The 576716-nt window shown below is 41.9% G+C and overlaps 2 protein-coding genes across 9 annotated transcripts; one reads left to right on the forward strand and one right to left on the reverse strand.

The window, feature by feature from the left end:
• Positions 1 to 9918: 9918 nt before the first annotated feature.
• Positions 9919 to 479376, forward strand: PHACTR1 (phosphatase and actin regulator 1). 7 transcript variants are annotated; one of them, XM_077492207.1, is made up of 15 exons: positions 9927 to 10012; positions 15373 to 15472; positions 67007 to 67153; positions 317544 to 317708; positions 389219 to 389299; positions 423213 to 423374; positions 432437 to 432634; positions 436572 to 436887; positions 457602 to 457825; positions 461760 to 461916; positions 463499 to 463554; positions 466400 to 466461; positions 469859 to 469999; positions 476482 to 476558; positions 478200 to 479376. In XM_077492207.1, the coding sequence occupies exons 2-15, from the start codon at positions 15412 to 15414 to the stop codon at positions 478213 to 478215; spliced, it is 1863 nt and encodes a 620-aa protein (XP_077348333.1). In that variant the 5' UTR covers positions 9927 to 10012; positions 15373 to 15411; the 3' UTR covers positions 478216 to 479376. The 7 variants fall into 7 exon arrangements, with proteins under 7 accessions (XP_077348336.1, XP_077348333.1, XP_077348334.1 ...); XM_077492210.1 differs by lacking the exon at positions 432437 to 432634 and having other exon boundaries at positions 9919 to 10012; XM_077492208.1 differs by lacking the exons at positions 9927 to 10012; positions 15373 to 15472 and having other exon boundaries at positions 66959 to 67153.
• A 39308-nt stretch (positions 479377 to 518684) lies between these two features.
• On the reverse strand, positions 518685 to 553807 carry TBC1D7 (TBC1 domain family member 7). 2 transcript variants are annotated; one of them, XM_077492213.1, is made up of 8 exons: positions 553671 to 553807; positions 548507 to 548633; positions 547778 to 547858; positions 543699 to 543886; positions 540825 to 540962; positions 529397 to 529542; positions 520669 to 520798; positions 518685 to 518882 (listed from the first exon to the last, which is right to left on the reverse strand). In XM_077492213.1, exons 2-8 carry the CDS (start codon positions 548616 to 548618, stop codon positions 518796 to 518798), a joined length of 882 nt encoding a protein of 293 aa, XP_077348339.1. In that variant the 5' UTR covers positions 548619 to 548633; positions 553671 to 553807; the 3' UTR covers positions 518685 to 518795. The 2 variants fall into 2 exon arrangements, with proteins under 2 accessions (XP_077348339.1, XP_077348340.1); XM_077492214.1 differs by having other exon boundaries at positions 548507 to 548647; positions 553671 to 553805.
• Positions 553808 to 576716: the final 22909 nt, after the last annotated feature.

Raw genomic sequence — 576716 nt, forward strand, 5'->3', positions numbered from 1 at the left:
TGTGCTCATCAAATGCAGTCTCACTGTGCCCATGAATGCGGCATCACTGTGCCCATGAATGCGGCCTCACTGTGCCCATCAAATGCAGCCTCACTGTGCCCATCAAATTCAGCCTCACTGTGCCCAAATGCAGCCTCACTGTGCCCACCATTGCAGCCTCACTGTGCCCATAATTTGCATCCTCACTGTGCCCATCATTGCAGCCTCACTGTGCCCATCATTGAAGCCTCACTGTGACCATCATTGCATCCTCTCCTGTGCCACATGTCCCAGTCTGCAGTCCCTGTCTGTGGGAAGGTGTGCTGTTGATGCTCGGTACAGTACCTTGCATGTCAGCAGGATATCCATGACGGCCAGCAGCAGCCAGAGCCTGTTATCATTTTGGATGGGGACGGTGCTCCTTCCAGAGGATCTGTTTGCTGTGAGATGGAGTGGTCCTTGGCCACCTGCACCTTCAGCCGTCCTTTTTTTTCGGCCCCAGTCAGCCTGTCCCCTGGTCTTGGGGAAGTGGAGAGCACTGGGTGGGAGCTGGAGAGAAGGGGGAGCAGAGAGTACTGGTGGGGTTGGAGAGCACATGGGTGGGGGCAAAGAGCAGGGGTGAGTGGAGATCACAGGGGTGGGGAGTACTGGGGGGGACTTGAGAGCAATGGTGGGGGCCAAAAAGAACAGGGGTGGAGAGCACGGAAGGCTGAGAGTACTGGGGGGGCTAAGAGTGTGGGGTAGCGAAGAGCACTGGGGGGAGCTTGAGAGTACTGGGAGGCCAAAAAACAGGGCTGGAGAGCACTGGGGGGTACAAAGAGCAGGGTGGAGTGGAGAGCAATTGGGGAAGCTTGAGAGCACTGTGGGGGGTGGACAACACTGTGGGGGGTGGACAGCACTGTGGGGGGGGGGGTGGAGAGCACTGTGGGGGCGGGCTGGAGAGCACTGTGGGGGCGGCTGGAGAGCACTGTGGGGGCGGGCTGGAGAGCACTGTGGGGGCTGGAGAGCACTGTGGGGGGGTGGACAGCACTGTGGGGGCTGGAGAGCACTGTGGGGGGCTGGACAGCACTGTGGGGGGCTGGACAGCACTGTGGGGGGGCTGGAGAGCACTGTGGGGGGGGGGTGGCTGGAGAGCACTGTGGGGGGTGGACAGCACTGTGGGGGGTGGGCTGGAGAGCACTGTGGGGGGGCTAGAGAGCACTGTGGGGGCTGGAGAGCACTGTGGGGGCGGGCTGGAGAGCACTGTGGGGGGTTGACAGCACTGGGGGGGTGGACAGCACTGTGGGGGCTGGAGAGCACTGTGGGGGGTGGACAGCACTGTGGGGGGCTGGAGAGTACTGTGGGTGGCTGGAGAGTACTGTGGGGGGTAGGCTGGAGAGCACTCTGGGGGGGCTTGACAGCACTGTGGGGGGGCTGGACAGCACTGTGGGGGGCTGGAGAGCACTGTGGGCGTGGGATGGAGAGCACTGTGGGGGGGGGGGGCTGGACAGCACTGTGGGGGGTGGAGAGCACTGTGGGGGGTGGACAGCACTGTGGGGGGTGGAGAGCACTGTGGGGGGTGGAGAGCACTGTGGGGGGCTGGAGAGTACTGTGGAGGGCTGGAGAGTACTGTGGGGGGTGGGCTGGAGAGCACTGTGGGGGGGCTGAAGAGCACTGTGGGGGGGTGGAGAGCACTGTGGGGGTGGAGAGTACTGTGGGGGGCTGGAGAGGGCTGTGGGGGGTGGACAGCACTGTGGGGGGGGGTGGACAGCACTGTGGGGGGTGGAAAGCACTGTGGGGGGGGCTGGAAAGCACTGTGGGGGGGCTGGAGAGCACTGTGGGGGGGTGGACAGCACTGTAGGGGGGGGGCTAGAGAGCACTGTGGGGGGGGGTGGCTGGAGAGTGTGGTGAGGGAGGAGAGCAGGAGGGGGGGGGGGGCAGGGAGCACAAGGATAACTGGAGGGGGCAATAAAAGAAGTTGGATTGGATAGGAGGAGAAGCAGTGGCTGCATGGAGGAATATAGAGAGCTGATCTCCTCTATATGTCCTGCTTCTCCTCCTATCCAGGCACACAGGGCGGCATCTCTTACTGTGTATCACAGAGCTGGCTGGCTGTGTTCGGCCCCCCTAGACCTGCTTGTGTGATAGTAGATAGAATCAATACTCCACCTATCACACAAGCAGGTCTAGGGGGGCGGGACCGTGTTATAGCATGGCCGCCGAACACAGCCAGCCAGCTCTGTGATACACAGAAGGAGAGAGGAGCAGTGCAGCCGAAAACGGCCCCAAGGCAGGCGGCCTACCGGGAAATCTCCCGGTATCCCGGTAGGCCAGTCCAGCCCTGATGGGCAAGGCTGCAGATGGACACTGATAAGGCTGCATTGATGGGCATTTAAATGTACGTTTTTCCTTAAACTTCCCTCCTAAACTTGGGGTTCGTGTTATACGCCAGCACATGTTATACACCGATAAATAGGGTATATATATATATATATATATATATATATATATATATATATATATATATAGTATATGTAAGTCTGTGTGTATATATACACATGACCCATGTTTGGATCGTTTGTCAGTGGCAATTTGTCGCCCCTCCTCACCACCTGTTTTAAGCCCCTAAATGCAACATCACCATGTCACAGTCACATGCAATGTCTGCAGTTGCAGGACAGTTACAGTGCGGGCCCATTCACCTGGGAATATAATTCCTGCCACAGCCACAGCATGTGTAAAACCCTGGCTGCTGCCTCTGCAACAATGAGGAAGCAGCTGGGGGTTGTAAAAACATGGCTCAACCATGTGGTTTTACTGTCCCCCAACCTATTGTGTGAAAGAGTTCTTGGGTCACATCTGTGGGGGTGCATGCTGTGTGTAGGGCAGCCCATCCATTTCATTCTTAGGAAGTCTATGATGAAACACATAGAGCGGAATTGATGTCATACACACTTAGAAGTTCTGGCTTTTATGTTCTTAAAGATTTTGCACATATTTTATGATTTTATGTAACTACATCTAATAAAAAAGCGCTTTATATTTTAAATTATTTTACGCTATGGAGATGCCTTTATTTTATGTTCACTGTGAGTGGTGGAGGAATTTAAAAGGGGCAGAAGCTGTTTTACATTGGTACTGGTCTGGGATTGCACCTGTAGAGGAGTTGAGGGTTTCATGGTTCCTTCTACACTGAGTCCTTGTTTATTTTGATACCAGGCTCAATCAGATAATGAGTGGAAGTCTATAACGCTGGGTGAAAGAGGAATGTGTTAAGGAAGAGAGCTATAAATCCTTGCAGATTTTATGGGGACTGCATTATTTTGACTTGCTAATAAGCAGGTCATAAATCTCTGGTGAGCTTTCTACCTTTGTTTAATACTAAAGTTTGTTCTGTGATTATTGAGGCATACTACACTATGGAGTTGTTTATATTTTAATACTGGTATCACATTGAGGGGAAGTGGATAAAAGAAACAGGATTACGTTCTGAGGGTGAGTCCTTATCAGGTGGAAGAAAGGAGAGACACCTTAAAAACCCTGGCATTAATTCTGTGAAAAGCGCTGTATGACTCACTGAAAAAAGGGATCGTAATTATTCGGTAAGCCTTTCATCTACTCAAGGGGGATTTGTGAGCATGAAGAGGACACATATTGTTTTTTTCTAGTGAAGATATAGATTTTAACACATAGATATTTTATTATTCTCACATTTTTTTAGATATATTTCACTGGATATATATATATATCGGTTACTACTGGTTTGGAAGTATTCGTTGTTTCACATAACTTGGTGATGAATGAATGAATGAATGAAATACTTGTATAGCGCACAATGCGAACTGAATCGCCTCTATGCTCTGATTCATTTATTGTTTTCATAGCACTGGTTACCAGCTGCCGGGTGTCTAACTTAACTTGTGCCATAGCGTAGGGAATTTGTTTTAAACATTTATTTTAGTGGGCTGCCCTAGCCTCGCAAACGCAGAGGAAAAAATCCCATACCCTTTTTTAAATCACACTACACCCAAAATGCACTGAGTTTGCCAATGTGTGGGGGTGCTATTAATAATGAATGACACCCTTGTGCATCTGCTAAAAAGCAGTGCTTTTTCCTGCATGTTGGGCATGTACTTGATTTTGTGCACATTCCTGATGTGCAGTCATGTGATCCAAGCTTTAAACGGGAGTATCTCAATACTGAAAATACTTTCCAAGAGTACCCTGACTGAAAAAAGTTGAGAACACTGTGCTAGAGCCAGGTTATGTATCCGATGGCTACTTCTGGTTGTTAGACATCGAGTTGCATGTCAGATTTGATTACTAGGAACTAAAGCACAGAGCTGACTCTACAATGCCACACCACAGCTAGTGAGAAGCTCTGTTCCAGGCTGGTTGGACAACAGTTAGATGATCCCCCCTGATCACTAAACTTGTCTTAAGGTCTCCAACACAAAGACAAATGCTGCATCATCCTCTGGGCCCCTGCAACTGGACTTTGCTGCAACATTCATCTGATGGTATCTCTATAAATACCTACAGCATATATACTCAGGAATATGTGCACAATTTAAACAGGACTCCTATCGGGCCCCTTGCTGATAATACCTTTCCTATGTAATGCTTGGATTATTCCTATACTACTGTGCATCTCTATAGTTATGGTCAATGTTATGTGTGGGTTGCAGTAGTTCTGCTTCCAATTACTTTGATTAGACTATTGATTAAAGAGAAAGAATCCTCTCTGCTCACAGAGGCCCTGTCATGGATGAAGGCACTGCCAACTTTATTATCAAACCCACTCTCTGACCCCAATGTTGTGGGTTATTATTGCGTCAACTAAGCCCAATGCTGGGGGTTTACTATTACACTCACTGACACCAATACTTTGGTTTATTGCACTCCAACTTCAGAGTAAATTTTGATACACTTCAAAATATGCAGCAGCAAAGTTGTGGGTGCTGAAGTAGGAAAATACACTGCTATTTTGTGTCCCTGTGGAGGTGTCGGGAGCTGCACTTGAGGACCTTGAGCATTTTATGGTTGACAATCACTGCTCTAATGTCCTGGAGTATAGATGAATCACTCTTGCTCTAGGGAACCCACTACTATATTTTCTAAGTTCTGGGATTTGTTTAATTCTAATGATATAATCTGGATGTTTTCTGTACACTGTTATGCCGCGTACACATGATCGGAATTCCGGGCAGAAAAAGACCGATGAGAGCTTTTCATTGGAAAATGCGACCGCGTGTATGCTCCATCAGAATTTAGCTGTCCGAATTTCCGCCAGCCAAAAATTGATAGCAATTTCTAAATTTTCCAGACAGAAAAACTTTCTATCGGTAATTCCGATTATATGTATGCAATTCCGACACGCCAAAAATCACGCATGCTCAGATTCAACTACAAGACAGAAGCTATTGGCTACTGGCTATTGAACTTCCTTTTTCTAGTCACGTCGTACGCGTTGTACGTCACTGCGTTATAAACAATGGGAATTTGATGTGACCGTGTGTAGGCTAGACAGCTTGAGCCGAATTCCTTCGGAATTCCGTCGGGAAAACCATCAGAGCTTTTTCCGATGAGAATTCTGATCGTGTGTACGCGGCATTAGTGTGCAGAACTACTCCAAAATGCAATTTCCTGCTTGTGTGATTTTCACAAAAGTCTTCACTAAGATATGTCATATTTTAGGCATCTGTAGATAAAAATTTCACTTTTTGGTGAGATACTCCTCCTAAAATACTATTCCTGCCTCCCCACTGCCAAACAGACCTGCTTTATCACACTCACTAAAACCTTCTCATCCAGTCCACATCAACTCGTCTCTACCTTCAACACTCTACTCTCTGCTCCACTGCCTCCACCCTCTAATTCACTCACTGCCAAGGAGATCGCTAATCACTACAAAAATAAGAATAATACAGTTCATGATGATGTCTACATATACATATATTACTTCCCTCATTCAAACCTGCTAGTATTAATGAGGTTGCTAAACTTTTATCTAACACTCATCTAACCACCTGCTCCCTCGTAAATGCTATGTTCACCCTCTGACTCAATTCTACACTCACTAACTCACATTTTCAACCTCTCCCTCTCTTGTGGCATCTTTCCAAACTCTCTAAAACATGAGCTAGTCACCCCCAAACTTAAAAAGCCCTCACTGGTCCCCGCCAATCTTAACAACCTACAGCCCATTTCCTTACTCGCTTTCTCCTCCAAACTTCTTGAAAGACTGGTCTACAACCGACTGAGCGACCAGCTGACCATGAACAAACTTCTTGATCCCCTTCAGTCCGGATTTCGCCCTCAACACTCCATGGAAACTGCTCTTCTTTAATTCTCAAATTACCTACTAACGGCCAAAACCAAATGAAACTATTCTCTACTACTTCTCCTGGATCTCTGTGCTGTCTTTGACACAGTGGACCACCCCCTCCTCCTCAATAAACTCCACTCCTTTTGTCTCCGTGACTGTACTCTTTACTGGTTCTCATCCTACCTATCCCACTGCTCCTTCAGTGTCACCTCCAACTCTACTTCCTCCTCTTCCTTTGTTCATTGGTGTCCCCCAAGGTTCTGTTCTTCTCCTTTTCTCAATCTACACCACATCCCTGGGTCAGTTGATTGCCTCCCATGGCTTTCAATATCATCTCTACACTGATGACACCCAAATCTATCTCTCCACCCCCAGCTCTCTCCATCTGTCTCCTCACGTATCACCAACTTACTAGCAGACATATCAGCCTGGATGTCACATCACTTCCTCAAACTCAACCTATTCAAAACCAAGCTCATGACATTTATTCCCCCAGATGCCACTTTCCCTGATTTCTCTGTCAATATCAACAGGTCAACTATCAACTTGTTGCCCCACGCCAAGGTCCCAGGTGTAATCCTGGACTCTGAGCTAACCTTTCAGCTCCACATCCTATCGCTATTCAAAATTTGCCGCCTCAATCTCCGCAACATCGCCAAGATACTCCCCTTCCTAACCAATGTCACCACAAAGCTTTTAATCCACTCTCTGGTCATCTCCCGCCTTGACTACTGCAACTCCCTCCTCATTGGCTTACCTGTAAACAGGCTATCCCCACTTCAGTCTATCATGAACGCTGCTGCCAGGCTCATCCACCTCACAAACCGCTCAGCGTCTGCTATACCCCTCTGCCAGTCCCTCCATTGGCTGCCAATGAATTAAATTAAAGATACTAACTATAACTTGCACAGCCATCTACAACCTGGCCCCCAGCTACATCACTAACTTAGTCTCAAAATACCAACAAAATCGTTCTCTTTGCTCCTCCCAAGACCTCCTACACTCAAACTCCCTTGTCACCTCATCCCATGCTCACTTTCCGTACTTCTCCCATCCTCTAGAATGCTCTACCCCAATTTGTCTGTCTTTCTCCTAGTTTGTCCACTTTCAGATGATCCCTGAAAACTCATCTCTTTAGAGAAGCCTATCTGGCCCCCACCTAACAACTGTTCATTTATTTTCTCCATCAGCACATCCCCCACAATTATTACCTCTTGTATCTCTTGAACTTCCCTCTTAGATTCTAAGCTCTAAGGAGCAGGGCCCTCTGATTCCTACTGTATTAAAGTGTATTGTATTTGTACTGTCTACCCTCAAGCGCTGAGTAAATTGTTGGCGCTATATAAATCATGTATAATAATACTAATAAGTGTTAATTACTTCTAAAGGGATGTAGACACTGCAACTTTCTCATCAGAACACCAAGTGTGCACCAGCTGATTATAATGAACACATGCCCTTCCATTCAGAATCACAAAGTACAGTATATGTTCAAACAAACATCTGCAACAAAGTATATTAACCTTTTTGCAATGCACATTGACCACCCAAAGGAGATTTTTTTTTCTCAAAAAAATATGGTGTTACTTTTTAATAATAAAGCAACTGTCTGTGAGCAAGGAAGTAGAGATGTAGGAGGCCCCTAATATTTTTGTTGTGGGAGCTTGTCATAAATTGATTTGCCCCTGCTCTGGGGTGACTGTAATTTATATCCTGCACTGTGCTCACCATGGTCCACCATTGCCCTTGAAATCGTTTCAGAAAAATTATTAATGCTATTATCAAATCATCTGTAAACACTGTGTATATTGCCTAAAATAACCAGCAGTTTAATTTCTGTGCAGGTATAAATTAGTTTAGATAATGTGGGGTAACACTGACTTTTAGCAGATTTGCTTTAGGTAATTAGCCCAGTTTTCTTTAGTTTTTCTGCAGAAAGCAGTAGCATGTCCTACAGATAGTAAATGACAAGATATCATGTTTAACCTCTATATGAGCCATGACCACCGCATGAAAAATAAAATGCAGTTTTATTATGAACATCCTTTCCAGCCCCTTGTGTATTCTATCTCTCTAATTTGAAACTGTAGCCCCACGTATGTGTACCACCTCTTTGCTGTTCTTTATTCTCATTGATTTCTCTAATGTCTGAGTCATCAGCAGTGTTGGGGTTTGAGTAAAACCCCATAGCAGCCATACGTAACCTGCGGGCAATCAATTAGATAGTCGTTCCTAAGAAACACAGACAGATGTAATAATTATACTCCCAGTACTGTCTGATCCAATAACAGCACAGTAGGCTTTTGGAAAGAGAAAACTGTACAAAAGGTGGATTGGCTGTGTTCTGCTGCTTACCTTCACAGAATATGTTCCATGCTAATGAAATCTGAGGGGGCAGATAAAGAATGCGCAAACCACTCAATGATGAAAAAAAAAAAAAAAACCCTTTCAGCTCTCTTAAATTAGCAGGTAACGCAAGTTAATAACAAACAGTTATCACTCAGAATTCAGAGGGGAAGGCTTAACATCGTCATAGAATGAAAAGACAGCATAGCTGACAGGATTTTCGTTCATAATCTCTATCTGTGCTTGAAGTGCTGTGAGTTCTTTCTGCCTGGCTGCTGTTTTGTGGTATTCATTTTTAAGGAGAGATTTGGGAAAAGGTTGAAACATTGGTAAGTTCTATACATATATATTGTTACTGTATATATAGCATACATATAGCTTGAAAAATGACAGTTGACTTAATTTATTCAAGCAAGGAGCAACATACAGTACAAGGAGTGAAAATCAAAAGCAACCTTTCGGAATTAATATTTCACAGATCAGACCAGAGTGAGATGAACTCTTGTTGGTTACAAATTGCCTTTGCCCTATAAATAAGCAAGGTGCAGTACCATATATCCCAGAATCAGGTCAAATCTTTCACTGATATGCCTGCAGTGGAATGATATCTGCAGATCTGGTTGCTGTAGGTTACTGTTCTTTGTACAATAATATTGCTATTGCCACTGTCTTGTTAAATATGTGATCTTGCTATTTTCTTTTTTTTTTTTTTTGCAGGAATTTTGCAATGAATGTGGAAGGTAAGGAAAATATAGTCCTTTATTTAAGCTTTTTGTGCATTGCAAAAATACTGTAATTGTACTGCACTCTTATTTAATTTCACGAGGTATTGAATTGCTAGTTACTAACAGTACATCTGTATGTACAACTGTACATCTTTGCTGTAAAACATTCTGATGAAAAGATACAGTGAATAATTTGGCTAAAAGAAGAATTAATTATTAACCAAATTATATAATTTACCAAAAGATGCTAAAAGCCATAATCTTTATTAAAAATTTAATTTTTTTTTCAGAGTATGCAGTACATTCCATATGATAATGACATTCCTTTGCATAGTGACAGAAAAAAAAAAAAGCTTTCTTTGAAAAGGAATATATACGTTGCCTCTTTCCAAAAACCTAAGTAAGTTGTAAGGGAGGGCCAGTGATTTCCTTCACGGTAAGGGAAGGATATTAAAATGATGATGCTAAAGCAATCTGTTGCCCTGGTTACAGCTACTAGCCATTTTTATCAGTTGATCACAGGAAGTCCGCCTTATGCTATGCATTATTCATCTAGGTTCTAGTCGAAGAATCAGATTTGATCCTTGTGCCGAGCAGTTTTAAGGAAACTTGGCGTGGGCGCTGATTTGGAGTCATCATATCAGGACATAAGGCAGTAAGTACTTATTGTTGTGGAGATGTGCTTTGATATATATCATAAAATGTTAAGAGATAAAAGTTAGCACTCATCTGCTTTTTGCTATCCACTAGAATACCTACTGCATGCTTTGAGTATTCACTTCTTATTTTTGCTCGTGTTTTTTTTATACAGATACCTGTTCTATACATTTGTGAATGGCACTCATGGTTTAAGTGGCACTCATACTATAACAGAGAGCACCAGTTGTTATAGAACTACAAGGGCTTAGCATGTCTTGCTCTGTGTAAGCTAGGAGGACACGTTGGGTTCTGCAGTCCCACATCAGATCAACAATCATAAGCCTGGTCTAAATCATAAGTGTGCAAGAAATGTGAAAGGTGAATGACAAATACAGATATACTGTATCTGCAATAGATGAAGACCCTGCACGATAGAAGCAGTTACAACAGCCTTCAATAGTACACTTGTGTTAATAGGTTAATGCACAGGGTATAATGCCCCCTGGGGAGATCAATATAGCTCCTAGCAGTGCGTTTGATTGTACTGACATCGTTTTAGACCATGCTCCAGCATAGTGACTGCTGTGAGTCACTCACTGAGGCATTAATCCTCTTACATTGCATCCAAAATAGAAGACAATTATAAACTATTCATTAGCTTTATGTTTAATTACTTTACAACAATATGGATGCTGGTGTAAAACATAGTTCATCATTAAAAATGCTGAAAGCACAAGAGTAACTGTTGATAGTTAAGGGAACCAATGTAATATAATTATATTTATAAGATATAGCAACTTGATATGTTCCATGTTTTTTTCACTTGTTTACTCCAGGTTATGAAACATGAATATCTGTATGATCTTTATTACCCTGTGAGGATGGAAATAAATATGCATTATGAATTAATGGAAACTGATGCTGAATTAAAAAGGCTGGCATTCCTGACCTCTTCTGAAAATGTTTGTTGCCTTCCTGTTTTCAGCATCAGTACTTGCTGAGTTGCTGACCTAAGAATAAGTATGCAGATTAGAAGTGTCAGAGTGAAGTCAGAACTCCTGATGTGCACTCTTGTTCCAGGTCAGTGACTACACAAGTTCTGAAGCCATTGATTCTGCATTATGGGCAGGCCACCATTTTTTTCAACAGGAGAGGTCAGCAATGGCAATCTTCATACTTTAGTAAATGTTTCGTTTAAAAGTGATTTGAATCTTCTTTAATTCTAAGAAAGCTAAAATTGTTTTTATGGTATAACTAAAGGCACACTTTTTTTGGTTTTAGCTAAAAAGGTTAGGCGTTAGAAAATTTGTTTTTATTGCAGTATGTGTCTCCATTAGGTCCGAAAAGGGGGTGGGGGGTGGGGGAATCTTCCCCAGGGGGGCACTGCAGCTGGTAATGATCACCCTGCAGCAGCTAAAAGGCTGCTTCTCCTCCTCTACCTCCTGCTAGCATTCAGATGCTGCAGGAGGAAAATAAAGGGATCAGTACGTACTTGTAACGCTGACCCAGCTGCCACTCCTGTTCCTCCCCCTTCTTTTGCCCTCTCCGCTCCTCTGCCCCCCTTCTATGGAGCCCCCTCTGCTCCCCCCCCCCCCTCACGGCCTTCCTGCAGCACTTATCTCCTCTCCTTTGCTAGTTGTGCAGTGCATGCTGAATAATGACAATATCCTTGACACGGAGAAGCTCGTTGTATGATCCGGAAGACAGATGTTATAGCTTCCGCTGCACTTGTTCTTCCTTCCCCCACTCTCCATCCTGTCTGCAGCCGCAAGGAATATAGATGGAGAGCGGGAAAAGGAAACACCAGGACAACAAGTGCCACGGAAACTTCTGTTATAATATTGTGTGGCTGCCTGTCTTCCGAATCATAAGATGAGCTTACGAGGATATTGTCATTATACAGCCCGCACTGCACAACTAGCAAGGAAGAGGAGGTGATCGCGGAGGGGAGACCAGAGAAGGGGGGTCAGAGGAGTGGAGGGGGGACCAGAGACATTTGAGGGGGACCAGAGGAACACAGGGAGAACCAGAGGAGCAGGGGGGTCAGAGGAATTTGGATGGACCAGAGGAACATAAGAATTAATTAGGCTCATGTAGACTGGCATGTAATTGCCATCATCCCTTGGTATACAAATCAATTGAGACCTCAAATATTAAGATTTTAAAGGCAATATCAAGAAAGAAACTGATTTCTGAAAATACATTTTTATAAAAAAAAATATATATATATATATATATATATATATATATATATATATATATATTTATTTTTATTTTTTTCAAAAATTCATTTTTTTCTTGATATTGCCTTTAAAATCCCAATATTTGAGGACCAGGGGAACATAGGGGGGCCAGAGGAGCAGGGGGGTCAGAAGGAGTTTGGGGTTGACCAGAGGAACACATGGGGGCCAGGGAGCATAGGGGTGGAAGAGGAGCACAGGGGGCAGGGTAACGCAGGGGGACCAGAGAAGTTTGGGGGGAACCAGAGGAGCATGGGGGACCAGAGGAAAACTGGGGGGCAGAAGAGCACAGGGGGAGGCCAGATGAGCACAGGGGGGCCCAGAGGAACACAGGGGGACCAGAGGAGCAGAGGGGTCAGAGAAGTTTGGGGGGACCAGAGGAGCAAGGGGGACCAGGGGAGCACAAGGGGAACAGAGGAGCAAAGGGGGAACCTTAGGAGCAAGGGGGAACTTGAAGAACCCAAAGAATAAGGGGGGACCAGAGGAGTACAGGAGGGCCAGTGGAGCACAGAGGGGTCAGTGGAGCACAGGGGGGACCAGAGGAGCATGGGATACCAGAGGAACACAGGGGGACCAGAGGAACATGGGGGGGCCAGAGGAGCAAGGGGGACCAGAGGAGCAGGGAGGGACCAGAGGAGCATGGGGGGGACCAGACAAACACAGGGGGGACCAGAGGGGCAAGGAGGTAACCAGAGGAGAAGGGGATGACGGACTCAACAGCTATGGCCTGGGATTTTCCCAGTTTTCTGCCTAATCCCCCAGTCTATTGTATCAGCTGCTTGCATTATCTCTTTCACACAGGCAGGTGGACTTCGCCAGCAGATCCGCCTGCTCAGCATGGGATCTCTCCACTGATCCTGGCTCAGCAGGTGGATGACAGGTCTTTGTCCACTCAACCTATGCAGAGCAGACAGAGACACAGCCCACTTTCCTCTATGAGCAATCGGATGTAAACAGACTGCCTGTCCATTTACAGACAACAGTCATCCAATCCACCAGACAGATGGGGAACAGATCCCCTATCTGTCTATTTTTAGCTGATAGGATCGGTTTGGATGTTTGCGGGTATCAACAAACACTTGTCCATTTACATGCGCCACTCCATAGAGGGCAGTGGTGGATTCCGCCTAAAAAAAAACAAAAAAATGACAGGTGGACCCGATCAGTCCACCCGTGTGAAAGGGGCCTAACACTGCCAAATTGCTGAATGCTGGAAAAGCTACTATCCATGGGTTTAGCATCAGGGGTCACAATAGCAACTCCACTTATGCCTCTGTGGTACCTCCCTGCAACACTGGACAGGAGGGGTGGCATTTACTAGAATCTTTTACCTATATTTCCCCCCTGCAGCAGCTGCCTGTTTAGGCATTTTAGGCAGTTTGGCATCTTCATCCAGGGCACTGACTGACATTGTCCTGGTAAGGAGGGGGACACCAAACTGCTTCGCCACTGGTCCCCATTATAGGGATTCACCAGTATCACAGGGAATGAAAGTAAGGGTAAATCCAAAATTTGAGTGGCCACCAGAACAAGAATAGAGGATAAATCTTACAATGGGGCACTTGTTCCTGTGTCAGCTGTCCAAAAGGTGATTTCCCTCAGTTCCTGTTAATTCCACAGGGTAGGAAGTGAGGTAAACTAAAACAATGACGGTGGATTTAACCTTGCCCTACTCTTTCTAAAATACATACTGTATATAAGTACATAAAAAGCCGCTAAATATACTTTATATTTGGCCATACTATTATAGTGAAATTTTACCCATAACAACTTGATAAAAAATAATGTTCTTTACCAAGAAGTGTGTGTTGTAAATTGCTTCCAGCGTTGTTCATGTTTTTGTTGCTGAAGGCTGCCATTTTTCTGAAGCCCAGAACATCTGAGCATCAGTAAATCTTTAAGCTGTCAGTAGATCGACCTTTAAATAGTCGTCAGTGCCTAAAAACAGAGAGCAACTGAACATGCACAAAGCAGGATGAGACAGTATATCACTGGATGTTAAACAGTATGGGCACTTATTTTTAATGCTTTACATTACTATACCTGCAAATTGGGCCAATCGGATGTGATCTAGCAGGACTTAATTTTTCTGACTAAAGTTCCACTTTAAGTGGTATAGCCAGTTTGGACACATAAGCAAATAGGCAACACTATTATAAAAGAGGGGATACCATTGTTTCTTGAGTTTTATTATCCATCTTGTTTTATATTTTGACCTTAAAGGCAATAAAGGTAATCTCTCTGGAAGGGATCAAGCCTGTGTTATGGGCAGTGCATATTGTCCTCCTAGGTTGTTAACATTTTAAATGGTGAGGTTCCTGAGTATAAGTGGCCATTTGAAAATTAACAAATCAAATATCCGCTTGGGGCTTGAAAAAAAAATTAATAAACGAGACATAATGAAAAAAAAAATTTGATTAGAAGTGATGAGTGAATCTTAATTAAACTTGTCTTTAATTTGGGAGCTATGGAATCAGTACCCTTCTGGATGCATGCAACTTTGTTCTGGTATGGCCCAGATCTGAACACATTTAAAGAGGTTGTAAACCTCCAGAAAAAAACCCAAAAAACATAGAAAACCTGCAAGACAACGGCATAATGATCTAGTATGCATTACATACTAGCTCATTATGAAATACTTACCTTAGAATGATGTCCTGCAGTGCTGCCCGCACTCCGCTCCCTCTGTCGACATTTATCACTGAAGTTACTTATAGGTTTGTAGGCTTCCAGTGCTGTGATTGGCTGGAGCTGTGATGACATCACTCCCACGCATGCATGTGGGAGCTGCCAGTCATGACATGGCCCAGAAAAAAAACAGCACCAGCAGGCAGTTTCTTCAGTGCGGAAGCATATACAGTATAGTGAATATCTCCTAAACTGTGCAAGTTTAGGAGATATTTACATTACCTACAGGTAAGTCTTATTATAGACTGAGTTTACAACCACTTTAAAGACAGGAAAGGGGTAACAAGTGCTTTAAATGTTTTGGAATCCTTGTCACATTCTGCATACCAACCTAATACATATATGTATTAAAGCTCAAAGTTTTAGCTTTGGATAGAGTGTAGATGGTTCTTATATACAGTATATGTATGTATTTTATTATTAATCTATGTATTATTTTATGCTGCAGGTTTTTATTGGTGACTTAACTTTCCATAGATATTTGAAAATGACAAACTTTTTGGATGTGGATTATATACCAAGACTGTTATTCAGTCAAGGAGCACAAGGTAACATTTCCTTTATATACAATTTACATATTGTTTAATTTTTAAATCATTTCAACTTTTTGCCTTTAGGTATTGGTGAGTTTAGCACCACTTTGACACCGACTCAACAACACCAGTAACCCTTAGCAACTAGTCACAAACCACTGTTCTCTGAGCAGCCCCAGGAATAAAAGAACATTAGTAAACTACTCTAGCTATTAAGGAAATATTACAATTAATGTCAGAGAGGCCACTTAATTCACCTTTATTCTGAGGTTTATATTAGCAATTGTAGTCAGCTTCAATAAATCTTCCTTTGTATTTAAAGGTCAATCTGAAGGCTCTGGTTACATGATTCTGTGCTGTGCAGCCTCCATCTGCAGGGAAAATACTAGCTTCTATTTCTCTAAGGTTCAGATAATGGGCAGTAGCCATTTAGAAAATAAAAATGCCAAAACTTCTATTTCTCTAAGGTTCAGATAATGGACCATTTAGAAAATAAAAATGCCAAAACCACAGGGATTTAGTAGAGCAATCAAGGTCAGCTGTGCCCCTATTTTTGTCTCCCTGAAATCTACTTTTAATTTGGTCACAAAAAGTTGCTGAAAATGATCATCAATTTGGTTACTACAGATTTTTCTACATCCATACTGTTAATACCATAAATAAGGCTGCTTATATTATTTGTCTGTGGCTTAAAATAGACAGCTGCATGCACAGTTTACTTATTGGGAAATATGTATATTCATTGCACATTATAGCAGTGTTGCATTCTTCAGAGTCATTTGGTGTAATTATCTGATTGTCCAAGAAAGTAATTATACCAACAGACTCCGAACCTTTGCCAGGAAATGCAATGCTGTTTTTCTTCACTGTGAAAACTGTGGGTGTAAGAGAAGTATTGAAATAATATCATCCCTATTCAGGCACAGTATGTGTCACCCAGATGATGAGAGCATCAGAGAAAAAGCAACTAAGCTGCCATATGTAGTAAAAAATAAACTGCAGAATGTCTTTATAGAAACTCTGCCAGCAATGAAACACTACTCCTTCATTCATTATTTCCAGAAATTCAAGGCAAAAAACTAATCAGGATGCTTATTTAAAGCACGGATTGCAAAAAAGTGACTTGAATACAGTGTATATTATTTTTCAGTATAGTTATTGAAAGACTGAGAATTTTCAGATGAAGTATATATGAATGGAAATTATGTTAAATTTAAGATGACCATAGATGGTTCAGATCCCAGCTGGTTAAGCAGGGACCAGCTGAGACACGAACCATGTAAGAGAAGTCTAACTGTACCCAAACTGATTGATCAAATAGATGTAGTAGTTGACAAATGCTGGCTGTCTTTTGAACATTAATAGCACTGTTACAACTATCATCTGATACAGACAACAGGTTAAAGGTACGAAAGTCCAACCCCAAAGAAAAAGTTAAACAAAAACCCCAAAAACAATATTTATCCTCACCATGCTCCAGTGCTAATTTCTCATCTTCCATTAGTCCTACTTGCTGCTCCTTTTCTAGGGTGAATGATGCCCAGTGACAGTCAACCTACTGCCTGTGAGTCCTAAGTGTCCAGAACACACTCCCTAGGGAGTGTTCTGGTCTCACAAATAAATGAAGCAGAGCAAAGTGCCCACATCATTGCATGGGCTTCTTTCTCTGCATCATTGAGGACTGCCCACTGCCACAGCAAAAAGACAAGGAAGAGGACAAGGTGATGTTTTGTGACCAATCCAAAGACAGCGCCTAAAATGTACATATGCTAAAAACTAAAAAAAAAAAAAAATTGCACATAAGTGGAGGGAAAAAATGACTAGGTGTCACAAATGTTTGGGAAACAAAGTAAAGATAGTTTTCCACAGAGTTGAAGACGGAAGAAAAAAACCTCCCCACCCCACTGTACACTAAGTGTTTTTATTGATGCCTGTGTTGATATTAAACCACTTCTTTCCCAAATAACAACAATCACCAGAGAAGGAAGTGATGGCACGATCCTATAAAGCACCAGTTCTAACCCTTCTGTATATTATTTGAAGCCGAACAACAAATAATTCTACATTACCTATCACTCACGTCAGCTCCACTATTTTAAGGAGCACAGTTTCTAGGGTTCAGTCTGAGCTATCTGCTGGGGGAACCACTGGATTGTTTGGGTCATCCTACCCTGCACCAGTGGGAATCCGCTGGTTTGTTTTTGTCCTCCTGCCCTGCCCTACCCTGCACCTGGAGTGACACCACAGTTTAAATGGGCTTTATTAACAAGAAAAGCCATGCAATGAAAGATTGGGTTTAATATAACATCACAAATACAGTTCACCATGTGGCACAGACCACTGTGAAAACACATAATCATTCCCCACTTCCTCCTATGAAAACAACCTTACCAGAAACACTAGGCCAGCCTGAGGGAACAAAACTGACCCACACGTAGAGGTTAAGAAGTTACTCCTTGTCATCACTGTAGAAAAATACACGTGCCTACAGCATTAACAGTTCTTACTTAAACCTGTAAGACCCTACTTAGTCACTGTCCAGTAAACCTGAACTCGGTACTGCTGGAGTTGGAGCCCTCAGTCTTTTATGGAGCATTCACCTTCAACTTCTGAGGGTATTTGTATATAGAGCAAGCAGAAATAAATTCCAGAGGCCTCTCGTCACTCTTGCAGAGATAAACAATGACTGTAGCCTCCTCCCAGTAGCTCTGGAGTCTTGATGCAGCAGCCTCCTGGAATCACACGGTAGGTACACATTGGAACAGCTGGAGCTCTAGAATACTCTGGAACAGCACTTGGAGACAACTGGCACTGGAACAGAAGGAAAACTGGATTGACTGCTCTCTGAAACAGTAGGACTACTCACAGCAGCATGTGCGTCTCTTCCCTCTGGTCCTTGCAGACAGTAGCTCTCAACACAGCATCATATGGTCCAATTCTCTGCAGCAGGTAGTCTCAGAACATAGCAGCCATGTGTCTCTCAGCAGAGAAGATCCCTCTTAGCAGTGTAGAACAGCCACGTGGTCTGCTTAAATCAGCACTGTACTCACTTTGCTGTTTCTCTGCATGGCTCACACTTTATCCACTCCAGCTCTGTGCCACAGCAGCTCTGAGCCCTGTACTTCCCTGCAAATCCTAAACCCTCTCTAAACTCTGTCCCTAAGGCTCACTTTCACTCTCCCTTCTGAGTTTGCACCCCACTGAGCTTCCTGAACTGTCTGTGTAGGTTAAGGTGGGTAGGCTACCTGGGCCTTGCCCTGTTGCTAGTGGCAGGCTTGTCCAGGCTGTGGCAGCAGCCAATCAGGATCCTCTGTATAGCTTTCTCTCCTTGAATTTTCCATCACTGCAGAGAAGGGGGTCAATGAGTTGCAACAGAAAACAGCTAATTTCCTCTAGTTCCTCAAGCACTTTTCCCCTGAAACAATATTCTGCACCACTGAAGTTTTCACAATAAATATACTTTAATGATACCAAAAAATACATCACAAGAAGCATAAGGCACATGCACAATTAAAAACATTTACAACCAAATCCCATTTAGAAATAAAATACAGCCAGCAAAAAGCCATATTATCAGGAAAACCTCAAAATGTCTCCCAGGCTGAGCTGACCCACATCACATTATAGGGGATTTAACATAAACCTCAGCCATAGGGTCATATAAATAAAAACAGAGCATAACAGTAATCACAATTGTAAGGTAATAAAGTGTATGAATTGAATACACTATATGATTTCCCTAAAGCCCCATGCACACTATCAGTTTTTCTGCAGATGTTTTCCTTCAGATTTACCAAAACCATATAATATGAGGTCAAACCTTAGGAGTTTTAATCTTTATGCAATCAGGCAGGCCCTTGCACCACATGGTTTTGGTAAATCTGAAGGAAAAAAATCAGCAGAAAAACTGCTAAAATGTATAGGGCTTAAGAAGTCCTGAGTCTAATAACCTGTGCATGAAATGAGAGGGTTCTGCCCCAGGTAGCTGTAAATGAATCAGTATAGCAGTGTAGCTGGAGAGCATCTCAAGAGCTACCCTGAACTTCACTGTGAGCCTGATAAGGATAGACGCAAATAGCTGTGTCCTGGAATTTTTTCTCAAGTAATGATTGTCATTTGTTATAGAGTCATATGAAGTCTTCAAAAGATTATGCTAGGCAGCCACTTACCCCAATTGAGTCACAGAGACATTGCCATGAAAAGTCCATATCTGTGCAGTATTTATATATTTGTGCAGCTTTCATTATTCTGCAGGGTATACATTTTATTTTTATTTTTTTTGACAAAATGAGCATGTTATGCATTATTGACATGGACCTATTCTGCTAAAACACTATTGGCCTGTTAATGGACAGACCATTCTCCCCTAATTCAACATTTATTGCTCTCTGATAAGTATGATTCACCCTTGTATTGGCAAATATGTATAGTGTATGACTATATAGATCACCCATCCTCAGACATGTTTCTGTGGCAGCGTAGGGTTCCTCCTGAGGTTGCTAGGATTTCTGTAAGCAGTAAACAATGATCAGTAGATCTCCCAAGTACTCTGACCACCCAAGCAAGGGGCAATTTTCCACTATACATGAATGTAAGTGGTTACTTGGACACTGACCACTAGAGTTAAGAGACAACCACATTTTTTACTGTCTATATGTCTTTTGTGTTAAAGAAATATGATCTGCCTTGGATGTCAAATAATCTAGGTATGCCACATTTATTTTTTAATTTAAAGCTAAAGTTTAGTTAAAATATCTTTTTTTTGCTACATCTGCAGTCATATAACACACCTGTAATGAAGTCAGTCCCATGTCCTATGTGCTAATAGTTTCTGTAAAAATCTTCTCTCTGGTGCTGCCCAGTCCTCTTCACAGTTTCTGATTCTGTACGGTTTATTAAGTTTAAGTCTAACACTGAAGTACATTGAAGCGGATCCCGACAGGTGCCTGTCCCTTTCTGTTCTCTCCACCATTGACAAAAGTCCTTGCATAGTTTTAAACAGAATGCAACACATTCTGTGAATGGGAAGAGGTGGATATATAACTTCTGTTTCTCCATGAGTCTAGAGCAGGTTTCTTTCAAGATTTTGAAGATATATGTTGGCTGCCTTTGTTGACCTCCCATTTTGAAAATATTAGTTACCTGACTCTCCTGACTCTCTTCCTTTTGGCACTCCCTTACCCATGGCCAGATAAGTAGGACCCCCAGGTGGCTTGGTGCCTTAGTGTTTCAAATCTCAAGGTAAAATCCTTGACACTTTCTGAAGTGAAAAGAAATTGGGTGAAGGTCACTTTAGAGCATTTAAAGCCCTAGTAAACCACCACTGAAATGAAAATGCCCCCCCAACTTACTTATTTGTAAAGTGGATCCCTCCTGCACAGCGATGTCATGGATGCCTGGTGCTGCCATGTTCACCTGGTCTTCCTTCCTGGTTCGTGGGCTCTGGCTGTATGATTAGCCTGAGCCACGATGACATCACTCCCAGGCATGTACACGGGAGCCCTCAGCTCTGTAACGGAGCTCTGAAGATGTGGCACAGGTATGCCGTCCCTTCAGCGTGCATGCGCCGATGACATCACCGACCACAATGCTAGTGAATATCTCCAAAACAGTGTAAGTTTAGGAGATATGCACTGTACCTACAGGTAAGCCTTATTATAGGCTTGCTTGTAGGTACAAGTTTAAAAGTGAAGTTTACCTCCACTTTAAGAGAGTTTATTAAGGCATAATATAATCAAGAAGAGAGGGTTAGGGTACAGAATACGCGAAAGGTGACAACAATTCAACTCCAGACTTCTAATGACAGTCAATATAGAGATAAGGGCCTTTAAGTTAAAACTGGGAATCCAAACCTCAGTCTATAGAATACCACCAAGATGCACAGTTTACTATATCTGCTCAATAAGTGCAAAAAATACCTGATCCTGCCAAGACATTTTGTGAGCAATTACTTTCCTATACTCTCTGATTCCGCTGACTCTTATCAGTTACACTGTTCCCAGTTTTCTTTGTGGAATACAGAACACCTACCCTTTATGTTGAGTTAAGGAGAGGGGGGATTTAAGTAGTCTTAACCAACTCCCCTTCCAATGCTGCTTCTTTATAGCCACAGTATAGTGAGTGTGTGTTAAGGAAAAAAATAATGAAAAAACTAATGCAGTCACCTTACAGTATCTATGGACTGTAATATATTATATTTGTGTCCTTAGGTTAAGATATGATTTGACAAGTCCAACTTTTAATTAAATCATCACTTTACATAGTAGAATGCTATTCATTCATTCAAGTGTAAGTGTAGATAAGAATAAAATACCTTCATGTAATCCATTTAAGTATTTTTAAATAGAACCTAGGCTGGCTTTGTACTAGCCTCCTGTAATCCCCTGTACATCGGTATTCAGATTGGAGGAAATAGAGACAATTAGGCACTGCACACTGCTGTGAATCTTAAAAAAAGGAGCTGGCTGATTGAAGGATATTATACCTTTACCCTCCAATCACAGCCCTGATCAAGTTTTATTGGTGTAATGACAATGACGAAAAGCAAATAGTTTGAACTTGACTAATTATTTTTTAGCATGTTAGACAGTTTACACATTGTTTACATGTGTATTCCATCTGTGTATTCATCTCTTTGCCTACACTTACACTTTCATTTATCATAAGTCATGTCTTTACTTTATCATTTACATACCTGTAATGCAGTTAATAATTTCAAGCTATTAAACAATGCACCATTACTATATATATGATTGGCAGAGAGGTTTATAAGTTGCAGAGTGTAGTCTTTTTTTATCTATCTAAACTGTGTACACTATGAAATGCTTTTTGTATGATGTTCTATCACTTGTGGATGATGTATATTCACTACTAGTGTCATTTATTTTTCATATATACAGTAAGGTGTTTGAGACAGCCTACATCACAGCATTCTTCACTTCATTCCTCTATTCATGAAGGGTACAAGTTGAGAAAATAGGATTTTTTTTGTCATACGTACCTGTAAAATCCTTTTCTTTGAGTACATCTTGGGATACAGAGTAAGGCTATTATTGCTTAATCCTCAAAAAGAGAGGAGGGACCTCTGTGTCCTGTGATGTACTCAAAGAAAATGATTTTACAGGTAAGGTAAGGATGATGAAAAAAATCCTATTTTCTTTATCATACATCACGGGACACAGAGTGGGGTTATTATTTCTTACTTACTGGGACATCCCAGAGCAATAACCTTGAAGGGAGGGAGACACCCTACCAAAACAATAGCCATCAGACCTATATGGCAGCCCGCAGTACACTGCGGCCGAAAGCAGAATCCTTGGCTGCTCGAACATCTGCTTGATAACATTTTGTGAATGTATGCACTGAAGACCAGGTAGCAGCCTTACAAATCTGAGCCACAGATACCTGATGGCAAAAAACCTAAGAGGTTCTACCCCTGGTAGAATGAGTTCTCACCCTTAAGGGAGGAGCTTTATGTTTCAGACCATAGGCCTGAATGGCCACCTGGCTGACCCAATTGGCAATGGAAGCTTTGGAAGCTGCCTGCCCCTTCTGGGGTCCTTCTGGTTAAAAGAGTCTGGTCTCCGCAGATCTAGATAGATTAACCCTGACTGCTCGCATTACATCCAAGGAGTGCAGTCCTTTCTCTTCCACCGAACGAGGCTGAGAGAAAAAAGAAGGCAAAACAATGTCCTGATTCAAATGAAAGGCCAATGCCACCTAAGGCAAGAAGGATAGAACAGGTCGTAACATGACCCTGTCATGGTGAAAGATCAAGTATGGTTCCCTGCATGAAAGGACTGCCAACTCCAACACCCTTCTAGCCGAGGTGATGGTCATCAGGAAGGCTAGCTTGCGTAACAGCAAGACTAATAGAAATAATAGGATAGGCTCAAACGGCTGTTTCTGTAACACAGTACAGGACAGTACTAGATTTAAGTCCCAAGGACACATAGGTGACCTAATGGGGGGAAGCAAACAAGTTATCCCCTGCATAAAGGTTGGATCAGTGAATGGGAGGCTAAGGGTCTTTGGAAGAATACTGACAAGGCTGAAATCTGAACCCTGATTGTACTCGAAGCCCAAATCAGATTTCTACAGCCAACTGTAGAAAAGAGAGAATTCTCCCAATCACATATTTCCAAGGATGCCATTTTCTAGCTTCTCACCAAGCAATATATATCTTCCAGACCTTATAATCTTCCTAGTGACCATTTTTCTGGCATTCACTAGGGTAGATACCACCGGTCCCGAGATGCCACTATCCTTTAACACCCTGGCTTCAATAGCCAAATTTAGAGACTGTAAATTGGGGTGGAACATAGGACCTTGAGACAGTAGAGGGGGGTGGCACTGAAATGCCCATGGCCATCTATTGCATGATCTCTGGGAACCAGGCCCTTCTGGGCCAGGCTGGTGCCACCAGGATAACTGGTATCCCCTCTCTTTGAATGATGCGCAACTAATGTCAAAGGAGAGAGATCTGGCTGAAAAGCATAAACCAGGGAGAACTGGTTCCATGGAACTACTAGAGCATATGTTCTGATTGCCAGGGGATCCCTTGTTCAGGACACAAATTGCTGTAGCTTGTTGTTGAACCTGGAAGCCAATAGATCGACCAACACACGTTCGGGTGTAGGGACCATTCCCCAAGGCAGATCTGCTGGTGGCTGAGATAATCTGCCTTCCAGTTCTCTACTCCCGGGATATGGACCACCGATAGAACCGGCACATGTCCCTCTGCCCAGGTTAAGATATGGTTCACCTCCTCCTGAGTTGAACGGCTCCTGGTACTACCCTGGTGGTTGATATAGGCCACTGCAGTGGCATTGTTGGACTGAACCCTGATGGGGCAGTCCTGACGCTCCACCGTCCAGGACTGTAGGGCCAAACATACTGCTCATAACTCCAGGATGTTGATGGGCAGGCTCTGCTCGGCCCTTGACCATCTTCCCTGAGCTGGGAGCCCCTCTATGGTGACTCCCCAGCCCGAAAAACTGACATCTGGGGTCAATACTCTCCAAGACACCGGGAGAAAGGATCTTCCCTTTTGCAGGTTCCGATTCTGCAACCGCCAGCTTAGGCTTAAGCGTGCTCGGAGAGATAAGGTCATTGGGTAATCCAGGGCTCTTCTGTTCCAAGCCGACAAGATGTCTTCTTGTATAGGCCTGGAATGGAGTTGAGCATAGGGAAGTGCCTCAAAGGAGGACACCATCCTTCCCAGAAGATGCATACAGAGCCAAATGGAGGATTCCCTGGTGCCCCTTACCTGACGAACCTGAACCTTCCAGGCACAAATCTTTATGTGTGGCATAAATACCTTTGCCTGGACTTTATCCAGGATCAGACCTAGATACTTGATATTCTGAGCTGCTCTCAAGGCTGATTTTTCAGTATTTATGACCCAGGTTTTCTAAATACAGCACTGTGCAGGCTACACTGTTGTCACGTACCAGATAAGACCAGAACTGTGTGGACTGCAACAGAGGAAACCCAAACGTGTATAAGTGAAATATGATTTATTAAAGAAAGTGAATAATATGAATACAACCACACAGTGCAATAAACCAACCAACAAAGACCCCCAAACAACAACAGACAGATATGTACAATAAATGGGAAATGCAAGTACCGTAAACGATAGGCAGGCCAGGGTCATACACAGAGGATCAGCAAATAACAAGGGCAGTCCAGAATCAGAGTCACAAGCCAGGCCAAGGTCATACACGGGGAGATCAGCAAATGGGGTAAGGAACACAGGACAGGGAGAGGATGGATGGATCAGACTTCAGGACAGGAATAATGGTAACAGGTGGGACAGGGTTGGGACCAGGACAGGGAAACAGGATCAGAGCCACGGGTCACAGGTTCAGGGTACAGGAACAGGTTCAGGATCGCAAGCAGCAGGTCAGGGCACAAGGAACAATACCGAGGCAAACATATGACTGCTTGCCAGCTATTTATAGGCCTGTGATTGGCCTCAAGTGACACCTGATTGCAGGAGGTGCTGCCTGCTCCATACTGCCAGGATCCATCCGCTGGTGGACGCCAGTACTGCGGCCCAAAGATGATATAGCATCAGCAGGGAAAAGCTCTCCTGACAGCTCAAAACTGACAGGAGACACCTGCTGGTGGACCTCAGTACTGCACGCCAAGAGACAGATATTATCAGCGGATGGAACATTTCCTGACAACTGTGTTGCAGGGCCTGCAGTGAATGATCTCTGAGCAGGAGATCACAGGAAATCACAGGAACCTCTGATGAGGCTGAAAGATAAGTATGTGTAAATATGTGTCCTTGATATCAATGGAGGCGAAGAAGTCTCCCATCTGGAGCGAGGCTACTACCGAGCAGACTGACTCCATCCTGAAGGATTGGATTAACAGATGTTGGTTCAGGAATCTTAGAGGGGTCCAATATTAGCCTTGTGTCCCCATGTGGAGCAGCCTTCCCCCCACCCGATAGAGTGGGGGCATCCCCTCAAAAGGAGGACTTGGTGCCGGGTTTAGAAGAGTTCTGGACCCAGGGTGTTTCTGGCCCTGGCCCTGCAACTTGCCCATGACTCTATCTCTCTGTTTGGAGGCGGAATTGCCTTGTTGCTGAAATACCTGAGGAAGTCCCCAAGATTTTAAATGAGGGACGCCTTGTCCTTCTCTTTTACAGGAAGTAAATAACTATTTCCTCTGGAAATCTTTTGGATGTACTTGTCCAGATCATCACCAAACTTTCCTTATGAAAGAGGAACCCGGCCAATAACTTCTTACAGGGAAGCTCGGCTGACCAGTTCTTAAGTCACACAAGTCTGTGCATGTGTACAGACAGCTAAACTAGATGAGAGACTTGATGTATAGAATCGTTAAGGCATTTACAGCAAAACACAGCGCTCAAGGAATATTTGCCCTTTTTTTCAGCAAGATCATCCTCCGGGTTAGGCCTATCAGGCTGTCTGACCTGATCCTTTAAGGACAGGCAGACTTCAATTGCTGCAACAGCTGGTTGAATAGCTGAACTCGCCAAAGAAAAGGAAGCCTTTAATAAGGACTCCAGTTTCTTGTCAACAGTGTCTTTCAAGCCCTGTGTGTTATCCACTGGACAAGTTAAGTTCTTCTTTAAGAAAGAGACTGCCGCATGTACGGCTGGCATGCTCCATTTCTTAACAAACTTTTCCTCCATCGGATATAAAAGGGAAAACCTCTTAGGAGGAACAAAACTCCTTTCAGGATGTTCCCAATAAGCATACACCACCTGTTCCAACAGTGGTTGCAAGGGGAAAGGCTCAGAAACCTCTGCAGGAGGTAACTTAATGGCAGAGCAAACCATCTCGGTAAGAGTCTGGATCAAAAGCCTCTGCAACTGAGAGGCTGATACTAACTGGACATCTTCTGGCACAGATTCCTAAGAAGCAGACTCATCTGCCAGGCACTCCACAGAATCCTTGGCATTTAGCTCTTCCGCATCTTCAAACTATTCCTGCTCCAAATTAGGAGGCTCAGGAAAGGGGGATCTGTCACGCTTCTTGAAACCCCATGGGATGGAGGCAATCATGCCAGCAATCCTGTGCTCTAACCCAGCTAGGGCTGAGGACAGTTCATCCCTGGTGATAAAGGCTGAAGCAGTAGCATTGACTGTGGGTAAAATACCAGACAGGTGCATTGGCTCAGATTGCCTGGAAGCCTCTGGTCTCTCAGGGGATACAACACTAGGGTTTTCAACTAGGCTCCTCAGGAGCTACTAACGACATAGGTGTGCTCTTTTCTGTAGTGTTAGCTTGAATTTTTTTAAGACATTGCAAGCCACAAAAGGGGAGTACCTGGGTTTAGTCTTTTACCCCAGAAGGGAGACCCTTTAATAGGGCTAACCAAGCCCCTATTCAACAATAGGCTCTTTAGCTTGCCAACCAGCAACTGGTGACTCATGTGAGCCTGGCAAGGAGGAATGAACTGCTGAAAGCGAAAGGTTTTATTAGCCCGCTCTGTGTCCCACAGCTGTCCCCAGAAAGTATGCGCAGGGACGCTCTGCACCTGCCCGCAAGTGCGCAGTTATGGTCCCGTGTGCACAAAGTGCGCGGTCATGGTCCTGTGTGTGCGAACGCAACAAATTTTCGAGTGACAACAAATTTTCGTGCACGGACCATCCACAAAACACAACAAGGCAGCAAAGGACAACAAGAAAGATTACTCTTTCCAAAGATCAGCCCAAAACTCCCCCCGGGGAGGTGTCCAGCCATAGCTAGTTTGACAGATTGTTACACACATGGGGCACCCCACAATAAGTAAATAAGGGGGGATTTAATTTACCCATCCAGGCGCAGGGCAACCTTAGAAAGAAAGAGCCCAATCTTCACGCATCACAACGTGTTCCTGTCACTTGAGGACCTTCAAGGACTGGGTACCCTTTTCATGGTTTAGGGTCCACTCCCTTGGACCTGTACAGCACCCAGCAGGAATGCCTTAGCTCTGTGGTGTCCAGGATTCCACTACGCAGGGTCTAGCACCCGGAGGTCGCATTACAAGCAAAACCTCGCAGGATCCTTACGTCTTCTTTCCGAGGCTTGTGTACCATCTATCTTGGCATATAAACTTGTTTCAAATGGATCTGATCGGTCAATCTCTCAATTCATTTTGGAACCATGCAGGGACTTCAAGACCTGGAGCTCGAGAGAGCTCAAACAAACATGCCCATCCACCTTGCAGACACTGGTAAAAAACTGAAGTACTTCCTGTATGGGAGGGGGTTATATAGGGGATCACTTCCTGTCTAAAGACCTTTGGTCTATCAGTGTCCATTCACCTGGAGATGAAGTATGACCCAGTAAGTAAGGAATAATAGCCTCACTCTGTGTCCCGTGATGTATAATATAAAAATGGTACATATCTGCGTCAACAGCTAGGCATTACTGGAATGAATCATGAAAGAAAGGGTTGTCATGACAACTATAACTTTTGCAAAGGTCAGTTCTAGATGTAAGAATTAAATAGCTCAGTAAGACTGACAGAGTAAATTAATATAATAACATTTATTCTTTTTAGCTATCTTTTTTTAAATGTATATGTGTGTGTATTTAAATGGATTCTCCACTTTGCTTTCAGATTTATCTGGGTGCCCCCTTAAGCTTTTGCTAGTTAAAAGATAATGGTGCAATCAACATTCATGTTTTCATACCATAAGTATATCTTTTTCTGGCCTGTTTTTCATGATTAGGAGCATTGTTAGGATTGTAAAAAGAGAGGTGGCACCCTTGGTACATTGAAATGGCTAAAGTTCAGAAGGGTGGGCATAGTTAGATTTCATTGGCATTGTTTAAAAGGTTGTTGTTGCATGGAACCTGTGCCCATTGTATACACTGCACACATACTACAATGCCCTCATGCTCACTAAATATGCTTTAAAGTGGTTCTAAGTCCTAAGGTTTTTTTCACCTTAAACCTATGTTCCCACTTGTACATTGCAGGACATCGCGTGTGATACACACAGGAATTGCACCACATTCCTGTGCACATCAAATGCGATGTCTGTGCGGTGCAATTTGAACCATACATTTTGTATGGCTCAAATCGCATCCACACCAAAAAATTTTCAGCACCTGAATTGCATCGCATGGGTCTTCATACCCATGCAATCCAATTCTGCCAATCGCACTGCATTTTGCGATCTATTTTGGGGTGTCATTAATCTAACATTGACACCCACAGCAGATCTGCATGGACGCCATGCAATTGCAATGCAGTGTTTGACTGCACAGGATTTTGCTGCATTTTCTGCATCACATCAGTGTGAACTAGGGCTAAAAGAGAAGTATGGCTTCTAAAATAAACAATCAAACTCACCTAGATAGATGCAGCACCAATCCCAGCTGTAGCTGTCCCCCGCTGCCTCTAAGACCAAGAAATTAGTGATCAAACACCACTGATCGCTAAGTTCTCGGTCTTTAGCCTACAGAGAGCTGTTGACTGTCTGTCATTGGCTCTCTGCTTTGTCCCCTCAGCACTCAATGGAACACTGGGCTATGGAGAGGGCAGGAGCAGCTGACTCAGTCTCCCAGCAACTTGCTGAAAGCAGGGCTGGTGCTACCACTAGGCAAACTAGGCAGCCGCCTAGGGCGCCCTGCTACCCAGGGCACCCGGCCACTGGTTTTCCTACCCTCTTCTCTCTGCAGAAAGCAACTAAGTCTCAGCATCAGCAGGCAGAGGACTGTGTCTGTGTCCCGCCTCCCAAATGAATAGAAGCAAGCAAACATTCATTGATGGGCGCTGGTGAGGCTGCAATTGATGGGCGCTGGTGAGGCTGCATTTGATGGGTGCTGGTGAGGCTGCATTTGATGGGCGCTGGTGAGACTGCCTTGATGGGCTCTGTGAGGCTGCATTTAAAGGGACGCTGGTGAGGCTGCATTGATAGCGCTGGTGAGGCTGCATTTCATGTGTGCTAGTGAGGCTGCATTTCATGGGCGCTAGTGAAGCTGCATTTCATGGGCACTGGTGAAGCTGCATTTGATGGGCACTGGTGAGGCTGCATTTGATGAGTGCTGGTGAGGCTGCATTGATGGGCACTGGTGAGGCTGCATTTTATGGGCGCTGGTGAGGCTGCATTGATGGATGCTGGTGAAGCTGCATTTGATGGGTGCTGGTGAGGCTGCATTTGGTGGGTGCTACATTAAAAAGGTGGGGTTTACATGGGCAGGGAAAAAGAGCTGGGGGGGGTGGCAAAATGAGGTTTTGCCTAGGGTGTCAAAAATCCTTGGACCAACCCTGGCTGAAAGGCTGAGCTAGCTGTCGGTCCAGGTATCTGGGTGGATTCTAAGTGTAAAGTCAGATTATTTCCAGAGCCTGAACCCGACTGAATAACTTCTGCCGTCGGCTAAAACAGTCACAAGAGTGTAGAACAAACTGAATTCCTTTCATCCATAGGAAAAGCATAGCCAAAATAGCTTTGGCTATACTTCTCCTATAATGTACTCTCTGCATTATGGTAAAAAAAAACTTCTGTGTCCAGGTCTCCCCCTAATCCCACCACCCCCTTATACTTACCTGAGCCTGATCTCAATCCAGCGGTGTGCACAAGTGCAGTATCTCTCTCCACTCTCTTCCTTCTCACAGGGCAGACTGATAGCAGTGGGAGCCATCGGCTCCTGCTGCAGTCAATCAAATCCTATGACAAGGGAGTGGGGGCGGGTTACTCGACCTAGAAAGCAACTTACTATGGGGGTTACTCGGAACACAGGGGGAGCAAGGAGGGCCAGCAAGGAACCCTTGAAGAGGAGAATCAGGGTTGCTGTGTGTAAAACCATTACACAGATCAGATAAGCATTACATATTTTTTTTATTTTTTTTTATTTAAAGTTAAAATTTCTGTTTGCAGAATACATAAATAGTGTTAAAGGGGTTATAAAGTCAGAAGTTTTTTTTATCTTAATGCATTCTATGCATTAAGATTAAAAGCCTTCTGTGTGCAGCAGCCCCCCTCAGCTCCCCTAACACTTACCTGAAGTCCCTCTCCAGGTATGTCCACAATTATCTCAGCCATTCAGATTCTCCTTCCTGATTGGTTGAGACACAGCAGTGGTGCCATTGGCTCCTGCTGCTGTCAATTAAAGTCAGATAGCCAATCAGGGGAGAGAGGGAGCAGGGCCGGGTCGGGCTCTGTGTCTGAATGGACACAGGGAGCAGTGACTCAGCTTGGGTGCCCCCATAGCAAGCTGCTTGCTGTGGGGGCACTGAACAGGAGGGAGGGCCCAGGATCACAGAAGAGGGACCCGAGAAGATGAGGATCGGAGCTGCTCTGTGCAAATCCACTGCACAGAGCAGGTAAGTATAACATGTTTGTTATTTTTATAGGAAAAAAAAACAAGCCTTTACAATAAATTTAATCTACCTGAACCTACCTCAAAAAACTCAAATAGTTGTAGAGTACTTAGCAACCATCATCTGCTGAGATCATAAACACTAGAGATGGCCTTGCGGTTCGCCCGGCGGTCGGTTCGCGGCGAACTTTGCTAGTTCGTGATTCGCCAAATCGGCGGACTTCTGCCGCTGTTCGCGCAGCGGACATATGCGTTTACATTGTGAAGAACTTTGACCCATGACACATCCATCATGGGGTACAGGACAGCCAATTGAGACATTTCAGCACATGGACAATTGGACATACCCCCTACCTTATAAATAGACCTGATCTGGCGGCCATTTTACATTCTGTCTTTTGTCAGTGTAGGGAAAGGACGCTGTGTGGAGCAGGGACAGTCCATTTAATCACAAGCTATTACTATTAGGTCCACAAAAGTCCTTTTAAGGACTGATATATGTGTGCAGTATATAGGGTTGTAATACACTTATAATATTTCTTTCAAATATGGAAAGTATACTATGGTGCACTGCTGACTGCTGTGCTGCTGAGTGCTGACCGATTCTGCAGCTGTCTTTTATCAGTGTAGGGACTGAGGGACAGTTTGGTGTTTGGAGCAGGGACAGTCTGCAAATCACTAGCTACTAGGTCCACAAAGGTCCTTTTAAGGACTGGTATAGGTGTACAGTATATAGGGTTGTACACGTATAATATATTTTCTTTCAAATATACAAAGTATATTATGGTGCACTGCTGACTGCTGTGCTACTGAGTGCTGACCGATTCTGCAGCTGTCTTTTATCAGTGTCGGGACTGAGGGACAGTTTGGTGTTTGGAGCAGGGACAGTCTGCAAATCACTAGCTACTAGGTCCAGAAAGGTCCTTTTAAGCACTGGTATAGGTGTACAGTATATAGGGCTGTAATACACATATAATATACTTTCTTTCAAATATAGAAAGCATATTATAGTGCACTGCATGCAGTGCTCCTGACCGATACTGCAGCTGTCATTTCTCAGTGTAGGGAGGGACATTTTGGTGTTTGGAGCAGGGACAGTCTGCAATTCACTAGCTACTAGCTAGCTACTACTAGGTCCACAAAGGTCCTTTTAAGGACTGGTATAGATGTACAGTATATAGGGTTGTAATACATGTATAATATACTTTCTTTCAAATATAGAAAGCATATTATAGTGCACTGCACTGCTGTGCTGCTGACCGATTCTGCAGCTGTCGTTTCTCAGTGTAGGGAGGGACAGTTTGGTGTTTGGGGCAGAGACAGTCTGCAATATACTAGCTACTAGATAGCTACTATTAGGTCCACAAAGGTCCTTTTAAGGACTGGTATAGGTGTACTATTTGGTGTGCAGTATATAGGGGTGTAATAAACGTATAAAATACTTGCAAATATAGAAAGCATAATATAGTGCATTTCCACTGTGCAGCATTATGACTGCTGAGCAGTTCTGCAGCGATACTACAAAGAGTGACAAACGCAATTAGAAAAACGTATTATAACTGGTGTGATAGACCAGTGGCCCCCCAAAACGAATAGATTGAAGCAGGGTGTTATATACCTTCGTCCACATACATCTCTAGAGACTTTTGTCACAGGGTCATTTAAAAAATGACAGGCAGAGGAATAGGAAGAGGCAGGCCCTTCCGCAGGGGTGGCAGGGGTAGGGCAGGAGAAATAGACTTGAGCCAAAGTGGCAAATTGCAGAAGGTGCGTGCGCTTACGTCAAAGAATGCACCAGACTTGGTTGAGTGGCTCACTCAGCCTTACTCTTCTGCACCCTCCTCATCCTCTCGATCTGCACCCTCTTCTTCACTCTCTGCTGTGTGCACCCCCAAAGACACTACCACTAACACCACCACCACCATATACCCTCTGCTTGAGTCACAGGAATTATTTTTCGATCCATCATAAGACATTGCCAATGCGCAGCCACTCTTGGCATTGGATCAGGAAGAGGAGGTAGCAACAACCGCCACTCAGCAGTCTGACGACAGTACCCAGATCAGCCCAAGGAGGAGGTTGGCCCCCGGTGTTGCTGCCTACTCCGAGATCTCCAATTATAGCGGTGCGGAAGGTGACATCGATGATGACGTGTCTAGTGATGTCACGTGGGTGAGGAAGAGAGGAAGAGGAGGGGAGTTCAGAGGGAGATATGGACCAGCAGATAGGGAGGAGAAGCAGGCGAAACTTACATTGCACAGGAGGGACAAAGCAGACTGCTAATGTATCAGGAGCGAGGCATTAACCATGTACGGTCACATCTGGCACTCCCAGGATTCCGGCACATGGCTCCGCAGTGTGGGCTTTTTTAATGTGTCCGCTGCTGACAATAGTGTTGCCATCTGCAGCCTTTGCAGTCAACGCCTAAGTCGCGGTAAGCCCAACACTCACCTAGGGACGACCGCCTTAAGAAGGCACATGAGCTGCCATACCGAGCCCAGTGGGAGAAACGGAACCCACAAAGCCACACTCCAGGCTCTCACCATCCAGCCTCGTATTCTACTTCTCCTTCTCCTCTCTCCTCACAATTGTCCTCCACTCCACCTTCCATCATGCCGTCCTCACGTTTTTCTGGAAAAAGGCAGGCTTCCGTGGGCCAAATGTCCGAGCGTAAAAAAAATGATGACGCCGAATAACCCTCTTGCCCAACGGTTGATGGCTGGCTTGTCAGAACTGATAGCCCGCCAACTACTGCCATATAAACTGGTGGACTCGGAGGCCTTTCGAAAATTTGTGGCCATTGGAACACCACAATGGAAGGTCCCAGGAAGGAAGTATTTCTCACAGAAGGGCATCCCAGAGCTATATGGCCATGTTCAGCGGCAAGTGAATGTATCTCTGCTACACAGTGTCTGTGCCAAGATACATCTGACCACAGACACATGGTCTAGCAAACACAGGCAGGGAAGGTATATAACTTTTACTGCCCACTGGGTGAACCTTCTGACGGCCATCAAGCATGTAACCCGTGGCACCCGTGTAGATTTGGTTTTACCGCTATGGATTGCATGCAGTCCTGGCTCTTCTTCTCCTCCTACTCCATCCTCCTCCCTCTCCTCCTCGGCTAACTCCTCCTTTTCCACTGCTAGTGTCTCTTCCGCTACACCGCCCAAGATCCCCAGAACCTATTCGACATGCCAGGTGAGAAGTTGCCATGCTGTGCTGCGTCTGTTGTGCCTGGAAGCCAAGAGCCACACTGGCCCTGCACTCCTTTCAGCTTTACGTTCACAGGCAGATCAGTGGCTAACACCGCTCAATTTGACAGATGGTAAAGTGGTGTGTGACAACGGTGCCAATCTGCTTAGCTCATTGAAACAGGGCAAAATTACACATGTGCCATGCATGGCACACGTCTTAAACTTGGTTGTGCAGCGATTCGTTGTCAAATACCCTGGGGTCCAGGACATCTTGTGGCCGGGAAGGAAAATCTCGGCCCATTTCAGAATATCTTACACGCCCATGGCTCGCCTTGCTGACATTCAGCGGCAACACAATCTGCCGGTCAGATGTCTTATTTGCGATTGCCCGACGCAATGGAACTCAATCTTTTATATGCTTGATAGGCTGCTCCAGCAGAAACGTGCAGTTAACGACTACCTGTACGAACTCTGCGGCAGAACAGGTTCTGGGGAGATTGTTTTTTTTCACCGTGTCAGTGGCTGCTCATGCGCAATGCATGCAGACTTCTGCAGCCATTTGATGAGATCACCAAACTGGTCAGTCGCAGCCATGGCGCCATCAGTGATATCGTACCTCTTGCCTTCTTTATGGAGCGTGCATTGCGTCATGTCATTGATCAAGCAGTGGAGGAGCAGGAGCAGGAAGATGAGGAAGTTGCAATGATGGATGAATTCCCAGGGGGGCTACTCTATCTGAGACAAGTCAACAACAGGAGTCTGAAGAGGAGGATGGTGCTGGGGCGGATGAGGAGGAGCGAGAAGAGCATGCTTTAAACCTTTCTGGGATCCCTGTTGTTGTCCGTGGATGGGGAGAGGAGAACGAGGAGGATGAAATTATCCTGGATGATGAGCAGGAGCCAGGCCACCACACCACTTCCAGTTTAGTGCAAATGGGGGCCTTCATGGTCCAGAGTTTTAACAGGGACCCCGTATAAAAAGCATAAAGGTCAAGGACCAGTACTGGGTGGCAACGTACTTAGACCCCCGGTACAAACACAAAATGGCAGAAATGTTACCACCATCACAGAGGGCTGTCAGAATGGAGCACTTACAGGCCTTGCTTCAAGAAATGCTGCATTCTGCTTTTGCGTGCGCTGGCAGAGGAGGAATTCCCACTCCCAGAGAAAGAGTTGCAGGTACCAATCCAACAGCGCCTGCAAGAAGAGGCCGGTTTGAAGATGTGTTGGTGACTTTGGATATGAGGTCATTCTTTCAGCCGACCCATCGACAGGTCTCATCCGGATACAGCATCAGGGAACGCCTAGACCGACATGTGTCCGACTTCATCGGGTTAACGGCCGATGTGGACGCTCTGAGAAGTGATGAACCCTTGGACTACTGGGTGGGCAGGCTTGACCTCTGGCCAGAGCTTGCCCAACTTGCAATGGAACTGTTGGCTTGCCCCTCGTCCAGTGTCCTATCCGAAAGGATGTTCAGCGCAGCAGAGAGGATCGTGACCGATAAGCGCACCCGCCTAGCTCACGACAGTGTTGACTACCTCACATTTATAAAAAATGAATGAGGCATGGATCTCGGAGGAATTCAACACATGTGACCAGTAGACCATGTATATGCATACTCTATAAACGATTTATTTAATTGAGCACACAGACCTTTTTTCTACCTTTGGCTCACTTCCTTGTACAAAAAAACACACCGTACTACATGCCCGTACCCTCTTGTTTGAAGAGGTTGAGCGGTGTCATATTTTTGGGTCCCGCAGCGAGTTGCTGGTATCAGTGCTGGTGTCAGTGCTCTCTATCTTGGTTCTGGTGTGGTGTCAGTGCTCTCTATCATGGTGCTGGTGTGGTGTCAGTGCTCTCTATCACGGTGCTGGTGTCAGTGCTCTCTCTCTATCTCGGTGCTGGTGTGGTGTCAGTGCTCTCTATCTCGGTGCTGGTGTCAGTGCTCTCTATCACGGTGCTGGTGTCAGTGCTCTCTTTCACGGTGCTGGTGTCAGTGCTTTCTATCGTGGTGCTGGTGTGGTGTCAGTGATCTCTATCTTGGTGCTGGTGTGGTGTCAGTGCTCCATATCACGGTGCTGATGTCATTGCTCTCTATCACGGTGCTGATAGTGTAAGTGCTCTCTATCACGGTGCTGGTGTCAGTGCTCTCTATCACGGTGCTGGTGTCAGTGCTCTCTATCTCGGTGCTGGTGTCAGTGCTCTCTATCTCGGTGCTGGTGTCAATGCTCTCTATCTCGGTGCTGGTGTCGGTGCTCTCTATAACAGTGCTGGTGTCAGTGCTCTCTATCTCGGTGCTGGTGTCAGTGCTCTCTATCACTGTGCTGGTGTGGTGTCAGTGCTCTCTATCACAGTGCTGGTGTCAGTGCTGTCTCTCTATCTCGGTGCTGGTGTCAGAGCTCTCTATCATGGTACTGGTGTCAGTGCTCTCTATCACGGTGCTGGTGTCAGTGATCGCTATCACGGTGCTAGTGTCAGTGCTCTCTATCTCGGTGCTGGTGTCAGTGCTCAGTCTCTATCGCGGTGCTGGTTTCAGACAGTGAGGGAGATAGCAGCAGAGAAGCCAATCATCAGGCAGCGCCAGCACCATGGCTGAGGATCAGCACTGGACTGGCACCTCCAGACCACCGCAGTGGAGCCCTGCAAAGGTGGGGGTAAGGGTCGGGCAGAGAGAGGGGCTCAAGCACAGGTTGGCACACTGGGACACTGGCACAGGACTGCACTGCCCTGACTGTGGCACTGATCATTTCCTGCACCCCCTTCATAGCGTGGCCTGTCCTTGCCTCTCCTCCATGGCCTTCATGCAGTCCTGAATTGTCAAAATTTCACAGATAAAAAAGAATGCTTGTCGTTGTTGATCCCAGATTCACTTAATACTTTTGTTATGTCAGTGTCCATGTTGTGGGACTATGTGTGCACAGCTAGTAAGTATTTTGTGGCTGAAAATATGACCTGGAGGTTTTTAAGGTTCGCCTGCCATTAAAGTCAATGGGGTCCGCCGCAAACCTTGCGGTTCGCGAACTTTTGGTCACGTTCACATTCACGAAATGTCCCCTCGGAAGTTCGTCCATCACTAATAAACACTTTGATCAGGAGTATACCATTTACCACACAGCTTAAGTGCAGCAGTCAGGACCATGTAAAGTGCAAAATTGCATTGAGGGCACTGAGGCCAGGAGCATGTAATGTACAATATACACATTGAGTGCAGAGGTCAGGAGTATGTAACATACAGCACAGTGTACAGAGTGGAGCAGCCAAGAATATGTGACATACAATACAACTTAGAGTATAGCAACCTAACGTGTGTAATGTGCAGTACGCATTTTAAAGTGCAGTAGTTCAGAGTATGTAATGTACAATATAGCTAATACAGTCAGGTGTATGTAATGTACAGCAAAGTTTACATAACACAGATGTCAGGATTATGTAATGCACTACCCATATACTAATAATCAGTGGCAGGACAATGCTTCCTTTATTTGGTGATAAAAAAAAAAACGTTATATTATTGGTCATTTAGAGACGAGAACTTCCCCAGCATTGATGTTGAAGAATACCCAAGCACTGGTATCAGTGGGAGGAACAATGCCTCAGTGTTGGTGTAAATTTGATGAAAATGGTCAGTGGGTGTAATACTGCCCCATATTTGTTGTTTAGAGTTAGAAAACTACCCAACACTGGTGGTCCTGGGGAGGAAGAATGCCCCAGGATTTGAGTCAAAGGCAGGAAGAAAATCCCAGCATCAGTGTTGGCAGGAGGAATAATGTCCTAACATTGGTGCTCATGAAAGGAAGACTGCCCCAACATTAGGAGGAAAACTGACCAAGTATTGATGTCAGTAGGAGAAACTATGGTGTCAGTAAGATTGCTCCAGTTTTTTTGTTAGTGGAAGCAAAAATGCCCAAGCACTGGTGTAAGTGTTTTCTTGGTAAAATAATTGCTTTAAGTCCTCTGCTGGTGGCCCTGGGTCTATGCAGGCACCCTCAGGCAGGAGAACAGTCTGCAAAAGACTAGCCTGCACTCCAGTGGGTGTCACTGACCTGGGCACCTTACTGGAGATCTGGATAGCCAGTGCAAGCTGCAAAACGCAGACATACATACTTTAGTCATGCAAAACACATGCTGCTTTAAAATACAAGATTACAATTTCAAATGATCTTTAAAAAGGGTAACACAGATTTGTTATTCCATACTCCTCAGCCTCAGGCTTTGACATAGGGAAATTAATCTGCAATTAGTGGACCTCCAGCTGTTGCAAAACTACAAGTCCCATCATGCCTCTGCATCTGGATGCCATGCTTGTGGCTGTCAGAATCTTGCTATGCCTCATGGGACTTGTAGTTCTGCAACAGCTGGAGGTCCGCTAGTTGCATAACCCTGAGCTTGTTTTAGGGACATCAGAGATTACTCTTTGGCACTACTCTACTGGCTGTAACACTTTATTGGGTATTTGACCTAATACTGCAAATGATATAACTGTGGGTGCAGTTGATAACATGAAACTAAACTGAATTGAATTTCTGACTTTGAAGTTTTCAACAATCAGAATTTGGCAAAAAAAATTGGCAAAAAAATTACATATATGATTCAGTCTGCCATTAGCATTAACACAGCAGGTCCAGTAGATTGGGTTTAATGCTTTTTTTAAGCTATTCATGCTAGTAGATCTGTAATTTTTCCACTTTCTTTAAAGTGGACATTCCCCCTGAACAGTCCAAATCAGTGGCGCATGCAGATGTGCATGCTGATTTCAAAGTATCCTGCTGTGCTGCATTAAAAAAATAAAAAATAGCATTTACTTACATTTCATTAGATGATACTTTCTGGTCACTACAGGCACTAGTAACATAGCTAGGACCTCACAGCTGCCCCCGGGATGGGGGAAAATTAAATATCCACTCTGTTCATTTCCACTACTCTCTTCCTCCAGGTTCACATCAAGTAAGCATGAGTTTACAAATGTCTAATAGAAATCCCCTGCACACACACACACACACACAAATGGGGAGGATGATAGGACAGTCCCCATAACCTTACAGCTGAGGATCATGGTGTGAGTGTATATCTATATAAGGTACACTTTTCCAAGTTGTACCAAGTTGTACCCTTCACCACTACTTAGGAAAGTAGTAGAGAGGCCACCTGGAATTCAGGTTTGTGTGTTTGGCTCAAAGCTCATCCTATTTATGGCACCAACGCAATGTATTTAATTAGCTTTGGAAAAAAGTTACTATATAAAGAAATGCTATGGGTTTGGGAGAACAATTATTTTTATGTCTATTCTGTAGTTGTTCCTGTTCTAAACAGATGGTATAAATCATGTTTCTCCTTTATAGTTACTAAACATCTAGACAGTTGCTATGAGAACCGTTGTTCTGGTGCTAGACAGACAGTAATCTATTTTCAAGCAAAGTGAAAATGAATGCTTTCAGCTAAACAATGATGAAAAGTAGTATGAATGCACATATAGAATATTGTAACTGGCAGGTGAATATATTCTTTACATTACAATCCCTATAGCTAATAAAAATATTCACCCTACTTACTGTAAGTGTAGGGTTCTAATAGACATATCCCTTTAGCTAGACATCCCATTGAAAAGAGTATATTGGAATGTAAAGAGTGAGTTTGAGACACCTAATGGACATTGTAACAACTGCACACTTTTTATATTTTTTATCAACGGTTACACATTAGGGTGCTGGTTCACACTGGTGCAATTTCTGATGCGACATACAAAATCGCATGACCAGAGAAATGGTACCCAATAGTACCCATTCATATCAATGGTACCCGTTCATATCAGTGTGACTCTGTGCATTGCAATGTCCGGAAAGGTTCCTGTGCTACGTTGGAGAGCGATTTCAGAGCGATTTAGCTCCATAAAATATGCTGGCCACATCCAAAGTTGCATCAAAGTCACACTACATAATTGCACTATAATTGCATCAAAAGCACATTGCAGCAATATGAACCAAGCCTAACTCTTGTATCACTTATCCCTGATAGAGCTGTTGGATGTTTTTGAGTGTATATGCCCTACACCAATGATGACCCACCCTAACCTGGATCTGAATGACACCAAAACACACATGGTATGATTTAAATGGGATTTATTAAATGCAAAGGCCCTGCAGAAGGAAGGGTTGGGTTTCTATGGGACCCTGCGCACTCTTGGTCACCCCACTCTCCCTGCAGATGTAAATGCATTTTTTTCTTACTATATCCCCTACAACTGTGTTTTCCAATAAATCAAACCATATTCTAATTCCTTATAATGTGAAAAACAGCTGTGATTAGATAAATATTATATTATATTCAGATATACAACTAGCACTAGAGTCCAAGTATGTGCTACAAGCTATAAATACAATGTTGCAAAGCTTTTTTCTGAAATTATGTTTCATTCACCACACAAAGAAAGTTGGTGGAAATGGATCAGCTACCTATAACCAAGTAAATTACCAACAGCACCGCAAGTGTTCTGAACTCTGCATCAAATGTGCTCCAAATGTGAAATCCACCATCACTTTCAGAAAGACTCACTCCCCAGATAGGATGATTGAATTTGTACTATTATCTCCAAATGTTTCATAGGTAAAAAAAATAAAAAATAAAACATTTGGATAGGATTTCCCAATTATGTTATAAAGATTCTATTTTCCATATTTCCAACTCCATTTCCATAAATTATCTCAATGTGGGAATGATATATTCATAAAAGACTATATGATAGTTAAATAATGCTTTATTTAAAATGTAAATTAATAAAAAAACACATATTTGTGCGTACATTAGATATGTCAACCAAGCACTATGGTAAACACCATGCAAATATGGAAAGACTGTCATCCGAATAGGGTCTCACCACAACACAGAGGTGCAAATTGTGCATATTTCTGAATGACTACCTTGTTAGTGAGAAAAAGCTCACCATTTTGGCCACAGAGAATAATAAAACTAACAGGGGTTCTAATGCTTTACTATTCAATGCAAAATTAGAAGAAAAAAAAAACAGTTGAAATTCAAGGTTAAAAATGTGCACTGCACAATTTTTTGCCATGACAAATACTTTAATAAATTATACATGCTTAAATTATACATGCTTAAATACATGCTTAAAGTGAGACTGGAGCCTCTGTATTTTTTTTAGAAGAGGAGGTCCATACATACCCACAAAGTTTAGTCCTCTTCTTCTGAAATATAACTTTCTTCCTTTAAAGCTTTCCATTTGCATATGTCTCCTTAGCTAGCTTTTTGGCCAATGCTTGCCCCATCCCTGAGCTAGGCTTTGTGCATACATAGACACACACAGTGCCATCAAGCCATGCCCCTGCACCCTCCTCTCAGCCGTTTGACTCATGTCAGCATGAGCCATAGCTGTATTACAACTGAACAGTTGAGCATTGTCTAGGATACTTTTTTTTGCAATAACAGTTACATTTTCTGGAGGAAGTTTTGGGGCCTATCCAAGTATTACTATTTGGATAGAGCAGGCCTGAAAAGCTTGTGCAAATAAAAAAAAATATCACGATCGAAGCATCCAGAAAACGCATTGTCCCAAGTATACTCCTTTCTCTGGGTATCTGTAAGGCCGCGTACACACGGGCGGATTGTCTGCCCAACTAAGTTCGTCAGACAATCCGACAGACAGTCCGTTCAACTTTTGAATGAACGGACTTGACCACACACGATGAACAGACAGTCCGCTGAAAACTTGCGCGATGACGTGTACAGCACGTACGACGGGACTAGAAAAACGACGTCCAATACACTGCAATGCAACCTTCGGCCGTGTAAATCCTTTCTGAGCATGCGCCATACTTAGTCCGTCCAACTTGCCTACACACGAGCGGACTGTCCGCTGAAACCAAGTTTGGACGGACAAAACCAAGTTTGGACGGACAAAATTACGGAAATTCCGAAAGACTAAGTCCGTCAGACTGTCCGCTGAAAAAGTCCGCTGAAGCCCACACACGAGTGGATTGTCCGCTGAAACACGGTTCAGCGGACTAAGTTGGGCAGACAATCCGCCCGTGTGTACGCGGCCTAAGGCTTTTGATTCTCTCTCTTGTCGCACCTTTTCTTTATCCTGGACAGATAGGGCTTTAACCCAAAATTCTGCACATGGATAAGGAAACTCTATGACGTTCTACATGCGTTTGTTAAGAACTCAGAGTTTCCATCATCTACATTTACTACATTTTGGGCCACCAGACAAGGATGTCCATTATTGCTCTTCTATTCGCATTAGCGATCAAACCTTTACCACAACTCATTAGGACTATCAGACATCCCAGGTTTGTCAATCATACATCGTCACTTAAAGCTGAGTCTCATTTCTGATTATGTTATTGTGGCAATAAGTAACGCTTTTGTTTCATTAACAAATCTTCAAAAACGTAAGGAGCACAGTTTGGCTCCTTATCTGACTTATTGGACCCTAGTAATTCTTAGGACATTAATACCTTCTGGCTTCCTTATACAACTCTCTCCAGCAATTATTTTCATACCATTGGGAAGATGCTATGCTCCTTTATTTTTTATAAATTTAACAAACTCCTACTCGACCTTGTAGGAAGTGAACTACCCCCCCCCCCCCCACCCCTTATTTTCAAACTTCAGCAGTATTTGCATACCTGGGCTGATCACACCCATTTCTGGCTATACCATATTGTGGTAATCAAAATTACCTACCTGAGGGGCGTGGCCTGAAGGGGCGTGACCTGAAGCTGCATGGCATAGGACACACAGGGAGAGAGCTCCAACTGCACATAATCCTGTTACCGATCCTTAGGGACTAAAATCGCCTCCTTTCTCAGTACGAGGTATCAGCCCCTCCGGGTGAATACTCTGTGCCCATGTCGCTGCCAAAAAGACTCCAAAAAGCAATCACAAAGCTCAGTAAATACCGAGCTGATGACCCGGACCCCGTGGAGGAAGATGGTGCTGCAACCAGCTCGGGCGAGGAGGTTCCGCCCTCCAGAGACACAGCTCATATCCTGAATGCTGTCTCCCTATGCCAAACCACCCTTACCTCCAGAATTGAAGAGGTCAAGGTTGACATTTCTCTCATCTGCCAAGACCTCCATAAGCTGCAGGAGAGGGTCGGCAAAACGGAGCGCAGGATCGGGCAAGTGGAGGACAACATCCCCCCTTTGCAAATCACTACTGAACGGTTACAGCATCAACTGAGCATCATCCTGAGCAAAAAGGACAACATGGAAAACAGACTCAGTCACTGAAACCTCAGATTTGTGGGGCTGCCGGAGAAGTCGGAGGGATTCGACCCCCCCGCATTCCTCGAGCGCCTGCTCATCACCAACTTTGGCAGGGAGGCCTTCTCCTCCACGTTTGTGCTGGAACACGCACACCATCTTGCCTTAAGGCCTCCACCTCCTTTCATTTCATTGCAAAGCTACTGAATTACCGGGATCGTGATGTGATACTACATCTCACCCGCAAGAAGGGCAACATACCATTCGGTGACAAGCACATTGCAGTGTTCCTGGACTTCCCCGCCGAGGTCCAGAATAAAAGGGCACAGTTTACTGAAGCCAAGCGCCAACTCCGCAGCCAACATCTTGCCTATGCAATGTTGTTCCCAGCATGACTCCGGATCATCCGCGATGGCAAAGCCCATTTTTTGAGGACCCCTCCGCAGGTATTTCATGGCTGGAGCAACAAGGATGCCCACGCACCGTCATAAATACCCGCGCCTCACTACAGATGCCTGCTGAGTCGAGGCCTGCTACCCCGTACCAAGGATATCAGTACCAAAAACCGTGAGTAGGCCCCGGCCGGTACTTTTATTCCTCCCTCTTCTGGCCCCTGTGACCAACTTTATTGAAGCCTTGCAGAGTGACTACCCAAGGGTCCACATGCCCCCCCTCACCCGCAAGCCACTGGAACAGAACTGCCAAGCTGTTCAACTAGCCATACTTTGTCCCCTTTTTTAACAGAGGAACTTTGCAGCTACACTCTCAGACTAACTTTGCTCCCTGCTGCCCCCCGCAGATGCTAGATCCACTAGCTCTGCCGTGCACCACAGTTAACTTTTGTCCGCCCCCGTTGCCAGCAGAGAATGCACTTGGATCTCTACCGTGACCACAGCCACATGGCTCCAATGTTTTTATACGTGGACGAATGTGCTTCTCATTGTTTCTACAAGATTTGTTTCCCTGGCCAACTCCAGCTCCCACAGCTGTGAAGGGCTGCCTCAAGTTCGCTGTGCCACGCTGGTCCAGAGTAGGCAATGTTCTTACAGTTTTTATATTTACCTGTTTTTTTTTTTCTTCTTTATTTTTGTACTGTCTGACAGGCGCTAGAACACAATACTTTTTTTTTTTTTTATTATTTCTTTATTTTTGAAATTTTCATAAGGTTACAAACAGCTATAATTCCTATGTAGACCATTTCACATGATCCTTCATACAACATCATTTCTTATAAAAATTATCTCCCTTGAGCCACCCTCCCCCCCCCCCCCCACCCACCCCTCTCTCACTCGCTCCTCCTCCGTGGGGATCCTTTCAACTAGCACTCCACCATCTTCAAATAATTTTCAGTTTTAACAAATAACACCCAGAGACGCCATTTATTCTGATACCTTTCTTCCATATTATCCAGTTTATACATTGACTCTTCAATAATTCGGATCCTTTCAAGTCTTTCTGCCCATTCCCTCATCGAGGGAGGGTCAGATCTTTTCCATCTTAGCGGTATCAATGATTTGGCAGCATTCAATAAACAGGGAATCAAGGAATACCCGTACTCTCTCTCTCCTTTATCTATATCATGAAATAAGCAAGCCCACGGATCCCTTCTAATCCTTTCCCCTGTTATTTCAAAAATAAATTCAATTACTTTATCCCAAAATGTCTGTATCTTAGGACACAACCACCATATATGAGCAAATGACCCCACCCCCAAGCAACCTCTCCAGCATGACCGAGGGGTCGCGCTGCATATTTTATTTCCTTGTTGTGAGGTTATGTACCACCTTGTTAAAAGTTTATATGACATCTCTCGAGTCTGTGTATCTACGGCCACTGAATAGGTTCGTCTTATTATCCTATTTCTATGATAGTCATCCCTTAAAGACCCGATTTCACTTTCCCATTTTTCTAGATAGGGGGGATAGTTTTGCTCTACTCTTTCTATGAGGATTTTATAAAGTTTTGAGATCCTTTTTTCTAGGCAGTGACGGTTCACTAGTAGCTTCTCCAATGGTCTGAGTTGTTCCTTACCCCGTAATGGCTGTGATAAAGAGTGAATAAAATAATATAATTGGTAATATCTCCATTTATCTAATGGTTTGTGACCCCATTTCCCTATAATTTCCTCATATGTGCACATCCTATTACCTTCCATCACCTCCTGTAGTTTAATATTGTCTTTCTTACCCCACCTACTATAATATAAATATTCATCTTGACCTGGGATAAAAAATTTCGTGTCTAATAGTGGCATTAATGGTGAGTTGTGATCCCAGTTATGTCGCTTATTTATTATGTCCCATATCTGAAATAAATTTTTTGTGAGTGTGTTTGTGCTAAGACCTAACTCTCTGTGCTTTGCAGGGATCCATACTATTTCCCCTAATTCCCTGCTACTTAACTTAATTTCTAATTCAACCCAATCCTTTCCCTTTTTATTATGTATCCAATCTGGTATTCGTGAAATTGCTATAGCCTCATAATATTTTTGGAGATCCGGCATTGCCAGGCCACCCCTCTCTTTACTTCTTATCAGGGAATTCCGTGCCACCCTCGCCGTTTTTTTTTTCCATATAAATCTATTAATCAAGATTTTTAATTTATTTAGATAAACCTGTGGTAAAACTATTGGGATCATTTGGCATGTATAGGTGAAAATTGGCAAAATAAACATTTTGACTACGTTTATTCTCCCTGTCCATGATAGGGCTTTATGTTGACACCTTTCCAGATGTTGTTTAATTTTATTTAGTATGGGAATATAGTTGGCCTCAAAGAGATTACTCATCTCCGAAGTCAATCTTATTCCCAAATATGCCAATTCCCTCCCGCACCATCTAAAGGGGAGTTTGGATTGAAGGATACTCTGCTCAGTTATGGGCAAATTTAAATTCAAGATTTCAGATTTAGATATGTTAACCTTAAAATTAGAGACCTTCCCATAATTTGATAATTCTTCCATTATTGCTGGTATGGAAGACCCGGGGTTGGTGATATAAAGCAAGAGGTCGTCCGCAAATGCTGCCACCTTGAACTCCCTCTCAGCAGCCCATATCCCTTGAATGTTACGGTTCAACCTAATGTTCAACAGTAGGGGTTCAAGCGATAATATAAATAATAATGGGGACAACGGGCAACCCTGTCTTGTCCCGTTGAACAACTCAAGGGGACAGGACAGGGTCCCATTTACTCTTATTTTAGCTCTGGGGTGGGTATATAGGGCTTCTATCCAGCCTCTCATCCGCTCCTTCAGTCCATACCTTTCTAGGACTTCAAACAGGAACCCCCACCCCACCCTGTCAAATGCCTTTTCAGCATCAATTGACATGAGTACCGTGGGGGTCCCCCTTCTAACAGCTTCTTGGGATAGCATAATGGTCTTTAGTGTGTTATCCCGACCTTCTCTCCCTTCAATAAACCCAACCTGATCCTGCCGTATCCACTCTGGCACATGCGGTCTTAATCTTTCAGCGATGATTTTTGCAAACAATTTAATATCTGAATTTAGTAAGGAGATTGGCCTATAGCTTTCTACTGCCGTTGGGTCCTTTCCCTCTTTCAAGATCAGGACCACATGTGTCAAGAGTGTTTCTTCGCGAAATTTTTCGCCCCTCCCTACTGCATTAAAATAGTCGCATAATTTTGGGACTAGCTGTTTTTGGAATTGCTTATAGTAGGAGATCGGGAAACCATCGGGCCCCGGGCAGCCTCCCTTAGCTGTATTTTTAATCGCCCACTCAACCTCCGCCCTTGTTATTGGGGCTTCTAGTGCTTCCATTTCTAACTGCTTGGCTCTGGGGATATTTATCTGATTTAAATAATCCTCTATCTCCACCCTAGCTCGATCCTTTGCCTTATCCTGTTGCTCGATATTGTACAGACCCCGATAATATGTAAAAAATGTATTCACAATATCATCTGGCATATTTTGTAGGTCCCCCTCGGCATTCCTTACTTTTGGAATGAAAGTTCTATTTTTCTTTTCCTTCACCCTCCTAGCCAACCATTTACCTGATTTATTCCCCCATTGGTACCTTTCTCTTCCCAAAGTATGGTAGGCCATTCTCCTATCCTGCTCCAAGCAATCATCTAACTCTCGTCTTTTTGTTATTAAATCTTGGGAATCCCGAATCCCCCCTGGTCGCCCCATCTGTTCCAATCTCTGAATTTCTTCGTACAGTAGGGTTTTCTTCCTCTCCCTCTCTCTCTTTTTCCCTGCGCCAATCCCTATTAATGCCCCTCTAACAACTGCCTTATGCGCTTCCCATAATACAGGGCTAGAGGTTCCCGGGGTATCATTCAAACTAAAAAATTGTACAATCTCATACTCAATCCTTTCAACTGTCTCTTTATCCTGTATTAGAGATTCATTCAGTCTCCAATTCCCCATCGGTCCACGGTCCCCCCCGATGTCAAGCTGGATCAGCACAGGTGCATGATCTGACACTGTTCTTAACTTTATTTCCGCCTTCCTGAGCGCCCTTAGAAATGAGTGTTCCAAAAAAATATAGTCTATTCGGGAAAAGGAACCGTGGACCGAGGAGAAGTATGTGTAATCCCTGTCCCTTGAATGCAGTGTTCTCCAGGTATCATATAACTGATATGCAGTCAGCGCCCTTAAAAGCGTTCTCTGTTTATGTTCAGAAATCCTGGGGCCCACCCCTGTAGTGTCCATTTTAGGGTTCATACTCCAATTGAAATCCCCTGCCAGGATTAGTTTCCCTTCTTTAAAATCTTCTATTTTATTCAGTACTTTCTTCAGAAATCTTCCCGTATTCTTATTTGGGGCATAGATACAAGCAAATGTACATTTAAGATTAAACAGTGTGCCCTTTAAACACAGGTATCGACCCTCCGGATCCACTAGACGCTCATCTAGAACAAATTTCATCGTTCTACTAAAGCCTATCGCAACCCCTCTCGAAAAGGGGGATGGGGAATCCCCATAAAACCACAACGGAAAACTAATCGAATTCAATCTAACCCCAGAAGTACATGTTATATGCGTCTCTTGCAGGCATACTACATTTGCATCCATATATTGCAGTTCATCATTTATCCTATATCTTTTCCTTTTGGAATTTAACCCCCTAACATTATAGGTGATGACATTAAGAGCTACCATACCTCTCTACCCCGGGGTAGTTCCCCCTCTCTTTTTTTTTTTTTTTCTTTTTTTTTCCCTTCCTTTCCCCCACGTTTACCTTTCCTTTTTGAGCGTCCAGTGGATCCAGTGGTGCCCATCCCCGCTAACCCCTTGGGGGGACCGAGTGAGAGGCCCAAAAAACAACCAAAAACCCTTCCCCGCCCTCTCCCTCCCTCCCTCCCCCTCCCCCCCTGTCCTATAACGGAACGTCTCGTAAGACTGGGTAGGACATCCCCCTTCCCGTTAAGCCTATGGCAATGGTGGGCCGATCTTTGTGTTCGCCTCACCCCCATAGTATCCCTGGGGCTCAGACCCTTATCCGCCCGAAGCCCCCACACACCTTCCCTCCTCCCCTCCCCCCATCTCCCCTCCCCCACACTCCCCCGCTCTCCGCATGGCCGATTAATTCACCTTAAATCCCATAGTCTATTTTCGGCTCCGTCTATTTGGTTGACTCTGCCATTTCCTCCCCTGGGTACTATTCCCCTCGCTCCCCAATACATCCTCAACTCCCCATTCTATCTTCGGGACGGGGTGTATATTTAGCTGCTCGCAGAATTCTGGGAGGTCTTCAGGGAAGCGTAGAACCGCAGATCGTCCCTCTTTTTTCCCTATGAGGCATGCAGGAAATCCCCATTGATATGGGATGTCCGCCGCTCGCAATAATTCAGTGAGTGGTTTTAGGCATCTCCTTCTACCCAGTGTCTCACCCGCTAAATCAGGGTAAATCTGCAGTTCCGTCCCCTCATAGACCACCCCAGACTGTGTTCTCCCTCTATTCATGACTTGCATTTTATCTGCAAAATTATGAAATCTCACTATGACGTCTCGAGGTGCTTCTGTTCTAATCCCCTGGGGTCGGGTTATTCTATGTATTCTATCAATTTTCAATGGGGCTGAGTTTTCTTTATCTAGTAGAGGATTAAAAATCTGTTGGGCTATCTCCTCAAGGGCGGACCCACTATGTGTCTCAGGGAGACCTTTTATCCGTATATTCTTCCTTCTACTTCTATTTTCTAGGTCCTCCAACTTATATCTAATTATTCTGTTTGACCTCCGGAGGGTTGTTATCTGCTCTAATATTCCTTCCATCTTACACTCTTGAGTTTCCACTCTATTTTCTATCTCCTCCACTCTTCCCAAGACCAAACCTATATCACTTCTTATTGTTGCTATATCCGCCCTTAGGGAGATCTCCATTCTTGAGAACATCTCAGAAAGCATCTCCCCGATTTGTGGGGACTGGGGGGTCTCTTTATGGCTGTCTAAAACCACTTCTTCTGCCTCTCTATTACCCATCTCTACCTCCCCCCGAGGATTATTCTGAGCTACCCCTTCTTTCTGCGGGCTTACTACGCTTTTTTTTTTAGGCTCACTTGACTTTGTGGCGGGATTTTTTACCCCCCTACCTTCTTCCCCCTTCTGCCTACTAGGGCCCACACGAGTTAGTTTTTCTGTTCTGGGGCTACCCGACCCTTCATCCTCTCTAATACTGGAATTTGCAGCCAGATATTTTTGGATTCCAACCGGACTTGTAGCCGGGGTAATCGTCTTATTTACTTTACCTGCCTTACCCCTCATTTTGGTGAAACCAAAACCCCCCTCTCCTTATCTATCAATCACTAGGGGTTTCTCTTTGCTCCTTCCCCCCCAATCTAATATACCTCCCACCCGAACCCTTAGAGATCTCAAGAGGTCTAAAACCACTCACAGTAAGGCCCAGTTAGGAAAAAAAAAAAAAAAAAAAAAAGCAGAGTGGGGCCCAATTCAGCTGCTCTCCGCACCACAGGTAAATCAACTAACCAAACAGTAACGTATATCACCAACAGTTCACCTATGGTGCAAAAGCATAAACAGCGCAGGACTATTAATTATTGATATTATTACAGCTATGACACTGAGTTCATTTTATATTGAAGATGAATTACCCCACTCCGACACCAAAAAAAAAGAGGCACCAAAAAAAAAAAAAAAAAATGTTTTTAAATCAGGTATGTCCAGTCCTTTAACTATTAAATGGTAGCATACGAAAACATTCAAGCAACCAGGGAGAAGTTTTTTTTTTTTTAGAAGGTTTTTCCTGCCAAGGTTTCGCTTGCATCAGAAATCCAAAAATCAAGGAGCTTCCGATACCTATTGTTCACAGCCGCAAAACCTTCCTCCTTTGACCATACAAATACACTGTCCACTTGGATTTTCTATTTGAAAACCACAGGAAAGAAAAAAAAAAGAAGCTGGGAGGGATTAGCAGATAGGACAGGTTCCAGCAGCAGACAAATTGTTACTTTTCCTCTTCTTATCTCTTTCCCTTCTCCTCTCTGCTTCCACCTATAGCCTGGCTACAGCCGGGTTGGGGTATACGGGAGAGATACTGTCCTTCAGGGTGCAATTTCAGGCACATCCAAAACTATCCAGGAACCACCTTCTTATTCCCAATGGGGGGGGGGGGTAGACACAGGTAAGCCCAAACTATGACCGAGAGATATGCACCTTCTTATCTGGTATACAGTCCTGTATACTATCCTTAGCCACTTCCAGCTTTGGGTTGCCCCTACCCCCGTCTGAGCGCTTGTCTTACCGCAATTCCACCATCATAGATCAGCCGCGGAACGCCACCAGGCACATACGTAGCACCACGGATCCACAGCACCTTTTCTAGCACCAGGTTCCAGACTCCTCTGTCTTCTGATTAGGGGGTCTCCCTCGCTGCAGGATAGGCATCTGTCAGACCTTCCACCGATTCACTGCCCCAAACAACCGGCTAGCTATCAGCGTTCGTCCCAGCGTTCGTCTCAACTGCGCCTGCAAGCTGACTAGGGAGGATCTCGGAGGCCGCCGGAGCCTAGTTTAAAACAGCGCGGCACTGCTGGAGCTCTCCATGGGCCAATGGCGCTGAACGCAGCCCAGCATCGAGAGCACGAGGAGAGGGAGACGGAGCGAGGCTCTCAGGAGATCCGGCGTGCGGCCGCTCCTACGTCATGGCGCTCCGCCAAAACTAGAACACAATACTTAACCTGTTGTATGTTAACCTTGCTACCCATGCACCCACCTCCTGGTGTAGATCGCTGCGGATTGCCTGTGTGCGATTGAGATGGGAGTCGGGGCTCATGCTTTGCTGTATGCTTGCATACTTGTATATTATACTACCTATGCAGGCGAGATTGGGTTGCCCCCTATTGGTCTGTGTAAATTATACACTATTGCGACTGCCAAAATGGCGACTCTTAAGTTAGTCACTTGGAATGTGAGAGGAGTGAGGGCCAGGCCCAAACGTCTGGCTGTACTCTCCCACCTCAAACAACTGCATGCAGACATATCTGTGCTAGTGAATAGGGATGAGCTTCGTGTTCGAGTCGAATGTACGTTCGACTCGAACATTGGCTGTTCGTCCGTTCGGCGAAATCCGAACATTTTGGTCCGTTCGCATCAAATTCGCGTGCGATGGCGCAGTGCATTGCTGGCTCATGATTGGCCAAGCATGCACTGTGACCCCGCATGCTTGGCCAATCGCAGCGCCAGCAGCGAGAAGAGCCATGATTGGCCACAGGCAGGATGCCTGTGGCCAATCATAGCTCAGGCTGTGTAGTGCACGCCCCACACTATATAAGGCCGCCATCGCGGCGGTCTCGTGTAGTGTGTTGGTGTCTGAAGCAGTGGGTGTTCTGTGTACCTTCAACACAGTACACACCGATCGTTTTCGGCCGATTTTCTATCTTGCTGTTGTTTAGTGGTTATTGTCTGTGTGCCCTGACCGCAGTATACACCGCTATATTCACCTCACCTATATAGCTAGTGATCTATCTTTTATAATAGAGCTTGCAGTCAGTAGTGTTAGGAGATAGTGCGTGCTGAGTTAGAGTAGGATTTTGCAATATCAATCAATTGGATCGCTCTGCAAATGCTGTCTCATGTACCCCTTAAATGGACAAAGCCTACTTGATCTTTCTGCGCAGCCACTGCGCCCATCAAGCGCAGCCACTGTGCCTATCAAGCGCAGCCACTGTGCCCATCAAACGCAAGTACTGTGCTCATTAAACGCAGCTACTGGTGCCACTAGCGGCTGGTGCTCAAAATTTTTGGGGAGGCGCAAACAAACTGAAAAAAGAAAATCAATTGCGGCCATTGTGCCATCAAACTAAGCCACTGTGCCCATCAAGCCCAACCACTGTGTCTATCAAACGCAGCCACTGTGCTCATCAAGCGTAGCCCCTGTGCCCAGCAAGTTCAGCCACTGTGCCCATCAAATGCAACCACTGTGCCCATCAACCACAGCCACTGTGCCCATCAATTGCCACCACCGTGCCCATCAAATGCAACCACTGTGTCTATCAAACGCAGCCACTGTGCTCATCAAGCGCAGCCACTGTGCCCATCAAATGCAATCACTGTGCCCATCAAACGCCGCCACTGTGCCCATCAAATGCAGCCACTGTGCCATCAAACGCAAGCCACTGTGCCCATCAAATGCTGCCATTATGCCCATGAAACGCAGCCACTGTGCCCATCAAAGGCAGCTACTGTGCCCATCAAGAGCAGCCATTGTGCCAACTACCATACCTATCAATTGCTGCCAGTATGCCCATCAATTTCTGCCAGTGTACCCATCAATTGCCGCTCCTGTGCCCCATCAAATGCTGCCAGTGTGCCCATCATTTGCCGCTGCAACTGTGCCCCATCAAATGCTGGCAGTGTGTATCACCCCGGCACTTGCCTGTCTCGCAGGGGATCAGTGGCGGTGTCCTGCGTGCTCCTTGATGTCTTCTTCCGTCCTCTCTATCAGGCGTCCAATCACAGCGTCTGATGTTTCAGCCAATCAGGTGACAGATAACAGACCCGAGCACCTGATTGGCTGAGAGGTGGCTCAGTGTTAGCAAAGTGAATTCCTTCGCTTTGCTAACAAACAATTGAGTGAGCAGCAAACGCACAGCATTGCACCCGCTGTTCACCTTTTTGGGTGCCTATTAGAGTCTACGGCTCTAATCAGGTGCTTCCAAAAAAAAAAACATCACTATAATTCAGGTGCCCAGCGCCAGAAAAGGGGCCAGACACCTGAATAGGGGGTGTCAGCGGGGACTATAAATAGATTCATGCAAGGCATGAATCTATCTATGGTGATAGAGCGGTGACAGAAGAGAGGGGGCAGCGCTCCTGCGCCCTTTACGGACGCACTGCCACTGTATGTTATACTTTTCATTTAAAGCCCCTCTCAGAGATAAAATCCACACCCCTGCCTGTTGTAGCCACTTCCTATTGGATGGGCTATGGTAAAAAAAAAGGTGGACGTCAGCAGAGAGGATTGGAGGAGACTGGTGGTCCCCTGGGTCCGTGGTACTCCTAACAGTGGGGATGTGGGATCTAGTTTGGGGATTTACGTGGGTATATCTGGCTTCACACAGTAAGGGGGAAAAGGCCTAATAGAAAAAGATAGTGGGTATTTAAGTCAAATAATGAAGAGGTAGAGAAAACATTTTGGGAGCCCAATGGATCCAGCAAATTATGCATTCTAATTATTTTCCTATTGCATTCTTCTTTCTTTTCTCCAGTACCACTACATTAAACTCCCACTTAAATTAATATTTTATTGCTTCATAGGCAGAACAAATGTAATTTGTAATTATATGGCAGAGGTTGCAGTGTGGTGGCACCAGCACCAGTGCCTAAGGCCCAATTTTTCTGCCCCTGTTTAACAGGGGCGTTTAAGTACAATTTTTGATGCAATGCTTTGCAGCAGGGCTAATTCCTGCAATAAAACTAGAGTATATGGAAGAGGTTGCAGTGTGGTGGCACCAGCAGCAGTGCCTAAGGCCAAATTTTTCTGCCCCTGTTTAACAGGGACATGTAATTACAATTCTTGATATAATATTTCACAGGAGGGCCCCCTTCCTGTGCCCTCCCAGAGTAACGGTGAGGACCACAACCACCAAAGGTCAATTTTTCTACCACTGTTCAACAATGGCATGTAATTACAATTCTTGATATAATCGTTCACAGCAGGGCGCTCCAGCGCCCACCAAGAGTCACTTTGAGGGCTTACAATGTTGTGGCAAAACCAACACCTTGTTCCGCCATTTCTGCAGAGCATATAGGGCAGGCCCCTACTTTCAAACATCCAACTTACAAACATCTCCTACTTGCAAACGGAAGGAGACAACAGCAAGTGAGATGAAAAAAGATGGACGACAAAACAAATTATACAGGGGTGATAACCCTTCCCTATGTTTTCCAAAAAGCTTAAAAATAGTTTTTTTTGACTGGAGCTACACTTTAAAAATGTACCAGTTGAAAATTACAAACAGATTCAACTTAACACAACAAACCTACACAGTCCCTGTCTTGTTTGCACCGCCTGTATACTGCTGTTCTGAGTATATAGGGCCTGGGGGCCACACGCATTTCCTTTTTTTAATATGGGTACAGGGTTCCCCTTAATATGCGTACAAGACCCAAATAGGCTGGTAATGGGCAGGGAGGGCTACCCATGCCATTTTTCTCAATGATTTTCAACCATATTGCAGGAACCAGATATAACATTAAAACCGCAAGCAGTTTTAAATGGTGTTATTTCCGTTTAATGTCATTTTGGGCAGGGACTGTTCTAAACACGGGAAAGACGTGGCACTTCACAGGCGTACTACAGACACCCCCCAGGCACGATATTTAAAGGAATATTTCACTTTTTTTTTTTCACTTTAATCGTCATTAAAATCAGTGCTCCCGCCAAAACGGCCGTTTTTAAAACTTTTTTTTGCATTGACCCATGTCCCCTGGGGCAGGAGTCAGGTCCCCAAACCCTTTTTAGGACAGTATCTTGCATATTAGCCGTTAAAATTAGCACTTTTCATTTCGAACGTTCGAGTCCCATAGACTTCAATGGGGTTCTAACGTTCGTTCGAATTTGGGGTCCGTTCGAAAGTTCTGGTGCGAACCGAACCGGGGGGTGTTCGGCTCATCCCTACTAGTGAAGACCCACATAACAGGTCTGCTGCAGATGTTCCTCAAAAAAACGTGGGTGGGCTGTTTGTACCAAGCCCCCTACACAAACAACTCTAGGAGAATTGCCATCCTTATTGCCAAGTTTCTTCTAGAATTTGCCATGACTGACATATGGAGACTTAAACACCCCAACACAAAAGTATATTCCTGTTTTACCTCATCCCAGACCGCCATGTCACGTATAGACATGATTATGCTATCTCCCACGCTGACCCCACACCTACAGGAAGTCGGGTTCAGTACCAGGATCCTATCGGATCACTCACCATATTGGGCTAAGCTCCGCTTGCCCTCTACCCCAACGTTTCGTATATGGAGACTGAACCCATTCTGGTTTACGGTCCTCACTGATTTGGAGGCCGTCCAACGAGAGTGTGCTCACTATTTACAGTCCAATGCGGGTTTGACCTCGACTGGTATGGTTTGGGAGGCCTTCAAATTACATGCTCGCATGATACTGACAACTCACATGAATAGGCATAAAGCCTCCTCAAAGCCTGCCCTACAACAAGCTGAGGAGGCGCTGGACTCTCTAGAGCAGGGGTTCCTTGTGCATCCCAAAGCCTTGAACTCAGCCAAACTACGCCTGCAATCCAGGCTCACAGATCACTTACATTTTGAAAAGGCCAAGAAGAGAATCTTTTTTAGCAAACAAAAAACATATGAGCATGGTGAGAGGGCAGGGAATCTCCTGGAATACATGGCCCATCTAGATCATAGCCCCCCAGTAGTGGTCCAGCTTATATCAGATGCTGGGACCACTCTGACGGACCCGGTGGAAGTGGCCCATGAATTTAGACGTTTCTATGCTGGTTTGTACACTTCAAGAGCCAATCGCCCACCGTGTGAATTGCATGCCCCACCCTCACGGACCCTCAGGTAGAGCTCCTTGAAGTCCCCATAATGGAGGAATGTATTGCGGAAGCCATAGCATGCCTGCCACCATCTAAAGCCCCTGGCCTCCCCCTAGAATTCTACTCCAAATTCCAAGAAATCCTTCTCCCCAAACTCCATGCATTGTACTCCCACATATTTGAAACCGCAGACTCCCACCCATGAGCGAGGCCCTGATGGTCCTTATGCTGAAGCCAGGCAAAGATCCCCTATGCCCCAAATCGTACCACCCTATCTCCCTACTGCAACTGGATGTTAAAATATTGGCCAAAATTCTTGCCCTCAGACTCAACAAAGTAATACTCAACCTCATCCATGCAGACCAAACTGTCTTCATGCCCAATAAGAACACAGCATTCAACCTCAGAAGGTTATTCTTGAACCTCCAGGCCCCCCATGATAACACCGGCACAAGGGTAGTGGTCAGTTTAGACGCCACCAAGGCGTTTGATTCGGTGCAGTGGGGCTACCTATGGGAGTGCCTATGTAGATTTGGCTTTGGCCCCAGGTTTGTTAGCTGGCTCCAGCTCCTCTATCAAGCCCCCACTGCCAGCATTCCAAGTAAATGGTCAGATATCTAACCCCTTGCCTCTGTCCCGTGGTACCCGCCAGGGCTGCCCCATCTTGCCCATCCTAAATGCACTGGCCATGGAACCCCTGGCCATTGCCATCACCGAAATTCTCCGTATGGGTCAAGTGACTGAGGTGATCAGCCTCTATGTGGACGACATGCTGCTCTACCTGGAGGATGCAGGCCCTTCCTTGACAGCAGCTCTACACCTAATTCAAAGCTTTGGAACCTTCTCGGGACACCAGATAAATTGGTCCAAATTCCAAATTCTTCCCATAGACATTACCGTTCCCACGAAAACGCAGGCAGCCCTACCCCTAGTGCGCACCGACCAAATTAAATACTTGGGTGTACAATGCTCCCGTGCCCTCACAGAGTACATTCACTTAAACCTGGAACCACTTATTGAACTTCTGAAATGCAAAACTCAGGTCTGGTCCAGACTCCCTCCTGGGGTCATGGGCCGGCTCAACCTAGTAAAAATGATTCTCCTTCCCAAACTACTCTACCTCTTCTGACATGCCCCACTCTATGTCCCGGCCCATATGTTTAGGAACATGGAATCTATCCTAAACACATTTGTATGGGGCTCTTCCAGGCACAAATTAGCGTGGCAGACCCTTAAATGCCCTACCCACCTAGGCAGCACTGCTCTTCCTGACCTGGCACTATACTACCTCGCTTCCCAACTGTCCCACTTTTACTACCTTAACAAGCACAATAAACTGAGATATTCCTCTCTAGTGTGCATGGTGGCCACGGATGTTGTGGTCCACCCTTTTCAGATTATCTTCTGCAAGCACCAGGGTCTCTTGCACTTAGGTGACAAGCAGCACATGCTAACCCACCTGCATGCCCATACACCTCTATGGGAGAGCCCTCATCTCCCGGAGTTACTGAGCATCCCGGATCACAAAATATGGATAGCTCGGAGGATCATATAACTATCTCAACTCTTTACCAACTACACCATCAAGATGTTCCAGAACCTCAAGGAGGAATTTGACCTCCCTAACCACACATTTTTTCGCTACTTGCAGATCCATCATGCCGTCCAGACTCAGTTCAGGAGCTCTACCCCGGTATTAGAATCAGTGACCCTAGCGGACTTGGTACTTGGTGATGACCCCAAGAAACTAATTTCCCTTCTATACACGCACCTCCTCACCCCCAGAGCTACAGCCCATGCATATCAATTGAAGACAAAGTGGGAGGCGGACCTCGGGGAAATTGAGGATGAACAGTGGGGGGAAATATTAGAAACACCTAAAAAAGTATCACCCAAACTCTCCGACAGACTTACCCACCTTAATATTCTCCACAGATCATACATACTCGCTCGACAGTCTAAATATAAACCGAATACTGATCCTACATGTCCCACATGCGGTGACACCAACAGCACCTTCTACCGCCTCATCTGGTCTTGCCCACCTATCCATCAATACTGGGCACAGATCATCAAATTCCTGCATGATCAAATTGAATCCCCCTTAACACTGTGCCCACGTCAATGCATTCTCGGTCTTCTTCCCATACCCAAAGAAGAGAAATACCTTACAGTATTCTTGCAGAAAACTCTCTTTACTGCCAGGATGCAGATAGCCAAACTATGGCTTAGACCCATGTCTCCTATGGCTCAGCAGTAGAAAAGGGCTGTGAATCTCACACTACCGTATAAGAAAGTCCTATACTCTCACCGCAGATGCCCAGACAAATTCCAAAAGATATGGGACATGTGGATAGAAAACCGCTACACTTGTACAACTTAGGGCCGCTGCTGCATCATAATAGAGCCACAGGGTTAACCTTCTATCATCCCTATTACTTACATCAGAGGAATCTTGGGCGTACTTATACTTTTGTACAAAAGACTTAAAATATAAAGATGTATACTTAGATATGTATGTCAGATAAACCATGTATGTCTTCCCAACAATGGTTGGTGCCAGTTGCACCAGATGTTTAATGTGTAATATTCTGTATTGACTTTTATGCTCAATAAACTTTATTTTGATTTAAAAAAAATTACCTACCTGCCTAGATTACTCCACCTTGAACAATATGCAAAAGCAAGAGATTCACTTTATGTAATGACAAAACTTCAATCATGAGCCAGATTTTATTTCAGACCCAACCTTGCTTAGGCTTGGGGATCCCAGGCAGCACACATTTCTAAGCTATCATGCTAGTTCCATAACATCCTTGTGGATGTACCTGGAAGCAGAAATTTGCACACCATTACTTGTTGTTGTTACACCCATGAGATAGAGCCTTAATTTCCAATCCTATTTCTCACCATTCTCTGCAGGACAATCTCTAATATTCTAGAGAATTACCTTCTCCACATTTACTATTACTGTCTTCTCTACATAATACAGCCTTTTCACCAGGCTTTGAATCCCTGCAGGCTTTCAAGCATTGGACCACCCTGAAACTGATGCATTTTCATAACTTGGTGACTGCCAATGGTATAAAATCCTTTGCAGACCTGAAAGATTTCCACCATTTTTAGTGGACACAATTGGTTTGATACCTACAAGTTAAACATTATATCTCCTCCACAATAAAGCTATGGGGAGACAGACTAGGCCTTATCCCTTTTGAATCCAAATGTACCCAGACCTAATCTCACTTTTGTACACTATTTTAATTTCTAGATTTTCACCTGAACCACCCCCTTACATGAACACCTGGGAGGGGAACCTAGTAATGCAATTAGATCCACAAGACTTGACTCAAATATGTTGTACCACCAAGTCTAGTTCCAGGTGTGCTGCGGCAGTTGAGACCAACTACAATGTCTTTTATCACTGGCACATGGTGCCAACCAGGTTGACCACCTTACCCAAACAATACTCAACCTGCTTTTTTTCATCTGTCCAGACCCTGGGTCATACTTTCATATCTGGTGGTCCTGACAATGGCACAACTTCGGACAAAGGATGGAAGAACATGATACTTTTTTAGCAATGCAGCACACCACAATGCAGGTTAAGTATGTTGTGTTGTGTTGTGATGCATTGTGCATTGATGTCTAGTTTACAGTACATTGGGATGCTGTGCACAATGAATGGCACCACAACACACCACACACAGAGCAGGTGCATTGCTGTGTGTTGCCACAATGCCCAGGTGTGAATAGGCCCTAATGCATACTTCTCTCAGATATTAGCCACAATACCAACCATTGATGCATAAACATAGGCCTTCCCTGATGACATCATGCGCTCATTCACATGGGCGCAGAACTTCATACAGTGTAAAGAGCTTGTTATGTATATTTTTGTACTAGTGTGTAGCTGAATGGAGACAGCCTATAAAAGTGAATGGACATTCATCGGCTATACTTGACTCGGCTCACCGACAGAGCAAAGTTTGACAGGTGTGCAAGGACAGGAGCATGACCCCCAACACAGAGAATGTATGTCTAGGGCTGTGCACTGTCCCTGCAAACCCGTGAAACTTGGTTGTGTGTGAGTTTGTACAACTGATGCATACCCATTTGCTTAGGATGCCTGAATGCAACTACATGCTAGTACAAAAAAAGTGGACAAATGATTCTTCATGCTGTATGGGGATGTGCTATAAATGTAATAATTTCATTTAGATTTGAAAAATAAATAAAGTATCTTTAGTTTTTGGTCTTAAATACAGTGAAAATGTGAACCCCTCTTATATTTTGATTGTTGTCTTTGCATGGTGTCACTGGTAATGCCACCCCATTCCTAGCTCAGCAGTGTCCCAACAACTGGCACTGCCCCCCCCCCCCAAATAATCAGCACAATCACCCTGGTAATGCCTTTGTGTGATGCTTCTATTACTGGCTCGGAATCATCTTGCACCTGGTAATATTATTTTCTCCACTCCCAATGCAGCCGAGTAGTGTCCCTGAAAATAACTCTCCCTCTATCTCCAATTCAGCATATTCTCTGTGCACACAGTTGCCCTCCATAAACTCAGTTCAGTAACACATGGTGGGATATCAACTAAAACTGGTGCACATGGAATCTGGTGCAGCTGTGTATAGTAACCAATCAGCTTTCATGTTTTATTGTCAGTGTAAGTGTAATTAAACAAAGCTGAAGTTAGAAGATGACTGGTTACTATGCACAGCTACACCAGGTTCTGTGCACACCTATTTTAGTAAATCCCCCAAAGTTTCCCTGTAATTGTAATGTCCTTGTGAACCCACCACTGGCATAGCAGCAGACTTCACCTCACAGCTCCCCTCTGGAAACCTTGGAAAAATCACCCAATTATCCTCCTCTGCACACACTCAGTGATATAATCCTCCCTGAATGACCAGCTCCCCTACCAACAGGGAGCTTTTTCAGCAAAGAGCCCATATTGCGCAAGGAGCCCATAGCAACCAGAATTTTCTTTTTACCCTAGTGGCAATACACTGAAATCTAACTAGTTTCTTTGAATCGTCATTAATTGCACACATGTATTCTTCTTTAGGTTGTTTTAATATTGAATAATCCAGGAAATATCTACATGTAACGTTCAAAATATACTATACTATATACTAAATATACTATATTTTCCTAACGGCAAATCCACTTTGCACTGCAAGTGCACTTGGAAGTACAGTCTCTCTAAATCTAAGGGGTAGATCTGAAATGAGTGGAAACTCTGCTGATTTTATCATCCAATCATGTGCAAGCTAAAATGCTGTTTTTTATTTTCCTTGCATGTCCTCCTCGGATCTACAGTGACTTTACTTCCAAGTATATTTGCAGTGCAAAGTGGATTTGCCTTTAGTAAATAACCCCGAATACTTCTATGCCTTAACATTACCATGTGCAATATCTAAAAGGTTTGGACATCAAATATGGCAGGAATTGGTCACACAAAGCACGGTTATGGTTGGTCTTCACTCTCACTCCCTTCTCATTCTGTTGACTATGGTGATGGGTTGTCAGACACAGTGGCAAGAAAAGGTATGTGAATCCTTTGGAATGAACTAGTTTTCTGCAGTAATTTGCCATAAAATTTGATCTGATCCTCACCTAAGTCACAACAATAGACACAAACAATGGGGTTTATTTACTAAAGGCAACTATAATTTGCACTACAAGTGCACTACAAGTGCACTTGAAAGTCCACTTGGAAGTGCAGTCACTGTAGATCGCTTCAGATCTGAGGGGAAGCTCTGAAATGAGGGGAATCTCTGCTGATTTTATTATCCAATCATGTGCAAGCTAAAATGCTGTTTATTATTTTCCTTGCATGTCCCACTCGGATCTACAGTGACTGCACCAAGTCCAAGTGCACTTTTAGTGCAAAGTGGATTTGCCTTTCATAAATAACCCCAATGGTGTCTTTATTGAGCACACCCATTAAACATTCACAATGCTGGGGGAAAAGGAAAGTGAACCCTTGGAGTTAATAGCTGGTTTAACCTTCTTTGGCAGCAATGACTTCAAGCAAGCACTTTGGGTAGCTCTGGATCATACCTGCACAATGTTCGGGGGGGATTTTTTGACCATTCCTCTACAAAACTGCTTCAGCTTAGACACATTTGTAGGATGTCTGGTGTGAATGGCTCTCTTAAGGTCATTCCACAATTCTCTATGGGGTTAAGGTCTGGACTCTTACTGGGCAGCTCCAAAAGGTGCATTTTCTTTTTTTTCTGAAGCCAGTCTTTGGTTGATTTGCTTTGATGGTTACGCTCATTGTTCTGCTGCATCACCCAACTTCTACTAAGCTTCAGCTGGCAGACAGCCACCCTGACATTATTCTTTAGGATATTTTGTTTGTGAAGGTATGATCAAGAGCTACCGAAAGTGCTTGCTGCCAAAGGAGGTTCGACCAGTTATTAACTCCAAGGTTTCAGTTACATTTTCCTGCAGTACTTGGAATGATTAATGGGTGAGCTCAATAAAGACACAAAAAATTAGAAGTGTTTGTGTGTTTTCATCTTAAGCACATTATGTTTGTCAATTGTAGTGACTTAAATGAGGATCACATTTTATGGCAAATTAATGCAGAAAAGCAGTTAATTTCCATGGGTTTGTCTTACCACTACTATATATATATATATATATATATATATATATATATATATATATATATATATATATATATATATATATATATATATATATATATATATATCAGTCCTTAGATGGTGCAGGCTGCAGTTGCCTTAGTTTTCTTTCTGCAGGCTTTATTGTTACCTGGTGATTATGTCAGTAACACTCTTCGTGTCCTAGGGTGACAACGCCTGTATGGGGAGGTCAACAGTGTCACCCTAAAACAGGAAGTGTGCTAGGATGACAGAACTCATATTCTTCCCCTCAAGTCCATGCCATATATCAGAGATGGTGTGTTGTCCACAGAGAGAACTGGGAACAATTTTGATTTATAACAGTGCAGCACAGGATTTACAGGTATTTTTTGGCACTTATTGAACATGCCTCCTGCGGTATATTTAACAGACCAAAAAAGGCAAATTAGAGAACATTTTGTTGTTTTAAACCAGCCTTGTCTGCAGTGTTGTGATAGCGGAGATATTTAGCTGTGTTTACCTAATTATACCTTTTTAGACTGATTTAGCTATTGTCTTGTCAATTAAGTCTTTGTACTGTTAGGAGAGCTGCTGGTGTGTGTGGTATGACTGGGTAGTGTTTCAGATACTAAATACTTTTCAAGAGTCTTAGATGTATTTACATTTATTTCTGCTTTCAACTCTTTATAAGTAAATAATATGTTTATGGTAATTTTATTATTTAATTTGTCTGTCATTTTTGTAACATTGTACAAAACAGTAAATATGCACTCATGCACATGTATTTCTGTGCCTGGTTTTTCAGACAAAGGTGCCTCTCTCAGTTTTTGTTCTTCTATTGCCACAGCAGCCAGCCTCCCAGGAGCTCATTACTACTTATAAGTTTATCTTTGTGGCTACTGCAATACACAATTGAGTAAAGCAGGCAGAGGTTTTGTAACTTATATCAAAATAGTATTAAAGAAACCTGTAATGGAGCAAATATGTAGGCTGAAAATGATATTTGCCTGGCTGACTCTGGCTTCAATAATTTATAACCTAATGTCACAACATTGTCACTGGTCAGTAACAAGCATGCAGCTGGTAAAATTGGAGTGAATTTAGCAGTCAGCTCATAAAAGTTCTAGGTTAGAGACCAAACATGTGGTGGCTGCATTAGTTTTCAGTTTTAAGCTTTTATTTCCTCTATCTACACTTGGTTATTTAGCCAGTAAGTCTTTTGGTTTTGAACTTCCCTTAAAGCGACAGTAAAGTTCCTATTTTTTCATTTGTACCTACAGGTAAGCCCATAAAAAGCTTACCAGCAGCTACTGTGAATATCTCCTAAACATGCACCGTTTAGGAGATATGTATATTTATAGTGGCCTGTGATGTCACCAGTGCATGTGCACTGTGCTCTGAATGGATGGCACACCCATGCATGCAGTCCATTCAGAGCATTGTGCTGCAATTAGAACTCCCATGCACACCACATATTATGACATTAATCTGCAGGGGTTAAAGAGATAGTTTACTACCACTTTAACAGACCAAGCTGTTAAGAAAAAATGGCAGTTAGAGGGGTAAGACAAACCATTTACCAATGGCACAGGGGTGCTTACAATGGCCATTATATATCTATATCTATCTATCTATCTATCTATCTATCTATCTATATATATATATATATATATATATATATATATATATATATATATATATATATATATATATATATATATATATATATATATATATATATATATATATATATATATATATATAGATATATACATAGATAGATAGATACACTCCAGCTAACAGTTTTTAAGCAGTAACATTACACACACACATATATATATATATATATATATATATATATATATATATATATATATATATAGATAGATAGATAGATAGATAGATAGATAGATAGATAGATAGAAATATATATATATATATAGATGGATAGATAGATAGATAGATAGATAGATAGATAGATAGATAGATAGATAGATAGATAGATAGATAGATAGATAGATACACTCCAGCTAACAGTTTTTAAGCAGTTACAGATATATATATATATATATATATATATATATATATATATATATATATATAGATATAAATATAGATATATATATATCTATATATATATAGAGAGAGAGAGAGAGAGAGAGAGAGAGAGAGAGAGAGATAGATAAATAGATAGATAGATAGATAGATAGATAGATAGATAGATAGATAGATAGATAGATAGATAGATAGATAGATATCCTTTATCACAATTTTTGTAAAACTGTAACTTTTAGCTGGAGTGTGGCTTTAATTTGCTAGTTAAGTCCAAAGGTGTCTCTGTTGCTCCTCCATCCAGAGTGGAGCCTCCCTAAGACAGGAAATGTGTTACTGGCTGGATCACCAGGTAAAATTAAGGGTGGAAAGCCTAAAAAAAGAGTACAATCACCACATTTTGGGGTTGGTAAGCTGCAATAAAATTCATTTTTGTTTTTGGGTTTAGATACACTTTAAGGAAACAGTATGACCACCAGGCAAGTAACATTTTCAAGGGGAGGTCAGCAAGTGCAGGCTACAAATTTATTTTAGTTAAAGTATTCTTTAGAAGTATTAATGTTGAAATACTACTACATAATATTATTATTAGTAGTATTATTATTACTACTACTACTAATAATAATATGAATACTACTACTTCTACTCATAATAATAATAATAATACTATGTATATAAATAATAGCAGTATTATAAATATTATGTTATTGTTATTAGTATATGTTTTTTCAATTTAAGTTTTGGATCATAGTCATGCAAAACTAATACCAGCACAATGCTTAATACGTATTATTTCGATTTTTGATCTATATGGAATACAGCTTATCCAGTAAGGCAATTTGCAAAACAGTGAACCATTACAGCCATTGTTAAATAGCTCTGGATTTGTACATTACAGAATATCAGCTTTTATAAAACGTATGACAATGATGGTAACATTTAACCACAAATATTACAGCTATTTCTGCCTATGACTAAATTGTGAAGTCATTATTATTATGCAACTGAACAGTTCCTGAGGATCTTCATAGATTAATCTACATATCATCTTTTATGTCAGAGTGTGTCCACAGCAGCCTGTGATTTTGCTGTTTGCTGGAGACTGGAGAGGCATGCCTCTTGCTTGCTGGTGTGTCTGTAATGTGTCCAGCAGCATCCCCTGCTGTCAGAGTGTGTCCATTCATGCAATGTATCTGTGTGCCTTACTACCCGGCTCACACGATCAGCTTTGTCATGGAAGGTTCAGCATTAACCCTCTGCTGCCATGCAGCTCCAGTGTTCAGACATTAACCCTTGCACGGCCAGCAGAGGCATAAGGGTGCAATGGTAAGCTGTGACAAGTAGGTCTGTTGTTGCAGCTGAGCTGGGGGAGGGATTTCCTCACCTCCTGCTCACTGCTGCTCTCTCCTCCTGTTCCCATCTACATTCAAATCCTTAACGTATTTTCTCTTTTTCCCTCCTCCCCTTCTGCTGTCTCTTTCTGCCTTTTTTTTTTTCCTCTCCCCTCCCCCCACTATTCTCTCTTTCTCTTCCTATGTATGTGTCTTTTCTTCTCTCTCTCCCCTCTCTCTCCCCCTCCTCCTTGGCACCTTCTTCTCTTCCTTGCCCCCCCCTCTCTTTTTTTTTTTTTTTGGTTTTGATTGACCCACTGTATTAGCTCGCCGGGCGACCCTGTACACCGTGCACCCCTTAATGGCGGCATCTTCAGAGGAGGAGACTGATCGGCGACCCATCAGAAGAGTCCGGTCAAAAAGTGACACCCCTTATCTGGCTGAGGCTAGGATCTCTCTGAACCTGCAGACAGGTAAGACGATCCCCCCCCCCCCCCCCCCAGGAGCTGTCCATCCTGCCGGTGTTGATCTGCTCCGCCGGGGCTCCTCTGGAGCTGTCCACGCTGGCGGTGCTGATCCACTCAACTGGGCTCCTCTGGAGCTGTCCACATTGATGGTGCTGATCCGCTCCTCTGGAGCTGTCCACACTGATGGTGCTGATCCGCTCCGCTAGGGCTCATCTGGAGCTGTCCACAGTGATGGTGCTGATCAACTAACTCCGACCGGGCACCTCTAGAGCTGTCCACCCTGATGGTGCTGATCAACCCGGCCGGGCACCTCTGGAGCTGTCCACCCTGCTGGTGCTGATCTACTCCTTAGCTCCTGCAGCGCTCCTTTGTGTCAGTGACCATTGACAGCTGACAGTCTCTGGACCAACATGTCAAAAGTCCCAGGGCTGACTTACAAAGGTGGCAGCGCTGCAGCTATATGGATCTGCTCTCGTGTTTCCGATGAGAACATTCATTAAAACGTTAAAATTAATTCAAACTTGTCCTGTTGTGTGTTTCACATAGGTGTGTGTTAAATGTCACCTACCGACAATGACACAGAGGAAGGAATCATGATTGTAGAAAGGGCAAAGCAGGGGGACTGTCACTGATAATGTGTTCTAAGTCATGAAAGGACACTGCTGTGATTTCAACAGGAGAATGGATAGCAAGTGTTAAAATGCCTCATCATGGTACTAGAAAAAAGATCAGCTGCTAGTGCTGAACGTGGGCACATATTAGTATTGCTGGCAGCAAAATCCCTGAGTTTTATGGATTTATTTAGAAATCCGAATTAGCTCATATTAGTGTTCTATCTGATTTAACTAGGGCAGATAAGGTCAAGATACTTAATACTGCTTTGCTGATCACTTTGTGGTCTAATGTTTCCTCCTTATAATGCATCAACAAATGACTTACTAAATGTCATAGGAACAGATCAGCTGCTAGTGATGAATGTGAAAACACACATTAATATTGCTGACAGCAAAATCCCTGAGTTTTTATCAATGCAGAAATCTGAATTAGCGTATATTAGTGTTCCATCTGATTTAACCAGAGCAGATAAGGTCAAGAAGACACTTTTTTTAAAATACTGCTTGCTGATCACTTTGTGGTCCAATGTTCCCTCCTTATAATTCATCAACACATTACAGCACTTACTATATGTCATAGGAACAGATCAGCTGCTGAATGTGTACACACATAAATATTGCTGACAGCAAAATCCTTGAGTTTTAGCATTGAGATTCTGAATTAGCTTGTATTAGTGTTACATTTGAGAGTAGATAAGAATAAAATGATTGTTAATTTAAATATTGCCTGCAGAACACTTTATAATCCAATATTTCCTCCTTATAATGCTTCAACACATTACTTGCTATATGTCATGGTCATAAGAACAGATCAGCTGCCATTGCTGAATGGGAACACACATTATTATTGCTTACAGCAAAAATCCATGTGTTTTATAGATTCATCTAGAAATCTAAATTAGCTTATGTTAATGTTTCATCTAACTTAACTAGAGCAGATAAAGTAAAGGAAATGTTTTCTATTTAAATATTTGTTCAAGAAGAGGCCTTCACAATAATATATATATATATATATATATATATATATATATATACAGTATTGATATATTTATTTATTTGTTTGTTTATTTATTATTTATTTATTTATTTATTTTTTACAATGAGTAGAAAATACCACAGAGATCTTAAAGCTAAAGGAAATAATCATGAATCATAAATACCTAAAAGGTACAAATAAGCTTATACAGTATATTGTTGTGGTTTAGAGTGTTTTCTATCATTTTGATACTGTATATTAAGGCTGTATAGGTTCCATTTTTTATTTTTTCAAGCAGAGTGCCATGTAGAAGGTTAATTGTATTGTGAAATATTTTGAAATCTGCTTGACTGAATGAAGGATGTGTTGCCATGGTGATTGGAGTACTGTGGCTAGGAGACAAATGCTACACGAAGAGTCAATCAAACCTGGAGTTTCACAAGTATTGTATTTTGGTCGTGCTCATGCTGTTTTGCAAGAAGCAATCACAATGGTTTTAATTAGTTAAGAGGAAAAATAATATATTACTACTACAAATGTTCTGTTCTGTTCTGTTCCAAGATCTGTGTTAGAAAATGCAGTTAGGGATCAGCTGACTTTATGTTGAAATGAACAGAGAAGTGTTTTTACTACTAATAAAATGAATAAGCTGTATATGTCCAACTATACCTGTATATATTATGTCATGTAGAGTGTGGTTGTTTGGATCTAGGCCACCCAGTTGAGCCTAGATAGCAGCAGTCCTAAAATTGTATCTTAACTTACTGGCATTAAAAGAAAAGAAGAAATACATATATTGCTTTGAAGAGACCCTGTCACCTTAAGAATACTGAAAGGTGTTGACTGCTATGAACTGCAGGCATCCAGAGGTACTGTATGTACCTGCAGCAACTTTCATTGTCGCCAAATCCCAGCTGTTCTACTTGGGCAAAGGTTCAGCATTTACTCATAGGGCTTAAGCCTGCCCACGTTTCTTTACTTCCTCCCACACATTCCCAATGGCTAGCAAGGTGGCCTGTCATAGTGATGGGCCAATAGGAATGTGTGGGTGGAGTTTAGGTGCATGCTTCAACACTACCAGAAAGCATTGCCAGAATGCAGGCAAAGCAGAACATAGCAAAAGCTCTAAGCCCTTGTACACACAGTCGGACATTCCGACAACAAAATCCATCGGATTTTGTCCGAAACTGGTGTTGCATACACACAGTCGGACAAAGCTGTCGGAATATCCGATCGTTCGTAACGTGATGATGTTATTTCGTTACGACGGGACTACCTTCATGCTAGTAGCCAATAGCTTTTGTCTCGTAATTTGATCTGAGCATGCGTGGCAATTTGTCCAATTGGAATTCTCTACAAATCATCAGATCATGTTGTTGGAAAAATTTATAACCCAGTTCTAAAACGTTGTCGGTCGGATATTCCGACGGAAACAGTCTGATGGAGCCCACACATGGTCGGATTATCCGACAACACTGTCCGATTAGACATTTTCCGTTGGAATGGCCAACCGTGTGTACAAGGGCTTACAGGTATGTGCCTGTACTTTTACATGTCTTCGGCTTTTAGTGCAGCTATTAAAGTGGCAGAGTCTATTTAGAAAAATGAATATTTGATTCAGCAAGTTGAGCCTCAATTCTCACATGTACATTTGTATGGTAAGTGATTTATTTCCATGAATATATCATGTAGACTGTGGTTGTTTGGATCTAGGCCACTAAATGGAGCCTAGACAGCAGTGGTCCTAAAACTGTATCTTAGCTCACTAGGTTTACAGGAAAATAAGACACATATTGTTTTTTATAAGACCCTAAATACTGAAAGGGGTTGACTGATATAAACTGCAGGCATACAGAGGTATGTACGATTATCCCCCAATTTACCAAATTCCAGATTTTCTACTTGAGCAAAGCTTCAGCTCTTCCTCATAGTGCTGAAGCTTGCACCCACTTTTCTTACACACATTCCTATTGTTCTGCAAGATTAATAATAAGTTATTATAGTGATGGACCAATAGTAATATGTGGGTGGAGTTTAGCAGCATGCTCCAACGTTACCAGAAAGCATCACCTGGCATTCAGGCAAAGCAGAAAATATTGTCAGTTGCTATAGGTATGTGTCTGCACTTATGTCTGCAACTTTCAGTATTTTTAAAGTGGTTCCAAAGTCTAATAGTGAAAAGTAACCAGGTGTCCTGGGAGCCGCACGTCAAAACAAGACCCACTGTGTAATGGTAAATATCAGTCTCAGCCTGGACCCCCACCAGGCCATGCCCCCAACGTTACTCTGGGGGGAGTGAGACACATTGGGGGTATGGCCTGGCAGGGGTCCAGGCTTAGATGGCCATTTACCACCAGACAGCAGGTCTTGTTTTGATATGCAGCTACCGGAACTATTGCTTGGAGCATAGACTAGGTCTCTCCCCAGACAGAACTCACAGCAGTGGGCACAGGATTACATTACTACACAATCTGAGTGGCTTACACACATATCTTTGGTTTTAAAGTCTAATTGTCCCACTTCTTGTTGTGCCCCTGACTTACCTGACTCCTTCACCAATCCAGCACCATCACTGTCTTGTTTGCAGCAGCGCTGCACCCTTTTCCTAGTTTCATAGGAGACATTGAGAGGAACGGGAGCCATAGGCTTCTGCTTCTGTCAGTCAAATTTTGTGAGGCGGGAGTGAAGGGGGTGGCTGAACCACACAGTGTGTTTTTATGGACGCACAGAGTCCAGCAAGGAAGTGCGCCCGCACAGGTGCACCCTCAGCACACAGCTTGTTGAGGAGTAACTTGTAGGAAGAAGGAGCAGAGAGCGCCTTTGGGGGACACCAGAATAGGATGTAAGAGACTGCTCTATGCAACATTGCATAGAGCAGCTATTACCAAAATGAGTCTCAGTTCTCACGTTTACATTGTAAGTGATTCACTTTGCATGAACGCGTCAGCAAAAAAATTTCTTTGTTTACAAACTATTTTTATTTGGTACAAAAAGCTAAATTTTTTCAAGGCCCCATTCCCACTTGACCTGAACTGTGTCTTTGGATTTGTATTTTTTTTTTTAGCACTTGAGCAGAGCATTTTTGCACTTTTCATGCTTAAATGTTTTTTTAATATTATTTTAGCCAATGGAAAGCTAAATACTAGGCAAGAAGATGCACAAAAAAACATGTTTTTTTAGACAATCCCATTAAAGTTTACTGGGGCTACAACCTGTACCACAAAAAGCTCAGATGACACTACTCTCAGGTGTGAACTGGCACCATTGAATATAATGGAAATCCCAGTGTTGAGCATTAAAGCGCTTCTCATGAAGTTTTAAATTGCTTAGGTGGCCCAGTGCCTTACAAGGGTCTTGCTCTAGACAAAATAGTGTAGTAAAATTGAAGTGTAGAAAGCTTGGTTAATCCACAGAGCCTTAACACAATCACTCATCTGCTCTCAACCTTTTTCAAGTAATGCCCCTTGCACTTAAGTTCATCCAGCAGCTGTGCAGCAGTGCATCCTTCCTGGTGTTTTAGTGCACATGAGAGGGTCAGGTGCAGCATTCAGCTCAACTACAGGCAGTCTCACAAAGTCTATGGCAGCCTGAGGCTGGATAGGGCTAAAAATGTACCAAGTGGTATTGGTGTTTAGGGCCCTGTGCGTTCGAGGAGGATAACAGTCAATCACTGCATGTATAATAATTAGAAACTAGAAACAACACACGCATGTTAGATTATTTATATCAAGCTGATCATTTTTATGAGTACGTCTAAAAACTAGATTATGCATTTTTCTTTAATATCTGACACAGACTTATTACTGTGCCAGTTATGTGGTACCCCAATGAAGTGGTTACCTGGGGATGAAATAATATTTATAAAAAGTCCAAATTTTTGGGGCATTTGGGTTTCATCTTCTATATGTTATTTATTATTTTTATGTATGTTTACGCTAGACACTCCTATATAGATACGTTTTAAAGAGTTTCTCCACACTCAGCAAATTATTATTATTTTGTACTTGTATTCAAGTGTATACTATATTATTTTTATTGCCTTCCTGCTTCAAAAAGAACTCCCTTCTTACCTCTTGTACTGAATCTCTGTGAATTTTTTCTTTGAGGCTCGGTTCACACCTAAACTGTCCGCGGATCGCAAAGCAACACTGTCCATTCCTGTTCTCCATTTCAGGAACAAATCAGGGCAAAATCATTGCCTGAATTCAGCCCTGAAACGGATGCATAGAGAGCCAGTCATATTCTCCTGCTATGCGAATTGGATGCGGGAAAACCTGCATCCAATTTGCATAGGTGTGAACCCAGCCTAAGGGCTATCTTATTCATCTTCTACACTACAATTCCCTGTATGCTATTCTCCAGCTACATCACAATGTTTCATTATATGCTTATGGTATAATAACACGAGGGCACATTTATATTCTGGGTTTAGAAGAAAAGATTTGACTGTAGTTTCATATTAGCTTAAAAGCTGAGCATCCATCTTTAAAACCACATTTAAACATTTTCTAATGCCTTATTCCTAAAACAGAAATAAAAAGTGAGTAATGACATATTTTAAACAAGCATTGCTGAAGGTAAAATGGTACTTACAGTAAATGCATGGTTCTATTGTGGTGTGTTAGAAAATAGTAGAATTGATGTTGAGTCCACATCTGTTCACACATGCTTAGTTGAACTGAGTGGTGGTGCTCAGTTACTATTGCAGAAATAATTGGAAACACATGAACACTATTCAAGGAGGCACATAATTAATTTTTGGGAAGCTTTATGGACTCTGGTTACCACCCACACTCCAAATACATGCTGCTAGGTTAATTGGCTTCTGTCTAAATTGGCCTTAATATATGTGTTCGGGTCTAAAAATCCAACTGCAGCCTCTTAAACAGATCCTAGTAACAGTGACTAATGCAGCTCTGGTACTAATTTCAAACATGGAGCCACCAAGTTTGAAGTGCTCCGTAGAGCACAATGCAGTCATAGTAATGAATGGGAAGCACTGCCTCCTATGACCTCCTTGCGATGATGGCTTTGTTTAGAAAGTCAATTTATTGTTCATACAGTAGGCGGGAGCGCTGCTGAGCTTGAATGTCTAAGATTACTGCTCCAGTTTCTTTACCCTTAAGATGGCCTTGAGTTGTCAGTACTATAGGATGTGAAACAGTAAACTGTAAGAAGATTGAGCAAAATGATGGACTTGTTTCTCAAAATAACTTATTCATTAAAATATGCTTTTTTCTGTTCTTAGCATTGAAAGAGAACCATGGGAATCAAAAAACAAACAAACACACATACTCACCTAGATGGGTGCAGCATCCATCTGAGCTGCAGCTGTCCCTTGTCCGCTATACACCAAGAACTGAGAAATCAAAGACCTCTCTGATTGCTCAGTTCTTAGGTCCACTCTTCTCTGCCTGCCCAGCACTCACTGGAGTGCCAGACTATGGGAGGTGAGCAACTAGCTCAGGCACCCGAGAGGCTAAGCCAGCTGCCGGTCAGGTACCTGGGCAGATCTCGACATTATTGTTGGGATCCCTGCAGAGCCTGGACTGGTTCTGTGACATCAGCCAACAGAGTGACGCCAGCTTAATCTGGGTCACAGGGGTTTTTGTATTCAAAATTGATCAGAGCTAGAGATGTGCTACAAACAAACAATTAATTCTATACCACTGTGTGTTGTACATTATTTTGGGAGTAAGTGCCGGTTCACACTTGTGCGATGCCAGACATCACATGTAATTCGCAGCGCACTGCTGTTCACATTACATGCGATGTCTGTGCGGGTGCGATGTCAGCCATACAGATAGTATGGCTGATATCGCACCGCATTCGGTCCAAACACGCACAGGACCCTTTTTTCTGTTCGGACCAGAATCGGATCGCATGTGTGTTCACACATATGCGATCCGATTCATGTCCGAACTGTCAGTTCGCAGTGCGATATGCAAGCTGAAATGGGGGTGTCGTTAACATATAATGACACTCCCTATCAGATCGCATATGGCAGTGTGAACTGCCGTGCGTGTCAAGTGCGATGCGGGAACCTGCAGTTGATTCGCAGGGTTCTCGCATCGCACTAGTGTGAACCGGCACTTATAGTCATACAACAAACATATATTTGGTCCAAATACATTAAACAAAGAAAGTATGGTGAACTCTTCACTGTGCACATACATGCTTGCTTGATCAAACAAAAGTTTTCCACACATGTGATGTGTCTGACTCCCCCCCTGAAAGGTAAAGACTCCCCAAACATATCGTGACCCACTATCTAATTCAGGTCAAATTGCACTCAGTTACATGGACCATAGGCTTTCTGTTATATTCCACCATTCTACCAGCCCCGTACTCCACTGCAGGTGCCTCCCCAGTCCTCACAACAGCTGTGTACATCACATAGGGAAGGCACAAACAAAAGATCATTGCACAACACTCTTTATTAATAGTAAAAAGATTTTCGAATAGGTGAAATTCATTGAATTGGGACTGGATGCTGACATCACATCCTGTGACATAATTTCCTGTGTTTGGAGTCCATGCTGGACCCAGAAGTGGAGCAGCGAACAGCCATTACTGTCTGTTAGTTGCTGGAAACACTAGTGTCGGTTTTAGGCACTATTTCAATCTGAAAGAGAGTACAGTTTACTGTTGTTCCAGGTTGTGCGAGTCCTGCTATGGAATGTCATGAGTGTGGCTTACGCGTTTCACGGGAACGCCACTTCATCAAGGCCTTTTAGAACAGCACAGACACCATGTAAATGCTAGTAATATCCTAAAGATACAAAATTGCAAAATTAGCCATATCATATGATAACATCAGATAAAATATTGATAGTACATATGTAAAATATAGAAGCTATTGTAGGGCATTTATAATTACCCTTTGGTAAAAGTGCAAGTATAACAGCATAAACATTTTTTGACAAAAATGCAGTTACATGTCATACTTATTTATGTTCAGCGGTGTCCTACAAACACAAAAGTATTCCAAAGAAGGAGAGGGGGAGAAAGATGGATACTCCAGTTATGCGCACAAAGGTTGAATTTGTTAATACTAAATGTATTTATTTATAGCTTACCTTCAGGTTATGTGTACAGTGTGTTGGTCCAGGAGGAACAGTGAGCCTGGGCAGCCCGTGGGAATACCCTGCCAAGCCCCACCAGAGGAAACTCAGGGCAGACCCCTCTGTATAAAGAGTAATACTGTGAGCGTTTGTTGAAATAAGTGCCAATGAAAAGTGTAAATAAAAATATTGGCATAGTGTAACAATATTGTGGAGGAAAAGAGAAATGTGGGGGGGAAGCAGAGAGGAGTGGGGGGGGAGAAAGGGGGAAAAGAGCAAGAAGGGGAAAGGAAGGGGTATGGAAGGAAAAGAGGATATGAAAAGGGCAGAGGGGAGGGGGAAAGGAGAGGAAGGATAGAAAGGGAGGGAAGGGAGTAAGGGGAGGGGAGGGGGAAGGAAAAAGGAGAAGGAGAGGGGAAAGGGGTGAGATAAAAAGAGAAAGCAGGAAGAGTTAACAGAAGGGGATGAGGGGAGAGGAGGCAGAAAAAACACGTAGGCCACACTCCTGACATTCCATGCCAGGACTCACACAACGTGGACCAGCTAAACAGTTTAAAAATTGTGTCATAATTCATTATCTACACTCCACTGAGGCACATGTAAAGTCCCACTCCACGTCTTTTCAAATTTTGTTTCTACTAGGGACGGTGCCTCCTTGTGAGTTATAATTACTCCACATTTACCCCCACCCTAATTCATCTCTAATTTACACTGTTACTGATTCATTACACTCTGAATGAAGGGCACCTTTGGAGAGCCGAATTGTTAATCTGGGAGGAGGAAGGTAGCTAACACTTTTTAAGCAGTTACCACACAGTTTTGTTCCTTTTAGGATAAAGGTTTTATATAAATGAATAAAAGCTGATTATTGTAAGCACCCCTGACAATTTTAAATGGTTTGTCTCAACCCCTCTAACTGCAAAATCTACAGGACTTGTTTTGTTGAAAAACAACAAACTTACCGGCTAGATCATCAGGTGAAAATAAAGGAAAGAAAACCTAAACAAAAACAAATGCAGCCATCATATTTGAGGCATGGTAATGTAAGAAAATTTTCTTTTGGGTTTAATGCCACTTTAAGTATATGTTTAGATTCACAACCAGTGTTAGGCTGGGAGCGCATGAGGAATTTTTGGTAGTATCACGTTATTAAAATCATTAGTCATTAATCTCTAGTAGTAGCACTCAGTTTCTACATACTTAGAACAAATGGCTCCCTATAGAATGAGGTACACAAGTTTAACATTCCAATTGCAGTACTAAAAATGTGCCCCCCCAGCCTGGGGTCATGCATCAACTGAATTGTGAAGTAATACAGACAATCATTTTAATACCAAAGTTGCAATGATGGTAGCAGTCTCTGAGCCTGTAATTTGTACAGGGTAGCAGCCCCCTGATATCCCTGTACAGTGCTGCTTGTCTCTGAACATTGATCTTGTGTATGGGAATGTCCTCAATGACTGTACACAGGAATATTTAACAATGGCCTACTTTGCCAATAAGTAAAGTCACAAAAAGTATTGTTATCTGTGCTTTAATTTCCACCTTCTGGACCTGAGAAGCAATGTGGTCTCTATAAAAAGCAGTTTGATAAATGATCACGTGTCAGTGGATGGATTTTTTAAAGATTTTGTCATCCTTTCTTGTTCCTTTAATTCTTTCCACAGGTTCAGTGGTTATGATTTTTCCACGTTTCATAAAATACTGTATATTTAGATATTAAAGGGCAGTTTCCAGGATTGAAATATGGAAACTTGCCTCTTTTGATGTTTTAGGATAAATGGTTAGAGACAGACATCCTTAACCCTCATACACACTATCAGATTGTCTGCTGATTTTTTTCCTTCAGATTTACCAAAACCATGTAGTAGAAGGGCCTGCCTGATTGGATACACATTGAAACCCCTAAGGTTTGACCTTATATTATACGGTTTTGGTAAATCTGATGGAAAAAATCAGCAGACAATCTGATACTGTGTATGGGGCTTTATTATACTTCACTATTTAATGAGTCAGTGACCTGCAAGTAAGGTATCCTGATTCTTCTCTGGCACATGCTGGCTCCAGGTCAGTTACTCACTAAGTAGTGATGCAAGGATATGGAGACAGCCCCAAAGGTTGATTCTTCCAAAAGTAAGTCAGCAACGACAGCTGATACATTTCTACTGCTCCCAACTGTCCCTAATTTGGAGGGACTGTCCTTTTTGAACCAAATCCCTGCATCTCTCTTTCCTCCTTGTGAGTACCTCTTTTTGATTTGATGTATAGACCTGTACTACTATTATAATTATACAAGATTTTTTATAGCGTCAACAGTTTGCGCAGCGCTTTACAACATGATGACAGACAGTACAGTTACAATACAATTCAATACAGGAGGAATCAGAGGGCCCTGCTCATTTCAATCTAACATTACATTACTCACAGTGTTATACTGCAGCAAACTGTGCATCCAATCACTAAATAATTGAGATTGTTAATTTGAAAAGTATAAGGAAAAAGTAGTGGTGAAAAAGAAACACTTGTGGGTTTAGCCAATCATGTTTTTGCATAGCATTTCCTCATGGTCCACTGGTGCATCACAGCAATGTGTCTTTTGCCTACATATTTTATTCTAAAACATGTTCCTCTTTCTCATCTCAGAAAGTTTGGAGGTAGGCATTACTACCTTATCTTACCTTTCTTGTAAGGTGGGCCTATCCATACTACATTGCAAATGGTCGCAATGTGAAAAAACAAATTGTAAATATGTAAATTAAGCTACAACCGGCCCTAACACCAAAAGAAGATCATAGTGCTGGGACCCTTCCTTTACAGTTATCACACTCATTCTACTGCAGTGTAGTTTTATTCATTTATTATAGGTACTTTCATAGCTCTGTCAGTTTATGTAGTGTTTAACATATACACTATATTACCAAACGTATTAGGATGCCTGACTTTACTCGCACATGAAATTTAATGGCAATGCAGTCTTAGTCTGTAGGATTCAATATTGAGTTGGTCCACCCTCTGCAGCTATAACAGCTTCAACTCTTCTGGAAAAGGCTGTCCACAAGGTTTAGGAGTGTTCATATGGGAATGTTTGACCATTCTTCCAGAAGCGCATTTGTGAGATCAGGCACTGATGTGGATGAGAAGACCTTGCTCGCAGTTTCCACTCTAATTCATCCCAAATGTGTTCTATTGGGTTAAGGTTAGGAATCTGTGCAGGCCAGTCAAGTTCCTCCACCCCAGACTTGCTCATCCATGTCTTCATGAACCTTTTTTGTTCACTGGTGCGCTGTCGTGTTGGAAGAGGCCATTCCCAAACAGCTCCCACAAAGTTGAAAGCATGTAATTGTCCAAAATGTCTTGGTATGCTGATGTCTTAAGAGTTTCCATCACTGGAATTAAGGAGCCATGCCCAACCCGTGAAAAGACAACCCCACACCATAATCCCCCCTCCACCAAATGATTTGGACCAGTGCACAAAACAAGGTCCAACATCAGAGCCTGACCTCACAAATGCGCTTCTGGAAGAATGGCCAAACATTCCCATAGACACACTCCTAAACCTTGTGGACAGCCTTCCCAAAGGAGTTGAAGCTGTTATAGCTGCAAAGGGTGAGCCAACTCAATATTGAACCCTACGGACTAAGACTGGGATACCATTAAAGTTCAAGGCTTCACGTACACGAGATGTTGTTTAACCTCTCCTGAATGATTTAACTTGACAGCTAGAATCCGATGTTTAAAAACATCCATTCAGCCACGTTTACATGCTGCGTATAGTGGCGTTTTGCCGTGTTTAGGAGCTGTTTTTCTTGTTAAAATTAAAAATGTCTGTAAACGTTTGAAACGCTGCTAAATGCAAGTTACTGTGTTTAGGAGTGTTTACAAGCTGTTACAGGCATTTGACATTTCAAATGCTTCTGAACATTGGTCCTGAACGCATTTTTTTGCGTTCCAAAAAATACTTCTAAACTCAACTGCCTAGAAACGACTATAAACAACCCAGTGTACATGTACTGATAAGAAGAGAGATCAGGGGCGGCTGAAAAAAATGCCCAACTGCTCCTTAATGTTCGTTTACCAGTAGCAGTGTATTTGAGGCCTAACTTTGGTAATATAGTGTATATTGTACATTCACATTGGTCCCTGCCCACAAGGAGCTTTCATTCTAAGGTCCCTAGCTCACATTTTTTACACATACTAGGGTCAATTTAGACAGGAGTCAATTAGCCTACCAGCATGTCTTTGGAGTGTGGGAGGAAACCCATGCAATTACACAGGGAGAACATGCAAACTCTAGGCAGGTATTGCTGTGAGTGGCATTCAAACTGACAACTCTAGTGCTGCTAGGCAGAAGCACTAACTACTTAGCCACCGTAGCTTTAAATTTTACTATGAGAATTCTTGCAGTCATAGGTATGTCTGGCTATAGACCCCCTAGATCTTCATAGTTCATTCAATTATATTGAAGCACAGACTCAAAATGTTCTATAAACTTTATGCTGCATAAGCTAAATACAGCTAAAGACAGTTTTGTAATTATATTTAAGTAAAATATCAGCCTAATGCAATATCCTAATGTCAGCATGAAGCATATTTAATTATGACTGTGGACTGTGCAGTGATGCTGTCATCAAATTAGCCAGCAGAATTCCTTCCAGCCAGCTCAAATACATTAAAAGTCTCAGTGAATCACTATCATTAGAGATTAATAATTAATTTGCTTAGGCACACGTTGCATTGCTTTACCTTTTGGTTCTGTGTGATATATTTTTCTTTGGATTACTAGAAGCATACTTCTTGTGATTTGCTGTTAAATATAAATGCTGACATTTTAATGCAACACAGTTATTTCAATTGTACTTCATCATAGTTCTACTGGAAATATGCATCCTGAAAAGCTACACTATTGTCAGGCAGAAGTGAAGTGTCAGCTTTTTCAGTGGAAAATGTTCAGATTACAGTGTCAAGTCTTTCTACAGGCTCTGACAACATAGGAGAACAGGGCAAGAAATATTAACTATTTCATTGTAGTCTTTGTGTGGCTTTGAAGGCACTATTTTAATTAGCTTGTTTTTTGGTATGATTTTATGCTATTGACTGGCATGTGCTACCATAATGAAGGCACACTTTCTTTGGATAATGCTATATAACACACACACACACACACACACACACACACACACACACACATATATATATATATATATATATATATATATATATATATATCATTTTATATACAGTATCTCACAAAAGTGAGTACACCCCTCACATTTTTGTACATATTTTATTATATCTTTTCATGTGACAGCACTAGACAACACTAGAGAAATTACGCTTTTCTACAATGTAAAGTAGTGAGTGTACAGCTTATATAACAGTGCAAATTTGCTGTCCCCTCAAAATAACTCAACACAGTCATTAGTGTCTAAACTGCTTGCAGCAAAAGCGAGTACACCCCTAAATTAAAATTTCCAAATTAGCCATTTTCCCTTCCCAGTGTCATGTGACTCGTTAGTGTTACAAGGTCTTAGGTGTGAATGGGGAGCAGGTGTGTTAAATTTGGTGTTATCATTATCACTCTCTCATACTGGTCACTGGAAGTTCAACGTGCCACCTCATGGCAGAGAACTCTCTGAGGCTCTGAAAAAAAAGAATTGTTGCTCTACATAAAGATGGCCTAGGCTATAAGAAGATTGCCAAGACCCTGACACTGAGCTGCAGCACAGTGGCCAAGACCATAGAGCGGTTTACCAGGACAGGTTCTACTTAAAGCAGCCCTCACCATGGTCAACCAAAGAAGTTGAGTGCACATGCTCAGCGTCATATCTAGAGGTTGTCTTTGGGAAATAGACATATGAGTGCTGCCAGCATTGCTGTAGAGGTTAAAGGGGTGGGGGGTCAGCCTGTGAGTGCACGGACCCTCCACCGCACACTGCTTTAAATTTGTCTGCATGGCTGTAGTCCCAGAAGGAAGCCTCTTCTAAAGATGATGCACAAGAAAGCCTGCAAACAGTTTGCTTAAGACAAGCAGACTAAGGACGTGGATTATTTGAACCATGTCCTGTGGTCTGATGAGACCAAGATAAACTTATTTGGTTCAGATTTTGTCAAACATGTGTGGCAGCAACCAGGTGAGGAGTACAAAGACAAGTGTGTCTTGCCTACAGTCAAGCATGGTGGTGGAAGTGTCATGGTCTGGGGCTGCATGAGTGCTGCCGCCACTGGGGAGCTACCATTCATTGAGGGAACCATGAATGGCAACATGTACTGTGACATACTGAAGAAGAGCATGGTCCCTTCCCTTCGGAGACTGGACAGTGTTCCAACATGACAACAACCCCCAATCACACCTCTAAGATGACCACTGCCTTGCTAAAGAAGCTGAGGGTAAAGGTGATAGACTGGCCAAGCATGTCTCCAGACCTAAACCCCATTGAGCATCTGTGGGACATCTTCAAACAGAAGGTGGGGGAGCACAAGGTCTCTAACATCCACCAGCTCCATGATGTCATCATGGATACGTGGAAAAGCAATCCAGTGGCAACCTGTGAAGCTCTGGTGAACTCTATAGCCAAAAGGGTTAGGCAGTGCTGGAAATAATGGTGGTCACACAAAATATTGATACTATGGGCCCAATTTGGACATTTTCACTTAGGGGTGTACTCACCTTTGTTGCCAGCAATTTAGACATTAATGGCTGTTTGTTGAATTATTTTGAGGGGACAGCAAATGTACACTGTTATACAGTGTACTCCCACTGCTTTATATTGTAGCAAAGTGTCATTTCTTCAGCATTGTCACATGAAAAGATATAACAAAATATTTTAAAAAATGTGAGGTGTGTAGTCACTTGCATGTGTGTGTGTATATATATATATATATATATATATATATATATATATATATAATGCAGTAACCCTTTAACCAAGGGTGTAACTGCAAATCACAGGGTCTCATAGCAACATTTTTAAACGATTCCCCAACATTATGCATACATCCCCAACATTATGCAACATTATGTATACATCCATGAGACCCAAAAGAAAAATGGCCGGGTCAGCCGCCAACACTGTGCCCACAAGTAAACCCATGGCAGTAATAACTTGTTGCCAGTAGTCACTTTTCTTGGGGCAAATCCACATCGTTATGCAGGAATGACTCAGGTCCTGCCAAGCATTTAGCGAACAGGCAATCAGCAGTGTGATAAACTGTGGATAGCTTTAGCAGGGTATAGTATACCATGTGCAACATTTTCAGTTGGATAAAGCAACTTTGAGATCATCTGGGATACATGGGTAGTTAGCACATCATTCCAGGCCTCACTCGCCAACATGGGTATATCTTCCCTCAATTTCTGGAAAATATAATGAAGTCTGAGTGTATATATGAATTGGATTGTAAGGTATTAACTTGATAAGGTTTTATCCAACCTGCCCTGGGTCAAAGTGACCTCTGGAAGAAGGGTCTGGTTTGTCATAATGTGCTGTAGAGTTTTTATGTTACATAGTTTATATTCTTAAACCAGGATGTAAGGCAAAATGGTAATGGTCAGTGGGTGAGAAAAATGTTCCAGTTTCAGTGGTCAGTAGAGAAGAAAATGTCTTGGCGTCAGTAGTAGGTAAAAAATGCCCTGATGTTACCTGTCAGGAGAAAAACACTCCTCAGAGCTCAGAAGGAAGAAAAATTGCCATGACATTAGTGGTCAATTGGAGGGAAAAAAATGCAAAAAGGAGTTAAAAATGCACCAACATTTAGTGGTCAAAAGAAAGAAGAAATACCCTTACATTGGTGTCAGTGGAAGGAAAAATATCAGGGACTCTATTAGGGTCTGAGAGCACTGTGGAGGACTCGTGGGATTGGAGATTCTGTGGGTAGCTAGGGGGAGGTAGTGTGTGGGGGAATGGGGACTGCAGGGGGTTTGAGCTCTGCAGCAGGCTAAGGGGCTTTGGGAAGGGGTGTGGGGCTTTGTGGATGAAGGAGAGCTCTGGAGAAGACTTGAGGGCACCAGGGGGGAGGAGGACAGAAGGCTACAAGGGTTGCTGTGAAGGACAAAGGTGCTCTGTGGGGAGGTACAGTGGGCGGATGGGGCTTTTGTGGCTGGAAGAGGACATTGGGAGGAGAAAGGGGGTTTGAAGAGGGGACTAAGAACATGTGACAGATTCAGTGACTAGGAGAGGAAGAACTGGACTTCACTACCCAGTTGCTCAACATCAGGGGAGGCATTGATCTACAATGTTCCCCTCATGATACCTGATGGCAGTGCTTGGTGCTGGATCCTAGGACACACTAAGAATAAGGGGGATATCCTTAAGTCCACCAATCCCATCTCAGTCTCTCTTCACTGCCCACTCCCCACAGTGGGAGGCTGACCATTCGTTTTTACAATTCCTTTAATGAAAATCTGTTAGGGCAGAAAAACATATCTGCAGCACCCTTCAAATTTCCGCAGTTATGTCTGATTTCTGTGCAGTTTTAACAGGCAAAGGTTCCGCTTCCCGAAACTGCTGAAGCTTGCCTGCCTAATTTGCATTCCTTTCAGCCAGTTTGGCAGCTTATCATAGTGATAGGCCAAAACATAGTGTGGGGGTGGGAGGTAGCAAGCTTAAACATTACACTCTTTAATTTTTTAAAACTGTATCTGAAGATGAAGTTAGGACATCTTGAAACAATTTTTTTGAGAAATAGTTTGGTTTAAGGTTTTGTAGAAAAAGTGTTTTGTAACTAGGCCTACAATGTTATGCTTATCTTCACTGTCATAAGTCTGAATATTTTACCCCCTATAATAGTCTGTCCAAGTTACCTACTTACTAGAATATGTCTTAAGGCAGTGGAACAGTCACTGTGCAATGTGCAACTGCTAACAATGAATAGTTGACTGTTGTGGCTACTGCACTACACACCCTATTAAATAATCCCCTTTGTGTGATTATAGGAGATCTTCTAGTACATGGGGTTGGCAGAGGTAGCACAAAAAGCACCAACAAAAGATACCATAAGAGAAATCTCTAAGCAGTTGAACCATACAGTTCCCATATGTATGGTTGAAGGTGTGCTCTCTTTTTCCACACTCCATCTGTGGCTAAGTTATCATGTTGGGTGGCGTTCTTTTACTGAATATGAAACCTTCTCTGTAACATGTGCACAATTTATTGGTAACTCTTTTGTGTGTTGATGATTCATCTATCAATCATGTAAAATTCCAAAAGATCGAGATATAACTATTTTCGTAAGTGTTTTCTCTTTATACATTCACTCATATGAATTTTTCAGGTCCCCTGACTGGTATGAAGTAATGACATTACAATTATACTTTACGTATACTGTAATTACGAACATGGGTCAAATAATAGCTACTACAACTCATGCCAGCAAGGTAATAGACTATATAAACTAAGTAAGTTTTATTAGGTCTGATAATTGGATTTGGAAAAGCTAACTGGCTTTCACAGCTAAGTTTTATAAAGACTACATATATAAATGAATTGTCCATCTGTTCAAAGTGTCTATGTAAGGCCATAGAATTACACCAGTCAACACGCTGACTTCTACAGATCTCTTAACAATACTTTTCAGTATGAAACAGTTAGACAGCCAACTGATCCTTTGTATCTCCTTCACATAATTTACAGCATATTGAAAAGTAAGGGCTATAATCACTAATAAAAAAACACTGGATTAGCACCATTTAGACTCTCTGTTTGTCCTGGTGACTTCTGTCAATTAGTATGTGAAAATCAGGAGAAACCCAAAATCTTTAGTTATCAGAACAAGAATTGAGGGGAAACCTTCCAATGGGCACATGGAAGGGGGGAATTGATTGGGCTTTATATATACTTAAAATAACCATAGAAAATGCCTTCCTTGTTGAATATGACAGTAGGTCAGATAAAACTACAAACAGTATGGGCCTGTTTGACTTCTAACACGAGTACGCTCTTTTGTTGTCTGTCTATCATTTCAGCTCAAATATATGTTGTTCAACTTCTGTTATGAAGATAAACAGTGTAATTTGCAGAACTGAAATCAAACTTCTCAAACCCTGTAATCAGACACCAGGGACAGGATGAGCAATTCCACAGCCATTCTCAATCTATAAATGTAACTTTAATCAAAAAATATAAAATTGATGATTTCTTTGTTCTTTGATGAATATATTGTCCCTAAGTGAGGCATAGAATTTAAAATGGTAAGATCAGACAACCAAAAACGAATATATCTGTTTTTGTCAGATGTCAAAATACTTGATAATTATATAGATTGTGATATTTGGTAAACTTACACCATGGTAGTAGTACTTTCCAGTGAGTTCACACCATTCAGGAACTATGTTTCTGGGCTTGATGGAACACTGATTTAAAATGAAAGTGAAAGTTCCTCAAAAACAAATGTTTTTTTCTTTGCGGCTTCCACTTTTACTTCATGTGCAAATGAAAATCTCATTAACCTTCTGGCTCGCTCTTGCAGCACCACTGCTTAGACCTCAAATTCAAACCTTTTGGCTGGTCCCTCAAACCAGTTCACAATACCACTGTGTTCATATACACCTCTGTACTTATTGCAACTGCTTGCTGCACTTACTGGACTCACTCTGCACTCTTGCCTTTGCCTGGGCGAGGTATCTCCTGACTCCCAATTGGAGGCCTGAATTATGGCCAGGCTCTAGATTCTGAAGGCTGTGCATACTTGCACACACAGTTTGAGGGTTCTCAGTGAAACCTAGACAGTGGCTTAGAGGCCTAAGCCACTGCTCCTCAAAGCCTCTGGACTTCAGACTCCTGATCCGGGAGTTACAAAAACCCAAAAGAAAAAAAAAGACCAGTTTTCTCCGATCTGCACAGATCTTCTGGAGCTCTGTGTCATTTTTCCTATTTCAGCCCAATGGCAAGGCACAACACTGTCCCGATATATAGTATACAAGTGCCACATCACTTTAAAGCTAAACTGCAACCTTACATAAAATCTTGCACAGTTGTACCAACTCCTCTCCTGTACTGAAATAGTTTACTCTGATTTCATTACACACTGTGAGCTTCTCTTTTTACTCCCCGGTCTTAAAGTTCCTGGCTCACCCCTTCCATTCATTGAATTCAGTCCTTTCCATCAGTGGGGCAGAGCACCATATGTGGCCATTAGCCATTCAAATGCAGGCTGCCTATGAACACAATCTACTTCAAATTAACATTCAGTTATCAAGGGATTTTGATATTTACGTAACTTTTCCCAAGTGCCATGCCACTGCAAAAGGGCTGAGTGCTCATTAACCTCCCTGGCGATATTCCCGAGTGTGGCTCAGGGTTGAATTTCACTACCAAAAGCGCTAACCCTGAGCCACACTTAGGATTGCATTGCAGGATCCAGAAAAAGTTACTTACCTTGTCCCCAGGATCCTGCGATGTCTCCACGTTGTGTGAGCGAGCCGTGTCCTCCGTTCAATTCATCACAGTGCCGAGCTCCGCTCCCTGTGAGCGCCCGGTGCATGGTGGCGGAGCCTGGTGCCAAATTCAAAAAGTGAAAAACACATAACACTTAAAGTACACTGTAATCTTACAGATTACATTACTGTATCAAATAATTTCATATCCCGTTTGTCCCTAGTGCTTTGACCAGTGCCCTGCATGAAGTTCTATATTATAAATACTGTTTCTGCCTGGAAACTTGAGAATGTCCATAGCAACCAAAAAGCGTCCCTTTACATCAAAAGTGGTTTTAGACCAACTATAAAACAGCGATAATAAATTAGAATCACTTGCAGAATTGAGCGATAGTAATTTGTGGGGATATTAGTCATCAAACACCGAAAGTAAAGACAAGACAATTCTGCAACTGAACAAATTTTAGTGTTTTTGATTTGATTACATTATTGAATACATTTTATTATTATTATATTATTATTTGTATTAATTATTTATAGTTATTTATTATATTATAATTTATGATTTAGTGTTTCAAACTTTATCATACCCGGGATGTCTACTAGACTCTTGTTTGGACAGATTTAAGTGTCTTATTACTAAGAATTACAGGCCTACAATATAAAATGCCAAATTTCTATACAAAACAATGTACCGCTTTCAGCATCAAAAATCTGACATAATCATACTTCCAGGGAGGTTAAAGAAGTAATGAGGATGCTGTAATATTTGCAGAGAGCTATTTACAACACCCTACTGGCCCTTTCCACCAGTTATGATTTGCCTGTATTAAATAGAGAAACGTAGAGATGCAGTGGTGGCATCACTGAGTCTAAAATAAGTTATGTAATAAAACAAAAATTATTATGTATTTATTTTATTTTGTTATCACAATGCTAAGGAAGGAAAGAGTGAATTGGAAAGGATATAAGCATAATAACTCAAGCTTTAAGACCTGAAGTAGGGGAGAATCTTTAGGACCCTGGGGTCTGCCTTAAAAGTCAACTCCACCTTCTTGGGAAGCAAATAATTTTCTGTAAATTCAATGCAATATGGCAACATGGATGTCTTTTTCCACATAAATGTAATTTCCTGCTTGTGCGATTGGCTCGCTCATTTTCCCAGAAGTGTGTACTAAGCTGCAATTCAGATTTTAGGCAACCTCTGCAACAAAAATTAATTTTTTGGCAAAATACCTTCAAAGGGTTAATCACTTTTAAAGGGATGCTGGCCCTGCAACTTTCCTCATTAGAAGTGCATCAGCTGATTAATAATGAGAAAATCGCTACTATTCAGATTCAATCTGCACAGTGAATCAAAAATACAGAAAGCAGAACTAGATAGAATTCTGTAACAAAGTTTGTTAAAATCTGTGCAATGTACACCCAGAGGGGGGTGTTTTTTTTCTCAACAAAAGTGGAGTTACTCTCTAGGGCTCATGCACACAGGATGTTTTCTCAGCTGCTGTTAGGGGCATTTGACTTTTTTTAACTGCCTCTAAAAGCCCCTCCATGTTATCCTATGTGTCCATGCACACATAAACTGTCAGAGGCATTTGGAGGTATAAGCGTTTAGGGGCAGTAGAAAAAAACAGCCTGTGCTTTCAGGAGCAGTAAAAACGAGCTGTAAAAACTAAAAACACCAAAAAAACACAGCTAAACGCGCATAACAAGTCAAGCTGCGTTTGGCATTTTTACGTTATAGGGATTTTAATGAAAAAACACCCAAAAATGTCAACAGCAAAAAACATGGGAAAACCGTGCAATAGTGCTAATGTCAAAACGCGGCTTAACGCAAAAACCGTGCATTTTTAGCGTAGCTGAAGTGGTGGCGTTTTTAAAATGTCCTGTGTGCATGAGGCCTTAAATTCTGCATATAATGGATGCTGCCCGTGTTTGATCACAGGACTTTTCAAGTCTATATATCTACTTTAATCACTGGATAACTTTAGTTTTTTTATATATCCATGGTTGGCCTGTCTGCCCAAGCATTGTCCACCTGTGTCTGATCTCCCAGCAGCCCCTGTTATCTGAAACGTTGCACTTCCCATTGAAGGCTGCTGGAGCATATTGTCTAATCTGTCTATGTGGGCTGGCTTTGCCTAGCCTGCACTCCAACTTATTATTTAATTTACCAGTTTGCAGTTTTCCGGCTTGGCTCACTGTACTCGCCCTTCCTTCAATTTAGCACTGTATTTCAAAGTCTGTCCTAATTTTCTGTAAACTTCTGCTATTTGCATACTACTTACTTGTATTTCTATCTACTGCAAATCACTTACTGTATAACCTTTATGTTATTTTTATCTCTCTGTTGTAAATTGTGTATTAAGCCAGCCATGTGGTTTGCAGGAAAGATAATTGGTTGATTCCCCTATCAATACAGTCAGTGTTTAAGTGGAAACCTCTCCCATGGAGCTGTTCTCCTGGCAGGGCAGCGTAGGGAGCCATTCCGGGCCGGGAGAATACACAGCCATAATTGCTAGCGGCTATAGCTGCTGACAATAATTGCATGAAAAATCCAAGATGCTGGTTGTACTCAAGTCGATTGATGGACAGTCAGCCTGCCTATGCATAGTTAGAATCTCAGTCAGTCCCTGCTGCACCAGCCAAGATTAGAATTCTCTATTTCCGCGTACACACAATCAGAATTTCCGACAACAACTGTTCGATGTGAGCCTGTTGTCAGAAATTCCAACCATGTGTAGACTCCATCAGACATTTTCTGTCGGAATTTCCGACAACAAAAATTTGAGAGCTGGATCTCAAATTTTCCGACAACAAAATCCGTTGTCGGATGTACACAATTCCGATGCACAAAATTCCACGCATGCTTGGAATCAAGCAGAAGAGCCGCAGTGGCTATTGAACTTCCTTTTTCTAGTCCCGTTGTATGTGTTGTACTTCAGCGCGTTCTTGCCGATCGGAATTTCCAAAAATATTTGTGCGAACGTGTGTATGCAAGACAAGTTTTAGCCAACATCTGTCGGAAATAAATCCACAGTTTGGTTGTCGGAAATTCCGATCGTCTGTACACGGCATATGACTAGCTTTATTCTTGTCTCCTTTTTACAATATGGTTTGAACGTAAAGTGGTTGTAAACCCTTATGTATACCTAGTGAAGTGACTAGGTGGTGTACAGATATAAAGCAAATCTTCCTATATAAGTTGTATATGTTTATCTGCAGTCTTCTCTTCTCTACAGCCATTCAAAGTGCAGAATTTATACAGGTTGCCTGAGCTTTCAGATAGCAGGGGTGGAGGTCTGAATTTACACTCTGCTGATCTCTGTGAGAACTGAGAACTGATTGGAGGGAAGGAATACATCCCCCTTCACACACAGGAACAGAGATGAGGCTGTCAATCACAGGTTGTTTGCTGGAGCTCCCTATCACCTTGTTATCTCTTGGTGTCAGGAAAATTGTTGTAAGTGACTCATGCTGATAGCAGAGGAATGAGGCGGCAGAGAGAAATGACACTTAGTGCTCTAGATTAAGACACATACACACTATAGAGGCATATTTTATGGCAGAGGTTTACAACCACTTTACAACCACCATTGTTTATAACTTATGTGTCTAGTGTCTATTTTTGTCTGTACTGCTGTTGTTTTCATGGGCAACCTCACCTTTTTCCTGCACTCCCGTATTCTTTCACTTATTTTCTGTATACACCTTTTAATGTACATCCTTTGGATTGTCCTTTATTTCCTGTGTTATCACTGTCATTGAAAACTGTCCCTAGTTTTGTTTCCTTTTCCTCCATTGCTACTCAGGAACTGCTGTGATGTTGTTAAATATTTCACATACTGAATCAGGCAAGAGCAGACTCTGCAACCACATCTAACGTGATGCTCAGATCATGTACATCAAAGCAATCAATTATATCAGTAACAGAAATACCACACACCAAGATGCAAAATAATCTTCCTTTATTAAAAGAGCCAGCAAGAACAAATTCTATTCTGCCATGTTTTGCACTAAACACATTGGGGTTGATTTACTAAACCTGAAAGTGCAAAATCTGGTGCAGCTGTGCATCGTAGCCAAACAGCTTCTAACTTCAGCTTGTTCTATTAAGATTTTAACAAAATATCCTGGAAGCTGATTGGTTTCTATTCAGAGCTGTGCCAGATTTTGCACACTCCAGTTTTAGTAAATCAATTTCAGTGCTTTCTCAAAGAAATGTGAAGTTGTTCCTCCACGAGGAGAGTTCAATAATGTTGCTAATATAGATCTGTGACGTCACTGTTTTATCCTGTGCTCAGGCCTAATGAATGGAGCGGTGTTGCCCCCACAATATGTTGGCTGTTTTTGTATAACTTTTTTTGTCAACAATTAAAATGATCCTGGACTTTTATCTGATTTTAGTCTGGCGCTCCTTCATGTATTTCTATGGTTTGACCTAGTCTTGTTTTCACCATGTTACACTCCTGCCCCCTGATTCTCTGTGGTCTCCATCTTCCATGCACCTTAGTTCCAGTCGTTTTTTCTTCCTGTTAGATGCAAAAGCAAGCTAATATTGTGGACCCTTTTTGGGACCTTTGGTCAGGGGTTTGGTCTCTCCTTTCATTGTTATTTGTGGGTCTTGTGGTTTGTCTGTCATTTTAGGTCATCTCTTGGATCTAACCCTTTGCTCAGCAGACCTGTCCTTTAAAAGTAAAAATGTGCATACAATTTTAACCTAGTGTATCTTCTTAATGTTTTAAGTGCAGTGTTTCAAAAGAATTTGACCTCTGGTAATATACTTTTTTATCATATTTTCACTTTTAATTGCTGCAGTTTACGATCAGTTTACTCTAAGTGAATGCAGTCATGCTATGATAAATAGGAGGAAAATCTAATATATTATCATTTTGTTACCCACCGTATCCTATTAGGGCTTAGATTTTCAATTCATTCTGGATTAGAGTTACAGCAGTACATTTATGCTTGTTAATTTACTTTTGTTATTTTTACTGAAATTTCATTTTAGAACGTCTTTAAAAAAGGGGTGTCTTGGCTTCCTTGACCAATAAAGATATGGTCTCTAGCCCAAACCTTTCTATCCCGGTTTTGTTATTCATCTGAGTTTTAGCTGTGATTTTTGAACGTGTATTGTGCTTCTAACCCAATAATCCAGTTTACCAGGAAAGACTATCCTCCAGTGACCAATCAACAGGCTCCACAAGCCAGCATAATAGGTTAGGATGAAGATTTAGGATGAATGCAATCATAGCTATGAAAAGGCCCCCTGAGGGCTGAAACATGTAAGCTGCTTGTTTTCTAGATTGTTTACCTCTGCCTACGTGAAATAAATAGATGTTATGCTGTGAAGGATTGAATTCACCGACTGCATTCATCCTAAGTGTTTTGGTGTACCTCCTGTCCAAATAGGTCTAGGTAAATACATTGTGAGAAATTGAAAGCAAAAGGGTGGGACTTTGCATGAATGTACCTCCTCAGCTCCTGACCCTGGTGCTTTTTTGGGTGCCCCCGGTGATCTCTGACATCATTTCTACAACTGCATACCCACTTGTAAGTGATTTATAGGTGGGTTTCCCTAATCTCCCACCCCCCCCCCCCCCCCATTGATGCAAGTTATTTAATTTGATATTATTCCCTACTTTCAGGTAAATCACATGCTTTCTCCTGATGAGCGGCACCAAGCTGTGAAATGCGTAGCGATACCAGATGCCGTGTATCCCAGCCTTTTCGGTCTTAATACTATATGCCATTCACCTACACCACTATACCTTGTAAAAGGATCAGGAAGGTCATAGGCCATGCAGTCATTATCTTTTATTATATGTGTACCCCATTATGACCATTGGTGGACACTTTTAATATCCACCATTGTATTCTATTCAACCCCGTGCTTCACTCAAATTCCCACCCTTTTGCTCTCAATTTCTCATATTGACAGGGATGGAGGCTAATGACCTTACCAGGTCATGGCCTCATTTAAAGTCCCAACATTTCCCATTCCCCTTTCCTCAATTGTTTACTTAGGGAAATACATTATTGCCCTTCTATTACAAAATTGAAAGTGGTTATAATGTGTCATTTTTGTTAATAAATATAACAAACATGCCTATACTTACCTGTTCTGCACAATGGTTTTGCACAGAGCAGCCCTGATCCTCTACTTCTGGGGTCCCCAGCTGGCACTCCTGGCTCCTCCTCTTCATCGGGTGCCCCCACAGAAATCAGCTTTCCCTGGGGGCACCTGTGCGTGCTTGCTCCGAGTCCGGCTGTTGTGTCCATTGATACAGACAGCAGGACTTGGCCTCGCCCCACACACTGGATTTGACAACAGTGGGAGCCAATTGCTTCCACTGCTATCAATCTGTCAAATGGGGAGAGATACAGAGGCATGCACATCGCTGGATCAAATGAGCTCAGGGAAGGAAAAGGGGGGGTCAGGGGGAGCTGCATCACAGAAGGGTTTTCACCTTAATGCATATGCATTAAGGAGAAAAACCTTAAGGCTTTACACCCACTTTAACTTTAAAAACACAAAGCTGTCTTAAATTAACATACAGAAAACAACTACCCTCATTAGAGCAGAAAACAGATCAGTATCTTAAAATTACAGCAATTATCAAAATCAATTCATAAAGCTAAATTCCTGGCTTAAAGCTACAAAACACATTTTAAATACATATATAGGACATATATAGGACATGCTTTACTTTGTAGAATATAAGTCTGTTCGCCATTTACATGGTTTGAGGTTAGAAATCTCACTTCTCCCTAGTAGAGTTAAAGTGGTTGTAAACCTCAGATATGAAATATGAAATTTCACATTCAAATTCCCCTTCTATCAGCATGAGTCACTTCTGACAAGTTTTCCTGACACCAAGAGAAAAAAGGGGATAGGGGATGGACCTCCAGCTGACTGACAGCCTAAGCTCTGTCCCTGTGTGCTGTGAGGTTGCGATCCCTTCCTTCCAATCAGCTCTCTTCATCGTAACTTCAGCTCTCTGCCCCTTTTTTTCTCTCAGCTCATACAAGCTTTATAAATTAGGGACTTTGAACAGACGTAGAGAAGAGAATACTGTTCATAAACAGGTACAACTTATTTAGGAGGGTTTGTTTCATCTCTGTGTATCACCTGAGGACAGTCAATTCACTGGGCATAGGTAGGGATTTACAACCATTGTTAGGGGTCACTAGAATGCTGATTGGAAAATGAAGAGCAGCAGCACACTAATGTGGTCATCCCTCTGTTCTCCTCTGTTCAGGAAGGGAAACTTTTCAACGCAGTAAAGCCTAATTGGTTTAGAGTGCTGCCACTCACTATCCTTCTGTAAAAGATAATGAAACACGTTAGGAAAAAAAGTTTGCGCTACTAACATAGAAAAAAACAATAATGGTTTTAGGCATAAATCAAATGGTCTAAATTTATATATTGTAATAAAGCCAAGATGGCAGAGGAAGTACTACAGTATATATAGTATAATGGTAAATCCAATTATACTAAACTACAGGGGAATGATAATGCTGCTTACTCTGGATGGAAGAGAAGTCAGAGATCTAATAACATCTATTCAGCAAAACATAAAATAATAGCATGAAACACTTCCATAGTTTAGTAAGTTTTGAGTCATTCATAATAGAACAGCCTCAAAGAGGAAACAGACAAATGGCAAGCAGACTCTGTCCCTTCTGGAAGCATGTAACAGTGTATGGGATTGGGAAGGTGTTTCAGGGATGGCACTTTGGTTTCATCAGCCTGCCCTAGTGGACTGTCTACTCTCTCTGCAGCTCTTATGTAGCTGAGAACACAGGGGAAAGAGGTAACGTAATCAATTATAAAAAAAGGGAAAAGGTATTTATAATTTTTTTTATATCTATACACAAATATTTTGCCTTTTATTTCAATTTTAAACTGATTGGATTGTTTTACAAGATGATCATTTACAATCACTTTAATGCTCTGTGTGAGCCACTACTGGCAAGCGGGCGGGAAGAGGTTAAAAAATAGAAGTGTATTTTTGGTTCCTGGACTCCTTTGTCTTAAATATCTGCTGCAAATCTGCATTCTGAAATGCATATACATTATCTCACAAATGTGAGTACACCCCTCACATTTTTGTAAATATTTTATTATATCTTTTAATGTGACAACACTGAAGAAATTACACTTTGCTACAATGTGAAGTAGTAAGTGTACAGCTTATAGAGCAGTGTAAATTTGCTGTCACCTCAAAATAACTCAACACGCAGCCATTAATGTCTAAACCGCTGGCAACATAGGTGTCAATATTTTGGGGTTTATTTACTAAAGCTAGAAAGTGCAAAATCAGGCTCACTGCTGCATAGAAACCAATGAGCTTCCAGGTTGTATTAACAAAGCTTAAAGTGGTTGTAAACCCTTACAACACACTTTGACCTACAGGTAAGCCTAGATTAAGGCTTACCTGTAGGTCCAAGAAATATCTCCTAAACCTACACGGTTTAGGAGATATTTGCCGAAACACAGGCACCGCTGTCAACGGCGCATGCGCCGTAGACAGCGGCGCGCAGGCGCACTGAGCGCGCCACCCGTCACCAGCGATATGCCGCGTGTGGCGGCTTACGTGCGCATGCGCGGGAGTGACGTCATGCGGCTTTGCTGAATGACAGCGGCGGAGCGGCGAGACCCACCGAGAAGATGGATGAGCCAGACTGCAGGGGACAGTGGTGACTTCGCTGGCTCCTGTGTCAGGTAAGTGACACACAATGGGCTACTATGCGATGCATGCTTTACCTTTGCAGGGAATGAAAGAGGAAGTAAACCCATCAGGGTTTACTTCCTCTTTAATTGAAAAAGCTGAGGTTAGAAGCTCATTGGTTTCTATGCAGCAGTGAACCTGATTTTGCACTATCCAGGTTTAATAAATAAACCCCATTGTGTACATAAAAGTGGGGTATGCCTGTACTGATGACTTCTGCTTGACTTTTTGGGAACAGTTTCCTTTAAATTCAAATATGAAATATACTACCTGGCAAACATAAGGCCTTGCTTTGTGAATTTAAAGCTGAACTTCAGGATACATAAAAAATAATCTTTAGGGGCCATGAGATATGAACATTAGCAGGATCAGTTTTAGTAAAACTGCCACTTTAGTATAAATGTACCTTGGTAAAATTTGTGACATCATCGTTTTCTTTGAAAAATGCATCTCTGGTAAGGAACCCCTTGGAGGTATCTAGGTGGCAAATGCATCACATTCGCTTTTCATGCAGTGCCAATATTTGAAACTACAAATGCTGTCATGCAATGGAAATTATGTGGTGAATGTGCAGAATTGAGGGGCCAGGTATGTTTCCATATAAACATTTTTAATAAGTTACTTGGTTATACGCTCACATTCTTCCAGGGCTGTCAATCAAACAACACCGTAACAGTGGACGGTTCAGACCAGGAGTCTGAGACTCCCAGGTCTGCCCACTAAAGTGAACAGGGAACTAAGTACATCCCTATTCACCGACCAAAGAAATACCTCAGTGAAGCTACAAAATTGGTAGCGAGAGTATATCGGGCCACCAGTCTTATGAAGTGGAAGTTAAAGGAACTAGACACCTTTCAGGAGAAAACTAAGTAGAATTTTGCATTGGCTGCATCATTATGCTTTTAACCTCCCTGGCGGTACGATTATTTCGGATTTTAGGTGCTAAAAGCGGTACCATTATTTTGCATGAAAATTTGGCGTTTTATATTGTAGTCCTGTAATTCTTAGGAATAACTCTCTTAAATCTGTCCAAACCAGAGTCTAGCAGACATCCCGGGTATGATAAAGTTTGAAAAATGAAATCATAAATTATAATATAAGAAATAATTATAAATAATTGTACCAAATAATAATATAACAATAATAAAAATTATTCAATAATGTAATCACATCAAAAACACAGAAATTTGCTCAGTTGCAGAATTGTCACTGTCATTACTTTTCAGTATTTGATGACGAATCTCCCCACAAATCGCTATCGCTCAATTCTGCGAGTGATTCTAATTTATTATCGCTGTTTTCTAGCTGCTCTAAAATCATTTTTGATGTAAAGTGACAGTTTTGGTTGCTATGGGCAATCTCCAGTTTCCAGGCATAAAGAACAGTTTTTATTATATAAAACTGCATGCAGGACACTGGGCAGACCACTAGGGACAACGGGGATGTGAAATGTTTACATACAGCAATGTAATCTGTAAGATTACATTATACTGTATGTTTACTGTTTATTTCACTTTTTGAATTTGGCGCCGATCTCCGTGCCCGTGCGTCGCAACGCTCGCAGGGCACGGAGATCGACGATGTGATAGATCGAGCGAGACACGGCTCGCTCGTACAGCGGGGAGACGACGCTGGATCCGAGGGAGAAGGTGAGTATTCCTCCTCCTGGATCCAGCGATGCAGTCCCGAGTCTGACTCGGGGATACCGCTCTTGGTATAAAAAATCCACCCCGAGTCAGACTCGGGAATACCGTCAGGGGGGTTAATGAAGAATGCATTTGTTTAAAACAGTATTAAACCCCAATATGAACGTTTTCAACATATAATTCATTTGTTTAAAGCAGTATTAAACCCCAAAACAAACATTTATTGTATTGCAATTTACTAATTGTTAAATGTGATGGCTACATTAGTTTGCTTTCTTAGGCTTTCTTTACTTTATTTTTCACTGTTGATCTAGCTCAGTGGTCTCCAAGCTGCCAAATGTGGCCCTTTGCTTGCTTCTATCCAGCTCCTGGGGCACTATTCCATCCACAACTGATACTAACGATGGGGTACCATTCCATCAGCTGACACCAGTGATGGAGAACTATTCCTTCCACAGACACAAATGATGGGGTGGTATTCTTTACACTGATATCAAAAATGGTGCACTTTTATGGCCAGCGATAGCAACAATGGGGCACAATTCCATCCACTGATACCAACAATGGGCACTATTACTCCCACTAAAACCAATGATGGGGCATTGTTTACGTCCACTGACTCTAGGCCATTTTCTACAGCTGTGGCCAAAAGCTTTGAGAATGATACAAATATGAATTTTCACAAAGTCTGCTGCTTCAGTGTTTTTAGATTGTTTTGTCAGAAGTTACTATGTATAATGAAGTATGATTACAAGCATTTCTTAAGTGTCAAGGGCTTTTATGGACAATTAAATGCAAAGTCAATATTTGCAGTGTTGAACCTTCTTTTTCAAAACCTCTACAATTCACCCTGACATGCTGTCAATCAACTTCGGGGCCACATGCTGACTGATGGCAGCCCATTCTTACATAATCAGTGCTTGGAGTTTGTCAGAATTTGTGTGGGGGGGGGGGGGGTTGTTCACCCTCCTCTTGAGGATTGACCACATGTTCTCAATTGGAAAAGGGATTCATCAGAGGAAATGACTTTACCACAGTCCTCAGCAGTCCAATTCCTGTACCTTTTGCAGAATATCCTTCTATCCCTGACATTGTTTTCTTTGCTGCCCTTCTTGACACCAGGCCATCCTTCAAAAGTCTTCTCCTCACTGTGCATGCTGATGCACTCACACCTACCTGCTGCCATTCCTGAGCAAGCTCTGCACTGGTGGTGCCCTGGTCCCACAGCTGAATCAACTGTAGGAGATGGTCCTAGCGCTTGCTGGATTTTCTTGGGCACCCTGAATCCTTCTTCACAAAGGCAGTGGAAATGTTTTTTTTATTGGATTAACTTCATTTTCATGGCAAAGAGGCACTTTGTAATTAATTGCAATTCATGTGATTACTCTTCATAACATTCTGAGGTATATTCAAATAGCCATCATAAAAATTGAGGCAGCCGACTTTGTGAAAATGTATATTTGTGTCATTCTCAAAACTTTTGGCCATGACTTTACTTTCACAGGTCACAATCTGCCCCCTCTAAACTTTGAAGGACAGTAACCTGGCCCTTTGTTTAGAATGTTTGGAGACTCCAGATCAAGCCAACAAATCTTGCAGATGTAGCAGTTTGCTAGTACGTTTAACACTACTCTTCCCCCAGACTGACAATGCTCATATCCAAAGGTGTCTCTGTTAGCTAACTCATCCAGAGTCTAGGCACCCTAATACAGGAAGTGTGTTACTGGCCAGATCACCATGTGAAAACCTAGAAAAAACGTTAAAAAAATCAAACTAATACATCTAATGATTGGTAAGCTACATTTTTAGTTTGGGGTATTCTGCTGCATATTTACATATCTCCCTTAGTGCTGGGAGCGTGCTGAACGGTGTGCTCCCAGCACAGAGACCTGCCCCAGTTCTAATGATTGGGACCCAGAACGGCCAATTTCAGGGCACCTGATCGCTGTTATAGCCTTTGATTGGAAATATACAGTTAAATTTTTTTTTAAAAGTTACTATTTTGGGCCAGTTTTCCTTTGATAATTAAAAAAAAATCAGGAGACATTCATTACGATTTACCACCAAATAAAAGCCAAATGTATCCTGAAAAAACAAGGTATAATCTACCTGGATGCACAAAGTAGTGATGATATTTACGGTTTTACTAAGACACGTCAAAAATGCAAAATTGTACTTAGGCGTTTCAATTTGTTTTACCCTTGGGAGCAAAGGGGTTAAGGTAATAAAGACACTTTATTCAGATGTAAAAAAAAATGTCTGGAGTTCAGCTTTAAGAGTATGGATATACAATGGTTGTTAATAAGATGCAATCTCCTGTATTTCAGAAATACTTTGTATGTGTAAGTTTTCATTACCCTATTTCACAAAATGTGCCTAACTTCAAGCATTATAGAAATATTCAGCATTTTTTGTTTTCCGTACAGTAAGTATAAACAACATACAGTATGCATAAATATATATATATACCTCTATATCACACTAAAAATACTTTCTTAGCTAATACTACTTGCAAATGGACAATGGAGATTTTAACAATGGGTTTTTCACAAGGAGAGTCCACATCAATATTGTATCACAGTGTGTGCTCATTTGCATATCATTAGCTGGAATGCTGGCTGTGAGCAGATAGATCAATTTATTACATGTGGCAGTACACTAATATAAACTATCCTACCTGGTTACATGAGTAAATGTGTTTAAGCATTTTTCATGTAGCTAGAAATAAGGAAGATATGAGAAGTAGTTGTGAAGTAGTTCCTTTATGGTCATTCAAACAGTGGAATTATAAATTATATTTTACCATATTAAAAAGTAAATTATAAAAAAACAATGATAGTGCAATGGTTACTACCACATGCCAAGAATAGCTAAAGGCTAATTGAACAGAGAAACACCATTTAAAACTGAACTCCAGACAAATGGCTAGATACATATGAGATAGCTGTTTTGCCTGCCAAAGGATTCTTATACCTGTTAATTCTGTCCTGAGGTTTATACAGCTCTGCCACACAGCCTTTTCTCGCAGGCCAAGAGACCTCTTTTTTTTTTTTTCTTCTTGCAGTTAAAGCGACACTGTCAGAAGGCTAACATAATTACAATGTGTAACCTGTGAAGAAAGCAGCATTATACTTATCTGTCCAGTGACTGGTTTGTGGAACCTTCATTTTGTATCAGAGCTTCTAGTACAGATCCTATTAAACTCATGTGGCTAAACGAATAGCATGTCCCCTAGCTGGCTTCTCTGGTTCCTGCTGCTGACACTGAGTTACTGCAGGACACGGTAATGATAAAGGGGTCGATGGGATTACCCACAGTGGCCAATGGGATTGGGTACTGCTCTTGTAATAGGATCTGGTACTGCCATTGTTATTTATTTTAAACCCCTGACAGAGTCACTTTAAAGTGTTTGTAACCTGAAAAATTTAAATGTTATAATCTGTTGAATCTTTAAACTTGTTTTCCATACAAGTATGTTAATTTGTCCTAAAACAATTATATAATTCCTGCCAGTTGTCATCTTCCTGGTTGTAAACTCATCCCACTAAGTATGAAAGCTGAGCCATGTTGGCGTGGTCAGTTTGCGTGTCTTTTGCTCCTGTTCAGAGCTCCAGGCACAATGCGCAAACAGGGGTTGATTTACTTAAGTCAAATAGACTGTGCACTTTGCAAAGTGCAGTTGCCTTGTGCAAGTTCAGTTGCTCAGAGCTTAGTAAATGACGTTTCGCTTCACTTTGCAAAGAATACCCAATCACGTGCAAGTAAAATAAATTAAAAAAACTTTTCTTGCTTGCACATGATTGGATGAGGGAAGTCAGCAGAGCTTTCCCTCATTTTTTAATCTCTGGAGCATTTGCACTTGGAGACAGCAACTGCAAATGTGCAAAGTGCATAGTTTATTTACCTTTAGTAAATCAACCCCACAGCGCACCTGTATCTTCTGTGGTGAGCTTGAAGCCCCACCCTGCCCATCTGTCCTCTCTTGATTGACAGCAGCTTCAATCTACCTCGCTGTCAAACATGCCCACAGGCACTCTATGAGGTCCTGAGGAAGGACAAGTGATCACGTGTTCTGTACTGAAGGAATTACAAAATGGTATTTATGCATTTTTTTTTTATTTTATAACTAAGTATTATTGGGGTATATATTATGACAGATAAGAATGTATATTTTGTAAAATAAATAAGATGTGCTGTTTTTGACTGGGGTATTATCCTAAAAATAATTAGGTGACAGATGCAACAAACAATGTGCAAAAAAGCAAAATTAAACAATAGTGAATGTTCAAATGGCAAAGTGTCACCGGATAAGTGAAACTCTTGTTGCCTAGAATGGTGTATCAAGTGAATTACATCAAAAATAATTATTTAGGTAAATAGCCACGATCTGTTCACAAAAAATGACAAATAATAAATTGTGCAGAAATTTTATAAATAGTCCAGTGCTCCACAATTCAATGTGTTTAGTTAAAAAGATGATACTCCAACTTTTTCCACATGCAAATACAACAAACTGTTTGTGGTGCAGCTGAAATAATCCACAATGGAAAGTTTGTCACCAGTGTGCTCTATATGTAAAAATTGGACGCTTACCGAATCAAATGATCCCACCAAGAGATCATATGCGTGTGAATGGAAGCTTCTCTGAAGACAAGTGGTCAGCTAGCTCCAAGGAATGTATCCAGGCTTATGATGCTCCTTAATCTCGTTAGTCACAGCATGTGAGCGATATGGGATAAAATCTTGCACAGCCGGCGCTAGTTGAAGTCCCTTTGCTAGCTGCGATCCAATAGGTTTCTTCTCAGAAGGCAACAACTGGGATGAAGGCCTTCATCCCAGTCAATGCCTTCTGAGAGGAAATGTGTTGAATTGGAGCTAGCAAAGTGGCGCCAATTACCGCAGCCATGTAAGATTATATCCCGTATCACTCAAATTAATTGTCCTTAATGTAAGTTCAATTTTTATTTAATAAATCTGCTTTATATGCATTAATGCACTATGAGCACTTTCCATTATCTTTTATAACAACATGATGTGATTAACGTGATTAAGGAGCACCATAAGCCTGGACTCCCCTAGAGTCCCTTATAAGCTTTGAACTCCCCTTGAAAAGTCAACAGCCTATGTATGTTTCACAAATCAGCCCCTGGTCTTTGGTATAGTTTCTCACTGAGGGGATGTTGTATTGATGTACAGGTTGATTTACATTTAATTTTACTCTATCATGTGGCCTCTTCCTGCATTCTGTGGGATAGAGATTTACACTTTCTGTTACCATGTGGCCTGCAGATCCCAGTCTGATGCCCATCCTATTACAGTACATATCCTAGGAAACTGTGCCAACTTGCCTTTGACTATTTTACTTTAATAAATCAACCCCTATAAGTGAACCGATTTATCCTCTAGTTGGTGGTCTGCACACTGTTAAAAAGCTTTAAATGTTTGTTATTTTTTTAATATGCACTCAATACACTGTCTGGCCCTTTAACAAAGGAGAAGCTAGAATATATTAGTAGCCTGAAGAGTGTTTTAAAGAGGTACTCTGTGGTAAGAATAGGGGTAGCAGAGGTTGAAGGTGCAACACAACCCCTAGTCTTGGCTAAGGCTTACATAACCAGAGCCATTCTTTTTATGTCTGTGTTAGCTGAGTGAAGCTGGCAATGCAATAAAAAACCCTCACCCTTAAACAGTTTAATAAATGTTAAAGCCAGTGATGGATTTGATAAACTGCTATCAATCCAAAATGTAATTATTTGTTCTGGGTGGGCTTATCTTTTGAAAATGGCATGCAGGAAAATCAAAGAGATATTTTTAAATCCAAGTTTACTGAGCGAGACATTTAGCTCTCTATTAAAATGGATGGGCTTACATTTAGGACCTGGAATATCTAGTTATATATTCTTATTACCACATTAGTAAAAGTGCCAATGTCAATCTATGACAGCGTGTTCTCTCTTACCACCACATTTAATTACATTTAACAAAGGGGCTTACCCATGAGAGTCTTTTTTATAGAACAGTTTGACCTTCACTGTATTCATTTTACTGGTGTCACTCTGATTTCTTTCTGAAATACTAATGCATAGGAAAATAGTAGGAACCTTTTCAGTGGGTAATAACAATAATCTGTAGCTTGCTGCTTTGGGAGTTCTATTGATCAGTGGTTTTAAAGCAAACCTACTGATGAAGGGGAGATATTAAACTGCCTGTAGGACCAGATAGCATAGTCTGTCAGCAAATATCACAATCCTTTGCCCTCCAGTGCCACTTACAGCACTTGTCTCCTGCTCCATTCCACATTGCAATGCCCAAAGCCTGAGCAAATTATCTGCATGTTGCACTAATACCTTAGTGATCTTCACATCCAAATAAAGTATCTTTGTTGGGTTCCGAATTTAATACCCAAGCATGGTAACATCATGTATGTATTTGTCTTAAAGTCCAAATCCAGGCAGAAAAAAAAATTCACCCACAGAGGGGCTGTGCCCACAATGCAAGGCTTAATGGTTTGTTTTGTCCAGGGAACAGGAGAAACAGTTTTACCTTATCCTCTGCACCTCCAGCAAACGGTGCTCCCCATATTCTGGTGGTGGACTGTCCTTTGGTTTCCACATGTCCAGAGCAGGGCTATAGACCCTGCTCTGGTCTTGATGACATTAGAACTCTAGGCCGCTTTGTTCTCCTAGATCAAAATTAACAATTAATCCTTGTAGTTTGTCCAGAGATGGGCTTTCAAAAATAATAAATGTTTATTTTTTATTGAGAATTAATTACATGGTTAAAACAGTCTCCAATTAGATAGTAAGAGGACAACTCATATATAGCACACTATTCACCAAGCACAAAAGGGTTTGTTAAAAAAATCTAGTTGTTTAAGAAGTAAATTGTTGATCTATAAGAAAATAGTATTATGTGTCCTATTTTATGTTCATACATTCCCACTATATTTTTAAATCTCAACTGTTATTGGTCCAATGGACTTGGCAAGGAACTCCATAACCAGTGCAAAGATAACATGCAATAAAGGGCATCCCTGATGAGTTCTATTATGCAATACATCAAATTTGGAATAATATCAGAGACAGTAACAAAAGATTGATTTAACAATATTTACCTATCATTTTTTTAAATAATCTTCCAGTATTAGATTCACACATAATATCAAATATCCCAATCCTAGTGCACTGAGCCACCAGTATTTTTTTTTATTTTGCCTTCAATTTAAAAAGACATATGGTGCTCCCATTAAGGTTAAAAGCCCTGCACACCAGGCATGCAAGCTTCGATTTAAAAGGAGGTGCTTCAAGAGTGGAGCATCCCTCTAATAAAAACTGGATGCCTATACTGACCAGCACCTCTAATGTAGAAGAAGGGGCGACAGTATATGGGGGATTTTGGAAAATGTACCTGCCCTCTCTTCATGTAGTTGACAAGTTTTTTTCACCTGTCACATACCAGTTTAAAACATATACGCTTGAAAACAAAATAAAACTAAATAGTGAAAACTATTATAATTTCCCTTTAAATGTAGTTAATGTTAACAAGCAATAATAACCAGTTGAAGCTATTTACACCAAAAATATTACACAGAACTGGGTCTCAAAGGTAGTGTCTGCTGGATGTTTAGTCCACTGACCCACATTTTATCATTCAGTTGAATTCTTTTGGGATCTTTTCAGTGCAATTGACATGGATTTAAAAACACAATGACAGTACAGATATGTTATAACATATTAAATCCCCAAGGCTGTAGTGAGCCTTGGCAAATTTGCATTTAAGTATTGATAAAATCAGCAATATCTGCTGTATTCGACTCTTGCTTTTGTGGTATGCACATCAGATATGTCATCAGGCCAATTTAATATACTGTAGCTAATGGAACTTGGCAGGGAAGCCCTTTGTTGCATGTTGTATTTGCACGGGATATGAAGTTCCTTGCCAAGTCCATTGGACAAAAACAGTTGATATTTAATTTACTCTGAGAATGTATAAACATAAAGAAGGACTTTATACATGATACCATCATTTCACTTGCGTACTCCATAGCATCCCCATTGGAAATAATCCTATTACAAAGCAAATTAAGTCAATTTGAAGATTCTGGATATATGTAATGGCCATCTAACACATTTTAATATGCTTGGAATGAGACTACAATAAGTTAATATAACAACAAGCCCTAGTGGTATACTATTCCATCTTAAAATTCTCTTATCACTTGTTAAGGAATATAGTTAAAAAAAGTTGAACATCCCATGGGCTGAAATAAATCCTTCAGACAGGGCATTAATTCTTCAAACTATATTGTGCTTATTTTTTAATGTATGGTAATCTTACCTTAAAGCTAAATACCTGTTAAAAAATAATAACAAAATTTGACAGCTCAGACTGTAGCAGCAGAATACATGCAGTGATCATTTAATCCATTTCCTTTTAACCCAGGTGGTCAAGGGCCCACCCCTTGGTATAGCATCATAAATTCTAGGTGCCTGCACATTATACCTGCAGCAACTAATGTATTTTTGTTCTTAAAAAGAAAGTATAGTGTATAGTGTTTCATATTTTGGGTCATTATTTCAATGGTTACATCAATGTAATCTACAAGCGTGTCCTTTTTTATCGCACTAAAAATTATTAATTTATAAGTTAGCCATCAGAGGATACTCTCAGAGGCTCAGTGCAGTTATTGTGACACTCTCAAAAACTGTAGAGATAAGATATCAGCCACATATGGAGTGTATGATATCAATAAAATCTTCAAAATGGTTTTAAGTATTTTCTGCTGCCTCATAGACTTGCTTTTGGGTTTTTTGACAGCCAATATCATTACTAGCCAAAGTGCAACTAAATCAATCAAAAGAGAAATTGGCACAAGGGATATAACTTAGTAAGTAAGTAGCATATGTCCCTTGTGCTGATTTTTCTTCTATTAGTTAAAATCTTCTTCTGTCCTGCCCCGACGCCTAACTGCTGTAATCATTGAGTGGGGTGGAAGTTATTACAGCTAATAGGCTGTCACAGGCTCTTATTAAGTGAACCTGATTATGCTCACCCTTTCCACCCAGATTCACCATTCATAGAAGCCTTACTTCCGCTTATATGATGATATCAATCATCCAACCATCCTCCATTCATAGGTCCCGTTTCATTCATAAAAGCTATAGTATGGAGCAGGTTGGCAGAAAGGACAGATATATTTAGTCTCTCTTGATGACAGCCGGTGACAGCCGTTAGTTGCAATAAATCCCACTGCACAGAAAGATTGCACAATTGGAGGGAGGAGGGTGAAGAAGATTGTCAACCAACTGAAGAGACATTATCCCAATGGACATGCCCTACTGAAGTTATGACCCCTGTGCTGATTTTTTTGTTTTGGATTTTGGCTGCACTTAGGCTTTAACCTACTTTTTCTGAGCTAAAGCTATCAAAGACATGCCCCCTGGTGTGGTGTCATCACCTCTAGGTGTCTACACTACATATCAGTAGCTGTTTATGTGGTTTTGTTTTGGAGTCTTCTTAAAAGGAAAGTAGGGTGCAATTTTTCAGAGCACGTATGTGATTGTTTTAATGTTTACCCTAATGCAACAATGATGTAAAGTTCTTGTTTCTGAAAGCGTGCCCTTGTTTCTTTTATTATACATTAAATATAGAAATGTATCTCCAATTTCTCTGTGGCTGTCTAAAGTTAACAAGATTGAATATATGGAGCACCTTACAGCTTCTTTGTACCATAGGGTGGAGAAGGTTTGTGATACATGGTACCCGTGGTCGATCTTTTTCTATTCTACCGCTTACCAGGAGCTGATTGACCAACGGGGCTCCACTTAGAGTGCTATGGCATGGGCCATAACTATTAATCCAATTATTCCATGCTCGTCTGCGTTCCATCCCTCCCTAGCACACCTCCCCTCTTCCTTCCCTCCTCCCATCCCCCTTTTATTTCTTTTCTTCTTTTTTTTAACCTTTTTGTTTAGCTTCTCATGTTAATTATATAAAATCCTTATCAAAAGGCATGAGGGTCAGGCACCTAATATGGAAATCTTACCTATTTGCTGCAGAGGTTACCTCTGCATTATTCAGGAAGTTTTTACAGACCTCTGAGATGTTGCTATTACCAAATGTTCTTGGCCTATAGACCTTCCCTGAGTTTCTGTCATTTTGAAATGTTGTGACTCCTCAGCTGTGTCTGCGCTGCCTTATTACTGTGACTATGACTATGTACACGGTTTGTAAACCCTTGTCTTTAATTAAAAAATAATAAAAAAACACATTTGTAAATTAGCTATCAGAGGGAGCTCTTTTTTTCCTGAATTGGTGTTTAAAATTATTCCAAATCATATACATGTTCTACTATATCAAATTTTATTTTAGCTACAGTGCCAAGAGCATTACTGAGGGAGAGAAACTCTCTCCATACAACATAAAGCTACCGTTAAATACATATAGTTAAAAATATATTCCCATTGGAGATTTTACCTTTCTTCCTGTTTTATCAAGCCTCTTGTATAACAGAGCTCATACATCAATAAAATATTGAAAGTGGTTTTAAGCTTTTAGTTCAAAACATTGAATTAGACAGTTTATAGTGTATTGTGTACTTATAATAAGTATTATTAAAATATTTGACAAACATTGGTTTGGCCCCAACCATGCTACATAATAAAAGTATTAACAAATAGTATGATGTGTTATAAGCTCATTTCATTCACATTCTAACAATATAAGTGAGGCTTTTCAAATTGCTTAGAATGATTATAAAAGAGTTTACAATACTCTGCAAAAATGTTTAACTTCATGTAAATGGTTTTCTTTATGAAAACAGCTGAGTCTAACATTATATTAAATTGCCATTTAATTAATATTAGTAGATTTGATTTTCAAAGGCGAAAATTGTAAATGCAAACATGCTTTACTTTGCTCAGAAAACAGCTGTGTGGAGTAAATGCAAAGCAGACAACCAAGCTTTTTAATACACCTGATGTAAATGAGATACAAAACTATTGTTGTTTTACTTACTATTATGTTAATTTTAGAAACAGGAAATAGAGATTGCATTAATTACAATGTTGAATAAACAAGCTAGTTAGTTATAGCCTTTCTGGTACCTAAATAGACTTTTTGATCAAAGCTTTCAGATTATGTCTATCCAACATAGGCTCTTGCTGGTTTGTGTGTGGCCAACTTATGGTCATTTTTGTCACAATTGAACACTATTTTCTGAGGGTCTCATGTATGGGATCTTTTCCAATTTACCTGTACATCCTGAAAGCAACAGTAACTTTGAAAACCTCATTCCTGCATTTACATTAAAGGCTAAGTTCTCCTTTGTTTACCTTTTTTTTTCAAAATTCCAGCTCCCCTATTTACTAATATAGCATTAATGTACTTCTTTTGCAAAAATAAAACTGCTTGCCATTTATTCTGCACAGGCTTACCTCACTGTCTTCATGGCTGTTTCAAAACACTGCTCCATTGCTTCTGCCTAACTTCCCGGACAGACTATAGGTCATGACACAGAAGGGAGTTGACCAGCTGATCTCATTAGCATACACCCTGCATCATCTACCCTCAGCTGGTCAACTCCTTCCTGTGTCATGACCTAAAGTCTGTCCAGGAAGTAAGGCAAAAGCAATGGAGCAGTGTGTTTAACCTCCCTGGCAGTAATCCCGAGTGTGGTTTGGGGTTAAATTTCAGTACCATTAGTGGTAACCCAGAGCCACACATGGGATTGCATTGCAGAATCCTGGTCCAGTGTAGTTACCTTGACACCAGGATCTTGCGATGTCCCCCCAGTTTGTCCACGGGCTGTGTACTCTGCCGAATGCTCTGTATGTCGGGCTCCATTCCCTGCGATCGTTGCAATGCATGGGGGCGGAAGCCAGTGGCAAATTCAAAAACTACACAAAACATTGTTACACCATTAAAGTCTATGGGACTCGAACGTGAAAAATCTAAAGTGCTTATTTTAAAGGCTTATATGCAAGTTATTTCCATAAAAAGTGTTTGGGTACCTGGTTCCTGCCCCAGGGGACGTGTAGCAATGCAAAAAAAGTTTTAAAAACTGAAGTTTTTTTTGGGAGCAGTGATTTTAATAATGCTTAAAGTGACACAATAAAAATGAAATATTCCTTTAAATATTGTGCCTGGGGGCTGTATGCCTGTAAATTAGCGCATCTTTCCCATGTTTGTAACAGTGCCACAGCAAAATGACATTTCTCAAGTAAAAATTTAATTTAAAACTGCTTGCGGCTGTAATGTATTGTTGGATCACAGCAATATAGATAAAAATATCAAAAATAGCAAAAAATATTGGCATGGATGTCACCCCAAATTCCATACCAGGCCCAGTTCTGGTATGGATATTAAGGGGAGCCCTGTGCCAAATTTTTTCTTTTAATGGCTTGAAGGTCCCCCAGGCCCCCAGGCACTATATACTCTGAACAGCAGTATATATACTATATGGCATGCCCTATATACTCTGCAGAAAATTAGGTATTAGTGGTTTCAGAACACTGTAAGTCCTTACAGTTACACTTGATGGGTGCAGAAATGGGCCCTGCTGTGAAATATTATATCAAGAATTGTAATTACATGCCCATGCCTGCTGGACCATGAGTGAGCGGTAATAGGAACCGTACTGCTGACCTCCCTGTCCAATGAGGCCAAAACATTGCCTTCCACATGCTGGTAGAGAGCTGGAAAAGAAATGGTGTTTTGAAACCTGCCAGGTACAGCATATTCCACAAATTAATGAAAGGGGGCAGAGTCTACCAGCTGAAAAGCAGCAGTTGCAGTGCTAGCAATTTGGCCAAGCTAGCATTTAGACACTGAGCATGTGGATGGCTGGGAACAAATTTCTTTTTACGGTTCATAAACTGGGGTAGGGATATTTGCCTGCTAAAATCAGATGGTGCTGTACTGCTAGAAGATTGGCTGCAAGTACTTGGGGTCACCTATTGCTAAACCTCCATTCCTCTCAGTGTAGGTTTTTAAGAGGACTGGAGGTATAGTAGGGTTGGAGATCCCAGATGAGGAGCAAGGAGAAGTCTTCCTTTTTCTTTGATGTGGGTCTTTCAAGTACTGTTGCCAACAGACTGCATGGCAGGTGGTAATATGTCCGGTCAAGCATGTGGTGCCCAAGCGGCTGCTGTTCTAGCTATGCTTGATCTGGTTCTGCTGCACATGTGTTGAAAAAGGCCCACCACACCAAGAAACATTTAAAAGTCAGTGAGGAGTCAGCAGCGCCCTGCACCTGCTGAGTGATGCAATAGGGTGGCTGCCCTTAAGCTGCCCCCTAGAGGACATCCTGCCTCATTGGAGTTGTGCCTCTTCCTCCTCCTCCACCTCTCTTCTCTCAGTCACCCAAGTACAGTCAGTGACCTCATCATCCCCTCCCTTCTCATCACTGGAGCAAACTTGGCAGTATGCTGCAGCTGGGGAAACATGACTGCCAGTTTCTTGTCCTTCTTGGGCACCCCCTCTCTCTAGGCTCATGTTACTCCCTATTTTAAACTGGGAACCAACATGGGAGCCTCCAAATCGCTGTGCATCCTCCAGCAGCATGTACCTGACACTGTGGTTGAATAAATCTGGGGACCCCTCCTTGCATGATAGTGGGGCTGCAGGAGTTTGAAGGCAAACTACTCTGAGCCTCAGTGACAGAGGATGAGGAAGGCTTTGTTATTCACTCCACTAACTCTTCTGCATGTTCTGGCTCAAACTGTTGACTGTAGACACAGAGACTTCTTGCCCTCTTTTAGTGGTCTGTGACTGTCTGCCTCTGCTTGGTGGCCTTCCAAACATGATGTATTTTGATACCACACTACACTGTATTAGATACTGTGTACACCGCCTGAAGTTTATTAGAAACTGTACACACTGTATTAGATACTGTGTACACTGCTTGCACTGAATTAGCAACTGTACAATGGCTGCACTGTGTTGTATACTGTGTGCACCACCAGAAGTGTAGTAGAAACTGTACACACTGTATTAAATACTGTGCACACCACCTGCACTGTATTAGAAACTGTACTAAGGCTGCACTGTATTGTGTACTGTGTACACCACCAGAAGTGTAGTAGAAACTGTACACACTGTATTAGATACTGTGTACACTGCCTGCACTGTATTAGAAACCGTACTACGGCTGCACTGTATTGTGTACTGTGTACACCACCAGGAGTGCAGTAGAAACCATACACACTGTATTAGATACTGTGTACACCACCTGGACTGTATTAGAAACTGTACTACAGCTGCACTGTATTGTGTTCTGTGTACACCACCAAAAGTGTAGTAGAAATGGTACACACTGTATTAGATACTGTGCACACCAGCAGAAAAGTAGTAGAAACTGTACACACTATATAAGATAATGTGTACACTGCCTGCACTGTATTAGAAACTGTAGAATGGCTGCACTTTATTTTATACTGTGTACCCCACCAGAAGTATAGTAGAAACTGTACACACTGTATTAGATACTGTGTACACGGCCTGAAGTGTATTAGAAACAGTATGCACTGTAGATATAGGCTACACTGGATGTAGAGTACATATATATATATATATATATATATATATATATATATATATATATATATATATATATACACACATCAAATACACTGCCACTAACTGAATAACCTGCATGCTTAATCTAAATTTAGCTATCTCTCTGTCCACGCCAACAACACTACACGCGGCAACACGTGGGGCATGGACTTAGTCCATCTGAGTCATGAAGTCCCCCTTGGCCAAAGGCACCCTGTCTTTGGCCAATTATTGCTCTCCTAGCAGAGTGCTCTGTGATTGGCTGAAGCATGCAGGTCAGGTGCATGCTTTGGCCAATCATCATACAGCAATGCACTGCGATCTCGCAGTGCATTATGGGGCATTCCTCGGTGCTTGAATTTTCTGCGAACGGCCCATAATGTTCACTGTTCGGCAAACAGCGAACTTACGTTCGACCTGAACATCAAGCTCATCCTTACAAAGCATTACAGGCCTACAATATAAAATACATAATTTCTATGCAAAACAATGTACCGCTTTGAGATGCAAAAATCTCACATAATTATACACAGCTGTGACTGTGAGGTAAACCTGTGTAAAATAAATAGAAAGCTGTTTTATTTTTTGCAAAAGAAGTACAATAATGCTATATTGGTACATAGGGAAGATGGACTTTAGAAAAAAAAGAAAGGTGAACTTAGCCTTTAAGGCAAAGGATAGTGACTAATGACAACCAATTTCAATTCATCCTTTTTCATCCAACCCCATGTTGCTGTGGATTATTCGTTTTGTCATTGAGTACTATTGAATAATCCTAACAGAAGCCCAGTCTTGGCTTACAAAGAACTGGATAAGGAACAAGCTATCAGTCTCAAGCAAACATTAAGGACACATGATTTCTGAACATGTTATTGTCTGGCCAATTCCAAGTCACACAAAGCAAAGAAAGCAACAATAAATGAATACTTGAAATTGCTTAGTAACTATATCAAAGGAAGAAGCGATCAAGAAGAATAAAACTTTAACATCAAAGTATACAAAAATACCAATTATAGTCCACTGGCTATTTACTAAACAGAAACAATTAAATGCCCTTTGATTTATTTTAATATGTTTTGGTTTGTGCAGTTATGAATTATGCATTTATATTTTTCATGATTAATTAAACAAAGGTCTTTTAAATGTTCTGTTAAATACAGTCAAAGCACAACAAACTTACTTTGCACAGTTGATTGCTTGTACAATTAATTTTCTTGCCGATAAAGAATAGCTTGCGTTCTCATATCTGATGATTTAATTTACAGCAAAAGCATCAGGTTGTAATCAGATTTCTTAAAAGGCAGTTGGTACTAAGTGGCTGATCACTGGCACGGGCACTGGCTATTTTTACAATAAGCATGTTTGCTATAAGTTTTAATTGATTTATTTTCATATTCTGCTTTTGAGACAAAAATTGCATTTTGATAGTTTGAAAGCAAGAAAAAAACACTTGGCATACACTACTTCTTTCTTAGGAGTTTATGCTTACCAAGATGGGGTTTGCTGCAGACTCCTACATTTTGTTATTTTTACCCCTGGTTATTGTTTGATAAAACAACCAACAGCCTGTAGCAACCTAAAAAAAAAAGAAAAGTGTTTTAAATAGGGTTAATTAAAGAATATATATGTGCAGCGCTAATAGAATGGACTGGGATATATGGGGACCCTATCTAAACTGGCACCTCTATAAATCGTATTGTGAATATCACAAGTAAACAAAATAGCCTATTTTAAACACACAGTGCAAATACAGTGCAGAATTGTGTCATATAAACCTTTTACACTTTGTACATGTCAAAAATATATGGAGATAATTGGTGGGTACTCGTGACACTCATTTATGAATGTCTGGAATGGGCACTCAAAACATTCATAGACATACATATAAAAGTAAACAAAGTGACACTGTGATGTGATTAAACAATAATATCTTTGCATTAAATGCCCTAAGCACACATAGAAAATGTCCCATATCAACAATAAAGAAAACATGCTTAAATGTGCAATATATAAAGAAAAATTTGAAAAAGTCCAAGATGGTGTGATAAGACAAATCACTGGGTTAATGATCTGAAAAGAAATGTTTAGTGTTCCAAAAATAACAAACAGGGGTCACCACTGTGAGAGGTATCACCACCAAAAAGAATTGAAGAAGCTTTCTGGAGCATGTGGACCCAATCGGAAAGGATCTAAATAGGCAAGGGTGAATAATTATCTAGTAAGAGGATGTTTTCATAACCGATCTCCACAGGACTCTCCATATATCGACTCAAGAGAACACTCGACTTCCACCATCAGCTCAAATGCCTGTTGAAGCCTGCGCTAAGTAGACCTACCTAATGTTGTAGCTTTTCCATTAAAGAGATCCTGTCGCCTAACCAAAATATTCCTATAGGATTATGTGTGCATTTAGAATACTGTATTATTTGCATGTAATTTACCTTTGTATAGACATCCAAAAAGCCCTGAGACTGCAAATGAGTACCACCATCTTGGATGTGATGTCAGCAGCCCCAGCAGGCTCAGACCCTGGAATTTATAAAGAGTGTCATAGACACTGATTACAAATCTGTCTCCATGCAACAAAGTGCAGATTCAAGTAAATGTCAGTAAGGTATACATGAATTTGCAACACGATACTTACATGATACTTACAAGTTCCTGTCATTGTGCAACTGCCTGCCTGTATCAGAGGTATGGGTAGACTGCTACACAGACATTCTGCAGGACAGTGGCATTACATCTGCTGATCGTGGGTGAATGCTTTACAGGCTCCTAACAAAAAATAAATAAATGCATATTTTTTTTACCTGCAAAATAATGTGCATTTATTATTTTTTTGTAAAGGTGAACTTATCCTTTAATTAACTAATGGAAAACATGATTATCATGAAGATGCGAAGTCTGTGCTGATACTGACAATGCATTAATCTATATTTAACTGCATAAAAAATAAATCAAGCTATTTTAGATATTATGACAAACATGCTCCTTCTAAAGCCAGCACAATGTTTGCTTTCCACTTGTGTTTAATAGAACATGGCATGATTGACCACTTAATAAGGTAGCATAAAGAAGGGAGATTAACACAGAATAATTTGGATTATTAAAGAGGTTGTAAAAGTTCATGTTTTTTCACCTTAAAGCACCTTATGCATTAAGGTGAAAAAACACCTGTCAGTGACCGGCCCCCAGCCCCCTTTTGCCTTACCTGAACCCTCAAACTTGTCCCACGGGGACGTGCCATCTCTCTGCTAGGGGGGTTCTCGGCTGTTGATTGGATAGATTGATAGCAGCAAAGCCATTGGCTCCTGTCAATCAAATCCAATGAAGCGGCCACCGGGAGTGGGGCCGAGTCCTGCATTCGAAGTTTTTATGTTTGCACTGCTTTATGTCCTTTCCCTGTTGGTTTTCTGTGAATTTACAGTTTGCGATTTTGTCATATGTGTCTGTAAACACCAATAAACAGATGTAACAAAAAAAAATAAAGTGCACATTGTATCAAAATGCAAGGTATCACTTGTTACTGCAGCAGAGTCCCCACTCCCATGTAGAAAATCAAGGAAATAATGTTTAAAATGTTTTAAAAACAAAACAGTTGCTCACCTTGCACCCCTGCTTCTGGTGTCCTTGCTTAGGTGCTGGTGATATCAATCAGTTTTCTTGGGGATCCTGGAAGGGGTAAAGACCTTAAATCTTACAAGAATTCCCTCTAGCACTGTGTAGAAACACATTCTTATAAGATTTGGGATTCTCAGCTTTTAAAGGATCTTGCAAAAAGGCTGAGTAACATCACCATGCCTAGGCAAGGATGCCAAAAGCACACAAATAAGGTAAGAAACGTTTTATTTTTTCTAATAATGTATTTTTTCCTAACATTTTATGTGGGGTGGGGCTTTGCTATCTTGCATTTTTTTTTTTTGCAAAGTCCAATTTAAGAACATATCAGAAAATCTCAGTAAGCAGTAACTTACATTTTGTCTGATCTAGTTAAGGAGATTTCAAACTGTATTTAACAGATTGCACCTGAGGTTGTCTAATGCCCTGTACACACGACAGGACTTTCCAGCAGATTCTGGCGGAGTTCTGATGGACTTTCTGAATGAACGGACTTGCCCACACATGGACTTTCTGGCAGACTAGGTCCGCCGGTCTTCCTGATGGAGTTCCAGTAGACTTCCAAATGAACGGACTTGCCCACACATGGACTAAAGTCTGTTAATTTTGAACGTGATGAGTTACAACGGGACTTGAAAAGGAAGTCAATCTCGCTGCTTTTATAAGCGAGATTGACACCTTGTGAGCGCCGTTGCCTGGTATGGATTTTATGGGGAACCCCCTACGCTGAAAAAATGTCATGGGTGGGGATGAGCGATCACCCCCCTTCTGAGCCGTACCAGGCTGCATGCCCTCAACATGGGGGTGGGTGCTTTGGGGAAGGGGGGTGCCCTGTGGGCCCCCCACCCCAAAGCACCTTGTCCCCATGTTGATGAGGACAAGGGCCTCTATCCGATAACCCTGGCCATTGGTTGTCGGGGTCTGCAGGTGGGGGGCTTATCGGAATCCAGGAGCCCCCTTTAATAAGAAAGGATTCCCGGCCCCCCACCTTATGTGAATAAGTATGGGGTACATCGTACCCCTACCCATTCACCTGGGGGAAAAAGTGTCAATAAAAAAAAACACTACACGGGTCTTTAAAGTAGTTTATTAGGCAGCTCCAGGGGTCTTCTTCCGACCTCGGGGGTCTCTTCCAACTTCTCTGCGCTTTCCGGTTCTTCTCCCACTCTCCACCTCTTCTCCCACTCTCCGGTTCTTCTGCCGGGCTCCTCCGCTATCTTCTGCTCTTTGACGCTCTTTTGCTAGCGCTGGCCCGGCTTTCTTTTTTCGTCGTTGTCATCTTTGTCTTCTTCTGTTCTTTTGATGTTGACACAATGCTCTCTCCCACTGTAATGCTGTGGACACGGTGCGCAACGACTTATATAGGCATAAAGGGCACCCCTTATGATGTCACATTCCTGGGGCATTTATTCTGTGTTATTTAAAACACATAAAACAGGAAAAGTCACCTTCAGTGAATATATGGTGAACGTCACATTTGCTGCTTTATAATAATAATCCTAATTATTTTCTCTATTTGGACCAATTTGGCGAACACTCTATAGATATATGTTTTACATATGATTAACATGCTTGTAGTATATTAAATATATTATTGTTATTTGTAGACTCTGAACAACCATAAAGAAGCAAGCATTATATGTATGACTAGTTTAATTTACTTTAGAGTTATGGCTTTGCCTATTTGTGTGATTGCTCCTTGTAACTGGCAAATGTTAATTTACATCTTAATAAGGATGCTGGTTGTGCTAATAGAATATGAAGACATATTATGTAGTTATGCTGTATGTATAGTCATCTGGGAACCTTCAGAATGTATCATTATATGGGGATTATACTTCTAGTGTCAAGCAAACAGCACAAACAGCATATAATTTTAGCTTTACTGTCTTATCATGACATGATTGAAGCATTGGCCTCAAAATCAGTGGTAAATGTATTTCTAAGCCATGGAAATTTACCATGAAATTACGGTGTAAACTGCTTTTATTGTATAGGACTGTCATAAACTCAACACTGCTAAAATTCAGGTGTCAGATTTATTACTTTAGAGTGCCTGCTTGCTTCTGATCTGGCCATAACTGACAGGATATGAACTTTAACTCTTGCTATGGTTCAGGCGCTGCTGCATATGATTTAACTGGCTCAGCACATTACAGTGTTAGAAACACATAGAATAATATTTTATACATGTAGTCTGCTGAAACTGAAATGTTTTTTTACAGATGAGTTCTTTTCGGCAGCATCGTTATTCCATGTCTCTGATAGAGGACTGTTCTATGTGTTCCTTTTAAAGGCTATTGATTGCGTGAATTGATCTTTATAAATCTAAACACTAGTTAGGCTCCCAGTCTACATAAGTGATCAAAACATGGTTGAGGTGCACACACAATTACAATGACAAATAGTTATACCTGGTGTATTGGACACATGGTGGGTCATTTTTTAGCCCCACTTCATCTGTAAAGCAAAATGATTTTAGTAATATAATAATAACAAATACATGTATTGTATTGTATATGTAAGTGCATCCCCTGTTTCCAGAGGGGAAACCATTACTACAGTCCATTTGCAGTAAAATATCAGTCAGTAACAACAGTTATAACTTCAGTGTATGTTTCCAATGGGTTAAAGCTTTACTCTGGTCAGCGAAAGGAAGAATGACTCTCTTTCTAGTGGTCAATGAGAAGGAAATGGGATATTTCCCACTAACCACCAAGGAAAGGAACAGAGGAGTAAAAATAAAGAGTGCAAAATCTAGTGCAGCTGTGCATGGTAGCCAATCAGCTTCTTACTTCAGCTTGTTCAGTTAACCCCCCTAGCGGTAATCCCGAGTCTGGCTCGGGTTAGGAATTTACTGATAGAAGCGGTAACCCCCGAGCCAGACTCGGGATCGCTTCGCTGGATGCAGGGGAGGACACAGGGAGACTTACTTACCTTGTCCCCTGGATCCAGTGATATCCGCCGCGCTGTGTGATCAAGCTGTCCTCAGCTCGATTCACAGTGCCGAATGCCGCCGAGTTCCGTTTCCTGCGGCGTTACGGCGCACGGGAGCGGAGAACGGCAGCAAATTCAAAAAAGTAAAAAGGCACAAAACACACACAGTACTGTAATCTTACAGATTACAGTGCTGTATTAAAAAATACACACCCCCTTTGTCCCTAGTGGTCTGTGCAGTGCCCTGCATGCACTTTTATATTATAAATACTGTTTTTTCTGCCTGGAATTTGGAGATTGTTCATAGCAACCAAAACGTGTCCCTTTTTCAGTGTTTTAGGATTTGATTACATTATTGAATAATTTTTTTTATTATTTATTATATTATAAACTTTATCATACCTGGGATGTCTGCTAGACTCTGGTTTGAAGAGATTTAAGAGCGTTATTCCTAAGAATTACAGAACTACCAAATAAAATGCCAGATTTCCATGCAAAATAATTGTACCTCTTTCAGCACCTAATTCCAGACTGAATCATACCGCCAGGGAGGTTAAAGTGATTGTAAGGGTTCGTTTTTTTTTTTTTAAATAACAAACATATCATACTTACCTCCACTGTGCAGCTCGTTTTGCACAGAGTGGCCCTGAACCTGCTCTTCTGGGGTCCTCTGGTGACTCTCACGGCTCCTCCCCACATCAGATAACCCCCTAGGAGAAGCCCTCTCCCATGTAAGTGCATCCCCTGTTTCCAGAGGGGAAACCATTACTACAGTCCATTTGCAGTAAAATATCAGTCAGTAACAACAGTTATAACTTCAGTGTATGTTTCCAATGGGTTAAAGCTTTACTCTGGTCAGCAAAAGGAAGAATGCCTCTCTTTCTAGTGGTCAATGAGAAGGAAATGGGATATTTCCCACTAACCACCAAGGAAAGGAACAGAGGAGTAAAAATAAAGAGTGCAAAATCTAGTGCAGCTGTGCATGGTAGCCAATCAGCTTCTTACTTCAGCTTGTTCAGTTAACCCCCCTAGCGGTAATCCCGAGTCTGGCTCGGGTTAGGAATTTACTGATAGAAGCGGTAACCCCCGAGCCAGACTCGGGATCGCTTCGCTGGATGCAGGGGAGGACACAGGGAGACTTACTTACCTTGTCCCCTGGATCCAGTGATGTCCGCCGCTCTGTGTGATCAAGCTGTCCTCAGCTCGATTCACAGTGCCGAATGCCGCCGAGTTCCGTTTCCTGTGGCGTTACAGCGCACGGGAGCGGAGAACGGCAGCAAATTCAAAAAAGTAAAAAGGCACAAAACACACACAGTACTGTAATCTTACAGATTACAGTGCTGTATTAAAAAATACACACCCCCTTTGTCCCTAGTGGTCTGTGCAGTGCCCTGCATGCACTTTTATATTATAAATACTGTTTTTTCTGCCTGGAATTTGGAGATTGTTCATAGCAACCAAAACGTGTCCCTTTTTCAGTGTTTTAGGATTTGATTACATTATTGAATAATTTTTATTATTATTTATTATATTATAAACTTTATCATACCTGGGATGTCTGCTAGACTCTGGTTTGAAGAGATTTAAGAGCGTTATTCCTAAGAATTACAGAACTACAAAATAAAATGCCAGATTTCCATGCAAAATAATTGTACCTCTTTCAGCACCTAATTCCAGACTGAATCATACCGCCAGGGAGGTTAAAGTGATTGTAAGGGTTCGTTTTTTTTTTTTTTTTTAAATAACAAACATATCATACTTACCTCCACTGTGCAGCTCGTTTTGCACAGAGTGGCCCTGAACCTGCTCTTCTGGGGTCCTCTGGTGACTCTCACGGCTCCTCCCCACATCAGATAACCCCCTAGGAGAAGCCCTCTCCCAGGGGAACTACCTTGTGGGTGCACTCCCTTGTCCAGCATTCGGTATCCATAGAGGCCGAATGCAGGACTCGGCCCCACCCCCGACACTCGCATCATTGGATTTGATTGACAGCAGTGGGAGCCAATGGCTGCACTGCTATCAATCTATCCAATCAAAAGCCGAGAACCCCAGGCAGAGAGAGAGCACGTCCCCGTGGATCAAGTTCCAGGGATCAGGTAAGGGCAGGGGGCCGATCACTGGTGTTTTTTTTCCTTAATGCATAGGATGCATTAAGGAGAAAAAACAAGTAGGTTTACAACCCCTTTAAGCTTTGACAATAAAATCTGCAAGTTGATTGGTTACTATGCAGAGCTGCACCAGATTTTGCACTCTCCAGTTTTAGTAAATCAACCCCATTGTGTCCCTTACATTGGTGGTTAGTGGGCACGATGTTGGACTTTTCCTCCTTCCACCGATTACCAATAAAAGGGGCCTTTCTAACATTGGTAGCCATTTAGTGGAAGAGCTGATACTTATCTGGGAAAACAGCAGCCATCTCCTGTCCAGTATAATGTTGATGAGGGCTCCCGAATTGACATCACCCCCAGAACCATGCAGGTAGTGTCAGGTAGAATGAAGATCCAGCTGATGGTGTCTGCACACACCCTGTTCCTGGCTGCACTAGTGACAGAGCACAACCACCAGCCTGCTGTTATTTGTTCCTAAAAGTGTAGGGGAAGTAGCAGAATTGGATAGGATAGGAGTTAAAGGTACATTCCTTGCTGAAAACTTGAATGTTTAAAAAGGTGACTACCTTTCTGACAGAGAAGGATCACTGTTGCTCTAAGATAAGGAGGTAATGGTGTTTTTAAAACAAAAATAGAGTATTGCCATGGAATGTAATTTTAAGGAAGGGGAAGCTCCACTAGTTTGCCTCCTCCCTGCCTCCGCTGCCACGTTTGGCACCTTTTGAGGCAAGAGGGACCCTTGTTTTGACAGGTAAACTCACACAGAAGTTTGTCCCCCTCCCCCTTCCCCCGCAGCCAGCCCATTCACAAAATGCAACGCACATGTGCAGAAGGAGCCCGGCTGTTAAACCACAAGGCTTCACAAGATCGTTGCACCGATAAACGGTTTAAAAATTGTCTCGGGTGGGGATACCAATGGATTTCTGGACAGGTAAGTGCCCTAATTTCAAAATTCATCAGCTACAGTATTTGTTTTTGTTTTTTTCTGAAGGAGCCTGGAGCTCCTCTTTAAGTAATGCTTTTTTATATTACACCTTTGTTTTTCCTTATACTTGCTACTGTCAAAAATCTAAAGAGTTGTACATTAGCTACTAGAGGATGGGTAGATTAGCCACTACAGTGACTATTTTAACTGCCGTTGAGATAAGATATCAGCTACATAGGAAATAAATTGTTTTCGAAGATTCAGACGACTTACAGCCTTCAATTGCCAAAAGAGCAGTAAATCAAAACCATTCTGTAGCATTGAAAATCAAAAATCAGGGGAGTAAACCCTAGATAGGTATTAGTATACAGTATGTGGTTGATGCACATATATCATTATAGATTATTATATTATTATAGGTTTTTAAAACATTAATACACATTAACACACTTAATAACAATTAATAAACGTTATGTAAATCAAGCTGATTTATTTTTCACATTTATATAAAAAAGTTTTTTGACCCTTTAAAAAAAGAAAATCCTCCAGATGTAAATCCCCAATACAATATTTCTATCCATATAGACTAACAGCCCACAAGGCTTCTTCCTAATTAATATTTTCCTTTGTGTAACTTGACAAGATAGCAAATATCAGCATGTTGCATTTGAGTTATTTTGTGTTTAGTGAATCATAGTAAGTGCAGCGGAGACTGCCTGTTTAGCATAGATTTTCCATTTGCAAATAAATGGGTGTAGTAGTAGTGCAGTGGAAATGTTGTGTGGTTACATTATCAGCATCCTCAGTGCTGCTTTATTAAAATGTTTGTCTAGATGATTAAGTGAAGTCCTCTTCTAAGATAAGTAGATCTTAATTTTTCTTACACTAGGGTCTTCTTACATTAACTAAAGACGTGAGTCAGCACTTATGGTGCCAACTTCCTGATGAGTTTTTTTAAGGAATACCAATAAATCATTTTTTTTTATACCCCCTTCCCCTCGCTTTTCTTCTTCAACAATAATGTGCAGTAATAATATACTGTTATAATGTTTTAGTGATTTGTTGCATCAGAGTGCATTAGAGTAAAAAAAACCTTCTCAGTGCAGCTCTCTCGCCAACTCCCCTTATACTTACATGACCATGATCTCAATCCAGCAATGTGCACGAGAGCTCTTTTTGCTTTCTCCATCCTCATAGGCTCAGAAACATCCAGTGAGGAGGGAACGGGGCAGAGACATGGCACCTGATGTGTGTCTATGGGCACACAGACCCGGCTTGGATGCACCCCCAATACAGGCGGCTTGCTATGGTGGACACTCGGGGGGGAAACAGGAGCCAGGAGGACCAGTGGGGGACCCGAAAAGAGGAGGATTGGTGCTGCTCTGTGCAAAACCATTACACAGAACTGGTAAGCATAACATGTTTTTTTTTTTTTTAAACGAAAGGTTTTCAATCACTTTAGTATAGTCCTTCTTGCGTCTGTCCACACCTTCCCCTAATTAGCAAAATATTGTTTGAACACATTAAATATGATATTTAAGACATAATTTAAAGCTTTTACCTAGGCAATTGAAACTAAACATATATAGTAGATATTCACACTAATGTCAAAACAATCAGTATATCCAATATTATAGACATTTATTTGAAAATACTGATTTTTCTTTTAAAAGTGAGATTTGTTCATGTCCCTTCCTACCTATCAATTCTCCATATTAACCATTGAGACCACCCAGTACATTGGTGGGCTTGAGACTTTGTAGAAGATAGACATGAGTTTAAAAAATAATTAGATAAGGTTGAAGATTATATATAATTTAAGGTGTCTGTATTTCTGAATCTACTGATTGTTTTTACATTCAGTTCTCAATCATTGTATTGTGTTTTTTTCTTTTCTTTTGTTCTTAGTTTTAATTACGAGATTTGGGTCAAGTGTTCTTTAAGAAACAATTTTCTTTCATTTTAGGAAACAATTTTTATTTATTTTACATGACCCAATCAGGATCCCTTTCCATAGACCTAATGTGAATGCTTTGTCAGCTACAACACACATTGTATTTTTTTTTGTTGCCAATGGATTTAAATCAAGTGTGCTTTATTGTGCCTTTACAGAACGTTTTGTTACTTCGAGGTTTCAAAACTGGATATCTTTAAAATGTAGCAGCTTAAAATATATAGAAAAAAAGATAAATCTTGCTAGTACTGTAATCTACAACAGTTGTTTCAGCTTTTAAGAGTGGCATTATGGAGTCACACAAATCCTAAATGGAATACTCAGATCACTTTCTTGACTCCCAACTGCTCCCAGAGTTTGTTTTGAAACTGCATTATGCCCTGTACACATGGTCGGATATTCCAACCACAAAATCCGTCTGATTTTTTCCGACGGATTTTGACCGAAACTTGTGTTGCATACATATGGCCACACAAAGTTGTCGGAAAATCCGATCGTTCTGAACGAGGTGATGTCAAACACGTACATTGGGAGTATAAACGGGCCAGTAGCCAATAGCTTTCATCTCTTAGTTTATTCTGAGCATGCATGGCACTTTGTCTACACACGATCAGAATTTATGCGATCGGATTTTGTTGTCGGAAAATTTTAGATCCTGCTCTCAAGCTTTGTGCATCGGAAAATCCGACTGAAAAAGTCAGATGGAGCCCACACACAATCGGATTTTCCGACAACATGATCCGATCACACATTTTTCATCGGAAAATCCGACCGTGTGCACAGGGCATAAAAGTATGCTAGTAGTAAGGGAGTCATAGCCACTATTAACCAGTTTTTCAGGTCCAAGTATGTGAAGATCCCAAACAATGTTTATTAGGTATTCTATGTGATCTATTTGCTGAGGTTATACCTAAACAAGCCATAGCTAGGGCCCTTTTCAGGCCCATAAGTTAATTGTAACGCACTGGAAATTGACTGATCGCCCCACACTAAAAGAATGGATATCCCAAGTGGCAGATACCCTAGGACTTGAAAAATGTATCTATCAGCACAGAGGGTGTGTCGGTAAATTTGATAAGCTCTAGGCACCATGGTTAGATACTCTGGGTTTGGCCCCAGTTGATCTTATTATGGATCCACTGCAACAGTGTTGAGGGGTAATTTAGTGTTATAAATTATTAAAGATACACACACACCGAACCCTTTACCTAGTGTATCACCACAGCGCTTAAATGACACAAATTCTACACCTTAGCTGCCACTTGTTACAAACTGTCAAAATATATAAAGGTGCATACAAACTAGTGCTACAGATACAATTACCTAATTGGTTGCACGTGGCGCTGTTACCTGTGTGCCTTTCAGTCAACACTCCCTAATCTTCTAAAAAATCCTATCCCACATCATACAAAATGTGATAATTAGTAAACACTTCAGTAAATACCCAAATTTACAATTAGATTAAGTGTACAGTGACATAAATGAGCAAACGTGAGTATAGTCCATCCACCGAATACAAAAAAAAATTTAGATATATAAAAAAATTATATATAAAGATAAAGCAAAAAAATATATATAATATCCAAATGATAAAGAGTCTTTTTATAGAGGCGTGAACAAATCTCCAGTGTTTAAATCTCCTTATACACGTGACTCCTTCACCACACCATCCGTGCTTAATGGCCCCCCTTCGTGAAAAAACTCACCAAATGCTAAGCCTTACACTCTCGTGTGAGGCAAAAGGGCTTGCAACAGATCTCTCAAGATGTAATTCAGATATCAGCACATCCGATTTTATCTTCTCCAATTGCGTACTTCAATGTGTATATATAAATACCCTGGCTTTCATATAGCTGCTGCTTAGACACTGCACAGAGACGGGAGCCGTCTCTGTGCAGTGTCTAAGCAGCAGCTATATGAAAGCCAGGGTATTTATATATACACATTGAAGTACGCAATTGGAGAAGATAAAATCGGATGTGCTGATATCTGAATTACATCTTGAGAGATCTGTTGCAAGCCCTTTTGCCTCACACGAGAGTGTAAGGCTTAGCATTTGGTGAGTTTTTTCAGGAAGGGGGGCCATTAAGCACGGATGGTGTGGTGAAGGAGTCACGTGTATAAGGAGATTTAAACACTGGAGATTTGTTCACGCCTCTATAAAAAGACTCTTTATCATTTGGATATTATATATTTTTTTTGCTTTATCTTTATATATAATTTTTTTATATATCTAAATTTTTTTTGTATTCGGTGGATGGACTATACTCACGTTTGCTCATTTATGTCACTGTACACTTAATCTAATTGTAAATTTGGGTATTTACTGAAGTGTTTACTAATTATCACATTTTGTATGATGTGGGATAGGATTTTTAAAAAGATTAGGGAGTGTTGACTGAAAGGCACACAGGTAACAGCGCCACGTGCAACCAATTAGGTAATTGTATCTGTAGCACTAGTTTGTATGCACCTTTATAAATTTAGTGTTATACCATGACACTCTTCCTGAAGGGTGTAACATATGCCTATATGCTGGTTTATACATTTTGGTGGCTAAACTTTTTCATTTCTTGGTATTACTATACTCTGTGTAAGATGCAAATCTATGATGTTTCTATGAGATGTATATGCTCTGGACTTTGTACCGTTTATCTTACTTGCTCAATAAAGATCTTTGTGATTAAAAAAAGAAAAGTATGCTAGTATTATTGTCTTCCTAACCCCCCCCCCCCAAAGACTTTGAATCCTTGTCCATGCTGATCTGCAAATATTAATACTTTCTAGCAGAGATGACATTTGGCCTGCTCTCTGTTCTATTGACACACCATTATGTTGTGAGGCCATACTGACCAGTAGAAAGGTACCAGTAAAGGCAAGCATTTTCAGTACTGTGAATAAGTGTGGATATGGCATATTGGAGAGGCCTGAGATTCAGGGTCCCCAGACACTTGGTATGTGTAGGCAATCCTAGGTGCCTTCATTTCAGTCCTGGGATCAGTTTAGGAAGATGATGACACATATGATAGTCAGGTACTAAAGTTGCCACCTTTTCTGCAAATAAATATTTTATCCTTTTAACATTTGCAACATAAGTAGTCCATAGTAGTCCAGTGAACTTGGTGTTGCGTTATTCACTATAAGGTCATCACAGAGGACAAGGGGGCACTCTTTACACCTGGAGGAAAATAAATGTAATCTTCAAATATGGAAAGGCTTCTTCACAGTAAGAGTTGTGAAAATTGTGAATAGACTGCCTCAAGAGCTGGTTCTGGCTAGCTCAGTAGCTTGCTTTAAAAAAGGCCTAAATCTTTCCTTAATGTACATAATTGAACCGGATACTAACATATATAGGTAAAGATTTTTCAGGGAAAATCTGATTGCCTCTCGGGCAGATCAGGAAGGAATTTTTCCCCTACTGGAGCAAATTGGATCATGCTTTGCTGGGGTTTTTTGCCTTCTCTGGATCAACTGTGGGTATTTGATCGTGTATATGGGATTGTATGTTGTTTTTTTCCCCTTGATTGAACTAGATGAACTTGTGTCCTTTTTCAACCCGACTAACTATGTAACTATATAAGTCTCACGTTTTCCTGCCATGCCAATAAAATACTGACTGGGTGGCATTCCTATTAGACATTGTCAAAATAAATGTGCTCCATACAGTGTTTTTTGGGTTTAATATCTGCACTTCTATTCATTTGAATGGTGCTTTCATGTAGCATTACTTTATTCCCTGACAGCAAGTAAAAAAAAAGTAAGAGCTGATTTGTCGTCAGCATTCATATAGCCTTAGAAAACTGTCACAGACACTACTGTATGCTTGTGATTAGGTAGAAATTTGTAAGCATTTTCTATTAGGGTCAGCTGCTTGAGTTCTTTGGATTCTGCCAAGGCAACTGGTTAATTGCACTTCAAGATGCACCGCCTTGCTGCCATAAAATGATTGCAGTTTGCTCTAGTAGTTGATATTCTAATGACGTTCTCTCCTTTTCTCTTGGCACATCATGTAATGTGAACAATACTGAATGTTAAATACCCGGTATATTGCAATTAGCATAATGTTCCTAACTTATGGTTTTGTGAGGGCTCAGCAGTATCTTAGCTGGTGTAAAGCGACTTGCCTGTATACAGCCTGAATACAGACAGTGACAGTGAGCCAGTAGTGCACTGCAGCTCTGCAGGGATTGCAGAGAGATCAGAGCATTGATCAGGCTAGGCTCATCACATTTCTCTGCTCTTCTGCTTCATCCTGATTTAGGTTGACTGTGCACCAGGTATGACTAGAATTTTGTTGGGAGATCACCTCAGGTAATTACCTCTTTTCATCTATCTCTCAAATTAGCAGCTATGCTGTGCTTTGAAAAAGATACTTGTTATTCATTGACATATAGATGCATACATTTCCTTTTACTGTGTTATATATTTTAGCAAAAAAACAACATTTAAGCTTCTGTATCATTATAGGAGGGGAAATTGGTCTTTGCAGTATTTGGATAAAAACTATACAATAGCAACATGTGCTCTAGTTGGAACTAATCACCTTTATGATTAATCTGTGACAGTCAGGCTGACTTTCTTTTCATACAGTTATGGTTAAAAATAACTAATGGCTCAGTGGTGTGCGTCATACCTCTGCGAGGATGAATGCCTACCTTTACACGTTAACAGGGAGCTGCCAATCAGCGTTGCACATTCCAAGGCTATACTTGAGCTATTGTACCCAAAATACACTTGATAGGGCTTAAGCATCATGGTGGATTACCTTTCAGCATTGCTTGTACATGATGTGAAAATGAATACAGGATGCATGAAAAAGCTTTTTTTTTTTATTTCTTATTTACGCAAATCTGACTTTTGCAGCTATATACTGTACCATAAACTGTGCACTTACTCTCACCCTGAGTGTTTGGCTTCTACAATAGTAAAACTCCTAGCACAAGGCAGGGATGTATTATTAAATCATGACTCACTAGGTCAGCACTGCAAGCACTGACAAACGCTTACATGAGTACAGAGATTTGATTGTTTAATCACAATCAGGAACAGCTGCCTGTTAGCATCTGAATACAGGTCTGCTTTGACATGACCAAAACATTGTCAAGTAATCAATAGCCATTCTAAAACTTTGGGGTTGATTTACTAAGACTGGAGAGTGCAAAATTTGGTGCAGCTCTGCATGGTAACCAATTAGCTTTCAATTTTTTTTGTCAAGGCTTATCTGAACAAGCTGAAGTTAGAAGCTGATTGGCTACCATGCACAGATTTTGCACCAGTTTTAGTAATTCTAGCCTGATGTGTCTACTGTAAATATCTGCTATGGACAACACTGAAAAGTGTTGTGATTTACCTTTGTGACAATGCCAAAATCAGACCATGCTGGGTGTCTTATACTAATTAAAAAGTGAAATGTGCAGTCATAAATATATACATTGCTGTTGTAATCGTGTTCAAAAGCTACCGAATCAAATTATTTTTATGCTGTATTGCAGACAGTGAAGTCATCAAGAAGGGACTTTGTAATGCCCATATGAGATTTATATATGTATATTTTAATGCAATAGGTAGCTGAGTGTCTGCATTGCAGTAGGCAGTCCAGTCCTGCATATAGTTGAAGCCACAAAGATTCTGGAAAGGAGCTTTAGATTTGTTTTGGCCAGCGCATCATTTATGTGTATGTATGAATTTTGAATCAGCCTGGTTGTTTTGTCTTTCATTAATTATGTATCTCGTATACTTTTACAAAGTTAAGTACATCTTTGTGGGATGTAATTAATCATATAATCTGGAATTTGCGAAAAGGGGACTATGGAAGCTACTCTTTAAGGGTGAAATCAGATAGGTGCTGTTTACTTAGTACTTATTGTAAAGGTGTACACATATGCTATCCCTAGAAAGATTTGGAGAAGGTCACCAAACTAACATCCTTATAACTGTGTAAAATGTTGTGATGCTGAAGCAGTTGAAGGTGTCTATATTCCTGTCACATGGAGCCAGGGCCAGGGGGTAGGAATACTTTGCGTCCAACCTGTGGTGTGGAGTCCTCACAGTGCAACTCTTCACCGGTTCTTCCAAATAATACACCACTATGTTACTCCACACTTAGTACCCTGTGACAAAGTCCTCAGGACATAACACATAAGACTGAGTTGTGGGCTGTGACATCGCGCTAGGTTGGAATGTCCTGCTGGAGGGAAATACAAACTTTGAATGTCACTGCATGTCTTTTTGAGATACTGTCATTTACAATCATTGGATTTACTGGATGCAGTAGTTTACAGGGTATTGATGTTTATCGTTTTGAGCAACCTAAAGCCTTTTTACATGTTTAAGGTGTCCAAGTGGATTAACACCTTGAGGGGAGCATGCCTGGTATGAACTCCTATAACCTAAGAGGTCCAACATTCTGGGGGAGCACACATGAGTGGTGGACGAGACACACTTCAAATAGTGAAATACCACAGCAGGGACAATGCAGCATTATGGTCACTAGATGCTGACTATTATAGAAAATACACATATTAGATACATTATGGAGATTACTCGTGACAGCTATGTGAATGCTGAGCCATTCGCAGAGCAAATATTTTATAAATAGACTTCCAAGGGAGGCAGTAGGTTAAATTAAGTGTGTATTTGTATGCTTACATACACATGTTGAAGCATTAACTAAACAAAGGATATTTGTAAATTATTTGTTCTCTTATATTAAGTACAAGAAGCCACAATGGTTGTTAAAGAGTGAAGCAATGTTACAATAGACTGTAAATGGATGTCATATGTTTAATTGGAAGTTGGCTGCACCCAAGACATATTGTATAGGTTATTAAGACAGATTGCAGTTTGCAACTTCCTGCTTCCTCTATGTGAACTATCCCATAGGTTTAGCAAAGACTACTGAATTACAATCTGTGCATAGCCATTCTTATTTCTGTTCAACAGAAGCCGACTGGGAATGGTGGAAAGCTTTTATTGATCAACAGCTGCAGGTGCTGATTACTGTATTCTGGTAGTGTGGAGTCCCACTGTCAGACTACAGTGCCCCATTGGAGGGATTCCACTATCCACCTCGATTATGTGAATAGAGGGACCTCTCGTTTTGTTTTGTTTTTTGTTCGTTTTTTTCTGGTTGAATGGGAAAAAATGAATCATCTATGGCCAACTTTAATGTCAGTGATCAGACTTGACTGACTGTTCATTTCACAGTTTAGTCTGAGCTAGTCATCTCAGTCCTTCCTGTTAGAGCTCAGCATTGACCAGCTGCTTACAGCAGTGGTTCTCAACTTCAATCCTCAAGTACCCTCAATGGGCCATGTTTTTAGGTTTTCCTTTACTTTGCACAACTTCTTTAAATCAATATCAATGACATGGTATTGATAAGAGCTCTTTTATCTAAGGGGAGTTCCCAAAACATGGCCCATTGGGGGTACTTGAGGACTGAGGTTGAGAACCACTGGCTTACAGCACATGAGTCTCAATCCTTTATTCTACATGAGGATTGCAACTTATTTTTTGTCAAGTAGACTTTAGCTTTAATCCCCTCTAAAGTGCATCTCTAGGCAAAAATAAAAGTCAACCTATTCATACCATTCATTTGCCATATTTATTTTAGGAAAAAAAGCCCTTCTAAGCCCCTTTTTCACCTACCTAAATCCACCATCATGTGACCTTCCACATGACTTCTTCCGCTAGTGGGAAATAGAGAGTCAACGTTGCAGTCTGGGTCTGTTAACCATGATTTGTGTTGCTGCTTCCCCCTTTATTTGAGATCATAACATCATCAATTTAGTTTTCAGGATACTGTGAGGGCCCTGATGCTGGACCGTCTATGGGAAATGTTAATGTCACCATGCAGCATTGTGAGTACCTGAAGAAAGGCCCTCCCACTCTAGTAAGGAAGAGAGGAAACATGGAACCTGCCACATGATCTGACCCCAGTTTCAGATACATATTTATAGCACTTCGCTTTCTTTTTTTTTATATATACTATTGAATGATTAGTTATTGGGGAATAGGGGTAATGTTTAGTGGGAGAAGGGTTCCTGGCTGGAGAAGAGTTTTAACCTAGCCCTTAACACTTGAGAGTGGATATCAATGGCAGCTCTTAAAAGTGCGGCCCATAAATAACCCTTCTTGTGTACACTCATCTCATTATATACCGGGGAGCCTGTGATCAAAATGCTCGCACCTCTCACACTGAAATCGTACACTACCAATCCCTTTGTGCTGATAGGTACATATTCACAGATCTTGCAATAATTGACCTGTTAAATAATCATAATAGTTGACTTTCTCAAAACTTAATACACAACATTTATGGTATTATTTCATATTTCAACATCTTGCAAACGTAATGAAATATAGTCGGATTTCTGGTGCTCTGCAGTAATATTTTAATAGACTATATTGGGTTGAAAGCTAAAAGAAATAGAATAAATGTACTGAGATCCTTATCCTATGGCTAGCAGGAACATGTGAGAATTAGTATTCAGCATTAATACAGTATAAATATATGCAGACTATTGTGGAAATTCATTCATTAATCATCTGTAATTGACACAAATGCAAATGTATCATGAATAGGTAACCATTAAAATGTATTGCTGAAATCAAGAAGATAAAGGCCCTTCTCTCTAAATCTCTAAACAAAGGGATTACTAATCAGAAGCAGTAATATAACAAAGAACTAATATGCTTAGAGTTTGTTAATCCATATGTTGCAGAGATACCTGACTGAAACAGTATTTCTGGCTTTTCCTCTTTAAAAAGCCAGAGATAAAGGGGTAATGTCAGGACTTCCTCTTTTTCATGCTTGTAAACCCCTGCGCTGCGGTAGCAGTTTGTAAAATATGGAAATACATTTGTGACTGCCAAGGTTCTACAAAACTGACATATCTACTGGAATTCGGGCAAGCCCCTCTTGGGACCATTGAACTGTTGAAGTGTATAATGAAGAAGTAGATTTGAAAAGGGACGTATTCTCATGTGGGCTTAACTCGGGTTTAGCCAGTGGATAGTGCACTTTGGGAATAGTGTTGGCTCTCTCTTGGATAATTTGGAAGCTATGGCTGCTCTTACCTTTCAGAACATAGAGTGGAACAGTTAAAACCATGACAACAGCACAGACCATGAGTTCTGTTGCTGTCAAATGTTTGGCATTTGAGATAAATAAAATAAGGACCTTACAAAGGTTAAAAATGGAATAGCTCAAAATACTCTGCTACACCAAAAGGTCTATAGTAATTTCGCACATAAAGGGGAAGATTCATGTATGGGCTATTTTGTGGAGATCGTGTTAATGGTGAATTTTTAATATGTATTGCTAAAATGGCATTTTGATGTTTTTTCTGAGAACTTAGCTGGTTGTAATACATGTCGTCAAATATAAGTTGATACAACATATGTTATGCAGGGCTGCTATAAGCACCACATCCGATTAACATAACTCATGCAAAAAGGAAAGATGTATGTTTAAGGAACCAGAACATAGAACCAACAATTTAAAAATATACAATTTTAAATCCAAAAGGTTAAGAACATGATAAAAGCTGTACACAAACATAGTGTTTCACATCCCTCCCTGTGCAACACCAAGTGTTAGAATTATCAACAGAGATTAAATCAGATGACTTCAACTTGGGGTGTTTTCAACATGGGCCAGATGCCTCAATGCATTTAGTGGGAACCCCACTTTTTCAGGAGGTATGGGGGAGTTTAACAACAAACTGAAATTCACAAAACATCCAAATTAAAGCAGAACTTCACCCTTATTGTGAAGTTCCCTCCTCTCCACTCCCCACTACTCCTCACCTCTTCCTCACATAAAGCATACTTTTCTTTTCCTTTTTGTTTGATCACTTATTTTTCTTAAAAAAAGTTAATTAGGCAAATTATGGACAGTATGCCTGCTATGGCTTCTAGGAAATGCACGTCATATATCCCAGGAAGCATAGTGCTTCACAAAGAAAGGAGGAGGGGCAGGCTTAGTGGCGCATCATCCCGAGGCCCACCGGCTAAACCCAGAAGTGCCAGGATAATGTCGCACTGCAAGATGGCGGCATGGGACACAGGCACGGCAGGGGCAGAATACTGACAGGTTTCTGCTAGACACTGCTGGATCGCTGGCCAGGTGTGTGTCTGGAACATTCAGTACTTACAACAAGGTATGCAGGGGTTTTAAAAAAAAAGGGGAGGGGGGAGCCTGGACCACTTTAAGCATTTTAAACCACATTAAACATTTAATTAACATTAACATTAAACCACAATCAGAAAACAAATATAACAATTACCAAAGCTTATGTTACAGCCCAGCCATGCAGTGTCTCCCCTTGGAGCAGGTGTGGGAGCAAGTTAAATGGTGCCTATGTGGCTACAATTAGAATAATAGTAATTAGATGAGTATATTACAATAACCAAAATCAAGGGCCAACTCAAATATCAAATTCATACATTCACTTACAACCTGTGCTCACCTTTGTTGAATGGGTTGTAAGTGAATTTAAAAGGATAGGCTGTGGATGTTTTTAGTATTTGGAGTCAAGAGGGAGGCAAAATTTTGAACATAATGTTATATCTTGGTAATATTTTTCCTGACTATCATTCTCCTAAATATGCAGTTATAGTGACTGTTTCTCTCAGATGAGTAAGGACGCATGCACACAAGGCTTAAACAAGGCCTATTTTACAGGTCTTTGACTTTTTTTCAGCCTGTAAAAGCACCTCCATGTTAGCCTGTGAGGAGGATTTACTAAAACTGTAGCACAAAAAATCTGGTGCAGCTGTACTTAGTAACCAATCAGCTTCTAGGTCTCAGTCCACGTTCACATGATTTGGCATGCAATTTGATATTGCCAGCAAATCGCCGACTTTGCGGCGCCACACTGATTCTTAAAAATAATTCCTGCACTACTTTTGGCGACCTCGGGGGCGATTTGAATAGACATCTGTGTAGGAACCTGCACAGATGTCTGTCATATTGTCCCCAAAGTCTCACTGAAATGCCTGTTTAAAATTGTGCAAGTTCAAATCGGCCCTCAGTGTGAACGAGGGCTTATTGTCAAAGCTAAATTGAACAAGCTTATGTTAGAAGCATATTGATTACTATGCACAGCTGCACCAGTGTGTGCTCCAGGCATGGGCGTAGCATAAGGGGTTGCAGGGGTCACAATTGCAACCCCACCCCTATCTCCAGGGGAGCCCTGCAGCCTCCATATCCTATTATCATATCCTTCACAAAATCCAGCTTCGATCTGCCATAGGGACCCACAGCCACGCTCCAGTACTGGGCTTCTAATTTGCCTTACACAGTCCACACCCCTCTGTTCCCATTGGCTTGGGAGAAGCTGTGAGCCATTTCCTGAATGAAGAGGAGAACAGCCCAGGATGGGGAAGTGTCTGTGCTGTGTGCTGGCAACATGGAATGGTAACCAAGCTCAGCGAGGCAAGAGGAGGAGGGTGCCTTCCTGTAGCCATGATGGGACTGATGTCACTGGTGAGGTCTAACACTGCTCAGTGTCTCCTGGTCACCAGCTGAGATTCTCAGTACCCCCCCCCCCACCCGGGGACATCTACTTACCCCACTTCCCTGACAAGTGGGTAAAAGACACACACCTCCAGGAGGTGACCTCCCCCCAACACCTGCCAACACTGACAGAGACCCCTTCAGAAATTGCTAAAACAAATCCCTTAACACCTCCTCAAGGGGGCCCTGAAGGGCTGCAGGCTCCAGATTTTGTGTCACGTGCCTTTGTCCTCCCAGATCAAAGTTGCCCCCCAAAGCCCCCTGACCACGCCCTCCACCCTGCATGCTATGCCCGGATGCTGAGCTCCTTTCCCATTACAGCACTCTATATTGTTCCTCCTCCACAGGGAAATGTGATTTCAGCCCTGTGTAGTGTGGGGGGGAGCCATATACAGTGCTGGGATGGGAAAGCAGCTCTGCCAAGTGACCTGCCAGGAATCCCTGTCCTCTGATTCTCCATTGGTGTCCTCTGATGTGAAGAGGAACTCTGAGAGCTCAAGACTCTTAAGCCACTTTGAGTATCTTGGCGTGCGGTGGATGTATCCATTGGCTCCAGGTTTAATAAATCTCCTCCTATGCCTTTATGTCCATGCAGCATAGGCATTTACAGGCATATTAGAAGAGGAGCATTTACAGAACAAAGAAAACCCCATCACCAGTGTGTTCAAGAGAGGAACTTTTGGGCAGATACATTTAGCCATTGAGCATTCATTTATTTCAAAGGCCAGAATAAATTAATATTCTGACCAATGGCTTACATGAGCATGCAATACGCTGCTATACGCTCCTTTTTTTTATGAATGAGGTATGTTTTATTCAAGGAGTTGACCTTACATAAAGGAAGCATATATTTTTTAAACCGCTTTTAACATAACATTTTGTGTAATAACTCTCTGTAAACATTAAATGTGTATATATGCAAAACTACATGAATAAAAAAATACATGCAGACCTAAGCCCAAGGCAGAACAATCACTTCTATTACACCCCAAATTTAAATGGTATAATGCCTCTTGTGGTATTCTGTAACCCAAAGAGGCAAACTGAAAATCAGCTTACAAAAGTACTTAATACTTTTATAAAGAAGCTTTGCAACCTATAACTACCTATGCAAAGCCCACAATGTCCAGTTTAGGTTATATTCATTTAAATTTTGAGTGTATTTTCCCTGATTACACCCTTAGCCTGAGAGTGATGACCCCTCCTTTTTGTTATTTTTTGTATATTCTCATTTTAGTGTTATAATTTTTTTTTTTTTTAATCGGTTACACACGTTTAATCAACCACTTTACATGGTATTTCACATATAAGCTCGTAAGAGCCCTCTCCCTCCCTCTCCAAAAAACAACCCCGATTTCATCACATTCTGTAACTGTATCGACTTTTTTTTTGCCCATCAAACAAAATATAATTGATCCTCTTTCCCTGGTTAAAAGTAATTTGTGTCTATTAGTGAAATGAAAAGTGCATTATATTCCCAGTAGTATAGCCTACAAAGGCCATGCCTTATCCTAAAAGTGTTTCTAATCAGTGGATTTGTGCTACTAGCTAATTCTCGATACCATTGTGGGATCCATACCATCTTACATAAATCCACCTTACTTTGTGTCAGTTCTATCTCCACCCAATTTTTACCATTCGTGAGATAATAATTTCCTGGTAATACTTTTTAAAATCGGGTGCTGCTAGTCCCCCTGCCTTCTTCTCATTTGTCAACAAAGCATAACAAATCCTAGGTCATTTATGTACCCATATGTATTTTAATGCAATATATCTTAGTTTCCTGAAGTATTCCTGAGGTAAAGTAAATGGAATCATTTGAAATATATATATTAGTTTAGACAGAATATTCATTTTTAACACGTTTATTCTGCCTAGCCAAGAAAGGGGTCTATGTCTCAGGAGGTTCAATTGCTCCTTAATCTTATTGAGCATTGGGATATAGTTGGCCTTATACAGGGTTGTTAAAGATGTGGTTAGCTTGACTCCAAGGTTTTACCTTATTCAACTCCCGGAGGATGGAGATGCGCTTTTCAGGTGTATTCAAGCATTGTGTGATATCAAAGTCGGGCAGGGGCCCAGCATCGAGTATGTCATGGTCGAGAAATCAAAACCCTCCGAGGGCGGCTCACTCTGCGGAGATAAATAAGAATAAGAAGAAGCAGTGAAAGGGAGATGACAGTAGAGAGAGAGGAGAAGGAAAGGTGGGGAGAAATCAGGAGAAGAGAGAGGTACAAGGACAAAAGTGAGGGTAGGATAAGGTGGGAGAACGTCCTGTACTCAGGGCGTATCAATTGGGGTGAGTTCTTGCCTGCAGATCTCTGAGCTGCAAGCCAAGAGAAGAGCAGGGAGCGGTATACACAACAAACTCCTAGCTATACCGCTATGCCCTGTTTGTGGGGTACGTGGGAGGAACACCACAGAAGGGATAAGTGTTCACATTAATACCATGAAAATGGCCACAAATGTAACAATAAACATTAAAAAAAAAGGAAAAAAGAAATCACCATAAGGGAGACTCACAGACCCTAATTTAAAGCATAACAAGGCAAGAAAATATTTCCTGGCCGGAAAATAGCAGCCACTAAGTGGCGGGACATACAACCTAGAACTGTTGACGCAGAACAAAAAAAAAGGAAAGAAAACACATCATGTTCCTGAAAAACCTCCGGGCAATAACCCGCCAAAACAATCAAAAAATTGGGCAAAATGAATGGCGGCCCACCAGCCCCTCAAGCAAGTTCCCGGCTCCTGGACTGCCGCGCAGGAAACTGAAGGCGGCCCCCCGTTCCAGCGCCCATCCTGCCGCCTCTGCTCTTCTTCGTGGGGGGTTTGGCAGGGGAAGAGTGGGGAGAGCTGTCCGGGCTAGCGTCTTGTGGGGGGTTCCGGAACTCCGCATACCAGTCGGGGAGATGAACGCAGGGGATGTTCAGTGCTGCGCAGAAATCCGGAAGCTCCTCCGGGAGCCTGAGTAAGAGTTGTCTCCCATTAAAAGTAACCTGTAGGGCAAACGGAAAGCGCCATTTGTAAACAATTCCTCTCTCTCGTAGCACTTCCAAAAGAGGACGTAGAGCCCTCCTGTTTTGCAGGGTGATGGGTGACAAATCCTGAAAAAGTGCCAGATCACTATCATTGAACTGGATACGGTCATTTTTCCATGCTTGGCTGAGAATCTCCTCCTTCAGAGGAAAGTTCTGGAGGCAGCATATAATGTCTCTCGGTGGGGCTGTGTCTGATGGTCTCGCTCGGAGGGCCCTGTGCACTCGTACAAATTCAATAGGGGTATCGGCCGGGTTCTCCAGCAGGTTGTTGAATATGGAGCGTAGGGCAGAGGGTATCTGGTCGGGGGCCACCGCCTCTGGAACCCCCCTCACTCGAATGTTACACCGCCGACCCCTATTATCGAGGTCTTCTAGGTGCCTGTTAATGGAGATTAAATGCGCAGTATGTGAGGCTGTTGTCGCTTCCAGTCTATGTACCGCCTTATCTCTCCTATCCTCAGCCCTCTTCATGGTGGCCATTTTTTCGTTCAGTGAGAGGAGGTCAGCTTTAAGGTCGGTAATGGCAGAGAATAGGGTATTCTTGATGTCTGAGGCTATGGCGGTCATATCGCCCAGCGTTAGAGAGTGGTCAGGGTTGCCGTTCCCGCTTACCAGGTCGTCCGCGGTACCTTGGGATCCGTCGCTCATCTCCTCCTCGTCGCCTCGTGGCTGCGCCATCTTGCGCGGAGTGGAACGGTCAGAGCGGGCCTGCATAAGGAACAAGTCCTGTATATTGCGGGTCTGGGACGAAGCGGATTGTCGCCGCGATCTGGTCCCCGGGTTGTGCCGAGCTTGCTTGCTCATTGTCAGCTTCTGATTCGGCCAGGAAAGACGCTAACGGGCTGTGAGTCTCCGGGAGCTCCTCTCTAAGCAGCCATTCCTTCCGCGCGCCAAGCCACGCCCTGAGCTTGACTCCAAGGTATCCCAATTCCTCTCTACACCATACAAAGTGGAATTTAGGTTGCATTGCCTGCTGTTCTCTCTTTGGGGTTATTATATTCAAAATCTCAGATTTAGCTATATTGATTTTAAAGACATCTTCCCATATTGGCCCAATTCATCCAGCACAATTGGCAATATTAACCTAGGGTTGGAGATGTAGAATAGCACATGGTCTGCATACGCAGCTACTTTGTACTTCTTGTTCCCTATTCTCTGATGTCTGCGTTTTTATGAATCTTAGCCAGCAAAAGTTCCAAGGCTATTAAAAACAGCATTAGGGAGAGGGGGCATCCTTTCCTAGGGCCATTAAATAATTCAAAGGGGGGGGGGGGGTAAATTTGTGTTTACTCTAATCTTTACCATTGGATGATAATAGAATGCAGAGTTCCAACGCATCATCCTATTGCTTATGCCTAGATGTCTCAGGGTTTCTAACATGAAACCCCTGTTTACCCTGTTGAAGGCCTTCTCTGCATCTATCGATTGGAGTATGACTGGGTCCTCTATCTTTTTCACGTCATGTATCAGAAATAATGACTTAAGGCAGTTGTCCCTCCTCTCCTGTCTTGTTACAATTTCTACCTGGTCATTATAAATCCATCTTGGCAATAATGGTTTTAGTCTTTCTGCTATTATTTTGGCAAAGATCTTTATAGCTGTGTAACAATGATATTGATCTATAACTCGTAGGGGCCGCAGGGTCCTTTCCCTCCTTCAAAATTAGAGTTATATAGGCCAACAGTGACTCCTCCCACATGTTCACCCCTTGTCAGAGGGGTTACCTAGCTGGATGGATGGTCGGCCGCCCTGGCTCTCGCCAGTGTGCGTTCCTGTGCGCTCGGCTGTGTGCGCTCCTGTGGGCACTCGCACGCGTGTGGCGGCTGACCCCGATGCACATGTTAGTGTGCGGACGCTTCTGTGGGCACCGTTGCTCGTGCGCGTTGGCGCACACACGTGCACGCAGTTTGGCGCCGACTGGTCTATTTAGTTTGACTCAACCCATTGACCAATGCTACCTGATTAACAGCACCCCATGACCTTGCTCCCTGAACCTGAATTCCGGCTTGACTACCTATTGACTCGGCTTGCCCTTTGGACCTCCCTGGATTTCTGCCCGCATCTGACCTCTGGCTCGTTTTTGATCTTGCTTCTGCCTGCTCCCTTGTACTTCGCTGCCCGGACGTTGCTGAACCCGGCCTGTACCTGGACATACCTACCTGCTTCTGCTCAGTATCCGCTGCCTGCATTCCTGCTCACCATCTTACTGTCCAAAGACCCTTCACTTCCAGCATCAGGACTTACTCTACCAGGCTCTTTTACTCCTCCGCACTCCTGAGACTCCTATCTTCTCTACCAGGGGCCGCGAGTCGGATACATAAGGGAGACCACCCTCTGCCCAAGTGGACTCACGGGTCAGGTACGTAGGGCTCTGATACCCCTTCTCCAAGCACATTAAGATATTCACATTAATTGGGAGTCAAATGTTTTATAAACCTTTTATAACGCAGGATCAAGTACCCATCAGGTCCTGGGCTCTTCCCTAAAACCATGTTCTTTATTGCCCTTATCAACTCCTCCTGTGTGATCAGGCCCTCTAGGTATTCTAACTCATCTTTGGTCACTGTTGGAAGGTCTAGTCCCTGAAGGTACTACAGTATTACAAGGCTCACCTTCCTTCCCCCCACCTTCCTTTTTCTGTCTAACATTATAAAGCTGACTATAATATAAGTGGAATACCCTAGCGATTTCTGGGGATGAATGTACTATTTCCCCTTTGTCATTTAAAATTTTTGGGATAAAAGATGCATTTTTTTTCCCTCACTGCTCTTGTCAACCATTTCCTGGGTTTGTTCCCCAATTGATACCTCTCCTTCGTGACTATATGGAATGCACGCTTTGTCTCTTGTTCCAAAAGTGCTGCTAACTCCCCTTTTTTCTGAATTAACTCCCGCTTCTCTGGGATACCTTTGGGCCTAGTCTGTTGTTCCAACGCCTGAACCTCTCTAAAAAGGGAATTCATCTTCTCATTTTTTTCTCTATGCCTATTCGTTTCCCTCTTACATAAGCTGCTTTTTTTCTGGTAGTGGTAAAAAGTGTTCAGAGGTGAAATTCAAATTGCATGCGGCCTAAAAAATGAAAATTTACTGTTTGTTAAATAATTACTTTTAGTTTGCAACGGACAAATGTCTCAATTTTTAATAAGATCATGTTTCTTTTGTACCAATACAGTATATGTTATAGACTTTGTAGCTATTGAAGAATACATTAAGCTAAAACCTGAGACACAAAGATTCCACTGTGAAAGGTTTAGTGAAATAGGATAAAGATATCCATGTAAGATAACAAAGAGATACATTGATTTGTACTTTAAAGTGGTTTAAATAAGGATGCCAAATAGTGCAAACTGTACATAAAATAGGAGAGCCTTTGTTAGATGTACTACAGGCACTACATAATACAATAGAAATTTCACATTTTCTTTTTGTTTTGGGCTCAACTGATGTGTTTTGATAGATAAAGAATATTTTGCAGTTTGATGTTACATTGCTAGTAACAGAAAATCCATGGTTATGCTTGAAATATCCCTAAATCCATAGCAGAGTTTCATTATTTTCAAATGGCATGGAGCCTTAGGCAACATACATAGTGGAGTTTTCCATGGCCTGGAGGCCATACTGTCAGGCCCAGTTTGTGTTTGATTTACATGTTATTGGAATTTCTACTTAATCTTAATCTTTCTACTTAATCTTAATCTAATAATACATTATAAACATAATTATTATGACGATATGCAGAGCTGAAGAACCAGCTGTGAAAATACAATAGCCAGAGAGAGAGATTTCTCCATCTTTGCTGTGTAGCATGGATGGAGGAATCTGTTAGATTTTTTTCTGTCTAGCTTGCAAGCTGAACAGAAAAAAAATCCATACATGTATGGTCAGCATAAGGTTCCATAAATAGCCATAATTTAATACCTGCAATGACTGGCACCTCAAACAACTAATTCAGGCAAGACTGCTATCCATTCTACTTGGGCACTGACCTTTAAGGCCTGTACACACAATCAGAAAATCAGACACAAAATACGATAATCTGATGGTTAGTACAAAGCTTTTGAGAGCTGATCACAACAGTTTATCCAATATTATGTGAAGGGACAAACATGAAAATTTTTCTCATAGGATACCAGATTGTACGATTTTAGTTTAATTAGTACAGTCTTCGTCCAAAAATACAGTACAAATACAATACAATACAATACACCATTTCTGAATTTTTATTCTGTCGTAAGAGAATTTTCATAACTTTAGTAACCTCTTCATTTTCGATATGGAGACTGGCATGCAAAAAAAATAAATAAAAAATGGGCCATCATTCGTCCGATAATCTCATTGTGTGTGCAAGGCATAAGCCATTTGTTACATGGCTGGACATACTGAAAGTAACGATGTCCATCTTCACAGGATATTAATCTGAACTGAGTCCAGAGATTTGTGTGGTCTATGTCAAAGGATGATTCAACTAAAATGTCATTAACCTAACAAGGATAGTATATGAACATGAGAGAACCAAGGAAGTAGTCTATTCTGTCTTTCTTTCTGTTTTATTTAACAGCTATGTTTGTTATATAAATTAGTTATAAACTATTTACTGCATTGCCTGTGCAGTTCAAATACGGGTTTTTACCTATTTCCACAACAACTTACAGGTCACCAATGGGAACGCTAATAGATGAGAAAATTATAAAAAGTAAATGCTTACCAAGTATTTCCCTGGTTTTGCAAGTTTATGTTGTGCAGTGTATGTGTTGATTTCCACATGTTAGTAGTCAAGATAATGCTGTTAATAACTTCCTAAAAATGAATCCACCAATGAATAGAGCACCAGAATCAGGAGCAACACGGGACTCAGAAACAGAGCAGACTTGCCAACAACATAAAGAATGATGACAGGGTGCTGCTGTCTGGATGCCACCCTACCATAGCCCATGGTCTGGATGGCATATGAAGAACATCAGCAAAACCTTTAAAAAAGTATAGCCAGAACTTGATTCAGGATGATTACAACACTAAATAAAGAGGGGGTAGGGGACTATAAAATATAGTACCACGTAATGAGACATTTGGCTTACCTTATCCACTAATGTAAATTGCTTCTTTCCTAAGTGATAAGTAAATATTGGGGAAGATTTATTAAAATTGGTGCACACAGAATCTAGAGAAGCTGTTCATAGTAACCAACTTTTAGGTTTTATTGTCAAAGCTTGATTGAACAAGTGCACCAGTTTTAGTAAATCCCCCCATTGTTTCTGAAATGGAAAACAAAATTCTGATTTCAAAGGGCAACTCTTTTCTAATCTAACTAGCAATAAAACAATGTGCTACTTAAAGTAGTACTTCAATAAAAAATAAAAAATAAATGAATAGTTCATTAAAAGATAAAATAGCAGCTTTTGATTCAATACTAGTTTGGGTGCAGAGCTGTCCCCCACAGTACAGGGGCCACAAGTGGTTAAAGTGGCAGTAAACCTCTAAAATTAAAAATCAACTATACATGTGCAGAACGAAAAAAATGTTTAATTTCGTTATTTACATAAATTTGTTTTGTTGAATTTGTTTAATCCGTTGAATTCGTTTTTGGAATTTGTTTCATTTATTTGTATTTTATTCGATTTCTACTTCAAATTCAGATCGATTTGAAACGTGTTAAAATAAATTTCGTATATTTTTTGAATTTGAAAAGTTTTCAAATTCAAATTGTTTTCCAATTTCCAAAGAGAACAAAATAGAATATAAAATAAAGGAATAGAATATAAAAAAATATAATAGAATAGAAAAGAATATAACATAACATAAAAGAATAGAATATGATAGAGTAAAACAGAACAAAATAGGATATAAAATAAAAGCACAGAATAGAATAGAAAAGAATAGAAAGGAAAAGAATAGAATAAAAAAAATGAATAAAATAGAAACATTATAACCATCTTCTGAAATTCGAATAGAGTTAAAGGCTTTAATGTTAAAAAGAATTGCAAATTAGCCACTCACAAAATTCAAATAGAAAAAACATGTACTTAACCACTTAAGGACCGAGCCCCTTTCTGAGATTTGTTGTTTACAAGTTAAAAACAGGATTTTTTGCTAGAAAATTACTTAGAACCCCAAACATTATACATTTTTTTCTAACACCATAGAGAATAAAATGGCAGTCATTTCAATAATTTCTGTCACACCGTATTTGCGCAGCGCTCTTACAAGCGCACTTTTTTTGGAAAAAATACACTTTTTTGAATTAAAAAATAAGACAACAGTAAAGTTAGGCCAATTTTTTTATATTGTGAAAGATAATGTTATGCCGAGTACATTGATACTCAACATATCATGCTTCAAAATTGCGCCCACTCATGGAATGGCGACAAACTTTTACCCTTAAAAATCTCCATAGGCAACGTTTAAAAAATTGTACAGGTTGCATGTTTTGAGTTGCTAGAATTATTGCTCTTGCTCTAGCAATTGTGGCGATACCTCACATGTGTGGTTTAAAGACTGCTTTCATATGCGGGTGCTACTCATGTATGTGTTCACTGCTGCATGTAAGCTCGTTGGGACGTGGTGCGTTTAAAAAATATTGTTTTTTTTATTATTTATTTTATCATTTATTTTTTATTTTTACACTGTTTTAAAAAAAAAATTGTTACTTTTATTCCTATTACAAAGAATGTAAACATCCCTTGTAATCGACAAAAAGCATGACAGGACCTCTTAAATATGAGATCTGGGGTCAAAAAGACTTCAGATCTCATATTTACACTAAAATGCAATAAAAAAATAAATCATTTGTAATTTAAAAAAATTATTAAAAAATACCTAAATACCATACCACAGCAGATAGGGCCAAGTCCTCCACTACTGCCGATGGCTCCGGTAAGCGGCCGAGGGCACCAGAGCACGGTGCGAGGGGTGCCCCTCTCCCACCGCTGATTAAACTGATCTTGCAGTGAATCTGCTGCAGAGACCACTTTTATCTTTTAGCGGACCGCCCACTGAAGAAGAGGATACCGGGTTATGGCAGCTAGCTGCTGCCTTAACAATGATATCCTCCTTCAAACAGCCAACGTAAAACTGCAGCAGGCAGTCAATAAGTGGCTAACACACCCAGCATGAGTGCCTTTCTGTATGCACACTGGTAGCCCTGGATAGCAGTGCTGTCAGAAGGAGGAATAGTTGCATCTGGAGGACAGATCAGAGATCTATACACAGGCACAGTGTGTTGCAGGGGATCTTCTGGGTGACATCACATGGGCGGGAAATGTAGCAGCAACTGGTAAATTACACAGGCACACACATGTACACAGACACACACACATGTACACAGGCACACACATGTACACATCACATACATGTACACAGACACACACTCACACACATGTACACAGACACACACATGTAAACAAACACTCGCACACACACACATGTACACAGACATATGTATACAGACACACACACAACCCCCCCTTTTAACCACTTAAGCCCCGGACCATTTGGCTGGCCAAAGACCAGAGCACTTTTTTGCGATTCGGCACTGCGTCGCTTTAACTGACAATTGCATGGTGGTGAGACATGGCTCCCAAACAAAATTAACATCCTTTTTTCCCCACAAATAGAGCTTTATTTTGGTGGTATTTGATCACCTCTGCAGTTTTTATTTTTTGCACTATAAACAAAAAAATTGCGTAAATTTTGAAAAAAAAACATTCTTTTTTACTTTTTGTTATAATAAATATCCCCAAAAAATATATAAAAAATATATGTTTTCCTCAGTTTAGGCCGATACGTATTCTTTTACATATTTTTGGTAAAAAAAATCTCAGTAAGCGTATTGATTGGTTTGCGCAAAAGTTATAGCGTCTACAATATAGGGTATAGTTTTATGGCATTTTTATTAATAATTGTTTTTACTAATAATGCTGGCGATCAGTGATTTTTATTGGGACTGCGACATTATGTTGGGCACATCGGACACTTTTTGCACGATTTTGGGACCATTCACATTTATACAGCGATCAATGCAATTAAAAATTACTGTGTAAATGTGACTGACAGTGAAGGGGTTAACCACTAGTTGGCGCTGTAGGGGTTAAGTTAGGGAGTGGTTCTAACTGTGGGTGGGGGGCTGTGTTTGACACGACAATGATCACCGCTCCCGGTTACAGGGAGCTGTGATCAGTGACAGTGTCATTAGGCCGAACGGGAAATGCTTGTTTACATTTACCCGCTCTTCCTCTACGTGAGGCGATTGCGGGTGTACCCATGGACATAGTGTCCATGGGACCCATGATCCCACTCACGGAGCTCCTGGCATGTGCGTGTCCACAAGCAGCCTCTTAAAGGGCAACATAAAGCTACATGATTCTGCCTGTACATGCCCTTCTGCCGCAGTGTATCTGTATGAGGCGGTTGGGAAGCGGCCCTTACAGCCCTTACTTGTTAGGTGATGTTCCTCGTCCAACTCCCAGCTCTTTGTACAGGACACAAGAGTGGTGCACATGCAGAAATGCACCAGAGGGGGCAGTAATGAGACCGATGTCAGCTCTATAAAAACACCCATTCCAAAAGCCAACGCAGCCACGGAGCTATCCTGCACCCACCCCTGCTTTCTCCCACCCCCGGCCAGACAGCTGGGCTCTTCTGTCTCACTCGAGTATAAGCCGAGGGGGGCTTTTTCAGCATAAAAAATGTGCTGAAAAACTCAGCTTATACACGAGTATATACGGTACTCTACCTCCTTGCTGTAGAGGTGTATAACAGCCCCATAGAGGTTTTCAGGAGAACTCTGTGGTGCCTTCTTGCCTTGGTGCCCTAAGCAAGTGTTTATTTTTGTGCAAAATAAATAAAGCTAGCCTTACAAATACACAAATGTTTCAAAGAAAAAACAAAACTTCAAATCAAATAGTTGCATTACATCCATAAATTATACTTCATATAATCACAGAAGTAATAAAGTCCAAAATATGTGTATATATTTCCAATCACTGTGTCTGTGAAAAATATAATTGGGTGACAATATCTTCTTATACACAATGGGGGTTATTTACGAAAGGCAAATTCACTTTGCACTACAAATGCACTTGGAAGTGCAGTCGCTGTAGATCCGAGGGGGACATGCAAGGAAAATAAAAAACAGCATTTTAGCTTGCACATGATTGGATGATAAAATCAGCAGAGCTTCCCCTAATTTCAGATCTACCCCTCTGATTTACAGCGACTGCACTTCCAAGTGCACTTGCAGTGCACTTGTAGTGCAAAGTGGATTTGCCTTTCGTAAATAACCTCCAATGTGTTTCACCACATGTAAATAAATTCCACACTCACCCGACCTATGCGACCAACAAAGTAGCCTGCAAGCACTAGGCATTACATCCAGGATGAGGAGGAAATGGAACTAGTCTGCTTATGAAGTCCACTGTTAACTCTCATTCACTAGAAACAATCAAAAGGTGCAGAGAGAATATATATAGGGTAGTATGTTTTTATTAAGCTCATAAGTTTTAAAATTATAAAATGTGCACTCCCATTAAATAGTGCCAGGAAAGGCACCAACACAAACAGTTCACTTGCCAAGGACTTCGCTTGTAACAACCGGAACTGGAAGTGACGTTGGAGATGGATCCAGAAGTTATGTCATCGGCTTTCACGTTCCGTGCATCTTCAGGAAGCGTCCTGTAGAATTAATCTACATGTGGTGTTTTTAAGAAGATATTGTCACCCAGTTATATGTTTCATGCCCATGGTGTTAATATGATTATACGCGCACGTGAAGTATAATTTATGAATGTAATGCAATTATTTGATTTGAAGTTTTATTTTTTTATTTTAAGCATTTGTATATTTGTAAGGCTTGCGCCTATCTTTATTGATGTTGGCTTTTATAAAGTGTTATTTACACACTTAAAGTGGCAGCTGCCTTGATATTGTTCATCTAATTTTTTGGGGTTAGTGCTCTCCTATTTTTTAGAAGTGCTCATTTTTGCTTAACATTTAATTTAGCTCTGTTTTAAAGTCTCATTCAGAGCAGGTTCTGGGAATTTAAATCTTTGTAACTGTCAAACACTCCTCCATACACTTGTATTGGTCTGACAATTTGTAAAGACAGAGAGTGATAAGTAGGCTATAAATCTCAGAAGCCTCTCAAACTGGGATGTTCAATTGCTGGATTGCAGGGGGCATGGAGGCATATGAAACTCACATTTTTCACAGAACTCTTTTTGAGATAGTAATTCCCATTTGCTAGATTGACATAGAGTTGCTAGAGTTGCAGCAACCTTAACAGTTTAATGTTATGCACACAGGCAGTTCTGGTACAAGTTCATCCAGTGCCCAGGGCAAAGAAGCCAAACTGCGCCCTCCCCCCCTTCATTATGTGCAACCTTATGGGATGTTACCCCCAGCAGTCATCTGCTTGTCAAAATGCCATGTATCAAAATGAGCTCACTGAAGCCACCATCCATACAGTAAACTACTGTGCCCAGGGCAGTCGCTTCTCTTGCCCACCCCTTGCACACAGGACATAAAAAATGGCACTTATAAAAGCATTTCATATTTTTTTAGCCTGTAAATGCACCTCTATATTAGCCTATGTGGCCATGCACACATAGGCGTTTACATGCATATAAGAAGAGCCTGAAAAAAGGCCCCATCAGCGCATTCAGAAGAGGAGCTTTGGGCCAGAAAAAATTCTGAATGCGTGTAAATGCACCTAAAGATGCCTAAATGCTAAGCATGTTTAGTGCTTGAGCGTTCATTCATTACACTGGCTACAATAAATACATTTTCTGGGCAATGAAATCAATTAACGCCCAAACACTTGATGCCCCTAAATAAATGCATATGCAAAACATTAGGCACATTTTTTTTAAGCTGCTTTTTTTTCTGCCAGGAGCAAAAGCATCCAGGGCAGTAAAAAAAAAAAAAAAAAGGCCTATGTTCACAAGGCCTAAAACCCTTGGGAAATGTTCGATGACAGGCTGTTGGCAGTAAATCCGACCGTGTGTACACTCCATACGACAATTATTGTCAGATTTTCCACAAACAAATGTTGGCTAACAGGCTTTAAAATTTTCCGCTAACAAATGTCTGATGTCGGATTTTCCGAGCGTGTGTACACAAGTCCATCGGACAAAAGTCCAAAGTACAAACAGGCATGCTCGGAAGCAAGGACGAGCTAGAAGCGAACAGTCTTGTAAACTAGGATTCGTAATGGAGAATTAACATTCATGACATGGCAAATTATGAAATCTCGAAATGCAGTGCACATTCTCTTCTTCTTTAATGGGATAATAATGAGGCTGCTTTGCTGGTGATACTGATGGAGTTATTGCAAACAAATTTTCAAAGGCTTTTTTTTTTCTAGTGATATCAAGAATAATATTATTATGCTTTTTTTTTTTCTTCTTTTTTTTGGGCAAGTTAACGCAACACCATTATCCCATAGTTTTTAAGATCAAAGATACAACTATGTTGGTGTCCCTTGGTCATTTTACATTGTATTTTTTTAAATGTAACTGCCTACTCCCAAGCTGTCATTTGAAGTAAAACACATAGCAAAGTATTATTCTACAATTTTTTTTTTATTGTGTATTAAAAAAAGAAAACAAATGGAATTAGACATGCTATCTGCCAATAGAACTTAACCAAAAAGTGCATTGTATGCATCCAAAAATATAGAAAATATACCAAATCAAATCATTATTCAAACAAAAAAATAATGTCAAAGCAATAACTCCAAGGCCAATGATAAATAACATGTTATCTCCTCCGATTCTACAACATGTCTATTTGACGAATGGCCATTCAGAAACAAACTGAAAAGTGTGAAATAAAAAGTGCGAAATGAAAAGCGCGAAATGAAAAGTGCGAATCAACACGAACTTTTACTAACACGAAATTAGCAAAAGGAGCCCAAAGGGTGGCGCTAAAGAGCTGAAAAACAACGTAGTACGTCCCGTCGTTCTTGATTGTTGGCCAACAATTGTGTGGCCGTGTGTATGCAAGACAAGTTTGGGCCAACACCCTTCAGGACAAAATTCCATGGTTTTGTTGGCGAACAATCCGATCGCATGTGTGAGGCTTAACACTAGAACTAAATTGCTTACAAAAATTCTGGCTTCTTATAGCTTTCTATGATGCCAGCTGCTAACCTTCCCAAATTACACAAAAGAAGTTACATTATTTTGTAGTTTCTCTTTATTCTGTGCTATTGTGTAATACCAGTGTTGATAATCAGTAGTCCCTGTGATGCTGAATGAAGGAACCTGAAAATGTAGAGGCATCTTTTAGCTGCTGTGTGTAGAAAATTAACCTTTTTTTTTTCATGTGCCGACTAATCAATTCTCAGCATCTGCCATAACATGTGTCTTCTCATTTATAATTGATTAATGACTGGGTAGCTACATACAGGACAGATTGTGTACAATCATTTACTAATTTTCCATATCATCTATACATCTTGCTAGATGTACAACAATAGTCAAAATGGTAATAGATAAGACAATTTTCCATTTAGCACTAATTAATAAAATATTTTGTCTGCATGCATTCTGGAATACTACTATTGACATATTTAGCAGAGTGAAGTCGTTGGAAAGATCTGGTGCTGAATCTCATCTGCTCTGTACAGCCATTTCTCGTCTCATATATTTTCATAAATGATAATAGTCTTTATAAGTCATGTTCATTACAAAGAAATTGGCAAGACAAACATGCAGAGAAAATTAGTCTCTTTCACCTGGAAAAAAAAAAAAAAAAGATGTATTTTATTTGAAACAGCAGCCAGCAATGAATAATCAGCCATTAAATGGGCTCTCATCAAATTGACATAATATATTTTTGTAGCACAGTGTACAAATGCATTTGCCCATGTTTTAAAATCATTTGATGGGACCCCTTGCAGCTGAGTTGCATCCTATCTTGATATCCAAAATGTCGTTTTGAAGGACCATGACCCACTATTAGCAAACTATTGTATGATGTGCCTCAATACATTTTAAAGAAAACCAGTCACCATTAGGCTTCTGTCATTTTTTTAAATCTCCTCTCTGGAATTGGGTGGCTATAGTTCAGCCTTGCCTCTCCTTTACTTTATACTTTAAGTATGTGTATTCATCCCCTTTTAGAGACAGTTCACATTACATACAGTTCAGTTAATCTATTCTCTGTATCAATAACACATGGAAAGTAGGTTATATGGTTTCCAATGGCATAGTTCATACCAGTGTGGTCAGTAGCAGGGCGTTTCAATTCTAGAAAAAAAAAGTAGATTATGCTGCATTTTTCCCGCACTGGACTGTACTGGAACATGGTATAACGCATCAAAACACATGGAAAAGCACTGGAACATATCAAAAATTGATGGGACCCCAGTACAGTGAAATAAAAAAACAGGAAAAAAAAGAAGAAAAAAAGCATAAAAAAACTCCTCAAAAATGCACCGGAAGGCATCAATAATGCATTAAAAGCGAGCATGCATAAAACGCATCTGGAATGGATCTGGAATGTGTTTTTGTGGTGTGAACCACCTTAAATGAGTAGTTTACAGCTAGCCATACATAGCTTGAATTTTGGCTGATTCATGCTAAATTGGATGAAATTTAAACCATGGATGGTCCTGCAAGCACCGCCCAGCCGACACATGTGGATTAGAAAAATTATGTCAGGTGGAAAATTTATTGGACGAACAGTTGCTGCATCCTGTCATATGCAACAGCCCATTTGGTTATACATGCAACCAGGAGTGCAGCTGTCTGAATATAAAAGCCAGCATGGGAGATTCCTCCATCCATGCTACTCAGTGTGAATGAAGAAATCAATTGATTTCTCCAGTTCATCCCTGAGATAGAAAGTCTAAAGCTTGCTGTACACCTGCAGAATTTTGTTAGAAAATCAAACATCCTGAAAACAAAAGTTTTTTTTTTTAAATAGTTAAGGGTAATAGTTAATTGGCAATGGTTTGGGTTGCAATGATGAAAAAAACACACATGTAGGAGCATAAACGTGCATCCTAGTATATACGCTTAAAAAATCTTCTTTATCCTCTTCTAGCTGCCAGTATTTCAGCTTACATTTATACGCTTATATGTACTTGTAATGTACTTGCGTATATGCTATACTTAATAAACATTGCACATACACGCATAAACTGCTGCACTCAAGCAATTGCTGCATTAAGGATCTTTATACAGCTGTGTGCATTGTCTGATAGACAACGGGGCACCTGTGTTCAAAGCCATAAAAACTGCTGAGTTTTTTTGCAAGTGGTCTAATTTTCACCTAGTGACGCTGTTACTTATACACTTTCTGTCATAGGGGGACAACATTCACTCACTGTACTGAATCTATTGAACAGCAGCAAATCAGTTAGCCAATTATCCAATTCTCAGTATTTACAAGCATTGATGTACCTGTCAAATGAAAAGAAACAGAAAACTTCAGTGACTACATGGTTATAAGTGACCTCATGTTAGGTTGCCAGGATAACCCAAGGTCAATATAAATGTTCATACTTACATATTTACATCATAAATTAAAGCTTTGTTATTTCTCTTACTGTTTTCACACCACATGTTTCATTGGACTCATTGAACTTCATTGGATTGGTTATTGAAACAAAGGTTTTATAATGAATGCACCCTCCTTTTACCAATAAACCTGCACCTGCTCCAATTTACATAAACCTATTAGTGCGCTGCAGTGACTTTAAAACATGGGAACTTCATTGAGTCTATGCACAAAGGAAAGATGGAACTATAGTTACAAAATATACCATATTGCCAAGAGTTCCATTATTTACAGTCAACCATCGTTTGGCTCTTGTGGAGGATCTCTGTTTCCTCTAGTTATTGTGTTAAGTCTTTATATTGTTAGTAGGGCACTGAAAGGAACTGCTCGATTTTTTTCAGGCTCTCCTGCATTTCCCAAAACTTAACTTGCCTTGTAGCTGCACTCAACAACATACTGACCCACCACTGATGACAATCTGGCATCACCCTCTAACATTTTAAAGGTTTATTTGCTCAATAGATTGTGGATTTGCTTATTCTGTCTTTGCACAAAAGAAAGCTATGGTTAGAAAATACACCATATTACCTAGAGAGCCAGTACTTACAGACAACCAGCTTTTGGCTCTTGTGAAGGATCTGTGTTTTCTCTAGTTAGCACATCCAGTCTTTATGGTGTTAATGTAGCACTTGAAGGTGCTGCTGGAATCTTTTCAGGCTTTACCTGATTTTCCCGAAATTAGCTTGCCTTGTAATTGCATCCAACAACACACAGACCCACCATTACAACAATCTGGTTTCAGTCTCTTATTTTTTAAAGTTTATTTGCTCAATAGATTGTTGAGAGAATATTAGGGGTAGAGCAGGGATATGCAATTAGCGGACCTCCAGCTGTTGCAGAACTACAAGTACCATGAGGCATAGCAAGGCTCTGACAGCCACAAGCATGTCACCCAGAGCCAGAGGCATGATGGGACTTGTGGTTTTGCAACAGTTGGAGGTTCACTAATTGCATATCCCTGGGGTAGAGGATAGCCCAAAAAATTCAAAACTTACTCAGGCCTTCTAGCAGCAAAATAAAAGAATGGTGACTCCAATATAACAGCCACCAAATAATTAAATGTCCCTTGATAAGCCACAAGCAGCCAATTACGTTACAGTGACCCTAACATATCATTAGCAGTCATTATAAGCAGTGTTCTCTTTTAAAGAGATCCCTGACCTTTGACACTATATAACACTACATAACTTTGAATGTTTGAGCAGCATAAATGCTTATGAATTGTTCTTTAGACTCAGCTTCTCCCAAGCTATATGGCACTGCAGAATCCTCAGAAGATACTTCCACTTGTTTCTTAGGCTTCTACTACAGTGCTACTGTCTTAGATGCATTAGGCCTCTGCCACACGCCAGCTTTATTAAGCTCTTTAAACCTCTGCTACAGGCCAGCATTAGATTACTTAGACCCAGGTTCAGGTCCCCAAGAAGAAAAACACCTTTCTTCAATCTGACCTCACACTAGCAAATTTTTTATTTTATTTTTTATTTTTTTATTTAAGACAGAAAGACCAGTTCACAAGGACCTCATTAACAGAAATAATGCTTTAATAATGTTACATTCAAAGATACTTCTATACAGGTGATATGCCCGTCCATTCGGAATGTTAAAAAGGTTGCGGTGTGTGGGATACTACGCGGGTGTATATTTTTTTTTTTATAAACAATTTTTTATTGTGAAGAAGGCACACAAAAAAAAACAGAAGAACAGGCATTTCCAACAGCAGGTTAAAGATGAAACCAGTAAAATTACAGAGTAAACAGAGTGCACATTGCAGATAAACATTCTCGGTATCACATATTCGAATAGGTTTGTGCCATGTTCCAGTAAAGTGCTTGTCAACTCAGTAATCAGAGAGTAAAAGGGATAGGGGGGTCGTAAAAAGGGAGCGGTCTGGTATGGTTTGCAGCGGAGCACTCCGGAGGGCAATGCCCCTGGGCCTAAAAAGAGGTCGGTTCGTGGGAGGGTATATGAACAAAAAATATGGAATGTGGAGTCATCCCTCATGTAGTCATGGAGCGGGCGGAGAGACCTGCTTAGTTTCTAACTGAGCGGATCACAATAGGGGATTCCCAGGTGGAATTCCACCTGAGATGAGGAAAGATAGGGGTTGTTGGACGCCTGTGATGATAAGGTAAAATGGTGTGTGCGTGGATGTAATCTAGGGAGTTATGTTATAAGGATAAGTCTGAGGAATAGGACCAGGGGGGAAAGAGAGAGAGAAAGAGAGGAAATAAAAAAAAAGGGGAGGGGGAAGGGGTGACATGGAGGGACCATATCACGGGGACAAGGGGGTCCCCTTACCTGTGACCCCCCTCAGAGCAGATTGGCTGGCATACCGCTTGAGTTTCAATTCGACTCCCGGTTTCTATAGGCGCAGGGTCAGTACCCTATGCGTATGTTAGATCTTATAAATCAAGAGGTCTGAGATCTATGGGTCTGGGGTCTTCACTGATACGCATCTGTGTAGTCCGTGGTGGTCTGAAAGTGTTTCCAACAGGCCCATTTCATACTAAATTTCGAGGGGGTATCCCTAGAGTAGGGTGCAGGAGAGGGTGTAGATTGGCGGAGGCGGGGATGTGGGCAGGACATATCCAGGGTAAAGAGGCGAGGGGTAAGGATGAGAAGGACGCTTCTAAAGGAACCCACTCTTTACAGGGGTCACGGACGTTCCAGTCCACTATCCTAGTAAGGTGAACTGCTCTATAGTAGTTGAGTATGTCTGGGAAGCCCAGGCCTCCCAGGTGCTTTGGGCGAGAAAGAGTTTTAAGGGAAATTCTAGGTTTCCGATTCCCCCAGAGGAACCTGGAGCAGATGCCGTTATACGTTTTAAAGAAAGACTGGGGGACTTGTATGGGTACTGTTTGGAGAATATAAAGCAAACGGGGCAAGACATTCATCTTGAGAACAACGATTCTGCCGAACCAGGAGAGTGTTTGTTTGTTCCATCTCTCGAGGTCAGCCATTAAGTTGTGTAGGATAGGGAGATGGTTTTTGGCATTTAAGTCGGTTATTTTCTGTGTGATCTGGGTACCTAGGTAAGTGATAGAGTCGTTCTTCCAGCGGAATGGGAAATTTGTTTCACATTGTGTTTGGAGCGTCTCTGGGAGGGAGATGTTAAGAGCATAAGATTTAGAAAAGTTTATTTTGAGGTTAGATATGTCCTGAAACTTTTGGAACTCCGAGAGGACGATTGGGATGGTGGTGATGGGTTCAGTAAGGAACATTAGTATGTCATCGGCGAATGCCGCGTATTTGAACTCTTTGAGCGGTGTTTGGACAGTATATTCTATTTAGAACCTTAGCGGGTCCGTCTGGTAGATGTGATTTGATGTTTCCTGGAAATGGAAGTGTTGCGTTCCATTAGTCCAGTGGACTCAGTCTCCCTTCTAGGATTTCCCTAAAAAATGTTATGTATAGTAAGAAAACAGATAGAGGAAAGGCCCCATAGGTGTTGAAAAGACAGGGCAAAGCCCCTAAGAGCAGAAAGGTAAGAAAAGAGTGTGGGGAGGGGATGTAGGAGGTAATGGGGGGTGGGATTGGTAGGTGATGTGTATTCGAGCCTATAATCGTGTGTTCATCCCCTCTAGGCAGTGTCGCCCCTCTCGGGCGCATTCGAAGTCAGCATCCAAGGTAGGAGCGGGGTCTGATGAGTCAATTGAACAAGCTGTTAGTCAGTCCCTCTGAGGCTCCATCCCTCATCAGAGTATCTAAATGTATTCCATAGCTGCCATTTCTGGGAATATATTTCCTGTCTGTGTTAATTAGTGAGGATCAAGTCCTCTATCTGGCTGATCTCATCCACTTTTTGCAGCCATTGGGCAACCGTCGGTGGGTGTGGGGACTTCCAGTTTAGTGGGATGCAGGCCTTGGCCGCGTCCAAGAGGTGTCGGATCACAGATTTTTTGTAGACTCGTGATGGTATTTCTGTCGCGTGTAGAAGAAAGTAAGCCTGTTCGACACTAGCAAAGCTTGGGAGGAAAGGCCAATGACCTCACACTAGCACCCTCTCCAGACAAAGGCCTGGGAGAGAAGGACCATTCTGGAAGGTTGTTCCAAATATATACAGTATCCTGTTCCTTTAGTTCACATCACTGAAATAAAACCTTTAGTAATTGACCAGATCAGATAAATATTCATAACTCAATAATCAAAACATACTCACAAACTAAATGATGAACAGGTATCAGCTTGGGTGTCCTCCCCTGACTTGGAGTACGTTGGGCTGATGCTTAGTTTTATATGCTATGGTTTGTGAGTATGTTTTACTTGAATTAGTAATAACAGGTAAGTGGGATAATGCACTAGGCTGGTGTGCCCTCTCTTTATCTGATTTTTTTGTAGAAATATATAATGCCCTTAACACAGAATACAGCCTAGCTATGGCCTAGCTGCAAAAGCACTAAATTGGTTAGGGACACTTAAAGCAAGATCCCTGCATTAGCCATTTGGAATTCTATAGTGCATGGTGAGAACATCAAGTTGAATTCTGCTAGAAATAGGTACCCACCCCCCCCCCCCCCAACAAAAAAGCCCAAAATGTGTTAGAGGAGGTGGGGAGGAGGACAATCAGTGGAACTTCTTTTTTAGGGTGAAGTTCCATTTTAGGTTTACTTATAATGTATAGAGAACAAATTCAGATGTTAGTTGTCAATAAAGACAGTTTTTTCCTTACTATTTTTATAAATATGAATATTATATAGTGTCATGTGCATGTAGCAGACCAGCACAGGCAATAACCCAGGACTGCAATGAGCAGTCTTCAGAAGTGAGTGTGCACCTGTAATTTTGGCAAATGTGCTGTAAAAGAGGAGTGTAGAAAAGGTAAACATTTCCCTTGTTTGCTTTTCAGTTTTATGGTATTGTGGAAGGGTAAAGTTTAAAAAAGCGTAAAGAAGTGTCACCAAATATTTCAAATCTTCATTAAATTCCCCAGGCGGCAAGTGTGGTTGCAGAGCAGCATGGTCAGAAAGTTTGTCCTTATCTCATTGTTTTCCATCCACACTGTTAGCGAGGATACAAACATACGTATAATTGGAAGTGATAGCACTGGTCTCTGGCATCAGGGGCACTCTAGGGACCAGTGCTGTCATTCACCACCTGTGGGGTCAGCTCCATTCATTACACAAGTCACATTAATAAAAAAACAGTCACTGGGCTCAGGACACACACACACACACACATACACACAGGGAGGCCCCTTGGCGAGCTTTGCTGCAGGGAAGGGAGAGGGACTTGAAACAACTCTTGGTCATGTCAGACTTAAGCCTAGCCTGGGAGGCCTTGCAGTTGGCAGCTCTATCTCTCAGCTCCATAGTGCTGAATAATCTTTTAGAATTATGAATGAACAATCAGCACTGCAGGGTCTTGTGATAGAGCTACTGGCTGATAGTAAACATACACTGCATTGGCAGATAGCTCACATAGCCCTGCAGCCTTGAGGCCTGGTTCACATTGATGCTACTTTGAAATCGTGCCCATTTCCCTTGAAGTAGCATGATTTCAAAGTAGCAGGGTCAGCACGATGTTAGGTGCTACTTTATAGACATCTGTGTGGCTTAATGCACAGATGTCTATTGAAGTCCCAACTGAAATCAGCAAAAGTAGTGCAGGAACTACTTTTTCAAATCCATTGGTGAAGCCCGGGAGCGATCCAATGCTGGTGGTAGCTGTGAATAGAGGAGAGGGAGGCCAAGATGGCTGCCACTCATCTCTATGCCTTTGAAGGACCAGAACAATGCCTGACCTCACTTCTGGTTCCCAGGCCATAGTAAATATATTATTAAAGCTAAAGTAAAAAAAAAAACTGTTGTTTTGATATTTTGCTTTTAAAGGTAACAGAGATTTGGGGACTTTTTGACCCCAGATCTCTCAATAATGAAGACCTGTCATCCTTATTTCTATTACAAGGTATGTTTACAGTAAAAGTGATCAAAAAAAAAGAGACAGTGTAAACATTTAAAATAAAAAGTAAAATAAATAAGAAAAAAAAATGTAAAACATCCCATTCCTCCATGTTCGTGTGCAGCAGTGAATGCATATGTAAGTCATGCAAGCATATATAAACTGTGTTCAAACTGTATATGTAAGGCATCGCCACAAACGTTAGAGGGAGAGCAATAATTCTGGCACAAGACCCCCTCTGTAATTCTAAACAGATCATCTGTGAGCGAATGGATTCAAGTTATTAGTGAATTAGTATGGAAGGAGAAGACAGTATATGTAAAAAGGGGGAACCTTAGAGAATTTGAGAAAATATGGAGGCCATGGGTGAATGAAATGGGGTACCCTATCTGACTAGGAAGGAGTAGGAGAGAGACAGGATTAAACGTAAAGAAGGTTAGGTAGATCTCAAACTATGCCATGAATAAACTATCTAGAACTATATTGGAAAAATAGGTAATTAAATCTGCAGTAGAATTATAAGTTAATAAGGAAGGAGGGCTTTAGGGCAGGGAGGGGGAGGAGGGAGGGCAAAGGGTTAAAAGTGGTTGATATGTAAGGAAACACGGAAAAAAGAAGATAAGAAATGTTGTAAGATAATATGTTTGTAATATTGACATATTCTTCTCTTTTACTTTTATTTATGTTACTGATGTGTATTATGAAGATTTGTATGTATGAATTAAAATGGAATAAAGAATAGAAAAAAAAAATAAAAAATTATCAGGTCAGCATTTTTAAAGTGTAGCCTATGGAGTTTTCTTTAAGTACCATAGTTTGTCACAATTTTAAAGCATGACACGTTAGATATCTATTTACTTGGCGTAACATCATCTTTTACATTATGCAAAACAATTGTCTGTTTTTTATTTTTTAATTCATTAAAGTGTATTTTTCTCAAACGATTGGGTTTGATATACTGCTGCGCAATTACTGTGTGACAAAAAAAAATTTCAGTGATCGCCATTTTATTCTTTAGGGTAACTGCTAAAAACATATATAGAATGTTTGGAGGTTCTACATCATTTTCTAGCAAAAAATATTTTTTTTAAACAAAAAGTTCTAGAAAAGACCTGGTCAGCAAGTGGTTAAACTAAAATGAAAGCCCACTCTTTTTTTTTTCATTTTCAATTTTAAGTTAGTCAGAATTATAAGCCCTGTCGGTTTTTATGCAATCTTTGACCTATTGGGCAAATTTCCCTTTATTTCCTGTCCCATAGCCATAACATGAAGTTAATAGAGATTCATCCAATGTGAAGGAAATCCTGGTTGTCACCAGGGTCACTAGATCTATTGTCCCCATTGAAATATTTCCCTTCTATTCCTTGTCTGGTGACAATTCAAAAATTGGGGTTTCCTTTCACCGTTATACAGTATGTGTTTTATCACCAGGTCAAATAGAGACAGGTGTTCCACTGCCTCTCCACTCTATCTAAAAAATTTTCATTGTTTTGGCCGTAGTTGCACTTTATGCAAGAAAACATATCTCTCAAAGGTAGCCTGCACAATTTTATTAATTTTACATTGAGTTTAAAGTTGAATATTGCGTGTTATTTAAGTATATGTTTACACGGAAGAAGGTACTGTAATTATTTTGTTACATGGTTACATCCATGCTCTTCTGAATGTCTGTATGTGAAAAAAAGAGAAGGAAAGAAACAAGAAAGGGAACAAAGCGGCATAGTATCTTTTTGCTGTATTGTGCATCACGTATTGTGTGTCAGGTGAATAAAGACAAAGGTTAAGAGGCCATGTGATTAACGAGGTGGGTAGAAGATCTGTATAAACAATGAACTTTAGCTTGCTGTCTTTTCACAGTATGCAGAGTATTAAGAACCTTTCCCATTAAGTTGGTGGCACTGAATTTATCTCAGTGGTTTGTCTTACAAACTCAATGATGCCACCAGCAAGATACTTAATTACTCAAAACCCCAAAAAAACAAAAACAAAGTACAAGTTATACAATTTAATTTAAAAATTGCACAGCTGGGGATGAATTATAATCACTTCAATTTGACTGATGCTCACTTGCTGAAAAGGGACATCTAGACACAAGGGTGCAGAAGCTACATGCACTATTTTAATCTCCTGCTACTGAGAGATATGCAGGCAATCACCTCATTAGGTTACTTAGGAGCTTTTTAGTAGCTCAGTCATGTCATAGTGATCAGAAGGTATGGTTTGGTCCATTGGTGAGCGCAGCCTATTGCATTAGGGTGTGCACCCCAGAGAGTGTATATCAGCAGAGCTGTGGACTGTGTCAGTAGGGCATTAGATGGTATAAACAGTAATTTATTTATTTTTACAATTTTCTTTTTTTTACAATTTTTTTAGGAGCCCGGATATAGGGCTTTGGTGAAATTTCAAGGGTCTAAACAGACCCTTGATGTCTCACTTTTGAGATAGAAAAAGAAACTGAGAACAGACATTCCTCAGTCCCTTTCTCTGTAGCCTGCAGTAAACATAGTTTACTATGCTCCAGTTAAGAATGAAGACAGCAGTGATCGGTACAGTTCACTCAATGGGGGTTATTTACGAAAGGCAAATCCACTTTGCACTACAAGTGCACTACAAGTGCACTTGGAAGTGCAGTTGCTTTAAATCTGAGGGGTAGATCTGAAATGAGGGGAAGCTCTGCTGATTTTATCATCCAATCATGTGCAAGCTAAAATGCTATTTTTTATTTTCCTTGCATGACCCTTTCGGCTCTACAGCGACTGCACTTCCAAGTGCACTTGTAGTGCAAAGTGGATTTGCCTTTAGTAAATACCCTCCACTGTGTTCATTCAGAAAAGGAAGGGGGCGGTTAATTAAATATTTAGTAGCCCATTCCCTGCTCCTGAGAGCAGAGGAGGGAAGCTGGTATCACTGCAGAGGGGGAGACAGGGGGAGACAGGAAGTGATCAATGGCCAAGGCCCACCCAGCACACCCTGCGCGCATTCCTATGGTTCGGTCCAAAAACAAGTTCCGCTCAAACATTTACCTAGTTGGCAAGAGCCAGTTAGTTACAAAGACACAAAAAGTAAACTTGACTTATAAATCCCTTTGTAAGTGAATATGATTTTTTTTCAAATGAAAATGAAATAATGTTTAGTATTTGAATTACTTAGGAAACTTTCACACTGGTTTGCTTCAAAACTGCCAGTAAAATGCCTATGCATAAATGGAGCATTTTGGCTGCGCTTTTGCAGCATTTGCGGCGCCGTTTGTAAAGGACATTTGACTCAAAAACTGCACCAAAAATGCTTAGTGTGGGCATTTTTGAGGCATTTTGAGGCATTTCTAGGTGTTTTGGGGGCATTTTTGATGCAGTTCCCATTCATTTCAATTGGGAGGAGCGTTTTTAGGGCAGTTTGTTTTTAACTCAGGCGCATATTTTAATGCAAAAAGCTATTTAAAAACTTCTCAGTGTGAAAGCAGCCTTAAAGGAGCTGTAAAGTCAGAAGGTTTTTTTATCTTAATGCATTCTTTGCATTAAGATAAAAAAAAAACATTTGTGTGTAGCAGCCCCCCTAATTTCTTAACTGAGCCCCATCTCTCTCCAGCGATGTCCATAAATGTTGGAGCTGTCCATGACACTCCTCCTGACTGGCTGAGACACAGAAGCAGTGCCATTGGCTTCTGCGGCTGTCAAAATCAAAATCAGTTAGAAAATCAGGGAGTGAGGGGGCGGGCCCGGGTCGGGGCTCTGTATCTGAATGGCCACACAGAGATTTGGCTCGGCTCCAGTGCCTCTATAGGTAGCTGCTGACTGTGGGGGCACACAATAGGAGGGAGGGGCCACGAGCACCAAAGAGGGACCCAGGAAAAGGAGGATCCGGGCTGCTCTGTGCAAAACCAACTGTACAGAGAAGGTAAGTATAACATGTTTTTTTTTTTTTTTTTTTTTTAAAGGAGCATTTACAATCACTTTAAAGCTGGAATAAACTACAAAAAAAGATTTGGCCCCTGCCAATAACCGCTGACAGGGCTCCCATCTCCACCCCATCTTCCTTCTGGGTTTGCCTCATTGACGTCACGCACAGGAGTCACGGCCCATGGCACAGAGCTCTGAATGGGTAGCACTGTCCATTCAGAGCTCAGTACGCATGAGCCGATGAGATCACGGCTGCTAATGTAAAAATCTCCTAAACGCTGCATGTTTAGGAGATATTTACTGTACCTACAGCTGCTTCTTATTATAGGCTTACATGTAGGTAAAAAACACACAGGTAGCTTTAATATATAACTGTATAATGATTTATAGCTACCGGTAAGTTGCCTAAGTAAAAAAAAAACTAGGATGAGCTAGTTAGTTACAGATAAAAGCTCCAACATCATTCATTAATTATTTTATGGTGCTTTTACTTTCAGTATCTGCCAATCTTCAGTCTTCAAGTGGAGTAAGCTTTGGGATAGGTAGATAGGCATCTAGTCCGAATTTAGGAAGTTCACATGGCTGGTTTTAAGGTTTGGCCTACAGATAGATAGTTTGGTGTAGAGCCATCAGCACTTGGTTTAATTAGTGAGAATATTAGAGAAATTATTTTACTTGTCATTGTACCTGCTATTTTTTCATCCATAATTGCAAAAAGAAACAAAATGATCTAATAATACACTGTACACAAGGAAGACTGCACCAAAAAAATAAAAATAACATAGAGAGAGAAAAGTTTTATTTTTTTATGAAGGATCCTAGCACATTTGAAAATACTCAATATTGAAATGTATTTCTTAAATAAGCTACGTAAAGCAGCTAAATGGAAAAAAAATAATACAATGAAGCCACCCAGTAAAAGTCCCACAGCCAGTGAGTCAGAAGTTGCTTGTACTGCTGCTTATTTCTTCCCACCATCATTCCCTGCTCACTGTTCTCTGAGGAAGATGATCCTTATTTGCAAATTAAAATAATTTTTAATTTATTTTTACATGGGGTGGTGTTTGTGTGGGTCATGTGTATATGAATGATTTGGCCTCAAACCACACACCTACGTCCTGTGTACAGATTCACTTCCGGGCCCATGTATATTGCTTCCTGCTTCAGTGTGTGTGTGTATCTACCTCTCTCTCTCTCTCTCTCTATATATATATATATATATATATATAATGTAGGTTCTTGTAGTATATATATGTAGGTTCTTGTGTCCACCAGCAGAAAGAAGTTGGGTAGATGCCACCATCCCAATTCTGGAGGCATAATAATGGTCTAGCACAGGGATCTTCAAACTACGGCCCTCCAGTTGTTCAGGAACTACAATTCCCATCATGCCTATTCATGTCTGTGAATGTCAGAGTTTTACAATGCCTCGTGGGATGTGTAGTTCCGCAAAAGCTGGAGAGCCGTAGTTTGAAGATTCCTGATCACTCTAGCATGTCTTGAAAAAAGGTAGTTTTTCATGTGCCTTGTATAATGCCCAAGAAATATCATTAGAAAAATACAAGTGGGTCATGGCACATTTACATTCCAAATTTGGCACTTAAGATGGTCATGCATAATGCAATCTGATTGCCAATCTGTGTACAACTCGATATTTAAGCAAAATAGGTAATAAGAATATAGGAAATCAAACAAGCTCTTGCACTAAATCTCATTTATTTAAGATCTAACTGATTGCAGTGTCACCTTTAAAGATCTGAAAATATTAATTTATTGGGTTTAGAAACACTTCTGTTCTTTGTAATGTATTGAAAGATTTGGGTAAAAAAAAGAAAAAAAAACGCATTTCAAAGATATATTAGAAGTGATAGGAATGAGATTAGCATCAAAAGGGTTAATTAACTGACTACACCTACTAATTGCCTATCAAGACACATCCAATAGGAGGAAATGACCCAATAGTATTGGGCGTGTGCTATTATCAATAAGAAAACCGCAGTTACCCTAGCGCCAGTTGCAGTTTACATATGTGGGTATTTATTATCGTTATTTGTGATTCAATGTGCGCTGGTTTGCACGTTCAATTAATGACTTTTCCAGCTCACCAATTAATGTATGAGCTGGTGCAATGCCTTCTTCTTAGTAAATCGCCCCCAATAGCTAATCTTTATCTTCTATATACTTTAGCTCTATGGTACACAAGCAGGGGTTACGATAAGCAAAACGCAGCTGCTTGGATGTGCCCTCTGTGGATTTTGTTCCGTATGACCACAGTATGCATTGGATGACATCAGTTTTTAAATCAGGTCTGCAACCATGTTGATAAAACATATGCAGGCCAAAACTTGGACAGCATAGTAAATAATTAAAACCACCAGATGTTATAAGGTCCTATTTCTGTCAAGCTAGCCAATTATGGAACAATGTTAACATAGTGTAGGTGATTTATTGGTCCCTAGGGGGTTCTCCATGCTTTAAATCAGGTAGCGCCTCTGTTTTTCCATTATGCATTTATATGGAAAAAATACTACACATTTTAGATGTAAAGTATGTTTTAGTTGATATATTGTGTTATATATATATTTATTATATACTATTATCAATTTTCCAAGCTTTGCAAAATGTCCAACGTATGTTTAAAGTGTATTTTATAATACAGTGATAGCAAGAAAGAGAAAAGCAACACAAAAAAACAGAAGACTACACAAATTGTAGAAAATATAAACGTTAACTCAACACTGAAGTAAGAAACAAAATACAAAAAAAAGAGGAAAGCCAACTTTTTATTTTCATTTTAACAGTGCTGGAAATATCAGTTGGCATTCACAATTAGAGTGTGAGTATAATTTTACCTATGTGTACAATTTTTGTGCTCCTGAACCCCGTAATAATTTGTATTGAGGAGGATTATGGTATTGTTGCATTGTTTCTTTTGTCTTTCAGTCTGGTTCTCTGAAACCATTCCATTTACTGTAAATGATTTACTAGTAATCAGCTAGATTTTATTTTTTCAAACTATCTCATCGGTCACTTGAGGTTACTTGATGTACATCCTTTCATTATTTGTAATGTTTGCAAGTAAATGCCAAATGCTAGCAATGAATTAAACAATGTATAACAACCCGGTACTGCCCTGAGGTCACAGTCTGGCAGGGAGCTTAGCTGGTGCTGCAGCTGCTAATAAAGCACAATGTTACTGAATGGTCTGTGTCACCTCTGCTGATCTCATTCTCTATTTCTGGTTTATGTTATTGAGAAAACAGTTGAAATAACAGTGAAATAAAAAGGGCACTGTGAAGGATGAGTATTGATATTTCAATATTTTTTTCACTTTGATAATGCACTGATATCTAAAATGACTCTGCAAGATTCAAGGTTTTGGGCTATTTAGCTCTTAAAGTGTACTAAACCCAAAAACAAAAATGTAAAATATTGCCGTTTACCAATACTTAAATGTGGTGGTTGCATTTATTTTATTTTTTTAATGTTTTTTTCCTGTATTTTCACATGTGGATCTGCCTAGTAAGTCTGTTATTTTTCAACTTTCTTTAACAGACAAAGCTGTCCAGCAAAAGTGTCAGTAAGGCCTTGGTTCAGCCAGGGCATACATAAGAATTCACCAATATAGGGCCATGCTTACCCACATGGGGATACAGAGATGTTCCGTGCAGGCAGTCTAGTTGCTGTCAATTGAGACACAGCTGCTGCTCCCAATCAGTGTTGCCAACCGTCAGTATTTTTACTGGAAGCCAATAAGAAACGGGTACTCTTTTCTCCTGCCTGTAAATGTCGGTGACAGGAAAAGGTTGCCAATAAAATATATGGCTGTGATGGTTGGCTGAGACCATCCGAGTGCCTGCTACAGTGAGTTTGGGAACACATCTGACGGAGACTGGTGCGCAGGCATGTTGGAACAGAAAGGGGCCATCCCCAAACTGTTCCCACAAAGTTGGGAGCATGAAATTGTTCAACATGTCTTGTTAAGGTGACGCCTTAAGAGTTCCCTTCACTGGAACTAAGGGGCCAAGCCCAACCCCTACAAACAACCCTACAACCCCTCCACCAAATGATTTGGACCAGTACACAAAACAAGGTCCATAAAGACATGGATGAGCAAGTTTGTGGTAGAGGAACTTGACTGGCCTGCACAGAGTCCTAATCTCAACCTGATAGAACACCTTTGAATTAGAGAGGAGACTGCGAGCCAGGCTTTTTTCATCCAACATCAGTGCCTGACCTCACAAATGCGCTTCTGGCAGAATGGTTAAACATTCCCGTAGACAAACTCCTAAACCTTGTGGACAGCCTTCCCAGAAGAGTTGAAGCTGTTATAGCTGCAAAGGGTGGGCCAACTCAATATTGAATCCTACCGACTAAGACTGGGATGCCATTAAAGTTCATGTGTGTGCAAAAGCAGGCGTCCCACTACTTTTGGCAATATAGTGTATGTTTTTTGCCTTAATATCTAAAGTTAATTGCATCGCAAATTGTATAGTGTACTTGTTTGTAGCCTAAATACTGAAATTTGCTCTTAAAACTGAAACGTTTTATTTTTTGGAAATGCCAGTAAAAACTTGGCGGTGCCAGTAAATTTTGGGTGTTGTGTCAGTAAATTTCAATCTGGTAGGTTGGCAACACTGCTCCCAATGTGACATCTATGAGGGAGCGGTTGCATGGCCCTGAATGCATCCAGGATGTGTTGGAGGCCATGCACCCATCTACATGGATGTCACATAGGGAGCAGTGGCTGTGTGCGTGCACCACTGCTTCCCAGTTGACAGCAATGGGATTTTCTGCACGGGGATGCACAGAACAAGTGACGGCTGGTGCTTAACCACTTCCGTACTGTGTCATAGTACAATTACGCCAGCAGTAACATCTCCTCCCTCATATGACGTTCGCCCATTCTTGCCACTCTTGCGCACCCCGGGTGGGCAAGCAGCACGGCGCTGGGGGATGAGGTGTGTCCCTCGGGACAAAGCCCATCCCCAATCAGTGTAAGGAGCCAATAAAAATTTCTCTTTACCACGTGACCGGCTGTGTCTAATCACAGTCAGTCAAAAGCACTCTCCTCCTGCACGACGCTCCTGTGGGCCCCCAAGGGAGCACAGAGCGGCAATCAGGGACAAGGCGTGTCACTCTGACACAGCCTATCTCCAATTGGGGTAAAGAGCTAATGACATTCTGAGGATGAGTCATGTTCAGGTCGGCCGTCGACATATGTGACACGAGTGTGACCTATGCTGGCACAAGATCGGTGACTGACTCTACAATTGATAGCAGAGGAATTGGGCATCAGCAAGGACACAGTGTGCACCATCGTCCACAAACATTTGGGTAAGTGCTAGATCTGCTCCAGCTTTGTGCGGCACAAGCTGACAAGTGACCAGAAAGCAAAACCTCTGGAGATTTCATTACCATGTGCGAACACGCTCCATCCTTTCTGTGAGCCATCATCACAAGGGATGAGACCTGGTGCTAACAGTTCGATCCGGTATCCAAGTGACAATTGATGTTCACCGTCTTCCCCGTGACCCAAAAACCGTGAACACTGAATTCTATGAGGAATTTTTTAAATGGTTGCTAGAATGCATCCGCCGTGTTCAGCCAGAGTTGCACAGGACTGGACAGTGGATGTATCTGCACGATAACACTGTGCAATCCATGTGCGCCAATGCTCAGCACGACGTACTTGTTCTTGATCATCCACTGTCCCCTGTGGACTTCTTTCTGTTTCCCTACCTAAAAAGTGTCATTAAAGGCACCCATTTTTTGGACGTGGCAGCAATCAAAGAATGTGTGACAGCGACTCTGCAATCGATTCCTAAAGAGGCCTTTGCTTACAGTTTCCAGAAGCCTTTTTTTTTAAATTTAACATAAAGTTTATTTATTTTTAACAACCAAACAGAATATAGGTCAAATTATAATACATTTATATAGATGTTGTACATTAATAGGGTACACAGTATCTAGTCAAGTGAGTATAGTAATAGTGAAATACATTGAGGTTATGTCCATTGCATGCATTAAATGTTGAATGAAGCATATATAAATCAAGGGGGAAACCATGGGGGGTTGGCCCAGGCCTACTTCACCCTCCTTAACATGTCTTCTTAGTGATCATACCTGGTGTAGGTGAGGGATCAGAGGTTGTAGAAGAGGTAAGCACTCAGGATTGAAGGGGCAGATACATAGGGGGGTCTTATTATTTCTACTCAAGGGTCAGGTGTCTAGCTTCTACCCAGTCCGCCCATATTCTATCAAATTTCTTCAGGCAATTTCTCCCTAAAAATGTTAGTTTGTAGAGAGGTAATTCTGCATTAATAAGAGAAAGCCAAAGTTGTTTAGTGGGGGGGGGGGGGGGGGGGGTTGAGCCTGGTTCCAGTGGAGGAGGATCGCCTTCCTAGCATATAGCGTAGTGTAGAAGACAAACAGTTTTTCCTCTGGGGGGCTTCAAGAAAGTCACATATGCCCAAGAGAAAGCGAATAGGACTGTTCAGGACATTCAGCTTTCTTATGGAATTAATATCATCCAGGACCACCTTCCAGAAACTCCTTATCGTCGGACAGGCCCACACTATATGGAAGAAATCTGCACCGTCCGAGCCGCACCTGGGACACCCAGTTGATCTGTCGGGATATACTTTTGCTAAAATGTTTGTAATTGTGTAAAAATTTCAGTTGGGTAAATCTATCTCTGGACGAAATGGTTAAAGTCAGGTACTGTTGTATCCCCTCCTCCCAGTCATCATCAGCCAATTCAGGAATGTCTCTCTGCCAGCACGTAAACAATTGAGAAACCTTAGATGTATCCATCAAAGCAAGCATGTTATAGACAGTTGAGAGCGTTTTGCTACATTAAGAGGATCGGAGCTCCCTTTCCAAGTTTGACACCTGTAGGGTAACCGAGTTGGGGAATTGGGAGCGGAAAGCATGCCATATTTGGAGATATCTAAAGAACATTCGGTTTGGGAGACCTCTGAGACTCTTCAGAGTGTCAACTGATGTCAATTGTCCCTGGGACACTATGTCTCCTAAGGTTATAATCCCATATCTAGCCCACACAATCGGATCTGGAATAGAGTGGAAATGAGGGATTTTCGGGTTGCCCCATAGTGGTGTTTCAGGAGACCAGGTATTCGGTTTCCCAAATTTCAGACTAACGGTGTCCTAAACTCTAAGGGTCGTCTTCATAGGAGGAATCACCTTTGGATTAGATCTAGGGCCTCTGTGTATGAGGTTTCTCAATTCGGAATAGGAACCAAACCTAACAATGCAGCCTCCACAGTGGATGCTGGGTTAGCAGGCTCCTCTGCCGGCCACCCCTTAAGTGTCACTAAGATCACAGCCCAGTAGTATTTTAACAAACATGGAAGTGCCAAACCTCCTCGTGTTATCGGGAGTTGTAAAGTAGTTTTCACTATCCTAGGGACCTTCAATTTCCATATAAAAGAGATGATGATACTGTCCAGCTTATTAAAAAAGGAAATAGGTATGGGGACAGTAGTCTGTCTAAAGAGATAATTGAATCTAAGGAGGACCGACAATTAAATTCACTCGTCCTACTGGAGAGAGGGGGAGAGTGTCTGTTGTAGGGAAATTCCGTCATCTCTAAGGTACAGTAGGGTGTCATCTGTGTACAGTGACACTTTCTCTTGAAGGGGACCTATTTCTATGCCTTGTATTCGGGGGGGAGGGGTTTGATAAGGATAGCCATGGGTTCTCTCACCAGCGCAAAAAGCCCCGGCAACAGGGCAGCCCTGTGTCGTTCCCCTTCTAAGGGGGAAAGGAAAGGAGAAAACAGTTCCTGTACGCACCCTGGCTGTCGGAGATCTGCACAAAGCCTCAACCCAGGAGATGAAGATGGAGCCAAAGCCAAATCTGCGGAGGACCTTCCATAGATATTTCCACTCCACTGAATCGAAAGCTTTTTCTGCATCCAGGGAGGCCACTACCGCATTATCAATGTCTCCGGCCCCCCAAGGACAAGACCGCATACAGTCTCCGCAGATTAATATCTGTTCCCTTGCCTGGCATGAAGCCTGATTGATCTTCATGGATTAAAGTGAGTATTACTTCATTAAGGCGTCTAGCAAGAATTTTTGTCAATATTTTGGCATCCGAATTGAGAAGGGAGATGGGTTTGTAAGACGAGCATAATTGGGGGTCCTTTCCAGGCTTAGGTACCACCACAATTATGGCTTGTGCCATGGATGGGGGAAGAGCACCCTCCTTTAGTGTCTTTGTGAACATGGTATGTAATCTAGGTGCTACATCTTCCATGCACTGCTTGTAAAACTCAGGAGGAAACCCATCCGTACCCGGAGTCTTACCAGGTTGAAGGGAGCCTAATGCTACTTGTACCTCCTCTAGCGTGATTGGGCTATCCAGGGCTTCTCTTGCAACTGGGGCAAGAGTCGGGAATATCACCTCATCAAGGAACCTAGACAACTCGTCACTAGAGTATCCTATTTTGGAGGAGTATAATCTGGAATAGAAATCCACAAAGCATTTATTGATGTCTATAGGGGCCGTTACTATTGTTCCATATTCTGCCTGAATTCTAGCTATGGCAGAGGTCGGGGACTGTTTTTTAGCTATCAAGACTATTAGCCTGCCTGTTTTTTCCCCCTGCTCAAATATCCGTTGTGTTTGGATTAGTTGTCTTTTATGTACCTTAGCTACTCTCAGGAGAATCACTTCTCTATAGGCCACTTTCATGTCCTGACCCATGATAGGGTTGGCCGTGAGGGCATAGCGAGATTCAAGGGATTGGGCCTTGGCTTCGGCTTCCTCCGGTGTGATCTGATCATTTCTATTTTCCCTAGCTATAGAGGAGAGATAGCATCCTCTAATAAAGGCCTTCAAAGCATCCCAATAATTTCCCAGAGAGGTGGTTCCAGCATTTATCACCCAGTATTGTCTAATCATTGTGTATAGTAGGGTTAGATATCCAAAATCCGGAGAGGCACCAGATTCTGTCAGTTGGGACCATCTTCATCTGTTTACTACAGATAGGCGGTGAGTGGTTGGATATACCCCTGGGAAGGGCTCTAATTTCCCCAATCTTGGGCAGCATGGTGATACTAGCATAGATGAGGTCAATGCGAGACAGTGTGTTCTGTGAGTGGGAGAAGCAGGTATAGGAGCGTTCTGTGGGGTATTTCCATCTCCATACATCTTCCAAGCCAAACAGTCTTGCCCATTTAGAGAGGGTAGAGTCCGTAGTAGGTCTGGAGTGAGTCTGTCCAAGGGTTCGGAGCAATATTAAAGTCCCCCGCAAGAAGGACATTATCCGTAGGGTATTGGGCCAGTAGGAGGGTGAAACCATGGAGGAGGGAGAGGTCAGCCGGAGAGGGCAGGTACACGCTCACCACTATCATTTCAATCGTTTTTTTTTTAAATGGCTACCTTCCCCCAGGGTCCAGCCTAACATCCAGTAGCTCAAAATTAAGGGCCTTGTGTATCAAGATACTAACTCCACGGGAGTATCCCGAGTGGGTAGCATGGAAATGCCGCCCCACACAGGGACATCTAAGGCTTTGGATTTTACTTCCCACTAGGTGCATCTATGTAGGATACATATGTAAGGGTTATATTTTTTAAGGTATTCAAATACCAGGGACCGTTTAATTTCATTATTAAGGCCCCAGACATTCCAGGAAAGGACCTTTAGTGGGGCCATGGTTTGGAGGGACAGGAATAGCTAATAGATAAGTCAGAATAAGATAGACCCTGAGAGGACCCTGAGAGAGCAGTGCAGCCACTGGTGTACTGTCAATACAGGCCCACCACCCACAAGAACTATGTAGCAGCAGGGCTTCAAGCAACCACATTTGCAGTGTACATTCACTGTCACATATCTGTCTGATATAAAAGAGATTAACAGAAAAAAAAATATGAACACCCATCTCATCCCTCCCCACACCCTGCTAAACATAGTACTGGGTGTCTAAGTACCCAAACCAAACTGAACAATTCACCTAGATAGGACAGTCTCCTATGGGGGCAGTGCGTTACAGATATCACTCCAGGGATACACTTCCTACCAAGGGGGGGAGCAGGAAGCTCCACATTGTGCTTTTTCTGGAGGTATCACAATAGTAAGGGATCATAACTTGAGCAAACTAACACCACATATCATGCAGTAATTTTCTCTTAGTGTTCACTAAGGGCTCCATCTTGGTTGCATTGTCTTTTAAGGCATCCAATGTGAATGTCAAGGGTTCCTTTGCATTAACAACAGAACATGGAGAGGAAAAACCATTAGCCTCCAACATAACTAGGAATATTCATACCTACGGCAATCTCCTTCCCTCCATTCCCTCCCAACAGGCATCCACCGGGTGAGCAGTCCAGCCGGGTCCAGGAGCAGACCAGGGGGCTGGGGGGTGAGCCACCAAAATAAAATGTTCTCGCTATCGCCCCCAGGCTCTCCACCCAGGCAGTTAATAATGTCCACCATACCAGCCATAGATTAGTAGTAAGGGCTATCCAATCATCCCATGCACGGTAGGCCAGGGTAACCCCGTGGATGTCATCTGGCAGGCACACAGTTTCCATCACGAATCAAAAGGCAGCTCCAGCTGGCAGCGTGCACAGCTCATTAAGCCAGGCGGGCGCGGCGAGGTGATAACCATCCCACTGCTCTCATCAGGTGCCTGTGGAAGTGCCAGATTTGCCAAAGTGGGGGTAAACTAAGGGGAGAACGGTGTCACCATAGGGAAAAGCATGGGGGGGGTATCAGATCCCAAAATCAGGGTACATTGGTTGGAAGTGGAAGAGAAGCAGTACTGACCTCAGGCAGCCATGTTAGCAGTCCCGGGGAAGGGATTCAATCCAGCAGAATGCCTCCTCCGGGATGTAAAGAACTTAGTAGTCTCACCATCCACTACCTGCAGACGAGCTAGAAACATCATATTATATTTCAGACCTTTGGTGCGGAGCTGGGCCTTAACCTGGTCCAAAGTGCGCCGGAGTCTCTGTGTTTCCACTGAGTAATCCGGGAACAGCATTATTTTAGCGTTCTCATAGCGTGGCTCTCTCGTCTTCCTCGCCTCCCATAGGACAAGATCTCGATCACGTAACTTTAGCAATCGGAAAATGAAGGTTTTTGGCAGTGCTCCTGGGGGACCCCTGACCGATGGCATCCTGTGCGCTTGTTTGATTGCAAAGTAGGGGGAGAAGGCAGCTTGCAGCAGGAGTGTGCGCAGCAGATGTTCGGTATAGGTCACGGGAGACCTACCAGGCAAAGGTTGTTTGTCTGATTCCTGTTTTCCTGGTCCTCCACACGGTATTCCATTGCTTTCATTTTTACTTGTAGGGTGCGGAGGGAATCGCCATGTGCCCAGATCGTATCTTCCATGTCCCCTACCCTTCTCCCCACCTCAGAGAGTGTGTCAAGGTATTTATCCATGTCACGCCTAATTAGACCCATCTCCATCTGCATTTGTTCTATCTTTGTCGTTAGTGCGGTCTGGCAGCCTGTGATAGCCTGCATGAGGGCAGTAAACTGGTCATTCCCCATAGGAGATGGCTCTGGCTGTTCCGTTTGGGATGCCATATTGGAGAGGTATGACCCACGTGGATCCCGGGGACATCAGGGTTTTCTGAGCCGATAGCCGATTGCCGCTTGTGTTGCGAACCAGAGTTCCCTCTTTTCATGCCCAGAGGTAAACAGCTTCACTGCAGAAGGTTAACAGAATTATATATCCTTGTCAGCCGGATAATTAGGCAATCCAAGTGCGGAGCTCCCGCCACACACGTCCGCCTAGGTCGCTATCTTGACCACCCCCCCGGGTTCCAGAAGCGGTATGAATGTTGCCAAAAGTTTTCTGTGAAGGATGGCGATTATTTTAAAGGCCAATAAAGGTAATTTGTATTTTATGTTTTGCTTGTTTTCTGATACCATTCACCACACTTTTTAGACACACTTCATATATGCACTTGCCCCTCTACAGTTCTCTATAATAAGCCTGATAGTAAAGGACTTCTAGTCTCTTCCAAGGACTTTACCTTCTTTGAGTTTTAAAAAAAACTCTCCCTCCACTCCTACTCAGTTAGAGACAACAGACTTCTAGTGCTCTCTGTTTAAATCAAATATTAAAATAAACACACAATCAGAACAGTCACATAAATGAACATAATAAAGGGCTTTAAAGAAATGCTCTGAACAGAGGCCAGTTAAAATGCATCCTCAGCCTCCATCCCACAGACATACAGTGGTAATACTGGTCTATATCTTCATTGTGTGATGACGTCATACACGGTAAGAAGGAGTTACACCATATAATATCATTGCATAATGCAAAATTAATGTATGCATTACAGCATTACATCCACTACGGTGTCATAAAGCTCAACTGAGAGCATCATCATCATTTTATCACCTTTAGAGTGTTTAGTAGGTGTTTATATAATAAGCCATGTAGGAATTTATTTGTTTAAACAGCTTTTGTGTTACTTTAAAAGGCTGTTAGCAGAAATTTCTCCAGTAAAGACACAGACAGCAATACGAATGTGTTAGAGGTATTAACCTTCCCGGCTCTATCTAAGACTTTAAAAATTGTCTACAGTTGGGATTTAATCAGTGCTGACAGCCAGGAACAAATATATTATTATTATTATACAGGATTTATATAGCACCAAACAGATTGCGCAGCGCTTTATCCAAACATAAATCTATAAATCTAAAACTAACTTTAGAAATCAAGGACAGTTGTTTGCTATGATGCTTAGAGCAATGTCATATTTTTGTTTGTATTATCATGTAAACAACTGCTCAAACAATTCTGAACAATATACTTAGGTTGATATTGTATAGAGTGCCCTGCACAATTCTGCTGCACAACAACTTTAACCAACCATGCCATCTAGTGGCCACAATACATATTGCAATCAATTTTATCCCTTTACCCTACTTAGCGTTTGCTTTTTACTGTTGATACTTCAAAGAGAAGCTGCCACCTTCAAAAGAATTCTTGGACATGTTGCAAAGCATTGATTTGACAAAATAACATGAGTTGTTTAATGTTTGGATTAAAGTTACTGTGTAATACTCTGGGTGCTGTTATTGAATTATTGCTGTCATCAGGGAAAGCGGCGAAGATTTAAATGAAAGGCCCCATAAAACTGCTGATTTAATAATGCGGACAATTTGAGAGTGGCTGCAAAAATTTTAACAAGTAAACAGATTTCAGCATTGGCTTAAAAATGTTACAACAGGACTGTACAACCTGCCTGATGGGATGCACATTGAATGGATAATTTAGGTATGTCCTCATATGTATTTATTTATTAAAGGTATTACACAGTTTACAGGCAGGTGAAGCATGTAGAGTGATCTTTGAGGTGGCCATACATGTTGCTGTCTGTGTCTTCATAGGTGATACTTCACTTTATGTTCCTGTGATATGACTGGTATTGACACTATAAGCAATAAAAATCTGACAGAGTTTTTAACTCTTCCATATTCTAAAAAAAAGAAAAATTATTTCGGCCTTCATTTTAAGGCAGGAGTAGGCAAAGTAAGAGAGATGGAGATCTACTTAAATAACACAATTTTTTTTTACTCAGAACAAAAAAAAGTATTACAAAAGAGTGCAGGGTTTAGGAGTGCATTGTGCAGAGAATGCAGGGTCCCCCAGTGTGTTACGCTCTGAATACAGAGATGAGAAGTGCGTTACGCTCAGAATTTAGGGTTCAGGAGTACGTTGCGGTCAGGATGCAGGGATCAGAAGTGCGCTGTGGTCAGAATGCAGGGATCAGGAGTGCGTTGCAGTCAGAATGCAGGGATCAGGAGTGCGTTGCAGTCAGAATGCAGGCATCGGGAGTGCGTTGCTGTCAGAATGCAGGGATCAGGAGTGTGTTATGCTCAGAATGCAGGGATCAGGTGTGCATTGAGGTCAGAATGCATGGATCAGGAGTGTGTCGCAGTCAGAATGCAGGGATCAGGAGTGCGTTGTGGTCATAATGCAGGGATCAGGAGTGTGTTGTGGTCAGAATGCAGGGATCAGGAGTGCATCATGGTCAGAATGCAGGGATCAGGAGTGCGTCGTGGTCAGAATGCAGGGATCAGGAGTGCGTCGCGGTCAGAATGCAGGGATCAGACGTGTGTTGTCAGAATGCAGGGATCAGGAGTGTGTTACACTCAGAATGCAGAGATCAGGAGTGCATTGTGGTCAGAATGCAGGGATGGTAGGGGTGATGTAAAGGGTGGTAGAGGACACTGCTATGGGGGGTGACCCTGCCCATAACCGTGTCCTCTGCCCCCTTCACATCACCTCCCCACACACATACACGCACACAGTGGTGTCTTCTGCCCCCCCCCCCCCCACCAGCCCCTTCATTATAGCAGTAACCCCCCTTCCCCCCTCTCCGAGGGGCGGGAGCTGGCAGAGTGACATTTTTTGTATTAGCAAGCTGATGATTGGTTGCTTAGGATCACTCTGTGTGCTAGCAACCAATTTCCAGTGATTTGACATAAAAAAAGTTTGTTTGGCCAGCTCCTCCTCCCACCCCCGTGCTGAGCTGTGCTTCCTCCTAGTCCTCACTGTTCACTGATCACAGCAGCACAGAAGGATGGAGGTGGGAGGGGGAGAGAGACACCAAGACATAGATGGTGCAGTGGAGCCAGATGGAGCAGTGATGACTGCGGCTGGGTGCATATGAAGGCTATTTTACCATCTGGTAAGCGGCTTTTCTAACGGTGATGGGATTCACTATTAGTGTGGTGCACAGCGGTGGCCCAATAAGGATATTGGCAAATTAATAGTTTGTTCATTCAAGTTCATCATCACCTTTTTTTTTCTACACTTATGAACTAAGAACTTTATAGTGTAATTATTGTTTATTTTAGCACTATCGAACTACTGAGACTTTCACTGGTTTGCATAGTATTTGTGCTCCAAAAAACTTTTTGGGGGTTTCCAATATTGTCATTATTGATTTTGAATTTTAGTTGTGTGGTGCAGTTATATTTGTTACTATTTGCACTGTGTTTATCTCACATTTCCGCTGCCTATATTTTTATTTCTTATTTTAAATTTTTTCATTATTTTCATTATTTTTATGAGTATTCTTTTTGGTCAGCGCGGTTTTATCTATACCAGGCTCTCTGGGGACCCTGATTTTAAGGGGGAGGCTCTCTGGGGACCCTGATTTAAGGGGAAGGCTCTCTGGGGACCCTAGTGTAAGGCGGGCTCTCTGGAAACCCTGATGCAAGTGGGGGGCTCTCTGTGGACCCTGATGCAAGGGGGAGGCTCTCTGGGGACACTGATGTAAGGAGAAGGCTCTCTGGGGACCCTGACGTAAGGGAGGGCTCTCTGGGGACCCTGACGTAAGGGAGGGCTCTCTGGGGACCCTGAAGTAAGGGGGAACTCTTTGGGGACCCTGATGTAAGTGGAGGGTTCTCTCGGGATATACACACACACACACATATATATATTACTGTATATACATGTGTATGTGAAACAATATGTGTAGTGCTCAAACATATAACCTCATAAGTAGGAACATAATAATAGAAGTGAAAAATGTGTGAATGTGAAAATTTATAAACAATGAAATGTACAATAAAATCCACACAATGTGTAAAGACACCCAAGAGAAGGCACCATGGGTGCTAATGAACTAAACCAAGTGAAAACAGTTCAAAAATATAAATGTGAAAAAGTTCTTTAGGGCCTCCCTTCCAGGAAAAGTTGACACAGATATAAATATGTCAATCAAATCCTGACAGCGGTGTATACACGATAGGGTATTCTGTGTCACCTAGGATGCATTGATAGGCAGCTCACAATCGCAGAACCGTAAAAGTCCACAGAGGACCGTTGAAACGGCAGCCAAAGATGTCCCAGAAGGATCCACATAGGAATAGGCAGACCAGGATCAAAAATGGCAAGATGAAATATAAAAGGGAATAAGAAGAAAAAGCTCCATGTGGTGCAGGTCAACAATATCGTTTATTGGGCTAAAAATTCTCACAGCAACTTGTAAGGTAAAAATGAATTTAAAACAATCCAAAACCCAATGAATGAAATGGAAAGGATAAAAAAGCAATGTGGGAGTCTTAAATGAGCAAGTCCGACGCATTTCGACACAAGGGGTCTTCAACTGGGGCATCGATTGGTGTTTTGTTAAAGGCCTACATAGTTATATTCTTAACCTCAATAATTTAAAACAAGCACAGTCACTTTAAATTATGAAGCCACGCACTATCAGTCAGCCCACGTGTGCAGATTCATCCTTTATTGAGCGTTAGCGATAATGGGCTGGATGGGCCCCCCTAGATGCCTGCACCTTAAAGTGGTTGTAAACCATCACCTTGTAAAACAACAAATTCAGTTTAACCACTATCCCACCCAAGGTAAGTCATATGACGTCTTTGACTATGTACGAGTATATCTGAATGATGGCTGCAGCTACAGGCATCATTCAGATATCCTCTTTTCCCTACACCAAAAGAATGATCATAGTGGCTGTTCTGCTGCTTGATCGTTCTTACGGGTGGTGAGAAGGGACATCCCCCCCTCTCGTAGCCCTCCAGTGCTTCTACCGACTCACTGCTGTGATCAGTAAGTCAGAGAACAGAACCGCCGGCCCCGGATGTTTTTAAAAAGTGTCAAACTAAAAAAGACTAGTAAAATTAACAATTAAAAAAAAAAAGTTAACCGCCCCTGTCCCCGTGTGCTCGCAAGCAGAATCAAACGCATACATAAGTCCCGCCCACATATGAAAATGGTGTTCAAACCACACATGTGAAGTATCGCCGCAAATATTTTAGCAAGAGCAATAATTCTAGCCCACACCTCCTCTGTAACTCAAAACATGTAACCAGTAAAACATTTTAAAGCGTCAAAGTTTGGCGCCATTCCACAAGTGTGTGCAATTTTGAAGCGTGATATGTTAAGTATCTATTTACTCGGCATAACTTCATCTTTCACATTATGCAAAAAAATTGGGCTAACTTTAATTTTTTTTTTTAAAGCATGCAAAAAAAAAACATGTCGGAAAATTGGGAGAGAAAAAGTTGCAACGACCGTCATTGTATTCTCTTTGCTATATAATGTTTGGGGTTCTATGTAATTTTCTAGCAAAAAAATATGAATTTTACATGTAGTAGAGAAATGTCAGAATTGGCCTGGATGGGAAGTGGTTAAATTAGAAATGAAAATAAAAACATTTGTATATAGATCACATTTTTTTTACACATACCCTCTGTTTTCAGCTGCATATAAGGGAGCATTCTGATGTGAACATGGCACTCATCCTGACTGCTGCACTCCATATGTTGTTTTCATTGTTACTTACTACTGACCCCTGCACTCTACATTGTACATAGACTTCACCAAGGTGTTCATTGTCCCAACAGGTTTTAATAAAGTTTTTCTTAGGCTATTAGGCTCAGTAAGAGAAACATATCCTTTTTGTGAACATAATGTAATGTATGGAGACTTTTTCCAATAAAAGTTTTTATTTTGCATCAATACAACGTAACAAAGTATATCATTCAAGATAACAATCGAGTCCTATTAGAAACAAATTTGTATAGCCAGCACCGCTACCTAAAAAAATATTGTGTGCCACATCCAATATTGAAAGAACCAAAGATAGAGAATTCCCTATATGGCGGACTTTAAGGCACAGGATATTTATTATCCAAAATAAATTCAATAATAGATTTCAAATAGTTTATTACAAAAATTGCATAAGAAAAACATGTATATATATTAAAAACATGAAATGTTTGAACATTTCTCAGAAAGTGGATATACCATGTAAATACAAAAAGATTGGTTACTCACACCCGACACGTTTTGGAGATTTTACGTTCCTCCTTCCTCAGGGGTGAGAGTGTAAGAGTAAAAAAGTACATCAAAATAGACTGTATATATATATATATATATATATATATATATATATATATATATATATACAAAAAATATAACACAAAAAAAAATAAACTTACGGATGTTCAAACAGTATATTCGATCACAGCTTATTTGGTTTAAAAACACATGTTGGGACAAGGACACTCAAAGATTTTAACTCTAGGGATCTCCAGGGAGCGTACATGTATGGAGAAGTCAGTGCCCCTCAGCCAGTGAAGGAATTGTAGGATGTTTAAATAGTAAATTCTCTTCCTCCACCAAAGGAGGATAAGAAGATATAAAGCGTAACCATAAAGGTGGGGGAGAGAACCCAAAAAAAGGCTCACTGGGGTCGGAAAAAAATAGGAGAACCCTAAAAAGAAATAGGAAAATATGAATATATACTTATTAGTGCTTATGAAATACAAAAAGTTTTAAAAAAATATATATTTTATATTATTGTTGAAAAAAAATAATTGTCTACCTGTAAAGGGTTAATTGATTGCTTACGCAGAGGCCCCTTAATATTAGAGGATCGTGGCTATATAAAAATATATTAAAGATCCAATTAATACATTTACTAATATATGAGTGAAAAAACATGTGTTTTTAAACCAACTAAACTATGATCGAATATACTGTTTGAACATCCGTAAGTTTATTTTTTTTGTGTTATATTTTTTTGTATATATACACAGTCTATTTTGATGTACTTTTTGATATATTGTTCTGTTATATCTCTTCATAATAGGGTTTCTCTTACACTCTCGCCCCTGAGGGAGGAACTTAAAATCTCCAAAACGCGTCGCGTGTGAGAAACCAATCTTTTTGTATTTACATGGTATATCCACTTTCTGAGAGATGTTCAAACATTTCATGTTTTTAATATATATACATGTTTTTCTTATGCAATTTTTGTAATAAACTATTTGAAATCTATTATTGAATTTATTTTGGATAATAAATATCCTGTGCCTTAAAATTCCACCATATAGGGGATTCTCTGTCTTTGGTTCAATCGAGTCCTATTATGGAACTTATAAATGTTGGATTGGAAAGAAAAAAAACAAAAAAGAACAAGACACATGACTTAGAGTATTAGGATATCAAAGCCAATATATATCCTTTGTCCTGAGGTTTATTTGTGTCTTTGAGATTGTCAGTTTTTACATAGTATTTCATATTTTGCAGGTACAAGGACTGTGGTATATGTGTGCGGTATATACAGCAGGCACAGATTCTATTCAATCCCCCTGCTGCTGTCACATTTAAAATGTATATATATAAATTTATAAAATTAAAATAAAATAAATTATATTAATACTTTTATACTTCTCTCCACACTTACCTACAGACAAAGACAACCAGCAAAGTGACAGTTGCAAGTGTTGGAACTTCCAGAACTGCTTTTAACAGTCATTCTTTACTTACTTGGTTTAAATCTTAAAACCTCTTTTAAAACGTCTCCAGCAATTTTAGGTCTGTGACATACTACTGATTCTGTTGCTGGTGGCATATTGGTATTGACAGGATTGCTATAGTGTGCCAAGAAAACACCTTTTTCTATGGCATCACTGCCTTGTTAGCTGGACTAGAAAATTGTCAATACCTTTTTAGCCAAAACTCTGCAGAATCAATGCCTCGCTGGTCTGGCCAGAAAACGAGTGACATTGTAGAAGCAGGTTATGGTTATCTTTGCCCTTATTAGGAAGGAAATAGGGTTTGGGTAAGTTTTACTTGATCACTTTAGTTACCGTATAAAAGTACCGTTATTGCTGTCTGTATGCTTTTCGGAAAGATTGTCCCTAATTCTGAGCCAATAACAGGACACAAAAAGAAAACACAGGCAGCAAAAAAAAAAATTCTGATTGAGGGTTTAACCTCTACATATCCTATACAAATCAAATTTAAAAAAATAAACATTTTTCATGTGATATTTTCTATCTACCTATCCCTATCTCTACTACCATGATTGTGTAGTGATGTTTGCTGCACTTTCTAACCCTCAGACCTTATTTTTCTGTGGCTCCATGCCTGAAATGCATAGCACAGCTGCATTACCCACTCAACAGAGTGTTACCAAGCTTGGCTGTAGTTAGAATATTTAGAACCGCACACAAATACCAGGGCCAATTTAGACAATAGCCAATTAACCTACATGGTGGGAGTGAGAGGAAACCCACACAATATGCTTATACCTATATACTGTACAGCAGGGGTGCCCAACCTTTTGAAGGGCGATGGCCACCTCAGTGGCTTGGTAACTGGTCGCGGGCCACAATGAGCAGAGTGGGTATATGGCAGCCCACTCTACTTTTTTTTTCTTTTTGCGGATCGGATTGGAGGTAGGCGTTTGTAAACGGACACAAATCCATTTACATCTTCTACTCCTTAGAGGTGAAGGGAGGGTCCAATTGGGTCAAACTGACCGTGGGGGGCCTATGGCTCAGTGCAGGTAACCCCCAGGTGCACTGCTCTGCACCTGTGGATCAGTTTGAAAGCAGCCCAGTAACCACTGTAGAACAGATATGCCCATATATACACTGTGATGTTAGTAATAAACTTACTATTAATAACAGTATTCTATTCCATCACAGAGCAGGAGGTCGCGGGCCACATCAGAGGGCTCCGCGGGCCACTGGTTGGGCACCCCTGCTGTACAGTATATGTAAATCTAAAACTGGTATAGAGGAACTCATATGTCTTACAGAGGAGATAGATCAAAACAGCAGTGTTTTTATTCTCAACAATATTTGTGGCAGGCAAATATTAAAATGTGTAAGGTGTCCAATACTTCGTTTTTTTATAAGGCATTTTAAATGTAAAAATATTCCTGCCTAGAAATTAGTAAGGATAAATGTGAATTCTAATGCATAGGGAATTGGGCCTGTTCAACTCAATGCAGAGTTCACTGGAAGGCAGTGATTTTTTTTATTTTTTTATTAAAGTGGTTGTAAAGTCAGAGAAGGATTAGCACCAGCCCCTCTGTTATACCAAGGTATACTACACAGTGTAAATGTTTGTTTAACCATTTGCCGACTGTATACCGTATACAGTAAATACGGCTGCAAGGCAGTTCTGCGCTGGATCACGTGCCTAGTATGTGATCCAGCACTTCTGGGTCTGGGGCGCGCACTCACACCGTCGGCAACCCACTCCCGCTGTGATTGGACACTGCTGATCGCTAAGGAAACAAGCAGAACAGCGGTCTGCATATGTAAACAAGATCTCCGTTTTGTCAGTAGGGAAGGAAGTGATCCCCCCCCCCACAGTAACCAAGCACATTCTAGGCACACAGTTAACCCTTTGATCGCTCCCTTCCCAGCCAGTGTCATTAGTACAGTGACAGTGTATATTTGTTAGCACTGATCACTGTAATAATGTCACTGCGTCCCAAATTTGTCACTTAGTGTCTGATTTGTCCGCCGCAATGTCGCAGTCCTGCTATAAGTCGCTTATCACCGCCATTACTAGTAAACAAGGTAAATAAATAAAAATTCCATAAATATATCCCATAGTTTGTAGACACTATAAATACGCTTATTGGGATTTTTTTTACCAAAAATATGCAGCAGAATACATATTGGCCTATACTGATGAAGAAATCTGATTTTTTTGATTTTCTTATTGAATATGTTTTATAGCAGAAAGTAAAAATGTTTTTTTTTTTCAAAATTGACAGTCTTTTTTTGTTTATAACGCAAAAAAAAGGCAGAGGTGATCAAATACCACCAAAAGAAAGCTCTATTTGTGGGAAAAAAAGGACATACATTTTATTTGGGTACAGCATTGCACAACCGTGCAATTGTCATTTAAATTAACGCAGTGACACATCGCAAAAAATGGTCTGGTTATGAAAGGGGAGCTGAAATGGTTAAAATTATGCCGATAAATACCTTTTTTCAGATCGCCTCTGTGCGGTAACGTGACCTCCTGCCGCTCTCCTCCCCAGATCTAAGGGCTACAGTGGAAGGGGCTGAGAACCCCCTCAGACTTCAGCTGGGAGGTCATGTGACCCTTCCTGCTGTAGCCCTTAGATCGGGGGAAGAGAATGGTAGGGGGTCACATGACTACATATAGGCAATCTGAAAGAAGGCATTTAACGGCATCATTTTAAACAAACATTTACATTGTGTAGTATGCCTTGGTATAACAGAGGGGCTGGCAGTAATCCTACTCTGATTTTACTGCAAGCTATTAATAGAGGCAGGAAGGGAGAGGCGGGGAAGAGATCGCTCACACACAGGAGCTGACAGGCAGGGAAGGAGGGAGGGGGAGAGGGGGAGAGGAGAGCAGCAGGATGATGGAGGCACGTAAACTGACCACAGCATCATGGATCAGCAGCCATGATTATCGTGATGAGTTTACATAGGGGGACACAGTTACAGGCAGGATCAACCAGGTTTTTACAGCAAACAAAGGGACAGATTAGACAGCACAGCCACGATGCTGTTTAACCCGCATTAGAGGAACAGAATTTTTTTTATGGTTACAACTAGGGATGCGTTCAGTGTTCGATTTGAACGCATGTTCGACTCGAATATTGGCTGTTCGTCTGTTCGGCGAATTCAGAACTTTGTGAACCGTTCGCACCAAATTCGTGTGGCACGAACGGCCCACAATGCACTACGCCATCGCAGTGCATTGCTGGCTCATGATTGGCCAAGCATGCACTGTGACCCCGCATGCTTGGCCAATCACAGCGCCAGCAGCGAGGAGAGACATAATTGGCCACAGGCAGGATGCCTGTGGCCAATTATAGCTCAGGGGGTTTAGTACACGCCCCACACTATATAAGGCCGCCAGCATGGTGGCCTTGTGTAGTGTGTTGGCGTGCAGGGAAAGAGCTAGATAGGCAGGGACAGTGTGTTCTTTTCTCAGCCATCTGCAGGAGTTAGTGGGTGTTGTGTGCCTCCAGCGCAGTATACACCTGTATCTACCCTTTACTGCTGTTGCTCTCTAATACAGCCATCTGCAGGAGTTAGTGGGTGTTGTGTGCCTCCAGTGCAGTATACACCTGTATCTACCCTTTATTGCTGTTGCTCTCTAATACAGCGTCTGCAGGAGTTAGTGGGTGTTGTGTGCCTCCAGCGCAGTATACACCTGTATCTACCCTTTATTTCTGGTGTTCTCTAATACAGGCATCTGCAGGAGTTAAAGTGGGTGTTGTGTGCCTCCAGCACAGTATACACCTGAAGATACCCCTTATTGCTGGTGTTGTCTATTGCATAGCTTACATATTACCCTTTAAAATTAGCACTTTTAATTTTGAACGTTCGAGTCCCATAGACTTTAACCACTTACAGACCGGACCATTTTGCTGGTCAAAGACCAGACCACTTTTTGCGATTCGACACTGCGTCGCTTTAACTGACAATTGCGCGGTCGTGCGACGTGGCTCCCAAACAAACTTGACGTCCTTTTTTTCCCACAAATAGAGCTTTCTTTTGGTGGTATTTGATCACCCCTGCGGTTTTTATTTTTTGCTCTATAAACAAAAATAGAGCGACAATTTTGAAAAAAACGCATTATTTTTTACTTTTTGTTATAATAAATATCCCCCAAAAATATATAAAAAAACATTTTTTTCCCTCAGTTTAGGCCGATACGTATTCTTCTACATATTTTTGGTAAAAAAAATCGCAATAAGCGATTATTGATTGGTTTGCGCAAAAGTTATAGCGTTTACAAAATAGGGATAGTTTTATAGCATTTTTATTAATAATTTTTTATTATTTTTTTTTTTTACTAGGAATGGCGGCGATCAGCGATTTTTATTGTGACTGCGACATTGTGGGGGACCCATCGGCCATTTTTGACACATTTTTGGGACCATTGTCATTTATACAATAATCACTGCTATATAAATGCAGTGATTCCTGTGTAAATGACACTGGCAGTGAAGGGGTTAACCAGTGGGTGGCAGTGTAAGGGGTTAAGTGTTCCTAGGGGTGTGTTGCTAACTGTGGGGGGGTAGGACTTTCATTTAGTGAACACTGATCTCTGCTCCAATCACATGGAGCAGAGATCAGCGTCACTAGTTGCTAGGCAGAATGGAGAAATGCTGTTTACACGGCATTTCTTCCATTCAGCCGTCCCGTGAGACGATCGCGGGGATGTCCCGCGACCGGACTCACGGGGGTCCCGACCAGCGCGGCATTGAATATTGGACGTACCTGTACGCCAATATGCCTACCCGTGCCATTCTGTCGACGTACATCGTCGTGCGCTGGTCGGGAACCGGTTAATAGGGTTATAAAGTTTGTATGAATTTTCAGTCCGTTCGAATGTTCTGGTGCGAACCGAACCGGGGGTGTTCGGCTCATCCCTAGTTATAACCTCAACAACCTAATGCACTCTGTAAAGAAGTAAGAACCACTAACCAATTCACTTTTTAGCTCCTGAAGCAGAGACTCCACTCTTGTCCATTAACCTGGTGGGATTCAATAAACTTTCTACCCCATGTGCCTGTAATGTAATTGGCCAAGGGAAGTAGTATATCTTCTTAAAGGGTGCTTTCCTAGTATAGTACATCCTTGTTAGGACAGTAGTATCACAGAAGATACCTGCTTTAGAAGGGCTCCAGCTGCTGCTCTGCTGAAAGAAAGTGAACTAGCAAGCAGTCCTTTGGACAATGTTTTAGCAGTGCACTTGCCCACTGCCCAGTGATGGAGCTCATTAGAAACATATTTTATATTATAATAAGTTTTTTTATATCCCTACATTCTGACCCTCCTTCCTTAAACTATAAAAAAAAAAAAAAAAACCAAGATGTCTTTCACTGTTTTACTGTCATGAGTTTTTTCTGCTTAAAGAAATCCTATCAAGGGCTAAAAGTGGATTTGGCAGCAATCTCCTGTTTTTTCACTTTGGCATTGAAAACAATTTATCTTAAAAGGTTCTTGTTGAATGAATTACATTTTTAAAGCAAAAGTTTAGTGGGAAAAAAAAACAGCACACGGGAAGGTATTTACTCTGAATGAACTGTGTCCTGTGTGCAGGACGTTGCTGTGTTTGATTCAAATTTGAAGTCCTCTGCCCCCAGATCCCCCACAGAATTGATCTTCTGATGGTAATGTAAGTAGCCGAACCTGTCACAAGCACTGTGGACTCCGTGCTTCATTCTTACAAGCTGTACTATTTGTTCCCACAAAGAAAAGCACTCTATGAATGGAGGACAGGTGGATAAATTAAAGCTCTACCTCCCCCATTCATAAACTGCTTTTTCAGTGGAATATCACCACTGTAGGGTATCCAGGGGCTAGTAGAATTATACGCAAACGTTTTTTGTTTTTTTTGGGATAGAGCAAGGGAGGGTTTTAACCATCAGATTTTTTTTTACCATCTGTGTCCCATTGTGGAGATTTTCCTTTACTTCCTGTCCCATAGCCAAAACAGGAAGTGAGAGGAAATCCCTGAAAATTAAGGGAATATCACCCGAACTAGTGTCCCCATTGGAAGATTTCCCCTCTATTAATTTTCTGGGGACAACCCAAAACTTGTAATTTTCTTTTACTTTCACTTTCAATGTTAGTAGTTAACAGGACAATTAGAGAGGGAGAATCTCTTTAACGGGGACACAGACAGCAATACAAACTGACAGAGGTCCTCTCCACTCTATCCAAAACAAAAAAACCAAAGTTTTGCTTTTAGTTATACTTTAAATTTTTAATCCATCAGAGTAGCCACCAGTGCACAGGGCAATCTTCATGTATGGTAAGTAACGTCCCTGGTGCTGTTTTAAAAAAAAAAATCACTAAGCTTCAGTTTTAACTGATTGCCCACTTATTTCTAAACTCTTTATAACTCAGCTAGCAGTAGACATAGAAATTGAGCTGCGTCATATACCTGTCATGTGGTATGTATAATTGCAGTCATTGTAGCTAACAGCAGTTGTTATGTCTCTGATGATTTCAGTGACAGTTATAATGAAATGGCTAAGAGAAAGGTAGCTAACCTTGATTTTTATACAGTATATTTGAAAAACTTTTTTAAATGTTGTCAGGCGTCAGCTATGTAGATGTGGCTGATTTTAATTGATTTAATTTTGAGTATAATCTTCCCTAAAATACAGTGTTGCAAATCGTCAGCATTTTTACTGGCAGCCAGTAAAAAATTGTCACTTTTCTCCTGCCAGTAAATGCCAGTGACAGGAAAAGGTTGCCAGTTAACCACTTAAGCCCCGTACCATTTTTCTGGCCAAAGATCAGACAACTTTTTGTGATTCGGCACTGCGTCGCTTTAACTGACAATTGTGCAGTCATGCGACGTGGCTCCCAAACAAAATTGACTTTCTTTTTTCCCACAAAGCTTTCTTTTGGTGGTATTTAATCACCCCATGCGGTTTTTATTTTTTGCACTATAAACAAAAAAAGAGGGACAATTTTGAAAAAAACACATTATTTTTTACATTTTGCTATAATAAATATCCCCCAAAAAGGCTGATACGTATTCTTCTACATATTTTTGGTAAAAAAAAATCGCAATAAGCGTTTATTGATTGGTTTGCACAAAAGTTATAGCGTTTACTAGTAATGGCAGCGATCAGCAATTTTTATCATGACTGCGACATTATGGTGGACACATCGGACATTTCTGACACATTTTTGGGACCATTGTCATTTATACAGCAATCAGTGCTATACAAATGCACTGATTCCTGCGTAAATTACACTGGCAGTGGAGGGGTTAACCACTAGGGGGCAGTGTAAAGGTTAAGTATGTCCTGGAGAGTGATTCTAACTTTGAGAAGGCGTGGCTATGTGTGACATGTCACTGATCTCTGCTCCCGATCACAGGGAGCAGAGATCAGTGACACTGTCACTAGGCAGAACGGGGAGATGCTTGTTTACATTAGCATCTCCCCATTCTTCCTCTCTGTGAGGAGATCGTGGGTATGGTGCGGTGGCAAATTTAGACGGACGTACAGGTACACCCATTTGCCCAGCCGTGCCATTCTGCCGACGTACATCGGCGTGCACTAGTTGGTGAACCGGTTAAAAATATGGCTGTGACACTCGACTTGGAGCTGCAGCCAAGGCCATCTGAGTGCCTGCTATAGTGCCAGTGGGGGGTTGGTTTGGCAGAGGCAGTGCCTTAGTGTGACGTGTGATGTCATGGCGCAAGGGAGCCAAGCAGAGCAGCCCGAGCCTCCAGGGGCTGCAAGGGTCTGCTGTATGGTAGCAAGGCAAGCTGGGAGCGGGACTGTCAGTGCTGTTTGGACTAGAGTAGACTGAAGGTACCACCTGGCGTGGAGAGAGGCTGTCACTGTGACTCATGGGGGACATGTCTTGTCTTTGTCATCTGTGTTGCTGCACACTGCTGTCAGTGTCACTATGAGAGTCAATTTCTTGTATGTGTGCCTGAGCTACTTACTTACTATACCAAAAATAAAACAAGAAATATGTTTATTTGCCTTAATATCTACCTTAAATCACATCGCTAATTATATATGGTACTTGTTTCATGCCTAAATACTGAAATTTGCACTTAAAGCTGTAATGTTGTAACGTTTAGAAATGTCAGTAAAAACTTGGCTGTGCCAGCAAATTTTGGGTGTCATGTCAGTAAATTTCAATCTGGTAGGTTGGCAACACTGCTATAATGAAATTTCTGCATATAAAAGCTTAAAACAAAGGCAAAACAGATATGGGGGATTTATTGGTGATTTTCTGCTATTTTCAATCTTTTAAATCTGATTAGTATCACTGGACTATTTTAGTAACTGAATACAAGGAAGGCATGCTGTTCTTTATAAGTATGTGCTTAGTTAGAAACATCCGCATTCTATATAAACATAGGCATGGCCATTGATTTATACAGTACTATTACCCACTGTCACCACTTGGTGTCAGAAATGTAATATCTCATCCTTCTTCAATAAAACATTCCTTGGAAGGAAATATTTTTGGATTGTTCATCAGAGCAGACGTCTCTGAAAAACTGTTTTGAACATTTGGAGGAAAAAAAAATATGGAACATATTATTTGGATTGCAAAACTTGTACAGTAAAATTGTTAACATGTTCAGTCAACTGATCAAAAATTTCTAGCAATGCGATACTCCCTAGGGTCTCCTGACATAGCAGCCTGGAAAAAATGGAATACATAATGTTCCAAATATAAACCCGATTCATATGACTTAAATTATACATTGCTTTAGTGAAGAACAAAACGGAGACTGTCTGCTGCCAGGACCGGTACAGTTAATGTTGTGATACGCTGTGCCGCTGTTTGGTATTCTGGGCTGTTTGCTTACAGATGGAGCAGAATGTAAAGCTCATACCAACAGATGTGTTGAAGATTCAAAACGGATACACCAGGTATACTTAGGGACTGATGTATAAGGAATTATTATACTCAGTAGTACATATTAATGTTTAATCATATTCAACAAAATAAAATAAAAATCCTAATAGTTAACTCTACTTTCTTAAAAAAAAAATGTAGCACATGAAAAAAAAATTAGTATGGCATGTACAATTGCTAAACAAGCCCCGTTGCAGTGGAACATTATTCAAATGACCTTTTCTTTTCAGTCTGCAGCCACTGTAATTTTCTGTAAAACTGAATGCAATACAGCATCCTAGAGGCATTCTGTAAAAATTTCAAATTTTAGGCATCCCCTGCAATAGGAATTTCCAGTTCGATAAGATAATCCTGATGGGTTAAAGTGGAGTTCCACCCAAAAAAAGATAAAAAAACAAACATTTGGAGAATTTTTTTTTTTTTACTCACCTCTAAATGCCTGTTGCTAGGGGGTCCCTCGTAGTCTGCCTCCTTCAGCGCCTGGGCTCCTTACATCACTTCCCTCAATGCAGGAAGGGAGATCGCCTCTCCCCCCTCACTCTAGGAGATTATCTGGGACATGTGACAGGTCCCAGATCATTGCGCGGCCAGTCACTGCGCTCGGTGCAGCTTGCCACAGCCGGGTGCCCACAGTTAAAATGCTGGCGCCGTCGAGCGGAGGGGGAGACGAGCGGAGCTTGGATCCCCTGCATCGCTGGACCCTGGCACAGGTAAGTGTCCGATTATTAAAAGTCAGCAGCTGCAGTATTTGTAGCTGCTGACTTTTAATTTTTTTTTTAAGCGCAACACCGCTTTAAATGCCTTCAAAGGGATGCAGACACTGCAGCTTTTCTTATTAGAACACTGAGAGGGCACCAAGTGTTTATAATGAACCATATCCTGCCATTCAGAATCAGTCTACAAGGGACATGAAACAGTTTTTGTTTTTTTTCAAAACAACACAAGGTAGGAATCTGCTACAAAGTGTGTTCAAATATCTTGCAATGTACATTGTTCACCCAGAGGGGATTGTTTTCTTTCTCAACAAAATTGGAGTTTCTCTTTAAATCGAATTGGCTATTTGCAATAAATAGAGAAATTCAGACTATAGCAGGTTTTATAGATTACTGTATTGATAAATACTGTATAAGTGTCACTTAAAAATTAAGGCCCAAATTAGGTTTCATACATCTTTTTTTCTTAATATAGTCTGGTACCACCATATCTTATTTTGTTTTACCTGGCAAAGGCTTTAAAGGCCTAGGAAATAAGTGGAAATGAGCTTCCTGTGCTTACACTGTGGTGCTTAATGCATAAATGAATAACAGGCACTCCCCTGTGTACGAGTATCCTAGTAAAATCCTGTTATTAATCCATCCACAAGAATAAAAGCTCACAGGCAAGTTGACACATTTGTGCCCAAAAGGACCTTAATTTTAAATGGTTATGGGCAGAAACGTGTCAACTTGTCCCTGAGCTTTTATTCCTGTGGCTGGATTAATTTAAAATAAGATTTTACTGCAGCTCTTTGGTGTACCGATCGATTTGCATGGATTCAAGCTTCATCAGTTGTGTGGCTAAGGATCTAGCACCTGTTTGTCTGCTTCCATCTGATAATGGCTGTCAGGTTGTAGCTCCACCCATCGCTTCTTTGTCTTAAGGATTCTCTATAGATTTATAATGCAAAGGGAGAAAGAGGGAGTCTGACTAGGCCTTTTAAATTACTGGACAGTGTGGTCAAGCTCTGCTGCCTGTTAAGACTGTGCAGCCATATTTAGACACCACACAACAGCTCTAAAATGGAGATGAGACTGTGCAAATTCAGATTAGTACATTGCCCATCTACTTCTGTGACTTCAGTTGGGTTTTTACCAGCTGAGTACCAGTCTGTATATACTTCTCTATACTAGGGCTATTTTTTAGTTTGCAGTGTTCACTGACAATTCATCCGACATGCAATGGAGTGCCAAAGTTAATTTTTTCATCATTTTCGAGACAGGTCAAGCTTTATTTTTGTGGTATTTATAAAAACATGTGACTTAATCGTCCAGCAACCAGCTTGGGTGCTTCTGTCAAGATATAGCTTCCTCCAATCTGAAACCAGGAACCAGGTATTATAGCTGAATATTGCACTCAAGATACTAGACACCACTAGATTAAGTGCATATCGAATATGGTACACTTTATTTTAAATTCAAACAGAATACAGTATATGTCACGCAAGATCAGATGAGTTTGATCATACTATCCCAATACAAACTGTTAACAGGGGGCTACCCTCAAGGGTCTCTAACAGCCTCCTCTGCACTCAATGTCCAGCTTCCACCTGAACTACATTTCCCCTGCTGGTCTGACTCAGAGTGTTTAAGAGGTCCCTCCTCCTGCCAGCCCATTTGGCTGGGGATTGGTTGGGTGCTCTTTAATATGCCAGGCAGCTCCTCCTAACCTTCCTCACATTCTTCTCGAAGTCGCTCGAAGTTCCAGCAAGTAGGTGGAGGTAACAGAGATGCTTCCTTCTTGCCTTCCAGCCTTTCTGAGTTGCTAAAACCCTGACTCAGTATAAAACCAGGCTTGGCTGCCAGCCATGCCAAATTTAACTACACTAACAAACTATGTACATTCCCAATCTAGCACACTAGAGGGTGCTACAAGGGTGTAACATGTTCTAGCTCATGCCCGCTTTACTCCCTCTCATCCCTTTCCCGTTGACAGCGGGTAGGGGGTTAAAATATCAATCTGTAAATTATTAAACTACAAGTTCCATCTGCCACCATGACAGATGACTTGTAGTTCTCAATGGACTACAAGGGCTCCAATGAATGCTCTCATAGTTCATTGAGACTTCCTTCAGCTTTCTAACAGAAATCCTGTACAGAGGTATAGGTAAGAAAGCTGGAGGACGTGTCTGCAGAACATTGCTATTGCACCTGCGATCCACTGATCACGACTCCAGTGCTTTGCAGGCTCCTGTAGTAAAAATAATAAATGCATATTTTAACTGCAAAAATGTGTGCATTTACTATTTTTTCCTAAAAGGTAAACTTAGCCTTTAAGAATTTGGACGGAGGAGAATGGAAACATTTTCTCAAACAAATTTCTAAAAGTGTATGTGATTTTCATTGAGGAGATGATAATTATTCCAAAATCAAATGTTAAAAGCATTTATTTTTTCTATTTTTTTTAACAACATGCATCCAGCCATCAAATGTACCACTAAATATCATTATACGGGAATCTACTAACATATGGCTAGCTTAAATTTGTCCTTGTGACCATTACAGTTGTCAAGAGGTGATATTAAATCTTTCAATGGCGACACTTGTTCGGTAACAGCTGTCAAAAGAGGGGATAGATACAGTTTATGTTATTTATGTACAGTACGTATTTCAGTATATTGAGTAAATGTTTTCCAGGTAAAAGAACATTTCTAGGATAAATAATGCAAAAGAAACAAACAAAACCGCATACCATAATGAAGCGAATTCATAATGGAGCTAAAACCTACCTTTTTCCCAAAATAAAGTTAAAGATAGCAAAGTTCAGTAGCCCACAGGACACCACTGATGTAGTGCAAGAGCCTGCTTGATTAGATACAGAGGGATTGGACAAATGGTGTGTCCTCCTATTATATATCTCTAAAGGAGATTGTACAGATTGTATAGTGTATTGACACATTTATACACCTAAATTACCTAGTTGCGCTTTCAGTGTCATATGGTTGTAAAAGCAGAAGGTTTTTTTTATCTTACGGCATTCTATGCATTAAGAAAAAAAAGCATTCTGTGTGCAGCAGCCCCCCAATACTTACCTGAGCCCCATCTCTATCCAGCGATGTTCACAATTGTCTAAGCCATCTGGGACTCTTCCTTCTGATTGGCTGGGAGACACAAGAATGCCGCCATTGGCTCCCACTGCTTTCAATCAAAATCAGAGAGCCAATCAGGAGAGAGAGGGGTGGGGCTGAACCACGGCTCTGTGTCTGAATGGATACACAGAGCTGCAGCTTGGCTCGAGTGACCCCATAGAAAGCTGCTTGCTGTTTGGGCACTCAACAGGAGGGAGAGGCCAGGAGCTCCAGCCAGGTACCTGAGAAGAGGAGGATCTGGGCTGCCCTGTGCAAAACCATTGTACAGAGGAGGTAAGTGTAACATGTTTGTTTTTTTAATAGAAAAAAAAAATAGACTTTCCAATCACTTTAATTGTTAATGGCACACCAAACATAGAGGCAAATACACATGAAAAAATGTCTCATGAGCTACTTTGCCATGTGTAGCGCAGCCTATTGACATCAGCGGGCTGCCCTATTACACCCTCCTCTGCGATATAACAAGGGAGTGAAGGCTTCTGGGAGATGGCCTTACAGGAAATGAATGCTGAAAGACGATCTACAGGAAGTGATGGAATCTGAAAATCATTTTAAAAATTCAAATAAACTTACAAGATTTTAACCCCTTTTCGCCGAGCGTACGCAGATGTGTGTATTCAGCTTTTGGGGGTTATATGGGGGGGGGGGGTATTCCCACAGCTGCAGGCATCATCCCGGTACTGTTTTTTAGAGCCAGCGATTGGCTTTCCAGCAATAACAACTGATGCGACTAAAAGCCGCTCGGCCACAATACCGGAGGAGCGGGAGGGAACACCGCCTCCCGCCGCCTCCCACCGCTTTTACAGGGCCTCACGCTCCACTGGGAGGCCCGATCAACAATCCGATGCCTCCGGCAGCTAGGGACAGACTGGAATGAAACCGTAAGTGGCTTCATTCCAGTCTCCTGATTGTAAACACGGAAGCGACGCCATGACGTCACTTTCCGTTTACTCGGCTGCCAATGGCACCGGTTTAAAAAATATATACAGTATTCAGAATCACCAAAAACGGCGATCTGAATACTTTGAAGTGCAAAGGAGGGATTGGAGGTCTTTTAGACCCCCGATCCCTCCATAAAGAGTACCTGCCACCACCTATTACTGTCACAAGGGATGTTTACATTCCTTGTCATCTATTCTTGTCAGTTCTATTTGTGGGGAAAAAAAGGACCTTAATTTTGTTTGGTTACAATGTCGCAACGCTGCGCAGTTGTAATTTAAAGCGACACAGTGCCGAATCGCAAAAAATGGCCTGTCATTAAGGGGTTAAATTCTTCCAGGGCTGAAGTGGTTAAATGGTTTCTTGTTCAGGCAGATAGCAAAACAAATCTGAACATATGGTATAGATTGTTGTTAGGGATGAGCCTATACTAGGCTTTTCAGGGTTATTTAAAGTGAACTTTTCTTTTCCCCAGGCATGTAAACATAGTGGTACATTTAAAATCTTTTCCATCAGCTGTTTCAAATGCTCTCATTTTTTCCCCAAAATAATCAGCATAAGTAGACTAAACACTACTGTAACGGGATGCAAATTTTGGCTTGTTGTCAAATGTCTTGAGCTAAACCCTTATCTTCAGCTATAACCTCTACCTCTGACTGCTAAAATGTGCAGATAATAGTGGCACATTACTATCACAGAATGGACAGAAGTGTCTGACATCTGTGATTGACAGCCTAGCTTCACCTTCTCTTTGATGTATGAGAGGCAAGATGGAATTTCCCAAATGGAATATAGGTAGGTTTTAGGGTAACACCTGAATATGTACCAAGGAGTTTTGTTTGAACTGAATAGTTGCAGTGGTTTCTCTAAGTATTTACAACATAAAGGCAGGGCTTGAGTCCTGCGGGAACGCGTGGGAACGTCGTCCCTGCACTTTTTTCACAGCAGGAACGCCGTCCCCTTTGCAGGACTAGAGCCGCCCGAGCCGAATGAGATGCATGCAGAGTAGCGCAGGAAGCGCCTGTCTGTAATAAGTTCTCCCTCATATCACTCAGCACTGTTCGCTCCCCGGCGGCCCCTCCTCTCTTCTCGTCTATCCCCATTGGCTTGTAAGATCATCTGGGATAGACGAGAAGAGAGGAGGGGCCGCCGGAGAGCGAACAGTGCTGAGTGACATGAGAGAGAACTTATTACAGACAGACGCTTCCTGCGCTACTCTGCATGCTGGCTAGTAAGATCCCCAGATGTGCCCTGTAATGTGCCCCCTGATGTTCCCCGTGCCCTGATGTGCTATGTGCCCCATGCCCTGTGCCCTAATGTGCCCCATGCCCTGATGTGCTATGTCCCCCGTGCCCTGATGTGCTATGTGCCCCATAATGTGCCCTGATGTGCTATGTGTCCCAATGTGCCCCATAATGTGCCCCGATGTGCCCTGATGTGCCCCATGCCCTGATGTGCTATGTGCCCCGTGCCCTGATGTGCCCCATGCCCTGATGTGCTATGTGCCCCATGCCCTGATGTGCCATGTGGCCTGATGTGCTATGTGCCCTTATGTGCTATGTGCCCTGATGTGCTATGTGCCCCATAACGTGCCCTGATATGCCCCATAATGTGCCCTGATGTGCCATAATGTGCCTTAATGTGCCATGTGCCCCGTGCCCTGATGTGCCATGTGTCCCATGCCCTGATGTGCTATGTGCCCCGTGCCCTGATGTGCTATGTGCCCCAATGTGCCCCATAATGTGCTCTGATGTGCTATGTGCCCCATAATGTACCCTTATGTGCCCTATAAAGTGCCCCGATGGGCCCCGAGCCCTGATGTGCAGAAAGAAAGCACTCACTGACTGTGGAGAGAAATTTATCTGAGTGATTCTTTTCTATACCCCACTGTGGCTGCTTGAGCATGTGTATATTTTATCATCCAACTGTCAGCTTTTTGTGAAAGTGATTCGAGCAGCTGTAAAGCTACACGATCACTTCCATGGGTGTGGTAACATATTGTCTCCCGCAACTTGAGTTTCCCACAATGTATTCTGGGCTCTGCTGCCTCTCCTGGGCGCTCAGGACTTTTATGCCGAGCATCAACAAGAAGAGTGGATGTTTGCTAACCGTCCCTGTAGTGAATGAAGCTGGAAGTGATGAGCATTTTGACACTTGCAATTTATGGGCTGACATTCCATGCCGATATAGTCACTGTGCTTGATTAGCTTCTGTAGAGTGCATGGGATACATCGGGAATCTAATAGACCCAGATATCTCATTAAAGTTTAAAGTTAAAAAAATTAAAGCTAAATAAAACAATAAAAAAAAGGGTTGAGTGACTCAGGGAGGCTGAATGACTCATCTGACAGCTCTTCTGGTGCCTCCCCCTGTTTCCTGGAATTTGGAGAAGCTTCCAGATGTAGTGGGTGAAATCTTGGGGGGGCTAGCATGCATATTTATGAGGACCTTGGCCAGTCCCCAGCAAATGGGTTGGCAGGGGGTAGACTCACCTCATAAATAGACATGGGCCATGCCAGCAGGATCAGTTGGGTGAAGGATGGAGATGAAGTGCTGAGGAGGCTGTCAGAGGCCCTCGCAGGGGGAGGTGACCTCAGATCTGGGGCTTGCGTGCTGGAAGGGTCCCCCGCAACACACAGAGTAAACCCTTCCTGTTCAGTCTGAGAGGACTGTGGAGAGAGTGTCAGTCTGGGAGGAAGTTAGCCAGAAGGGCTAGTGAAAGGGGCAGCTGCAGCCAGGTGGGTTGACAGTGACTGAAGAGTTGGTGCTGGGATCAGTGACCACAGAAAAGAAGTGCTGGCAAAGTGTGAGCTGTGTCACTCTATCTTCAAGTATAGGGGCTTCAACTAATGGGCCCTTCCTACCAAATTGCAACAAGGTGACGCAGCTGGAGTTCTGCAAAAAGTGTTTGAGGAAGCAGAGGAGTGTATATAGATTGTATATAGGAAGAGTTGTCCCTGAAGTTGTACTGAAGTCAAGTGGGCATCCCATAATTTTCCAATCCCGCATGCATGTACTTGGCAATTTTGGACAGGTGACAATTAACCTTCTAGCATGTCTTTGCAGTGTGGGAGGAAACCCACGTGAGCATAGGGAGAACATGTAAACTCAATGCAGATAGTGTCCCAATTTTGATTTGATCCAAGGACCCTAATGCTGCAAGGCAGACGTGCCAAACACTAAGCCACTGTGTTGCTATATACTGCAAATTTAGCCCAGTCATATGAATTTAGCAAGTCAATATATCGATTGACTTCTGTACAACCAGCCTGATCAAAAAAAAATTCTCTAAATCAACACTGCCAGCTGCCTTCTGACAGTGGGGAAGTCTCCTGCTGTCAGAACACAACAGCACAGTGGAAGGGATTTCCACATCGAGTGTGTGGATGGTGAATCAAGTAATTTTCTATCGTTCAACCCTCTGGTTGAATAAATATAAAAAAATACTCATGTATGGCCAGCCTTAGCAGACACATCCCTGCTTTATCACTCCAGTGCTAGCTTTGACTGCAGACACATGTGTGGTGTTTGTACCATACTGATTTTATCAGATTTAAATTAGAACCTTTGGTTTTATCAAAATAAATGTGATTAACTTACCTGTAATAAGTATGTCGGGCAAATAAAGATTGAAATATAATTATCATGAACCAGTTTCCCCTGACTCATCGTGATGACATCTTGTTTTGTGTCATTCTGTCCTCAGACAAAATTAGTGTCAAGTTGGTGTTTTCAACAATTGGGAAGAAGTGTCTCAAGAGGTATTTAAAAAGCAAAAAACTGCTTACAGTAAACCATAGGGAATGAGCAAAAATCTGGAGCAAGAAAGGTTTATAGAAAAGAAGTCTGTTTGAGAGCTTGTAGGTAGCTTGAGGATATGTACTTATAAATGCATGATTACATTACAATATAAATGCTGAAGAAATTTGCAGTCTTGTCTACATTATGTGGCCAGAGATATGTTGCCATCCTTCCAAATGAATGAATTCAGGTGTTTTTCGGTGAAGGATCCATACCAAAGCTGAGATTTTATTTATAGTGACTTCCATCATCCACTTATGTTGAAACATTTTTTTCCTTGCATTATGATTATGTATATGTTGCAGAATGAACCTCCACCACATTCACTAAGCTCTGGAGAAAATTCCCTTGCAAAGTGCAACTTGACTTGCAAGGTGAACAGCCTAGTTGTCTTTAATAAATCAACCCCATGGTGTTTGACTAACAAAAGGTTCAAGATGGACTGGACAAGTTAAATAGATAACCCTTTAAAAGGAAAACGGTACCGTTGGTACAAAATGTCCCTTAATGCATGCTCCATCCACTCATTGCAGCCCATCTGGAGAAATACTTCTGCCCCATTTCCAGAAATCTATACTGTGCAGCCCAATCTGGAGCTGCACAGCCTTTCCTCCAACAATATCCCCACCAGGTCCTTTTCATTTTTACACTTGCACACTGTGACCACAATAATTGTTATGATGAGTTGTACTTTCGCTGACCACCAGTGGCCCTGCAGAGTATGACTCTCTGAACCACACAGTGAAGATTGGTGAAACAGGGACAGAGGTAAGTATTGGACCAGTTGGGGTGCACCCAAAGATGAGAGTATGCCTCAAAGAAAAATTTGTATCAAAGCTACAGTTGTCTTTTAAGGTGATTAAAAGTGTAACTATTACATTTGAAATACAATTTATTGTTGGAAGGTCATGATTGGTTTATTACTAGGTGAATGGAAATAATTGTACCAATATTAAGCAATTTTAGTAAAGATTGGTATGATTTTTGTAAGCAGCTGCTACATTTTAAAATATGTACAAATATGCATATGAAGAGCCACCTTTACATCTCAGCTACTGTAGTTATACTGTCCAGTTTTATATGTTTGAATAGGTGTAATTCACTTGAGTGTGGGGGGGGGGGGGGGGTTCGATGCTTGTATTTTGCATGTATATGTTACTAGTAAAAGTAAGGAAATGTGGATCATATACTGTATATTACTAGAGGGTAACAAGCTGGAAGTTGAGTATATTATATTATTATTATTATTATTATTATAAAGGATTTATATAGCGCTAACAGTTTGCGCAGCGCTTTACAACATGAGGGCAGACAGTACACTTACAATACAAATCAATACAGGAGCAGAGGGCCATGCTCATTAGAATCTAGAAGGGAGGGTCAATTGGAACAAAAGATAACTGTGGGGGGTGAGCTGATGGAGAAAGGGACAATACAGTTGTTAGGTGTGGGTAAGGTAGGCTTCTCTGAAGATAAGGGTCTTCAGGGATCATCTAAAAGCTAATAGAGTAGGATATCAGCGGACAGATTGGGGTAAGGCATTGCATTGCATTGGAGAGGCTTTGGAAAAGTCCTGGAGGCAAGCATGGGAGGAGGTGATGAGGGTGCTAGAGAGCAGAAGGTCTTGAGAGAAACGAAGAGAACGAGTAGGTTGGTATTTAGAGACTAGGCTAGTGATGTAGCTCGGGGCTAAATTGTGGATGGCTTTGTAAGTAGTTGTTACTTGTTAGTATTTTGAATTTCATTTGTTGGGTGAGCAGAAGCCAGTGGAGGGAGAGGGGTAGCAGACACAGAGCGATTGGTAAGGTGGATGAGTCTACATTCATTCATGAGTCAGCATTCATGATGGATTGAAGAGGCAATAGACTATGTAGAGGTAAGTCAATGAGAAGGGAGTTGCAGTAGTTGAGGTGAGAGATGACCAGGGAGTGAATTAAGAGCTTTGTTGTGTTATTGGTTAGAAAGGGGCATATTTTGGAGATGTTGTGGAGGTTGAGGCAGCAAGATTTGGACAGTGATTGGACCTGGTTCTTAAAGGAGAGTTAAGAGTCCAGGACTACACCTAGAACCTTGGCATGCGGGAATGGGTTTATAGTTGTGCCATCGATTTTGACAGAGAGATCAGGGGAAGGGAAAAGAGCATATGCGGGAGGAAAAATTATAAGTTCAGCTTTGGATAGATTGAGTTTGAAGAAGTGGTGTGACATCCAGACTGATATATCTCATAGTAAATTAGTGATACATGAGGAGACAGAGGGGGTGAGCTGAGGGGTAGAGAAATAGATTTGGGTGTCGTCAGCATAGAGGTGGTATTGGAAGCCATGGGAGGCTGACCCAGGGAGGAGGTGTAGATTGAAAATAGGAGAGGTCCAAGAACAGAACCTTGGGGGACCCCAACAGAGAAAGGAAGAAGAGTGGAGGAAATAGAGTTTTAAGAAATGCTAAAGGTGCGGTTTGATAATTAGGAAGAAAACCAGCGAAGAGTACAGTCACAGAGACCAAAGGCGTAGAGTTTTTTGAGGAGTAAGGGGGTGGTCATCCGTATCAAAGGCAGCAGAGGGGTCCAGGAGTAGGAGTACAGAATAGTGTCGATAAGTTTTGGCCATTAGTAGATCATTTGTTAGTTTTAGGAGAGCAATTTCTGTGGAGTGTTGAGGACGAAATCCAGACTGAAGGGGATCAAGAAGGCTATTATCAGCAAGGTGGACACTCAGTTAGTTGTAGACCAGGCGTTCAAGGAGTTTGGATAAGAAGGTGAGCAAGGAGATAGGGCATAGGTTGTTAAGATTGGATGGGTCCAGTGAGGGCTTTTTAAGTATGGGTCTGACAAGTACATGTTTTAGAGAGTTGGGGAAGATGCCAGCAGAAAGGGAGAGATTGAAGATGTGGGTTAGCGAGTGTAGCATAGAGCCAGAGGGTGAACGTAGCATTTGCGAGGGAACAGGATCCAGAGGGCAGGTGGTAAGGTGGGTGTTAGCAAGTTGTTTAGCAATCTCGTCTATAGTGGTGGGGTTGAAAGAGGGAAGCCATTATTGTACCTGTGGGCATGAAGTTTAAAGCGTGCAGGGTATCTGAACAGTAGAGATCTCCTCATAAATTTTATCAATCTTCTGTTTGAAGTGATTAGCGATCTCCTGGGCAGTGAGCGAGTTGGTGGGTGGAGGCAGTGGAGGACAAAGAAGAGAGTTGAAGGTAGAGAAGAGTTGACGGACACAATGATAAGTTGCTAATGAGAGAATTATATCAGAATGGATATAATTGGCCTTTGTGTTATGGTATTGTATTGCTAGGAAACCAGGCAGCAGGACAGGGAAGTTGGCAATATGTCTCTTACAGGAGAACAAGGATTTAGATATTGTCTATAAATCACTGAACTGAACACTGTATACATTAATGGATTTTTTTTTGGGGGGGGGGGGGGCATTGTAAATATCAGCAGATAGCAGATCTGGGCATTGTTTCTAAAAGTTAAAACAAGGGAATTGACTAGCTTTTACATTTTCAGCAGCTTACATGTAATTGACAATTGTGTATCTCGTTAAATAATAAAGAAATGGGTATCAGAAAGGAACTACGAAATGCCACAGTGAACGTATTGCTAGGTAAAAAGTGTCTGGCAAGATGTATATTAATAGATTTGGTTATGGTGTATGCCAGTAGAAAAGAGAGCAGTAAACATTGTATATATTACTTATATAGGGCTAATAGCCATTGGGGTTGATTTACTGAAACCAGAACATGCTAAATCTGGTGCAGCTGTGTAGTATAGCCAATCAGCTTCAACTTTCAGCTTGTTCAATTGAGCCTTGACAAAAATCCTGGAAGCTCATTGGTTTCAATGCAGAGCTGCACAGCTTTAGTAAATCAATACCATTGGATCTACCACTACATACTAGAAAACTAGGCATTGCATACTATATACCAACCTTTTTCAACTAGGGTGCCCAGGCACCCTGGGGTGCCCTCAGTTTCTTCAGGGGTGCTTTGGCAAAATGCCAACAAATGTATACAAGCCAGTGGGTGGATCAAGCCTTTTAGTTACACAAAGCCACGGGTTTTCATTGTGCACCATTAAAACCTTCTAGCCACCGGCGTCCTAATAACTAATGAAGACATTAGTTAATTAGGAGGGTGTCAGGTGCCTGTACAGCATCCTTGTTTGCCTCTCCCCTGCCTCTTTCAGTCAGCTCTGGGATCACATTGGCTGAGTAAGGTGGAGAAACTGAAGCAGAAGAGAAACATTGGAATACTAATCAGTATAAGTGAGAAAATACTGTATATATTTGCTTTGTAAGAATAAATCACCTCTAATGCTGGGTGTCCTATGTGTGCCGATGTTGCTGTAAAACTATTAGTTTCCTTTTTAACATTTTAGAATTGGGTGCCTTGAGATTGCACATAATTTTAAAGGGTGCAAAAAAGGTTGAGGAACACTGTTGTATACTACTGAACATCAGGACATCACTATAATGCAAGCAGATGGGCATGGTATGTTGTACAAAATAACTAAAACTTGACTGAGGTAAGTGCTACCAAATTGTATAAAACGTGTTTTCCCTTGTGATATAATAACATTTTTGTTGGGGCTCGGCAGGAATCTCAGGATGGCTCCAATACCACAATAGCCCAGGTGGTGAATAACATCTTTAGTTCCATATTGAGAGATTCTCATGTCTATTATGTATTACTGGAAACCACAATTCAGTAGATGTCAGGCACAAGGCAATTGTAACTGTAAATTATGATGTAAACACTGGGAAATAGGTATTGTGAAGATTGGTACATTCATAGGGAAAGATTGTTAGGTATTGTAAAGATTGGTATATAACTGGAAAATGGGCATTGAATGTGCTACTAGAGACCCTTGAGAAATTGCATGTCTCTTCTGCAATAGAGAGCCTGCCTCTTCTCAAATTTTTATTTTTTGCATTTAGTTTGCACTTTAATTATAGAAACTCTATGACTGAGCTCCTAGTGGAGGAAAATGCATTAGGGGAACGTGTATATTAGCCTTGTAATGCACTATAATTAATAACGTTCATGCTTGGCTTTAAGAAAGAGGGTTTTCTTTTTCACATACCTCCTGGAGCCAGCACACTTTGGTCAGTGGAGCAAGGCATAGAGAGAGCCTGCAGCGGAGTGATTGGAGTTGTATTCAGTTAGTAAAACTTGTTTTGTCTTTCAGATGTTCCTATAAAAAACATTAAGTTACTGTATATCAAAAAAAATAATAATTTTGTATGGAGTAGTAAATGTTTAAACCACTGTGTCCCATTTAAAAAGATTCCTTCACTTCCTGCCCTGTAGACACAACAGAAAGTAAGAGACATAGACTGAGTATAGCCTCGAATACAAAATATACGTAATACATATAACAGTACCATCATCCCAATTAATAATTGTCAAGAATTGGGAATTCTAAGGATATTGGGGCAGTTGCTGAGGCTGCTCCCTTGATATCCACACCCAAAAATGTTTGTTGAGGGGACTATTGCGGTACTAAATAAATCATAAAAGACTTTGTTATAAAAAAATTACAAGTAATTTAATAAGGACAAAAAAATGAAATCCATCAAAACTTTCATATTGCTAAAATCATATACACCACAATTTAATAAACTACCGACGGGTAAGCCCGTAAGGTTTCTATTGAAGAGGGGTACAGAAACGTTTCCTCTACCGGTTTCGCGGCGAACCGCTTCTTCAGGAGGATAGTCTACAGAGTAAATAAAAATATTTGCAAATAATCAAATAGCAGCGAATCATATAATAACATAACAGAAGAGTTACAGTAATTTAAATAGCGAGGGGATCAGCTCACCCACAAAGGAGGAAGCAGTAGATCACAGGACCCATCGGTTTCCTCCCACGGCAGATGCGGGGGGTTGTAAAGGACTCTTCAAATTTAAACAGATATATATGATATGAGAGTTAAAGTGAGATGAGACATTAACCTATACACACCTAAAGAGCGATATATAGGTGAAAAGGGATGGAAAATAGACTGTGTATGGGGGCTGTAAAAAGAGCCTATAAAAAGGAAGTGCTTAATTGTGCATCCTAAGGTGTCCTACACAAGCAAAAAATTACCAAAGAAATGTGACCAAATTGGGAAGAAAATGAAAAAGAAATGTGGAAAAGGGCAAACCCCCACAAAAAATAGGGTAAAAAGGATATGAGTGAAGCAAGTGTGAAAGTAAAAGCCAAACATACCATTTGTGCTATATTATCCAGTGCACACCACCCATGTTCATAGAGGGAGATCGAACAGGGCAACACCATAGTAGCCAAGGAATACAAATGTATAGTGTGCAGGGCAGGTATCACCTACTATATATATAATACACTCCCCAAAGGGAGGAACTGGTAAGCATGTATGCACAGGTTGCTGTTGTAGATGGACACCACAGGTGTATTGCAGGTTAGCACACCAGGTAATCATGATAATTAATATGGTAATTCATTAGCCAGGAAACAAACATGAACCTGGGTATTGATCGCCATCTGTGGGGGTACACACAGAGCAATCACTTTAAGCACATATGAAAAAAGGCATAAAGTAAGATAAGACCAGGAGACCTAGGGTACTAGAGGTCCTAGTCATCGGGTACAAAAACAGCAATACTCTAACCTGTATAGACATGTCCAACAGCGCAACCCGGCATGTGGAGTCCTGAAAACTGCTCAACAGTGGTCTAACACAGACCACTATTTAAGCCCCCAACCCTTCCGGCATCAGCGTACGCCGCTAAACGGCGGCGTCTGATGTCACGGGGGTCCGCCCACCCACACCGCGCACTCGCACGGCCATGCAACCATCGCGCACGCTGATGCGGACGCACAGTGCGTCCGCATCAGCGTGCGCGATGGTTGCATGGCCGTGCGAGTGCGCGGTGTGGGTGGGCGGACCCCCGTGACATCAGACGCCGCCGTTTAGCGGCTTACGCTGATGCCGGAAGGGTTGGGGGCTTAAATAGTGGTCTGTGTTAGACCACTGTTGAGCAGTTTTCAGGACTCCACATGCCGGGTTGCGCTGTTGGACATGTCTATACAGGTTAGAGTATTGCTGTTTTTGTACCCGATGACTAGGACCTCTAGTACCCTAGGTCTCCTGGTCTTATCTTACTTTATGCCTTTTTTCATATGTGCTTAAAGTGATTGCTCTGTGTGTACCCCCACAGATGGCGATCAATACCCAGGTTCATGTTTGTTTCCTGGCTAATGAATTACCATATTAATTATCATGATTACCTGGTGTGCTAACCTGCAATACACCTGTGGTGTCCATCTACAACAGCAACCTGTGCATACATGCTTACCAGTTCCTCCCTTTCGGGAGTGTATTATATATATAGTAGGTGATACCTGCCCTGCACACTATACATTTGTATTCCTTGGCTACTATGGTGTTGCCCTGTTCGATCTCCCTCTATGAACATGGGTGGTGTGCACTGGATAATATAGCACAAACGGTATGTTTGGCTTTTACTTTCACACTTGCTTCACTCATATCCTTTTTACCCTATTTTTTGTGGTGGTTTGCCCTTTTCCACATTTCTTTTTCCTTTTCTTCCCAATTTGGTCACATTTCTTTGGTAATTTTTTGCTTGCGTAGGACACCTTAGGATGCACAATTAAGCACTTCCTTTTTATAGGCTCTTTTTACAGCCCCCATACACAGTCTATTTTCCATCCCTTTTCACCTATATATCGCTCTTTAGGTGTGTATAGCTTAATGTCTCATCTCACTTTAACTCTCATATCATATATATCTGTTTAAATTTGAAGAGTCCTTTACAACCCCCCGCATCTGCTGTGGGAGGAAACCGATGGGTCCTGTGATCTACTGCTTCCTCCTTTGTGGGTGAGCTGATCCCCTCGCTATTTAAATTACTGTAACTCTTCTGTTATGTTATTATATGATTCGCTGCTATTTGATTATTTGCAAATATTTTTATTTACTCTGTAGACTATCCTCCTGAAGAAGCGGTTCGCCGCGAAACCGGTAGAGGAAACGTTTCTGTACCCCTCTTCAATAGAAACCTTACGGGCTTACCCGTCGGTAGTTCATTAAATTGTGGTGTATATGATTTTAGCAATATGAAAGTTTTGATGGATTTCATTTTTTTGTCCTTATTAAATTACTTGAAATTTTTTTATAACAAAGTCTTTTATGACTTATTTAGTACCGCAATAGTCCCCTCAACAAACATTTTTGGGTGTGGATATCAAGGGAGCAGCCTCAGCAACTGCCCCAATATCCTTAGAATTCCCAATTCTTGACAAGAAAGTAAGAGACAATCTATCCAAATGGAGGTAAATTTCCTTTTAGACAGTTATTACCAGTATATGTGTGCCCGTTGAAATATTTGTACCCATTCCGTGATGTGAGGACAAATCAGAGATTTAGATTTTTCCTCACTTTCAGTCTCAAGCCGCGTACACACGGGCGGACTGTATGGCCTACTTAGTCCGTCATACAATCCGACGGACAGTCCGTCCTACTTTCGAATGAACGTACTTGACCACACACGGATGCACAAACAGTCCGTCGAAAGCTTGCGCGATGACGTGTACAGCACGTACGACGGGACTAGAAATAGGAAGTCCAATGCACAGCAATGCAACCTTTCGCTGTGTAAATCCTTTCTGAGCATGCGCCATTCTTAGTCCGTCGAACTAGCCTACTGACGAGCGGATTGTCCGCTGAAACCAAAGTATGACGGACAATATTTAGAAAAATCCGAAATACTTAGTACGCCAGACTGCACGCTGAAAAAGTCCGCTGAAGCCCACACACGAGCGGACTGTCTGCTGAAATGTGTTTCGACGGACTAAGTAGGCCATACAGTTCGCCCGTGTGTACGCGGCTTCAGTGATAGTGGTCACCAAAACATCTAGAGGAGTGAATCTCTTCGGTGGAGACAAAGGCAGTCATAAAAAACAGGGATCTATTCTATTCCAACCAAACCTAAAAGCCGTTTGATATACTTTAAAGAACAATGCAGTTATGGCATTTTTTACATGGCTACATCAGTCCAACTTGGACCAATGTAACTATGCATATACCATACCTGTGGGAACCATACCTGTAGAACCCATAAATCACTCTAGTAGGCGTCACTATGCCAGGGATCTCCACTAGCTTCCAAGTTACAAGCCAAGCAGCTGCCTTGCTGCATTGTCAACACAAGAGGTTGGCCACATAGCATGGCTGCCATTCAGAGATCACTTTGCATTTTCTTTTTGAATGCAAAACATCACATTCTCTACCTTGTCCAATCAGTGAATGCTTCAGGGCTATGATGTCACACTCTTTACCTCGTCAAATTAGAGATTGATTTGCATCTTCAGCGCTAACTCCCAGAAAGGCCAATGGAAATACACAGGTTCTCCTAAAATAGTACAGAGGGCTACCAGTGACAGAAGCACAGTCTCATGAACATCGTCAATTCAGGCTCAGTCTAGGAGTTGTCTTTATAGTATTTATTGCTGAAGAACTTTAACAAGAGTGAGCTTTATGGCCGAAGGACATTCAAAAATGATTCAGTTACAATGATAGGGGGACAAATTTCTCTTCAAATCTTTCAACAGCAGCTTTCTGAAGGTAGCAGGGAATGGCCAGTATATCTTGGACCCTACAGTAGCAGTTAATTTAACCACTTCTGGCATTTAGTTCCTTTCTGGCACTTGCACAACACTTAGTCCCCAGTAAGGTCTTTACTCACAGTGTCCTAGAACTGTTTGCCACCCAGCACCCGCAGGTAAATACTCAGTAAAGGAGATAATGTACTTTGCCAGATCAGGACTTCAGTGCAGTGGCCTCCATCAAATATAATCATTGAGCAATCTTACCTAGGCTCTCAGCTCAACAGCTGCTGAGGCCCAGACCTGTGCATTTATCACCTCGCCAGCCACCTTCTGGACACATCCTTACAGGAATTGGCTGATAAATATTTAACTGATCATCTGTCCTATGCTCTGGAAACTTATTTTCAGCGGCAGGTGGGAATAATCAATCTCTCAGCTCAGGAAACCCTGAACAGACTAATAAAATCAATCACTGCTCCACTCGCTAGAATGAAGCCAAAAACTAAATTTACCCTTTAACTTACTAGAGAAGGGTGCTACGCATTCAGTTATAAAATGCAGAGCATTCTCTTAAAAGGTAAGTTCACTTTTACAGAAAAATCTGTAAGGTGAACTTCCACATGACCCCCTCCTCACCCCCCTCCCCTAGCCTCGGTGACCTGGATTGTGGTGATCTCCCGCCCTGAGCCCTGGTATAGCCACCGCAGGGGTCTGAGGCTTAGAAATCCCCACAGCTGAATCTCAAAAATGTACCCAGTGAGGAGGGATGTTTCGGAGCACTTTAATTGGTCAGCACCGTCACATGGGTGGCGCCAACCAATCAGAACCCACGTAGCCAGTCCTGTCAGTGCGGAAAGAAGATGCGTGAATGCTGAGGAGATTTCTAAGCCCTGAGGCGGCTATAACAGGGCTCAGAACTGGAGATCGCTGCGCAACAGGTCAGTGTGACTGGCGAGGCGGGGGTGAAGAGGGGGTCTGTGTAAGTTCACCTTACAGATTTTTCTGTAAAGGTGAACTTACACTTTAATAGTACTTGTGGAAAACAACCGACCTCCTGTGTTCAGATCACTGGAGTAGTAGTGCCCACTACAGTGATTTCTAGCTTCTAGAACATGGGTGCTCAACCTGTGGCCCTCCAGCTATTGCAGAACTACAAGCCCCATGAGGCATTGCAAGCCACTGACAGTAACAAGCATGACTCCCAATGGAAAAGGCATGATGGGAATTGTAGTTCTGCAACAGTTGGAGGGCCACAGGTTGAGCACCCATGTTATAGAAGGATCCCACAGTTATAGTATACACATTATTACATTGTAATTCATCTTTAATCAAGTCAAAAAAAGTTATATTCATTTGAGTAGAATCCAAACTTTCTTCCTTATGTTAATATAAATATATTTTGACAGTTTATTAATTTACACAGATATTCTTTTTATAAATGCTAATTAAAAGCTTCAATCAAATGGGTCATACTTTATAGCACAAGTGCTGTTAGCTAGTATGACACATTGTCGGTATTACAAGGATGCCTGGTGTCAAACAAGTGAATGTAAAGCTGTGCCTGCTCACATCAGACTGTCACTCAGGGAGGTAATTTTAGATAACACATGTCTGGCTTCTGCTCTTGTGTCATTTGGATCTGTTACAGAGAACACAGTTAAGCTTGTGTCCTGCTGCATCTTTTTCTTCTGAAAATACACCAGGAGAACACAGGCACATCTTTCCATATTGTGCCAGTGCTGAGCAGGAAAACCAGGGGTGACAAGGTAAAGTTCCAAGAATAAGGCTATACAATTCAGAAGAACAGCGACTTTAACACGGGTCTCAGAAAAAGCTCTGTAATTCCAAGATAATTAAGAGTTAGGAAATGGCACTTTTTTTTTTAAAGCTCAGCATCCATTATTTCTCGTTCTGCCAAATGTGCCCTGTGTGAAACAAATGGGCCAGTGTTTGACACTCGAATGTGATTTTCAGTTTTGATAACAATACAAGTTTAAATATAAAGCAAGATACTTTTTTTGAATGAAAAAATAAGAACACATTAAAGCCAAATTTTTTCAGTCAGGTGGGGGGGCATCATTCCCTCACTTGACTTAGTGCCAAGCAGGATTGGATCAGATTGTGCTTCCGCCGCTACCGATGGCTCCGGTTATGTGGTGGAGACGACCTAAACGTGGCAGGAGGGGGGGCCTTTCCTGCCCCCGATAAAAATTATCTTGCGGCGAATCCGCTGTGGAGACCACTTTTATCTTAAAAGTGGTCTTCATTGAAGAAAATTCCAGGGCTATCTGCTCCCATAACAATGGTATTTAATGTCAAGAGACCGACGTATTGGTCGGGGGCGTGTCCGGATGTGATACAGGGAGGACATGCTGTGTTGGAGCTTCCGGGATCCTGAAACTAATCCTACGCCATCCACTCTGCTACAAGACCCAGCGAGCCTGCAAAGTTTTCCCACCCGCCCCAGGACATCCTAGGCATCGGATGAGAACAGTATTGAGGCACTCGGGGGAGAATGGTGGCCCCGCTCGGCTGCGGCCTAGTCAGCCTGTTGCGGCCTGCCTCCATCTTTGAGGCCTGTGGAACCTCCGGGCCGGCTGCGCTTGAGTGCTGCGATCGCGGAGAGAGTGATCGATCGGGCCAGCAACGTGGACAACTGTGGAGGAGGCTGCTGGGGGCTGTCGGCGGGAGCACCCGGATTGCACCATCTATGGCCGGCCGCGCAACAATGGGAACCGCCGCCATTTTGGAGTCCGAGCGGCCTACAGTAACCATCATCCCTGCAGGGAGGGGAGGTGAGTCCTGAACTCTGAGGGCAGATCGGCCGCCCCATAGTGCGGTGGCTGGGGGGAGTGAGGGGGTGGCCAGCTAAGGACTCTGTCATGCCTGCCTGCTCATGTGTCTCCCTGTGGCTGTGGACTTTCAAAGGGGAATACCCCACTGCTTGAATACTACCTTGCACACTGTCAGTATAACTCTTCATCCCCTCATGCCCTCCTAAAGCAAGTCTGCAGCTAAGAAGGCACCACCACAGCATGAGCAGTGCCCCAATGGCATTTTGAATCAATTTAAAGCACTGCTGGCGGACATGAAGCAGGCGGCGCCACAGGCGGCTGCTCCACCCTTGCTGGCAACCCCGCAAGCAAATGATACTACTGTTATCCTTGCGGCAATTGAGCAAAGCAGAACCTCATTGCTGGTCCGCATAGACCACCTAGCAGAGGAATGCAATCTCATTAGAGCGGACTTAGACAAATTTTGGGGCAGACTCTCTGAAACCAAATCGTGAATCTCTGCCATGGAGGACGTTAATACCCGCCATGATGACGCCATTCATACTCTACAGCGTACTGTTCAAACTCTGGTGGCTAAATCTGATGACGCAGAAAATCGCCTTCGGAGGAATAATGTAAGAGTCCTAGGCCTCCCAGAGGGGGCGGAGGGAGATCACCTGAATTTGCGGAGGACTTCTTTAAGACACTTCTTAATCTCACTGAAGTTCCTCCAACATACGTCGTTAAAAGGGCACACAGGGTTCCAACTGGCCGGGGTACCCCTGGGGCCCCACCTAGGCCCTTCCTTGTATGATTCCTCAACTATAGGGATCGGGACCGTAACCTCTGTGAGGCTCGTAAACATCTGACCCTGCCCTTTGAGAACACGGTGGTGCATCTTTACCCTGACTTCTCGGCGGACCTACAGAGACGACGCAAGACCTTCACAGACATCAGAAGACGGCTCCAAGAAAGGGATATGAAATATTCCATGCTCTACCCTAGTCGCCTGCGGGTTCAGCACGGGGATTCAATAAAGTTTTTTGAATCTCCTGCAGAGGCAGACGCCTGACTACAGTCCCTGTGATAAGCTGGGCCTACTTACCTGGTTTCAACTCTGGCGGTTATGTTTTTTTCTTCTGGCCTCATTCCAAGAGTTCGGCAGTTCTAGTTCCTGACGGTTGAATGCCCCGATATGCCGCTTATGCATCAAATGGTTGACAAAGTTTGGCCTCTCTAGTGCAGGGTGGGGGGAGGAATTGGGAGCTTGCTGTACTCATCCTCGTACCTATGTTTAGTCCTGGGGACTAAGGAGGGGTACACACGGTCCGGTTATCCAAGTCAGTGACCGGCGGGTCGCAAAAGCGGAGTCGGGAGCTCCAGGGACACAGACACCAGGTCTATAACAGATAGACTTTTTTTGCAGTTTTTTTTTTTTTTTTTTTATGGGTCCATTTTGACCTCACCAATGGTCATGCCCTTCAGGACTTTTTTTTGGACAAGGTTTGGGAAAAGGCTGTGTATGCCAGTTGTTTTGGTTTGCTACACAGCAGCAGGGTATTTATGGGGTTCAGGGGTTAGTATACTTAGTAAGTGCAGCCTTCCGAGTCAGCCTTATTGCTTTTCACATGATTTGTTACATGCAGGACTCGCATAATCAACTGTATTTCCCTCTTTTGATGCAAGTATATTGTTTAATATTTGACAGGTTAATGGGTGACAATGGTGGGATCAATGTTTAATGTGGTATCTTGGAATGTCCAAGGCCTAAATGACAAGTTCCGTAGAGCTTTAATGTTTCAATTTCTAAAAACGATTAGCCCACATGTGGTGTTCCTGCAGGAGACGCATCTGGATGGGAGCAGGGTGCTGGCCTTACGTAGAGCCTGGATACAGAGGGTGATACATGCAACATACTCCACCTATACCAGGGGAGTCTCAATCCTAATTAGTAAGGCGGTACCCTGCACCATACATCATGTCATCTCAGACCCAGGAGGCAGGTTTCTGATTCTTGTTGCTGATATATGTACTTGCAAGATGGTTTTAGTCAACGTCTATATACCTCCTCCTTTCCAGATTCAGATCCTATACGATCTCCTAGGTAAACTGGTGCCTTACATGCATCTTCCTCTTCTAATAGCAGGGGACTTCAATGCCATACTTTTCACTGCTTTAGATTCCTCAAATGTATCTAGAGTGGCTTTGACTGACCTTTCTGCCTGGGCGGCTGTGGCCTCCCTGACAGAACTGTGGCGATGGAAAAATCCCACCACTAGAAGTTACTCTCACTTGTCATAAACGCATAGATCATCCTTGTGAATTCTGCCAATGTGGCAATGTTGCAGTTAGGGGGTGAAGCCAAATACCTGGCAGGTGGCATCTCAGATCATACTCCCCTATTGGTATACATTGGTCCCCCCTCGGCTTCTGGGGGGGAGGGAGCGGGAGGGAGTGGGGGGGGGGAGCGGGAGGGAGCGGGAGGGAGTGGGGGGGGAGGGGGCTTTGGTACATGTGTTTTGTATTGTATGTGTTGAAAAACTGTTAATGAACAAAAATTTACAAAAAAAAGAGACCGACGTATAACGACAGCGGGTGGCCTGAAAGTGATTATAATTATGCACGCTCATGGAATGGTGACTGTAACGAAATTCCCCACACTCCACTTGAGTGATTTCGTTATATACCTATATAAATTAATAAGAATGCGGCGCTACCTAAAAGTACTAAAACTTATAAATGAATAATAATCCCAAAATCAATATAAATCAAATAATATCGACTAAATGAAACATGGATATAATAAGAAATGAATCCATATAGATAATCCAAATAAAGATACGTGTGCACGCAATAAATGTGCAACAATTAGTGAATAAAAGTCTGTGAAAAATTATCAATCCAGTGATTAAATAGAAATAATTTGCATAAGTAATCCAAATATAAACAAGCGTATAAAAAATATATATATATATATATAAAAATGTATAAAAATATATAAAGTGAAAAATCCGTGAAAAAACAAATGTAGTGACTATTTAGATAATCAATATACACACGTGATTGTCCATAAATAAAGTGCACTGATGACTGATGAATTGCAAAAAATATACAAATAAAGTTCATGCAAAAAAGTGTGAAGAATCAATTCCCAAGAGTGGCAAATCACTGCAAACTTCAGTGCTTAATGGGTGCACCAACTATTTTCCCCAGCCTCTCACCTCCAATAGCTGGTAAACAGGCACTGTGTAAAAGGATAACTGCTGGCTTCTTAATCTTTCAGTCACACTGCTCCACCGCTGTTTGTATTTCACTGTAAGGTTATATATTATATGCCCTCCTAATAGCTCCAGGAAATCCAAGCCATATAAAGTGGAAAAACACAGAGGGCTTTCATGTGTAGTATCTTCGCTTTTTTATTGAAATAAACAGGTAAAATCCACACTTACATTCACAAATACAGCAGAGTGTGCAGCAATCGCGGACTTCCGGTTTCGGCCGTAAACCGGAAGTGATAGGTCCGACACCAAATTCCTTCCCTGACGCGTTGCGTTACAGAACGTAACTTTTTCAAAGGGTGATAGGAAGTAGGTGTCACAGGTATTTATATGCAACGAGCGCCGTCGCCATATTAACTCAGGGCGGCAGTGCTATTGCAGGTTCAGAGTACAGTGGCTATAGTATCAATATTATATATATTCCAAGGATATTTATAGTGCAATTACTAAAACTTAAATCATATAAGTAGATCACTATTTGGGAGGAATATATAATTTAAAATAAATTAAGTTTAAAAAATAAACCGTAATATATATGGACTTATAGAAAGAGCGACATCTTGTGGTTGAATATAAAATTGCTCTTTTAAATTATTTAACCTGAATCCAAAATTTAGAAGGCACTAAGGGGAGAAAGACATTTTCTATGAACAGAGGAAAAGATCCTGCTGATCATATCATTGAGCATGATAAATAATCATCTCTAATAAAACAAACTATGTGAGAGGGAATATCTCAATGACATGTCTTTATCTCCAATCAAAGATAATCATAAATTAACATAAAAATTGATAAATCACCATAATTATCAGAAAATACAATAGCATAAAATCAATACAGTACCAGTGGATATAGGCGCTAATATATATCATATAAAAAAAAAATCCTAAAATCAATAAAGTATAATTTTTTCTGAAATATATATATAAAAAAATCCTAAAATCAATAAAATGTAATTTTTTCTGAAATATATATAAAATTCTCTATAAATATTACTGGATAAAAATAGATTAAAAATTAGAAATAAAACAATTGAGATCAAATTCAACATTGTGTCCTAGTGGTGTAAGGGTACGGAGTTCATGTATCCATCTCGACTCAGCTTGGCTGATTTTAATCACCTTATTATCACCTCTCCAATGGGGTACAAATTTTTGAATACCGCAAATTTTTAGTGATAAGGGATCTTTGTTATGGAACTTAGTATAATGTTTAGAGAGGCTATGTTTATCAAAACCTTTCTTTATGTTTTGAATATGTTCCCTCAATCTTTTCCATAATTTTCTTTTTGTTCTTCCTACATATTGGATCTTGCAAGGACATTCTAATAAATAAACAACCCCTTCCGTATAGCAGGTAATACAATCTTCAATTAAATATTCTTTTTCTGTTATCGTAGACCTAAATGACTTCTTTTTAGTTTTTTCACTAATATGTCTACAAGCATAACATCTCTTGCAAGGATAAAAACCTTTTCCCTCAAAAAAAGAAAAAGGTTTCTTCGGAGGGTCAGGAACATTTTTTGCCAAACTATCTCTCAAGGTTGGTGACTTTCTGTAAACAAATTTAGGAACTTCAGGTAAGATATTGACAAGGTGGCGATCAGTTCTAATAATCCCCCAGTGTTTCTTTATTATTTTTTCTATTTGTTTATGTTGGATATTGAAATTCATAATGATGGGCACCATGTCTTGTTTCACAGAATTCTTTGTACTATCCTGTATGAGTATCTCTCTATCTAGTGATGCTACGCTTTCTATTTGATCCCTAATAAAATCTCTATGGTAACCCTTTTGTATGAACCTATCACCGATTAGATTAGCTTGTTCAAGAAATATTGATTTATTAGAACAATTACGTTTCAATCTGATCAGCTGTCCCCTGGGAATATTGTCCAGCCATCTTCGGTGATGACAGCTATCTATAGGAAGATAGCTATTTCTATCCACTGTTTTAAAATGGGTGCGGGTACTCAGTGAATTTCCATTTTTTTCAATCACTAGATCAAGAAAGGTTGCTTTTTCCTCATTAATACTCCATACCAATTTAATATTTTTTTGATTCATATTAAGATTAGAGCAAAAATCATTTAGACTCTCTCTATCCCCTGACCAGATTAGTATGAGGTCATCTATAAATCTTTTGTATAGTTTTACCTGTTTTGGTAAATCATTATAGACACTTTCTTCCTCCCACTGGGCCATATACAAATTGGCTACGCTCGGTGCATATTTTGCTCCCATTGCGATTCCGCAGATTTGTTTAAAATAATTGTTTGCGAACCAAAAGTAATTTGACTCCAAGCAAAACCTTAAACATTCAGCGATGAATTTTCTCTGTTTGCATTTTAGAGCACTAAAATTTCTCAGGCCCCATTTGGTAGCATGTATTGCCTCTTCGTGATTAATTATAGTGTATAAGGAAGTTACGTCGGCTGTAACTAAATAAATGGGTCCGTCCTCTAATTTGATAGTGTTTAATAATTGGATCAAATGTTTAGTGTCCCTTAGAAAGGATTTGGTTTCTCTTACTGTGGGTTGCAGGAAAAAGTCGATATATTCCCCAAGTCTTGCACAAACAGAATTAATTCCGTTGACAATGGGTCTACCCGGAGGGTTGGTCTCACTTTTATGTATCTTGGGGACCGTGTATATAATAGGTACCTTGCAAGTATTGGGCACCAAGTATTTGGCTTCTTTTTTGTTTATCAATCCTTTTTCAAATCCTTTCTGTATAATTTTCGTTAAACCTTTCTTATATTGTGAGGTAGGGTTATTATATAATTTCAGATAGGTGGCTTCATCTCCTAATTGTTTGTTTAGTTCTTCGTTATAATCTTTTTTTGACTGTATAACGATAGCTCCACCTTTATCAGCTTGTCTTATGACAATATCTTTTCTAGCTTCAAGTTGCCGAATGCCTTTTTTAATATCAATAGGGTCATAGATCTTCTTCGTCTTCAATTCATGTAAATCTTTTAAAACCATTTTTTTTAAAAACTTCGATGTGAGCATCATTCGTCCCTGGTGGATTGAAGAGGGATTTGTTCCTCAGGCTTGTGTATAATATACCGTTTTGATCAGGGAGTTTAACTCCTCTACCTATTCCAGGGTCACTTAGCATGTATTTTTTTATATTCATGCTTCTTATAAACTTGTTGATGTCTACATATGTACTAAATTTATTCAAATTTCTTTTTGGAGCAAATTTCAACCCTTTATCTAGTACTTTTAATTCTTCTTTTGTCAATGTAGCTTCACTTAAATTAATTATACCTTCACCTATCTTTCTCTTTTTCTTTTGTTCTTTGACTCCTGCTCGGCAACCTCGTCTCGTTTTTCGTTTCTTCCATTTCGTCTCTCTACTTTTTCTGGTGATCTTCTGGGCGTTTTGCTTCTTTGTGGGGGGGGGGAGCGGGAGGGAGCGGGAGGGAGTGGGGGGGGAGGGGGCTTTGGTACATGTGTTTTGTATTGTATGTGTTGAAAAACTGTTAATGAACAAAAATTTACAAAAAAAAGAGACCGACGTATAACGACAGCGGGTGGCCTGAAAGTGATTATAATTATGCACGCTCATGGAATGGTGACTGTAACGAAATTCCCCACACTCCACTTGAGTGATTTCGTTATATACCGCTTTCTCCAGTCTGAATATAGATATTAGATATTAGCTGCATATTACAACCAGGTACAAGGCAGGACTCTTTTGGCTGCAAGCTAGAACATGAACTGTTTATTGAAACACATACAGAGAGGTAACACTCAGGGACAACCCCTCCCTTTGCATTCAGAGTGGGGTAAACTGTCCAATAACAATAGACACACATGTCAGGTGTATTCAAACTTCTCACCAGTAAACAGTCTTATCAGCAGGGAGGGGCTGCTGGAGGAATACCCCCCCCACTCCAAATAGATATACATCCCATAATATACTTTTCTCCCAAGGCAGACAGACACAATAGATCCCCAAACCCCAAACGATCCCAGCAAAGAGTCCAACAGCATGAGACAACACACAATATATACATATATACAACATTCCAGTGTGGATGTACAGCTAGCTGCTGCAATAACCCTGGTATTTAAAACAGAGTTTCAAGCAAAATGAGAACTCGGTCTCAAACAATTGACCGCCCCCCCCCCGTTGCCTTATGGGACCTGTGTGTGTCCCAGAAGACGATGGGACCATTCAGAAAGCACTGCGTGACTTGCAGTAGGAAACTGTCCATTGCGGGCTCACTGGACAGGTAAGTGCCCTTATATTAAAAGTCAGTAGCTACAGTATTTGCAGCAGTTTCAGGGATTTTTTTTTTACTGATCTTTTATAGGTAAATAACATACCTAAAAAAAGTATATTAAATGCACATACTGTATAATCTTATAGGAAGTTTTTTGTTGAAATTAATGGCCCAATAACAGGGTCTCTTTAATCACTTAAGAACCAGCCATCGCAGTTATACTGCAGCAATGTAGCTCGATCGCGCAAATCGCCGTAGTTGTACGTCAGCTCCTACACGACGATTTGTGGGCGTGCACACTCCTATTGGCTAGCAGAGGAGCCAATCAGTGGGTGCAGCAGGCTCGATGTCCGCCGGCAACCCGCGAACATTCCCAGCAGCGACAGAACGGGGATCTGCCTGTGTAAACAAGGCAGATTTCCATTCTGATAGGGAAGATCACACAGATCCTGTCTTTCTGCTATGCAGGAAGACAGATCTGTGTGTTTCACCAGTCACACAATCCCCCATACAGTTAGAAAACACAAACAGGGAACACATTTAACCCCTTGATCGTCCCTGATGTTAACCCCTTCCCTGCCAGTGTCATTAGTACAATAACAGTGCATATTTTTAGCACTGATTACTGTAATAATGTCACTGGTTCCCAAAAAAGTGTAAAAAATGTCATTTAGGTGTCCGATCTGTCTGCCGCAATCCCGCTAAAAATCACTGATCACCGCCATTACTAGTAAAAAATAATAATAATAATAAAAATGCCATAAATCTATTCCCTATTTTGTAGATGCTTTAACTTTTGCGTAAACCAATCAATATATACTTATGCGATTGTTTTTTACCAAAAATATGTAGTAGATTATATATTGGCCTAAACTGATATTGTTTTTTATAATAATATTTTTTTCTTTTTTTTTTTTATGTGGAAAGGTTTTATAGCAGAAAGTAAAAAAAAATGATAATTTTTTTTCAAAATTGTCGTGTTTTTTTGTTTATAGCGCAAAAAATAAAAACTGCAGAGGTGACCAAATACCACAAAAAAAAGCTCTATTTGTGGGGAAAAAATGACATAAATGTTGTTTGGGTACAGTGTCGCACGACCGTGCAATTGTCAGTTAAAGCAACGCAGCGCTGTATTGCAAAAAATGACCTGGACAGGAAGTGAGTAAATCCTTCCAGGGCTGAAGTGGTTAATTAATAAGCCTGACATTCTTCCAGCATTCATTCAAAACATTGCAGTTGGGCATTCAGCTTCATACTGAATTTATAGCTGGCATTTTACTCCACACAAAGTCTTGTGGCACAGACAGGCAGCACTACTGCTGATAAAAAACAGATCCCCACCAATTTCTGATTGATGTCATCACTCAGGATCCCAGCCTGTTTGTTTATGAACAAAATTCAGTTGAGAATCTGTTATTTTTGTGGCGGTAATGCTACCACCACAAAATGACAGATGCCCAGTGAGCTGCTGCTTGTAAACAAAACAGCCAGGGATCTGTTATTTAGTGGTAGAAGCACTTCCACCACATAACACAAGCACGCTATTTTTAATTTGCTCCGGTCTGGTTTAGCGTTCTCATGACTGGACCTCAGAGAAAAAAGCAGAAAGTAAAGGAAAATCTCTACAATAGGGACACATAACACAATACTATTAAACCAATGCTTTAACTCTGGTCCACTCATAGTTTCATAGTTAGTAAGGTTGAATAAAGACACCAGTCCATCCAGTTCAACCTCAGTGAGTGTCTACAATTGTCCCTATCCCTGTACATTACACACTCACATTGGTCCCTACCCTCACGGAGCCCACAGCCAAAACAAAATGTTTTTCCTGATGTTAGGCTTTAATATAATAAAATAGCTACAACAATAAGGAAGGATTGTGAAACCATGACCACCTGCAGGAAAAAACAGACATCGCTGTCCCTATCGGCAGTATAGGGTTTGAGTTATAGAAGGAGTCAAAATTGTATTTCTAAACAGATCTACTCATAGATAATAAAAAATAGAATATAAATGGAAACTTCTTTAATTTATATTATTACAGTCATTAGTGCAACTGCTTATATTAATCAGTCTTTATGAAACTCAGACCAGATCCGCAGAAAGCGAGTGAACTCAATTTGAACTGAAACATTTATAAGGTTAGTCTTGTGAAATTATATCAGGGACATTTTGTCAGACTGAAGAAAATGGGATCAGATGTCAACCACTAAATGAGCAAAAAGCCATAGCTTAATAGATCTGTCAGATTGCACTAACAGTATGTATTATGTGTACCTAGCAGGCCTCATTTGTCTCCATCTCCACTGGAGTATATAGATTGCATTGTCTTCAGTACATCCCGTACTACATATAAAAAAGTCTGTACAAAAACTGGCCTCAATGTTAAAAATGAAGTCATTTGTTTTAGATTAACACTAGCGATTTTTATCTTTTCTTCATTTACACAGAACCCAGAAAACAGAGACCACACTGAGTTCTATTTCAAGAAAATAATTTCCCTTACCAAACGTACATTAACCCTATCCTGCTTACTTTGTCGCCTAGAGTGGTAGGGTTTCTACAAACAGCTGTTAATGTAGCTAACAATTTAGTAGGATTTTTTTTTTTACTTTCATGAAACAAGAATGATTATTTGCATCTACAGCCATAATATAGGTCATTTTCTGCAGTGTAGAAATTGCAATTGCAGACAATAATTTACTGTCCAAGTGTATTCTATTGATGCCAGATCAAAATGTTTTTCAGAAAATAAAATGCAAAGATCAAAAATTCTTTGTACAGTTGGGCAAGTTATTATGGGCCTGAAGGAGGGAAAGGCTGTCAAAATTTAGACAATGGAGAATTGAATTGCTTGTTATGGACAATATGGACAGTTATCATGTTAGAAAAGAAGTCTATAAATGCATCAAATGCGAAAACAATGGCAGTAACCCACAGTGACCACTGAGAATTTTTTTGGGGATGTACAGACTCATACCAATAAAATACTCAAAAGATTTTAGAAACTGTCAGGTATTTTTGTTAGCATCAATCAAACTTAACTCACAATTCGGCTTAATCTCGGCTCACTAATTTAATAGTTTTCAGGCCTTACATTTATACTAAAACATGACTTACAGATATGTTACATAGTTCTTAATGTAGTGGCCACAACCTTTGCTGTGCGGCCTTGACTTGATGGGCTTACCAGTTACCTTCTCTTGGCCTGCTCTTCCACGTCTAGGGGTTCCCAGGGTTGATACCCAACGACTTGAACACTGACACAGATGAAGTCCTCTTTAAAGGGTTTTATTTTGCGATAATAAATTCCAAACAACACAGTTTCTTAGGGAACAGAGGGCACAGGTGAAGAACTCCGGCACCTTGAACTGCAGGTCTAGCAAAGTCTCTAATTCCACCCAGAGAGTAGCCACTCGCAGCTGTGTACTTTAAGGCTGAACAGATCTCTAGCCAGAGATCATGGCAGTCAGCACGTTAACTAAAAACTTGAAACAGTCCCGAGAATGTGGACAAGTTGTAACTAAAGGTGAACAGGAACCTTTTCCTCAGTACCTGGAACGTTTCCCGTCTCCTCAATGGTACTAGAAAAGTGTGAATTTGTCAATGTCCTTCCCAACTCAGTAACCAGGCACTTCTCAGGATGCCACTTGCCGGCCCTCCTCCGAAGAGTCCTCCCCTGGTCACTTCCACGAGCTGTGGTGCCTCTCCAAGCTGAGAGCACACCCGGACACCTTGAATGCTCCCTCAGTTACAGTGCCTCGGACCAGCAGGGTCCGAGACTCGGGAACAGATGGATCCCTACCCCAGACCCAACGGGTCTATCAGGGGCCTTCCACAGGAACATGTTGCAGGGTATTGAACACCCCGTGACCGGGACCCCTCACGGGGCTACCCCGGTCCTGGAACCAGAACAGACCCCACGGGTCTCACAAACTCCTCCCCCAAAACACGTGACCCACACCCCTTAAGTACCCCTTCCCAGACTCCTCAGCGGGCCCCGACACTCCCACTGATTGGTTCCGAGAAGGCTGATACTTAAACATCCAACCAGACCTGGTTCTGGCCTGTCATGTGCACCTCACCGTTCACATGACCAGGCAGAACTTCCAAACACAGCCTGGCCAGACTGGTGTTAAGGCCTAACCTACACAATCAGCCCTCAGAACCCCTACTGTTCTGAGGCAAAAACTAAATTTACATGCGTATGACATTTTGTCCAAAATGTCATCCGCTACATTAATATGGTAAACAACCAATGAACTAAATTGCCTATCTCTATATGGTATAAACAGAACCACTTTTCCCATCAGCTGATCTGAGAACTTCTTTTCCACTGACCATATAGTGCATGGTACATTGGTGTCATGTTCAGTAGAAAGGACGCTCCTTAAATTTGTAATCGGTAGAAAGAATCGCCCTCTTACAGATAGTTAAAAAGAACACTGAGCTTACTTATCTCAGGGGCAGAAATTGCTTATTGCTTAAAAAACCTCTAGCAGCCTCTGGAGGAACCCTATGGTTCCACTGAAGCATGGTCATGAATGGCTGGTCTAAACTCAAAATAGGAAAACAGAAAATATAGAACATATTATCTACCATTATGCTGCACAACAGATGGAAGCATTGGACCTAGATATCATTTTGTGAAGGTCTTGTCATTTTTGAGACCACTACAAAAAATCCCTTTAATACTTTATTTTAGCATATATGTTATATCAGTATTATATACTGTATATTATTATGTATTAAGATTATATTATTATCAATGTGTGTACGAACCAAATAGTACAGCCAGTAGTGCAGCTACTACTATTCAGGGACAGGAATGACTGTGCACATATATTTTTTATGACAAGTTACATTTTATAAATTAAATTAAAAAAAATTAAATTAAATTAAAATGCTAGATTGGAGGCAGTAATATTATGTATGCAATAAATGGAACCTAATGCAGTGTTTCCTAAGGGGCTCCATCTCATGCAGTAGTGTTACAGAGGACAGGTCAAATTAAAATGTGAGAACTTTAGTTACTTTTTATAGTTCCCCCTTTTTTGCCAACCAGTGGATATACAATATATTGTATTAATCATTAAAGAAAAACTGTAGGAAGAGGGGTGTGGAGTTTGTAAGTTTATGGTACATTTATACCCTGTAGTTTGAGCAACATGAAGTCATCAATCATCACTTTTCTTGGATTGTACTGTTAAAAAATTACTATAGCTTTGGCTATAAATTAGCATGCTGCCTCTAATTGTAATTTTTTTAGTTTTCAGTAATGGAGTTACAAAAAAGGCAAAAGCATTCATATTTTCCTAGGGCAGACCCTTCTTACATACTGGGTGCTTGATCTGGCAAGTTTGCTATCCCTGCTGATGCAAAAGGACAGAACAGACAAGAGACAAACCAGCACTGATACCAGAGGACTAATTTAAAACAACTGGAGAAAAGAAAATAAGAACAAACGTGACATTTATTGCCAATAAAAAGATAGTTTTGCGACTTATTAATGAAAAGGAATTGGTGATGTGTATGGAAATACCTGGCCTGTCTGATCCAATAGAAATGACAGAAAAAGAGACCTGGTGCTCAAGGCACGGTACAATCCCTCCAGATTTTATAGGCAGACTGGGTAATATAGTGAAAAATATGAACTTTATTAGTATACATACAGTAAAATTGCATAGGCAATAAATCAAAAATCACATAACAATGTATGAAGTTACAATGTAGCCAAATTATACATATGGAAACTAGGCTAGAATATGCACATACTGACAATGACGCCTGACATGTTTCGGACCCTGTAATCCTTCTTCAGAGGTGTATGTCATATTGGGTCATGAATATTCTATAAATATATATTCTGTAAATATATAGTATATTAGTAATATAGTAGAATATAACAATGTATCAAAAAAAGGTAGCATATGTCTTATCACATAAAACAGAAAAACAGCAATAGAAGTTATACTTACAAAAATGATGAGCAAATCTTAGTGATGCCATGGTGGCTGTGTGGCAGATGTGTTATATAGCTAATGGAAACACAAGTGTAGGTATGTTGAAAAGTTAGGACTCTTTACCCAAAATTACCCTTTTTTCTCTGCTGTATGCCTCTTATTCATTCCCTGTGTGCCTTAGGTGCAAAACACTGGGGATACTTGAATACATACCTATGCATTTACCACTCTGAAAGTCTGTTTTATTCAGCATTAGACTTAGTAAATGCAGTTTTTCAAAGGAATTCTAACTGACTTCCTCTTCCCATGTTTTTTTTCTCTTTTTACATATAGAAAGGCCAGTATGCTGGCCTGAAATTATGGGAGGAGCCCGGTGGAATAAATAACCAGCCCATTCGCCTGTCCTCCTCGTCGGTTCCGGTGCGCGATACCCGATACGTCAGGTATCAAGCGCCGGCTATTCAGACCACACGCAGTGAGCCCGTTCGTCAGTTCCCGCATTTTTCGTCCCCGTCTTGACAGCTCGTCTTCTCGTTCAGCAGCGTCCGTCGGTTTCGCCGTCGGAGTGTCGCCGTACCCATCGAATTTGTCGTTGCACGTCGGGCTGGCTGTCGCAGGTAGGGCTTCGGCACCCCCTTTTTCAATTCATGTATTCGATGTACCGTCAACATTCCCTGTACTCACGAGCCGCTCGCTGCTTTCAAATCGAATGTTTTTCTGTGGCCCTCGTACGCATGTCGCTGTTTTCTACTTTCGATGCAGTCGTTATCACTTTTCGACACGTTCGATTACGCCTCGTCAGGCGATTCATTCGCAGGTACGGCATTCGAAACCGTTCGACTGCCCGAGCATTTCTATTAGTATCGGTCGAATCGTTCGACTCACAGCCGACTGCTTGTTACGACAAGGCAAGCAGTCCGCACGTTTCGCTTGCCCTGCTTCAATTCGAATATCCCTTCATTCATGCAGTTATGTTATGTATTTCATTCTATCTCATTCCAATTTATTTCAGTCCCAGTCATTTCTTCCATTTCGAATCATTTCTGTCACTAGTCGCGCTCCGGCGCGAATCCTGTTGCACCTCTGGTGCACCGATTCGCTTTGAAGTGCCCCCAGGGTTTGGCCTCATTTCTGTACATGCTCCAGAGACTGAATCACTTGCAGGTTCACGCGCGATCCCTGATTCTTGTCTTTGTCATGGCATATCATTTCTGTCACTTATTACGCTCCAATTCGAATCCTGTCGCATTCTTTTATGCACCGATTCGTCTTGGTGTGCCCAGCTGCTACGCCTCATTTCGGTACATGCTCCAGAGACGGATTCTTTGTAACCTACAGTCCAGTCGTTGAATCCTGTCTCTGTCATGGGATATCATTTCTGTCACTTATTACACTCCAATTCGAATCCTGTCGCATTCTTTTATGCACCGATTCGTTCTGGTGTGCCCAGCTGCTACGCCTCATTTCAGTACATGCTCCAGAGACGGATTCTTTATTGTTACCATCAGTCCAGTCGTTGAATCTTGTCTCTGTCATGGGATATCATTTCTGTCACTTATTACACTCCAATTCGAATCCTGTCGCATTCTTTTATGCACCGATTTGTTCTGGTGTGCCCAGCTGCTACGCCTCATTTCAGTACATGCTCCAGAGTCGGATTCTTTGTTGTAACCATCAGTCCAGTCGTTGAATCTTATCTCTGTCATGGCATATCATTTCGGTCACTTATTACGCTCCGATTCGAATCCTGTCGCATTTATTTATGCACCGATTCGTTCCGGTGCGCCCAGCTGTTACGCCTCATTTCAGTACATGCTCCAAAGACAGGATTCATCTGTTTGGTTCAAGGGCTCGTCCTCTGATTCTTGTCTTTGTCATGGGTTTCATTTCATTTCACCTATCACGTTCCGGTACGAATAGTCACATCTGTGTACCAAATTCATCCCGGCGTGCCCCAGGAATGGCCTCATTTCAGTACATGCTCCAAGGACAGGATTCATCCGTTTGGTTCAAGGGCCTCGTCCTCTGATTCTTGTCTTTGTCATGGGTTTTCATTTCATTTCACCTATCACGTTCCGGTACGAATAGTCACATCGGTGTACCAAATTCGTCTCGGCGTGCCCCAGGAACGGCCTCATTTCAGTACATGCTCCAGAATCCGTTTCGTGCTCAGTCGCAACTTGTGGCATGGCGATCCGGATCTCTGTCATGGCAGCTTCTCTCATCTCACTGTCACATGCCGCTCCCCGGTTTGGGTCCAGTTAATTTTCAAGGTTTGGATGCCTACCAGGGGGGCCTTGCTCCTCGGCCTCATTTCATTATAAAGTTGCCTCAAAAGGGAAAAACACAGCTTTGTTTAGGCGTGTTTCGTTGTTTTTCTCCACATTCAAACGTAGACTTCGTGCAATCGTCGTAAATACACATCCAAGCGTAGACTTCTTGCAATCATTGCAAGCACGCATCCAGAGATAGACTAATCGCATTCATGGTAGACCTCTCGCACTCAGTGCAAGCACGCATACGAGCGGAGACCTCTTGCAGTCGTTGCAAGCACGCATTCGAGCCTAGACCTCTTGCACTCGTTACAAGCACGCATTCGAGCATAGACCTCTGGCACTCATTACAAACACGCGTTCGTGCATAGACCTCTTGCAGTCGTTGCAAGCACGCATTCGAGCATAAACCTCTTGCAATCGTTGCAAGCACGCATTCGAGCATAGACCTCTTTTAATCATTGCAAGCACGCATTCGAGCATACACCTCTGGCGATCAGTGCAAGCACGCATTCGAGCGTAGACCTTTTGCAATCATGGCAAGCACGCATTCAAGCATAGGCCTCTTGCAATCATTGCAGGCTGATGTCCGGGCACAACTTATGGCAATCATTGCTGGCAGGCACTTCTGCCTGCTCAATAGGTTGCTTTGGGGAAAGCCTGGATACCTTCCTAAATGTTCGTTGTATTACAGGGTACTTATACTTATAGGCATAGTTGATCCAGGGAAAATCCGATTGCCTCTCGAGGGGTCAGGAAGGAATTTTTTCCCCTACTGTAGCAAAATTGGCCATGCTCTGTTGGGGTTTTTTGCCTTCCTCTGGATCAGCTGCGGGCGTAGAATTGGGGTGTCGGGTGGTGTGATACCTTATTATTTCGATTTGTGGTTGGACCGGATGGACTTCTGTCTTTCCCGGCCTGGCTACCCACGTAGCCTACTGTAAATCCTTGCAATCGCTGCAGGCACGCGTCCTAGCATAACATCTTGCAATCATGGCAAGCACGCATACTGAGTAACATCTTGCTACCGTCGCAAGCACGCGTCCTAACATACATGCAAGCACAACTCCCGCAGTCTTCGCAGTGCACATGCGGTAACACGAATTGCTCACAGTCACCACGTACACATCTCCTCCGACTAACTCTCGGGCAATTGTCGCAAGCACACATGCAAACACAACCTTTAGTCATGCCAAGGCTCGCGACTTAGCATAACTTCTTGCAATCATTTGTTGCAAGCACGTTCTCAGTGGTACGCTAACTGGAGCACTTAATTGGCCACTCGTCTCCTGTGGCCTTTCTTACAAGCCACTCACTGTTGCCTGTCTGTCAGTCTCTTCCTCGGGACAGTTGAGTTCAACCTCCGTCCGCACCAGGGTCATGTTGACATACGCGACTGGCTTCTTCCTGTAGCACGCCCAGGCTATTTCTAGCCAGCGTTCAACATTTCTTATCCTTACAATGCTCGGAGAGCCATCTGTTGTTACAGCCCATACAGCAAGATCCCCACTGCAATGCGTCCGGAGGCATCGGCCCATGGTCGTCGGCCGGTGCTCGCCCATTGCGGCTGCCATCTTTACGGACATATAATACCCTCGCATATTCCCCAGTTTAGTCATCCGGAGGACACCTACAGTCCCTTCACGGCATGTCGAGCGTCCCTATGCACATCATCCCTCAGGGGTCGCGCCTTTGTGTCACGCCGATCGGTCTTGCCGTCTCTCTCACAGGATCCAGAGCAAGTCCTCAGCCGGGTCCCCGCGGCAATAGCAGTCCTGGCTATGAGGGAGGAATTCCTATCGTCTGGGAATGACGTCTCTCTGTTCATTCCCTTCGCGTCTTCCCTTTCTCCCCAGGTGATGACCGACGCAGCGGCCTCCACGGGCTTGCGGTTGGTTTTTGGCCACCTCTGGCTCGCAGCTCCCTGGCCTCCCCAGTTACTGGCAATTCCTCGCTGCGCCAAGGCACCCTCTCCGTTGGTTATGTACTTCCTACGTCGACTGGTCCAGCTCTTGTTGTTGTTTCAGTTCAACATCCATTCTTCCTTTATCCCCAGTAAATTCAATCAGGCAGCGGACGCCCTCTCCCGCTTTTAACCTTGTCGCGTTTTCGTTCAGGTACCCGGAGCCGGACCAACATCAGCAGCTATCCCGGACTGGTCTCAACTGACCCTGGATTAGCCCCTCACCTCCTAGCGGCTACCCAACTCATTTGATCACTCCCTTTCCCGCAATACCCTCAAGGCCTATCAATCAGCCTGGAGGGCCTTTAACCAACTTCGTCACGTATCACAGTACAGAGACGTCCCGTGTCAAGCAGGTCACAGCCTTCATTTCCTACTGCCACTCGCAGTTGGCGTTATCCTTTAATACGATCCGGCTATACCTGACCGGTGTACAACATTTTACGTCCCTCCAGGACCCTACCGTACCCTTCCTATTTTACCACGCCGTTCGGGCTGTTATGCGCGGTATCCAGGAAGCGCCAGCCGATGACCGGCACCAAAACGACTGCCTATCACAGGAGACGTTTAGGAATATGTCAGATTTCCTGGCTACTTCACCTTTTCGGTCTCCACATTGGTGTCATTTACAAGCAGCCATACACCTGGCCTTCTACGGCTTCTTACGGCCAAGCGAGTTTACTTGTTGTAGCCTCACAGCACGCATGCTGTACGAGCACCACCTGGTCCGATACGAAGACCATTTCGTCTTACACTTAGCAGTCTCCAAGACGCAGCAGCTTGGCTCGGGTTCGGACATACACCGCTATAAGTCCAACTACCGCTGGTACCCGGTCGCCATTCTCGCGTGCCTGTCGGCCCCTTTTTGGCTGATCAACCAGGAGTTAGTCCTCTTCTGCTATTTCTCGCTAAACCTCTGAACGCTGCCCGGTGGAACGTGTCAGGATACTCCCGGGTATCCTCTACCTCTGTCCTACTCACATTATCAAGAAGTTGGGCAGATGGAGGTCCACCTGTTTCGCTCGCTACATACCCAATCCGTAAGCGGAGATGACCCAGGCCTTCGTCGAGCTCACCCAGTAACAAACTTGGATCAATAAAATGCAACCCCTACCTGAATGATTTTGCCCCCTTATTTTGGTATACCGTACGTCAGACCAGGGCACACTTTCAGGTCCATTTCAAGTAAGCGAGTTTATGTTAACCTTGTTTGTCATCCTTAACCGTATCGGTCAGAGGGCTCCATACCATAAATAGAAAGGCCAGTATGCTGGCCTGAAATTATGGGAGGAGCCCGGTGGAATATATAACCAGCCCATTCGCCTGTCCTCCTCGTCGGTTCCGGTGCGCGATACCCACCCACCCATCCCCCTTTTCAGGGCATTTCTCAAGCATCATACTCCTCATGAGAGTACTCTTTTCTCCCCATTCATATTCATTTCATTTATCACCCACTTTTATCTAAGGTATGCCCCCTTATTTTGGTATACCGTACGTCAGACCAGGGCACACTTTCAGGTCCATTTCAAGTAAGCGAGTTTATGTTAACCTTGTTTGTCATCCTTAACCGTATCGGTCAGAGGGCTCCATACCATAAATACAGATTAATAGACACTATCCTACTGCTTCACCCATTCAGATCTAGTTGATTGCTGGCCACAATTTGCAGAAGCTACGCTCCTATGCCTAGGGTCCTTGTAGCTCAGACAGTGGCCATCTCTCTGTTTCTTCTCCTCCATGCCTTCCCACCCTGCATCACCATTTGGGTCCACCACAGCCACATCTTTGATCTGTGGGAGTATTTCTGTATTCTCGTGATTCTGTACTTTGCCAATTTAGACCAATGCTATGTTCACTTTAATGCAGATCTCCCACCCAAACATACTTAAAAAACAAAACAAAACACAAGGTGTAGCAATTTATTAAAAAGAATATGACAACAAAATGCACTCACTAGTTAAAAATAGATCGAGGCTTGTCATAAACCCATATAGACCTCCATAAAATCACATTGAGGCTGCAGAGCTCACAGGCAAGCGGCTGGCTGAAGCAGAGTTCTTAGTAGAATTGTAGCTGTCAGGCTTCAGGCTGGAATCTCAGCAGCAGTGGCTTCCCGGAGTATCAAGAAGGCTACAACACCAATCAGCACTTCTCTTGGCTAGGTGATGGTGAGAGGAAGTGAAGGGGGCATGGCTTCATGTTTCAAGGCAACAGGGCGGCTCCTTTATCAAACCAAGAGCATACCTCCTTTCGCTCCTCTACAGTTCTGTGTTACCCCTATAAGTGAAATGAAAACCCTAAAACAGTTATGGAACACATAGAGCTACTGACCCCTACCCATGACTGATCTAATCTGCCACTTAGAGTCACATGCTCCCCTGTACCTGGAAGTACCATGAATTTCCTTTGGCTCCCTGCATGGAACAGCAGGGAAGAAAAGAAAAGGGAAATATATACTGCTAAAGACGAGGAAACTAAAGCAAATGTGTTTTGTTTGCCCTTAACAGAAAGAGTTCATTTTCATTACGACCTCAGAAATGTTCCTTTTTGTTTGTAAGTTCCCAGCGCCCATTTCATTTTAGTACAATTGCAAGTAATCATTTTTTCTTTTCTATAAACACATGTAGTTTAAAACATGGCTTTTCTCTTGGCCAGCTCAGATGCATACAGTACACAATTATCTCTAATGACAATACACTTTCAGGAAAATCCAGCTGTCTAGATCTTTCAGAACCAACCAGAGTTGCTTATTGCCTTTGTACCCCTGGCACATTAGTTCCACATTTGTTTTACAGCAATAATTAACAATTTATCGCACATCTATTATCCTAAAGTAGTTCTGTTCAATGCAGCTGCCATATAAAAGACAGTTTATTTATTTAAAGTGTATGTAAATCCCAACATTGAACTTATCTTATTTGCTCCCCTTTTTGTATATTCCATTAAAAGCATTTTGTTGTTTGTTGATCGGTAGGTGTAAAAAAAAAAATAGCTGTTGATCCTGCCAGCCATCTTCTGAGCGGATATCCTCCCATTTCTGCCTGTGTTTCAGGCAGCTTTGTTACCTTAGAACAGAAAGTGATTTCTCGCGGTCTCTTGTAACATGTCCCTGAAAATTGGGGCACACAGAATCTGGTGCAATCAGCTTCCAACCCCTCAGTTTGTTCATTTATGCTTTGACAATAAATCCTGGAAACTGACTAATTATGATGCACAGCTGGACCAGATTCATCAGTTTCAGTAAACCTCCCCTTTCTGTTCTAAGGAAACAATGCTGCACCTCCATGAATACAGTACATTGAGGAAGTATTGTCACCTAGGACAGAAAATGTTACTGGCAGGGTCAACAGGTGTTATATAGGGAAAAAAAGTAATGAGGCTAAAATATGCATGTAGATTAGAAAATCAGAATGAAATCAAAGGTTCTGATTTCCATACTTGTTTAAGGTTATTGAAAGTATTAAAGCCATAGGATCAGCATGACAGACAAGCAACAAGCATTTTGAGAAGGATCAATCATAAACAATAATCTCAATATTCAACACAAATTTCCTTTAAGCAACCCTATAGCTTATTTATAAATAATACTGATTAACAAATACATTTTTTTTTTACAAATTACAACACATGAAAGCTGTAACCTTGCAGACATTTGATGAAAAGTCATAGGGGAGGTATGAAGGGTCTTTGGAAAGCATAGTAACATTATCTCGCATTTATTAGCTTTTAGCAACTCAAAGTGAAATAGGTAGCAAGCTCCATTTGCTGCAGTAACTCTCACTCTCATCAGGGATCCAAGAAATATACTGTAACACAAAGAGACAATCCTTACCAGCTCTATAAAGTATAACAACTATACCAAGCTTTTACAAGCTCCTAGTAAGGCACAGTGGATATTAAAGGTGTCAGTTTTCGAGATTGGGCGGCTGGACGGGCTGGCATGCTGTTCAGCAATTTGCCATCTTTTAATGGACTCTTATCTTATTTGTTTACTAACACATTCTGTTTTTTTATTTTATTGGCCTGGCTGGTGAGAGGTCAGCTGTATGGAAACCCTAGATGAGACTCGGGGGAATTTGAATGAGCTGAACTTCTTATTTCTCTTCTCTGGAGTGTGGTGCCCTCCAATGTTTATGGCACCCTGTCAGGTCACCTGAGTCCAAGTGACAGATGCACACCGTTGGATTCAGGAGTGCACCACTAAGGTAGTGGACTCTATGGCTGACTGCTGCAGATGGAACTCTGAGTGGTTCAGGAAGGCAGGTCCACTGGTGTACTAACACAGATCCCACTGGGAACTAGAGCATAAGATTGCCCAGGGAACAGGATCTAAGAGCCAGTGGGTGTTCACCAGAGCCTCTAGTGAGGATGGACTGGCTGCAACTGGCTCCAGGTCACGGCCCCAGGATCTCCCAGCCCAAGCTCACGGTAGGCTACAGGAGGATAGAGAGGAAGCAGAAGCCCAGGACAACAAGGGATAGTGAGGAGTTAAGCCAAAGGTCTGGGTGAGTCACAGACAAGGATAGACAGAGGACATGCCAAAAGGTCGGGGTCACAAGCAGGCAGGGGTAGTCAAGAACAAGCCAAGATCGGTAACAGAGACAGACGTAGAGCACATGGCAAGCAGGAAGCTGGAAACCAAGCACACAATATTGCTCGGCAAGGCAGGCTTGGAGAACACGGTGTTAAATAGTGGTTCCTGTTGAGGCTAGGGTGGAGCCACACTGAGGGAAGATTACTTAACCATGCAGGTGTGAGAGTGCAAGCCCTAAGGCTGATACGCAGACCAGGTAAGAGACAGACAGGGCATTGAAGTATTACTGCAGAGTTATGACACACCCAATGGTAGCAAGATCAGTGGAACTTTTAAAGGGGGTGTAAAGGTTACATTTATTTTTTCAAAAATAACACAAATGTTATACTTGCCTGCTCTGTGCAATGGAGTGGACCCAAACCTCCTATTCTAGGGTCAACCACCATGATCTTGGCTCCTTCTCTTCTCGCTCAATTTGCCAGTATAGGAAGCCGTTCCTGTAGGGGGCGCTCATGCTGGATCATTCCTGAGGCAGGCCGTGTGCGTCCATATACACACACATAGCGTGCCTCAGCCTTGCCCCCGCTCCTTCCTCACAGGATTTGATTGACCACTTTCTGTGAAAAGAAAGAGAGAGGAGACTAGCTGCTGCAGACAGGCACAGTGCTGGATTGAGATAGGACTAGGTATAAAGTGGTTTGAGGGGGGCCATACATCCTCTTGGACATTTTTGCCTTAATGCAGAAATTACATTAATGCAAAAAATATTCAGGCTTTAGAACCACAATAATGTAAATAAGCAATATGCTTATTGCATATTTAAGACAGTCTTTCAGACAATCGTGACTGTGTTATTTAGTCCAGTGAAGTAAATATATTTTTGTATATATATATATATATATATATATATATATATATATTTTTTTTTTCATATTTATTATCTGTGTTATTCCCTTACACATTTAATATTATCTTATGTAAATGTAGGTACATATATCTAACCTTTGGAAAGCTTATAGTTGTGCATATGTAATACACTGATTAGCTCTGCTCAGTTCTAGGGCAGGTGAAATATGGGAGGCATTCTTCATAATATCCAAACCACTCCTCTGGTACATAAAATCCAGGTGATATTATGCAGCAAGTACCTCCTTGGCTTCCTGTCTGACTGGCACTGAGATGTGGTATACACTTCATCCTATTTCCCCATATTGCCATTTGGGTAGGCAGTGAATGGAGTGATGTAGATATATAGATATATAGATATATAGATATATCTGTGATGAAGAATTGGTGGAAACTTGATGAAGGGGGTGGGGGCATTGAAAGTTGTTTTTGCACAGGGGTTCTTTGTTGACTATTTGCACCATGATAAGCACATGGATACTACAATGCTATTGGGAGCACAAATATAAATATCCTGCACACAACTATGATTTAGTATGAAAAGCAAACACCAGACTGATAATTGGTAGTGGAAACCAATATATTGTCATGGATTAGAGTAAATTACAGCATATAGATAAATGATCAAGTAGAGAATTAGGTCAATTACAGTTCACTAGACAATAAAGTCACTATAATATAGCAGCTTAGAATGGAATTGTATATGGCTAAATTAAAGAGGAAGTAAACCCTGATGGGTTTACTTCCTCTTTCATTCCCTGCAAAAGTAAAGCATAATGGAATACTATGCATCGCATTGTAGTCCATTATGTGTCACTTACCTGACACAGGAGCCAGCGAAGTCACCGCTGTCCCCTGTAGTCCGGCGCATCCATCTTCTCGGTGCATGCGCACGGGAGCCGCCACTTGCGGCATATCGCTGTTGACCGCGGCATGCTCAGTGCACCTGCGCGCCGCTGTCTACAGCGCATGCGCCGTAGACAGCGGTGCGTTTCTTTCTGCAAATATCTCCTAAACCGTGTAGGTTTAGGAGATATTTCTTGGACCTACAGGTAAGCCTTAATCTAGGCTTACCTGTAGGTCAAAGTTGGTTGTGAGGGTTTACAACCACTTTAAAGTAGACCTGGTAATCCACAAGATCAGATTAATCAATGGCATTAGAAAACAGTAAAAGCAACGGTGATCAATATTGTAATAACTTTTCTGCAGCCAGTAGGCTACAAACCATTTACAGTGCACTTCATTTAAATGGCAGCAATGAAATTTAAAACTCCCTAAAGAGTTACCTCTTAGTATGGACAAAAGGGAACGTTTTTGTGAAGCAGCTAAGTGAGCAGTCCTTAGCCCTAATTTTTCAGCCAGCTAGTGTTGGGGCCCAGTTTTTACGATGGTGCACATAAGTACAGTCCCGGGAATATCTGCATACAGTTGTTAAGGCTACCATATAGTAGGCAAGTTCCCAAGTGCTCAGTCTTTGTTAGCAGCGATAGATTAATTGCAGCAGTACCCTCTCACCAGTCCCAGCAACAGTGGTCCCACTGTTCAGATATCAGCTCACTCTGGATCTGCCTGAAGCGACTCCAGTCCTTAGCATGCATAACAGTGCTATTATTTCTGTTTCGTCTGCAGGCTTGTAGCAAGTTGATGTGCACATAGGAGTTGTGATGTTCACACCTCATGCTTCTCACAGCAAAGATGAAGTCACCCAGTATCCAGCCTGGGAATATACAAAGTTCTCTTTTCCTTATACCTGGCTACCCATTGGAATTTTAGTTTGAAAATCCATTAATTGGAATAACAGAGTTTCTTTCCCGATCTACATCAATCATGGTTTATTGCTACCAACCTTCTGCTTGTCAGCACTCCCGGATGGACGGATGTGAGGTAGTGTTAAACCATTCAGCCTGAAGTCGGTTGGGAGCACAGAGAGCACTGCAGCACAGTGTCCATCTCTATCTCTAGCCAAGCACCTGGCTACATGTGTATGGACTGTCCCTACATTTTAATGTTAGGTGAGATGGCTGAGGTGGTAGAATCAGTCAGGTGGGGGTTTTATCAGGGCGCATCTGCTTTTATGCACTGTATATCCTTGTTGTTTGGTTTCAGAGCCAAATGGCCACATAGGCCTGATCTGACCATCACTGTTGATAGTCAACTCTACTACATATTGACTTCCCATACCAGTGTTCACCTACCCTGACTCAAAGCTCTACTTAACCACATTTTCAAACATTTTTTTTACTAAAGATACTAAAGGAACTCTGCAAATACCCAGACAGTGCATTACTTTGCATTATCAAGCAAGATTAAAAAGTTATCTATTGACACACCAAGATAATATAGGCTGTTACTACTGCGGTTTATTTTTAAATGTCTCCAAATACCTTAGTGATGGTACATTACTGTGCCCTATGTCTCAAATGATTTCGGATTTCCACAGTCCTTGGTACTTAAAGCAATTAAGATGACATACATCTAGCCCAAGGGCAATGACAACCCAGGGAAAGCTGTTAAATGCAATTATGACACTTCTCTGTAACTTAGCATATTGTTTCAAACTGAAGGAAATGACAAAGCTGTCCCACACTGAGAAAACAATCATACAGCCTGATTATTAACAGACAAGTAACATGGATTTAGTTTTTGTACTAATGTAAACTGCAGCAGACTGGTCTTGGCACTGGGACATTCACATGGGGATTAAACAAAGAAGAAAACAGAAGAGAACGAGCATGAAGTACTGTAAGGCCAGCCAGATATCTTTAAGCAGATTGAAGGTACACTTAGCACGCATGGGCACATGAAACGAGATCAATAAATAGCTAGAAGAAAAGACAGCTCAGCAGATCCTGAGGTCAATCTATTCCCGCAGCTGGCTGTAAGGGATATGCAGTTCAACATTTTTAAGTGATGACTTTGTAAGGAATGAAATTATGTTTCCAGTTAGAAATAAAAACCTGTTGTATATATACTTCTTTTAAACAATGGAAAAACCAAATCAAACACTGAAAAAGCATGAGCAGTGATGAAATCTATTGTCTTTTTGTTGTTTTTAGATTCTGTGTGACTGAACTCAGCTTAACAGATGTAATCTTATCAGTATGCGTTAACTTTTCTAAACCTTGATACCTATATAACTTTCTAAAGCGGTAGTAAAGTCAGCATAAAAAAGTCTCCCTGCAAGTTAAAGTGGTTTGGTACCTAAAATGAAAGTACATGTTATTAAAATCAACAGATAGCATACTTACCTAAACGAACCCTGAAAAAAAAAATATTATTTACTTACCTTTTTATTTCTGATGTTTCAGCTGACTTCCGGGTTGTCCTCCCGTGGGAGTAGGCGTGGCTATCGTCCTCGCAATGGTCCCTGGGAAATTTGTAAGCTATTTCCCAAGAATCCATGGGGGACAATGAAATTGCGAAATCTCGCGAGATTTCGTTAGGACGCCGGTCACGTGACGAGGACGTGTACGAATTTGCCATTTTTAAAGTGGGCAGGCAGCTGTATCTGCCATTACACTGCTCTCACTGAGCATGTGCAAGATGGAGCGGAGCATGCTGGGAGCCAGACGTCATCATATACCAGGAAGTAAATGCCTGTGGGCTTCAGACGCCCACAGTTAAAATGGAAAATGCCAGAGTAGGTTTTTATAAGTCATCCTGAGGAAAAGATTTGTCGCGCCGGGGGTCAAATAAACGCCGGACGTGGATGCCAATCGAAGGTAGCACTCGCCCACCTGTGAGACAGGTAAGAAAAAAAAAAAAAAAGAGCGGAATCCCACTTTAAGAGCATAATGTGCTAGTATGATCACATACCAGCACACTATGAAAGACTTACCTTAAAACAAAGCCCTCCAGCGATGCACTATTACCGCTGACAGGGCTTCCAACTTCACCCATTCTTACTTCCATTTTTGTGGGCTCCGGCCATTTGGATGGGCAGGGTGCGATGATGTCACTCCTACGCATGCATAGAGGAGTCACAGCTGTGGCACAGAACTCTGAAGGGACAGCATGAGTATGCTGTCCCTTCAAAGCACATGCAGTGGTGAAGTCACCGGCTGCATTAACAGTGAATATCTTCTAAATGGTGCACATTTATAAGATATTCCTTGTACCTACAGGTAAGATTTATTTTAAGCTTACCTATAGGTACAAGTGTCCAAGTGGTTTTTTACTATATTTGTATATGTACAGCACATTTAGCAGCAATAGCCATATTTCCCAACTGTCCCTGATTTCGAGGGACTGTCCCTGATTTGGAACAATGTCCCTCTGTCTCTCATTCATCCTCATTTGTCCCTCATTTTGGTCTGATCTATATAGATGTATATAAAAATGCACTTTTTATCTATTAAAACCTTTCCTTGTCAAAAAGATTTTATTGAAGATACAATAGAGTATTTGACAATAGGTTAAGTACATAATATACAACAGAAGTAATGAAGCGTTATATACCCATTCAGAGTTATGTATTCAATACAATGCAAATGATATATTCGATTATAATTCCAGTGCTAAACCTTTCATCTGATTTCTAAATTGCTGCATTTGTAAATTCCAAAAGCCAACATAAAGGAATAGTAGTAGTAAAAGAAGCACTTGTGAGTTTAACCAATCTTGTCTTTTTGTACAATTCTCCTTCAAGGGGGCGTGGCAAGGGGTGTGTCCTATGCCTGCCTACTTTTGCTGATAGGTGTCCCTCAATCCCATCTAAAAAAGTTGGGAGGTATGGCAATAGCTCTTTATAAAATAATATTTTCGACTCAAGCTGCACAGACATGCACACACAAATACAGTATGATCAATGGTTTTTCTTGTACATTTCCTCATAGCCATTGTTGAGCACAGATGCTGATTGTATACGCTGAAACACAGCCACTAGCAGGAAAATAAATCTAGGTATCTGTATATTAAATGCAAAAGTGAATTGTCAATCACAGGAAACACATGCAAATATGAAATCTGGTTTAAAATGACTATAAACAATCTCAAAATTACAATACTATAGGTAAAACAACATTTCCCCTTTAGATCACTAGTGCTTTTACTGATGTCTTCACATAATCTGTTCTTCCTTTCCATTTCACATTAAGCTCAAACAACTTCATTCCATAAAAAAAATCTTTAAGGATTTATAAAGCAGAAAATATGACATTCACCAAACATTCACAAGTGGTTCATCAGTCCCTGTATAATAAAACATGTGCACCAGGAAGATTCACCAGCAGTGCATATTTGGGGGATGTCACATTCATTGCTTCATAAATATACCATTAGTCTTTATTTCATTCTTGAAAGTGTTTTAGTGATTAATGACAAGTGCTAAACAAATGCTAATTCTTATTTTTTCAACTGACATACTCTTGTGACAACTGTCATTTTTATGTCACAACTTTTTTAGGTGTTAGCACCATTTAGAATTCAGTAAAGCAGTGCTAAAAGTAGTAACTAATCTGAAAATGTATTATTGTCTGATATGTTAGGTGTTACTGCCTATTTAAAATGGCATCATCATCATCCAAAAACACCCCTTCATTAGGACATCGGGTGATTGATAACAATATGAATGGACTAGAAATGAACTGGACCTTTAATTGGTTTTTCTTACAGTGTGATTACAAGCTCAGGTCTTGTCAGCAGCTGGTTTGGCAGCCCAATAAAAACAGGCTTTAGGCTTTAATTCACTTTAATTTAATTAACCTACCACATTCACATTCCAAATGATATATTTAGACAGTATATAGTACGGGTAAGTAGTAAGGGCCTATCTGTAAATGTAATTTTAACATATTGTTTATGTAGGCCTTTACACCAGATATTGTGGAATCTAAATAAAATTGCACGGGTGGATTTTAATGTGGGAGGCCAGCTTTAAGCTGGAATGCTAGGGGTGGTAGAAGGTCCTGCTATGCACCACAGGCAGCAGCAGTTTAGGGCCCCAGAAATTAATATCCTGATAATCTTTTCAGAGCTTAAATCTCCAATCTACACTTTAATTTGGCTACCAAAACATGTCCAAAAAATAGAAATAGGGTTGCTAGGTAACAGTACAGGAATAACATGAAAAGTAACTATACAGTAAGAATAACATTTTAGTCCTTATAACTTAAAGTGTACATATATGCTATATTTTATTCAATAAAACTTCTGCTTACCATGATATCCTATAGTTGCACTTCCGCAAACTGTCAGTGGAATTTTCATATGCAATTCTACCTATTCTTACTGCCTTATGCAGACCTATCTCCCCTCTTCCTGTCTCTGGATTAACAGGACCAGCGGCACATCTGGATGGGGATGGGCTTGTTCACACAGAGTACTACAATAATTTGATTTACTAATGACAACTAGACTGTTCACTTTTGCAAGTGCAGTTGCGCTGAGTAATGGTAATGGAGGTAAATATGAACCATAGGGTAACAACAAAGAGCCTAAAATCTCTCAATCTCAATTGCCACTTGTGATAGAACTGTCCAGTACCCAGCTTGAGTGCTTCCATCAGTATACAGCTTCCTCCAGTCTGCACCCAGGAACCAGTTATTATAGCTGAGTACCCAAGAATCTAACCAACACTAGCTTAGATGCATTGGAACTAACTTTTTTTGTACAATCACACAGTTATATATATATATATATATATATATATATATATATATATATATATATATATATATATATATATATATATATATATGTGTAGCGACGCCCCCCCCCCCCCCCGGTAGGGGCTGCTGGTAGTTGTGGTGTGTCTGTCACCCTGCCCAGCCAGGCACACAATCTTCAATCACTCCCAGACAGAAAACAGTCCATGCACTTTGTTTTTTGTATGTTTATTGAGGGGATTAAACTTGGATGGGGTTAAGGTAAATATGAGATGCCCAATTGATTGCAGAAAATGTAGGGCCTGAACTATATACATGCCCAGTATATACAGCTTCCTCTAGCACAGACTCGACTCTTGATCTCTCTCTCTCCCGCATTTTACTTGGCTCTTGATCTCACTCTCCAGGACCAGCTAGCACTGATATGCAGGCCTGACACTGGCTCAGCTAGGCCCAAAGCAAAAGCCTTTTGCAGGCAGGGACCTCTGGTCCCTATGGTGTAGCAAAAAATATAGGTAGTCCCAATGCTAACACCACTTCTTCAGGCCCTGCCAGCCCTCCTGGCTGCAACTGCCTCTCTCCACTGCCCGTGCCACCACAGTCCACTCCACTGGCTCTGCACCCATCCCAGACTTCAATCTCCCAGTCCTCTCAGGCATGCCTCCTGAATCCTTCCTGACTGTCAATCCCCAGCCCTCCTGGCTGCAACTTGTTGTTCCTCCCGCAGATGTGCCTGGCAGTTCTCTGCTGCTGTCCTCTCCTTGCTCCCATGCAGCCTGTCCAGGACACCTCCATGTGTCATGAGAGGATCCTGTCCTCACCCGAGCCCAGGCCCAAGGCCACCCCCCCATACTGGGGAGCTCCCTCAAAGGTCACGACAGCCACACCCGATGTCACACCATCTCCAGCTTCCACCCGAATTACTCCTCCCCAGCTGGGCTGACTCTGAGTATTTAAGGAGGCCTACCCCCTGCCAATCCAGATTAGGGATTGGTTGAGGCTTCTCAGAATACTCCAGGCAGCTCCACCTCTCCTCCTTCCATTCCAGAAGATTTCAGAATGTTCTGGAAAGAAGTGGGAGGTCTCGGTGATGCTGCCTGTGAGTCACCCAGTTCTGCCTGAGCCACTCCCAACCCACACCAAACAAACAGACAGGCTTGGCTGCCAGCCAAGCCTGAAATTTGCCAATACTAACAAAAACTTAACCACTACCACTTCTAGCACACTAGAGGGTGCTACATATACATAGTACACCAGATCAGGTGGGCCTAATCACATTATTGTATGCAAAGGAAATGTTCCTTGGTCCTCTACTTCCCAGAGTCTGTGTGTTTTGGGGAGACATAGACTTGAATCCGAAGCAAGACCACTCCAAGGGTCACCCAGGCACACACCTCCAAAAGAGTAGTGTTCCCTCAAACGTCAGGGCCCATAGCCAGTAGCAAGATGCCACCCTTGCAGTCCCCTCCAAAAGCCCCTGTCCTAGCTGGGTCTTTCCCACCACTATTCTTGTGTTCGCTATAACAAATATTAAAAAGAATGGTGTTCATAATACAGAAGTGAAAATCCCAGCAAAATTGTGCCACTAACATAAAATCTGTCCATCTAAGATAGTCACAAGTTTATAAATAACAATAAAGTTTATTAATAACAAGCCATGCCACTGTCGATATACCCAAACCAATCCTTAAACTGACCATAGCACCTAACACTTATCACAGTCCATTTTTTTTTAACATTCATTGTTACATATCGCAGGTTTGCACTTCTGAGACAATTTTTAGACAAAACAAAATTTACTTTTGTTTTGCAGAAATGGTAAGTCATGTTTCATGGAAAAAAAATGCTCATTGAAACCAAAATCTTATTATAACTCTGTTGCATGGTAAGAAATATCACAGTTTGCAACAACTTTACTGCCCCTAAGCCTAGTCCGTTTTTTATAATAAAGGAGCCAAGTAATTAAAAACACATAAAGAAATTTTACAGGAGAATGTAAAGTTTTATTTTCTGAAGTTTAATAAAAGTTTGGAGTGGCAACAAGACAATAACCAAAATGAAGCAGTAAATCAACAAATGAATGGCCTAAAGGAATATATTCTGGAACAGCCAAGTCAGACAGTTCTGACCTTGATCCAACTGCGATGCTGCAGCATGACCTTTGGAGAGCTGCTCATTCATGGAATCTCTGAAACATCAAACACTTGAAACAGTTTTATAAGAAGAAATAGTCTAAAGTGTCTCCTAATCATTGTGCATGTCAGATAAGCAACTAGAGGAAACGTTTGGTGCAAATTATTACTGCTAAGGCTCCTAAATTGCTGGCAATTCAGTCTGAACTATGAATGTTTAAATCATGTGTTCAATAAAGACATAAAGATGTTTGTCTTTTATTGTGATGAATTTGCAGATAAGACCACATCTGAGCAATTATTGATGCAAAAAGTCATGACGTTCGAAAATGCGCACAAACTTTTTCCTACAGTAATATCTGGAGATTGCACACTCAGTAAAAAGAGGAAATTAGGCTGCCTGGTTTTCATGATAATAAGTAATTTACCTGCCAGTATAGGACATCTTGTCTGCACTAGACAATACCACATTTACAACGCTAGTTTTCTAAAACCTCATTGAGACTGTAGGTCCATGCCTATGAGTGGCATTCCCCAACTGGCTCAGCTAGTAGAAAGTCCTCTCTTGCAGCATGGTCCATTTCCACTTTTGTCAAATCCCTTGGTTTGTAGTTGATATGTCTCAGCGAGCAGGAAGTCATGTTACATATTTTCTGATAACCCCCCGAAATAGTTTTACAAATAGTTTATAGTTTATAAATGTTAAAGTTTAACCTTACCATTTTTTTAAATAGCATTAGGAAGGATTAGAAGAGATGCAGCAAATATCTCCAACAGGGTCATAAAAAAATTATAAATGTAATTGGGAGGGGGTCTTTCCTTGGATAAGTAACCACAAACACCAGTGATTTTATTAGCTAAGCTCCCACTGACCACAAAGTAAGTGGGTACTTCACTTAACTGCCAAAGTTTAGGAGACATGTCACAATTGATTACCCATGCAAGGGGGCACTTCACTACTTATCACCAACATGAGGCTGCACTTTTCCACTGACCACCAATCTAAGAAGGCGCTACACTAAACACCAAAGTAATGAAGCACAAAACTGATTTGAAAGGGAAGTTTTCCAGTAACCACCAATGGAATGAAGTATATTTCTACTGACCACCAATGTAAACAAGCACTTCACTGTTAACCATCAGAATATGAGAGCATTTCTCAATTGACCACTAATATGCATTGACCATTAAAATAATCTGTCACTACACTGACCACAAATATACGAAATACTATCTCCACTGATAAAAAGTAAAGGGGCACTTTACTGATTACCATTACAAGTGTTCCTTTTTTCACTGACCTTCAATGCAAGATCACTACACTAACCACCAATAGAAGAGGACACTTCTCCACTGACCACAACTTACGGGGCAGTACACTAACCACTCTGCAAATTGAATATCACAGACATAGTCCTGACTGCTGCACTCGGTTTGTTGTGCTGTACAATACATATTCCTGAAAGCTACACTGTGTGCATTTTCTTTCCTGCCTCTATTACTGCATCGTTGCTCCTGCTTCCTTGCATACTGTTTTATCACTTTACGCACTGTAGCAAAACTGTGAAAAATAAGTACTTTTTAAATATAAACATTGCTTCCACTGCTGTCAATCGAATCCAATGGCGCAGGAGCTGGGGGGCAGGGCCGGGTCCTGCTGTCTGTGTCAAAGGACGCAGCAGCAGGAGACCAGAGCGTGTCTGCATGAGTGCCCCCAGGGAAAGCGCTTGAGAAGAGGAGGAGCCAGGAGTGCCACGGAGGGACCCCAGAAGAGGAAGATCGGACTACTCTGTGCAAAACCCTTGCACAGAGGAGGTAAGTGTGACATGTTTGTTATTAAAAAAAAAAAAATCAAGACTTTACAACCCCTTTTAAGGTAAAAAATGTTTAGGCTTTAGAAAAACCTTTTTAAGTATTAGATAATTATATTGTATTGGTCATGTATTTTTATGGTTTGTGCAATCAGTCCTCTGAGAGCCTTCAGACAAATCATTTATAAAAGGCTTCTAAAATGTACATGGGAATATGTTTTATTGAATATTAAATATTTAGTTAGTATACAGCCTAGAGCAACTAGCCTAGGTTCACCATGCAGTGTTTTTAAAAAAGGGTTGTAGACTTCTTTTCTTGTGTTCCTAGCAGGCACAGCAGTCTATTCAAATTAATGAATTAAGATGGTAATGTGATGATCAAAGTTATTGTCCATTTTCCATCATGCTGTGATGTTCGTTATTTAAATAAGTACTTATATGGCATTAAAAAAAAAAAAAATGAAATGTATTGCTTTTTTATTTTACTACAAGAATGAATGCAATAAATACCACTGGCAATATGAAGGATGAAAGAGTACTTACTCTTACGGTGATGGCAATTCTTGGCACCATTTCTAAAACATTCAGAATAAATTGGAGCATTTGCAGGACTTCACTTTCATTCGGACGTAACAGCGCAGTTTAACAAAGCTTAGAGTCAAAACAAATTACCAGTAGGCAAGCCAAGGACATTCTAGGATCGTGAAAGGGTCAAATAGGCAGTCAATCTGGACAGTTAAATATTCAGAGCAGGTAGAATAGAAAAGCAGTCAATAACTTTGATCAGGAAAAAGTAGGGAATAATCTGTGTATATAAGAAGTCATAGTAACCCCGGCTCAGGCAGAATATATTTAAAAACAACATTTAATTAGGCTTTGTGAAAGTCTCAGCAGGATTGCACAAGAGACTGCAGGACGTTGATGAAGTTACTGCCAAAAGATCATGAAATAAGTCCTGAAATGTTGCTGAGAGATCATATGATTAAGGAGCAGAAATGTAGATAAACTGAAAAAAAAATACTGTATTTATTGGTGTATAACACGTGGCGGCGTATACACGCACCCCAAGTTTAGGAGGGAATTTTAAGGAAAAAAACTTTTAGAAGGGAAGTTTAAGGAAAACAACTTACATTTAAATGCCCATCAATGCAGCCTTATCAGTGTCCATCTACAGCCTTGCCCATCATTGCAGAATGATCAGTGTCCATCTGCAGCCTTGTCCAGTGTCATTGCAGCCTTGCCCAATGCCCTGTGTCTTTGCAGCCTTGCCCAGTGTCTTTGCAGCCTTGCCAGGCTTGCCAGCCGGGTCAGGGATGTGCAGTTAGGGGTGGCAGGTGAGGCGGTGGTGGAGGCACGCCTCTCACTGCATTGTCATAGAAGGGACATGTGTCTAAAAGACAAATGCTCCCTTCCAACCCAGCCCTCTTAACTACAAGTAAAAACATGTGTTTATATGTATAAGATTTATCCACAATCCCATGTTTTTCTTACACAGTTAAGAGGGAGAATGAAATCTGCTGCCTGCTGAAAATGTACTGTTATATTCAAGCTAATCATATATTTATATGCTATATGTTATAACGTAATAATTTATTATGTATCTATTTACTGTGAAATTACTGGTTAGAAGTCAAACTTCAGTAATTTGTCTATTTAGCCATCTGCCTGAGTACAGATTTTGAAAATATAGTAAATCACCTTAAAAAATAATATAATAATTATTTGTATATTACTTATGGTAATTGCCACCCAGGCCAATTCTGATACTTCTCTCCTACATGTAAAAATCATAATTTTTCTGCTAGAAAATTACTCAGAACCCCCAAACATTATATATAGAACACCCTATGGAATAAAATCATGGTCGTTGCAACTTTTTATGGCACATGGTATAAGTACAGCAATTTTTTTAAACACTTTTTTTTGGGGAAAAAAACTTTCATGAATAAAAAAGAAAAAAACAACACTAACGTTAGCCCAATTTTCTTGTCTAATGTGAAAGATGATGTTATGCTGAGTAAATAGATACCTAGCATGTCACACTTTAACCACTTACAGACTGCACGCCATTATTATACAGCGACTCTTTGAAGTGGAATATCGTTGTTATGCAAGCAGCTAGCTGCAATAACCCCAGTATCCACTTCTTCAGAGGGCGGTCCGCTTTCAGATTAAAGAAGGGGGAGAGACACAAGAAGTGCCAACCTGTGTAGTATATTAAATGCAATTTATTAGAAAAGTAAGTAATGCACTTGCAAGAAATAACATAAAAACAAGCTCATCTGTAAGTAGTGGTGTCTGCAGGTGTACATCAGCATCCAAAACGAGCATCCATGGACCTGGCAGATGACTGGGGGAACCTCAATCCATCCTGTGGCCACCAGGAAGTCGGTCCGGGCCACCATGGAGTGCAGGGAGATGATGTCACCAGCAAGCAGAGAGATAACAGGGGAGGAATAACTGGAAAAAAGAGGCTCTTCTTTCAGATAAAAGTGGTCTCAGCGGCGAATTTGTCGCAAGATCACTTTTATCGGTGGGTGGAGAGGGCCCTCCTCCCGCCGTGCTTCGGTGCCCTCCGACGCTTACTGGAGCCGCCGGCAACAGCGGAGGCGATCACGTCTTTTCCCTTGCTTGGTATGGAGCTGAGTGAGGAGAAGACAGCCCCCACCTGGCTCCATACCATCGCAGGGTGGAAGTGACATCAAAGCGTCACTTCCACCCATAGCTCTTAAAGGGACTTTTTTATTTTTTTAGAAAACGACATTTATTTTTTTATTTATTTTTTATTGCGTTTTAGGGCTCTTTCACGTGACCGATCCGTTCAAGTCCACCTGTCAGTTTTTTAGGCGGACTTGAACGGATGCTCCATAGACCTCTATGGAGCGTCTGGTGTCAGCGGTGACATGTCCGCTGACATCCGACCCGCTCTGATCCGAAAAAGTGTGACAGAGGAAAAACCTACTTTTCCATCGATCTGTGGATCGGGTGACGACGGACTCTGCGGTCCGTCGTAATCTGATCTCCCATAGGGGAGAGCGGCGCTCTGACATGTCCATCCCTGCACAGTGTGCAGAGATGTAACTGTCATCTTCCTGCAAGCAGAAGTCCACAGGGCGGATCATCACGGATCCGTCCCGTGTGAAAGAGCAATTAGTGTAAATATGAGATCTGGGGTCTTTTTGACCCTAGATCTCATATTTAAGAGGTCCTGTCATAATTTTTTCTATTACAAGGGATGTTTACATTCCTTGTAATAGGAATAAAAGTGACTTTAAAAAAAAAAAAAAAAAGAACAGTGTAAAAAGAATTTGAAAAAAAAATGTCTGGACTACAGTGTTTATACCATGGTCTAATTTTTTGTATCTGTAGCTCTAGGTTACAGTGACCAAACTAGCAGAGTCAGTTGGCATATAGATTATTTATGGCTCCCCCTTTTTTTCATTCATGTTTTTAGTACCAATCTCCTACCTCCCCCCAACTGCTCTATCATATCAAACCCTTTGCATTCTCACCCCTGCAGCTGTCTCAAATTGTCCTATCCCCACCCTATACCTACACAACAATCCCCACTCAGACCACTGTAGCTGACCCCCATCCTAGCCTTCTCTGCTTTCACTACCTCTCTCACAAGCCCCCACTTTATCCTCTGTTGCAACAGTGCCTGCCCCTTCTGCACTCACAGTCACCAAACTGACTCATGCCTCACTGCTTCTCACCATATTACCAGTGCACATGTTGTACTCTCCGTCACTGTAGTGAGGCAACCTTCTGTATTTAGCCTGTTAAACAGGCACACTTTTTCTAGTACATTTGCAATCAGAAAGTATTGGGCCTGTTTGATACTGGGTCCTATAGTCCCAGTCCCATTTCTGAGAGCCTCTGTAGCATTCATTAGTGTTGACTGGTAGTTTATCTGGGCAGTATGGCAACTGTAGTAGCTGCAAAAACAATGTGCTGAACAAGCACAACTGCCATTGCTTCCTTCATACTGCATTAGAATGAATTCATTTAAAGCTAGACTTAATGATTTTGCCCTTAATAACCTGAAGCCATCTGGTATCGGACCTTCCAGCAATTAGAAGCTGTGACAATAATGCACATATGTTTAGCAATTCTAGAGCTTGTCTTTGGAGCCAGATTCCCACAGAGTGCTATCAGTGATGACCTTACATCATTTTAATAACCTATACCAATAAATCTAATTTTCTCCAGTCCACTGTAGGCTCTCAGTATTGCACAGCTGTAAAACTGTAGCACAATATACCAGTTATGGTGTTTATCAGATTTTTTTTATTTTTTATTAACATGTTATTTTTGTCTGCATGCAGAACAGCAAATGCTAAGGAAATACGCAGTTATATAGATTTGCTATGTAACTTAGAGCTCTAATTATACTTGTAACCAGAGACGAGCAATGATTTAAATATTCTACAGATGATTATCTTTCACCTAAATTATTTTAAATTGTTGGAGGGGATGATAAGGGACTATATCCATACGTTTACTGAGAAAAAAAACTATCATTAGTAGTAATTAAAAAAGGGTTTACGAAAGGTCGCTCCTGTCATACCAATCTGCTAACATTCTACGAGGAAGTGAGCTGCCATCCAGACAGGGGAAGGCCTGTAGATTTAATGTATCTGGATTTTGCAAAGGCATTTAATACAGTCCCCCATAAACACCTAATCTACAAGCATCTTGGGACCAACTCTATTCAATTTATTCATAAATGACATAGAGGATGGTATAAATAGCATAATCTCAACCTTTTTGTGGATGACACAAAAATAAGCAGGGCAATGACATCGCACCAGGACAGCGGCACGCAGGCACACTATATGCCATTAGTGGCGGCTCCCGTGCGCATGTGCGAGAGTGACATCATCGCTGCTCCGGCGCTGTGATTGGCCGGAGCAGCGATACCCAGAAGAAGATGGACGCTCCGGACTACAGGGGACAGCGGTGACATAGCTGGCTTCTGTGTCAGGTAAGTGATACATAATGGGCTATTATGCGATGCATAGTAGCCCATATGCTTTACCTTTGCAGGGAGACAAAGAGGAAGTAAACTCATCAGGGTTTACTTCCTCTATAAAGCCAGCAAAATTAGCATGCATAAAAAAAGGATATACTCCAGGGATGAAACTCTAATCCTATCACTTTATAAAACTCTGGTTAGGCCACATCTGAAGTACTCTGCCCAGTTCTGGTCACCAGTCCTCAGGAAGTATGTGCTGGTGCTGTAGAGAGTCCAAAGAAGGGCAATGAAACTAATAAAGGAACTGGACGGCCTCAATCACGAGGAACAACTACAAGCACTAAATTTACTCTCGGTGGAGAAGCGACGCTTGAGAGGGGACGTAATAGCGATCTACAAATACCACAATGAGGATCTCAGCATAGGAAAAAAATGATTCAGTCTCAGGGAGTGTACAAGGATATGAGGCCACACAATGAGAGCAGTTTAAACTTAAACTGCACAGGGGGTTTTTCACTGTTAGGGCAATAAGGATGTGGAACGCTCTTCCACAATCGGTGGTGGGAGCGGGGAGTATGGATATTTTCAAGAGACGCTTGGATGTGCATCTTAAAGAGCACAACGGACAGGCATATTGGGAAATAATTATACACACTGACACACATGCACCTACACAGGTTGAACTGGATGGACTATTGTCTTTTTTCAACCTTACTATGTAACTATGTTTTTTAATAACTAAACAACATGTGTTTGCCCAAAGGATATCAGGCCAGCACACTGGGTATGTGGGCTGACACTTTTATGGAAGGCAGCAAATGCCAACCTATATGACCTTCATCAGAAAACAGCACTCCAATTACCACTGTTTTGTTGCTGAACTGCAGGGAGGTAAAAAAGTGCTGATTAATAAAATTATGTCTTCATTAAAATATCATTAAATGTATTTAAGTGCAGCTAATACAACTGATTTTGACTTAGTATAGGCCTCCTATAATTAAAACAGTTCTCAAACTGGAAGAGAGAGAAGCAACACTACAAGCCAATCAGATATGCTGCAGTGCATGTTGGAAAGCAACATGAGGAGACACTTGGGTGAACAGTGGGAGGGGGATGGTTCTTTACTGTGCTTCAACTGCTCCTTAAGGACCCTTTCACACTGGGGCGGTTTTCACACTGGGCCTGTGTAGCGCCTGAAAAAAATGGCCCCTTTTATTCCAGTGTGAAAGCCCGAGGGGCTTTCCCACTGGAGCGGTGCGCTAGCAAGACGGTGAAAAAAGTCCTGCTAGCCGCATCTTTGGAGCGGTGAAGGAGCGGTGTATTCACCGCTCCTAAACCGCTCCTACCCATTGAAATCAATTGGACAACGCGGCTATACCGCCCGCAAATTGTCACTGCAGCGGGGCTTTGCGGGCGGTTTTAACCCTTTTTCGGCCACAAGCGGGGGATAAAACCAACCCACTAGTGGCAGCAGACCACCGCTAAAACAACGGTAAAGCAGCGCTTTACCGCCGACGACACTCCCGCCCCAGTGTGAAAGGTGCCTTGCTGTCCACTCACAGGCTGGAGCAGAGAGTGCATAGCTAATTTTCTTGGTAGACTTGGTCACTATGGTAGAGAAACATAAGTTCGACAACGTGATTCTGCTACCTGTTAGACCCATGTATATCTATGGACTAGCAGAAATACAAGTCCTTTTGCAAGTCCTTTTGCAGTTAAAAATGCTCCCATGCATATTTCAGTGGTATAGAATCGAATTCTTTAGAGTTACGCTTTAATGCAAGGCTGTTAACTAATAAAGTAACTTACTAATCACAACAAGGAGATTTTGGCATTTACATTTTCCAGAATCCCACTTTCAGTGTCACTATAGTAAATCTCTATGCGATTTCATAATTCTGAGGCTGAATGTTACACATTCTCTAGGCTATTATCCTAAATATTTAACCTAATAAAAGGGAAGACCTAGTAACCACTGCAATAATAAATTGCAACGTATAGGAAAAGCTAATCTTTTTTTCTTTCTTTTTTAGCCAATGTGCAGTTTTCATGTTTAGTTTTGCTTTGGGAGCCCTTATGGCTTGTTGAAGTTTTAGATTTTGCTTTATAATTGCAACAATCTCAGCAGTGGAGAACTTAAGAACAAAGGATCATTTTACTGTTCACTGTGGCAGGCATCACAACCTACAAGCCCCCTCACCAGGGGAGCTCATTTGTACAAAATTTCAAATCCACCTATTTTGAGCACCAGTGTTCTAATAAAACCTAAAAACCATCAGCTGGTGTTTTTTTTTTTTTGTTTGTTTCATTCTTTTTTATTATAAGAACAAACAGTTCAACAAGTAGTGTGTGCTTCAATGAGGATTACACATACAGAGTAGCAATGAGCCCAAACATGGCTCCAATAATATTGAGTATAAATAGTAGCTTTTACAAATATAATGTGTATACCGTGGATACAGTACATGGTGTGTATATACGTAGTAGTAGGAAATAGTAAAATAATTTTGAGGGAATATAAATAATAAGAACAGAATACAATGTCGGTGTTAGAGTGTGGTCTAACCTAGTATTTTCATGAAGAAAGCAAAAGAAGCTTGAATAAGGACTGTGACATTGTTAATTAGCTTATCAGTATATATTGCATAATATGCAGTCAGTCAGTGGTCCTTCGTTCAGGAATTCCATAAGCCCCAGTGATGATCAAAAAGTTGTCTGTTGCTATATTTGTATGGTAGTAGTCTTTCATAAGTGTAATTTTGCTTCACCATATCTATTACTTCTGATACATTAGGTGATAAGTTGGATTTCCATCTCCTAGTTATAAGTGATCTGGCAGCCAGTAAGATGTGATTAATGATTTTTCGGGAAAATGTTCGATGCCTAGGTTGAGGATCGCCAGAGGGTGGGGTGAGTATTTCAGTTATTTCAGATATTGTTCGAAAAAATTTATTACAAAAACTGGATAGGTGTTTGCAGGACCAAAAAATATGCATGAGGTGACCCACCTCTCCTCATCCTCTCCAGCATAGTGGGGACTGGGGAGCAAGAAACCTAGAAATCCTATTAGGAGCAAAATACCACCTAAGGACGAGCTTTTGGGATATTTCCCAGTGGTTGGCACATTTGCAGGCCTGAAATATGGACTTGAAGGCAAATTGCTATTGGTTAGTGGTAAAGACTTTCCCTATGTCCCTTTCCCATTTTGAGTAAGGGGTGGATTTATGAAATGTGTGTTTGTTTTGCAATAGGTTGTAGAATAGAGAGGTGCCCTTAACTGAGGGCGTTGGATGAAGGAAAAAATGCAAGCCTTGTTTGTGAACAAATATTTCAGGGGAGGAAAGGGATTTTAAGAAGTGGGATACTTGGAAATACAGAAATTGGTCTATGGGTGGGATTTGAAATTCTTTTTGGACATGTGCAAATGTTTTGAGGGTTTGGTTGTCAAGTAAGTTTCTGAGATATGATATTCCCTTGCCTACCCATTTATGTACAGAAATGTGGGGAATGAGTGATTCTAAGACCTGAAGTGGAATGGGCATTAGTGCTCTCTGTTTAGTTGAGGGGGTTAGCGCATAGAAGGTCCTCCATGCTATCAATGATGCTTTAGTTGGAAGGATCTCCAGACATCAGCTAGTAGTAGGTTGTGGAGTGAGGCCGTGGGGCAAGTGGACAATTCAATATCAATCCACATTTTATCAGTCGAAGTAGGGAACCAATGTTGGAGTTGGCAGAGCTGGGTCGCCATAAGGTAATCGTGAAGGTCAACCATCCCCATCCCTCCAGCGTGTTTATGTTTAATTAGCTGGGTGTGGATGTCATTAGATGTCCTTTCCTGACAGTGATGGGAAGGGTTCTGAAAAGGTAGAATATTTGGGGTAACAACATCATTTTAAAAGTGAGATGGCCTGACCATAAAAGTTCACATTTAGACATACGCTGGGCCTCTTTGGTCAGTTTGTCAATGAAAGGTATGTAGTTAACATACGCTGGTTTTGAAATATCAGATACAAGATGTATACCTACATATTGGCTGTCATCCTCGCTCCAAGTATATGGGTATGTCATTTGAAGTTTGTTTTTTAAAATATGGTCAATACCAAGATCCAAATACAAAGATTTGATAAAGTTAATTTTATAGTAAGATATTTTACTAAATGCTGTGAGAATTTTTTGGATCTTGTCTAGGGAAGTTTCTAGGTTGGTTAGAAAAATGATTATATCATCTGCAAACAAGTTTATGGTATGAGTCTGCTGTCGGAATTTTAATCCAGTCCTTTTTGAGGATGATCTTATAGCTTCTGCTAGGGGTTCGATTAGTAGATTAAAAATAGATGGGGAGAGGGGGCAGCCCTGTCTGTTGCCGTTAGATATTGAGAAAGGATGGGAAAGCATATTAGAGGTATATAATCTGGCGGAGGGTGATGAATACAGTGCTAATATGGCAAATAATATAGGTCTGGAGAAGCCAAACTTCAACAACGTTCTATGCGTATATTGCCAATGGATATGGTCAAATGCCTTGTCCAGGGACAGCAGCAGAGAAGGCACCCAACTGGCCCCAGCATGCTGGATTACCCCTATGACTCTTCTTGTGGCATCCGATGTCTGCCTACCAGATATAAAACCAGTTTGGTCTGGTTTGATCAGAGTTGGTAAAATAGGGGTTAGTCTGTGGGCTAAAATTTTCATATATAATTTGACATCAGTGTTTAATAGCAATATTGGCCTGAAATTGGCTGGGGAAGTAGGTTCTTTTCTGAATTTTGGTAATGTTACGATATGTGCTGGAAGCATTTCAGGTGGGAAGGAGGCAGAGGACATTGCAGCTGTGAACACCGAGGAGAGATTTGGACATAGGGTGGAGTGGAATTGTTTGTAGTAATCATTTGATAGGCCATCAGGCCCTGGTGATTTCCCCAGTGGGAGAAATCTGATAGCCTTGTACACCTCTTGAGGAGTAATAGACACGTTAAGAGCTTGTGATTGGGTGACCGTGAGAGTGGGTAGGTGGAGAGGTGCAAGGAAAGATTCAATGTGTGTATCTCGAGGTTGGGGATCTTTTTTAAAATTATAAAGGGAGTCTTAGTATGAGGCAAATGCATCAGCAATTTCCTTAGGGTTGATAAACTTGCGTTTGGATTGTGGGTCTAGTAAAAATGCCATTTTTATTTTGGGTCTTCATTGCTTTGAAGCGATTTGCAAGGAATGTGCCCGCCTTGTTGCCAGATGAGTAGTGCGATAGTTTGAGATGTTTGTTTTTATTGTTCCATCAGTAACAATCAAAGTTCAGTGCATAGCTCAGAAAGACCCTGGGATGAGGTTTGAGTAGGGTTGGATTTGTTACTGGACTCTATGGTAGGAATATCTCCCAGTAGGCTATCAAGCCCCAATGCCCTCTGCCTCTTAATATGAGAGCACAATTGAATAAAAATGCCCCTTATGAAAGCCTTGTGAGCACACCAAAAGGGTTAGACATGGATTTTGCGTTTAATTGGAAATATTCCTTAAGGTGTTTGTTGATAACATTCACATTCTGAGAGGGATTGAACACCTGGGAATTAACCCTCCAAAGATAAGTGGGGTTAGGTGGATGTTCCTCCTCTATGGAAATGGAGGTAGGAGCGTGGTCTGACCATGAAATATCGTGTATGGTGGAGGAAGATATGGATTGTAGCAAAATCTTATCAGCCAATATCATATCAATTCTAGTGTAGGAAATGTGGTGGAACGAGTGGAAGTTGTAATCACGTTCTTCGGCATGTTGACATCTCCACGTGTTAAAAATATCTTCCTTATGAAATAGTGGTTGGTGTGCTGGAGGTAACCGTTTATGTTTGGAGGACATGTCCAAAGAGGGATCTGGCATGTGATTGAAGTCCCCGCATACCACAAGTGATCCCTTTCTAAGCCTAGAGATTTTTCTAAAGAGTTTCAGGAAGAAGCGAATTTGACGTGAGTTAGGCACATAAGCGTTTACTATGGTAAACAGTTTATTGTTTATTTCACAGGTAAGAATCAGATATCTTCCATCTGGGTCCTGGATAGGCTCATGCAGCGTGAAAGCTATTGAGTTTTTGACCGCAATGAGAACTCCTTTACGTTTATGCTGTGCAGATGCGGTAAATATATGTGGAAAGTTTTTATGATATAGGGTAGGAGTGGCTGATATTTGAAAGTGCATTTCTTGGACGCAGATTACATCAGATCCCAAATTTAGGGATTCGTTCCACAGGGATGCCCTTTTAGCGGGGTGGTTTAGCCCCCGGACATTAAAGGGGGTAATTTGGAGTACCATATTTCATAGAGCTATATTAAAGCTTTTGTTACCTTAGGGTTGTCAGGTAAGAGGTGAGAAGTCCAGTGCGAACCAGATCCGCATGCACATATTGATAGTGATCACACATCTCCGTTCCAAAGTATGAGCAGTCACAGCATGTGATAATCATCAGACCTATAATCGACATTAAGCAAGGAAAGGCAAAACAGGAACTAAAAAACATAAAGAGAGAATGAGAAACAGTTATTAAAAATGAGGACGGTTCCAACTGGAGCATGATTGCAGGAAAAATTGCACATTATTTGTGGGGGGAAGTTCTGTGAACAATGCGCTCCAGCTGTCCGGGGAGGTTAAGTGCTGTAAATGTAGTTAAGTTGGGGACTTGAGGCTATTTAAGTGGTGCAATTTTTTTTTTTACTCCGTTTGTATGAAATGGTCTGACAGTTCTCCTGGGTGTTTATTTAGGCAGGGGATGACCGAGATGCAGGCTCTTGTTCCGGGAGGATATCCCATGACCATAAAAGGGTGAGGCCTTCATTAAGTGTAGTTATCACGGAAGATGTATTATTGTGGGTGATAATGAGTTTCAATGGGTAGCCCCATAGATAGACGTTATGATTGCATAATGCCTTGGTTATCGGCAAAAGCAATTTTCTTTGCTGCAATGTATATTGGGATAGATCTGCATACAGTTGAAGGCGGGTAATTGGGATGCCCTGCGGAAGTTAGACATGAGCTGGTCTTTGACGCAGAAAAAATGAACAACCCTTGGGATGTCGTCAGGGAGGTAGGAGGGTTTAGTTAGAAGATGTATGTGGTCAATCACAATTTCAGAGTTTGGTATAGATGGTAGAATCAAGTCACAGGCATACTGGTTTAGCTGTGTGTTGTGTACAGACTCAGGGACACCTCTAAGCTTCACGTTATTCCCGCCGTGCCTGTTCTTCCAGGCTTGCGACTTTGGCTTTAAGTTTACTTAATTCATCATCTTGATCATTATGTGCATCAATGAGGGTATTGTGTGATGATGCAAATTCATCCATTTTCTTTTCAGTGTGATATACTCTTCCTCCCAGATCATGGACTTCATCTCTGAAATTTTTCACACATTCCATCATGTCAGCATGTAATGAGGCACACAGGGATACCAACATGTCCTTTAGTGTAGTGTCAGAGACAGGCTGGAGTGGGGAAGGTATTGATGGTATCAGCCAGATCCCAAGTGTCATTCAGAGAGTTACTGCCATTGCTTACCTTGAGGAGGGATGATGAATCTGGAGACCACCGAGGCTTGCTTTTGGCAGGGCTCTGTGACTGTGGGGTTGAAGCCGCAGGGGATCTGGGATGAGGCACTTTAGGAGCTCTATTCTGTGCAGGGCTTTGTGGCTGTGAGGTTGGAGCCGCAGGTGAGCCGAGTTGTGAGGTTTTAGGAGACAGCATGGAATGCTGTGAGTTATGAGAAGAGCCGCTGGAGGAGGACAGCGAGCTGGTGCCAGTGCCATCTTGGATATAAGGCCGTTCCATAGGGAGGAAAAAGTACTGTAACTTCTTGCTCTTTGATGCTGTTTTTTTCTTGTGGGTCATCTCCGAGTGTGTGGCAATGCTGTAGCAGGAGGCTGGAGGTGTTTCAGCTCAATGAGTCACCTCAAATCCTTGTAATCCCAGGTAATCTGGAGGAACTGTGTAGCTAACCTTCCATCCAGCTGAGCGGTAGCCACGTCCCCTCAGCTGGTGTTTTTGACAGGATGCTCCATTGTTTGGTCCTTCCTTCTTAAAAGACCCATAATGGTAAAAAAGTCATATGTTCTGATGTTAATATAACAGCAAAGTAGATGCTTGGTTCTGTCACACCCAATTTGAGATTGATCTTGAAACAATGTACGAGTAACAAGTACTGTAATGCTGATCGGACTTTCCAGCAGACTAGGTCCGGCGGACTGGAATCCGTCGGACAATTCGATCATGTGTGGGCTCCAGCAGACTTTTTTTTTCCCAAATTCAGACGGACTTAGAAATAAAACATGTTTCAAATCTTTCTGACAGACTCGAGTCCGGTCGAAAAATCAGTTCGTCTGTATGCTAGTCTAACGGATGAAAACCGACGCTAGGGCAACTATTGGCTGTAAACGGATTCGTACGTCATCATGTTCGAATCCTTCGGACTTTGGTGTGCTTGTGTGTGGCCAAGTCCGTTCATTTGGAAAGTCAGTTGGGAAGACCGTCGAGAAGACCGTCGGACCTCGTCCATTGAAAAGTCCGGTCGCGTGTACGCGGCATTAGAGTGGCAATATTATTACCGATGCTGGTGAATACCCTTAGCTGACCTCAATGGTTGCTATCCAGCCTTGGCTTTCGGCGAGTCCTTCCTAAATATGGCAAAATGTTTTGTTTCCCAGCTATATTCAATCACTAACCATTAATGTTGATAAAAATGAAAACATAGTAATACATAAACTTTAATTTGATAGTTTTGTGGACAGGGCACTATTTATAAAAGTGAATTTTTTATAGAGTTTGTGGATATATGGAGATGTATAGCTTGCAAAGGTCACCAGCTCTCAATCCTGTAATAGTAATTCTGACAACATTTTTTCTTTTTATTAACGCGGTTGTCACTGTTTTATCAACAGCAATTAAGACAATTTTGGCTGTCAATTTTCTTGTACAGGTAGAAAATGATAGTCAGAATCTAATTAATTGTTATATGAATAATACACTTTTTCATTATTCTTTTTTAAAAATATATTCAATTATCCTATAACAGTGTCAAAATCATTACAACACATGGAAAGTATCTATTGTCTGCATGTACCTAGTTTTGAACTGGTGAGAATAGAATATTTATTTTATAAAACATTTTACGAGTAGTACTTTTCCACAATTAACAGGACTGCTATCCCTCATCAAACTAAAAGAACATCTAACATTATTCCTTAGAAACAATGTTATAGTCATAAAGCAATCACAGATCATTGTAGACGCTTTAGTTTGCTCACTGTAATTGCTAATTATGTTACAGTTTCGTTAATAGAGTTCTTTATGCGAGCCTGGATACCTCATTGGGAATGAAAATCCCAATCATGTGTCTCTGCTGGACAAAGCCAAAAAGACTGTAAGTTATTACAAATATCGTCCCAGATGTTCATATATCAAATGATGGAGTCTGGATGTAATGCTTTAAACAGATATGTCCGTGACTTCAGGCCTCTATGATTCTTTTTTTTTATACCCCAAAGTGCTTTCTGCTTCAAACATATATTACTAAATGATAAACACTTGCTAATCAGTTTACTTCTGGCTATATATGTAGAATTACCTTGTGTTGCTGATTCCCCCTGAAGGTTCTTGCTTGTGACTGGAAATCAGTAATTTGTGTTTTTGTGTTCTAATGGAGACAAGATTGGGGTTCCCACAGGTTTTTTTCTTTTTAACCACTTGCTTACTGGGTATCTAAATCCCCCTCCTGCCCAGACCAATTTTGAGATTTTAGCACTGTCACTCTTTGAATGACAATTGCGTGGGCATATAACACTGTACCCAAATTCAATTTTTATAATTTTTTCCCCACAAAAATAGCTTTCTTTTGGTGGTATTTGATTACCACTGCGGTTTTAAATTTTTTGACTGAATTTTTTAAAAAAATTACAAAACCGTTTTATATTTTGTTAATAAATTTTGCAAACGGGTAAATTTTCTCCTTCATTGATGTATGCTCATGGGGCTACACTGATAGGCTGCATTGATGGGCACTGATAAGGTGACACTGATGGGCACTGATAAGGTGGCACTGGTGGGCACTGATAAGGTGGCACTGGTGGGCACTGATGAGGTGGCACTGGTGGGCACTGATAGGCACTGATAGGTGGCATTGGTAGGCACTAAGAGGTGGCACTGAAGGGCATTGATAGGTGGCATTGAAGGGCACTAATAGGTGGCACTGATAAAAACTGGCTGACAGCTGATCACGTGGTAAGGTGTCGGGATCGAGCGCCTTTCAGGGGGACGTGGCAAGCATGCAAAGGGGAGGACGTCTATTGACCTCAAAGGTTGGACCGAGAGCAGTCTTAACTACTTACCGGCGGCCGCGCGACGATTTACGTCCATTTTTTGAAGAGGGATATCTCGGTAACGGCAGTAGCTGCTGCCACAACCAAGGTATCCATCTCTTCAGGCAGCGGTTCAGTAAACAATAATGGTGGTCTCTGTGGCGGATTCACTGCGAGATCACCTTTATCGGTGATGGGAAAGTTGCCACCCCCACTCCAGCCGCTCTCCCATGCCCTCCGCCGCTTACCAGAGCCGTCGGTAGCGGCGGAGGCGATCGGGTCCTTTCAGTGCCTGGGTATGGAGATGAGTGAGGCTAAGATGGCCCCCACCCATCTCCATACCATAGCAGGGCGGAAGCGATGTCAAAACGTCACTTCCCCCCATACCTCTTAAAGGCACATTTTTTTCAATGTAATTTTTTCAAATGACTATTTTTTTATTTTATTGTATTTATGTCCAAATATGAGATCTGAGGTCTTTTTGACCCCAGATCTCATATTTAAGAGGACCTGTCATGCTTTTTTCTATTACAAGTGATGTTTACATTCCTTGTAATAGGAATAAAAGTGACCCATTTTTATTTTTTTTTTAAAGACAGTGTAAAAGTAAATAAAATAAAATAAATACGATTTTTTTTTTTTAAAACGCCCCGTCCCAACGAGCTCAGGCACAGAACCGAACGCATATGTGAGTAGTGCCCGCATATGAAAACGGTGGTCAAACCACACGTCAGGTATCACCGCGATCGTTAGACCTCCTCTGTAACTCAAAACACGCAACCTGTAGAATTTTTTAAACATCGCCTATGGAGATTTTTAAGGGTAAAAGTTTGACGCCATTTCACAAGTGGCCACAATTTTGAAGCGTGACATGTTGGGTATCAATTTAGTTGGCGTAACATTATCTTTCACAATACAAAAAAAATTGGGCTAACTTTACTGTTGTCTTATTTTTTTTATTCAAAAAAGTGAATTATTCAAAAAAGTGAATTTTTTCCAAAAAGCCCACTGCCCAAATACGGTGTGACAAAAAGTATTGCAATGACCGCAATTTTATTCCCTAGGGTGTTAGGGGAAAAAAAGTATAAGGTTTGGGGGTTCTAAGTAATTTTCTAGCAAAAAAACATGTTTTTAACTTGTAAACACAGAGTCTGAAAAAGAGACCCGGTCCTTAAGTGGTTAAGGAAATATAGTAATATTGTGGCTAATTTACACACCTCTACATTCAACACAATAACAAAAATATAGAGGAACAAGCATGTAGGGCCCAGTGACGATGGGTTTTTGTTCACATCAGAACTCTATTCTCCCCCTATACAACCCTACTGGAATGCAAAAGTAGCTTGAAGCAGGTTACCTGCACCTGTCAATGAATTCTCTAGAACTAGACGAGGGTGCGGTTCTCTACACACCAAAAGGCTACCTAACTAAAACTTAACCTTTATTGTAGATCATAAAAAGTATGTACATGACCACATCAGGTATACCTATAGGATGAAGTCAATGCCATTATATATAAAAAAAGTTTTTTTTATATATAATGGCATTGACCTCATCCTATAGGTTACTAATGGCGAACCTTGGCACTCCAGATGTTTTGAAACTACATTTCGCAACTACACTGCAGAGTGCATGAACATCATAGGAAACGTAGTTCCAAAACATCTGCAGTGACAAGGTTTGCCATCACTGCTATAGGTATACCTGACTGATATGGTCATTTAAATACTTTTAAGTAAGTTACGTTAAAGTGGTTGTAAACCCTTACAAACCACTTTGACCTACAGGTAAGCCTAGATTAAGGCTTACCTGTAGGTCCAAGCAATATCTCCTAAACCTATATGGTTTAGGAGATATTTGCCCGAAAACGTGCACTGAGCGCGGCATTTCCAAGAATGGAGCTGCCGCGCGTGTCGACTCCCGTGAGCATGCGCGGGAGTGACGTCATCGCGGCTTCGCCGAATGACAGCGGCGGAGCTGCGAGACGCCACCAGCAAGATGGATGCGGTGGACTACAGGGGACAGCGGCGACTTCGCTGGCTCCTGTGTCAGGTAAGTGACACATAATGGGCTACTATGCGATGCATAGTAGTCCATTATGCTTTGCCTTTGCAGGGAATGAAAGAGGAAGTAAACCCATCAGGGTTTACTTCCTCTTTAACTTAGGTTAAGTTGAGGTTAAGGTTAGGTTAAGTTAGGTTAAGTTTTAGTTAAGTAACCTTATGGTGCATAGGGAAGCGCACCCCTGTCTAGTTGTAGTCACAGTTAAGTGTTATCAATATCACAGGCTTTTGTATCTATGTCAATGAATTCTCACCAATCTCAGAAGTGTATTAAGCTCATTGCAAAAGCAAACTTTGCTAACCCATCAACACAAGCCAGCAGCCATTCTGCTAAAAAAGTTGCATCAAAAATAACCTTAACGTAAAGTGAAATATGCTGAAAATTTACAATACTTTACTTTCACGAAGCATTTATCTAGATTCCATTACTACTATAAACAGTATTAGCAGTTTTTTAATCAAACATGAACAATCTTTAAAAACAAGTTTGATCTTAATCGTTTAAGATCTCACATCTCAAAAGTATGTATTTAGGAATGGTACAAATACATAGCAAATCAGCGCAACATACTCATCAGTTCCGCTATTGTCCTGAGCAGTCTCATAAATGCTCTATTGTTTACCTTTCCAGTGACAGGTAAACAGTCCAATAATGTGGTGCCGCTTTGTTTCACAACCAGTAACAACCAAAGTAAGAATTTTTTTTTTTTTTTATGAGTGTAGAAATAGTTCATTTTAAAACATAATGGTGTTTTGTTTCGTTTGTCAGGCTCTTTAAATGAACAGATGGAAGCAAATAATTAAGGTTTGTGTAATCCCACTTCTGTTCTTAATACTCTAAAGAAGAAATCTGTCCAAGATTGCTGTGCTAGAAATGTAGCTTGGGTGATAGACCTTAAAATCTCACCCTGTGAACTCATCTCTAAATGGATTCAAAATACGTAGAGAAAGCATTCTTGTTTTTAAGGCAGAGACAATTCTAAATGTATCTGAGTTCCAAAGTCTACTCTAGACAAAATAAAGGATACAGTAGTAAATAGGTTATGTGAACGGTTAACATTTACAACTCCCAATGTTATTTTTGTAGCACAGTACATGGAAGACTTATAAGTTCATTGTTTTTCCATTCTTAACCTATAATAGCAGTGGCGGCTGGTGAAGTTTTTGGATGGGGGGGCGCAAGACCCCGCCCATCATGACCCCGCCCATCATTTTGGCCCCTCCCACTTCTCACAAACCACGCCCCTTATGTAATCCACCTAATCCGTCCCCTGTATTCCACTTCCTTCCACCCATAGTGTCACGAGTATACAGCTCAGATCACAGGACAGAGTATACAGCCCCAGAATCACAGGACAGATTATATATCTGGATAAAATATTGAAAATGTCAATGTTTAAACCAACTGTTAAAGAATGCAATAAAAGTACCACAAATCAGTGATTTTTTTTTTACAACAGAAAAGTAAACTCATCAGGGTTTACTTCCTCTTTAACTGACAATTGCGCAGTCGTGCGACGCTGCACCCAAACAAAATTGAGGTCCTTTTTTCCCCCCCACAAATAGAACTCTCTTTTGGTGGTATTTGAGCGTCTCTGTGGTTTTTATTTTTGTGTGCTATAAACAAAAAAATTGTGCCAATTTTGAAAAAAACACATTATTTTGTACTTTTTGCTATAATAAATATCCCAATTTTTTTTTTAAAAAAAGCTATTTTTTTTTTTCAATTTAGGCCGATATTTATTCTTCTACATATTTTTGATAAAAAAAAAAAATCACAATAAGCTTATATTGATTGGTTTGCACAAAAGTTACAGCGTCTACAAAATAGGGGATAGATATATAGCATTTTTATTATTATTACTTCTTTACTAGTAATGATGGCGATCTGCGATTTTTATCAGGACTTTGATATTATGGCGGACACATCGGACACTCTTGACATATTTTTGGGACTATTGGCATTTATACGGCAATCAGTGCTATAAAAATGCACTGTTTACTGTAAAAATGTCATTGGCAGGGAAGGGGTTAACACTAGGGGAATGAAAGAGGAAGTAAACTCATCAGGGTTTACTTCCTCTTTAGGCTGGGTTCACACTGCTGCGGGGGGAGATCCGGATGTGATTCGCACAGCAAATCACATCCGATCTCCGTAGCACTGCGAGTTCAGCCATACAGATAGTATGGCTGAACTCGCAGCTGTCCCGCAGCAAACTCGCACAGGACCCTTTTTTGGGTCCGCAACGGAATCGGATCGCATGGGGGTTCACACCATGCGATCCGATTCCTGTGCGAGTCGGCAGATCGCACTGCGATATGCCGACGGATCTGGGGGTGTCATTAACATAACATTGACACCCCCAGCCGTCCGCATAGGGCAGTGTGAACTGCCGGCGGGAGGTATGCGATGCGGGAAAACGCCGCGGATTCGCGGCGTTCCCGCATCGCAGCAATGTGAACCTAGCCTTAAGGGGATGTGGCAGGGGGTGTGTCCTATGCCTACATGCGTTGCTTAGTAGGTGTCCCTCTTTCTTATCTCAAAATGTTGGGTGGTATGGCTGTGTGGCATCAGCCGACAGCGAGCTGCAGCCCGCTATCTGCTGAAAACGGGTCACAGGAGTGCAGAACAAACTGCACCCCTTTGATCCGCAGGACTCCAGGAGAAGTACAGCCAAACAAGCTTTGCCTGTGCTTCTCCTTTCATTTAACAACACATTATAGGCTGGAATTCCCCTTTAAGCTTTTAACAGCAGCACACATTTCCTCTGTAGATACTCTTTTCTGCAGACGGATCAATAATTATTTACTTTGCTTCATTAATGTGTATTTGTCTAAGCACGATTGTTTGCGTGTCATGTTAAACTTCATGGATTTTTCAATAAACATAAATTTTCTTCATTCCAGGGTCATACTAAAATAGGTTGCCAAATTAGATAGGAGCAACACTAAGAGCAGTAAAATACGTGAATGATTTGTCTTTTGCTGGTAGAGCGGGAAGGGTTAAGGTGGCTGATGAACGGATCGCTGCAGTTGAACTCTTGAATTGAGCGATTGTGGAAATGTGATACAATCTTGTGATGTGATGAGAGGAGATGTTCACAGTACCTTGTTTTTTCACAGTGCAGCAGGCCAGCAGCAGTTCACATTCCTCTCCTCCTCCGCTCGGCGCGCTGATCCGTCGGGGAAGACCGGAAGTGACGGCTAACTAGTCTGTCACTCAAACCCATAGCATTGTAAACCTATGGGCGCCGGGCGGATGCAGATCGGCATTTGTACTAGCGCCACAAGGCGGGTTAAAACCCCGCAAATGAAGCGCCGCGTCTGCAATCTTGTGATTGCGTTGACGTGGCGTCTTCACATAGTGCACTGTGTCCAGCGCTGCACTGTATCCGGCGCTCGTACACAGTGCACTTAAGGACTTTTTTTCATTTTTTTTTTTTAAAGGGCCATTTCCAAAAAAAAAAAATATATTTTTTTTTTCATTTTTTTTTTTTTTTTTTTGTGACTGCCTGGAGGGGGGGCGGCGCCCGGGCGCCCCCTATGGACGGGCCGCCACTGTATAATAGTAATGAAAGTTTCTCTGCGACATCCACTTGATTGTGTTTGTTGGGGTCACAACTATTTTCTTTAACGCCCGTCAACATTTCTATAAATTGCTTACTGAAAAAAACCTTGTCATATGCTGCTTATTGTATTGTATTTTTAACTTTCAGAAAAGGCAAGGGTTATATCTATACCTATAAACTCTATATCTATGTTATACCTGGCTATACCCTGATCACCAGATCTACGATAATCTAATTTATAACAATTAAAAAGTCTTTCTAAAGTAAAACCTTTCTACAAGCTTGCAAGTTCACATCAGAAAGGAGTATTTGCATATTTGTGCCTTTGGAGAAGCACGCTGGAAAAAAAGAAAAAAGAGATCATGAGTAAAAAGATTTTCAGTAGTTAAAAAAAAAAAATACAGATTTTCCCCTAGCAGGCTTGGCAAGCACTGGCTAGGGTCATAAACAAGCCTATATGTAAACTTGCAATCATTCTCTATTCTCCGTAGGCATCTTTGTTAAAGTAAATCGGTGTACACGTTAAGCACACATTCATGAGGAATTCAATATAATCAAAATAGGAACTTTCCCTAAACATGTTTGGATATTTGAAGCAAACATTGGGGTTGATTTACTAACGGCAAATAGACTGCACACTTTGCAGGTGCAGTTGCCCACAATTTAGTAAATGAAGCAAAGCTCCACTTTGCAAAGAACACCCAATCCCAAGCAAGGAAAAAAAAGCAATTTTGCGTGCACATGATTGTATAATAGATTGGATAAGTCAGCAGAGGTTCCCCTCATTTACTAAGCTCTGGAGCAACTGCACTTGCAGTGTGCCCAGTCTATTTGCCTTTAGTAAACCAACCACACAGCCTGCTTTAACCACTTCAGATCCGCGCTATTGCCAAATGACGGCATTAGCGCGGACCTACATTTTCAGGACTACGTCTATTGACGTCGTCCTGGTTACGAGCGGCCTGCGCGCCCCCTGAGGGGCGCGCGCGGCGCGCTCTGTGATCGGCGAGTCCGTGAGACTCGCCTGATCACCGATCCGTGTAAGGGGTCGATCCCGACCCCTTATCACGTGATCAGCTGTCAGCCAATGACAGCTGATCATGTGATAGAACGGAGCCGGTAATCGGCTATTATTCCTCCTCGCGCTGACAGCGCGAGGAGAGAAAAAAAAAGCCGATCACCGGCGGCCGTGATCGGGACATCAGTCCCGATCACGGCCATCAATACATGTGCCCACCTGCCACCTGCCTGTGCCCACCTGCCTCCCGCAGTGCCATCCTGAAGTAAAATAAAAGAAAAAGTAAGTGCCCCCCGTCAGTGCCCCCTGTCAGTGCCCATAGTGCCCACAGTGCCACCCACAGTGCCACCCACAGTGCCACCCACAGTGCCACCCCACAGTGCCACCCACAGTGCCACCCAATCTGCCTCAAAGGTGCTGCACCCCAGTGCCGCCCATCAGTGCCCAGCAGTGCCGCCCATCAGTGCCCAGCAGTGCCGCCCATCAGTGCCCAGCAGTGCCACCTATCAGAGCCACCTATCAGTGCCACCTATCAGTGCCCATCAGTCCCATCTATCTGTGGTACCTATCAGTGCCCATCCGTGCCACCCATCCGTGCCACTTATCCGTGCCACCCATCCGTGCCATCTTATCTGTGCCCATCTTTGCCCATCAGTGCCGCCTTATCTGTGCCCATCGGTGCCGCCTTATCTGTGCCTATTAGTGCCGCCTTAACTATGCCTATCAGTGCCCACCAGTGCAGCCCATCAGTGCCCACCAATGCAGCCCATCAGTGCCCACCAATGCAGCCCATCAGTGCCCACCAATGCAGCCTAATCAGCGCACTTCAATGAAGGAGAAAAATGACCCGTTTGCAAAATTTTATAACAAACTATTAAAACATGATTTTTTTTTTTTTTTTTTTTGCATCTTTTTTTGTTTGTTTAGCAAAAAATAAAACTCCGAGCTGTAACTAAATACCACCAAAAGAAAGCTCTATTTGTGGGAAAAAAATGATAAAAATTTCATTTGGGTACAGTGTTGTATGCCCGCGCAATTGTCACTCAAAGTGCATCAGCGCTGAAAGCTGAAAATTGGTCTGGGACTGAGGGGGGTTTAAGTGCCCAGTAAGCAAGTGGTTAATCAGAACTGGAAATTTGTCCTTTACCTGATAGATACTTTTCTAAACTGAGGAAGTTAACGTGGATTGGCTAACAAAAGGCACCAGGATGGCATCAGCACATGACGCCTCCCAGGATCGCAGCCCACGGGTAGTGGCAATGAATGGGAAGCGAGTTGGAGTCAACCCAAACCTAAACAGATGCCTGACACATGGAGAGGGACAGATGAGCCTGGGAACCCTGGCTGAATATGCTAAATTGCACAATTGAGTGCAAAGTGGCGCTACAGCGGAGGTGGTGAGACTACACCTTGTATTCTGCACTGTTTCACTTTTGCACCAGCCTCCCCAGTGCCTGAGAAGCAGCCTCTATATACGACTCATGAGCACAGGTGTTCAGTTACCGGCCACAATCTCATTTAACATAAAAGTACATTAATGCCTTACTTGACAGAGACTGTGTCAGTTTCTAACTATTTTAATTTCAGCAATCAAGTGGCTATTAGGCCTTCTTGACTATCTCCATTATCATAGCCTGCCCTACATGACACGTTTCAGACTGACTCCTAGTGGGTCTGAGGGATATAGATAGCATGAATGGAACTATAATGGCTTGCTAGCTGCAATTCTGAGTACACTATACAGTTTGGTGAACTTGCTGCTACCTATGTCCATGGACCTTGATTACTAGATATAGGAGTAAATGATGGTATGTATGGGTGTGTGTGCAGCTGAGGGAATCTGGGGTAGACAGCATTATCCCTTTTAATAGTTTTTATGGTTGGTGGAGGCTATATATAAAGAAAGGGCCAAGGGGGTACCACATCCATAGAAATTTGCTAGAAAAAGGGAACGTTGGAGCAAACACTATAGGTACCAGAAAAGGAATACAACATAATATTAGAAAAATAATTTATTGAACACAGATATAAAAAACTGACAATATAACATTAAAGACCACTGGTATTGGCTTCCAGTAGAATATGCCACACATAGTAGGTGTATTGGTCCCTATTACTGCTTGAATATGGCAGGTCGATGTTTTGCTTTCGCTTCCTCAGGATCTAATGCCTGACAACAAGCAAAGGGATTCTGCATAAGAAAAGAAAAATAATCATATTTCAAATATGGACAGTGGGCACAAATACACATATCAAAGGTGAAACGTCTGCTAACAGACATGAATAGGTGATGCATGGAGGTAATCACTCACATAGCATGAATAGGTGATGCATGGAGGTAATCACTCAACAAAGCTCTCATATGTATGACATGCCACACGCCATCCCAGGGTGCCCGGATCACATAAATACCCAAAGGGATCAGTCAAAAATCCACATAATATAGTATATATACTATATAAAAAACAAATACCTTTGGATAAAAGTTGAATAAACAAAAAAAAAAAAATATATATATATATATAGTAATCCTAAATTCAGCATATACTCGGCTACTTGGCTATGGAGATGTAAAGTTTCAAGGTCAAGCCTAACGGGTATCAGTATAGAAGACTGGTGGACTACAGTGATTGTGAGCTAAAATGAAGCAAGAAAGACCATACATCATTGTGGATAACTAGAAAACCACTATGGAGTATATCATTAGATAAAGAATAGAGGTTTCCTCGAAAAAGAAATGATAAGGCCTCAGGACATATACTGGAAAAATATCTCACTGAGCCCTGGTACACACGGTCGGACATTCTGACAACCAAATCCGTTGGATTTTGTCTGACAGATTTTGTCCGAAACTGTTGCATACACACGGTCGGACAAAGTTGTCGCAAAATCCAATTGTACATAACATGATGACGTTATTTCATTACGACGGGACTACATTCAGGCTAGTAGCCAATAGCTTTGGTCTAGGAATTTGATCTGAGCATGCGTGGCACTTTGTCCGTCGGAGTAGGCTACACATGATCGGAGTATATCCGATCGGAGCATTTTGTCGGAAAATTTTACGGACAAGTTGGAAAACTTGGTCCGTCGGAGTATCCGACGGACCAAGTTTTCCAACTTGTCCGTAAAATCCGATGGAGACCACACACAGTCGGATTATCCGACAAAACGGTCCGATAGGACACATTCCGTCGGAATCTCAGACCGTGTGTACAAGGGCTAAGATATAATGGGTGACCATCTAAGGAACAATACGGCATAATTTAAGGTATCCATAGGGAAAACCAAATATATTAATAAATAATAAATAAACGTGTGCCTAAATACAGACTCACCCAAGGTCTACTGGTCAAAATATTCCAGGGCCCTGTGCTGATAAGGCAAAACACTCCTTTAAGAAAATAGCCTATTGCTCCACATAAAGAGTCTGAAAAAACAGATATCTAAAGTCAATTCCATAGCGACGACAAATCATTAAAACATCAGTGAAGGACAATCAAGTGTCCTAAACAGCAATATAGAATTATTATCACAGACCTGTCACCAGAAGTCCAGCAGAGTACCTTCGCTATAGTAGGCAACAATAGCAGTGAGCTATTTATAGTGTGTACCTTCATTTCAGGTCAGATAGCTCATCAGAAATCATTGCTGACAGCTGAGTGAGCAATACCAAAATGAACACCAGCAAGGGGAGAACGGAAAAACAAATTACTTAGAAAGACAAGCATCAGATAACCTAGAGGACCAGATATTAGGCTGCTCCAATGGTTATCTCAAACTTGCTGCAGGTCCGCACTAGTGCCGAAAAAGACAGCAAAGCAGGGAGGGGATTAGAAACATAAACTCCCCCCAGATAAATGGCCTGAGACAGATGGATCGTTCCGTTGCTCGTGTGCATGCGCACTATGGCACTCGCACATGCTCAGTATTTTCTCAGTCTCCGGGCTGGATTGTGGAAGTGGGCACCTATGCACTAGCATTTATTAGATACTTAGAAGAATAATACATAGTTACATTCAAGAGTGATAGTGAGTAGATCAGAAAAGAAGTGTGTGAGAGCTTTGTTGTTGTATGTGAGTGATTACCTCCAAGCATCACCTATTCATGTCTTTTAGCAGACATTTCACCTTTGATATGTATATTTGTGCCCCCTTGTCCATATTTGAATTACGATTATTTCTCCTTTCTTATGCAGAATCCCTTTGCTTGTTGTCAGGCATTAGGTCCTGAGGAAGCGAAAGCTAAACATCGACCTGCCATATTCAAGCAGTAATAGGGACCAATACACCTACTATGTGTGGCTTATTCTACTGCAAGCCAATACCAGCGTTTTTTAATGTTATATTGTAAATTTTTTATATCTATGTTCAATAAGTGAATTTTCTAATATTATGTTGTATTCCTTTTCTGGTACCTATAGAGTCTTCTCCAATGTTCCCTTTTTCTAGCATGGTTGGTGGAGGCTCAACTTTTTGCCTAGATTTTTGTATAATGTGTTTTTTTTCTAATAAAGATGATTTAATTGACCGCAGTGTACCTTCACGTAACTTGCTTGGGATAATCTTTTTTTTTTATAGCCTGCGTATAAACCCCTATGAGCAATGTAACCAATAAAACATCATTCTATTAATCTAATAATATTATTTCTTTGAGTTTAAGAGACAATCCAACTTTATTTAGTTCATCTTTCTCTAAAATCTGAAATTCAGCAATATATGCAATATGCAAATTGTCCTAAAAGAACATTTATGGTTATTCTATAGCAGCTGTACTGGTGAACTGTTGCTTAATAAGCTGTGAAAAAGATGTGAGAATTTTTTACAGCATGATAAAAATTCTTTACAACTGCTTCCTATTGTCAATCATCATCACTTGTCTGCAAACCAAAAGGGTTTATTCAATGGCGTCAATGGTTTGCACTTTAAACATGCTATTTGATATGTGGATATTGCAGCCCATATCTTTGTAACTGAATGTAAGATTTATTTAGGATACATACAATAAAACAAAACAAAAAAAGATTTCAGATTAAGCCATCTAAAATGATCATGAATCATGCTTCATACAAACATACAACTTAAAAATGCCAAAGAAACATACTGTACTTAAATTGCTTAATTATAATTGTTGGATAGAGATTGCAGTTTTAAGAAGGAAACCATTGCTTGTCCCTAGGGAAACATCAGCTATATTTATGCATTAAAAAATCCTAGTAGGTAGCGCATCTCATTTGCTGAAAATGGCTGCTGGCAAAATCATCCCTCACTGCCTGAATATTTAACTCTTTTAAGTACGGCTGAGATCCTTCACAGCGATCTTAGACTGATCTTTACAAAAACGTGTTTATGAAACATCATTCCAAAGCCTCGTACACAAAATTGGATTTTCCAATGGGAATTGTGTGATGACTGGCTGTTGGCGGAAGATATCATCGTTTGTACGCTCCATCGGACAATAGTTTTCGGATTTTCCGTGGACAAATGTTGGATGGCAGGCTTTAAAATTTTCCGTGGACAAATGTCTGTTATCTGAATTTTCAAAGGCTTTTTTTTGTAGTGATATCAAGAATAATATTATTATGCTTGTTATTTTATTTTTTTGGTGCAAGTTACCACAACACCATAATCCCATAGTTTTTAATATAAAAGAGATTAAAGACACAACTATGTTGGTGTCCCTTGTCAATTTTACATATTTTTTGTATTTTTTTAAATATAACTGACTACGCCCAAACTGTCATTTGAAGTAAAACACAAGTATTATTCTACACATTTTTTTTATTGAGCATTAAAAAAGAAAACAAATAAAATTAGACATGCTATGTGCCAATAGAACTTAACCAAAAAGTGCATCCTATGCATCCAAAAATATAGAAAATATGCCAAATCAAATCATTATTCAACCAAAAAATAAAATAAAAGCCTCATGCATGTGTCCTGCTTCTTAATATAGGGGATCAACAATGCCAAGAGTTCGTGAAAGCAGGGGTCCGTCATCCAGAGATAATTTCCAAAAATCACCTGGATTATTCTCCTGGAACTCCCGCAGCAAAGGCATATGACATAATTGGTCATGATTAATAAATCAACCAATTTTTGGTACAAGAAATCCTCCTCCTCCTGTTCCTGGACTGGACTTGAGTCAAAGCAATAACTCCAAGGCCAATAATAAATAACACATTATCTCCTCTGATTCCACAACATGCCTGGGTGACAAACGGCCATTCAGAAACTAACTGAAAAGCGGAAAATGAAAATGTGCGAAATGAAAAGCGCAAAATGAAAAGCATGAATCAACACTCGCAAAACTTCTACTAACACGAAATTAGCAGACGGAGCCCAAAGGGTAGTGCTAAAGCTCTGAAAACCCATGTAGTATGTCACTATGTTCGTGTTTGTTGGCTGATAATTCCTTGCCGTTTGTGTGCAAAACACGTTCCTGGCTAACGCCCTTTGGACAAACGTTTGAGATTTTGTCTGTGGAAATTCCGATCGTGTGTATGAGGCTTTAGACTAGGATGGCTTGCAACTACTACAGTTTTGTTCAATTACAAAGCAGCTCACAGGCCTGGCAGCAGAAATGGGCTTATACTGGCCACAAATAGATCGAATCTTGGCTGGTTCAGCAGGGACTGTCTGAGATTCGATCCATCTATGGGCAGGCTGATTGTTCAACCAGCATGTCTTATTTTTAGCATGCAATATTGCCAGGGGCTATAGCCACTAGTAGTAATGACTTTATTCTCTCGGCAGAGATGGGTCCCCATGCCCCCGCCAGGATAACATAATAGCTCCATGGGGAGGTTTCCCCCATCAACACAGTGTTGATGTGGGAATCAAGCTTTTTCTCTCTTGCAACCTGTGATTGCAGGAAAGAAATTCACATAATCTATAGTCTACCTTAGGCATCCCCCAGACACATTCCAATCCAAACTATGCACTTTTAAAAATGTATCAGGCGCGGTATGGGTCATTCCCCACGCTGCAACACATGTAAATAACAGGGTGGGATACTGATGACATCAGTGCCCTTAAGGACACATGCCCATATTTAGGCTGGGTTCACACTGCAGACACTCCAGCTCACAGCAGGAGTCCGGTGCATCTCCATTCACAGTTTCAGGTCCAAATTCAGCCCAAATTTTTGGCTGAATTCAGACCTGAAACGGGACAAAAGACGCACAGGGTTTCCGTTACAATATCGCTCTGGAGCCGCTGCAGAGATATGTGAACCGGCTCCATAGAGAGACGGTCACAATCAACTGCTATGCGAATTGGATGCATGGAAACCTGCATCCAATACGCATAGGTGTGAACCCAGCCTTAGCCTATGATATTGATTAAATAATAGAAGGTGTCCATATAGGGGCACTGATGCCATGCTGATTTGTTTACAAGTCATTCCTGCAGCTGACTGGATTAAATAAGAAAAGCACAATTTGATAGTTCAGATGAGACTCGGCCGATCACAGATCGGAGTAATGGGATAATCCTGGCCCCTTACACTGTTAGCGTGAGGGGGAAAAAAAGCTGTTCACCGGCTTCTGTCAGAGGGACATCGGTACCTCACAGCTGCAGCTGACTCATCTGTGCCTACCAGTGCCACCTGCCAGTGCCACGTATCAGTACCCACCAGTGCCCATAGTGCAACCTACCAGTGCCCACAGTGCCACCTATCAATGCCCACCAGTGCTGCCAAGAAATGCCAATCAGTGCCTCATCATCAGTGCCACCTATCAGTGCTTCCTATTAGTGCCACCTATCAGTGCCCTACAGTGGAAAACATCCAACCTCAGCCAGCAAATACATAAAGAGGATGTCTGCACCAACATACCGCAACCGCCAAAATTTTCACTATCCCCAATTACCGTAGACACCGCAAAAAACATCATTAATAAACTGCGTGACAGTACCTCACCTATTGACATCATCCCCACAAAACTACTGAAAGAATGCTCCGACATCGTGGCTCCAACCATAACCCACCTCATAAACCGATCATTCCACTAAGGGATTGTTCCCAGCATCCTCAAACAAGGCATCGTCAAACCTCTACTCAAGAAACCAAACCTGGACCCTCAGGATCCAAACAACCGTAGGCCAATTACAAGCCTCAACACCATTTCTAAGATCATGGAGAAAGCTGTAGTACATCAGCTACAACTTCACCTGGATACTCACAAACTCTTGGACCCGCTGCAATCAGGCTTCCGCCCGGGTCATGGAACAGAAACAGCTCTCCTCAAGATTTGGGATGACGCCCTCGAAGCAGCAGATGACGGAGAGCTGTGTCTCCTCGTACTGCTAGACCTAAGTGCAGCGTTTGATTTACAGTAGATCACAATACTCTACTCTTCCGCCTCACAGAAGTAGCCGGAGTCCAAGACATAGATCTCCAATGGTTCGCGTCCTTCCTAGGAAATCGGTCACAGACAGTGAAACTAGGAAAATTCCTCTCTGAACTCGGGCAGTCACCTGCGGAGTCCCTCAAGGCTCTCCGTTGTCACCCGTTCTCTTCAACATTTACATTCGCCCACTCCTTCAAATCATCAGATGCTCAGATCTCTGCTTCCACTCTTACGCTGACGACGCGCAACTTTATTTCCAGATCAATGGAAAAAAAGATCACCAACAACAACTTGAAAACTGCCTCAAATCAATAGAGGACTGGATGACCACCAACTCCCTCCAGCTGAACGAATCAAAGACAGAGCTTCTTATCTTACACCCAAATCATAAGCCCGCAACCAAAACCTCCTGGTCTCCACCAACCGTCTTTGGGCAGACTATCTCCCCAAAGACCAAAGCGAAGAGTCTCGGGGTTATTTTAGATAATGTCAATGGATTCGCAAATAGGATCTGTAGTCAGTCGATCTCACCATCTGCTGTGCATGCTTCGCAGACTCATCCCTTTTATCCCAAAGAATGACAAAGCAGTGGTAGTTGGAACAATCATTAATTCACGACTGGACTACGCAAACTCGCTTTACATAGGATTACCACAATATCAACTTGCGCGATTACAACTGATCCAAAACACGGCGGCAAGGCTGATAACAGGAAAAAAACCTTGGGAATCCATCTCTCCTTCACTGAGGAGCTTACATTGGCTAACCGTAAAAAATCGGATCACGTTCAAGACCCTGTGCCTCACCCACAAATGCGTGCATAGAGAAGCTCCGCAATACCTAATGGAGAAAAGAAATCATTACACACCAAACCGCAGTCTTCGATCAGCCAACAAAAACCTCCTCCTCGTGCCCAAAGCCCCCTCCTGGTCTCCACCAACCGTCTTTGGGCAGACTATCTCCCCAAAGACCAAAGCGAAGAGTCTCGGGGTTATTTTAGATAATGTCAATGGATTCGCAAATAGGATCTGTAGTCAGTCGATCTCACCATCTGCTGTGCATGCTTCGCAGACTCATCCCTTTTATCCCAAAGAATGACAAAGCAGTGGTAGTTGGAACAATCATTAATTCACGACTGGACTACGCAAACTCGCTTTACATAGGATTACCACAATATCAACTTGCGCGATTACAACTGATCCAAAACACGGCGGCAAGGCTGATAACAGGAAAAAAACCTTGGGAATCCATCTCTCCTTCACTGAGGAGCTTACATTGGCTAACCGTAAAAAATCGGATCACGTTCAAGACCCTGTGCCTCACCCACAAATGCGTGCATAGAGAAGCTCCGCAATACCTAATGGAGAAAAGAAATCATTACACACCAAACCGCAGTCTTCGATCAGCCAACAAAAACCTCCTCCTCGTGCCCAAAGCCCGGTATAAATCCAAGGGTGATCGGAGATTCGCTGTCCAAGGGCCTCGGCTATGGAATGCTCTACCAATCAACATCCGCCTGGAAGAAAATCACCTGGCTTTTAGGAAAAAACTTAAGACCTTCCTCTTTTAGCAGATGATCAAAGCTCGCCACAGCGCCTAGAGGCGTTTCAGTTCGCATTGTGCGCTATACAAGTATTTCATTCATTCATTCATTCAGTGCTGCCTATCAGTGCCAACCATCAGTGCCCATCAGTGCTACCTTATCAGTGCCGCCTTATCAGTGCCCATCAATGCAGCCTATCAGTGCCCATCAGTGCAGCCTAATCAACACACATCAATGAAGGAGAAAAATTACCCGATTTAAAAAATTTCTAACAAGCTATGAAACAGGTTTTTTTTTTTCAAAATGTTTGGTCTTTTTTTGTTTTTTTTAGCAAAAAATAAAAAACCCAGCACTGATTGAACACTACCAAAAGAAAGCTATTTCTGTGAAAAAAATGATAAAAAATGTAATTTGGGTACAGTGTTGCATGACTGCTCACCTGTCATTCAAAGTGTGAGAGCTCTGAAAGCTGACATAAAAACATGCCAGTAGCCTAAAGAGACCTTATCGCTAGACCATTAATTTCAACAATGGTCTTTCCATTATATTGCATGTACATTAAGAGAAAAATTGAATCGAGCTAAACCTATAAATCATAAATGATGATTAATCAACATGTAGTCCACCAGTGCTCAAAAAATATATATATAAATCATAATAATTGATTATATGAATTCTAAATGAATTGAAGTCCACCAGTGTTCAAAAAATTAATTAAACCAAGTCCTTCAATGTACATCAATATAAAACCCACAGTGCTCAAAACATAATCGATGAAGTCCATCCGTACAGAATGTGTGACAGCGGCTCCAAACGCTATTAGAAAAACTGTGCTGAATCCACCACCAAAATTAGAAGAAATTACTTCTTACCAGATGACCGCAATCCCCCATTACAGAGGATCAAGGAAAGCATGTAGTATAAAGCACAGCTTGATTCCAACACGCAGCGAGCACACTCAAAGCTCTTTGGGCCGCCTCATTAACCATTCAGACCGATAAGTGGATACACGTAGTACATATAAAATATAAATGCTCCAAATAGTGTAAAACATTTTTAAATTTATTAAAAGAAGCAAAGGCAGTTAGGTTGCACCTGGTAGGAGGATCTGGCCTAGTTCCATCACAGGATGAGTTTATTATGGAACTGTTAGAATACGCTGCAACCCATAACTATTTTTGGTTTGACCATCAATTTTATCGCCAAGATAGGGGTGTGGCGATTGGGGCGAAATACGCCCCAAGTTCAGCCAAATTATTTATGGCTAAATGGGAGGAGGACGTCATCGATGCCCACAATAGACCAGAGTTGGTCTTGTGGTCAAGATATATTGATAATGTCCTACTCCTGTGGGATGGCAGTGAGTCTGATCTTCATAGTTTCATGGCACTTCTCAGTGAGAACAATAGGGGCATTAAACTCAACTTTGAGGCTAGTTTGGAAGAGATTAACTTCTTTTTTCTCAAAATTACAGTAAATGAAGAGAGGTTTGTCACGCCCACTTTCTTCAAGCCGACTGACAGAAACTCTTATATCCTTTTAGAAGGTTGTCATTTTGAACCCTGGTTAAGAGCTGTCCCTCAGGGTCAATTTATTCGCCTTAGGCACAACTGCACCAGAGCAGAGGTTTTTGACAACCAGGCAGCTGTTTTTTTTCTAATAGATTTGTAGAAAAAGGATATGATCCAGGACTATTAGCCCAGGCTGTCAAAAACGACAAGTGAGGTGGATAGAATGTCACTCTTAGCAGAAAAACAACATCATGTATTAGATATTAAAATATCTCTACCGTTTATTACAATGTTTTCTGTGCAACATCAAAGCATTAAAAAACGGATCCAAAAACACTGGCACCTATTGGGTAGTATTGTTTACAGAATCTCACAGGTTACTATCGCTGTAAACAATGCCAGGTTTGCTCTCTTAACAAATGTAAAGACAAAAAAAGGGGTCATTTTGTATCTACTAGTACCTCTCGGGCTTTTGAGACATTTACCACTTGCTCATCCGAGGGTGTGGTCGGCCTCATACAGTGCCACTGCGGGCTACAGTACGTAGGGAGGACCAAAAGGGCTCTTCAAATCAGATTGAATGAGCACATCAACAATATTAGAAAGGCTTTTAACCATTCAGTGTCCAGACATTATGATCAGGTACACAATAGAGACCCCTCTAATACACTTTATATTGGCATTGATAAATATAGGCCACATTTGAGGGGTAGTTCATTGGTTAGAGAAATCTCTAAACAAGAAATGGCCTGGATATACAGATTCAAGACGTATGTTCCTTTTGGCTTAAATGTAGACACTGATGTGAATGCATTTATTAATAATTCTTAACTTGCACCATATAGTGCTTTTAAAATGTGGCTTATTGAACTACTTGTGATACCCATGCCACTATGATCAATGCAGTTGAAGATAACATCATGGTTATTTTATTTTAGTGTATTATTTTTTTTTTGTTATTTTATTATAGTATAATGTGGGGTGGACCACATATATGAATAGATTTGCATTGGTTATGAGCATGTTATTATTAGCCTTGTTTTCTGAGCCTCTGTTTGCTAGGGACTAACAATCTGTAGCAATTCATTTTAGGAATTTTTTATCAGTACCTGATGGTAGTGCAGGGAATTTATGATTATTCCCTTTTGCTCCTGGGGTTTTTTATTTATATGTTATATTTTTAATCCTTTTTTAATAAGCATTTTTTTGTTAAATATGTGGTATTTTACATGCTGTCCACTAGGTGTCACTTCGCTGTAATGCTGAGTATGGCACCAGTATAAACATTAGATCCAATTCTGCTTTATGTGTGCGGGAAGGAGGACCATCCCAAGTATCTTTATCTCCTTTTTGTTTCTTAGCCATTGTGGTTTGGTCAAATATTTGATATTTGGGAACTCAAGATGATTAGTGGTATATTATTGTATTTTAGATGAAGATTGTTTAAATACAGAGTTTTTTCTAAGGCTCGTTAACGTGATTGAGTTTTCTTGAGAGATTCAGTCCACATTACTGCGCATGTCCGTTTAGCGAGCTGCAGCTCAGAACGTGGCTTGGTTAGCTAATTCCTGTATAAAGGGAGGTGCCGCCCGTGCCCCTGGATGGCGTAATCACTTATGAAACGTGTAGGGTGGAGCGACGCATTGACGTCACCTTGTGTGCTACTGTTTGTTTCCCAGAAGGACGGGTCTGTCTGATTGTGTGCCAGCCGGCACATCAGACTTCAGGCTTTTATTGACGCTACCATTTGTAAGTGTAATACTTTGCTTCTTTTAATAAATTTTAAAAGGTTTTACACTATTTGGAGCATTTATATTTTATATGTACTACGTGTATCCACTCATCAGTCTGAATGGTTAATGAGGCGGCCCGAAGAGCTTTGAGTGTGCTCGGTGCATATTGGAATCAAGCTGTGCTTTATACTACATGCTTTCCTTATCCTCTCTAAAGGGGGATCATGGTCATCTGGTAAGAAGTGATTTCTTCTAACTTTGGTGGTGGATTAAGCATATTTATCAAATAGCGTTTGGAGCCGCCATCGCACATACTATACGAATGGACTTCATCGATTAAGTTTTGAGCACTGGTGGGTTTTATATTGATGTACATTGATGGACTTTATTGGTTTGATACATTTTTTGAACACTGGTGGACTTTATATTCATTTATAATTCATATAATCAATTATTATGGTTTATTTATATATATTTTTTAGGCCTGGCGGACTACATATTGATTAATCATCATCATCATTAAAGGTTTAGCGCGATTCTATTTTTCTCTTAATATACTTTACTTCATTTACTGTGTTGGTGTTATACAGGAGAATTGCAGCTTCCAACAAAGTTTTGGGAATCTTGTTTTTTCATTTTAATTTATTTTTCTTAGCGCAGTTTTTCTACTTACTAGGTTGCATGTGTACAGTCAAACAAATTTTAGGCATGTTGTTTACCGTTAAAGGCCTCCCTTTTATAGAAGTTCTAATTTTCTCAGAAAGCTTCTAAGAGCTGCCATCTTAGGTTGGCCATACATGAATCAGTTTCTTTTTTTTTTCTTAACCAGCGAGTAGGTTGATCAAAAAAACGGAACAGGTTCCTCCATCCACACAAGGGAGGTGGATGGAGGAATCTTCCCTGCTGTGTTATTGTATTCTGACTTCTCACAAATGGGGACACCCATTAGATGGTTTAAAATTTGGCCAGGCCCTACAGAACTAGCTGAATTTCGATACATCTATAAATCCAGCTAAATTTCTTATACATCTATGGCCAGCTTTAGATGTCAGAAGCCCAAGCAGATTTAGAGCAGCCCTCTTTAGGGTTTTAGGGTTTTCCCCTAAACCCTTTCCCTCCCTGCCCCTCATCCTGGCTGATACATGTTTATGCAGGGAGGTGAAGGGAGAGGTGAGCATGCGGGGCCAGCACAAAGAGCAGTTACACACCCTGAAGAGAGAAGGCTGTGCTAGAGAATAGACTCTCCTGGAGTACTCAAATGTTCTAGGGCAATCAAAGGCACTTTGCAATTTAATAAAAATTCATTTTTGGAAAGAAAAGCACTTAAGGTAAATATATATGATGCAATTTTTTAACAGGATCCCTTTAAAGCTAAACTTTTGTTTTTTATGCAAAAACACTGAAATTGCAAGTTGAAAATAGTGCATGTGGAGGCACGCCTCTTTCTGCAGTGTCATAGAAGGGGCATGTGTCTAAAGGACACATGATCCCTTCCAGCCCAGCCCTCTTAACTACAAGGAAAAAGCATGGGTTTATGGATATAAGATTTACCCCCAATCCCATGTATTTCTCACACAGTTATAATGGAGAATGAGAATCTGCTGCGGTTGAAAAGGTACTGTTATAATCAAGCTAAATTATATATTAATATATTATATGCTATAAGATAATATTTTATTATTTACCATATCTATTTACATATAACTTCAAACTTTAGTATTTTGTCTGTTAAGCCACCTGCTTGAGTACAGTTTTTGAAAAATATAGTAAATTACCTTAAAAACAATCTATACTAATTATTTGTATATTACTTATGGTAATTAACCTCTTGGCACCCAGGCCAATTCTGACACTTCTCTCCTACATGTAATAATTATAATTTTTTTTTTGCTAGAAAATTACTCAGAACCCCCAAACATTATATATATATTGTATTAGCAAGACACCCTAGGAAATAAAATGATAGTTGTTGCAATGTTTTATGTTACACAGTATTTGCGCAGAAACTTTTTATGAATGTAAAAAAATGAATAAAACCACTAAAGATAACCTGATTTTTTTATATAATGTGAAAGTGGATGTTACACCAAGTAAATAGATACCTAACATGTCATGCTTTAAAATCGTGCACACTCGTGGAATGGCACCAAACTTCAATACAGCACTTTACATTTTTTTTACAGATTACATTTTTTTTAACAGAAAAGTTTTTATTAGACAAACAAGACAGTACATACACAACAGGTATCGTACAGAGGATCTAACATTAAACAAGTGTTTACATAAGAGCATCATTGCATGTGCAAAGAATATTTAACTCCATCAACATCATATTAAGCATGTACCAAGTACACACTATGGGATTGTGATATTATTTTGAGAGTATTGTATTGAGGGATGGTTGTATTATTGTGCCTAAACTACAAAAAGGTATGCGGTATCCTCATCCTTATATATTGATTACAGAAAAAGGGAATTGTGGGAGAAAAAGGGTCCATACATGGAACACCATAACCATGAATTACCCTAATATCGCCCAGTAAAGTGACGGAATGTCTTGATACCAAGTTATATAAAAAAATATAAATTTTATTATTAAATATAAGTATAAAAAGTTTTTTTAGAGAAAAAGAAAAACATATAAATATAAAGTTTCAATAGATACATAGTATGGTTGTAACATAAATAAATGTGTTACGACGATATTGTGTGTCCAATTCGGTCTTTATTTTCTACTAGTTTCGCGACTTTTCTGTCGCTTCTTCAGGAGACCTTGTTTGTCTGAAATTGAACATACCATGTCAAAAAATTATCATAACCAAATTAACAAAGTTAACAAAATTAACATAGTTCAAGATATTTGGTGTATTATTTTACAGAAAGAGTTAGAGAGTAGGCAGCTCACCACCATGGAAACATCGAATCGCAGAAAACACTTGGAGTTAGGGCAGTCCCCGCCAACCAGGCTTAGACCACCCTTTGGGGCGGACACGGGAGGTTGTAAGAGTCAGCTACAAAACAGTAATCAGAAATGGAAAATATTTTACCAGAAAATTATTAGAAAAATAAAACGTTAAATGATTATGTGAATAAACTCTTTTTGTTACTGGGAAGATGTCCAATATATGTGTACAGAACATAACATTTGTGTCCCAGTATCCAAACACAGAGTCCACATACCAATACATCCGAAAGTTTTCAGACAATGCAACATGGATAAAAGTGCATCGGATTGGCAGAGATGGGAACGGGATATAGATAGTCAAATGCAGAGGAGGATCTTGTCCTTCATCTAGTTCACAATAGGTGCTATGCTGGTATCAAATACGGAGGGGGATCCTGTCCTTCATCTAGTTCACCATAGATACTATGTTGGTATCAGTGAAATTAATCCTGATAAAGATATATATAAAAAAAATTGTGTTACATATAGCCAAGTAAAGATAGTTTAAATCTGGCTCTGTATGGGTGACCAAAAAGAAGGGGTAGATGAGATAAAGAAAATTACCGGTGAACGAGGGATGGTCATAGAAAGAATATAAGTAGGTGGAAGCAGGTAGTCTACTCTGGTCTAGTGGGAGCCAGTGTCGCCCCCCCCCCAGGGCCAGGAGGGCAGAGGGGAGAGGCACAACCCCACCCGGGCTGATAATAAGCAGGATGCGACCCTGAGGCCTAGAAGAAGCTGCCCCAAGAGGGAGGGAAGGCCAGGATGAACAGATTACATATTTAGAGTTACAGAGGAGGTCTAGTGCTAAAATTATTGCTCTCGCTCTCCCCTGCGCGGCGTATGTAACCTGTGTGTATCACCGCACGTCCCTGCTGTACAGCAGCATGACACGCTGCTGTACAATGACATGCAATTCTTTACAGTTTGCTGTAATATAATGCTGCATGTCTGCACTTTATTGCAGCTCACTGCTTCCCAGCTCTGGGCTGTGTCATAGTGTGAATGGGACACACAGAAAAGAATTGTATTTTTGTGTGTCCTAGCAGTGATCGTTGTTTTATAGTGCAGCACACTTGAGTCAGAAGAACAGTCCAGTGCTTTGTTTTTATGTTTTATGTTTTTATGTTTTATCGAGGGGAATACAATTGGATAGGGACAGGGTTATTACAGGATACCCACTTGACTTTCAGCAAAAGGACTCTTCAGGGTCACAACTATATCCAGCTGGCACAAGTGAATGATGTGACAAAAAGGCTCAGTCAGATAGGTAGCAAAAGCCCAATACAAACAGGGACCCTGAGTGCCCAGCTGTCCTCCTGTTGCTACTGATCCCAGCACTACCTCTTCAGGCACTGCCAGCCCACCTGGCTGCAGCTGCCCCTTTCATTAGCCCTCCTGACTACTCTTCCACAGTCCTCCCAGACCGACTCTGCATCCATCTCAGACTGCTCCCCTTGGTCCTCTCAGGCATGCCTCTCAGTCCTCTGACTGTAACACTCACCATCCCACCTGGCTGTCTTCCTCCCTGGAGATTTTGCCTCTGGTCAGGCCACCTCTGTGTGTCGTGAAGATGGTCCCTTCTGCACTTGAACCCAGGCCCGAGGTCACCCCCCCCCCAGACTATGGGGCACCGGCACTGACAGCCTAACATTCCATCTCTAGCTATCTGGCCTGCCCCTTGCCAACCCATCTGGTAAGGATTGGTTAGTGCCCTCAGAATACTCCAGACAGCTCCTCCTCACCTCTACTCCCATTCTTCTGGAAGTTTCCAGCAAGCTCATCCAGCTTGAGTCATCCAGCCTTCCCTTAGTCACTCATATGACTGCCAGCCAAGCCTGAACAATTTTCCTACACTAAAGAAAAATCCTATTCTAACACACTAGAGGGTGCTACAAGAACATAGCTCTGCACCCAGGAGAGACCTTCAGTAGGGCCACCTGTACAATTTACACTGGTAACCACACATTAGAGCGTTTACTGCTCACAGTGATGTATGTGTACCCCTGAAGGCAGGCAGTTTGTATCCAGGGCTGCTCATCCATTCCTGTAAACTAGTAAATGCTTGGATGTGTGGCTACCAGTGTACAACCGAAGCCTGTCATTAAATTGTACAAGCAAAGTGTAGAGTGCAGATATGCTATTTTTTTTTGCAATGTCTCTGTGCCTGTATAAAAAGCCCTAACAAAGGATTTCCCTCACATTGAAAAGATATCCTCTCACTATCAAGTCTTCAGGACAAGAATGAGGAAAAGTCTCCATAATGAGACACAGATGATAAAAAATAAAAGAAAAACAGCTGTTTTAAACCTCTTCTACTTTGTCCAAAGTTTTGGCTTTAGGTATACTGTTCATACCTACAGAACTTAATTTACCTTTGTATATTCCTCTGAATAGGTCATTTAATATTTCATTTTCCTTTTAATTGAGAATGCGTACGTTTTGTGCTGCCATGTTCCAAGTAGTTGCTTGCTGCAGTCATACATTGTTTACTTTTAACATTCCTGTAACTAATCTGCACATTGTTGAAATGCCATAGCTGGACTTCCTCTGCCCAATACTCCTGGTGACAGCTTTTCAGTTGTTCATAGTGGCTGTTAGACAGGGGCGAGATGAGCTGCACATGTCATCTGTACGTCGTTTTCCACGTGGAGAAAATTGCACTGACCTGGAACATTAAAATGTGTCATGTAGGCACAACGGAATTTAGATTACAAGCATGCTGATGCTTATTTTAGGAAAGTCTGGAGAATATCAATTAAAAGAGAATGGTTGCTCATATTTAATACATATATTTTGATTCCCTATCGACTATAATAACATAATGCCCTATGATAGCAAACAGGAGGAGTTCACCTAGTTCTTCCTTGCCACTGTATTTGTTAAAGGATGCATGGGCAGCCATGATGGCATAGTTTGCCTTTTTCAATGGTGGCTCAAAGCCGTCTCTGGATTAGGGTTGCCACCTCATCCCTTTAAACCCAAACACAGATGAATTACACAGGTTCTGAGGCCAATTTAATTCAGATAAGGCACCAAGTGAGTTTCATTACCTTAATCAGCCCCAGAACCCATGTAAGTAATACGTGTTCGGTTTTAAAGGTATGAGGTGGCAACCCTACTCTGGATGCAGCTGTACTCCTATGATCACATACAAACTGGCCAATTAGCTGCGGTCAGTTTGTGTGTGGCCAGAAATTCTACAGGCATGACAAAAAGGGGGCATTAACAAAGAAAAAAATACCAGCTTTGTGGTATAAATAGTGACACATTTTCAGTGCTCTGAATTAACAATGTTAAAAGACGAGCACCAAAACAATAAAGCTCTTGCGCCAAAGTTCTAATTTAAAAACAGTTTTTAAAATATACAGCATTACCAGAGTGATGTGAATACTGTAATGAGATAGGATGGATAGCGATGATTAGCACTGCAGCGAGGAGAAGGGTATGTGTATGGATGGCCAGAGAGGTGCAGCAATGCAAGAACAAGAGAAGGATAAAATTTAGAATGATCCCGGTGGAAGATTGACATTTTGGAGCATGCCAGAGCAAGTGCGCTTGAATCTGGTGCACCACTATCACCATTTGACAAATTAACAAACTGGCATTTTATTATTTAGGTGAAAAAAAAAATAATAGGTCAAAAGGAGTGTGTATAGAAGCAGCTATTAAGATCCAATACCATGTGGAGGTGTCATAGCTTGGCTCTTTCAGAACAGCCAGGCAGTTTGGCTTTGCAGGGGCAATAAAGCTGATCCAAGGACAAATCCAGTAAAGTAGTGTTTTCACAAGACTTTCTTAGTCTTTTACTTCTGAGGAACCCCCTAAAATAATTTTATGCTTGTAAGGAACCCTACTCAACCCAAACCATCTGGGGTCAATGGGAAAAAAAATTCTTACATTGGTGGTCAGTATAAAGAGTGAAACCCACAGGTGGTCAGAATGGCACCCTTAGAGACAGCTAAAAAATGTAATTGGTGTCATGCTGCTGGAACTAAAGTGGCCTTGGCAGACACCCTCAAATGGAAAGCCAATTACCCGCAGCTCAAGGAGCCCTTAGCAACCTCTAGAAGAACCCTAGGGTTCCACAGAACCCTGGTTGAGAATGGCTTGCTTAGGCAATAAAAGTGACGCAAACAAAGAGAAGGTTTAAAAACAACCCAAGCAGCCCTAGTCTTATAGCAGCGGGATGTTCAGCTCAGATATTTATGTAGCGCGAGCTCCTGAAGAGCACACGCTATGTGTTTTTGCCATTTAATCTTCCTGGAACTGCAGTTTGGTTTCGGGTTTAATTACTCTAAATTTTGGGCTCAGTACCAGTCTGGCTGGATTGCACTGTGTTTTGCTTGACCATAGGTGGCGCTGCCATCCTTGGCAGGTGCTAGAACGCAGTCCAGTTGGGTGCATTAAGTGTCAGTTCTCTCTCTGAACCAGCCCAGTGGGAGTGTCACTCTTGCTGTACATTCTGGGAGAGGGTACTTAAGGTGCTGACGTCACGTGCTTCGGGGTTCCGGTCCAGAAGTGCTTTCTGGCTGTTTGGTCCTGGTCCTCCTGACCAGCCCCCAGGGCTCTCATGGCCTGGGGTGTGGCTCCACCCATCTCCAAGTCTCGAGGGCTGGCTGGCCCGATGCAAAGTAACTTAAAGAAGGATTCAAAGGTTGTCCGGTGCCATCTCAGTTTGTGGAGAGGCCCAGCAACTGTAGAAGCATCCAGGGGAGGACTCTCCCTATCTCACTCGGCTGTGTGCAATGTGAACAAGGAAAAAATCAAAGACATATATCATAACTGAACAGATGACAATTAGGCATATAACATTAATATTCATATTCACATTCACAGGGCCGTCTTTAAGGCAGGGCAAAAGGGGCAGCTGACTTGGGCACTGTCATTGTTTTGGGGCCTAAAGCAGCTACCTCATACCTGCCAACTATCCTGGTTTAAATTCCCTTGTTCCTTAAAGTTTTAGTCCTGTGCTGTGTCCCGATATCTCCGTGTGAAGTGCAGCTACTAATGCTGCCCTGCTCTGCCCTATTGTTGTGTGCAAATGACTTACCTACAGACCCTGTGTTTACATGTAAATACCGGCATTGATATGTAAATTGTGACCGGCGGCATTGATATGTAAATAGGGGCGGCATTCATATGTATATGATGCCCCCCCTGAGGTCATATCCACCATCGCCTATACTGAATGCTGCCCACAGTGGAGAAAAAAGGGGCATGTTTGAAAGTCCTGCCTACAACTGTGGTCATTAAGCCTACCATCAGCCTGTTCTGCAAAGTTAAGCAAATTGGTGGGGGGAGGGTAGTGTGGGGTGTGCAGAGGTAGGCAGAGAAGGAATTACAGGTTGGAGTGCACAGGTGAGCAAGGAGGGGATGCATAGAGATAAGAAAGGTGGATGCAAAGGTGGGCAGAGGAGGCAGGTAGAGTTAAGGGGGGGTGGAGTGGAGAGGATGGGGGAGGTTTGGGGTGCAGAGGTTTTAGGAGGCAAAGGTGTACTGACAGGGTGGATAAAGATGTAGATCGAGTGTAAGGCAGTCCATTCATTTCAATGGGCTGCTCTATGTGCTAGAAATGCGGAAGAAAGACCCAAACCCTTTTCTTAAATCACATGGTGCCAAAGCATACATCAGCAGATGCGCGAGGGTGTCATTAACAATACATGGCACTGCTGTGTATCTGCTAAAGGGCAGGATGTTTCTGCAACATCAGGAACAATTTTGTATGTGTTCACACACAAATGTGAACACAGGCTAAATGTCTCAGTTACATTGGTGATCAGTGTAAATCTTCTCATTACATTGGTGCTTGGTGTAGAATCCTTTCCTTCACACTGGTGGCCAGTGTGAAGGCCCCCCTTACATTGGTGGTCAGTGTAAATCCTTCCTTACATTGGTGGTTACAGTGAATGCTCATATTACATTAGTGGTCAGTATAAATCACTATTACAGTGGTGGTCAGTGTAAATCCCTCCTTACATTGGGGGTCAGTATAAATGCTTCTATTAAATTAGTCGCCAGTGTAAATCACCATTACATTGGTGGTCAGTGTAAATTCCTCCTCACATTGATGGTCAGTGTAAATCCCTCCCTACATTAGTGGTCAGTGTAAATCCCCCCCTACATTAGTGGTCAGTATAAATCCCTCCTTACATTGGTGGTTACTGTAAATGCTTCTATTACATTAGTAGTCAGTGTAAGTCCCTATTTTATTGGTGGCCAGTGTTGAAACTCCTCTTTATATTGGTAGTCGGTAAAAAAAAATATTCATGGGTCATTCTGACCTCCCATTACTTTTGAGGATAAGCAGTTTAATTCCCCACCTTAATGATACATTTTGTTTTTCCCAATGGGAGGGTCGGGCACAGCCATGTCTGAGTCCCACCCATAACCTAAAGAGATGGTCAGGAAAAGATCACCTACATGCATCTCCCAGCTTGGTGATCATGTAGGCAAATGCAGACCTCCAAGGGAAACGATGGGCACGATAAGGGAAATGTTACAGGTAGGCCCCCTCCCAAATGCCTGCTATCTCTCTGGGGAGAGATATGATGGTGTCAACAGAGGTAGAGTAAAATAGGGGATCTATTCAAAAGGAGTGGCAGTGTCTCCATGAGAGCCATGTGGAGCCCCACGAGAGGAATACAGAAAGGTATCCCCGTGCGGTGATCCCTTTAACTCAACAAACAGATATGGGGTAGAAGGGAGTCCCCAACCACCAGAGGATGCTCCGGTACCCCAACACCCATCCAACCTCTCAATATCCCATTCCTCAACTATATTTGAGTACCCTGTGCTTAGCACATGGTTTAACCTATAGAACAAATAACATGCATGTACATTTTCCGGGAACATATATGCTGCAAAAAAGACATGAATACCAGGGCAAATACTTAGCATAGGTAGGTCATGTTAAACATTAAGGCACAAAATCCTTTAAAAACAAAAATTAAAAAGAACAAATAGAGAGGAACTGTAGGTGGCCTTGAAGCCTTCTGGAACATCAGCAGTGATTAAGCAGAAAGTGTATCGAGAAAAATATTAGGGAACACGGTCCTTCAGTAAGCAATAATGAAATCTGTGCAGCTTAGGAGAGCAAGGGCAGTCTGTGCGGTTCAGGAGAGCCAGGGAAATCTGTGCGGCTTAGGAGAGCCAGGGCAGTCTCCCAATGGCGGAACTGGAACTGGAACTGGAACTGGCCTCTGGAATTTTGAAATGTTAGCTGAACCAATATGTCAGTAAACCTGAAAGTGAACCGAAAAGAAACATCCAAACAACATGCCACGGAGAATTGTAATGACACATGATGCAGTAGGAAAAGGGGGGTTAGAAATGAATCCCCTCATCAAGACTCACATGATTCCTCCATAGACAGGGCTCCTCTCCTGGTTCTCTGCGGGCGTGCTTGGTAGGTCCCCCAATTAGGGAACATGCCCGAATGGCCTTGAAGGCATAGGAAAATCAAGAGCCAGTTGGGGACTTGTATGGGACTTCCAGAACAAGGCGGGCAGATCTGCTGGTGTGCGCAGGGTGAACAATGTTGTAGCCTTCCTGAACCTGACCGCTATTGGGTAACCCCTAGTAGCTTGCGAGATCTAGAATCGGGCACAGTATGGCTCATTGCTGTAGGGTTGCCCTGGACAAGTCCAGGAGAATCCGAATAGTGGCACCATTGAAATCCACATCGACATGCTAACATGCTTTGCAGATGATGGCCTCCTTCTGCATGTATCAGAGGATACAGCATACAAAATCTCATGGCCTGGTAGGATCAGATGGTTTGGGACCCAAGACCCTATGGACCCTGTCCAGTTCCAGAGATGGCTGGGGGGGGGGGGGTCCAGTAGTTTATGGTAGATAGCAGTGATTGTGCCTGCGCCTGTGGCCACTGGAAGACCCCGGAGCCGCAGGTTGTGATGCCTGCTACAGTCTTCTAGGTCCTAAAGGTATAATTGTAGAGCTACAGCCATGTCCATCTGTATGTCCTGGGAGCTTCCCAGAGCCCCCACTCTATGTTCAAGCGCAGAGTGTGAGGTCTCTCCCTTATTCACCCTGTCGGAGAGGGCCTGTACATCCATCCTGACCACCTGACTGTCTTTGCGGTGTGCATCCTGTATCTGGAGAATGAGGGCCTTGATCTCCATTTTGGTAGGGAGGGCTTGAAGAAGCGCTTGGATGTCAGTGTCCAGGCGTTGCACACCCGATGAGCATGTTCGGTCAGGGATGTCCATAAAAGAGTCTGCTAACATCTCTCGAAATGCCATCGGAGGCTATGGATGAGTTTGGAGAAGCAGACTGTGCCTGTGAGCCCAGGACCCTTCGAGACGTGCCATTTGTAGCTGCCATCTTTCCGCCCAAGGATTTCCTCAGTGAAGGTGAGAAAAACTTGTGGATTTCCCAAGTAGAGTTTTTGGAATGAGTCACCCATGAAGTGGAGTGTATCTTGTTCCTTTCAGCTGGGAGTATGCCTATGAAAACAAGCTTTTTAGCCGGGCTAGGCAGGGGGAGATCAGGGGCTCATGCAATGCACATCTTCACACTGACCATGCCCCTCGTAGAATGTATATTGGCTGCAGACAGTGTATATGCCTTAGAGTTCCAATGCAATTGTTTTATCACTGGGCTTGGCTTTTAATTCTTTATTTATCAGTTTTTACATCATACAGGGATAATCAGGGCCTGTAGGCTCCCACACACAACAAGAAACATGAGCAAGGAGCATGGTACACATACAAAAATAAAGTCAACTTTAAAAGCACTGCAGAGAGACCAGCATACTGAGTAAAGTGTAATACGAGAAAAAATAAATATATAAAGTCTATCAAAACACTAGACATGCAATTCTCCTCGCCCAGGGACCACTGAGGAACTTATATCCCGAATATAGCTAGAGAATAGAAAGGGGGGGAAAAGGGGAAGGAGGGGGTTAGGGGAAAAAAGTGGGTGCACTGCTTAAGTAGAGCTGGTTCAAGAAAGTCTGTGGGGGTCAAAAGCATCACCACAAAAGTAACGGTCAAGGGTGTCACGGTTGAGGGTCTAGAATATGTTATTCGGATGAGAAAATAAATCTGTCTGGTAAAACCACCTTTTTTTACAAATCTGTATCTCTCTATGGTGTGCCGCAGCAATGCGATCTTCCATTAGTTGAACTTCACTGATCTTGGCAAACCAAGTCTTAATGGAAGGGGGTGTGGTTTGTTTCCAGAAGAGTAGGATACATGCCTTTGCAGCGTTTAGCAAATTAAGTAATATGGAGTGTTTGTACATTTCAAGGACATGGAGGTCAAATGCAATAGAAAAACGGCTGCATCCTCCTGCATCTGGACATCAGTAAACCTCTGAATCTAGTGTTTGATTTGTGACCAGAAATCTTTATCACCCATACAGAACCAGAAAGCATAGAGTATGGAGCCCACCTTCCTTTGACATCTCCATCATAACGAGGTACTCTGGGTAAACAATTGACGTAAGTTTTTGGGGACTCAGCTCTGAGCACTAACATGTGCAAAGATGTCAAGCTCAGCTGTTCTGACCAGGAAAGAAGCTGATCGAGCAGAGTGCAGAAGTGGCAGGTCTAACAGAATCCTGATATCTCCTTAATGCCTTCAGCCCTGGAGGATTTGGCTCCTCAATGACCAGGCCATTTTTTGCGATTCGGCACTGCGTCGATTTAACAGACAATTGCGTGGTCATGCGACATTGTACCCAAACAAAATTGACATCCTTTTTTTTTCACAAATAGAGCTTTCTTTTGGGAGTATTTGATCATCTCTGCGATTAAATTTTTTGCGCTATAAGCAAAAAAGAGCGTACATTTTGAAAAAAAGCAATATTGTTTACTTTTTCCTGTAATAAATATCCTCCAAAAATATATTAAAAGACAAATATTTCCCTCAGTTTAGGCCAATATCTATTCTTCTACTTCTTCTTCTGTTTACAAAAGAATCTACCAGTTCTACCTCTCCGTGACACGATCGGCGGGAGGCCAGCGGACATCGAGTCCACAGGGCCCGCGGGCACGATTACGGTGCATGTTACGCGGGCGCGCGTGCCGGCGTGGAGGTGAATTCAAAGGCACTTACAGGTATGCCCATTTGCCCAGCCATGCCATTCTGCCAATGTAAATGTGCATGTGGCGGTCGGCAAGCGGTTAAAGAGAACCTGTCACCAGAAGGATGCTTTCACATAGTAGGCTTATCGGCTCCCTTGTGATAGCAAAGAAGTTAAAAAAGCCCCCACACCCACATACAAACGAATGAATGCGAAAACTAGATTAGATATAGTTGAGAACGCCAGACCCATGATTCATAGTTCCTTCAACTAACTATCAACTAATTGATGAGCTGTAAAGGATCTTAAAGTTATCACCTACTGACAATTTTGCATAGTTTTTAGATTTTTATGAAAATATAGATTTGATTAAAAATAGTACTAATATTCCATGGCATAAAACATTTCAACTACCAGAATTTTATTTTACAGGGTCCTTGCTTATAGAAAACATATGTATTGGGGCTTAAAGTGCATTTTCATGTACAAAATTCAGTTAAATTACGTTTTCTATTCATTTCTAGCTCTAGACTCCACTGTTGCTTCCCGTCATTACCAGCCACTCTGTAATGATTGCAGAAAGAGGTAGTGTGTCACACATATTCCCAGCACTCAGCATGGTTACTGATAGGGTGAAAGATCAGTCACAGTGCTACAGTAAGCATCTAGTGACTGGCATTCTGTTGGTTTTGGCAGCAAGTCACTCACTGTGGAAGAACAAGATAGAATTCCTGTTTAAACCCATCTCCTAGAAGTGAACCATCAAATGTACCTTTCTGGAGCCAGTTATAGGTTACACAATACTATTTTTCTAAACTGTCAGATCTCAACAACATGAATGTCTGCTTTAAAGGAATTCGATTTTCAGATTAAAGTGAATATTCAAACAATTTATTGAATGAAGATTCTCAACTCTTTAAGTATATCTGCCTTGTTAAGTCAACAAAAAGTGGTTGATGCTTGGAACAGACTTCTAGTAGAGGCAATGAGTCAGGTAATGAGTCAGTCAACAGTGAATTTAAACATGTATGGGACAGACATAGATCGATACTTAGACAAAACAGATAAAAAAAATTAAAATAAAAAGACCACTTGGTCTTATACTGCCATCGCCTTTCTATGTGTCAATGTTTCTTAGTAAAGACTGATAAAAAGGGCTGCGCCTTAGCTTAGCGTTTATTAAGTTAAACAAAAGACAAATGCACACTTACATTAAGATGAATGGACTACATAAAAAATCGAGCCGTCCAGCCTCAAAAAAACCCGGTACTTCCGGGACTACAACGTATAGCGGTGACGTCAGTACGTCGCTCCTCCTCCCTATGCGTTTCATCACAAGCAGGATGTCGTCTTTTGTTTAACTTAATAAACGCTAAGGTTTTTTACACTATTGCGAGCCTTTATCATTTTATGGTGATGCCGCTGCTGCACTCGGTTTGATCTGCGAGGGGACCATCACCATGGAGTTTTGAAGAGTCCTGTGCACTCCAGTGCATCTCTTAAAGATCCCGGGCTGGGGTGATAGCCACCTGCATACTGTGGTCCCCTGTAATAAGGGACCACTACCATCTGGTAAGCGGCAGTGTTTGCTGCGGTGGAGATGCTTTCACTTTTGACACATCTTTGTGGGATATTTCCATTTTTCAGCACTCTGGAAAAAATCACTTTTTTGGACTTTTCTGTCTTAATTAAATTGGTTTAATTCAATTACTTGTTTATGAACCCTGTTTCGGGTTATCATCTTTCTATTGGACTTAAGTCACTTAATTTTTTGTATGTTTATATTTGTAGTTTGATTATACATATATTAGTGCATGTGTGAATTTTTTAACCATCATTAATTTTATCCCTGAGTACTTTTCAGTGTTTCACAGGCACATATATTCTGTTTGCGCGTTTAGTATTGAGTGCACCCATATTGAGTGAGTCGTGATTTTCTTTTTTGATTTGACGGTCTCACTTGTTCTGATACACTGTTGTTTTTAGTAGTGATTATTCTGATTATCACTTACTAGTCAATCATGTAGCGCAGACTTTTTTTTATTTTTTGTTTAATGTTGTATTTGGGAGTTGCAGCTTGGTTATTTGTTACAGAATAGCGCCGTTTTTTTTCCTTTTTTAACCTATGTTTCTTAGTAGCAGGAAAAACATAATAGCCGTTTGTACACCTGTTCACCTGTTTGTATATTCAAAAAGTAACAACAAAACTGGCCGTCATATATATATATATATATATATATATATATATATATATATATATATATATATATATATATATTAGATGGCAATGTTTTCCCAGTGCAATATAGGTCAGCTTGGAAGTCAGGACAGCTAGCCACTTGCCTTGAGGCTAGATTTGTTCTGACTAAACCTTCAGGATGTGCTGTCTACGAGGCTGATTTACTAAAGAAGTAAAAAATATTCACAGAAAAAAAAAGGATGCATATACAGATGAAATAAATTGCCACAGTTATCTAAATGTAGTTGGAAAGGGCACTGCTAAACCTTGGCATTTGCCCCAAGTTTTCTACATAGCGCTTTTTGCTGTCATTCCAGGTTTGATCTAGACAAACATATTTCTTTGATTAAATTTGATTTAGAATTTTGAAAAAAAAAAAATATTGTACCTCTGCATAGCTGAAACTGCTACTTCCGCACACAAGTAAATGAGACAATGAGGAGTGATTTCTAAAGGAGTTGAGAATTTTCACAAAAAAAACTGAGGATTCTCTTTAATTATCCAATTATGTACAGATGAATTAAACAAGAATTAGCTTTTCACATGATTGGACAATTAAAGAGTATCATAATTTTTTGTGAATATTCTCATCTCCTTTAGTAAATAAGCCTCACCGTCTCAGTTACTTGTATATGAATAGCAGTTTCAGCTATGCATATGTACAAAAAAATGTATTAAATTAATTCAAAATCAAATTTATTCATAGAAATATGTTTGTCTACAAGATTATACCTGGAATGACAGCAAAAATTGTTTAAAATTGTCGAAGACTAGGGGAACATGCTAAGGTTTAGCAATGCCCTTTCCGACTACATTTAGATATCTGTGACAATTATTATTACGGGCATACCCCACTTTTAAGTACACAAGAGGGTTTATTTGCTAAAGCTGGAAAGTGCAAAATAAGACTCACTTCCGCATAGAAACCAATGAGCTTCTAACCTCAGCTTGTTTAATTAAGCTTTGGTAATAAAACCTGGAAGCTCATTGGTTTCTATGCAGAAGCGACCCTGATTTTGCACTTTCCAGCTTTAGTAAATAAACCCCATTGCGTACTTAAAAGTGGGGTATGCTTGTATTACTATTATTATTATAATACAAGATTTATATAGCGCCGACAGTTTACGCAGCGCTTTACAACATAAGGGCAGACAACATTACAATTACAATACAATTTACTACAGTAGGAATCAGTGAGCCCTGCTCGTTAGAGCTTACAATCTACGAGGCACGCTATTCTATTTATTTTTCATACAATGCTTGAGGTGATTGCTTGCACCTTGAAGAAGGGGACATACCTCGAAAGCTTGTCCTGAAAAATTTGTATGTTAGTGCAAATTAAAAAAAGTATCACAGACAGTACTCAAATGCTTCTTTTCATACAAAAAATAGTGGGTTATGATGATAATCATCATTCACAGCTAAATCTGGTGGACAAATGTATTTTTGTTTCATCTGCATTCTTAGAATGAACACTTCACAAAAAAAGAGGGGTGTGAGAGCCCCCCCGAAGAAAGCCAACCAGCTTCCAATTGTGTGGTGTAAAGCTGTACAGTTGTGCAGAATGTGAAGAGAAGTAAGGTCAGCTGGTGAATGGTGGGGGGAGACAGGACAAGATGATAGTGGGAGGGGGGTTGGGTGGCTATGATTTATGTGAGAATGAGATGCTGGTATGACAGGTACAGTCAGAGGAATGTTATTCTAGAAGAGCTTCATCCACCCTGGATGTGCCTGGATTGGTGCAAGCACTTTCCAGAGGTCATGCAAGTCTTGGGGCTGCTCTCCTCCCCCTCTAGTCCTGCTTGAGAATGTGTGTGTGTGTGTGTGTGTGAGATGACTGCTAAGAGCAGAGGGACGGATGGCGGATCTCACACACTACAACTACAACAGCAGGCAGCCTGGGATGTTCTCTTTGCCTTCCTTTGGCTGCAGGGAGAGCTCTGTACTGCCTGGCACTGGAAGAGGCGACAAACAGAAGAAGAAATCCTTCTATTTAGTCAGGATGAAGCCTCTGAAAGAGCCCACCAACAACAACGTGTCCTTTGTCATCCACTGTCACATAGGGAAGGAGATCAAGCACATTTGCAGCAACTGCAGTCGCGGAGAAGAAGCTCGAGAGGGTGAGTAAAAAGGATGTGAGTTGGCTGTGTGTGTGCAGTTTGTCTGCATTGTCTTCCTTATGACGGTCTTCTTCTCCGGATCCTTAGGGCAGCCTGATAGACGTAGCATCAGGGCGGACGCCACCGATGCTCCCTTTGCAGTAGAGCAGGAGTAGGCAACCTTTGGCACTCCAGCTGTTGTGGAACTACAAGTCCCATGAAGCATTGCAAGACTCTGATGGCCACAGGCATGACTCCCAGAGGCAGAGGCATGATGGGATTTCTAGTTTCACCACCGTAGACCAAAGCTGTCTACGTGTATGTAACATAATAAGGTACATTGTGTGCAGGTGGGTCACACATGCCCTCAACTCTTTATATATGATTCCAAGAGGGCAACTGGGTTAGCCAGTGCCTACATAAAGGGCCTCATGCCATATGATGGACTAGCTGTCACCTGAAGACCCTGTGTCAAAGCTGGTGCTCACCCTGGTGGCCAAACAGAGTACATCAGATAAAGCCTTCACTTCCATAACATGGCACAATGGAGTTTGTAGCTGCTCCGTGTGCCGCGCTGCCACCCACAATCATGGTAGTTGTCATTTGTGTGGAGGGCTAATGGATTGCCATTGTTATTGCTAGCGTGGAGGGAGGGAAATGCCCTGGGGATGTGAGTTTTGAAGGTCAGAGGGAGGAGTGGTGTCTCTGGGGTACACCTCTCTATAGTGCGTGAGTTCATGTCATCACCTGCCTCCCACTGAATCAAGTGGATGATGGATACCATTCTGAATTGCCACAATGAGAAGTGAAAGCTACAAAATAACCATTGATTTTTGACAACATCCCGAAGGCTTCAGGTCCTCCGCAGTCAATGAGTTGTGCAGCATCTGCAGTGTAGTCTGGTTTGGTCCAGCAGGTATTCCCATGTGGTGGATCCCCTCGTTAGAAAGGCAAGAAGGCACAGAGGAGGATGGCAATCATACACAAGCCACTGGCTAATCAGTTGCGCAGTATGCTGATCATTACTGAAGTGTGAGGATTCAACTGCCTATGACAGCCAGCTCTCAGGAAACCAAGTAGAGACTTACAGAGCTACAGCCAGTAAGTGTGTGTAGTCTTTAAAAAAAAAAAAATCCTCTAAACCCTGGAAGGCATGCAAATAATATACTAGAAGGTATGTTTGCTAGGTTAATTGATAACAAAAAAAAGGAACTGAGTAAATACTAGCATATAGCATATGCACTTTGCTTTGGGCTGCATATTTGCCATTGTTACGTGCAGCCTTTACCTGGTGAAACTGCAGGAGAGATCTTGAAAAATATTTAAGGTAGTAATATTTTTTTATATTTATTACATTGTTTTGAAATATTAGTCATACGAAAGATTTGTACTGTTTGCAAACAGAATTCGAACCCTATCTTCATATAAACAGAAAATGAAAATATTTAAATCATTTAAATAATTGAATAATATAATTTTAGCCATTGTAATGCCTTCTATGCTGCTCACTAGAATCAATTTACAGAACATTCAGGGGTGTTATTTGTTCTCCAATCAAACGTATTAAAAAGAGGGGATTATATCGGGGGGCATACTGACAGACAGAACATTAAAAATACTTGTGTTGAAAACATTATATATATATATATATATATATATATATATATATATATATATATATATATATACACATATACATACACACACAGTATCTCACAAAAGTGAGTATATCCCTCACATTTTTGTAAATATTCTATCTTTTCATGTGACAACACTGAAGAAATGACACTTTGCTACAATGTAAAGTAGTGATTGTACAGCTTGTATAACAGTGTCAATTTGCAGCCCCCTCAAAATAACTCAACACACGGCCATTAATGTCTAAACCATTGGCAACAAAAGTGAAAATGTCCAAATTACATAGTTGCATAGTCAGGTTGAAAAAAGCCCATTTAGTTCAACCAAAAAAAAAAATAAAATACAATCCCATATATACAATCCTTCAACCACAGTTGATCCAGAGGAAGGAGAAAAACCCCCAGCAAAGCATGCTCCTATTTGATACAGCAGGGAAAAAAATTCCTCCCTGATCCCCGAGAGGCAATCAGATTTTCCCTGGAGCAACTTTCCCTATAAATGTTAGTACCCAATTATATTATGTACAGTTAGGAAATGAATCCAGGCCTTTTTTAAAGCAAGACCCTTTTTTTTTTAAGTGCAAATCCCTGAATTGATTGGTAGCAGCCTCTTCCAATCCCCTGTACATCAGAGCTCAGACTGGGGGAGGGAGAGCCTGGATGGGGAACCAATCTTTTGTGCTGAAGTGCCTATGTGCCAGCAAGGAACATGTTAATAGGAGGAGAAAGTGGAGTGACAGGTCCATGAGCTCATGAGTCTGCTGCTTCGCTTTTAAGACCTCATGCACACTGGACATTTTGCCATCTTTCCTGGATGTCTTTTCTCATGGCAGCAAAGTTTTGCCAGAAAAAACACCATTGAATGGTTGTTAACTTTGTTTAGGGGTGTCAAGTGCTTTGGATGTTAATTTATTTCATTGGCCAGAATAACAATTTGCTCTGGTCATTAAAATGCATTAATGTTCAAGCTATAAACGCGCATTTAGACACGTTTATATGTGTCAAGCAATTTTTCATGCCAAAATAGCCACCACTCCTAGATGCATTGGCTGTGGGTTTTTTTTCTGCCTCTAAACTCCTCTAAACGCTGATGCGTGCATGGATACATAGGCTAACATGCAGGGGCATTTAGAAACAGAAGAAAAAAATGCCAGAGACCCCTAGCAGCCCTGTTAAAAATGTCCAGTGTGCATGAGGGCTTGCTGTCTAGTCACAGCTTGAGAAGGTGGGGGCAAGAACTGTAGGAATTACATAAAGTGTCAATAAACCCAAAAAGTGAAGATTTGCTATGTTACATTAAAATTGTTAATTGTGCCTAAGCAATACTTTGAAATGTCTGGCATCATTGTGCAGTTGTTGAAGTGTACTCATTATTTTTGGGTGTTGATAGAGGTTGGAGGGCAGTTTTTAGGTTACCATAGCCTAAGACACCATAAGCAAGTGGATCCTGAGGAAGCAACCCGAAACATGTTGATCCACTTAGTTTCTGCAGCATTACTTGGACATTATCTATGCATCTGTTGTGTAGGATATGGTTTTTTAATCCGTGTTGATTTTAATGCCAAAATAAACTTTGTATTTTATTCTATGTATGTGTTTGTCATAAAAAAATCAAATTTTCCTGTCTCTCTTATTGATTGACTGGAAACTACCAGGTCCTGGTTCCCCTACATACTATAGCTCTCTTGTTAGACCTTGTTTAGAATACCGATGAGTAACAGAAATGGTGAAAGGTCTGGGGGGGGGGGGGGGGGGACATATCAGGAGAGACTCCAGGAACTTAAGACGTACAGTCTGGAGGAATGAAGGCAAAGGGAAGGCATGACTGAAACATTTAAATATTTTAACCTCTTTGCACCTAAGGGTAAAACACATCTTAATGCCTAAGCCCAATTTTGCAACTTTGACATGTGTTAGTAAATCCCTACATGTCATCACAACTATTTTGTACATCCAGGTGGATTACACCTTGTTTTTTTTTTTTTCTGGGTAAATTAGGCTTTCATTTGGTGGTAAATCGTCATGGATATCTCCTGATTTTTTTTTTTGTTATTATTATCTAAGGAAAACTGGGCCAAAATGGTTAAAAAAAAAACAAAAAAATAAATAAAATGTGTATGTCTTGCTACTAACGTAACCTACCACAAAAGAACAACCCCTTAAAATAAATTCTCCTGCTCCTGACAATCGCAGTGATACCACATATGTCTATGTGCGTGTACGTAGTTGTTGTTTGTACCCGTAGTACAGCCCAGAAACAATAGTGCGCATTTTGCTTTTTTTTTATCCTACCTACATAAAATACACTGACACTGACATTAACTGACACTGATAATAATTTAAAAAAAACCTTGCCAAAAAAATACTGACCCTGATCTTGACCTTTGAACCAAACACTAACTCTGGGGCTGACCTAGATCAAACCTTGATCTAGAGCAGTGATGGCGAACCTTGGCACCCCAGATGTTTTGGAACTACATTTCCCATGATGCTCATGCACACTGCAGTGTAGTGGAGCATCATGGAAAATGTAGTTCCAAAGCATCTGGAGTGCCAAGGTTCGCCATCACTGATCTAGGTTTTTCTTTTTTTCTTTTTTATTACATTTTTATTATTATTTTTTCTACATACACTTGTTTTCTATCTCTGCAAGGACAGAGAATGGTACAATGTATCTGTCTCGTCCATTCACAGAGACGGAAAAGTCAGTGACTGATCACTGTAATAGTCAATCAGAGGCTATCACAGAGATCAGGTGACCCGGAATGGGACGTTCTGGGTCCCAATCGTTAGAACAGGGCCTGGGGCTCTGGGTGAGAACCCGATCTCTGTGCTGGGAGTGCAACTTGTGGCTTGCTACCAACACAAAGGTAGATACCCAAATATACGGCGCCATGGAAAAAAAGCCCAGTCCAGTATGGTTGCATATTTCCATACAGTCACGTGAAGGGGTTAAGGGTATGAAGAAGGTCCATGAGGGCAGTATTTTTAATATAAAGCAAAGATCTAGAGCAGTGATGGTGAACCTTGGCACCCCTGATGTTTTGGAACTACATTTCCCATGATGCTCATGCACTCTGCAGTGTAGTTGAGCATCATGGGAAATGTAGTTCTAAAACATCTGGAGTGCCAAGGTTCACCATCACTGATCTAGAGCACAGGGACATGACATCAAACTAGCAAGAAGAAAGTTCAAAATTAATTTCATCTTAGAAAGTATTATTTTACCGAAAGGATAGTTGATGTTTGGAATAGGCTTCCAGTGGAAATGGTAAGTCAGTCAACAGTAAGTGGCTTCAAACATGTTTAGGATAAACATAGATCTATACTCAGACAAAAAAAGTTAGAAATAAAAAATAGAAAATGGGACAGACTCAATGGACCACTTGGTCTTTTATAAGCCATCTGTCTTCTGGTTTTCTCCTTTGGAAAATGCTTTAATTTTGGATAATGTAGGGAAGGTTTGAAACAACCATAAGCCCTTGTACACACGGTCGGACATTCCGACAACCAAATTCGTCGTATTTTGTCCGACGGATTTTGTCCGACAGATTTTGTCCGAAACTGTTGCATATACACAGTCGGACAAAGTTGTCAGAAAATCCGATCGTACTTAATGTGATGACATTATTTCGTTAGGACGGGACTACGTTCAGGCTAGTAGCCAATAGCTTTGGTCTAGGAATTTGATCTCAGCATGCGTGGCACTTTGTCCGATCGGAATTCTCTACACATGATCGGACAAAGTCCGATCGGATCATGTTGTTGGAAAATGTTATAGCCCAGCTGGAAAACTTGGTCCGTCGGATACTCCGGCGGAAACAGTCTGATGGAGCCCACACACTGTCGGATTATCCGACAACACGGTCCTATCGGACATTGTCCATGGGAATGTCCGACCGTGTGTACAAGGGCTAAGATTTTCATTGCCACTTGTGACTCCACTGGGGATTTATAACTTCTCTGTTGGTCCTAAGGACTGCTTGTACGTGGACTGAATGTAAGGATGAATCAAAAATTTTGAGATAGCACCAGGAAAGAATTAGATTGAAAGTCTTCCAGTGGAGACCCTTGTTGTAAGGACTGTCCAAGAGACGATTTTCCTTGCTTTGGTGAAATCTCCTCTCATTTCTTATTGTGTTTCCAGCAGGTAATGAAAATATGCCCACTATGACAACGAAAAATAAAACTGCCCAGGGGGGTTACCTATTCACTACTTTATCCAAACAAAAAAAATGCTTTGGCTTCAGATTTGGCTTCAGTGGTTCTAAAGGCCGGAGGTTTTTTTTTTCCTTCATACAGGCAGCTTCTCCCCAGACCCCCCACCCCAGTACTTATGTGTGATGTGCATTAGAGCCTCCGCTCTCCCGAGACTCTGCCTCCTCATTGGCTGAGACACAGCCTCACAGTTCATCACACCCAGCGAGGAGGGGGGATGGGACTGAGCAATGCTCTGTGTGTCCCATAGACACACAGAGGTGGCTCAGGACTGAGCACACTCCAGTGCCCCCATAGCAAACAGCTTGCTATGGGGGCACTTGGCAGGAGGAAGGAGACTAGCGCACTGGTGGGGAACTCAAGAAGAGGAGGATAGGGTCTGCTTTGTGCAAAATTATTTCACAGAGCAGGTAAGTATAACATGTTTGTTAATTTTAAGGAAGTTCAGGAGGGGTGAAGCTAAACATTATGTTTTGGAGGAAATGCCAAGATTAGCATTTCATTTCAGCTGTTTTTATCTCTGGATTTGCTGATCATTTTTTAATTGTAGTTTACCCCGAATGTAACCTCTACATATGGATTTTTCATTATGTGCTCAGTTTGAATTGACCAGGTTTGTGGTCGGTTTTGTTATATTTTTTTAATATATTATATAGATTTTTTTTTTCTCTGGCAAGAGGCCAATGTGAGTGGGTCTTTGTTATGTACTAGACAGTATGACAGCTCTGTATAAATGCAGGAAATAAATACCTTTCTATGCGCTTCTGTTTCTGTCATTATTTTAAATCACTATGACCTGACAAATAGCAGTGTTCTTGGTGATGGATGATATAGTTTTAGCATGGGATAACATTATGTGCAGCATTATAGTTTTTGAATGATGCATTTGCACAGTTCTTGTGAATATTTAACTTCGTATTGATTTTTGTGGTTCATATTTTTTTTACATGTGTGACCTTAGCTGAAATAGTGGTTATTGCGGCCTTTTATATTTTTGTCAAACTGTTATTAATACATTTTCACCAAAAGTAGAGAATAAAAGGAAGCTAATGATAATTACACTTGGGAAAGAATGCCCAATCATATGCAAGGAAAAATGGAAAATAAATAAAACAGGATTTTTACTCTAACATAAATGGATGATTTGAGTCAGCACACTCCATCTCATTAACTATTCTAAGTGAGGTCTCTTTCAGACAGGTGGTATCGGGCGGCAAAACCAAGCAACTACAGCTGAGCTGTAGTTTTACTGCACCTCCCAGCCACCCAACTGAACTGTAAAATAACAGCTGGACAGGGCTGTTCATATGCTGTGGCCATAGTACTTTGCTTCACGGAGTTTAAAAAGCAGTTCCACCTGTCAAATGCCCCCTAAAAAGCTATTTCATTACTGATTGCCCTTCAGAGCGCACCAGATATTACAGTGAGTGTAAAAGAGCCCTAAAATGTATCTTGTGACCAAGTGAATTTTTACTTAGCTTAGAGGATGAGGTGAGGGTCTGCTGAATTTTGGGCACCCTACCTTGCATGAAATGCTGTGGAATATCATAGTGAACATAACTTATTTTGGTTTCTGTTCTTTTTATCTTTTTTCTTCTCCCTTTGTCTTTCCCTTTATTCCTTTCTATCTGTGTTTTTAATTTTTTTTTACCTCCTTTGCGTACTGCTCATAAACAGACAGATTATCAGCCTGTTGATTGGCCTATAGTACTAGACACAACCAATTAGTTAGCATCCTCTGGCCCCTCTATTGTAAAGTATTGTCTGCAGGCCAGATTTAGACTTGTAAGCCCCATACACAGATTGTCTGCTGATTTTTGTCTTCAGATTTACCAAAACCATGTAGTGCAAGGGCCTGCCTGATTGCATACAAATTGAAAATTCTAAGGTTTGACCTCATATTGCATGGTTTTGGTAAATCTGAAGACAAAAATCAGCAGAAAATCTGATAGTGTGTATGGGGCTTAAGGGTCCTGGGGCACCTCAAGTTTGTGGGACGCTCCAATACTGTCCTTTTCTTCCCAAAGCTCCATGCTGTGGGCCACCCCTCTGCATCATGACATTCAGCTCAGGGCTATTAAAACTGAATTGTATGTAGAGGAGGTGAGCATGTGACCGCAGCTTAGAGCACCTTAGGGAAGCAGTAGCACTGGATCAATTGCATGGATGGAGGAAGCTTGCTGGAGCCAGAAATAAGGTGTTACACTTTATCCCTGTAACCTTAGACTGAACAAGCATTTTAATACTGCAAGGGTACATTCTGTCTTATTCTCGGAATTCAGCATAAAAATCACCAAATTTACACATGAAAGTTCATTTACTGCATATCATTAGAATTGGCAAGTTGTGCATACATAAAAAAGTTTAAATGAGTTATACAGTATATGTCTAAAGTAAGTGCGTGTACAGTATACCTGTAAATACATGCCAGCAAAACTCTAATGCCACGTACACACGACTGGACTTTTCGGCGGACTAGGTCTGACGGTCTTCCCAACGGAGTTCCGACAGACTTTCCGAACGAACAGACTTGGCCACACACAAGCACACCAAAGTCCGACGGATTTAAAAGTGATGATGTACGACCGGACTAGAATAAGGAAGTTCATAGCCAGTAGCCAATAGCTGCCCTAGCGTTGGTTTTCATCCGTCGGACTAGCATACAGACGAATGGATTTTTCGACCGGACTCGAGTCCATCAGAAAGATTTGAAACGTGTTTTAAATCTAAAGTCCATCTGATTTTTAGACCGCAAAGGTCCGATGAAGCCCACACACGATTGAATTGTCCGGCGGATTCGTTCCGTTGGACCTAGTCCGTCGAAAAGTGCGGCCGTGTGTACACGGCATAAGTAGATTTTTAAATAAAATAAAATACAAAGAAAATAGCTATACTGCTATGCACTCTTTTTTTTCATAGATGACTAAGCTGACTAAACAATTTATTCAATATCCAAGCATTTGGTTTAGTTTCTCAATTATATTCACACATTTTTTTTTTTTTAAAACATGACACAATTGTAGTAATATAGACTTTCAAGTCTGAATAGACAAATTTACATTTTACAATCCCCTGTGGGTAACTGCTTTGGCCCCTTTTGATATGTAAAATGCAACTTGTCTGCCAGCTGTGTTAAACCTCATATACCCCTATGTACACATTAAAAGAATTGTGTAGAATATCCTACATAAATCGGCCAATAACAATGACATCATGAGGTAGCACAGACACACAAAGTTGTAGGTTACCTTCTTTAAGGGCATAAACGCTCTATGCATAGTTCACTTATGAGCCGTCAAAATTTGTTTAAAACTGATACAATGTGCTAGAGTAAAAATGTGCTAGAGAAAAATTCAAAACAAATACAGGCAAGATATTTCTTCCCAAGATAAATTTTAATAAAAGAAACACATTTTTTATATTTTTGCAATGAGCAGAGTCCAAAACAATTGTCCCTTTCGCCCCCTTATAAATCCAGCACTGCTTGGGCTACTTGGCTGGAGACCTGAATCCTGTGCCGCAGTGTTACTGTGGGGTGATATTTACTGAAGGCCAGTTTTTAAAATAATATGCTAAATGACATAAAAAAAGATATTATATAATAATACTGCTAGTGGGTGATATATAATAATAGAATGCTGCTTCTGTATATAACAATAGCTTTGTAATATAATTTGCTGCTACTGGGCGATACAATATGCCCCTGCTGATATTTCTAATTGCCTGATTGTGAGAGATACATTATGTTAGTATAAGAGAGAATTATCTGTTGCTCAGTAATATATATTTTATGGTTATACTACATTGCACTTATGCTCCGTGATGTATACTAATGCTGGAATGTGTATTGCTGTATGATATGATTGTGTACTGCTGTTCTGCAGCAAAGGTTTATATTATATTGCTGCATTATGGGATGTGCTGTTGCTGCTGGTGAAGTGTAGCTGCTAAACATTTGTATGTATTGCTGTGTGCCATAATGCTTGCCACATGGATACACTGCTGCTTGTTGATTAAACTGCTACTAAATAATCTAAAGTTGTTTGATGATAAAATTTGTTATTGCATACTGATATGTAAAATTGCTGGATGATACACTATTCAGTGACATCACCTCAATAGGTTCTGTACTATAGGTAGATATGCTAGAGCAGCAGTTTTTAAACTGTGGCCATTTTTTTACTTCATCCAGCCCTTGGGGCACTATTCCATCCACTGACACCAACAATGGGGTAGAATTGCTTCCATTGACACCAATGATGGGGCAGAATTCCTTACACTGACACCAATGATGGGGCAGAATTTCTTACACAAACACCAATGATGGGCCAGAATTCCTTACACTGACACCAATGATGGGGCAGAATTCCTTACACAAACACCAATGATGGGCCAGAACTCCTTACACTGACACCAATGATGGGGCAGAATTCCTTACACTGACACCAATGATGGAAAATAATTCCTTACACTTACACACATGATAGGGCAGAATTCATTTCACTGACACCAATGATTGTGCAGAATTGTGCAGAATTCCTTACACTGACACTAATGATGAGACAGAATTCCTTACACTGACACCAATGATGGGGCAGAATTCCTTTCACTGGCACCAATGATGAGACATAATTCCTTACACAGATACCAATTATGAGGCAGAATTTCTTTCACTGACACCAACAATGGGGCAGAATTTCTTCAGTTGACACCAATAATGGGGCACTATTCCTCCCTCTAACACCAAATATGGGACATTTTATACTCCCACTGGCCCTAGTCCAGCCCTCCTGAAGTCTGAAGGACAGTAAACTGGCCCTTTATTTAGAAATTTTGGAGACCCCTATGAAAAAGGAATAGGCTATATGCACTGTATGCACATACAGGCATACACCACTTTTAAGTACACAATGGGTATTATTTGCTAAAGCTGGAAAGTGCAAAATCAGGCTCGCTTCTGCTTAGAAACCAATGAGCTTCTAACCCCAGCTTGTTCAATTAAGCTTTGGTAATAAAATCTGAAAGCTCATTGTAGCAGGTTTGTTACTTCATACAGCTATTATAAGCTAAAAGATCTGTCATTATTTAACCATACCCCTAAAACCATATTTACTTATGACCACAAGTCTCCATTATATGTAAAATACACCGCCATTAATGCCATGTGTCTTTGTAAACCACTTTGTTCTTTGGGTATTTCTATACTTTGAGTCATTGTCATGTTCCATTACCTAAGTTGATTTCGGGTTACAAATTTCCTGCTACAATCTGAAATTCATTGGTTCTTCACTCACTGATAGCTGTCAGTGCTTTGAGGCATCAAAGCAGCCTTACTCTAGTATTCTCCTTCCATCATGCTTCACAGTTGAGATAAAGTTTTCATGCTGCTATACACTGTAATAGTATAGTGTCTTCAGCATTAGGGCAAATGTTAAAATATTTAGGACCTGGCTGAGTCCACTCCCCCTCAGCATTCCTTACCAGAGCCATTCTGAACAAATGCAACAATGCTTAGCTCCATAATGCAGTAGGAGTATTAAGCAGTGTTGTTAGTCAACATGTATTGGTAGTGGTTGGGTTTCAAATTTTGGACTGCAAATTAGTCTTTCTTCTAATTTAAAGGAAGCCTGTGGGGAGAAATATAAATGCTACAACTGCAGGCTTGACCTTATGGAAATGTTATCTACCTGGCTGCTCTGCTAATCAACTGGTTTGACTACTTTGTGTATCATTATTCATTAACCTGGAACAAGCCTGCAAGTAATAAGTCTTGACATTGCTGTGACTTCACTGGCTATGTGCATGTTTCCTATCAGTGAATCAAAAAGCAGTATAGTTGAAGGATCAGGCATAAGTCTCCAATTATTTAGCTACGTCACAAGGAGATCTGTAATAGCAGTCCTGTATTTCTCTTGGCACATGATTAATTTTTAGATATGTTCGAATTTTTTCATTTTTTTGCAGTTAGTGGTTTGAAATGATTTTAATCCTGCTTTTCCTCATGATATTATGAGATTATGGCAGTGGGTCCAACAGTCCTGTTCATTTTGGAGGAATTATCATGCCCCAAATGCGCCATATTGTTTATGCACATAGGGTGGCAAATGGAGAGAAAAAGAATAGTCCACAGCTGTATTGAAAAGGATTTTGAAAATAAAGTTTGGGCTCTGGCTTTTAGGCAAGTCCACACGTGTACAGCTGCAGTGATGGTACGAAGGCAATTCATGGACACCTCCATTATTCAGATCATGTTACTGGGAAATTAATGAAGCTATATTCTATACAGTAGCAACTGTACACATTTGCTTTTAAAGTTCAAAATATCCCCCTACACCATCATATGCTTTTCTGCTTGCTTTCTTTCTTAACTCACTTCTCCATGTGTTCTTTTCCCCACTCTTATTCAATCGTACCTGTCTTTCTATGATTAAGGTTTCCATTTCTAGTGACTGAATTTATATTATTCATTTTTTTGGAAATCATCAAATCATAGTGTATGAGAACTTTGTATTTCACAAAGCCATTATGTATTGTTAAAGTGGAACTAAACTGAACCTCCTCATTCTAAATACCTTGCCAGCCACTGTCCTCTTTTCCTTGGCCTATTTTTGGGTGCAGGGTTTTCGGTTGCTTGATTGGCTGGTGGCTGAATGAGATCATTCCGAGCAATGCTCAAGAGAATCTGTCATTACAGCACAGACGGAGTTTGCTGCTAATGCACGGTGAGCTGTGCATGTGCAGCTCAGTGTACATTCAATAGAAGAATACAAGCAGGCATGTTAGGTGATTGTTATTGCAGAGGAGACATTGCATGTTACATTTAGCTCTGCTTTAAAGAGGAAGTAAACTCTCCCACTCTGATGCTTCTTTTCATTTAGTCCATTATAATAAGTAATTATCAAACTATAGCCACTTTAATCCAGCCCAAATCGCATATTACTTACTGTTTAAAGAAACTTTAAAAAACTTGTTTCCAGGGGTTAGGCAGCGCCATCTTAAGTATTGTTTCCGGAGTCCACAGTGGAGTGTACTTCCGCCCTTACATTGAGCACTTCCTGTACTGTTAACCAAGCCTCCTTCTCAATCCAACGTTTCTATGGCAACCCTGTTTCCCTGTTCATAGCTGACTTGTTTGATTTCATAGTATTTACTTGTGCTGATTACCTATTGTTTGCCTGTGTGAGTCCTATCAGCTTCAGCTGATAAGTCTGCAGTAATGCTGTCCCATTCCCTGCTTTACACTCCATGTGAGGTCACATGGTCACATGGGGTATAGGAGGAAGCTCTGAGTGATTTTGAAGTCTCCTGGGAGTTCAGTGTTGTGCCATAGGAAGTCCTGATAACAGATAGATAAGACATAGAGAGTGTGCCGTAAATCAGGGGAGATCTGGGCATGCTCAGTGACATCATTCTAAAGAACAAAAATAAATACAACAATACTAAGCAAGTAAGGAGATATCTACAAGCAGTGTTCATTAGGGATTTTTATGCTGATTCACATGGGAAAAAGTTGTGGGGGAGGGTTTACAACCACTTTAATGCAACCTAAAACATCCAGTTACAATTTATGACTTTTCATAAAGTTGGTACTAATTTTAAGTTTCTTACTATTTGTATTTGCTGTTGACTATCTATTTACTGTATGGACACATTGGATTATTTTATTTGGATGTCAACGCTGTTGATTTGGTAATCCTATAAAAAAAGAAAATTGTATAAGAAGTTCAAAATATCACTAATAAAGAATACATTTTCTACATGCTAAGCAAACTTTGGGCCAAATCCAGGAAAGGTTAATGCTGTGATTCTGTTAATAGCTGTAATAATGTGGTCTTGATAAACAAAGAGTGTGATGAATCAGCCCTGTAATTTCATCTGATGTAATAGTAATTCAGCTACTTGAAATGTGCAGAAATTAGTCAGTGAGTACAGCGGGAGAAATGTCTGGGAGCACTCTCATCAAACGGATGACCTCTGTGCTCCAGCCGGTTACTGTTAAAGTGGAATTACACCAAAAAAGTAGTTTAGTTATGGAAAGAGTAGGAAAAAAGTGAGAGAGAAATCTCAGTGTGATGCAGACAGCAATAAAAATATTTATTTTTAGTATGTGGCAGATGTGGCATGTAAATGCTGTAACTGCGGATCCACCTTTTATAGAACTGCACCTTACATGATGTTGCTATCACCTAGGCCAGGGGTGCCCAACCAGTGGCCCGGGGGCCAAATGTGGCCCGCGGAGCCCTCTGATGTGGCCCGCGACCTCCTTCTGTGGGATGGCAGTTTGGCAAGCCCAGATCATGGGTTGCAGACCCGCCATCACAGAGCATCTGTGTTAATGAAGCTAGCAAAGCAAGCAGCTGTGGAGCAGAGCTGTTAGGTTGATGCTTCCTGTATAGCGCCATCTCTTGCCACAGGCGGCGTGATACCAAATGCACTCTACCGGGGACAGCAACAGCAAGCGGTACCTGAATGGAAGACTGTTATTAATGGTCACTTCATTACTAAAATTGCAGTGTGTATATGGGCATATCTGCGCAGTGGTTACTGGGCTGCTGTCAAACTGATCCGCAGGTGCAGTGCACCTTCAGGTTACCTGCACTGAGGCATAGACTTCTGTTATTACCTGCGGGTTTGGTGAGCTCTCAGAAAGTGCACCACACCTGCAGGCTACAACAGAAGTCTATGGCAAAGTGTATCTAACCCACACACAGGAAAGACACAGGTGCACTGCAATGCAATAGTGTGAAAGGCCCCTTTCACACAATCAGTATAACTCAATCGGACCCTCCATTCACCTCTATGAAATGGCAGACGTAAACGTATTTGTGTCCTTTTATACCCGCCTACCTCCAATCTGATTCGCTAAAAAAACAAAAGGGGATCAATCCCCTTACATCAGGGCAGATCGGAGGACCCATAGAGTAGAGTGGGCTGTGTCCGCTCTGCACGGACCTGTCCTCCGCCTGCTCTGCTCATTGTGGCCCGCGACTGGTTACCAAGTCACTTAAGTGGCCCTCCCCCTTCAAAAGGTTGGGCACCCCTGACCTAGGCAATGTATATGTAAACCCAGTCTCATATAAGCTTAAAGCAGAACTGCACCCTAAGGGGAAGTTCTGCTTTATGCCCTTTTCCCCCTTCTTCTTTAGGTGGTCTTCTTCTAAGGTAGTCTCCCACAGGACACCAACATTAGGCTCTCCAAGTTTATTTCCCAGCAAATTTCTTCACACTGGCTTCAGTTCAAAGGGACTTTTGCATGTTACATTAGTGGTTGCCCCTGCTGTTCACACATTAAGAGGGGAGACTCTGTGCATTCTACCAGTAACTACAGAAATTATGACATTACTTTCTTCTTTATTTGTAACACTAGGTATTTGATATATGCAATTACGTGCAACCTTTGCAAAATTCAGTATGTTGACTGTACTACCCACAGGTTAACATTCAACCAATGTAGCTAAACATTTTAATGATTGTAATGCAGATGACCCCTCAGCTGTATCTATAGAGGGTATAGAAATGATCATAGTCCCCAGGAGAGGTGGTGATAAGTTCAGACTTCTGTGTAAAAAGTTTTTTGGATCTTCCATCTGGGTACACGTAAACCTGTAGGGCTCAACCATGAATAGGATGTGTCATATTTTTATGAATTAATAAAGTGCATCCTAGTTTTTTGCTACCGTTGACCCCGATAGACATTTTTTCAAACTTTTGTTACTAGTGACCCAATAGACATTTTTTAAAACTGTTGCTACTGGTGACCCCAATAGACATTTTTTAAAACTTTTGTTACTGGTGACCCCGAGAGACATTTTTTCTAATTTTTTCAAAAAATTTGACTCCATTTTTATTTTGCATTCAGTCTGTTCTTTATATGACTCTAATGATGTTGTATATCTGTTAGAGCAGCCATTCTCAACCAGGGTTCCCTGGAACCCTAGGGTTCCTCCAAAGGTTGATAGGGGTTCCTTGAGCTGTGGCTGATTGAACTCTTATCTTAAGCTGTTTGCATAGTTCTGTTGGTAGAGCCAGTTGCATGAAGCCAAGAATCTTTTAAGCCATCCATAGGGGTGGCTTTTTTACCACCACTACATGACCACAGATGTAAGGGGCATTTTTTCACTGACCACCAATGAATTGGTTTTAGTAAAGTACCTCTGAGGTAAAAAGGTTGTCTGTGCTAGAGTTGCTGCATTTGCATCCCTAAACAGCCGCAAACCAATTGTTTCACATAGATTGTTCCAATCACAAGTAATTTTTGCACAGTATAAATATATCTGTAGTGGACATTTATATGGGAGCTGTGACTAATCGCTAATTAAGTGCAGAACCCATTAGCTGGTGATGCTGTTTCCCTCTATTTGTGTTTTTGGACATGTTTTTATGGACTTGCTGAAATAAAGGTAATTTTCCTGGATGTGTGGCCAACCACCTAGGCAATGTATATGCAAACCCAGTCTCATATAAGCTTAAATCGGAATTTCACCCTAAGGGGAAGTTCTGCTTTATGTCCTTCTCTCCCCTTCTTCTTTTGGGACTTTTTTGTTTTGGAGGGGAAGCGAGAGGTGGTTTTGGTAAATCTGAAGACAAAAACCAGCAGAAAATCTGATAGTGTGTATGGGGATTTATCATGGGACTGGGACTACAAATTTAGTCATTTCCAAATTCCAAAAAAGGGCTGCTGTGTAAAATCGACATAAAAACAGAATGCAATGGTTTAAAAATCTCATTGACCCATATTTTATTCACAATAGAAACACATTAAATGTTTAAACTGAGAAAATATACTACTTTAGGGAAAAAATAAGGTCATTTTAAAATTAATGGCAGCAGCACGTCTCAAAAAAGTTGGGACAGGGCCATGTTTACCACCGTGTAGCATCCCCTCTCCTTTTACCAACACTTTGCAGAATTATGTCAACCTTTCCTGTACCCCTTTGGTCTAACTCTTCACATATAAGGTTTATTGTTAGCACTGAAATAGGGGGTGTAGGTCCCAGAAAATGATTGGTTCCCATCAGTAAATTCAGTTGTTCACATTAGATGTATGTTGTTCTGTTTTGCTGCCTTGTTCATCTTGTAACTCTTTAATAGGACCCATCCCCAAAAATGTGCAGCATTTTAGTATATTGGAAAAAGTCATGCATTGTGTAATTCAAGTCATTTGAGAGGAGATCCTACAAAAAAATGTGCCTATAAAACATGTCATCAATCGTTAAATTATGCAGTGTGGTATGAGCGCTATGAGACAGATTCCAAAAAACTGTTTGCAGCTTGCCTCCCTGTTGACTGCTTATGAAAGCCAATGCATTCTTTTAGACAAGGAATACATTGTCAAGTGGAGGAGGATTGTTTTGCTGCCAGTACACAGTGCTGTCTTTGCAAACCCCTATTTTTTTTTTGGGTTGCATAAATACATTTCCTACATTCCAGTTACATGTCGGAATAACTTTGTTTCATGTGGTCCTTTGATCTGTCTTCACTTCTTCCCTCCTTTAACCTTGTCTCATAAATGACACACTAAACTATACTACGAATGAGAAGTGAATCCTGAGAATGTTTGTTTTGGTTGGCGACTGATTGGCAATTACTTATTGTTTTATATTTATCATTCACTTTCAAATCCATTTCTTTACAATGTTGCATATTTATAACATTTACTTATGATTTAAGGACTTCATATAAGAGCATCAGTACATATGGACATTACAATAGTAGACAGACCTGAATTTAATCTGAGCTGCAAGAAAACAGCTAAATATTCAGATGAAATACATACACTATATCACCAAAAATATTGGTCTTTACACGCACATGAACTTTAATTTGATCTCTGTCTTAGTCTGTAGGGTTCAATATTGAGTTGACCCACCCTTTGCAGCTACAACTCTCCAAAATCAGTGCCTGATCTCACAAATACATTTCTGGAAGAATGGTCAAACATTCCCATAAACACACTCCTAAACCTTGTGGACAGCCTTCCCAGAAGACTTGAAACTGTTATAGCTGCAAAGGGTGGGCCAACTTAATATTGAACCCTACAGACTAAGACTGGGATGCCATTAAAGTTCATGTGCATGTAAAGGCAGGTGTCCAAATACTTTTGGTAAAATAGTGTATATGGGGAGTTGCTTTACCTGCTAAAGGATTTGCTTATCTGTCCATCCAATTCTACAATTTACACAGCTCACAGGACACCTCTGTCTAGCAGCACAGGAGACCTGATTTTTCTCTGCTGTGCTTTTAAGCAACAAATACAGATCATGTTTCTCCTCCAGCCTAAAATTGAATAGTGAATGGATAAACAGACTAAGGCTTCATGTACACACAGACTAATATGACTGCTGGGCACAGGAAACGCAAAACGCTGCATAATCGCACCACGATTCAACAGCAATTTTGAACCTCCCCCAACCGCAGCAGCTCCTAAATGATCCTAAAAGCCTAGGACAAATAGGCTTTTATGGAGTTGAGTTAAGGAACTTTGGCAAAAAAGTGGCGTAGTGTACAGGAAGCCTTAAGCTGGCCATAGATTAATTGAAATTCGGCCAGTTAAGCAGGAACCGGCTAAATTTTGATCCATCTATGGCCATTCCTGTTCTTGAGAAATTGATCTAATGATTGACTTCTCATGAACGTGCTTGTTGGAAAATATTGTTTCGATCAGCGCATGCAACTAATCAGCTGCAACGCTGATCATTGTATTCTGGTGGCGAGAGAGTCCCCATTCAGAATGCAATAGCGCAGCGTGAAGGATTTCACACATTCAAGGTGAATGGGGTAATCAGTTTAGCTTTTTTCATTCAGTCCATTGGCTGAACGAAAAAAAAACTGAGCCCTGTATGGCCAGCTTAATAAGCTCATCTCTCCTTTACTCTGCTCTCTACTATCAACATCATCCTTGTTAGCATCACTGTAGCAACTGTTTGGCTCCTTGTGCTGCTTCCCCTATTCCAATTTGAGCTCTGCTGTGCAGTGAATTTCAAGAGGTAGTAAGTCAAATTCAGGTACTTACACAGCTTGCATAAAAAAAAAATCACATTATATTAACCTAACAAATATGTGCAGAAGCAAAAGGCTGGATTTTAATGCCCACACACTCCACATGTGTCACTGGGTAGCCAATGTTTCCTTGCCGAGAGCACACTCAATACATGTTGCCAGCACAAAGACTGAGCTAAGGAAAAAGAATGGTCCCAAATGCCACACATCTCACAAAACCCTGGGTAAATGGTAAAAGCAGCCTCAGCCTAGACTCCATCCAGGCTGCGTCTCCTCCTGATGTGTTTGTCCTGCCCAAGGGGCTTAGTCTTGGAGGTCACCACCATGGCCTCCATGACTAAGCCCTGTTCCCAGTGTGTAGTTAGAGGATGTGCACTGATAGGAGCCTGAAGTGGCACCCCTTGTCTTTGTATGGGTTCACAGAGATTAAGCTGTCAAACACAGCCCTTAGTTCCCACTAATAATCAGTAGCTGGCAGAACCAGCTCCCAATCATTTGATCACTGTGATAGTCAATCACAGTGGTCACATAATAACCAATCTTTCCTGCCCCTCAGGTGTACAGCCCCTATTAATGGGATGCCAGGGCTGGGTGGGAAGTGGTTAATGAATACTGAGCTCCAGTAATATATGTATTTTATATCCACTCATAATTCCATTTTAAAACCGAACTCTTTATAATCGCAAATTGTATGGGGGCATAAACAACACCTACAATGTTCAGTATGTGCCATCAGTCAGGAATTCAATAACTTAGATGACTTAATATGTGTTAGGTGTTTTGGTATTGGCTATAAGCTATTCTTTCCAAACCTGTTATGTTTGTACATGGGCAGATTTTCTTACTTTTTTGTCTGATATCTTTCAGCTGAGGAAGTGGAGAGACTGGCTGCAATGCGCTCTGAATCCTTAGTGCCCGGTACCCACACTCCACCAATCAGGAGAAGAAGTAAATTTGCCACTTTAGGAAGAATTTTCAAGCCATGGAAATGGAGGAAGAAGAAAAGTGAGAAATTCAAGCAAACATCTGCAGGTAACATATTCCTTCATTAAACAATATAAAACATGAATACATTGTGAACAGTGCTGTTATTGAGTCAATGTGCATTTTTTTTTTTAATCTTATGTTTTTTTAGACATGGCTGGACACAGTGATTCCAAATATGATTGGATGCTAAGTTTTGGGATTCAGTTATATTTTTGAAAAAGAATGCTACTAGTGCTAGTTTAAAGCCTAAATCCAGACAAAATTGTTAATTTCGTTTTAAATAGAGTGGGGAAAAATTTAAAAAAGCAAGTTAGGTTTTTATTTCTGTCCATGAACCCACTGGTAGATGCTTCCTCATGTCCTGTCCAACTGGCACTCCTACAAGAAATAGGGGGTTTGGTAGTCACTGGGACAGCAACAAAAACACTGCCAAGAGCTCTGACCCTTCTTTATTAAAAATCTGTTTTGTTCTTGTCTATGTTCCCATTGGAGAGATTTCACCTTCTGTCTTAAAATAGGGATACACACATGAATAAAACCTGACAAAGGTTCTAACCCTTCTTCATTCTATCAAAAATAAAATACATGTTGGCTGGAGCTAGGCTTCTTCATAGAAAGAAATACCTTGGTGACCTACTTCTCAAAATGCTAGTTGCTTGGCATCAGTTGAGGGTGGTGCATAAAATTTTAAGGGTGGGTGCAAACAAACTGAAAAATTCTGAAAAACCCCCCCATCAAATGCTGCCACTGTGCCATCAAACGCGGCCACTGTGTCATCAATTGCAGCTACTGTGCCATCAATTGCAGCCATTGTGCCATAAAACGCAGCCACTGTGCCATCAATTGCAGCCACTGTGCCCATCTAATGCTGCCAGTGTGCCCATTAAATGCTGCCAGTGTGCCCATCAAATGCTGCCAGTGTGCCCAATTAAATTTGTTCTGGAGAAGTATCTGAGAAACTATTAATGCTTTTGTGTTGGTTACCAAACGTCAAGCATTATCATATTGCTGGCTTTCTTTAAAGACAAACATATTCCTATAGATATGTTGTATTATTTATAGCCTATATAGTGCCCTGAAACCAGTACAGTAGCCATTCTCAGGTTTGTGGAATCCTAGGGTTCTTCCAAAGATTGCTAGTGGTTCCTTGGACTGTAGCTGATTATTTTATCATGCGATGGTGTGTGTTTGTTGTGTTTTTAGCATTGACTTGATATGCAGTCCTTCAAAAATGCAATTCAACATGTCTAAAGCTTTTGGCAACTCATGTTAATACAAGGTACATTAATTCTGATGTAAGGAAAGGCTGCCCTGATATACGTATCCCCAATATACTTTAATAGCAAAGGAATCATACATTGCAAGAAAATCATATAATCACATTTTTCAAACTTCTTAACACACATTTATCATAGGAGAAATACATGGGCTGCCATTGCTGACCTCTTCTTCTGAAAGTACTAGCTCACTGGCTGTCATCTTTTTACTTTGAATTCAGTGCCTTTTGTGTCATTAAGCTTAAAAAACAAAGCTAGAGGTCGGACATCTTCTATGACTTTCTTTTGCTGCTTCCTCACTAGTAGGGATGGGCAAACGGTTCACCACGAGCATGAGTTCGGGCCAAACATTTTCCTGTTCAGCTGTTTGCTTAACAGTCAAATTTGTAGGGCATTCACCGAGTGTTCGCCCCAACGAACACCCTGCAATGCACTGAGCGCTGCACAGTGCATTCTGTGTCCTGATTGGGAAAAGCTTTGACCAATCAGGATGCAGTGTAAGCTGGTTGTTAAGAAGTGGGACCGGGAAGCCAGTTGTGTTGTCCTTAACAACCGATGAGTCATCAGCTGTCAATGGGTTTACCCGCTGAAAGCTGAATAAAAATTAAAAAATACATACCAGACCCATATCTGAGCATGCAACCCAGTAGGTCAGGAAAGGGGATGGGATGAGCGAACGCCCCCCCCCCCCCCGAACCATACCAGGCCACATGTCTTCAGCATGGGGGGTGGTCACTTTGGGGTAGGGGGGGTTCTGCACCCCAAAGCACCTTGTTCCCATGTTGATGGGGACATGGACCTCTTCCTGACAATGTGGTTGTCGGGGTCTGCGGGCCAGGGGCCTTTAACAAGGGGACCCCCAGATAACGCCCCCACCCTCTCTATGTGACTTAAAAAGTAAAAAATAAAAAATAAATAGTGCCCCCCTCAATCACGATGCCTGCTGCGCTTTGACATTTCTTTGTTTTTGCTTTTTTTTATAAAAATAACAACATATCATACTTGCCTGCTCTGTGTAATGGTTGTAAACCTCAGAAATGAAATATGGACAAAGCACAGCCCTCTATTTTGTGTACTTGCCTCAATCTAGAGCACTTAGTCATTTCACTGTGCTGCTTTGTTCCTTTTATCAGCATGGGTCACTACTAACAAGTTTTCCAGACACCAAGAGCAAAAGAGTGACAGGGGAGGGATCTCCAGCATACTATCTGCGATTGGCAGTCCTTTTCCTCCAATCAGCTCTTACTAAGCTCTACAGAGTGTAACTCAGCTCCCCGCCCCCTGATTTCTGGAATCTCAGACAAGCTGTATAAATTCTGAACTTTGAATGGCTGTGGAGAAGAGAGTCTGCAAATAAACAGATCACCTGTATCACCTGAGAACAGTCGCTTCACTGGGTGATACAATAACTTTAGTGGTTTAATCCAAAGAAATTTTCTAAGGCAGGGGTCTCTAAATTACGGCAATCCAGCTGTTGTGAAACTACACGTCCCATGAGGCATTGTAAAACTCACAGACATGATTAGGCCTGATGGGCATTGTATTTCCTGAACAACTGGAGGGCCAAAGTTTGGAAACCCCTGTTAAGGTAATACATCATGGATGAAGTGGATTTAACTGTTTTCCAAACCAGTGACATTCAAAGCATGCCATGAATGACAGCTGTCAAAAGCACTTGTGCTTTCAACTAGTCTGTTAAGCCTTAAAATGGCTGCTGTCATAATTGATCACATGTGTAGCACCATGGCAACAGCAGATCAGACAGAGGCTAAGATGGCAGCTTCTTTGACTGTAAAGGATAGGAAGGTTTAGTGTTAATCCAAGCACAACTGACTGTTGCAGGCAAAAAGTACAGATATGTGGCCAGAGTGGCTCGTAATCAGTTGCCACCCGCCAACCGTCAAATGATGGAGGGACGGAGCAGCTCTTGTTCTGGATAGACGACATATGATAGTGCACCTGAATGGCTGCTAACCGCACCCCATCTCTGTAAAGAGCAGATGACATGGCTCTTTAACCCTGTGATTGGCTGTGTCCAATCACAGCCGGTCACATGGAATTACAGGAAGTGCCGGTAATTGTCTCTCATCGCCTCACACGGATAGGCAGCATCAATGCCGCCTATGCGTGCCACCTATCAGTGCCCCCAGTGCTGCATATCACTGCCCATCATTTCCACCTATCAGTACCCACCAGTGCCACTCATCAGTGCCGCTTATCAGTGCTCATCAGTGCCACCTATCAGTACCCATAAGTGCAGCATATTAGTGCCTCCTCATCAGTGCCACCTAATCAGTGCCCATAAGTGCCACCTCATCAGTGCCCATCAGTGCAACCTATCAGTTACCATCAGTGCAGTCTCATCAGCGCACATCAGTGAAGGAGAAAAAGGACTTATTTACAAAAAATAATAATTTCAACATTTTCGATCTTTTTTTTTGTAAAAAATAAAAAACCCAGCAGTGATTAAATACCACCAAAAGAAAGTTCTATTTGTGTGAATAATATGATAAAAAAAGTCACATGGTTACAGGGTTGAATGACCGCGCAATTGTCATTCAAAGTGTGACAGCGCTGAAAGCTGAAAAATGACCTTGGCAGGAAGGGGGTGAAAGTGATCTGTGTTGAGGTGGTTAAACATGACATTTCCAAACTACACTACGGCACCTTTCACACTGCAAAGTCGCATCACAAGTCATTCCCCATGATTGCTAATGACAACCATTCATATTAGCACGACTTTGGTCTGACTTTGATGCAAGTTGAGGTCTATAGACCTCAAGTCTCCCTGAAATTGCGGCAAAATCGCAATTTTTAAGTTGAGGTAGTGTGAAAGGGGCCTAAAACCTTCTTTACAAAGAAACCAAATATTGTGTCCCCTATCCCCTGTCCCCCTATCTTTCTTCTGCTTGTCATTATGTTTTGTACTGTAGTATGGGTGTTTTGTAAGATTTTTGTATTCTTGTTTTTTTGTGGATTTGTATGCTTTTTTTATATACTGTAAATGCTTTTGTGGCTTGAAATTCGTGTGGGAATAAAAGGGCAGCCTATTGGAGATGATGAAATCCCTGATACACAAAAAAAACACTTGGCATCTTGCCATGTGTTTTTAAAGTTTCCTACCATTTGAGTCAGTCTGTATTTTTGTGCAATAAATTAATTTTTAACATTATTTTACTTTCTTTATTTAATCCTTTGCCTGATACTTACATCCTATGCTCACAGCACCCCTTCCTTTCATTGAAATTTAGTTTGTTTGCATGCCAGAGAAAATGAAATAATTAAGGTAATTCAATAATGGCTTGCACACTTATTACATTTTATTCCTTGGAAAACTCATTCATATGACTTAAAGCTTAAAGCAGAACTAAACTCAGTCAATCAACATTAACTATGTTTAATTGTTATGCTGCTAGCCTTTTTTAACCACTTTCAGACCGGACCAATTTGCTGGTCAAAGACCAGACCACTTTTTGCGATTCGGCACTGCGTCGCTTTAACTGACAATTGCGCGGTCGTGCGACGTGGCTCCCAAACAAAATTGACGTCCTTTTTTTCCCACAAATAGAGCTTTCTTTTGGTGGTATTTGATCACCTCTGCGGTTTTTATTTTTTGCGCTATAAACAAAAATAGAGCGACAATTTTGAAAAAAACGCATTATTTTTTACTTTTTGTTATAATAAATATCCCCCAAAAATATATAAAAAAACATTTTTTTCCCTCAATTTAGGCCGATACGTATTCTTCTACATATTTTTGGTTAAAAAAATCGCAATAAGCGATTATTGATTGGTTTGCGCAAAAGTTATAGCGTTTACAAAATAGGGATAGTTTTATAGCATTTTTATTAATAATTTTTTATTATTTATTTTTTTACTAGTAATGGCGGCGATCTGCGATTTTTATTGTGACTGCGACATTGTGGGGGACCCATCGGACATTTTTGACACATTTTTGGGACCATTGTCATTTATACAGTAATCACTGCTATATAAATGCAGTGATTCCTGTGTAAATGACACTGGCAGTGAAAGGGTTAACCTGTGGGTGGCAGTGTAGGGGTTAAGTGTTCCTAGGGGTGTGTTACTAACTGTGGGGGGGTTGGGCTTTCATTTAGTGTACACTGATCTCTGCTCCAATCACATGGAGCAGAGATCAGCGTCACTAGTTGCTAGGCAGAATGAGAAAATGTTGTTTATACAGCATTTCCTCCATTCCGCCGCTCCGTGAGACGATCGCGGGGATGCCCGCGGCGATCGAGTCCGCGGGTCCCGCGACCGGACTCACGGAGGTCCCGACCAGCGCGGGAGCGCGCCGCCGGCGGCGCGCTCCCGATGGCACACGGCGGCAACGAATATTGGACGTACATGTACGCCAATATGCCTGCCCGTGCCATGCTGTCGACGTACATCGTCGTGCGCTGGTCGGGAAGTGGTTAAATAAATAGGAAGAAGTATTATATTTACTTGTTTTAAACTTGTTTTCTACATTTCTTCAGTTCTTTTCTGGTTTCTTGCCTAGGCTAAAATGATGTCATACATCCCAGGAGGCTTCATGGGTATTTTTATCTTTCATGTAGAGGAAGTCATAGCTCCCAACTGTCCCTGATTTAGAGGGACTGTCCCTGATTTGGTACAATGTCCCCCTGTCCCTCTTTCCTCCTCACTTGTCCCTCATTTTGGTCTGATCTATATAGTTATATATAAAATGCAATTCTCATCTTTAAAAAAATGTTTCCCAGTGCTAAACCTTTTATTCAATTTCCAAATGGCTGCATTTGTAAATTTCATAATCCAGTATAAAGGCATAGTATTGGTAAAAAAAAACACTTGTGGGTTTAACTATTTTTTTTTTTGTATAATTCTCCTTTTAGGGGTGTGTCCTACATACCTACATACTTTTGCTAATAGGTGTCCCTCATTCCCATCTCAAAAAGTTGGAAGGTAGTGAGGAGGGTCTAAGCACAACCTCCTGGGTGCATGCCTGAGCTAAGAGCAGATGGATCCAGGAAGTAAATGGTGCATGAATCATCAGCCCTTATTGAAGATGGCCATAGCTAGAAATGCTAGGGCAGTGATGGAAAACCTTGGCACCCCAGATGTTTTGGAACAACATTTCCCATGATGCCCAACTACACTGCAGAGTGCATGAGCATCATGGAAAATGTAGTTCCAAAATATCTGGGATGCCAAGGTTCCATTACTGTGCTAGGGGGTGTTTTTCAAAGTGAATACTGAAAAAAATAAAGCATGGAGGCATGGATGGATGTGTGAGTTTGCTTTGAATATTAAAAATAAATGAAATAAGGTTTTCAGTTTGTGATACTCAGATAAAGTTAAGTTCTGCTATAACTCTAGGCTCAATTTACAGTTGAAAGACATATGGTAAGTGTTTTATTGCCAATTTATTTTTAATTCTGTTCAGCCAGCCTGGATTTATATAGCCCTGCCACAAATCACAGTCAATACAGCTTGGTTACATTACTGCCCCAATTTGTGACTGGACAGAGAGCAACAGACTAAAGTGGTCCTCTCTCTTTCAGCTGCTGTGTTCCTCATCTGCACATGTGCATGCAGCAGAACTTGATTGGCTCTCCCAATCTGGGCTCTGCTTTTTACTCTGTACAAATCAATGAAAGGTGCCTCTGTTGTTCACATGTAATCTCTCAACTGCGTAGTTACAGGCGAATACCGACCCTAGACGAAGCCAGTGTGTATCCAGGGTAGGTGTTTTTGGTTGCACTCAAACTGAGCATAGGTAATCGGCCAGTTTGTATGTGGCCATCGCATAGACCAGTGATTATCAACCAGGGTTCCTCCAAAGGTTGCTAGGGGTTCCTTCAGCATTGGGCAATTTCTGCCTCTCAGATAACACCATTGATCTTTTTAGCTATCTGTAAGGAGGTAATTCTTCCCAATGACCATGAGTGTAAGGTCCATTCCTCCCACTGACCATCACATTTCTAATTTTTAGCAGGGGTTCCCAGAGACCGGAAAACTATTTCAAGGGTTTCTCAGTGTTGAAAGGGTTGAAAAAGGCTGGCATAGACAGTAGACTGTTGCTGCGCCCAAAGGCAGCATTTAGCCACCTCTGAATGCAGCAAAGTGTCAACATGAAGACTGCAGACCAGCTGATTGTCTGGGTTTGCAATAATCGCTCTTACAGGCAAATAAAAGATAGAAGAGCTGTCCGGAATACCAGAATATCACAAAAGATCCAATGTGTTTGAAAGGAACAGTTATGCTCTAAACACAAAAACAGCTTGTGTCCTAGCTGAAGATAATGAACCTTGATATGTTATCTATCACTGCCTCAAGTTATGCTGCTTGAAACTATGTTTAACTTTAGTTGAAAAATGTATTCGATCGGGATAAGAAAACTGAGAGCATTTTATATGAATAGCTTGTGATTTTTGGCAGAGGTAAGTCATCAGCCTACCCAACTGGCATATCATATAAACCGGATAAGCCAATATTAAGCAACATCCTAAAAAATATTTTTCAAATACATTTTGGAGTGAGAAAATCATGCAGTGAATAATACATGATATGTCTCTGTGGAGATCATATCAGAGATACCTAGTGGCTCTCTTTACTTACTTTTGATTTGCAATAATATTTTCTGATAATTTCCTGCAGTTTCAATATCTTATTCTTATTTCATTTTCTTGGATTTTAATATTACTGAAATGTTAATTGCATACAAGAAAGTAAATTGCTGTCCCAGAAAATTAACATTGGCTTGGACATCTGGTTTAAGCATTTTCTTTGGCAGAGATAATTAACAAGAAAGAGTACAGTGGGGATCGAAAGTTTGGGCACCCCAGGTAAAAATGTGTATTAATGTGCATAACGAAGCCAAGGAAAGATGGAAACATCTCCAAATGGCATCAAATTACAGATTAGACATTCTTAGAATATGTCAAAAAAAGTTTGATTTTATTTCCATCATTTACACTTTCAAAATTACAGAAAACAAAAAAATGGCGTCTGCAAAAGTTTGGGCACCCTGCAGAATTTATAGCATGCACTGCCCCCTTTGCAAAGCTGAGACCTGCCAGTGTCATGGATTGTTCTCAATCATCATCTGGGAAGACCAGGTGATGTCAATCTCAAAGGTTTTAAATGGCCAGACTCATCTGACCTTGCCCCAACAATCAGCACCATGGGTTCTTCTAAGCAGTTGTCTAGAAAACTGAAACTGAAAAGAGTTGACACTCACAAAGCGTCAAAAACAGCTCGCAGGATTGTGAGAAAAGCAATTCAAAACTCACGTTTGACTGCACGATCCCTCCAGAAAGATCTGGCAGACACTGGAGTTGTGGTACACTATTCCACTATAAAGAGATACTTGTACAAATATGGTCCTCATGGAAGAGTCATCAGAAGAAAACCTCTTCTACGTCCTCACCACAAAAATCTGCGTTTCAACTTTGCAAATGAACATATAGACAAGCCTGAGGCATTTTGGAAACAAGTTCTGTGGACCGATGAGGTTAAAATAGAACTTTTTGGCCGGAATGAGCAAAGGTATGCTTGGAGAAGAAAGGGCACATAATTTAATGAAAAGAACCTCTGTCCAACTGTTAAGCATGGGGGTGGATCAATCATGCTTCGGGGTTGTATTGCAGCCAGTGGCACAGGGAACATTTCACGAGTAGAAGGAAAAATGGATTCAATAAAATTTCAGCAAATTTTGGATGGTAACTTGATGCCATCTGTGAAAAAGCTTAAGTTAAAGAGAGGATGGCTTCTACAAATGGATAATGATCCTAAACACACCTCAAAATCCACAGGGGGATTACATCAAGAGGCGTAAACTGAAGGTTTTGCCATGGCCTTCACAATCTCCTGACCTCAATATTATTGAAAATCTATGGATAGACCTTAAAAGAGCAGTGCGTGACAGACAGCTCAGAAATCTCAAAGAACTGGAACACTTTTGTAAGGAAGAATGGGCAAAGATACCTCAAACAAGAATTGAAAGACTCCTGGCTGGCTACAAAAACCGTTTACAAGCTGTGATACTTGCCAAAGGGGGCAGTACAAGATATTAACTCTGCAGGGTGCCCAAACTTTTGCACATGCCATTTTTTTGTTTTCTGTAATTTTGAAAGTGTAAATGATGGAAATGAAATCTAATTTTTTTGACATATTATAAGAATGTCTAATCTGTAATTTGATGCCATTTGGAGATTTTTCCATCTTTCCTTGGCTTCGTTATGCACATTAATACACATTTTTACCTTGGGTGCCCAAACTTTCGATCCCCACTGTATGTCAAAAGCAAGTGGTATTTGACAGAATTGCGATAGGTACTTGGATTGAGGGCAAATGATCATGTCTATATTATATTGCAGTAGTCTAGTTCTGTTGTGAAATCAAAAGATGTTAAAAGTGACCAAAGGCCCAACAATTCTGCTGCCATTTTTGTAATTCATTATATGACAACAAAGGAACTTTACTGCTTATTGATAATCCAAAAAAGTTATTTACCCTTTTGCTAAATAATAGCCACGTACAGTAGTTGATACCCATAGTAGTATTCAGAATTTATTTTGTTGCACTTACCGGTGACCCTACAGAGGTCTTTTGCCCTGTACTGCTTCATCTTTGTGTATCATCTGAGGCTATTCACCTCACTGGGTATATGACAGGGTTAACAACCACCTGTTTATCATGAGAGCATTCTAATAGGGTATTTCCCTTCACTTTGATGAGGTATCTTTTCACTTTTTGTTGTGTCTCAAAATATCGTCCGGTTCAACAGAAATCGGCCAATGATCAACACATGTGTACAGCAGACTGTCTGACATGCTGCTTTTTACCATTAACCTGTATGCGAAAAAAGCAGTTCTGATGCAAACAAAGGACAATCCATAGGCCCATAAGGTCCTGAGCAATTTGGTAGTACCAGAGCTTGCAGTTCCCTTGAAATTCCTATTGATCAGTACAGTCACGCATCATATTGATAAGACTGAAGGAATATGCAGGAGGCAACCGCAGGAGTTATATTACAGAATCCCAGGATTTGGTGCTGGAGAGGTCATCTAAAGGTACTTACAGGACCTGCCTGCCTGCATTATAAAATAAAAAAACAATAGTGCGGCACTCAAATAGCAGTGAAATAAATAAAATAAAAAAAGAGAGAATTGAAAAAAAAACATGCGACAATTGATGTAAGAAATTAAAAGAATGATCGCATAACATATTAGTCCATCTTGATCGCATAAACCATAATGGTGTGAATATGAATCAACACAAGTGAATAAATTGTAGTAATTAATCTCGAAAAAGTGCTTCATCAGGAATTGCAGTCAAGGCATGTAAGGTTGGCACGCTTACCATATGAGGTGGACACATGTAACATACAGCACATGGGTCAAAAAGCATAATGAGGGGTTAGCCTCAATGGAGTAATCTGTGGATGGAGCAGTAGGTGGAAGGTAGACCCTAAAGGATAGGTGATCACACTTCAAGCAGACGAACTCCAAAGCATGCAGCAAATGTTAAATTATTCCATTGTCATTGAACACGATTACTTGTTACTTTAATGACCAGATCCAAAAAATTAATTTCTGTAGAACTAGCTTCAAATGATAGCACAATACCTCTATTATTATTGTTAAGAGTGGCCATATATAATTCAAGGGAATCCAAACTGCCATTCCAAAGGAGGAGGATGTTGTCTATGTAACATGCCCAGAGAGCTATCTCAGATCTCTTGTGGGTATAGACGGCATCCTCCTCCCATTTGACCATAAGTAAATTGGCCAAGTTGGGGGCAAATTTAGCCCTCATAGCCACCCCTCTCTTGGAGATAAAATTGTCCATTAAACCAAAAAAAAACTGTGGCTTGTAGCAAAGGATAACAATTCCATAATAAACAATTTCTGGTTATGAGGAAGAGATGGGTCTTGCAATAAATAATATTGAACTGCTTCAAATCCAAGTTGATTTGAGATACAAGTATAGAGGAACGCCACATCAGCCGTAACTAGTAGGCAGCCCTCAGGAAATTCAATACTGGACAACAATTGTCTTTAGTGCCCTTTAAGTAAGAAGGCACTTGTTTGACTAGAGGTTGTAAGTAGAAATCAATATATCTGCCTATTCTTGAGGTGACTGAATCTATCCCACTGGCAATGGGACGCCCAGGAAAAGCGAATGGCGTGCTTGTGTATCTTTGGGAGATAGTAAATGGTAGGTATTCGGAGAACTATTGTAACTAAAAAGGTGTAATCTTTTTCATTTAGAATGTAATCAGAAAGACCCCACTTGGCAATAATCCCCAAATCTTGTTTGAATCGATTGGTGGGATCACAGGATAATTGAAAAATATGTTTCATGATCACTTAAGATGTTTAACATCTAATTTTCATAATCACATTTGTCCAGAATGACGATGGCACCACCCTTATCGGCTGGACATACTACCGAATCCCTTCTCTCACATAATTGTTTCACCCCAGCTTTAACAGATGGATTGGTATGAGGTTTTTTCATCACCAGTGCATCTAGGTCACCAAGGACAAGGTCCTTGAAGACAATGATAGAATGGGAAACTTGAACTGGAGGATTAAACAAAGAGGAATTACACAACCCTGAATATATAGGCCCTGAATTAGCCAAACCATTATGGTTGTCTATTGGGTTAGCAAGTAGATATCTTTGAATGTTCAACTTGCGTACATATTTGTGAATGTCAATGAAGATATAGAATGTATCACGTTTTTTAGGGGGAACATATTTTAGACCTTTATCCAACACAATAGTTTCTTCCTCAGTAAGTGGAACTTTACTGAGGGTGAAAATTCCTGAACCTACTAAGTTCTTTTTCTTTTTCCTTTTGATTCTCCACCCATCTCTGGTGCCTCACCTTGTTCGGGACCTCTTTTTCGGGTCTAATTTTGCCCTTCACCTTGAAAACCCCAATGGTTCGTTGAATTTGGGTTATATAGATTGTAGTTATAAGGCGAGCGGTCATCACGATCTTAATCTCTTTCACTATACTGGTAGGAACCTAGATAATGATTCACCTCTCTCAAGGGGGAAAAAACGGTTATCAGTAGGGACCAGGTAACATTCCTGATAATAGGATTGTCCTGGTCACCTATCAAAACCTTGATTAGTGCCCTGAGGAGGTCTATCTCTATCTTGATGAGGATAATGAGACCTAGAAGGAGGTAGTCTGACATAGTTATTTGGTTGTCTGAATAGTCTATTGTCATGGGAATAATGCCTCACACTAAACACTGGAATGAGATCCCTCTTCCCAAGCACGTCTTGGGCCCCTCCAATTCTCATTGTGATTACTTGGAGTTCTAAAACTAGGCCCTCTACCTCTTGGAGGTGGCACATCTCGTTGTTGTGGTTTCACAGTTCTTTGCAGTTTAGAGACCTTTATAAAGGGGGTTCTAATTTGGACTCGAGTTTCGTTGGTGGGTGGGGCACAAATATTATTAGTGTGGATAACCTCCAACTCCTCTGTTTTTTTTCAGATGAAAATTAGCCCTGATTTGTAATCCCCCACATCTCATATACTTTTTCTTTATCTTTTGATCATGCTCTTCTTTCTCCAGGTAGTTTTTCACCCCTGAAGAGAGTGAAGTATATTCAGAGGGATTTTTAAATGGCATTATCTTGTCTTTTAACATTTTAATCTCAATTTCCGATGACCGTAACATGTCCCTTTTTCTATCTACTAGAAAGCTCAGAAATTGGGTTCCTGCTTCATTGAAATACTTAAACCATGAGTCTAATTGTAAATCACCTTTTTGGGGGTTAAGATCTCAACAAAGGCTTCTAGGGACCATATGTTCAGAGATGTATTTTTCCCAATTAGTATGTAACTCTGATACTAATATTTTTTTTAAAAGTAAGAACATGCCCCCTATTTCAGTATTCTCAAGTTTCAGTCAAAACAAAAACCCCCTCTGCTGAAAAGGCTTTGGCAGAACTGTAATCAAATATATCCAGGTCTTAAAATTGATTTAAGAAATGAAAGGGCTTCAATGCAGCAGAAATAAATGTCAGAATTAAATGGATAAAAAGATTTTAAAAAATGCACATAGGAAAATGGGTGAACAGCCAACACTCCACTAGACACAAAGTGAATCACAAAATAAAAAACAATTGCGTGGCGCTCAAATAGCAGTGAAGTAAATAAAATAAAAAAGAGAGTGAATTGAAAAAATGTAGGTGACAATTAATGTAAGAAATTAAAAGAATAATAGTATAACATATTAGTCCATCTTGATCGGATAAACCATAATGGTGTGAGTATGAATCAACACAAGTGAATAAATTATAATAAATCTTGAAAAAGTGCTTGATCGTGAAGTGCAGTCAAGGGAAGTAAGGTCGGCATGCTTACCATATGAGGTGGACACATGTACCATACAGCACATGGGTCAAACAGGTATAATGAGGGGTTGGCCTCAATATAGTAATCTGTGGATGGAGCGGTAGGTGGAAGGTAGACCCCAAAGGATAGATGATCACACTTCAAGTAGACAAACTCCAAAGCATGTAGCAAATGTTAAATCATGCCATTGGCATTGAAAATTAAAAACAAATGGATCCACATAGTGTAATACTGTAAGGTCTTTTATTTAAAAAAAAAAAGAGGGGTTCACACTTACAGGATTGCAGATAAACACAAGCTTGTACTTTGGAAGGCAAAAAGCGATTGCCACGAACGTCACCCAACGTGTTTTGTCCTAACATACATCATCTGGGGTGTGAGTATCACGTGCAATCACTGTAGTATATATAGAGATACTCAACAATGAAGGATTTGCCTAAAAATTGGTCACAGGGGACATCTGAAACTACTTCCGCTGTCACCCAAGATGGCATCGTCATCAATTCCATGCCTCGCTCGCTGCATTATAGCCTGTTCATGGCAAAGTTGCTTTGAAAGTGGTGGCTATAAAACAGCAGATATCTTCCCAGAAATTATAGGTGGGGAGATATCTGCCCATTCTTGAACAAGTGGTCTAGTACTAGTATATTGGTGCTGTAATTCTTTCCCATTTACTATACTGCAGTTCTTTGAGCTTTTCTTCTCAATGTAGAAAGATTTCCCAACAGTTTTTGGCCAAATAATGCAAGAAATGCTTAAAAACAACAGCACCGCTTGTAATTATCAGGCCATCAAGGACCACTCACCTTTTTTGTTGAAGGCTTTTTCAGGGAACTCTCAACAGATATAATTTCTGCAATAATACACCTATAGACCCTGTGACCCAGTACTGTCTGACACCTAAAGAGTCATTACTTTATAATACCGTAGCATTATATCCAAGATATTTCATGTTGGTTAAGCACATATGTACACCCCTTATGCTGGGAAAAAATGCAATGTATTCTGCAATAACTTTAACAATTTTTTTTGCAGAGTCCTGTTTCTGCTCTGAAAAAAAGCTGTTTGTTGTCTGCAGAGTGCATCTGAATGGAAGTGACTTTTTCATTTTTAAACTGCTGATGCATACGCAGGGCTCTAATGAGTAAAGTTGCAAGGTCTACATCCCTTTAGTGATTAACCTATTTGGAAGTATTTTACCAAAAAAGGAGGCCATATATTTGGCTAATCTCTTAGTATAGATTTCTGGGAAAATCAGTGAGCCAATCACACAAGCAGAAAAATACATTTCTGAGTGTGTTCTATGCATGAATGGTGTACATAAGGCCTCCAGGTTACCATATTGCATTAAACTTTACAGAAAATTAAAGCGGCTGAGGGTTGAAAAGGAAAGGTCATTTTTAATAACATTAAATTACAATATGGTTTGTGTAGCAATTGTTTATGCTGTTATTTTCTTTATTTGCTATTTGTTGCCACAAAACTGGAGTTGCCCTTTAACCACATCCCGCCCAGCCTATAGCAGAATGATGGCCAGGCGGGGAATCAGTTATCCTGAATGGGCGTCAGGATAACTACAAAAATGACTTACAGCCATTGACACAGTGAAGGAGGAAGCCGCATCACTACACATGCTTTCTGGGCTGTCAGAGCCATTTCCCTATTAACAGTCAGTGGCACAGAGATTCTTGGACTTTGTGCCTGCAGCAGCTCATCATCTATCCATCCAGCTGCACCCTTTCAGGACTGTGCTTCCACCACAGGCTCACCCTACCCCGTGGACTCTTATATGTGTGGTTTTGATACCTTTGTATTAATTTTTAACTTTTCTTTGTAATTAAACCTTGTGGAAATTACTACACCAGAGTGGTCGTGCTGCCTCCCTCCCTTCCCCTCTTTTTTGATTTACAGATGGAGTTCCACCTCCGTTTTGACAGCAGCACCCATAGGTCTTCAGTTCCTTTTGTCTAGTTATAAGGACTACTCGCTCATAAAGCCCCATCCCCCCCATTTTGGTCTGTAATATTTGTGGTCTGTATCATTGTCTTTGTTTAATAGATGGGTTATTTTTTAACTTCATCATTTATATTTCCCATGAGTGATTGAGTGCTTATAGCCTAGTGCCAATCCTGGAGTTGAGGAAATAATTTTAGTTTTACTATAATGTACACCCATGCAAGGGCCTTGTTTGCACAACTGTTCTGTGCATCCCCATTCACACGGTCTCATTCGTGTTGGTTGGTTTACAGCACCTGCACGAACACAGCCACTACTCCCAATTTGACAACTTTGCGAGTGCAGGAGCAGGGCCCCAAATGCAGACAGTATGTGTTCAGGGACGCCCATCCTCATGTCTATCAAATTAGAAGCAACAGCTGTGTGCATGCAACCTCTGCATCCGAATTGACATGAATGGGACTGCCTGCATGGAACACCTGTGCATTAACCATGCAGGCAAACACGTCCGGCGCACTAGCATATTGTATAGTACACCTGTGTAAACAAGGTGTCCAAAGCTATCACATGAGTGAGGGAAGCTTACAGAGGGCTAACGTTCTGATGGAAATATGAGAGATCAAAGGGTAAGGTAAGTACATGCAGCTTGTGGGGCTGGTATTAAAGTGTACCTGTTACTTTTCTCTGCTTGGGGAAAGCACAGGTTCACTTTAATATATATGCAATATGCCCCTCTGCTACTGTCTAGTTTGAATATTCGTTATTTTTAGATATGTTTGTTGCCATCATTCGTTCTCTACCAGAAAATTCTTGCTTTTGCTGAGAATACTGGCAACAAAATCTAGACATCTGCTAAGTAACACATATCTTAAAATCTTTTCATTTTAACAGTATTTATTAAAGAATCCAAATAGCTGTTTTTATTGCATCATGTAATATTTCACGGGCTGTGCTCATTGTGTTCTAACTGTAATAACCATGACCTGTGAATTTCCTGGTAGACAGTGCTTTCTTGAGGTTAATGCTTGTACAGTATGTATGGTGTATTATGTAAAACAGAAATCAAGCAATTTTAACTGTTAGGCCTCATTCACACATGCCTACACACTAAATCAATCCGTTTTAGCGTGCAGGCCATTGTCCATGCTGGTGGTGGGGAGTGGTGCCCTGCCTTGCAACAACACAAGGCACTGATAACCCCTTTTTTTTTTTTTTTAAGCGTTAATGAAACGACAAAGTTCTCTTTTATTTACCACAGCTGTAATGCTTATACTCCAGCTTCTCCATTCTGCAAATGTCTTGCATTTTTTTTTCAATAGATGCAAGGTGCTCTACAAAGACCTCATTACTGCAATATTTTTGGCTTTCCATACACTTTAAAGAAATCTGCATATTTATGAAAAAAAAAAACACTTCTGAAAGTACAGTATATTACCAAGTAAAAGCTTGTGTGACATTTTAGTACATGAGTTAGATCTGCTTTAATATATATATAAAAGCAAGTTGCAAAACAAAATAGCGATCTAGCTGTCAAAGAACTCTTATCACCATATCTCCATTGCCCTCTATGCTTTTATGCACATTCACTGAGGCACAACAAATAGCCAACATTTACTAGAAGGCAGCACATAAAATCAATCATCCCTGCTACATAAATGGAACAGCGCATATACTGAAGGCTAAAAGTTCAGTGGGTAGTGTCTATATAGAAATATAGCAAAACACCACAACTGTGAAGGTTTCTGCAGAGGTCTGTTCAGTCATAGGAAAAAGATCTTGAGTCTTTATATTCCTTGTTATCCTCCAGTTCGGGGGAAACAGAAAAAAAGAAAAAACTTTTTCTACCGTGTATCTTTGTGCAGTACAACACTTTGCTTTGTTGTTCTCCCTCTCAAACATAGTTGAGTTAAATGAAAAGGGTCTGTTGTAGAATGTGCTACAGACAAGATTATTCTTTGCACATTCCCAAGTGTTTTTCTTTCTAAATACACATCTGAAAGATGTTGGGAAAAAAATCTATCTTTCTTTTACAGCTACAGTAATGTACAAAAGAAAAATATCTAGGCATTATTGCTAGATGCATGTGGTGCCATTTCTATGGTAATTGCATACTTCAGTGTGGAACACAAAATGCATCATGAACACCTCCTGGGCTATTGGTGTATCGGCCTAAAGGCCTACACAGAAACAAAAAGGTTACTTTATACTGAGCTACAAATATGTTCATGAATATGAATATCAGGATGTTCCAATCTCTGCGCAGAAAATTAGATACTGGTATTTGAAAATGTATTGTCAAATATTATTATATGGGATTTATATACTGCCAACAGTTTGTGCAGAACTTTGCAAAATAAAGGGGGACAGTACAGTACAGTTGCAATACAGTTTAATACAAGAAAGTTAGGAGGCCCTGTTCTTGAGAGCTTACAATATAAAACAGATGGGAAGTGATAGAAAAGGTAACTACGAGGAATTAGCTGATGGAGTAAAATATCAATTATTAGGTGGAGGTCTTGGGAGAAGTTAGAAGGATGGTCTGAGTAATATTTTGAGATGAGTTTTGTGATGTAACTCAGGGAAGAGATGTGGAGGGCTTTTTATGTTGTTAGTACTTTGAATTTTATTTGTTGGGTGAGAAAAGCCAATGTAGAGATTTTCAGTGTTTGGTAAGGTAGATGAGTCTGCCAGCAGCATTCATGACTGAAGGTGGATAGCCATTGTAGAGGTAGACCAGCGAGGTGGGAGCTGCAAAAGTCAAGGCAAGAGATAACAAGGGAATGAATTAGGCAGGCCTTCGTTCAGGGATTAAATAGTACTAGCTAGGTATACTGTTTGAGCAAGCCCTGGGTGACCACTCGGCCATATATCAAGCACCAGCACAGTCACATAGGGAGACTTCATACTCCTGTGTAAGCTATGATTTGAGCAATTTGTCACTTATACAGGCTGGCTTCATCTGCTCCTGTCAGCCACACAGAATGATGAGGGATTGAAAGAAAAGGGAGTATGTGCTGCTGGGGAGGAAGCAATTTCAGGAGATAGGAGACCCACCAGTGATACATGTTTTTTTGTTTTTTGTTTTTCTACTGAACCAGCATATATGGGATATGTTATGTGTGGCAAAATGTTCATATTTCTTTTAGCCAGTAATCTGATTCTCAAACCTTTTTTAAATTAGTCAGAGCCTGCAGCTCTTGTGAGCTGATACATGGGGTTATCACTCCCCTGTGAGCTGATGCAGGGAGTTATCATCCCAGTGATAAGGTACCTAGTGTATATACCCTGTAATTCCTTTTAAATGAGTCTACGTGCATTTGTCAATATTAAGCTAACAGCACAGCATTTAGAAGTAATGCCTACTCGCCTGTTGATGACACTACCACTACTCAACTTTCAGACTCATTTTAGCACAAACTATATAGTTAAAAGACTCCCTAATTACAGGAGCCATGAAGAAAACTCTTAAAATTATTGGTTAAATCCACAATTGTTTTTTTTTCAGCCAATACTTTTCCTTTATAGTGGTCTTACAAAATAACAAATTGAGTAATGTAGACTAGTATTTGGCTTAGTATTTTTTCACAGTTCTATAAGTTGGGTTGAGGAAGAAAGAGGGATTTGGCTCTAAAAGTGTAGCAGTCCCCACAGAGTTTCAATTTAAAGTGCAAGTGTTAAGAATTATTTGTGACCAATGCTCTTGTATTCTTTTATTTTATTTTTTTGTGCATATCATGTTTGGAAACATTTTATTTCAATTTGTAAAATTTACAAAATTACCATTCCAATGAATGAAAGATTTAGCTGCTATTTAGAGCTCGATGCACACAGTCACAGTTACTAGCAGTGGCGGCTGATGCTAAACTTTTTGAGAGGATGGCAAACAAACCCCCCCAGGTCCTTCTGCACTCAGCCCCTCCAAGGTGATGGTCCCCCTGCACTCAGCCCCTTCACGTTGATGTTCCCCCTGCATTCAGCCCCTCCACACTCACCCCTGCACGGTGATGGTTCCCCCCTGCACTCAACCTCTCGACGGTGATGGTCCTCCCCACATTCAGCCCCTCTACAGTGACAGTCCCCCGCACTCACCCCTCCATGGTTATGGTCTCCCGCGCACACAGCCTCTCCACAGTGATGGTTCCCCCGCACTCACCCCTCCACGGTGATGGCCCTCCCACACTTAGCCTTTCCACAGCTTCCTCGGCTTCTCCTCAGGGCCAACTCGATCTGCCTTGTGTCCTGATTGGCTGGAAGGAGAAGCCGGAAAACAATAGTGATTATTAATTCGCTATTGTCACAAGTGGTTGGGTTTTGGGATGCAGCCCGAGCCCAACCTTTTTCAAGCCAAGTAGAGCCTCAGGAATTAATTCATAAAACTTTAAATCAATGATAATGATTAATGATCATTATTAAATGACAGAATTTATCTTTTACTGTATAGTGTTGTGTGGAAATGAAAATACGTTTTTGACTACAGAAGATAGATCCTTTTGCTATTCCTTCCTACTACATTTTTGAAGCTTTATTGGCATAGCAATATGCAGCATTCTAATGAACTTTACATTGGGTGAAAATAATAATAAATCTTGTTAACTTATGTTTTTTTCAAAATAGGTAACTATCTTACAGTTACTGGGCAAGGCAAGAAAAGGAGCATTGGATGTAAAATACAGTCACGCAACAAGTGCATGTTAATTTAGCTTCTAGTCTGCTATAACTGTTGCTGTCCTGTTTGAGTATATTCTGGATTTGCTAGATACACAAACTGAGAAACCAGGGCCTTAGATGGAATTTTAAATATACATTTAGTTAATTTGTGTCTGTTTTTAGGGTATACCACAACATTCTGTATTTAGATAACAGCAATTAAATAAATCATAGAAGCAGTATTTTTGTATACTGCACATTTAAAGGAAATCTGATGCTGGATAAATACAGTATGTTGCTGCACTATCCTTCTAAAAATGCTAATTGCCTGTCTGTAATTTGGGTCAGTGACCTAAAGTTTTAAAGTCACATGCTTGGGGCTGGGGCAGTGATGTATTAATATTAAAGTCAGAGACAGACAGAAATCATAAGTGTTTGTAAGATTGGACATACCATTTTTGTAGATTATGCAGTTGCACAAGGGCCCTCTGGGACTTAGGGGCCCATTTATATTAGATGTTGGTGAGAGGGTGTCCTGGGACTCCATCCATTTTAGCACAGATTTTCGACATGTCTAGCTGTTCATCAATTTACAGCAAATAAGTATTTTTATTGGTCCAGTAGATATATGTGGGGCTCAAAATCTGGTCTTACACAGGAGCCCTTTGGTAGCGATGGAAATAGTTAAAATGTGGTTTATTTTTTGCTGTGTGTGTCCTGTTGGGTGGATTTACCTTCACCTCCTGTCCCAGAGATGTATTGGGATGTTAGAGGAAATTTCAGCAAGATGATATCCCCTCTTAGAATCTGTCCCCTATTTTTGTTCTGGTAATAGCCATAACATTTTTGATTTCCCATTGTTTTCTGTCCTGTCATGTAGTGGCTGCATCAACAAAGTAAGGCCGAGAGAGCAATACAATACTTATGCAGTTTGAACTCTCCTCTGCTCTTTGCAAAACTAAAATAAAATCTTTACATACACTTTAACATTTTCAAAAGGTCAGCAATAACAGTGAAAACAGATTTTTTTTTTTAATTCATCAAATTCGGGACCCCTATTTTCAATAACTTGAATTATAAAATGCAGACCTTTTTCCAGTACACTGCAATGCAATACATAAGTGGGGATGGGTCCTAATAAAGAAGAATATAAATTCAGCAAAACAGAACAAAATACATCTGGGGTACAAACAAGAACTGAATGCAACATGAAATTATGTTTTAGGGCCAGCGTTGACAGGTTTTTGGTCTTGTGTTGGTGGCATCAGTCTGATACAGGCCCTACGGAAGGTTTACATTGTTCTTACTACTACTACTAATTACTAGTAATAAAAAGATAAATTATGAAAAAGTGGGGTAGAGTTGCCCAGAATTATTTCAAATGAAATGTTTTGGAAATGGCATTTTTTTTTCTCCAAATTGTGTTCTTTATGATATCTAAAATTTTATTTGAATGACTAAAACAACAAAAATCATTTTATTTTATTATATTATATGTGGTGATGATATATTTTATCACATTTTATTGTTCTGAGTTACATTTCATAGTTCAGAGTCAGTGAGGCATCCAAAGAATGGTTTAAGTTCACTGTCTATTCCAATTTGTGTCTCTTCTTTCACATGAATGACTGAACACACTTGATATTTCATGTTAGCATTAAAGGGTTAGTTAAGAAGTAATAAACAGCCTAATGCTCTGTGTTAGATGTAGATTTTGGAAAGGTCTTTGTGTTGAAGACTCATCATGAATCAATTTGCTTTGGGTATTTCAATCCCTAATTATAGTTGTTCTTTCATAATTGGTAATATGAACATCTGTTGTATAATTACATTCGGTAGAGGTCATAAGACCTTCTTATGGGTGAGAAATTTTCTTGTTAGCACATGAAATGGTACATAAGAAGCTACCTTTAGGTTTCCCATATATGTCATTCCATTAGCCAAGTTAATACTTTCCTATCTAACTGACTAAAAAGTCTTGGTTCAAACTGACAGAAGATGTAGATCAGATATTAATCAGGGCTGCTGGAAACCATATTACGTAAACATTTATGCCCTATGTGACAGGGATTTAGCAAATATACCCCAGAAGAATAAAGCATGGCTTTTGGTGGCAAACAGTAAAAGCTATATGGTTGGTTCATGTAGAGTAAGCCCCCGTACACACAGTCGGACATTACGACAACAAAATCCGTCTGATTTTTTCCGACGGATTTTGTCTGAAACTGGTGTTGTATACACACGGTCGGACAAAGTTGTCTGAAAACACGATCGTTCGGAACGTGATGACGTTCGTTGGTTACGACAGGACTACGTTGCTGTTGTAGCCAATAGCTTTGGTCTCGTACTTTGATCTGAGCATGCGTGGCACTTTGTCTGATTGGAATTCTCTACAAGCTGGTAAATGACATATTTATCGGCTCCTTCCTCGGCTTTCTATCCTGATGGATCGAGGACAGAGGGGGACCAAAGGAGCACAGAGGGGGACCAGAGGAGTATATGAGGGACAGTCAGGGGTGATTGGTGTGGGGCTGGGGAGGAGTTACAATCACCGATCTCTCTGTATACATTCAATAAAGCAGACGAAAGCCATGGGAGGGAGAGGAGGAGAAGCGACTGTCAGCTGCTTTATTGAAATGTATACAGGGAGATCAGTGATTATAACTCCTCTCCAGCACCGAATCGATTACCCATGACTGTTAAGGTATTGGATTAAGCATCAGAATAAGTTCTCTGGCAAATGCTTGGTATCGACACTGATTCCGATACTAGTATTGGTATCGAGACAACCCTAGAAGTAGTAGTAGGATAGCTTGGTTGGGTACATTTGGCTCCTGTATGTGAAGAGTGAGATACTTGCTTGAAAGAGATGCAAAACGTAAGTGTTTCATATTTCGTCCCACTGTGCCTTTATGTCTGAGCTAGCTGGATACAGTAAGAAAATAGTCCTATACAGTTATTCCTAAAATGGATTTGTATTTTAATTGGTCTGGCGATAAAGCAGATTTAGTGCCAAATAACTATTGCAGAGGATGCTTTTTATTTGACCAGCTCCATAGAGTAAATGGTAGATGTAGAGAACCATTCGCTCAAGCAAGGAATGGGGTCTCTGGGAGTATTCTGTACACATGCATTATACAGAATGTCCTAGGTTCTCATATTGGAGGGAAGTGACCTTTGAATTTCTTGGCAAGTGCAGAAAATTGTAGAGTTTGCAATGAAACCATTTTATTAACCTTAAATGACAAAATGCTATTTGTAGCAGTTAAATATCTTATATAATTTTTGTGACATTGGAGGGTTATTAAGTGTATGTCAAACCAAAACTTTTTTTTTTTTTTTTTAGTTATGGATAGCATATGGAAGGATAGGGTCACCTGTCTGTTTTTTTATCACTATGTGTATTTATGATGTGTAGTAGACTTAATCTCTTTATTGATCCTGGTGGCCATAGTTTAACAGAAGGTGAGAAGAAATATTCCAACTGGAACATCTGTTCTAGTGATAACTGTTTGAGGGGATATGCCTACATTTGGAAGTGAAAGGAATTTACAGAGATAGGAAAAAAATAAAGGGGGATTTATACACACTTTTAAGGTAAACTAAACTGTATTTTTAGTGCAACTTTTACATTAAAGTATTTTTCACATATTTTACAATTTTACTAGATGGTCCATATTTTGTTATTGCATTAAATGTATAGATTTGCAGATTAGTCACTAGAGGGAGCTGTCTGTAAATCTAGATAAGATAGCAGTTTACAAGTCTGGCAGCCGAGACATCCACTGTGAGAAAGAACACTAAAGTGAAACAATGGTGTAGCACTGAATATACAGTATAATGAGTAAATATAGCTGCCTCTGTTTTCACATATAATGTTCTGGCGTGCATGTAAAATTTTTGATTGTTTTTTCTTATTTTTCAAGACATCATCTGTGTGTACATGCAAGAATCAGTGCAGGTAATGCTACCAGAGTATGTTTACAATTATAGAGAAGCTCTCAGCCCTCGTTCACATTGACTGTGGCTTTTAAATCGCGCAACAATTTCAAAGCCGCATGTCAATGCAACTTCAGGTGCAACTTGGAAGACATCTGTGCAGCTTCATGCACAGATGTCTATGCAAGTCGTACCTGAAATTGCCAATAACTGGTAACTACTTCAGCTCCGGAAGGCTTTACCTCCTTCCTGATCAGGCCATTTTTTACTATACTGCACTATGTCGCTTTAACTGACAATTGCTCAGTTGTGCAACACTGTACCCAAGTAAAATTGATTTCCTTTTTTTTCCCCACTAATAGAGATTTCTTTTAGTGGTATTTGATCACCTCTGCAGTTTTTATTTTTTGCTCTATAAACAAAAAAAGGCCGACAATTTTGAAAAAAAGCAATATTTTTTGCTATAAAACACATAAAAAAAACAAAAAAAAACAACAAATTTCTTCATCAATTTAGTCCAATATTTATTCTGCTACATGTTTTTGGGGAAAAAATCCCAATAAGCGTATATCGATTGGTTTGCGCAAAAATTATAGCATCTACAAACTATGGGATAGATTTATGGACTTTTTTTTAATTGTTTTTACTAGTAATGGCGGAAATCAGTGATATTTTAGTGGGACTGTGACATTGCAGCAGACAAATCTGACACTAAGTGACACTTTTTGGGGACCAGTGACACCAATACAGTAACCAGTGCTAAAAAAAATGCACTGTCAATGTATAAATGACAGTGGCAGGGAAGGGGTTAACATCAGTGCCGATCAAAGCATTAACTGTCTTCCCTGGGAGTGTTTTCTAACTGTGTGGGAGATGGCTTAACTGAGTGTAGCGCTGGCTCCTGACGTTTGATGTCAACCTTGCTAAAAGTTGCTTTAATAAAGTGTTTTCACTTCTTGGAAAAACGTTTAGTGCACATGGAGGTTTGCAGTTCTGTGTCTAGTTTTTCAGTAATGAAAAGCTGATTAAGGTACTGTTATATATCTCTGATAGTTGGAGGACGATTGATTGAAGATCCTATCTTGCATTATACATCTTATCACTCTCCAAAGCTTCATTTTTAATTTGTAAGAACAATTAGAATACAGGAATTGTTCTGAGGATTTTTCTTTGTGCACGACCTTAGAAATGAACATTAAAAAAAACGTGGTAATGTAAAATACAAAATAACCATTAAAATTAACATATTATATTTAGAAAAGGAACCGTTAGTCTCAATTCTTGGAAATGTTAGCATAAGCAAAACACCCATTTTTCACATGGCTGGTGTCCAAAAACTGAAGTCCAGCAGAAACAGATCACTTAGGAGCTTGGAATGTCCAGAGATGTATGTAGGGGAAAAGTTACTGTGTTTTTAAGCTGCATAAAGTCCAGCTTCATGTTTTTGAAAACATCATGGTCCATGCACACTAGGAGCAGAACAAAAGGCCAGAATAAAAGAAAGTGATAGCCGGCACTCAAGATGAAATCCAAAATATTATTTCTTTATTAAATGCATGTACCAAGTTGCAAAACAACCTACGCGTTTCGGACGTTAGTCCTTAAGCCCCATTCACACCTGAGCATAGCGTTTTCAGGCAGAAAATCGTGCGATTTTACAGAGATTTTGCGGCATTTTTTGCGGCGTTTTTTACCTAGTTTTGCCGCGATTTTGTGCAGGGCAAAAGTTTACCAATGTAAAAAGAAGAAAAAAATGCCCAAATCTGCCCGATTCGAGCGAAAAAATAGGGTCCAGAACTTGTTTGAGCTTCAGGCATTCAGCTTCAGGTGACTTGGAGATTTTTTCCTCTCCAGCGTTTTGTAGCTTCAGGCTTCAAGCTACAAAATGCTCAGGTGTGAATGGGACCTTAGCCATAGAAAAAAGGCCAGAACCACTGGCTGAAAAATTGGCATTACAAAATGCTCATAGTAGCAAATATTGCACAAGGGTTTAGTAGAGTTTATGGGTATATGCTTTTACAAGTGTTTTTATTCCAAAACATTCTCCCGCTCATATTTCAATGTACATTAGAAAAACGCAAATGCTCTTAAACGCGCATTTCTGCCTGAAAACAAATGAGGCAGTTGTTACCACCTCCTAACTGTCCCTCCCTTAAACCACTTGACCTCCAGAAGATTTACCTCCCCCTCATGACCAGGGCATTTTTTGCGATATCGCACTGCATTATTTAACTAATTACTAATTAACTGACAATTGTGTGGTCATGCAATGCTGTACCCAAATAAAATGTATGTCTCTTTTTTCCCCATAAATAGAGTTTTATTTTTGGTGGTATTTGATCACCACTTGTTTTTTTTATTTTTTGCGTTATAAACAAAAAAAAGACAGACAATTTAAAAAAAAAAAAAAAAAACATTTTTTACTTTCTGCTATAAAACATATCCAATAAAAAAAAATCGAATTTCTTCATAAATTCAGGCCAATATGTACTCTGCTACATATTTTTGGTAAAAAAAAATCCCAATAAGCATATATTGATTGTGTTGCGCAAAAGTTAGAGTGTCTACAAACTATAGTATACATACTGGAATTGTATTTATTTCTTTTTATACTAGTAATGGCAGTGATCAGTGACTTATAGTGGTACTGCGATATTGCGATAGACAATCTAACACTAAATGACACTTTATGTGAACCAGTGACACTAATACAGTTATCAGTGCTAAAAATGTCACTGTATTAATGACACTGGCTGGAGAGGGGTTAAACATCTAGGGCAATCAAAGGGTTAAATGTTGGCATAACCAGTGTTTATGTGTACACAATATGTTGTTTTTACTAAGGGATGTGCTGGATTTTAAAATCCACTACACACCTGCCAATAGGCCAGAACTTTGCGTTGTTTACACATGCATTGGCTGGCACCCGCTGATCGGGCATCTATTGTGTCCATTCACAGCAGAAGTGGTGTGCCTGCAGTAGCTGTGCAGAATTATATTATATGCTCCTTGAACCTCTTTTTGCAAAAACATTCTGAAAGTTGATATTTGCATGGTGGCCCCATATACTCAATAATGCTTGGGCCAAGGTTGCTCAAGTACAAATCAATGCATTGTGCGCTGCCAGAAAGTGTTTGGCTATTTTCCCCTATCAGCAAATGAAGATTTTTTCATGGATTTTTTTTTCTGTGTTCTGGTAGCTTTTTAGTACAATACAAAATGTATGGTTTTGCCTCTCATGTTCCCTGTTGTTTGGTAATAATTGGGGTTTTCATGTATAAGATTGCTTACAGGAGTGGCCATACACTGTGCAAAGTTCGCAATTCCCCAACCAACATGGATAGTGCTGACAGGGGAATCCCTCCTGGCAAGCTATTGTCTGCTTCTAGTGGAAGGGGCAGAGGTGGGTGGGGGAAGCTGTCCTTGCAGGGAAAAGACAGTGATTATCGCTGGCGGCTATAGCAGTCGCTAGGGATAATCGTAAGAGATTCCAGCAGGCTGGTTGTATCCAAGTTGATTGATCGATCAACTTGGTACATTCAGCCAACCCATTAAAGGTTCTAATCATCAGGAACCAGCCAAGATTTGAACCATGTATGGCAAGCCTAATAGTCCAAAATATTTAGTTCTGTTTGGGCAATGCAGAACTGCCAGCCTTTAATTGGCTGTGTTGAACAACAATTTTATGAAATGTTCCCTTTAGTTTAAAATAGTTATAAATTTACCATGGTTTTGAAACCTCAATATTGTAGGCATGTCTCATAGGGAGAACAGGGGCCATCATTACACTTTTTCTGTTGAATAGGTAAAATATAACGTTCCAAATGTCACATTACTAATATCAGAACAAGGCTGCTTTAGGGGCAGGGCTGTTCATTTCTTACTGTTATTGTCTCAGTGGTAAAGTGGTTGAAAGTTACAATGGTTCCATGGCTAGCTTTATACTTTTGAACAAACCAGACGTTGCCGTAAAATGTTACTTATTCATGGCCAATAACAGAAATCAAGGCAGACTCAGAGCAGCAATTATTCCCACAATCTCTGCGGGACCACATTTAGAAAGTCATACAAATGAATCTAAATGGCTCCTGAAGTTGTAAACCTACAATATTGGGTATTTCCATAAATGTGAATTCAGTGCCTTGTGTAGAACACCATAATATGAGATATGGACACCTTATTTGGATTGTATGTAAATGCCTACAGCAGGCCTAGTACTGTGAGATATTTTTAAGAAGCGCAAAGATTGGGTCATGTGTGTTTTGGGAACAAACTGTACTATCCCAGTAAAAATATATCAATGAATCAACAGAAACCATTTATAATTGGTTAGGGAGCTTGGGAGATTAAAGTTACAATCTGCTAAGGTTCTTAGTTTTAGCGTTAATCCACGTCTGAGCAGAGAAGTTGGGCTCAGTGTCAGTTCTCCTCTGCTGTTGTTGTTATTAAAGTAGGTCTGTAAGTGACTTTACAACTCTGTGTGGCGAAAATCCTGACAGGCTTATATATACAGCAACAGTATAGTAACATGCACCACTCGTTAATGCAATCTATAAGGATTTTTAAATACCAGCCAAGGCAAATAAAGATATTAAAAAGTTGCTTAATATCTATTTAACTCATTCAGAATTAGAACAATTTTTTTGCATATGTAAACATGTTTATTTTGGCCATAAAATTACTTCAACCCCCAGAACATTATATATTTTCTGGAAACAAGGCCATGTAGAATAAAAAAAATTGTTAGTTGCAACTTTTTATTTCACATGATATTTGCACAACTGTTTATCAAATGCAAAGTTTCAGGGAAAATATAGTAAAATTACTCCTAATGCAAACGCACACAATAAAATACCAATTTTTTGGTCAAATATAAAAAATTAGGTTGTGTTGAGTGAATGGATACCAAACATGTCAAGTCTTAAAATTGCATGCGCCTGTGATATCGCAAAAAAATGGCAGTACCCAAAAATCCCCATAGGTGATACCTTAAAGCGGAGGTCCACCCTAAAATGGACCTTCCGCTCATCGGATTCCTCCCCCCCTCCGGCGCCACAATTGGCACCTTTCAGGGGGGAGGGGGGTGCAGTTACCTGGATAATCCAGGTAACTGCACCCACTTCCGGGCTAGCTCTCTGCGGAAAGGGGCGTACGTTACGCCCCTTTCCGCAAGCGCCCGCCCCCTTCAGCAAGTGCCCCGCTGCCTGCTGGGAAACACACAGCTCCCAGAGGCAGCGGGGACCGTCCTCATTGCGCAGCGCGGCTCGCGCATGCGCAGTAGGGAACCGGGAAATGAAGCCGAAAGGCTCCATTTCCTGATTCCCATACCCAAGATGGCGGCGGCAGGACCCGACAGACGACCTAGCGATCGGCTTCGGGTGCCGACATCGCGGGCGTGCTGGACAGGTAAGTGTCACTATTTTAAAAGCCAGCAGCTGCAGTATTGGTAGCTGCTGGCTTTTAAAAAAAAAAAAAAACGCGGAGTCCCGGTGGACTCCCGCTTTAAAAGCCTTTAATTGTATTATAATTGTATTCTTTTTTTCATTATCTATTTATTTTTACTTTATTGCTATCACAAGGGGTTAGGCTGGCCATTAACTATACAATTTTCTTATTCAATTTTCTTTATATTTACCTTCAACTATGTAGTGTAAGGGCCTGCCTGACTGCATACGCATTGAAAGTGTTTAGGCGTGACGTGATATTATATGGTTTTGGAAAACTGAATAAGAAAATTGTATACTATATGGCCAACCTTACTAAACTCCCATGTGAAAGCACTGAGCAGATGACAGATACTCTTTATGGAGACATTAGGGGTTTAATAGACCCCAATGTCTTCCCCGCCCTTCAGGTTATCTGCCCGAGCAGAAATTTACTCAGTAAGATGCTCCCCTGGCTGTACCAGCCAGGAAATGTTGGCTCTGAAACTGGAAGTAACAAATTCACATTCTCTTCTGGTTTTTATCAGTACATGGGGAGATCAAGGTATGGATGTGCCTCAGTCTCCCCCTGCTCTCCATCCTGAAGGTGGTGATGGGTCCAGGCTCCTGGTCACTTTTACTCTCAAGCCAAGAGCTGTTAGAACAAAATCGGCACAGACTGATGGTGGCTACTGCAGCCATCATTTTGTGCTTAAGGGTTCACGTATGTACTCCCCAAAGAGCTGAACTAGGTAACAAATGTATGCAAAACAATCATGCGGCCACACTATTCAACGCTGTATCTGCTGCTTGTGATAGGTGGTGACGGAGCAGCAGCTTCCAAGTGTAGCACAGGCAGCAAGTCTCTGTCCAGGAACTCATCAATCAGTGCAGGGAGAGTGCAATGCGATGTCACAGTCTGGCTTTGGAACTGTAGTCCCGCTGATGCCTATCTATGATACCATGGTCTGAACTTGTAGATAGCATTGACATAAAAGAGAAGAAGACTGCAGAGGACAAAGGAGATTAGCAGGATCACCAGATATTCTCAGTTCACTTGCATGAAAATTAACGTAACAGCATCATGAATGATCAAGTTTAAAAACCACTGTACAATAAATGTCATTTTTATTTTTGTACTTATATAGCCTTTAACAAGGACCCTTTGAGCCTAAGTCAAGTAAAGTATCTGCTGCAAACAGACAAGGATACACATTCTTCTTTTTTTCCCATCATTACTCAGACTCTACATTGTAACTTTGTAGCAAAGTAGCAACAGGAAATCAATGTGTGTGAGACTACAAGTGTATATAACACAAATAAGTTTACCTGATTGTATCATCTCTGGGCTAACATCTCAGCCCAAAATAAATGTTGACCCTGACTGATGCCTGAACAAAGATGTCAATGGCTTTTTTGTGGGAAAGTAAGCCCTAATTCCATCTTCTACATTATGGGTCTCCAAACGTTCGAAACCAAGGGCCGGTTTACTGACTTTCAGACTTAGGGGGGCTGGACTAGGGCCAATGGGAGTAAAAAATGTCCTTGCATCCAGTGGGAGTAAACAATGCCCTATCTTTGGTGTCAGTGGAAGGAATAGTGCCCCAGTGTTGGTGTCAATTGGAGGAATAGTGCCCCATAATTGGTGTCAATGGAAGATATTCTGCCCATTATTGGTGACAGTGGGAGAAATTGTGTCCTTTCGCTGGTGTCTGTGGGGGGAGTAGTGGTATAATCAGCTTTCTGGTATCAGTGAGAGGAACAGTGGCCCATTGTTGGTGCCAATGGAAGAAATTATGCCCCCATTGTTGGTGTCAATGGAAGGAATTGTGCCCCACCTTTGGTGTCAGTGGGAAAAATTGTGCCTATTTGATTGTGTCACTGAGAGGAATAATGCCCCATTATTGTTGTCAGCGACAGGAATTATGCCCCATTGTTGGTGTCAGTGGATGGAATAGTACCCCAAGGGCTTGATAAAAACAATCAAAGTGCCGCATACCGCCCCCGGGCCACAGTTTGGAAACCACTGTTCTAAATGCTTGTTCATCTTGTGCCAAAATCCCACCTCATTATAGGGGGTATTTACTAACACCGGTGCACTCAGAATCTAGTGCAGTTGTGCATAGTAACCAATCAGCTTCTAACTTCAGCTAGTTCAGTTAGGCTTTGACAATAAAATATGGAAGCTGATTGATTGGTTACTATGCACAGCTGAACCAGATTCCGTGTGCACCAATTTTAGTAAATCTCCCCTATGAGCCCTACATTGCCAATCTCATGAAATCCAAATGTAATAGCTAAGAGCAGCATTGACAATACAGATACCTGCAATATAACCACGTCTTCTGGATCACTCCTCCCCAGAGAAAATTTCTTGCATGGTGAAGCACTAAAGGAGGCTCCAAATCACAAATAAAATCAATGTTTTATTGACTCATTTACAACTTGCTTAGCAAATAGTGAAGAATCATGTCCCACCTGTTTTGTTCAGTTGTACTGCACTTCAAAGGGTCTAGCATAGCAGGGATTAGCAAATAAAAACTGAGATATCTCCACTAAAGTCTTAAAAAGGGTGTTAGTAATGTAATTGACGAAATATGGCCCTCTGTCCATATAAGGGTACTGACATCATCAGCAACCAGCCCCTTTGTTACGCGTGCTGCAGGGCAGGGAATAAATCTGATTGGACTAGAACAGTGGTCTCCAAACTGCAGTCCGAGGCCCTGATACAGCTCTTCTCTTGCCTTTATCTGGCCCTTGGGGTGCTATTCCTCCCATTGATACAATGCACTATTCCTCCCACTGACACCAACAATGGAGCTACTATTCCTCCCACTGGCACCAAAAATAGGGCACTATTCCATTCACTGACACCAACAATGGGGCACTATTCCTTTCACTAACAGCAATGATGAGGCACTATTCCTTGCACTCACACCAATGATCGGGCACTATTTCTCCCAGTGATACCAACAATAGGGCATTATTCCTCCTACTAATATCAATGATTGGGGATTGTGTACTCCCGGTATTGCCTGGGTATTTTCTACTCACACTGGCCACAGTCCGGCCCCCTCAAAGCGTGCAGGAGTCAGGACAGTAAACTGACCCCTGGAATAGAAAATGGTGCAAAGTGGAATTATGGATAGAGATGAGTTCGGAAGATGCCCAAGCTCATTTCTGTTAATGACTCATAAGTGGACTGAATTGCAGATGCGTTTACGTTAAGGCACACATGTGTATTTCAATATATTTAGCCGTTTTTCTGGAATTCAGCTGCATGAAATCACATTGCTATTGCAGATAATTGCCTATAACTCTTTTTGGGTTATTAGACAACTTTTTATACCCATTTGATTGTGCTAGTTGAAGAAAGTGCCTGACATACAGTTGTGAATTCCCCTTAATCCCTTGTGATAAAACTTTTTATAAAGTACTGTGTAATTAAGTCAAATAAACAGTTATATACTTGATTACAAGGTACTTGCTCCCAGTTATTGAATACATGAACGTGAACCTGTAATCATGACGATATTGGTGACTGCGTGCAACAGAAATGCCTCAACTTTTGTTTTACACTGCGTAAAACAAGTGTCATGCCACTCATTATAAACCCTCAACAGAATTTGACTACGTGAGCAAGAGTAATTAGGGAGGAGCGCAGCCATGATTAAAATTAGATTGTAAAAACACATTTTAAAACACACATACTATGTATCTATTGGGCTTAAGAAAATATGTTACACCTTGTTGCACCATTTGATGACTTTCTTTAAAAATGCAAGCCTTGTTTGTCATGTTTAAAGTTTCTGCTCTTTGACCCCATTTACACTATTGCATTGTAAATAATTTATTAGATCTGGGGAGTTCACATAAAGTTCCCTGAAATATACTGTAGGTGATGTTGCCTAGCACAACTTCCATAACAAAATCTACATTCTATTTTGCTGCAAGGTTGTTTCTTTATGACACCAAGACTGATTGAAATGGCATCCAAATACTACACTTTTCTGTTGTGGTGCCTTCCTAGGTAGGTTGCCAGGATGATAGATACATTTTGTTCGTTGTGGCTCCTCTATAATCATTGGAACAGTTATTAATTCCTTTGGGCTGTTCTAGATTTTACATGCTGCAATCTGATGGCTCCTCCTGCATTCTGGAGGCTTCCAAAACATAAAGGGCTGTGAGAGACAAATGGGCAGCTTGATTATTTAGTGTGCTTCAGCCAATCCATGGGAAGGTGCGCCCAGTAGGTGGCTGGGGAGAACACACATATTCTGGATGTCATTAGCAGCCCTTGTTCTTGCCATGCTGGAGAGGTTCCACAGCCTCAGGGGTTCTGCTTCTCCAAGACAGTTTGTGCTGGAGTCTGCTGATGTTCATTGAGGTCCTAGCTGTGGCAGGACTAGGGGGCCTATTCCTAATCATATTTGGAGCAAAGCAGTCTCACCTAAGGATCTGGTCTAGAGGACTAACTGAAGAGTGCTGGGTGAAAGTTGGCACGTGGATATCTGTCCTGTGGCATAGTGAATATTAACCCCTCTGTAAATTGAAGAGTGTCTCAAGCTAGGAACTAAGCAGTTGTCCGGAGACATAGAGATGCCTGCAAGAAACTGGAGTTCATCTGTCCTAGAGAGACATTGTGAGAATAGACCTGAGCACAAGATGCAAGTGTTTATGTCAGACAGCAAGTACCATCCAGTATTGCATACTTTAATCTTTGGGAACACAAATAAACTCTGGTTTGGGCAGAAACAGTTTGCAACAATGCAGTGCTCCATAAGTAAGCTATGGTCAGATCTGAGCATTTTAATAGGACAAAAAGCCTGTACAAACATAAAGTATGATAAGTCACCAATTGATTTGTAATTTGTTCATGATATTGGTTATTTTGGTACACTCATAAACGTAGAAATGCATAACCTTAACTTATTAATTATCTAAAAGTCTTTAAGCTGGCAAAATACTACAAACCAATGCTTTGGGTAAGCATACCTAATCTGAACTTGCTTGTAGACCTATTTAAAAAAAAATCATTGATGCCCAACCTGTGGCCTTCCAGCTGTTGCAGAACTACAAATCCTATGAGGCATTACAAGGCTAAAAGTTAGAAGCATGACTCCCAAAGGCTGAGGCATAATGGAACTTGTAGTTCTGCAAAAGCTGGAGGGCCACAGGTTGAGCATTCATGCTATAAATAGTGAGATCTATGAACTGGTTGGAGATTATCCCTAGGTGATTCGCAATGAGCAATGTTGGCAGGTTCTGTCTGATACAATTTATACAAATCTTTTAAAATATACATTATACATTCACAATTTCGCAACAGTTGTGCCAAGATTATGGAAGGCATATCTGTCTGAAACCACGTGGGAGTACATAACATGAGAATTTATTAGCAGCATACCAGTGTCATATATGTATAGCTTTCAACACACTCTCAGAGATTTATTATTATGTAGCATTCCAATATACAATTTCAGTACAAACACAGTATCCTTTTCAATAGGATTACCTAAGGCCCATACACACGATCAGACTTTTTGACAACAAACAGGCAAATTAGCTGTTTTGGAGCAACATCCGACCGTGTGTACGCTCCATCGGACAAACTTTTTCCGTTTTCATCTGACTTTTGTTGACTGTGCGAACGGACAAACTTTTTGATAACATAAGTCCAATGGAGCAAAGTCCGATCGTGTGTACGCAAAACCATTGGACTTTTGTACAAGGTACAAACACGCATGCTCAGAACCAATGCAAAAGATCAGACAACAATACAGAAGTTGACCAAAGGTGGCACTGGAGTAATTAAACGTCCTCTTTTGAAGTGTCGTCAGTACGTTGAAACGTCACTTTGTTCGTGCTTGTTGCCTAAAAAGTCTGATCGTGTGTATGCAATACAAACCTATGGCCAACACCCTTTGTACAAAAGTCCACGGAAAAGTTTGTACAAAGTCCGATCGTGTGTATGAGGCTTTAGCATTACCTGCATTATAATGATTGAAGAAGGATACCTGTCTTATGCTAGAATGCAATTATTGAACCTTTCTAAAAATGTCAATTTGCATAGGCTGATCTAACCAATATTATCTTAAAGCTGATCTCTGGGCAAGCAGAATTAAAATTGGATGTCTACCCTTTATCGCTGTAACCTGCAGACATAAACATGTGCTTGTCAGGTGTGTCTCTTCTAGTGATGACTGCTCACCATAGCTGTTCTCGGTGTTTGCAACCGACCCCTTTACAAAAGTAGAGTGTCATATCATGATTTTGGCACTGGATACTGTGGGTGTTTAGAATAAAAAAGACCATATGGGGATTTCACAACATGATGAGATCATGGAAATTGTGCAATAGTTTAAGGAATGAAACCTTTACCAATAAGGAAGGGATTAACAATAAATTGCACAAATTGCATAAAAAAAATCATAAACTGTGTTAGCAAAATTTCTAAACAAAACACTACACAAGTGTCATTGCCTACATAAAAAACAATTGAAACAAAGTTAACAAATGACATAGACAACATATAAATAACATAGACATTCCTCATAAACTATGAGTAAGCGTGTCCTAAACTTCTTTTTGGCAAATTGTATCTCTCCAGAGTACAGAGATGTATTGTGCTCCAGGAAATTATGATTAAATCAAAATATACATTTTAAAACACCAAAAAATCACAACGTGATTATGTTATAAAAGGCCAGGCATATAATCATATCAAAAGGTACGAAAAGCATAACAACATACACAGAGACATATAGAAGCAGGATAATACAGGGCCTAGATGAGCTAGTCATACATTTTCTAGATTTGGGTTATTTATGACAGCTCTCTCTCAGAACAGGCAAAAAAAAAATATTAGTACACCCCTCTACACAAAACACTAAACAGTTAATAAAATGTAGAAAATCCTTAAGCCTGGTACATACTATTAATTTTTTTCCATTTGACACAGTGAGTTGAATGAAAAGAAAACCTGTCAGCTCCAGTCGGAGCAACTGTACTAACAATCTGACGTTAGTACAGTGATCTCCCCCCCCCCTCTGAGCTGTTGTGTTCTGACAGGGGGAGGGCCCCCCTGCCAGAACACTGCGATCAGCGCTTTTTGCCAGCGCTGATCGGGAGCCGGTCGGCTGCTGTTTTTCCAGCATGCTCTTCTGACAGAAGCCAACCAAATGGCTGGCTTCTGTCAGACCAGCTTAAATACACACAAGCCGAATGTCAGCCAGCATTCAGCCCGTGTGTAAGGGGCTTTACCATTTAGGAGAAAAGTCTAATTGAATTTTCATGCCCTTACCTCTGTAATTTAAAAGAAAACAGCATCTGCTCTGCCAAGGAGTAGGTGCAACAACAGGGATTATATTATATCATATCCTTTTCCTCTCTCTCTGCAGGAAAAGGAAACTACAGTTCCCATCAAACACAGGGCATTGTAGTGAACGTGGGCGGGTACACTAGGCCTGAACATGTTGAATGTGTCTGAGAGTCTCGGTCTGCCCATCACTGCAAGTGGGGCTGAATTACTTTACTGATTCCCTGAGAAAGAACTACAGAAGGGATGTGCCAAAACCAGTGGCTGGGGGAATAGGAGGCATAGCGGCCACTGGTCTTACATACAGGAAACCAAAAAGAAGAAAGGTTTGAGCTGAAAATAAATACGCTATTTCAGAACAACTACTGAGCGAACCAGAAGATGGATAATATATTTAGTGAAGGTAGGATATCAGCAACAAGGACATGTAAAGAAGCTTTTGCAGTGAGTTCTGCTTTAAGCGCTCAGTGTCTCATGTGGAAAGTGCTCAGTGTCTCACATGGAAAGGGCAGCGCATGTACTTGTGCAGCTTATGTGTATGTTTCTCCTTTGCCTGCTCATAAGAGTAAACCCTCACAGAGAGATAAATAGACATTATTTTAACATACTCTGAGCCGTCGCTGTACTGTTCACAGCTGAAAAAGTTTGTGCCTGCCATTTGTTGTGGAGATGATACAAGTTCCTAGAGTTCCCCAGCAGCTGTTCCACAAGGGACTGAAGGAAAATAACCACAGACAAAACATTGATCTGCTGCCAGTCTGTATTTCCAACATTGATTTAAGTGGTTTAGGTGTGTCTTTTCATGCTTAAAATTAGGACCCAAGAGTTTTTCTCAGGAACAAAAGATTTATGCCTGAAATCTGGACTATAAAAAAAACACTCCATTATACATATTAGAGAATGATTTGTTTGCTCTCACATACTTCACATACAATATTTTTCCTTTCTCGCTCATACGGTTGTTGGGACACTGAGTCTGTTTTATGTCACATTAAACAATGGTCAATTTCCTGCACTATTACACAGTATGTTATGATCTGGTTATCGGTATTTAGAGATGTAATAGGCCTTGTTGCTGCAAGAAAACCAATCATTCCCCTATATATAGTCTAGAAAACAACTGTGTCCACAAACAGTACTGGAATATGCCAACAGGCTTGTTAGCAGCAAGATGGTTTTGACCTGATGCATGCAGAAGGTTAGCTTTTCAAAAGCTACGTCTGCTCCAGCAGCACATGGTCACAGCAGGGAATGTAAGAGTACAGCTCTCATTATATTCAGTGCAGGTCTGTGCTCTGATTTTGCCCTAATGATCACAGGATGCGGTCTGTTACTCTACAACCTCATAGTATCCTAGAAATGTAATACAATATTAGGGAACCGGACACAGTTCTGTCAAATAAAATAAATATGGGATGTGTATTGCTTTTATACATTGTTCTTTTTTCTGAAGTCTTCCCTATGAGATGATTTAAAAATAACATTAAAAGTTAAAGTGCAACTCCAGCACTATGTTCTGTACTGTCAGCCCACCAGATCTTTTTAATAATAATATAAAAAAATCACCATAAACGTATCTATTTTTCACAGTAGCCTTCTTTCAGCTTTTGTGACATCACGGGTTAGTCCTGGAGTATTGTGAGCCCAGGATGCATGATGCATCCCCAGGTGGAGTGTGTAAATGACAGCCTAGGTTTACAGGACATGGGCAGAATGGCAATGGCTGTCATATTTGCCTGAAGAAGACTTGCGGAGGAGGAAGCTGGAGATAGAACGGGGGCATAGAGAAAGTAAGTAGAACTTGGGCATTTTTTTTTTTTATATATATACAGAATGGGGTGGAGTAAAAAATATTTTGGAGTTCTGCTGTAAAACAGAAGTTTAACTGTCTGGTTAGAATTACATTTCTGTAAATTCAGGAACTGCGTTCAATAGTACAAGGCATCAATTGGGACCAAATCCTAGAAACATTGAACACAGAAGAAAAATGAAAATGCTTTAGGAGTATATTAAACAAAGGTATCCCATAGTGCATTCCAATGGGCAATAAATATAGAAGAGCGAAGGTTAAACCTGGGTGGCTAAATGTGAAAAGGCTCATTAAAGAGATAAATATGACCTTTCAAAAATATAAAGAGGACGGGTCACTGTCAGCATCCCAACACTACAAAGAATGCAATAAGAAGTATAAAAACACAATCAGGGCAGTTAAAAAAGATTAGGAGAGACACATAGTAGAGGAGAGTAAAAAAAAATTTTTTTTAGATATATTAACAGTAAAAAGGCAAAATCAGAGCACATTGCACCCATAAAAGACAAAGGATGGGAGGATGGTTACGGATGACACAGAGAAGGCAACTGTACTAAATGCCTTCTTCTCCTCAGTTTTTATGCAGGAAAAGGAAGGTTTACCGACCATGACTGTACTGTTAGTGACACAACATAGGACATACCCTCATGGTTAACAGATGCCAGAGTCAAGGAAAGACTTAATAAACTTAACACAAATAAATCACCAGGACCAGATGATTTACACCCAAGAGTCCTCAGAGAAGTCAGTCAGGTTATAGCCAGACCATTATTCCTAATCTTTGTGGATGGCATACTGACAGGATTGGTACCAGCTGATTGGAGAAAAACCAATGTGGTACCAATATTCAAAAAAAGGCAGGGCCAAAACCCTGGAAACTACAGGCCAGTCAGCCTAACATCAATAGTGGGTAAATTATTGGTAGGGGATGATAAGTGAGCTGCCATCTCTAGGGGGAGGCCTGTAGACTTAGTGTATTTAGATTTTGCAAAAGCATTTGATACAGTTTCCCATAAATGCTTAACTTAAAAACAAGCTAAGATCTGCAGGCATGGACCATAAGGTTTGTGCTTGGGTAAAAAAAAAACGGTTACAGGGACGTGTCCAAAGGGTGGTGATAAATAACATGTACTCAGACTGGTCGGCAGTGGCAGTGGCGAGTGGGGTACCCAAAGGTTCTGTCTTGAAACCAATTTTATTCATTTTATATATAAATGATAGAGAAGATGGGATAAATAGCTCAGTCTCAGTTTTTGCGGATGACACAAAGATAAGCAGAGCAAAACTTCACATCAGGATATAGAAATTTTACAAAATGACCTGAACAAAATAATGGAGTGGACAGACAAATGCCAAGGTTTAATGTGGTAAAATGTAAAGTAATGCACTTGGGGCAAAAAACATAAATGCAAACTACTCACTAGGGGGAGGACCCCTGGGGGAATCAAGGATGGAGAAGGATCTGGGGTCCTAGTAGATGACAGACTGAGCATGAGCAATAGCATGCAATGTCAAGCTGCAGCTACCAAAGTCGGCAGAATATTAGCATGAATAAAAAAAGGGGTATACTCTAGGAATAAAATTATAATCCTGCCACTTTATAAAACTCTGGTTAGGCCACATCTGGAGTATTCTGTCCAGTTCTGGTCAGCAGTCCTCAGAAGGGATGTGCTGGAGCTGGGGAGAGTCCAAATAAGGGCAGGAAAACGAATAAGGGGATTGGAGGACCTCAATTATGAGGAACGACTGCAAACACAAAATGTATTCTCGCTGGAGAAGTGCCACTTGAGAGGAGACATGATATCGATCTACAAGTACCTCAATGGGGTTCCCAACATAGGAAAGAAACTATTCAGTCTCAGGGAGTGTAAGAGGACACAGGGCCACACAATGAGGCTGGAGGAGAAACGGTTTAACTCTTCCATCCCCTTCCTTCATTCATAGAAGCTGTACTTTAACTTATATGAATGAAAAGGCAGAAAGGGTTGGGCATAGTCAGCATGGGTGCATATAACAGGTCCCTCAGCTCTCTTATCCAACATACTACAGAAGATCATGGCTTCATGAGGGGATGAGAGGGCAGAAGACAGCTTGTATTGTAAGTACTGTCCCTTGTGCTGATTTTTTTTAAACATTTTTTACTTAGACTTAAGGCTTTAAAGTGGTATTAGAACCCAAAACCAAAAATTGAATATATTGCAGTTTACCAATCATTAGATGTGTTGGCTTTATTTTCTTTTTTGTGGCTTTTTTTCCATCTGATTTCACTTGGAGATCCATCCAGTAACACAACTCCTGTATTAGCGTGCCCTCGCTCTGAATGAAGGAGTACAGGGCATTTGGGCAGCAGCATTGGCAGTCTGGGAGGAGGGAGTGTTATGCCGCGTACACACAACCAGACTTTTCGACGGACTAGGTCCGACAGTCTTCCCGACTGACTTTTGACGGAATTCCGAAGGACTTTCCGAACGAACGGACTTGGCCACACACAAGCACACCAAAGTCCGATAGATTCGAACGTGATGACGTACGACCGGACTAGAATGAGGAAGTTCGTAGCCAATAGCTGCCCTAGCGTCGGTTTTCGTCCGTTGGACTAGCATACAGAAGAACGGATTTTTAGATCGGACTCGAGTCCATCGGAAAGATTTAAATCTAAAGTCCGTCTGATTTTTAGACAGCAAAGGTCCGATGAAGCCCACACATGATCGAATTGTCCAGCGGCTTCGTTCCGTCAGACCTAGTCCGTCGAAAAGTCCGGTCGTCTGTACGCGGCATCAGATGTACTAGCAGATTTAAAAACTAACAAATTGAAGACAAACTCCAGTCCACACTTTATAATCAGTTACAATAAATCGTTTTTTTCCTTTTGGGATAAAGGTTTTACATGAATAATTAAAGTGATTGTAAACCCCTACAACACACTTGTTGCTACAGATAAGCCTATAATAAGGTTTACCTGTAGCTACCCAGGATATCTCCTAAACCTGCACGGTTTAGGAGATATCCCCTGTATTTGCATGTGCCGATGTCATCGGCACATGCGCACTGACACAAACTGAAGCAATGACATGTATGTGCCATTTGCTTCAGCGAGTGTGCCGTTACCACATGTGTGCGCGGGAGTGATGTCATCGCAGCTCCGGCCAATCACGATGCTGGATACGGGCACCGCAGCGAGGGCTTCGATCTCAGGCAAGAATTACATAATGAGCTAGTATGCTATGTATCATTATGCCTTTGTCTTGCAGGTGTTAGATTTTTTTTTTTTCAAAGTGGTTTAACAACCACTTTAAGAACTGACAATTGTAAGCACTTCTGTCTGTGTTAAATGATTTAATTCCTGTAAACTGATACATCTGGAAGAGAACAAAGAAAGCCTAAAAATGAAAACAAATGCAGCCATCACATCTAAGAATTGGTAAGCTGCAATATAATATATGTTTGCTTTTTTAATACTGCTTTAACCACAGCTGGGAAAAGTCTGTTACTGTCCTAGCTCTCCTGTTTGGAGGGACTGGATGGACAGATGCACAAATCCTTTGGCAGGCAAAACATCTTTTGCACGTGTGCCTATCTGTCATCCTGGAAAACTGCTTACCCTGCCATTATTACTGTATGTATGGGCACCTTTAGTAGTTGGAAAGCAAAACATAGTAACAGTTGATTTCGGCAATAACATTGTGTTTGTAAAATGTTCCTTTTTTTATGGTGGTTTTATTTTTATACCATGATCTGTTGTGTTACCAAAGTCAGCAGAACATCTGCATTTTCCTTTGTTCTCCAGCCTCACATTGTACTAGTGCTTTGCAGCTTTGCTTAGCTGCTTCTCTTATCTACATGAAAGCAGTGCTCTCCAGTGTGTTTTCCCTAGGCGGTATTTTCTGTTTACGCAATACAGCATGCATTTTTTTTTTCCTAGGAAATATTGACATATTGATATATTGTTCTTTATCTGCCATGTGCATGAAGGCATTCTGCTGTAGGTTAGGTGAGGCTTTGGATAATGTTCTTTACTGTAAGTTCTAAATGGTAGGCTATTTATCACAGAAATGTGAAAGGAAGCCAGACACTGCATTGAATATGTACCTAGTACATGGATTTTTCCAAACAGGCCAAATAGCTGAAATAGTGCACTTAGGGACACATATAAAGAGAAGACAGAAGTGGGTGTAGATTGATTCTACCAATTACATAGCTTCAGCAAAAGAAATCCATTTTATTTGTTTGCCTACAATTCATACATATATACTATGCAGAATATTGCCTGAAGTACAAAGGGAAATAATGAGGACCATTCATTACCTTTTCTAGCTTTCAGACTGTACTAGGCACTTTAGAGGCAATACAGCTGCTGGATATGTGAAATACGATGTACACACTAGACAACAAGGCCAAATTTGGACCCTACCACTGCCTGTATAGCATCTAATGCAAGAGTAAGTTGTGACAACACATATTTATATAAGCTTAACCCCACAAAATGTACCACCTTGTGCTTAGGAACTGTACTTTTCATTATATAAATAGGGCCTATTGTATTTAATACAAAGTAAGTTACATAATCATGCTTCAATTGTAAAGACCTTACCTACGTCAATGTTTTATGAATATGCAATACTATTCAACATCACTTTTTATGAGCTGCACTTACTGTAAATTATCATCTGGACAGCTTATAACACAGATTGTTATGTGCAGAGGAGGTAAACAAGCGGCCCTTGTTTTTATTGCCATTTATTATTTCTTTCTGTAGGGTCAAAACATTTTTAAAGTAACTTCATACAAAACTTTATTTATAGTTTTGAACAGAGTAGTCAAGAAACAGAGCCACCTTCATGTTTTTATGTGGGGAAGGGTCTAAATCTCTGTCAGTCTAATATTGTAGGCATCTTTCTGTCCCAGTGAGAACCTTTCCATTCATTTTATACAGAATGTGATGGGAAATCTTCCCAGTGGGGTCAAGGATAGTTTTTCTCCAATATGCCTCGGTTTGATCGCAGTTAGGCCAAACTGGTCAAAATGTTCAAGATTTGGAAGATATTGAATCTAAATTCCTTTGAAGTCAATCGGAAAGAAAATGTGTCCAGTCGTGGGAGCAGCCATTTTATCCCACTTCAAAGGGCATCATGAAAGTGATGCAAATCCTTCAGTTTACAGCTTTGTGGGATTTTTTAATGCTGCTCATAATGTTATGGAATCACTAAAAGTCACTTCTAGGACTCCCAATAGTGACATTGTATGTTATCAATGTACACATTGCTCTATATATTAACATTTTGTTTAAATACCTTTGTCCACAATATCAGCAGCATTTCAGAAACATTGTTAAAGAAATGTCAACCAAATTAAAAGGCTTTACTGTTGCGGTATGAGCCTTGACTCGTGTTAGTTTAGCTAATGGTATTAGCCCTGCATTGGTCTGTTCCCAAAAACTCCTTCTTTCAACATTGTCAGGGGGCAAAAAGTTGTTTTCTTAATGGTTGCAAGAAGGGTAACAAGCTAAAAATGGACTTCACGGTAGGCATCTCTCACAGAAACAAAAACTTAGGGCTTCAGTCATTTGAGTCTGAGGGCTAATAAGTAACACTTAATACCCCATTTGTAATGTCATGGCACTGCAAAGCACAAATAGATGTATTGGCAACAAAAAAATGAGAGTGCCAGCACTTGGGTATATGTGGGTATAATTTTCCAACTTGCCCAGCGATTGTACAACATTTGGACAGCACCACTGACAAGTGTGAATGGTCAGGTAGAAAGTAGGTTTTGTGCAAAAATAGCAAATAACATTTTGAAATGTTTAATAGGAGGAGTAATAAATTAATAAATAATGAATTTGGCTAATTAGTTTTTTTTTCTAATGTATTTCTTTATCTATCTATCTATCTATCTATCTATCTATCTATCTATATATCTATATATCTATTGAATAATCTTGTTTTGGGAGGAGGGGTTGAAAAGGACAGGGTGTTGGGTTGGAAGAAGGCTGTGCCAGGAATAGGTCAGGTTGGCAGATGGCCAGCACCATTCATTTACAAAGAAATCAGAATTATTATAGATGCCTCTCAATTAATATACAGAGGCAGGAGTGAAAGCAGCAGCACCACCACAGCCTAGCAGGAACAGTGTGTTCTCTTAGTGTTGAAAATATATGCTCCATCAGAGACAAAGAGATTCAGCTACACGTGGCAGATAATTAGTGGAAGCTGCCAGGGGGTGTAAATGGCATCTGCGGTTACCATTGCCTGTGGATAGATAGATGCCTCCATTAGTCACCACCCTTCTAGCTGTGCTGAATACCCAAGACATATTTTGTATTCCTTCACCTGTGGTGGGATACAATTGCCTATTTTTATATTATAGCATGGGTCTAAAAAATGGAAGAATACCTTTGGATGGATCTTCCCCACAATTGAGACACACCTCAGATTAGGGGCAGGAGCCCAATGAAGTTATCTCCCAAAAAAAAAAGAAGTTTGACATTTTTAAATGTAACATTTTTAGCCTTTATCCCTTTGGTTTTATTATTATTTTTTATTCATGCATGTATTTATATTCCTTTATCTGTCTATTTATTTTAATTTGTGGAATCTGCCAGTGATGAGCCCTACTGGGGGCCAACCCTGCCTGCTGTGGATTGGTTGCCGTGAAGGCCCAAGACATTATGGCATAGTCCCCTGAAAACTTCCTGTAAAAACATCAGAGCTATTCAGTTCAAGCTTTCCCAAATTGAAAACATAAAATTTGGGGAAAATTTCACTTTAACCATAATATGAACAGCAAGACTAGTCAAGGCCAGTAATAAAACCTTCTATTCACTCTTCTCAGGTCTACTCAAAATGATTGTAATTGATCCCTAACTGGTGCCCAGTGTAGCCTTAATGTGAGTCTTGAAAAGGAATACCTATTAACATTCTGATCATGCCTCCTTTACATGGACCTTTTATGTACAAAGGTCTCTGCTAAATCTATTGACACTTTTTAGCGCTCATTTTTTTTCGTTATATTGTTTGAAAATAACAATTGCAATAATTTATTCATTGTATGAAAGTACAACATAACACTTTTTATTTGGGAATGGTATATTTTTTATTAAATAAGGAGAAAGGACAAACAGAGGGAGTTGGCTTTAAATTAGGAACTGTTTCTGAGCTATGTGTATACCTGTGATAGATATTTTTCAAGCACAGGGACTGATTTTAACAAGTCTGTGTATTCTGTAGTTCAAGGTGTAATGAGAATACCAGGTAAGACCTATAATAGTTTTGGTGATGTGTTTAGGGCACCTTGTTTGTATAGTTAGATCTTCGAAGCAAGGATCTGAAAATATAACATTGTGAAGTTTCCCAGAGGAACTCTATTCTGAGGTAGTCATGTGCCTCTGTCAGAATAATGTGTAGGTGCCATTGATCTCAGTGAGGAATCTTCCAGCATACTACCTCCTGCAGGTACTTGAAGTTATGCATTGCTGGCATAGAATGGTCTCCAAGGATCTGATATTTTATCTTTTTTATCTTCAGTTTTTAAAGAATGAATGACATTTTGTGGTAAAAGTAAAAAGGAGATGTTATGCTGTTCCACGTACCTGCGTCTTCAGTAACAGGACCTGTATATAATGGTTTCTATACTGCATTGCACTCTCAGGAATCACATGTAATCATTGACGAAACAAGCTGCAGCCCTTGCGTCAACACCACCCCCCTTTCCTGCAAGTGATTACAGCCAGCCAAAGCAAATTTCCTTTTAATCTTCAAAAGCCCTAATGTGCAGAAACCCTGCTCTGCAATTGCAGTTGTACTGCAGATGGGTACATATAAATAAAACATTGTTCATTTTCACCTGAGCTTATGGTGACAGCTCACAGAGCATAAAGAAGACAGAATTCGCAGGTTTTATAATTTTATAGAGTAGCCTCTGCTAAAAAAAAAACATTTACCACTGATTTCCTCTATGCTGTCACTGAATGAGGATGATTGGCGGAAAATGTACTCCCCAAAGCTTTAAAGGGGTTGTAAACCCTTACATATATCCAGTGAAGTGACTGGCCTCACAGGGATGAAAAAAACCTAGACAACCTGGAGCTTAGTGAAAACAACCTGGAGCCCACCTGACCAGCAAAAAAAACCCTTCACAAGAGAAAAAACCCTCTAGCCTGCAGCTTGTATAACCTTGCAGCCAAAAGAAGTATCCTCAGATGCCAACACATCCACTTTGTAAAATTTTGTGAAAGTGTGCACCGATGACCAGGTGGCTGCCTTGCAAACTTGCGTTACTGATGCCTGATGATGGGAGGCCCAGTAGGCACTCAGCGCCCGAGTTGAGTGCGCCTTCACCAGGAAGGAAGAATCCTGACCCTTGATAGAATAGGACTGAGTCACCGCCTGCCTGATCCATCTAGAGACGGTCGCTGAGGAAGCAGATAGCCCCTTTTTTGGCCCGTCCGTAATCATGAACAGAGAGTCTAACCTTTCGAAAAGACTCAGTGGCCACCAAATACACCCTGACTGCCCAAACCACATCTAAGGTGTGCAAGGCCAATTCCCTTGGATGTTGCGGCCAGGGACATAGCGAAAGCAGCACAATGTCTTCATTTAAATTGAAATCAGAAACAACCTTTGGAAGGAAAGATGGACAAGTATGACCACCTTGTCCTCATGAATCACCAGGTATGTCATGCAGGATAGCGCCGCCAACTGTGACACCCTGCAAGCAGAAGTAATAGCCACCAAGAAGGCCACCTTCTGTGATAGAGTGAGCAGGGGAATTTCTTGAATATCCTCAAATGGAGGCTTCTGTAGAACTGAAAGTACAAGATTCAAGTCCCACAGTGGCAAGGGAGATCTCACAGGTGGAACCACATGTTGCACTCCCTGAACGAAGGTACACACCAGGGAATGCAAAGCCAGAGATCGTTGAAAGAAAACCACCAAGGCCGACACCTGGCCCTGGACAGTACTCAAGGCCAAATTCTTTTCAATGTCCCCTCTGAAGAAAAGTCAAAATCCGAGCCACCGAAAAGGAACATGGGTGAAACCCCACTGACTCACACCATGAAATATACGCCTCCACGTCCTATAATATACCTTCCTGGAAGAAGACTTTCTAGCTCTGAGCAGCGTCGAAATCACCAATGCAGATAAGCCCTTATCCTTCAAAGCCTGGCTTTCAATAGCCAGGCCCTTAAAGCCAGCAACAGTAAGGCAGAGTGGAAGATCGGCCCTTGGGATAGCAGATCCTCCCCGAGAGGCAGCCACCAAGGGGCATCTGTGACCAGACACACCAGGTCGACGTACCAGGACCAACGAGGCCAGTCCGGAGCCACTAAAATGACTGGAATTCCTTCAGGCCTTGATCCTGCGCAACAGATGTAGCAGAATCTTGAGAGGAGGAAAGGCAAAGATCAGACGATACTGGCCCCACGGAGCGATCAGAGCATCTGAGGCATCTACCAAAGGGTCCTGAGACCTGGCCACAAACCTCTGCACCTTTCTGTTATTTCGGGATGCCATCAGAGCTACCTCTGGAGATCCCCCGTATAGGCAAATCTGTTGAAATACCTCCTGATAGAGAGACCACTCCCCTTGGTCCAATACTTGAGGTAATCCCTCTGTCACTTGTAAACCTCAGGAATGTGAATGGCGGAGATGGCCGGGACAAAACATTCTGCCCACCGTAGAATGGCAGCTACTTCCAGGCCGGCTAACACACTCCTCGTTCCTCCCTGGTGGTTGACATAGGCCACTGCCGTGGCATTGTCTGACTGGATCCGTATCGGGAGCCCCTGAAGCTGATCCGTCCAATGATCCAGAGTCTGATCACCCGAAGTTCCAGGATGTTGATAGGTAGCCTGGATTCCTCCAGCGTCCAGTGACCCTGAGCCGAGTTCAGGCCCAGGACTCCTCCCCACCTGGACAGACTGGCATCGGTGGTGACCACCATCCAGTACAGCGGGAGAAAAGATTTCCCCTTCCCTAAGAGCCAGGGAATGAAGCCACCAGATCAGGGTGCCTTTGACTCCTTGACTCAGCCAAATCTGACTGTCTAGAGACTCCGCACTTTTGCACACCGGACCACCAAGACGCCCCACAGCCTGCAGCAGAGAGAGGAGGGAATCCCCGAGACTCACCACCCCACTAGCGTAGCGCTTGCTGCCTCAGATGTCGACCTGCACACATGTGGCGTCCAAGGAAGAAGAATGCACAGCAGTCAGTGTCAGGTTAAAAAGAGGGGCTTCTGTCTGCAAAAAAAGGCATCATGGGCTACACAAACATGGCCGCCAGCCATAAGAAGTCATCAGGCACTAGGGAAAAGGACACTGGCTATGGCAAAATGGCCGCCGACCATAGGGAGTCCTCAGGCACTAGGGAAGAGGATGCCAGCTACGGCAAGATGGCCACCGAGTCTACCATGCAGGAGAACCCTGTAGCCTCCTAGGATGAGAGTGAGAGAGAGAGGATCCAGACACCAGACCCAGTGCCTCCCCCCGGTAAGCACAGCACCTAGGCGGTGAACATGCCCCGCCCATCAGTATTCAACCCCGTCCCCCTGGACCCACCACAGACACACTACTCAAATGGAGGGGGGAGGGGAAGGGGGGCTTCAAGGGACCTCCAGGACTAGGAAAGTGGGTGCAGGGATAGAGGGGACCCAAAGGACCGACTAATCTGGGCAGGGGCCTGCGTCCGCCACAGAAAAAACCCCTAAGGGGAGAGGGGGACCTTTACTCACCATACCAGGACCAAGCGGGCATCACTCCAGACAGAACCTCCTCGCCGCTGAATTGGGGGGCTGTCAGCCATGAAGGAAGCTGCGACTCAAGCCGAGACCCGGTCTTATGCGACCTCGCAAGACGTTTAACTCACAGGGCCAGCCCCTGTACAGTGGGGCTATGTCACGCCCAACCTAGCACGTAGCTGCGGTCTGCACGTGCTCGTTGGCCAGACTGGGGTGACCACTGGATCGAATGTCCAGCCTGTCGCCCAGCCCGGCAGTTGATTGTAGATCTCACCAGAAAAATCCAGGGAAAAAATAAATAAATAAAATTACCAGGACAAAAGATCCCAACAGGGAACTAGGTCCTTACTCCTGACTAGGCAGAAAAAAACTGAAGGCCTGTAGCAGAGAGGGGGGTGTATATCACCTAGGACTGCCCATGGGTGTAGCCAAGTCTTTTGTCTGCAAAGTGTCCTACTCCTGTTGGGGGCGATATGACCCTATGGTTCTGAATAAAGAAGGCTGTGTCTGTCAATGAACGATAGAGAAAGACAGTTTAATAGGTGGATAACATTGTTTGAGATTTTAGTTAAATTCAGAGGAAGTTACAAGAACAATGTATTTATCGTAATGTCAACAGGTATTTTCTGTACTTCCATAGTTTTAAGGTCTGCTCTTTGCATCTGAAAGTAGTGCTGTAAAAAAAATTGACCACACTTTACCTACTATAACCCAAGGAAACCCATGTAGATATGACAATATATTCTACTATGTAAAGAAAAAGTGTTGCGCTAAAGTGAAAAACATATTATGTGTAAAGATCACATACAATATATCTACTAGAAGGTTGAATATGTCATGAAATTTGATCAAATCTTTTCTATCTCAATAAACTTTTCAGAAACAATGTTGGGATCAGATCCAAACTCTCCTACTAACAATCCTTCCTGATTAATTTCTAGCCTGTGGATTATCAATTTCCTCCCAGTCCCCATTATATTTCTTACCAGTTACTAGTGCAAGTCAACTTACAGGCTTATATATTGTGTATATTAAAGGGAAAGAAAAGTGTTTAGCTAGTGCACGGCAAGCTTGCTGTTTCCTGCTTTTTGTAAAACCTAAGTTCAGCCAGAATGTTTCCTTAGTTGCAGGCAATACACTAAAGCCCCGTACACACGAGAGGACTTATGTCCGACAGACTTCCGAAGGAGTTCCGTCGGAGTTCTGCCGGAGTTCCGACAGAGTTCTGACGGACTTTTCGGCTGAGCGGACTTGGCCACACACAATCACACTAAACTCTGACAGATTCGAACGTGATGACGTACGATTGGATTAGAATAAGGAAGTTCATAGCCAGTAGCCAATAGCTGCCCTAGCGTCGGTTTTAGTCCGTCGGAATAGCATACACACGAGCGAATTTTTCGAAGGGACCGGGTCCGGCGGAGTTCCTTCGGAAAAATTTGAAGCATGTTCCATATTCTGGACTTCGGACTTCGGACTTTGGCGAGTCAAAAGTCCGTTGCAGCCCACACACGATCGAATAGTCTGACGGAATCAGTCCATCGGACTTTGGATGTTGAAAAGTCCGCTCGTGTGTACGGGGCTTTTGGCTGCATTCACACCTAGGCAATTTGAATCCATTCCAAATTGCGGCAAAATGTGGGACTCACTTGCAATGTCATTATTTCTTAATAAAACACCCAAATTGTGGTGTGATTTTGCCATGGTTGTCACATGATAAATATCGCTGCTATTGCGACAAATTGCAGTGTGCAACACTTTCGCCCAAAAGAACCTCCTGCTCCTTTCTGAGCGACAAGCTTCACACATTTTGATTTTGCCGCAATTGCAGCAATATTTATCATGCGACAACTGTGGCAAGTAATGGCATCGCAAACGCTCCCCTCGTTTTCTGCTATTCTGGAATCGTGGGCAGAATCACCCTCAATTCTGGTGTGAATGGCTCATATGTAGTCTCCCTGGAAAAAGTATATTCATATTTTTGAACCCCAGTTATGTTGTGGGAAGTATATATTACCTGTCATTTCCAAGCCTTTGTATTTGAAATTGGTTTTCTCTGGCCACTGTGTGCAGAAGCTCTGGAAAAGCAAAACTGTACAACCACCAACATGCCCACATCTGTCATTCAAAACAATATTACATTGACCATATAGTGAATCTATACCAGTAATTGTACTATACAAAAATACAAACAACAGTGCAACAGATAATAATTTAGTTAAACAATGGGTATCATCCAAAGAATCTTTGGCTGATGCCCATCCTACAAATATAACCCCCCCCGTTTGGTTCACACCAGAACATGCAAACAGGCAAAAAATGTGTTTGAATACACAAACACCATTAAAGTCTATAGAACACGAACATGAATAATCAAAAGTGCTCATTTTAAATGATTATATGCATGGTATTGTCATCACTGTCATCACGCCCCCCTCTGACAACACGGGGGTCACCGGGTCCTTTATTTAAGAAGTGTCAGAAGCACAGAACGCCACACTACTGAAGACTCCCACAGAGGCGGATCGTGCAGACGGCGTGGAGAAGAAGCCGGAGCAAGATGCGGGACGAGAAGAGCAGTGGAAGAAGAAGATGAAGAAGAAGATGGAGAAGAAGAAGTTGGAAGAACAAGAAGAACACGGAAGGAAGACCAGAAGAAAGAAGATGAAAGAAGAAGTATTTAATAAAGGACTTGTCAAAAACTGTCTCTTGTCTTTTTTGACACTTTTTTTATGAAATGGTAGGGGCACATTTGTACCCCATTACCATTTCACACGGGAGGGCCAGGATCTGGGGGTCTCCTTGTTAAAGGGAGCTTCCAGATTCAGATAAGCCCCCCACCCGCAGACCCCCACAACCACCAGGCAAGGGTTGTGGGGATGAGGCCCTTCTTCCCATCAACATGGGGACAAGGTGCTTTGAGGGGCTACCTCAAAGCACCCTCCCAATGTTGAGGGCATGTGGCCTGGTACGATTCAGGGGGGGAGCTCTCACCCCCCCCCTCTTTTCCTGTGGCCTGCCAGGTTGTGTGCTCAGATAAAAGTCTGGTATGCATTTTTGGGGGGACCCACGCCTTTTTTATTTTTATTTTTGGTCTGGGGTTCCCCTTAAAATCCATGCCAGACCTGAAGGGTCTGGTATGGATTTTAAGGGGGACCCCGACACCATTTTTTTTTTTTAATTTTGGCATGAGGTTCCCCTTAATATCCATACCAGACCTGAAGGGCCTGGTATGGAATTTAGGGGGACCCCACACATTTTTTTTTACATTTTAGTTCGGGAGTTCCCCTGTGGGGAAATCCCCATGGCGTTTTTATCAATGAACTTTTATGTGCATTGTGGACCGACAATTCATTGTAGCCGCGAGTTGTTTTTAATTACTTTTTTCCTTTAGAATTGTCATTTTGCTGTCAGACTGTTCTAAACACGGGGCACATGCACCCATTTCCAGGCATACTATAGACACTCCCCAAGTACGAAATGTAAAAGAATATTACACTTTTATTGTTAAAGTCCATTCATCTTCTTCTATGGCTCCGCCGACGGACTGAAAAAAAAACCTGCCACCAATCCTCCTCCATGCGAGGCTCCCGCCGACTGATGCGTCCTCGCAGGTGACAGTTCTTATATAACCGAGGGTGAGGTAATGTACCTGGGTGACCTCGCCCCCCTCTGACACACGGGGACTTCCCAATGGCTTCCCCGTGGCTTTAGAGGGGGGACTGTTCTAAACACGGGAAAAATGCGCCACTTTACAGGCATACTATAGACTCCCCCCAGGTACATAATTTCAAGGAATATTTCACTTTTATTGTTTCACTTTAAGCATAATTAAAATCACTACTCAAAATCACGGCCATTTTTAAAACTTTTTTTGCATTGATACATGTCCCCTGGGGCAGGACCCAGGTCCCCAAACACTTTTTATGGCAATACCATGCATACAAGCCTTTAAAATTAGAACTTTGATTTCTCCCATAGACTTTTAAAGGGTGTTCCGTGGCTTTAAAATGTGCCCGCGAACACCCAAAATTGTTCGCTGTTCGGCGAACTGGCGAACAGCCAATGTTCAAGTCGAACATGACTTTGACTCGAACATAAAGCTCATCCCTGATCCACATATGTGCAGAGAAAACTGATGTTAGAAGCTCATTCCATCTATATATATTTAAGACAGTATAGAAAAGAACTAGAGCCATGTTCCAGCTACCTCCAAACCTTTTATCCATTTTGGGATCAGGAAGGATTGGAGGGTAAACTAGAACAGGTTGCTTTAGACAATAACCTCCATTCACAGCCATGTTCTCATCCAAGTTCTTGTCCAGGTTGTCCACAGACGTCTGGATATCTTGTTGCCCATTTTGGATCCAGTTATCCTTAAAACCACCAGCTGCCTGATGATTTAAGGTGAATCTTCCACCACTTTAAAAATAAATGGCATGCCTAAAAGAAGGCACCAGGGTCTGTCTGTTTTTACCTTTGTTGTCCAGAAACATTTTCATTCAATGGCCCATGATCTTCCTTTCTGTAGCAAAAGCTTTACTTCTCTGACTTTGGGGTACCATTTTCTTGTCTAGTCAGAGAGCTTCAATAGGCAGTAAGGGCGTTACCATTGGAGAGTGGTGCATTGGTTAGGTGGTGCAAAGGTCTGTGGTCAGGTTTATCATTGAAGTTAAAATCAAACCTTTAGCAACAAACTGAAATCAGTGTCCGAGCAGTGAACAGAAGTGGTGTTTTTAGTTAACAAAAGTATTAGCAGACATCTTACTACTATTAGGCAAAGCTACTTTTTAAAATGGCTAATAGGTTAATTTTACCTTTTTAGCTAGAAGTGCTGTAGTAATGAGGGTAAGGGGTAGCCTCTGGGCCCATGTCCTAGGGGAGCTATGATTAGAGATATTGTTTCTTCATGATATTTCCTAATCTGCAGAATGTGTTATATACACAAAAAACTAATTTGCTAATATGTTCATTATATTGTATTGTATGCGGCATGAGAGTGCCAGCAACATTAAAGTAAATGCTACAGTATAAACAACTTAAAAATAATGAATACATTTTAACAATAATAAGAAATTAATATTGAGCTTTCAAAGATTAATGGGAAGTGGTAAAACAAATGGTAACCTCAGATCACCCCAATTCCTTCACCTTCACACCTCAGATCATCCCAGTTCCTGCATCTTCCCACCTCAGATCAGCACCAGTTTCTGCACCTTCACACCACAGATCAGCCCAATTCCTGAACCCTCACACCTCGGATCATCCCCAGTTTCTGCACATTCACACCTCAGATCAGCCCCAGTTTCTGCACCTTCACGCCACAGATTAGTCCAATTCCTGCACCATCAGACCTCTCATCAGCTCAATTCCTGCCTCTTCACTCCTCAACTCCTGCAGCTTTACACCTCAGATCACCCCAATTCCTACACATTCACACCTAAGATAAGCCCCAATTTCTGCAACTTCATACCCACGATCACCCCAGTTCCTGAATCTTCCCACTTTAGATTGCCCCAGTTCCTGCACCATCAGACCTCAGATCACCCCAAACCTGCACCTTCACACTTCATATCACCTAAACTCCTGCAGCTTTACACCTAAGATCACCCCAATTACTATACCTTCATACCCAAGACCAGCTCCAATTTCTGCAGCTTAATACCGTAGATCACCTCAAATCCTGTCCGTTCACACGTCAGATCACCCCAATTTATGCATCTTTATACCTCATATCACTCCAATTCCTGCATCTTCACACCTCAGATCACCCCAAATCAGCCTAAATGCCTGCCCCAAATTTCTGCACCTTCACACCTCACATCAGCCAAATTTCTGCACCTTCACACCTCACATCAGCCCCAATGCATGCACCTTTACAGTAGACCACTGATCAGCTCCAGTTCCTGTGCCTTCAGACCCCAGATCAGCCCCAGTTCCTGCACCTCCACACCTCAGATCAGCTCAATTCCTGGACCTTCACACCTCAGATCACCCCATTTCCTGCACCATCAAACCTCTGATCAGCCCAATTCCTACACCTTCATATCCAAGATCAGCCTCAATTTCTGCACCTTGACAGCTCAGATCACCCCAGTTCTTGCATCTTCGCACCTCAGATCAACCCAATTCCTGCACCATCAGACCTCTGATCAGCCCAATTCCTACACCTTCATATCTAAGATCATCCCCAATGTCTGCACCTTGACAGCTCGGATCACCCCAGTTCTTGCATCTTCACACCTCAGATCACCACAATTCCTGCACCATCAGACCACAAATCCCCCCAATTTCTGCATCTTCACACCTCCGACCCCTCCCCCCAATTCCTGCACCATCAGACCTCTGATCAGTCAGTTCCTGCACCTTCCCACCTCATATTACCCCAATTTCTGCATCTTCACACATTAGATCACCCCATTTCCTGCAACTTCACACCTCAGATCACCCCAATTCCTGTACTATCAGACCTCTGATCACCCCAATTCCTGCACCTTCAATAGCTACTACTTTTAGAAAACATTAACTAAACACTTACATCAGGGTTCCAAAAGTCACCCCTTACATCAGGGCCCCAACTCCTTCTTGCATCAAGGTCCCTGGAGGCCTCCCTGTTACATCAAGATCCCCAGAGTCTCCTCTTACATCAGGGTCCCCAAAGCTCCCCCCCACATTAGAGTCCCTACATTAGAGTCCCATTAAACCAGTGTATCCATAAACCCCTCTCATGCTATCAGGATCCCCAAAGTCTCTCCCTTTACATGAGGGTCCCTCTGCATTACATGAGGGTCCCCAAGGTCCCTCCGCATTACATCAGTGTCCCCAGGGTCCCTCTGCATTACATTAGGATCCCCTGAGTCCTCCGCATTACATCAGGGTCCCCAGGGTCTCTCTGCATTGTACCAGGATCTCTCCACATTAATTCAGGGTCCCTCCACATTATACCAGGGTACCCAGGGTCCCTCCGCATTACATCAGGGTTCCCAGGGTCCTTCCACATTAAATTGGGGTCCCCAGAATCTCTCCGTATTACATCAGGGTCCTCAGAGTCTCTCCATATTATACCAGGGTCCCCAGAGTCTCTCCATATTACTTCAGAGTCCCTCTGCATTACATCAGGGGCCCTCCGCATTACATCAGGGTCCCCCCGCATTACTTCAGGGTGCCCAGGGTCCCTCCGCATTACACCAGGGTCCCTCTACATTACATCAGGTTCCCTCTGCATTATATAAGGGTCCCCTGAGTCCTCAGCGTTACATCAGGGTGCCTGGGGTTCCTCCGCATTATATCAGGGTCCCTGCGCATTAAACCAGGGTCCCTCCACATTACACCAGGGTCCCTCTGCATTACATCAGGGTCCCCAGAGTTCCTCCACATTGCATCAGAGTCCCCCGGAGTCCCCCACTTTACACCAGGGTTCCGCCACATTACACCAGGGTCCCTCCGCATTACACCAGGGTCCCCAGAGTCCCTTCACATTACATAGGGTTCTCCAAAGTCCCCCCGCATTACACCAGGGTCCCTCCACATTACACCAGGGTCCCTCCGCATTACACCAGCATCCCTTGTCCCTCCGCATTACACCAGGGTCCCTCTACACTACATAGGTCCCCCAGAGTCTCCCGCTTTACATCAGGGTCCCCAGAGTCTGTCCATATTACATCAGGGTCCCTCCGCATTACATCAGGGTCCCTCCGCATTACATCAGGGTCCCCAGAGTCCCCCACATTGCATCAGGAACCCCAGTGTCCCGCTGAAAAACTCCATATACTTAGACCATGCACCGCATACAACAATAACCCCCCATATTCTCACACTCACCAAACCATGACTCTACCAAGCATATCTTACTTTCTATCCAACCCAGCTGTACCTCACACCCAATCACCAATGCAAAAACGCGCATGTAGATATAACCCCACCTGTGACAAATCGCACATCCACACCAATCACAACACCCACACCACCATCCGTACCCATTTGCATGCATACACACACTGCAACCACATATATAACAACACATGACTCATGCGCTGCCAAGCACAACATTTCCTGCACGTGCACACACAATCGCACATGCACAAATATACACAGACTGCAACATATTCACTCACACGTCAGCCACCAAGTTTGCAAAGTCACCCCATTTATGAAACAGTACACTGCCAGCCAACCCTGTTCCCCTGCATTCATAGCCTCTTAGTCCCCCAACCCCAGCCAACAGTCACCAAAAGGAAACCAAACCCCATGAACCAATAATTTTTCCAGAGGAAAAAAAAAGAAGAAAGAAGCAAAGCCATCAAGTACCACGAAAAGAATGTGTACGCTAAGCAGCTACCGAAGAGAGCAGTCCCCCCTCCTCCTCCTTCACAGTGTGTCCAAGGTGCTTCCACATGGTACAGGACCACAGCTATTGCCTCCCGTAGCAGTCCCGGCATGTGACATCACGCACAGTGCGGGCACCCAGCTACAAAGCACACAGGCTTCCATCCCAGGACCACCGCCCAGCTACCAAGCACACAGGCTTCCATCCCAGGACCTAGACACAGCCAACGAGCATGGCTGCGGTGGGAATCTATGGGGAGGCGGGGATTGCATGAATCAGCAGTACAGGGTATTTCAACCACTGTGCTGTTAGCCAGCGCTGTCAGAAAAACTGATGACTGCCAACCCGCCTCATGTGCCAACATAAATGCAGCAGCGTGCCATGTCTGGCACGCGTGCCAGAGGTTGCCGACCCCTGACGTAGACTGTTCATTCATAGAAAAGGGCACAAAACTAGAAATGGAATGAATGTGTTGCAATTACTTTTAGCATTTCGTAGTAAACCCTGTAGTAGCAGGGAGTGCTAAATCATTCTGCTTGACAAAGCAATGGCATGGAACTGTGAATGCAGCTGTGTGGGGGAGGTAGTTTAAATTGTTCTGATTACATTTTAATGCACACACGGTGGTTCAGAAATATAATACAATAGAGTATAAATTTAATTTATGAAAACAGAAAAGCTGGTTCACATTCTACTTGTCATTCAATAGAATAGAATGAAAATCTCCTCTTTGTTATTCATTTATATGCTCTGTGCCCTAGATTTATACACATATATTAAACAGGAGATCAGAATCAAAAGAAAGCAAATATGAATGGTCTTTTTTGTGGTTGTAGGAATTTTATTTTTCTTTCTTTGTAGCTAGGATGAAACTTCAGAGTTGGTATGTTTCCATGTGTTGGAATGTATCCACGGCAAGCAAGTTCTAAGGTTTGCTGAAAGTCTAAAGCTGCATTTGATGTGTCTGGCTAATTAGTAAATCAGACCTGTAACCATTGGAATATAAACTTTTAGCAAGAAAGCAGTAAAGCTCCTTTTTTTGAAAACTTAATTAAAAGGTGATCTCTCCTGGTTCAGCCAGTGAGATGTGAAAGGTTCACTAAATGTAAAAAATATAAGTTTCCGATGTGAACCATGACAAAGGATGATATCATTCTGCGGTAACATGACATTCCTTTGTAGACCATAATGTGTATGTAAAACCTTCTTTGTTCCATTTTGGTCTATTAAATATACCATTGATAGTGTTTAATATATATTTTCGATATGTTAAAAATACCTGTTGATCATGTCTGAAATTTAGAGCTGCCCTTAGTTCTGTGCACATTTCCTGTTTTAGCTTAAGGAGCCTAATTAGCCCTGCTAGTTCTTATATTGGGGCTTCAGCATAATTAATCTATATGTTATAGAGAAAAGACTATTGGGCAGGTTTAAATCATTTAGCAAAAGACAACTGGGAGGGCTGACACCATGCAGTCTTTAAACAGGGTCTTTGGAGGGAAAAAACATGGAAAATGTGCATATATTGCAGAGATGTACTGCATATTGACTTAGGCTAGGTTCACACCTAATACAGATGTGTCCCAGTGTGTCCCTGTTCTCTGTTTTAGGGACTCATCAGGCCCAAATCTTTGCCTGAATTTGGACTTGAAATGGAGCCAAAGACGCACAGGACACCTGTGCAATGTGCTTCATGGCCGCCCCAGAGATCTGTGAACCAGGTCCATTGAGAGTCGGTCACAAGCTCCTGTCATGCAAAATTGGATGCGGGGGAACCCAGTGTGAACCCAGCCTAAAAGTTAGATTCCAGTTGTTCAAATGCCAATATACATGGCCAGCTTCATTTCCAGTGCATGTCAGGTCAAAAAACAAAACAAAAAAAAACTCATATATGCAATACATCTGTAGCCAGGTGCAGGGGCTACTAAATACTTGAAAGGAAAATACATATTTAGAATGCACAACGGACTAATTGTTTCTCCCCCAATGCTCAAGAATGCAGATTACATCAAGTCCAGCCTCTAGAGGGAGATTTCCTTTTCTGATTTGCAGCAGAGAGACCTGGGACTTTTAACAGCTAACATCTATTGAGGAGTTAAGCTGGTTTTGCATTACAAATCCCAATGTTCTGGAACTACAGGGAATCCTGGGAGAGTATATGAATTTGACTGTTACTGAGGGGGCTCGCTCTTTTGGCCTGGGGACATCTAAGAGGTCAGTCAGAAGGCGCTGTCCTGCTTACAGCCGCACTGAGATGCAATAATCCAACCTCACACAAGCAGCAGTCTACAGATCGATCTGCACCAGCGCCGGAGGTTCAGTGACACTGCCCACCCCAGTGCCAGTCAGTGCTAAGGCCAGGAACAGTGCCTGTCCTTAGCAGCTGGTAGCATAGAGACATCGACAGCAATCACCATATGTGACTTCCTGCCAAAGCTACCGTAGCCAGCTGTGCACTTGCTGCTTTAACCTACTGTGATGTGAAGCCTGCTCATTCCACCTTCTTACACTGGAGTCCTGTCTTCAATCGAGTTGGCGACCAGTTTGCCAAGACTTTACTCTTTTTCATACATGGGCACTGCCAGCAGACATTTTTCCCCCATCTCAGTTAAGCAGATCTTGCTACCTTGTCCTCATGGTATACAGATCTGACTCAAACACCAGCACCTATACTTCAGGTGTTAAAGGGCCCCAATCTATTGCCAGCAGAAGATAAAGTCTCAAACATAAACTGCTTTTTACTACAGATATCTGTCACCCACCCAGGAGTAACTCTCCTCTGCCAGTAGAGAACTTCTACCTTCCTTCCCAATACTGCACCAGTTAGTGTGTCTGGATGCATTGGTGGCAGGCATCTCTTCCACATCCAGTGCTGCACCTCTTGAAAGCACCATTATAATCCATACTACATCATCCAGTGTTTCATTATTTGCCATCTATATTTAATCTGTCTATTAATTATTACCTGTATTTACTCTGCTTACTTTCTAACATCATCTAACTGTGTATTGCTATTAGCCAATAGTTTTTTTATAGTTGACCTGAACAACTTTGAAGTACTCAATACAACAGTATTTATTGAAATTCATGTTCACAACCTTTCATTTCTACTGGGCACTGTGTGTGGCAAGGTTACAGAACAGTGTCTGCTTAATTTTTATTATTTATGACTGCAAACAAGAAAATATTTTTATAGATTGTGCTATCAGTACATGATTGAGCAAATTAAATTTTGCTGCTGTTGTCAAGAACAATTTTGTGAAAGCATCTTGGGGAGATTTTCAAAGCAGTATTAGTTAAGCACTTAACGACCAGCGATGTACCCCTACATCGCTGGATTTCAGTGGTTATACCAGGACGATGCCTGCAGACGCAAGCATCGCCCCAGTATCGTTTTATAGAGCCGGGGGTTGGCTGTCTTTCAATAACAATCAAAGCTGCTAACTAGCTTCTGGATTGCTATTACAAGCAGCAGAAGGGGGCGGCCCACCTCTCACTGCTCTCTCTGACACTCCTGTCCCACCGGGAGACTCGGGGAGCATTACAATTTTAAAAAGTGTATTTTTTCTATAAAAAAAAATGCATTTGAAAAACTTCTGCTCAAATGCTGTGTGACATACAAAAATTGCAACACCCACCAATTTATTCTCTAGGGCCTCTACTTTAACTAATTCTCTAGCAAAACATACTTTTTACATGTAAACAAAAGTGTCAAAAAAGGCCTGGCGCTGAAGTGGGAGATTTATGATTAGAAAATAATTTATTCTTTTAGAGTGCCTATAATGAAAGCCACTTGCCCCACAAGCCACCCTGTTGATTGGGAATTAAACACTGTATAAAATTAAATTAGATCCAAACTCAACCACTAAAATCTCATAAAAGCTTTAACATATTATTATACAACAGTTTATGCAGTGCTTTAGAAATGAAAGGGAGAGTTACAATACAATTTAAGACAGGAGGGTTAAGAGGGCCCTGCTCATAAATGTTAATGTAATTCCGAAAATAATAATTTGACATCTTCAGTTTTCATTAAAAAAAGGTAAATTAAATGAAATATATTCCTTTAATCCTGGTTTAGTATTACAATACAATAGAGAATCCTGCCTCTCAGTTAGAATAACATATTAAAGTGCTAGACAATATGTCTCTTAAAAATAGTTTTCAGTGTTGGCAACTCTAAAAGTGACTCTTGGATTTCCTTCTGTGCACTAGACGTTCTTGATCTTATTGTGTAGCTCCTCAGATGCATGCATACCTCATTGTTTATTAATATAGTTGTCAAAAACAGGAATCAAGGTGAGAATGATACTTAAAGCCTTCTTTCTGCTCTGATTTCTGTTTCTGTCCGTGTACTTTAATATCCCTATTTTATTAAAACTTTCTTGAATTGCTTCCATTTTAGGGAGCATTCAAGTTTTCTGAATTACGTCCAAATTATTTTCTGTAATGACAAGTTAAAAACAGTTTATGTGACCTACTGTATAATGCAGTTGTTATGTAGCTGCAGAAATTATATTAGCATTCATTTTTTACTGTATCTTTTAGATGGATGGGTTACATGACTTTTCTTGTCGCAGTGGAGGATTGTATGTACAGATAAAAGCATAGAGAGTCTTTTTTGTACCAATCTGTCAAATTGTCACTGTTTAGCCATTTTAAAAATAATAACTTACTGTTATGACACATGAATAGATTTATTTCACATTTTAAATGTCTTATAATGCCTGGACAGCTTTCTTAAAATATATAAAAATAAGCGCTGCTCTATATATATGATATTAAACGTGATAAAAACTGTAAACAAATGTGCAAACAAAAATTAATATACGTACAGAATGTGATAATTACTACATGATTGAATATATATAGTATAACGTTCCAAGTGAAAATAAGTAAATATGTGCAAATAGTCCAAATAAATACTTGCAGAAAGTTCAAGTGAAAAAAGGGGGGTCACAGATGTTCATTCCCAATTGTTGCTATAAGTGACAACAACAGATGTCCACTTATGCACCGTACACATGATCGGAAATTCCGCCAGCAAAAGTCTGATGAGAAAAATCGGAAAATGCGATCGTGTGTATGCTCCATCTGACTTTTGCTGGCGGAATTTCAGCCAGCAAAAGATTGAGAGCATGTTCTCGATTTTTCGGTCGGAAAAAGTTCAGATTGGAAATTCCGATTGTCTGTACAAATTCCGACACGCAAAATTCCTACGTATGCTCGGAAACAATTTGACGCAAGCAATGAACTTCATTTTCTCAGCTGGTTGTAGTGTTGTATGTCACCACATTCTTGACGGTCAAAAGTTCAGAGAACTTTTGAGTGACCGTGTGTATGCACGACAGCTTGAGTGGAATCCCGTCGGAATTCCATCGGAATTCCGTCGGAAACCCATCAGAGCTTTTTCCGACCAAAATTCTAATCATGTGTACATGGCATAAGAATCACCAGAGCATGTGTATCCACCACCCAGAGGAAAGACTGAACATGCTTACCAAAATACGTGGACTTAAATGCTGGCAGCACTGAGTCAAACAGGCAGAGAGAACTGAATATCCCCACGGTAGTGGTCTATGAAATAACTCAAGGGATCTGACACCATGTCATTCCAGGAGATAGACCCTCTCACTTGATCATGTAGTCCGATAATCATAGAAAATAAAATTCCTCCACGTAGTGTAAAACCATCACTTTCTGTCCACCTTCATTTTTCTTGGATGCTGCAGAGTTAATGCTTATGTTTTATCTTTTTTGCCAGGGGTTGTAGAACAGTTTTTCATCTACACTGTATTCTTAAAAAAAAAAACACTGCAAAATAACCACTACCATCTGAGTAAAATAAGTAAAAACACATTTTTTAAGTCAACATGGTGTTGACTGTCACTGAGATGTAGAAAATAAATGTTTAAATATATCTTGACAGGGACGAACCTCAAAAAGATGGCTAATTGCATTTGTAATCATAGCCTTAAGAATTGCTATAGCCAGGTCGTGAATGTCTTCTATAGTCCCATTTGACTTGGTTAAGGCTAAATTATCCTGGATAATGATTAATGAAAGACTTTCCACTATCTTGATTAGAAAAATGACAGAGTTTGAAAAAACTTGGGACCCATGGATGAAGTATCTCTCAGGAAATGCCTAATGCCCTCTTGGCTTTTTACCATCTTTGGTAGCATGGTGTGGTTGCACAGTCACTTCTCTTTTCCTCTTTCCCTCCTTTTTTTCATTTCTGTGCCTTTTCCTACCTGGAGATACATTTTTGGCCAGTGATCTTTAAGAGATGACATACTCTGGCTTTCATTTACCCAATAAAGTGCAGCACAGCCTCCTATATGTTTACTATGTATGTGCTACGTCAAATAATGTGTTCATCCCCCCAAAAAGTTAAATTATAATTACACTAAATATTATCCACGTGTCTGTGTATAAATCTCGTGTTCACTATGTTATATCTTGACACTGATTAATAGAAATAAACAATCTACCAAAATTAAACAAGTGAAATCAAAAATAATTTCATATAATTACACTTACAAATGCTACATCGTCCATTGGTACCACATGTGATCATATGGGTATACGCTTCAACAGTTGATAAGACGAATAGATTAACAGGCTACCAACACAAATAAAGTGAAATATAAAAAAAAATCATATAATTACATTAACAACTGCTGAATGGTCCACGTGTACCAAGTGGGACCATATGAATATAAGCATCAAAGGTTGATCAGATGAATAAATTAACAATCTGCCAACATAAAGTGCAATGAAAAACAATTTTATTAATTTATGTGAACAAAATCTACATCTTCCATTTGTACTAAGTGAGGTCATATGAATATATGCATCAATGGTTGATAAAATGAATAAACAACATAAATAAAGTGAAATGAAAAACAATTTAATATATTTACACTAACAATTGCTATAATAACCATGTCTCCCAAGTGGGATCATATGGATATACCTGCATGCATCAACGGTTGAATAAATCAATGGATCCATAAATAAAATATAATACATCTCATGCAATAATAGTCCAATACTCCAATCGTCTATGTGTACCTTTGTGCACATACTAGCTTAATGTCGTGATAATGTATCCAAACCTGAAAAAACACAACTGTTTTGTGATCCTCCATCTGTTTACCTACAGATATGACCTACTGCACAGTACGGTCAATATGCACCTAGCCCTTTAAACTAGGCTGCAGTAATCCCAGGAGTTGACAGTCTACTCTCCATCTGTAAGTGCCGGCTTCTCCTACTGCAAAACATACCAGCTCCTCTCTACATCAGCAAGGTTGGCTTAAGAGAAAAGATAGCTCTAATTGCACAATATACAGTGGTGTGAAAAAGTGTTTGCCCCCTTCCTCATTTCCTGTTCCTTTGCATGTTTGTCACACTTAAGTGTTTCGGAACATCAAACCAATTTAAACAATAGTCAAGGACAACACAAGTAAACACAAAATGCAATTTGTAAATGAAGGTGTTTATTATTAAAGGTGAAAAAAGATCCAAACCATCATGGCCCTGTGTGAAAAAGTGATTGCCCCCTAAACCTAATAACTGGTTGGGCCACCCTTAGCAGCAACAACTGCAACCAAGCGTTTGCGATAACGTGCAATGAGGCTTTTACAGCGTCCTGGAGGAATTTTGGCCCACTCATCTTTGCAGAATTGTCCTAATTCAGTTACATTAGAGGGTTTTCGAGCATGAACGGCCTTTTTAAGGTCATACCACAACATCTCAATAGGATTCAGGTCAGGACTTTGGCTAGGCCACTCCAAAGTCTTCATTTTGTTTTTCTTCAGCCATTCGGTGGTGGACTTGCTGGTGTGTTTAGGATCATTGTCCTGCTGCAGAACCCAAGTTCGTTTCAGCTTGAGTACACGAACAGATGGTCGGACATTCTCCTTCAGGATCTCTTGGTAGACAGCAGAATTCATAGTTCCTTTTATCACGGCAAGTCTTCCAGGTCCTGAAGCAGCAAAACAGCCCCAGACCATCACCATATTTTACTGTTGGTATAATGTTCTTTTTATGAAATGCAGTGTTCCTTCTATGCCAGATATACTTGGACACACACCTTCCAAAGAGTTCCACTTTTGTCTCATCGGTCCACAGAATGTTGTCCCAAAAGTCTTGGGGATCATCAAGATGTGTTGTGGAGAAATTGAGACGAGCTTTGATGTTCTTTTTGCTCAGCAATGGTTTTCTCCTTGGAACTCTGCCATGCAGGCCATTTTTGCCCAGTCTTTTCCTGATGGTGGAGGCATGAACGCTGACCTTAACTGAGGCAAGTGAGGCCTGCAGTTCCTTGGACGTTGTTGTGGGGTCTTTTGTGACCTCTTGGATGAGTCGTCGCTGCGCTCTTGGGGTAATTTTGGGCGGCCGGCCACTCCTGGGAAGGTTCACCACTGTTCCATGTCTTCGCCATTTGTGGATAATGGCTCTCACTGTGGTTCGCTGGATTCCCAAAGCTTTGGAAATGGCTTTATAACCCTTTCCAGACTAATAGATCTCAATTACTTTCTTTCTCAATTGTTCCTGAATTTCTTTGGGTCTCGGCATGATGTGTAGCTTTTAAGGATCTTCTGGTGGACCTTACTGTGTCAAGCAGCTCCTATTTAAGTGATGCCTTGATTGTGAACAGGTGTGGCAATAATCAGGCCTGGGTGTGGCTAGAGAAATTGAACTCAGGTGTGGACAACCACAGTTATAGTATGTTTTAACAAGGGGGGCAATCACTTTTTCACACAGGGCCATGATGGTTTGGATTTTTTTTCACCTTTAATAATAAACACCTTCATTTACAAATTGCATTTTGTGTTTACTTGTGTTGTCCTTGACTATTGTTTAAATTGGTCTGATGTTCCGAAACACTTAAGTGTGACAAACATGCAAAGGAACAGGAAATTAGGAAGGGGGCAAACACTTTTTCACACCACTGTATATATATATTTAAAATACACATATTTATTTAAAAGCCAGATAAAAACACTAACAAATATGTAAGCATATTGGAAAATATGTTTCTACACTGTTGGAAGCTCTTTTATATGAGTTGAATTGGTGAGTCTAGAGAAGGTAGTGGAGATTGGATACATTCCGGACCAATTGTGGTCGCAAGGCTCTAGTGAGGCTTCATTGCATGAGGGGATGCCTGGTGGTGGAAGATTTTGGTGGTATAGTGTCATAACATGTTTATGTGTGCACAATAAATAGGGTGGGAATCACGGTTTTGGTTTGATAGTATCATGCTATGTTGGTTTTTGCTTTTATATGTCCATGAAGAACTATTGAACAGAAGGTGTGACAAGCGGTGAAAGGAAGAGAAGTGACTGAATTGTTGTTGAGCACAAGTGTGATTAGACCCATTATACAAGAGAGGTCTCACAATCTGGTGAGCATTTAAGATATTGGTGAGAAGATCACTTGAAGACGATTAGCGAATAATATAAGGAATATTGCAAATGGGGATATTCTAGTGCTGGAAATAGGACTAATTGAGAGGTTTGTTTACAAAAGGCAAATAAACTTTTCACGTTGTAAGGTAAGTTGCACGTTGCAAGGAAATTTGCCCCAGAGCTTAGTGAATGGCGTGAAGCTCTGCTGACTACCATCACTCAATCATGTACAAGCAACTATTTAGTGTTTTGTTAACTTCCTTGCAAATAATTGGGTATTGATTGCAAAGTGAAACTTCACTTTCACTAAATTCACTAAACTCTCTGGGGAGAACGCTCTAGCAAAATACAACTTTTATTGCAAAGTGAACAGTCAATTTGTCTTTAGTAAATTAACCGCAGAGTGTCAAAGTCAAAAGGACTAAGCCAGCATAAGGGTGGCTCAACCTCATCCAAGGATGATTAAGTATATGTATATAGAGATATAGTTTATATCTCTATATACAGTACTGTGCCAAAGGTTTAAGGCAGGTATGAAGAAATGCTGTAAAGTAAGAATCCCTATAAAAATATATATATATATTTTTTAAATGTTTATTTTTATTAACTTACAAAATACAAAGTGAGCAAACAAAAGAAAAAAAAATCAAATCAATATTTGGTGTGACCACCTTTTGGCTTCAAACCAACCTCAATTCTTATACTTGCACAAAGTCAGGGATTTTGTAGTATTAGGCTGGGTTCACACTGCTGCGGCTAGGAGATCCGGATGTGATTCGCACAGCACTGCAGTGCAAATCACATCCGATCTCTGTGCGATGCGAGTTCAGCCATACAGATAGTATGGCTGAATTCGCATCGTACCCGCCCCAAACTCGCACAGGACCCTTTTTTGGTCCGCAGCAGAATCGGATCGCATGGGTGTTCCGAGTTTGCAGATCGCACTGCGATATGCGAACTGATCTGGGGGTGTCATTAACATTTCACTGACACTTCCAGCAGTTCGCATAGGGCAGTGTGAACTGCCGCCGGGAGGCATGCGATGCAGGAACCCGCCGCGGATTCGCGGCATTCCCGCATCGCTGTAGTGTGAACCCAGCCTTAGAGTCAGGTGTATGGTTGTTTTTTAGTTTTTTTTATATATCTGTGTTTTGTAAACAATGCTGTTTTGTTATTATGTTATTTTGTTGCTTATCAGACATACTGATGTATATATATATATTGCAGAGATCCTTTCAGCCTTGTAACGGATGCGTACCCCACTGAAGAAGATGTAAAACATTGAAACGCTTTGGGGTTCTATGCGTCTGTATTATCTGTTCATATTGTGCACTGCATAAATTGTGTTCTAAAGTTGGCACTGTGTGGTACTCTGTATTTTTTTAGCCAATAAATATTTATCATGTGATAGTATAATCATGTTCCCTTATTTTAGGATTTTTTACTTTAAATTCAATAAAACATTGTATTTGTCATTCTATTAGCTGGGTTGGATATGCTGCGTTAATCCTTTCTGATATCGTAAAGTCCCAATTTCCCCCTTTTCCCCCTGCGCCAAACTTTTTTTTCAAATGGCGTAGGGGTCCCCCTCAAAATCCATACCAGACCCCTCAGGTCTAGCATGGATTTTAAGGGGAATCCTGCACCAAAATCTTAAAACAAACGGCGTGGGGTCCCCCCAAAAATTCATACCAGACCCTTATCCGAGCACGCAATCTGGCAGGCCACAAGAAAAGAGGGGGGACGAGAGAGCGCCCCCCTCCTGAACCTTACCAGGCCACGGGGAAGCCATTGGGAAGTCCCCGTGTGTCAGAGGGGGGTGGGGTCACCCGGGTACCTCACCGTGTGGCCCCGCCCTCAGTTATAAAAGAACTGTCACCAGAGCGAACGGTCATTACAGCAGGTGCCTCCCATGGAGGCAGATCAGTGGCAGCTTGCGGGGTGGGTTTTTTCGGTCCGTCTGCGGAGTGAGAGAAGAAGATGAATGGACTTCGTGGGACAATTTTATTTTTTATTTTTAATAAAGGACTTGTCTTGTTTTTTTAACATTTTGACACTTTGTGAAATGGTAGGGGTACAATGTACCCTTTACCATTTCAAACAGGGTGTCGGGATCTGGTGGTTCCCTTGTTAAAGGGGGCTTCCATATTCCAATAAGCCCCCCGCCCACAGACCCCCACAACCACCGGTCAAGGGTTGTGGGGATGAGGCCTTTGTCCCCATCAACATGGGGACAAGTTGCTTTGGGGGCCACCCCAAAGCAACCCTCCCCATGTTGAGGGCTTGTGGCCCGGTACGGTTCAGGAGGGGGCCGCTCTCTTATCCCCCTCTTTTCCAGTGGCCTGCCAGGTTGCGTGCTTGGATAAGAGCCTGGTATGGATTTTTGGGGGGACCCCACGCCATTTTTTTATTTTGGCATGGGGTTACCCTTAAAATCCATACCAGATCAGAAGGGCCTGGCATGGAATTTGGGGGGACTCCCACGCAATATTTTTTTAACATTTTGTTTCAGGGTTCCCCTTAATATTCATACCAGACCCAAAGGGCCTGTTATGGATTTTTGGGGGGACCCCAATGCTGTTTTTTTCAATGACTTTTATCTGTATTGCCGGGACCGACAATTCATTATAGCTGCGAGTAGTTTTAAATTACTTTTTTTTCCTTTAGAAATGTCATTTTGTGCAGGGACTGTTCTAAACACAGGAAAAATGCACCACTTTACAGGCATACTATAGACACCCCCAAGTTGCGAAATTTAAAGGAATATTTCACTTTTATTGTTTCACTTTAAGCATGATTAAAATCACTGCTCCCAAAAAAACTTCAGTTTTTAAACTTTTGTTTGCATTAATACATGTCCCCTGGGGCAGGACCCAGGTTCCCAAACACTATTTATGAAAATAACTTGCATATTAATCCTTAAAATTAGCATTTTTGATTTTTCACTTTTGTGTCCAATAGACTTTAATGGTATTTGCGTGTCCAAACAAATTTTTTTCCTGATCTTATGTTCTGCTGCAAACTGAAGTGGGGGGTGTTTGGCTCATCCCTAGTCAGGATCAATGGTGTCCTCAGTGCTGTGAAATATAAGTACTTATCCATCATGCCATACCATCAGGGAGACGTGTAATTGCCCCAAATTTATTCTGCAGCAGTATAGTGACCCCAAACATACAGCCAATGTCATTAAGAACTGTTTTCAATGTAAAGAAGAACAAAGAGTTCTAGAAGTAATGATTTGGCCGCCACAGAGCCCATGATCTCAACATCATCGAGACTGTCTGGGTTTACATAAGCATTTCTGGCAACCTACATCCACAGAAGATTTGGATCTAGTTCTCCAATATGTTTGGAACAATCTACCTGCCGAGTTCATTCAAAAACTGTGTGCAAGTGTATCTTGAAAAATTGATTCTGAAGGCAAACAGTGGTTACACCAAATATTGATTTGATTTGTATTTTTCTTCAGTTCATTTACTTTCCATTTTAATTCATAAAAAGAAACTATTAACGCTTCTATTTCTGAAAGCATTCCTAATTTACTGTATTTTTTCACACCTGCCTAAAACTTTTGCACAGTAGTGTGCAATAAAGGATGTGCCATTTTCTTCTCTTTAGGCTCTGAAGAGGGTGTGTCCCTTAAAATCAGATTCACCACTTTATCCAAGGAACTGGACTGTCAGCTTGAATTGTAAATTATTTAACATAGTGAAAGGCAATGTTTGTCACCCATATCAAGTGCATGAGCAGCAAGATATAAAGCAGGGATATTCAATTAGTGGACCTCCAGCTGTTGACAGCCACAAACATGACACCCAGGGGCAGAGCATGATGGGAATAATAGTGGTGCATTGAGGAGGCATAGAATCTTTCTTTCTAGCTGTGAAGAAATTTAGGACATTTTTCTGATCTGTTTCTATTTGATGCATATAAGTTAGGATGAAGGCAAAAGCAACTCAGGGAACTCAAGAGTCAGAAACAGTTCAGAAGGAAATAAGTAACTCAAATGTATCATAGCCACAAGATGAATGTATCCAGATTAATGCCTGGAATGGTGAATGCCACACATGCCCTAATAGGAATGAAATTATCTACTTATAAACAAAATTAATAATTTTATTTGATGATCTTTAAATTATTTGTGGTATTTTTGTGTTTATTAACTAAATTACAGTATATATGACCAAAAAAGCAGCAAAAATCACTAGCTGATTATCTCTTGAAAGTAGAACGTATAAAGAATGTATTTTTTATTTTTTCAAGAATACATCTGTATAGACATGGTTATGTTTTTAGCATGGGCTGTTAAATGTTTTTTTCTTCTTCTTTGTAGCACTAGAGCGAAAGATTTCAATGAGACAGAGCAGAGATGAACTTATTAAAAGAGGAGTTTTAAAAGAAATCTACGATAAAGGTATTTTATTTTCTTGCTTCGTTATGGCCTTGTCCAAGTTCATTTTGGTGCACTGCTTATTCCTCAGCAGACTGTTAGGTAAATAATACTGTACAAGTCGCCCTATATTCTGCTGTTTAACTGAATTTCATGTAGATGTCATAAGCCACCATTTAGTCTAGTTTTGGATTCAACCATCATTTCTACCAGCAGCCCCGGTCTTATCTATTTGTCTGAAATTTACCTTCAACACAAAGCCATGGTAACACTCTTGGGTGGGATGGGTGGAAACTAACCTTTGAGAGCCTAAAATACTTATCTTCAGGAAAAAGCATTCCTCCAACTTCCCTTTGCTGCTGGCCCTTTTGCTGAAAACCCAGGAACTTAATCATGTGATCCCTTTTGAAGTGGAAGATTAAAGTTCCAATTGAGTTCCTCCATGGAATGGAACTCCAGTCTAAATACAAAATGTTTTATTGATTCTAATTTCAGTGATATTTTGATATTGCAGCCATCCCAGGTCCATCTATAGACAAAGTTGTTAATACATTGAGACATTTAAACTGCTTTTAAGTAAATATACTAATATTACAAATTTTGTCTACAGCTATTCTGGCTTGGCTGCCATCTTCCAATCTCACATATGAATCTCTAATAGTTAATAACCAGCAGAATTTGTTGTCTCTGCCATTAGATAACTGAGAGTCAGTACGTTTTTTTTTGTGTTTGCCCACCATCGTTGGCTTTGATACACTGGGAATAGCTGCTATGTTTTTGAATTCTTCTAAAGTTAAAGTATAACTAAAGGCAACATTTTGTTTTCATTTTGAATAGAGGGAGATGGATTAGAACACCTGTCAGTCGTTCTTGCTGTCTGTGCCCCGCTGTCTATTTGTCCTGTTTACTGTTATCATTGAAGTCAAAGAAAATCCCACATTTTGGGTTGTCCCCAGAAAAGTAAAATCTTCCAATGGAGACACTAGTTCTGGTGACCTAAGGGTCACCAAGAGATTCCCTTAATTTGCCCCAATGGGACATAGAAAGCAGAAATAAACCTTGCAGGGGTTATAACCCTCCCTTACTCTATCCAACATGATAAAAAAAGAAACATTTTGCCTATAGTTCTACGTTAATGACTGCTAGGGAAATAGGGACACCATAAGAAAAAAAGTATTTTAATCGAAAGAAATACGTTTTTTTTTTAACTTTATGAGCATTATGTTTTGTGGTTGCTTTAGCAGAGTACCACTTTTATAGTATATAAAATACATTCTACTCAACTGTTGTTTATCAAAGAAACATTAACAAGGAGCTTTGGCGCAGTTATTTTCCTTTAGCTGATGACTCAATTTTAGAATTGCATTGTCAGTTTCATGTTTCCATTTGGATTCAGTTTTTGTGAATTGTCTTAAACCCAGAAAGTGGAAATATGGATCTTTATTGGTAACATTCCATCTCATATGAGATTGTTGAATTAATAAATTTTTACAATTATGTTGAATATAAAGTAAATTCATTTTTACATACTGCTTGCTTGAATAATGCATTCTGCTTGTGTTTGCTATCAATGCATATTGCATCAGATGTGCAGCTTACCGCATAAAACTTTGCCTGTGGCCACCCAATCTCACATGAATGAACAGAGAATGCACAATGCAACAAACCTAGATACCTATATAAAATTACCCCCTTATTTTAGGCCCTAGGGGAGTTTTGAGGTTTGTGTGAGGAGATCTCCTAGATGAGACCTTTCTAATTCATCCTCTGCTTTCTTTTAAATTATAGCCAAAACAGCAAAGGTATCAGCAGATGGGGGGGGGGGGGGGGGGGCTGGGCAGGGGTGTTTACTGACAAGAGAACCTGTCACTTTTTCTTGAGTGGACAACATAATGGGATTGTGTTTTGCTATTAGAGCTTCTCCTTGAGATCCCTTCACATCTTTGCGGTGCACTTTGGTGCATTAGCCACCTTATTAGCCTGCATTGCCTTAAGGCAGCTTATTCAGTCCATTGTGTTATATGACATTGTGGTGCTCTATTTGGCAGACCTGCAGGGATGGGTGCGTGGCCTGCAATGAAAACAGGATGCGTTTGTGACCACATACCCATCCCTGAAGCAACAGAAGTCAGTGAGGGCTTTTTTAAAATCTCATATTCTGCTTGTTAAGAATATGTAAATAATTGATTGTATATACTTAGTCTAATTTGAGGGTTATGTTAATTGTACATTTTAGGTAATATAATTAGAATAATTCTCTCAAAATGTTAATAGTTAAAAAAACTCTCTGCAAAGCAAATTGTTAATATTTACCTGTCCTGCTGTTCCCACCCTGATACTTCTCTGAACTAGACCTAGTTCACACATGCAGTGATTATAAACACAATCCTGAAATCTAATCCATGGTGAATTGATTTTCAGAGATGATTTAGAGTTGGTTTACAGGTGTTCAGAGGCAATACTGCCTGCTAAATGCCAGATGTTTTCTTCTTTTTACGATCCCATAGAGGATATTGCATTGCAATACTGTACCGCAACTGCATGCCAAAAGGTTGGCACATGGTTATGCCTCGGTCCTATTGGCATTACAGCTGCGGCAATGTGGATGGACCTGAGCAGCCACCATGTTATTTTGTAACATCCTAAAAGACAGTCATGGCTGTAATAGTTCCCTTTGCTTGTGGAGTTTGGGTTTGGCCAAATCTGGTCTTACATTGCACCATTGTTATATATTATGCAAACCTAGTTGGTCCTAGTGCCCTCCTAAAATGGAATTGTATGTTTTCCATGGACTCAGCCTTTAAATTAACTAGTTGCTGACCGCCGGCCGTCAAATGACGGCCAGGCGGTGCACCTATTGTGGCGGGAGGCCGTCATATGACGCCCTCCTGTTTAAACAGGGAATGCGCGCGATCGTGCGCACGCATCCCTGTTTCTTCGGTAGCGGCGGGTCACGGAGACACCGCTCGCCACCGAAGGGGGTGAACAGCCATTGTTATGGCTGTTTACCATGTGATGGGCCGTGATGAAGTCACAACCGATCCCAGATGGTCACACCCCGACTGTGCACGGCGCATGCGCGTGATCGTGAGCCACGTTTACCCACGTGATCGGCTGTGATCCTTTCACAGCCGATCACTAAAATGTAAACAAACCGCGGTAACGAGATGTTACCGGGTTCTCCTCCTCACACACCAATCGTGTGTGAGAAGGAGATTGCGGTAACATCTCGTTACCGCCTACAGTACACATCAAGCACACTGATTGCCCCCCCCCCAATAAAGAGGACCTGTCACCACCCCTCATATTACCTGTCAATCACAGTCCATCAGAGTACCCGTCACAGTCCATCAGAGTATTTGAGTACCTGTCACAGCCCATCAGAGTACCTGAGTACCTGTCACAGCCCATCAGAGTACCCGAGTACCTGTCACAGCCCATCAGAGTACCCGAGTACCTGTCACAGCCCATCAGAGTACCCGAGTACCTGTCACAGCCCATCAGAGTACCCGAGTACCTGTCACAGTTTATCTGAGTACCCGAGTACCTGTCCCAGCCAATCAGAGTACCCAAGTACCTGACACAGCCCATCAGAGTACCTGAGTACCTGTCACGGTCCATCAGAGTACCCGAGTACCTGTCACGGTCCATCAGGGTACCCGAGTACCTGTCACGGCCCATCAAAGTACCCGAGTACCTGTCACGGTTCATCCGAGTACCTGAGTAGCTGTCACAGCCCATCAAAGTACCCGAGTACCTGTCACGGTTCATTAGAGTACCCGAGTACCTGTCACAGCCCATCTGAGTACCCGAGTACCTATCCGAGTCCATATCAGTACCCGAGTACCTGTCACAGTTCATCTCAGTACCTGAGTACCTGTCACAGTTCATCTGAGTACCTGTCACAGTTCATCTGAGTACCTGAGTACCTGTCACAGTTCATCTTAGTACCCGAGTACCTGTCACAGTCCATATGAGTACCTGTCACCGCCCTTCAGAGTACCCAAATACCAGTCACCAAGCCATCAGAGTACCTGTCACCAGGCCATCAGAGTACCCGAGTACCTGTCACCAGGCCATCAGAGTACCCGAGTACCTGTCACGGTCCATCAGGGTACCCGAGTACCTGTCACGGCCCATCAAAGTACCTGAGTACCTGTTACGGTTCATCCGAGTACCCGAGTACCTGTCACGGTCCATCAGGGTACCCGAGTACCTGTCACGGCCCATCAAAGTACCCGAGTACCTATCACGGTTCACCCGAGTACCCGAGTAGCTGTCACAGCCCATCAAAGTACCCGAGTACCTGTCACGGTTCATTCGAGTACCCGAGTACCTGTCACAGCCCATCTGAGTACCCGAGTACCTGTCACCAAGCCATCAGAGTACCTGTCACCAGGCCATCAGATTACCCGAGTACCTGTCACCAGGCCATCAGAGTACCCGAGTACCTGTCACCAGGCCATCAGAGTACCCGAGTACCTGTCACCAGGCCATCAGAGTAACCGAGTACCTGTCACCAGGCCATCAGAGTAACTGAATACCTGTCACCAGGCCATCAGAGTACCAGAGTACCTATCTCCAGCCCATCAGAGTACCCGAGTACCTATTTGCAGCCCATGTCTCATAGAATATACGTTGGGGTGTTTGCTTTCCAAAATGGGGTCATTTTGTGGGTAATTTCACTGTCCTGGTGGTCCAGGACCTTCAAAAGTGTGATAGGTAGGAATGAAATGAGATGTGTCATTTATGCTCCTAGAATGCCTAAACGTACTACTTCAATGTTCGGCCTCTCTATGTGGCCAGGCTGTGTAAAAGTCCTACACATGTGGTATCGCCATACTCGGGAGGAGTAGCAGAATGTGTTTTGGGGTGTAATTTTTGCTATTTACATGCTATGTGTTAGAAATATCTTATAAATTGTCAATTTTGTGTAAAAAAATGCATTTTAATTTTTTCCCACATATTCCAAAAACTTCTGGAAAAAAATTAACCGTTCAAAAGACTCATTATGCCACACAGATTATACATTGGGGTGTTTGCTTTCCAAAATGGGGTCATTTTATGGGACATTCCATTGTCCTGGTACTCCAGGGCCTTCAAAAGTGTAATAGGTGGTTGAGAAATTAGATGCGTAATTTTTCCTCGTAGAACGACTGAAGGTACTACATTAATGTTGGTGCTCTGTATGTGGCCAGGCTGTGTAAAAGTCTCACACATGTGGTATCGCCGTACTCGGGAAGAGTAGCAGAATGTATTTTGGGGTGTAATTTGTTGTATGCATATGCTGTGTGTGAGAAATAACCTGATAATATGACAATTTTGTAAAAAAAAAAAATAATAATAAAAAATCTTCATTTTGCAAAGAATTGTGGGAAAAAATGACAACTTAAAAAAACTCACCATGCTATTTACTTAATACCTTGGAATGTTTACTTTGTAAAAAGGGGTCATTTGGGGGGTATTTGTACTTTCCTGACTTGTTAGTGTCTCAAGAAATGAGATACACCTGATGTACTGAAGGCCTGATCAGAAGTGATCAATTTTCAGTGATTGGCACCATAGTTTTTAGACTCTATAACTTTCACAAAGACCAAATAATATATACTAATGTGGGTTATTTTTACCAAAGATAGGTAGCAGTATAAATGTTGGCCAAAATGTATGAAGAAAAATTACTAATTAGCAAAAATTTATGACAGAAACAAAGAAAAATGATTTTTTTTCACAAAATTTACGTTTTATTTTATTTATAGCACAAAAAATGAAAAACCCACCAGTGATTAAATACCACTAAAAGAAAGCTCTATTTGTGTGGAAAAAAGGGCGCAAGTTTCATATGGGTACAGTGTTGGATGACTGAGTAATTGTCATTCAAACTGTGAGAGCGCTGAAAGCTGAAAATTGGTCTGGTCAGGAAGGGGGTGTAAGTGCACTGTATTGAGGTGGTTAAGGACGTAAAAAAAATGAATAACAATTAGTATAAATGCTCTAACAAAAGTTTTCTCTGCGGTGTAGCATAGAAGAAACCCAAGATGCTGTCACTTTGCATTAGCATCTAGTGTCAGGCCTGTCTGTTATGTAATCCCAACCCTTTTAATCTCTTTTATTTGAGCAGAAAAGGAAGCTATTCAGTGAGGCATGGTTCAAGAGCAAACTTTCTTCTCAGTGCTTTGTATTGTGGAATTTAAACTAGCATCTATACAAAACAGATTGATTGGTTTTGCAAGATTCCACAAGTGGCAGAGAACAAGTATTCATAATTGAACATCACACATTTTAGGACAATAAGGGATTCTAGATGCAGTGCTGTTCATGCTCCCCAATGTATTCCATTCTTTTAGTTCTTTATGCATGAAAGCATATTTGAGATATGAGACAATGCTATAGCCCTGTAGTTATATTAAGAGAAGAACACAGGAAGTAAATAGGTGTTTTTGATTCCGCGTACTTTCAGGTTAAAAATCAAAATGCACATTCATAATAAAAATAAAGTATAAGCAGTAGGTCATTTGGTAAAAAGATATCAAATGTTTGTTTAGTTAATATTACAAAAAAGTACTTTACCAAAGGCAGCCTTAAGTTTTCACCCTGGACTTTAGCAAGATAGTGTCAGAGCTGTGTCTGTTGGCAGCTTTGTTGCACAAAATTGTGCTTGCAGTCCCAGGCTTTGTCCCGGATGTGCATTGTGGTTTAAACATTGGGAGCGAAAGATGGGTTTTACTCCCATGCTCTTAAATGGCCACAAGCAATATGGTTCCAAGATTCCTCACATGCATGGTAGTAGCTGGCCTGGGCTACCACTACTAAATATGCATAGGATCTCGCCACCATGTTTCTGACATCATAATACCACAGTAGTGGCAGTACAGCCTGACCACTACCGAGTATGTGCGTGATCTCACCATGATATAGCTTCTTCTCTTGTTCACACCACTTTGCCACCTCCACTCACAACTCTGCAGTCCCTCTTTCATCACTTTGTCCAACCCCTCCTCAAATAAAAACTCTGCCCTCCACACCACCAATCTCCAACATGACTATCCTACCCCTGTTTTCAACTCAGCACAAGCTACACTCTACGATTATTTTATCGACTTCCTCCCCACTTGCTAGATTTAAAAGAGTGAATAAAAGTCCTGGATGGCTTAAAGTGATTGTAAGGGTACGTTTTTTTTTTTTTTTAAATAACAAACATCATACTTACCTCCACTGTGCAGCTCATTTTGCACAGAGTGGCCCAGAACCTCCTCTTCTAGGGTCCCCAGCAGCTCTCCCGGCTCCTCCCCACATCAGATAACCCCTAGGAGAAAAGCTCTCACGGGGGGTTACCTTGCGGGCTTGCTCCCGAGTCCATCATTCGGCAGGGCCATAGTGTCATTGGAGCCAATGGCTGCACTATCAATCTATCCAATCAGCATACGAGACCCCGGCCGGAGCTTGTGTGCTCCTTCCCATCGCGCAAATTCTGGGTCTCGTCTCAGGTAAGCATAAGGGGGGCTCGGAGTGCTGCTGCATTAAAAAATGTTATATATATATATATATATATATATATATATATATATACACACACACACACACACACAATCACACACACACACGGGTGAGAATGAAGGTCCCTTTTTGGTGATGAAAAATGCTTTAATTGGCAACAATAGGGGGACAAAAAAACTATTCTTGATTCAAATTCAAGAATGCTGCATAATTATTGAAAGAAATATCACAAAAAGTAACAATTTAAAGCTGTTGTACTGTGTAAAATTAGAAAGACCCTAGTTCTCTTAAATTTTTTGACTAAAGTGCAAAGCCAATGTTAGTTTCTCCTCTCTGTCTTTTTCTCTCTGTCACTTTCCTATCTATATATATGTTGTTACATTTCTGAAATGTAGTTTGGTTAGTTAGTTATTGCCACTGGCATGGTTTATTGCACTTTGATGATTCACTGCAATCCCTGTGCACCTGCTATCTTTGGCAGGCTCGATTATTTTTTCCAGCGTGGGCATAATGTATTCTTCACTCCAGTGTTTGCATTCAATAATGTTTGTTATATCTTCAATAAGCATAACAGGGTTGTTTTCAACTACTTAACCTGTAAATGCAATTATGATTAAGTAGCCTTATCAAGCTTTCATTTGCTGGAGAGACCAACAATTGAGGAGCATTCCTGCTGTGTGATTTGTGACTGGACCCTTTTGCAGAACTTAATATAAAATATAAGGGTCTCTATCTGTTGGGTGTTGCATGTTAGTGAAATATTATGGCTGCATATAGAAATGTAATATATCTTGGGTTATTTCCAATTAACATTGACCATTTCTTTAACATTGACCTTAAATACATAGTTGCATAGTTAGTTGTTAAGGTTGATTAAAGATATCAGTCTATCTAGTCCAACCTGTGTAGGTGGGTGTGGAAGTATTATGTCCCTACAATTTCCCATATCCCTGAATATTGTGTTCAATAAGATGTCCATCTTGAAATTCGTTTTTTTTAAATTAGCAACATTGCCCACTGCAACTACTGATTGTGGAAGGGAGTTCCACATCCTCACTGCTCTAATGCCTTGTACACACAGTCAGAAATTCTGACGGAAAATGTCCGATTGGATTATATTGTCGGAAAATCCGATCATGTGTGGGCTCTATTGGACTTTTTCCATCGAAAATTCCGTCGTAAAAAAATTTGAGAGCAGGATCTCATATTTTCTGACAAAAAGATCTGATCTGACTTTTTCCAATTGTTTGTAGAGAATTCCGATCAGACAAAGTGCCACGCATGCTCAGATCAAATTACGAGACCAAAGCTATTGGCTACTAGCCACAACATAGTCCCGTCGTAACGAACGTCATCATGTTCCGAACGATCGGATTTTCCGACAACTTTGTCCGACCATGTGTATGCAACACCAGTTTAGGACAATATCCGTCTGAAAAAATCTGACTGATTTTGTTGTCGGAATGTCCAACCGTGTGTACAGGGCATAACAGTAAAAAAAAAAACTTACACAGTTTAACGTTGAACCTTTTCTTGTCCAACTTCATTCAGTGGCCACGTGTCTTCATGAGTGACCTGAGACTGAATAGTTTCCTTCCAATGTTGGAATCCCCATTAAGATATTGGATATCGCTCTCATATTTCCTCTTGAGCTTCTCTTTGCCAGGAAGAATATGTTTAAAGTGGTTGTTAACCCACTAAGTAAAATGTACACTATCCTCTCTGTTTGTTCATATAATCTGCTCCTGTGTATGTGCCTTATAAAAAAATGCAGCTATATACATGTTTTCAGAGCACCGACCCACTGGCTCTCTTCTCCCTCAACCTGACAGCTGCAGCGGGCGGGGCCCAGGGATCCCCGCAGATGTCAGTCAGGAGGGGAGGAGGAGAGGAAGAGAGAGGCGGCGGGTCATGTGAGCAACAATCGGCACTCTAAAAACAGGTATATAGCTGCATTTTTTTTTATAAGGAACATACACAGGAGCAGATTACATGAATAAACAGAGAAGATCGTGTGAAAATGTATCAGTAATTTCAGCAGCAGGAGAGGAGAGCGTGGGCACAGACATAGAACTGACAGGCAGGGAGGGGAGGGGGGAGAGGACGGAGGAGAGCACAGAGGAGGACAGAGGAGAGAGCAGATGACAGAGGCACATAAACTGACCACAGTGCCAAGGCTCAGCAGTCATGATTAACTGTGGTGAGTTTTCAAAGGGGAGGGCAGAACCAGGCAGGCCCAGCAAGGTATTTCAGGTGTTACAGGGGGCCAAATGACACAGTACAAGCACTGTTCTGTAAAACATGCTTTAACCACTTAGCAACCGGCCCATAGCCAAATGACAGCTATGGGCATTCCGGGGGCATACTATGACGTCCTCCCAGAATCCCGTTCTCGCCCGCCCCACGGATCACACTGATCGCAGCCATTTATGAATGAATGAATGAATGAATGAAATACTTATATAGCGCACAATGCGAACTGAATCGCCTCTAGGCGCTGTGGCGAGCTTTGATCATCTGCTAAAAGAGGAAGGTCTTGAGTTTTTTCCTAAAAGCCAGGTGATTTTCTTCCAGGCGGATGTTGATTGGTAGAGCATTCCATAGCCGAGGCCCTTGGACAGCGAATCTCCGATCACCCTTGGATTTATACCGGGCTTTGGGCACGAGGAGGAGGTTTTTGTTGGCTGATCGAAGACTGCGGTTTGGTGTGTAATGATTTATTTTCTCCATTAGGTATTGCGGAGCTTCTCTATGCACGCATTTGTGGGTGAGGCAAAGGGTCTTGAATGTGATCCGATTTTTTACGGTTAGCCAATGTAAGCTCCTCAGTGAAGGAGAAATGGATTCCCAGGGTTTTTTTCCTGTTATCAGCCTTGCCGCCATGTTTTGGATCAGTTGTAATCGCGCAAGTTGATATTGTGGTAATCCTATGTAAAGCGAGTTTGCGTAGTCCAGTCGTGAATTAATGATTGTTCCAACTACCACTGCTTTGTCATTCTTTGGGATAAAAGGGATGAGTCTGCGAAGCATGCGTAGCAGATGGTGAGATCGACTGACTACAGATCCTATTTGCGCATCCATTGACATTTGTGCATCTAAAATAACCCCGAGACTCTTCGCTTTGGTCTTTGGGGAGATAGTCTGCCCAAAGACGGTTGGTGGAGACCAGGAGGTTTTGGTTGCGGGATTATGATTTGGGTGTAAGATAAGAAGCTCTGTCTTTGATTGGTTCAGCTGGAGGGAGTTGGTGGTCATCCAGTCCTCTATTGATTTGAGGCAGTTTTCAAGTTGTTGTTGGTGATCTTTTTTTCCATTGATCCGGAAATAAAGTTGCGTGTCGTCAGCGTAAGAGTGGAAGCAGAGATCTGAGCATCTGATGATTTGAAGGAGTGGGCGAATGTAAATGTTGAAGAGAACGGGTGACAACGGAGAGCCTTGAGGGACTCCGCAGGTGACTGCCCGAGTTTCGGAGAGGAATTTTCCTAGTTTCACTGTCTGTGACCGATTTCCTAGGAAGGACGCGAACCATTGGAGATCTATGTCTTGGACTCCGGCTACTTCTGTGAGGCGGACGAGTAGAGTATTGTGATCTACTGTATCAAACGCTGCACTTAGGTCTAGCAGTACGAGGAGACACGGCTCTCCGTCATCTGCTGCTTCGAGGGCATCATCCCAAATCTTGAGGAGAGCTGTTTCTGTTCCATGACCCGGGCGGAAGCCTGATTGCAGCGGGTCCAGGAGTTTGTGAGTATCCAGGTGAAGTTGTAGCTGATGTACTACAGCTTTCTCCATGATCTTAGAAATGGTGTTGAGGCTTGTAATCGGCCTACGGTTGTTTGGATCCTGAGGGTCCAGGTTTGGTTTCTTGAGTAGAGGTTTGACGATGCCTTGTTTGAGGATGCTGGGAACAATCCCTTCGTGGAATGATCGGTTTATGAGGTGGGTTATGGTTGGAGCCACGATGTCGGAGCATTCTTTCAGTAGTTTTGTGGGGATGATGTCAATAGGTGAGGTACTGTCACGCATTTTATTAATGATGTTTTTTGCGGTGTCTACGGTAATTGGGGATAGTGAAAATTTTGGCGGTTGCGGTATGTTGGTGCGGACATCCTCTTTATGTATTTGCTGGCTGAGGTTGGATGTTTTCTTCTGACAAATTGTTTCCCTGATGGTTTTGACTTTATCGATGAAAAAATCCGACAGTTTGTCACAGTAATCCTGGGATTCGCTTTCTGGGGGTTCTAGGCACACCGGATTCATTGATTGATTAACCAGTTTAAACAGTTCCCGTGGTTGGTTTGCGGCCGTTGAGATTGTATATGAGAAGTGGTCCTTTTTGGCTTTGAAGATTGCTTTCCGATAATTCTCTGTGAGACCTTTGTAGTTAAATAGGTTTTCCTCGGTGGGATTTCTTCTCCATGTTCTTTCCGCTCTTCTGCGTTCTTGCTTTAGTACGGAGAGGGAGCTATTAAACCATCCAGCATTTTTCTTCCTGATGAAAGCCCTGCGTTTTGGTGCTACCGAGTCTGCTGATTGCAGTAATGCTTTGTTCAGGGAGTTGAGTGTTTCCTCCGTAGAGTGGTTTAAAGTTATTGTAGATATTTTTTTGGACAGAGTGGTTTTGAAGGCTTCGGAGTACAGTTTTTTATGCGATCTGGTCCAGTGCGTTGTTACAGGTTTCCGTTTTGCGTTGGTGATGTTGGTAGTGATTTTGAATTTGATGGCGTGGTGATCCGTCCATGGCAGAGTTATGTTGTCGAGTATGTTGACGTCGATGTTCTGTTTGAAAATGAGGTCCAGGGTGTGTCCTGACCCATGCGTGGGAGTCTTTATCAGTTGCTGTAGACCCAGTTCTTCTAGTTGATTGATGCAGGCAGTCGCGATGGGGTCTTTAGGCTCGTTTGCCCAAAGGTTGAAATCTCCGAGTGCCAGGAAATTTTTGAATTTTAGGGTGTGCATTGCAAAGGATTCCGTGAGGGGTGAAGGAAGATTGGACTTTGGTCCCGGTGGTCTGTAGCACAGTAGAATATGAGTGGTGTCATGGGGTGTTGGTTGAAAATGTAGCGTCAGGGTTTCCATAAAAGACACTGGGTTCTGAGATGATGGTTTAGTGAGATCCAGGTGACCTTTAAAGATCACTGCTAGGCCTCCTCCTTTTTTCCCTATCCGGTGTTCGGTTAGGATCCTGTAGTTTTCCGGCACCAATTCGGTGAGGATGGTGTTGCAGTCAGAGGTTAACCAGCTTTCGGTGATGAAGAGGCAGTCTACATTGTTCTCGATGATGAAGTCGTGTACTTCCAGTCTATGTTTGACTGCAGACCTGGCGTTAATCAAGGCGCAATCTAATTGTAGTGGTCGAGCAGATGTCTTCCTGTGGTTGGGAGCTGGTTGTCGTCCGGTTTTTAATAGTTGTTCTCTTTGAAGTATTTTTTGTATGGAAGATGGCAATGTGGTGTTGATGTTCCTTAGTCTGTGCAGAACTTCAGCTGAGTATTTGAAGTAGCACATGGTTTGTGGATGCTGTTGATGGTACTATGGGCCTAAGATGATGATCCTGATCAGGGTATTGATCCTGAGGTGGGGCTAGGTATCAGACTTGCCGCCGTGCTTGAGGCTATTAGCGCGCAAGTTGATCAGGGGAAGCCTATATGGATGCGGAAGGAGTTGTTGTATTCAGTTGCTGGCTGTTCCAGCTACCTTTACTTAAGGTGGAGGTCTCCGCTTAGAAAAGAAGTCTGGCTGTGATCTGGAATAGTCGTCCTAGGATAGCGTAAAAATGGAAAGGAGGCCGGAGGTAGGGGTATGCTAACCTATGGTTGTTCCAGAGGAAGGCGAAAAAACCCCTGACAGTAGCAGCCAAATGCACCAGTGGGGCAAAAATTCCTTCCTGACCCCCGTAGGCAGTCGGACGGAGTCCCTGGAACAATCACTGGGGGGGGGGGGGGGGGGTGGAGGTGCGAGCTTACCTGGCTGCGGTTGTCCCCTTTAAACACTCTGGTTCCGGTGAATCTGGCTTGCTGTCAGCCTGACGTTTCTGGAAAGCTGTCTGGTTGCCCCTTGCAGTGGGATCTTTAAAATGGAGGGAAGGATGGAGGTAGGATAGAGGTAGGATAGAGGTTAGAGACTCCTGTCTTAACTCCTGTTTTCAACTCCTGGTTGTTAACTCTCCACTTTAGTTCAAAAAATCCACTTGTGTTCATAAAATCCACATGCAAGCCACAATCAGGGAGCAAGCTCAAGGGGGAGTTTGTAGAACTACCTTTATACACCTGTGAACAATTAACCCCTCCCCTAATTTGGCAGGAAGAAAGAGGGGAGAAAAAAAAATGCTGTTTAAAAAGTGTCAGAAAAAAAGGTCTTTTAAAAACTGCTAGCAAATGTATCAAATAAAGGAGGGAAGAAAATAAAACACCCCCAAAAACAACACTTGCAAGCAGAAGCAGTCAAAGCACAACTCCTGGTTGTTAACTCTCCACTTTAGTTCAAAAAATCCACTTGTGTTCAGAAAATCCACATGCAAGCCACAATCAGGGAGCAAGCTTTTACCATGTGATTGTTCCGTGAAATGACGGAGCAACCACACGTAAACAAACCAGCATGATATCCAGTTCCTCCCTCCTCTCTCTGTCCAGTGCGAGCGGAGATGGGAGAGATCGGCAGCAGCAGCGCTGTGGGCTTCATGTATAGCAGCGCTGCTTAGTGACAAATACATCCATCCATTCACAGCCATCCATACCCATCCATACTCTCTGCATTCTCATCCATACTCTCTGCATACCCATCCTTACTCAGCATACCCATCCATCTCTTTGCATACCCATCCATACTCTCTGCATACCCATCCATACTCTGCATACTCATCCATACTCTCTGCATACTCATCCATACTCTCTGCATACCCTTCCATCCATACTCTGCATACCCATCCATCCATACTCTGCATACCCATCCATACTCAGCATACTCATCCATCCATTCATGCTCACCATCCATGCTCAGCATACCCATCCATACTCAGCACACTCATCCATCCATCCATACTTAGTATACTCATCCATCCATCCATACTTAGCCTTCTCATCCATCCATCCATGCTCAGCATACTCATCCATCCATCCATACTCACCCATCCATACTCAGCATACTCATCCATCCATACTCAGCAAACTCATCCATCCATACTCAGCATACTCATCCATCCACCCTCATCCATACTCAGCATACTCATCCATCCATACTCAGCATACTCATCCATCCATCCTCATCCATACTCAGCATACTCATCCATCCATCCATGCTCAGCCATCCATCCATCCTCAGTGATACTCATCCATCCATGCTCATCCATCCCATCCACCCCATCCATAATTAGCCAAACCCATCCATACTAAGCCATACCCAGCAATACTCAGCCGTACCCAGGCATACCCAGTCATCCTCAGTCGTACTCAGTCATACCCAGCCATACTCAGCCTTACCCAGCCATCCCATCTATACTCAGCCATACTCGGCCGTACCCCTCTGTACCCGGCCATACTCATTCATGCTCAGCCATCCCCATCCACGGCTCATCCATCCCCATTCATGCTTATCCATGCCACATCAGTTATCATCCATGCCACTACAGTGCCTCACAAAAGTGTAATAGGTAGTCAAATTAGAGTTGAAACTTATGTCCCTAGAACACCTGATGGTGCTCCCTGCATGTTGGGCCTCTGTATGTGGGTACGCTGTGGAAAAGTCTCACACATGTGGTATCACCATACTCAAGAGGAGTAGGAGAGTCTATTTTGGGGTGTAATTTTGATATGTACATGCCATGTGTTAGAAATATTGTGTAAATGGACGACGTTGTGTAACAAAAAAATGCGTTTTCATTTTCTTTACACATGTTCCAAAAACGTATAAAAAAAAATGACATGTTCAAAAGACTCGATATGCCTCATAGATTATACATTGGGTTGTTTTCTTTACAAAATGGGGTCATTTTTGGGGCCTTTCCAATGTCCTAGTTCTCCAGGGCCTTCAAAAGTGTAGGAGGTAGTCAAGAAATTATATGTGTAATTTATGCTCCAAGAACGCCTGATGGCACTCCCTGCATGTCAGGCCTCTGTATGTGACCAGGCTGTGTAAAAGTCTTACACATCAATTTTCAGAGATTGGCACCATAGCTTGTGGAGTCTATAACTTTTACAAAGACCAAATAATATACACCAGTTTGGGTTATTTTTACCAAAGATGTGTAGCGGTATATTTGACCAAAATATATGAAGAAAAATTACTAATTTGCAAAATTTTATAACAGAAACAAAGAAAAATTCATTTTTTGTACAGAATTTTCTGTGTTTTTTCTTTTATAAAGAAAAAACTCAGCGGTGATTAAATATCACCAAAAAAAAGCTCTATTTGTGTGAAAAAAAGGACCAAAAATTCATATAGGTACAGTGTTGCATGACTGAGTAATTGTCATTCAAAATCTGAGAGCACTGAAAGCTGAAAATTGGTCTGGTTATTAAGGGGGTTTAAGCGCCCAGTGGCCAAGTGGTTAAAGGAACAGGATTTTTTTTTTTATGGTTAACAAACACTTTAATGATTGTAGTCACCCCTTATAACTGAGATCCTCCAGCCCTCTTCGTAGCTTTGTTGCCCATCTCTGGACTTTTTCAAGTTCTGATACATCCTTCCTGTGGACTGGTGACTAGAAAAGGATGCATACTCAAGATGTAGCCGCAGTAGAGTTTTGTAAAGCGGTAGAATTATAGTTTTATCTCTTAAGGTGTTTACTAACCTAAAAAATAAAAAATGGATCCTGTTCCCTTTAAGCATGCTATACAGCACAGTGCTTGTGCTGTCTAATTGTTCCCCATGTAACACCTGAAATACTTGGCTGATCCTGCCTGGCTATACCCTCCCCTCTGTAAACTGACCACAGTTTATCATGGCTGCTGAGCCCTGACACTGTAGTCAGTTTATGTACCTCCATCATCCGCAGCTTTCTGCAGCTCTCCTGTGCCTCCCTCTGTGTTCCACCCCCCTCCCCTCCCTGTCTGTCAGCTCTCACTAGCACCGCTCTGCTCCTCTCTCCGCTGCTACAAAACTATATGATCTTTATATCATTCCCTCTGTTAGATAAAAATCTGTATCCTAGTGCCTATGCTTTATAAAGCAAATCTGATTTCTACCTGTTTTAACAGTGCATCCTGGCAATCACATGAGTCCCAACTCTCTCCTCCTCCTTACTTTAAGTAAATACCTTTTTTAATGCATGCTAATATTTTGCTGGCCTTGCTTGCTGCAGCTTGGCATTGCTATCGTCAACCAGGACACCTAGATCCTTTCCAATTCTTGATTCACCCAGAGGTTCTCCTCCTAGCGTGTAACTCGGATTCATATTTTTAGCCACCATATGCATTACTTTACATTTCCCTACATTGAACCTCATTTTACATGTTTCTTGCCCACTTCTCCAATTTATTGAGGTCTTCCTGTAGGATTTCTAAATCCTGTTGTGAAGTTATTACCCTAATTAACTTTGTATCATCAGCAAAAACTGTGAATTAACTACTTATTACAACCTCTATCTCATTTTTGTTATTAAATATTATTTATCACCACCATTTGGACACACACCCTATCCAGGTATATACTCTCATCAATGCCAACAGACCTCAATTTGGGGATTAAGCATTTATGGGGTACTGTGTCAAATTCTTTAGAAAAATCTAGATACACTACATCAACAGGCCTTCCCTTATCCAGATTACCACTCACTTCCTCATAGAATGTAAATGGGTTGGTCTGGCAAGAACAATCTTTTATAAATCAATGCTGGTTACTACTAATGATACTATTCTTAACTGCAAGTTCCTGAATATGGTCCCCTATCATCCCCTCCAAAAGTTTACAAACTATTGATGTAAGGCTGACTGGCCTGTAGTTTCCAGGTATGTATCTCGACCCTTTCTTGAATATTGGTATTGAAATATTGGTTAGCTTTACGCCAATCAGCTGGTACCATTCCATACAAAATGCTTTCCTTAACCACTTGAGATCCACGCTATAGTCAATTGACGGCTACAGCGTGGATCTCCTTTTCCGGGACTACGTCTATTGACGTAGTCCCGTGTATGAGCGGCCTGCGCGCCCCCTGAGGAGCGCGCGCGGCGCGCTCTGTGATCGGCGAGTCCATGAGACTCGCCTGATCACCGATCCGTGCAAGGGGTCGATCCCGACCCCTTATCACGTGATCAGCTGTCAGCCAATGACAGCCGATCATGTGATATAACGGAGCCGGTAATCGGCTATTATTCCTCCTCGCGAGGAGAAAAAAAAAAAGCCGATCACCGGCGGCCGTGATCGGGACATCAGTCCCGATCACGGCCAGCCCTGCTAGCGACCACCTGCCCCCTGCCAGTGCCCACCTGCCCCCTGCAGTGCCCCACTTATTAAAAGTAAGTGCCCCCCGTCAGTGCCACCCAGCAGTGCCCATAGTGCCACCCAGCAGTGCCCACAGTGCCACCCAGCACTGCCCACAGTGCCACCCAGCAGTGCCACCCACAGTGCCACCCAGCAGTGCCCACAATCTGCCTCAAAGGTGCTGCACCCCAGTGCCGCCCATCAGTGCCCAGCAGTGCCGCCCATCAGTGCCCAGCAGTGCCGCCCATCAGTGCCCAGCAGTGCCACCTATCAGAGCCTCCTATCAGTGCCACCTATCAGTGCCCATCAGTCCCATCTATCAGTGGTACCTATCAGTGCCCATCCGTGCCACCCATCCGTGCCATCTTATCTGTGCCCATCTTTGCCCATCAGTGCCGCCTTATCTGTGCCCATCGGTGCCACCTTATCTGTGCCTATTAGTGCCGCCTTAACTATGCCTATCAGTGCCCACCAGTGCAGCCTATCAGTGCCCACCAGTGCAGCCCATCAGTGCCCACCAATGCAGCCCATCAGTGCCCACCAATGCAGCCCATCAGTGCCCACCAGTGCAGCCTATCAGTGCCGCCTAATCAGCGCACTTCAATGAAGGAGAAAAATGACCCGTTTGCAAAATTTTATAACAAACTATTAAAACATGATTTTTTTTTTGCATCTTTTTTTGTTTGTTTAGCAAAAAATAAAACTCCGAGCTGTAATTAAATACCACCAAAAGAAAGCTCTATTTGCGGGAAAAAAATGATAAAAATTTCATTTGGGTACAGTGTTGTATGCCCGCGCAATTGTCATTCAAAATGCATCAGCGCTGAAAGCTGAAAATTGGTCTGGGACTGAGGGGGGTTTAAGTGCCCAGTAAGCAAGTGGTTAAAGGTTAGGAATAATGGTCTAGCAATCACCTGGCCAAATTCTTTGAGGACTCTTGAATACAAGCCATTTGATCCTGGTTATTTGTTCAAATTAAGTTTTTCTAGTCTTTTTAGAACACTGGCTTCTCTTAACCACAAGGGCACATTCCTTGCTGTGTTGCTAACCCTATCATCTTGTCTATCATACCATTGGCTATAAGACCTATCAGATATATTTTTCATCAAAAGCTTTTTGTTAAAGTTAGTCATGAAGACATTACATTTTCTACATGGGTGGCCCTATTGGTAACACCTAGATCGACAACAGTTGATTTTCAATTGACTTTTGTCAGCTAAGTGTAAATTGGTTGGCTGAACGGCACATGTATCCAGTCAGAATACAATAGCCTGCAGCCGGAGATGGTTAAATCCAGTCCATAGGCTGAACAAAATAAATCTATTTTGTATGGCCAGCTAATAACGTAAGTATACCACTTAAAGTAATTGTAAAGTCTCATTTTTTTTCTCTAAAAATAACAAACATTTAATACTTACCCGCTCTGTGTAGTGGACTTGCACAAGGCACCCCAGATCCTCCTCTTCTTGGGTCCCTCTTTGGCTCTCCTGGCCCCTCCCTCCTGCCAAGTGCCCCCTACAGCAAGCAGCTTACTATGGGGGGCACCTGAACTGAAGCACAGCTCCTTGTGTCTGCTCAGACATGGAGCCCCCGTTCAGCCCCACCCCTTCTCACTCTTGATTGGCTAACTGACTTTGATTGACAGCAGTGGGAGCCAATGGCGCCACTGCTTTGTCTCAGCCAGTCAGGAGGAGAGTACTGGATGACTGAGGCACTCATGGACATCGCTGGATAGAGAGATGGGGCTCAGGTAAGTATTAGGGGGGCTGAAGGCAGCTGCTGTACACAGTTTTTTTTTATCTTATTGATTAGCATCATTTCTCTCTGCTGCTTCATTCATCTGCTAGCTACATAAGTCACTTCTAACAATTTTGTTGACACCAAGAGAATAAAGGTGATGGGCAGGGACCTCCAGCTGATTGACAGCCTCAGCACTGTTCCTATGAGCTGTGTGGAGGGGGCATGTCCCTTCCCTCCAATCAGCTGTCTGAGCTCTGCAGAGTGTAATTTCCACTCTCCGCCCTCCTATTTTCTGAACTATCAGACAAGCTATATAAATTTGGCACTTTGAACAGATGAAGAGAAGAGAAGAATGCAGATAGGGATATACAATTTATGTAGTAGGATTTGTTTAATCTCTGTTTATCACCTGAGGCCAGTCACTTCACTGGGTATATGTAAGGGTTTACCCGCACTTTAATTCTCCACTTATTGAAACAATAAATCTCTTTAAAATAAAGATCCATGCAAGCGTACCTTACCCCCCCCTCAGGGTTGCCAGGTACAGAGGCTCCCAGTCCACTTTGTGCCAAATGTGTGGAGGGGAGACAGGAACATTCATTCACTTACTGTGGTCATGCCCCAAAGTACAGGGACTATGGACACAGATAGTAAGATTCCTCCATGACGAAATGGGCTCTCCGGCCACGCTAGACCCAAAAATGTGCCTTTTAGGACTCTTGCCAGACTCGACCGACAGGTACATGAAGACATTTCTACACGAGACGCTATTCACAGCACGAAAGACAATAGCTAGGAAATGGATGAGGACTTGTCCCCCGAGCATTGCAGAATGGAAAGCAGAAATAAACAACACCCTCCCCTACAAAAAATGTATATACACCAATAGAGGATGTCCTGAGAAATACTACAAAATCTGTGACAGGTGGCTGCAGGAGTCTAGCATTTGTTCATAGCCTGCTTATGCACAACACATAGTAATGTAAATGACACGTAGATCTTCAGGCCTATGGGTAGTGAAGTAACCCACAACACTGACACAAGGTACCTTTTTGCTTTATTTATTTCATGCATAAAACGTGATGTGATATTGAAGATTTGAGATGGTTATACAATTGTTATTTGAGGATTTGTACGATATGTACAATTTTTGTAAATGTAATCTATAACATGTATGCACTGTAAATCGAAATAAACCTGGTTGATTTAAAAAAAATAAAAAATAAAGATCCATGCAAAAGCTACCATTTCTTTTCTGTGTGCGTAACTTAATTATGATATGAAGTTGTCTATTATCTAACAATAAACCGCATTGCCTGAATTCTAAGAACACAGCAGATGACACAAGATTAGATCACTTTCACTGTCATATGGTGTTACTGCAGGGAACTGCATGTTTGTCGTTCAAGAGCAGACAACCACATACAAAAGTGATAAACTTTGTGGGACTGCCAGGGAAATGGCTGAGAAGATGACAGCTAAGAGGCAATGGCTGGAAAAACGGTGTAAGGGTAGGGATTTTATAAATCTATATACATATATCATAATCGTACAGTACAGGACATCAGTCTATTAATCATAGACCCTGGGTTATAGGCTACCTTCAGGTTATTTTATACTGGCACGCCTTTGCGTATAATGTCCTTGGGCGCCCCCCCATCACTCTACCCCATTCCATGAGTCCTCAGTTTTTTGCTTGTGTTCTATGGTAAAGGATTTGTTCTCCCTTATGGGGAAATCATACTTAGCTTACCGTATATACTCGAGTATAAGCCGAGATTTTCAGCCTCTTTTTTGAGGCTGAAAGTGCCCCCTCGGCTTATACTCGAGTCACCGCTGTCTGACTGCTCGATCAGCGTATCGAGCAGACAGACGGCGGACATTAAAATTCAAAAGCCGCGCCTCCTTCTCCGCCTCCGCCTGTGATAGGCGGAACACTGAATTTCCCAGCAGTCAGTGTTCCGCCTATCACGGACATCCGCTCATTCTCATACTACGGACGAGTATGAGAGGATGTCCGTGATAGGCGGAACACAGGCTGCTGGGAAATTGAGTGTTCCGCCTATCACAGGCGGAGGCGGAATTTTGAATTGTAGAATGGCCGCCGAGAAGAGCGGCGATCCATCGGCACGGCACGGGACGGAGGAGGCACGGGACGGAGGAGGCACGGCACGGGACGGAGGAGGCACGGGACGGAGGAGGCACGGCACGGGACGGAGGAGGCACGGCACGGGACGGAGGAGGCTCGGGGCGACGGCGGCTCGGGACGGAGGCTTGGGACACAGGTAGGCTGGACACACACACAAGGCTGCACGGACACACACACACACACACACACACACACACACACACACACACACACACACAGGGATGGATGGATGGATGGATACACACACACACACACACACACACACACACACACACACACACACACACACAGGGATGGATGGATGGATGGATACACACACACACACACACACACACACACACACACAGGGATGGATGGATGGATGAATACACACACACACACACACACAGGGATGGATGGATGGATGGATACACACACAGGGATGGATGGACGGACACACACACAGGGATGGATGGATGGATGGACACACACACAGGGATGGATGGACGGACACACACACAGGGATGGACGGACACACACACAGGGATGGACAGCCATGTCTCACCCTCGGCTTATACACGAGTCAATAAGTTTTCCAGTTTTTTGGGGGTAAATTGGGGGCCTCGGCTTATATTCGGGTCGGCCTATACTCGAGTATATACGGTAACTAATTTATTATTTTATCTTCCAATTCATCAATCAACTCTTTACATTTTACAAGCCAGAAAAAATGTATGGTCACACTGAGTTAAAGCCAAACAGATGTGATATGAGTATTATTTTCTTTATGTGGTAGTGATATCAAAGCAAAAGCAGGCCTGGGCTAATTCAGTAGATTAAAGCAGTAGTAAACCCATCCAGTCCTATTTTCGCCACATCAAGCATTAGTGAACTTATTGCCGTGTGTACAAAGCTGCCTACCTTCTTCCTTTCTGTATAATCTGTCCTTTTCTTTGCAATTATGTAATCGACCCATGCGCACTTAGTCCCATTTTTCCAGCACGCTCTTCATGCAGTAAGTCCTGTATTTACATGCCGGGGCTACGTTATTTCCTTTGCCTGGCATCAGCTCAAAGATCCAGTGGGACTAATGTCCCATTCACAAGCTGAGCCTTAACTCCATTTGACTCATTATGTCACAGGGGTTGTAGAGGCGGCGATCACAATATAGGAGTTAGCCTGAGGGAGTATTTATCTAAGTACCGAGCATGCGCGAGATTACGGACATGGAGAGGACGAAAGGGGTGGAAGTAAGAATTGTTTTGGGCACGGAAAACAGCAGTCAGCATGGCGATGGCTGCACCCGAAAAGGGTGAAAAAAAAGGGTGAAAAAAAAAGAATATACAAGTAAGAATTGTTCAATACCATTTCGATGTGCGGCACATTGCTATAAAATCAAATAATACACTTCATTCTTTGTAATTTCGGATAGAAGTTTATGAGTTTACTACTGCTTTAAGTAGCAGTACACAGTGCTAATAATACACAGTGCTAGTGCTAATCAGTCAACTGTTATTTTGCCTGAGTTCTCTTAGCTGAAAAAAAACTGAAATATAGCTGTTAGGGCTAATCTATGTTAGGGATATTGTACTTTTTCACATTGTCATGCCAGTGCGTGCCTTTTAAACTGAAGATCTGGTACCTAGAGGGCTTCAAGTATATGGAACCTCTTAGAATAAAGGTCTGGCAAGAACAGCAGGTAAAGGACACTAACACAGACACTACATCTAAAGACTTGTAATCGGCAATATATTCATTATTTGTTCTTGGGTTAAGATAGACTTTCACTCTACTACTTTTATTTTGTACATTCATATCAGTCCCTGCCCTCAATAAGCTTACAATCTAAGGTCCCTAACTCACATTCACATATAGACATATTAGGAGCCAATTAACCTACCAGCATATGTTTTGAAGTGTTGGAGGAAACCGGAGTAACCGGAGGAAACCTGCACAGGGAGAACATGCAAACTCCAGTCAGATGATGTCTGCATCTTCTCCCTGGGGCTACGTGGGTTTCCTCTGGGTACTCTGGTTTCCTCCCATACTCTAAGCTCTTGTACACACGGTCGGAGAATCTGTCGGAATGAGTCTTATCGGACCGTGTCGTCAGGTAATCCGACTGTGTGTGGTATGCATCGGACTGATTCCGTCCGAATCTCCGTCCGACCCAATTTTCCAACATGTTGGAAATATTTCCCGATCAACTGGGCCGGACGGACCTAATCCGATCATGTGTAGAGCATTTTCATCGGACCAAGTGCCACGCATGCTCAGATCAAATTCCTACATCAAAGCTATTGGCTACTAGCCTGAATGTAGTCCCATCCTAACGAAATTACGTCATCACGTACTGAAAGATCGGATTTTTCGCCAACTTGGCCGACCGTGTGTATGCAACAGTTTCGGACACAATCCATCGGACTAAATCCGACGGGCAAAATCCGACAGATTTGGTTGGCAAAATCTCCAACCGTGTGTACGTGGGCTAAGACAGTGTTTCTCAACTCCAGTCCTCAAGGTGCACCAACAGGTCATGTTTTCAGGATTTCCCTGGCTGTGGTAATTACTAAGGCAGTTAAACTGATTAAATCACCTGTGCAAAATAATAGACAGCCTGAAAACATGACCTGTTGGGGCGCCTTGAGGACTGGAGTTGAGAAACACTGCTCCAAGAGATACACCGGTAGGTTAATTGGCTGCTGGTGTATAAATTGTCCCTAGTATGTGTATGTATGAATGTGAGTTAGGGACCTTAGATTTTACAAGAACTCATATGGCTAGTATATAGCATAGCCCTAGTTTCTTATGGTCAGTGTAGAGAAAGACTTCCAAACTAATTTGTGTAGTGTAAAGACAGTTGATTACTGTTTAGGATTTTTTTGCATTAAAAGTTTTTCATTATGGCATTTTACTAAACATTTTGCTATTTTGCTAAACCTTTTTGCATCAATTCTGCTAGGATCAGAAAAAGAGAGTGCATCTCCCAAAAGCTTGTGCAGAAAAATTAAGTGTTAAGCTGGTCATAGACAGGGAAATCTTCCAATGGGGCACTAGTTTTGGTGACCTGGGGAGGGCCTCAAAAATTTCCTTAATTTGCAGGGATTTCCTCCAACTTCCTGCTTGGCTATGGGTCAGGAAGTGAAGGGAAAGCTCCGCAATGGGACACAGATGGTGAAAGAAAAATCTGACTGCGGTTATAACCCTCCCTTACTCTGTCTAGCGATTTTTGTAGGCTACATCAGTCTACAGCTTCTCCTTGCACCCCTGATAATGCCTTTTTGTATACCAACACATCCCACCATGTCAATCTGTTTATTAGCATTTATTACTCTTTATAAAAACAATGGTGCAAATATTTTCATAAAAAGAGTACAGTAATAATATGTAAAGTGCAGAATGCTGTGTAAGTTGCAACTGTATAAATAATTCATCGCTATAGTAGCTCAATTCTCTTGTTATAAAGGAGATGGTAATTGTGTTTCTGTTTTCATGTAATCATATATAATGATCCCTCTTACACATAACTGCATTATATGTGAATTATTTCCATGTTGCTGAAAAATAATACAGTTGTTGTAGTTGCCTGAAGCACAAAGAGAAATGACTTTGAAAAGAGTCACATTAATCACATTACCTTGGGTAATGTCAGGTACTACATGATAGATCTCACAAGTTGGCTCTGATTCTGAGAACTCACAGACCAGTGCTGTTATAAGTAGTTAGGCGGCCCTCTAGAATCTTAGAGCATTTGTTTGTTCTTCTGCCTGCCATGTGTCTAGGAACAAGTATGAAAGGGTTTAAATCGCAGTGTTTAAATACTGATATGGGTCGTACAGAGTAGTGTTCATATCTGCATTAGTTGCAACTGAACTTTTTTCACATTTTGCAAATGAAACATGTCCTAGTCTCTTTTACTGTGAGACTCACATAAATTTACCTTTTAGAAACCCAAATGCTCAAGCATATATAAGGATTTGAAATAGGAACAGAACCCTGAAAACTGTGCCCAAAAGGTGGTCAGACAGCAATTTCATCCCTTCTGGCTTAGAATTGGGTAATCGCCCCCCTGGTAGTCCTGGCTTGCAGACAGTGCCTGGTCTTTTCCTGGTCCTGTGGGTGACTGTTGCCCACCTATCAGCTGCACTGCTTTTGGGCATACCAACTGCTTGTGAATTTCTGTGTTCTTCAATAGAAGATTGAGAAAATGTACTTTACATAAAATCTATTTTTTCCAGTCCATTGAGGGAGACATTGGCCTTGCTCATAAATTGAGGCATACTGGATAGAGGAGGGCTTACATGGGAGCTGACTTACAATCTTTCTATTTGCCAGTATGCTAACCTAATGTAGGCAGCAATATAACCCAACTGCTTCTGAATTCCTATGTCCCTCAAAAGACTTAATGGAATAGATTATTCAGTAAGTTCAACATTCTTATATTTTGTGCATTAGGTGACCTTTACAAGTATGTAAGTACAAATTCTATTTCTACACAAAAAAAACAGAAATATGACATTTATGTACAATTGCTGCACAGCCTTTTGCTCTTTGTAAGCCTTAAAAAAGTAGCTTGGACATGACAGTTGTTAGTTTCATTTGCAAACTACTGTACAGGAAGTCAGCTATGTGCTGGAAAATGTCTCTGCTCTGCAGCCTTGGTTTAATTTTTTTTCCCCTTCAGATAATCTCCAGAATCCCTAAATCCTCTTTGACATAAACCAGTTAGAAAATCATGTAATTCCTGTATAGTGGCCCTTTAATGTCTAGTCCCAGGGTTGTCCTAAAGTAAACCTGTGACAAACTTGGGCAATTTATTTCATGTTGAGCATATGATGAAAATAAATGCTTTTAGGAACAAATAATGAGCAAATCCAGACATATGGCAAAGGCACCTGTATTTGTATGCAAATCCCAATTGCAACTCTCGGTTGGTTCCTAACCTGGTGGATAGTCTCACTGACCATAGGAAGGCCTGAGGAAACAGGATCTAATCTCAGCTTCCACAGCCAAGATTTGCATATCATTTCAGCTGCCTACCTCTCTGTACCTAATGATATTTTTGACATTTGACAACTGAAAATAATCTGTGCTTATTTATTTATACTGTATCACATATTAAATCAAAATTTACCAAGGCTGGTGTTAAAAGACACCAGAATATGGTGTGAGTTTTGCCATGCGTAATAGAAATATATCACATTTACTGAAACTAGGGCTGGCATTAAACATTTATTGATATAAGAAATTGAAATTGGTCTATTACAAGTAGGGATGAGCCGAACACCCCCCGGTTCGGTTCACAGCAGAACATGCGAACCGGCAAAAAATTTGTTTGAACACGCAAACACCGTTAAAGTCTATGGGACACGAATGTGAAAAATCAAAAGTGCTAATTTTAAAGGCTTAAAAAGTGTTTGGGGACCTGGGTCCTGCCCCAGGGGACATGTATCAATGCAAAAAAGTCATTAAAAATTACTAGCAGCTATAAAGAATTGTCGGCATGGGATCCCCCCAGTCCATTACCAGGCCCTTTGGGTCTGGTATGAATATTTAGGGGAACCCCGAACCAAAATGTAAAAAAAAATTGCCTGGGGTCCCCCCAAATTCCATACCAGGCCCTTCAGGTTTGTTATGGATATTAAGGGAAACCCTGTGCCAATTTAAAAAAAATGGCATAGGGGTCCCCCTCAGGTCTGGTATTGATTTTAAGGGGAACCCCATGCCAAAATTTAAAAAAAATCCCGTGGGTGTCCCCCCAAAAATCTATACCAGACCTTTATTCAAGCATGCAACCTGGCAGGCTGCAAGAAAAGAGGGGGGATGAGAGAGCGCCCCCCCTCCTAAACCGTACCAGGCTACATGCCCTCAACATGGGTAGGGTGCTTTGGGGTAGCCCTCCAAAGCACCTTGTCCCCATGTTGATGGGGACAAGGGCCTTATCCCCACAACCCTTGCCCGGTGGCTGTGGGGGTCTGCGGGCAGGGGGCTTATCGGAATCTGGAAGCCCCCTTTAACAAGGGGACCCCCAGATCCCGCCCCCGTTTGAAATGGTAACAGGTACATTGTACCCATACCATTTCACAAAAAAAGTGTCAAAATGTTACAAAAAAAAAACACAAGACACACCTTGGGACAAGTCCTTTTTTAAAAAATTTAAAAATACAAAATGTCCCACGAAGTCCATTCATCTACTTCTATGGCTCCGCCGACGGACTGAAAAAAAAAACCGCCACCAATCCTCCTCCATGCGAGGCTCCCTCCGGCTGGCGCGTCCTCGCAGGTGACAGTTCTTATATAACCGAGGGTGAGGTAATGTACCTGGGTGACCTCGCCCCCTTCTGATGCACGGGGACTTCCCAATGGCTTCCCCGTGGCTTTAGAGGGGGGACTGTTCTAAACATGGGAAAAATGCGCCACTTTACAGGCATACTATAGACACCCCCCAGGTACATAATTTAAAGGAATATTTCACTTTTATTGTTTCACTTTAAGCATTATTAAAATCACTGCTGAAAATCACGGCCGTTTTTAAAACTTTTTTTGCATTGATACATGTCTCCTGGGGCAGGACCCAGGTCCCCAAACACTTTTTATGACAATACCATGCATATAAGCCTTTAAAATTAGCACTTTTGATTTCTCCCATAGACTTTTAAAGGGTGTTCCATGGCTTTCGAATTTGCCACGAACACCCCAAATTGTTCGCTATTCGGCGAACACCCGATGTTCGTGTCGAACTTATGTTCGGCTTGAACATCGGGCTCATCCCTATTTGTAAGCATCAGAAATTGCCATTATGAATCTTACAGCAGTGCAGGAAATAAACCTGTACAGCCAACAGGCTCGTAAATGTTATTTTAAAAATCAGAGGCTTGGCATAAATATATCAACTTCAGTGATATTCCTACCAAAGATTGGATATGCTGTTTTCTGACACCTAAATCAGCCTTTTTCAACTTTTTGATAACAGGAGAACCCTCAAAGTAATTTTCAGGTCTCAGAGAACCTGTCAGAAACCATGAAATCAGACCGAGACAGATGTACAGTTAAATCACACTTGTTTAATAAAAAAGGTAAAGAGAACAAACATAGTCAAGCCAGAGTTCAGGAACCGGAACGGTAAGTCAGACAAGACAAGCGTCAGGGAGCTGGAGATGAGCATAGTAAAACAGCAAGCAGGATCCGGAGCCAGAAGGGATGTCAGCCAAGCAAGTCTTTTAGTAGGAATGCAAGAGAGCATCCCTGTGATGTTGACTAAGGCGAAGGCAGAGATCCTCTGTGGCTGGACGGCTTAATGCATACATGGTCGAATTTCGAACAAATTTTCTTTTCAAAATCAGAAAGTTTGTTTTTTGTGATCTGATAATGCCACCATTGATTTTTGAAATTCAGCCGACCAAGCCTTCAATTTCCCTGCATGTTGCTATTGATAAGAATTTTCGTGGCCAGGAATCTTCGTTTCTCTCCGTAAATTTTCTTTTCTTGCACATGCGCATTTTTTTTTCTTATTACATTTCTTGCCGGAGTCTCCCATCATTGATTAGAAAATCTTTGTTTTTCAAAAACTTCCAACATGTCCAATTCCTCACATTTGATTGCCGCACCAAAATCGGCTGCTGCTGCAGCCCACTAATGGTGAAATTCGTACGAAAATTATTAGATACGATTTTCGAAAGAATGGCTGGCATAAGTAGGCAGGACTGACGAGCAGGATATCATCAACAGCTGAGTACCTGTGGAGAGATAGGAGCTGGCAATTAGCCAACAGCTGAGTGCCCAGCTCAGAGAAGGAAGGGCTAAGCCTAGCCCTGACAGAACCCCTGTTCAAATTATATGTAAAGCCCATGGTATAATTATGTAAAGGAAATTTGTAAGTTCTGTATATTACTTTATTCTATTTTGTATGTATTGCACACTACACTCACTGTGCACACGACACAAATAATGTTTTCAGTACATGTTTGCATTCTTTAGAGTCCTGATTAGAATTCACCTGCCTATGTTACGCCCTTTGTTACCATAAAAGTACAATTGTAATATTAACCGGTTCCCAACAAGCCGCCGTAGTTTCACTGCAGTAGAATGGCACGGGTGGACGAAACTCACATTTTCAGCATTAGGGTACTTAGTAATAGGCCCGGATGGGTCTAGGGACCCCCCTAAACCCCCCTAATAAGGGTTTAACCCCTTGATCACCCCCTGTCACCAGTGATCACCGAATTACATTATTTTTTATAGCGTCAGGGCACCCGCCGTACAGTACCTAATAAAAGGTTCAACCCCCTGATCACCCGGTGGGTGATATCAGTTTTTAGCATCAGTTAGGGTCTGCGTCACCCCAGGCAGCGTCAGATTAGTGCCAGTAGCGCTAACACCCACGCACGCACCATACACCTCCCTTAGTATAATGTCTGAACGGATCGATATCTTTGATCCGATCAGAACTATATCAGAATTATATTAGTGTCCCCACTAGTTTAGGGTTCCCAAAAATGCAGCGTTAGTGGGATCAGCCCAGATACCTGCTAGCACCTGCGTTTAGCTCCTCCACCCAGTAGTGACTATTGTTCTCTCTCTTTTGTTAGCTCTCTATTGTCCGCTCTATTGTTCTCTCTCTATTGTTACTGTATTTTAAAACTGTAATGTTTTATTTTTACTATGTTTTATTGTATTTGCTTTTCAAGCATGGTATGTCTTACTATTATAATGTAATGTTACTTTGTTTTATTGTTAACCATCATTTGCTTAGGAGGTACGCCATTCAGCTGCAGCACGGGTTTATTTATTTTGACAGCAATAGCATTTGCTCCCACGATACGTAAAGCTGTGACTCCACGGCTGTAGGAGATGATTTTACCACCACAGTTAAAAAAAAGAGCATATATGCCAAAGCATGGGGGCAGGGGTGAAGGAGCTCCTAACATTAGGGGCAGATTGACCCCATGCTTCAGCATATATTTTCTAGGCACAGATTGCATTAAAAAATCAAGTTGTTTTATTGAATTAATGTTTTATCGTTACCATTGTTTGCTTTTCAGCTGCAGCACTGATTTATTTATCTTGACAGCAACAGCGTTTGCTCTCACAATACATAAATCAGAGACTCCAGCGCATGTATGCTCATCATTAGAAGTGGGTGGGTGAAGGGCGGTATTCTAATGTTGGGCATACCTAGCGATCAATCTCTTATTTTTTTCAGCCCACAGGCTGCATGAAAAAAAGAACATTACAATATATGCCCAACAAGGACCAGCAATGTACTGGTATGTTGCTGGACTTTGAGTGGTTATACCAGAATGATGCCTGCAGGTTTAGGTATCATCTTGGTATCATTATTTTCAGCCAGCAGTCAGCTTTCAGGTAAAAGCAATCCTAGCGGATAATTAGCCTCTAGACTGCTTTTACAAGCAGTGGGAGGGAACTTCCCTCCCCCACCGTCTTCTCAGACTCTCCTGTCCCAACAGGGAACCCGAGAATGCAGCCGGTGGTTCTGCCAGCTGACCATAGAGCTGATCAGAGACCAGAATGGCTCCAATGATCTCTATGGCCTAAGAAACGGAAAGCTACAAGCATTTCATGACTTAGGTTTCGCCGGATATAAACAGCGCCATTAGTAAAGCATTTTATCACACTGATCTTGGTGTGGTCAGATGCTTTGAGGGAAGAGGAGACCCCAATTTTTTACAAACAAAAATACCTTTCACTACCTATTGCTATCATAATGGATATTTAGATTCTCTGAGATAACAATAAAAATGATAAAAAAATAAATAAATTAAAGGAACAGTTTAAAGTAAATTTGAAAAGTTTTATTAAAGTTAATAATAATAAAAAAAAGCACCCCTGTCCCCTGTGCTCACACACAAAGGCGAATGCAAGCGTTGGTCTAGTGTCATATGTAAACAGCAATTGCACCATGCATGTGAGGTATCACCGTGAAGGTCAGATTAAGGGCAGTCATTTTAGCAGTAGACCTCCTCTGTACATCTAAAGTGGTAACCTGTAAAGGATTTTAAAGGCTTTTAAAAATGTATGCAGTTTGTCGCTGCTGCACATTTTTTGCGCAATTTTAAAACATGTCGTGTTTGGTATCCATGTACTCGGCATAAGATCATCTTTTTTTTTTTTTACTTCATCAAACATTTGGGCAATATAGTGTGTTTTATTGCATTAAAATTGTAAAAAGTGTTTTTTTTCCCAAAAAATTGCATTTGAAAAATCGCTGCGCAAATACTGTGTGAAAAAAAATGCAGCACCCACCATTTTAATCTGTATGACCTTTGCTTTAAAAAAATATATAATTTTTGGGGGTTCAAAGTAATTTTCTAGCAAATTAGTTCTATCTGTGACTGCTGCAACTGCCAATCACAGTGGTGACGTGATTGGGATATGCATACTGGCTCCCCTTGCCTTTAAAACTTAAACGGCCAAAGCAAACAGGTGGGTAGGGGTTACAGTGACTTTTCTAAGCACTCCATCAGTGTTAAATGGTTTGTCCCAACCTCTAATTTCTGTTTTTGCCAGACAGTTGACCGCTTACAGGAATCGTAAAATAACACATTTACTAACAGGATGAACTAGTATTAAAACCATGGGGGATTAACAAAAACTACTGCGTTAATGCTAGTGACAAACTGCATATATGTAATTTCGCTTTTTTTTATTATGTAATTTAATATTTAAAAAATATTGTTTGGCTTTATGATTAAGCAGAGCTTAGAGCAGGCAAGTCAATGATTAACATATTGCTGATCAATTTGCATGCCAGGGATGCAGCTTTATGCAGACTACAAAGTGTGGTCACGGGGGTAGGGGGCATGTTTCTATTTGTATTCATTAGTTATTACTCGCCTTCCTCCTGACGGTGTTAGTTACATGACATTGATCACATAACCAGTTGTAATTAGATTTATAGTTTATGGAGTCATATGGAGGTATAATTAATTAGACTCATAATGTCTCAGCAGCACCTAAGCTGCACTAGACAAGACGATATGAACTTGGTTTGTTTGTGGTATAGTTACTTGGACTGAAGAAATGTAATTAGCCTTGTCTGACCTCCATTTGAGGTTTTTCAATGTAGCAGATGCTTTTCAACATCATTTCAACAGCTCAGTACATAACTCACTGTGTAATGTGGCTATTACATTAACAACACAAGTAAATAAACAAAACTATTACTAAACGCACACTACACATGTAAAGGTTAACGTGTACCTAAAGTCAGTTTTTTTAAGTTTCTAGTTTTACAGTGGATAATGCAGTGAGGGGGTTAGGCCCATGGTTTAGGTTTTTAATGCTGTCTCTGACCCAGTCATTTAGACTGAAAGAGAGGGAAAATCCAAAATTCTCTGTTGTCAGCAGAATAGTGAGGAATAGAAAGAACCCCATTCAATAGGGACACTTATTCTGGTGACAACTGTCCAAGAGACCATTTTCTCCACTTTGGTAAACATTTCCTTTCACATCATGTTGTCTTTATGGGACAGGAAGGGAGGTGTCTTTACGAAAATACAAGTGATAAAAAGAAACTTCTCTTTTAAAAAATAAAAAATTTGGCTTTAGATTTACTTTCCGTGTGCCATTGCATCACTTTCCTTTCCTTACCATGCTTCCATCTTTGACCAAAGAATTGAAAATTATTTTTTAAACAATTAACAATACTGGTATTTAAGAACTGTTCAAAATTCTATGTAAAAATTTTGTTTTTTTTTAAATAAAATTAAGTCATCCTCTACTTCAAAAATTATATTTTCATATCTTTTTAAACTAGTGTAGATGTAAGTGTCACTTTGACTGTATTGCCACTGTTCAGCAGCACTTTGTAATGACTTACACAATCGCTTATCAGATGCAAATTCTCTGTTGGGTTCCTCCTTCCTGCCAGCAAAATGTTGATCATATTCTGATCCTGATCATGTTCTGTCATTGTGTGAATGATAGACCCATCGAAATGTATGTTTTCACAGTGGCTTGCAAAGGTACACTACTAGAAGACTTATCAGCTAGTGGTATCAAACTTACCAATAGGCCATACTTTTTCCCATGTAAGCCAACTTGTATGGCCTGTCCTACTCGAAAATGTTAAACTGTTAGATATAAGCAAGTATATAGTAGAATATATCATATTAACTCCTTGTGCTCTTTGATTTTAAGATGGTGATTTACAGAATGATGAAGGAATGATGGAAAATGGTCAAACAATTGGAACAGGTTCATCCTCCCTACCAGTCATAACAGAGCTTGAATCGAGCACAGTGTCAGGGGATACATGTGCATATGAAGTTCTTCCAACCTCTGAACTCATGGATGGGACAGGTAAGTAACTAAAGAGTTCTCATATCTTATGGCTCACTATTTGTTCAGTTATGTAGCAATAAACAGAGACTTATATGGTTTGTATATGTCTGACTAAAATCTGAGTATTCAGTCTTATATTGTCTTTTTGGGTTATGTTTGTTTTAAATTACTATAGAATCAATGGCAAACTATTTAGCAGTAAATTAATTTACTATGCTTGGTGAAGCCTTTTACTACCCACCCTTGTGCTATTGTTAGGCTACCTGTATACTGCTGCTAGTTAACTTACTTTTTTTTCCAGCTGCCCCTGAACTCTCCTCTATGTTATCTTTTCAGTACATGTACACAGGGTCATTTCTAGGCAGTTGAGTTTAGAAGAATTTTTTGGAAAGCAAAAAAATGTATGTCAGTACGTATGTTCAGAGGCATTTGAAACGTCAAACGCCTGTAACAGCTTGTAAAAGCATGTAAACACAGTAACTCATATTTAGCCTCATTTCATTTACATTTTTGACTATTTGAAAAAAATGATCGCTTCTAAATGCAAATGTAGCTAAATGCAGCATGTAAACGCAGCAAAACGGATGTTCTTAAATGTTGGTTACTCTCTGTCAAGTTAAATTTTTCAGTAGAGGTTGTAAAATGTCCAATGTACACGAAGGCTTAAAGTTGTAAAAGAGCTGCATGTGGCATTACCCATATCATTATGTGAGAAGGGTATGGACACAGATTGAGGGCCAGAGCTCAGCAATTGACCAGTACTGCTAAATAAAATCTATCAGCATTAGAATTCTTTTTCCATGACTTGACAGCCTATGATCCCTGCCTCAAGAGCCTGCTCACTACCCTTGTGGGCTCTCCTCTGTTTATTGGCAGTGCGGAGGGCTCTATTGATGGATTTCTCCAACGGCTCCATCTGTCACCATTGTTAAACTGAACCAAACATCCCCACTATACTTGGAAAAACTGGATACTAAGGTCCAAATTTTTGGATCCATCAAATGCTTTTTTTTTTTACACTGGAGCTCCTTTATAAAATTCTTGTTCCTAATCCATTTTTTATGCCCTGCCGTGTTACCTTAGGATAGGACCCAGGAATTTGGTCCAATGTAATAGTACATGTTCCTTTCAAATAAGTAACAAAGATTGTGAATCATAAATACCATCTTATTAAATAAATACATTAAAATCAATTAATGAATACAGACACATACATTTACATTATTATTTTAATATATTTTAAGATATAGGATCCCGTGCATGTTACAGAAACAGATTTTTTTTTTTTTTGGTTAGCTTAGACAAAAGATCTACACTTGCTCCAGTTTTCCTAAATCAAGTCGGTAATTTCTAAACAATGTAGTGGGCTGACATGATCCAAGACAGGAGTGTCCAAACTTTTGACCTTCCTGGGCCACATTGGAAGAAGAGGAATTGTCTTGGGCCACACATAAAATACACTAACAAGGATAGCCGATGAGCAGAAAAGTTTGCTAGATCACAAATCAAATTAACAATCACTGATATAGATAATATACCTATCTTAGTAAACAAACTTATTTTTTTTGTAATTATTTTTTATTATAAAAGCAAAAGAGGGCAACATAAAACTACTGCTATATTTGACACTGTTTTGATAAACTAACGCATCAATATCTACCGCAGTTCAATGGATGTAGAAGCAATTCTCGATTAATTCTTGAAGTGCTTCTAATTTGCCCCTTGTGTGCATCATCCTTGAAAATAGTTGCTCACAAATATAGGTGCTGCCGAAAACTGATAACATGAATAAGGCTTGATTGTGAAGAGTGGGATATTTTTTTGCTTTGGGAAGATAATACTTATAAAAGTCCAGTAAAGAAACACTGTCAAATTTCACTTCAGCTACAGGTGTGCTCTAAATGTAATTACATTTTTTCAAAGAATTCCCCTTCAAAAAAAATCAACTTTTTTAAGTAAGTTTATGATTTTGTGTCGCAAGAAGTCTTTTCGGCTCTCGGGCTGCAAGTTGGACGCCCCTGATCTAAAGTAAGCACATTTCAAGCCTGGACATTTAAATTGAGCTTATGATGAAAAATGCATGAGTAGAGGCTGTCTTTACTGAAATCTGCAAGTCAAATGTGGTGCTACCCAAAAAGACTGAGTGCTGTAATAAAATACTTTGTTAAAACACCTTTTGATATTATTACAGCACTCCGTCTTTTTACGTATGAGTATGGCACATCTTGACTTGCCAATATTTGCCTACTCTTCTTTGTAAAAAGACTCCAAATCTGTCAGATTGCGAGGGCATCTCCTGTGCACAGCCCTCTTCAGATCACCCCACAGATTCTCAATCGGATTCAGGTCTGGGCTCTGGCTGCGCCATTACAAAACTTTAATCTTCTTCTGGTGAAGCCATTCTTTTGTTGATTGGATGTATGCTTTGGGTCATTGCCATGCTGAAAGATGAAGTTCAGCTTCATGTTCAGCTTTCTAGCAGAAGACTGAAGGTTTTGTGCCAATATTGACTGGTATTTGGAAGTGTTCAAAATTTCCTCTAGCTTGACTAAGGCCCCTGTTCCAGCTGAAGTAAAACCACCCCAAAGCAAGATGCTGCCACCTCCATACTTCACTGTGGGTATGGTGTTCTTTTGGTGATGTGCAGTGTTGTTTTTGCGCCAAACATATCTTTTGGAATTAAGGGTCTGCAAACTTATGCAATCATATTATTTTAGTTTTTTATTTTTACTTTCCTCCACCTAAAAGATTTCAGTTTGCTGTTCAACTGAGTTGTACAGTTTATAGGTCACATTCAAGGTGGAAAAGTTCTGAAATGATTTATCTTTGTCTCATTGTTTTACGTCACAGAAACCTGACATTTTACCAGGGGTGTGTAGACTTTTTATATACACTGTAAAAGGCTGTACTTCTGTGATATAAAGTGATTATTGGGATGCAGCAATAGCTTGTTCACATTTCCCAATTGATTGGAGCAGCATGTAAGGGGTTTGTGTTTGGCTGGGTGTTGGTGCCAAAATTGTACAAGTCCCCACCCCACTTCTTCATGGATAAGCCAGCTACCTATCTAATGGTAGTTGGTACCCTTCACCATATTGTGTCACACTCCTGGCCGTAGACCTGCTCACAACATTCCCATCCGTAGACCTCAGTATTTGAAAATAAAGAAATGTCCACACACAAAATGAATTTTTCACACTTTACTGTAACTCTGCAAGATTTCTGTGACATCTAATACCACATTGACAGACTAACAGAATTCTTTGTGCGTAATGCCACTTACAGAGTAGATTTTCTGTAGTTGTCAAATGGACGCAGAACACCAGCACATAATTTGTAAGCACCACAGAGTTGCGACCACTTTCCCCATGTATACTAAGTCCATCACTGAGTATAATCAAGGTACCCTTGTTAGTATAACAGTCCCAATGTCCATTCCATAGTTCTAGCCAGCCACACATGCTCCCAGATGGTGCATTTGTTCCCAGGTGTACTTTTACTCACTTCAGAGGACTCTGGCCTGGCTGAAAAGACCTTTTACATCCTGCTCACGGCTCGCAGAAGACCATAAAAAAAGAGTCAGGTTGATTACAGCTGTTCCTGCTAAGTGTTGAACCACCTCTCCTGGAGTTTCAGTCCTATAGAAGGCCCTTGGATAGTCGCCAACTACATCCAAATAACTCTGGGGTGTTTGGCTTCCAATCCCCAATTACCACTTTCCCTATACCAGATTATGTTGGTGACAGAGCCATCTAGTGGCAAGCTGGCTAACTGCTCCTGCTGAAAAGCAGACCCTACATACATCTCGCAGCCAAGTGTGCTACAGTATACAAACTGCTCAGGATAAATGCTTGTACAGCCCCCAAGGCATATAGTAAGCTGCTATATTTAGATGTGTGAAAATATATGAACAGTGAAAGAAAAATGCATGCACTCTATGATCCTTATTGGTGCAGTGATTTTGTTGGGGAACTGCAGTAACCAATGATCCATGCTTGCAATGTACTGTGTTAACATCAGATGAGTATAAAGGAGTCTCATCTAAATGGAGCCTTCTAACTGAAAATGCTACTAAGGAAACTTGAAGAGTTATGTCTTACTCCGAAGATGAACTATATGCAATGACACTGGTGATAACACTTATTAAATTTACCAAATATCAGGATTTTGTACATCTACAGAGCCATGTTCACATGTTGTACAGACTGGAACATTAAAGATTATCAATCTCTTGCTGGGATGGCAATTCATCTGAACCCAGATGATAGTGTAGATTATATTTATGCACACAATAGGCCCACTGTGCTAATATAAATTGTTAACATTTACTTGATAAATGACCGGAAAGCAGAAGCTTTTAAAATCTTTTTAGGAAATGTGTTCCTGTGGAAGAAAGAATGTATTTAAATATATTTTTCAAAATATGTGTCTGTGTATGTTCCTTCCTGTGTGAGATGCAATTACGGGTGGAGACCTTATAATACTGTGATTATTTAAATATATGCCCCCCCCCCCCCCATAGTGAAATAATGATATTGAAGTTTAGATCAATTATTTATGTGTTTATAGCAACAGGTCTTGGTCTCCAGTGTCTAGAAATTAGAGTGTATTTCCACTTTTGCGGTCCAAGTTAAGAAACACCCACAATATGTTTATTATGTGTTCGCATTCACCAACCATGCCTAAAACTATTTATTTGTTGCCTTTTAGATATTTCTTAGGAGAAGGCCCCATGGACGACTGCAAGTATTTCTGAACAGTTTTAGAGTGAGTGAGTTTGCCACAAAAGGGAGGCTTAGGACAAGCTAAGTTTCCTATCATTAACATACAACGCAGAAGGCAAGCTTCTAATGGTGCATTCACACTTGCAAATGCACCTCTGTGATCAGTTGCAAGAGCCCCAGTGGGGGTTCCCGTGATTAGTTGTGAGTATGCACCCTTTTTGAAAGCAATAAGAGGCTGCCAGCTCTAGCAGCTAATTGTGCACCCTTGCATGTATTAGTGCATGCAGCAATCACATGCGAGTGACAGGCCCTGGACACAGGCAGTCTGAGACCAGGGCCTATCAGTAGCAAGTAACCACGATGGGGTTCTCACAGCAGATCGTAGACCGGGTGCATTTGCAAATGTGAATGCACCCTAAATCTTTAACCTTTTGTTAGGACACACAGTGATCTAATGTAGTTTACAACTGACTGTGAGATCGACCAGCATACTAGAGACAGGATTAACTATAGCAAACACAGCTGTCTAGCCCCCCTCATAAATAAAGAGAGCTAAGTAGGAATTTTATGTGCTGAAGTTATCAGAAAGGAGTATCTAAAATGGTAAGCAGCAATTTTTAAATATTTTTTTGCTATGCTATGTGAATGAAGACATGTAACAATTATAAAGCTGGTGTTATCCCAATTTGGCTGCAAAAGTGGAAATACAGTTTCAAACACATTTCATGCCTCTGATGAGTTTGTCAGTGGGATTTTTTGCTCATGCTTTTGTACCATGCTCTCAGGTAAATCAGTAGGGACATCTGGTGGACAATTTTAAATTAACATTGTGTATAGTTTTTCTCTGTTTAGTCAAATTGCCTTTTGTTAATTAGCAGCAATGTTTTGTGCATGGTGCTTGAAAACATAGTGTGCAGATGTAATTTAGACTTTACAATGATTTTTTTGCTGTTTGAAGCATAGTATATTTTATCTTAATGCAGGGTTTTGCTAAAATAGGCCTATTTTATTAATGTGCTAGTGCGTATAGAAAAATCCCCTCCACACAAGGAAAAATAAATAGTAGTATAGTAGCTCTTCTTGCATTAAAATTTAATTACCAAAATCTGAATACGCATGTAAATGAATTCCTATAGGAGTAATTAGTCAGGTTGCATTTGTGCTGATCACAACATGAGGTTATATTAGCTTCTTGCCAGGTATGCCATTAACCTAGCATAATGCTTTACTAAGAGCATTAGACCCTACCACTACATTAAATGATTTGAAAATGTCCTATTCCCACTCTCATCGGGGTACATCTCCCCCTCGACTTATTTAATGAGCAATGAAATACAAGTTAGAAGAAGCATCAGGCTCATAGTTGGAAGGTGATGCTTTCAGTCCCTTAATCAATAAACAGTAGATACTGTTCCTATTTTGAGAACCCTCAAACATAAATATGGAGGATGCTGTGAATTTATTTACAAGTCCTGACCAAAAAAAGGGCAAATCATTGAAACTTAAAGTGTTACTAAACCCACAACTGTAAAATAAGTCTGTATATGCAGCATAGCATGCTTGTTATACTCACTTTGGAACTTAAGGGATTAATCCTCTACATTGTGTAAAAATGCTCTTTGATCCTGTAGGCATAGCTCCTTCTCTCCTGCACTGTCTATCTGGGGAAGGCCAGCTAACACACAGGCAGGGTAACCAACCTGCACATGCTCAGTTCTGTCTTTTTTGCTGGAGAGAACATTTCCTTGTTCTCAGACCTAGCCAGGTCACATGATATTGACATCACACATGTGGGCATATATACAGGCTATAGTTGACACACAGCTCTGGACAAACTCTGCAGTTTATCATGTTATGTGGTATACAGATCAGTCAAAAAGGTATAAAGTGGCAGTATGTTAATGTAAAAATAAGATTTATAAGCTGTGGACACTGTGGGTGGGCAGATTAACTATTTTCATATTACTGGGTTTAGTAACACTTTAAGAAAAACTTCACTCCTCTCATTTTTTTTTACATTTCCCACTTACCTTGTCCATTGGATTGACCTCCAAAAAAAAGAGAAAAAAAAAAATTATATATCTTTTAATAGGCATCTGTAAGGTCCCATTCACACTAAAGCAATTTGTAGCTTGTTGCGCAAAGCTCAAAAACACTCAACAAGCAAAAACCTTTTGTTTTCAATAGCCCTTGTTCGCATCTTAGCATCCTGTCACTTATAGCAAAACGCATGTCACTCAAAAAAGTACATGAGCTCCTTTTCAGGCAGAATTGACAGTTTTGTCTCCATAGATTTCAGTGGAAATGTCTGAAAAGAGCAACGTGAGCTTTTTTCTAGCGTTTTTTTCAAGCGTTTTGTCATTCATTTTCTGCTCAAACAGCAGCTTTCTGCTCCTTTTTTAGCAGCACTCCATACCTTGTATTTGAAAATCTCCTGAAAAAATGCCTGACAAAAGATGCCAAAACATGCAATTCTGCTCCAAAAAAAAAAACGGTTGAAAATGTGACACTAAGGTGTGAATATAGCCTAAAGCTGGATACACACTACAAGAAAATTGGAAGACAAATTTCGTACAAGGAACAATCGTTCAATTTTCGTATAGTATGTACACAACTTTTGGCATCCAACTCTGACTTTCCAAACTAAAATTTCCGAAGGGACAAATTCCAAATTTTTTCTCATATGTGAACAAAATTAACACGTTTCATTTACTGTGTACTGTTATTGTACAAGAAAAATCAAATACGAAAGACTGTGTATGATCTGAAACAATAAACACCAATAATATACACTATAACGTTTCTACGTCAAACAAAGAAAAAGCTTTTTTTCATTTTAGAAATGTTTTTACAATTAGTACCATCCTTGGGTAAAACATCTAAGATCAATTGTTCATTCGATTTTCTTATCGCGTGTACTCTTAAGGCTTAAGGGCTCCTTCACACCATAAGTGCATGAAAACTGATTTAAAAACCACGCAGATTTAATTTGCAGCGACATACCTCCCAATTTTTGGAGATGGGAATGAGGGACACCTACTAGCAAAAGTATGTAGGCATAGGACACAGCCCTAGCCACGCCCCCTTAAAGTATATATATATTTTTTTTAAATGATTCGTTAAACCCACTAGTGCTTATTTTTGCCACTACTATTCCTTGATATTGGCTTTTGGAATTTACAAATGCAGCAATTTAGAAATTGGATGAAAGGTTATCACTGGAAAACACTTTTTGAAAGCTAAAAAATGCATTTTATATACAACTATATAGATCAGACCAAAATGATGGACAAATGAGGAGGAAGGAGGGACAGAGGGACTTTGTTCCAAATCAGGGACAGTCCCTTGAAATCAGGGACAGTTGGGAGCTATGGCAGAGGCATGAGTTTACATCAGTTTTTTTTTGTCAACCTGATGTCTATAAAGAAAAGGCAGGGTTAAAGCAGACCAAGTCCATCCTGGTTAAAAGTCCCCCAATCCTCAAAACCCCTTTGCCTTTGAAGACCCATCTTTCAGTGCTTCTGGGAGGTACAGGTGATATTACCATTTCCTACCGCTGTCTGCTGGGATGGCTAGGGGATCAAACTCTTGTGGTAATGCACTCCCTAGAGAACCCAGCACTTCCAGGATGTTGTGGTGATGCACAATGATGTCACCTGGGCCTACTAGAAGGGTGGAAAGCAGAGGCAGAGGTAAGTATTTTTTTCATTGCATTTTGGAGGAGGGGGTCTTTTGGTAGCTTTGACTTTGCATTTTGATGGAAAGTTTTCTTTAAGCATAAGCTACACAATTTTCTAAGTTATCAAGGTCAATCAAACTGTATTGGTTATTAAAGGGGTTTAAGCATACATACAATAAAATAATCCCCATTTATCTTGTGGTTAACACACATAGTGATGATCGATGAAACAAGAGATCAGAAACCCATTTTTAAAGCTTTATTGCTTTTTTCCTTGTCATATAGTATATGTTGCTGTGGTGTTAAACTCCATTGGAAATATTCTTGGCATTGTTATGTTTCAGCACTGTGATCATTATCCTGCTGTTGTGTACATTTGTTAGCTCTTTCATTGTAGATTTGCAGAGAACATTATGTCAGTTGAAAGGAGATTATTGTTACCCTTACTCTTCAACAGTATATCACATTTCGGAGATCTAACAACAGTTCCATGTGATTCATAAATGAGTATTGACAATATCAAAGGACATGTCTAGACAATGTAAAATGATACCATTCTGTGCCACCTGTTGAATTGTGCAGTCTGTGAATTAGCCCATTACTGTTCATGCTGTTGTCATATATGTTTGTTCTTATTTCACATGTGTCATGTGTGTGATGTGGTTTATGTTCCTCAGTGTCTGAAGATTTCTCATCAGAGCCAGGATCCATGTCCCAGGATCCATCATACAAGCCAACCCTGCTACTACCCCCCAAAAAATCTACTGCTTTCCCTGTAGACCATGAGGACTGCCCTGTGAAACCGCTATCTTTCCACAAGCAGCCCCCTGCCCTGCCTCCTAAACCTATTTCCAGAATTGCCAATCATATAACAGGTAAGAAAGAGTAAATAAACATTGTGTACCTCTTCCTTCTGTGTTCTATACGTTTATCATTTAGTTGTCTTACTAGAAACGCCAATACAACAAAACCTCTTGACCTTGGGCTGCGTCTTCATCTACCGGTAATGCGCAAAAAACCTTTTCTTTGCGATCTTCCACAGAGAAGTATCCTATGACTTGGTGTATCAGATTTAATGCCCCCCATTAGATTAAATATCTAAGTGGATTTTAAATATAAATTGAGCCTGGAAGTTTAGATAACCATTGCCTTCGTATATCTCAGTCAGAGACTCCAAGAGTAAAGCCAGCCATAGACAGAGTGATTTTCTTTCCTGCAACCACGGGTTTACTTGATTCCCACATCAACACAGACAGTGTCCTTTGGAGCCATTGTGTTCTCTTTGCAAGGAGACCAGGGGAGCCATTCCTGTTGGGAGAACACAAGGATTACTGCTAGCAGCTACAATAGCCTCTATCAGTAATAAAATGCAAAATCTCACAGGCTGGTTGTACCCAAGTTGATTGATCAATCAACTTGGATTCGACCAGCCTACCCATGCATGTTAGGAGACTCAAACTGTCTATGGCTGGCTTAAGGTTCAATCTCCAATTCCCAACTCTACTAGCCCCCTCCAGGACAGATGTTCCTACTCCTCTTATTATATCCTCTATAACATTAAAAAAGTGAAAGAACTCTCACAGTGACAGCGACATACAGTGGGATGCATCAAGAATCACTAGATGATTTGAAGGGTATGTAAACCCTGGCAACGGACTTCTCTTTTTTTTCCTTTTAATCTGTAAAATCTACCATTTAAAATAAGTTTAATAAGTCCAAAAAAATTGCTGTTGATCTTGCCAGACATCTTGCAGCCCCCCCCCCCCAATATTGTAGAGATTAAAAAATAGGGAAGTGTTCTGTAGTACAGCATTGGCCATCCATAGATACAGTACAGTGAATAAGCGTTCTCATCCTTGGACAGGAAGTGTGTTACGGGCAGGATCACTAAGTGAAAAAAATAAAATATTACCACCACATGTAAGGACTGATGAGCTGCTCTATATAACATTTTGGTTCTTTGGCTTAGATACACTTTAACTCTACACCAATTATCAGAAAAAAATGACCAATTTAGGTGAAACAAACCTTTTAACATGTCATGTGTTGAGTACATTGTAAAAAAAAGAAAGCTAGTCCAATATACAGTACTGTATGATATTTTTGTCAACTGCTATTTTCTTGTTCTTGTTTATGAAAGAGGAATATCACTGATTTATAGTATGCTGTTCAATCTCAAAGCGGAGTCACATGTATCATGAAACTGTGAACATCTAGTCAACTCTCACTTCAGGTTTGCATTGTTTACACTCTATGTCTATTCTGGATAGACCATTTATTCAGGGCACACTGTTTTATGCACCAGAGGTTTTTAATGTGGTTTAATATGTTTTTCTATTCAAATTTTCATACACCTCAGGGTACTTATAGGTTTTATGTGGTGGACAGATCTGCAGACAGGTTCATTGCACCCTTAGGCTTTACAGTCTGTTGATGCGTCCATAATCAGGAATGTCCACCTTGGCTGAACATTCATGTTCAAGTGAATAGAGAGTGGGAGGGTATGAGTGGCACAGACAGATGCTGCCAACGTCCTTTATTTTAGGGGAACAAAATCAATCATTCAGCTTACCTGCATAGGGCCCTTAGACATGAGAGTGTTGGCCATGGAAGCAAAAGACAGCCAAAGCAGACAACTGTCACAGTATAGTATTTTCTAATTGACTATTACACTCAGGGCTCATGCACACTGGCATTAAAAACATTCTGTTGAGATCTCTACAATGTGTAACATTTTATGGATCTGAATGCAGCAATCTTGTATACGCTAAAGAAGAACGTATACGCTAAAGAAGAACGTCACAGACCATTACATGTGGTTTTTTTTTTTTTTTATGCAGGATCGTTGCATAGATACCAGCATTTTATTACAGTGCCTTGAAAAAGTATTCACACCCCTTGACATTTTTCACAGTTTGTCATGTTACAACCAAAAATGTAAATGTATTTTATTGGGATTTTATATAATAGACCAACACAAAGTGGCCCATAATTGGAAAGTGGAAGGAAAATGATAAATGATTTTCAAATTTGTTACAAATAAATATCTTTAAAAATATGGCATGCATTTATATTCAGCCCCCTGGGTCAATATTTTGTAGAACCACCTTTCTCTGCAATTACAGCTACTTTTTAGGGATGTCTCTACCAGCTTTGCACATCTATAGACTGACATTTTTGCCCATTCTTCTTTGCAAAATAGCTCAAGCTCTGTCAGACTGGATGGAGAGATTCTCTGAACAGCAATTTTCAAGTTTTGCCACAGATTCTCCATTGGACTAATCTGGACTTTGACTGGGCCATTCTAACACAGGAATATGCTTTGATCTAAACCATTTCATTGTAGCTCTGGTTGTATGTTTAGAGTCATTGTCCTGCTGGAAGGTGAACCTCCGCTCCAGTCAAAAGTCTTTTGCAGACTCCAACAGGGTTACTTCTAAGATTGCCCCGTATTTGGCTCCATCCATCTTCCCATCAACTCTGACCAGCTTCCCCGTCCCTGCTGAAGAAAAGCATCCCCACAACATGATGCTGCCAGCACCATGTATTACAATGGGACTGGTGTGTTCAGGGGGATGTGCAGTATTAGTTTTCTACCACACATAGCGTTTTGGTTTTAGGCAAAAAAGATCTTAGTCTCATCAAACCAGAGCACCTTCTTCTACATGTTTGAAGTGTCCCCCCCATGGCTTCTCGCAAACTGCAAACTGACTTTTTATGGATTGTTTTCAACAATAGCTTTCTTCTTGCCACTCTTCTTACCACTCTTCCATTAAGGCCAGATTTGTGGAGTGTGCGACTAATAGTTGTCCTGTGAACAGATTCTCCCACCTGAGCTGTGGATCTCTGCAGCTCCTCCATTACCATGGGATTCTTGGCTGCTTCTCTGCTTGATGCTCTCCTTGTCCGGCCTGTCAGTTTAGGTGAGCAGCCATGTCTTGGTAGGTTTAAAGTTGTGCCATACTCTGTCCATTTTCAGATGATGGATTAAACAGTGCTCCGTGAGATGTTCAAAGCTTGGGATATTTTTTTATAACCTAACTCTGCTTTAAACTTCTCTACAACTTTATCCCTGACCTGTCTGGTGTGTTCCTTGGCCTTCATGATGTTTGTTCACTAAGGTTCTCTAACAAACCTCTGAGGGCTTCACAGAACATCTGTATTAATCCTGGGATTAAATTACACATACAGTGGGTGGACTCTATTTACTTTAGGTGACTTCTAAAGTCAATTGTTTCCACTAGATTTTAGTTAGGGGTATCAGAGTAAAAGGGGCTGAATACAAATGCACACCACACCTTTCAGATATTTATTTGTAAAAAAGTTTGGAAAACCATTTATCATTTTCCTTCGACTTCACAATTATGTGCCACTTTGTGTTGGTCTATCACATAAAATCCCAATAAAATAAATTGACATTTTTGGTTGTAACGTGACAAAATGTGGAACATTTCAAGGGGTATGAATACTTTTTTCAAGGCACTCTACGTTTTTGGTTGTAACATGACAAAATGTGGAAGATTTCAAAGCGTATGAATACTTTTTCAAGGCACTGTATGCCAGTGTGCATGAGTCTCCATTCTATTTTCTTGTTAACTCATGCAGCAGCATGACTTGAGTGAGTTATTCTAATAAGCTGAAGATGGAAAGTAAATTGGAGGAGGCTTTGGCATTTTTTCACGATTCTTCAAACTTTCATGACTATGCCTCCTATAAAATTTGCAGATTTTCCAATATCGTACCTTATAGCGTACCTTAACTTTACCTTATTTTATATTGATTTATAGTAAATGTATGGTTCTTGTTCTCTAGACTCCGGAGCACCTGTGAAACTGCCTTGTATGCCGGGGAAGATGTCTCCTCCACTACCTCCAAAGAAAGTTATGATATGCATGCCATTAGGAGGAGCAGATTACTCCCACTCCTATAGCAATCAGAAAAGCTCTCAGCATCATCACACTATCCTGCCATCCCAGCTAGCCGTCCACCAGCACCAACTTCAATATGGTAACCAGCACCTGTCAACTGGATCCAGCTCCGTGCCCATTCATCCATCAATACCTCCCGGATGTAGGGTGATAGAGGAGTTGAATAAGACACTTGCCATGACCATGCAGAGGTTAGAAAGGTAAAGACCTAAAGTTTTCTGTTATGTCTTGTACTTGACTTTAAGATAATTATCTCTATTGCAGTAACATTGTTGAATATGGTATATTTTACTTTATTGTGTCAGCGGAGTGACAAACAAGAGTGCAAATATTTTGCATTTGAAAATCAGGATATATTAAATCATAAGCCTATTCAGATCTACTGTGCACTCTTCCAGACTGTAAATGTACTTTTTCATATGTCAAGGTCATGATGATTTGTTTTGCAGCATATTAGGATCCTGTGAAGTATAGACTGCTGGGAAAAAACTACAACTGCATTTATTTAAAGCACATCTGTGGCTTAATATAAAATGTAATACAGTAAAGGACAAAGGTAGTGGATGTAAAAATGCATTAGTGTTTTCTGTGAATGACCTCAACTTAACATCAAATTCTTCTATTTTATAACCTTCCTATAGCTGCCATATATTTATATAGGATAGAGGCTATAGGATATAATATAGGAGCATAGGCATGCACAAGGGGTGAGCCAAGTGTGCCTGGGCACACCCTAATCACTATCGATTCCACCTACTGCCCGGGCACCCCCTCCCTGCCCCACAGGTGCTGCTGACTTCCCTACTCTCCTCTCCCCCAGCTGCTGCGGGGGATGTTTCAGAATGGAGAGTGGGGTAAAGGGCTAGTAAATATGTCATATACCAGTGATGTCCTTTTCTAAGTGCACACAGTGAACACACTCACTCACTGTGTTCATTCATAACTGAAGCATAAACAAAACTGTGCTTACTATGCTTCAGTTTGCTTAGCACAGAACACTTCCCATTCATTCACTGTCCTATGCAGCTGAGGCTGCAGAGAAAAATGTGTGTTTGAGCTTTGGGGTGCACATCCTAATGCAAAAGGCTGCACACACCTATGTATAGGAGGATATTAATGGTGTGGGAGACAGGGTTTGTATATATAGGAGGGAGGTTTAATAACACCATTTCAAATACCCTAAAATCTTTAGAATTAATAAAAAGAAAAGGTTTTGCCCACTTTTTCTACTACATTTCTTTTCCCCTAAAAATGTAAGTGTTTTGAACATACTGCAGAGATCTGTTGCATAGTACACTAAGGTGAGTCTGTGGCAAGGCTGCGTTTGAGTATTTACATAGTTTTAAAAAGCAGTAAATACATTTTAATACTTTGTCTTCTGCCATCTTAACTACCACAGCATCTGCTTTTTTCTCCAGACTACATACTTTCCTTTAGAAGTGATTCAGGCAGCTTTAAAGCTACCCTATCACTTCTACATGTAAGAGAAGGTGCTGCCCCCTCAACTTAACTTTGCTTTGCTGATCTCCCCTGGGTAGTATAAACTATGGGTTCAGAACTGTACAGTGGTTCTGGCTGGGTTACAAGTTTGCATCAATGAAAACAGTCACACGTTTCATTATGGTGACACTTAATACTGCTAAAAACTGTAATTTGTTTTGCATTGAGCATTTTATTTTATTTATTGTTTTGGGGGGGGGGGGGGGGGGGTAGTATAAAGCTGTAAAACAGACAAAATGAATTTGTGTTGTGAATAATGGATATAAACATAATTTTAGAGATGTAGCCATAGGTCTGGACCAAGACCAGTACCTTGCATACCTGAAAATACAAGCAGGACCCTCTGATTCCTCCTGTATTGAATTGTATTGTAATTGCACTGTCTGCCCTAACATTGTAAAGAGCTGCGCAAACTGTTGGCACTATATAAATCCTCTATAACATTAATAATAATATAAAGATCAGATCTTCCCTGAGATCTGTGGTAGGAAACATGAAGGGCACGTGATGAAAGTGAGAGAAGAAACAGCATTTCTTGCCCTTATGTAATAGGAGGTAGTTATTGCATCCCTAAGGAATGCATGTTCCTGACTCTCTGCATGTCATAAAAATGTGAAGACGTGAAGATAGGAGAACCCATTCCATGAAAGTAGGACACACCAACTCACCCAGTGGACAGTAGTCATCGCCATATACAGGCTCTTTTATCTGCTTTATCTGGTGAGTGGGGACCCAGGAGGGGAGAACAGACAGTCACGAGTCACCGAATTCTGTTTAATACTCACTCCAGATTTGATGAACTTTATTTATTTGCACAATATCGGCACATGAAGTCACCAGCAACACATGTTATGTGTTATTATATTCCTTTATATTTCCATGAACTTTGATGTTTGCACAATTTTTTATTGTCTGTACATACTGTATGCACTTTATAGTTTGCACGTATTGTATGCACTTTATTTGCACTAGAACAGCACTTTAGTTGATTTCAACAGTATATGATACTATATACGTGTGAATAGAGACATAATTATAGGAGCAGCGCTGAGCTTTAAATTTATTTTTCATCTTTTTGGGGTACTTACCCTACAGCAGCAGCCCTGAGATATATATGTAGCAGTGAACCCCGAAGGAGCTTCTGGTTTCATTGGGCTTACCGTTACCTTCTCCTCCTCGATCTGTGATTAGGGGTTCCCATGGTAGATGGCCCAGTAAACTCAGAGACTGGCGACAGATCCGCATAAAGGGATTTTTATTTGCAAAACGTAGACAACGAACAGTCTCTCAAAATAGGATCAGAGGGTTAAGAAGGAAGTTCAGGTACTCTTAGTGTCAAAGTCAATAATGAAGAACTTGCTTTCTTTGACTAAATCCAGAGAATAGCCATTCACAACTTGATGTTCACTCAAGTTGGACAGTCCCTCTCTCACAAGGCCTAGCAGCCAACAAGGTGCTTACTCAGGAACAAGTCTCTGCCACAGACGTTGTTGTAAAACATACAGGAATACGTCTCTGCCACAGACGGTGTTGTAGACTTCAGGAAACTAACACTTGCGGAACACTCGTGTGATACCTGGATCTTTCAGCCAGCTTAGCGATATCCATGAGATTGGATTCACTTAGGTACTTCAGCCCCTCCAGGCTCTTGCTAAGAAACCAACCCGTACATGGCCTTCTTCTGAAGAGTCCTCCCCTGGATAGCTATGAAGTTACTGGGCCTCTCCAACTACCAGAGACGGCACCGGACCACCTCGGAATCCTCCTTTAGTTTCCTTGCCTCAGGCTAGCCAGCCCAGAGACAACAAGTCGGGTGGATCCGCACCCCAGGCCATAGCCTTCCTGGGGGCTGGTCAGGGGGACCAGGACCATGGAGTCAGTACATCCTTCTGGACCGAAACCCCGAACGACGTGACATCCGCATCTTAAGTACCCTCTCCCAGAAAGCACAGCAAAAGAGACACTCCCACTGGGCGGGCTCCGAGAGAGAGTAAACTTAAAGCACCCAACCAGACTGTGGTTCCATGCCTGCCAGAAGAGACCAGGCTGAACATCCTATAGTCCTGTCAGACTGATGCTGAGGTCCACATTTAAAACAATTGTACCCAAACCAAACTGCAGTTCAGGTGTAGCCTTAACTTTCAAAAAGCATAGCGCAAGCTCTTCAGGAGCCGACGCTACATATATATATATATTTCTTTGTTTATTTCCACAGTGCGGGTTTGTAATTATATCTTTTCCATGTGAAGACTTTACATGATATCCAAGGGCAGTCATAGTTTGGGAAGTTTCTTTTTTATTTATTTTTTTATTTGACCACACAGTCAGAAATGCCCCTTTTTTTTTTTGCATGAAAACACACTTAAACCCACAAAACATTACACATTTTCTGAAAATAGAGGACCTAGAGAATAAAATGATAGCAGTTGCATTTTTTTATGTTGAACGACATTTGTACTACACTTTATAAAATCTAAATTATCAGTAAAAATTTAAATCATATTCATTTTCGTGCACACAAACACAATATAATATTTTTGGTAAAATATTAAAACCGGGGATGTGTGAAATAGAAGATAGCTAATATGTTAAGTCTCAAAATTGTGTGCACCTGAGAAACAGCAAAAAACAACAACAGTACCTAAAAGTGCCCATAGGCAACCCTTTAAAAGCCTTGATATTTTTCTCAGGCTCAAAGATGAAACCTCATGTTTCTGTTTTAGACCCCTGATATTTCCCCAAAGAGTACTATCACCTGGGTATTTGTCAAAATGACAGTATCTCCCCCACCTTCCCAAATCGATCATACCTTTTCAGTGATCTCCCGCTGCTCTTTGCTTAGTATGAGAATACATGTGACACCTCCCTGTGTCCATTCCACATTTGAATGGACACAGGGAGCTGTAACTCGGCTTGGGTGCCCCCATTGCAAGTTGCTTGCTGTGGGGGCACTCGACAGAAGGGAGGGGCCAGGAGCACAGAAGAGGGACCCGAGAAGAGGAGGATGTGGGCTGCTCTGTGCAAAACCACTGCAACAGAGCAGGTAAGTATAACATGTTTGTTATTTTTATATAAAAAGACTTTACAATCACTTTAACATATATCTTTTAGATTTAGCAATTATTTAGATATTTTATTGTGTTTGTGTGCACTATTTAGAATTTGGGTGTATTTCCATTGAAAATATAATTTTGTTAAACATTTGTGTGACAAATATTGGACATACAAAATCATTAGCAACATCTTGTAATTCTAAAGGACAAGGTGTAGTAAATGTTCTGTAATGTTCTTTATGTTTTCTTTCTTTATATTTAAAAGACTAAAGAGAAAACTTTTTTTTAATTGAGCAGATATAAAATATTGAATATGAATATTTCATATTTAAAAATTTTGAGCCAATTTGGAACCAAATTGAGCTTAAAGCAAGTCTCAGATAACAGCTATTGTCTTGTTGAGCTAAACAGAACTAAGACAATGGATTAGCACAGCCTGATAGAAACCATAAAGACAAGGGTGGTTTATTTTATTATTCTTTGCAAACATTATGATAAACACTCTGTATTAAATGTTTATTTCTAAAGTAAATTTTAGATAAATACAGAAATATTACAAAGCAATTGTTTATAAACTTGTGCAAAATCAAGTCTAGCGTTGCTTGCCGACCAGCCGCTGTCATTATACTGTGGCAGGCTGGCACATTGTAAACACACACATCCCTGTTCTGTCATGGGAGAGAAGACAGATCATGTGTTCCTACTAAGTAAGAACAACAATATATCTCCTCCCCCCCAGTCAGTCACATCCCCATACAGTTAGAAACACTCCCTAGGACACACATTTAACCCCTTGATCACCCCCCTAGTGTTAACCCCTTCCCTGCCAGTGACATTTACACAGTAACCAGTGGCTATTTATAGCACTGATTGCTGTATAAATGTCACTGGTCCCAAAATAGTGTCAAAAGTGTCCGATCTGTCAGCCGCAATGTCGCAGTCAGATTGCCGCCATTACTAGTAAAAAAAAAATAATAATAAAAATACCATAAAACTATCCTCTATTTTGTAAACACAAACTTTTGCGCAAACCAATCAATATACGCTTATTGTGATTTTATTTTAATTTTTTACCAAAAATATGTAGAAGAATACATGTCGGCCTAAACTGAGGAAGAAATTTTTTATTTACATTTTTTGGGGGGATATTTATTAGAGCAAAAACTATAAAATATTATTATTATTTCAAAATTGTCACTCTTTTAATAAATAAAAAACACAGAGGTGATCAAATATCACAAAAATAAAGCTCTATTTGTGGGAAAAAAGTACATCAGTTTTGTTTGGGTACAACATAGCATGACCACGCAATTGTCAGTTAAAGCGATGCAGTGCTGTATGTCTGGTCATTAAGGGGGAAATTCTTCCGGCCCTTAAGTGGTTAAAGTGAACATATGTTTTGATTATGTACACTAAACAATTTAAATCTTCTGAACAATCAGTAAAAACACTTTGAAACAAGCATCATTTACCTCTGTAGCTATAAGCATTGTGGAGAAATTTGTTTTCAAAATTCACAACAGATGCCATGGAATCTTTTTTCTTCCTATCACTTTATATTGCAGCAGAACTATCAGCGTTCTAATATTAACACACAGCATGAACCTGGCTTTAGAGAACTTGTAGTGATCTTTAAGGATGAGTTATTTCCCATTACAAGCAGCTAGAGACAGAGAGAGAGCTTGTTTTAAAGCTATTTTACTGCTTGTTAAAAATATGTAAATTGTTTAATGTCCATAATGTGGGCACAGGTTCACTTTAAGTGCACAATTTATAGTCCATTGTCAAGATCTAATTTTAAGATCCCTGGGGTAAAACCAATATACATAAGTATGTGATAATAAGATGTATCTTACACTCGTGCCATATTCTATACACCATGAGTACTCAAAAAGGCATGCCAAGGCCCAGTATGCAGACATAGTTAATAAATCGCAGTATATGTCTTAAATAAAAACAAAACTGGAGTATGACGTTTTCAAGACATGTTAAACATTATACATCCGTGTCCTGACAAAAAAAGTTGTACGTTTATAACGTGAGAACATTTAACCGTACAGATGTTTATACAAAAGTTCCTGAAGCTTGAGATGTCTGGTACTGTATGTACATTGTATATACCACTCAGTACACATAATTGGGATATCAGTCTGGAATTACTATCAACATAAATCTTCTAACATAAAAATATACAGTTGTGAGACCATGTAAATTGAGATTCACATCTCACGGAATTCAATAGAAAATTGTTTAAGGCTCGCTGTCAAGTATGTTTTTGCTCTTTCAAAGCTCATACACTCACCGGTCACTTTATTGGGTACACCTGCTCAATTGCTTGGTAACACAAATTGCTAATCAGCCAATCACATGGCAGCAGCTCAATGCATTTAGGCATAAAGACGTGGTGAAGACGACTTGCTGAAATTCAAACTGAGAATTGGAATGAGGAAGAAATTAGATTTAAGTGACTTTGAACGTGGCATGGTTGTTGGTGCCAGATGGTCTGGTCTGAGTATTTCAAAAACTGCTGATCTACCAGGATTATCACGCATAAGAATCTCTAGCTGGTTCAAAAAAGAGAAAATATCCAGTGAGCGGCAGTTGTGTGGATGAAAATGGCTTGTTGATGTCAGAGGTCAGAGGAGAATGGGCAGACTGGTTTCAAGATGATAGAAAGGCAACAGTAACTCGAATAACCACTTGTTGCAACCAAGGTATGTAGAATACCATCTCTGATGCACAACACATTGAACCTTGAAGCAGATGGGCTACAGCAGCAGAAGAACACACCGGGTGCAACTCCTGTCAGCTAAGAACAGGAAACTGAGGTTACAATTCGCACAGGCTCACCAAAATTGGACAATAGAAGATTGGAAAAATGTTGCCTGGTCTGATGAGTCTTGATTTCAGCTGCGAAATTCAGATGGTAGGGTCAGAATTTGGAGTAAACAACATTAAAGGGGTTGTAAAGGTAAAAAAATTTTCACCTTAATGCATTCTATGCATTAAGGTGAAAAAACATCTGACAATGCCAGCCCCCCCAGCCACCCGTTTTACTTACCTGACCCCTCGAAAGTCCCATGCTCTCCCCCGACATCCTCTTCGCTGCTCAGCCTGGCCGTTGATTGGTTACAGTGGATGGATTGAAAGAAGCGCAGCCATTGGCTCGCACTGCTGTCAATCACATCCAATGACGCAGCGCGCCGGGGCGTGGGGCTGAGTGATACAATGAGTGGCTATGGCCGCCGGCTGTATCACGGGATCGCACCCACAAGCACTCCTCACCATGTGAGGGAGCTCACATGAACATGAGAAGTCCTTGCGGGGGGAGCCAAGACAGCCTCTGAGGGACCCCAGAAGAGCAGGTTCGGGGCCACTCTGTGCAAAACGAGCTGCACAGTGTAGGTAAGTATAACATGTTCGTTATTTTAAAAAAAAACCTTTAAAGCATGGATCTAGCCGGCCTTGTATCAACGGTTCAGGCTGGTGGTGATGGTGTGGGGGATATTTTTTGCCACACTTTGGGCCCCTTAGTACCAAATAAGCATCGTTTAAATGCCACAGCCTACCCGAGTATTGTTGCTGACCATGTCCATCCCTTAATGCTTACAGTGTCCCCATCTTCTGATGGCTACTTCCAGCAGGATGTAGCTCCAAGCCCAAATCATCTCAAACTGGTATCTTGAGCATGACAACGAGGTCACTGCACTCCAATGGCCTCCACAGTCACCAGATCTCATCCAATGGAGCACCTTTGGAATGTGGTGGAATGGGAGATTTGCATCATCGATGTGCAGCCATCAAATCTGCTGCAACTGCGTGATGTTATATCAATATGGAACAAAATCTCTGAGGAATGTTTCTAACCTTGTTGAATCTATGTCATGAAGAATTAAGGTTCTGAAGGCAAAACGGGGTCCAAATGGGTACTAGAAAGGTGTACCTAATCAAATGACTGGTAAGTATATTTCTGCTGCTAAAGTTGAATGAGAGTGGTTTGGGTTCCTTGGCTTCTCATTTCCTATCATGTGGTCTAAGTACAAGTAAACTGCTAAGGGTTTAGGAGGTGCTGCTGACCACATCTAAAGCAAACAAATCACAGGCTTGGGGTGCAGCTACACAGCCTGAACCCATGGTAGTTCTCCTTCATCCATGGGCCCCACAATACATCCACATTTCTTATTATAAACAGTTCTATAGCTGCTAGCTTTGCTAAAAGACCGATGAAGATTGTTTTCTTTGTGGAAAGGTCAAGAGCCGACTTGTGTAACAAGGCAATTTATGTTATCATTTTCCATCATAGGCACTCCTGCAGATTTCTATAATAGAGTCTGGGGGGTAATGGAGTTGTGAATTATGAAGCAATCAGCCGGCCTTCTATTTGAAGCTTAGCCAGTGTGTTAAACTGATGAATCAGATATGATTGGATGATTGGAGATTGTGTCAGCACTTCTTATATAAAAGCCTTTGGCATATACTGCTGACCGATTATCATATTCTCTGCCATAGCTCGCCTTGCTGCACTATTTCTAGAAACAAAAATTCAGCTAAATCCACTCTTCCATTTAGATGTGATGTCAACACAGAAGAAATATAGCAGATGAATTGAAAGCAAGACTATCTTGTCTACAAATTGCTGTTTTTTTGGTAAAAGTCAATAAATATATTATACATAGGGGGTTATTTACTTTGCACTGAAAGTGCACTTGGAAGTAAAGTCACTGTAGATCCAAGGGGGACATGCAAGGAAAATAAAAAACAGCATTTTAGCTTGCACGTGATTGGATGATAAAATCAGCAGAGCTTCCCCTCATTTCAGATCTACCCCTTAGATTTAGAGCACTTTCCATGCACTTCCAAGAGCACTTTCCGTGCAAAGTGGATTTGCCTTTCGTAAATAACCCCCATAGTGTCTTAACGTTATGACCACTGACAGGTTAAGTGAATAAAATGATCACTGACATGTTACAATGGCATCTGAAAGTCAGTGGGATTTATTAAGCAGGAAGTAAACATGTTGTCCCTGAAGCTATTTTGTTGAAAGCAGAAAAATGGGCATTGCAGTTTGTTGTTTTTGGGGCCGCGCAGCTGCAGACTGCTCAGGGTGCCTATGCCAGTGTCCGCAGCCAAAAGCACCTACAATGGGCACATGATCATCAGAACTGGACCAGGCAATGGAACTAGGTGAATAGAATCAGAGCTGTGTTTGTACCATATAAGACATTTGTTAAATATAAACCAGTGACAGAAATAAAGTCCATGTGAGATAAGAAAGGTGGGTGAGAAAATCTTCTTTAGAAGTTAATTTTAAGAAATCCAGCACCACGCTCAATAACCACTGAAGTGTGAAATCTCTAGTATATGGAGCGCTTACCGGGTATTGTGGACCTTCTATCTCTAGAAAGGTCACATAGGCAAAGATCCGAGTCACCAAAGGTGAGCGGCCCTATAGTAACATCAGAAGGACCCCTTTGGTGACTCAGATCATTGCCTATGTGACCTTTGATGATTCTAATCATTGCCTATGTGACCCTTCTAGAGATAGAAGGTCCATAATATCTGGTAAGCGCTCCCTACAGTAGAGGTGGAGGTTTTGTACTTCAGTGGTTATTGCCGTGTGGTGCTGGATTTCTTGTAATTAACTTCTAAAGAAGATTTTCTCACCCACTTTTCTTATTTTATGTGGACTTTATTTCTGTCACTGGTTTATATTTAACAAATGTCTTCTATGGTACAAGCGCAGCTCTGATTGTATTTCCTTTGTATGCACTATGTTTATATTACATGGTTGAGTTGCAGCTCAGCGTAAGGTTAATACAATTGAGTGTTTAATAATTTGGCATTAGTGCAGTTTTTGTACACTAAGCCCTTGTACACACGGTCGGAGATTCCGACAACCAAATCCGTCGGATTTTGTCTGTCGGATTTTGTCTGATGGATTTTGTCCGAAACTGTTGCATACACACGGTAGGACAAAGTTGTCGGAAAATCCGACCTGATGGCGTTATTTCGTTACGACGGGACTACGTTGACGCTAGTAGCCAATAGCTTTGATGTAGGAATTTGATCTGAGCATGCGTGGCACTTTGGCTGATCGGAATTCTCTACACATGATCGGAGTATGTCCGATCGGAGCATTTTGTCGGAAAATTTTACCAACAAGTTGGAAAACTTGGTCCGTCGGACACATTCCGTCGGAATCTCCGACCGTGTGTACAAGGGCTTATACAAAGGAAGAAGGTGGTTTGGTCTGATGAATCATGTTTTCTTTTACATCATGTGGATGGCTGGGTGCAAGTGCATCAGCTTACCTGGAGAGGAGTTGGCACTAGTATGTAGCGTGGGAAGAAGGCAAACGGAGGAGGCAGGGTGATGTTTTTGGCAATGTTCTGCTGGAAATCCTTAAGTTCTGACATTCAAGTGGATGTTACTTCGACACATACCACCTACCTTAACATTGCTGGTGATCAACTACACCCCTTCATGGAAACGGTATTCCTTGATGGCAGTGGCCTCTTTTAGCAGGATAATGTGTCATGCCACACTGCAAAAATGGTTCAAGAATGGGTTGAGGAACGTAACAGCAAGTTAGATGTGTTGACTTGCCCTCCAAATTCTCCAGATCTCAATCTATTTGAGCATCTGTGGTATGTGATGGAAAAAGAAGTCCGAATCATGGAGGCCCCATCTCACAACTTACAAGACTTAAAAAATCTGCTACTGAAGACTTGGTGCCAGATACTACAGTATACCTTCAAAGGTCTAGTGGCATCCATGCCTCAACCAGTCAGGGCAGTTTTGGCAGGAAATATTAGATGGGTGGTCATAAAGCTATCATGTATATATTTTGTCATCATTTATCAAAACATAAGAAAAACTTAAGTCTGTGTTATCCAGTCTCCAATCAGATTCCTTCTTTTGTACCATGTGTGTGTACCACTTAAAAGTGTTCTAGTTAGATTCTCTACTATCGATAGTTCTTACTAGATGGGAAACATGGAACAGAGACTTAGTTTGCTACCGACAATAAGAACATGCCTTCATTCTGTCAATTTATTCATGAGGCCATGGCATGGGTAATAGTGGAGTCATTATTCTGCCTACAATCTGGCAGTGATGATGTGAAGGACACTATCATGAAAGCTGTTCATTTTATAGATATCACAGTATGCGTTGTATGCTTTGATGCTCTTTTGAAAACCACAATAATACATAGTGAACCAGATGCACATCACAGTGCAGTTATCCCTGGGTTATAAATGGAAACTTTCCATCTCATTTAACTCATCTACATGGCACAAATGTACTACTGTCTCAGATGGCACAAACCTATAATAGTGGGTCTGTCTAGTTTCCTTGTTGCCAATGGAGTAGAGCCAGGAATGAGTACAATTTTCAGCAATAACGGGCTAAGGATTACTGCTGTGATTCTCAGATATGTAAACATATATGAGTAGTCTGACTCACTTTGGATTCATCTGCATTCATTTTTTAATGTCCAGGCAGAATAGTTGGCAGCATTGCTGGCATTTTGCTTTATTAAGCAATTATGGCATTACTGCAAACACAGAATGCTTCCTTGTGAGAGCCAAGTGTTTACAGCCAGCTGGGATTGGGTATATCATCGGAGCTGTGACACATTGCAGGTACTTACTATAATCCAGTCCCTCCTAGAATGGGGATACACTATTTTGTTTAGTTTAAAATGTACTGTGCTGATAAAAGTATACTTCATCACATACTCTGATTGTGGAAATATACCAAGTAATGATGTATAGAACTGTTAAAATGTATGTAAAGAAAAAAAAAATAATGTTTTGGATAGTGTTGAAGAGTTAAACCCGCTGACAAGGTTTTTTGAAGTTTTTTCCATGCTGGGGTGATTCACCCCTTTATTTGTCCTGGTGACCAATTTCACTAAACCAGAAAGTAGGGGCATTCCTAAACCTTAGAGCTGTCATAAGAGCAAAAACGAATGCCTTGTACACATGGTCGGAAATTCTGACGGAAAAGGTCCGATCGGATTATATTGTCGGAAAATCCGATCGTGTGTGGGCTCTATCCGTTCGGAAATTCAGACAGAAAAAATTTGAGAGCAGGATCTCAAATTTTCTGACAAAAAAAATCCGATCTGACTTTTTCCGATCGTTTGTAGAGAATTCAGATCAGACTAAGTGACACGCATGCTCAGATCAAATTACGAGACCAAAGCTATTGGCTACTAACCTCAATGTAGTCCCATCGTAACAAATGAACATCATCACGTTCCGAACGATCGGATTTTCCTACAACTTTGTCCGACCGTGTGTATGCAGCACCAGTTTAGGACAAAATCCGTCGGAAAAAATCAGACGGATTTTGTTGTCGGAATGTCTGACTGTGTGTACAAGGCATTAGAGAAAATCTTCCATTGAAATCAAATGTTCTGGTGACAACTGTTTCCTTTCCTCTCCTGCTGTATCTCAAGGAGCGGGAGTGAAAGGAAATCTGCTCAGCAATGCACAGATCTCAACAAATAACCTAATAGGGGTTTTCAATGCCCCTACCCTGCTCTATACAGAAAAAAATGTTTGAGCTATAAATACACTTAAAATGTTACAAAATTACAGTTCAGTGTGGTTTAATCCCTTGACCATCAAGTCTGCACTCCTCCTACAATTTTAATATAAGACACACAAGTAGGCGCACAAAAAAAAAAAAGAGTCAGTCTATTAAAATGTCAGTGTCAAGGTCCGGAGTCAGGCTTGGAGGCCAGTAGCTATAGCAATGGAGCGGCACCCACCAACAAGCGGGACGGGGATAGACGCAGGTCACCCTGGGTGATGACATGGGTTCACTGGAGGTGCGGGGTCTAAGAACTAACTGGTATTAACCAGAGCTCCTGGGTGCAGAGCTATAGCTTAACTCAGGAAGTTCATAGGAGGAGCAACGAGTTCAAAGTTCAAGACAAACAAGATTCAAGGCATGATCATTTAAGGAATTGTCCAGGGAGTCATCCAGCAATCCAGGTGGCTCTGCAAGCAGAGTCATTGCCAGACACAGCAGAGGTTCCAAGTTGAAGTCCAGGCCCTCACAATCAGCCCAGCTGTGCCTTAGGATAGGCACTGATTTTTATTTGATGCAGTTGAGTAACCCATTCAAGTTTTGTCCCTCACCTAGCCTGTGTATAGGCGTGCGCACAGGATATGTTAGCTGTGCATGGGCACACCCTAATCATACCACGTGGCACAGACTCACCCTACTGCCCAGCCAGTCATTTACCAACTCCTCTTTTTCTGAATGAACATAGTGAGCGATCTGTACCAATTTGCCCCTGTGCCCATTCATGATTCATAATTGAAGCATATTAAACAGTTTCCTATGTCTCAGTTTGTGAATGAACAGGAAGCCACTAAGCACAGAGTACTACCCATTCTTTCACTGTCCAATGCAGCTGAGGCTGCAGAGAAAGGGACTGGGGAATCTCTGTCCTCAGTCCCTTTCTCAGTCTCAAAAGTGAAACATCTGGGGTCTGTTTAGATCCTTGATACTTCAAAAAAGCTCCCAATGGGGCTCCTAAAAAAAATGAAAAAAATAAGAAGAAACTACTGACATCATCCTCTGCCCTACTGACATGTCCATGTTTTTATACATTTTAAAGTTACATAGTTACATAGTAGGTGAGGCTGAAAAAAGACACAAGTCCATCAAGTTCAACCCATGTGTGTGATTATATGTCAGTATTACCTTGTATATCCCTATTTTGTGGTCATTCGGGTGCTTATCTAATAGTTTCTTGAAACTATCGATGCTTCCTGACGAGAACCCTCTACGTAGTTTAAGGTTAAACCTATTTTCATCTAATTTTAATGAGTGGCCACGAGTCTTGTTAAACTCCCTTCTGCGAAAAAGTTGTATCCCTATTGTGGGGTCACCAGTATGGTATTTATATATTAAAATCCTATCCCCTCTCAAGTTCAGTTCTTGCAACCTTTCCTCATAACTAATATCCTCCAGACCCTTTATTACCTTTGTTGCCCTTCTTTGTACTCGTTCCATTTCCAGTACATCCTTCCTGAGGACTGGTGCCCAGAACTGGACAGCATACTCCAGGTGCAGCCGGACCAGAGTCTTGTAGAGTGGGAGAATTATGGTTTTATCTCTGGAGTGGATCCCCTTTTTAATGCATGCCAATAAGTTTGCCTTGTTAGCAGCAGCTTGGCATTCCATGCCATTGCTGAGCCTATCATCTACTAGGACCCCACAGGTCCTTTTCCATCCTAGATTCCCCCAGAGGTTCTACCCCCAGTGTATAGATTGCATTCATATTTTTGCCACCCAAATGCATTGTTTTACATTTTTCTACATTGAACCTCATTTGCCATGTAGTTGCCCACCCCATTCATTTGTTCAGATCGTTTTGCAAGGTTTCCACATCCTGCAGAGAAGTTATTGCCCAGCTTAGCTTAGTATCGTCCACAAAGTGTTTGTTTACATACATCTATTTATAGGAGTGTGTGCATATATATATATATATATATATATATATATATATATATATATATATATATACTGTATATTGTAAATTTTGGGGATAATAGCTCCGCGGGACCAAGTGTATAAACTATTCAAAGGTGTAACCAAAAGACTTTTATTTATAATTAAATCAAAAATAAGGCTTTATAAGCACACAAATCAAAACGTAAATTAAAGTTCGCTTATCTTCAGCACAAAAAACAAGAATTAAAGAAAACACCTACAGTTCTGTAGCCGGGTCTTCGCCCCCAAAGTTTTCAGAGTCCTTATAGAAATCTTTTGCAGCCTCCAAAACAGCAAGACAGCAACACTACTTCCTGTCTTATGAGCTGTCTTCTTGGAGACCCTTAACCCCCTGTGTGCAGAATCCCTGTGGTCAGGGAGGGAAGCTCTTTCCCACCCAAATGTCACTTCAGAGCCCCCCAAATTCCGGGTCTCAACTATCTCTCTCTTAATATAGAGAGGACCATGAGTCAGTCCGCTCCTGATGACTATAACCGGAATTTCTCACCCATTTTGGGTGACCCCCTGAAGTCTACCGGGGACTCCCTTAAAGGGACCACAACCCAAATACTGGTGCTACATAGCACCCATCCAGGACCCAACCTTGGCGTCCTGTACAATATATATATATATATATATATATACTTACATGCACACACACATACACACGCATGCGTGTTTTAGCTTTGGGGTGCACAACCTAATGCAATAGGCTGCACACACTTATGGTGAAACTGTCTAGGAAGGGATTTCCCGCCCATTGAAAAGATATCCTGTCACTTTCTGTTGAATCTAAAGGAAAGGAAGTAGTGAAAAAATCTAAGTCTAAACAGAGAAAAAAAATGACAGTGGTTTTAAAGTGATTGTAAAGGAAATAGTTTTATTAAAAAAAAAAAAATTACAAACATGTTAAACTTACCTGCTGTGTACAGTGGTTTTGCACAGAGCAGCCTCGATTCTCCTCTTCTCTGGTCCCCCATCGGCACCATGTTGTCGGAAATTCCGAACGTCAAGAATGCGGTGACGTATGACAAGCCGAGAAAATTGAAGTTCAATAGCCAGTGCGGCTTTTCTGCTTGATTCCGAGCATGCATGGATCTATGTACATCGGAATTGTGTACACACGATCGGAATTTCCAACAACGGATTTTGTTGTCAGAAAATTTGAGATCCAGATCTCAAATTTTGTGTGTCAGAAATTCAGATGGAAAATGTCCAATGTAGCCTACACACGGTTGGAATTTCTGACTAAAAGCTCCCATTGAACATTTTACATTGGAAAATCCAACCGTGTGTACACGTTATAAGTGTGCTATTTCAAAATAAATAGTGTTGCTTCTGATTCTTCTAACTCCAGCGCCCTACTGTTTTCTTAAGCAACTAACAATAGATCATTTTTTAGGCTGCTTAAGCCCCCTTCATAGTGTATCAGTCTGTTAGTACAATAGTTTTAAATATATATTAAGCACACCACATAACAAAAATGCTTTAGCAATAAAGTCATATAGGCATAATAAAACAATAGATACAAATATAAGTACAGTATATTGTATCACATAAAGCATAATACAAAGTCAAAAATCTAAATGTATTTTATGTGACAGACCAACACAAAGTGGAACATAATTGTGAAGTGGAAGGAAAACGATAAATAGTTTTCAAAATTGTTTGCAAATAAATATCTGTAAAGTGTGGCGTGCATTTGTAATCAGCCCCCTTTACTCTGATACCCCTAACTAAAATCTGGAACCTAGACCTAGAGTCCACCTGTGTGTAATTTAATATCCGTATAAATACTGTGAAGCCCTCAGAGTTTTGTTAGAGAACCTTAGTAAACAAACAGCATCATGAAGGCCAAGGAACACACCAGACAGGTCAGGGATAAAGTTGTGGAGAAGTTTAAAGCAGAGTTAGGTTATAAAAAATATCCCAAGCAGAGTTTGAGCTATTTTGCAAAGAAAAATGGGCAAAATGTCACTCTCTATATGTGCAAAGCTGGTAGCGACATCCCCAAAATGGTTGAAATGGATATTATATTTCGCACTACGGCAATATAGTTATGGCTGCTGCCCACCCCAGCAAAACCCCACCAATGTGGGATAAGTGTAAGAAATTGTAAGAAAAGAAGGGGGTAAAATTGTCACTGCCTAAATTCTACTGTATAATGTTCAAACCTAAATAAAATAAATTGAAAAGTACTATATATCGTGTGCTGTCTCTTTAAATCATTGTTTAAAAATATAAAGTTCACAATCTGTCATGCTACATCTATGACCATCAATAAGTATTGAAAATTGCATCCATAAATAATAAAGTTTTCAACGTGCTTCGTGTGCAACAAAAAAGTTTGCGAAAAGTAAAAAATCTGTCGGTATTTAAACCAAAATGTTCAAAAGTGCAAACAAATCACAGTTCATAAATCCACATAGTTGGTCTCATTTAAAAGTAGCTTGTGCTTGAGTAAACTGTGTCACTGGTGAGGTTAGGTGAATTTTCACACATGCTCCCCCCTCTGGTCCACACTCACCAGAAAGATGTACCCCTGCAGCATCCCACAAGAATCGGCTCTTAGTCCAGTGTCTCCTTCTCCGCAGTGGATCCAGTCAGCTACGCTCACATAGGTATCTCCGAAACTGGGAGTGACGTAGTGAAGCTACAAGCTCTGGTTAGGAGCTCGTAGCTCGGAGATTCCGGTCTGTGGAACACAAGGCTTCCCAGAGTATTGACTGAATACAAATGCACGCCACACTTTTCACATATTTATTTGTAAAAAATGTTGAAAAACATTTATCATTTTCCTTCCACTTCACAATTATGTGCTTTGTGTTGGTCTATCACATAAAATCCTGATAAAATACATTTATGTTTTTGGTTGTAACATGACAAAATGTGGAACATTTCAAGGGTATGAGTACTTTTTCAAGGCACTGTAAATCCTATAGCAGTTGCTGTTCATAAAAACATATAGGAGTTCAGAACAGAGTAATGAAAGCTGAGCCAGACCCTGCTGAAAGTGAGAGGAAGAGGAAGAAATTAAAGGGGTTGTAAAGGTTTGTTTTTTATTTTCTAAATAGGTTCCTTTAAGTTAGTGCATTGTTGGTTCACTTACCTTTTCCTTCGATTTCCCTTCTAAATGTTTTTTTTCTTTGTTTTCTTTGTCTGAATTTCTCACTTCCTGTTCCTACTCGGTAAGCTGTTCAGTAAGCTGTTCTGGCTGACTAAACACCGCTCGGATGATGGTGTGAAGTTTACTGAGGAGAAACAAGAAGTGAGAAATTCAGACAAAGAAAAAAAACATTTAGAAGGGAAATCTAAGGAAAAGGTAAGTGAACCAACAATGCACTAGCTTAATGGAACCTATTTAGAAAATAAAAAACGAAGCTTTACAACCCCATTAAGTGGTGATCACTCTACCTATACACATTTGTATTGTTGTCCTCTGGGACTGTGACATCATACTGGGCGGGGACATCATCCGGTGATGTCCCTATATAAGTCGCCGCGCGCCTTGTCCCCGTCATTGTGAGCAGAGAGAGCGACGAGGCAACATCTGAAGAGAAGAAGAGAAGAACAGAAGGCGGCGACAGCGGCGACAGAAGACCGGGCCACCGCCTGTAAAAGAGCTAGAAGAAGGCGCGGTGGCCCGGCAAGAAGAACCGAAGAGGGGGACAAGACCCCCGAAGAAGGGGACAAGACCCCCGAAGTCGGAAGAAGAGGGCGGTGGCGGCGAAGAAGAAAGCTGGGCTCCTCCGTTAGCAAAAGAGCTAGCAGAAGATAGCGGAGGAGTCCGGCGAGAAGACCCCCGAAGATGGAAGACCCCCGGAGCTGTGCAATAAACTATTTTAACCCTTGTGTGTTGTGTTTTATTTTTACTTTTTTCCCACAGGTGAATGGGTAGGGGTACATTGTACCCCATACTCATTCACATAGGGTGGGGGGCCGGTATCCAGGGGCCCCCTTATTAAAGGGGGCTCCCAGATTCCGATAAGCCCCCCGCCCGCAGACCCCGACAACCAACGGCCAGGGTTGTCGGGAAGAGGCCCTTGTCTTCATCAACATGGGGACAAGGTGCTTTGGGGTGGGGGGGCCGCGCGGCCCCCCTTCCCCAAGGCACCCCCCATGTTGAGGGCACGCGGCCTGGTACGGCTCAAGAGGGGGGGCGCTCGCTCGTCCCCCCTTTCCTGACCGGCCGGGTAGCGTGCTCGGACAAGGGTCTGATGTGGACCTGGGGGGGACCCCCACGCCGATTTTTTCCGGCGTTGGGGTTCCCCTTTAAGCCCATACCAGGTGGCGGGACCAGTGACGCCTCCTTAGCTAGCCCGCCTACCTGGAGACGCGCTCAAAATGAGCGGACTTTCCTCCGCGTGTGTGGGCGAGTCCATTCATTTGAAAAGTAGGGCGGATAGTCCGGCGGACTTAGTACGCCGTAATAGTCAGCTGAAAAAGTGCCGTGTGTGGGCAAGTAGCTCGTTCGGAAAGTCCGGCGGACAGTCCGGTGGGAAGTCCGCCAGACTAAGTCCGCCGGATAGTCCGCTACGTGTGTACGCGGCATTAGGATCATCAATCTTGGACATGATATACTGTATTGTCAAATCATTTTTATGGTTGTGTCTTGTGATAATATCTTTTATATGTAACAATGATGCTTTTGCAAGGAATTAATAAAATGATGTATTTTATGTAAAAAATGTTGTGCCTCAAGAATTTGTTGATGCTGATGAGAGGGGGATCGTCGCTTATAGCGAACTCTGTAGGAAGAAGGTGTTTTGCGCTTAAGGTGTAGTCAATCCCTTGATCTGCTGATGAGAGGAGAATCCTTTGGATCAATTGGCGTACTTGAGGCGCAGTTACTTAAAGATCTGGTGAGTTCAATATCCACAGGGAGCGATGTTCCACGAGGTGTGGTGACGGGATTCAAGGAATAGACCTGGATCATCAGCAACCTTATTCAATCCTCCTTTGATTGATTTATGACTCACTGGGTACATGTGTTTAACTACTGACTTTTATAAGCACATTTTTTATGGTTTGTGTAGCACTGCTAATGCTTGTATTTCTTTGGAAGTCTAAGCATACAATTATATAAAGGTGCAGTATAGTCAGAGTTATTTTTATTATTATTATACAGTATCTATATAGCGCCAACAGTTTGCATATTGCTTTACAACATGAGGTAAGACAGTATAATTACTATACAGAGTTATAATTGTATATGTAACATATCTGGAGCGGTTATCTGGTGTATTTTTTTGAAAGCTGTAATAATTGTGTAAAAAAATAAAAATAAAAATTACAGTATCTGATAGCAAACTTTTATTTTTTTAGCCTTAGGCCGGCCATAGACAGAGTGATTTTCTTTTCTGCAACCACAGACAGTGTTGACAGTGTGACATTGTGTTCTCCCAGAGAAAGGGGGTGGGGAGGTCAGGGGAAGCCATCCCTGCTGGGAGAACACAGTGATTATTGCTAGCAGCTATAACAGCCACTGGCAATAATCACATGTAAAATCCAGCAGGCTGGTTGTACCCAAGTTGATTGATCAATCAACTTGGATACATTCAGCCTGCCATACAGGGTTTAAATCTCATCTGGTTCCTGCTGAACGGGCCAAGATTCAAACTGTCTAGGGCCAGGTTTGCTTTCTACCACATTTGTTCAAGAAAGTTTACAAATCTTGATAAAAAAAACAGTATACTATAGATTACTGAGTAAACCTACATTTTTATACCTATACCCATAAAGTTGCCCCATTGAAAGAAATGGCTGTTTTTTTTATGTATCGATATAACCTACAATATTGCAGATATTGGAACAAAGTAATAGTAGTCCTTTTATCTTCATAGCTCGGGTTTGCATGGAGGTGATGGCATGTCAAAAGCAGGGCTCAGTGGATATTCTGACATGAGACAAGTGCCAACCGTTGTTATTGAATGTGAAGATGACAAGGAAAACGTGCCTCATGAATCAAACTATGATGACTCCTGCCTATACTCCAGAGATGATGAAGATGATACAGATGAAGATACAGATGACGATGATGATGATGATGATGGCTCATTATACACAAGTATGTCTTGACGATTTTTTTTTACAATATTAGTTTATACAGTAAACAAGGACCCCAAGGGAACCCACACATTTGGACAAAATCTCAACTTAAAGCTGAACTCAAGGCAAGCAGCTAAATGTACAGATGAAATACATATAAGAGAAAAGTTTTACCTGTCAAAGGATTTGTATTTCTATCTATCCAGTATGTCTAGCCTGTCTGAGATATACACAGCTCTGCCACACAGCACAGTCCTCTTGCAGGGTAGTAGAACTGATTTTTCTTTGATGCAGTTGAGTAACACATAGGCCGCGTACGCACGCGGGGACTGTTCGCTCAACTTTGTCCGTCAAACAGTTTCAGCGGACAGTCCGCTCAAAATTAGCATGGACGGACTTGCCCACACACGACAAGCGAACAGTCCGCTGAAACCGTGCGCGATGACGTGAACGGCACGTACGACGGGACTAGAAAACGACGTCCTATACACTGCAATGCAAACTTCGGCGTGTAAATCCTTTCTGAGCATGCGCGGAACTTAGTTTGACGAACAAGCCTACACAAGAGGGGACTGTTCGCTGAAACAAAGTTTCAGCGGACAGTTTTTCGGAATTTCCGAAAAACTTTGTTCAGCAGACTGTCCGCTGAAAGCACACACACGAGCGGACTGTCCGCCGAAACACTGTTCAGCAGACAAACTTGAGCGAACAGTCCCCGCGTGTGTACGCGGCCATACACGTCTTGTCCCTCCCCTAGCCTGTGAATAGATAATGAAAGGAGAAGACCGATGATCTCCTCTCTCTGTCACTCTGCTCCCTACTTCTATCAGCATGTTCTTTGCTTACACATTAGCACCGCAGCACAACTGATAGGCTTCTTCTGCTAATTCTTAACCTGCCAGTCTGAGCTCTTTTGTATAGGGGAGAGGCTGAGGCAGGGACATGGGAGCAAAGCGTACACATACACATAGGTTGAACTGGATGGTCCTATGTCTTTATTTAACCTTACCCACTATGTAACTATAATTATCTATCCAATAGTTTTTATATGTTTTTATTAGAGAAGCATACAGAAAGTAAAATGGTGTTCCATTTCCCCCTTAGTTTCAGGTTTAAATTGAGCTATAATCATCAAAATATTAATAGAGAGTAAGCAATTCATGTGTTGTTTACTTGTAAATCATTTTTTGGTAGCCGAAATTGACATCCTTACTTAGAGAAGTCCGGATGGGTAAACATGGTATTTCAAAAATTGCCTTTTTAAGATGGCATCTGGGTTCCATAGCAATGGTAAGCAGCAGTCATGGCAAAGTTGTTATAAGGAATGGGTCATATCCCCTATGCATTTTTATACTGTTGGAACATACATTCCCACGCATGCACACTGTCATCAGCGGTACAGGGATATGAACCTGCATGGGAATGACCGATCTCAACACTGTATTGTTGAGCTCATATAGTAGAGAGTGTAAATGCAATGTTGAAGGAGCCACCCATAAATTCTCTGTCCATTCACGGTAGCAGTATCAGAGAACAGACTCTACTGCACATGAGCGAATAGCCACAACCATCTTACTAGTGACATTTTATTTTCCCCCTGCCATTTATAATCGCAGTTCTTAGTTTCCTTACCTATATGAAGGACAAGGTTGAGAACCATGTCTCTACCAGCTGTGTTGAGATGTTTGATAGCTAGAGTATGTCTTTGTAATATAGTAATATATAATAATAATAATATAAAAATATACTGATACAGAAATATATATAGAATATAGCAGCATGTAGCAACAACAATCAATCAGCTCAACCAAAATATAACCAAAATAATAAAATAAAAAATAAAAAATGTATGAAATACAACCGTTGGTTGTCAGCTAGCACACACAGAGTTATTTCACCACACTTTTTATCAGAATGTAAACTCAATATGTCAGCATGTACAGGAATGATCTTCCCCTCTCTACCTCTCTGCTGTAAATGCTACACATATATACCCCCACTCTATGCTCTTATGCTCTCCTTCTCACCATTGCACATGCATGCCCCCCTCTCTCCCACTATCAAAACTGAGCCTGCCCTCCCCTCCCCTCCCAACGTGACCACTGTACTTGATCCCTCGACCTCCCCACCATGCCTACATGCCCACCCACTGCCTTACCTTCATATCCACTTCCCCTGCTCTCACATCCCACACCCTCAATATTTCTACTGTGCCTGCATTAAGCCCTCTTTCACCACTGCACCTGCACCCTCCTCTCACTTCCATATCTCTTCTCCCTGCTTTCACTACCGCACCACGGCTCCTGACCACCATCTTCTGCCTTGAACGCACCACAGTGCTTGTGCATGCCACCCCATAGCTCTCTCTGCTGTACCTTTACACTCCCTCAGCACTGCACCTGACCACATATTCCTTCCCTTAATCACCCCTGCTTCTAACTTCCCGTTGACCACGTGTGCATGCTGCCCTGCCGTTGCTACTGTGCCTGACTACTATCACCCCTCATCACTGTGCCTGCTCTTAGCACCTCCCCCTCCCCAAACTTTTCAGTTCTAAAGTGGGCACACTTTTGCCGATTTATAGATGGTGTCAGTGGTCTGGCAGGGTTCTGTAGCAATATGGTGGGTGGTCATGCGTCATTAGGATGCACGTAGATATGCAGAATGCTGCTTAAACCACTCCCGCAGATGCAAGAATATATCCCTACACATGCACAGTACTGTATCACAATATCATGGGCATTGTCTAAGAAAAAACAGTGGAAGTGCAGGCCCACATTTTACTTCTGCACTCCTGAAAGTCTGCCATCAGTATGGCAATGAGATCCCATGCGTGTGATCAATCTATAATTCTGCAAATGTACATGATCTCGCCGCTATAGTGTGATGTCATAAATATAGTGATGAGAACTTGCGCATGTGAATCTGTAATCAATCTGTACTACCACTACATCGCATATGCGGGATCTCACCACTTTATTTCTGACATCACAATATGGCAGTGAAATCCCATGAATGTGCAGTAGTGGCAGTATAGACGGGTTACTACCATGCCCGCATGGGATCTTGCAACCATAATGATGGCATCCTTCCAGGAGCATGGGAATGAAACATCATTGATCCACTTAAACCCAAAGCCCATCAGCACAGGCCTTTACAGTGTGAAGGGCATTCATTTAAATAGTAAAATTGCATTTACATAAGGCCAGCAAAGAATGCGATCAAATATATTAAGTATCCCTGCCACTTTCAGGTTCTCCACAATATCTAATATCACATCCTTCTAACACATTTTGGCACAAGGACTTCACAGCAATACCAATATTCAACAGCTGAAAATCACATAAAAAACAAAACAAACAAAAAACAGTTATATGCCTCAAAAAATTATCCAAATATTGTGTGTAAAAACACACTACAAGTACTTAAAGAGGAAGTAAACCCTGATGGGTTTACTTCCTCTTTGATTCCCTGCAAAGGCAAAGCATAATGGACTACTATGCATCACATAGTAGCCCATTATGTGTTACTTACCTGACACAGGAGCCAGCAAAGTCACCGCTATCCCCTTGTGTATGGAGCGTCCATCTTCTTGGTGGGTCTTGCTGCTCCGGCACTGTCATTCAACGGAGCCGCAATGACGTCACTCCCGTGCATGCGCATGGGAGCCGCCACTCGCGGCATGCGCCGTAGACAGCGGTACCTGTCTTTTTGGCAAATATCTCCTAAACCGTATAGGTTTAGAAGATATTTCTTGGACCTACAGGTAAGCCTTAATCTAGGCTTACCTGTAGGTCAAAGTGGTTTGTAAGGATTTACAACTACTTTAAAAAACACATATTTGCAATTGCGATATTGAAAGAATAATGAAATGTGCAACATTGTCTTTACTGTGCTGTTACATTGCATTGGGGATTACAACAATTTAGCTGTTATTCATTCTATCTTTGAAGACTCCTTGACATTAAAGGTCCTCAGGAAGGATTCGCTGGCGATTAAGTTAAGCAACAGACCCTCCAAGAGAGAGTTGGAGGAGAAGAATATCCTCCCCGTGCAGACAGATGAGGAGAGGCTGGAACTCCGGCAACAGATTGGCACTAAACTTATAAGGTAACTTCATTTGCATAAGCATAGACAGTTTTATTAATACATTTACAGTATTATTTAATAGTAAGTGTGATATTTCATAGAACGCAAGAAGCTATATGTTAAATAACCAGACTGCAGAATATTGAAATCTGAGTAGCTGCTATTGCTTTCTGCAGTTTGAGTATCACCAAAACTCTTTGTAAAACTTTAATGAATAAGCCTGAGTGTATGGCATGATACAAATTGGTTACTGCTTTATATGTTTCATATACTTTCTTTAAAGGGTAACTCCACTTTCGTGTGGAAAAAAAATCAAATAAAGAAAAAACTATATAGTGTATACAATTGCGACACAAGCCATATTGTAATTTAATGTTTTTAAAAATTACCATTTCTTTTTAATCTGCAGCTCTGTAATTTTCTAAAAATGCAATGCAATATGGCTACCTGTACACAGAATGTGAACAAAACACCCCCCAGAAACATTTCCTGCTTGTGTGATTTTCTCACTGATATTCCCAGAAGTCTGCCTAAGATACAAGTCAGATTTCAGGCATCCCCTGCAACAAAAAATAAAATATTTGGTGAGATACTCCCAATAGGAACACATCTAAAGGAGTGCAGGCACAGCAGCTTTCCTCATTAGTGCTCTGAAGGTGCACAGCTGGTTGATAATTATGAAACCGCTCTCATTAGACCCAATCAGGGACCCACACAGGGGCACAGAGGAACACACAAGGATTGTTTCAGAATAAAAAAAGAGAGGGATCTGCAACAAAGGTTGTTAGAATACTTGCAATGTACATAAATAACCCAGAGGGGAATGTTTTTTTCTCAACAAAAGTGGAGTTACGCTTTAATTATTTACAGACTAGTGTATTAGGTAGGCAGTGTTTAGCTAGCAGTAGCAATGGAATGCATTCACTTGGCATCTCCGTTTGAAAGTAATGAGAACGATCCCACCACCGGGGTCCCTGAAAGATATGAGATGTCAGTGGGGGATTCAGTTGTACATTTATAGTGGAAATAGTTGGGGCGTTGGAAGTATTGGCTCACGTTTCTTTCTATTAGGATATTACATTATTTTCTAGTACACCATTACTAAGCATCATGTTTTAACTACCTCAATTCTAACATGTTTCTTCATTTCCCAAAAAAATGTGGTAAACGCAACACACATTAGTGACTGCCTGCTTGTATACTGTATATATAATATACATATTACATACTGTGTAATTGTGTACATACAGAAGGAAGAGTTCACATGACCTTTTTTCACAGTTGCATCTATGAGTCAAGTTTTATAGTGTAGTGTACTGTATAATGAACGTATGAATATCCGGAGGATTGTAAATAAAAAGGAAGTGGTGTAAAACAGTGTGTTTAGACATCAGTTCTGATGGCTCAAGGCAAGATGACTTAATAACCTGTGTCAGTTTCTTCTTCATCTGATAATGTTAGCTCTGTACATTGTATTGCCACTTCCTGTGTGAAAAAGTTATCATTCCGCTACAGTAAAATTTAGAACAACGAGGCTTGCAAGCATTAAATGACTATATACGGTAGGAAAAATGGTTCAAAAGATTTCTACCTTTTTTCGTAGGCGATTGAGTCAAAGGCCAACAGCTGAAGAGTTGGAGCAGAGAAATATTTTGAAACGTAAGTCTTGCAGTACTTTGCATTTATATTTTATGATTTTTTTTGTGCTTTTTTTTGGAAAGGGCATCTTTTCAAGAAAATTCCTCTTTACCATCTGCTATCTGGGTTCCACATATCCACTACATTGAAGCATTTTATTGATAGCAGTCTACTCCAAAAATGCCTCATCCATTCATCACCAAACTGTCAATCTTCATAGACACTCAGGGCTCATTTACATTTGCTTTGACTTCAACACACATTAAGTCGCCTACCGCTTTAACGTGCTTTTTTGATGTGTTCTTGATGCCTTTGCAATGCTTCGGTGATGTTTCAGTGGTGCGTCGATGATGCTTCAGTGGTGCTTTTTTGAAGCTTTAATGAAGCTTGGCAGATGCCCTGTATGTGTATTGATATCCCATATCTGCAATACCTCCAGAACAAAGTGAAGCTAAAGCTAAATTAAAGCCTCTCAAAAGCTGTAGGTGCTACAAGTGAGTTTTGTCATAGACTTCTATTGAGGCTTTGAAGGCGCTTTGAAGCACCACTAAAGCGACATGGGGTATAATTTTTGAAGCGAAGAAAAGCAAACGCAAGGTTTAAACAGCACTGTAAGCTAACCATTTTATTTAGTGACAGGTGCTTTGACTAGCATTCAGAGAGCTTTAACAAAGCATGTCCAAAGCCTTGGTTTTGAAACAAGTGTAAACTAGTCCTTTGTGAGATTTTTTCTCTGTGATAGACTATTGTATACACTGAATTATAAGCAGGTGTGGAGACAAATGTCCTGCTAGCTGAAGGCACAAAAGAAGTGATGGACTGGAATGTTTAGTACTGCCCTAGCTTCATTAAAGTAGTTATTACAGACAGCAATAATGGTAGTAATGGGCAACACCCTAGGGCAGTGATGGCGAACCTTGGTATCTCAGATATTTTGGAACTACATTTCCCATGATGCTCACCTACTCTGCAGAGTGTATGGGAATCATGGGAAATGTAGTTCCAAAACATCTGGGGTGCCAAGGTTTGCCATCACTGCCCTAGGGCTATAGGGTTAGAAGGGGCATCACCAGGGCTAAAAATGTACACATAACATTTCATTTTTTCTTCAGTTAATTTCTGGATTTGTTTTGCCAGCAAGAAAGCAGTTTGGGGAGGTTTAGTGGGGTCAAAAGACTCACTATTGTTCAGGAAACATTATGTAATATTAAAAAGTGGCTCCACTCATAAAGCTGGCCTTATGTTACCTCCAATAGTGTATTCTTTCAATTGTTTTTTCTAAACTAAAATCACCAGACACAAGAGGTAGGGCTTGTACAAAAGAGTATCATCACTCAGATGTGTCTATAGCAGGATTATGTATAAATACAGCCTCGATAATATGGTATGTAATTTATACATAACTGAGCCAGGCCACACACAGACATGTGGCCTAGCTATTGACACATATTAGGAACAAGCAGTTATTGAGCTTTAAAACAAGATCTCACTAACATTTGTAGCTGCAAGCGCTATAGAGCAATTCATCCTTAAAGCTCAGAGGACAGAATTCAAAGCCAGCTCAGCTCCCACTACTCCCCTTCACTTCCCAGTGACGCAGCAGCCTTCCAGTCTTGTACTCTCTAATAAAAACACAGGGAATGTGCACTAAAACTGAGTAAGCTGAGTTGCTGAGAGATTAGAACTTCAGTGCTTCTGATGTGAATTGATTGAGGAATTGCTCCACAGAGCCTGCAGCTACAGGCTTGTTTCCCCTACCGCACACCCTGGCTCTTTTCTCTGACCCCTGTGTCAATACAGGAATCAGCAGTGATGTAGGGGTCAGAGGATGGAACCATGGCACATGGATCGGGTAACAGGTATTCAACACGCCTCAAAGTGCGGAATGCCAAAAAGAGGCTGCAGTGCTGAAATGAAGGGGGTACAGGTGAGATAGGCTGTTGGAGAGGCGAGTAAACTACCTTTTCTCTTTCAGGAAGCTGACATTGGGGATTATTGAAACTGACAGGGTTGCTTTAAGCATTAGGTTTAGTGCTTATACAGAGGTTACCATATAACACTTGAAAAGTGTCTGCAGTATCAGAGCCGCCTTGAGTAATGAAAGTCTAGTCACAAGTCACTACAGTTTCATATATGATGATCAGTAGTTAGCCCTTCTTACAGCGTGTACATATTTGAAATTCATGATATACTCATAACTCATGGTAAAATATTAATTATTTGTTTGTAATATTCCATTCCTACTATTGGTAGCATAATGCACCTGTGTTAATGTTATTGTGTGCTAAAAAATCTCATTCATTTTGAATAGACTAGCAGTGCACCATAACTCACTTTTTAATGTAGCATATCATAATGCAGTGTTCTCCAAACTGTGGCCCAGGGGCTAGATGTGGCCCTTCACTTGCCTTTGTCTGGCTCTTGGGGCACTATTCTACCAAATGACCCCAATGATGGAACACTATTCTTCCCATTGATATCATCAACGGGGCACTATTTTTCCCATTAAAACCAATGAAGGGCATTGATACTGAGTAATTTTATACTTCCACTGGCCACAGTCTGGCCCCAATAAAGTCTGAAGGACAGTAAATAAGCCCATTGCTTTAAAAGTGGGGAGACCCCTACCATAATGCATAGCAACCACGTGAACCACAGCGCATTCCATTCCCATTTATGTTAAATGGCACCGAAAACACCATTACAGTAGCAGGTAATGCACTCTCACTGCAGCACGTTGTTCCAAAAAATAGATCTCTTCATACTGCTGAGGAACAGAAGAAGAGATAGTTGTTTGTATAAAGGCTTGGTAAATTAATCCTTTCTAAGAAACATCACAACATTCTCAAAAATTCCTATTTTACAGCTCGTAATGAACAAGAAGAGCAGGAGGAAAAACGAGAGATAAAGAGGAGGCTAACACGCAAGGTAGGACTATGCGCTTGATCATTGCCTAAAATAATGGAACTCTAAGAAAAACTAATAGCCTTCAAATATGGCATAAATATTTTAGCTTAACTGGTAAAAAAAAGATTTTTTAGTTTAAAATAAATAGGAAAGTGCACTGACCATTGTTTCGCAACATTCCCTTCCTTTCATCTTAGTTATATGCATTCTATGGGTTCCTTTCTTAGATCGTCCTTGCTAAGCTCTATTACTTATGTGATCTGTATCACTGACTCCTATTACACATCTTCTGTACGGATGTACCTATTGGGGGTGATTTACTAAAACTTTAAAGATCAGGCCATTCTATGCGATACGGCACCACGTCTCTTTAACTGACAACTGAGCGGTCGTGTGACACTGTACACAAACAAAATTGACATCCTTTTTTTCCCATTTTTTTTGTTTGTTTTTTGCACTATAAACAAAAAAAGAGCAACAATTAAAAAAAAAACAACAATACTGGCATACCCCACGTTTAAGTACACAATGGGGTTTATTTACTAAAGCTGGAACGTGCAAAATCAGGATCACTTCTTCATAGAAACCAATGAGCTTCCAGGTTTTATTACCAAAGCTATATTGAACAAGCTGAGGTTAGAAACTCATTGGTTTCTGTGCAGAAGTGAGCCTGATTTTACACTTTCCAGCTTTAGTAAATAAACCCCATTGTATACTTAAAAGTGGGGTATGCCTGTATTTTCTACGTTTTGCTATAGTAAATATCCCCCCCCAAAAAAAAATGTCTTCATGAGCATAATTATTGGTCCAGCTTGAACCAATGTAAGTATGCACATTTTAAACCTCACCAATTTCTGTCAAAGTGAAGAATCACTGTAGTAGTCACTACTACTACAGTGATCCTCGCTATCTTCTGGCTCCTGTGCCAAATGGCTGTCCTGCTGCATAGCAAACACAGGGGGTTGCTCACTTGGCATGGGCACCATTCTGAAAATGCCTTGTGTTTTTCTCAAAGGATACAAGGCATTCTCTGGCGTTGGGTGAGGCGGTGTGACATCACCGCTCTGCCTCTCCACCTTGTTCAATCAGAGAGTGGAGCCTGTGTTGAGCAGGGCCTGCTACAGCGATTCTCTGCTTCCACAGAGATCAGTCAGATATGCATACTTACATTAGTCCACACTGAACTATGTAACTATGAAAAAATATCCATACCTGAAAAAGAGTGTTATTTAGTTCTATGAGAACTAAATCTCATATAACTCTCATAGAACTAAGTTATATATCCTTGCCTGCAGCAGAGAGGGGGTGGCGTTGCTAGCAGGAAAGACACATTTTAGAAGGAATACTGGTACCGAACACATGATGGACATATAACCATAAATTGGCCAGCAATGACACTGAGTTCAAGTCCATGTTATATAATTTTATAATCCATAGTTTGATTATTGGCAAAGTAAGAGGAAAAAAAAGTACTTGTGTGTCACTAAGTTTGGTAGAAACTTTGTCTACAGGTAGCACAGAAGATAGAGTGGTGCAATCGCTCAAACAGATAGAGAGGCAGCAGGATGATGGTCAGATGCAAATAAACAGAGTCCAATTTCCAGACAGGTAAACAGAGCTAAGAAAGACAGAGGTAACGGGCTGATGATCAGAATAAGCACTGGCAAGCTGGGTACAAAGTTAAAAAGAAAATCACAGAAATAAATTAGGACATGCACAGTGAGACGAAATTCAGAGTTAAACCTTCTAAAAGTTGGGTAAAAGGTCTGAGTTAAGGTTTAGGTGTGCAAATCAGAGACCTGTACTTAGGGTTGCCACCTGTCTAGTATTCACCCGGACAGTTTAAGTTTGGAATCATGTGTCCAGGTTTCAGGTTGCCCGAAACCCGGACACATTATTTAGACTGGACTATGGCTTCCCAGCAGGGTTGCTGACTGCAGTTGTCTAAATTGAGAGTGTCTGTTACTCTTTCACAGCCCCTAAATCCAGCATTAACAAACCCTGCCCCCCCCCCCCCCGCCCAAAACACACACACATACGGGAGAGGCGAGAGGGCTCAATCTGTACCTCTTCCCCCCCACCCCTAATCCTCTGTGTCTGCTCATGCTCCAAATTTCCAGCCCCAACTTTCTTTTTCTGAGGCATAGTGCCGGGGATTGAAGTCCAGCAGCCTCAGATACATCTAGATGAGAGGTGCTGACTGCCAAAGGGTGAGTGAGCTCACCACCTATCCCTGTCTGTGACTAAAGTCTCCCTCTTCTCTCTCCTGCCTCTGAGTGAGTACATTATGGTAAATCAGGGTTCTCAGAGCACCCCTTATATCAAAGTTCCCCTTTACACAGGAGGCCACAGTGTCTCCCCTTACATCAGAGTCTTTTCCGTACATCAGAGTTCTCAGTGCCCCCCCTCCCAAATCAGGGTTCCCAGAGCATCCCTTATGTTAGAGGCCCCAGAGTACTCCCTTACATCAGAGTCTGCAGAGTCCCCCTTTACAGTGAAAGGGAACTCTGCGAGTTCAGAAGTAAAAGGGGAACTCTGTGGATCCAGATGTAAAGGGGGACTCTTCTTATTAACTTCATATGATTAGAAATGTTATTTAAAAGCAAAATATATGTATAGTTTATACTATACTATACTATAAATTATAGTTTATACGACCGTGTGTGGGCTCCATCGGACTGTTTCCGTCGGAATATCTGACCGACAAAGTTTTAGAGCTGGGCTATAAAATTTTCCGACAACATGGTCCGATGGGACTTTGTCCTATTGTTTGTAGAGAATTCCGATCGGACAAAGTGCCACGCATGCTCAGATCAAATTCTTAGACCAAAGCTATAGGCTACTAGCCGGAAAGTAGTCCCGTCGTAACGAAATAACGTCACCACGTTCTGAACGATCGGATTTTCCGACAACTTTGTCCGACCGTGTGTATGCAACACAAGTTTTGGACAAAATCCGTCGGACAAAATCCGACGGATTTTGTTGTCGGAATATCCGACCGTGTGTACAAGGGCTTAGAGTCTGCAAAAGACTTGAGACTGGGGCGGAGGGTCACCTTCCAGCAGGACAACAAACCTAAACTACAGCCAGAGCTACAATGAAATGGTTTAGATCAAAGTATATTCATGTATTAGATTGATCCAGTCAAAGTCCAGACTAAATCCAATTGAGAATTTGTGGCAAGACTTAAAAATTGCTGTTCACAGACGTTCTCCACCCAGTCTGACAGAGTTTGAAGGGATGAAGCTGAAACTTCTTGTGTGTGACATACATCTCTGCTATGACACCTGTCAGGAGTACACCTGGGCAAGTGCAAGTTATAGAAACCTAATTTAAAGATAATATCCACAATTAATCTATCTTCATACTGAGTGATATCTATGTTACACTTTAACAATGCATTTTTTTACATCTGCAGCTCAGTCAGAGGCCAACAGTAGAGGAACTACGTGAGAAGAAGATCCTGATACGTTTCAGTGATTATGTGGAGGTTGCAGATGCACAGGACTATGACAGGAGGGCGGATAAGCCATGGACTCGTCTCACAGCCGCTGACAAAGTTTGTATCTTTAGAAAATGAATTATTCAGTGTTAACAACGTTTAGGTTCTCTGGGTAACAGAGCATTGCCATGGAAATCACTAGGAAATATTAAGCAATGCAGGCTTTTAAAATGTGATCTGCCAGTTTATTAAAGTGGAAATTTAACCATAAAAAGTTCTTTAGCAAAGAACATACATTCCACATTAATAATTATACCACCAAAATTAGTGTGTTCTGTAAATTGCCTCCAGCATTGCTCCTGTTTCTTCTTGTCAGAGGCTGCCATTTTGCTGAAGCTCAGAATCCCTTAACAGCAGTAATTCATAAAGTAGATCTAAAACCTCTGATTAACTAGTTTTAAAAAACTGTTACATTCCTGGAATGCTGGGATTGCTAATTGTCACATTTGCTTGTGCCCTCAACCAAACTGTCAAACCATCAAATGGTTGGTGTCATAAACTGATCAGTACCCTGCAGCACCCTTGCAGTTGGCAGATCAAACAGAAGCAGCTTCCTTGACTGTAAAGAATAGGAGGGTTCAAGTTCGCTTTCAGGGCCCTTTCACATGGCCTCCCTGATCAAGTCCGCCTGCCAGTTTTTCAGGTGGACCTGATCGGACATGACATTGTCCTCTATGGAGCTGCGGATGTCAGAGGACACATGTCCACTGACACCTGCCGCCATCTGATCCGAACCTGTCCACCAAAAACAGACGGATGGTGGTCTTATTTTCCACCTGTTTGGCGGATAGAATGGAAATGGATAGGCAGTCCGTTTCCATCCGATTTCCCTATAGAGGAGAGTGGGACTGTGTCTGTGTCTGCTCTGCATTGGTGAGGATCAGCGGAGTGATCCAACACATGGAGGTGCCCATGTGAAAAGGGCCTAAGGCTGTCAGCAGATTAGCCTCTACAACATTGGCAGTGCCTAAGAATAGAGAGCAGATGAGCACAGGCAGAACAGGGTGAGACAATGTGTTACTGGATTTTAAACAGTATAAGCACTTATTTTTAATGTTTTATATTGCTTTGCGAGCAAAAGAGGCCAGCCTGAAGTCATCTAGCAGGACTTAATTTTCTGACTAAAGTTCCACTTTAACCTCTTAGCATCAGTGCCTCCCAGCCTTTTAAGAGGTTTATGATGCCGTGAGGCGGGGCACGGGTTAAGATCACATGACTGCCATGATTGGCTGTCATGGCATCACATGGTCTGAAAACGCCAGATCACGAGCGATCATCAACTTTCGGTTAGGCGACGGTAACTGTACTGGGTGCATGCATAAATAAAAATGTGCTAAATAAAGCCTTGGTTAGGTGAATCGAAAGCAGATAATACCACTCCAAGCGTCTGTCTCCGCTCACGCCACGGTTGCATCAGGTAGCCGCCCACAAGTGAGTCCTCACTACATTTGTAGTGTGTCAGGAAACATGGGGGCAACACACTGATTACATTACTAGACTAAAGCCTGGTAACAACTATGAGTTTTTTCAGCTCTGGTCGGAGCCGCTGTCCCAGTGATCTGTCGTTAGTACAGCCATCTCCTCTGCTGAACTGTTGTGTTCTGACAGGGGGGCACCCCCTCCACACCCCACCAGAACACTCTGACCAGCGCTCTCTGCCATTGGAGCTGAAAGCGCAGATCAAGAGTCGCTCGGCTGCTGGTTTTTCGGAAGGTTTTTATTGAACCAGGTGATGTCGTCTGACATTCGGCCCATGTGTACGGAGCTTAAGGGGTACAAGTGTGATAACTGAAATGGTTCATAGACAAAGGGTTGTGTTTTCCACTTACAGGCAGCAACCATATTTAATCTTTAATGTAATGTAGTTAGAACCGTAAACATTTCAATTGTTTAAATATATGGTTGAGCTGAATAAAAAGAAAACATATGCAGAATGTCTCTGCAATACATGCACATTTCTCCATGTTTTGCCTCTGCAAGCAGAGAAAAAACTTCTTGATTGTGCCAGAAATCCAGGAAGCTAACTTCCTGATGTTTGCTTTCAACAGTGACACGTACAGTGCCTTGACAATGTATTTATACCCCCTGAAGTTTTCCACATTTTGTCATGTTACAACCAACCTAAATGTATTTTATTGGGATTTTATGTGATAGACCAACACAAAGTGGCACATAATTGTGAAGTGGAAGGAAAATGATAAATGGTTTTCAAAATCTTTTACAAATAAATACCTGAAAAGTGTGGTGTGCATTTGTATTCAGCCCCCTTTACTTTGATCACCCTAAGTAAAATCTATTGGAACCATTTGCCTTCAGAAGTCACATAATTAGCAAATAGAGTCCACCTGTGTGTAATTTAATCTCAGCAGTAATACAGCTAATTCTATGAAGCCCTCTGAGGTTTGTTGGATAGCCTTAGTGAACAAATAGCACCATGAAGGCCAAGCAACACACCAGACAGGTCAGGGATAGAGTTGTGGAGAAGTTTAAAGCAGGGTTAGGTTATAAAAAAATATCCCACAATTTGAACCTCTCATGGAGCCCTGTTCAATCCATCATCTGAAAATGGAAAGAGTATGGCACAACTGCAAACCTACCAACCTAAACTGACAGGCCAGGCAAGTAAAGCATTAATTATGCCGCGTACACACGACCGGACTTTTCGAGGGACTAGGTCCGACAGACTTTCGACTGAGTTCTGACGGAGTTCTGACAGAGTTCTGATGGACTTTCCGAATGAACGGACTTGTCCACACACAATCACACCAAAGTCCGACGGATTTGAACGTGATGACGTACGACCGGACTAGAATAAGGAAGTTCATAGCCAGTAGCCAATAGCTGCCCTAGCATCAGTTTTTGTCCGTTGGACTAGCATACACACGAGCGGATTTCTCGGTAGGAACTGGGTCCGGCGGAGTTCCAGGGGAAAAATTTGAAACATGTTCCATTTCTAAAGTCTGTCGGATTTTTACAAATCTAAAGTCCGCTGCAGCCCACACATGATCGAATGGTCTGCCGGAATTGTTCCGTCGGACCTTTGATGTCGAAAAGTCCGCTCGTGTGTACGGGGCATTAGAGAAGCAGCCAAGAGGTCCATGGAAACTCTGGAGGAGCTGCAGAGGTGCACAGCTCAGGTGGAAGAATCTGTCCACAGTACAACTATTAGTCGTGCATGCCACAAATCTGGCCTTTATGGAAGAGTGGCAAGAAGAAAGCCATTGTTGAAAGAAAGCCATAAGAGATCCCATTTGCAGTTTGTGAGAAGCCATATGGGGGGCACAGAAAATATGTGGAAGAAGGTGCTCTGATCAGATGAGACCAAAATTGGTCTTTTTGGCCTAAAAGCAAACTGCTATGCGTGGTGGAAAACTAACACTGCACATCATCCTGAACACACCATCTGTGAAACATGGTCGTGGCAGCATCATGTTGTGGGGATGCTTTTTTTCAGCAGGGACAGGGAAGCTGGTCAGAGTTGATGGGAAGATGGATGGAACCAAATACAGGGCAATCTTAGAAGAAAACCTGTTAGCTTCTGTACACACGGTCGATCATTCCGACAACAAAATCATTTTTTTTCCGACGGATTTTGGCCGAAACTGGTGTTGCATACACACGATCGGACACAGGTGCCGGAAAATCCGATCATTTGGAACATGATGACATTCATTTGTTACGACGGGACCACGTTCAGGCTAGTAACCAATAGCTTTGGTCTCGTAATTTGATCTGAGCATGCGTGGCACTTTGTCCAATCGGAATTCTCTACAAACGATCAGAAAAAGTCAGATCGGATTTTGTTGTCGGAAAATTTGAGGTCCTGCTCTCAAATTTTTTCGGAAATTCAGATGGAAAAAGTCCGATAGGGCCCACACACGATCAGATTTTCTGACAATACAATCCGATCGGACCTTTTCTGTCAGAATTTCCGACCGTGTGTATGGGGCCTTCGAGTCTGCAAAGGACTTGAGACTGGGGCGGAGGGTCACCTTCCAGCAGGACAACAAGCCTAAACTACAGCCAGAGCTACAATGGAATGGTTTAGATCAAAGTATAGTCATGTATTAGAATGATCCAGTCAAAGTCCAGACCCAAATACAATTGAGAATTTGTGGCAAGACTTAAAAATTGCTGTTTACAGGCATTCTCCACCCAGTCTGACATAGCTTGAGCTATTTTTGTCACTCTTTAGATGTGCAAAGCTGGTAGAGACATCCCCAAAAAGACTTGCAGCTGTAATTGCAGCCAAAGGTGGTTCTACAAAGTATGGTAGTCGAAAAGAACACACTGCTACACAAATTTTTGCAAAAAAAAAAAAATGTGATGAGTGAGATGCTAAAAGAAAAATAAGTGTGTAATGAGTGAGCAATATTCCTGACTGTACGTAGGAGATAGGCTAACAGGCAAGAAAGTGCAAGAAAAAGTGAAGAAAATAGATAAATAAAAAACCAATGAAAGAAAACCGAGCGGGTATGCTAGCCTAATTTAGTAGGCGATGTCAGTAGTAAGAATGGAGGCTATTACCTGAATTGCTGGGCTTGATAAAAAGTTATCCGAGTAGGGAAGGGAAGGACTGCGACCGGAAAACTAGCCCGGGAGGAGTGACAGGCGCAGTCACTAATTCGTATTCTATAGAATCACCCAATCTGAAATTTAGTAAGTCAATCAGAATACTACTTTACAGGTTTCAAGAGATTACTTGAATGTAGTAAGTCAACAAATTCAGATCAAAAAGGGAAATAGCCAAGCTTACCAACCGACAGGTGGAGGTTCATAAGGTCCTTTCTCATAAAGTAAATGTGCACTTCCTATAGGGTGTTTATATAAAGCCCATGGATTACTTGCAGGTGTAGGCCGCCCTCCTAATGACCGGCATTTACCCAATAACGCATGGCCGCCTGATCAGGTCGGCCACGTGTGGCCGCCCCGGCGTCCCGGAAGGCCGCAGGACGGGCCCGAGATGACGTCACTTCCGTCGCAACTGCGTGACGTCAATACGTCGCGCGCGTCCGCAGGGAGTGCGGACGCGCGTGAGGTATGCGTCCGGAAGTGTCCAAGGATGCCGCCGGCAAGGGAGTACGTATCCCTCATACTTGGGCGGGACCAGCCCGCCCATTAGAACAAAGGGAGTCATGCGGAGGGGCTTCATGTGTAAAATCACACAGGAGCCTCTCCTACCCTTCCTGGGGAGTCACGACAGAGCACTAACCCACCCCCCTCCCCCCACCATATGGAGGCAACTGGCGGAAGGACCATATTAGTTAAGGAAAAGCATTCACCCAGGGGGAAAAAGAATCCTGTAATGCAACTGCCGAGACATACCGCATCTGTCCAAAAACTCCCCCCGACCACCGGGACTTGGATAGGGTTGGGGGTGTGGGAGTGAGGGACATGGGGAGGGACACAGAGGAAGAAAAAAAAAAAAAAAGCCACGCCATTGGTTCTCTGACCCTACCTTCTCTCCCCTTGGCACCCTGGCGGTATATATGGACCGGGTAACATTCCAGATGTGTGAAGGAAATTGAGGCACCATCCTATGGGGGAACTCCATCAAAAGTATCATAACTTATTTTATTTCCTTGGAAGTACACCATTGGGTAAATTATACTAACAAATATGAGGTATTCCCAGTACAAATAACACTTGATATATTTATTCAGTGTAATTTTGTTTTTATCAACAGACCATCTCTCTGAAGAAGACCCCCCAGGGGGTTGAAACGCGTTAGGACTATATTTTTACTGCTATCATATTATACAGTGTCATTTATAGCTGTGTCTGTTAGTGTACGTCCATTGATATCATTGTACTCTGTATATAAGAGTCCGTTTTTAATTGTTCAGGTGGAGCTCATGTTTTTACCAAACATTAAAATTACTTTTCATATTACTTTGATATGCATCTAGTACTGTTTTTTTTGCTGCCTAAAAACCCCGTTTGTGGGGGAACTTGTTCTACTCTGTTCTACAAAGTATTGGCTTAGGGGGGCTGAATACAAATGTACACCATACTTTTCACATATTTGTAACACATTTTGAAATGAATATATAATTTTCCATCCACTTCACAATCATGTGCCACTTTGTGTTGGTCTATCACATAAAATCCCAATAAAATACATTTACGTTTTTGGTTGTAACATGACAAAATGTGGAAAATTTCAAGGGGTATGAATACTTTTTCAAGGCACTGTAGCTTTGTCTCCACATCTCCATGAAATAAAAGGTGGATTTGTAGTCCAGCAAGGGATAACTCAAGCTGATGCTGACAACACTGCTCAGGATTTTAGTGCAGCAGAGGCAATGTGTTGTACTCACTAGAAGTTAGAAGCTCCCTGGATTTCTGGCAGGATCAACAGATATTATTCTATTTTTCCAGTGTTTTTAATATGTACATGTATACATTTACACTTAATATGTTATTTTTTTTAGGGTGTAGATTTCTACTTCTCATTGCCTATGAGCCTGTATTTCTTTTTGTAATAAATCTGGTGAAAAGGGAAATATTTTTTAACACGTTCTCTCTTGTCATTACAGGCAGCCATACGAAAAGAGCTGAATGAATTTAAAAGTACAGAAATGGAAGTTCATGAATTAAGTAGGCATTTAACAAGGTTGGTACTTATCAGTAATAGATACATATGGAAGGAAAATTTTCAGCAGCATGTTTCACATAAGAACTCCTTGCATTGGTTATACTGATCACATTGGCTATAAGCTGAAAGTAATAGGCTGCTATGGGCCAATACAAGTAGTTCTTCGGTGAAACAAGTTAATAAATACAGTAATGCTGCATTGCAGATGACTACTAATGTAACTCATAAATAAAATGTACTGAAATCACTGCTATTTCACCATAGGTTAGTAAGGTTGTATTTTTGGTATAAGGCAATGCAAGTATTGGAATTGCTCGCTATTCATGGTACTTATCCCAAACACTGTTGTAACCCATTATATATGGAACATTTGTTTTTGTTTTTTGTCAGCAAAACAGCATGGTAGCTGAACTTATATTCGTCACTGGTGTGATACTTCAACTGATAATGTTAAGTATAAGGGGTCAGGGGCATGTTAATGTTAAGGGTTACATTAAGAGGTTAAACCAAAGATTAGATTGCTTAGGTTTAATTATTGGGTATACCTCACCAATTTTATATTAATGAAAGCAAATATTCCAACTGTACAGGGTTTTGACATACCTTAGTAAAACTTTTAGTAAAATAATAACTGGAATGGGTATTCTATTTGTTTTAATAAATGGAGCATCCAAGGTCCAACTGGTATCTATAGTTTAGTTTACCCCACTCTCTTCTGCTGTTGTGATGTTGCTGAAGTTTCCTTCAGAAGTAGCTAGTATTTATGAGTAATTCAATCACCTTAATCCAATCAAATTGGTATGTACTGAGGCAGATGTTGATAGCCCGAGAACATGATGGGAGTGGTGAAAGCTTGCTCTTATATTCCAATCCAATGGCATCAAAAAGTCTCCAATAGGTGTTAAATCAACAGCGTAGAGATGTTAAACGGTACTATATGTGGGTGAAAGCCAGTTTTACGAAGATGACACCAACTGTCGTCTACACATGATGCTTTGCCAAAGCTTTAAACCTTCCATCATATTATTGGCCTTGACACACTTCCTTACACCAAGGTGATTGGATTAAGGTGACTGTGTGGCTATAAGTGCTGAGCTATGGTCTTGACATTTGCAACATTGGGGTTGATTTACTAAAACTGCAGAGTGCAAAATCTGGTGCAGCTCTGCATAGAAACCAATCAAATGTCAAAGCTTAACTGAACAAGCTGAAGTTAGAAGCTGATGGCTACCATGCACAGCTGCAGCAGGTTTTGCACTCTACAGTTTTAGTAAATTAACCCCACTGTCATCTAAGCTGAGGAAGCTACTTGATAAGTGGCAAAATGTCTTCAATATTGCAGAAATTATCTAGCTTAATGGAACTATAACTAGCTATACCATGCCCTGCAAAATTAAAATCTTAAGATGTACCTTCAAAAATGCTTTATTAAGCATTACATTTGTGGTATTTTCCTTGATATGGAGGAATGTTCAGAGGTTTTTATATAATTATTTTTAAGTTGTGTCATATAGCACAGCAGGTTTTTTCACCTAATGAAAAGAAAAAACTGAGAACAGACTTGTGGGAAAATGACAAACACAGTATTCTGTAACATTGTGCGTCATAAAGAATGTACACCAAGCCAACCTTTTTTTGTATGTGTTCTCTTTTTTTCAGGTTTCACAGACCCTAGCATTAAAGTTCTACTTGAATACTATCTTCAAAAAGGGAACCACAAAGTGCTGGGATATTTTATTTTCTCTTATACGTCAATGTAAATCTATGGAACTGCCTTGTTTCTCAAGAGAAAATAACGGCATTTGCATAGTCTTCATAGATGATCTCCATCTTCACTAGACCTTCTCAATGTGAAGCATTGTGCAACGGAAAATGTCAGCAGAAGTGTGGATTTGTCCAGTATGTACAAAGTGAACAGATGTTCTTCCGTCAGTGCTTGGACGTCAACATCTATGTGTCGCTGTGTTCGATAGTCCACGTGAAAGGAAACGTGAAGGGTCCTTGAACCTGAACAAGCAGAGGAGTCCTGTGAAGCATATGTCAAAAATTCTTGATGCATTCAGCCAAATCTATATGGGCTTTGTAAGAAAAGAAGAGAGACTTGCACTACTTTTCCTCTGTAAAGCATTCTCAGTTCATGTCGCATCTTCCACGCCAGAGACTGGTTGCTGAATTCTGAGCCTGTTGTGGTAAATGGAACATTTACAATGGAACATGTGCTCGTGCAGCAGAATATAGAGAAATGACAGGGAAGGAATGGCCAGCAACATGTAGCTTTGCAGCTATTATCTGGAAACAAAATCATCATCATGTTCCGTAGCCATTAAGAGAGTAATCAGGGTCGGATAATAAAAGCTCACAGAGGCATCAACCCATTTGAAGAACAAAAATATTCTTTTTTTTTTTTTTTTATTACCTAAAGTGGTGTGGCCCGAATGTCAGTGTACTTAGGTTCTGAGTCTGCATACTTGGTTATGTGTATTTTGCACAGTGCATTTCATTGTACCATATTTCAATTGCATACAGTTCTTAAGTTGAGCAGGCTGCTCAATGTATTTTTGTTACTACAATTCTGTATCAGGAGGTGCAGTCTTGGTTGGTCCAAATTTTCCATTTTACATCCCACAATAATATTTTCCCAAAGGCAGATATTGATGGTGTTTGTCTTTGGGAATGTGGTGTCATTATATTGTGCCTGTTCTGTATAGACTAGGAACGACTGCAAAGACAGAGTCAGCCATTTCACCAGGTTAGACGTTTCCCATGACTGGGCCTGTTCATATAAACATGGAGTTTTCTTGTAAATTAAATAAACAAGAATATTTTTCAAAATCGACTTTTCGTTTATGCAAATATTTCTGGTGAATTACCATCTAATGGTGTCATTGTCCAAAAAAGTAATATATATCTTGATGCGCTGGCGTGCGCGCGCACGTGTGTGTGTGTGTGTGTAAACATGGGTTTGATCAGATCCTATTAGACAAACATTGCTAATTGCAACTTGGTGGGATATAATGCTACTAGGAATGCACAAGAGAAGCATGACAACACCTCAAGTACATTGCTTTTAGATAATAATGTGTATTTTGTGCAGTGTGATCTGGATTATTTTTTTAAATCAGAATTCTGATTTCTAGGAAACAGGGCTATCAGGAGACTAATTTCCTGCCAATTCTGCCACGTCTATAATACAAACTACAATAACAGGAAAGTCTAAAGATCAGTACCTTGTTGTAGTCTGCTGTAGGCAAACAAGTTACATAGGAACCCAGCTCAATAAGCCAAGTTACATAAGAACCAGTCACTTTTCACAGGGCATTGATGATTAAATCCCACCCACAGGGTTAGAGTGCCAGGTACAAAAACACACTAAGGTTAAACCTGCATCTGGTAGAGGCAGCTTGTTTTGCATTTTGTGTGTGTCTCTGGAGGTAGGTTCTTACTGGGCAAAGACCAATCTGTGTGCAGGTGGTGTGATGCCACTGCTAGAGTATGCTTTGTTCAGCTAAATTCAAATAGAAGCAGAATCTGTCAAATGGAAAGTAGAACCTGGGCACTATATTATTAAGGATAATAATATGTAATGTAATGTTATCACAGCCATCTTGGATACCTTTCAATGTTAATGGATTGTATAATGTTTGGTCACAACCCTAAAAAAGGGTTGCGGAGTGAAGAAATAACAATTATAGCTTCTCACGAAAAAAAAAAAAAGTGGCATTGAGAAAGGTATCTTGGTAATATTGGGTTCAAAACTAAACAAACCTAGATACTCACCTAGGTGGATGCAGCATCAATTTAATGCTGCATCTGTCCCCGCCACCAATAATAACCTAAAAAAAATTGTAATCCAGTTCTGGTCTAGGAGACATTGGGGTAGATTTACTAAAACTGGAGCTCTCAGAATCTGGTGTAGCTGTGCATGGTAGCCAATCAGCTTCTAATTTCAGCTTGTTCAAATAAGCTTTGACAATAAAACCTGGAAACTGATTGGTTTCTATGCAAAGCTGCACCAGATTTTGCACTCTCCATTTTTAGTTAATCAACCCCATTGTCGCTATGACAGAAAGTAAGAGGGAAATCTCTTCAATTAGGACACAGAAAACAACACAATTCTGACAGGGGATCCAGCCTATTTTCCCTAACACACTGTCCTTTGGCTGAAGTTCTACTGTAAACCCCCAAAATGTTTAAAGCAACTATATTTTAAACAGCAGATCAAGTCTAAGACCAGTATATTTTTATTAAATCGTATCTACTAAGCTCCACACCTGGGGAAGAGGTCCCTCAGTATGCATGGTATCATATCCTGTAGTCTAGGAGGCAGAGTATTTATGGAATGCTTTATTATCAAGTTCAGGCATCCAAAAAAGTACAGCCTAAGTATATCATAACAAAAACTGGAACTAACGTGTACAGAGTATAGAAAGTTTTATACGTGTAATAGCTGTACATAGTGACATCTACAGGCTAGGAGGTATGAACACATTTTTTTAGCTGATGTAATTAATGGCACTAAATGACTCATTTTGTCCACCATACCATTAGCCTCTTTAACCACTTTATATTGAGTAGTGAGGTTTGTCTGATATTAAGTTTTTAAAAAGAAGATATATGAAATAACTAGGTGCTAACTGCTTTTCACCATGTGCAGGCATGTTATGTATTTGACATTAAAAGACAATTTGCAGAGACTCCATAGCGAGTTGGTCACTTCTGTACATTACCATACCCGAGAACGTGGCAGAATTTACCCAGAAATGCTGCAAATTTTGCTTTGGTTGCCAGGTCATTACTGGAATCTGTCAAATCCTCAAGTTGGCCTGTCAGGGACAGTTGTAGACAAAACAACATCAGTACATACTCACATGAAGCACACTGCACACACAAAACATGCCTGTCACCTGGAGAGGGAAGAGAAGGGGAGTGGTAAGCCCAGTAGGGGACTTAATCCTCGTACACACGATCGGATTTTCTGATGGGATTTGTGTGATGACAGGCTGTTGGCGGAAAATCCAACTGTTTGTCCATTGGACAATTCAATTTTTGTCTGATTTTCCGTGGACAAATGTTGGATGGCAGGCTTATAAATTTTCTGCGGACAAATGTATGTTGTCGGATTTTCTAAGCGTGTGTACACAAGCCCGTCAGACAAAAGTCCAAAGTATAAACACACATGCTCAGAAGCAAGGATAAGCCAGAAGCGGTCAGTCTTGTGAACTAGCATTCGTAATGGAGAATTAATATTCGTGACATGGCAAATTATGACATCTCGAAATGCAGCACACATTCTCTTCTTCTTTAATGGGATAATAATGAAGCTGCTTGCTGGTGATACGGATGGAGTTCTAATGTATTTTAAAAAACTTTTATTTTCTAGTGATAGCAAGAATAATATTATTATGCTCGTTTTTTTGTTTTTTTGGGTAAGTTACCACAACACCATTATCCCGTAAATTTCAAGATCAAAGATACAACCATGTTGGTGTCCCTTGTTAATTTAACACTGTACTATTTTATTGTGCATTAAAAAAAAAGAAAACAGAAAATTAGACATGTTATCTGTCAATAGAACTTAACCAAAAAGTGCATTCTATGCATCCAAAAATATAGAAAATACCAAATCAAATCATTATTCAACCAAAAAATAAAATAAAAGCCTCATGCATGTGTCCTGCTTCTTAATATAGGGGTGTAACAATGCCAAGAGTTGGTGAAAGCAGGGGTCTTTCATCCGGAGATAATTCCAAAAATCATCTAGATTATTCTTTTGGAGCTCCCGCAGCAATGTCATATGACATAATTGTTCACGATTAATAAAGCAACCATTTTTTGGTCCAAGAAATCCTCCTCCTCCTGTTCCTGAACTGGACTTGGGTCAAAGCAATAACTCCAAGGCCAATAAAAAAATAACATGTAATCTCCTCCGATTCCACAACATGTCTGGTTGACGAACGGCCGCTCAGAAAAGAAATGAAAAGCGCAAATCAACACTCACCAAACTTCTACTAACACGAAATTAGAAAAAGGAGCCCAAAGGGTTGCGCATGACAAATTGAACTTCCACTTTATAGTCTCATAGTACATCTAGTACTTCACTACGTTTGTTGGCTGACAATTGCTTGCCGTTTGTATGCAACACAAGTTTTTGGCCAACGCCCTTCGGACAAAAGTCTGAGGCTTTGTCTGCGGAAAATCTGATCGTATGTACAAGGCTTAAGGCTCAGGAACAGACTTTCTGTATGGCGGTGGATGGAGTCGGGTAATGCTGAGCCTGTCATGCGAATGTCAATTGACATCCTCATTCCTTTTCTCCTCCCAAAATCCAATGGTATGGTACCCACAAACTGGCTAAACATAAGGGCTGTTTAGGGGTTTTCTATTGGATATATTAATATTCTGGTGCACCAGTAGTTTGTGGAACAGTACACTACAATGCTTTTTGGACTCGCTGTTCTGAGGGCTGTGTATATCAAAGAGTGATTGGCAAAGTCTGCTTTTGCCAAACAGCACCAGAATGCACCTACACTGTAACATAGTAGCGTCAAATGCACAACTATAGGAGAGGGGATGATTAGCTAGACTTGGCAGTTAGCAACAAATGTAGCCTGAAATATTATGCTAGAAAGTATGGTAATGAAGTCAGGGCCATAACAGTATCACAAATAAAAAGAGGCTTTCATTTGCAGGGCTGTGGATAATTGTTTTCCTTGGGGGGGGCAGGAGGGAGTTCAGTTCTCTTTCTAATGATAAGAGTTTATGTAGCTGACATGTTTATGTTTGAAAATATATATCAGTCATATACATACTGCTCTTTTACACTGCCACATTGTGCTTTGATGGGTGCAATACAGTATACCTGCTGCTTCCCATAGACTTTTATGTTCCATGTTTTTGATGTGTTTTCTGAAAGTGCATCACAGATACAACCTGCAGGGCATCTGGTACACTTTCAGAGAATGCACTAAAAGCACAGGACATAATAGATGTATATGGGAAACCGCAGGTAAACTACACAAAAAACACAGTTTACACTGTGCTGCAGTGTGATAGCATCCTACAGTAACCGAACAAATATTTAACTTGGTCCCATAGGAATTGTTTTCTTTAACCTCCCTGGCGGTATGATTCAGTCTGGAATTAGGTGCTGAAAGCGGTACAATTATTTTGCATGGATATCTGGCTTTTATTTTGTAGTCCTGTAATTCTTAGGAATAACGCTCTGAAATCTCTTCAAACCAGAGTCTAGCGGACATCCCGGGTATGATAAAGTTTATAATATAATAAAGAATAATAAAAATTATTCAATAATGTAATCAAATCCAAAAAAAAATGAAAAAGGGACATGTTTTGGTTGCTATGGACAATCTCCAAATTCCAAGCAGTAAAAAACAGTATTTATAATATAAAAGTGCATGCAGGGCATTGCACAAACCACTAGGGACAAAGGGGGTGTGTATTTTTTACTACAGCACTGTAATCTGTAAGATTACAGTGCTGTGTGTGTTTTGTGTCTTTTTACATTTTTGAATTTGCCGCCGTTCTCCGCTCCCGTGCGCCGTAACGTCGCAGGGAACGGAGCTTGGCGGCATTCGGCACTGTGAATCGAGCGGAGGACGGCTCGATCACACAGCGCGGAGGACATCGCTGGATCCAGGGGACAAGGTAAGTAACGTTACCTGTGTCCTCCCCTGCATCGAGTGGTGCAAGCCCGAGTCTGGCTCGGGGTTACCGCTATTGTAATTAAAATTCCAACCCGAGCCAGACTCGGGATTACCGCTAAGGAGGTTAACACTAAGGATGAAAATCGTGTTTTAAATTTTTTTAATTGGTATCTACTTCATATTTTGACTATGTAACCATAGCTCCCAACTTTCCCAGATTTGGATGGACTGTCCCTCCTTTGGAATAAAGTCAATCTGTTCTTCTTTCCTCCTTATTTGTTCCTAATTTTGGTCTAACCTATATAATTCTATAAAAAAATACTACTTATGTATCAAAAAGGATTTTACAGTGCTCAGCCTGTTATTCAATTTCTAAATTGTTGCATTTGTAAATTTCAAAAGATAGTGTAGCGCACCCCCGAAGAAGCCGCAAGTGTAAAGGAATCCCTCACCCTGCACAGCCAGGCAAACCGCATCTTTACAGCACGCTTGAGGCAGAAGAACAGTCCAGTGCTTTGTTTTTATATTTTATTGAGGGGAATAAACTTGGCTAGAGATAGGGGTATTATGGGATGTCCATTTGTTCAAAGCAGTAGACTTCTTCAGGGACACAACTATATACAGTGCATATATACACTTCTCTTCTCTCTACTTCCAACACAAATCTTGCTTGTAGAACTACAACTCCCAGGCTGGCACTCTTTGGATGATCTAACAAAGGCTCAGTTAGAAGACTGATAGCAAATGCCCTTTACAGGCAGCGACTGCGGGCCCCTTGTTTTTGTAACAAAGTCCTAGTGCCCAGCATCACCTCTTCAAGCACTGCCAGCCAACCTGGCTGCAGCTGCCCCTTTCTCTAGCCCTCCTGACTAAGACTCCACAGTCCTCCTAGACTGACTCTACACCCATCCCAGGCTGCTCTCTCTCAGTCCCTTCAGGCATGCCTCTCAGTCCTCTTCACCAGCCCGCAGTGTTCTCCTGCTGTCCTCCACTTGTTCCGATGCCTCTGGTGAGGACACCTCTGTGTGTCATGAAGAGGGGTCCCTTCCGCTGCCGAGCCCAGCCCCCCCCCCAGACTAGGGGGCTACCCTCAAGAGCCACTGACAGCCTAACACTTCATCTCCAGCTTCCACCCAAACTTCACTGCCCCTAGCTGGGCTGACCCTGAGTATTTGAGGGGGCCTGCCCCCTGTCAAGCCAGCTCAATGCAACTCAGTGCAGCTCCTCCACTCTCATTCTTCTAGAATCTTCTGTAAGTTTCCATAAGTTGGGGACGGTCTCAGAGATGCTCCCTGTGAATCATCCAGCCCTCCTTGAATCCCTCAAACCCTGACCCAGAAAAAACACACAGCCAAGCCAAGCCTGAATTTACATACACAAACAGACGATAAACGTCATCTGCTGCCGCTCCTGGACTTTTTTGCGCTCCCTATTATATGTGCTCCTCAGGCCACCAATTTTGCACTTCAAATAGTTGATGTCTGGCGTGGGAATCACCGACTATACCAATTCCAACAGTTGATCATGTGAATGTGCACGGAGTAAAATGTTTTATACTCAACAATGTTCTTATTTCAATGCTCAATACCAGTTTTTGGAGTAAATTGTTGTAGTTTACAGTGACAATGGGGGTATTCACTAAAGGCAAATTCACTTTACACTACAAGTGCACTTTCAGTGCAGTTTCAGTGCACAGTGGATTCGCCGTTAGTAAATAATCCCCACAGTGCTCTAAAATTGGTCCCAATCAGGCCATTTTAGGGACTCAAAACAATTAATTCATGGTGCTGAAAAGGATGAATAGTTTTACCATTAATGCATTACACACATTAACAACAAAAACAATGTGTGTATAGCAGACCCACAACATAATAGTTAGCTGAAGAAGAGATTGTCACCTCATGTATCAAATAAATAACGTTTACACTATTGAAGAAAATGGCCAAAATGAAAAGCCCATTGGAGAACCTAGGAGACAGCTAAAAAAAACACAAGCAGCAAATCAAATGAAATATTAGTTCAGTTTAAAATAAAAATGTATTTTAAAAATGTTTCACACATTTGCTGGCATATCAATGCCCCCCTACCCGCAAAGTACTTCAGATATTTTTATCTCACTTTGCAGGCCCTTTGGGGGGGCAAGCCAGGATGGCCAGTTTCAAGTGCCGTCAGGTTGAAGGATTAGGAAAGCCAGCCTCAGTCCCAAATGAGGCCACATAGTTTGTGGCATTTCTTCATAGGTAATTGTGCAGAATGCAGCAGGCAAGCATAATATGGTTCCGTTTATATTCCGCCATGTGGATTGGTGTCAGAAATAGGCGGAACCAGCTGGCCATTATGCTGAAAGCATTCTCCACCACTCTTCTGGCTCTGGCCAGCCGGTAGTTAAAAACCCTCTGGTCCAGGGTGAGGGTCCTCATGGGAAATGACTTCATAAGATGTTCACCTAGCCCAAACGCTTCATCAGCGATGAACACAAATGGAAGACCAGCCACGTTGTCTTATGCAGGTGGCAAGCTCAAGCCACCATTCTGGAGCCATCTGTAGAACTGTAGAGCCACCATCCAACATCCAGCCATTCTTCCCCATGTGCACATACAAAAACTTGTATGTCGCCCACGCTGCCACCATCGCCAACAACACAATACTATTAAACCCCTTATAATTATAATAGTATGATCCCGAGTTGGGGGGTGGGATGATGTGGACGTGCTTCCCATCTATTGCCCCTCCGCAGTTAGGAAAGTCCCACCGCTGGGCAAACTGGGAAGCCACAGTCTGCCATTCCTGTGGGTTTAAAGGAAACTGTGGAGTCAAACAAGAAAAAAAATGAGTCCTTTTGCACATAGCACTGCAAGCAGATTAGACACAAACATTCTTGGCCAACATAAGTATAACATTTATTTTAAGGAGTATTTAAAGACAAAAGTATAAGGTCCACTTATCAGATTCTCCCCCCCCCCCTCATGGCCCATTGTAAAAAATTTAGGGGGGGTATGTTTTGGACAGGTAACCCTCTCCACTTCATTGAGAGCTGAATGCATAAATAATGTGTGTTACTTTGGCCAGCCCCTCATTACTTACATGTCCCACTGGACATGTAAGAAGTGTCATAATACAAAAATATGACCAATCAAGATAATAGGAGAAAAAAAACTTTAAACAGTACTATTTGAAAGTATTCAGGCAGGCCCTTGCACTACATGCTTTGGTAAATTCATCCATAAATCTGACCACAGTATAGAGGATTGGTATCGGTTGACTTAGCAGTTGGGGGGGGGGGGTTCTAAATGAGTTTGGTACCAAAAAAAAGCCTCTTGCACTCTGCCTGAATTTAAGGACAAAAATAACATTTAAACACATTTTAGGGGGTGTTTAGGGTAAAGCACTACAATGGAGCAGACAAAATACATTGTTAAGTCACTAGGCTAGGTGTGTATAGGCCCAGGATAGCATGCTGGGGAGGTTAGTGAAGGCAAATATGCATGAAGGATAAAAAAGGAGCATTAAAAGCTTACAGAATGCATGAGGACAAAAGGGACTTTCACAGCATATTACAATCATTGTAATTATGGAATAATGAAATAAATACAATACATTAGCAAACATTAAATACATAGAATGTGATGTTAAAGGAGAAAACTTCGGCCAGCAAAAGATTGAGAGCATGTTCTCAGTTTTTCAGGCAGAAAAAATTCCTATCCGAAAATGCGTTTGTGTGTATGCAATTCCAACACGCAAAAACTCACGCATGCTCAGATTCAACTACGAGACAGAAGCGATCGGTCTGGTAAAACTACTGCTCGTAATGGACATAACACATTCATCACTGAACTTGTTTTAATAGTTTAATGCAGCGCATTCTTTTCTTCTTTACAATGCTTAAAGAATGAAGTTGTTTTGCTGCTCATATTCACACAAACGTTTTTTTTGTGTTTTTTTTTTTAAATCAAGAACTCATTTTTTTTTTTCATATTTTAAAATTATTTTCAAGTCATCTCCATCATTTTTTTTTTTGTGTGTCAAGTTGACACAACAACATTATTACCTTGACTTAAAATGTCACAGAGGTTGGTTTGTGTCCCTTGTTAATTTATTTGACATTGTATTTTTGAAATGTACCTGTCTACTCACAAACAAACTGTCCTATTTGAAGAAAAACACAATTATAAAATAAAAAACAAGTCTCCATTTATTCTGGCTGATAACAAAATAAAGAAGGCAACGCTGGAGAAACTGCTGGAATTTGCAAAGCCTCTCTACTCCAGGGCACACATCAACTATTTGGAAAATAAAATTGGTAGCCTGAGAAGTCCATATAATGGGGAGCACAATCTGGTCTAGGACTCCCAGAGATCATGAACAGCAGCAGATGTCCCCATATATGTCCCCAGGCTGTGGTACTACAACAGCCTGCGTCTTCTGTTAGACCAGACTGAACCCAGGCTATAACTTTCTTGTCTTCCTTGCAGCCTTCCTTGCAGCCTTCTTTGGAGGCTGTGGCTCTGGAGGTGAACTTGTGGCAGGAGGAGGAGGAGGATGGGCGAGCATACATAAGTGCATGTTACCACTTATTTGGCCATTCAACCCCTTCTGAATGACCTCAAAAACAAATTTCTCACACCTGAAGCGTTGGGCCTCCTCCATTTGCTGCAATTTAGCAGCTACATAGCAGCCATAGGCCTCTTCAGCGTCGGGGTGGCTTTTCAGGGCTGCATTAGCGTCCTTAATGAGGCCCAGTGCGGCCTCTTCCACATTACTCCCCTTCCTGGCCCTTTTTGTTGGAAGCCGGAGGGGAGGCACCTGGGATTGGGTGAGCCTACAGGGCCCTGCCACCTCCTGGCTGCCACTTACCTCTGCCTCCTCCTGGCTGCCACTTACCCTGCCTCATCCTGGCTGAGGTCTTCCTGTGTATGAAAATGGGACATACATTTAGTTTTTAGTTCATCAATCACACCCAAATTTCAGCTCATGGCTGTTGCAAATTGAATGTTAATAAACAGAAAAGACCCCAGCATTTTTCTTTCTTGTCACACTTATTTTTTGCCCCTACTGTCAATTGATATGTCAAACACTTTTTGTTAAATCATTCATTTGTTAGCAAGAATAACATCTAGTTAACAACAATCATTTTCGGCAAAATAAATATGTTAAAAAATACTATACCTGGCTCCAGCTGGGCTCCTCAACTTCTTCCAGGATGGAAGGCCCAGGTTAGTCCTCGGAAGCCTCAGCTGGGGTTGATGGAAGGGTGGATGGAAGTGTAGAAAGTGATTCCCTGGCTTCCATCTGGTCTTCCAGAAACCGTATCCTGCTGTATTACCACAGACTGGGTACATACACATCCTCTGCTGCAGCTCCGGATCTCATGGAAGCCTGGACCTTATTAAGTTGCTTCCTACATGTGCTTCTCAAGCTACCAATTTTCTTCTTCACAAACTCGATGTCTGCATCGGGGACCTGCGTCTTCACATATTCCCACAGTTTCTCCAGCAATGCCTTCCTATCTGGTTTATTTCGATATAAGGGGTTTTTAACCTCCCACAAATTTTGCATATCCCTGTATTGGTCTATGAAGTGGCCCATGAATTCAGGGTCTTTGAATTGTTTCATATTTGCTGCAAGACAAAACACAAGACAAAAATACTAAATATCAGGCTAAACTCTCCTAATCTTATTCCAATATAGGCCTCAATCTAGAATCAGTATATGCCACTGATGTACCAAAGTTAAGATGTCACCTTCGTTAGAACATTCATCTTCCTTCCTCAGCACACCGAACGTACGTACGACACACGTTAATTTTACATACACTGCGCATGCGTGAAACTCCGCCCGCATCGCCCTCCCCTGATGTTATTTCTTGAAGATTCCCCACCCCGTCTCTTTCGGCACAGTGGGAGAGGAACATGGCGGAGACACAGCAGGTGATCACTACTAGTAGTAGTAAAGAGGAGGAAAGCCCAGAGGCCGAAACGTCTCGATCCAGGAGGAGGTTTAAGGCCTCCAATATGTCCTTTGAGGAGATGGTGGAGATGGTCCACATATTGAAAAGGGCTGACTATGATGGAAAGAATGGGCCATACCCAAACCCCAATCTGTTATGATTATTAACTTGCATGCTGCTCCATGTGCTTTTCTTTACTGTTGTACCATTTAAATTGACTACTTTCATGTTCATGGGTACAGTAATTCATTCGTAGGAAACATTGTTTGTTTGCCAACTAAATACAATGGTTTTAGCTGATACAGGGTTAACTACATTTGGTCATGCTAATTTGTATTAAAAGAAGTTTAGGACATTGCTGTCTAGATGTCTTTGAAACTAGAACGAATTGCAACTTGATTCAGTGAAATATAAGTAGACTCATCTGGACTCAGGAGCACTAGTGTGGGACACCAGAGCACATTTTTTAGGGTGACCCACACAGGTGCTGCAGTGGATACTTGGGGTGTCTCCATGTGTGAAACTTGTCCAAAAAAGGTAAGTATTCCAGCTTGGTTAAAAGGGAATTAATCATGTCTTCAACTTGGAATTCTGCCCAAACAGACAATTGTACCCCACTTCCAAGCAATGTTTCACATTCATATTTCTGCCCACAAATATCTGTGTGCCAAGTATACCTACTGTTTAATTCTCATAGGGGAGAAAAGACTCGCTCCGTCAGAGGACAACATGAACCCCCCACCTCCCCAAGAAAGGGAGCAGAGTGGTACCTCAGGATGTTGAGGTAGGAGAGGTGGAAGAAGTGCTGGAATTTGGCACCACAACAGGTCAGTATCGGACACCACAGATTCAGGTAATAGATGTTTGCCTGCATATTTGTAATACATGCTGTGTATTTCAATTTTAGGTGATGTTCAGGTTGTGGTACCAAAATCCAGTCATTTCACCAGTGACAGTGCACAGTGGCTTATCTTGTAGTCGGCATTTGGACCTTACCAAAGAAAAAACCTGGGCAATTGAACAAAGACTGAAGAACATGATTGATGTACTAGGGAGAATCTAAATCCTAAAAAGATTCCTGTTTTTTTTTGTTTTTTGCTAAAAATTTTATCTAAAGTTTTAATACAGTTTAAAAGCCAAATTTGGAAGACACACACAGTGGGGGTAATTTACTAACATGAATGCGCTGCGCTGGTTCATACCTTAATTTCTGTGCCAGATCAATTATTAATTGAGCATGTGAACCGGCGCACGCATAAGCGCTACAGATAATATGCCGGCACGCGCGATAATGATATGCCATTCATAATAGCGCACGCCGTATTATTAACAGTCCATTCTCACAGGGGTTCAACGCGACTTCCAGCGCGATTTTGGGAGGCAGCTTGGACACGACTTGAGTATGAATCACAGCGTGACTTGGGGCGACTTACAACACGACTTTAAGTCGCCCCCAGGACACTTAAAAAAATGGCATGGGTTCCCCTCCAAGAGCATACCAGGCCCTTCAGGTCTGGTATGGATATTAAGGGGAACCCTGCGCAAAAAAAATGGCGTGGGGTTCCCCCTCAAAATCCATACCAGACCCTTATCCGTGCATGCAACCGGGCAGGCCGCAGGAAAAGAGGGGGGGACAAGAGAGCGCCCCCCCTCCTGGACAAGGGCCTCATCCCCACAACCCTGGCCGGTGGTTGTGGGGGTCTGCGGAGGGAGGGCTTATCGGAATCTGGAAGCCCCCTTTAACAAGGGGACCCCAGATCCCGGCCTCCTCCCTTGTGAAATGGTAAGGGGGTACAAAAATACCCCTACCATTTCACCAAAAAAAGTGACAAAAGTGTTAAAATTTACAAGAGATAGCTTTTAACAATTCCTGTATTAAAGTCTTCTTCTTTCCATAGTCTTTGGGTCTTCTTCCTTTCTTCATCCTTCGGTTTCTTCCTCCATCTTCTTCTTCCTCCATCTTCTTCTTTCTCTGATCCTTTGCTTCTTGCTCTGGTGTTCTCGTCCGGCATCTTCCTCCACGGCATCTCTTCTTCCTCGCTTCCTTCTCGAGCCGCTCTGCCCAATGGGAGGCTCCCGCTGTGTGATGCTTCTCTTCTTCTGACAGTTCTTATATAACGGAGGGCGGGGCCACCCGGTGACCCCGCCGCCTCTGACGCATGGTTCCGTTATATAAGTGTTTTCTTATATACGCTTTTTTTTTTTCTTAATGCTAACATGACCTCTCAAGGCAAGTTGAGAGGTGCGCCTGTTCAACTTATGCAAATGCATTTATGTGGCTTGACATTTACTAAGATTTTGCCGGCGCAGTGAACCAAAGCACTTGAACGTGCGCAAATGCTGCTTGCGCATGCGCAGTGCATAAATTGACCTTGCACAGTTCCAAGTGTATTTGCAGGCGCAACAGGCTTGTTCAGAGAAAGTTTGTTTTTCCATTCTATTTTAGGCATATTTGTTACTTGGACAGTTATAACTATACTTCCTCACATCACCCACATCACCACCATAACATTGACACTTCCACCTTCTTTTAATTCTGAGTTGAATAATGCGTGCGCCATGTCTACAGCGGTGCACCGATCGCCGCCTCCCGTGCACTGGCAACATGATAGTAAATGGGGAATTGCGCTGTGTTACAGGCGCAAATGCTTTGTGAATACGACAACAGCCGCTGCGCATCGGCGTGCGCCGCAACTCATGGCGCAAACTGTTTGTAAATCAGCCCCAGTGTGTCAACATGTGCTATCTGCCATCAGGGGATTTCAATGTACGCGTTTTGTGGGTGCAACCCCTTCCTCCCAACTCTAGTAGATGAGAGGAAGTGGTTGCACCCCCAAAACACGTCCATTGATCCCCCATGATGGGAGAAAGCACATGTTGACATTAGGTATGGGATCAGAAAGGAAATCCCTATTTTGACTCACAATTTGTGTGCATCTTCTAAATTTGACTTTTACAGGGGTGACTTCGTCCCATCTAATGAAGGCAAGAACAAGACCTTTTTCACACTATAAAATGTCTGATATTGCCTTCTTTTTTGCAATGTTGAACTTTGTAAGTTCCAGAGTTGTGTATGTTATGTTTGGAAACATGCCTGTTTCTGTATTTTTTTTTAAATTTAAAGGTAAAACTTTGAAAAAAAAATTTGTTTTTTTTCGCCAAATGTTTCATAAAACGCACATGTGAATGTGTACAGAGTAAAAGGTTTTCTACTCAACAATGTGTGGCTTCTTCTTTCAATGCTCAATAACACTTTTTGTATTAAGTTGGTGTTTACAGTGACAATGGGTGTTATTTGAATAATGTGAAAACCACTTGGCACTACAAGTGCACTAGGAGAACCTCGGAGACAGGTAAAATAAACACAAGCAGTAAATTCAAATCAAGATTTTATCAGATCAATTTTTTTTATTTAAAAAATATTTACAAATTAGCTGGCATAGCAATCCCCCCCCCCCCACCCGTAAAATATTCCACATTTTTTTGACGCACTTCACGAGCGCTTTGGGGGGGGGCAAGCAGGGCCAGATTAAGAACATCGTGGGCCTGGTGCTGAGGATTTTGATGGGGCCTTTTATAAACAATAAATAAATAAAAATGCAAACTATTTTTTGTTATAACAAATTAAATTAAAGAGAGAGAGGGAGGAAGAGAGAGAGAGAAAGGGGATGAAAGAGGTGTGAGGGGTAAGGGAGGGAGGATGAGAGAGAAAGGGGGGGATGGGAGAAAGAGGGAATGACATCAACGCAGCCTGGCCAAGGCAAATGACGGAAGGCACAGAACCCAGAAGGAAGACCGGGTGAAGATGGAAGTGCCCGGTCCCCGCCGGACTGATCACAGCACAGCACTGGAGGTCTGACAGGTAAGTGTACCCTAATGTGCTAATATGCTGGGCACACTTGTACATTATGGCATAACCTACCCAAGGGCCTCTAAAAAGTAGTAATGTTAGAAAAGTTTACTACCGCTTTACTATCACCGGAGCCTCTCATGGGGCCCCTACTGACCCTGTGGCCCTTGGGCAGTGCCTAAGTACATGGTTGTCAACATTTCAAATATATTTTAGGAACGCTTTTTTTACAAGTGCTATATTTAGAGTAGCTGACATCCCCTATGTTCCTCTATACATCACAATAGTAATTACAAAATAAAATAAGTACTAATAATGGGGCAGAACAAATATGAGGACTGTGAGATTTCCTTTAGTTGAACTGACAAAAGTGCCCAATCTAGAGCTGGTAACATTGAGGAACATATCATTTTAACATATAATTTTAACATATCATTTTAAAGAACAGTTTTTGTGGGTAAGAGGCATAGGGGAGGAGTGTGGATGGTATAAAAGTGGGAAGTATGTGCAGGTGAGGGAGAGGAATGTGGAGGGTCTAACAGTGGGCACTATGTACATGAGAGGAGTGCAGAGGGTATGGCAGAAGGCACTATGTACAGGAGAGGAGTGTGAAGGGTAAGACAGTGGGCAGTATGCACAGCAGAGGAGTGTAGAGGGTATGAAATTGGGCACTATGTATAAGAGAAGAGTGTGGAGGGTATGACAGTGGGCACTACCGTATGTACAGGAGAGTAGAACAGTAAGCAGTAATTACAGGAGAGGAGTGTGGAGGGAGGGTATGACGGTGGGCACTATGTATAGGAGAGGAGTATGGAGGGTATGAAAGTTAGTAGTATGTACAGAAGTGGAGGGTATGACAGTGGGCACTATGTATAGGAGAGAAGTGTTGGAGGTATGGCAGTGGGCACTATGTATAGGAGAGAAGTGTTGGAGGTATGACAGTGGGCACTATATATAGGAGAGGAGTGTGGAGGGTATGACAGTGAGTAGTATGTACAGGAGAGGAGTATGGAGGGTATAGCGGTGGGCACTATGTATAGGAGAGGAGTATGGAGGGTATGGCGGTGGCCACTATGTATAGGAGAGGAGTATGGAGGGTATGTCGGTGGGCACTGTATAGGAGAGGAGTGTGAAGGGTACGACAGTGGACACTATGTACAGGAGAGAAGTGTATGACAGTGGGCACTATGTATATGAGAGGAGTATGGAGGGTATGATAGTGAGTAGTATGTACAGGAGAGGAGTGTGGAGGGTATGACAGTGGGCACTATGTATAGGAGAGAAGTGTTGGAGGTATGGCACTGGGCACTATGTATAGGAGAGAAGTGTTGGAGGTATGACAGTGGGCACTATGTATAGGAGAGGAGTGTGGAGGGTATGACAGTGAGTAGTATGTACAGGAGAGAAGTATGGAGGGTATAGCGGTGGGCACTATGTATAGGAGAGGAGTATGGAGGGTATGGCGGTGGGCACTATGTATAGGAGAGGAGTATGGAGGGTATGTCGGTGGGCACTGTATAGGAGAGGAGTGTGAAGGGTACGACAGTGGACACTATGTACAGGAGAGAAGTGTATGACAGCGGGCACTATGTACAGGTGAGGAGAGTGTAGGATATGACAGCCGGCGTTATGTATAGGAGAGAAGTGTGGAGGGTATGACAGTGAGCACTATGTACAGGAGAGACGTGTGGAGAGTATGACAGTGGGCACTATGTACAGGAGAGAAGTGTGGAGAGTATGACAGTGGGCACTATGTATAGGAGAGAAGTGTGGAGAGTATGACAGTGTGCACTATATATAGGAGAGGAGGATGAAGTAATCTGGGAAGGAAAAATGTAAAGGTTTGTGGAAGGATGTTTAGGGACTGCGTAGTGGTTAAGCGGGCCAGACATGGATTGAAATTACACCAATTAAGCAGAGACCAGCCATAGTCGATCTATGTATGGGCTAGCTGGTTTTACACAAGTCAACCTATTAACCGACTTGAGTGCAACCAGCCTGTCAGGTTTTCCCCAAAACAATCAGTGCTGCCAGCTATAGTTAGCAGCACTAATCATTGTATTCACTGGCAGAACACAATAACACTGCGGGAGTGATTGCCCCCTTCACAGGTCAGCAGGTGAGAGGGTGTGTGGGGACAGGCTGGGGAGAGATACTAGTCAGTCCCTGGGTAGGCACTGGTTAGTATCAGAGCCAGATACACACAGGTTACATACGCCAAGATCATTAGAGCGAGAGCAATAATTCTAGCACTAGACCTCCTCTGTAACTCTAAACATGTAACCTGTAGAAAAATGTAAAGCATCGCTTAGTACACAACAAAAAATCGTGATAACTTTAGTGTTTTTTTTTTATGAATGAAACAGTTTCTTTCCAACATAAAAAGTTGCAAATACCACCATTTTATTCCATAGGGTGTCGGCTAAAACAATATATAATGCTTGAGGGTTCTGAGTAATTTTCTAGCATAAAAAAATGATAATTTTTACATGTAGGAGAGAAGTCTCAGAATGGGCCTGGGTGGCAAGGGGTTAATTATCATAAGTAATATACAAATAATTATTATAAGCTCTGTGAGTTCATCCTCTCAGTCTGCTGCAGAGTGTTCCAGCTTGTATTTATACTGCCGCTCTGTATGTAGCTTCTGACAGGCTGCGCAAGGAGCCCCGTATCTGCGGAACCATAGATGATAGCAGCCCCATATTTTAACCAGTGCTGGGATGGGTCTTTAGCTACCTACCCACCAAATATGGGGTCTCTGTGACTCCTGATCGCCCAGCTACAATCCTCGAAGTCGATCTTTTTTTTTTTTTTTTTTTTTTGATTTTTTTTTTTTTTTTTTTGGGCAAATGGGCCTATCTTGAGAAAGGGGCCTGGAGCTGCAGCTCCAATAGCCCCTATGTTAATCCGGCCCTGGGGGCAAGCCAGGATGGACAGCTTCCAGGGCCATCAGTGTTGGTTCCCGGAGTCCAGCCTCAGGCCCAACTGGGGCTATATAATTTGGAGCATTTCTTTTTAAAAAGTTGTGCAGGATGCAGCAGGATAAAACAATGTGGTTCAGTTTTTACTCCGCCAGGATGATTGCCGTTAGAAATAGGCGGAACTGGCTGGCCATTATCCCAAAGGTATTCTCCACGACTATTCAGGCTCTGGCCAGCTGGTAATTAAAAACCCTCTTCTCCGGGATGAGGGCCCTCTGGGGGAATGGCCTCATCACGTTATTGGCCAGACCAAATGCTTCATCAGCAAGAAAAACAAACGGAAGTCCTTTGACGTTCTCTTTTGCAGGTGGCAATCCCAAGCCACCACTCTGGAGACGTCTGTAGAACTCGGTCTGGGCAAAGACTCCACCATCCAACATCCAGCCATTCTTCCCCACGTCCACATATAGAAACTCATATGTCACCGACACCACTGCCATCAACACTATACTATGAAACCCCTTATAGTTAAAATAGTATGACCCTCGAATGGGATGGTGGGACGATGTGGACATGCTTCCAATCTATTGCCCCTCCGCAGTTGGGAAAGCCCAAACAATGGGCAAAGTGGGATGCCACAGTCTGTCATTCCTGTGGCATTGAAGGAAACTGTGGAGTTAAAACCCCCAAAAAAATGTAATTTTGCACATAAACATTGCAAGCAGATTAGACACAAACATTCTTGGCCAACATCAGTATAACATTGATTTTAATGCATGTTTATTTACAAAAAATATAAGGTCCAATTATCAGATTCCTCACCCCCTCTGATGGTCCATTGTCCAAATTTTAGGGGGGGTTCTAAATGAGTTTGTGAGCCCAAAAAAAGCCTCTGACACTCTGCATGAATTTAAGGACAACAATAACATCTGTACACATTATACAATGGAGCTGACAAAATACATTGTTAAGTGACTAGGCTAGGCGTGTATGGGCCCAGGATAGCATGCTGGGGAGGTTAGTGAAGGCAAATATGCATGTAGGCCAAAAAAGGAGCATTAAAAGATTGAAGCATGCATGGGGACATTCACAGCATATTACAATCAGGGTAATTATGGAATGATGAAATAAATATAAAATATTAGAAAACATTAAATACATAGAATGTTAAAGGATAAAACTTACCCTAATATAGTCCTTCTGTAGGACCTGAATGATGGCAGAACAGGTCTCTGGAATAATGATCACCAAGTACCGCAAGGTGGGGACTAGCCTCTGCTCTGGAGTGATGGCTTGCTGCAAGCAGGTGTCCTGCCTGCTAATATAAGGGGTGAGCAAAGCCAACAAACGGTGAAAAATGGGGTCCGTAGTCCGGAGAAAATTCCTGAAATCTTCAGGGTTATTCTCCTGGATCTCACACAGCAGAGGCATATGAGAGAATTGGTCACTCTGGAGTTACCAATTCTTGGTCCAACAACTCCTCCTCGCCCTGTTCATGGACTGGGCTTGTGTCAAAGTAAGAACCCCAACACCAAGCCCCCATATAGCACAAACGCTACGACAAGTACGTAACCGCAACATGGCTTAAAAATGGTCGGCTGGTCAGAACTAACTAACCGAAGGCACTGAAGAACACCAAGGCCTGTGAAGAGCGAGCTGAAAATCAGAAACCAGCAGACAAGAATGTACTGAAAAACAGATACGAACTGACTACACGCACTGAAAAACAGATACAAACCCACAAGCACAAACTGAACAGCAGTAAAACGGTCGGAATAGGCATGAGTCTGAAAAGCGCAAATCTCTCTCACCAAACTTAGTCTGACACAAGATTAGCAGAAGAAGCCCAAAGGGTGACACATTGGGTATTGAACTTCCTTTTTCTAGTCCTGTCGTACATGTTTTACGTCACCGTATTCTTGACGGTCGAAATTTGGTGTGACCGTGTGTATGCAAGACAGCTTGAGCGAAATCCCGTCAGAATTCCATCGGGAAAACCATCAGAGCTTTTTCCGACCAAAATTCTGATCGTGTGTATGCAGCATTCGTTTCTGTCACTGTTGCTCAGCGGCACTCTGGCCTGAAACGCTGGGGGATGGAGATGGGGGGGGATGGATAACCTGCCTTATCTATGTCCCCTGCATTTGGACTATAATGTAGGCTCATTGGAAAAACAGTGAAAGCATTTCCATCTGCAGCAAATATACCTCAGGAACTGTTGTGATCCTTTCTCTCGGATTACACATTGAAATGTTTTTTTCCAATTTTATTTATTTATTAAAAGGACAGAGAAACATGAAACACAGCATCCAGATGCTACATCAAACAAAAAATAAAGCAGCGTATTTACAGGTGAGATACACAGCATATAACAAGTGGACCGTCGACATATGACAAAGGGGAAGAGGGTCAACTGAAACATCCAAGTTACCCGATTAAGTCTCTCAGCTGATCCATATTGGAGAGCCTCTCTCGATGTAGTTCACCAGGATTAGTCCTGATACACTGGACTGTTCCAAGAATCCCACCCCGGTTTTCATAGATATTGTGGTGTTAGGGCGGCATGGGTGTGGCGGACACACCAGCGGTCTCACCAAACCCACGCCCACGTTAGAGAAAGAAAGGGAAATTGGAGGATAGAGCAGGGAATAATGAGAGAGAAAGGCAGAGGAAGATGGGGAAAGTAAGGGTGAGAGGACAAGAGGGGGGTAGGGAAGGGGGGGCAGGGTTGAGACGGGGCCCATGGAGGCAGCACACTCCCCCCCCCCCCCCCGCAGTGTGCATTTGCCTATGAATAGCTGACCTGCCGTTGACAGTATACCCCTTCCTTCAGAGATTCTCACCAGGAAGACAACCTCACCGACCCAAAGTATCCCCCTCCAGAAGAGCCCTACCTTCATTTGAAAATATAAACATGTTCCAACCCGACCATGTCTTAGTGAATCTTTCATTCTGATTTCTGTTTGTGAGAATTAAATCTTCAATTTTTTTGATGTCCTCGACTTTTCTAAGCCACGTGCCAATTGTCGGGGGTTGCATGAACTTCCAGCTCAAAGGAATGCATGCTTTGGCGGCGTCTAATAGATGGTGGATCAAGGAAGTCTTGTATGTCTTACGTGAGATATTCGAGGCATGGGTCATTTTGAATAGGACGGTCAGTAAACTTCTGAACTATCTCCTGGACTGTCTTCCAGAACTGCTCCAAAAGAGGGCAGGTCCAAAAGATGCGGAGAATCATCCCCCTGTCTCTCTGACACCTCCAACATCGGTCTGACGATGTTCGGAAGATCCGGTGTAAATTTACAGGAGTATTGTACCATCTGGTGACTATTTTGTAATTAGTCTCCTGTATTCTCGTACAGATGGAAGATTTGTGTGTAAAATGAAGGATATTTTGTTTTTGATGTGTCGTAAATATGCACTCTATATCCTTTTCCCAAGCCTCCAGGCAACTCAGTTGGTGTTCGTCTGGTGGCATAATCAGTAGTTGGTATGTGGTAGACAGGGCATGGGGCATGGCACCTTCTTCTGAGCAGTAAGCTTCATAAGAGGTTAAGGTTTGGTTGAAATTACCAGGAGGAGGCAGTGATTGGAGGAAATGGTTTAGTTGGGAGGCTTTCCAGAAGTCCAGCCTGTACGGGCCATCAGGAGACATGAGATCAGTTGTGGTGGGCCATTTACCCCCCCTAAGAAAGTGGGACGCTTGGAAGATACCAGATGACTTTAGGGAATGGAAAGCGGGATCTGTACATCCCGGGGAGAACTCTGGGGCTCCCAGGATCGGGCGGAGTGGGGAGTCTATTGACGTGAGTCGGGAACTCATAAAGAGAGATGCGCATATGCGTGAGGTTACACCTATTACAGGGTGGTTTTTCACGTCTCTTGGTAGTTGATTATGGCACCATGGCACTCTGTTCAGGGACACGTCACATTGGGCTTGTTCCAGTCGGGTCCATAGTTTAGCGGTCTGGTGTCGATTCCAGTCAATAAGTCTGGTCAGATGGGCGGCCTGGTAGTATTTGTAAAGGTCTGGTACTGCTAAACCTCCGTATTGTTTGGGTCGAGTAAGCTGACGTTTGTTAAGTCTAGGTCTTTTATGGGCCCAGATGAAGTCAAACAGTAGGGCTCTAGTCTGGTCAAAGTAGTGTGAGGGGATTTGGATCGTTAACGCTTGTATAAGATAGAGAAATTTAGAGAGGATGCACATCTTGACGATGTTTCATCGACCCAGCCAATCCCGTGTGCCACTTTGTAAGCAGGGTGCGTATTGCAAGCAGTAATGGGGGGAAGTTCAGGGCGTATACTTGGAATAATTTAGGAGGAATGTGTTTGCCCACTTAAATTTAAAGTTAGTTTGGAGTGTTGTAAGGAGGCGTGGGGGAAGTCCTATGCTCATCGCCTCGGATTTATGAAAATTAATTTTCATGTTAGAGATATTGCCATATTCTCTGAACTCTTGGAGCAGATTGGGGAGGGAAATCGCTGGGTTAGTAAGCGAGAATAACATCTCGTCTGCGTATGCGGCAATCTTCTGTTGTGTGTCTCCAACAAGAACTCCCGTAATGGTCGGGTTGGCACGCACAGTACGCAGGAAAGGTTCCAATGACAGGGCGAAGAGGAGTGGAGACAGTGGGCACCCCTGGCACATTCCGTTTTTAATCTCAAAGGGTTCTGAAAGAACACCATTGACTCAAACACGGGCTGAAGTAGATGGAGTTTATCCATGTCATCATCTTGTTACCAAAGCCCACATGCCTCAAGATGGAGGTCATAAATCTCCAATTCACCCTGTCAAAGACCTTCCCCGCGTCCGTGCTTAAAAAGACACAGGGGACTTTAGTCTTATTGACCACATGCAGAGGGTTGAGCACTTTAATCGTGTTGTCCCGTGCTTCCCTGGTTGGGACAAAGCCAACCTGGTCCAGATGGATCAGAGACGGAAGATGGCGTTGAATCCAAGAGGACAGTAATTTCGTGAAGATCTTTAAGTCCGTATTGAGTAGTGAAATCGGCCTATAGCTTCCACACTGAGAAGGGTCCTTCCCCTCCTTAGGGATCACCATGACATGTGCCATTAGAGATTCTCGCGTGAATGGCGTATCGGAGCCTAAGGAGTTAAAGAATTTAAGCATGAATTCCCCAAGGGACGGTAGTAACGTTTTGTAATATTGGGCCGTAAACCCATCTGGGGCTGGGGCCTTCCCGAGCTTGGTTGCCCCCACCGCCGCTTGTATCTCTTCCATGGTTATGGACTCTTCTAGTGAGTCACACAGTTCTTCAGACAATTTGGGCATGTTTGGGCAGGTGTCTGCAAATTGTACAGGGATGCATAGAATTCTTTGAATTCTCCTGCTATATCTTGGGGGAGAGTGACCTTCCGGTTGGGGTGTGTCATAATGTGGGGTAACTCGCAAGTACTTGTTCTTTTAACATTTGGGCTAGTATTCTACCACACTTGTTTCCAGACTCATACGATATCCATCTACACGTCTGTAACACCGCTTTAGCACGAAATTGCATTAGGTCTGTGATTTTAGTACGTAGAAGCCTAATTTCTGCTTCTCCAGCCGGGGTCTGGGCGTGTTTGTGTCTGGCTTCCGCTAAGTGTAGGTCGTTGAGTAATGCAGTCAACTGTGCGGTGCGTTGTCTCTTGATGCGTGCCCCGTGTTTAATGAGAACCCTGCGGATAACCGCCTTGTGTGCCTCCCAGACAACACCGGGGTTACTGTCAGGGGTGTTGTTGTTGCTAAAATAGCTCTCCAGTTCTCTGACTATGTCTTTAAGTACCCCCTCATCCTGCAGCAGGTTTTCATTTAATCTCCATGTCCGTGGTTTGGCGGTGGGGTTGTCAGTCAGGGAGTAAGAATGTAAGATGGGGGCATGGTCCGACCATGTGATGGGTCCTATTGAGGAGTCTCTGATGGCGTGTAATTGGTCATGAGGGATTAGAAAATAGTCAATCCTGGAATATTGTTTATGGGATGTAGAGTAAAATGTGTAGTCCCTTTCCGACGGGTGGAGAAGCCTCCACACGTCAATCAACTGTGCCTGTCTATGGAACATGTGATGCGGTGCCTAATGCTGGGAGTAATTGAGGAATGTCCGGATGAAGTGTCCTCGGCGGGGATCAGTGGAATATTAAAATCGCCCCCAAGTATCAATTGGCCTCATATTGAAAATTTTAATTTGTACTAAATTGTACATAATTATTTGGAATTAAAGAGGAACTTTCAGGGTTTTATAAAAATTACAACTCAGTTACCTTTAGAAATGTTTAGTGATGGTAACCTATAACCTGATACCTAAAAGGAGAAGTCCAGCCAAAGGTCATTTGGCTGTACTTCTCCTATGGATCACAGAAGTGTAGTTCGTTTTGCACTCCTGTGACCCATTTTCAGCAGAGAGCGGGCTGAAGTCCGCTCTCTGCTGACATCACAAATTGTCAGTCCAGGCACCGTGTCATCACAACAATAAAATTTGGATCCGCCATGTGCCTGGACTGACATGCGGCTCAACTAAGAGCCTGAGCTGGCCGCTCCCAGTCCCTCCACAGCTCAGCGCTCCAGTGAGCAGGGAGGGAGAAGAGCAGAGAGCTGTGGCTGACAGTCTACAACTCTCTGCTCACAGAGCTCTTATAACTGAGTGATCGGTAGTGTTTGAGCGTTCGGTTCTCAGTGCAATGGTGCCGAAAGGACAGCTGCAGCATTCACCTAGTAAGTATGAATCTGAAAAAAAAAATTACCCTTTAGTTCTCTTTTAAAAGAGAAGTTCAGGGGTTAAAAAATAAATAAACATTTCCCATTAGTGATGCCAATCAGTGCTGGCTTTCAGTACCACCTATCAATGATGCCCATCAGTAAAGCCCTTCAGTGCCACCCATTAATGGCCATCAGTGGCCATTAGGGCCATCCATGAGTGCCCATCAGTGATGCTTATCCATGCCGCCTATCAGTGCTCACCAGTGCCAGCTATCAGGGCCCGTCAGTGCCACCTATCAGTGCCCACCAGTGCCACATATCAATGCCCATACGTGCAGAATATTAGTGCCTCCTCTTCAGTGCCAACTAATCAGTGCCCATAAGTGCAGCCTATTAGTGCCCATCAGTGCCACCTCATCAACGTACATCTGTGAAGAAGAAAAATTACTTATTTACAAAATTTACTGACAAAAACTAAGAAAACATTTTTTTTTTTTAAATTTCTGTTTTTTTTAGTAAAGAAAAAAAAAAATCTCAGAAGTGATTAACCACTTCAATACAGGGCACTTTCGCCCCCTTCCTTCCCAGCCCAATTTTCAGCTTTCAGCGCTCTAGCGCTTTCAGTGACAATTGCGCAGTCATGCTACACTGTACCCAAATGAAATTTTTATCATTTTGTTCGCACAAATAGAGCTTTATTTTGGTGGTATTTATTTACGACTCCGTTTTTTATTTTTTGCGATATAAGCGCAAAAAAGCGGAAATTTGGAAAAAAAAACAATATTTTCTTTTTTCTATTTTAAAAGAAATCCAATAAAATCAAATTTTGTCATAAATTTAAGCCAAAATGTATTCTGCTACATGTTTTTGGTAAAAAAAATTCCGTTAAGTGTATAATAATTGGTTTGTGTGATCACGGACATATGTACGCAAATGATCATGTACATATGTGTGCAGGTGATCACGTACATATGTGTGCAGATAATCATTGGGACATGTGATTTTAGTGGGACATATGTGGGGGACATGTTTTTATTATTAGTGACATGTGTTTTTATTATTTAGGGACATGTATGTTTTGGGGACATGTGTGGGGACATTGTGTTTATACTGTGTGGTGTGTTTACTGTGTGGTGATTTGTGTGTACACTAGACTAGTGATCAGTGAGTAAAAAGCTGTAAAAAACAGCCCATACTCACTGATCATCAGCCGGCTGCAGCGATCTGCTCTCCTCTCCTCAGCGATGACTTCTGTGTGAGGAGAGGAGGAGCCGATTGCCTAGCAACCGGCTGTTTGTTTACATCTCATGACGGCCGTGATTGGACACGGCTGTCATGTGATCAGGAGGGCCAATCACAGAGCCCTCCTGCCGATCTGAGATGCGCCGTGTCTGGGTGACACGGGCGCATCGGGATCGCGCCGTTCCTGAACGTCCTATCAGGAGTAGACGGCTCCCACCCGGCCGTATATGTGCATTGGCCGGGTGGGAAGTGGTTAAATACCACCAAAAGAAAGCTCTATTTGTGTGAAGGAAATTATACAAATTTCACATGGTTACAGCATTGTATGTCCACGCAATTGTCATTCAAAGTATGACAGCGCTGAAAGCTGAAAAATGGCTTGGGCAGGAAGGGGGTGAAAGTGCCCGGTAGATAAGTGGTTAGTGGTGGTGGCACAGTGGTGTAGTAGGTAGCACTCTCGCCTAGCAGGGTTGCTGGTTTCGAATCCCAACCATGACACTACTTGCCTGGAGTTTTCATGTTCTCCCTGTGCTTGCATGGGTTTGCTCCGGGTACTCTGGTTTCCTCCCACCCTCCAAAGACATGCTGGCAGGTTAATTGGCTTCTGTCCAAAATTGGTCCTAGTATATGAATGGGGACCTTGGATTGTGGGCTCCTTGAGGGTAGGGACCAATGTGAGTGTCCAATGTACAGGGATAGGGACAATTATAGACAAGCTCCCACACTCACTCAGGTTGGACTGGTGTCTTTATTCAACCTTACTATGTAAATAAATGTTTTTTATTCTATGCATATCTTATTTTTCTTTTCATTACCATTCTGCTTGTGGTGGCCATTTTGTCTCAGGGCAGGTGATCTCCCTTTAGTTCCTGGAACTCAGCCTAGAATTATGGATCGGCCACTTGGAGCAAGTGACAGGAACTGTAAGAACAAGCAAAAAATTATTGTTTAACCACTTAAAGACCACCCGCAGCAGTTTAACTGCAGCAGGTTGGCTCTCCTGGGCGATTCGCCGTCATTGTACATCGGCCGCTTTAAGACCACTAGGGGGCTCGCAAGCCGGCGGCACGACGCCGGAGTCGATGTGCGTGGCCACCGGCCACCCGCGTTTGCTCCTAAAAGAGAGACAGAACGGGGATCTGTCAATGTAAACAGACAGATCCCCGTTCTGTCAGGGGAGAATACACAGATTGTCTGTTCCTAGTGATTAGGAACAGCAATCTGTCTCCTCCAGTCACTACACTGCACCCCCAGTTGAAAAACACCTCCCTAGGGAACACTTAACCCCTTGATTGCCCCCTAGCGTTAACCCCTTCCCTGACAGTGACATTCATACAGCAATCAGTGGCTATTTTTAGCACTGATTGCTGTATAAATGCTGTATAAATAAACAGAGTTCTCTCCCCCTCTCAGACTCCCTTCTGAGTCTCAGGCCAGCCCTATCCTGTGCTCGCTTTCTGCTCATTTAACCACTTCGGCCCCAAAGGATTTACCCCCTTTCTGACCAAGGCACTTTCTGTGATACGGCACTGCATCGCTTTAACTGACAATTGTGCGGTCGTGCAATGCTGTACCCAAACAAAATTGACGTCCTTCTTTTCCCACAAATAGAGCTTTCTTTTGGTGGTACTTGATCATCTCTCTGGTTTTTATTTTTTGCGCTATAAACAAAAAAAGAGCGCCAATTTCGGAAAAAAAAACAATATTTTGTACTTTTTGCTATAATAAATATCCTCAATTTAAAAAAAAAATTCATTTTTTTTTCTCAGTTTAGGCCGGTATGTATTCTTCTACATATTTTTGGTAATAAAAATTATAAAAAGCGTTTATTGATTGGTTTGCGCAAAAGTTATAGCGTCTACAAAATAGGGGATAGATTTATCACATTTTTATTATTATTATTTATTTTTTTACTAGCAGTGGCAGTGATCTTTATCAAGACTGTGATATTGCGGCAGACACATCGGACACATTTTTGGGTCGACTGACAATTATACAGCAATCGGTGCAAAAAAAATTGCACTGATTATTGTATAAATGTCACTGGCAGGGAAGGGGTTAACACTAGGGGCCGATCAAGGGGTTAAATGTGTTCCCTAGGTGTGTGTTCTAACTGTAAGGGGAGGGGACTGACTAGAGGGGATGACAGATCGTGGTTTCTAGCTATTATCTAGCTATTATCTGTCACTCCTCACATAACAGAACAGGGATTTGTGTGTTACCCTCGTCGGTGCACACAGTTCAGTGGGTGCGCCTGCCATCCCGCCTAAAGGAGCCGATGTATAACTACAACGACTCACAGGATTTTGCTGACCTGCTGCAGTATGACGGCGGCTGGTCGGCAAGTGGTTAAAGTCCACTTGAGCGTAAACTCAAGTGGAGCACAACATCCGGACTGGAACCAAGCCTGCCACAGAGGCTGGAATAACCCAGGCCACATTCCGCTTCAGTCTCTTACAACAGAACACATGCAAGGTGAAATATATCAATTGTCCATTACTTCACCTTGCATACGTCACAACACAGATTTCGTGATGTTCGTGTGCTCGCTCTCTACGCTCTTAGTTCATCACATGGATCTCTTCTGAAAGACTATACAATACCCAAGTGTACTGTAAGCAAAAACTTTTTTTCCCTATAAAGCAGGGAAGGGTTAGAACTATAGTCAGATTTATTGCTCTCTGGGTCCCCATATTTGAGAGCTCTTCCTGTTCTAGAAAAGAATATGACAGGGGGTGTTTTCCCCCAAAATGCAGACTGCAACTTTAGAGAGATCATTACACCTCCCAGTATACTAAACAAGGGTTTTTATTATGGTCAGTGTGCACATTGGAGAAAATTCTCATTTTCGGTTTCATGCTTCCACACTGGACTGGAGAGAGTGACATCACAGTCTTTTCAGCCAGATCCTGCCAAATATACCATGTCCTGCAAAAAATCATGAGTATGAGAAATATGTGCTGTGAATAAAATGAAATTGGGGAACGGGAGGACGAGCCGACGAGGGACCTGCAAGAGGAGGAGGGATATATACCCCCTCAGACTCCTTCTACAAATCCAGCCTGCTAACATGTAGTCAGAGTCTTCACTTGTGACATACAGTAACCCTAACTACCAAGACCTGCGGTGTACCTTGGTCTCACAGGTTGGTACGCCTAAAAGAGGGCAAAAGACACAAAGGTAGGTAAGGTATGAAAGCTTTAATGAAATAGATAACAATTAATCCAACAAAGGCACGAACGCCCTGCTAACTTCTGTATGGGGTTCGGGAATGTACCTGCTATAGCAGGATGACCTCCAGCACTCCATGTACTTAATAATGTAAGAGGGGACCCCCTGTTTAGACGCTGCCTCGATCATGAATGAATGTTCAGAGAAACGCTTTGGATTTAAACCTAATTTGGCGAATAAAATCCTACCATAAGAAATAAACACTTTTGAAGTAATAGGATGCGTGGGAAAGGGGAGCAGAGGGCTATTTGAAGGAGTCGCTACAAAAAGATTGCAGAGAGTCAAGCACTTCAACCGGACACCAATTGCTGTTGGTTCGGTAGTACTTTACCACAAACTCCTGACCAGTCTGTCTATTCTTGTTGTTAGGAAGCTGTAACTAGTAATGCTCAGGGATTCTGGTAAGACTACCTCTGAGCAGAACGGGAACATGACCGCTGGCTTGAAACACTTCTCTGGGTCGGAGGAACCCAAAGAAACTCAGATAAATAGCTGACTTGAGCACTAGGCTGGGACCTGTGCCAAAAAGGGGAAGGTGACAGTATGTCCAACATATCACAGGAAGATCTGACTGGTGATAGGCTGCCGAGATAACTGAGTTCTCCCCTGGGTCTTCTGTATACCCCTTAGCATGGCTTTCAGAGGGTGAGCTGCAAAAATGGATGGACTGTTGCAGGGACTTAAAATGCTGAATACCCGACAAATATAGCTTGATGGTACTAGCAGACAAAGCCAACTCACTGTGGCAATACACAGTAAAGTACATGACATAATTGATATCCTCAGGGCAACTACAAGGGTATAAAGACGTAAACCTGAGGAAAGTCTTCCAACCCGTCGTGTAGACTTTTAGCGAATTCCTGGAGTCCAGAATGTGTTTAATCCATGACTAACAGCGATTAAGGGGGAACTAGCTGGCCCGTCCATTCTGCTACCAGATGGTGTAAGAAATATAGGGTCATGTTGAGCCGGGATAAAGCATTAGCTGCACCGTTAAGCTCCCCACTGATGAACTCACCCCGAAAATGAAACGTATACATCAAGCCCAGCCATGTCAACCTACGCATTAAAAGACATGATCAGAAGGTACCCCGATCTACCTTTATTGACAATTTTGGCTGTGGTCAAATTATCCGTAAAGAAGATAACCAATTTGCCTGACCAAACTGGACCCCATGTGACTGCTGCTGCAAGAATCGGATAGATTTCGAACAAAGCCGAAGTAAGAGCAAACTTCAGCAGATGGAAAACCTCTGGGGGCCAACCATTCATGGCCAAAAATGGCTGTAAAACCGATTGAAGCAGGAGCGTCCGAAAACACTCTGTTGGCTGCGGGATAAACATAGATACCATTACCGTCACACAGGAACCGATCACACCTGACTAGATCAGCTCAGGCATCTGCTGATAGCTTAACAGCCGCGTCAGAATCCTGATATTGGGGGAAGAAGGGCCAGCAATCTTGACACAAATGCCCTACCGAGGGATGATTCTCATGGTGTGATTAAGCATCCCCAACAGAGACTGCCACTCCTTCTTGGAACAGACTGAAGATCAGACAAACAGATGAATGGTCTGGCGTATCCTTACCAACTTCTCCAAGGGCAGACTAGCAACCATGAGCTCAGAGTCAAGCGTGATCCCCAAAAAAGTTATAACTTTGGTCGGACCTTCCATTTTTCATGCGCAGCTAACGGGACATTTAACACCGAAAACAGTCCCGTAAGCGCATGCAGATCCCTGGGTGGGTCACCAGGGTCTTACAAAAGTAAAAAATCATCAAGATAATGAATTACCCTCTGAGCCTGAGTCAAACAAGCAAGGACTGATTTTTGACCCAAAAGTTAACCTAGTAGTGAAATAACACTGGCCGTGCCACTTGATGTCATGCCATTGCCAAAGAGCGGGACTAATAGGAAGCAGCTTAAGCATTAGTAATATCAGCTTTGGACAGCCCCTGCCTAACTGTACAATATGCTGGATCGCCAAATCCACAGCTGAATACTTCAGCGAAAAGTCCTTGGAGGGGATGAGAGAATTAAGGCTAGGAATGTGAGGCGCGGATAAATCATAAATCAAGCAATATTTATTGGAAAACTTTCCACAGACTACCCCAATGGGGCTAACCCTTCACATGCAAAACGGTGATAATAGAAAAGGCCCAATCGGGAACCCTTTGGACACTTCAGCCCGTAGTAACTCATCGACAATAGCAGGGTGACGTTCTGCTGAGCTCAAATTATTGCATTCAAAAGATTCGGTAGGAAAAGTGATAAGGCCAGTGTGGAAGCCTGATTTAAAACCCTCCAGCAAAAACTGTCTGAACTCTGGGGATGGGTGGTTTTCCAAGTAATCCCCTAGCAAGGAGATATTGACTTGGCATAGTCATGAAGCATTGCTAGGCTTGACAAGAGAGATGGGCTCTGAAACAATTAGAACAAACATGCAATAACCTGCATTGGTTTTAGTTGCAACCAGTGTAATTGTAATTATTGCATAGCTGAGGTTTACCCAGATAACGGATCTGTCTACCCATTTTATCCACTTGAGCTGAACTACCAAAAGAACCACCTGCCTGCTTGGAGGTCCCCACTTGACTAGAGGACTCACAATTTGAACAGCAAGGTGTGGTATATGCCGACTGGTAGTTGGCACATACAGGAGATTTCTGGTTGGTGAAATACCTGCAAAATAGTTCGATATCAATATTGCCCCATGTCACCACCTGGAACTGAGCCCAATTAGCCGCCACTTTTGCGGCAAAGGAACGATGATAGTCATAAAAAGTGAAACCCCCATACTTTTGCACCAAATCCACCACCTTATAAAAAGGTACAAGTCAAACTCTTCCCTCCTGCCCAGATTGACTGAACAGAAAATGTCTCTGAAAATGCCGAACGCCAGTACAAATTCCGGCACACTGAGTTTGCGACTAAGCCTGGGATCCTTGGTTTTGAGCACCACCGACACCTCTCCACAAGCAAAAGACTTGCTCTCTGTAACATCTTGGGCCGCTAGTAGTAGCAAGGCCAAATTGACATCCTTCCCTTCCAAAATAGCCTTCTTAATATTGGCAGGGATGAAATGAACCGGGGGCACAGAAGGCAATAACGCCAATGGTGAAGGCGTTGCCGAAGGTAAAGATAAGACATTACCTGTAGCCGGGCTTGGAAGCGTAGGAGCTGGGCGTGCAGCTGACACCCCAGCACTGGCTGACACTACAGCACTAACTGAGCGGGCTTCAATCACCTCCATCCTATCCTGCAGAATGGAGGTAGAGAGTGTATATAATACCGCATGTATCTGCATCAACGAGTTGTGCAGAGAAGCGTGTTCCGCGCTGGTAGATGGCATCAGTTGAGGAGATGGAAACAGCCTAAAGAGTTCCGCTTTCCTAGCCAGGAAAGAAATACCATTGTGACGAAGCTCTGTAACAAGCCTAGGTACAGTCCAACTCCTTTAAGATGGTGAGCTGCCATGCTCCGAACCCCTACAAGAGGTAGGCGTCACTCTCCGATACATATGTATATCACAACAATATCTAAGGGAAAAATTAACTCAGGGCTGCGATACCCACAGACTGTGGTGGGTAGATATGAATGATATGGGTGATGGTGCAATGTATGACATACAGGGCGAGAAGATTGTGGTCCAACAATCACTTAAAAAACGCAACCTCAGCCTGTATGGATCTGTAGACATGACAGACCCTGAAATGAAACTGCATCTAACTGAAAACCTGTGAAAGATGAGGCATACACACGCACCTTGCTGACTTTGCTTAAAACGCTTAAATCCACCTGAAACGATATCACAAGTACCTGCAGTGAAGCAACCGGACGTCAACCATGAAGAGAAACGAATGCGGGTATAAAAAACTGAAATGACGAACAATACCGTACACCAAGATGGAGACCATCCATGCCAAAATGAGCATGGCTGAACCCAACCCATGACATACAGCCTGAGCCCCTATATCCCTACCATAGCCGCACTAGTGAGCTGAAATGAACAGAAAAATGTGACATACAAATGACATCCAATTTTTTTTCATACAATTTGACATCCACTTACATACAAAATTTCCTTTTTTTTTTGTTCCTGACATATAATTTGACAAACCATTGACAGATCGCATAGCAGACAGACAATCACATGACAGGCAGATAACATGACAGACAGCTAATATGACAGACAGAACGACCAATTGAAAATACAGCAGAACCCCCCCCCCCCCCCCCCAACAGCCTACTCCCACAGTCCCCCAATCCCCATGCCCCTCTATACCTCTCTCCCCCCAGCCATACCAAAGATCAAAGACAAGAATTCATGTGTTGGTGATATGCCCATCGTTGCATTTGGGCCCACCTCCCCCCGCTCGAGGCCCACGAGGGTTCCCCCACAGTAACCTGGAGTAAAGCAATGAAATGGTGACCCCCCCCCCCTCCCCCAAAGACAATGGATGAAGCGCGGCCTCCCAACAGGCAATTCTCCCTACTGCACGAGACCCGGCAGTGACGTAAGGTCGCATCGGAAATGACGCTCGTCAGCTGTAACCACCAAAACCAGGAAGACGAGCCGATGAGGACCTGCAAGAGGAGGAGGGATCTATACCCCCTCAGACTCCTCCTACACATCCAGGCTGGCCTCTGGCTAGCCTTCTAACTTATTTGTCTTTTCCCTCCTCTAAAAAAAGAGAAGCAGCAGACTGACAAGCTTATCTTTCTGTCACTTTGTTCTACACTCCAATCAGCATACTTTTTGAACTATAGTAAAATTGATGGATCCCATGTGCTGGTCCTCTTTCCCCCATTCTGAGCTAGACTGTACAGGGACTGCAAGTGGACAATTCCAATTTGAATTCAGGTACTTACACGGCTTGCATTTAAATATATATTTCATGATTTTCTAATGTATACAGAGTTGCATTAAAAGGTACGTCTTGTATCTCTGCCTGGAGTTCAGCTTCAACTGCATTGCCCTATTTCGCAATTCAGGGGGGTACTTCATAGCAGGAAGATTTTGTTCTTTCCAGAGAATATTAACAAAAAGTGAGAACATGCTTTGATTAAAGATGTATAAAAATGTAATCCTAGATAAATACTGTAACACATGACTAACTACAAATAAATATCTCAAATCATAAAAAGGAGGGACAAAGCAACTTATGTACTTAAAACTATAAATTTACAAAAAGTGTTAAAATTGTAAGTTGATATTCAAACCTTTTTTTTTTTTTTTTTAAGCAATCCTACTAGTTTCTGGTGTTTATTTCACCAGGGTATTCATTTTTTTGGCTTCCTATCAATAATATGCTTTGTCTAGGCAGGATATATTACAATATAAAGTAAGAGGTTTGTCTCCATCTAATGGCCTCTCTGAACAATTACACCATAGTTGCACAACATCCTACCATGGTAAAAGCAGATTATCAATTGGTACCCTTACATTTGATTGTTAATAGATTTAGTATATAAGTAGCCTTGTCTTTTTATCATTTAGATATTTATTAAAGGTTATATATACAGTCACATAGTTATCTAGGATCAAATTCATCTACAGCCTTACTTGAAGTTTGTATTACTTTATAATTAGCAGTTGTAAAGAAACGTCACAAATAAATAAAATGGAACTAGAAAAGCCATGGGGGTGTGAAAACTGGAGCAGACAAAATTTGGAACAAATGAGCATGGCAAAGAAGCAGCTTCTATCTTCAACTTGTCCAGTTATGCTTTGAAAATTAAATCAGATTCTGTAGTCTCCAGTTTTGATAAATTCCCCACATTTTGTACACATTTCCCATACTGTGTACAAGCTTTTAAGATTTACACTTTTAGATCATGTGTAGAGGTATAGTAAAAAATAATAGTAAAAAAAAAAAAAAAAAAAATCACTCTTACTGTAAAAAAGTGCAAATGCAAAAATGAGCTCAATCAGAAGAAAAAATGAAAAAAAAACATACAAAAAAAATATTAATTGAAATTAAGTGATTTCAGTTTAGTATTTAAATGTCTACACTAGTTTTGTGGTATTCCAACTGGTGATTTGGATATTTCTAAGAGCAACAGAAGAGGATCGAACAGAGATTATGGTGCAGCAGGAATTATTGGATAGTGCTGGCTACACAGTGTGTGTTAGCCTTATTTGACTGTGGGAGTACTATCTCCATTCTATTTAATGTGTGAGCATTTCTTATAAAAGTCTTTGGATTAAGGCTGAACTAAACCCATTGATTTAAAGTGATTGTAAACCTCAGACATGAAATACGAACAAAAGCACATTCCTCTATAGCAGTGATGGCGAACCTTGGCACCCCAGATGTTTTGGAACTACATTTCCCCATGATGCTCTTGCACCCTGCAGTGTAGGTGAGCATCATGGGAATTGTAGTTCCAAAACATCTGGGGTGCCAAGGTTAGCCATCACTGCTCTATAGCGTGCACTTGTCTCAATTAAGGGCACCAAGCGTCATTTCTGTCTGCTGCTTCCTCTACTAACATGAATTATTTCTGACAAGTTTTTCTGACACCAAGAAGAAAAAAAAGGTGACAGGGGAGGGAGCTCCGGCTGATTGACAGCGTCATCTCTGTTCCTGTGTGCGTGTGGGGGGTGTCTCTTCCCTCCAATCAGCTGTCAGAGCTCTCCTGACTGAACTCTGCAGAGTGCGATTTCAGTTCTCTGCCCCTTTTTTTCTGAATGCTCAGTAAAGCTTTATAAGTTATGGACTTTATCTGAAATTTTCTCTCCTCTACATTTGTCTGAAAAGGTATAACTTATGTAAGGGGATTTTCTTTATTTCTGTATAAGACCTGAGGCTAGTCACTTCACTGGGTATATGTAAGGTTTTAAAACCGCTTTAACGGTTTCCAAAAACAGCTAAAGTCAAGGCATGTTGTAAATAATAACTATCACATTTGCTGTTGCCCTCAACTGAACTGTCAAGCTATCATATGTCTCGTGTCATAACTGGTCACATGAGCAGATCAATCAGGATTTTACACCTAGACAGGAGAGGTGGCGGAGGTTGCATATACAGGAACTGATCCCCTCCATTTTTGCCCTGCAGGCACCGAGTCTGCTTCTCCTCTTCTCTCTCCACCCCAGAATTCAGTGGCTGCAGGAGGAAAATGGAGAGGATCAGTTCCTGTATAAGCAGCCCCCTCCACCCCTCCTGTCCAGGTTATGCTTATTGTTACTCGGGCCTCCTATATGCCACTCCTAAACCTTGTGGATAGCCTTCTCAGAAGAGTTGAAGCTGTTATAGCTGCAAACTCAATATTGAACCCTACGGACTAAGGCTGGGAAGCCATTAAAGATTATGTGCGTGTAAAGACAGGCAAACCCAATACATTATGCAGAGAAGGTATCCAGTGTGTCCCCTCAACAACAGTACAAACAAATGGCAACCACCCCAACCTATAACTAGCCATTGCAGCAGGGAGGAATACATGGAAGGGCGACGCATATCAAAAAACTAAAATTTCCAGCTCACTTACCAGCCAGTCTGCAACCAACCAAATTGACCCATCTTAACAATTCATGTTAAAAACATTGTTTGCACACATTTGCAGGGTGCCGTGATGTGGCCACAGCAGCTTATTTGCATATGCGTGCAAACTAAACCCCTTGTTTTAACAGGGGCGCACTGGATACCTTTGCTGCAATTGTGCTTTTGCTGGATTTAAAGTGTGTCCCTAAAAACTTTTAAGGTGGAGCATGCTCCCTCCAGGCATACCTAATAAAATATGGTTGCATAAGTGTGCACACCCTCTTATAACAGTGTTCAGAATTAAGCAATCACATTCAAACTCATGTTAAATATGAGTCAGTACACACCTGCCATCTTTTAAAGTGCATCTGATTAATCCCAAATAAAGTTGAGCTGTTTTAGAAGGTCTGACATTTTCTTAGTCACATCCTACAACAAAAGCCATGGTCCGCAGAGAGCTTCCAAAAGCATCAAAAGGATCTTTGTTAAAGATTATCAGTCAGGAGACAGGTACAAAAGAATTTCCAAGGCATTAGATATACCATGGAACACAGTGAAGACAGTCATCATGTGGAGAAAATATGGCACAACAGTGACATTACCAAAAACTGGACATCCCTCCAAAATTGATGAAAAGACAAGAAAAAAATAAATAAATAAATAAAAAACTGTTTAGGGAGGCTGCCAAGAGGCCTACAGCAACATTAAAGGAGCTTCAGAAATATCTGGCAAGTACCGGCTATGTGGTACATGTGACAACAATCTCCTGTATTCACATCCAAAGTCTCCCAAAAGCATGTGGGAAAATGTGTTATGGTCCGATGAAACCAAAAAGGTTGAACTTTTTTGGCTATAATTCCAAAAGGTTTGGTGCTAAAACAAAACTGCACATTACCAAAAGAACACCATACCCACAGTGAAGCATGGTGGTGGCAGCATCATACTTCTGGGCTGTTTTTCTTAAGCTGGAACAGGGGCCTTCGTCAAGGAAGAAGGCATTATGAAAGTCCCAAATACCAGTCAATATTGGCACAAAACCTTCAGGCTTCTGCTAGAAAGCAGAACATGAAGAGGAACTTCATCTTTCAGCATTAGAATGACGCAAAACATACATCCAAATCAAAAAAGGAAGAGCTTCATCAGAAGAAGATGAAGATGAAAGTTTTGGAATGGCCCAGACCTGAATCCGATTGGAAATCTGTGGGGTGATCTGAAGTGTGCTGTGCACATGAGATACCCTTGCAATCTGACTTGTTGGGACTGTTTTTGCAAAGAAGAGTGTGCAAACATTGCCAAGTTAAGATGTGCCATGCTGATAGACTCATACCTAAACAGACTGAGTGCTGTAATAAAACCAAAAAGGTGCTTCAACAAAGTATTAGTTTAGGGTGTGCGCACTTATGCAGCCATATTAATTTTCCTTTTTTAGTTTTTACTTCCCTCCACCTAAAAGAAATCAGTTTGTTATTCAACTGAGTTGTACAGTTTATAGGTCATGTTAAAAAGAGGAGGAAAAAAAAAAAGAAGTTCTAAAATGATTTTTGTCTTTTTTTTTAAATCATAGAAACCCGACATTTTAAACAGGGGTGTGTAGACCTTTTATAGCCACGGTTAGGTGCTCCAACTTGGGAGATTCTCAAAATTAGAGTTAGGACTGCAGTACACTAGAGTGCTAATGTGTGCAAACTAAAACCCTTGTTTAACATGAACTGTTAGACAGGGTCAATTTGGTTTGCTGCAGGCTACATACTACTGTTCCCCTGCACGCTGTATCCTACATACACCTGATGCATGCGCTCTGTGCATTACATCCCAATGATTTCCTGCACTTTTTACAATACATACTACAGACCTCCTGCATTCAGTATGATTCATACACTTAACCCCTTTTCCGACATGTCTCTGCGCCTTTAGAAAGGACTGTAATACCTCCAGGCATACCTGCCCTCAATTTTTACATCGCCATACATGTTCCAAGAAGGGAACCCCGTTAGACTAGAGTTAGGAACCACACAACACAGAGGAGCTTTGACAAGGCAGTGTGGCTTGTACATATATTTGCAGATGTATGCAACTAAAACCTCTGTTTTAGAATGTAAAGATGTGCCGATTTTTATTTTTGCCCACTAGTTGGGGAGTGCACTGGGAAAATTCTGTATTGTACTAATAGCAGTACATGCCATTTCAAACACTTTTAGGGAAGCACAAGAGAATTTGTCGGGGACAGGTCAAATAAAATATTCAAAATGTGTAAAGCACTATAATAGTTCTTGTCGTGCAACTCCACTAATAAGAGTAAGTGGAACCAGAGATCTTTAAAAAGGATTTTTTTTTTCCTTCTCGATACACCACATGATATGCTGTTGGAAATTACGGAATGCCAAAAAAAAATAAAAAATAAAAATAAAAAAGGCCACGGAAGAGAGCTGTCGTTACCCAACTTAAATAACGGTTTATATATTTGTTTCAAGAGCTTGCAAAAGAGATTTTGATTTTTCGAATGATCTTTGTCAATCGGTATATAGGAGGATTCAGAGCAAAACCTTTGGTGAGATATGACGATTAAGATTCAAAGTGAATCCAAGGTGTCAAGTTGGCTTATTTTAGCTGTAAAGCAATATCGTCATAGAATGAATATAAAGTGGTGCTCAACATTCCTGAAGGGATTGTAACATTACGAAAAACTTTTTTTTTTTTTTTTTTTTTTTATAAAAACAGATTTAAGTCGGTCTTGGTTGACATTCTGGAATAGGAAAGGGAGGCAGTCTGTAAAGCAGTACAGTCCTGATTGTCTCAGAGTGTGGTTAAAACAAACTATATGAACCTGCTTGAAGCAGGGAACAGCACAGAAATGACTGTGTGCTGCTGTCCCTTGAGATTCCAGTCACAAACTGGGCTGGAGTCTGGATCAGACCAGGTCTATTCATTTTTGGTGTAATCAGCAGCTAGGTAAAGAAGCTGCTTGGAAAATGAACCTTGATCACAAACCCGGATGCCACAGGAAAAAAAAAAAAATAGTTCATTGATATTTGTTTTCACATAAGCTGCTTGCTTGAATTCTGCATTAAAGACATACAGTATGAAGACATCAAGTTAAACATATTTAGGAACTCCGAATATTCACATTTTATTAGTCAATATACAAGTTATAAATAAATAACCAGAGGAAGGCTGGACATCTGAACAGATATATACAAAAATCGGTAACCATCTTTATACAGAATGAGCAGGAATACCACAGTGCTTATGCCACAGATCTATAGCTTTATTCACAATTGGATCCGTGTTGTCTTCAGGAATCTAGAGAAGAAATACATTTTGTTAAAAACAGCAAATACTGAAAACACAGAGGCTGCCTTTGTTTAGCTCCCCCAGAAAACATGGATTTGCTTTTCTCTAGCTGCAATACTTTAAGAGCATTCTTTTCTACCTCCTCATAGCTCAGTGTCTAGCCTGCTTAGGGCATCCAAGTGAGAGCTAACAAACTCATTGACTATTTACACAGACAGACAATTGTGATTTAAAAAGCCACAAATGTGGGAAATTAACCTTTATAGCTATTTTAACCTGAGTGTGCCACCTTCTGTGTCTGAAACAAGGCCAAACATTCCAGGGTATGTAAACTTTTCATCAGGGCCATTTGGGCGATTTCTGTTATGATTTTAAAAAGGAGCCAAAAAAAAAAACAGATAATAAATGGCTTCATCTGATCACTAACCTTGAATAAAAGACAGTTTTGGCATGATTACCGTATATACTCGAGTATAAGCCGAGATTTTCAGCCTCTTTTTTGAGGCTGAAAGTGCCCCCCTCGGCTTATACTCGAGTCATCGCTGTCTGCCCGCTCGATCAGCGTGTCGAGCAGACAGACAGCGGCCATTCTGATTCAAAAGCCGCGCCTCCGGCTCCCCCTTCGCCTGTGATAGGCGGAACACTGAATTTCCCAGCAGCCTGTGTTCCGCCTATCACGGACTTCGTATCATCCTCGTACTACGGACGAGGATGATACGATGTACGTGATAGGCGGAACACAGGCTGCTGGGAAATTCAGTGTTCCGCCTATCACAGGCGAAGGCGGCGGCGCAGCTTTTGAATTTTACAATGGCCGCCGAGGCGCCGACGAACGAAGAGGGCACGGGACGGAGGCAAGGCACAGGACGGCACGGCACGGGACGGGACGGGACGGGACCGGAGGCAAGGCATGGCGGCGAGGCACGGCGGCGAGGCACGGAGGCAAGGAGGCTCGGCACGGGACGGAGGCTCGGGACAAAGGCTCAGGACACAGGTAGGCTGGACACACACACACACACACACACACGGATACACACACACACAGGGATGGATGGATGGATGGAGACACACACACACAGGGATGGATGGATGGATGGACACACACACACACACAGGGATGGATGGACGGACACACAGGGATGGACGGACACACAGGGATGGACGGACACACACACAGGGATGGACAGGCATGTCTTACCCTCGGCTTATACACGAGTCAATAAGTTTGCCAGTTTTTTTGGGGGTAAATTGGGGGCCTCGGCTTATATTCGGGTCGGCCTATACTCGAGTATATACGGTAGTCATATTTTCAATATAAATGACCAAATTTCACAAGTTCATTGAAGACAAGGATTGAAAAAAGCACCAGGACCCACGCAGTGTTCTGCAGAGTGACAACACAGCACCATCCCCCTGGGGCAACCTCTTGACTTATTAGGCAACATCTCCACTCCCATGGTAGGAAAAAGTACCCTTACCCAAATTGTTCTAGAACACTGTCCATTAAGATTCCAAAATTATACACAGTGTGAGAGATATATATTTATATTTAGTTAATCTCACACACACACAGTTTTAACGAGTCCTTAAAGTGGTTGTAAAGCCTTAAAGATTTTTCACCTTAATGCATTCTAGGTGTATATATAATTATTATTATTATTATTATTAATACTTTTTTTTTCCCTGTCCACAAACTACCTATAACCTCTCTTCCAATACGTTTAGCAAAATTGTTAAATACACACACACACACACACACGTTTTTATCATGTCTCAGTAGACTTCACTTGCTTACCTTTTCCAAAAATTCATTAATACTATCGGATTTATTCAAGGTCATAACTTTCATTTTAAAAGTTAACACGATCTCCACAGCAACAAATACAAGAATCTTGCAGGATCCACTAACAAGTTTGTCCCACACCCTACAGACAGTTGATGAAAAACAGCAGGTGTTAGAGGAGGCATTGCCGATCTGTAGCAATAACTGGTTAACAAAGTAAAACAAGAAGCATCCCGTACAAAAAAAAAAAAAAAACACTTAGGAGCCAGGTCGGTAACGGCAATCCGCACCTGTCCCTGGCCTGACATGGAGACGAGTGAGGGGAAGATAGCGCGCGCGCGCGCGCGCGCCCCCCCCCCCCCCCCCCCCCCACTTGTCTCCAAGTCATTGCCCATAGCTCTTAGAGGGACAATTTTTTTTTTCAAATGACAATGTTTTGTTTTTTTAAATTGCATTTTAGTGTAAATACGAGATGTGACCCCCCGGATCTCATATTTAAGGTGGACCCGTCATGCTTTTTTCTATTACAAGGGATTTTTACATTCCTTGTAATAGGAATAAAAGTGACTTTAAATGCGCCCTGTCCCGCCAAGCTCGCATGCAGAAGTGAACGCATACGTGAGTTGCGCCCGCACAGGAAAACGGTGTTCAAACCACACATGTGAGGTATCGCCGTGATCAGTAGAGCAAGAGCAATAATTCTAGCCCTAGACCTCCTTTGTAACTGAAAACATGCAACCTGTAGAATTTTTTTTAAATGTCGCCTATGGAGATTTTAAAGGGTAAAAAATTGTCGCCATTCCATGAGCGGACACAATTTTGAAGCGTGACATGTTGGGTATCAATTTACTCGGTGTAACATTATCGGTCACAATATAAAAAAATAAAAAAAACGGTGCCAACTATATATATATATATATATATATATATATATGTATATGTATATAATGTTTAGGGGTTCTAAGTAATGGGGAGGACATGGGCGGGCAGTGAAAGCTCCATTAGCATTGCTGGCTGTCATACCAACAGCCACCACTAGAGGACGCCAGATTCCAGAAGGAAACATAGGACCGCAGAAGGCCTCAAAGCCACGGCCTCAATTACCGTCCGGCAGCGGCACAGCCCGACGCGATCATGCCGGGGGGGGGGGGGGGGTGTACGGAGACAGGATACCCCCAGCTGTGCTGCCCCAGGTGCCAGGTCGCTAATTCTAGTCGCAAATGCGACCTGGCGCCCAGGGTTTGTCGAGCCCTCATCTGGGTATATAGGCACCTTCAGGTGATGGACACTGGCACACCCAAGACAGGAAGTTCACTCCCCTATATAACCCCTTCTCCTTCCAGGAGTACCTCAGTTTTTGTAGCAAAGCAATATACCCAAATCTCAAAAGAGGGGAGGGACCTCTGTGTGATGTAATCCAAGAAAAGGATTTTTACAGGCAAACTGTTATAAAAATCACAGTGCCATAGTATTAACTATATGGGATGTCCCATAGCAATGCTATTTGAGGGGAGGGAGACACAACCCGTAGGGAGCCTACAGACTTGAGGACCTATACTGTTGTCTGCAGTACACTGCGCCCAAAGGCAATATCCTCATGACTTTTTACATCCACCTGATAAAACCTGGTGAATGTATGTACTGAAGACCAAGTTGCGGCCTTAAAGATCTGAGCCATGGGAGGCCTGGTGCTGCTGAATCTCTAGGATGTTGATGGGCAAGGTTCTTTCGGTTCTTGACAGTTGTCCTTTCTAGTACTGCTCCCCAACATGAAAGGATGGCATCTGTTGCTACCACTCCAGATAACTGGTCTGAAGGATCTTCCGTTCAGCAGATTCTGGGTTACCAACCACCAACTGAGGCTCTGGGACACCCTTGGAGGACAGCCACATTGGTAAATCTATAGCTTGAACCATTTTGTTCCAAGCAGACAGGATGTTTTGTAACATTCTTGAATGGAACTGAGCATAGGGAACCGCTTTGAATGAAGCCACCATCTATCGTAACAACCTCATGCAAAGGCGAATGGAGGGATCTCTTTCCGACCTAACCATCTGCACCAACTCCCTTATGGCGCTGATCTTTGCCTGAAGCAACAACACCTTTTTCTGGGCTGTGTCTATGATAAAACCCAAGTACTCCAGCCTTTTTAGCTGTTTTAAAGGAAGATGTAATGTGCATGATTTTCTCAAAAACAGGCCACCGACTGGTCCATTAGCAATAGATCGTCCAGGTACATCAAGACTGTTATGCCTTGCGCCCTTAGCCTGGCTAGAGGTGGAGCCAGAACTTTTGTAAATACCCGGGATGCTGTAGTCAGCCCGAAGGGCAAGGCTACAAACTGAAAATTATGCTGTTCTACCTCGAACCGCAGAAACCTTTGGCGAGCAGGAAATATAGGAACATGCAGATATGCATCCCTGATGTCGATAGACGCCAGAAGTTCTCCTCCTTGTAGCATAGAAACCCCTGACCTGATCGACTCCATGTGAAAAGAGCGGACCTTCAGGAATGGATTTGGATTCTTTAGATCTAAAATGGGTCTGACATCTCCATTCAGTTTTGGTACCGTAAAGAGGTTTGAAAAGAACCCCAAACCTTGCTTTTCTGTGGGGATTGAGGATGATCATCTGTCCTGAAGTTCCTCCTGACAGACTTCTGAGAACTGCAGAAGTCTCCCCCCCCCCCCCCCCCCCCACCCTGGCGAGCAGTGGCGCCCTTCATAATGAGGCTTTAGAATTCTGCTTTGCAGGTTTCCGCCCCCAGGACTTCTTTTGTGCCTGGGTCTGACCCTGAAGTCAGGAGCCTTTTGCATGGAGCGTCGGCTGACCAATTTTTCAACCACAGGATCCTACGTACGTGCACAAGCGAGACGCCTGGTTAATAGAATCTTTAATGGCGTCTATAGCAAAACATAATGCCCTTGGCAGTTGACCCAAATCCCGGGCTTGTTTTACAGGAGCCTCCTTAAGGCCCTGTCTAAACTGGTTCTTTAGGGATTGACAGATGCCTATTGCAGCAACTGCATGCTGAGTAACTGCACCTGCCAAAGAAAGTCTTAACAGGAATTTCAACCTTTTATCTGTTGTCTTAAGTATTTGAGCATTGTCTACTGGACAAGTTAGACTTTTATTCATACTGGATATAGCAGCGTCAACTGTAGGTTCCCTCTTTTGGCGAATTTGTCCTCCATGGGATAGAGTACTGCAAATCTCTTTGGAGGGAGAAAATGCTTATCCGGATGATTCCATTCTGCATAAATAAGCTGTTCTAGTAATGTATGGACAGGAAATGCATGCAAAGTCTGCAGAGGTTTTAAAGGAACCCAAAGAAGAAACAGAGATTGTACCAGCAATTTCTCAGATTGCGAGGCAGAAAGGGGTTCATCCACCGTTGTTTCCTCCGAAGAGGAGTCATTGGATTGCTTTCCCGCCTGATCCCCCGAGGGTAAAACCTCATCCTCTACCCACTGTTCCCTTGATAAAAGGGTCTGAGGTGGGGGGGGGATCTACCACGCTTCTTATCCCTTTGGATGGAGGATGCGATTAACCACTTGCCGACCGCCGCACGATGATGTACGTCGACAGAATGGCACGGGCAGGCATATGGGCGTACATGTACGTCCCTGCCTTCCCGCGGGTGGGGGGCCCGATCGGTGCCAGCGGCGGTCGGTTTTCGTTCAGAAGCGATCCGGGATGAGGGGGCGGCCATTCATTCATGGCCACCCCCTCTCGATCGCTCCCGACGAATGGAAGTGAGGCGTGACATCACTTCCTCTCCTGTAATGTAAACACAGGAGAGGAAGTGATGTAATCTCTCCTCCGTGTCGGTATTTTTCGTTCCGGCACCGAGGAGAGAGGATCGGTGAGTTGCACCAACACGACACTTCACAGTAGAACATGCCAGGCACACTCACACCCCCCCTTCACCCCCCCCCAATCACCCCTGCCCCCCCAGTCACAGTGACACCAATAGCATTTTTTTTTTTTTGCATTGGTGTCATTTGTGACTGTAATAACTGTTAGGGTTAGCCCCCTTTAGCTCTAGGGTACCCCCCTAACCCCCCAATAAAGGTTTAACCCCGTGATCACCCCCCGTCGCCAGTGTCACTAAGGCTGGGTTCACATTGCAGCAGTTTATGAGAACGGATGTGATTCGCACCGCACTGCAGTGCAAATCACATCCGATCTCTGTGCGATTCGAGTTCAGCCAGATAGTATGGCTGAATTTGCGTCGCACCCGCCGCAAACTCGCACGGGACCCTTTTTTTGGTCCGCAGCAGAATCGGATCCCATGGGTGTTCACACCATGCGATCCGAGTTTGCAGATCGCACTGCGATATGCGAACTGATCTGGGGGTGTCATTAACATTTCACTGACACTCCCAGCAGTTCGCATAGGGCAGTGTGAACTGCCGCCGGGAGGCATGCGATGTGGGAACCCGCCGCGGATTCGTGGCGTTCCCGCATTGCTCCAGTGTGAACCCAGCCTAATAAGCCATCGTTTTTCTGATCGCTGTATTAGTGTCACAGGTGACGCTAGTTAGGCAGGTAGGTATTTAGGTTCGCCGCAGCTTTTTATAGCGCCAGGGACCCCCATATACTATCGCATAAAGCCCCCTGATTGCCCCCTAGTTAACCCTTTCACCAGTGATCACCATATAACTGTTACAGGTGACGCTGGTTGGTTAGTTATTTTTTTATAGTTTCAGGGCACCCGCCATTTATTACCTAGTCTCACTAGTGTACCCCTAAATTTAGGGGTGTCTACTTTCCAAAATGGGGTCATTTGGGGGGGGTTTGTGCCATCTTGGCATTTTATGGCCTTCAAAACTGTAACGCCCTTAGAAAGCCTGAAGGCGGTGCTTGGTTTTCGGGGCCCCGTACGCGGCTAGGCTCCCAAAAAGTCCCACATATGTGGTATCCCCGTACTCAGGAGAAGCAGCAGAATTTATTTTGGGGTGTCATTTCACATATACCCATGGCATGCGTGAGCAATATATCATTTAGTGACAACTTTGTGGAAAAAAAAAAAAAAAAAAAAAAGTTTGTAATTTTCCCGCAACTTTTGGCAAAATATTAAATATTCCATGGACTCAACATGCCTCTCAGCAAATAGCTTGGGGTGTCTACTTTCTAAAATGGGGTCATTTGTGGGGGGTTTGTGCCATCTTGGCATTTTATGGCCTTCAAAACTGTAATAGGTAGTGAGGAGTGAAGTCAAATATTTACACCCTTAGAAAACCTGAAGGCGGTTCTTGGCTTTCGGGGCCCCGTACGCGGCTAGGCTCCCAAAAAGTCCCACATATGTGGTATCCCCGTACTCAGGAGAAGCAGCAGAATTTATTTTGGGGTGTCATTTCACATATGCCCATAGCATGTGTGAGCAATATATCATTTAGTGACAACTTTGTGTAAAAAAAAAAAAATGGGGTCATTTGGGGGGGTTTTGTACTGCCCTGCTATTTTAGCACCTCAAGAAATGAGATAGGCAGTCGTAAACTAAAAGCTGCGTAAATTCCAGAAAACGTACCTTAGTTTGTAGATGTGACAACTTTTGCGCAAACCAATAAATATACAGTTATTGACTTTTTTTTTACCAAAGACATGTGGCTGAATACATTTTGGCCTAAATGTATGACTAAAATTGAGTTTATTGGATTTTTCTAATAACAAAAAGTAGAAAATATAATTTTTTTCAAAATTTGCGGTCTTTTTACGTTTATATCGCAAAAAAAAAAAAAAAAAAAAATCGCAGAGGCAATCAAATACCATCAAAAGAAAGCTCTATTTGTGGGAAGAAAAGGACGCAAATTTTGTTTGGGTACAACATTGCATGACCGCGCAATTACCAGTTAAAGCAGCGCAGTGCCAAATTGTAAAAAGACCTCTGGTCATTGACCAGCAAAATGGTCCGGTCTGAAAGTGGTTAAAGCTGCTAGTCTTTCCTCTAGCCCTAACAGGGCGGAGGAAAAACAAAACAAAAAAAAAAAACGCATCTTCAGTCACGTATGCTAGAAGCAGCTGCAACACCCACAGGTTCCAATGACTAGACTAGGCTAGCCACTTCTGGTATTTCAGGAGAAGATGAGCGTGGAGACATGACTAGAGCCCTCAGCACCTGGGAGTGATGTTTTAAGAACCTTTTTAAGAGGCATAGTCCAAAAGCACAAAAGCAGACGCACAAAAAAATAAAAGCCCTATTTGCTGAACTACAGTCTAGCAATAGAATGCTGCTAATAAAAGTTCAGCCTGGTGCCGAGCAAAATGTGTTTCCTCAATTTGGGAATGCCTGCAGGCAGCACCTTACATGCCCCCACCGCTCCTGTGTCCTGTGTGATCAGACAGCTGTACTCTCCAGCTACTAGCTGAGGAAAGTCTGTTTTTCTGTGTTTGGCATCCCCAGCGCCAGGTGTCCTGGTGGACACTACATCTCGCACACGGTTCAGTGCCTAAGCCACGCCCCCCCTCAGTTTATCGACTCGCTCTCCTCTTGTTTAAAGCTTCCAGTAGTCCTCGAGCTAGCAGGTGGCATTCGTGTCTGCCAGTTGGCAGACCCAGAGAGAGGAGAGGCTGGATCAAGATCCCTCATGGTGCTTTATAGGCTTCTGTGGTGAAACAAAAGCAGCATAGGGAAGCCACCGCCCAACTACCATTGTACCTCCCAGCCCCTTAGGTTCCCCTGGGGAAATTCTGTATTTGGCAAATTCTTTCCTGGATTAGGAATAACCCCTCCTCCCCCCGAAATATGCTTCTGGCCGAGACCACACACACGCACACACACGCGTGCTGTTAGCTGTGACACTAAGCTGAACTGAGAGGCAAAGTACCAAGGTATGTGCATTTAAGGCATGACATTTTACTCAAGGAAGAAAAACCCATAGGTGGACTTTTCACAGTTTCTAGGCTTCTTCCCTTACCTTATCCTCGTCGCAGGATACTGCTGACAACGGACATATCCAATCTTCACCCATCAAGGCGGGCTGTATTTAGCAAACCTTCAAAAAAGGACCAGGTCCCTTTTTATCAGGGTTCCACTCCCTTGGACCCATATAGCACCCCGCCAGGAAAACTTATAGTAATGTGAGCATGACTAAAGCACTGGGTCCTGGGGTCCAGCCCTCCAAGGAGAGATGTTACAGGCAAAACCTTGTTGTTCATATACAAGGCCCGGGTACCATCCACCTTGGCCTCAGTGGCACTTTGGATGGATCCGGTCAGTGGAGGCTGTTTAAATCCAAGAGGGATCCCTCCAGCAGAGCTCATCTACACTCATGACCAACACCTTAGACACTGGTGAAAAAAGTGAGGTACTCCTAGTAGGAGGAGGGGTTATATAGGGAGTGAACTTCCTGTCTTGGGTGTGCCAGTGACCATCACCTTAGAGAAGTGTGTGAAGCAAACATTTGCAAAACTTTTATCAAGTTTAGATCAGCTTTGGTGAAGCATTAAAAGGATAAGTACATTTTTTTTTTATTTTTATTTTTTTAAGCAAGAAATAAAAACGTGCCTTTATTTACCTGCTCTGTGCAGTTGTTTTGCACAGAGCAGTCCCGATCCTCCTCTTGTGGGGTGCCCCACTGGCACTCCAGGCCCCTCCTTTCCATTGGGTGCCCCCATGGAAAGCTGCGTCCACCGACAGTGGGACTCGTCCCCGCCCCCCGTCACTGAATTTGACAGCAGTGGGAGCCAATGGCTCCTGCTGCTGTCAAATTCTGTGAGGGAGCAGGAGGCGGGACCAAGCCACACTGTCTATAGACCTAAACAGCTCGGTTTGCGATTGAGCCAACATGTGTCCCCCACCATAGCAAGCGGTGCGCTATAAGGGCATTCAGAAGGGAGGAGGACCCAAGAGCACTGGGGGCCACTCTGTGCAAAACCATTGTAAAAGTTGTTCTTTTCTAACAATCACTTTGCAGAATGGCACGAACAGGCAAATGGGCATACAGGTACGTCCCTTTAAATTTGCTGCCGGCAGCGTGCGCCGGTCAGGACCTCCGCGAGTTTGATCGCGGGTCCCGGGGAGACACACACACACACACACACACACTATATATTATATATTTATTACGCCAACAGCCCGTCATCACACAATTCCTGTCGGAAAATCCGATGTGTACAAGGCTTAAGGCAGAAAGTGAGAGTAAATCTCCCCAGTGGAGACACTGACAGAAATATAAATAAATAAAAATGAAACCACCATCACACACACACACACACACACACACACACACACACACACACACACACACACACACACACCTCTACTCTATCCATAACTAGAAAAATGTTCTAGCTGGCGTTCTGCTCATATTTTCATATCCCCTTATTGTGCAGAATATATAGAAAGCTCAATTACAAATGATGGGGGGGCAGCACGACACCACGTATAAACAATACAACTGAGAAAAGAATGTTAAGAGAATTGGAGACACTAAAGGGGTTGATTTCTCCTTCCCAGCTTGAAACAAACATTTTTTATTAAAACATGAAGGTTAAAAAGGAAACATGTCATTCATGAACTACAAAAGCTACCACTGCTGAACCATTTCTGAAAATGCAAATTGTCTGGCTTTCAGGCCTACTATGCATTGAGTCTCCCAGAACCATTACATAGTAAGGCAGTTAGTTCTGAATTTCCCTTCTGCATACATTTTCATGATCTGTGACCTCTTGACAGGTTTCCTTTAAAGCTTCAACCACAAAGTAGCTTAGTACAAATAAAGTGAAGATATTTTTACCTTTGCAAGCTGGATGCAGGTAAACAACCGGCAAAGCACTTTCTGAACCACAAGTCATATGGGAGCTTTTCCAAAGCATTGCAGGTCTTCAGATGAGCCACCAGCCTGCTGTCCTCTAAGTTTAAGTAATGTTCAAATCCTTTTTGCTGCAAAATAGAATGATTTTGTACAGTGGTAGTAAGAAGATTCCAATGATATTACCAGGGGTATAATGATGTGTAAGGCCGCGTATACACGCGGGGACTGTTCGCTCAACTTTGTCCGCTGAACAGTGTTTCGGCGGACAGTCCGCTCGTGTGTGGGCTTTCAGCGGACAGTTTCAGCGGACAGTCTGCTGAACAAAGTTTTTCGGAAATTCCGAAAAACTGTCCGCTGAAATTTTGTTTCAGCGAACAGTCCCCTCGTGTGTAGGCTTGTTCGTCAAACTAAGTTCCGCGCATGCTCAGAAAGGATTTACACGCCGAAGTTTGCATTGCAGTGTATAGGACGTCGTTTTCTAGTCCCGTCGTACGTGCCGTTCACGTCATCGCGCACGGTTTCAGCGGACTGTTCGTTCGTCGTGTGGGGCCAAGTCCGTCTATGCTCATTTTGAGCGGACTGTCCGCTGAAACTGTTTGACGGACAAAGTTGAGCGAACAGTCCCCGCGTGTGTACGCGGCCTAAAGTGCATCTTGTTAAACATATGTGCTGTAGATCACTGTACTGTGCACATCATTGCTGCCCAAGTCCCCTTTCATGACTATACAGTATCCCACAATAGTGAGTACACCCCTCACATTTTTGTAAATATTTTATTATAATCTTTTCATGTGACAACACTGAAGAAATTACACTTTGCTACAAAGTAGTGAGTGTACAGCTTGTATAACAGTGTAAATTTGCTGTCCCCTCAAAATAATGCACACAGCCAATGATGTCTAAACCGCTGGCAACAAAAGTGAGTACACCCCTAAAAAGGTCTAAATTGGGCCCAATTAGCCATGTTACCTTCCCGATGTCATGTGACGCATTAGGGTTATAAGGTTCCAGGTGTGAACAGGTGTGTTAAACTTGGGGGGGGGGGGGGGGGGTGCTCAGACCATACACCGCACACTGCTTTAAAGTTGTCTGCATGGCAGTCATCCCAGAAGGAAGCATCTTGTGAAGATGATGCACAAGAAAGGCCCACAAACAGTTTACTGCAGACAATTAGACTAAGGACATGGATTACTGGAAGCATGTATTGTGGTCTGATGATGAGATCAAAATAAACTTATTTGGTTCAGATGGTTTCACGTGTGTGGCAGCAACCAGGTGAAGAGTACAAAGACAATTGTGTCTTGCCTACAGTCAAGCATGGTGGTGGGGGTGTCATGGTCTGGGGCTACATGAGTGCTGTCTGCACTGAGGAGCTACAGTTCATTGAGGGAACCATGAAAGTCAACATGTACTGTGACATACTGAAGCAGAGCATGATCCCCTCCCTTCGGAGACTGGCCCGCAGGGTAGTATTCCAACACAACAACCCCAAAACACACCCAAGACGACCCCTGCCTTGCTAAAGAAGCAGAGGGTAAAAGGTGATGGCCTGGCCAAGCATGTCTCCAGGCTTAAACCTTATTGAGCATCTGTGGGGCATCCTCAAAACGGAAGTTGGTGGAGCACAAGGTCTCCAACATCCACCAGCTCGGTAATGTAGTCACAAATAGAGCTTCTCTTTTGGTAGTATTTGATCACCCCTGCAGTTTATTTTTTTGCGCTTTTAAACAAAAATCAACAATTTTGGGGAAAATAAATAAAAAACACACAATACTTATTGATTGGTTTGCGCAAAAGTTATAGTGTTTACAAAATTGGGGATAGTTTTATTGCATTTTTATAAAAAAAAATAAAAATAAAAAAAATAAATAAAAAATTTAAAAAATGGTGGCGATCAGCAATTTTTATCATGACATTATGGCAGACACAGCGGACATTTGACACATTTTTTGGGACCATTGTCATATATAAAGCAATCAGTTCTATACAAAATGCATCGATTCCTGTATAAATGACACTGGTAGTGAAGGGGTTAACCACTAAGTGGCAGTGTAGGGGTTAAGTGTGTCCTGGGGCGTGTTTCTAACTGTGGGGGGGGTGTGGCTGTGTATGACACATTACTGATCTCTGTTCCGATCACAGGGAGCAGAGATCAGCGACACTAGGCAGAACTGGAAGATGCTTCTTTACAATAGCATCTCCCTGTTCTTCCTCCCGGGAGGCGATCGCTTGTATCCCCACAGCAATCGAGTCCACGGGACCGCATCCCAATTCACGGAGCTTGCCGCGGGCGCACGTGCCCGCTGGCTGCCTCTTCAAGGGCCACGTACAGGTACGCGATTCTGCCTGCACGAGCCCTTCTGCCGACATATCGGCATGAGGCGGTTGGCAAGCGGTTAAATAAATAAACCTAGTCGATACCCCTTACAGACTTAAGCCCCATACACACTATCAGATTTTCTGCTGATTTTTTTCCTTCAGATTTACCAAAACCATATAATATGAGGTCAAACCTTAGGAGTTTCATTTTGTATGCAATCAGAGAGGCCCTTCTACTACATGGTTTTGCTAAATCTGAAGGGAAAAAAAATAAAAATAAAAAAATCAGCAGAAAATCTGATAGTGTGTATGGGGCTTTAGAGTTACCTCAGCTTCTCCACTTTAGGGCCATACATGACCCAATCCATGTAAGCAAGCATTCATCTCTTGGAAGGATATACATTTTTTGGTAAAGAGCAATCCATGAAAAAAAATAAATAAAAAAAAAAAATAAATAAAAAAAACAGAAAGAGATATACAGCCATGGCCAAAATTTGAGAATTACACATATACACAAAGTCTGCTGCCTCAGTTTTTATGATGGCAATGTGAATACACTCAGAATGTTATGAAGAGTGATCAGATCATTTGCAAAGTTCCTCTTTGCCATGAAAATAAACTTAATCCCATAAAAATAAAATAAATAAATAATATTTCCACTGCATTTGTGAAGAAGGCTTCAGGGCACCCAAGAAAGTCCAGCAAGTGCCAGGACTGTCTCCTACAGTAGATTCAGCTGTGGGATCGAGCCATTAGTGTAGAGCTTGTTTAGGAATGGCAACAGGCAGGTGAGTGCATCTGCATGCACAGTGTGGTGAAGACTTTTGGAGTATGGCCTGGTGTCAAGAAGGGCAGCAAAGAAGTCACTTTTCTCCAAGAAAAACCATCAGGGACAGACTGATATTCTGCAAAAAAGGAACAGGGATTGGACTGTTGAGGACTGGGGTAAAGTCACTTTCTCCGATAAACCCCCCTTCCGATTATTTAGAGCATCCAGAGAAAAAAAAAAAAAAAAAAACCTTATCTGGAGAAAAAAAAAAGGTGAGTGCTACCATCAGTTTTGTGTCAAGCCAACTTTAACCACTTGCCGCCCGCCCTATAGGCAATTGACGGTGGGAAAGTGGTTTCATAATCCTGATCGGACGTCATATGACGTCCTCAGGATTATGAGCCGCTGCGCGCCCCCCGGGGGCGGGCATCGCGGCGATCGTTGTTGCGGGGTGTCAGTCTGACACCCGGCAACTACGATCTCGGTAAAGAGTCACCGGAGACTCTTTACCACGTGATCAGCCCTGTCCAATCACAGTGTAAATGGGAAGAGCCGGTGATCGGCTTTTCCTCACTCGCGTCTGTCAGACGCAAGTAGAGGAGAGACGATTGGCTGCTCCTCTGACAGGGGGGGTCTGTGCTGATCGATTATCAGCACAGCCCCCCCACCCCCCCCGAGGATGCCCACACTGGACCACCAGGGACGCCACCAGACCACCAGGGAAAAGGTAATCCTCCCTAGACCACCAGGGATGCCAGTCAGCACAATGGATGCCAATCAGTGCCCATAATGGATGCCAATCAGTGCCCACAATGGGCATCACTGATTGATATCCATTAGTACAGTATAACACCAATGCCGCCTATGAGTGCCCACCTGTGCCGCCTATGAGGAGTGCCCACCCATGCCCATCTGTGCCGCCCATCCAAAATTTTCGGTATTTTTTTTTTATTTGTAGCGCAAAAAATAAAATACCACCAAAAGAAAGCTCTATTTGTGGGGGAAAAAAAATGATAAAAATTTAATTTGGGTACAGTGTAGCATGACCGCGCAATTGTCATTCAAAGTGCGACAGCGCTGAAAGCTCAAAATTGGTCTGGGCAGGAAGGTGTTTAAGTGCCCTGTATTGAAGTGGTTAAAGCATCCTGAGATCATTCATGTGTGGGGCTGCTTATAATGCAATTGAATGTTATTAAAAGTTACCTTTTTCTTTCAATCTGCAGCCACTGTAATTTTCTGAGAATGTGTTGCAATATGGCTACATAGAGTTGTTCTGTACAGAGTATGTACTGACCACCCCCAGAAACAATTTCATGCTTGTGGGATTGGCTCACCAATTTTCCCCGAAGTCTGCCTAAGATACAAGTCAGATTTCAGAAATCCCCTGCAACAAAAATTTCATTTTTGGAGAGATACTTTCAATAGGAGCACATCCAAGAAGGGATGCAGGCCCAGCAGTTTTCCCTCATTAGTGCCCTGCAGCTGCACACCTGACAGTTAATTATGAAACCACTCCCACTAGACCCACTCGGTGCAGAGGCAGAGACAAACACACATGGATTACTTCAGTAGGAAATAAGTAGGAAGTAGGAATCTGCAACAAAGGGTTGTTTTAATCCTTGCAATGTACTTAGATCACCCAGAGGGGGAATGTTTCCCCCCCCCCCCCCCTCTACAAAAATGGAGTTACGTTTTAATATAATTGTCAATAAAAGCCTTTGATACTTATAATTGCAAGCATTTAATACTTCTGTATACCATAGTAACATTTGACAAAAAGACCTATAAAACACTGAAGCAGCAGACTGTGAAAATTTATATTTGTGTCATTCTCAAAACTTTTGGCCACGGCTGTAGACTTTCTATCTTGCTGGCAATCCCTGATCTCTCTCTTCTCTATGGAGAAAAAGCAATGTGTACATATTTCACCTCAAGTATGCAGCATCTATCTGCAAAACTGTGGACAAAGACTACACTAGCTCCCACTGGCACTGCATACCAGAGAAGAAACAGATATCTCACTACCCAATTTATTTTAATTTGTAATTACTCATTTGTACTACATATATTTGTTTACTGTATTACACTCCAATCGATCTAAAATTTTGTTTATCCACTTTTGAAATCCACACACACCTACCACACTGCACGGATAGGAATCATTCTACCATTATTATTCCCAGCTTTGTCGATTTCTAGATCGCTCTACACCAGTGGTTCTCAACTACTGTCCTCAGGACCCACTAGTAGGCCAGAGTTTAAGTATTACCTTGGGTAGATACAGACTAGAATACTGCAATCACTGAGCAGCAAATGATAACACCTGTGATGTAGTTCAGTTATCTTGAAAACCTGACCTGTTGGTGGGTCCTGAGGACAGGAGTTAAGTACCACTGCTCTACACTAAACAGAGATGAGAAGGCTCCTTCATTGTCCACTGAACAAGGTAGAGGCAGACACAGCAACAGAATTGTTGAACCAGGACAGGTAAAACCTTAAATATATATTTGTATTTCAACAGTTTATTTAGCTGTTGCCTAAAGTTCAGCTTTAAACATGCCTGGTGCCCTAAAATAGTATCAGGTCACAGCACACAATTGCCTGTATTAAACAGTAATTAAAAGTTTTTTTTTCGTGTATACACCAAGACAGACAAGACATCCAACGCTCAATTTTCAGTCATTCTGCCACCCTTCCCTTCTTAACTGTTGAAGAAAAAAAAAAAAAAAAAAAAAAAAAAAAGTCGTCACATAATGCAAACCCAATTCCAAAAAAGTTGGAACACTCTGAATCTGCATAAAAACAGAATACAATGGGATTTGCACATTTCATAAACCCACATTTTATTCACAATGGAAATAGAAAAGAGCAAAATTTTTAAACTGAGAAAACGTAAAAAAAAAAAAAAATCTTGTTTTCTTAAAATGGTAAAGGGGGGGGGGGGTTCTGAATTTTAAAATTGATGGTAGCAACAAATCTGAAAAAAAGAAGTTGGGATAGGGAAACAAGAAGCTGGCAAAGTACAACCCCATATTTCAAGTTCAAGGGCAAGTATCGTTATACTTTGAGCCCTTAACCTGGCTAAAGGAGGAGCCAGGATCTATTGTGACATTGGGGTGATTAGCTCAATTGGTAGATGCATTTTTTAGTCCACATCAGTCAGGCGTGTATGGTTAAGGGCCTGGTAGCCCACGTTTATTAGAAGAAAACAAAATATTAGTCCATCCAGTAATCCCACGCAGGGGTCCAAGCTTAAATTAAATACAGCAAAATCAGAACGAAAATGCTAGCCCACCTGGCTACTCTTCAGCAGTACTGCTGCTATAGGTACTTGCCCTGTCCAACAAACTGCTTGGACGCACACAGCTTCCAACCCTTCGACACACAGCACACGGCTCCTTAGACGCACACAGCTTCAAGTCCTTCACACAGCTTTGGACATGCACAGCTTCAAGCAGCAAGCTGCTCACACACCACCATCCTACACAAATCCCCTCGTTATATGGGCTGTGTGCAGCTGGGCACACACCCTGCTCGCTAGCCTCAAGACCCGGACACAGGGTTGGAGATCCCGTCCCACCCATAACTCTCAGGGATCTCCAAACTACAGAATCCCATCTGGAGCTAGCAAAACCTGGAGAAAACTGACAGAACAGTTTTCTCCATTTAAACTCTACACTCTGTAGTCCTGCAGTCCGCAGATATGCAAACTCTGTGTCTCCTTTACCTCTAATTTCATAGGGACAGAGCCTCGCTCTGTCACACTATATAAAAAACACTCGAGGTGCAGTAGCTATAGACTGAAAAAAGGTAAAGCTACAAACTGTAAATAAAGATTTTCTATCTCGAAGCGTAGAAATTTCTGGTGAGCGGGCAAGATCACACATGGAGATAAGCATCTTTGATGTCGATCGATGACAGAAGTTCTACCCCTTGTAGGAAGGAGACTACTGATCGGATAGAAAAAAAAAAAAAAAAAAAAAAAAAAAAACAAACAAGGAGACGGGGACTCTTGGAACTCCAGCTTATACTTTGGAGCTATTGAGGAAGTACCCTATTCGTCTTCCTGTCAGAGCCTTGAGAACTGCAGAAGAATTTCCCCTATTGAGCGAGCGGGGTGCCTCCTCATAAGGAGGCTTCAGTATCTTGTAGGTTTTCTCACCCAAGACCCCTTTAGTCCCTGGGTTGAACCTGCCGGCAGAAGCCATCGTGACTGCCTGGAGGCCGATGCCCCTGGCACAAAAGAAGGTGCTTTAAAAATGAAAATGTACTCCTTTACTTTGCAAAAAGGGGTAATTTTCCCACTAGAATTTCTTTTGATGAATTATCCAAACATTCTCAAATAGCCGTTTCACCACAAAAGGAAGACTAGCCAGGAGATTCTGCATGGCGAAAGGAAGTTTATCCCCAGCTGACCTGCGTTCCCATACCATTGCGTTTAGCTGTTTGTGTTAGCAACAATGTGCACAGAACCATGTATAGCATCTGTTTTCCCCAGGCAGTCTCCCATACAGGTACTAACCAGGCCTGAGCCCGCGTAGCCTCTAAGATCAGGCGCTTTCAGGGTGATGTGGCCATAGGCATCTCAGCAGTTGTACGTTTGGCTAGTTTATAAGCAAGCACCTGCATTAGGACCTTGTGGAGGTTCTACAATAGAAACTCACAAAGCAATTATTGCAAACATAAAGCTGCCAGATCCTGGGCCTGCTGAGCAGGATACCTGAACACCTGTTAAACTGGCCTCACAATGATTAAGCAATTACTGTCAATGCAGGCTGCTCGATCTGCTAGAGAAAAAAAAAAAAAGAAGAAGGGGGGGGGGGGGTTTGTTTTTTGTAGGAATTCCAACATTTTATCAGTTTGATGCCTAAGCATTTGAGTATTGTCTGCCGAGCAAAAAGCGTTAAATTGCTGGTATACTCTACTTAGTGAATTTCCTCCACCATAGGATAAAGTGTTAAAAAAAAAAAAAAAAAAAAAGTTTTTTTATCTGGGAGATCCTCTCAGACATAAAAAAAAAAAAATTGCCAATAAAAGATTGATTTATAAAAAAAGATCTAAACCGTTTCCATCTTGCCTGTGGGCATGTGAAGCCCACAGGCATTCTCTTCCAGGCTTCTATGACGTAAATCAATGGCCGCGCTAGATCCGATTTCACGCATGCGCAGTAAGGGAATATTGGCGTATCGGAGCGCCGTCAACAGCTTCGATTGCCAACACAATGGGTGGAGACATCAGAAGTCCCGTCCCGTTGTGATGGCAACTGAGATAAAAATGGTTTCGCAATCCCGTGATAACTTGCGGCCGGCCGACGCACAGACTCCTGGGATCAATGAGAAAAGATCCCAGGAGACAGTGAGAGTTGCGAAAATGACAAGTTAGCCGCAGAAGCCACGCCCATATCCGCAAGACACACATTCCGGAAGCAGAGAGAAGAAAAGAAAAAAAAGGTACATTTTAAACAAAAAAAGGTCAGGTCAGTTTTAGACATACACACATACTATATATATATATATATATATATAAATAAAATAAATAAAATGGGTGGAGCTCTGCTTTAAGATTGAAACCAGCTGATTCGCCCACATTTTGCACCTCAGAAGAGGAGTCATCAGCCTCACCAAGGTCCCCTGAAGGGATTAGTCTTCTCCCACCCCTAGTTCCTCAGTTTGAGGATCCTGGGCAATGGCAGAGAACGTGTGCGATTAAATTCGCACAATTATTTTTAAAACCCATCATGGCGGAGGGAAAAGATCTTTTGGTAAAATACACTACACAGGGGCTGCAGTGTTGAAAACAGTTGCAAACATTTCATGGCCCCAATGCTCATTCTCAGCCACTCCCTCTCAGCAGAGGATGCCATTTGTAGATGAGCAAGCTTTCCAGAGAGATTGAGGGGGAACACTTTTAGCTCTATTTTGGGGGGTATTTTAACACCCCTTCTGACCTTAGCCCGATGCACAAAGCAGAGGTACCATCATAATAAATCGCATCCACTGCTTGAGCAATAGTCCAGCCACTGCCATTAATGCTCAGCCTCATGCAAATAGTAAATGTGTTAAGCAGGAAATGCCTGTGTCACCAAAATCTCTTTCATGCTCCCTTTGCTCTCATGCCTCTGTGACAATTTTTCAGCCAGCACAAATTTTTTTTTTTTTTTTTTTTTTTAAACAAACACTCCCACGTTGGAGGATGGCAACACAGCACCAAGCACGGGCTTCCGATCCGACAGGAGGAGCTTGTGGGTGAGGGAGGGATGGCGTGGAGGAGACCTGGAAGCCGCCCCGTGTAGGGGCGGTGAAAGAAAAACAGCATTGTTGATCATTTCAGTTCTCCCTTATACATTTACACAGCACCTCAACTTTTTGGCATTGGGATTGTAAGTGAATTGTTTCCAGCAAGTTGGCCAACTCACAGACTTCCATTCTGAGAAGCAAGAAAGAACAGCCATTGTAAAGCACTGCAAAACAGAAGAAAACCTTGCATATGTAATGAGCAAATACACATGGCATATATTATATATATATATATATTTTTTTTTTTATTTTTTTTTTTATTATTAAACTCTAGCTTTGCAAACTGCAGAATTGCTCATATTTTTTAGGGTGTTAACTAGAAGTTGTTTCTGTCTCCTGTTTGAAGCCAGATTTAAATTTTTCACTAGAAAACAATTGAAGAAGAATAAAAATGTGAACGGTTTGGTTGCCAAGAAGAAATACAGATGATCTTGCACAGTTCTTCCTTCAAAAAAAAAAAAAAAAAAAACTTAAAGTGATACTAAAGTCTTTTTTTTTTTCCCCCTCTTTAAAAATAACAAACATGTCATACTTACCTGCCCTGTGTACTGGTTTTGTACAGAGCTGCCTGGATTCTCCTCTTCTCGGGTCCCTCACTGCCACTCCAGGCCCCGCCCTCCTGTCAAGTACCCCCACAGTGAGTAGCTTGCTATGGGCCACCCAAATCGAGCCACAGCTCTGTGTGTCCATTGAGACATGGGGAGCAGTGGTTCGTCCCCTCCCCATTGGCTAGCTGACTTGGATTGACAGCAGCACCACCCAATGGCGCTGCTGCTGTGTCTCAGCCTCGGGTGGGAGAGTTCCAGACAGCCAAGGGACCCGTGCACAATCGCTGGATTGAGATGGGGCTCAGGTAAGCATTAGGAGGGCCACTACACACACAGAAGGTTTTTTATCCTAAGGCATCAAGATAAAAACATTCTGTGTTTACAACTACTTTAATAAATAAAGGCAGACTGCAGTGCATCATCTGCTATGTTTTTTTAACAGTTGCAAGATTTAAAAAGTAGAACTATAGGCAAAACCTTTTTGCCTGCAGACAGACAGACAATGTCCTTGGAGAGGAAACGCATCGGGAAGGACTCCACTACCGCCATTTGCTTTTAAAAGCGCTGATTTTAACCTGCTAAATGTACGTTTTCTAACTTCATTAAATTTATTGTGTACCCAAACGGAATTACACTATGTGGCCCTTTTTTGTTCCGCTATTCAATTCATCCACGGACATTTGATTATTGTCCTCTATGAGATACACCTACATAATCATCTACCACTTCATAAGCTTGTTTGACACTCACAAAACAGGGAGCCAATGGCTGCGTTGCTATCAATCTATCCAATCAAGAGATGAGAACCCTGGGCAGAGGGGAACAGCGCGTCTCCGCCGAGGGAACGAATGGACTCAGAAGTTCTCACCTTAATCCTTAAGGATTAAGGTGAAAAACAGTCTTCCCCCCCCCCCCCACATGCCCTCAATTGGGCACAGGGTTTAACCCTATTCATTCACCAAAAAATAAAAAAGGAAGTATTAGTAGAAAAAAAATGGGACGGGGTCACTAGTGTTCTAATTGGAAGATTTTCCCCTCTTACTTTTCTGGGGACAACACAAAATTTGGGATTTTTTTTAATTTTAACTTTCAATAATAATGGTAAGCAGGACAAAGAGGGTGAGTCTCACCAAAGAGGGCTCAGACAGCAATAAAAACTGACAGGTGTTCTAACCCCTCTCTACTCTAAGTAAAAAAAAAAAAAAGGACACACGTTGCCTTTAGTTATACTTTAATATACTATAGATGATGAACTGTGGTATATCAATACAGAAATGGAAAACAAGATGGATCTTCGCCACAAAGTAGCATGTGACCGTTTCTCTCAGTAAGTAAATTTGTTCCCTGAGGGTATAGGATTGCGAGTTAAATTGTCACCTAAGAATAGGTTTTTCCTGACTTTGCTCAGGTGTGTAATATTTAATTGAGGGGGACCAGATTAACAGTCATTTCTGGGTACAGTTACACTGTATACATACCATTGCAGCTTGCGAATCTCTAAACTTGGTATCCAAATGATGCACAAAATTTTTGGTGAGCCAATAGCAATCTACTTCATCATCAACCATCTCCTCCATCATGTCAGCTATGACCAGGAAGAACTCATCCTCTGGTTCCTAGAACAAACAATTGTTGCAACAATGGCTTCAGGAAAGTATGTGTAAATCATAAACATGCATCATCTCAAAATGTATATAGTATGGCTATATGGCATGGTAAAAAAGTATACATTAAACTTCAAGATATTGTACATGCCTGCAAACCACTGAATTGTTGGTTTTCCTTTTCTGTAGGTCAGCACATTCCATTAAATGATACATCAGTTATTTTGGTAGTTTGTTAGTACGAACACCTGTCACTTGATTGGAATCCTACAGCTCACCTATACCTTCAGTACTGCCTTGTGAAAGTATTCGGCCCCCTTGAACTTTTCAACCTTTTGCCACATTTCAGGCTTCAAACATAAAGATATAAAATTGTAATTTTTTGTGAAGAATCACCAACAAGTGGGACACAATTGTGAAGTGGAACGAAATCTATTGGATATTTTAAACTTTTTTAGCAAATAAAAAACTGAAAAGTGGTGCATGCAAAATTATTCGGCCCCTTTACTTTCAGTGCAGCAAACTCACTCCAAAAGTTCAGTGAGGATCTCTGAATGATCCAATGTTGTCCTAAATGACTGATGGTGATAAATAGAATCCACCTGTGTGTAATCAAGTCTCTGTATAAATGCACCTGCTCTGTGATAGTCTCAGGGTTCTGTTGAAAGCGCAGAGAGCATCATGAAGACCAAGGAACACACCAGGCAGGTCCGTAATACTTTTGGGGAGAAGTTTAAAGCCAGATTTGGATACAAAAAGATTTCCCAAGCTTTAAACATCCCAAGGAGCACTGTGCAAGCGATCATTTTGAAATGGAAGTATCAGACCACTGCAAATCTACCAAGACCTGGCCGTCCCTCTAAACTTTAAGCTCAGACAAGGAGAAGACTGATCAGAGATGCAGCCAAGAGGCCCATGATCACTCTGGATGAACTGCAGAGAACTACAGCTGAGGTGGGAGAGTCTGTCCATAGGAAAACAATCAGTCGTACACTGCACAAATCTGGCCTTTATGGAAGAGTGGCAAGAAGAAAGCCATTTCTCAAAGATATCCATAAAAAGTCTTGTCTAAAAAGTTTGCCACAAGCCACCTGGGAGACACACCAAACATGTGGAAGAAGGTGCTCTGGTCAGATGAAACCAAAATCCAACTTTTTGCCCACAATGCCAAACGATATGTTTGGCATAAAAGCAACACAGCTCATCACCCTCAACACACCATCCCCACTGTCAAACATGGTGGTGGCAGCATCATGGTTTGGGCCTGCTTTTCTTCAGCAGGGACAGGGAAGATTGTTAAAATTGAGTGGAAGATAGATGCAGCCAAATACAGGACCATTCTGGATGAAAACCTGTTGGAGTCTGCAAAAGACCTGAAACTGGGACGGAGATGTATCTTCCAACAAGGCAATGATCCCAAACATACAGCAAAATCTACAAACTTATCCAAGTGTTGAAATGGCCAAGTCAAAGTCCAGACCTGAATCCAATCGAGAATCTGTGGAAAGAGCTGAAAACTGCTGTTCACAAACGCTCTGCATCCAACCTCACTGAGCTCGAGCTGTTTTGCAAGGAAGAATGGGCAAGAATTTCAGTCTCTCGATGTGCAAAACTGATAGAGACATACCCCAAGCGACTTGCAGCTGTAATCGCAGCAAAAGGTGGCTCTACAAAGTATTAACGCAAGGGGGCCGAATCATTTTGCACGCCCCACTTTTCATTTTTTTAATAGGTAAAAAATCCAATAGATTTCGTTCCACTTCACAATTGTGTCCCACTTGTTGGTGATTCTTCACAAAAAATAAAAATGTTATATCTTTATGTTTGAAGCCTGAAATGTGGCAAAAGGTTGAAAAGTTCAAGGGGGCCGAATACTTTCGCAAGGCACTGTATATGGGTCCTGTCAAATGAGTGATTTGTTACTGCTAAATAGCAGCTCTCCTTAGACACCTTTCACACTGGGGCGTTTTTCAGGCGTTTTTTCATGCGCTTTAGCGTTAAAAAAAGCGCTTGAAAGAAGCTGCAACTGCAATCCCAATGTGAAAGCCCGAGTGCTTTCACACTGAGGCACTGCGCTGGCAGGGCGTCAAAAAAAGTCCTGCAAGCAGCTTCTTTGCAGCGCTTTTGGAGCAGTGAATACAACGCTCCTAAAGCACCCCTTCCCATTGAAATCAATGGGAAGCGCCTGTAAAACACTATTGGCAGCAGCGTTTTGTGTGCGCTTTTAACCCTTTATTTGGCCACTAGCAGAGGTTAAAAGCGCTCCAATAACGCTCGAAAGACGATGGTAAAGCGCTGCTAGTTTAAGCGGCGCTTTACAAGTGTTTTTTCGGGCGCTGACATTGTGAAAGGGCTCTTAAAGCACTTGGGCTTTCACATTGGGACTGCAGATGAGGCTTCTTTCAAGCGCTTTTTTAATGCTAAAGCACCTGAAAAACGCCCCAGTGTGAAAGGGGTCTTAGCATTTATTTTTATTTTTTTTCTAAAAATCGATGTACTGCAGTCAAAAGATCTGTGATGCAACAATTCTAGTGATTTGTTGCTGAGCAGTTGAGATTTTACATGGCCCCAACATTCATAGGGGTTGATTAAAACTGAAGAGTACAAAATCTGGTGTAGCTGTGCATGGTAGCCAACCCGATTCTAACTTCAGCTTGTTCAATTAAGCTTTGACAAAAAAAAAAAAAAAAAAAAAAACGATGGAAGCTGATTTAATTTAATGCATGCATCATAATTTGTTAGGCATACCAGAAGGTAAGTGTGGCTGCGAGATAATTTCCCTGTCTCCAACTGATGCATATGGAGGAACACCTCTGTCTGGGGAGTAGTGTCATTGATGAAGCGCATAACCTGCAGAGCATGGTGAACATCATAAAACTGCTCCTTCCTGTGTACCATCACCACTGGATGGGTCTCCTGGTGTGGGGGCAGAATTCCTTAAAAAAATAAAAATAAATAAATAATAATTATATCCAAAAAATTCAAGCATATAAAAAAGTAATACATAGACATTATAGGCAATATAAAACGTGTAACTATTATTACCGGTAATACAATTTACAACAATATGAACCACACAGGCACCAATCTCTTACATTTTGAATTGTAAACTGTAGCCTGAATCGTCTATACATATTTAGCTAGGCTTTGTTAACATTTATTAAGGAGTTTAATATTGAAGTTATATTCTTGATGATATTCTAAAAATTAATATCTTTAAAGAGGAAGTAAACCCTGATGGGTTTACTTCCTCTTTTTTTCCCTGCAAAGGTAAAGCATAATGGACTACTATGCATCGCATAGTAGCTCATTATGTGTCACTTACCTGACACAGGAGCCAGCGAAGTCGCCGCTGATCCCTGTAGTCCGCCGCGTCCATCTTGCTGGTGGCGTCTCGCAGCTCCGACCAATGACAGCGGCGAAGCCGCGATGACGTCACTCCCGCGCATGCGCACGGGAGTCGCGCCTCGCAGCTCCGCCGCTGTCATACGGCGAGGCCGCGATGACGTCACTCCCGCGCATGCGCACGGGAGTCGACAAATTTGGCAAATCCATTCTTGGACTTGCCGCATTTAGTGCACATGCGCGCCGCTGTCTACGGCGCCCATTTTCGGGCAAATATCTCCTAAACCATATAGGTTTAGGAGATATTGCTTGGACCTACAGGTAAGCCTTAATCTAGGCTTACCTATAGGTCCAAGTTGTTTGGAAGGGTTTACTTCCTCTTTAATTTCAAAAACCAAAGCAGTCGGCGTTTTATATACCCAGCCAAAGAAACCATTGTGCTGGAAGCAACATGGACTATACAACACCAAATTTAAAAACACACTATTTTCCTAATCCAAAACAAGTTTCCAAGGGAGGGATTATATGCCTCATCATCCTCAAAACTTGACACTTTGGTGTTGATTACTAAATTTAGTTCAGCTCTGCACAGAAACCAATAAGCTTAATTGAACAATTTGAAGTTATAAGCGGATTGGCTACCATGCACAGCTGCACCAGATTTTAAAGTTTTTGCTAGAGCCGATGGCAATAAATCGCATGAAAAATCCAACAGGCTCGTTGTGCCCAAGTTGATCACTCAACTTGGGCACTATCAGCCTTCCCAGACATGGCTAGAAACTCGCGCCAGGCCGCCGCACAGACTCCTGGGAAGAAAAAAGGATCCCAGGAGACAGTGCGGCAAAAAGGAAGGTACATATAAAAAAAAAAAAAAAAGTTGTCCGATTTATATTTAACCACTTAACAACCGGCCCATAGCCGAATGACGGCTACAGGGCGGTTGTTTAATTCTGGGAGGACGTCATATGACGTCTTCCCAGAATTCCGCCTCCCTCCCACTCTCTGTACCGATCGGTACAGCGGAGGGGGAAGAGATCGGTGTCAGCAGCGCTGTGGGCTGCATCTGCAGTGTCCACATCGCTGCTCACCGAAATGTAACCCCTCAACTCCCTGCAACTACTCTGCAACGCCATACTCTGAGATACCCAGCCATGGGCCCTGAAGGGCGCGCGCGGCGCGCTCTGTGATCGGCGAGTCTACGAGACTCGCCTGATCACCGATCCGTGCAAGGGGTCGATCCCGACCCCTTATCACGTGATCAGCTGTCAGCCAATGACAGCTGATCATGTGATATAACGGAGCCGGTAATCGAAAAAAAAAAAAAAAAAAAAGCCGATCACCGGCGGCCGTGATCGGGACATCAGTCCCGATCACGGCCAGCCCTGCCAGTGCCCACCTGCCCCCTGCTTTGCCTGCCTGAATAAAAAATGTGTCCCCCCTGTCAGTGCCACCCAGCAGTGCCCAAAGTGCCACCCAGCAGTGCCCACAGTCTGCCACAAAGGTGCTGCACCCCAGTGCCACATATCTGTGCCCAGCAGTGCCACCTATCAGAGCCCATCAGTCCCATCTATCAGTGGTACCTATCAGTGCCCCTTAGTGCCACCCATCCATGCCATCTTATCTGTGTCCGTCCTTGCCCAGTGCCGCCTTATCTGTGCAGCCTATCAGTGCCGCCTCATCAGCGCACTTCAATGAAGGAGAAAAATGATCTGTTTGCAAAATTTTATAACAAACTATTAAACATGATTTTTTTTTTTTTTTTTGCATTTTTTTTTTGTTTGTTTAGCAAAAAATAAAAACTCCCATCTGTGATTAAATACCACCAAAAGAAAGCTTTATTTGTGGGAAAAAAAAAAAAAAAAAAATGATAAAAATTTCATTTGGGTACAGTGTTGTATGCCCGCGCAATTGTCATTCAAAATGCATCAGCGCTGAAAGCTTAAAATTGGTCTGGGACTGAGGGGGGTTTAAGTGCCCAGTAAGCAAGTGGTTAATCAATAAAATATTAGGGAGCTAATGATAAAAAAAAACAACAACGAGTGGAGCTCCGCTTTAAAGAATTCTGATGACTCATAATTGATAACTGGCAATAACAGATAAAGGCATGGCATCCATTATTATTTATAGATTTTGTTAGACAGAATAGTTATTGATAGACCATCTTAAGCCCCATACACACGGTCGGACTTGTACAAACTTTTCCGTGGACTTTTGTACAAAGTGTGTTGTCCACAAGTTTGTATTGCATACACACGGTCGGACTTTTTGACAACAAACACGAACGTAATGACGTCACAACGTACTGACGCCGCTTCAAAAGAGGACGTTCAATGACTCCAGCGCCACCTTTGGTCAACTTCTGTATTGTAGTCTGATCGTTTGCAATGGTTCTGAGCATGCGTGTTTGTACCTTGTACAAAAGTCCGATGCTTTTGCATACACACGGTCGGACTTTGCTCCATCGGACTTCTGTTGTCAAAAAGTTTGTCCGTTCGCAGAGCCAACAAAAGTCCGATGAAAACAGAAAAAGTTTGTCCGATGGAGCGTACACACAGTCGGATGTTGCTCCAAAACAGCTAATTTGCATGTTTGTTGTCAAAAAGTCCGACCGTGTGTACGGGCCTTTAGACTTAATTACAATTAATTAGAAACAGTTTGAGAAAGGTTACTCTTCAGTGGCATTCTGCCCTCAAGCCTACCAATAAGATATGGAGAAGAAAAAAAAATAAAAAATAAAAGCTGATAATGTTCAATGAAAAAAATAAGACAAACTTAAATACAGAAAAGACATAGCAGGTGAACTGCACTTTAATTTTAAATATATGTAAACTTAAAAATCACACAAACTGCATACAACATTTAGCGTCTTAACGTATTGCAAGTCATTTGAAATCTGCAGCTTTAATTAAGCTAAAAAAAAGTCTGGTTCACACCTATACTTTTTATTTTTTTTGTGCATTTTCAGTTTTGCAGAAACACACTACAGTCCATTTAACATGGTTTCCTATGGATGTAGTTCACTTCTGTGCATTTTATGGAAAATACCAAGGATTTTTTTCTGGTTTTTGTTACATGGACTTCAATGGATCAAAAATGTGTATTGCAAAATGCACCTAGATGCAAACTGCAACCTGCATAGGTGTGAACCAGGCCTAAAAGATTACAGTGCTCGGTCCCTGTCTCCCAACTTCAAAACTTAGGTCTACTTTAAATTCTAACACTGTGTTTAACAAACGTGTATATCCAAACATAATAGAAGCGTTTGATCAATACATTATTTGTTAACCAGGACCTTGTGCATCAAAAGTGTCTGAAGGGAAAGATTTCTGTATGGCCCTTGATGAAAAGCAGCCGTTGGTAATGCTTCCAAAATTAGAAGAACCCGATTGGTTGCTGTGAACAACACAGATATTTTAACTTTTAAACCATTATCATATCTGAAGTTCATATGACAGTCACAGTACTGAGAATGCTATCCATACCAAGAAGTACTTTCCAAACAAGAATTCTGTACATGGATGGAAGAGGAAACCTCTGACTGAAGGTACACAGTTTCTCAATATCTGTGGACAAAAAGGTTAATAATGGATTAATAAAAACTAGTATGCAATCATAACAGGAATAAATTACTATTAAAGAAGACCCACAACTCTTTATTTACATCCTGGAAATACAATATCATTTATGTACCGGTAATAGTTATTATCACAGTGACTATCTTGCCAGTTTCAAAAGGCAGGCTTCTAGCGGACTTTTTTTTTTTGTGTAAACAAACACACCCTTTATTACATTAAACTATGCTACACAATTACAAGCATTTAAAAAAGGTGTATCCAGTCCAAAGCGATATTTATATCGCTGGTGGAAACTTGTAGACTGAGATAATCGCTGGTATCTTAAATCTCTTAGGGACTTGGCCACAGTCCCTGGTTCTGCTCCCTCCCACAGTATAGTCTTCCCACTCCCCCTACTGATTCCTTCATAATCTACACATTAGAATCACTGAGACACAAAATCTTTAAATTTTTTATTATCCCACTTGAATATTTCAACATATCAAAATTTTGTATCCAATTTACAAATTTTATGGAAAGACTAAATATAGGATTTTTAAATTTATAGTTGGGTATGGAATTGCAGGAGAAATGACTGTTGGCTGTAGCTGCTTGTAAAACAATTCATCACCATTATTTCTTTTTTATTCTACCCACCTAACCGATCATCTTTCAACAATATCTCCAGGGATTTCTTCTCCTCTACTCCACGAAATCCAACTTTCTCATAATACACAGACCGGAAATTTCTCTGGGAATCTTCTGCCATTTTTGTTTTTAAATGCTGAAAAACATTTTCTAAATATTTAATAGTTAGAGGTAAAGTAAAGGCAGCATATTATAACTGGGCTTTAGAAATATAGGATTTGGCATTTGCAGTGCATACTTGCACATCATGCAAAAAGCTCTTCACTGTGAAGATCAGTGTGTTTGCCCACCCCACCTCCAAGCCCTTCATACAGCTGAAAACAGGATTATGTAAATCACAAAAGATTTTCAAAAAAATAAAATAAAAATTATATTATATATATATATATATATATATATATATATATATATATATATATATATATATATATATATATATAATAAAAAATGTGAGGGGGGTACTCACTTTTGTAAGAATATATTTTCTTACAAAAGTGAGTACACCCTCACATTTTTTGTAAATATTTTATCTTTTCATGTGAAAACATGAAAGAAATTACACTTTGCTACAATGTAAAGTAGTGAGTGTACAGCTTGTATAACAGTGTAAATGTGCTGTTCCCTCAAAATAACTCACACAGCCATTAATGTCTAAACCGCTGGCAGCAGAAGTGAGTACACCCCTAAGCAAAAATGTCTAAATTGGGCCCAATTAGCCATTTTCCCTCCTCAGTGTCATGTGACTCAGTGTTACAAGGTTTCAGGTGTGAATGGGGAGCAGGTGTGTTAAATTTGGTGTTATCGCTCTCAAATACTGGTCATTGGAAGTTCGACATGGCACCTCAAGGCAAAGAGCTCTGAGGATATGAAAAGAAAAATAAATAAATTTAAAAAAAAAAAAAAATTGTTGCTCTACATAAAGATGGCCTAGGCCAGTGATGGCGAACCTCGGCACCCCAGATGTTTTGGAACTACATTTCCCATGATGCTCCAGCACTCTGCAGTATAGTGGAGCATCATGGGAAATGTAGTTCCAAAACATCTGGGGTGCCAAGGTTCGCCATCACTGGCCTAGGCTATAAGAAGATTGCCAAGACCCTGAAAACTGAGCTGCAGCATGGTGGCCAAGACCATACAGCGGTATAACAGGATAGGTTCCACTCAGAACGGGCCTGGCCAAGGTCGACAAAAGAAGTTGAGTGCACATGCTCAGCATCATATCCAGAGGTTGGTTTGGGAAATAAATATACGAGTGCTGCCAGAATTGCTGCAGAGGTTGAAGGGGTGGGGTCAGCCTGTCAGTGCTCAGACCATATGCCGCACACTGCATCATATTGGTCTGCATGGCTGTCGACAAGAAAGCCCGCAAACAGTTTGCTGAAGACTAAGGACATCAATTACAGGAACCATGTCCTGTGGTCCGATGAGACCAAGATAAACGTATTTGATTCAGATGCTGTCAAGCATGTGTGGCAGCAACCAGGTGAGGAGTACAAAGACAAGTGCGTCTTGCCTACAGTCAAGCATGGTGGTGGAAGTGTCATGGTCTGGGGCTGCACAAGTGCTGCCGGCACTGGCGATCTACAGTCCATTGAGGGAGCCATGAATGCCAACATGTAGTGTGACATACTGAAGCAGAGCATGATCCCCTCCCTTTGGAGACTGGGCCGCAGGGCAATATTCCAACATGACAATGACCCCAAACACACACATCCAAGACGACCACTGCCTTGCTAAAGAAGCTGAGGGTAAAAGGTGATGGACTGGCCAAGCATGTCTCCAGACCTAAACCCTATTGAGCATCTGCAGGGCATCTTCAAACGGAAGGTGGAGACGTGCAAGGTCTCCAACATCCACCAGCTCCATGACATCATGGAGGAGTGGAAGAGGACTCCAGTGGCAACCTGTGATGCTCTGGTGAACTCCATGCCCAAGAAGGTTAAGGCAGTGCTGGAAAATTATGGCGGCTACACAAGATATTGACATTTTGGGCACAATTTGGACATTTTCACTTAGGGGTGTACTCACTTTGTTGCCAGGGGTTTAGACATTAATGGCAGTTTGTTGACTTAATTTGTGGGAACAGCAAATTTACACTGTTATACAAGCTGTACGCTCACTACTTTACATTGTAGCAAAGTGTTACGAGTGCTACCTTCCTTTCCATCTGTCAGTAGCCTCTGGAGCGATATCTGAACGCAGATTATGCTTCAGAGGAAAGGGTTATTAGACACGTCCAAATCTGCCCTAAGGCCCCTTTCACAAAGGAGGATCTGATCGGACAGTCCATCAGTTTTTTCAGGCAGGCCTGATAGGACCCTTCATTGTCCTCTATGATGCGGCAGATGCAGGGCTTTTTTCAGCGGGAACGCGGGGGAACCCAGTTCCGGTGTTCTGGCAGATAGAGTCCTGCCATCATATAGTGTCCGCCCCGTACTGCGCATGCGCAGTACGGGGCAGAAGAAGCTTCGGAAAATCTCAGAAGATGAATGGTGCCTGCGCCGTGAGTGGAGGTGGTAGCCCCACCGTCCAAGCGGACATAGGGTTCGGAAAATTAGAGGGCCCCTTGCGGGCAAGCTTCGCTCGCCGCGCTTCTGGCTCGGCCTCGCTGCGCTCGGCACTTTTATATTCCTACTCTATGTCCACTTGGATGGTGGGGCTAGAACCTGGACTCATGGCGCAGGTGCCATTCATCCTCGGCTATTTTCGGAATCTGTGTACTGCGCATGCGCAGTACACAGCGGACACTATCCGATGGGGGACTCTATATGATAGGACCCCGGAACTGAATGTATGTAATAGCATGGGGTGTGAGTGTGCTGGAGGGTCTACTGATGTTGGCTGCTGGAGGATCTATTGTCATTGGTGGGGGATCTGATTTTGTGTGAGGGTCTATTGTTGCTGATGGGTAATCTTACTGGAAGGGATCTACTGTTGAGGGAGAGGTCTATTTTTACTGGCTGCTGGTGGATCTATTGATGCTGGCTGCTGAGAGATCTGTTGTTGCTGCTGGGGTCTAATGTTGCTTGGGTGGATATTTTGTTACTGGGTGTGATATTTTTGTTGTGGCTAGTTAATCATTTCTGCAGGGAATCTATTGTTGTTGGGGTGGAGTCCATTGTTGCTGGCTGCAAGGGATCGATTTTATTGCTTTTCTTTTTATCATCATGTGCCATACAAGTGATTTAGCACCACAAAATGATACTTGGTTCTGTATTCTCTAAAAGGGCAGCATTGGTAGGTGGGTAGGGGGTGGAATCAAGGCACGGTGGTCAGAGGTGGGTAGGGGCAGAGACAAGAAGTGACTCAGATGGGGGGGGGGGGGGGGGTACCTGTACCTATTCTACAAGGAAAAAAAAATCCCTGGGCAGATGTCAGCAGACAGACATCGCCATCCAAACTGCGGAGGGATCCCCCACTGAGCAAGCAGATTTCGCAAAGTGCAGGCGCCTGTGTGAAAGTGGTCTAAGGGTTCACATATGCTTTTGATGGTTTTATTGTGTTTTGTCCTACAAGTAGTAATGCATAATAAAAACTTGGTGTGTTTTTCTAAAGTCTGAGCTGACTGGGTCTGTGTTGATGTTCTAACAAAAGCAGACCTTCACCCACTACATGAACCTATTCTCTTTTGTTCCTCCATCCATCCATCCTAGTACAGAACCACTACATCCCTTTGTTTTTTTTAAATGGCAACATACAGTTCCTGAGCTGCAAGGTAGCACTTCTTAACTTAGGTGGGAATTACATACATACACACACCCCTACTGCATCCTGGGATTTCCACAAAACACAGATTCCCATTAGGCAATGCAATGTGTGCATGAATGAATGAATGAATGAATCCTGGGGCATGCGTAGACACCACGCGTCTCAAATACCATAAATAAATCTTTGCACACACTGGATTTAACCACTTCCCGACCAGCGCGCGACAATGTACGTCGACAGAATGGCACGGGCAGGCATATTGGCGTACAGGTACGTCCAATATTCAATGCCGCCCTGCCATCGGGAGCGCGCCGCCGGCGGGACCCCCGTGAGTCCAGTCGCGGGACCAGATTGCCGCGGGCATCCACCGCGATCGTCTCACGGAGCGGCCGAATGGAGGAAATGCCGTGTAAACAGCATTTTTCCATTCTGCCTAGCAACTAGTGACGCTGATCTCTGCTCCATGTGATTGGAGCAGAGATCAGTGTTCACTAAATGAAAGCCCAACCCCCCCCACAGTTAGTAACACACCCCTAGGAACACTTAACCCCTACACTGCCACCCACTGGTTAACCCCTTCACTGCCAGTGTCATTTACACAGGAATCACTGCATTTATATAGCAGTGATTACTGTATAAATGACAATGGTCCCAAAAATGTGTCAAAAATGTCCGATGGGTCCCCCACAATGTCGCAGTCACAATAAAAATCGCTGATCGCCGCCATTACTAGTAAAAAATAAATAAATAAAAAAAAATTTATTAATAAAAATGCTATAAAACTATCCCTATTTTGTAAACGCTATAACTTTTGCGCAAACCAATCAATAGTCGCTTATTGCGATTTTTTTTTAACCAAAAATATGTAGAAGAATACGTATCGGCCTAAACTGAGGGAAAAAAAATGTTTTTTTAAATATTTTTGGGGGATATTTATTAGAACAAAAAGTAAAAAATAATGCGTTTTTTTCAAAATTGTCGCTCTATTTTTGTTTATAGCGCAAAAAATAAAAACCGCAGGGGTGATCAAATACCACCAAAAGAAAGCTCTATTTGTGGGGGGAAAAAAAAGGACGTCAATTTTGTTTGGGAGCCACATCGCACGACCACGCAATTGTCAGTTAAAGCTACACAGTGCCGAATCGCAAAAAGTGGTCTGGTCTTTGACCAGCAAAATGGTCCGGTCTGCAAGTGGTTAAATAATAATAAACAATGAGGGTAACGTTCTATTCAGTCCCATGCAATGAAATGTAGTGTCATTTAAACACATGCACTTGAGCACACAGTAGTGAAAAGGCTGGCTTGCATTGTCTACAATGTGAACAGAGAATTCTGTAACAGGAGGAGAAAGCAAACAGCAGAAGCCTCATGTAAACACCTTCTCTAGAAATAAAGACTGCACAGCACAACGTAAGGCTGTCAGCAAGCAGACAATGAAGACAGACATTAAATCATTGAAACAGACCTGTTCAGTGTATCAGATGGGAGACAAGAAATGAGAAGGCTGGATCTCACTGACAGCTGCTATTACCCATCCTGGTGGACATCCTCTGTAAGATCACTTCCTGCTTCTGACATCATCAACAGGCGCCGAACAGCGGCTCGGAAGGGTCAAAACTACAGCAACATATGCGCGTTTTTATACACAGTATGCAATAGCACTCTGTTTATGTACAGACCAGCTATTTGCAAAAAGAGTGCTGTGTATAGCTCTGGGGTCGTACTAATTACTAAATATTGTATAAACAAAGATTGTGGAATGCAGCAAGCCATCTGTATGATCACAAGGAAAACGTTTTGTCATTTTGGATAGAGGAAGAGAGGGTTATAACTCCTTAGCATTTTTTTTTCCTTTTGGGGAGATTTACCTTCACTTTCTATCCCTTTCCAAAACGGGGGAGAGGATAGCCCTTCAAAAATGAGGGAATCCCAGATTGTCACCAGGATCGCCAGAACACCCATTTAAAGCAGAATTTCACTTACTTTTCTTTTAATAGAAATTTAAAAAATATGTTTTTTTTTTGTTTTTGTTTTTTATTCATACTTACCTAGGTGGATGCAGCATCAGATGCTCTATGTGTCCCCTGCCGTCTCTGCACAGAGAACCGAGCCACCGAACATCACCGATGGCTCGGTTCTCACAGAGCTGTGGAGGGGCGAGGAGCGGCCATCTCAGCCTCTCAGGGACTCGCTGAGGCTGCCATCAATCAAAGCAGCTGGCAGATCCAAGTCGGGGTGACGCACTGCCTCAACTGATGGCAGAGACGTCGGCAGAGAGCAAAACTAATTGCACTCCTGTGACCCAGATGAGAAGCACAGCCTAGAAAGCTCAGGCTGGACTTCTCCTTTAAATCTTCTTCCCTTGTTCTTTTAACTTTGGATAGTTTTCTGCCAGTAAATACCTTATACAGCCCACTTCCTGTTTCTTATCTGGAAAAATGCCTAGCCTTCTGACATCATGTACAGCTCTCTCTCTCCTGTGAACGTTTGCCAGGAAGGGAGGGGGGGATGAGCCATAAGAGGGCTAGTGAGGGCTGCAGAGCTGGAGGTGTTGTACCTCTGTGTGTCTGTGTAAATCCAGGAAGTGAACAGGCAGTGGCTTCAGCTGCCCACAGTTAAATGGATGCAACCAGACTTGGTGAAGGGAGATTTCTGCAGCATATTTGGCAAGTACAGAATTGCAGTATATATAAAATTATATGCAAAGTGGTTGGAGGGAAGCTTCAGAATGGCAAAGATGTTTTTATTACAAATTATGTGAGCAGACTGAAATTCCTCTTTAAATATTTCCCTCTATTACTGATTTGAGGAAACTGCATTTAGGAATACTTTAAAGGGTAACTCGACTTTTGTGGGGAAAAAAAAATAGCAAAATAAAATAAAAATAATATTAACCACTTTCAGACCGGACCAATTTGCTGGTCAAAGACCAGACCACTTTTTGCGATTCGGCAATGCGTTGCTTTAACTGACAATTGCGCGACGTGGCTCCCAAACAAAATTGATGTCCTTTTTTTCCCACAAATAGAGCTTTCTTTTGGTGGTATTTGATCACCCCTGCGGTTTTTATTTTTTGTGCTATAAACAAAAATAGAGCGACAATTTTGGAAAAAACGCATTATTTTTTACTTTTTGTTATAATGAATATCCCCCAAAAATATATAAAAAACATTTTTTTCCCTCAGTTTAGGCCGATACTTATTCTTCTACATATTTTTGGTAAAAAAAATCGCAATAAGCGATTATTGATTGGTTTGCGCAAAAGTTATAGCGTTTACAAAATAGGGATAGTTTTATAGCATTTTTATTAATAATTTTTTATTATTTTTTTTTTTACTAGTAATGGCGGCGATCTGCGATTTTTATTGTGACTGCGACATTGTCGGGGACCCATCGGACATTTTTGACACATTTTTGGGACCATTGTCATTTATACAGTAATCACTGGTATATAAATGCAGTGATTCCTGTGTAAATGACACTGGCAGTGAAAGGGTTAACCAGTGGGTGGCAGTGTAGGGGTTAAGTGTTCCTAGGGGTGTGTTACTAACTGTGGGGGGGTTGGGCTTTCATTTAGTGTACACTGATCTCTGCTCCAATCACATGGAGCAGAGATCAGCGTCACTAGTTGCTAGGCAGAATGGAAAAATGTTGTTTACACAGCATTTCCTCCATTCGGCCGCTCCGTGAGACGATCGCGGGGATGCCCGCGGCGATCGAGTCCGCGGGTCCCGCGACCGGACTCACGGGGGTCCCGACCAGCGCGGGAGCGCGCCGCCGGCGGAGCGCCCCTGATGGCAGGGCGGCATCGAATATTGGACGTACCTGTACGCCAATATGCCTGCCCGTGCCATTCTGTCGACGTACATCGTCGTGCGCTGGTCAGGAAGTGGTTAATATAGTGTATAAAATTGTCACATTGTAACTGAATGTTATTAAACATTACCTTTCCTTTTCAATCTGCAGCGCTATAATTTTCTGTAATGTGCAATGCAATATGGGCTACCTGGAGGTGTTCTGTACACAAAGTGTGTACAGAACATCCCCCAGATAAAACATTTCCTGCTTGTGTGATTGGCTCACTGATTTTCCATAAGTCTACACTAAGATACAAGTCAGATTTCAGGCATCCCCAGCAACAAAAATTGCATTTTTGGTCAGATACTGCCAGACATCCCAATCTGCAAAAACTCATTTCAGGGAGGTGGCCAGGGCTTTTTTTCTGCTGGAATGCAGTGGAACGGCTTTCCACCGCCTCTGGCAGCCATGTCCTCTCCATCCAGTCACTGAACACAGAAGGTAGTAGAGGATTTGTGCACTACTCGCTTTTGCACTACTCACTTCCTCCACCGGCTTCTGTGTCCTATTGTCAGGACATGTTTATATGTCAGTCAGTGCCCCGTGTCCCACGCCACGACCGCTGCATTTTGTTATACTTTTGCTGAGCTTCGGGAGTTGTTGTTCCCTTCCCGCCCTGCCCTACATCCCTGTCAGACTTGTGCAGCTCAGAGCCGAGTGAAGTGTTCGGCCGGAACTGCACTGTGGAAAAAAGCCTGGAGAGGAAGTGAGTGCACTGGAAACTATGGAGAGGAGGGAGGGGGGGCGGGACGAGTGGCACCTGCAGGGGGAGGTGACATCTGTGGACCGCAGTGGGGGTGAATTTCTGAAGAGGGGGGTGAAGTTGTTAGGGCTGGAAAGGGAGAGAGTTTGTGCAAAGTGCTGAGTAGTGGGAAGGGGGGGGGGGGCAGGTGGTTCAGTGGCAAGAGCTGGTAAGGGGGGGTTGGCAGGTTGTTTGAAGGTGACAGGGGGTCAATAGGTGAAAATTGGAGAGCTGAAGAGATGAAAGCTGTGGATTGGGGTATTCTGTAGATGGGGTGCAGTAGTGAAATGTGGAAGGGGGGTAGAGGCAAGCTGTAGTTGTGGACTGGGAGTGTAAGCTGTAGATGTGGGGGCTGAAAAGTTGAGTTGTTGACAAAAGGTATAAAGGTGAGTTGTGGGGGATGCTAAGATGACACGTGGACAGGGGTGCAGAATTGAGGAGAGACAGGGGAAAGAAGAGGTGTGTTGCGGATGGAGGGAAGAAGTGGTGAGTAGCGAATGGGGGGAAGAAGTGGTGAGTTGTGAACTGAGGGAAGAAGAGGTGAGCTACAAGGGGAAGAAGAGGTGAGCCATGGACAGGGGGGAAGAAGAGGTGAGCCGTGGTGTTAGGTACCTGGGTGGTGAGCCTGACTTGGTGGAAGGAGACCTCTCTTACGGCTCTGGTTCAAGTCCCCCTGAAGTGGGAACAGTGGGACAAGAGCACAGCGGGGTAGGAGCGTCTGGCCGGATGCAGCAGCGGATGCAGATGAGGTGGAGATCTTCCAGATGCAGGAACCTCAGAAGCAGATGGCAGCAGATGATGGTTGGCAAGCTGACTGTGGCGGCTGAGTGGACGGTCCATGGACTTGAGAGGCAATAGCAGGTTCAGGGAGGTCTCAGAGCAGGGGAATAAGCAGGACCGACAACAAGCAGGAACCAGCAGGGGAGAGGCAAAGAAGAAACGTTAACAAGCAGAAGTTCAGCAACGGTGGTCAGTCGAGACAAGGTCAGGCAAGCCGGGGTCGGGGCAGGAGAGAGCAGCGGAGTCAGACAGGAGCCGGGTCGGATAATCAGGTAGACTTAGGCAGAAAACAGGTTGCTTCAGGTACTAGCTGCAGACGAACAGCACAGAACATCTGCAGCTGTACCTTTAAAAAGGGCCACTGGCGCCAATTGCGTTAGCACGCACACGTGCGTGCCTGAGGCGTCCGGCGGCACGCGTGCACGCGCCGACCCGCGGCGCGAGTGCGCATGCGCGAGCGGCGATCTGCTCGCACGGAACGGACAGAGCTCTGACATTGCCCCCCCACAAGGGGCAACCTCCGGGTGCCCCTAGCGACTCTCTTTTCCGGGTGCGCGGAAAAGAAGGCCCGAATTAATCTGTCAGCATGCAGGTTAACAGCAGGTTCCCAAGAATTACTCTCCGGGCCATAGCCCTTCCACTTAATCAAGAACTGACCTTGTCCCTGCCGTCTTCTAAAGTCCAAAATGGCCTCCACCTCATATTCTTCGTTTCCATCAACCAGAACAGGCTCAGGCGGTCTTGTTCCTCTATCAGGAAAGGGATCAGGTACAGAAGGTTTGAGCAGAGATACATGGAAAACCGGGTGTATTTTCATGGAGTCAGGTAAGGATAGTTCATAAGACACTTCATTAATCCTCCTCTTAACTGGAAACGGCCCCAAAAATTTGGGTGCCAATTTCTTGGAAGGACAGGCTAATTTCAGGTTAGAAGTAGAAAGCCATACCCGATCCCCGATTTGAAGAACCAGTTCTCCTCTTCTCCTTTGATCGAAGACCTTCTTACTGTCCGCCTGAGCCTTGGCTATGGCTTCTTGTAGGATCCGGTTGTTGCGATGGAGAAAGGACACAGTGTCCTGGACTGCTGGAACATGGGATTCTGAAAGGAGATCAGGAAGAAAAGACAAGTGAAAACCATAATTTGCAAAAAACGGAGACTGCCCCGTGGCAGAATGACTGACGTTGTTATAGGCGAACTCCGCCAAGGGCAAAAGGGATACCCAATCGTCCTGTACAAAAGACGTAAAACACCTAATATATTGTTCGAGAGTCTGGTTGGTACGCTCTGTCTGTCCATTGGTCTGGGGGTGGTAAGCGGAGGACAAGGCCAGTTCTATCTTCAAGGTCTCACATAGGGCTCTCCAAAATCGAGAAGTGAACTGGACCCCCCTGTCTGACACGATATTAGCGGGTACCCCGTGAAGTCTGATTATCTCCCTAATGAAGATATGGGCCGTCTCGGATGCAGAGGGGGTTCCCTTCAAGGGTAGGAAATGGGCCATCTTGGACAAGCGGTCACAAACCACAAAAATGGCTGTACAGTTCTCAGAGGGAGGAAGTTCGACAATAAAGTCTATGGTGATCATCCTCCAGGGTCGGTCAGGTGCATGGAGCAGTTTTAGCAGCCCCCAGGCCCGGTTTCTGGAAACTTTACTTCGACTACACACGGGGCAGGAGTTAACGTATTGTTTGCAAAATTCCCTCATGCCAGGCCACCATAAAGTACGCTGCACGAGCTCCAGTGTCTTGCGGAAGCCAATGTGCCCTGCGAGGGGGTGATCATGAAGAAAGCCCAGGATCCTCATTCGGATGTCTTCAGGGACAAAGATTAGATTGTCTTTCCATAGCAGGCCCTCTCTTGTTGCCAATGTAATCCCCGGAGGACAAGGGGATTTAAGGGAAGCTCCTCTTAACTGGGACAGCAGATCTGGCTGGACGAGCAAAAAGGTGCTAGCAGGAAGAATGGTGTCTGGGGGTGCGGTATCCTTGGAACCATCAAACATGCGAGAAAGCGCATCCGGCTTCACATTTTTTGAACCAGGACGATATGTAATATGAAAGCAGAACCGAGAAAAGAAGAGGGCCCAGCGGGCCTGCCGAGGCTTCAGACGTTTAGCGGTACGGAGATACTCAAGGTTCTTATGATCAGTGTAAATTAGTATGGTAAATATCTCCACTCCTCTAATGCAGACTTGATGGCTAGCAACTCCCGGTCCCTCACGTCGTAGTTCCTCTCCGCAGGAGAAAGTTTTCGGGAAACGAACCCTACGGGGTGCATCAGATCATTATTGCCCTGACGCTGGGAAACCACTGCCCCTACCGCTACTTCGGAAGCATCGACCTCCAAGATATAGGGTCGAGACGGGTCAGGATGGCTGAGAATGGGAGCAGAAGTGAACAAGTTCTTGAGTTTCTCAAAGGCTACCTGTGCTTCAGGGCCCCAATAGAAGCGCACGTTTTGCTTAGTGAGCTGGGTGATGGGGGAGATGATGGCAGAAAACCCCTTAATGAACTTTCTATAAAAATTTGCAAAGCCCACAAAGCACTGAATCCCCTTCTTGTCAGTGGGAGCCGGCCAATCGAGAACAGCGGATACCTTCTGTGGGTCCATTCTAATGCCTGCTGGGGAAATTTCAAGGCCAAGGAATTGAATGTTCTGCTGCTCGAACTTACATTTTTCGGCTTTAGCGTATAACCCGTGTTGCCGGAGCCGAAGCAAAACTCTGCCGACGTGCCCACGATGTTGTTCTAGAGACCCGGAGAAGATCAGGATGTCATCCAAGTACACAATGACAAAAATGTCCAGAAAGTCCCAGAAAACATAATTTATCAGATGCTGGAAGGTGGCAGGGGCGTTACAGAGCCCAAAGGGCATAACCAGATACTCGTAGTGGCCAAAACGAGTTCGGAAGGCAGTTTTCCACTCGTCGCCAGCCCGTATACGGACCAGGTTATATGCTCCCCTCAAGTCCAACTTGGTAAAGATAGTAGCCGATCTCAGCTTTTGGAAAAGTTCAGGTATCAAGGGTAGAGGGTAACGGTTTTTAACCGTAATCTTGTTCAGCTCCCGGTAATCCACGCAGGGCCGAAGTGACTGATCCTTCTTGGTGACGAAGAATATTCCGGCACCAGCAGGAGATGTGGAGTGGCGGATGAACCCCTTCTTAAGGTTTTCAGCAATGTAGTGCTTCAGGGCTTCTTGTTCTTTCTCAGACAGAGGAAAGATGCGTCCGAACGGGATCTCTGCTCCTGGAAGAAGCTCGATGGGACAATCATAAGGACGGTGCGGAGGAAGGGAATCAGCCCCCCGCTTACTGAAAACGTCCAGGAATTCGTGATATGGTTCAGGTATTGACTGACACAAGTCCAGGTCTGAGTCCAGACAGAGAAGCGTTCCAGGCTGAGCAGAAACTCCAGGAAGGCAGTGATCTAAACAATAGGGGGATAGAAACTTCACCACCCCGGCGGACCAGTCAATGGTGGGGTTATGGCCCTGAAGCCAAGGTATGCCCAGGATCACCGGAAACAGTGGTGAAGAAATAACGTCAAAAGTTAGTAGTTCCGTATGCTGGCAAGAAGTGGTAGCTGGTAGTGGAAGAGTCTCCTGGGTGACCTGACCGGATTTAATTTGAGAACCGTCTGCCAGGAAGATGGAAAGTCTGTGGGTCTTCCTCCGAAGAGGTATGGAACTGCAGGCCCCGGAATCAAGGATAGCGTTGACGCGGACTGTCTTTTCCTGAAGCTGTAATGAAAGTAGAAGAGCAATGTGGGAGGTGTTGGCTGGCAAGGTTACAGAACTGTTTGACACAGAAGAAAGGCACTTACGTGTCTTAACAGGGCAGTTGGTCACATAATGTCCAGATCCGCCACAATACAAACATAAGTTCAACTGCCGGCGCCGGGCTCACTCTTCAGGTGACAGGGTGGGCCGTAGTAGTCCAAGCTGCATGGGTTCATCAGAGGTTTGGGCAACACTGGCAGGTCCCCCTTGAGGGGAAGAAGTGAAGAAAGGTGCCGGAGTAGGGTTTCTTGCAGTCATCCAGGCCGGTCTATGAGGTTGAGAGGAGCGTTCGGCCCTTCGCTCACGAAGCCTCCGGTCAATCTGGATGGCAAGAGCAATTAGGCCTTCCGGAGAGTCCGGGGTACCAACACGGCCAGTTCGTCTTTAAGGCCTTCAGACAGACCCATACGGAATTGATGTCTCAGGGCTGACTCGTTCCACTGGGTGTCTGCGCTCCAGCGTCTGAAGTCCGAAACATAGTCCTCAGCCGTTCTGCAGCCTTGCTGAAGCGCAGATAAAGCAGATTCCGCAGTGGCAGTCCGTTGAGGGTCGTCATAAAGCTGGGCCATTCCTTCGAAGAAAGAAGAGAGAGTCTGGGTGAGGGAGTTATCGTTCTCTAGGAGATGATGGGCCCAGGACTGAGGTTCTCCTTGCAGAAGGGAAATGACGAATCCCACTTTGGTTGCTTCCAGAGAGAAGGTTCTGGGCTGAAGGGCGAAATACAACTGGCAGCCGTTAAGAAAGGCCCGAAACTTGGAACGGTCCCCTGAAAACCTCTCCGGGATAGGTACCCTTGGTTCAGGTGGAAGCATCATAACAGCAGGGTGAGTGGTTGGTTGAGTAGGAGGAGGCAGAGGTACCGTGACTGTTGGACCGGAACTAGATAGGTGCTGAACACGTTCCTCCAACCTGGTGTATCCGTCCTGAAGAGATTTCACGGCCTGGGTGAGGGCCGCAAGATGCGAGCAGATCTCCTTCATGGCGGAGGCCCCTTCCGCAGGCTCAGTCATGGCTGTTCGTACTGTTAGGTACCTGGGTGGTGAGCCTGACTTGGTGGAAGGAGACCTCTCTTACGGCTCTGGTTCAAGTCCCCCTGAAGTGGGAACAGTGGGACAAGAGCACAGCGGGATAGGAGCGTCTGGCCGGATGCAGCAGCGGATGCAGATGAGGTGGAGATCTTCCAGATGCAGGAACCTCAGAAGCAGATGGCAGCAGATGATGGTTGGCAAGCTGACTGTGGCGGCTGAGTGGACGGTCCACGGACTTGAGAGGCAATAGCAGGTTCAGGGAGGTCTCAGAGCAGGGGAATAAGCAGGACCGACAACAAGCAGGAACCAGCAGGGGAGAGGCAAAGAAGAAACGTTAACAAGCAGAAGTTCAGCAATGGTGGTCAGTCCGAGACAAGGTCAGGCAAGCCAGGGTCAGGGCAGGAGAGAGTAGCGGAGTCAGACAGGAGCCGGGTCGGATAATCAGGTAGACTTAGGCAGAAAACGGGTTGCTTCAGGTACTAGCTGCAGACGAACAGCACAGAACATCTGCAGCTGTACCTTTAAAAAGGGCCACTGGCGCCAATCGCGTTAGCGCGCACACGTGCGTGCACGCAAACGGCGTGCACACGCACGCGCCTGAGGCACCCGGCGGCGCGCGTGCTCGCGCCGACCCGCAGCGCGAGTGCGCATGCGCGAGCGGCGATCTGCTCGCACGGAACGGACGGAGCCCTGACACGTGGACAGGAGGGAAGAAGAGGTGAGCCGTGGACAGGGGGGAAGAAGAGGTGAGCCATGGACAGGAGGGAAGAAGTGGTGAGCCGTGGACAGGAGGGAAGAAGAGGTGAGCCGTGTACGGGGGAAAGAAGAAGTGAGCTGCAGATGGGGGGAAGAAGAAGTGAGCTGTGGACAGGGGAAAGAAGAAGTGAGCTGTGGACAGGGGAAAGAACAAGTGAGCTGTAGATGGTTACATTGGGGAAGATGTGTACGTGCTGTCCACCAATTCTTTTTTTTCTGTTCCCTGTGTGAAACACACTTCATCACTGCAGAGTACACCTTCCTGAGCCTTCCTGAGCCCTGCGTGTTATTTTGGGCCTATGCGGATTTGGCGCCGCTTTACTTCTCTCACCGTGGATTGACAGAATTAGGGGGTGGAGAGTTGGCTGGGGAGGGTGAGTTCCTGAAGCTATTTTCTGAGAAAAAAGACCCTGGAGGTGGCAAACTTGATTCAGTGAGGTGACGCTTCGTGCCAGCCCCTCTCCCAAATGAAATGCAGCCTTACCAGTGCCAATGAAATGCAGCCTATCAGTGTCCATCCATGCCACCTCATCAGTGCCTACCAGTCCACCAATGTCCATCAGTGCAGCCTATCAGTGTCCATTTGTGCCACCAGAGGGGATATGATTTAAATTTACAAATACCATACTGGTGACCCCACAATAGGGATAAAACTTTTTTGTAGCAGGGAGTTTAACAAGACATGTGGCCACTCATTAAAATGAAGAAGAAAAGAGGTTTATCCATGAACTACGTAGAGGGTTCTTTACTGTAAGAGTGGCAAAGATGTGTAATTCCCTTCCACAAGCGATGGTTTCAGCGGGGGGCATCGATAGTTTCCAAAAACTATTATTAGATAAGCACCTAAATGACCAAAACATACAGGGATATACAAGATAATACTGACTTATAATCACACACATAAGTTGGACTTGATGTCTTTATTCAACCTCACCTACTATGTAACCTCATCAGTGCCTATCAGTGTAGCCCACTATTGTCCATCAATACAGCCTATCAGTGTCAATCATTGTCCTTCAGTGCCACCTCATCAGTGCCCACCAGTGCAGCCTATCAGTGTCCATCAGTACCACCTCATCAGTGCCCACCAGTGCAGCCCATCGGCTCTATCTCATCAGTGCCTACCAGTGCAGCCCATCAGTGTCCATTAGTGCAGCCTATCAGTGTCCATCAGTGCCACCTCATCAGTGCCCACCAGTGTAGTCTATCTATCATGGAACAAGAGTCCCTAGCTTGTTTGCCCTGTCTCTCTTTTTGCACTGTTTACTTTTCTGATCTACTAGAGTCTGGTTGCCATAGTAACCTTTCAATTCTCTAGTAGAGAGAATGGATTAGCCCACTCTCCCTGTCTAAATTCATTAGTTAGTTTCTCTCTGTTCCTTTCCCTGTTTAGCCTAGTCCTCTGTTCTTTTTTACTCATGAAAGGCTCTGTAAGTACAAGCTGGCAAACCTTGCAATAAGCATTCTGTTTTTTACCTCCTTTCCTGGATAAACACTCCACATAGAGAAGCTCTTTCATAACACCCTGCGACATCTACAAACTCACTGCTGTTATTTCACACATAAAGTTAAGAAAGTTAAAGGACTTTGTTGTGCTTTGATAGGAAGGTGAATTAAGCTATCTGGCCTTATTCATATCCTCGCATATGACACTGGGGTTGCAGAATAGTTAAAAACAGATTGCTGTGCTTTGAAAAACAGCACAGAAAGCACCAGCTTCACACAGTCCTTGTGCTAGGAACAAGCAACAGTGACAGAGCTCTCTGGCAAAGGGACTGCAAGCAACCTTACAACAATTTCGTCTTACTGGAATCTTCTTTCTGCAAAGTGTTACAGTGAGGAGCAGCCATCTTACCTACCCCTGTGCATGCCACCAGTCAGCTGCCAGGATATGGGTCAAGCACCAGGATACCTGTGAGTTCAGCTACCTTTACGCTGACCGGGACAGGACACTGAATGGCAACATCTGAGACTGATGCCCATCTCTGACTAGGTAACAGACCGCACGTCACACGCGCTGGCTAAAGTCCTACACAAATCAGTGGCTTGGCAGAATGCAGACTCACTAGACACCGCACAGGACAGTGATAACTTGGACACCAAAACCATTACACAACTGTGAGCAATGCAAGAAGGCGCAGTGCCTAAACGAATAATCACTCAACGCGCCAAGTTAGAAAGGCACAATACTTGAAACACAATACTTGAAATATGTAATGCCACAGGTGCTACCAGTCAAGAAGAGCAGATTATGCAAGCCATAACTCAGATTAAGTCATACCATGGACGTTACTTAGCACTGTCACAGACTTACTTCACCTATCTGACTAGAATGAACACAAACGACAGCTTGCAAGAACGTGACCTGCAAAAAGTGATAGATCTGGAGCGAGAAGGCATTGTGGAGACCGCCATTATGAAAGCACAAAAAGAAAGAAAGGAGCTTCTCCTGGAGACATTGCCACTGTGCTCTAGCACATCCAGACACTCCTCAAGGTCAGGCAAATCAGTGCAGTCAAATGCATCCAGTGCAGGCACAAGTGCTATCAAGGCTCAAGCCACCGCGGAGGCTGCACATCCTAGGGCCAAATATGCCCAGAAAGAGGCAGTCATAAGAGCTGAGAGAGCACGGATAGAAGAAGAGGAGAAGACAGCCGCCACCAAAGCAGCCGCTGCCACTGCACGTAAAAAAGCTGAATTGGGTGCAACTTTAGAAGCCCTAAGTAAGCAAAAGGACGCAACAGCCGCCATAGCCCAGGCTGAAGTCTTGGAAGCAGCTGTGCAACTGGACGGCGGGGAGCAAAAGTATGACCTGATGCCGCCAGAGGGTCCAGGCAGTCGTACGGCAGATTACATGAGGCACCTTCTACGTTTCAACACTGGTGCACTATCTCAGTGCAGTGAGGGCAACACATCATACACCAAAGACTTGCTAGAGCCGAGGGAAGACGCTGTTCCTCCAAGGGTACTAAGTGCCTGGGATATCAGCAGTTAAAGAAATCTTCCACACGCCAGTATGCTCATGAATGCACCACCACAGGCTAGCCAAGAGGCTGCGCTAACACAGAAAGATACAGCTATACACACTGGCCAGCAATTATCAAACACATGCATCAAAGAAGAGGCGATCACAAGACCCTTCCAGGGAACCACGACACAACAAGATCCCCACACCAATGAATCAGGCCTGACCGACATGGGGAAGTATATGATCCGGCGTGACATGATGCAGACCAACTTTGACGACCGTCTCGAGAATTACAGGATATGGAAGTTCTCATTCAAGGATGCTATTAAATTCAACCTGGAGACCAAATGGCTGCGAAAAGAATTAGTGGAACATGCTAAGAGGCTCAGGGCAGCCAACGTGAACCACCCCCAAGTAGGTCTGGGCTTAGTATGGGAAAGGCTAGAGGAGTGTTATGGTAGCCCTGAGGCAGTCGAAGATGCACTCTTCAAGAGGGTCGACAATTTTCCCAGAATTACTGCCAGAGACTATACAAAGTTACGATAACTCAGGGATTTGCTGCAGGAGCTACAGTCTGCAAGAACAAATCAATCCCTAACAGGTCAGGCCAACGTCCTGGACTCCGCTTGCGGAGTGAGACCAATCTTGGAGAAGCTACCCTACAACCTCCAAGAAAGATGGATTTCACAAGGCTTCAAATACAAAAAGGAGGTCACCTACCCCCCTTTCTCTTTCTTGAGCTTCATTCGCAAAGCAGCCCGCACAAAGAATGATCCCAGCTTCATTGTGGGTGCACAGACCACACTCAGTACAAGTAGCCTGAAGGATGAAAGACCAACGGCAAGACATGGCAGTGCTAGAACATCCCTTTTGGTTTGCAGAACGGACGTGTTCCCCACAACCCACACAAGCCCTGACCAGTTGGCCGCTGGAGTCCAGAAGGACAGAGACATAAACAAAGAATGTCCCATACATTAAAAAAAACACATCCGCATAACAAGTGCATTTGGTTCAGGATGAAATCCATAGAGGAATGCAAAAACTTCAAAAACTTGCTATGAAATTTGGGAGCTTGCTTTAAATGCTGTGCTTCTACAGGACATCTATCCAAGGAATGTAAAGAAGCCATAAAATGCACTGAGTGTAACAGTGATAAGCATGTGACAGCTCTACACCCAGAGACATTTAAGCCTAAAACAGTCAAGACTCCTAACCCTATAATAAAGCAGGATGGGGAGGAAGAAGAGGTTAAGACACCTCCTCCATCGGTAACCTCTAAATATACTGAGATTTGTGGAGATGGAGGCGAAGGTAGATCTTGTTCAAAGATATGCCTTGTGGCAGTGCACCTAGAGGGACAACCGGAAGAGTGTATGCTATCATCAACGATCAGAGCAATGGATCGTTGGTTAGATCAGAATTATTGAAGTTATTCAACATACAAGATAACGCCTCCTCTTACACGCTCCGAACATGTGTGGGACGAATAGAGACAACAGGGAGGAGAGTAAATGGCTACATCATATGTTCCGTTGACGGTAAGGTAAATATGCCACTCCCCACACTTATCGGGTGTAATCACATGGCGGAGGATAAGAGTGAAATCCTGACACCAAACGTGACACATCACCACCGTCATCTCAAGGCAATAGCTGACCGAGTCCCATTACTAGACGAAATTGCCCACATATTGTTGCTACTCGGTAGGGACATTATTAGAGCTCATAAAAACCGATGAACAACGGGATGGAGAACATGATAACCCATGGGCCCAGAGGCTTGACCTAGGATTGGTGATAGTAGGCAAAGTATGCATTGACAAGACACGCAGGCCTGACAGTGTACGTACCCTACGTACAAACTTGCTGGAAAATGGTCGTGCATCCATCTTTAAGCCATGTCCGAACCACTTTCATGTTAAAGAGATGCTCGGGATCAAAGGGAGACATAAGCATGTCCTCGGAGCACAACAAGAGATTCCTGGGTTAGAGAAATGCACCAATAGCCTAGGGTGCACAGTGTTCCAGACTACAAGGGACGATAACAAACAAGCACCTTCGATAGAAGATGGACAATTCCTGAGGTTGATGGACGAGGAGCTCTACAAAGACAAATCAAGTAGTTGGGTGGCCCCATTGCCCTTCCGTTCACCCAGAAGACGTCTTCCCGAATAACAGAGAGCATGCCATCTCTAGGTTCACTTCACTCTGTCGTAACTTACAAAGGAATACGGAGAACAGGGATCATTTTGTAGCCTTCAAGCAGAAAATGTTCCTGAGTGGTTATGCAGAACAAACGCCCCCACTGAAGGAAGAAGAATAAAGCTGGTACCTTCACTCATTCGGTGTCTACCATCCTCAGAAACCTGGTCAAGTCCGAGTAGTGTTTGACTCCAGCGCTAAGTACAAGGTAATCTCTCTAAACAACGTCCTCCTCACCAGACCAGACTTGACTAATAGTCTTCAAGGAGTGTTAATCCGCTTCCGCAAAGAATCAATCGCCATAACGGCAGACATTGAACAGATGTTTTACTGTTTCCTTGTACGAGAAGATATCAGAAATTATCTAAGGTCCTGTGGTACCGGAATAACGACGTGAATGACAAAGTCGCTACGAGTTTTGTGGAAAGAGACATTTATGTGGATGATGGGTTGAAATCTGTACCCACAGAAGCTATAGACCTACTCAAACAAACGCTAGGGATGCTAGCAACAGCCAATTTAAGGTTACATAAAATAGCTTTCAATAGTGCTAATTTAATGAAGGCATTTCCTCACGAAGCGACCTAAAGAATTTTGATCTGGGGATCGACACACCTCCCTAACAGCATAGTCTGGGGTTTCCAGGTGTCCATCGAGGAAAAACCCTACACATGGCAGGGAGTCCTGTCCACAGTCAACCGTCTTTTACGACCCACTGGGATTTGTAGCCCCAGTCAAAATTAAGTGCAAGTCACTTCTCAGAGAATTGTCCTTTGGGAAACAGGACTGGGACTTCCCATTGCTTCCAGAAAGACGAAAAAAATGGGAAACGTGGAAGGATTCTTTGAAGTTCCTTGAACAACATGAGATCCCATGCCCCTACTTGCCGACATCTCTCATCGCTGTACACAGCAAAGAACTTTATGTATTCTTGGATGCCTCAACCAAAGCAATAGCAGTGGTGGCCTACTTAACAACTAAAGATGCAAGTAGTAAACACCATACCAGGTTCATCCTAGGCAAAGCTAACTGGCACCACAACCCAACCATACCATACCCAGACTTGAGTTATGTGGCGCAGTATTGGCAGTAGAGTTGGCAGAACTCATTGAAAATGAAAGACTGTAAATTAGATGCTATCAGGTTCTACACAGACAGTAAAGTGGTGTTAGGTTACATATGCAATACGAAGAGAAAATTCTATGTTTATGTGGCTAATCGGGTGGAAAAGATCAGGTCAAGTCTACCCAATCAAATGAATGGCACTACATGCCCACAGACCAAAACCCTGCAGATTTTGTGACCAGATCAGTGCCTGCAGCACATCTAGAAGACCAACATTCCTAGCACAGGTAGATGGTATACCATCAACCCTAATTAATGACTTTGATCTCATATATCCCGAAATAGACCTTCAAGTAAGGCCTCAAGTATCTGTCCTACTTGCCAACGTACAGCCTGGAGATGCATTTGGTTCTCATCGTTTTCATCGCTTCTCAAGGTGGACTGCTCTTCTGCGAGCGATAGTGCACCTTAGACACATGCTTCATATATTCATTTTTCATTATAAGAGATTCCCTTTTTTTAAGAGGAAATTCTTTTTTTCTATTTTAGCGTTAATTATTATGCCTGCTGCTAATACACTATATGGATTCTGACTTTGACCTATTTTTGAAGCCCAAATCTCTGCCAGCAACTTTTATTGATTCAACTTTATTATTTGGGTTACTATTGTGATATATTTATTCAAATTTCAAATTGACCCCCCTATTTTTAAAGGGTCTATCGGATCCCTTTTTTCCTCATACTCTTTAATTGTTTTATGTCTCTCTGCAGATTCCCAATTAGGCGACAAACCTCTCGTGTCTTGCGACTTTTTCGCTTAAATGATTACAGATTCGTCAATAGTACCTTTTGATATTTTGAAGTTTCTGGAGCATTGGCAATATTGGTGAGATACATATTCACTGTAATTAAGTTTGTAGTTCAGTTTAAAATATACTATGTATCTGTTTCAATAATCTCATATATGCTAAGATTACCCTTATCAATTGATTATTTACCCCATCAACTGATTGTCACTCTATGCATCAATTGACAGTAACATTCATTTTCCTTTTATTCTTTGTTGTTTATTACCCTAGTTTTGTGGCTGTTCAATCAGTTTTTCCTGAAGAAGCCCATCCCGGGCGAAACATGTTCAGAATGATTGCAACTTGCCTTTTCTTCACTTCTTCTGTGTGGTGAAAAATGGGATTAAATATCAATATACCCTGTCTTGTAAATAGATGTCAAATCATCCTTTTTATGAATGTTTAATTTATAATTGTGTATAGTATGAATAAAATTGTAATATTTTATACAACAACATCTTTTTTGCAAACTTTGTTTGATTTGATACCGTTAAAGTCCCTGGGGTTGGTGATTCCCCAGCCCCTTTTTGGCCCCTCTTTTTTCCTTGTTGTTTTCATTAATACTGGGACGTGGTATCCTTAGCCTTTGAAGATTCCCTCTCTCTCAAAAAAATGTTTTCTTAATGTCACCTTAGACACATAGCCATCTCCTTCCGCCAAACGCTTGGTGAGAAAACAACCAACTGCCACAGTTGGCATATCTGCCAAAAACGACACACTGTAGAGGAAGTCAAAAAAGCAAAAGAAATTGTCCTCTGTCATGTTCAGAGAGAAACATGCGGAGGAGATCCGTTGCATCTACGAAGAGCAAAGCATTGCTAAAAAAAACGCTCTTTGGAAGTTAAATCCTATCATCGACAAAGATGGCCTCATGAGAATAGGGGGTCATCTTAGTAAGTCCCATTTAAGCAGAGAAGGAAGAAATCCTCTGATTGTTCCCAGTCACATCACATCCTTACTCTATTAGGTCGGCACTATCATGAATCATTTATCAGGGACGACACTTTACTGAAGGAGCTATTAGAGCAGCGGGAACATGGATCATTGGCATCAAGAGGTGCGTAGCCAGAATCCTCCACAAGTCTGTTAAGTACCGCATGTTGAGGGGAAAAAGCCAAGAACAAAGGATGGCGGACTTGCCACCAGACAGACTTCGCACAGAACCCCCATTTACTAACATAGGTCTTGATGTTTTTGGACCATGGATGATCATCTCACGTAAAACTAGGGGTGGGCAAGCTAGCTGCGAACGATGGGCGGTGCTTTTCACCTGTATGAGTACACGAGCCATGCACATTGAGGTCATAGAATCAGCGGATACATCCAGTTTTATAAATGCCCTCAGAAGATTCTTTGCAATCGGGACCAGCCAAACAAATACGTTCCAACCATGGAATCGATTTCATTGGAGCATGTAATTAATTACAAATAGACACTGAAGAAATTGAAGATAACAGAATCCAAAAGTATCTGTGTGATCAAGGGTGCATGTGGATATTCAACTCTCCTCATTCCTCTCACATGGGTGGAGCATGGGAACGCATGATCAGAGTGACTTGACGCATTTTAGACTCTATGATGATGACTACTAGCTTAGCTCGACTCACCCATGAAGTGCTAACCACATGGCCAAAGTGTCAGCCATTGTCAATGCAAGGCCTTTGATTCCAGTATCAAAAGATCCAGAATCACCAAGCATTCTGACAACAGAAATTCTCCTCACACAGAAGATAGGAGACATTCCCACTTCAGTCGGGGACTTCAATTAAAAAAACCTGTATAAACGCCAATGGAGACAGGCGCAGGTGCCTCGCTAGCACCTTTTGGGACCGTTGGAGGTGCTAATATCTTGTGACACTACAAGAACATTGCAAATGGCAAGCTGTCAAACAGAACATTCAAGAAGGAGATGTCATTCTGTTAAGAGACAAGCAGGTGCCGTGAAACGAGTGACATATAGGTCTCGTTGTTAAATCCATCCCTAGCGCAGATGGGAAGGTCCACAAGGTCAAAGTAAAAATTGTCAGACAAGGACTATGAAAATCTTTACAAGGCTCATTACAGAAACCATCCTTTTAATGGCCAAAGCAGACTATAACAAAGAAAAGGACTGAACACCCATTCTGGGAATCTTCAAAGACATTGTGGCGCACTCAAGCATCCTGAACAGTCCACTCCACTGGCCTCAATTGCTGGAAGGGACTTTGGAGACTTGATATTGCATTATTCTGTGTACATGATGTTATGCACTGTCGTTTTATTTTCACATATGTACCACATAGTTAGTAATAGTGGTATCTCCAGATACCAGATGGGGAGTATCATGGAACAATAGTCTCTAGTTTGTTTGCCCTGTCTCTTTTTGCAGTGCTTACTTTTCTGATCTACTAGAGTCTGGTTGCTATAGTAACCTTTCAATGCTCTGGTAGAGAGAATGGATTAGCCCACTCTCCCTGTCTAAATTCATTAGTTAGTTTCTCCCTGTTCCTTTTCCTGCTTCGCCTAGTCCTCTGTTTTTATTCACTCATGGAAGGCTCTGTATGTACAAGCTGGTAAACCTTGCAATAAGCATTATGTTTTTTTTACCTCCTTCCTTGGATAAGCACTCCACATAGAGAGGCTCTCTCTTAACACCCTGCAACATCTACAAACTCTCTGCTGTTATTTCACAAATAAAGTTAGGAAAGTTAAAGGACTTTGTTGTGCTTTGATAGGAAGGCGAGTTAAGCTATCTGGCCTTATTCATATTTTTGCGTTACACTGGGGATGCAGAATACTATCAGTGCCAACTCATCAGCACCCACCAGTGCAGCCCAGCAGTGTAGCCCATCAGTGCGGCCTGTGTCCATCAGTGCACACCAGTGCAGCATATCAGTGTCTATCAGTGCAGCCCATCAGTGCCACCTCATCAGTGCCCATCAGTGCAGCCTATTGGTGTCTATGAGTGCCACCTCATTAGTGCACACCAGTGCGGCCTATCATTGCCATCTCATCAGTGCACACCGGTGCAGCCCATCAGTGTCCGTCAGTACCAACTATCAGTGTCCACCAGCGCAGCCTCAGTGTCCACCAGCGGAGCACTCCTGAATCCGTCCCGCCCCTCCCCTGGCCACAGACAGAAGACAGAGCAGTCCGAGTGGCCGCCACGGCCGTACTCTATTCGGCCGTTCTGGCTGCTCTGTCTTTGGGTCAGGGGAGGGGGCGGGACAGACCCAGGAGATTGCCCAGCACTCGCTGGTGTCCTGGAGCACGCAGCCAAATGCGGGAGACTCCTGCAATTCTCAGGAGACTTGGGATGTCTCTACTAAAAGGAAATCACGGCTAAAGGTATGCAGGCCCTGTAAATCTCCTCATTAGAGCCTGCAGGTGCTGCAGCTGGTTGATAATTATGAAACCACTTCCATTAGACTTCCTTTTGCACACTGACACAGACAAACACACAGGGATTTCTTTAGAATAATAAAAGGTAGGACTCTGCAACAAAGTTTGTTAACATCCTTGCAATTTACATAAATCAATATATATGAAATATGAGCTTAAATAGTGGAATGCCTAGAAAGATGAGAGCTCTCAGAGAAAAAAAAAGGATTTTTAAATAAAAATGGAATTAGAGTAAAAAAAAAAAAAAAATAATAATAATAAAATATAAATAAAAAAAGATGAGTGAAATCACCCATAGATCATATATATATATATATATATATATATATCCAAAAAATTGCTCGATGAACTAATGGATAAGCGATGAGTAAGGAAATGCCACAAAAAGGTGATAAATCTTAACAGAGTGAAAAAAGTGTAAAATATGAGTATTAGAATAAATACATTAAATATATAGTGAATATCTATTTAAATCAATAATAAAGTCCATAAAGGGTTAAAGTTCATAAGTGCTGTTCATAAAGAGTGTAGGTGAATAGTCTTCCAGTGCTGTGGTCTCTCTAAACTCTCACCTTCATAATCCGTATTAAGAACATATAGTCATCTATTAGGTGGACACTTCTTTGTGCAGCTGCATAGTGGTTCTAGGATGGAATCAATTCCTAGGTGATACTCCAAGGGGATTGGCTGAGACGGAAATCTGTCACAGGATGTCAGGAACCATGAAACAGACAGAGACAGAAGTACAGTCTAATCACACTTGTTTATTAATAAAAATAAAAAGATAAATAGGAAAAAGCGTAGTTAAGCAAGATCGGGTAATCAGCCAGTCCAGACGTCAGGGATCCACAAAGAGCAACTGCAAGCAGGATGGAACCCAGGAGGGATGTTAGCAAGCCAGTCTTGAAACAACAACAGGAGATGGTTCCTAGTGATGTGACCAAACGTGAAGGCAAAGGAGAAATGAACTGGAAGACTTTATATAGGCAGGCCAGACGAGCATCATCAGGAACAGCTGGTAACTGAAGAGAAAGAAGAGAGCTGGCAATTAGCGGCCAGCCCAGAGGAGGAAGGGCTTAGCCAGCCCTGACAGTACCCCCCCCATGACCTCTCTCCCTCGGAGGGCCACCGGGCTTGAGGGGAAACCGTCTATGGAACTCGCGGAGGAGGACTGGGGCATGTACGTCAGAGGATGAAATCCAGGAGCATTCCTCCGGACCATACCCCTTCCAATGCACCAGGTACTGTATGCGCCCACGGAACCTACAGAAGTCAACAATGGATTGTACCTCATACTCGTCATGGTTCTCAACCTGAATAGGGTGAGGATGTGGCACCGAGGTGGTAAATCGGTTACAGACAAACGGTTTCAATAAGGAGACATGAAACACATTTGAGATGCGCATACTAGGAGGAAGTTCCAACGCGTAAGCTACTGGGTTAATCCTGTGAAGGATACGGAAAGGCCCAATAAACCGAGGTGCAAACTTCAATGAGGGAACACGGAGCCGGAGGTTGCGAGATGACAGCCAGACCCTGTCCCCAACCTGGTAGGAAGGCGCAGGCAGGCGTCTGCGGTCAGCATGGAGTCTGTACCTATCATTAGCATGATGCAAAGCCTCCTGGACTTGTACCCAAGTGGAACGAAGACCACGAAGATGCTCCTCTAACGCAGGAATACTCTGCGGAACAAACGAGTCGGGCAACATGGAAGGTTGGAAACCATAATTCGCCATAAATGGAGACAATCGGGAGGCAGAATTCAAGGCACTGTTGTGAGCAAACTCTGCCCAAGGTAATAGGTCAGACCAGTTGTTATGATGGTCAGAAATATAGCAACGTAGAAATTGCTCCAAGGACTGATTGGCTCGTTCTGCGGCCCCATTAGACTGCGGGTGATACGCAGAAGAGAACGCAAGCTGGATTCCCAACTGTGCACCAAAGGCTCGCCAGAACCGGGAGACAAACTGACTGCCCCTATCCGAGATAATCACCTTGGGTAGCCCATGTAAGCGAAAGATCTCCAGAGCAAAAATGGAAGCCAGTTCCTTAGAGGGCAACTTCTTAAGTGGAATACAATGACACATCTTTGAGAACCGGTCCACCACCATAAGGATAACAGTGTTGCCTTGAGTGTTGGGCAATTCCACAATGAAATCCATAGACAGCTGAGTCCAGGGCCTCTCTCCATTGGGTATGGGTTGTAGGAGGCCCACTGGAAGGTGTCGTGGAGTCTTACTCTGAGCACACACGGGACAGGCAGCTACGAAAGCAGTAACATCAGCCCGTAGACTAGGCCACCAGAATTGTTGGGAGATGGCGCAAATGAGTTGATTCTTCCCAGGATGTCCAGCTGCCTTGAGAGAATGATAAGTCTGGAGCACTGCAGTACGGAGACTCTCTGGGACAAAGCAGCGGTCACAAGGTTTATCAGGAGGAGCATGGACCTAAGCAGCAAGAATTTTGTCACCCAAAGGAGAAGTAAGACTGGTGTGAACCGTAGCTAAGATACAATCAGGAGGAATCATAGGAACCGACTCCGACTTGGAAGTGGAGGAAAATTGTCGTGACAAGGCATCTGCCCTTACATTCTTAGTACCGGGTAAGAATGAGACAATGTAATTAAAGCTCGACAAGAAAAGAGCCCATCGCGGCCTCCTGGGAGAGAGTCGCTTAGCCTCAGAAAAGAATGTAAGGTTCTTATGGTCAGTAAGAATAAGAACGGGCACAGTGGTACCTTCAAGGAGATGTCTCCATTCTTTCAGGGCTAAAATGATCGCCAACAGCTCTCTGTCACCAATCTCATAATTGCACTCAGCAGGTGACAATTTCTTGGAAAAATAGCCACATGGATGCATAGCACTCTCAGAGTTAGGGCGTTGAGACAGAAGGGCGCCAACTCCAGTCTCAGAAGCATCAACTTCTAGGATAAGAGGCAATGTAGGATCAGGATGTGCCAACACAGGAGCAGAAACAAAGGCATCCTTGAGAGTCTCAAAGGCCTTAATGGACTCCGGAGATCAACTCTGTGGGTTACCGTTCTTTCTGGTCATATCAGTCAGAGGCTTGACCAGAGACGAAAAGTTACGAATAAACTTCTGATA

The sequence above is a fragment of the Lithobates pipiens genome, unplaced genomic scaffold (assembly GCF_037356315.1).
Source record: "Lithobates pipiens isolate NorthernLeopardFrog02 unplaced genomic scaffold, aLitPip1_a1.2 Scaffold_19, whole genome shotgun sequence".
Lineage (NCBI taxonomy): Eukaryota > Metazoa > Chordata > Amphibia > Anura > Ranidae > Lithobates > Lithobates pipiens.

Coding starts and splice junctions, on each gene's coding strand:
- PHACTR1 (XM_077492206.1), top strand. CDS start 297,582: ATGGCGGATCTCACACACTACAACTACAACAGCAGGCAGCCTGGGATG. Junction 423,375..432,436: donor TGAACTCATGGATGGGACAG/GTAAGTAACTAA, acceptor TATGTTCCTCAG/TGTCTGAAGATTTCTCATCA. Junction 463,555..466,399: donor GCAGAGAAATATTTTGAAAC/GTAAGTCTTGCA, acceptor CCTATTTTACAG/CTCGTAATGAACAAGAAGAG.
- TBC1D7 (XM_077492213.1), bottom strand. CDS start 548,618: ATGGCAGAAGATTCCCAGAGAAATTTCCGGTCTGTGTATTATGAGAAA. Junction 543,887..547,777: donor TGTTTGGAAAGTACTTCTTG/GTATGGATAGCA, acceptor TATTTTTTTAAG/GAATTCTGCCCCCACACCAG. Junction 540,963..543,698: donor GCAGCCACACTTACCTTCTG/GTATGCCTAACA, acceptor TGTTTGTTCTAG/GAACCAGAGGATGAGTTCTT.